Source organism: Rhinolophus hipposideros (assembly GCF_964194185.1).
Source record: "Rhinolophus hipposideros genome assembly, chromosome: 18".
NCBI classification, from domain to species: Eukaryota; Metazoa; Chordata; class Mammalia; order Chiroptera; family Rhinolophidae; genus Rhinolophus; species Rhinolophus hipposideros.
This window is the reverse complement of record NC_138064.1, coordinates 41,849,973-42,426,688: the sequence shown is the minus strand read 5'-3', so window position 1 is coordinate 42,426,688 and position 576,716 is coordinate 41,849,973. Positions and strand designations below refer to the sequence as shown.

General features: G+C 34.3%; 1 protein-coding gene and 1 pseudogene across 6 annotated transcripts; one reads left to right on the top strand and one right to left on the bottom strand.

Annotated features, from left to right (window-relative positions):
• Positions 1-102,789: 102,789 nt before the first annotated feature.
• Positions 102,790-571,803, bottom strand: CACNA2D1 (calcium voltage-gated channel auxiliary subunit alpha2delta 1). Of its 5 annotated transcripts, XM_081079528.1 has the most exons (40): positions 571,367-571,803; positions 468,035-468,116; positions 451,389-451,505; positions 313,540-313,599; positions 284,339-284,380; positions 263,530-263,659; positions 231,569-231,700; positions 216,526-216,595; positions 214,302-214,352; positions 211,134-211,233; positions 189,944-190,102; positions 184,846-184,950; positions 171,220-171,298; positions 170,278-170,327; positions 168,979-169,068; positions 165,398-165,475; positions 163,391-163,465; positions 163,045-163,119; positions 159,936-159,992; positions 155,617-155,688; positions 154,236-154,307; positions 151,883-151,944; positions 146,511-146,587; positions 144,659-144,679; positions 143,936-143,996; positions 136,405-136,502; positions 133,370-133,457; positions 132,252-132,314; positions 131,484-131,587; positions 130,514-130,600; positions 129,023-129,090; positions 128,563-128,601; positions 126,973-127,044; positions 125,902-126,054; positions 125,764-125,816; positions 124,056-124,111; positions 123,469-123,598; positions 121,229-121,338; positions 120,012-120,094; positions 102,790-105,701 (listed from the first exon to the last, which is right to left on the bottom strand). In XM_081079528.1, the coding sequence occupies exons 1-40, from the start codon at positions 571,459-571,461 to the stop codon at positions 105,585-105,587; spliced, it is 3,333 nt and encodes a 1,110-aa protein (XP_080935654.1). In that variant the 5' UTR covers positions 571,462-571,803; the 3' UTR covers positions 102,790-105,584. The 5 variants fall into 5 exon arrangements, with proteins under 5 accessions (XP_080935654.1, XP_080935655.1, XP_080935657.1 ...); XM_081079529.1 differs by lacking the exon at positions 144,659-144,679; XM_081079531.1 differs by lacking the exon at positions 159,936-159,992.
• Positions 337,610-338,872, top strand: LOC308510238 (peptidyl-prolyl cis-trans isomerase D-like; annotated as a pseudogene). The gene is made up of 2 exons: positions 337,610-337,737; positions 338,009-338,872. The product of its transcript is annotated as a peptidyl-prolyl cis-trans isomerase D-like (transcript).
• Positions 571,804-576,716: the final 4,913 nt, after the last annotated feature.

The window sequence follows — 576,716 nt, the reverse complement described above, 5'->3', positions numbered from 1 at the left end:
GTTTGGAAGAAAGCAAATCTGCTTGTCATATCTGCATTAAATAAAGGGTAGTGATGAAGAATACTTATCCAAAAAAGTCTAATTCTTTACACTCCTGGGATAGTACTGTTATTAACCAACTTAAAGGTGTAAATTGTCAAAGGATGATGTCTTCCAGTGTTCTACAGAGGTATCCAAATGTTACTTCCCAACCCACTTCAAAAGTCCATTCATTCCTTCAATAAATGTTTATCCACCAGGTACAACATGCCCTGAATAAGGAGTCCCTCTGGTGTTTCTATTATCAGAACAGCTCTTATTTCTAGAAAGTTCATATTAAAAGCTGTCCTCATTAGTCCTAATTCTGCTTTTCAAATAAATCTGACACTTTTGTCACATGATAGTCTTGGATATATTTGAAGTATGTCTCATGACTTGTCTGAATAAACATTCCTGTGCTTTTCCTTTATGTGGGGGGAAGTCATGACTTGCATTTTTCTAGCTGCTACCCTGAAGAATAGTTCCAGATAGGTGGCCCATACTTATGGAATATTTTTCTTGGCTCACACATAGTTCTAAAAAATCAATTACCAAAATTAAAAATCAAAAGATACCACATAATAAATATATCTCATATTTTGGAAAATATGTGAAGGTCCCAAGATCAAAGGCTCCTGGAGTAGTTGCCCCTTATCCAGGGCATTTTTCTACCCAGTTCACCAAACCCTTCACCAGTTTTTACTGCCCAAGGCAGGCTAAGTGACAGCCATTTAACATTTTGCTCTTTCTCTGTTTTCTCCCTCCTTCATGCCCTCTCTCCCATCCTCCTTCCCTTCTTTTTCTGCCTTCCTTCTTTCCATTCTGGGTTGGCTTCATTCCTTCATATTGCATGCCTGGCACCTTAGACTATTACATTTGTTCATAAACTATATGTCACTATCCTTCATAAAACTTTATATCCAGAACTAAGCACAATATAGCATTTTTTAGACCACTGTTTCTGACGATGATGCAATATTCTTACATAAAGATAACATTGCATTACATTTCTAGGTGTCTAAAATAAGCTTATAGTGGATTCACAGTCAAATAAAATTCTCAAGGCTGAAGAACAGTGCTCTACCCAGCTGGAATTCCTTGAAAACCATCCACAGATTCAACACTTCCCTACATCCTAGAGGGATACTTAGAGTTCTAACTAACTGTACAACTAAACATAAGTCACCCTTGCAATGAGCCATAGTTATGTTCTAATAACTCAGCTTTTACCTGCGCTGTTCCTGCTTGGAAACTTACCATGCCAGTACATGTGCCTGGTAGCTAAACACTAGCGAAGTAACTGATACTGTAACTGGTTTTAGATGAATGGCATGTTGTTTGTATCTCAAAATGAATCCTGCTGCTCTTTTTTCCTGTTATGCCAGGATCGTCATTTGTCATTGTTTCTGTCTACCTGTGGGGTTGATATACCAGCCACTGCATAGGGCTCTGCTCCCCTCTGTGTCAACCCTATGTCTAATACACAGGATCAGATCCAGGTCTTAGGCACTGCTAGTGATCTGCAGGATGCTTCTAGATTAAGTAAATAATACCCACTTTTACCTTATTAGAAAACTGTAAATAATAGTTAAGTGATTATTTGTACTGTAGTAGTTTGATTTTCTGGTCTTAAAAATAATATTTACTAGTGATACAATTAATAATGTAAGTATATGTCTATTTTTGCATGAGCATAGAGTTAGAGTCCCAAAATATTCCCAAAATGCCTTTACACTGCCCATGGTTTCCAGTTTTCCCTCCTTTTAGTTACCATCAACCTACATGTCGCTGGCTTTAGCAATAAGCTATAAGTTATAGTTGAATTTTTGAACCTAGATATAGAACTTTATATGTCCCTACTACATTTACCTGGTTAGACAGCCTTTCACTTCATTTCAAAATGTTTTTCAGCCTTAAATCACTCAACATACTACATAAGCATTCTACTTTTCAACTTCCGAAAAATTGATAATGATTTTCTTTTCTTATCTACCAATTAACTGAAGCAACTTTGAATGGGCCAAGTATATAGGCTGTGCTTTTTTTTGTAGAGAATTATCTGAGTTAATATATTTCTTGATTTATTGTGTGATTGGGTCTTCAGTTTTAGCCTTTTCCCCTCTTCTAACTGTAACACTGATTTTTTTTTCAATAGTTGGAGAATAGCCAATAAAATAAATATGGATTCTGGCATTTAAAATTCTGAGTTAATATTTCTTCTTCACCAATACAGTACAAATAGTCCAGGTAGAAATGATATACCAAATAAGAGGTACAACTAAATATTTGTGTGTAGAACCAGCAGAACTTGGCTACTTCAAAGTGAGGTAAAAACAAATGAAAACAGAATCTCCTAAGTCTGGGATGTGTGATGGAGTACTTGAGTATCATACCTCATAGAAGATGGGACTTAGGAAGGAGTAAGACAAACTATATTTTCGATGTGTGATATGTGGTGTTCTATGGGATATCCGGGTATTTAAAACACAGATTATGTTAATCTGGAACTCTAGAAGAGCTGTGGAGGAGAAAAAGATCCAGGTCCTAGGCACTGCTAGTGGTCTGCAGGATGCAGGATGGAATTCAGTAATAAATAGGCTTGATATGAAGCCATAAGAAACGATGAATTTGTTCAAGAAGAACATGAAGAGGAGAAAAGGGACATTCAGAAAAATGAATATTGAGGGGCATCACAGGACTTGCTTAAATTACAACATTAACTACCATACTGGATAAATGCTATTCAAAAGAAACTAGAGAGCTTGCCAACAACTCCATGCCACTCTACAAAAGGTGCCAGGGTCAAATAATTTCATAAGAAAAATTCTCAAACATTGAACTTTTCCAAAGCATACACCAACGGATTTTATCTGGGGGTGATTTTTTGTTTGCCATGGGACATTTGTCAATGTCTGCAGATATTTTTGATTGTCACAACTGGGCAAGATGGTGGAGGAGTGTTCTACTGGCCTCCAGTAGGTGTAGGCCAGAAATGCTGCTAAATATACTACGTGCACAGGACAGCCCTCACAGAAAAAATCATTGGCCCAAAATGTGTAGACAAACAAGATTGAGAAACCCTGACATAAAGGAAAGAAATTTTAAAGAAAAAAGGTCATTTCTAGTTTACTTTTGAAGACAAATGAAATTGCAATCTAAAAACTACCAAAGATAGAGTAAAATTGAAAATAAAGCTTACTTATAATTGTTTATGCAATTACACCAATAATATATGAGCAAGTCCAATGTTCTTGTTAAAAGAATGTACCATGACAGAGAAGGCTTTATTTCAAGACGCATAAATGATTCAACAAAAGCAAACCTGATAATGATATCTAATTTCAACAGTAATGGAGAAAAACTGCATCTCAACATATCCCAAACAGTATTTCATAAAATTCAATATTCAACACTAATTTAAAAATAATAATTCTAGTCTAGTAATTCAAAGAATTTTTCTTAACATGGTAAAACATATATATATATATATATATATATATATATATTTAACAGTGAACTACTAAAGGCCTTTCTACTAGAATTAGGAAAAAAAAGTGTGACAATCACCACTGTATTGGGTTATACTTTATCACGTAATACGACAAGAAAAGATCTAATAATATGGATTTTAGAATGGAAGAGACAAAATGATCATTATCTAATTTGAATGCTTAGAGAATTCAAGAAAATGATAGGACATATTCAAATCATTGAAAGCATATAGAAAAAATTATTAAAGTAAGATGAAAACATCATTAATTTACTTAACACCAGGAATAATTAACTAATCATCAAAAGTTAATTGCCATTCTTTTTCTTTCTTAATTTCTTTTTTCTTCTTGGCTACCCACAACCTCTTCCCTTTTATATAGCAACCTCCCATTTTTATGGGAGAACTGAAGTTGTCTGTTACTTGCTGCTATCTAGATCCCCAGAACTACTCTGGCCATCTGTTCTTTCTGAACCCGTTATTGTCCTTTGTTTATAGAAATACCCTATAAAGGTTCAATTGATTTAAAATTGTTTCTTAAAGCAATTTTATTGCTTTCAACCAAAGAACTGAAAAACTGGTATGTGGAGGACCAAAAGAAAGACAAGCTCAATCACAGAAGCACAAGAACAGATGAGCAATTCAGTACAGGTGGTTACTGGAAGGGGAAACCCAATCAGCAAAGACCTAAGAACTCTCCCAAATTAATGATTAAAATTCTATGCAACCACAATTACAATGTTGGTGGGGGGTGACCTTTAACTAACTAATACTATACTTTATTTCAAAAACTAATGAAAGAAGATAGGGCAATTTTTATAATATAATGCAGTGAATCTTCCCAACAGATAATAAAAACAGAACAAATCAGCCCTATTTATTGTAGAAAGGAGCAAGAATAAACAAATAGATGAACAGACATAAAAGAAATTCTGGCAATCACTTCACATATGATAAAATTCTAATTGAAAACCAATAAAAAAAATTCAAATTCCAATATGATTAGCATGGTTAGATGTGAAGTATAAAACCATAAAAATTTTAAGAAAACTTTAGAAGACTATTTTATCACCTTGGTGTTGAGAGGATTTAGGTTGGAAGAAAGAAACGCAAATCAAATATCATAAAGGAAAGGTCAGATATGTATCTGTTTACATAAAAATATAAAAAGAAAAGTCACTACACAACAAAAGTAATTATAAACAATAATTAAAAGTATATTTGATGAATGAAAACAAATTTACCTAATTAATAATCCAAGAATTGTAATTACAAACAATCAATCAAATTGAGAATGATTTAAAAGACATAATTAGAATGGGACTCCAAACACTGATAGAGATCAGTACATTTCTGAAGGGCAATTTGGTAAAAAGATTATAAATTCTAAGTGCACAGTAATTTCTACTCAGCAAATTTACTTCTAGTAATTTATTAAAAGAAAATAAATGGACAAGTGCAAAAACATGTATATGCTTGGTTCTTTGAAGATAAAAGTACTAATTTGGAAATAATCTGAATGATCATTGGTGATAGATTATTCATGAAAAAAAGTACAGCACAAAATGCAGGCAAATACACAGTTATTAAAAGTACGAATTATAACTATAGGTAATGAATAGATGTTCAGAAGATGTGAAGTAAAATAGAGCGGGTTGCTGTATTCAGTATATATAGACTCTATTTTATGAAGTATAATTCCAAATTATTAAATCAAAGTCTGGAAGAATATACATCCAATAATTAGAGTGATTACTTGGGGATAAAAGGAAAGAAATTAGATTTTTTTTTTTTACATCATTGATTTTTGTACTGCTTGATTTTTTTTTTTTACACTGATCAAATACCATTTATGTAATTGTAACACAATATTAGTTCAATTTTGAAAGAAAAGTTGGGTTAGAAAAAATAAATCACACATTTGGCCAGTAAGCTCACTTATTATAGCTGATTCAAAGGAAACAGTTCAAAATATGAAAAATCTTCTATGGAAGAATTTTGTAGAAATAAGAAAAAAATACAAAAGAAAAATCTACAGGACTGTTTTATTGAATTATGACCTACAACTGTAAAGTATTAAAACCAGCAAATGTGTCCAACATAAGAGAATACGTGTCATTTTATGCAATATTGTGAAGCCATTAAGATGTAATCATGAAGCTTTGTAGTAACTTGGCACAACATATTTGACAAAATTAATAAGTGAAAAAACAGGATATAAATTATATGTATATAAACATTACAATATATACATATAGATGATAGATTTAAACAGATATTACTAACATTGGTAGAATTATTGTTATTGTGTATGTATATTTAGTTTTTAAACTCTTAGTAATGTCATTTAATTTTATTTCATGAAAATACCTTCAAAAAATGAGGTATGCTTTGCTTCTTTCCATTAAACTTCCTTGGTCACTGAACTCCTGGGAGGCAATCTATTAGTTTTACCATTGATTCTTCACTGCCATTTCATATCACTCATCACAGCTTGTGATTATTTGTTTATGTTGTATATTTATTGTATATTTACAATCCTTACAAATTTAATCATTCATTCATAAGTTCTATTTTTTTTCCAATTTTATTCACTAAATTCTAAAAATGAGGGCAAACACCATACTTGTTTATTTACCTGTTTTCTAGTTATTACAATATTTCCACATTTACACAAGGGTGTTAATCCCTCAGAAAAAAATATTGCCCAAACAGGAGAAATATATTTATAAAAAACAGATCGGGGCCCCGTAAGGGGTGCGGGGAGAAGCAGTATACAATTAACACATATACAGTCCTTTGTTAGGTACTAGGCACTGTTGTAAGCACGTTACATACATTAAGTCCTTTAACCCTGAAAACGATCCTATGAAGTAGGTACTATTGATAAACTATTTTACAGATGAAAAAAAAAGCTGAATTTAAAAAAAAAAAAAGACAAAGGAAAAAAAAAGGACTGTGTAAATCCTGGAGATGAACCCAAGCAATCTGGGACATTCTGGCTCTAGAGTTTGCCATTCCTTTTTTTTTTTTTTTTATAACAACTTTATTGAGCTATAATTTACTATAAATTCACCTATTTAATGTAAACAATTCATTGAGGTTTTTAGTGTATACACAGTTTATTTTAGAATGTTTTCATCACCCCCAAAAGAAAGCTGTACCCATTAGCATCTCTCCTCATTTTCCCCCAGCGTTGCCCTGCTCCTGGTTCTAGGCATCCACTAATCTACTTTCTGTCTCTATGGATAGTTCATATTAATGGTATCACACAATACAAGCCACAACTACTTTTCCACCATTCTTCTAGATAGGTGATTACAGTATAAGAATGACGAGAATATCTCTTTGACTTAGGAATTTGTAAGCAGTTTGCCATTCTTCACCACTGATGTTATCTAATATGGCTCAGTGGTATTGTTATTAAACAAATATATCAGTTGATATTATGTAATGTATACATTGAATAATTTGTTTAAAGAAAACTTGCACATGCATATATATTGCACATAGTATTCCAATTTTACTATTTATAATTTTCTTGAGGATTGTATGTACTTACAGGAGTTGGTTTTGGGAAACCCATTATGATCTATCTAAACTATAGTTTCAGCCTAATTACTAAAGACCTCTCTGAAAAACTATCAGATAATATCTCTTTTCTCTAATTCCTAAGCATCATTTATAATTAAGAAATTGTGTATAATTTATCTTACACAGAATCTGGACTATTTGGGAAGCTTATCTGTTTTTATTGGTTTTTGAAACAGACCAAGTAAACAAGACCGCAATTGTAATATATGTTTGGTAGAATTTTCCTCAGATCATCTCAATGGACTACTGGCAATGGAACAGTAATTTCCATTATATAGAGAGGGACAGCCACTAACACTCCTTAAAGCCAGTCAACTGAAATATTTTGATCAAAAAATGTTGTAAAGTCGTTTGTAATGCAGCATTAAAAGATTTTCAGGGTAACAAAATGATTATTTTTAGCAGGAAAATTCTTCCACATGGTACAAATATTCTTCACTTGAACTTTCTACACACTTAATAAATTGTCAGCTTTACACATTAAGCTTTATACCTGCTGCCAATGCAGTACAAAGTCATTTTACTTTTAAGCTATTTAAACTATAAGAATGATTAAATTATACATCTTAGAGATAATGCTTTACAGACATAATCATAAATTCATAAGTACTTTTTTTCCTATTTCAAAATGGTTTGAGGCTATTTGATACCCATAGCTGTGATGGTCTTATCTATTTTGATGTTGCTTCATTATTCTGACAATAAGGAACATGATTATCTTTTCAACAGACATAATGATGGTACTATGAGATATTCGTTATCTATAAAAACAGCACACTCATTCTTTTGTATCTCTTTTGGATCAATCAAAAGGACAATAGTGTTCTAGTATATTGTGAAATATAGCTTTTCTTTTTGAAGTATCCTGTGTCTTCTATAAAGAGTAGATTTTACTTATAGAAAGACTGAGGATAAAACAAGATAATATACATAAAAGCACGATGGAAAGTATAAGTTAAGCAAGGTATTCTTCTCCATTAAACTTATATCTTAATTCTTATGTCTTTTTTTTATTGCATTACATCTCCTTTCCCCTTTCCTTCAACCTAAATATCAAGCTTCCCTCCCTTCACTTCACGTAGGGTAGATTTCCCTCTAGTCATTAATCAACACAGCCATTCAGTTTTACTTGGTTAGGAAATTTACCTTGCATTCTAAAATTGTAATCACCTTATGCTTAAACAGTGGGAAAAAGATGAGCTGTCAACTCACCATGTCATCATTAAAATAATAATAACAATCCAACATACCTAGTTAAAGCATTTATGATTTGAGATTTTCTTTCTTGGTCTTTAAATTCCTATCTCCACCCCCTCAAATAGATCGCAGTTATATTCACAGTAGGAAATATCAGGTAATATAAAACATGTGAACTTTGGAATCAGACAGAATGAACTCCCCGTCTGTATTTTGCTATTTTGTATTTGTGGGTTTACCATTGAACTATGTAGTCTCTCTAAACATCAATTTCCATATCTGTCAAGTGAGCATAGTAATAAAACCTCTTATATTCTTATGAAACTTAATATACAACGTATGTCATTTAGTTAACTATATGTGATACTTAGTGTATTTTCTTCTTTGTGTAACAGTTAGGGTCAATTCCTCTTTGGGCAGCTTTTTTTTTTTTTTTTTCAAGTTCTAAATCGTCGTTTAATGATACCTGTGTGTTAGGAATTATAAACTCTTCGCCTCTTTGACTTAACAAGAGTGACCAAATTATATGTAAACCAAATGTTCTAAAAAGTTCAAAATGACATGGTATTTGTTTGAGAATTAAATGTATCTTACAGACTAATTTGGATTCTTGATGTTCAGTGTCTTCTTTCATTCTGCTTGCAACCCGGATGATAACCGAAACAAGATATAAGAAATGTTTATAGTTTAGTTTATCCTCTTGTGTTCTTCATTAACTTACTGTGGGTGTTGTTCTTTTAAAAGGCCAAGGTTCATAGCTCTGTTTTTTAATTGCAATTCACTCTTTCCTACTTCTTCCAGGAGCATCAGTTTTATCATTTCTTGTAAGATTTACAGCGCTTCCTTCCATCGTCAGCTTGCTAATAGGCAGTTGTTGAACTCCCCGGAGTCCAAACTAGGAAATATGAGCAGTATGTAATTGCTACAGCTGGAATCACATTCCACTTCAGAAGCTTCTTAACAGCATTCTCAGATGTGTGAATATCCATTAGTGACCCAAGGGGATTACTCGCTGGCACCAAGTCTACCTTTATGAGGGGTCTGGAAGATGAGTCTTTCCCCTCTCAGAAGCAGAAGATGGGGAGAGGCAAGTGGCTCAGAGGTTGATGAATTCAAAAAGAAAATGTGTGTGAAAAACCTTTTAAAAGAGAAATTCAAAAGGAAAACTATAAAATTTGGCCTTTGGGGTGTGTAAGTTTATTATTTATATTCAGGGTATGTAAGGTTATTATTTATATTGAGTAAATAGCTAACATATTTATCAAAACATCCAAGGGCAATAAGGCTAAGTAACATGACTTGATCTTCCTGTGTCTGTTTATGTGGATGGTAATTGACAGTAAGCAACACTGAACTTTCACTTCCTGTTCACTGTATCTAGGACAGACAATACTGCGAAGATGACTCAGTTGCTCCAGCAGCAACTGCCCTTTGAGGAAAAAGCTTCCTGATTTCACCATGTCCCTTTTTAAATATTTCTACTCTTCCTGCCCACCCCCAACAGCTCTTCAGCTTCTCTTTTTGCAACCACATCTCTAACCACTGTCCCTTAGATGTTATGGCAATGAGAAAGACTTCCCTTCACAGTTTTCAGATTAAGTTTTGTGTGGATATGTCTATTTTTAAGATGTTCACAGGTTTTCTTGCATAAACGATGTCTGAATTATTACATTTATGCAATCACATGTTCAAGTAATATGCACAGTGTGGGGACAGACCCCGAGAGCAGTTTCTAGGCTCTCGGCCTCACACAGAAAAGTACTGGCTCAGATAGTAAATGGCCAACTGTGATTGGATGGCCATCAGCTGTGGCTAGTTGGCCGTCAGCTGTAACCAGTGAGCCATTGGCCACTAATATAACTGCCATGGCTTCGCTAGCAGAAAATGGGGGCTAGCAAGAGCGGATTGCAGAGAGGTGGATGCCGCCAGTGAGAATATAGTGGTATGACTCCCCTACCTATGGCTCCGTGGGTGTTCCTTTTTGGCCTCACCATGTCCTGTGTTTTTATGTGGGGAACGGGAGCAGAGAACCCGCATGCCACCCCACATGATACACAGTAACACAATAAAGGATAAGCAAAGAGAAAATTCTAGGGTTAAATTTAGGATTTAAACACATGATATCAACAAAGTGAGGAAATAGTTCATTCAAATCAGAATCTGGAAAGTATCCACATTGGATAGCCTTTCACAACTTCTAGGAGAAACTTTTGCTTCTAGTGATAAATATACTATTTAATACTGTTGTAACAGATAAAAGATTTAATAACATGATTTAAAATAATATTTTGAGTAAATATATGAATGAGTGACTATAAGGATTATTTAATTAGAATTAGAAATTTTCTATGCCAAGAGTAATGGCCTGTATGGTTCGTGAACAGATGGGTTTTCAGATTTCATCCATTAGAGCATGTTACACAGCGTTGGCTGCATATTAGAATCACCTGGGGAGCTTTATAAAAATGTTGCCTGAGCCCCACCTCCAGAAATGCTGATTTAATTGGTCTGTGGTAGGCCTCGGCATGGGTATTTTTTAAAAGCTCCCCAGATGATTCTAATATGCAGTCAGGGTTAAGAATCACTACCTTACAGCCTTGTAGGTTAGTTCTTACAATGACTTGCAGATTATAGGAATTAACATCTCTTGCTGAACTATTAGAAGGAGGGAACTATGAAAGAGAGAGAGAGAAGTTCTAGTTACTCCACATTATAACATATTTATTCAACAACTGATAAATATATATTGAGTCCTTACTGGGTGTCACATAACCTGTTAAGTATTGACACTATTTAATAGTAAATATAAACAGACTATTGTGGAGCTTATAGTCTATTTAGAGGAAACAGACATTAATCTAATAAAACAAAAATGTTTATGAAATTATAACTGACAAAAGTCATCAAATTAAAAGCACATAGCACTATACAAAAAAGGTTTTTCTATATACCTTGGGAGGCCCGGCTTTCCGAATGAAGTGAATTTGAACTGAGATCTTATACAAGCAAAGATGAGGGAGTAGAGTGATATAAGGCAAAGAGAACTGCATATGCAAAGGCCCTGAGCCTACAGGGACTATTTATTGAAAGGAAGCTGGTAAGCTTGTCATATAGAGATCAAGGGGAGGATTGGTTTGCTATGTGCCAGAAGAAATAGGCAAGAGTCAGTCCATGCTTGTTGGACATGTAGTGTTGGTTTGTGGGAAACTAAGGTTTGATTATTACCCTACTAGCAGAGAAAGTCAATGAAAGATTTCAGGACGAAATAAAGAATGATCAGACTTGGATTTATAATGACCATCTAATGAGGAGAATGTATTGAGAGGAGATAAAAGTGGATAAGCGAGACTAACTAGAAAACTACAGGCAACCTCATTTTATTGAGCTTCACAGATACTGTATTTTTTTATAAGTTGAAAATTTGTGGCGACCCTGCATTGAACATCTATTGATGCCACTGTTCCAACAGCATTTTGTCACTTCAAGTCTCTGTGTCACATTTTGGTAACTCACAATATTTCAAACTTTTTCATTATTATTATATTCGTCATGGTGATCTGGGATCAGTGATCTTTGATGTTACTGCTGTAATTGTTTTGGGGCACCGCAAACCACACTCATATAAGATGGCAAACTTAATTGAAACTTAATTGTGTGTGTTTTTACTACCTCACAGGCTAGGCATTCCCCATCTCTCTCCTCTCCTCAGGCCTCCCTATTCCCAGAGACACAACAATATTGAAATTAGGCCTATTGATAACCTACAATGGCCTATAAGTGTTCAAGTAAAAAAAAGAGTCACACTCCTCTCGTTTTAAAGTAAAAGTTAGAAATAATTAAGTTTAGTGATGAAGGCAGGTCAACAGCTGAGAAACTCTGAAAGCTAGGCTTCTTGCACCAAATAGTTAGACAAGTTGTGAATGCAAAGGAAAAGTTCTTGAAGGAAATTTAATGTGCTATTCCAGTGAGCATATGAATCATAAGAAAGCAAAACAGCCTTATTGGTGATATGGAAAAAGTTTCAGTGTTCTGTATAGAAGATGAAACCAGACACAACATTCGCTTAAGCCAAACTAATTTAGAACAAGGCCCTAACACTCTTCAATTCTGTGAAGCTGAGAGAGGTGAGGAGGCTGCAGAAGAAAAGTGTGAAGCCAGGAGAGGTTGGTTCATGAGATGTAAGGAAAGAAGTCATCTCCACAACATAAAAATATAAGGTGAAGCAGCAAGTGCTGATGCAGAAGCTGCCGCAGGTTATCCAGAAGGTCTAGCTAAGGTCATTAAGGAACGAGGAGTCAGTAAACAACAGGTTTTCAATGTAGATGAAACAGCCTTCTATTGGAAGAAGATGCCCTCTAGGACTGTCACAGCTACAGAGGAGAAGTTAACGCCTGGCTTTAGAGCTTCAAAGGACAGGCTGACTCTCTTGTTAGGGGCTAATGCATTTAGTGATTAAGTTGAAACCAATGCTCACTTACTATTCTGAAAAATTCCAGGGCCCTTAGGAATCATGCTAAATCTACTCTGCCTATGCATTATAAATAGGAAAAAAAAAAGAGCTTGGATGAAAACATATCTGTTCACAACATGGTTTACTGAATATTTTAAGCCCACTCTTGAGACCTACTGCTCAGAAAAAAATAAAAATAAAAAAGATTATTTTCAAAATATTACTGCTCGCTGACAATGCACCTGGTCACCCAAGAGTTCTGTTGGAGATGTACAATAAATTTAATGTTGTTTTCATGCCTGCTAACATAGCATCCATTCTTTAGCTCATGGGTCAAGAAGTTATTTCAACTTTCAAGTCTTATTATTTAAGAAATACATTTCATAAGGCTATAGCTGCTATACGTAGTAGTGATTCTTCTGATAAAACTGGGCAAAATAAATTGAAAATTTCCTAGAAAGGATTCACCATTCTAGATGTCATTAAAGACATTTATGATTCCAGGGAAGAGGTAAAAATACCGATAGTAACAGGAGTTTGGAAGAAGTTACCGTATTTCCCCAAAAATAAGACCTAGCCGGATAATCAGCTCTAATGCGTCTTTTGGAGCAAAAATTAATATAAGACCCGGTCTTATTTTACTATAATATAATACTGGGTATATAATGTAATGTAATGTAATATAATATAATATAATATAATATAATATAATATAATATAATATAATATAATATAATATAATATAATAATATATTATAATACCAGGTCTTATATTAATTTTTGCTCCAAAAACCCATTAGAGGTGATTGTCCGGTAGGTCTTATTTTTGGGGAAACAGGGTAATTCCAACTATCATGGATGACTTCGAGGGTTTCAAGACTTCAGTGGAGGAAGTAACCACAGGTGAGGTGGAAAACACAAGAGAACTAGAATTAGAAATGGAGCCTGATGCAATTGAATTGCTACAGTCTCATGAAAAAATTCTTAACAGATGAGGAGTTGCTTCTTGTGGATGAGCAAAAAAGTGTTTTGCTTTTTTTTGAGATGGAAATTACTCTTGACGAAGATGATCTGAAGATTGTTGAAATGACAACAAAGGATTTTCAATATTATATAAACTTAGTTCAAAAAGCACCAACAGGGTTGAAGAAGATTGGCTCCAATTGTGAAAGTCCTACTGTGGATAACATACTATCCAACAGCATTGCATGCTACAGAGAAATTGTTCAGGAAAGGAAGAGTCAATTGATGTGGCAAACTTCATGGTTGTCTTATATTAAGAAATTGCCACAGCCATCTCAGCAACCAATACCCTGATCAGTCAGTAGCCATCAATATCAAGGAAAGAACCACTGCTATGTAGCAAAAAAATTGTGACTTGCTGAAGGCTCAGATTATAGTTAGTACTTTTTTATCGATAATGTATTTTTAATTAAAATATGCACATTGTTTTCTTTGTTTTGTTTTTTTTTAGATATAACGCTACTGCACACTTAGACTACAGTATAGTATAAACATAACTTTTATGTGTACTCAGAAAAAAATGTGTGACTTGTTTTTCTGCAACGTTAACTTTATTATGGTGGTCTGGAACCCAGCCATTAATATCTTTGACGTATGTCTATAGTCCAAGTAAGAAAAGATAGACGTTTGGCTGAGGGAGAAATTTTGGAGTCATTTTCAAAGTGGGTTAAAGAATACTGTTGCATGATATTTCCTTTGAAGAAAGTATGACATTTAAAGGAAGAGAACCTAATAGCACCCAATATTTAAAAACATCCAGTATTCAAACCAGAAGTAAATACATAAAGCATGCTCTACATTTATTTCAAATATTTCTTCTTTTATTTTCCTGTATTTATGCATCATGATATAGAAGTTTTCATGATGTTGGAATCAGTTTAAACCAAATATGGTCAGTAATGTCTTTGTTCCCAAACAATTGACTTCTCAAAGTCCTAGATTTATAATAGTTTTTGTAATAAAGATAGACCGAGAAACACCACCTGCTGCTCAGAAAAAAGAAATGATTCAAAAAGGAAGAAGAGGTTTCAAAATTATCAGAGCAACGAAACTTTTATGCAATTAGTGTAGATATAATCAATGGTGTTGTGATAATTATTTCACAATTAAAAATGGGGGAAAAGTTATTTGGAACAGTTGTCCATTTTATGATGTAAATACTCCCACCATGGTTAATTTCTAGCTTCAGTAATGTCACTGAACCCAGGGTTTAGAAGAGATTCACAAAATTGGTTCTTGTAATCCAGTTTGAGCCAGCTCAAGATGAAAAAATAAAATCTAAGAAGACCATCCAACTTCCATAATCTCATAGTTTTAGCAAATGGAACCTCTAAAAGAGGACCCAGATCATCTCACAAGTCTAGTGTTTTTCCTACTCACGTTGCTAATAACAGTGATAAAGACCAGTGGTCCTCAAAGTATGATCCTAGGACCAGCAGCCTAAGTAGTATCCGTGAAGTTCTTAGAAATGCAAACTCACAGGCCCCTCCCCATACCTCCTGACCAGAAATGTAGGACCCAACAGTGTGTATTTAACAAGACTTCCAAATGATTCTGATACATAGTAAGATTTGAGAATCACAGATCTGGACAATAATATTTTCAGGTACTAGATGATTTCCAAAGAATTATTATCCTCTCAGCCATATTTCCCATAAATCCCCATTCTAATAACGTGTAAAACTGCTCTTTAGGAAGATTAATCTGGCAGCCTTATTAGATTCAACAAAGAGAAATTGAAAATTTGGAAATGAGCTAAGGTACTGATTTATTGGGCCAATTGCGAATGAGGAATGGAATGGTCCCAAGGTAGAATCTGTAGCAACTACCTCTTATTGGAAGTGAAGGATAACACACACAGAGAAATTTAAAATGCCTCCAAGGTTTTCAGCTTGGATAGCTGGAGTAACAAGGGTTTCATAAAAAATTAATAAAAAATCCTGTCCACAAACCTATCCTCATTTGTTTCCAACTTGTTGCTATGGTTACCCTTCCTTTGAACATACTCAAAGCTATAACTATATCTCATATAAAATATATTCTCCTGAATAGTATCCTATTTTCAATCTCCCCACTTGCAGATTGAGCCTATATCTCTTGCAAAGCTTGGCAGAGTCTTCCACATAGTGGATTACACAAATAACTGAAATAAGGAATCCGTAATAACTAAAATAAGTAATCCAGAAAGATGATTGCTTTGATCAATATTTACTTTGACACCTCAGGACAAGAGGAAGCATGAGGTAAAAATATAAACACCAGTTGGAGGCAACTTTCCCAGAGCACTCACAACCACATATGTACCTCAATCAAGCTTTAAACAGTGTAATTCAAACCAATACATTCTTTTTTTTAAATTCAAGTTTATTGGGGTGACAATGGTTAATAAAGTTACATAGGTTTCAAGTGTACAATTCTGTAATACATCATCTATATATTGCATTGTGTGTTCACCACCCAGAGTCAGTTCTTCCATCACCATATATTTGACCCCATTTATCCTCATCTACCACCCTCCTCCCCCCCTCACTCTCTGGTAACCACTAAACTATTGTCTATTACTTTTTGTGTTTTTTTGTTTGTTTGTCTTGTTCCTTTGTTGCTTTCAGTTTTATATCCCACATATCAGTGAAATCATATGGTTCTTGATTTTTTTCTATCTGTCTTATTTCACTTAGCATAATAATCTCAAGATCCATCCACATGGTTGCAAATGGCATTATTTGATCTTATGGCAGAACAGTGTTCCATTGTGTATACATACCACATCTTCTTTATCCAGTCATCTATCGAAGGACACTTTGGTTGTTTCCATGTCTTGGCCACCATAAATAAAGCTGCAGTGAACATCCAATACATTCTTATGTGAATTTCCTTTATTTAGCCAAAATACATTGCACATATGTTAAGTCCCTGATTTTAGTTCTTTCCCTGATATATTTATAGTTCCTATAGTCTTGGGGTCTTGAAACTGTTAAGCCTTTCATTTTATATTCATGTAGAAGTCAACCTCAATTATGGAACCCATTTTTAATTTGAAAATGTAGAATTGTATATCAAAATATATTTTAAACTTTAATTCTCCAATATTCTTACTCTCTGATATTTTAGCTAGATGGAAAACACTTACCTTTACATTTATGTGCCAAGGAATACATAAACTACATTACAGAAAATAAAATAGAAGCTTCTAGTAATTTTATTAAGTGCATAAGAATTTCTGAGTTGATGAGCAAAACATAAATATGTTAACTACAAAAAAAAGAAAGAAGAAAAAAAGAATGAATTAGATACTACATGCATATGTAATTTGTAAAAAGTTGGTATACTTATTTGAATATAATTTCACTCCTTAATTTCTTCTACCATAAAATATACTAAATTGTGTGGATCAGAGTAAGAAAGAGTATAGGTACTAGACTAAGGAATTGAACTGGCTACTGTGACCTCAGAAAATGTATTTCATGTTGGTCTCAATCTTAACAAAATGAGATAATAATAATACTTACTACAAAACACTGTTCAGGTGACTAAAATTTTGTTCCAAATAGAGAAATTAGCATAGAACCTGAATTAATGACAGCCCAAGCATCTTAAACCTAAATTAGAATATTCTACAGGGTAAGAATTTAATTATTTGAAAGTTAATCACATAAATGAATTATTAACTTTTCATTGTCATAATCATATTGTGGTTATATTTTTGTTTAAAGAGTACTTGCTTTTTTAAAGATTTATTGAAGTATGTACAGATAATGTATTGGTTTTGCATGAAAATCTGGAGGGAAATGGATGCAACAAAATTAGATATTGTTGAAATTAAAATATATTTATCCATGGGTTTCATTTTACTATTGCATTGACTTTTGTAGATGAAAAGTCCATAAGAAATAACTACAGGGATGTGAAATACAGTATAGGGAATACAGTTAATTTTGTAAAGACTATGTAGGGTGTCAGATGAGTACTGAAGTTGTTGGGAATATCACTTCACAGATTGTATAGATGCCTGACCACTGTGCTATATACCTGAAACTAATATAAAGTAACATTGAATGCCAACTATAAATATATATATATATATATGTGTATATATATATATATATGTATGTATATATATATTGTTTGATATATGTAATATATATAATATATATATATAATATATCAAACAATATGGTGAATGTTTAAATTAAAAAATGTATTATTAGTAAAAGACACATTACCCTTAATCCCCTTCAGAATACTTCCCCTTGCTTCGATCACACTTATCCCATTGTCCTTGCCACTTTCTGAAGCAGTTCTGGGAGTCCTCTTTAGTTGTGCTGCCATGTCTTCCCTCCATGTCTTTAATCATTTTGACTTTGGGGAAGAGAGAGAAGTCGCATGGTGCCAGATCTGGTGAATAATGTGGATGAGAACACACTGTCATGTTTTTATCTGACAAAAATTGCCATATCCCAGAAGTCATAATGGAGGATGATTTACAGCACACTTTAAAACACACCTTCTCTCAGTCATATCTCATACCTGACTGACTGCACAAAACAAGCTGAAATTTGTCACACATTGTTACTAAGGTTCAATGTACTGCTTCCTGAATTTAAGATCCCTGCCTTTCCATTGGATGGCACTCGGGAGCAGCACTCACTGTATTTTATGATCACAACGGAAAAAGTCTGTGTCACACATCACTTCTGGTACAGCAATTTCTGTCAAATAAAAATATTATGGCGTATCCTCATCCACTTTATTCTCCAGATATGGCACCATGTGACTTCTGACTCTTCCCCAAAGTAAAAATGACCATGAAAGGTAAATGTTTTGAATTGATTCAGGACATTGAGGCAGCCATGACAGTGCAACTAAAAAGACTCACAAAAGAGGACTTCCGAACTGCTTCACAAAGTGGCAAGAACGATGGGATAAGTGTGTTTGAAACAAGGGAGAGTATTTGAAGGTGGATTGATGGCAATGTGTTTTTTACTGTAATACATTTTTTTATTTAAACATTCACCATATTGTTTGATCACTACATATCTCTCTATATATAGATATAGATATATATAGTACAGCATAGGGAATATAGTCAATGGTATTGTAATAGCTATGTACGGTGTCACATGGGTAGTAGACTTGTTGGGGTTATCACTTTGAGGGGTGTAAATGTCTAATCATTATGTTGTTTTGTACACCTAAAATTAATTAAAAAACTAAAAAGAAAAAAGAGGAAAAACAAATAACCAATAAGAATGAATGAATGAACTACGCTTTCCTGTGCTTAAATTCTTTTTGCTAGTCTCTTAAAAGCTTGACTCTTGCCTGTGAGCCCATGGCTTCAGTGACTGCCAAAATGTACTAAGTCACTGAAGGCGGAGTGAAATGCGTGCCTCTGTAGCTCCTTCCTAAGGGTAAAAAGGTTCATTACCCCGTCCCCATACATACAAATATTTTATGCAAATAGAGTATATTATACATGAATGGAGTAATTTTTCAGTAAATATAAGTAAGAACAATACTTTTTTGTAATCTAGTGGATTTAGGAGACTATATTGTTGGGTGAGTATATTTATATATTGATAAGACTGCAAAAAATAAGGCAATGTCAGTATAAAGTTATATCAGCGTAATGAAAATGTGCTAAGTGGTAGCCATATGACAAATTTTCCACGACTATAAAAATGTGAATACTTTTCCAAACTTGAAAATCTACCCTTGTGGAAAAGCTAAGTAACAGATATGCTCTATGCGAATCAAAGAGAAAATGCATGGATAACTTTGAACTTCATTTAACCTAACCAAATCCCACATAATTGTTAGAAGGCAGTTTTTTAATCATCTCAAAATAAATAAATGTATCTCAAGATTAAAAAAAAACAACACACACATTTGTTCCATTTAAGCTAATTTTGGCGATTTCCCTTACTGGCTAGATTTCCATTATATTTATCAGAATAAGATTGTTCTTAGTAAACTTTACATATAATTCATTGTTAAGTCATTGTTGTGGTGAAGGTGAATGTTCAACTCCCAAAGAATTTTTGTGATAAGGAGGTATTGTACTTCAAAGTCACTTTTTAAAGTGACTTTGGTAACTGATGAGTTTTAATTAGACTTACTCTTACAAATGTCCTAAAAGAGCCTAAAATTTTTGGTTTTATCTTTTATAAATATATGACTTTCTGACAACCAGATACTGGTAATTAAATATAGATTCAGTGTAAACACAAGAAGCCATAAATCATAGTAGCTTTTAAAAACTAATGTATTTTAGAAAACCTGGAGCCTGTTAATCTTGCTTAAAACAAAGTAAACAAAACCTCCTCTATTGCACTTGAGGTTTATCACTATTATTGGTGGTGGTGTTGTTTAGTGATTAAGACAAGCAACAGAGACAAACTTGTAACTCATAAAAGCTGAAAATCTTTCTGTTTAACCTCAGAACTTGTATTATTCTGACGTATTATCTAATTCTGGTCGTCAGACTACTGAAAAGCAGTCACCTTCCATAAAAAAAGGGAAAGCAATATTATTTTTATAAGTAATATTACTGAGCATGTGCTTTAAGCTAAATATATTGATACTCATGAACAGCATTCATGGCATTTTTCTACCTTAATGATTATTTACATACAGTTTGATTTACATTCATAGACTACACTGAGAAACCACAGAAGGGTATTGTTTTTTTCCGACTTTATATTCTCAGGTTATGGCAAAGAGTTTAACATCCATAGATATTTCCCTCTAATTGTAAGTTAATGACTTATGAAAGGAAATAAAATATGTCCAGATTAAATCTGCAGGGGAAAAAAAGATACTTGGAGTTTTACAGTTTGGGGATACATTTTCGTTTTTCAAACATAGGAAAATCCCTCCTTAGCTCACATGAAATTATTATAGGATGTTACTCACCGTGAGTGATGACCTTTGACTTTTGTCATGCTGTCAAATAGTAGGCTGAAAAAACAAGTAGCCTTAGACTGTGATATGATCGCACACTCTTTTCAGCTCGATTTAGGCAGTATTAGTGTTCAGTTACATTTCATTCATCATGATGACATGAATATGAATGATGCAGTGTGGGAACATACACCTGACCCAAACTTCTGAACTCAGAGCCATTCTCCTTCACATGCGTGCTTCTTGATCTGTACTCTGAATAAAGGAACACATCTTTCGGTTTGCTAATCAAATCTGAGTATACTGTAAATCATTCAGAGGTCTTAAACTACACTCCAAGCTTCTTGTATTTTATTTTGTATTGTATTTTAATTTGTATTGTGCTTTATTTTGTATTACACTTTATTTCATTAAGCTGTACACTATTTTTTTTCAATTTGTTTACTTTGTGCACAAATCTCCTGATATGCATTGACCTCTTGAGTAGCTCTTGAAATTAGAGTGTGCTCTTATAATAGAAGGAGGAACTGACATAGAAAAGAAAATGTATCTGTATTTGTCATAATCATATGCATATTGTAAAGGAAATGAAATCCAAATGTCTTCATTGACCTAAACCATCAAATTTTGGAGGCCTAGCCCAAGAAATGTTTGTTTTCCACTTGGGAGAAGTTCATGTTAGCACATGTATACCAATCTAAAACTTATGCATTCTATTTATGAACTCTAAGAAGAAGGATTTAACAAACAGAACACATTTGCTCACCCGTATGCCTTTATGCCTCAAATCTCAGTCTCTCTCTCTCTCTCTCTCTCTCTCTCTCTCTCTCTCTCTCTCTCTCTCTCTCTCTCTCTCTCTCTCACACACACACACACACACACACACACCACTGCAGACTTTCTCAGTACTTTCACAGACGTTTTAGTGCCACAGATATTTAGGTCCACATGGGTCTTTAAGAAAACATGGTTATCACTGATGTGAAGGAAAAAGTTCTCACTGTTGTGTTTTTCCTTTTAGGATAGGTGAAGTAAATATTTTCACATTTTATGCATCTCTCAATGCAGGACAAAAATATGTAATATATTCTTGATTTTTTAAATTCAGATTAGGAATATTATTTTAAGGAAATTTTGCAAATAAATTGAACAGAAATACCATAAGTACCGCATAAGCCCATGATTACTAGATTACATGTGCAGACAAGTTTCAAGGTGTGTGTTGAGTTAACCAATTGTCATCCATGTAGTCCAAAGGATTATTGCACAGTTTTGCAAAACAATTATCTCAAGTACTTAGTTTTGTCTTCTAAATCAGTGTGTCAGAGGAATATATTTAATAAATATTAACAATATGACGTTACTAATGATATGATTACTAATCAGAAGTTTTTTTGTTTTTTACATGTTTAACCCTATAATTCTTTTCACCATCCATCCAAGGTATAAATAACTGTTTTCAGTTTTGGTGTCTAACCTGAATTATAAAGGCAATAGGTATATCAAACAGTCTTTTTCATAAATTCCATAATCCCTCTCCCATTTACAAGATGGATATTTGGTAAGCTTCTCGCCCAGAGGCTTTTTAGACCAACCCCTGGTAGAGAATGACTCTCCAGAATGATGAATTTTTTTTCTTCGGGTTCAAAAGATCATGAATAACTATGACCAAGTTGAAAATAAATCAAAAAATCATTTCCTTGCTTTAAACATTTATAATTATATTGGATAGAAAATTCCCATTTGTACTTAAATATTTTTAGCAGCAAAGTAGTATAAGGGGTCATGTATTACTAATTCTGGTGAAAATATATTATCATTATTAATTTTATGTTTTGAATTCTAGATTAGTATTTGTTATGGGTTAAATAGTGACAATCAAAAAAAAATATGTCTGCAATCTAACCCTGGAACCAGTGAATATGAACTTATTTTTTTTTTAAAAAGTCTTTGCAGATATATATTTATATAAACTAAGGATTTCAAAATGAGATAATTATGGATTCTCAGGATGGATACTAAATCCAGTGACAAATGTCCTTATAAGAAACACACAGAGGAAAGACATACAAGGAGAAGTGGCAAAGCCAAGTGAAGACAGAGTCAGAAACTGGAACTTTTCAGCCATAAGTCAAGGAATGGCAGCAGCATCCACAAGCTGGAAGAGACATGGAAAGAGCCTTTGCTGGGAACTTGGCTCTTCTAACACCTTGATTTCAGACTTCTGGCATCCAAAACTGTGAGAAAATAAATTATGTTGTCAGCCACCCACTTTGTGGTAATGTATTATGGCAGCTCTACGAAACTAATACAGTGTCTAATCATATAAAGTAAATATACACTTCAGATGTAGCTATAGACCATTAAATAGGCACAGGCAGGAGTTTTACTTCTTTCAGTCACCACCAAATACAGAAATCCAGGCACATTGTAGGTGTTCAATAAATATGTGTGATAAAAACATCTATCTTTTCTTTCAATACCATAATTCATGTAAAGTGAAAAATGTAAAAGACAGAAAGCAAAGCAAATATTTCATATCCTGTGGGTTTTATAAATTTTATTAAATATAAGGGGGAAGCAATTTTTCAATGTTTCTAATGTTAGTGTGGAATCAAGAAACCTGAAAGAAAACCTCACACCTGTCCTTTGTGGAAAATACACTGTGCAATGGTTTTCTTTTTTAATGAAAGGAAAGTTTCAATTGAAAATATTGGAATTTATTTGCTTTTGTCACCAAACCACGAATGAAACAGCACAAGAGTTTTAAACTGTTGTATGTAATATGAGATGCATACAAGAGAAAAAAGTATAAAACGTTTTATATATGTAATGAAGCGCAGTAAAAGAGCAACCATGAATCCCCCCCCCCCCATTCACTTAATTAGAACATTAGGAATAAGATTGCTTTTCCCCTTTGTTCTTCTTACCTACTTCATGACCTTTCCTCTGCCACCCATCCCACCTGCATTAATTTTCTTTTGCTGCCAAAATAAACAAACTTAATAGCTTAAAACAATACCCATTTATTATCTCCGAGTTTGAGTTCTCTGCCTCATTAAAAGAAATAGACTCATGGAGCTGTGCTTATTAAACCTGTGATTGTATTAATAAAAAAGCTTCTGTTTCCCTACATAATTGGGCCCAAAATGCTAGTTGCTCAGTCTTTTTTGCAAATTTCCTGGCCCAGCATGCCCAGTGTCTTCTGAGCCAATTGAGAAACAGATACAAGGATCAGATGGAATTCCACATTGTCTCTTTATTTCCAGTATAGCTCGATTAGAAAATTAAATTTGATTACCAGAACAAACTCAGATGTCATACTATTCCTTCTCCTGCAACTGAATTTACCCACCTAGCCAGAAGGGGCAAATGATAAACAACAGAGCCCATCAACATAAGTTTACCATGGGAAAGAGAATGCAGAGAAGAAAATACACACTATGTGAAAGGCAACTTACTGATTTATACTTGAGCACAGTCTTTTGTTAACTCTCCTAAATAGTGGGCAGGTTCTTGGAAGTGCAGGCTCCATCATCCTGCCCATCCAGACACGTGTCTACACAAGTAGCTGCCCCAACTCGGCATCCCCATTCTCCAACCGAGTTCATTGTAATGTTTGTCCTCTAGTTGGGTGCCTCATTCACCCAACAGGTCCTGTCCCTCAGGAGATCACAGGAAACTTTAGCCAGAACATTTAGACTCTAAGTTTACAGTTGGAGGCTGGAAGCCACATTGAAATGTGGAGGGAAAATGTAATGGCCACAAATGAATAAGCACTTTGAAAAATCCTTGTAATGAAGGCAGAAAATATTGAATACTTTATTAATTTGATATATTCCTTAATGTTTGATTGCTTTTGTTTTTTGGTAGCTTATTAGCCCTTTGTTTAAGTAGTCATTATTGTAGCAATTATAATGTTGTAGTCTACATACATTTATATATCAATTACTCTAATTAGGCTATATACATCTCAAAATGGGTTTCTCTTTACAGTACTGAGTGTTATTGCTGGCTCCATAGATGCTCAAAGAGTTTGAGGAATGAAGATGTGTTATCAGCTACTAAACTTTACAAGTGAACTTAAAGAAGAAATATCTTAGCTAGAGTGATTAAGAAAAGATGCTGCCAGTTGTGATGGAACTCAGTACCAAACGAATTTGGGGGATTGACCTAGAGCACCTCATTGACCAAGACAGATGACCAGCAGACCCAACTCTATGAACCGAAGGGAACTTACCAAAATAGGTGTCATTCTGACCGACATCTGTATTGAACGGAGCCCAATTCAGTAGTGGCAAAGCCAGCAACTAGAATCACCCGGACAACACATTACATTGGGTGGGGGACAGCGTTATTGATCAGAATATTGGTTACTTTTCAAATAGTATCTCAGTCAGAAGATGAAAGTCCAGAGCATAGAGACTATAAGGTTCATCCTGACAAGACAAGAATTCAGATTGTCCGTGCAGGTATGGGGTATAAATTTGAGATACTTCAAAAATGAGAACTAAAGACAATGATAAAAGCTTTAGAAGAGCAAACATCAATAGCTTGCAGCAATGTAACATTTAGCTCCTTCAAGAAATAGTGATATGAAACTATACTAAGCATCCATTGTTTTATAAACCTAAATTACTAAAAGAGAATTATGGGTTTTTTTCAACAATCTCAGTTTTCCTTCCAACTAGGCAGGTCTGAAATGAGATATATTTGGTTGTTATTGTTGTTATTGTTTGTTGTTTTTCCTAAACATATGCCATTTGTGAACTCTTAAGTTCTCGCATTCCTTTCAGTGCATGGATTTAAGGAACTTATATTTGACTATCCCTGTCATAGGGAAAATGTACACACAATGACTTGGATATTGTATTAGCGTCTCCTGGGGGTCTTCCTCACTTCGTCTAGTGCGGCACAGTGGGATCACTGATACCTACTTCTCTTCCTAGGAGTCTAGGAAGACTACATTTCCAGGTTTCCTTCCAATTAAGTTTAGACCATGTGTCTGGCTTCTCACTGTTGAAATGTCTCCTGTTCTAAGCTTGAGTGTTCATCCTCACTCTTTTCTATGTCAAAAGTGACCGTGGAGGCCATACGCTTAAGATGGCAGGGTAACAAAATGGAGGAGACTGGGCTCCTGAGGTACGACTCATCCAACCCATTATCTTTTATAATGTGAGCAAGAAATAAACCTTTATTGCATTAAGCCATTGCATTTGGGTGGTTATACAGTACAAACATTAGTATTAGCTAATATGACTAATATGTCTAGCGTGAATTAACTGTCTTCTATTTCACTATAGTAACTCCATATATACAAGTCTTATAACTTTTATCTCAGTCACTATTTTTTTTTGTTTCTCTCTCTCTCTCCCTCTTGCTTGAGATATAAACTGTAGCTAAACTAGCTAAAAACATTAAGAAATAGTAAATATTATGCATATTTTTATTATTGTAGCTAATCTTTAAAGAAAAGGAAATTTTAAGCTTCCAGAAGAAAACGTAAAGTTTCATTTCATTCCAGGAATGAAGAGGGAATGCAAAGGCAAATGGAAAACTTACTAGCTTACTCTTTAAGAGGAGAAATTAGGCCCTAGTATAGAATATGTCTTCTGGGGATCTGGAGTTTTAATAACCAACAGTCAGAGAAAACATGGCATTAGTTCTGGATTCAGTGTAGAGTTATGGAAATAAGGCTTCTAAAGCTAGAATTCACAAGGTTTGTCCACTCAAGAAAAGAATAGTGTCTTAGAAAATAGCTCTCTTTGTCCAAGTGTAACAATAGGGGAATCTTGCTTATGTCAGGGTTTTGGTATAGAAAAATGTCTTACAAGAAAAGTAAAAATTCCACGCTTTCACGTTGTAGTTTGGTGGTGGTGGGCAGGGGCGTGAGGGGGAGAATCTCACACATGAAAATTTGAAAACCACAGTTAGAAAACATCTGCCCTAAGGAAGAACGAGTCAACAAGGGATGTGTCGAAATGGCCTTGATAGCCCCCAAACTGTTCTGCAGAGCAGACACGCAAGTCACTTATTCTGCCACAAGTGTAAGAAACAACTCACTAGTATTGAAACGCATACCTCTGAAATTGCATATATAATAATAGGGCTTTATTTTTTTTAATGATATTGTATTAGTTTTCTAAATCTGTTGTAACAAATTACCACAAACTGTGTGGCTTAAAACAATAGAAAGTTATTCTCTCACGGTTTCAGAAGTCTGAAATCAAGTTCTTGGCAGGGCCTTGCTCCCTTGATGGCTCTAGGGGAGAATACTTCCTTGCCTCTTTTATCTTCTGGTTACTCGCAGCAGTCCAGAGCATTCCTTGATTTGTGGCAGCATAACTCAACCTCTGGCTCTGTCTTCACAGGGTCTTTTTCCCTGTGTCTCTGTGTGTCTCCAAAGCCTCCTCTGGACCTCATTTTAAATTAATTACATCTGCAAAGATCCTATTTCCAAATAAGTTTGCATTCTTAGCTACCTGGGATTAGGACTTCAGCATGTCTTTTTGAGAGACACAATGATTCACATTTACATATTTCTGATGAGTCAAAGAAATACACATTTTCATAATTTGCTGTCAAAGATTTGGCCACTCTTCTAGAGGAAATTTAGCAATAATTATCAAGAGCCATAAAATGTTCATATTCTTTGACACAATGATTTCACTTCAAAAAATATATCCTCTAGAAATAATACAAAATATGTATTTAAAAAAATAGGTGCAAAGATATAGAAGCTTCATTTATTTAAAAAAATAATAAATGTATGTTATTTATATAGTATTAAAGCCTTTAAATTATACATGAAATATTTTTTAGATAATAAAATGCTAATTAAACAATTTGAAGTAAGAAATGGTTTGTACCATGTTTTTGGGGTTGTGATATTCATATGTTAAAAGATATTTTTCTCGGTGCCATAGTTTTTTTATTTTTTCTTTTTATGTATTTATATATGTTTTATTTTTTCTCTAATGTGCTACACATGTGTTACTTTTATAAATCAGGAGAAAAAATAAAACAATGTTATTTAAAAATCCACCTATTCATGTGGTTATTCCAGCTGCAATGACCTCTGAATCTCCAGTTATAACAGATTTTATCTGTTCATCTGCTTTTTGTTTTTTGTTTTCCTAAATCGTAATCATGCCTTTCCTCAGGCTTTTTCAATCAACACTGTTATTGTTTTTCATGTCCTACTGAAATAATAATGTTCTATGTGTGATTATCGACCTGCTAAGGTAAATAGAAAATTCTGAAAAACAGCTGCTTAAAAAAAAAAGAAGAACCTCACAAAAATCTCTCAGCCACACATTTATCAAGTCATGTGACATCAAAAAACCTTCTGAGAAGTTAAAGTTTCACAAATATAGCAGAGAACTATGGCTGAAAGGGTAGCAAAGTAGCCATAGCAAGAAGAAAAAGAATCAAGAAAGATCATAGTAATCTACAAATTGGAAAGTAAGAAAATGAGGAGCTAAGATACACCCAGAATTTCAGATTATTTCAATAAAACAGAAAATTTCCAAACTTTTTGTGTTATCCTTGTTTCAATACAAAGTATAGCCTAACAAGCTGACACTCTCTGGAATTCAGAAATGAAATGAACAAATGCTGATAATATCTAAATGTCCAGTGTATGTTGATCTCTATGAAGACTTTACCAGGCAATCCATATGTTGATAGGCAATGTAGGAATTTATAATCTCATCAGGAACAGTAGCTTGACATTTAGAACAATGGGTAGGAAGGTGGGTCAGGATGTTAGATTAACTTTGAAGATAAGTTACCAGAATGTTAAAATAACAGAGCAATGAATTGGAAAGAGAGAAGTTAGACCTGAGACCATACATTTTAAATTGAATATTGGGTCAAAGAGAACACCAAGAAAAACTCAGAAGGTGGGGAAAGCTTGAAAGAAAGAAGAAGCTATGGTCCAATCACCCACTGCAATAATATCTCTGATGTGAATATGTGTCTTGATGGCTTCCAAGAAGGTGAGACTTGGTTGTTGATGAACTTATATCAGTAATAGTGTAATGAAACATCTTGGATTTTATTTGACTTTCAGTCATCCTCTGAAAGCCCCATGGATAATATAAGTCTTACAATGAGGATATGTAATATTTTAGTGAATTGAAGTTGTGTGTGAATGTTACAGAGATACGTGATTACATTGAGGTGCCACTACTTCTAAATCTGTTACATACTTATTCTAATATTAGATTATTTAACCACAAGCAATTATCACTAAGAAATTTATTTTAAAAATGTCATGTTATTTTTTATATCAGATTGTAAAACTTTAACAAAAATGACTGTGCCGAGTCATTGGCCAATATATAGAGAAATACACATTTTCATGTGCTTTTGTAGGGCATGCATATTGGTACACAACTTCTGGAAGGAAATTGCTATCTCTGTGAACAGGACTACCTTAATTACAGAATTTTGCTTCTGGGAATTCATCCCAAGGTAGTACAGGAATATTGTGCAGTAATATCCTCAGCAGGACATCGCCAGACGTCCACACAAATTCAGCTGTGAGACACTGATATACCAAGGTTATGAAATCTTACTGAGCTGTTTGTACAGGTGCTGCCAATGTAAGTGCACGGTGGCAGGTTCACGAACTTAATTGTTATACCTCTTATGAATAAATATGTTAATTCTAGTTTTGTTTATAAAGTTTATTTTTAAAAAGTCTAATATTCTGACATTCAGTGCTTATTAAACATGAAACATGAAACATACATAAATTAATAAAAATTTAACACTATATATCTATAAATAAAACATCTTACAGGAATAAAAAAACATGCACTTGCAGATTTATTGATCTGAAAAAGTATTGTTGCTACATTATTTACCAAAATTAAATTACAAAATAGATTTTAATTATTCAAGATTATGAAGAATACGCATGGCCCTGTTTTTCTGCGGAGTGTTTCACGCAGTACAGTCAGTTGTGTGTGAGAAATCAAATGTATGGATATGTTTTGCTTTTTGCTTTCTTACGTTGTCTAAAATTACACAATAGCCACATAATAATGGATAAGAGCAAAATAGAAAGGGGGAGGCAGTGTATTCAATTATTTAACTATCTAAACTGCTAATTTGGATTGTCCTGGGTGGCCACCAGCTTTTTAAACATCTTAAAGCCCTAGCCTTTTAATAAGCCGCACAACACCAGAGTTAAAACAATGGATACAGAATCCTTGGTGTTTTAATATATCATGGAAACATTTTTTACTTAACACTGAGTTATAAAATGATCATTTGAATTACAGCAGAGTATATGTGCAGGATCTTCCTTAAGCCCTCGGGACACTTTTTGGATATTTAAACTTTAACATTAATTTTAGTTGTGCCTGAAATAGCATTTCATTCAACGTGCATTTATGTAGTGTTATTATGTACCAGGCACTACGCCAGCCACTGGGAAGAGAGTAGTGAGCAAATCAGGGAAATTCCTGCTTCATGAAGCTTTCACTCTTCTAGAAGAGACGGGCAATAAAAATAAATAAATAAGTAAACAAACAAACAAACTGTATAGTTCATTAAAAATGATATGTACTATGGAAAAAAATAAAGCAGGGGATCCTAGACACTTCCAGGAGAAGGAGTGTTGCAGATTTTAATAGGGGAATCCCAGGGTAAGATAAGGGTGCTAGACATATCCCATTTGCTTACTCAGATCAATTCTCCACACTTTTCTGTCTTGTCCGGTGTCCCAGAAAAATCGTCTCTGTGACTGCATCATCCAGGCTCTCTTGTCCTCTGGATTCCAGTTCACTTTAGGCAACAGAAGTTACCAGTAGATCTGAAGTGAGAGAGGTCTGATTATTTCTTTCTCCCAACAGCCCACATGGGTCGTGGCTATGGTCCACTACCCCAGCCACCATTATTGTCGGACCACTTGTGTCCTGTGGAGACAGCTCTCAAGTTTCTCTTAATAATGCCCTACCCTTGTCTACCAAGCCTAGGGATTCAAAGGATTCTCATCGATGGTGCTTTCTAGGTGTTCTGCCATACTTCATTGCTCCTCTTCACTGTATTTACACGTACATAAATAGTTCCTACATTAAACTGTTGAAATACACCTTTGAGTGTGTTGTTTCCTGCCTGGACAGTTTTCAATACTTTAATTTTTACCAAAATTTGGCACCCCAATATAGACCATCTACATTGGACTTTGAACTATTGCTCGTGTATTTGAAGGATGCAAACAAAAAGTTTCTTGTGGGAATAAATAAATGGGAAACTGTTCATTTGTGGCTTGCATTGGTATTAGGATTCCTGAGATTATCACTGGTGGTGGCGTGGAATGGAATGCTGGTAGTGGATAAGGCATTTGCAAATCTCAGGGTAGCGAAGCCTTTAGTCACTAGGATGGTGATTATAAAAACGCTGGGATGAGCTAGCTGTTTCTGAATGAACTAAAAGCAAGAAAAAAGAGAGAGACGCATTGGAAGCCCTGAATTCAAAACTCAAAACATGAGTGGAAAATCAATTGGCTTTCAGGCAGTGATAAAATTATTATCTCATCTAGTCACAGAAAAATACATGGCTAAGGATCCAGCCCAAGGCTTGACTGCTAGGGTTATAGAATTTCAATTCTAATTAAATATGTAACACTTTCAGTTTCTTTTACTAAGAGAAAGACATTGGCTTAGTAGGGATAGTCTCCTAAGATATGGTGTCACGCGGGGCAGCCTGCAGGGTCTCAGGTGGGATCTCAGCTCCTGGTCCCCACACAAGAACACAGGATATGGTGAGGCCAAAAAGGAACACCCACGGAGCCATAAGTAGGGGAGTCATATCACTATAGTCTCACTGGAGGCTGGATTCACACGACGTGCGACCTGTTGTCCACTTTTCTGCCAACCGAGCGACTCCCCTCACTAGCTGCCATCTGCCATGCTAACTGCAATCCGCTCTTGCTAGCTCAGCCACCATCTTCTTGCTAGCCCCCATTTGCTGCTAGCGTAGCCACAGGAGTTATATTAGTGGCCAATGGCTCACTGGTTACAGCTGACGGCCAACTAGGCACCGCTGATGGCCATCCAATCACAGTTGATGGCCATTTACTACCTGAGTCAGCACCTTTCCACGTGAGGCCGAGAGCCTGGAAACTGCACTCCTGGCTCTGTCCCCACACTCCACCCCTACAGGGTCTCGCCTCACAAGCTACACGACAGCATCTTCCGTGAGGTGCCCTGTGCAAGGAGCCTGGAGGTGAATGCAATGTTTTGGACACAGCCAGGCTCTCTGGGCACAGCCAAGGTTTCTCAGGGCAACACCAGTCCTTCTGGGCGCAGCCAGACTTCCTGGACTCAGCCAGGGCTCTCAGGGCACTGCCACTCTCTCTGGGCACAGCCCGACTTCCCGGATTCAGCCAGGGCTCTCAGGGCACTGCCACTCTCTCTGGGCATAGCCAGACTTCCTGGACTCAGACAGGGCTCTCAGAGCAACTTGAGGAGGGTGGTTAGCATGCCCGCGTGTCACTGCTTTCAACAACCGGATCCAGAGATGGAACTCTCCTACCGATGTCTGTAAGTTGTGGTCATGTAGCATATCAACCCCTAGAATATACTCCAGAACGGGGGAGACATAAACCTTGAAGGTACGAGGGGGAAGCCTTCCTATACCCAGTGGTAAGGAAACAGCTTTCACAGTCACAGTCTTTCCCCGGTAGCCATCAATGCAGATTGCTGCAGATTGCACGGAACAATTCTGGGTTCCCATAAATGAGACTGCAATCTCTACCAGTGTCAACTAGGGCCAAAACCCTCTGCACATTAGAAGGGGACCAATGTATGGACAGTTCCACGTGGGGCCTCCCGTCCCTGCTCGTCCCCTCTGACTGGGTACCTTAGCCACACCCCTAATCAAGCTGAAAGGAGTCAGCCTCAAGCGGCTGCATGAAGTTCTGGAGGAACACGGGTCGCACTTTCCCAGAGTTCTCCTTTAGGCTTCTCCAGAATTGCTGTTCCGGACACAACTGTTTCCACAGTTCCAGCAGGAGTGCATTGGGTTGTCGGTCTATTTTCTCCCAATCGACCCCTGCTGCCACAAGATCACGCCACATCTGTGTGCGTGTTACTCTCTGAGGCCCGCGACCTGGCCCCTTTACCTTTGGTTTGGGCTTCTAGGTCTCAACTGCACAGACCTCCTGTCTTAACTTCCTTCGCCTCCGGCTTTCAACATCCCCTAGGGTGGCCATGGCAGTTGTAACTTCATGGGTCCATCGCCCCACATAGGGTGTAAGAATGGCGACCAAGGATCCAAAAGCACTTGCAGGTGCAGTATCCAAAACCAGATCTCTCATGCTAGCTATAAAAAGCTCGTCATCTGGCCCTTGCATATTAGGGTTGAAAATAGCATGTCTCATACCCATTTCACAGATGATTTGAGTAAGTTCCGTATATGACTGCCATTGACTCAGTGTCTGGCAGCTCGTCAGCCTGTCCCCATACTGTGCGTACAGCAGCAATGAGCCACTCCACTAGAGTTGCCCTGGTCGTGGGCAAACCTATGGCAGTTCTGTAACCTTTGTTGCAGGGAAGGATGCACTGTCACAAAGGCTAGCTTTTCCATCTCGCTTGGGGAGCAGAGAATGTTGTCTGCTCCCTCATCCCATAAACGTAATAACCAAGCTGAGACTGGCTCTCCAGGGCGCTGTCTGTACCGCCTCCCCAGCTCCTGCAACTCAGTGGGAATGTAAGGGGTGTAGGTTGTGAACTCAGTCACAGCTGGGTTGCCCAAAGGTTGCTCATGTTTTACCGTTTACTTCAAGATTGGCTGGGCTTGGGGGTTGGGAGCTACATTGTCTCCACTCGCTTCCTCTGCCTCTGCCTCAGAGTCTCCACTGTGGGGCCCCTCTTCTAACAGGCGGACCCGGGCTTCCAGCGCTTCCAACTGGGAGACCTGGTCCAGCACCTGGGCCATTTCATTAAGCGCATTTTCCATGTTGAGACTCAAGGCCGTGAGGAACATTCAGCCCACATGGTCAGCTGTAGCCTTCTTCTCCTCCGATAACTGCTCAGCCAGAGCCTGCAGGGCCCTCTCCACGCTGGCCAGAGAGCAATCCATGTCCTCCCACCCCTCCTTGGCGGTCCAACTCCTGAGAACAGTAGCCACCGGGCACAACACACTGTGTGGGGGCCACACGTCCTCCTGCCCAGAGTCAGAATCCATTCCTACCTGGTCGGAATCTTGCTCGCCGTGCCAGGTGTCTGAGTGGGTGGAGGCCTCCGTGTAACCCTCGGAGCCTAAGGCCGCAGCAGATCACCAAAATGAAGGCAATGCCATCCATGGTCAAGAGGAGGTGTGCCAGCTGGAGGCTTGAGTCTCCCAGACAGACAGCGCCTCCCGTTCCTGGCGTCTTTCCTCATGGGCCTCCCGAAGATGAGCTCTCACATGCACAAACCGCTCCACCATGCTTTGGTAGGTTTTGGCTGGCACCATACCCTGCTTATGAAACTGAGTCTATATGTATAAATTGCTCCAGTACATTCTGGAGAGTTTCGGCCGGGACCACATCCTACTCACAGCGCCATTTGTCACGTGGGGCAGCCTGCGGGGTCTCAGGCGGGGTCTCTGCTCCTGCTCCCCACACAAGAACACAGGATATGGTGAGGCAAAAAAGGAACACCCACGGAGCCATAGGTAGGGGAGTCATACCACTATAGTCTTACTGGAGGCTGGATTCACACGACGTGCGACCTACTGTCCACTTTTCTGCCAACTGAACAACGCCCCTCGCTAGCTGCTATCCGCCATGCTAACTACAATCCGCGCTTGCTAGCTCAGCCAACATCTTCTTGCTAGCCCCCATTTTTCTCTTAGCATAGCCACAGGAGTTATATTAATGGCTGGTTACAGCTGACAGCCAGCTAGCCACAGCTGATGGACATCCAATCACAGTTGATGGCCATTTTACTACCTGAGCCAGCACCTTTCCACGTGAGCCCGAAAGCCTGGAAATTGCACTCCTGGCTGTCCCCACATATGGTATGGAGACATTGGGAAGACACAGACAAGATCAAAAGGATACAACACTCAGGCCGACCTGGTGGCTCAGGTGGTTAGAGCTCTATGCTCCTAACTCCAAAGGCTGCCGGTTCAATTTTCACATGAGCCAGTGGACTCTCAACCACAAGGTTGCCAGTTCAACTTCTCCAGTCCCGCCCACAAGGGATGGTGGGCTCCGCCCCCTGCAACTAAGATTGAACACGGCACCTTGAGCTGAGCTGCCGCTGAGCTCCCAGATGGTCCAGTTGGTTGAAGTGCATCCTCTCAACCACAAGGTTGCCAGTTCGACTCCCGCAAGGCAAGGTGGGCTGTGCCCCCTGCAAATAGAAACGGCAACTGGACCTGGAGCTGAGCTGCACCCTCCACAACTAAGACTGAAAGGACAACAACTTGAAGCTGAACGGCACCCTCCACAACTAAGATTGAAAGGACAACAACTTAACTTGGAAAACAGACCTGGAAGTACACACTATTCCCCAATAAAGTCCTGTTCCCCTTTCCTCAATAAAATCTTAAAAAAAAAAAAAATAGGATACAACACTCAAATCCTCAACATTCCCTGGAGGAAAACCTGCCTCTTCTTGCACCCTATCGCCCCAGAGAACAAGCCTCCTCTTCTACAAACACCTTTAAATAAGTTGACTAATAACAAAGGATTACAGATTCCCTTAGTTGTCACTCACACAAATTCCCCTCAACGCAAGCCCATAGGAAGATTTATTTCTTAGTGTAGCCCAAGTATAAAAGTGAAAAATCAGCTCCAAGGGTGAGGCAGCATAAACAAAGGCTCTTCTCTATTTGCATAGTCAGAAGTTTAGGCCACATACGTGGAAATGATTTACAAGAGTATAAGAAAAAAGAAAAGAAAATATGAGATTGATTTCAGCTGAAGTTAGGGAAACTCACCTGGGATGAATTTAATATGTTAGCTCAAATACTTGGGAGTAGAGTTAACAGTGGCGTGGTTCATTAACCAAATGAAAACTGCGCTCAGTGGTGAAATACTGTCAATGAAGTGACAATTCCTGGCATGCTAAGGAAAGGAGTGTGAAGACCTAGGGACTGTTGGAGTGGATCAATTTTGTGCAAGTTGTTCAGCTTCATCCTACAATCTTCCTGGAAAGGCCAGAGGATACAGGCACACCTCATTTAATTTGCTTTGCTTTATTGTGCTTCACAGATGTTGCATTTTTTACACGTTGAAGACAAGAACCTCCACCAGAAAAAAAAAATTACAACTCATTTTATTGCAGCAGCCTGAAACCAAACCCTCAATATCTCCAAGGAATGCCTGTACACTCTTCTCCCAAACAAAATTGAAAGCTCTGGGATGACAGTCTTCTGTAGGCCAGAGATAATGATGGAAAATGATGGACTGAAGCGCAGGTCGTTGAGTTTAATTTTAGTGCCAGAAGCAGGCCTAAGCCATGAAAAACAAATTGGACATAAGTACTTGAAAAAGGATTCTGCAATGCAGCTGCAAGTTATATCATGAATCTTTCTCTAAGTCTTCTCCTGATGGATGGAGGTAGTGTAGAACTCTACAGCGGAGACGAAAAGACAGACTTTTTCGAAGATTATTAGATCTACATGGAGGCTTTTCTCTAACTGAGGTTAATCCCTAGAAATCCAAAATACCACTAATACCCAAAGATTAGAATGGAGGTTTATTGAAGTATAATAATAATAGATGGGGTCTTGGTCTGAGTCTGTCTCACAGTGGAACCAGTGACCCATCCTGTGGTATTTACCCAGCACAAGCATGAACAGTAAGAATGTGTATATTTAGTAACTGGCAAAACTCTCCACATTAATTACATGACCATGGAATAAAGGCTATTTTAGAAAAATTCCAGCGGAAGCCCTATAAATGCCATTCTCCATCCAAAATGGTACATTCAAGGCAACACTGCATCTATAGGAGAAAAACAGGGATTAGCACTATCATTAATGTCTTGACAAATGTAGGGTTTGTAATTCCTCTCACATCTATTTAACTTGTCCCATTAGCCATTACAAAACCAAATGAGTCTTGAATAATGACTGAATTTTCTTAGGAATGATCTGTAACTGGAGCTAATGCTAGCTGCTTGTCTTGATATTATTATTGCAAATCAGGCCTTGGTAACTGACATACAGCTGTTGAATAAGACATCACTTTCTTTTCAATTTCTATCAACAAAGATAAATAAAAGTAGTTGACGTGCACTTGAAAAACTGGAAGAGTTTTGTTTGCTGGATGTGACATACAGAAATAAACAAGCACATTAGATTCATTGTAATATCTGGTATGATGTCCTTGTAATGGACCAGCAAGGTGATCATGGTTTCTCTGGGTATAACAGAGAGAAGAGTTGACATAACCCTGAGGTAAGGCCATAAACATATACCGTGTTTCCTTAAAAATAAGACCTAGCCAGACAATCAGCTCTAATGTGTCTTTTGGAGCAGAAATTAATGTAAGACCCGATCTTATTTTACCTTATTTTATAAGAGTGGGTCTTTAATATAATACAATACAATACAATACAATACAATACAATATATAATATAATACCAGGTCTTAATTTTTGCTCCAAAAGACGCATTAGAGGTGATTGTCTGGCTAGGTCTTATTTTCGGGGAAACACGGTACAAGTGTATGTACTGCTGACTTTTCCAGGTGTCAGTCAACTGCTTCTACTTATCTTTGTTAACTTACCTTTAAAATGGTCAATTTTGTGGCATGTAAAATATGATCTCGGTACAGCTATTATTTAAAAAAGAGTGAATTCTTCAATCAAAAACTGAGCAGAGGACCTGAACTGACATTTCTCCAAAGAGGACATACAGATGGCCAATAGACATATGAAAAGATGCTCAACATCAATAATCATGAGGGAAATGCTAATAAAAAACACAATGTGATATCACCTCACATCTGTCAGAATGACCATCATCGAAAAATCAACAAATAACTGCTGGTGAGGATGTGGAGAAAAGGGAATCCTTGTGTACTATCGGTGGGATTGCAAATTGGTGCAGCTGCTATGGAAATCAATATGGAGGTTTCTCAAAAAGTTAAAAATAGAACTACGTTATGACTCATCAATTCCACTCCTGGGTATTTATCCAAAGAAATCCAAAACACTAATTCAAAAGATATATGCACCCTTATGTCTTGTGCAGCACTGTTTACAATAGCCAAGATGTGGAAATAACCGAAATGCCCATCAATAGACGACTGGATAAAGAAATTGTAGTACATTTATACAATGGAGTGCTAGTCTGCCATAAAAATGAATGAAATCTTGCCATTTGCAATAACATGAATGGACCTTGAGAACATTATGCCAAGTGAAATAAGTGAGACTGAAAAAGACAAATACCATATGATCTCACTTATATGTGGAACCTAAAGAACAGAATAAATGAGCAAACAAAACAGAAATAAACTAATAGATAACCAGAAAACACTGATGGCTGCTAGATGGGAAGAGGGTTGGAGGATGGCAGAGAAAGGTGAAGGGATTAGGAAGTACAAATTGGTAGTCACAAAATAGTTACAGGGATGGCAGATACAGCATGGGGAATATAATCAGTAATGTAAGGACTATGTAGGGTGTTAGATGGGTACTGGACTTATCAGGAGGATCACTTCATAGATTATATAAATGCCTAACCACTGTGCTATACAGCTGAAACTAATATAAAATAATACTGAATGTCAACTGTAATTAAATATATATGTATGTATGTATGTATGTATGTATGTATGTATACGTATATATATGGTCACTGGATGTAAAGTGCAGCATAGGGAATATAGTCAATGTATTGTAATAGCTATGTATGATGTCAGATGGGTAGTAGACTTTGTGGAGTTATCACTTTGTGAGGGGTGTATATCTAATCATTATATTGTTTTGTACACCTGAAATTAATAAAAAATAAAATTAATAAAATAAAAAAGGAGTGGATTCTGGGAGTGGGAAAGAAATCCATAGTTGTGGTTATTTTCCATTTCACCCACCAGATTTATTCCCCGATTTTCTCTGCTCCCACCCTGTGCTCTCAGAGATTTTCCTCTACAGAGTGTATCTCTCAGACTCCCTCTCACTTTGGCCTCTGTTTAACCAATGTGAGGCCCCAATAGTCAATCGAAGGATGAAAAGAGAGTGTGGGGACAGAGCCCCAGAAAGCAGTTTCCAGGCTCTCGGCCGCATGTGGAGAGGTGCTGGCTCAGATAGTGGATGGCCGTCAGCTGTGGCTAGTTGGCCATCAGCTGTAGCCATTAAGCCATTGGTCACTGATATAACTGCCGCGGCTATGGAGGGGAGCTGAGGAGAGTGAAGGAGGAGACTGAAGGAGAGTAAGGAGAGTCGAGGAGAGTTGGTCGGTTGGCAGCAAAGCGGACAGCAGGTCGCGCGTCGTGTAAACCCAGCCTCCAGTGAGACCATAGTGGTATGACTTCCCTACCTATGGCTCCGTGGGTGTTCCTTCTTGGCCTCACCATGTCCTGCGTTCTTATGTGGGGAGCGGGAGCAGAAACCCCGGAGGCCGCCCCGCCGGACACCCCGCAAGACACATGGCGTAGTCGGCAGGATACGGTGCTGGCCAAAGCTTTCCGAAGGGCAGTGGAGCAGTTTGTGCGTATGAAAGCTCAGTCTGAGGAAGACCAGGAAGAGCAGCTGCCGGAGAGCTCGATTCCCGTGGAGGGGTGGAAAGACATGGATGGTTCCCCAACCAGCAGAGGCCGAAGAAAGCGGTGACACGCGGGCATGCTCACCACCCTCCTCAAATGTTGCCACAGCCCTGGCGCGTGGTTACAGTGCGACAGTACCGCCTGCCAGGAGGGCAGGAGGAGATTGGTCGTACAATATTGGAGTTGGAGAAGGCACATATTGTGAGGCCAATGCACAGTCCTTTTAACTCCCCAGTATGGCCTGTCAAGAAGCCAGACGGGACCTGGCGAATGACTGTGGACTATAGGGAGTTAAATAAGGAGACACCACCTTTGCACGCGGCAGTGCCTTCAATACATGATTTAATGGATCGTCTGACTGTCAGCCTGGGGACATATCACTATGTAGTGGACTTGGCCAATGCTTTTTTCTCCATTGACATTGTACCCGAGTGTCAAGAGCAGTTTGCTTTTACTTGGGACGGGCGGCAGTGGACTTTTCAAGTCCTTCCGCAAGGATACTTGCACAGCCCCACTATCTGCCACGGGCTCGTGGCCCAGGATTTGTCACAGTGGGATCACCCATCCTCTGTGGCCTTGTTTCATTATGTCGATGATATTCTATTAACATCAGATTCTCTTTCTGATTTAGAGCAAGCAGCTCCCTCTCTTCTCCGCCACCTGAAGTCACGCAGCTGGGCGGTGAATGAGGAAAAGGTCCAAGGCCCTGGCTTATCCATCAAGTTTTTGGGTGTTGTGTGGTCGGGTAAGACAAAGGTTATAACCGAGGCGATTATTGATAAGATACAAGCCTTTCCCCAGCCGACCAAGGTCTCCCAACTGCAGACATACTTGGGTCTGCTAGGATATTGGCGGGCGTTTGTACCCCACATGGCACAAATGGCAAGGCCCTTGTACAACATGATTAAAAAGGGGGCCTCATGGGATTGGACAGAGGCTACAGAGCAAGCCTTCGTTGCCACGAAATGGGCAGTGCAGCAGGCACAGGCTCTGCAAGTAGTGGACCCTGGCCGCCCATTTGAACTTGATGTTCACGTAACCCAAGAGGGGTATGGATGGGGCCTCTGGCAACAGCAGGAGCGTCTCCGGTTGCCAGTAAGATTTTGGTCCCAGTTATGGAAAGGAGCGGAGGTCCGCTACTCTCTGATAGAGAAACAGCTGGCCACTGTGTACGCAGCCCTAGTGGCCACAGAAGCCATCACAGGAACGGCACGGGTAGTGGTCGAACAACCTATCCTGTCCAGGGGTGGGTGTGTACGTGGACCCAGGAACCAAAAACAGGGTTGGCACAGGCCACCACCCTCGCCAAGTGGGGTGCCTTCTTGGAGCAATGTAGCACCCTTAGCTCAAGCCCTTTGAGCATAGAGCTACAACAGGTCCTGGGGCCTGTGGAGCTTGTAGCCCAGGCTGAGCCAAGCGCTCTGCCTAGAGGGGAGGACTTGGAGCCCTCGCCCTACAAAGAAGGAGAGTCCCCAGTACCTGAGGATGCCTGGTTTACTGATGGTTCTAGCCGAGGGGCTGCAGCTGTTTGGACGGCTATTGGTGTGCAGCCCAAAACAGACACCATTTGGTTTGATACTGGGATGGGCCAGAGTAGCCAATGGGCTGAATTATGGGCTGTGTGGATGGTAATCAGCCATGAGCCTGGGCCCCTAGTTATTTGTACTGACAGCTGGGTGGTGTTCCGGGGCCTAGCGTTGTGGCTCCCTACATGGAAACACCAAAACTGGTTGGTAGGACACCGTGGGGTCAAGCCATGTGGCAGGACCTCTGGGACCTAGGGCAGAGAAAGGAGGTAACCCTAACGCATATCACAGGTCACTCCCCTTTAGTGTCCCCAGGTAATGATGAAGCAGATGCCCTAGCACGGGTCTGATGGTTAGAACGGGCTCCTGCCACTGATGTGGCCCATTGGCTGCACAGGAAATTGCAGCACGCTGGAAGCCGAACCATGTGGCAGGTGAGCAGACGCTGGGGTCTGCCTTTGAAATGGCAGAAGATAGCAGATGCCTGCTATGATTGTGCCGTCTGTGCCCAGGACAGCCCCCAAAGGCGGATGATCCCCTGGGAGACACAGCAGATAATGCGAGGGAGGGTGCCCCTCACTCACTTGCAAGTGGATTACATTGGACCCCTGCCTAAGGCCCGCAATGCGATATACACATTTACAGCAGTGGATACTGCTACAGGGTTGATGTTTGCTTGGCCGTGTCCAGCTGCGGATCAGCAGCATACAGTGGTCCCTCTTACACGGCTGTGCGCCCTCTATGGGCGCCCCCAAGTCATTGAAAGTAACAGGGGTACCCATTTTACGGGACAAGAGGTGCAGCGCTGGGCTGCCAGGATGGACATGCAATGGTTGTTTCATGCTCCATATAACCCACAAGCAGCTGGCATGATTGAACGCTATAATGGCCTTTTGAAGCAAGGCCTCCGGGTGTCAAAACACCCTCCCACGATGCGTGACTGGGCCTCGCGTCTATGGGATGTCCTGAGAGTCCTGAATGAGAGACCACGGAAGGGAGGACCGGCACCAGTAGAAGCTCTGCTACATCGAACGGCCGCTCCCATTCAATTACAAGTTACCACCAGTGAGACTCTGTTAAAGCCAGGCTAGGGCAGAAATGGAAACATTTTGCTGCCAGCACCCACATGCTTGAAAGCAGGGGAACGGCAGCAATGGACTTGGCCCTGGCAGGTCAAAAGCCCCCACTGTCGATGGTTGGGCCTGATAGCCCCATGGGGGGTCGGTTTGACTCATGATTTGCAAGTGACGCCAGGGGTGGTGGCTGAGTGGCCACCGCAAGTGACTGTAGTATACGGAGGTCCCGATACCGGGATGATTTTGCAGGGAACCTATGTGCTCTCACTATGGCCTATTATGGGGTCCCCTGTACTGTTACGTGTTGAAACTATGCAAGGAACCCCGAACAATACCATAAAGGTCTGATACTACAAACCGGGAAAGGTGCCAGTGGCAGCGACCCTCCTTTCCCAGGACAAAAAGCTAGCGTGTATCCTCCCAGATGGAAGGGATTTGCCATTATTGTTTCCTAAGACTACTGTTTCTTTTCGTCCATAGGTGTCAATAGTCTAATATGGCACAGGGACCCCCGCAGAAGACGCTTGTTGTGTAGATTATGAGGTGAGAATTTGTAGGGGTGGAGTGTGGAGACAGAGCCCCAGAAAGCAGTTTCCAGGCTCTCGGCCTCATGTGGAGAGGTGCTGGCTCAGACAGTGGATGGCCGTCAGCTGTGGCTGGCTGGCCATCAGCTGTAGCCATTAAGCCATTGGTCACTGATATAACTGCCGCGGCTACGGAGGGGAGCTGAGGAGAGTGAAGGAGGAGACTGAAGGAGAGTAAGGAGAGTCGAGGACAGTTGGTCAGTTGGCAGCAAAGCGGACAGCAGGTAGCACGTCGTGTAAACCCAGCCTCCAGTGAGACCATAATGGTATGACTTCCCTACCTATGGCTCCGTGGGTGTTCCTTTTTGGTCTCACCATGTCCTTTTTGGCCTCACCATGAACATGAACTCACGCATGTTCCTTTTTGGCCTCACCATGTGGGGAGCGGGAGCAGAGACCCCGCAGGCCGCCTCGCCGGACACCCCGCATGACAGAGAGAGAGAGAGAGAACAGCGTATTTATTCCCCTTCTCCCTCCCTGATGAATTATAGTTTGTCAGTCCCTTTGTTTGTCTATCTACAGTCACAAACTCTTACCAGATAACTTCCAATATTACACATCTCATTATTTTCAGATAACAACAGCTTTTCTTTCTTGTGCTTTCAATTTCACTCTAGGGATGGTAATGGCTTCTTATACTTTGGGATCAGAAGTATGTTCTTAGCTGTTGCTATACTTTGGGAGCTTCACCACCTCTTTGTAGTTTCCTTAAACATTCCTAATCTTTGTAAAGTAGTCCCTAATTATCTCTTAAATTTCATATTTGCATGCTAGTAACTCTTCTGCCAGAACCCCAGCCAACTTGGGACTGAGATGTGAGAAGGAAAGATTTACAAACATATTTCAAGAGGAGGCAAAGAATATGGACATGATGGGAAAGAGTGCTGTGTACTGAGGTAAGAGCAAATGCCCAGGCCTTGAAGCAAGAGTGTAACCAAGTACCTTGCTTAAGAAGCAAAAAAGAGGCAAATTTTGTTTAAGTGCAATAAGCAAGGGGACTAGTTGTAGAAAACAAAAATGGAAAGAGTACGGGTTGGATGAGATCATATAGAAATATAAAGGTGGTTGTAGGGACTTTGGATTTTACTCTAGAAAATAGGAAATCATTGGGGGGGTTTAAAGGCAAATGTTAAATTGTAAGAGAATCATTCTGGCTACTGTGCTGTGAATAGGCTGTAAAGGCAAGTGTGGTTAAAATAGTTGCAATACTCTTGCAATAATTTGGGCTAGAGATTATAATGGCTTGGATCAAAGTGATAGCTGTGGAGGTGTGAGAGCAGTTTCCAGGCTCTCAGCCTCACATAGAAAGGTGCTGGCTCAGGTAGTAGATGGTCATCAGCTGTGGCTAGTTGGGCATCAGCTGTAACCAGTGAGCCATTAGCCACTAATATAACTGCCATGGCTAGGCTAGCAGAAAATGGGGGCTAGCAAGAAGATGGTGGCTGAGTCTGCAAGCGGAGCAGTGAGGGTTGCGAACAGTGTGGCTCCTGCTTCCTGTGTCTCCAACCCAGCCGCCAGAGAGAATATAGTAGTATGACTCCCCTACCTATATCTCCGTGGGTGTTCCTTTTTGGCCTCACCATGTCGTGCGTTCTTATGTGGGGAGCGGGACCAGAGACCCTGCAGGCCGCCCCACACAACAAATGGCACATCGAGCAGGGTCTCCCGCATGACAGGAGGTGATAAGAAGTAGTCATAGTCTGGATATATTTTGAAAGTAAAACCAACAATATTTGTTTATGGATTGGATAAAGAGTGTGAAAGAGAACTAAAAGAGTCAAAAATGACTGCAATCACTTTGGCCCGAGCATTGGGAAAACTAGATTCATCATGAATTGACATGACCTGTGAACTGTTTCAGAGGAAAATGGAATACTGTTCGTATCATCCACACATCCTTAATTCTTCTGAAGAAACTCAGTATTTTGTCTGTCTGCTATATCTTGCAAAATATAAGAATATATTACATATTATTTAATTGTTATTTTATGAAGTTTCTTTAAATAGCAAATCAGTTGAAATTTTCACAACGTAAATTATTTATTTTAAAAGTACACGGGGTTTTTATACTTTATTTTCGTAACACAGTGCAAGAGGCTGTATAAATCAAAAAGAATCATTTGATAATGGCTACTCTGTCTTCAGAATCATTCATCTATTTTTCCACGTAAATAATACAATTGTATTACTCACTAAAGAAAATCTTAGAAGTGTTTCCCAGGAATAGCTAGGACTCGAAAGGCCATAAGATATACTATCAAGAGTACTTTAAAAAAATTCAACAGAAAAATAGTACATGCGGTTAGGTCACTGACGTCAAAGCAATGATCTGTCTCACAAGAACAGATGTAGGTTTTCAAAAATGTCACAAATTAAACATATTGTTTTCTTAGAAGCGTTTCAGCTTACAGTAATTAGAACCTGATATCTACTTAAGGAATCTGAAATTATTGGTACTAAAATGTGCTTAAGATAAAAATGAACAATATCAATGAATTGCTAAGATATTCTTTAAGGCTCTGTATTTTTCTTTAAAAAAAAGTTTATTGAAACTTAAATAGAGAACGTCATTAAATATTTACACAGAGTTAATTCAAGTAAGTTAAATGTTATTAAACAAACACTCATTCTCCACACATGTATTCGTCAAGGCAAACTTATGAAGAGAATATTGCCTTTAATTTCTTTTAATGCAAGCTTTGTTGTATTCATTTTCCACTGGATGTTATTCCTTTAGATAACTATTTAATGATAGGCATCTAAAAGATTAACTTTGTCTTTTAAAGCTTTACTATTTCAAATGTATGCTTGTCAAGGGCAGATGACATAGAAAGAAACTAGCATATCTGAGTGTCTGAAATAAATATAGTAAAAATAAAAATTGCCATTTGTACAATCACAATACTGTAGTATTTTATTAGGACTTTAGAATTTCAATGCCTTTTCATTGAAAATGTATTAATTCATATAATTCTTACAGTGAGCCCATCTGATTAATTATAGTATCCATCTAATTAATTTGTACATAGTACACCATCATTTAATATGAAAATTTATTAATTAAAAAATCAGTCTTTTTACCATACATTCATGTCTCTCTAGGTACAAAACCAGTTATGGATACATCCCCTAAATAACACTGTCTCACCTAAGAACTGAATATTTAATGGTAATTGTTTTTTGCTCGTTAACCAATACATATTTAAAAATGAAATGCCAAATCTACCCGATGTGCAGTCATCAACATTTCTTATAATAGTATCTGCACGTATACTCTCATGAATGATAATAGAATAAAAATAGAACAAGATCTCACTAACCCAGAAAAATATAGAAGGCAGGTGTGAATGCATAAAGTATTCAAATTACTATTTTAATATAATTGTATTAATCTAAATAAGCAGGACTTAAAAACTACATTAATGGATTTTTTGATTAGGTTATTATTAAAATACACTTATGTTTTTGGTTTTTTTTTCCATACAAGTAACACTTCTGTTTTTTAAACTTTGCTCCATTTTGTTGGCACCATTAATTTGCATTGAGAATTATTTTTAAAAGCCCATAAAATCATTTTAAGTCTGCCTACTGATGAAATTTTTAGAATCTAAATTGGTGAAATCAAAATTAATTCCACCGAGTGTTGTCCTCAATTCCTCTTAACTCCACTTCTAACCATTCAGTCCCATTCAATAATTGCTTTTAAATATCCATTCAGTGTATGCATTTATTTCTATATTTATTATCATCTGTGTTACAAAATGTACGTGTTACAAAATGTACAAGATTCCCTAAGGACTCTATATCTAGTCTTTACCCTAGTCTTTTTACATCTAATCTTGAATTGCTGTAAGTGATTCTCAATATTGCAATGACAGAGATAGCATTGAAGTCCTTGAAATACAAATCTGAGCCATTTATTTGTTTAAGCCATTCAGGGCTTTTCACTGCTCCAAAGATCATATCCAAAATTCTTAGGAAAACTGCAAGGTACAGTTTTTAAATAAATGCATTTATTCAATAATTATAAAACAAATAAAGTATAAAAATTATGAACAAACACACCAAAGTTCATCCAAAATACTTCTTTATAAATTAGATAATGCTACCTGTTTGTTTTACAGTGAGTTTAACCCTTTACTTGTGTTAACTTTAGTTGTTAATTTGTTCCTGGTAGTATCAGAAGTTTAAATGATTTCCGATAACATTGATATGCCTCGCCATTTCTATTATGAGTTCACCCTCCAACTTCAGGATGGAGTGAATGCACTTTTGCTGGAAGGCACTGAAAATAATGGTGGGTTTTTTGGCTCAGTACTTTTCCATCCTTCCATCCAATGTTAATAGTCTTTTTTCATAGTAACTTATCTGATAGGATAACCCAAATGTCAAAGTTGACTAAGTATCAGTTGTAATTCTTCGCGTGTCTCTCATTAACCTATAACTTACTTTTGCTCCTTATCTCCCTCAACCTCCTTACTGTGCCTCCAAATTCCAATAAACAAAATACACAAAACAAAACCAAAACTAACTTTCCTGCCCTTTGCCGCAGCCATACTGACTTCCTTGAATATTTACCACACACTCCCTTGTCTTATGTTTTTCTCTCCAACAGTTTTTAACTTAAAAAGTTATATATTTCAACAAGCCTTGTTAAACCCTCCTATCTTTTTTAAGGACTGGTTTAGATATTCTTTCTGTCATACCATAACTTCCCAATGTATTAATCACTTTGTTTATTTGTCAATCTTCCCCATCTAATTGGAAGTTTATTACGTGTCTTCTGTCGACATAAGAATGTCCAAACCGGTAGAGAATTCTTATAAGAGTTTATTTGAGCCAAAACTGATGACAGTTGCCAGGAAAGAAGTTCGCAAGTGTTCAGGAGAATAACAGTTTTGCAATTTCTTTTATGCATTTGAGATTAAGCAGGAAAAGTAAGGAAAATTACATGAAGTTGGGGGAAAGCAAGGGGGGGGATAGGATTATAGAATAGTTAACTAGATTATGTATTCTCTTGATGATGGTGTGTTAGCCTAGAATCACAAAAACAAAGGACTGGCTTAAGGCAAAGATAAACCTTTTCCTAAAAAAGTTATATCCCTGGGACATGACCACCCACTATGACCTACCCAGTTAGGAATTTTGATCAGATCACCCTGTGAGGTTGTTGTCTCTAGAACCCCTTTTTCATCCACAATTTTTTTTTTTTAATTGGAGAATGTTGGGGAACAGTGTTTTTCCAGGGCCCATCAGCTCCAAGTCAAGTTGTTGTCCAATCTAGTTGTGGAAGTGCAGGTCAGCTCCAACTCCAGTTGCCGTTTTCAATCTTAGTTGCAAGGGGCTCAGCTCACCATCCCATGTGGGAATTGAACCGGCAACCTTGTTGAGAACTCACGCTCTAACCAACTGAGCCATCCAGCTGCCCCACATCTACACTTCTTATCATTTAATTCCCAACACAGCAGTTCCCTGTTCTAAAAATTAAATGGATTTGATGCTATGAAATTTGAATTTCTTGAGAGCATTTATTTTATTTGAAGTTATCAAATAAAAGTTGCTAGCACATGGAGGAAAGGCAAAAATTGAGATATTAATAATTACAATTGTTGAAGTTCTTCCACTTCACTTTGAAGAAATACTCTCCGAACAAAACAGCAAACCATAGACAACAGCAGCCATAACGATGATTTAAGATAAAAGTGAGATTGTTTCACTTCTTACATAGTCTATAAAGTCTTATAGTGATGCAACCCCATCTCCTGCCACTCTCAGACTTCCACAGGACTCCATAGATGTCTTGCAGTTCTCTATAGATACCTGTAGTTGTCAGTAGATACTTTATGGTTTTCTGTAGATGACTTAGTTTTCTGAGTGCTGATTTTTTTTCTTAGAATCCTAATACACGTAATTTTCTCTGCCCTGAGTTACTTGAAAGATTTTGCTCAAACAGCAACGTTCAAAGAGAACTACTAGCTGCCCTGGGCACCCTATTTTAAATATCAGCTCCTTGTAAATCTTCACACTCTTGCCTTAATCTAATATCTGTTGAGTTATTTTGTTTGTTTGTTTTTTAAGAAAAAATATTTATATTTTATAAAATAAAAACCATTTCTTGATTCTTTTCAAATATGAAATGTTAATTTGATACTGTGATTATAGGGGACATTATGAAAAGGGAATCTCATTTCCAGCTGATATGGGTAGGTGAGCAAGAGCAAGGCTTGGTTTTTGGTTTAATATCTGTGTTTTCTTAATAACTATTTTCAATGCCTGATATTGATTTGGTATTTATTGACTACTTTAATTAGAATATAAGATCAATGATGACAGGGATTTGTCTTATAAACAGCTTTATTTCCAACACCTGCACCAAGGCCTCAAACTTAATATACATTAATTAAGTATTTCTGAAAGGAAGAAAAGATGAATTAAAGATTTTAAACTATAATTTTTTAAAAGTTTATTCAATGCTTTAAACCAATTGAATAGCTGAATTTGTCATATACTCAATAAGTTAGGTATGCAGTCATCAGTCTTTTAGTTAATCTCAAATAACAGATGGATTAAATAGTGGATTTTATGATTATATATAAATCCTGTCAGAATTACATTTAAAAATATTGTGAATACAGTAAAGATTTATATATACTAAAATTACAATGATAATTAAATTGCAGATTATAGACACAGGATGTTTATTAAATATTTAGACTTTTTTGTTGATATTATAGCAAAGTTGTCTTTGGGACATTAATTCCATATAGATTTGTGGAGGATGGACCATTGTAAGGCATTGAGGTCATAGCAGGGACACCAGCTAAATCAATAAGGATATTTTATTCCCAGCCTTGATGGTTCAATTGTTGGCAAATGCCCCAATCTGGCCCTCTTGAAGGCAGAATCTTTTGAAAGGACTTTTTAAACAATACAGGTAATCCCTTTTCTTCTTAGTGGCAGGGGTGGGAGTTTTTGAATGCGGAACTGCAGATGGCTATTCCCCCTACCTTGTAGAGAGAAGCCTATCTATGGTTCAAGATAATGAAGATGACTCACACAGAGAAAATAGAAAACAGCCATAGACAAAATCCTACAAGCATTTGTTTTGTGGTCTGAACTGGTCAAACTTTGGAGGTGTCTTTTTCTGAGGTTTGGGTGTGTGGCTTTCCCTTCAGTTTTCTGTCCTACAACAGTATATGTCCAATCCATCCCTTGTTATTGTTAAGCTATTACAAATTGATTTCTGTCTTTGTAACTTAAGAGAGTTCTGACCAACATAAATATTACTCATAACACAACACCTACTTTTTAAAAAACTAATTACTTGAGGGAGCATTTGAGATCTTGCTCCCCAGCATATCATCAATTTTGCCTCAAACAAACTCTCATTAAAATCCAACAATAACAAAAATAATATACTTGAAATTGTATTATGATGTTACAGAAAATAGAAGTAAATTAGTACTTTGAATTTGCTTTGGTATATTATATAAATAAATTTAAAATAGCATATATTGTGAGATAGCATTTGGGCTGGGGCTGAGTATTGAGAGAAAGGGGGAACTTTACACATTACATATTGTAATTTTCTGTTTACAATAAATATTCATTACATTTGTGTTTAGTTTTTAATAAAATTCTAAGAGTAGAACTATTTAGAAGGAAAAACTAAAAGAAGTAGACAATGAAGAAACTACTAATTTAAGGCCATTTAGCCTAGACTGAGAATACTAAGGCTCTGTCTACACTACTAAACCATATATGTGTATTTGTTAGCTAAAATTTTGTCTTTAAACTGAGAGTGTAATGGCAATCTCATTTAGACCATTTTTGATTGCTATGAGCCTTCACCATAATAAGGTAATTTCATAGACATAAGTATGCTTCTAAATTAATGTCACTATCTTTATTCAAGTTGTTTATGTATTGATGTACTATAGGAATTTAACAATATGAAATAAGTGGTGTGTTGCCAAAAGAAAAAGAAAAACATGATTTCTATAAACAGTTGAGAGAGGAAACACAGAGCTATGGTTACACGAGGTTATTTTGTATAGAGACAAATTTGGGACTAATATCCTTTAAACTGTGTTATTATAGGCAGAGAGTAAGGCTGTAAGCCCTCTGACTCACCTGCTTTGTGGTTTCATTAAACTGACGCAAATGCAAGAATTGGTCAGCACTTTGGGTGTAAGAGTGTCACAGAAATATGATGTGACTTTCCAGCTGTTGCAATGAATTAACTTCACATAGAAAATATATGATACTTCTCCTCATATCAAACACAGATGCCACATTGATATCACCAAACCAACTTCTGATTCCACATCTCTAGGATACTTTTCATCAAGTAAAAATGACGTATTGTAGTGGAAAAGAGCAGGACTTTTGAGTCCTTCAAATCTGGGTTTAAAATCCTGATTATACCACTTAGAAGCTTTGAGATTTAGGGCAGATTACTTAATTGTTTTATGCATGCTTTCCTAATATGAGAAATGGGTGTCTGATGTGAAACATAGAGAGTTTTTGTTAGTTTTAATTGTGAAGGGTTTGGCACATTGCAGTGCCTCAATTACTTAGAGCTATTATTACTGTTACACTATTCAACTTCCAGTTCAGTCACACTGAAAGAGCAGACGTGAAGAAAAAATCCTCATAATAACTAGTGACAGAATTGTGGTGAAGTCTCTTTTAAAGTTTTTCTATGAGCAATTAATTCAACATTTATCAAGTAGACAAAAGTATCATTGTTATTATTGCTATTTTAAGAATATAGTTGGTTCAGACGATTAAAGTGCTCAGTTCATTAAAGTGCATAAGGTAGCAATATGATGAATTTATCATGACTGCAGTAAAAATTAGCATAAATCCTAAACTCTCAGAGATGATGTCTATGGTGAAATTACCAAGAACTGCACACCTAAAAATGTTCATACTTTTTGAAATGGATCTAAAGTGAACTGCCTAAATTTTGCCTGTAAGAATTTATTTGCCAGTGCTGAATTTTCCCTACAGCTGTAATTAACCTTCAAGAAGTCACAGGCTTAAGTCTTCTGTTGAGAATATAGCATTTAAGAATAAGGTGACTTCATTGATTAAACAGCAAGACAATAAAATAAATTGTTTTTTGGAGAATCAGAAATTGTAACCCAGATTGCTATAATGTGTTTTTGCTATAATGTAATCCTAATTACGTGGGTTATGTGATTTTTTTCAACAACTTCTGCATTTCCACAGACAAGAAGGCCATCAAATATAATTTCCTTGAAGGTCCGATCTGGGTGTAGTGTCAGTTTCATTGAGTGGTAGTTGATACTAGAAGACAAGAGAGCAGATGACAGGCCAGTAATAAAATAAAAGAGGCTCTATGCCTCCACTGAATCAAGACCACACTTAACTTCTGATCCTTTCAATTAAAATGTCAATAAATGTCCTCTGCTTTTTATAGGTCTTAATAAGAAAGTTAATGGTGATCTATCCTAGGAGAGCTTTCAGTTCATAAGTTTAGCATTCAATAGTTCAACAAATATTTACTTACAAACTTCAACAAATATTTACTCCAGTCTGTGCAAGGCCTTGGTATCCCTGAACAGATTTTTCAAAAAGGAACTTTCCCCATTGTTTCCTCTAGCAACCTGAGAGAATTAATTATACACGAGTTTTTGTGTTGTTTTTTTTTTTGATACTAGATATCAGAAAAAATATACATAAAGATGAATGACTACTCAGAATCCCAATATTTGATAGCTATGGTATATTAATAATTTGCTTGAAGAGCGTATTTTTAAAATGAATTATACTATGTAGTAATTTAGAAATATACAGGATTAAGGGTCTCGTCTTCTATAAAAATAACAACACAAAACAATAACAATAACAAAATCTAGATTTGTTCACAATTTAGGTATAAAAGAAATTATGAAAACAAGGTAGAAGAAAATATAATTAAAGAAGTCTGCATTATAGCAATTGACCATACAAAAACTGTATGTATCAAAAGCTTTAGATATGATAACTTTAGATCCTGCAATTTTGCTTCTAGGAATTTATTCTAAGTGAGTTATCAAAAATATATGTATATACAATTTTATATACAGAGAAGTTTGTTGCAAATAAATTTATATTAGCAAAATAATAATAGATTTATATATTTATATATTTATAATATATAAATATAATATATATTATATATTATTATATATATGCTATATTATGTTATATATATGTTATATATTATGTATATGTTATATATATTGTATATATTATATATTATATATATTATATATATTTGTATATATATTTGTATATATTTATATATAATATAAATATATATAATTATATATTATATTTTATTAGCAAAATTAATAGATTTATATTAGCAAAATAATAATAATCATCAAAATAAAGCCCAGAACTCAATTCTAACAATAGAATGACTAAATTTCATTTGTTATAGGTATAAAATTGGTAACACATTTTCAAAGAATTTGTAGGAAATGAGATAATGCTAACGATAAGTGATAATATGACACATACAATGTGCAGTATCACCTATAAAAAATAACAAATTGTTCATTATTTTGGAGTGATGAAATTAGAATGATTATTCTCTTCTGAGTATTTTTCTATATTTTCAATATTTAAAAGGTCCCATTAATTTCAGATTTAAATTCAAATAAATGTTATCAAACTAAATTATAAACATATGTCATATATAACATAAGAGTATGTCTTTATATTTAGTTTTCTTCCATATATGTGAGGAAGACTACAAGTTTATCTTTCTTTCAGTTCATATTAGCCTTTTAAATATAATCTATCAAAAAAGAGCTTTTCTTCTATGAAGAAAAAAGAGTTTTCTTCATAGTAAAACAAATCCAAACAAAGCAAACAACAAAAAGAAACCAAGGAAACGTTGCATGAATGTCCATTAAGTGAACAATATTAATAAGATTAATGGGGTTTTGTCATGACAGATTTCAGTGAGGAAACTGGATTATAGAGCATGTATATTTTTTTGATTCTCACATATGTTTATTTTTGGAAAATAAAGAGTTTGATACTTTATATTGTTAATAGTACTGTATGTACATGGGCTAGTTTTTAAACATTTAAAAAGATATTGACGCCTTAACTAGGACCATAGTCCCTATAATGGAAATAACACAGAGCAATTTGCATGCCTGCTTCCTCAAGAACATCCAGTTTCTACCTGGCTAAAATGATGTTTGCTCTTTCAGTTTGAAGCAAGTTAGCATGATAACAGTTGACAGTACAAAACTATGAGAATATAGTACAAAATTAAAATATTTCCCATTCAAAATATTGTTCCTTGCTTAGAAAGTCTGTTCTGTACAATTGTATACACACTAACCAGATTTTCCATTCATGGTATGATGACTGATTCCTGTTTATTCATTTACAAACACATTGTGATGGTAGTATATTTAAATCATATTTAATGGGAACTTCAAGGCTAATGTCATCTTTTGATAGTTTAATATATGCCATAATACATGATACAACAAAAGTGATACATATGACACAAGTTTTATCAGTTAATGGCCTACATTACAAAGAAGACAGTAGGTTATTTCCACGTGTGTGTGAATTTATTAGTTCGTGAAGACAATAACATGGATAAATGTGGGTTTTATTATTAAAATAAATGATGAATTATTGTGGGGGCTGCAATCATATCGAAAAGTGAATTAGAATCGAGGATGGCAGTAAAATGAAAGGTAAAAGTGATTCATCATCGGCAGAATATTAAGACAATATGACTGGGTGAAATTCAAACATAGCCTTAGTAGAAAAAAAGACCACAGGTTTGATTCCAGTTCATACTCTATCCATTTCTAACAGTGTGGATGTGAGAAAAATAATAGCTACCTTGCAGTGAGAAGTTACCTTTTCAGGTATCATCAATATATTTTCTCTAATCATCAAAACAGTAGTAAGAAATTATTAGTAGGTACTTATAGTTATTAGTAGGCATTAATAGGCATATAGTAGGTACTTAATAAGTATTTATTTAAATTATTTTTTCAGTTACAACAGACATTAAAGATTATTTTATATTTGTTTCATGTGTACAGTATAATGGTTAGACATTTATGTAATTTATGCCGTTATCTCCCCAGTTATTCTAGTGCCCACCTGCCACTATACATACTTATTACCATATTATTGACTATATTCCCTATGCTGAACTTTACATTTCCGTGACTTTTTTGTCACTATCAATTTTGTACATCTTAATCCCTTCACTTTTTTCATCCTGCTCCCCAACTTACCCACCTCCCTTCTGGCAACCATCAGTGTGTTCTCTGTATCTATGAGTCCATTTCTGTTTTGTTTGTTCATTTATATTCTTTAGATTCCACATATAAATGAGATCATAAAGTATTTGTCTTTCTTAGTCTGACTTATTTCACATAGGATAATACCTTGTAGGTACATTCAGATTGTTGCAAATAGTAACATTTATTCTTTTTCTATGACCGAGTAATACTCCATTCCATCTATGTACCACCTCTTCTTTATCCAGTCATCTATTGATGAGTATTTGGGGTGCTTCCACATCTTGGCTATTGTAAATAGTGCTGCAATGAACATAGGGGTGCACATATCTTTTCTAATTAGTGTTTTGGATTTATTCAAATAAATACCTAGAAGTGGAATTTCTGGATCATAAGGTAGTTCTATTTTTAATTTTTTGAGAAACCTCCAAAATGTTTTCCATAGTGGCTGCATCAATCTGCAATCCCACCAACAGTGTGCGACATGTTTGCCAACACTTGTTGTTTGTTGATTTATTGATGATAGCCATTCTGACAGGTATGGGGTGATATCTCATTGTAGTTTTAATTTGCATTTCTCAGGTGATTAGTGATGCTACCTTTTCATATGTCCTTTGGCTATCTTGTATGTCTTGTTTGGAAAAATGTCCATTCAGGTACTCTGCCCATTTTTAATTGGGTTGTTTGCGTTTTTTAAATTTTTTTGGTGTTGAGTTGTATGAGCTTTTATTATAAATTTTGGATATTAACCCCTTATCAGATGTTTCATTGGTGAATATCTTTTCCCATTCAGTAAGTTGTCTTCTCATTTTGTTGGTAGTTTCCTTTGCTGTAGAAAAGCTTTTTAGTTTGTTGTAATCCCATTTGTTTATTTTTTCTTTTGTTTCCCTCCTCAAAGAGATAGATCAGAAAAGAAATATCATTAACAGCAATGTCTGAGAGTTTACTGCCTATGTTTTCTTCTAGGAGTTTAATGGTTTTGGATATTATATTTAAGGCTTGACTTATATTTAAAGCTTGACTCAATTTTCAGTTTATTCTTATATATGGTATAAGAAGTTTCCTTTTTTTATTTTTCATGTATCTGTCCAATTTTCCCACACCAAGGTGGAGTTAGTAGAGCTCACCAGGCCAATTCAGATTCAGATTTTCCCTTGGGCATGGGGTGGGGGATGGGGCTCAACACAGGAAAGATGGCACCTGCCTGCTCGCTGCACAGAAGACCCCACGTGGAGAAATTGGTGACTGTCCCTCCAGTCCTTGCCTTGAAGACACACCTCTCAGTCTGTCCCCTTTTGTCTCTGATGGCCCTCTCACTCTCGTCACTGTCCCTCTACCAGAGCCCAGGTTGAGTACCTATGAGAGAGTAATTCTGTATGCAGGCCCTTGAAGAGGATGTATGGGTTTCCTTGCAGGCTTCTATCCCACCTGGTTGATTGGAATCCCCACTGTTTTTCACAGCCAGATATTGTGGGGATTCCTCTTCCTGGTACCAGTTCTCCAGGCTTGAGAGTCTGGTGTGGGGCCAGGGCCCCTCGCTCCCCCATGGAGACCTCCATGGCTGAAATAAGCCTCCCAATTTTCAACAAAGACTTGGAGATTTGGGGCCAGCCCTTTTCACGTCTCCACCTCTCCTACCAGTCTTAACATGGCTTCTTTTTTAAATCCTTAGTCGTAAAACTTCTGTTCAGCTAGACTTCAGATGGTTCTCCAGGTTGATTTTTCTATAATTTAGTTGTAATTACAGTTTGCTCTCTGGAGGAGGCAAGCACAGCATTTATTTACTCTGCCGTCTTGGATCCTCCTCAATAAATATTTTTTATTATTAGTTTTAAATATTTATGCACATTAGAATATAAAGTTTGATGTGACACACAGTGGTATCAATTTCACCTGCCAAGTCAAGCATGAAAAAATTTGTTTTAAAACAGTCAGTAACATTTTAAATGTTTCCTTCAGCTCTAAAACGTTGTCTTTCTTGTGGAATTTTTTGGCCTTGAACAGTTCTAGTAACATTATTATGGCCTATCCTCATTTTACTTTCTCTGCAGGTTGAGAGGAAATGATTACTCCTCTCTTTCAAACACAGATATTTCTTTTGCCTATGATCATTTTATGTATTCTCCATCTACATAATTCTCAAAACAGCTAGTTTTGACAATCTAGTACCACAGCTTAGAAACAGAAAAACATGATCAAGTACAAATTGACCACTGAAACAATTTTCATTATTGAAAACCCGAGATTGATTGGCGTTATCAATATTACCAAAGATATCCACAAAATGCTACTCATACTTATTCACAGCATTTTGAAAGACTTCTTTAGTTTTGCAGATTTTCACATATGCATGATCCATAGAAGCTGGAATTTCCATATTTTATCTATTAACCTCTAGATAAGATATGTATCTTCAAATCTTATCTATAGCCTTATAGGGAAAGAAGTCTCAATTTGATGCCACCATTCTGTTTCTCATTGTCAAAGCTGCTGGCAGGAGAGCCAGTCATTCTGCTTGTCATTCTGCTCCTGGCTTACCTAGAGTCTTCGAAGTTTTGCTTAACTCAGACACTGATTTGCTGGTCTTATGGAAGCATTGTTTTTTCCAGCACAAAGTACAGTCACCCTGTTCTCTGATCAGATTGATATGGTCATACTTTCTCCAACCTTCCCTTAAGGGAATCTCCACAGAGTTGGCTTTTATGATCTGGCTCTTAGATTTTTTATATGCAGTATTTCCATTCATATATAGTGATATTCCTCAGGTTTTTCTTCCATGTAACTTTTGTTCTGTGGTCTTCTTCTCTTGTTACTCTTGATCATATCAAATTTTCACAGCTTCCCTTGAGTGTCTTTTTCACTATCACAGTCATGTGCTACCAAAGCCAACCTGGACTAGAAATCAGACAATATCAAACAAAGCATACTTGCTTCTGAAGTGTATATCTAGAACTATAGAGAAAGCTCTGGTTGAGTCAATACATATTTTCCCAATAAATATTTTATTATCACTTGATCAATGAGGAAATTGAGGTGCAGAAATTAATAAATGAGTCTACATGTACTCAAAAAGTAAGAGTGGCACAATGGTCCATTGCCAGATTTATTAACTGTAAAGATTCTGCTTTCCCAGTCAACAACTATCATTGGCAACGGCAGGCCATTCTCGCTTTCTTATACCTGACCCTGAATCTGGGGCAGATGCTCATTGATTATAGCATTCTTTCCAGCTGACTCTGAACTTGACCTTTCAATTTTTCTCAGAAGAAATTTGCACACAGGCACTAGTAATTCGCTACATTTGCCACACAAACAAAAAGCTATTTTCTATCACAAAGGTAGAATGCACTCTCTCCCTAAAATAATTTAGGCCTTTGTTTATTTATCTGCAGAATGGGAGCACTGGACTAGAACATCTCTACAGTCTTTGCCACACTAAAAACTTTATGTAGATCCAATCTATATATTTCCAGAGCACACATAATTTAGGAATTCTTAGATATTTTTCATAGAAATAGATTTGAACTATAGTATGTTTACGAAATAAAAATAGTGTTACCCATGAAGTTATATTCATTTTGCAACCTTTGAATAATTTTTCCTCAGGGTGGAAATTTCTCATGCTTGATCACAGCCCACAGATAATTTGGTTCTGGAAAATACACACACCATATCTTTATTCATCTAGAAGTCTTATCCTGTATCTGAATAAAGAAAAAAAATGAAGACGAGCCACACACAGTTGAAATATTCCATGTGTCTGGTCTTCACTGAGGCATATTCTCCTGAGAATAACCATTTGAAATATGTTTTACAAATTGAATTTTTAATGGGATATATGTAGTATGAGGTCAGGGGAAATTCTTTGGTTATTTCTTTGATGTTTAATGTTTTAAAAATAATGCCAATACAGATTTAGGAATCTTTCAAAATTACATAACTGTGGTTTAGTCTTGCTTTTTAACCTAGAAGTATAATCTTTTTTTCCCTTTTGAAAGACACCAGCGAAGCACTGCTCTGAGAAATCTCTCCTTTTTCCACCCCCTTGCCTTTTGGCCAAAATTATGCTCATATCTGTCCAGAGCAGAGGAAGTCCCAGCTACCACGTGCAGTCTTTGTGCTTTCAGCCTGCAGCCCAGGAAATTACTACCTGTGTGGGCAGATCCTCAGTGTGTAACTGTTAGGTCCCACAAAACTGAGGACTCAGCAAAAAGAAAGGGGGAGCAGAGAGGGAGGGAGCAGGAAGAGAGAGAGAAAGAAAAAAATCTACTCTCTCATCAAAATACCATCTTTTAAAGTTTCGTAACCAGGGTTACAAACAAAGCAGAGTAGAGAGTAAGGAATGTGTGTTTCCTTAATAATGGAAGCAAAACATAACAGAAAACCCTAATGACATTTAAGAATTTTATAAGTTTTACAACAATAAAAATAATATGTTCACCAACTGAAAACTCTGTGCAGTTTACTCATTTACTTACCACCTCAAAGCTATGTGCTACAGATTATCATCTCCACTTTACAGATGAAGAAATTGAGGCACAGAGAAGTTGAATTAATGGTCCAAAATTACAGGGCTTAAGTATTAGATTGGTGCAAAAGTAATTGCGGTTTTTGCAATTATTTTTAACCTTTTAATCTGCAATTACTTTTGCACCAACCTAATAGTTGTACTAGGATTTGACTCATGGGCCTCTGACCCACAAGTTTAGCTCCTGGACTGTGTTATCTCGTTACTAGAATATATTTATGCATAAGACTTGGGTCTTCATAGCTCCACAGAGAATAAAGTGTTGTAATGATTTTTCAGTTTTTAATAGGAAGAGTTAGGGGAAAATCTGCTGTTTGGAGGGCTCGTCACTTCTAAACAGACTTTAGCCCTTAGCAAATGTTATTTTAGGAATTCTCTATTTCATTTTCTCCTCTACAACTCCCCAAGACTAAAAAGGCACCCCTGTCGAACCCAATGGGGTGCCACATAACTAAGTCAGCCTCTTTCATTCTGCCATTCTCTTGAAACTAATCGGATGATTTACTGTAGTGACCGGCAGGGCAGTGATACAGGATCTAGAAATTCTCTTCCTTACCCTTGCAGTGCTCAACTTCCCATAGTGTTTTAGACAATTATGTTCCAGGGGAATGAGCTACAGACATACAGAGGACACTGAATCAATGTGTGTCATTATTAACGTCTCCCCAAAGAACATCCCATCCAATTTAGTAGTCTGTTACACGTAATAAAAATTATTTGAGGAATGCAAAAGCGATATTATGTGGTAGTCCAAGTGGGCATTAATATACGATCGACGTAAGGAGGCAGGATGTGTGAATATGTTTGCCCATTTTGTAAGTACAGCACCTAATATTTTAACTGTAGTTTAAATGATCATCATTTAAATGATCTGAATGATCATCAGTAAACAGTAGCCTCAGAGGTGTCTAAAAACAGATTTGTCATCGCAATCCTCTATGACTTCCTCCTCCCTTCCAGATACCGGAAGTGCTCAAGCAGAGGATGCCTCTTCCAGGGCAATGATAGAGAGAATATCTATATTAGTAGAGAACTTGAAGGAGATAGCGTAAGAGCTCATCCAGTTATTAGCATTTAGATTCTGGGATATTGTGTAGCATTGCTATATTAGGAAAAAAGAATAGTATAAATCTTAATTATGAGTTTCGAAAGTTTTAAATTATTTAGAATATAACTTAAACCAATTTTCATGTAAGTGCTGGTAAACTGAATTAGCTTTAAAAAGAAAAAAAATCTTCTGGCTAGATTTCCTGCAGCTAATCTATATGGTTATGCCATGTGGTTGGGAACAGGAAACACCTGTCTCCCTGCTTGCTCACACTCACTTAACATGATCCAGGGCAAAACAGTTTTTTCAGCCTCAGTCCAATTCACCAGAGGTCATTTCAATGTGGACTATTTCAACTTGTATTACAAACCATCAGTGTTTAACAATTTTCAAGCACTTTCTGGATATGAATCATTATATAGGCACCAGAGGTTTTTAAACTAATGTCTTAAGGTCCTCTGAAAGAGATCATTTGCAAATTTCAAATTCATTGGGATTTCAATACATAAAATACCTTATTTTTACATTTTTATTGTCATAGAGAGAATATATCTCACCTTGCAAAATGGAATGTGTATTTCTAGTTCTTTGTTTTTAAAAAGCATAATAAATAAAATCTATTTTAAGAGTTTCAAATGTCAGTGCATTTATGTTATAAATGTTAAAGCTTTTAGTTTCTTTCTTCTTTACTTTTTACACTGCTTGAAAACTGAATCCTCATATTTAATATCCCACTCAAGTTCTAGCTTTAAGTTTTGCAATGCAAAGTTTGACAGTTACCACCAATACAGATGCTTCAGATATGCTAGCAATTTCAGCTTCAGGAATGAATATCTAGACTTTTTTTTTTTTTCTAACATTGCCATTGGCTTCATAATTGGCAACCTGTCTAGATTGACCAAGAAAACAATAAGTTTGGGCAATTGCTTTACCATTCCCTCTGGTTGTAAGTATACTGATTTCTAAAAGAAGGAGATTGAAAAAAATTAGACTAGAATTGTTTTTTTCCCCAAATTGGAAGGGTTAAGAGGCAAACTCTACATAAAAATAGCAAATTACGGAATATTTTTATATAGAAAACAATCTACAATTACTGTACTAGTCATCCTGTGAAACTATGTGGTTGCTTGAGAAAGCTGTTTTCACCTTGACGTAACTATTCTTTTCTACCTATACACCAGAAAAAATTATTTGATATTCTGAATAAATGTTATGTAGCTCTGACTCTGAGTTATTATGGCACTATACAATTTACCCCTTAAATTATAATCTGCCCTATATCATGTTTTTCAACCTGTTCAGTTAAAAAGTCAATCTAACAGTATCAACATAATAACATGGTAATATCTTCAATGGAAACAAAAATAAATTTTATGCATAGATTAAAATTTGGTATCCTACCGTGTGAATGGTTTGTGATCCAGGTTTTACATGTGAGCGGAGAACAAACTGATTAAACCTAGCTTGAGCAGTCAGGCATTATGGCAGAAAACAAGACCAATGTTTGATTAGGCAGAATTGGAAATGCTAGCAGATACCCTCCACCTTTTGCAACACTGCCCAGCCCCATGCTGACCGCAACCCCCCAGGACATATAGCAGTTTTTAGATAGTCACCTGTTCCAATGATGAGGTTGGTTCACAGAAAAAAAGGGGAGTCTGATGGTCCCAGCTGTACTGTGTCAAAAACAGTGGCCAGGCATGAGTTCTCTGGGCATAAGTTGTGTCTATACATGTAGAAATAGGCAGCCATATGTCAATATTTTTTCAGGAATCTCGTAGCTCCCAATGGAGATGTCTCTGTAAACCCAGGCATTTCTCTGTCAGATATAAATTTGTTGCATAGTTTTAAGAAATACAGTATACTTTGGGAGTCATATCATTATCTAGGGAACTATAATTCAGACCAAAGATAGCTCAAGAGAACAAGAGCAAGGGTTTTTGCTCACATCAAGAATTTACCAACCTATACATGCAAATACATCAAATTGAAATTAATTCTTAAGCTACTCCATGCTTTATTATTTCAGTTTGGAAATAAAAAGAAACTGGAAGAAAATTATATAATCACTTATGAAATAAAAATCCAAATGGAGGTCAGTACCTACCTTTGCCTCTGAGCCAATGGCAGACACCCAGGTTAGCAAAATTCATAAAGACCTATTTCCTGAAATACCCACTTAAACTGTTAAGGAAGTTTGAACCTTAATTTCTTGTCAGCATGACTCAAAACATTGTAGCAAATCAGTGATAGCCTAAGTAACCAGTTCATCCTAACCAATGAGAATTAAGCTCTATGAATTTCCTCTATTCTTCATAAGACTTACTGTAACCTTCCTGATACAAATTTCTAACCACTTTTGGTTTGAAGTCTTGTTCAAGAACTTGTTTCTTGCTCAATAAAAACACCCATATCAAGTTAAGCTCTCTGAATTTCCTTTTGGCACTCTTTATACATAAAATCTTAATTTTAGGGAAGAAAGAGAAAAGGAAAGAAAGGGGGAAGTGAGGGAAGCAACATATTTCAAAGGACAATTTGGATGAGGTTACAATAACATTTTGACTCTGATTTGTCTCCAGCCGTAGCCTGAACAACTTGGGCGCCGTCCCCTGAGAAAAGATTTAGTGAGATTCTACTGCTCTTGAACATTCTTCACTTGCAAAATGATTATGAAGACACAGAAAGAGTTAGCTTATAATTATCCCTCTCAAAAGATTTTAGGTAGGTGTTCATAGGGACATATTGGTGTTGTCATTCCACTTTCTAAGTGAAAAAAAGGTACAAAAGGAAATTTGACAGCAAAGGTCCAAATAGAATTTTACTCCCCTACCACTCCAACCCTAACCTCTTCGCTTTTCCTTCTACCACATCCCACTCTAGGTACAAAGAAAATGGAAACTCCTTTGAGTAAATGTTCGTATTGATATTCAGTTGACTATGACAGTTTCTTAAGTTTTAGAAATCAATTCAAAATAATAGTCTAATTTCTTTTGTGAGAAAAAAATAAAAGCAAAACATTTTCTCAGTGGTTATTTCACTAAGCAAGTCTGGCAAGTTAAAATCTTTGTTATATGTTATTGAAGCAACTGGATAAAGTGCTTCATGTTGTGATTTGAAATCCAGAACAAAGTCTACTGTGGCAGAAGGTTTGGGGGGCTTTGTTGAAAATAGTGGATACTTTAATCTATTTCTTGTGAGTTTTAGTAAGATCTAAAGAAATGAGGGGGCATCAGATAATTGAGGCAAAAAGAAAACTTTGTTTAAGAAAAAAATAACTTCTTATGGCCAAGGTCCGAAAATGACTAGTTCCAAGAAGTCCCGCAGAACTCAGGCCAGTTCTCTGCCACATGCTAAAGTTTATGTGGGCAAAGGCACAAAATTGGGGATAAAATTGGGTTGTAATGTGTAGAGAAGAAAAATGGAAAGTCTGTCCTTTAGGCACACTGGAATTAACTCCTGTTGTGTACTATTTGCTCAGAGCAGTAACATTGTCACTTCCCTTCCCCGCTAACATAAAATGTGATTTCCTGAAGCCACTGGGGTCAACGGGCATTTTAGATCTGCCTACCTCACATTTGAGTAGGGAAGGTAAAAGATGAGACTGTAGCTTTAATGTGAGAGCAAGGTTTTTATCAAAGGAGTTAACCATTAGTGCTTGCTAAGTTAGTAACAGTTAACATCTCCAGAATGCACAAGAATGGTAAGCAGACTTACATGATTTCTTATAGAATACCCTAGAAGCCATGAGACTCAGAATCCCTGCTTTTAATTTTTTATCAATTCAGCTATCCCGGTATACTTCCCAGAAAAATGGGGTGGTGCTTTGTCCCCCCCTTAAATTATTTGAAGTCGATTTCTTTTTCCACTAAGAAATTCTGTCACAAAATTTAAAGGAAAACCTATTTCCTAAACTAATAAATTTTAGAGTTCACTCAATATGAACTCAAAAAATAGGTTTATTTGGTGGATATTTTTGCAGTGGCCTTATAGACAGTATTATGGAATCTCTTGACACATGTAGAAGTTTATGTAAGCTGCCATGCTAGATGAAGAAATGGGATATCCACAACATGTAAACTTTCCAATGCTGGAGTTTTCTGTAGAATGAAGTCAAGAGTTTTATACATCAGTTTCATTACAGGCAAGAATGTTAAGACACGTGGGAACCCTGCAACCTTCTTTTGAAGATTACTTCTGCTCAGACAACCTCAGAATTGAAATGTGGATTTCTTATTAATTTCTTGTCTGACAAAGACAACAATGTGTAAGGTATATCTTGCCAAAGATGATGTCAGCTCTGAAGACAAAAGAAACGATTTGACATGATTTCAAAGAAATGTCTCGGAGAATTCTGGGTTTCCTCGGTATGATCCACCCTTATCTGGAGAAGTGGCTATGAGAATTCACTGTTTCTGTTTGTTAATGTATACTTTTATAAGTTTGAATTTTCTGCAGCTTGCTGTTAAATAGAAAACGGTCAAAATTAATTGCTTTTTCAATAATAGCATGCATATTACCACGTGAAAGACCACTCACCAATTCAAATTATTTTATTCACATCCACCACAATAGTCTTCATACTAAAAATTACTTGGAGCAGAATTAAACTAATTTGCACAAGTTAAACTTCCATTTTGAAGTGAAATGGCCATAGTTTTGCAGCAAAATTATTAATAAAGGACACTTAATTTTTGTAATATAATTTTTTTGAATTTTCATTATGTGAAGGAAATAAACTTCTAAAGCAATATAATGGATTTTAGATAAACTTTTGAATGCAAATGTTGATATGTGGAAGAAGTTTGTAGTTTTTATCAGTTTTAAAAAGGTCAATAGCTCCAAAAGGTTGGGTCACTCTTATCTGGTTTACTATTTTTATTGTTACATTTTTCAATGATTGGCGATACATGCATCCTACCTGCATGTGTTTTAAATTTTTTTTTTTAAGTTTTTTGATGATCAGTGACAAGTTTTCTGACTTCCATAGTGTAAAAAGAATTTAACATTATTTTATGAACACTTACAATTGGAAAAGCATAGATTTCTTCTCTATTGAACATATCTTTACTTTAGACCATGTTTACTGTTAAATACTATATTTTAATTATCTATATAATCTTTGAAGTGTTAAGTTTGTAGTTAAGCCCACTTTGCCACCATATGGACTAAAGTTATTCAAAAGACACTAAATTTAATTGCTTCAATATCCAACTGCTAATCCTTTTCATTTTCCTGTTTCTAAATATTTATATGTTGAGAATGTGTGTTAAATATTTTTGAGCCATTTTTGTATCTGAGAAAAGCTTACTGTAGTTTTCGAACATGAGAAACATTCTAACTGCCGCTTTAATTCTTACAATATTTCACTTTAAAACTGCAGTGGTTATATGATTTCAAGTTCCAAATCACTTCAGTTTGTTTAATTCTTGTTTCAGTTTTTTCTTTATTTTTCCCTAAGTATAACCTACTTGTCCATTTACACTTCATTACGACACTACACTGAAAAAATTCTTGTTCTCTACTTGATTTAGTTTCCATAGTGTCTATTTTATCTACTAAAATATAAATGCTCACTCTCCTAAAATATTTTAATTTTGTTAAGTCATTTTTAAATACCTCATTAATGAATAATGACAGTTTTACATCTTTCTTACCAATATGGATATTTTTTATTACCCTTCACTGCCTTATCGCACTGGTTAAAACCTGCAGCCCATTGTTTAATAGAAGAGATAGAAAAGGCATCCTTGTTTTTCTCCTAATCTTAGGGGGAATGTATTTAGAATTTCACCAATAACTTTGATATTAGCTTTAAGTTTTTCACATATGCCTTTTATCATATTGTGCAAGTTTCCTTCTATTACTACTTTTCTGAGTGCTGCTCTTATGAATGGTTGTTTCATATTGTCAAATGACTGTTTTTTGTTTCTGGTTTTTTGTTTTTTTCCATTTTTTTAGTTTGTACCACCTTTATCCATTTTGCCCACCCCCCACCACACACCTCTGGCAACCATAAATCTGTTTTTTATCTATGAATTCATGTTTTTTAATTTTAATTTTAGTTTTTTTAGATACCACATATAAGTGATGGGATATAGTATTTGTCTTTCTCTGTCTAACTTATTTCACTTAGCATAATGCCCTCAAAGTCTATCCATGTTTCACAAATGCCAAGATTTCCTTTTTATGGCTGAATAATATTCTATTATATGTATATCACATCTTCTTTATCCATTCATGAACACTTAGCTTGTTTTAATTTCTTGGCCATTGCAAATAATACCTCAATGAACATGCGGATGAGGTGCAGTAATAGTTTTGAATCAGTGATTTTGTTTTCTGCAGATAAATACTCAGAAGATTGCTGAATCAAAAGGGTGGTTGATTTTTATTTTTTTGAGGAAGCTCCATGCTGTTTTCCATAGTGGCTGTACCAATTTTCATTACCTCCAACAATGCAAAAGGGTTTCCTTTTCTCCACATACTTGCCAAGTTATTATTTCTTTTCCTTTGGATAATAGCTACTCTAACAGGTGTGAGGTGATACCTAGCTGTGATTTTGATTTGCACTGATGATTACTTATGTTGAGCACTTTTTCATGTACCTGTTGGTCATCTGTATGTCTTCTTTGGAAAAATGTCTGTTAGATTTTCTGCCCATTTCTTAACTGAATTATTTGGGGTTCTTTGCGATGTATGTCTTGTTGTTTTTTTCTGTCTCTCACTCAATGTGTAAGAATTGCTCCATCACTGTATATTTGGGTGTCCTTGAGAGCAGTAAGTTCAGAAACCTCCTATGTCATACTCTTGAACCCGAACGCCCGTTTGTCTTTTTTCAATTGGATTATTTGTTTTTTGCTATTGCATTGAATGTATTATATATATATATATATATATATATATATATATATATATATATATATATATATATGTTTAAATGAATTTTTTTCATATGTATAGTTTGAAAATATTTTCATCCATTCCACAGGTTGTCTTTTTGCTCTGCTGATAGTTTCCTTTACTGTGCAGTTTTTGAATGGGTATAATACCAGTTGTCTATTTTTGCTTTTGTTGTGTGTGATTTTGGTGTCAAATAATTGTCTAGACTAATGTCAAGAAGTTTTTTCTCTGTTCTGCTATTTTTACAGTTTTCGTCTTATATTTAAGTCTTAATCCGTTTTGAGCTGATTTTAGTATATGGTGTGAGATCATTCTTTTGCATGTGGATATCCAATTTTCTCCGTACCATTTATTGAAGAGAATATCATGTGTTCTTGGATCCCTATGTGAAGATCAGTTGACTGTATATGTGTGGATTTATATCTGAGCTCTCTGTTCTGTTCTGTTGGTCAATAGGTCTGTTTTTCTACCAGACCACACTGTTTTGACTACTGTAGCTTTCTAATATATTTCGAAATCAGAAAATATGATGCCTCCAATTTTGTTCTTTTTTGTTTACTTTGGTTGGCTATTTGGAATCTTTTGTGATTTCATATTACTTTTAGGATTTTTTTTTTCTATTTCTATAAAGAATGCAATTGGGATTTTGATAGTAGATCACTTTGGTAGTATGGACATTTTTAACAATATTGATTCTTCCAATCTGTGAACATGAGGTGTTTTTCCATTTATTTGTGTGTTTTCTAATTTCCCTTATCAGTGTTTTATAATTTTCAGTGTACAAATCTTTTACCTCTTTATATACATTTATTCCTAAGTATTTTATTATTTATTTATTTATTTATTTATTTATTTATTTATTGGTTACAATTGTGAATGGGATTGTTTACTAAATTTCATTTTAGTGTGGTTGCTTGTGTATAGAAACATGATTGATTTGTGTATTTTGATTTTGTATCCTGCAACTTTACTGAATTAATGTACTAGTTTTAATGCTTTGTTATTGTTGAGTGTTTTAGGTTTTGTAATATATGATCTGTCAACTTCAACCAGAGTTAAAGTTACGTCTTTCTTTTTGATTGAGATGTCTTTTATTTCTTTTCTTATCTAATTTCACTAGATAGAATTTCCAGTGCTTTGTTGAATATAAGCACAAACCTGATCATCCCTGCGTTGTACTAGATCTTAGAGGGAAAGATTTGCGTTTTTCCCCATTGATTCTGATGTCAGCTTGTGGGCTTTTCATATAAAGCCTTTATTATGTTTGGGTAAGATTCTTTTATTGCTATTTTGTTGAAAGTTTTAATTATGAATGGATGTTGTACTTTGTCAAATGCTTTATCTGTGTCTGTTGAGAATATCATGTTTTGTTGTTGTTGTTGTTGAGTTTTGTTTGTTTTTCCCATTTTGTTATTGTATTGTATCACATTGATTGATTCTCATTTGTTGAGCCATCCTCATACCCCTGGGGATAAATCCTACTTGACCATGGTGCATGATCCATTCAATGTGCTATTTAATTCAGTTTGTCAGTATTTTATTAAGGATGTTTGCATCTGTTTGTCATGGACATTAGCTTGTTCTTTCAATTTCTGGTAATATCTTTGCTTGGCTTGGTATCAGGGTAATGATGTCATCATAAAATAAGTTTGGAAGTGCTGCCTCTTCTATTTTCTTGAAGATCAAGAATTGGTATTAATTCTTCTTTGAATGTTTGGTAAACTTTACCTATGAAGCTATCAGTTGCTGTGCTTTGGGGGAGGAGATTTTTGATTACTGATTTACTCTCCTTGTTTTTATTAGTCTGTTTAGGTTTTCTATTTCTTCCTGATTCACTTTTTGTGGGCTGTATGCTTCTAGGAATTTATTCATTTTTTTCTAGGTTATCCAATTTGTTGGCATATCATTGCTCATGATAGTCCCTTATGTTCCTTCTGATTTCTGAGGAATCCATTTTTGTATAACTAACAGGTTGTTTATCAATTTGTTTATCTTTTCAAAAAAAAACCCAGTTTATTCTTTTTCTATTTCTTTTGTTGTGTATTTGTTTCATTTATTCTGTAATCTTTATTATTTTCTTCCTTCTGATAATCTTGGACTTAGTTTGTTCTTATTCTAGTTACTTGAGGGGTGAATTAAGGTTGCTTTTTAGAAACCTTACTTCTTTTTTTAATATAGACATGTATCACTATAAATTTACCTCTTATTTTTGCTTTTGTTGCAGCCCATAGGTAAGTTATGTTTTCATTTTTGTTTGTCTTAAGACACTTTTTACATTCCTTTTTGATTTTCTCTTTGACCCAATGGTTGCTTAAGAATGTGTTTGGTTTCCATCTATCTATGCTGTTATTGATGTCTAGTTTCATTTCATTTTGGTTGCAAAAGATACCTGGAATTATTTTGATCTTTTTAAATTTGTTAATACTTATTTTGTGACCCAACTAGTGATCTATCCTATAGACTATTCCATGTGTATAGAAGAAATTGTGGACTCTTCTGCTGTTGGGTGAAAAATTCTATTAGATCAGTTAAATTCATTGGGTGTATAGCATTAAGCTAGTAATTTTGTAATTGATTTTCTCTCTGGATGGTCTATCTAATACTGTTAGTGAGGTATTGACGTCACCTACTATTATTGTATTGCTGCCAATTTCTGCCTTCAGATCTGTCAATATTTGCTTTATATATGTAGGTGATCTGATGTTGGTTGCATATATATTTATACTTCTTATTGAATTTACCCAATAATCATTATATAATGATCTTCTTTGTTTCCAGAAGCATTTTTAGATTTAAAGTATACCTTGTCTGATATAAGTAAAGCTACTCTTGATTTCTTTGGGTTATTATTTGCATGAAATATTTTTTTCCATATCTTTACCTTAAGCCTGTGTGTTTTTAATTCTAAAGTGAGTCTCTCATAAACGAAGTACTCCAAATCTGAAAAATGTTTTCTGCAAAGGTCTTTCATAAAGCTGAATACGTAAAAAACATAAAAAATAAAAAGGAATTATGTTCCTTAATTAAAAATTTGAATAGACATAGTAATGTTACTTATTTAAAAATATTTCTAAAGATACAGCATTTGTATATTTTCATAGAATATTATTAAAGTGAAAAAACTTACTAGCAAGCAGACACTTAGAGAAAGAAAAATGATATACTAATTGTTTATACTTATTAATAATGTAAATGAATGAACTTTATTTTATTCTGTTTTTCCCTTCTGTTTCTACTAATTGTGTGTATGTTCATTATTATTATTTTTTACTTATAATTAGTCCAAATGAAATAGTTTTTTTATTTTTCTTATTTTTTATGTTCATTATTGACTTATCATAACATAAGAGGTAATGGTCAAAACTTAGATTCCATACTTTTTTCAAGTTGTATCAGTGTAATATGACCTTTTCTTTGTTATTTATGGTTCTGATATTACCAGGTTATGATATCTTTTTATTTGTTTCTTTCAAAAGTTGTTTAAGTTCTATTCTGATTTCTTTTCATTCTTCTATTTCTTTTCTTCCTTGTCTCCTATTGTGATCATAACTGTAATTTTATAAAATTCTAAGTGTCTAAAAAAAATTTAAAAATTAAAGTGAGTCTCTTGTAGATTGCATATCACTGGATCTTGTTTTGTTTTTTATTTAATTCATTCATCCATTGTATGTCTATTGATTGATGAGTTTATTTATATTTGAGGTAGTTATTCATAAGTTAGGAGTTAATATTACTGTTTTGTTAGTTGTTTTCTATTTGTCTTGCAGTTGTGTCTTTCTAACCTTTTCTTGCTCTCTTCCTGTTATTTGATAGTTTTTTTAATAGCGATTTTCTTTGTTTTATTTCCCTCTTTTTTTGCATCTTTTATGTTTTTTCTTTGTGTTTATCTTAATGCTTGAATAAAATATCTTGTAGTAATAACCTATTTTTAAGTTGATGACCACTTAACTTCAATCACATGCAAACAACACTTTTTCTCCACACTAGACTTGCTTTGTGGTCTTGTAATCAGTTTGCTTCTTTTCGTGTTGTGTTACTGTTAAATTTTTACCTATTAACTTTTATATTAGGGTTATATTAGTATTAAAAACCTTTTCAGCATTACTTCAATCTGTATATGTCTATGCAGTTATCTATGTGATTTATGCTTTCATACACTTTTAAATTGTTGTTAAGTACCTTTTTATTTCAATTTGAATTACTCCCTTAAGAATTTCTTATAAGTCAGGTCTAGTGGTGAGAGACTTCCTCAGTTTTATTTGTCTGGAAAAGACTTTATCTCTCCTTTTTTTTCAAAGAGAAACCATCAAAATTTTATTCTTTATACTGCTGACATAATGTAACTTTGGTACATGGTATTGCTAATTCCCTTACTTAAGTTCTAGTTTTCTCAAGGCCTTTTCCCCAACTTTTCTGGAAATAAAATATCATCTTTCCAAACTTCAAATTAAAATGTTGTCCTCATAAATGTATGTACCAGGTTGGTATATTCATATATATTCTTTCCAATTTTAGGCGATGCAAAAACGTGCATTTAGAGCTATGTTAACATTATTAAGGCAAAAGACTATCTAACTTAATATCAAGACAAATTGTGACTATCCATGTATTATTTGATATAGAAAACAATTATTTTGACATATTTTATTCAAATACCAGTCTGATCACACATGATCCAATAGCATTCAAACAATAAACCAAAAGAAACAGATGGTAACGTTTGGTCTTCAAACATTATAGCCAACGATGCCCTGTTTGCTTATGATCTCACTAACCTAAAACCACATCCACACCTCAGTGGCTATCATACCATTCCGCAGAGCTTTCTTAACAGTGAGCTGTTTGAAACTACCAGTTTGAGCATTACTGATTATTTTTTCAAGCTCTGAATAGCTGTAGGGATCTCAACAGGAGTTGGAGGCATCACCTCCACCTTGGCATAATGCTAAAATGTGTCCAATCGAGATATCTAGTAAGTCACAGCAGCATTTAGCTGTGTCAGGATAATTTTACCTACTATAGTAATCTTGGCTGGAAAATTTTGTTTTCTTTCACTGCTTTGATTATTACATTCCCCTGTTTCCTAGCTGGTAAGATTTCTCTTGAGAAATCAGCAAATATAATCTTATGGTGTTTCCTAATATATGATAAATTGTTTTTCTTGATGCTTTCACAATTGTTTTTGTCCTTGACTTTTGCAATTTGATTATAATATGTCTTGGTGTAGTCTTCTTCAGTTTCTTCTTACTTGAAAACCTTTAAGCTTCATGAATCTGTGTGTCCATTTATCTCCCAAGATAGGGAAGTTTTCAGCCATTACTTATTTAAACAAGCTTTCTGTTCTTCCCCCTCTCTATTCTTCTGGGATTCCTATAATTTGCACAGTGGTTCACTTGTTGGTGTCTTAGAAATCCCATAGACTTATATTCTTTTTTTCTTTTTTCTCCTCTGACTGGATAATTTCAAATGATCTTTTCAGTTCATAGATAGTTCCTTTTGTCTGCTCAAACTCTTTAAAGTGTTCTGGAAGTTGTTGGAACTTTGCATTGTATTTTTTATTGTATTCATTGTATTCTTTAGTTCTAGAATTCACATTTGCTTCTTTTTTTATAATTTCTATCTCTTTATTGAACTTTTTATTTTGTTCATTCATCATTTTCTGATTTTTTGTTTTGTTTTTTGGCTTTCTGTGTTCTCTTGTAGCTTCCTGAATTTCCTTAAAACAATTATTTTGAATTCTTTGCATATACTTTGTAAATCTTTGTTTATTTGGAGTCCATTTCTGGGAAAATGTTGTGTTCCTTTGATGATGTTATGTTTCCTTGATTTTTGTGGGGTTTGTTTATTTATTTTGCTATTGTTGTTGTTTTCATATCCTTGCATTGATGTCTGGTCATTTGAGGGAGCAGACACCTCTTCCAGACTTTATGGACTGGAATAAGTTGGAAAAGATTTTCACCTAAGGATGGGTGTGATGGTGATAGATGGGTGGGGCACATTGGCTCTTACTCCAGAGGAGGTGAGATGGTAGTTCTGTTTTAGGGAGAGCATAGCAGTGTAGTCTCTATGGAGCTCCACCAGCTGAGGTCATCCTTGGAGAAAACTGTAGGGGTCCTTGGATGCCAAGGCTGTGTGTGTCCATGATGGTAACAATGGCTGTTGGCAATCTTGGTAGCAAAGTCTTCTGGGGTTCCCTACTCTTTTTCCTTTGGGAGAAGTCATGGCTGAGGGGATCCCTCGTGGAACTACGTCTGGTACATGGGCATAAATGTCGCAGCAGCAATGCTGAGATCTGGGGAGTATGACTACTGATGGCCGCAGTGGCAATGATGTAAGGGACCCAGGAGTGCATTGAGTGACTACAGAACCAAAGTCTAGGGCTTTCAGAATAACCATGGCACCTAGTCCAGGGCACAGGCTCATTTGCCACAATGGCATTAGTGTCTGAGGTGTAGGTATGCACAGAGTGGTCACGAAGTCAGGGTCCAAGTTATATGTGTTTTTGCGAGGAAAATGTTGGCTCTAGTGGTGGGGGGAGGTGTAGGATGCAGTCACTGATTTGATGGGGGTGTAGGGAACGGCTAGAAACATGATGACTATGAGATGGGTGTAGCAGTGTGAACTGCAGCTGGATCCAGCATCAGTGAAGGCTGCAGGGCTCTTTGGTGCCAAAAGCTGCAGGGATTGATGGTGGTTGAGGGCTGTTGGGATCCTTCTGCTCTCCTTCACTCCTGGGGGTGGGGTGGGGAGGGAAGGAACTAACACCAAGGGTGTTCCCTTTAATGCCTAGTTGTGCCAGGCTAAAGGGTGGGGTAATGCAAGAAAAATGCTTTCTATGTATTTCTCCACAGCCATCCTCAGTTTCTGTGTTCCACAGTGTTTCAGCATCTTCTTTATTTTACTCCAGAGTTCTCTCAGGGCTATTTCATTGATGTATAGTTGTTTATTTGTTGTTTTGGTTTTTTTTTGGGGGGGGAGAGAAGCACTGGGATTTCTTAGTCTGCTAATGCTGATTTCACCTATTAACTTTTCCTTCTTTAATATTTCTTCCTTCCTTTTCCAACAGCGAGAAACCTGGCTCCCACAATCTACCATTCATCTTATATGCTTATTTATAAGCTTCTTTTTTGTCTGTAGCCCTGCAGTTACCATCAGACATCATTTTTCAGGGTTAATTAATTAAATCAATTCCCCCCACTTTCCCTTCAGTGTGGTTATGTTACCTATTGGCAATACAGTTACCTTCATTTGGAACAGTCTGCATTCCACTGTGGGCATTCCCCAGCATCATGGTTGATTTATTATTATTATTTTTTATTTTTTTCCCCTAAGATTGCATACATTAAATTTAACTCTTTGTAATGTAGAGTTCTATAGATTTCGACAAATTCAAAGTCACATATCCTCCATTCCAGTATGATATAAAACAGTACCCTGTGTGTCCTTGTAGTTACCTTTCTACCCCACTTGAACAACCACCAGCAACTACTGAGTTGTTTTCCATCTTGATTGTATGGCCTTTTCCAGAAGGTTATATAAATATAATCATTTAATAGGTAGTCTTTTCTGTTTGTTTTTTTCCATTTAGCAAAATGCATTTAAGATTTATTTATATAGCACGAAACAATAGCTCATTTATTTTTATTTCTGAATAGTGTTACATTATTTGTTTCTCCATTCCCCTGTTGGAGGACAACTTGGTTGCTTCTAGTTTTAACTATTATGAATAAATCTGCTATAAAATGTTTTGTGTGTGAACAATAGTTTTCAAATAACTTGGGTGAAAACCTAGAAGTGTGATTGCTGGATCATATGGTAGGTCTACACTTTATTAAAAAAAAAAAAAAAACTGTCGAACTGACCTCCAAAGTGATTGAACAATTTTGAGTTCTCTAAGCAATAAATGTTCCACATCCTTGCCCACATTTGGTATTGTCAGCTTTCTGTATTTTAGTTACTTGATAAGTATGTAGTGGCATTTCAGTGTTGTTTTAACTTGCATTTGCTTAATTACAGATGATTTTGAGCATTCTCTCATGTATTTATTTTCTATTTATTTATCTTTGGTGAAGTTCTATTCAGATCTTTTGTCCATATTTTATTGGGTTTTGTGTTTCCTGTTGTTGAGTTTTGAGAGGTATTTTATGTTCTTTATCAGATGTGTGATTTTCAAATATTTTTTTTATACTCTGTGGTTTGCCTTTTCATTCTTTCAACAGTGTCTTTTGCCAAGCATTTTTAAAATTGATAATATGTAATTTATTGACTTTTTTTATGGATTTTGCTGTTGGTGTTATATCTACAAATTGATATACAAAGACAAGGTGATGCAGATTTTCTTCCACATATTTTTGTGCATTTTATAGTTTTATGTCTTACATTTTAGTTTACAATCCAGTTTTTTTATAACATGTTGAGTCTTAATATTACTTTATTTATTTATGTTTATATATCAATGTTCAATTTTTCCAATCTCGTTTGTTAAAAAGACTACTCTTTTTCCATTGAATTACTCTCCATTTGAGTCTGTCAATACTGTTGACTATATCTGTTTCTATTCCTGAACTTTCTACTTGATTCCTTGATATATGTGTCTATCTTTTCTTCAATACTGTATTATATTTACTACTGCAGCATTATTGTAAATCTTGAAGTTGGAAAATGTAAATTCTCCAACTTTGTTTTATTCTTTACAGAATCGTTTGGTTAATCTAAATCCTTGGCCCTTGCATATAATTTTAGAATCAGCAGTTCAGTATCTGATTAATGCTTGATGGGTTCTTGACTGGGATTGTGTAAAATCTTTTGAGCAAGTTGGAAAGAATTAACATTTTCACAATATTGAGCTTTCCAATCCATGGACAAGATATCTTTCCAAACTTATTTAGTTTTGTGTGATGTCTCTCATCAGTGATTTATAGATTTTCACATACACATCCTGGACAAATTTGTGAGATTTATACCAACATTCTTCTTTTTGGGACTTTTATAGCAAATGGTGTTTTTTCACTTTCCATTCCAATTACTAATTCCCAGCATATCAGAATACAATTAATTTTTGTAAATTGATGTTGTATCTTGCAACATTAGTTACACTCATGTATTATTTCCAGAAAAATAATTTTGTAGATTCATTGGAATTTACTTAGAAAATCCTGTCATCTGAATACAGACAGTTTTATTTCTTCCTTTTCAATTTGTATGTCTTTTATTTATTTTTTCTCAGTATATTGCACTAGTTAGGACTTTCAGTATGATATTGAATAAGAGTGATGAGAGAAGACATCCTTGCTTTTTTTCAGATATTAGAGGAAAACATTCAGTCTCTCATGATTAAGTATAATTTTAACTGTATACTTTTCATAGACACTATATTTGGTTAAAGATTTCACCTTCTATCACAGTTTGCTGAAAGTTTTTATCATGAGTGGATGTTGTTTTTTGTCAAATAATTTTTCTACATCTATTGAGATGACCATATGGTTTCTCTTATTTATTGCTAATATAGTTAAATTCATTGATTATCTAGTATTAAACTCAGCTTTGCATTCTGTAAATAGATTGATCATGATGTCTTATCATTTTATATATTGCTGGATTAGATTTGTTAATATTTTATTAGGGATTTTGTGTCTACATTGATAAGAAATACTAGTCTGTACTTATAATGTCTGTCTGTTTTACTAATGTGATGGAGTCATAAAAAAGTTAGGAAGTGTTACCTCTAATTCTTTTAATTGAAATGATAATGCAGTTCTACCAGTAAAAAGATTATGTAGTTCCACCGTTATAAATAACTGGCACTATTTATTATTAAATGTTTGGTAGAATTCACTATTGAAATCATTTGGTACTGGAGTGAGTTAAAACCTATAATTCTTAATTACAATTTCATTTATTTAATAGGTTTTAACTACAATTTAATTTCTTTCTTTGGTGGACACAAGGCTCTTCAGTTTATCTGTTTCTTCTTTGGTGAGTTTGGTAGTTTGTATCTTTCAAGGAATTACTCCATTTTATCTGTTATTGAATTTATGAGTATAGATTTTTTTGGTTGCATTTTCTTATTCTTTTAGTCAGTAACGATACCTCTATTTGGTTTCCGATATTGGTAAATTGTGTCTCTTCTTTTTTTTCTTTCTTGATTAACCTGGGTAAAGTATAGATTTCAGCTAATAAAACAATGCAATTTATGCAAAATACAAGGAAAAATAGAAACAGCATGTTAGGATTAGGAAATTTTAGTTTATATTTCTTTCTAATAAAGCAAGTGGATAATTAAAAGAGATATAGAAGACTAAAATATACATTTATGAAGGTAGATCTGGTTGATATACATCAAACTCTATACTCTAAAAACAAAGACATTATCTTCTTTTCCAGGGTCTATAAAATAGTCACAAAAATTGACCATATACTAATTCACAAAGAAAACTTTCTAAAAATATAAACTACTCTATATACAACATCCTCTGATTATACTGTACAAAAACTAAACATTAATTATTGACAAATACCATAAACAACTAGGGTAGTAAACCCTAGTAATTCTAGTCTTATTGGATAATAAGCAATTTACAGAAGATGGAAATTTTTGCCTTGTCAAACAAGGCAAAATGAGACCAAATTAAGCTAACCAAGACATATAATTCCCCTTTGAAAAATCAGTGTCTCAGTCTAAATGGCCCTAGTGCATGGACTAACCATGTAAGAATTGCTGTGTGCTGGTAGTGAATAGTATAATTCAACATTTTTATTTCTACTTTGTTTGGTTGTTTAAATAGAAATTTATTTGCACAGTTTCCTTGGTTTGTGGCATAAATATGTAATGCCTCCTTTAAACTTTTATAAAATTTTCTATCAGTATACACATATTTCTGAGAATGCTTCTGTTTTGTTGTGATTTTTATGATGCATAGAGGTGATTCTGGAAACATTAGAAGTAATTATACATTCTGTATTTCACAGTTTATTTTAAAATGTTTCTATGTTCTTACTAATATTAGAATGTGAAAATAGGCAATTTACAGAATTATTATCTTTTTAATGGGATATTCATAGATAGTGGAGATTCAAGTCCTAATTTGAGGTCAAAGTATTTCTTTAAGATTATAGTAAGTGGGGCGACTGGATGGCTTAGTTGGTTAGAGCACGAGCTCTGAACAACAGGGTTACTGGTTCGATTCCCACATGGACCTCCTCCACAACTAGAGTGAAGACAATGAGCTGCCACTGAGCTGCCCGAGGGGTGGCCAGATGGCTCAGTTGGTTAGAGGACAAGTTCTCAACAACAAGCTTGCTGGTTCAATTCCCGCATGGGATGGTGGGCTGAGCCCCTTGCAACTAAAGATTGAAAAGGTCAACAAGGAGTTGAGCTGCCTGCCCCCTCCACAACTAGATTGAAGGACAACAACTTCACTTGGAGCTGATGGTCCCTGGAGAAACACAGTGTTCCCCAATTAAAAAAAAAGAACAGGATATAGTAAGAGTATTTAATCCCATACATTTGAAAATGTGGACTTTTAAATAGTATCAAATTCTTCTATAATAATGCCTGGAATCAAAAAATCATTTCCCATACATTAAGGCTTTCTATTTGCATACATGTATTTGCATACATTTCCCATACATTAAGGCTTTCTAAAGGAAAAGTAAGTCTCTCAAGTTTGCCAGAATTTTATTTCTGAATATTATTGAATTATGATAGGTTACTTTCATGTTTGATACACTTCTAGTTAATTTTCAATTTAATTAAATACAACTTTTTTTCATTGAGTTTGTAGATTATTTTGAAAGTTTCCAAAAGTAGCAGCAAAAGAGCTGTAGTTCTAAGAAAATCTGTTTGAAGCAGGGATGATTGAATAATGTGAGATTACAACAAATAATTTAGATACTTACTGTTGTCATTATGAGACTATTAAAGATTGTATAAGAAGATTTTCTACTGCAAACTAAAACATTAAAGGATTTATGTCGATTTCATATACAAATCACTGAAAACAATTGGCACATTTAATTTCCTCAGATCTTTGGAGGCTATTTTAATCCTACAAATTTGTTCAATTCAAATGCAAATTTGTCAAGAGTGTCAAAATGCATGTTTGTTTTAAGAAACAAAATGTGATCCTTACTTTTCCTGATAACTTTATCTTTCTATAGTTATTCACTGCAAAACATGTTGGCTCACTAGCAACATAACATGTCTTTAATGCCTTTATCTCAAGTCTCGCTTTATTCATCAAGAGTGGTTTCTATCCTTAACACTTAATTGCAATCACAGTCATTAAAGTCAGTGGTTTGCTGTTTTATACCTACTTTGTTTAATCTCATCAGTACCATTAACCTAATAGGTCACTGTTTTAGCTTCCCTCCCTCCCTCCTTCCTTCTCTTTCTCCTCCTCCTTTTTGCTTGATTCCTACCTTTACTTGTGAAATCCTAATACTGGGCATGAAATAAATGTACAGTGAAAAAGTTAAAATAATAATTATTTTATCTTCAGATAAACTATGCATATACTGTGGCAAAAATATTCCAGAATATGTAAAAAATAAACTTTTCAGATGACTTAAATACCATTTCTGTAATATAGTTGAAGCAATATGCCTTTCCTAGAATATACAATAAAGTGAACTTTAGTGACAAATTCATCATATTGCTCAAAGGTTGTAAAATGAATGACTTCTGAAACACAAATGAATACATACAATGCTGTTGCTTTGTTAATTTAAACATTTTAGAGGTCATTTTTCAAACTGTTTCAGTGGCCTAGAGCCAAATTCTATGCTTCAAGTGAACAAAAAAATCTATCCTTTCTAAATGAACAGTATGGACTGCCAAGTTTACTTGGAGGATAGAAGTGTTTAACATATTTTCTCTGCTATAACTATCAATAATGATATAGATAAACTATAAAATATAAAAAGAACCTCTTTGTGAATAAGGTTTGCTTCACCCTGTGTTAAGTAAATGTAATTTGTACTCACAGAAAAAATAAAAATTTAAACCAAAATGTAGGACCATGTCACATCAGTCTTACAAGGCTTACTTGTCTCTCAACTATATGGATGAACATCAGAAAAAATAATGTCAACTAGACATACAGTTTTAGCAAAAGAAAAAAATATATGTGTTTTCATTTTCTGGCTTAAAATATAGCTGTTCTAAATGTTTTTTCCCCAAAGCTCATGAATATACCACACATCCAAAATAATACCAGTGAATTATTAAACTGTAAAATATTCAGTGTTTGAATAAATTAATAATGGATCTGAAAGTATGGAATAAATCCACGTAGTACATAGCACACAATTAATGTTTCACAAGCTAATAATTTTTAAAACTCTGAAATCAGATTATTTTTCAATAAAGCAAGTCATAATAATTTATTTTATGATGTGATAAGGAAATTAAAATCTAATAAAAAGTAATGTCATCAAGGTTTATTGAATCAGTATTTAAGGACAATGGACAGTGATTATTCTTTATAGCAGCAAATATAGAAATGCTTAGAATTTCAGTTACAGTTAAATAGAATGGATTCAAACATTACTTGGAATCTGCAGGAAGGAAATGTATTATTTGAAAAACTGATGGATGGAAGAAAGGAGACCAAAATAGGGGTAAGCTTTGGGCAGTGGGAGGGAGGACTCAAAAAAGACTCAGAAATGGAAAATGTGGATCTGATCAGAAAAACAGTGCAAGTGTTATGTTGTATTTTAAGAAAGAGTAATGTTATACCAGGGTTAGTAAGAGGAATGAAACTGATGAATGACATAAATTCCCCCTATTTCAAGTTAATTTCAAGCCTAGGTTTATATGTGGATTTCAAAAAAGGAAGTGGAGAAGTCAAGAACTAAACTACATAGCTCAGACTTCTATCTGTGAGCTGTCTGTGATTGAATCACTACTAGTCAATATCTTCATCCAGAAAAGAATTCCTGCCTGGACGAAAATCCTGCATTTATTCATAATCTTCCCTTTTCCTTGATGTGTTCTTTTCTATACAGCCAAAATATTATTGTTAAAGTTGTTTTCATTTCTTGCCTAATGAAAAAAGTAATATTGTTACATGTGTTATTTTTCTTATAAACTTTAAAGTTAACATGTTTACTTTTGAAAATAAATTCCTATTATATTTCTTTTAATTTAATATTTTTTATATATAACTGACATCTTTATTATAAAATTTCTATCCAAGCTTAAAGAATATTTTTTCATTTATTCATTTGAGTCCCTTAGTAGTATTTATTTATTTATTTTCCCACTTCCTGGTAGATTTTTCCCTGGATATTTCATCTTTTTATCCCCATTTCCTAATTTATTGTTTATATATAGGCAGACTCCTAATATTGTTTATTAATATTGCACCCACCACTTTACTTTGTAACTTAGTGTTTGTGATATTCTCTAGGGTTTACTTAGTACCATTTCATCAACAAATAATCATAATTTTAACCTCCTCCTTTCCAATTTTTAAACTCATTTATTGTTTTCTTTCTCATTGCACTATTTATATAGCACCATTCAAAAATCACTCTTAGGCTAAAGTGTCATAAATTTCTTAGATAGCTTTGCAATTTTTTTGTGAAAGAGCTATATTTTAGAATGTTTTGAAGTACTGAAGAGCAGAATGAATAAAGTATAACTATGAGGGGAAAGCTTTGTGAGAAGGTTCTGAAGGGAAGCAGGTGACTGATAAGGGTGCGGGGTATTCTAAGAAATGAGTTTTCATCCTCACTTTGCTGATGAGGTAACCAAGGCAGAGGGAGCATCTGCCTTTTGATTTTCCCCTTGTTTTATCTAACAGTATTTGGTTGGCTGTCTTTCTCCTGAACAGTTTCTGATGCTGACTGAGGTTCTTAAGCTACTCTGGCCATCACCTCCTACTACTACTCTATGGTTTTTCTTTAGTACTAACGGCTAAGTGTGGTCATCTTTCCAAGTGTGTTAGCAGTTAGATTTGGGGTCTACTGTCCACTTAGTTCCATTGGTCACTCACCTTAATTCTGGAGTAATAGCTCTCCCTGCCCTTCATGCCTTATTTCCTGTGTCAGAGCTCATCTTCCCTGATCTTCCCTGAAGGGACTGAGCCCCAGTCAAACGTCTTTGACCTGACACTTCAAGGGCAAAACATTCACTAAACCACTAGCCCAAACTTGACAACATATTAAAATTATTTGGGGAGCTATAAAATTTTTTTGTTGTGTTCGCTTTGGCAGCACATATACTAAAATTTTTTTGCATATCTGTGTTTCAACTCTAGATATCTAATTTCATTAGTCTGAGCTGGGCTCCACAACTGCATAGTAAGTTTGAAAACCACTGATATAAGTGGCTATAAAATACCAACTGCTTTTTTCTTCTCTATATTTTTGACCGACATTCTATTACTACATTGACATCGACAGATGACTATGGGATAAATTAGCCTAGGTTTATCAATTTCCTTTGGCCACTGTTCTATCTACTATCCCCCGGTAGATGCTCTGTTGTCCCCCTGACTCACGTATAAGCTTGTTCAAATCTGGAATACTGTTTTGTTTCTCTTTACCTTATCCGGGCTATAAGAAGCAAGCATAATTCACACTTTAGTCACTTACATTGGTAGTTAGTGGCAAAGCCAGGACCTGAAATCAGGTGTACTGATTTCTAGACATCTGTTCTTTGCATTATGACTGAATTCTTTTAACGTAGTTCATTACTTACTTTGTCATGTTCTAGATTCTCTCTCATTTCCTGCATTTGGGCCTAGTACACTCAACAAATATAGATTGGTGATTATTTTTTTTACACATTTTCTCCTTTTGTACACATATCTCATTTTAGACAACACTGAAAAGATCGTGATTCATTATCCCACATAGTAACTAACAGCTGGAGTCAATTAAAGCGAGTCTAACTCATTTACCACATGGTACAGGAGCTGCATGAAGTTTTTATTGACGCTAGACATTTGTAATGTAATATGTAACGTACATAGACTCTTTATCACATTTCACATGTCCTTGAACTTAGGTGCTATAAGAAGGCATGATCAGATGATGAGAAATTATGCTGTCTTAATTTTTTCAAGAAATAACTATTTTTCTTTCATCTAGGTCCCCAGACTTATGCTTTAAAACAAATTAGAAATATTAATTATTTTTCACATTCTTAGACTGAAAGGATCTTGAAATAAAATAGGAAAATGTGACTTAAAGCATGGCTTACTGCTGTTTCTTATAAGAAGTCATAGTTTTTTTTTTCCTCTTTATACCATCAAAGGACAAGAAAGAGGCTTTTTTTTTTTTAATTGCCATCAATAATTGGGATTTTCTATTTTAGGAATATCTACTAGGAAGAAAAGCTAATCAATCCAAATACAGGGACTAAAAAACAAATAAACCAAAACAAAAACACAACATTCTTAAAGATTACATTTCTGTAAATTAAGCTACCATACTAGACATGTACATCACATAATATGGTTTAACAATTCAGTCACTGAAAACTTAAAGAGGTATTATATATATATGGCCTGTAACAAGTATAGCAAATGTTGCATTTTTCAATATTATATTTTCAAATATAATTGGATTAAAGCGATAATAATAATAATAATAATAATAATAGTAAACTGTTTATGTCTTAACCATAGGAAACCACACTCAACTGGCATATGTAAATCCCAACATTTTCATAGACTTTAAAGCTGAAAACAGAGACTGAGATCACATTTTCCATGTTCCGATCACAATAAGAACTGAACTCTTGTTCTCATCCGTTCATTGATTATGGCAACTGTCTAAAGAGTGGAAAGTAAAATTTTACCCACCCTATATCATTGAGCATTGGGATAGAGATATTTGGAAACGGTGAATCTAAAATCAGTTTCTTCTCAAGAAATACTTAAAGTATAGGTTAATCTAATTTTATTTTATGATTTATTTTTGTAAATAAAACTCATCCTTTTCTCCCATCCGTATACTCCAGTAACTGTGGTAGAGTACTGTAATTTCTTTCATCTCTAAATCTAGTTAGAATCTTCACACTACAGTCATACTACTTGTTTTACACACCCTTTGATATATGTCTTGTATGCAAAAGCAGAGCTGCAACTTAGTGCAAACAGAGATCCTTGGTTGTGACCAACATGGAGATCAGGACATTTCTGAGTGTGATGCAAAATGTGGTTAAGATTATGGAACTAGTGTGCCTGCTGAGGGTTGACAGTGGAATGGGGCAAAGGGAACCATGTTGCTCAGACTCTAGAAGGATGGGCCAAGCTGTATTGGGAGACAGCTGAGTTCAGAGCACCAGACACATGCAGCAAGGAGTAAGGTGGAACCCAAATTGATAGGAGACGAAACACCAAGTCCCACTTCAGAAAAAATCCTGTATATTTCGTATGAAATAAGAGATCATAAATCATTCCGAGTAGGAACACATTCAATGGAGACAGCATCTAATATCTTAGGACAGATGAGGGGCCATCAAGGACAGACATCAGCAGTGGGAGCAGACATTGCACACCTGAGTACTTCTTGTCCCCATTCATTCCTTCTCTCAACAAGAGAAGCAAGAGGAGAGAAGCTTAAATTTTAAAACCTTAAGTCTGATCTTGAATTGGCCAGATAATTATTTCTAATACCAAATACAAATTGGGATTCAGAAGCTAAAAACAATTTTAATTAGGAAGAAATACCATGTTTCCCCAAAAATAAGACCTAGCTGGACAATCAGCTCTAATGCATCTATTGGAGCAAAAATTAATATAAGACCCGGTCTTATTTTACTATAATATAAAACCGGGTCTTTATAATATAATGTGATGTAATACAATATAATATAATACAATACAATATAAGGCTGGGTCTTATATTAAGTTTTGCTCCAAAAGACACATTAGAGCTGATTGTCCGGTTAGGTCGTGTTTTCAGGGAAACGTGGTACAGACACTATAAATGGATACTTGTAATTGTGTTCATTTTGTGACTACAACAATGTAAAGCATATTATAAACTGAGTTCATTGTCTCACTGTCTTCTCACAATCAGGATTGCTCTTGATAAATATGAAAAACATTATAGCTAACATTTATTAAGAGCTTATTAGTTCTAGGTAGTGTTCTAAGCACTTTAAAGTCTCAACAGCCATAAATGATAGAAACTATTGTTATCTCCATTTATAGCTGAAGTAATTGAAGCACAGGTTAAATAAATTGCCCAAAGCACATGGCTAGTATATTGTAGTATGTCAACTCATGTGCTTAAATACCACATCATACAGCTTCTCATGACAATCATTTTTCTCGTTGCTTTTTGAGTGACTTAAAAAAAAATACCTTCAGAAGCTTTTGATATACGTGTATTTTCCTTATCCTTATTGTTCTGAAGTTTAATGAAAATGTGTAAATGTTAGCCTTTTAAAATTTAAAGTGACGAACTTTTGGTAAGCTCTTCCATTCTAAAAATTGTGTCTCATGTCAAATCTGTTTTCTCCTCTACTTCATCTTCTCTTTATTTTGTGGGAACCCTTAAATACTAGAATGAAAGGCTTGGTTTTCCTACTTCCCCCAAGATTTTTGGGTAAGAGAATAGGTAAAATAAGAATATTTAATACACTATTTTAAAACACACACACACACACACACATACATATATTGCTAATATAACAAACAAACCAAAAAATATAGTGACTTTAACAATAATAGAGACTGGGGTCTCTGTTCCCCATCTCCTCTCTGTGGGTACAGACTGATACTGGGTGTACATCACAGTACATCAGTGTTGCTGGTCTCTGATTGATGGAGAGTTCTGGAAGGGTAACAAGGACACATGTCACTTTCTCCAATAATTCATTAGTCATAAGCAGCCACATGGTCTTCTAAAACAATCGATTAGATTGTCTGGGAATGAATATGAATTGCTTGTGTTTTCTGTATTCAGGATTAGGGAAAGGCAAATGGGTGTCTAATGAAAATATTTCCATACTTATACTCTTACTGAATGTTAGCCCTATGTTCCATTTCTACACTTTAGTATACCTGAGGTGAGAGCTTCTTTGAGCTTCTCTGTAAAAATCTGCTCCTACCTTTTTCCTTATAGCATGTTCTAAGTTGCAGCTTCTTTTCTCTCTTCAACAAGTGTTAATCTTTTTCATTGGTCAGCGGTGCTTACTCCCTTCCTCATGTTCTCTTCAATGCTATACTTTTGTTTTTCTTTGAAATTCATTATATTTATTCCAGTGGAATTTCACAAAGAATAGGGCAAACCATAGATATTATTCAACTTTTTTTTTTTAATAATGGCTGTCATTTATTAAATATTTGCACTGGGATCCATGCTAGATATTTTATTTTATTATTTATTTATTAAATTTATTGGAGTGATGGTAATTAGTAAAATTATATAGGTTTCAAGTATACATTTCTATAATACATCATCTATATATTGCATTGGATGTTGACCACCCAGAGTCAGTTCTTCCATCACCATATATTTGACCTCCTTACTCTTATCTACCATGTCCCTCCCCCTTACCCTCTGGTAACCACTAACTGTTCCCTTGTGTATGAGTTTTTGTTTGTTTCTTTGTTTGTCTTGTTCCTTTCCTGCATAAGAATAGATGAAATAAAACCTGCCATTTGTGACAACATGGAAGGATCTTGAGATTATAATGCTAAGCAAAATAAGTCAGACAGAAAAAATCAAGAGCCATATGACTTCACTCATATGTGGGATATAAAACTGAAAGCAACAAACGAACAAGATTATTTGACTTCTTTAATCTGAAGTCAGAATACTTTTAGTCTCATATTTTACTCTTACATTGAGATACACCTAAATATCTGAGAAAAAATACTTCAAGAGCTTTGAGGTTACACTTTTACACACATCAAAAGAATATTAAATTATAGTTGACATACAATATTATTCAGTTTCAGCTTCAGGTGTACAGCACAGTGGTCAGGCATCTACACCGTCCATGAAGTGGTCTCCTTAATAAGACATGTGCCCATCTGACACCCTATAAAATCTTTGCAACATTGTTGATTATATTCCCCAAGCTGTCTTTCATATCCCCATGGTAATATTGTAGGGAAAAAAAAAGTATATTATATGTCTGTTCTTACTGGGCTTATGGGACAAATATGATATTTGATATTATAGTGAGATTACAAAAGATAACTGGTTCTTGTCTTGAAGGAGCTCATGATTTATCAGGGAGAGAAGATACATAAATGTGAATATATAGTGTTAATTAAAAATAAATTAAAACAACTATGGGATTTTGAAGATGGCGAAATTATGTTTACCTGATAGATGCAAGAAAGTCTACATAAGATAAATAATATTTAAAACAAACATTTCTCTTCTTCTTTACACCCTCTCCCCATTCCCTTTCCATATTCTAGTTTTTGTGCTTTGCCAGTATGTCCATCTAAACTAAGTGTGGGGAACATTCAATCTCTTCATAGAAAATTGAGAAAATTCCTACTCAATTTTTGGCGTTAATTTCCAACATGATCTAAGACCTCTGATGTAGTTTTGTTGTAGAACTTACCTAAGAAACTAGAAATTATTCGGGCACACCCATGTAAATTAACACCTTTCTTAAAGACATCTGTTATATCCTTTAAACATCTATATGTATGAGAAATTTGAATACATAAGATTGGCAAAAAACAAAGCTTAGGGTTCAAAACATTCATTAGGCTACCTACATGTTAATTGCCAACTTTTCTTTTTATTTTCCAGGCCTACAACATCTAAACCTATAATTTCAAACGGTATTTGTATATTGTCTCAAAATTCTATATTTTTTCCCTCTGAATTTTACTGCCGAGATATAGACTTATATCCTACAATTACTCTATGCTTTGTGACCCCATAAGCACATAAAACTACCTTGCCAAATGATCTCATTATTTCTTTTCCCATCCAGTCTCTCTCCTGACTTCCTTTATTTAGGAATAGTTCTATCACATATGTATCTGGAATCATGCTTAACTTGTAGTTCAGTTTGCCTCTAAGAAAGAGAAAGGCTGACTAAAATCTGAAGACTTTAACCTATCAACTTGGTTATTGTTTTTATTACCTTCTGGTCACCCCGTTGGTAAAAGAGGTATTCCCCACCCTAAGGTTATAGAGCTAGATAAACACAAGGCAACCAACAGGTGGACCAATGACATTGACAGCAGTATATTAGTCACATGTACCCACAGCCTGTGGTAGGAGGACACCATACACAGTGAGATTCCACATCGGGGTTGCACTTGAGAACAGTGAACAATCAGGCATTGTGGGAGGCTTTGGCATATGAAGAGGGTAAAATGCCCTCTGGTTCCAGTGGGAGGAGATAATTGGCTTGCTTGACTAATTTTGTATGCTAGCAGGGAACTGAAACTCATTACTCAGGTCCAAGTAGAAACTGTCCCTGGTATGGTTGAAAAAGAGAGATCTTATCCACAGGAGCAGAGTGGGGAGGGAAACTTGCATTAGGCCATCTCAGTTTCAGATGTCAAGGTGGCACTTAATATTCAGACTTACTTTTAGTTAGGGTTTACAATACAGTTATATAATTGTTTTCTAAAAAGTAAATATGTGAGGTGATGGATGCGTTAATTAACTCCAGGGGGGAAATCCTTTCACAATGGACACATATATCAAATCATCACATTGTACACTTTATATGTCTTATAATTTTATTTGTCAACTATACCTCAATAAACTGAAAAGGAAAAAAAAATATGGAGATGTTTTCTCGAGATTTCTGTTGGTCCTTCCTAAGTGATAAGAATATTATAGGCTTTAGCTCCATCCACAGTAGTGTTCTCCAAATCTTCATATTGCCATTCTTTCAATGTTACCTTTCTGAAGGCCTTGACCATATGGGTCATTTATTAGCTACTATCCCAGGGTAGATCCTAATTTCAAGCCATGCCTTTCCAGACAAAGTGCAAACTAAGACATAGTGTCAATTGTCCTCTATACAAAGAGTATTTCTTCATTTTATTTTATAGCCAATCTTGAGTGGGACTTACTACTGTAGAACTCTTCAGTAAGCTAGTGCTAGTAAATTGCACGGAACTATTTGTAGTGGTTGTTTTAATTTGCTCTCTTTCAACTGGTTATAAGAACAGTCCATGAAACCCAAGTTGGTATAACTGTAGGGTGGCATGAATACACTGTGAGCCTGGACACTCTGATCGTGTGGCATTGCTTAGCTCCTTAGCTAGTTGCAATAGATGGGCAATTTAGGACACATGATCAATTCATGTCCCATAAACATACATTTGGTTTATGAGATTACACATCTCATTTCCTCCATACATTTGTTTCCCAAATCTATTTTGTTGTTTATTTGATTCTTTATTTATCCCCCCACAATAAGAGAGAACTTGCTTGTTGAAAGTTAAATGATCTTATATAAAAACTCTACTGGGGCTTCTCACAATCTACACAAAGAATATAAATTTGATGCAGGCATTTTGAGCCACAATGGATCTACAAGTTTGTAAGGTTGAATAACAGGTACTTGCACTGATTGTAATCTGGACCACATGGAACTTTGTCACTGCTCAAGACACCATGAAAGCTGGCAGTTGTTCAGGCTTCAGAAATATTTTGGAAAACCATGTCCAAAATTTTATCCTCCAGTAGCTAAAGGGCTATTTAAGAATGTTGAGTTTTCAATTTCAGGTAACACATTTATATATATATATATATATATGTACATTTATATATATATATATATATATATATATATATATATATATGTACATATATATATGCATATACATATACATTTTTTTAATGTTGGAGATTTTACTCTGACCTATATCAGAACTAAATACCATCCTGACGTGGAAGTTCTATGCATTTTTTTGTGAAATATTTTTGCCACCATTGTTATACATATTTCTAGGGGGCTTATACTTTACTGCATTCCAAATGCAGAGTAGGGCATGACAGGGAACTCCCACATTAATCTAGTTCTTTCATCAAGATTGAGAGAAGGAAATAACATATTTAATTAATTTTTTAAGTATGAGCTTTTGAAATGGACATGGCTCAGTTCTATTAAACCTTAACACATGCTTTCTTATGGCTATATTAAAACAAAGTATAACCTTATTTACTCACATATTTCATTACCCAACCATTGTTAAGAGTAATAGAATGACTTGACAAAATGATCTACTTATCTATGATTTTAAATTAAAAATTGAGTTTATGTCTCATGATCCTTGTTAAACACTCATTGTTATATAAAAGGTGGTATAGTAACCCAATTCATGCAATTAATACCTATTTTATCTAAGGAAATGCCTGGTATTAGATCACCCGTGTATGCCTATGTCTCATAGTTTAGAACACCACATTTTAACCACAATGTCAGAGACACTTAAGAAATCATTTTCCCATTTAGTCATCACTAAGAATGGGAAGGGATGAACAAGAAGAAATTGAGTAAAATATGTATTTTTGTACACATGTGGGAATTTTTAAAGAAATTAAACAGTAGGCACATTGGCAGGGGGAAGGCCATGTACAGGAAACAATGAATCCACAATGTTTGCCTGGAATGCACTTCTGGCAGCATCTGGACTGCTTGTTCTTGAATTAGAGCCATTTAGATAAATTAACAAAACTGTGATATTTAGAAAAATATATTATTTTATATAACATTGACTGAATTATTATATGTGCATGCTGAATACTTACTTGAAAATAACATAGTCCTGGAATTCCACCATATGAAATGATAAAATACAATTATGTGCAATAAAGATGTATATTGTTTGATAGTGAGGACAGACATCTGTGGAGAAGAGTACAGATAATTCTCCTTGTTCAGTTGTGTGCACTTTCCATTTCCCACTGTATGAGGTGACCTAATTAAACTGTAGGATCTTTTATCCTACATGACTGACACTATAGCATTTACTATCCCAAGTATTATCAACTGTTTTATAATAAATAATTCTTAACCCATTTAATTATGGCAACTCTATAATGTTGGTGCTATTATTATATTGTGACTATTATTCTCTTCATTTCCTAGAGGCTTAAAAAGGTTAAGGAAATTGCTTAGGATCACAACACTAGCAACTAAGGGGAGAGATAATGGTCACGCTAGGAAGGTGGTGGTGAAAATGGAGAAAAAGAGACAGATATCCAATATAATTTAGAAGCAAAATTGCTTCGTCTTGCTCAAATAGGAAATAGGTAAGAGAAAAGGGCATATATTATAGTCATTCCTAGGTTTTTGGTTTGAGAACTCTGTGGATGATCCTGCCATTTACTAAGTTGAGAAGGGGATGGAACCGTTTTGATAGGAGGAGGGAACTCGAGGTGGTGGAGGATACATTATAAAGTTGGGTTGTGTGGGCAAGAGACCCTTAAATAGATACTTATATATAGAAGTTTATTGCAAAGTGCTTTTAGGAACCATACCTAAGGAAGGAAAGAAGCAGGATTGTTCAGAGAGAGAGAGAGAGTTGTGGCATATAGTTACAACAGAGGTCTCAATCAATTTCGTTGGAAGCTCTGGAGCTGAGATGCCCCCTCCGAAATGGGATGAACTAAGGCAAGTGCTCCAAGTCTATGTAACTTCCCATATATCACCTTGGAGGTGGGTGTCACTTGGCATAAAGCACTTCCTTCACCCAAAGGTAATTTCAGGGAAGAATTTAGCTTTAAGCCATAGTCAGCTCACCTGGAAGATGGGAGAATGAGTACTTCAGTCTTGAACATAAGAATCTGGATGCGACACCATATCCTTTCTACACCCATTAAACATTCAGGTGCAACAATCAAATTGGTCATCTAATATATCAAATTAGACATACAAATCTAGATGAAATGGAAAAACCAAGGCTGGAGATTAAAATTTGAGAACTCATAATAAACATTCTTCATGCCCATACCACAATTCCAAAGACATTATGTACAATGGTTTGAATTATGTCTCCACAAAAAGATATCTGTGTCCTAATCCTTGGGACATGTGAGTGTTAACTTATTTGGATAAAGAGTCATCTCAGATGTAACTAAATGAAGGACCTCGAGCTGGGATTGGGCCCTACATCCAATTACTGGTCCTTAAAATAGACAGAGATGGAAATAACACAGACACAAAGAGAAGGCCTTATGAAGACAAAGGCAGAAATGAGAGTTATGCTGCCACAAACCAAGGAATGCCTGAAGCCAGCAGAAGTTAGAAGGGCAAGGAAGGATTCTCCCCTAGAGCCTTTGTAAGGAGTGTGTCTCTGCTGATACTTTAATTTTGGACTTCTGACTTCTAAAACAATAAGAGAATAAATTACTTTTGTTGTGAGTCACCCACTTTGTGGTAATTTATGACAGCCCTAAGCACCTACCACTATACGTAATCTACTCCCTATGCCTAAGACGTAAAATAACATTAGGAAACTAATGTCCTATGAGGATAATAAGAAAGATTTAGACACTGCTAAGGAAAGCGTAGAATATGTTTTGTTATTTGTGAGTTATTTAGGTTAAGCTCAGTAATATTGTGTATTTTTCTTGTATTTAACTAAAACATGAAGGTCAAAGCACTAGTGAAGACTTTTCAATAAATTAGTTTTATGTACGTGTTGATCCTACCACATGAAAGTCACAAGAAGAAGCTTTCATCGTGCATATTTAGGAATAGCCTGGAAGATAAATACTCAAAATAAATGACAAATTGAGTCAAAGGCAATTTGAACTTTTGGCACATTGGGAATGACTCTTGCCAAGGTAGACAAAATCAGACAGGGTCCAGAGGGTGGATGGAATGTGCTCGATACAGACTACACTCTTCCGCTGCAATGAACGGCCATGTAAAAGGACATTCCAGCGATATACTGAGTACTCATCGCATAAGGGACAGTGGTGTAAATACTCCAGTGTCACAGAACTGAGATACCTCTGACCTTACTAATAGCAGGACGACAGCAGTGGTAGAAGGGCTCCGTACAACTTCAAGTTCTTGACATCTCATGAGACAAGTGCAGCAGGGTCGGAAACATCTTATATTTCTTCCAGGTAATATTTCTTCCGGGTTAGACGGAAGGATTCAAACATGCTCAAATCAGCAGCACACTAGCTGATGGAGCCACATCCTAATTTAGTCATTTAGCATCACCATACACCCTGATAGAATATACCCCGGCGTAGAGTGGGCCTGAGACATCGCTGCTATATAGAGATTGTTAAGAAGTGTACTGGATGTGAGGAAGACACACAATAGTTTGGATAGCAAAATTTTAAATTTTTTTTGGATCAGCTTGAAAAAAGCATGCTTTAAATTTAGTTTATTCTTTTGGGTTTTTGATTCATAATTGTCTTGATTCTTCATTTTTGTTCTATAGCATTCTTATTTCTGTTAATTGACAAGGGATGCAATAAAAAATGTATGCAGAACCTATTCATGACAAAACATAGTTAATAATTAGTTAATTATAGGGCTATAATTTAGCTATTTTTGCTACCATTATCTTTTTAAACTATATATTATGTATATATGTGCACACATATATATGGCATTGAAAGTGTACTTATCTGTAATCTATAATATAAATTTGCGGTAATTGTTTTGTAATTTTGCTGTTTCTTCAATATAATGCCATTTGGGTGTAATAACATTTCTCTACAGAGAAAGAGGTTGAAATATTAAGGCAGTAAAAAATTATTTTTTTAAAGAAACATTTCCCAAAACAATTTTGCCTAATTATAGACCATACTGTAGTGAAATAACCACAGTTGAATTTAACATTTCTTCTCCCTCCCTTGTTGCTCACCCTAGTTTTTTTAAAAAATCAAACTTTGTCACTCCTTTCCACTCGTTTTCTGTGGAAAACAAGTTTTCCACAGTTTCTTATCTAGTTTCTTATCTAGTGGCTAGGTTGTCTAGCTTCCCATCAGTTGAGAGCCAGTTAATGTCTTTTTTGAGGCTCTGCTGACCCTAGAATTTAGGGAAATATAGGAGTTCATGAATAACTAAATGCATTAAATAAAACTTTCTCCTGAATCCCAATTTTGCATTCCAGTTTATTTTTTCCAATCCTTATACTTTATTTAAAAAATGATCCTTCTGATTTGCTAGTTTCTGTATTACTTTTGCTTGGCTCACTTTGCTAATCTCTGAACTCTGATTGTTAATTCTGATCCAACTCCTGTGACCAAACCTTCAAAGAGGATCTAATACCAATCCTGCTCAAACTCTTCCAAAAAATTGAAGAGGCAGTACTCCCTAACTCATTTTATGAGGCCAACATTACCCTGATACCAAAACTTGGTAAGGACAACACAAACAAAGGCAATTACAGACCAATATCTCTGATGAATACATATGCAAAAATCCTAAACAAAATTCTAGCAAATCTAATACAACAATGCATTAAAAAGATTATTCGTCACGACCAAGTGGGGTTCATCCCCGGGGCACAAGGATGGTTCAACATCCGCAAATCCATCAATGTGATACATCACATAAACAAAATAAAGGACAAAAATCATAAGATTCTATCAATTAATGCAGAAAAAGCCTTTGACAAGATACAACATTCATTTATGATGAAAACACTTAATAAAATAGGTATAGAAGGAAAATACCTTAACATAGTAAAGGTCATATATGACAAACCCTCAGCTAATCTCATAATTAACGATGAAAAACTGAAGCCCTTTGCTCTACATTCAGGAACATGACTGGGCTGTCCCCTATCACCTCTGCTTTTCAAATAATGTATTGGAAGTCCTTGCCAGAGCAAACAGGCAAGAGAAAGAAATAAAAGGCATCCAAATTGGGAATGAAGAAGTTAAATTATCACTCTTTGCACATGACATGATGCTATATATAGAAAACCCTAAAGACTCCACCAAAAAGCTATTAGAAACTATAAATGAATACAGTAAAGTTGCCGGCTACAAAATCAATGTACAAAAATCCATTGCATTCCAATATACTAACAATGAAATATCAGAAAAAGAAATAAAAAAAAGAATTCCTTTTGCAATTGCAACAAAAAGAATAAAATACCCAGAAATAAACTTAACCAAGGATGTCAAAGACATATATGCTGAAAACTGTAAGACATTTTTTAAAAGAAATTCAAGAAGACAGAAAGAAGTGGAAAGTCATTCTACGTTCATGGCTTGGAAGAATCAGCATAATAAAAATGGCAATATGCAGATTTAATGCAATCACCATTAAAAACCCAATGGCATTTTGTAAAGAAATAGAACAAAAAAATCATCAGATTTGTATGGAACTACAAAAGACCCCAAATATCCAAAGAAATCCTAAGAAAAAAGAACAATGGTTGTATTACAGGGCTACAATAATCAAAACAGCATGGTATTGGCAGAAAAACAGACACACAGACCAATGGAATAGAATTGAGAACCCAGAAATAAACCCCCATAAATATGGACAGATAATTTTTGACAAAGAAGCCAAAAACATACAATGGAGAAAAGACAGCCTCTTCAATAAATGGTTCTGGGAGAATTGGATAGCCATGTGCAAAAGAATGAAGCTAGATTGCTGTCACCATGTACCAAAATTAATTCAAAATGGATCAAAGACCTAAAATAAGATCTGAAACAATAAGCTGCATAGAAGAAAACATAGGTACTAAACTTATCGACCTTGGGATCAAAGAGTATTTTATGAATTTGACTCCAAAGCCAAGGGAAGTAACAGCTAAAATAAATGAATGAGAGTATATGAAACTACAAAGCTTCTGCACAGCAAAAGAAACCATCGACAAAATAAAGAGGCAACCAACCGAATGGGAGAAGAGTTTTGAAAACAATGCCTCGGATAAGAGGCTAATATCCAAAATATATAAAGAACTCGTATACAACAAAAAACAATTCAATTAAAAAATAGTCAGAGGTCCTGAAGCAACATTTCTCCAAAGAGGACATACAAATGGCCAATAAACATATGAAAAAATGCTCAACATCACTAATCATCAGAGAAACGCAAATAAAAACCACAATGAGATATCACCTCACCCCAGTCAAAATGGCTATCATCAACAAGACAAACAGTAGCAAGGGTTGGAGAGGCTGTGGAGAAAAAGGAACCCTCATACACTGTCGGTGGGAATGCAGACTGGTGCAGCCATTGTGGAAGGCAGTGTGGAGGTTCCTCAAATAATTAAGAATAGAATTACCATATGACCTAGCAATCCCTCTCCTGGGTATCTACTCCAAAAATCTGAAGACATTTATCCGTAAAGCTTTATCTGTAAAGATATATGTACTCTGATGTTCACTGCAGCTTTATTTATGGTGGCCAAGACATGGAAACAACCAGAGTCCTTCGACAGATGAATGGATAAAAAAGTTGTGGTATATATACACAATTAAATACTTTTCTTCCATAAGAAAAGATGGATTAGTACCATTTGCAACAACATAGATGGATCTTGAGATTATAATGCTTAGTGAAATAAGTCAGACAAAAAAGTCGAGAACCATATTATTTCACTGATATGTGGTATATAAAACTGAAGACAACAAAATATCAAGACAAACAAATGAAGAAACAAAAACTCATAGGCATAGAAAATAATTTAGTGGTTACCAGAGGGTAAGGGGAGAGGGGAGTGGTAGATGAGGGTAAAGGGGATCCAATATATGGTGATGGAAAGAGAACTGACTCTGGGTGGTGAGCACACAATGTGATATATATATATATATATATATATATATATATATATATATATATATATATATATATATGTATATACATATATATATATATATGATATATTACAGAATTGTACACTTGAAACCTATGTAACTTTACTAACAATTTTCACCCCACTAAACTTCAATTAAAAAAAAGTTTTGATTAGCTTTTTATTTACTTAAGGAATAGCCATTACTTAATTAAATATAATATGTACAGAAACCAGATTGTCAATTAATATCATTTTCTCATTTTATTCTGATTTGCAGTATTATTTGCCATAAGAATGAATCTGATTGACAAATTTCTCTGATAACATGTGTAGAAATCTGTGGTTCAACTTTCTGAGACAGTTGATATCATTAATATGGCTTAAATATGAATAGAATTTCCTGTAGTGCAAATTGTCCTAACAACAGTGGCTCTGCTTATCAAGCACAATCGATGAAAGCTTTTGTGATTATTAGCTATATACAGCTATATAATCTACACCCGAAAAAGAAAAATAGAATATTAAGAAGTACAGTCTTCAAATAGATTGCAATTAAGTTGGAATTTTAGGGTGTGTTTTTAAAAACATGTTCAAAAAAGGGTTCAGTTAAAATCGAACTAATAATGTATTTATAAATAGGTTTTATCAAGTATACTTCAGAACTACCTGCATCAGAATTGTCACACTTGTAGTCTAACATGCCCACTGGTAGTGTATTGCAGGCTGCACAGTAGAATGACCTGAGATTCTGAATTAGAGTGGGTTCTGCGTATCAGCATTTATAACAAAACAAACAAAACCTTAGTAAGGGTTTCAAAAGGCAGTCAATGTTGAGACTCATTATCGTGGTATACATATTCTTGGGCAGTAGAAATCAGATCCTTTCATCTTTGTATCCTCAGCAGTATACAAAAGCTCATTCACCATATTTCTAAAGTGGAATCTTTCCTATTCTTCTCTGAACTTGTCCTATCTCATCCCTGCCTTAAGCACCCTCCAACGTTCCCTAACTTGGGGGATTGTATCACTAGCCATGATATTAAACTTTAGAACCCTGGGAGTAATTCTAATTTTTTTCACCCTTTCTTTCAGTACTACAGTGGATGAATCATAAAGTTCTCTCCTTTTTCCCTTCCAAATATTTCTAAAAATATTTAGAGTCCACATTTCTCTATCTAGCTCCCTATGCCAGTCAACAAAAGTTTCTCATTTCAACAATAGTTTCTTAACTGGTCTCCCTTCCTATTGGTGTTCATCTACCAGAAACAGGCATTTCATTCAGAGCAGTTTTCCTCAATTGCAAATCTGATCATTGTCTAAATACCCCATGTGATCCAGAGAGGTCTCCAGGTTCTCGTCTCTTGTCTCTCCAACCTCATCTTCCATTTCATCTCTGGCTACTTATCACCCTCCTCTCAAGCCATATTGAACTCATAATCAGCTATTTCCAGCTCCTTGCACGTACCTCTCAGCTTTCACACACTCTGTTACAGTACTGCTACCTCCTTCCCTCAGCTCAAAATCATGGCAGCCTTCTCTGGCCAGATCAGTCTATCCAGATTAGCCTAATGTAAGCTCCCATGATACATGTATTTCCTATATCATAGCATTTACCTCACTCTATTGTAAATATTTATTAAATTTTCAATATTCCCAGTCAGTAGTTCCATAAGGGACTATTTTTTTTCTTGTATACGCTCTTTTTTTCTTGTATACGTTGAATGAAAAATGGGTAAATGGTTTAAATGGCACATGGTGCAAATATTGCAGATATTAGGATCTTATTAGGAAGATGATTGTGGTAACACTTTATAATACTAAGAAATGGCTTTGTTGAATGCATACCCAGTGCTGGGCCCTCTGCTAAGTGCTTTACATTAATTACATAATTTTGTCATCATGGCAACCTTATAATGTAGTTACAGTTATTCTATTTTACGGATGAGGAAACTGAGGCTTGGAGACATGATTTAATTTGCTCATGGTTCCAAACCTATTAAGTGGTAAAGTCAGGTCTCAAGCTAAACAATAGATTGCAGTTTCTACTTGGCTATACTGCCTTCATGATGAGGGATAGGGCTGTAGTTACCACATTTAGATATTTTATAATCAGTATAATTTTGAAATTAAAAAACGGAGGGATTGGAGCACCGGTAATGACAACTGACATAAGTTTGTTACCAACTTTACTGTTTACAATAGTTATCACTAACTATCCCATAATTTCATAAAAGAAGATCATTTTTTCTTAAACTAAACAATTAAATATCTGGAAAAGAGCAGTCCTTCCCAATATAGGGAATTGGCAACCTTACTCTAACTTAGGCACATTATACATTGTCCTTGTATCAATGAAAATGTTATAAGTAACATTTAATGACACATTAGGGTCCTGAGATACTCAAAACCTTATGAATATGATAAAGCATTTTGAAAAAAACTCTATGCAACTAAGAAAACTCAAACTTTGAAAAAAATTAGAGTATCAATTTTGATGTCATTTGAATGTATTCATAATTACAATTTAGACAGGTTTTTGTGTCCAGGTTACATTTAAAATATTAGTGGCAGAAATATAAAAACTACTTAATCTATCATTATAATAAATGTGTCGAAATGTTATGTTAAATCTAGCTCATTTGACACCGGCATATGCTGCATGGTATTATTTTCTTTTCATTATAATAGATATGAACCTACTTTACTGTGATATACCTGCTTATTTATGGCAAATTATATTGGTTTTCCAGTTATGGCAGTAATGTTAAATTTCCCCCTTAAATACATTTATTTTAAAAATTGAGTCAATTTAAATAGAAAATATTAAATTAACAGCATTGTTGATTGTATACCAATTTATAGAAAATTGTGGAGGTGCTCTGTGGATATGTCCACTTTAAGATAAAAAAGAATTTGAGAATCAAATACCCAAAAATTTGAATTTATTAGTACCTCATACCAGTCACTAAAAGTTTTCAGTGGTAGCTCAAAACTAAAGGTCAGAGTTAACAATGTGCCTAAAATTCTAAGGCCTAGTTTATTACATTGCAAAGATAAGACTACCAAAATACGTTTGTAAATGTACAAAAGAATATTTTAATTCTAGGTATATAACTCTAGGAAGTAATAGGGCTAGGGGGCAGCAGTAAATGTTTGATTTTTCTGATTGTTTTAAATAGAGGTGTTCTGTATATGTTTGCAGAAAGAAATATGTTTGCTAAAATAAGCCTGCAGAAAGGGGAGACTGGGTATGCTTGAGAAAGAACTGATGAAGCAGAGTCCCTAGGGAAGAGATAGGGCCGGCATCAAGATGACTGATAGAGGAAATGAGGGTCTCTGGGGAGTAAGAAGATTGATTGAAGAGATAAATTAGTACAGAATGAAGCTGAAGCCATATGTCAAAAAACAAATGTTATTTACCTTACACTTTTAAGCAGGGTTTTTCCTGTTAAAATGCCTTGATCACAAACTAGAAGTCAGATTTTCTAGTAACCACCAACATTGGTATCCATATACTACATTCCTCCCACGTGTCGGACTCCCTTATAGAGTCCCCAGAAAGAAAAGTAGGCTTACATTATACTAGATTCCACTCAGTATCAGGCTCATTACTGCATTGTTAGGTGAGCACGGGGGTGAGGTTGGGAGGTGGGCAGGTGGTAAGCTGGTTTCAATGTAAAAGTAACCTAATGGTTTAATAAAAGAATAAACAAAAACAAAGTCTTTATGCTAGACTTAATTGTCTCAGCTACAATTTGCTATAAAATAGCTAGGAAAAATATTTAAATATTAGTCAGATGTATAAAAAGTATGTACATTTCAGATATCCTAACTTCTTTCTTTCAAACTTTTCCCAATATCTTAAAAAAAACATAAAAATATTTTTGCCTAGGGATTTTTTTTTATTTTTTATATACAATGGAAGTCCAATCTGATGCAATAGGTTCCTAAATGCCTTGATGGCAAAAGCGTACGTGAGAAGGGTCAGAGTTATGTGAAGGAGTTGCAAGTACATTTGTTTGTGAGTTGAGGTTTGTAATTGTAGAAGAACTTTTGTAATCCCAAACTTTATTTCCACAATCTAGAATTCTCTCCACAGGAAGGCTGGCTTTCTAAAAATATATTTGTGATAAAGAATATGGTCTCTTTCAACTAGATTTTAAATAATTAAATAATCCAAACTGTGGTGACTTTAAATGATAAACTTTTATTCTGAATATACTGTTTTTGCACAAGATTTAACACAATATTTTCTGGGATTATAAATATTTTTATAACAGTATTGTACAAATTTTTACAAAATGTTTTTATCAGGCTAGTTAATTTCCACAAAAGTGTCAAGAGAACATAATAAAGGGGAGAAAAGATATCTTTTGTTCACAAAGCCACTCGGCCTTTTGCATGGATGCACACTGAGCATTTCAATAGAAGTATCCTTAAAAGCATGATCCAACAATCATACAGTATAACAACAACAAAAAAGACAGCTTGTCAGGTCACACTGAAAACTCAGTTGGCATCTATACAAGACAGTATCCCATTAGAGTCAACAAAATTTCTTTGAGTTAATTATGTGAACTATATAAATAAGATACATGAAACTATTGGTAAGGGTTGCCTTAGTCTTTGAAATTCTGGAATTATTTTCAACATTTGATGCTTTTGTTTTATTGGTTTGCTCTTTACAGAAATGTACACTGATTATTAGCAATATTAACATTCTGCTATGGGACAACAACACAAGTTCCAGATAACAATAAATTATTTGAAATCGTCGGCAAGTGAAATAATCATTCTATTTTACACTTTAAAAAAAAGTCACAACATCCATTTTGTTTCACTAGGTCAAACTCTATACCTCTAGACATTTTAATGTCAATTAACATGATTAGTGGAATAGTTTATAGTTTTAAATTAAGACATAGAATTTAAGCTTTGGTGGAGACAAAGATATAAACGTGATGGAAAATACAAGAGAGCATCAAATAAGCAAGTAACACTTGGGTTGCAAAGGTCACTTAAAAGGGATACTGCCTATTTGAACCCAGTAAGGCCAGTTTTAAAGTTAATAAAAGGAATAGTATAAGAAAACTTACAAATGGCAGCAACACTGTTATGTTTTTTTTTTCCCCCAAGTTAAGCAATAACGCCTCAAGCATTAGAAACATGAAAAAAGATCATACTAAAATGTTATAGACCAGGACCTAAAAATCTCTCCAATCAAACTTGCTAACTATGTCATGTTAAAAACCTGTTACAAATATGGACCACGATTGTTTGGCAGTAATGCTGGTTGTTCAAATGAAGAAAATATAAAGAAAGCATTAATGCAAAATTTGTTCCTGTTACTCAACACTAATGCAAGATTCAATTTCGTTTTAATGACAAACTACATTAAGCTTCATGAGTACAGCAAAAGTTAAATGAGTGAAAAGAGTTTAAAAGCTCCTTTCTTGATTTCTTATAGTTTAATCTTTAAAAATCAATATTTATAACAGGCTATAATTTAAGTTCTTGTCAAGAATTAGAACTCACAGAAAAATTCCTAAATTAAATATAACAATTTGATGAGATGAGTGTAACTATCTTATAAAAAAGTAAGTATGCTAAAGACATAGAGACTTAAGCATCAGGACAGATTTTAGTCAGAGAACACATTCTTACCCAATTTATTACCATGTATGTGGTTGTCATAATATGTAGGTTTATTTTATAGCAGAAAATAAAAGATCATAGCCAGACTCATGCATGTAAATATATTTTGATGGCAAATGAAATCAAATAGGACCCTGCCAAGAGATGCCAAGTTTAACTGTGATTAATACAACAATAATTAGTTGATGAAAACATACTATTTCAGTGACATTAGCCATGGAAATATATTTAATAGATTTTAAAGATAATTTTAAGGGAATTTGTTGTATGCTGGAAGCAGTTCAATTGTTTTAATGTGTTTCACTTATATACACAAACTAAAATAATTTTCTATTTTGATATCTCCTTCCCAACACTTTCAAGATTTAAAATAGTCTAGCAAAAGTTGACAGTAAGTTTTAAATAGTTAATTAACAAACAACATGATTTAAACATATTGTTACTAGAGTGAAAAATAACATATTTTTTTAAATCACTTTGGTGTTTTCTAAAATGTCAATACCAGTTACAATTGAGACTACAAAATCACAACAATGCATTAGAAATGGTAACTGATGTCAACTCTTAGAACAATAGTTGGCAAAGTGATTCTATCTCGCCCTCCCCCCTTTTTTAAATAAAAAAAGATATTTTAAATAAGGAAATATACACAAATGGTACCCAGGGTATATTGGTGGTGGGAAGGAATTACAAATGTATGCAAAGCTAAAGACAATGCAAATATCTCTTTTAAGCTATGCTAAAGAATTGGTTATATCTTTGATATGTGGGGCATATTAAAGCATGCTGGATAATGTTAGTAAGAATCTGACTTAAAATGATGTATAAGAAAATTTCCAGCATATACACACACCGATATTTGGCATGTTCAAAAAAAGAACAAATGCATTTTACCATAAAAAATATCTGCATACTTCCATCCTTCAGCAGAATTATTCGCTATCACTAGAGTTACACATTCATTGTTTTAACACTTTCTTCAAATACTGTTTACTCCTGAAAATAACTTTTAAAAGCATAAATAATATTCTGCTTCCATATTAATCTATAATGAAATATCTGATTTACTATAATGAGCATTTTAACCAATGAGGCTGTATAAAACAATTTTGAATATTCATAATCAAGTATTCATGTGCATACATATAGATTCAAGGTTTCCTATTTGTTCAGATTATTGTAAAACCCTCGCCAAACTGCATGGAAATGTTGGTCAATTGATGATACCATTTAAAATGGAGGGACAAAAGCAGCAGCAGCAGCAGAAATTTTTGGATTGTATGTGCTACTATTCAAACGAACAAAGAGGAAACCTAAGATGAATCTTCACTGAGAACATATATGTACTCTTCAAAAAAATAAATGTGTCAAATCTGATTTATGTACTTAAAATATCTGTACATAGGTTTTCAGGCAAAAGCACGAATCTGTATAAAATCCGTTAATTCCCATTTCACCATTTACCTAACCCAGTCATTCAGCATTTACATTGCACAGTATATTCAGAGTAGTTTAACAACATTTTTAAAGATGACTCAAGTGCATTACACTGCAAGGTTCAGATTCTTACATAACAATAATGTCACTCAGTTAACTTTTCAATGGACTATACTCTACAGTAAGAGAAAAACAAACTGAAAGTTATAATAGCAGCAGCATCATGCAAAATACCCTTGGTAACCAAAGTTCATTTATAACAAGAAGAAACATTTTTCCCTCCCCCCAACAAGCTTTTCTTAGAGCATTTTGAAATATCTGGCTAGCACTACAAGACTTTACTGTGAACAAAAGGAACATTACATCGAAGCACTTATTAAGGGCTTACATTGATGAGGAAATATGTCGTATATTCAAATTTCACCCTCAAGCACCTTTAGTTTAATGATTTCTTAGTTATTTTCAAACAACCAATTCATTACCCCATGAAAACTTAACTGATCACCATTTGTGTTATGTTTTTGGCAGAGAAGCCATTCTTCATAAGGCATTTTATTCATGGCATTTTTTAAAATAGAAAATTAGCCATTATTTCTATTTCAACAGATTACATCAATGTTCTCTCCCTCTACCCTGTTTCCCTGAAAATAAGACCTAGCCGGACAATCAGCTCTAATGCGTCTTTTGGAGAAAAAAGTTAATATAAGACCCGGTCTTATTTTACTATAATATAAGACCGGGTCTTATATAATATAATGTGAGACCGGGTCTTATTTTACTATAAGACCCGGTCTTATATAACATGATATATAAGACCCGGTCTCATATTAATTTTTGCTCCAAAAGACGCATTAGAGCTGATTGTCCGGCTAGGTCTTATTTTCAGGGAAACACGTCATATATATAGATATGTATCTATATATCTATATTTGTAGATAGATATACTTCAACAGCTACTCAAAGCAGGAAATAATTTTTAACAGAAGAATCAGTGAAGGCAAAATAAATATCTTTTTTTCCCCTAGAGATTTTCTAGGTTAAAAAAAAAAAAAAAAAAAAACAAACCACAAGAATTGCAGCAAGTCAAAATTCCAGGTCAAAATCAAGACAACTTGTATGAGTCATAAACAATTGTGTGGGGAGCCCTTTTACATGTAGCCACCAATAATGCAACAACAGACTCTCAAATTTCCCAGTAAAGCACATATAGAATTTTGCTTTGATGTTAGACATGGACGATGCAGCATTCACACAAGGTTAAGGGTCTGGCACCCTGACATGCAGCCAGTGGGTGCCATATGAGTCTGTGCCTCAGATGTACGCCAGGGTATGGGCCCAGCTAGTGTTCTGCTGATCCCAGAACTGACCCTGTATTAATGCAGTTGAGGGCTCATGTTTTGGCAGGGTCTGGAGTTTAATTATGCAGATTTGTTTTTGGAAGATCATAACTGGAAGTGTCTACTGCCAGATAAAAGCCAAAGTAGTACAAACTGTATTCCGATGATGGCACATAGGGAGGGATTTAACCCGGAAACACCTCCACAGTCAGTATAATCCTCCTGTTGGAAAAAAAACGATAAAGAAAAATACTGAAAAATAGTAAGATCTTCCAGAGCACCCCATGTTTAGCCCACCTCTGAACTCACCTTATACATTGTTTTAATTTGAATACAAATAAATTACATTGTCTTAGATTTTATTAGTCAATGATTTTGGATAAAGCAATTTCCCTAGTACCATTTAGAAGGCTATACAATTTTCGTTGTAGATTCTGATGATTATGAAAGAAAATACTTTAATAATGAGTACTATTTTGAGTAATATTCCAACTTCTAAATAAAAAAAAAACAACCTCGTTTTCATAGGATTATAAGTACAATAAAAAAAAATAAAATTTAATGTTTTATAATTCCCAAGAATTATGATTTTAGCAATTGTGTTCAATTAAGCACATTTTGGGACTGACAAAATAAATAAACTTGAGAAGTAAACTTCTATTTTCTATATTCCTTATATCCAGTTTCAAAGGTGAACACACTATCCTACATATGAAACATCTGGACTTTAATCAATAATTAAAATAAAAAGAATGTATTTGAATCATAAATGAATGGACACTCTGAAAACATATATACTAAACAAGGAGCTATGCTAGCAAAAGAGATTTATTTTGTTTAGAAAATCATGAAGCAATAATGAATATACTCATTTGGATTCTGTACTGTCTAGTAGTGGCTCATTAGGTTCCCTATTAATGAAAATTTATTATTTATCTTTTATTCCTAGGTTCTGCATTCTGTAACATTTTCTACTTCCTTTAATTCCTTTTAATATATTGAATTTCATAGAAAGACCCTCTTATCTAATTATTTTTCTAAACATCATGTAAGAATTCACTAATCCAAGGTTCATCTTCCAATAATCAAAATAATAGGCTATATAAGTAAATAAACAAACAAGTAAATAAATAGCTGTTCTATTCAGAATAATTGCACAAAGACTGAACTCCCAGAGAACAGAATATTAGATCTTTTTGCATACTAGGGTTTAATTCAGTGCCTGCCATCCAGTGAATAAGTAAAATTTCTTTCTTGAATTGTATTTTAAAGCTACAGAACTCTTTTTTTTTCTGTTTCAGAGAAGACTGAGAAAAAAGCATCTATTAAGAAAAATTTCATTTTTCAAAGATATGCCCTAAATCTTAAGGGAATCATTAAAAAAAAATCAATTCTTACTCCCCATCCTATTTGACTTTTCAGGAGTATTTGACAATGTACAATAGTCTCTCCTTGAAACATTTTCTCCTGCAACTTTATCTAACACATCTTCTGGTTTCCCTCCAAACTTGTTTGTGGTCCATCTTACACTCTTTGGCTTGACCTCCGTCTCTTTATGATCCATACATGTGGTTTCCAAAGGTTAGTTCTTGCTCTTCTTTATCCTTTCTCCCTACGTGATCTAACTTAGTTCTGTAGCTTTACATTTCACATATTTGTCATTAACTCATACTGTAATTTTTTAAATATGAAAACGAGCTTCATTTTTTGGTTTTAATTCGGCTTTTTAGTTATAATTGACAAAAAAATTGTAAGAGATTTAAAATGTACAATGTGGTGATTTGACATACACTCTGAAATAATTGCTCCCATCAAGATAACACATTCATCACCACATATTTATATATATTTTTCCTTTGGTTAGAAATATTTAATACTTACTGCTTAGTAAATTTCAGTTATAGTGTAACCAACATAATCAACCATGTTTTATTAGATCCTCAGACCTCATTCATCTGAAAATCTATAACCTTTTACCAAACTCTCCCTATTTCCCCCAGCCTCTGACAGCAACTTTCTACTCTTTGTATGAGTTAGATTTTTTTTTTATTTTTTATATATTTTTAAGATTCCATATATAAGTGATACCATACAGTATTTCTCTTTCTCTGTCTGGCCTGTTTCACTTAGCATACTGCTCTCAAGGTGCACCCATGGTGTTGAAAACGGCAAGATTTGATTTTTTTATGGCTGAATAAAATTCCATTATTTCTATAAACATTTAATTTGTCTCTCTTGACTATTATAAATAATGCTGCATTGAACATAGGGGTGCATATATCTTTTCTAGTTAGTGTTTTCATTTTCTTTGGATAAACACCCAGAAGTAGAATTTCTGGATAACATCGTAGTTCCATTTTTAATGTTTTGAGGAACCTCCATCCTCTGTTCCATAGTGGCTGCACCGATTTACATTCCCACCAACAATGTACAAGGCTTCCCTTTTCTCCACATCCTTGCCAACATTTGTTATTTCTTGTCTTTTTGACAACAGCCATGCTAACAAGAGGTGGCATTCATTGTGGTTTTTACTTGTATTTTTCTGATGATTCGTGATGTTGATCATCTTTTCATGTACCTCTTGGCCATCTGTATGTCTTCTTTGGGAAAACAGGTCTGTTCAGATCTTCTGCCCATTGTTTCATCACATTATTAGTTTTTTTATATTGAGTTGGATTCTTTATATAGTTTGGTTGGTGACCCTGTATCAGATATATGAGTTAAAAATTGTCTCCCTTATCTTGTGTAAAGTTCTGCAATAAACATAGGTGTGAGGGATGTAAAAATAAAATAAAATAAAAACTATAAAAAAAAAATTGTCTCCCTTTTGGTATTAGGTTGGTTTAAAAGTAATTGCAGTTTAAAAGGTTAAAAATAATTGCAAAAATTGCAATTACTTTTGCACTAACTTAATAAATTTAATATTTTTGGTTTCCTTTGCTGTGCAGAATCTTGTAAGTTTGATGTAGTCTCACTGCTTATTTGAGGTTCTTTTTGTGCAGAGTGCAAGATCGTGGTCCAGTGTCAATTCTTTGCATGTGGCTGTTCAACTTTCCCAGCATCATTTAATGAAGAAACTATCCTTTACCCGGTGTATATTCATTGTTCCTTTGTCATAAATTCTCTCTCTCTCTCTCTCTCTCTCTCTCTCTCTCTCTCTCTCTCTCTCTCTCTATATATATATATATATATATATATATATATATATATATATATATACATACATATACACACACACACACACACATATATATGTATATATATGTATATATATATACACATACACATATATATATGTATATATATATGGGTTTATTTCTGGGCTTTATATTCTGTTCCATCGATCTATGTATTTTTCTTTTTTAAATGGCAGTACTATGCTGTTTTGACTACTGTAGTTGTGTAATATAGTTTGAAATCAAGAAGTGTGATGCCTCCACCTTCATTCTTTCTCAAGATTACTTTAGCTATTCAGAATTTTTGTGGTCTCATACATATTGTAGGATTGTTTGTGGAAAATGCCACTGGAATTTTGATAGGGATTGCACTGAATTTGTAGATTGCTTTGGGTAGTGTGGATACTTTAAAAATGTTAATTCTTCTAACTTATGAACACTGCCATTTCAGTTATTTGTGTTTTCTTCAATTTCTTTCATTAATGTTTTATAGTTTTCAGTGCACAGGGCTTTCACTTCTACGGTTAAATTTATTCCTAGGTACTTTATTCTTTTTGATTAGATTGTAATTGGGATATTTCTTAATTTCTTTTTTTTAATAGTTCATTAGTGTATAGAAGTGCAACTGACTTTTGTATATTGACTTTGTATGTTGTAATTGTACCAAATTCGTTTATAAATTCTAATAGTTTGGGGGTCGTTAGGGCTTTGTATATATAAGATCATGTTATGTGCAAATGAAGTCTTACTTTTCCCTTTCCAATTTGAATGTCTTTTATTTCTTTTTATTGCCTAATTGCTCTGTCTAGGATTTTCAGTGCTATGTTGAATAACAGTGGTGGGAGATGGCATTCTTGTCTTGTTCCTAATTTTAGAGGAAAATCTTTCAGCGTTTTACCATTGAGTATGATGTTATTAGCTGTGGACATGTCATGGATGGCTGTTATTATGTTGAGGTATGTACTTTATTACCATCGTTGTTGAGTTTTACCAAAATCATATTATTAAATTTGGTAAATGCTTTCTGTGTATTTATTGAGGTTATCATGTCATTTTATCTCTCGTTTTGTTAATATGGTGTATTATATTGATTAATTTGAGATGTTAAGCCATCCTTACATCCTTGGAATAAATCCCATTTGACTATGGTATTCATATACCTTTTAATGTATTGTTGAATTCAGTTTGCTAACATTTTGTTGAGGATTTTTGCATCTATGTTCATCAAGAATACTGGCCTTAGTATTAGCTGAATATATTTAGGTGCGTCTATGTTGGTGCATAAATATTTACAAATGTTATATCTTCTTGTTAAATGATTTCTTTATCATTGTACAATGACCTTCTTTGTCTCTTATTACAGTTTTTGTGTTAAAGTCTATGTTGTCTAAGAATAGTTAACCAGACTTTTTAAAACTTTTTTATTTTCATGGAATGTCTTTTTTCATTCCTTCACCTTCAGTCTCCATGTGTCTTTAAAGTTGAAGTGTGTCTCTTGTACACAGCATATAATTATGTCTTGTTTTTTTTAAAATCCATTTAGCCATTCTGTGTCTTTTGATTGGAGAATTTACATTTAAAGTAATTATTGATAGGTATGGACTTACTACCATTTTGTTGTTTTCTGACTGTTTTGAAATTCTTTGTTCCTTTTTTCTTCTCTTGCTCTCTTCCTGTATGATTTGATGTTTTTCTGTAGTGGTATGCTCAGATTCCTTTCCCTTTATCTTTAGTGTATCTACTATATGTTTTTGGTTTGTGGTTATCAAAGGTTACGTAAAACATTTCATAACACTGTATTTTAAGTTGGTAACCGCTTAAGTTTGAACACATTCTAAAGCTTTTTTTACCCTCTCCCCACCACCTTTTATGTTTCTGAAGTCACAATTTACATATTTTATATTGTGTAACCATTAATTATTGTATTTTAACAACCATACTAGATATATGTGATTAACCCACTACCATTACATTAGATTATTTTGAATTTATATATTTATCTTTACCAATGAGATTTATTTTTTTCATGTTTTCCTGTTACTAATTAAATGTTTCCCCAAAAATAAGATCTAACCAGACAATCAGCTCTAATGACTCTTTCAGAGCAAAAAGTAACATAAGACCTGATAATATATGATAGTAAAATAAGACCGGGTTTTATATTAATTTTTGTTCCAACACATGCATTAGAGCTGATTGTCCGGCTAAGTCTTATTTTGGGGGAAACACTGTAGCACCATTTTGTTTTAGCTTAAAGAAGTGTCTTTAAAATTTCCTGTACGGCCACTCTAGTGGTTATAAACTCCTTCAGTTTTTGATTGTCTCAAAATTCTTTATCTTTTCTTCAATTCTGAAGGACAGTTTTTCTGCGTAGAGTAAACATGGTTGTCAGGTATTTTCTTTAGCACTTTGAATGTACCATTCTACTACCAAAGGCCTGCAAATTTGCTGCTGAAAATATGCTGATAGTCTTAGGGTTTCCTTTGTACATAAGAAGTTGTTTTTCTCTTGATGCTTTTAAGATTCTCCTCTTGTCTTTTACTGTGATAAGTTTAATTATAATGTGTCTTAGTGTGAGTCTCTCTTTTTTTAATTTAAATATAATACTGCGTAAATTTAAGGTGTACATATTAATTTGATGTATGTGTATTATAATATGATTGCTATTTTAGCAATAATTAGTACCTCTATCACATTAAACAATTATCCTTTCTTTTTAGTGGTTGTTATAATTAAGTTCTAGTCCCTTACAAAGTTTGATGATAATAATACTATATTGTTGTCTGTATTCACTGTACTGTGCATTAAACATGTAGGACTTATTTAATACCCATTTTGAGTTTGTATCCTTGAACAACACCTGTCCTATTCTCCAACCCCTCCCCCCCAATCTTTTGGTAATCTTTGTTTTTATGTTTTTTTAGTAGATGAATAAATAATTTTTATTTTTTTTTAAAGTTTTTTCTTTTTTTAAATGTACTTTTTTTTAAAACTTTTTTTATTTTAAGTGTGGTTTTCCAGGACCCATCAGCTCCACGTCAAGTAGTTGTTTCAATGTAGTTTTGGAGGGCACAGCTCACACTGGCCCATGCAGGGATCGAACTGGAAACCCTGGTAGTACAAGCCTCACGCTCTAACCAACTGAGCAAACTGGCCACCCCAAGTGTGGCTTTTTTAGATTCCACATATAAGTGATATCATACAATGCTTGTCTTTCTCTGTATGACTTATCTCACTTAGCATGCGTTCCAGGTCCATCCATCTTCTTACAAATGGCAGAACATCTTCCTTTCTCATGCAAACTTACATTGTGTTTGTTTGTGTGTGTGTGTGTGTGTGTGTACCACTTCTTGTTTATCCATTTGTCAATAATGGATATTCAAGTTGTTTCCTTATCTTGGCTTTTGTGTACAATGCTGCAATAAACATGGGAGTACAGGTATCTATTTGACATCCTGTTTTCATTTCCTTTGGGTATACACCCAGAAGTGGAATCACTGGATCACGTGGTTGATCTATTTTTAATTATTTGAGAAACCTCCATATTGTTTTCCATACTAGTTGCACCAATTTACATTCCAACCAACAGTGATAAAGTTTCTCTTTTCCCACATCCTCATCAGCACTTGTTGTCTCGTCTTCTTGATGAAGCCATTCTAACAGGTGTGAGGTGATATCACTCTGTGGTTTTGATTTGTATTTCCCTGATGATTAGTGATGTTGAGCAACATTTCATGTACCTGTTTGCCATTTGGATGTCTTTTTTGGAAAAATACCTATTTAGCTTTTATGCCCATCTATTAGATTTTTTTTTTAATTTTGATTTGTATCACTTCTTTATATATTTTGGCTATTAACCACTTATCCAATATATGGATTGAAAAACTGTTTTTCCCATTCTGTAGGTTGCTCTTTCATTGGGTCAATTATTTATTTTTCTGTGCAGAAGTCAAGCTTGACATCATCCCATTTGTTGATTTTTAATTTTACTGTTTGTGCTTTTGGTGTTATATACAAAAATTACTGCCAATACCAATGTGAAGAAGCTTCTTCCCTGTTTTCTTCCGGGAGATTTATGTCTAATATTTTCATCCACTTTCAGTTAATTTTTATGAGTGGTATAAGGTAGAAGTTCAATTTCATTGTTCTGCATGTGTTTGTCCAGTTTTCCAACACCATTTGTTGAAGAGACTCTCTTTTCCCTATTGGGTGTTTTTGCCTCCCTTATTGAATATTAGTTGATTGTATTTTATATATTGTTAGATTTTGTTTGCTAATATTTTGTTTATAATTTTTGCATCTATGTTTTTGAGAGATATTGGTATGTACTTTTCTTGTAATGCCTTTTTCTGGTTTTGATAGCAGGATAACATTAGCCTCACACAACGAGTTTGGAGGTATTCCCTACTCCTCAATTGGTGTGGCTGGTTTGGATTCCTCTAATTTATAACTCTGGGCTTTCTGGATGTAGATGTCTGTTTCTTTCTGCACACCAGGAAAATTTTCAGCAATTATCTCATCAAATAAGTTTTCTGCCTCTTTTTGTCTCTCTTCTCCTGGGATTCTATAATGCAAATTTTGGTTTGCTTGATATTGTCTTATTTTTTTCTTTTTTGCTTCTAAAATTGGATGAATCCAGTGCCCCGTTTTTGAATATACTAATACTTTCTTCCACTTCATCTAGTCTGCTATTGAACTCTATTAAATGTTTTCATTCAGTTAATATACTCCTTAGCTCTGTAACTTTTATTTGGTACTTTCTTATATTTTCAATGTCTTTGTTGAAGTTCTCATTTGGTTCATGCTTGTTTTCCTAACTTTGGTGAGCATTTTTATGACCATTATTTTGAACTCAATCACTCTTCCTTCATTCGGTCTGTTGTGGAATTTGTCTTTTTCTTTTGTTTAGAACATATGTTCTGTTTCTTCATTTCCTTTGATTCTCTGTGTAGGTTTCTGTGCATTAGATGAAACAGCCACATCTCCAAGTCTTGAAGTGGGTATTTCTTAGTGGCTCCCAGTAGCTGAGGTTGTGCCGACACTTGTCATTGTCCTGGGTGGGCAGGGGTGGGGGGAGAGTGTGTTCTCAGTGTGACCTAGATTCAGGATGATTGGAGTCTGAAACAAAAGTAAGCAGCATCTAAAATACGTAAATAGATCTCTTTCCAGGAAAGACTGGGAGATGTGCATTTCTGTCTGCTCTTTCTTCTCTGAGCCCTGGGAGGATGGCCATGGAAAGTCCTCATGGGCCCATTAACAATTGTTTCTTTGCTACAGTCTTGTGGGTCTCATGGATGTAAGTCCCTAATAACTGTAAGAGCTGGGTATTTTGGGGGCCCATCTCTCAAGTGGAAGTCTTAAAAGTTGGGGTGCTAGATGTGTCTAAACCCTTCACTCCTCAGGGAGAACCTAAGAGTTGAGTTCCCTCCTGATTTTATGTTGCTGTGATGGGGATGAAGGTTACGGCAATAGAGTATCTCAGCCTTTCTTACCCACTGATGTGGGTATTGTCTTGTTTACCCAATGTGAAGGAGTCACTCAGCTGGATTTCTTTCAGAGGGAATTTCTTTGTTGATAGGCATAGATTTGGTGTGTCTGTGGGATAAGGTAAGTTTGGGGCCTCGTATGTCACAATCTTGGACAAGAACCTCACTAACTCATATTTTTTGCCATGAATTCTCCTCTGATTTCCACATTCATTGAGCTCCACCACCTCTCCTCTTTTACGTCTCAGAAAGCTCCCACACTTGCCTCAAAACATTATTTTTCTAAATGACACGTTTAGGAGTAGTCAATCAGGTCAAAGACAACAAGTCGCCTGCTATTCCTCCCTTTTTCTCAAATCTAATGCAATAGCATGTCTTAATAACTCTAGCTTTAAAATATATCTCCAAAACTATTACTTTCACTATATCACATCCAAGTCACCATCACGTCTTGCCCACACTTCCGCAAAATCTGCTTCACTGTTTCTATTCTTGACCTTTTGACATTTTTTTTTCTCCAGAAAGCAGTCCTCTAAAAGCCAAAAAATCAAATCCTTTCACTGCATTCTTGAAATTTCTGATCACTCTCAGAACAAAATCCAAATTTCTTAACAAGGCCTACAAAGCCTTGTGTGGTCTGGAGCCTGGCTGTCTCTCCTTCATACTCTTGTATTCCTCTTCCCTCCTCCATCACTCATTCTGCTCCAATAACACTGTCTTTCCCTGTAACGAATCAAGGTGTTTACTATCTCAGGGCCTTTGTACTTGCTCTTCTCTTTGTTCAGATATTTTTCCCTCTAGGAAGGGTACCTACATAAAAAAAACAGCATGCTCAATTACATTTGAATTTCAGATAAAAAGAAAACTAATTATTTTTTAGTTTAAACATATCTCAAATATCTCACAAATAGAAGAGCAGTCTGATACATAGTAAGTGTACAGTAAGTACTTAATAAATGAATAGTTGGTACTCAATAAAGTAGCCATATATTAATTGGTTAGAAACACTACAAACATACAATACTAACTTAAAGGCTTGTCATTTCACTAGAAGGGCGCCCCAGTTCTAGTTAAGTATTAATTTGATAGAATGGAAATTTACCACACAAACAAGACCCATTAATGTATTCAGGATACATTTTGTCAAATAAATTCTTATTAATGTAAAATACATTTTTATATTCTAGAAATGTATTATGGAAAGAAAAATATTCTCTCTGGCTTGATTCCATTGTTTATATTTTTAGCCCCCCCCCCCCCCCGTTTCATTTCCTCTGTGTGATGATGAGATATGTCTGTTTCAGGCTGGTAAGTGGTAGTTTAGATAAGTTATTTGGAATCCCTGAAGTCTGTAAGTTGATTCACAATGAAAAGTCTGCCTCTTCAGTTTCCTGATCATGGTTTCTCATGTGTTTTGCACGGGCAACCACATTTACCAAGACTTGAAATTTAGAAATAAATTTTCCCAAGAGAAAAGTTTTGGTTATTTGGCTGAGAAGTTTGTATTCTTTCTCTTCTAAACTGTAATCATCATTAAATTTCTTTCAAAGGGCAAATCACTGGTGAAGACATGCAGCAAATAATGACTAACTTTTGGATTTAGATATGTTTGCACTTAAGTCGTCTATAATAGCTTCAAAGAAAATCTATATTTAAAATTATTTGGGCAGGTGGATACTATGCAGTAATGCTTTTAATAGGAATAAAATCCCTAACAAATATTCTTTTCTCCTACATAGCACTTTAACACACCTCATTGACTCTTGAGGAAGGTTGCATATTTGTTTAACTATTTCAATGTATGTGTGCATATATATATGTAGTGAATTTCTTCAATGGCACATATTATTGGCACGCTTTACTTTCTTCTTTGATAAACAAAATTTTCATTTATTTGTTTATCTTTTGTTCTTTACCACTTAGTCTTCAAAAGCTCTTATCAAAAGGTCTCATTTGAACACTTGTATTCTGACGAAGTCCTCATGGTTTGGGTCTTCATAATTATGTACCTATAATTATATCTTTTTTGGACGCCACAGAATATAAGGGTCCCAGCTTTAGATAGAGTCACTTTTTAAATGCTTAGAGATATCATCGTTTAGAAAGTGACACAATGACTCCAGCTTTCCTAATCTACCACAATTTCCTAGTTATAACCATACTAACATTGTGGCTTAAACTTTGATCTTTATTGGTCCTCAATGTGGGGAACAACTGTCAACTAACCTCAGTTTTATTTTTGGAATATTTTGTTATTTCTTTCAATTTTCTATTGTTTCAGAGAAAATTCTTCCTTTGATATCATCATAGCAATACTCAAATTGCATAGACCAGATTCAATGTTCCACACTGATAAATGTGTTTTTAAATCACCAACCTAAGTCTTGTTAATGCAAAATATATGCCATCTACTTATCTTCTTAAGACTATTCATTATATATTCCTCAAGGACACAATGATATCAAGGAATCCCAAATATTCTCTTTTTATCTTTTAAAAATTATTTCATTAAAATGTATTGATTGCATCCAGTTGGGTCTGTAGTGATATTTATTTTCTTGGTAAATTGATAGTTATGGTGAGAAATAAAAACATCATCATAGGAAAATTCAAAATTATATTTTTGGGGGGCCTTAGGTGAAAACAAATGTTACCTATAGATTTTTAAGGTAAAAGTAAAATGGGAAGTGACCTATTCAAAAGGATGTTGACATGCATTTTTTCATCTAGTTGGAAGTCTATAAATCTTATCTAAAAATTATGTGATTGAGAGAAGTAAACTTTTGAAAGCATAGTAAATTTTTATACTATTCTTCACCTATAGAATATAATGTAACAACTTTTTACCCATAAGCTTCAGTTTACTCATTTCTATTATAATCAAAATTAGGGACAGTTATAGAAAATATGATTTTGCAACACTTTTAATATACAAATGGTATGATTACCTATGTAATCTTCTTTAAGCGATAGATTCTTTAAGGGATCAATGATATTTCAAATAGCTTCCTATATATCAATTAAAAAATGTTTGTAGAGAGGGATTATTTAATTTTGGTCTTTTTAACGTATTAAAACTACCTAAGTGTCCTTCACTTGGAATTTTTACTGTGAAAACCATTATTTTATTATCCCAGAACAAATTTAATTGTTTTCTGAAACTCCCTCTGCTACTCCACTTTTTTCCTCCTCTGATAAGCTCACTCTGTTCATAGTAATGGCCACATCTCCATCTAGTGGTTTCCTAATCGATGAATACGTGGACGACAATGAAGAAAGAACACAACAAAAGTTGCTCTAGTAACAACAATCATGGTGATTCCAGAGAACCAGAAAAGAAACTGCAAAACCGTAAGTGGAACCTTGAACACAAGCTCAGGCCTTAGACACCTATTTAGTCATATTCCTTATATAATTCAGAAGTTTGTCAAAAGGCTATCAAATAATGACAATGTTGCCCTAGATAATGTAAGTAATATTAAGTAAAATGAACTTAGAAATTTGAAGCACTTATACTAAAACATTTTAGCAAGAACATCAATATTTTGGTAGGAAAAAATCTAAAACGTTGTTTAGACCATATTTGTTTATAAAAGAAAAAGTAGAATGATTGAGTTATTAAATAAAACTGAAATGATTCATTCATTTTATGTTAGCATCTTTTGAAAATACATTGAGATGACCAGCTCTACAGATTATTCTTAGTATACTTTTCTTTAGTAAGTAAGACATCATGAAGGATGTATAATTTTTTTCCACACTGACTTAATCTTTATAAAAAATCCTATGAGAAAATACGTATTTTTAAATAACTGTAGGATGCTGTTATGTTCTGTTTAAGATGAAAAACTTTTGCAACATTTGAAATGAGCTACTTGCAAAACATTTGTGCTAGGATTTTAATAATCTGGTTTCAAGACAGTTGTGAAAGTGCATGTGGGGATATGGATTATTATTTATTATTATTATTATTATTATTATTATTATTATTATTATTTTAATTTCAAGCCAAACACAAAAACAAAGAAAAGTTAGAGAAAGTGACTGACCATCCACACCACATGAAAACTTGCAGTAAAATGAAGATAGGAGCTGACATCATGGTACAGGCACGATTCGGTGTGCATATAAGTTGATCCTATTAATAACGGGCAAAGTAGCAAGTACAGGAAAAAGACAGAAAACACAGGAAAGAAGACACACAAGATGAGATTTCATGCAATTTGCTGGCAGTGAGCAGTTTATGTGAGCCTCCATGCAGAGCCGATTTACAGTGACCATTGCAAATAAGCATTACCGAGATATTGCTAGTACATGAAGCTACTGAGCGATGTACTTTCACACACAATCAATTACTATAGAATTTATAGGAACTTGAATATTGGAAACTTTCTGTATTTTCAAATCTTTTTAATGCATCAATCAAAAAGAGTCTCCTAGGGTGAAAAAAATTTGAGAATAGGGTTTTTATAAGATCTTTAAAGCGCATCTGCATGAATTTAACCTCAGGCAAATAGCTGATGAGTGAAGTTTCCCTACGAGCAACACTACCTTTAGTCCCACATACAACATCCTTTGGGGAATGATTTGACATGGGCAAAGCTCCTGAACGTGTAGTAGAAAAAGCCGCAGAAGTCCTCAGACCTGAATTTTCAGACCTGAACTTTAAGTCTAACTGGGTTAATGAAAAAGAAAATCGGCTGCAACTTTGAATCACTTTCCCCATCAAAGAAGAATGAGCAATTGTCCTCACAGGGATAAGAGATTTCCTTGCTAAAACATCTTGCTTTTTTAGCCTTATTCACCATCACTGGTTGTATTCCTTTTTTGCTCCAATTCTGAGCTGTATTATCGAATTGCATAGTATGTATTTATGGAAATGTCTTATTTTTTCTGGGACAAATGTGGCAATGTGTATTGGAGTAAATAAGTACATAATAGGTAAGTCTATTCTAAATAAATACATAACAACCTCTATTAATGCACATTAATCAACAGATGATCTGACATGTTTTTAGAATAAACCATTCCTAAGATGATAATGGTCTGTGTTTGCACGCTCACCAATGTGTGCAAACCACTCAATGTAAAGGCACACTTTGATGAATATTACATTTAAAATTAGTTTTTAAATGTGGGCATTTTGTAGTTTTCATTTGAGAATAAAGTTTCTTAGTAAAATAATTTGAAAAGCGTAAAGCTGATTACAGACACAGTAAGTCAGAGTAGTGTTTGTTAGAGGAAGACAGCTGGCCTATAGGAAAATCAGTAGTTCTGTTTAAATAACATACACTTAACATGCTTTGTGAAATTTTATCAACTTAATTGATTTGGAATAATTTCAAACAATATAAAAATAATACAGTTAAGAATACAATATAAACCTAACATATGAGAGACTCAGAAACCATGTAAAAAAAAGGTAGACATACAAAACAATAGCTGTTTAGCAGGTTTTTAAATACCCTGAATAAGGACTAAAGACAAACTGAAAAAAGTAACTTTAATACGTTCAAGAATGAATGTAAACGAAGGTAGGCAACTCTTATACCATAAGCTAGTTACTATATATGAGAAAGTTTTTAAAATCATCCGATTTGTAACCTTAGCTTATTAGTAAATTAATTGGAATTGTGTTTGAAAGTACAATTTCTGTGGGAAGGACAGAGAGAAGAAGCAACTGTTAAGCTTATGCGGACCATGAAAAATATTGAAATGAAAACTCTTGTTTACCAGCAAGTACATCATGTTAATGAGAAACACTGGTTAAGACATCATGTTTGAGTTAAAATTGCAATTTGTCTCCTTAAATTCTTGTGGCCAATGACCATCGAGCTATAGTATTTAATACAGTAAATATTTGTTCTTACCAGGACATTGTTATCAAAGCAGACATCCGGCCCTTTTCGGTATCTGGGTTGCTTAACCATATCACAAGGATCTGGACCATCGGCTAAAGAAACTTGTTAAGGAATATGAGGTTATTTGTTTTCACATCCTTAAAGAAAGACAATGGAATTTACTTATTTTCCAAAGCAAGTATGAGATACCTATGCAATTACTCTAGTCCAACACAACCAGTTCAAGTATTTATAAATTTAAGGAACTAACTGCTACAAATTTTCTCTTGTTAGATAAAGGGCTGCATGAAGAGATCATCTTTTTAAATTTTTACTGTACACAGTTCCTGGCACATAGCAAGTACTCAATAAATATTTGTAGCATATAAGTGAATGAAATGTACAAATGATGAAGAGGATTAAGTTGGGTCATACTTGTAAAAAACAGCACAAGGGAGGACCTCTGTGTAACCTATTTAGTAAGAAAAGTAAACTAATTTCTAATAAATGACAATTCTAAACATAGATGAAAACTATTTTTTTTTCCAAAATACGGCATGGGTAAATGCAAAAATTATAGGCATTCTACGGAACCTCTGCCTAAAATGCTTTAATAGTCATTGTACTCACTTCGCATGTTTACCAACAGAAGTAGTTCTGGTGTTACCGACATTGCAGTTGTAGTATAGGACAAGATTTCCTTCTTTTTTTAAGGCTGAATAATATTTCATTGTATGTATATACCATATCTGACTCCATTTTGGATGACTGACTAATGACAGCTTTCAAGCCACCACACTCCCTATTTCCTTCTGTCCCCCATCTAGGCAAGCTGATAGGGAAGTCCAAGTGTTTCCTCCTTTGGCGCCACTTGGAGATTTGAGTCATGCATACCCCAGCCAGCACAGGGACCCAGCACCACTCCTGAACCACCAGAAAAGCCCAAGCCAGTTGCTCCTCCCTGTTTTCTCAAGCCACTTTCCAATCTCCTTGGGAACCTGTGTTGCTCTCTCCACAAAGCCTCATTATGCAAGTGAGCAAATAAGACACTTTTCATATTCTTTTGGTGCACGTGTAGTATCATTAGTCTTGACATGGAAACCAAATTTTGCATGAGGTGTCCATTCTGCCTCCTCAAGGGGATCACTCTATTTTTCTTTTTATGAGCATAAGCCCTTGGCAAGGTTAAGCATGCATTACTTTAAGACGGTTTGTCCATTCCAAACCGCTCTGATGTCAAAGGATACAAGTCTGCTCTGCCTGTATGAGCAGGCGGGTGTCACAGGGACAAGTCCCTTTGCTCTCAACCATTATGAATACTAAGTTGGTGTTCATAAGTTTTTCTACATGAAAGATTCTGCAAAATAAATATTTAAAAAAATAACATTATCTTTTGCGACTGAAATAAATTTCTTTTAAAAATTCTTACATTTTAAAATGAAAGACAAAGTATGACATCACTAACAAACAGTAAGACAGAATGAGAATGATTTTAGAGATAGGTTACGGTGCTTTCTTTATTCGTCTGCACATCTTACCTCTTTCAAATGAATACTAAAATATTGCAACAGACGTTTTCAGTGTGTTTAAGTGTTAGTCTTCACTGTTTCATTGTTGAATCTCATAGAAAAGAAGTGTTTGATTTTACATGTTTAAGGAATTGAGGTCTTTATCACTGGAACTATGCCAAGGTTGCCTTATTTTACACACAAGAAAATTAGGAGCACAAAAAAGCTAAGCATCTTGCCCTAGCTAATGGCAGAATAAAGTCTAGATCAGAGCTGTTCAGCAAACTTTCTGTGAAGATGGAAATGTTTCCTGCTTTATTCAGTATGGTAAACAATAGCCATGTAAGGCTACTGAGTGCCTGAAATGTGACTAGTGTGACTGAGACACACAATTTTAATATTCATTGTAACTGAAAGAGCCACATGTGGCAGTAACTAACTACTGAATTGGACAATACAGATATAGACAAAAATCAAGGCCTGTATTCCATGCAGTTTTTTTTCCACACCTTATGCCGTTTCTGCCTTGTTTAGCAACCAAGATAAAAATGTCAACCTGTCATTAAACAATAATTTCTTTATGATTACATATTTTCAAAGAAGTGTGATATTCTTGCTTTTTTCCCCATTGAAATTGGGACACAAGAAAAAAGCAAATCAAAAGAAACCATGGTTCAACTTAATACCTTAGTTATACTGATCTTCACAATTTAATTTAGTCAACTTTCAAAGCAGACATTACTATTACTGTATATCAATTAATGAAAGGCCAAAGAATTGTGAAACTGTTTCTGATATACTCATTAAACATACTACCATATTGTTTCTCGAAGTTGATAGACTAATACATTAATCTCTAAACAAGATGGTCTGCATTTTTCTTGAATTCATGCCTGATTCTCCTCCCCTTTCAGCTCCTTTTCATACCCTCTACATTTCCTTAGGACATAGAGATTTGCTGAAGTCAGTCATAAAATCACATTGACCATCTAGTATGGATTTTTAATCCATACTAGTTTCATTTAACCCATTCCTGAAAATATTTTTTAATAGTTGCAGACTTCTTTTCTGAAATCCTAGCAACTAACCATCCTAGCCCTTTCACATGCTCAGATTACCTCATCTCCTCATATTTCCTCTTCTCTATGTTAACATTTCTTCTAGAATAACCTGTCCCAAGTTGCTAAAAACAAAGTATCCCAACTCTTTGCTTTATAAGCTGTGCCTTTCTGCCCTGTTCTCAGGTATCCTGTGACATGGATTATCACTTTCCTTTCAAAACTTCAAAAATCCACACCGTGCCTTTCTCCTCTTACAACAAAATTACATCCCATTACAACAAAATTAAATTCTCTCTCTTTCAAATAATTTTCAAGATGTTTTATGGATATTGATGACTAACATTAACCTTGATTTTAGGAAATAATATTTTCTCCTACTTCTTTCAATTTCAAATCAAATATACCTTCAGCACAAATTTCAGTGAAAAGTAGAAATAAAACACACATCACTGAATATTTTTTATAAACCTGTTTAGTAACTATGTAAAAAAATCATATTTTTGACTGAGAATTACTTAGACTTACTAATGCAATTAATCTTAATCTTATTAGAATGAGTATACTGCAATTTTTCTCTATATTATAAACATTTTAATATGGGTTCTTTTAGACAAAAAAAACACATTAAAATATAATCAGATTCCTCTGCGTTCTGACTAAAAGTGGGTATGGATTTCTTGATCATATAATATTACAATTGAAGGGATTATAAGTTATCAAAGTTAGAGTTAATTTTAAAAATTTAAAATTTTAAAAATCTACAGAGAAACTCAAAATCTCTAATGTTTTCAACTTAAAACAGTTACTCATCTCTCTCAGACTGAAACAGCAATCTCCATTATTTTCCATAAAGATTATAAATGTGAGTACAATTTTTTAGTAAAGTAGGACTAGTCCAGAAATGAAGAAACAAATTACCTGGAACAGTTTCCGCAGTCTAATACACCACTGAATGATTTACTGTCATTATCAAAGAAATACTGGGTTTGTTCAGTAATGCAACTCTGTTTTGACAGAGAGGCTGTAAAATCATCGTCTTCCATCTCAACTGTGGAGAAACAAAGACCACCATTATGAGGGGACATTATAGGCAGTTTCCCAGAGCATTCGTTTCTCACGGAGCAAAACAAATGTATAAGAATAGGCACCCTGATTGGCTTGTTTACTGCTGTGTAATATAGTGGCAGCCCCTAATAGGTGCCCAATAAATATCAATAATATAAATTAATTCAAATACATAATAGCTATTAAATAGAGTCTAATGTGACAGAGGAAAGTTCCTAAAGTTTTGACAAAATGATTTTAACTTACACGTCTCAAATGAATGATCTCTCTCTCTCTCTCTCTCTCTCTCTCTCTCTCTCTCTCTCTCTCTCTCACACACACACACACACACACAAACACACACAAACACACTCACACTTTCTCACTGAGTTTCTTGAACTCAGCACATCCAAAAATAAAATTTTAGTTGTTATTACGATAATACCTGAGCATTTACGTACCTGCTTCAAGAAGTCGTGGAAAGGTCAAACTTAGAAGAAATTGCTGTAGAATTGACCTGAATTTTAAATGTGAATAATTATGATAAAAATCTAGATAATGTCCTTGATAAATTATATAACAAAAACCTGCATATTTTTGCATATACACAAAAACATTTCTTTTTCATCTTTTTGGAAAAAAATTGTGAATTTGCTAATAAAAGGTTTAGATGCAAGCACTTCCACGTAAGTATTTTTTTTTTTAAATATACAAAAAAAAGTATACAAAACGTAAATATTTTCCTGTTAAAGAAGTCATGAAAACAGATGTGTTTAGGACCAATGAGTGACACATATGTGTGAAGGAGCGTAAGATGAAATGAGAGTCTGGAGAAGTGGTAACTCTCAGAGGTAGAATGTCAACATTCATCTTGTAGTTTTCAACTTAGGGTTTTCTCCTTATTTTAGTTTTTAAAACTCGGTGGAAGAAAAATCCCCCAAAACAAACAAAAATGACTCCATCTGTGCCACGGGTTTACAAACTATTCACTTTACAACATAGAATGCATTAGTAAATACCTAATGTAACATTCATGAAATAAAATGTACATATTATATATAGGGCACATGATACATTCCAGTTTTATAATAAATAACAATCAAGCCAAATATTAGTGTAGAATCATCTGGAACTGAGTTTAACTAAAAAAAAAAGGCAGGTGGTGGGAGGGGAGGAGGGACATACTCTGGACATAAAATAACATAAAGGCAATGAAGTATTTCAGGATCACTATGAGATGTAGAAAACCAGTGTAGATTGACATATAAATATCAGTCATGACACAAAGCACCAATAGCACAATTTATTTTTTTCAGAAAATACAGGATTTTTAATCTAAAATCTTTGTGACATTATAATCATTTAATTTTAGCTGGGAAAGCCTCAACATCAAATGGATGTTAGAGATTAACCTACATGGAAGAAAGCTTGGACAATACAGTAGGGCATTGATAATAAGAAAGATAAGTAGGAAGGAAGTAAGGGAGGGAGAGAATGGATCCCAGACACAACAGGAAGATTAGTTACTTGATTGACCAGAACCAAACAATGACAAATTTGATCTTCCAGACTTTCCAGTGTCTCAATAGGCAGTTTAGATGTCTTATTTTCATAGGTGGGAGGGTATAGGTGTGCGGGTGAAAGAGGTAGGAGGACGGAATCAATAAAAAGAAAGAATTAGATCCATTTCAGCAATATGATGCCTCTAAAACTATGCCAGCCTTTGTATGAATAGTAAAGAGGTAGAAAGTGAGTCATCATGTCACATCAAAGCATTGATTAAGGAAGACATCTAACTTAGATATTGAAGGCAATACATAGTATAGATCAATACACCTAATATTTAAGGAATTGTGTATGCTATAATGAAAAAACACACATGAAAAGACTTTCAACAGGTCCATAGGAAAAAAGAAGGCTCTGAATAGGCTGAAGTTTGCATGAGCATAACATTGTTTTCGTATAAAAAAACTGAATAATTGTAACATTTTCCAGTGATTATTTAGGAAGAACTATTTATAAATATTACCAATATGTGCTATAGGAAATGAAAAAAAGTATCTTCGATAATGATTATTTACATGTCGCAAAATCTGTATTTTCATCCAATTCTTTACTATTTCCCAATACCTTTCTCTCATTACCAACAAAAACACAATTTTGACTTACCAGGCAGCTGCAGTGGCCCACCAGCCAATGTGTAATATGTCTGCTATTGATGGCTATAAAATATAATTAAAACGTCATTTCATTAATGTACACTGAGTATATCCCTGGGAGAAGGAGGGCTGATGGGGTGTTACTGACCACATATGCCGAGCGATGCCCTGCTCCTTGTTTTGGTGCAGCTCCAGGCTCACACACTGACTGATAATCATAAGATTTGTTAAAAGCATAGACCGATATATTAACCAGGTGTCTCATCAAACTGGGATCAATCTCTCCAAAAAATCTTCCAATCTGGTATAGAAAAAATATAGTAAAATAAAGTTTCAAATTAAAGTCAGATATTAACACCTGAACCAGCACAAAGAAAAGACATAATACAAAGAAGCTCTGTACTGCAACTACTCAGGAGCTTTAAAACAAAAGTAAGTAATAACTCAGTATATGACACTCGAAAGAACTCAAATGAGCTTAGCTTTTCTCATTGCTCAGTCGCTCTGTGTGAAATTTGTGGACAGAATGGACACTGTTTACTAAGCATTAAGGTCACAATCAAATGCCTCCTCGGGAAAAGTATCATAAATGAGAGGAATGGGTGGTACTGAAAACAAGATATGAACTTGTAGGGACTGTGGTGAAAGGCAGTGAGTCCCATCTACAGGGACGACCCTGAACTCCCGCCCCAAAACACTGTCGGTTAGGAACAAGATACTTATGGTGTTGAGAGATATTTTCTTTTTCTTGTTTTTCAAAGACAAGCCAGAAATGTAGAATCAGAAATGAAATTAGCTGGCAATGAATTCTATGTGAACCAAAGCCTATGTATTGCCAATTTGCAAACTTGGGATTAGAAACTTCAGTTGTTTCCAACTAGCCACATATTAAGTTAGACATTATCAACTGATAACTGTTGAAGATATGGATATTTTTTAAATTTACAGGAGATCAAAAATAAAAAAGTTAATGTCAAGTTAAGATCCTTAGCTGTATGTTTTAACAGTAACTGAGAGTACCAGAAAGTAAACTCAACTAACAAACATAAGAAAACCTAGATTTAGGATGCATTTCTTAATGATTTTACTATATTAAGCACTTTAAATTTATGACAGAAATACAGCTCAAAGGTTTCTATAATGGTGGGAAGGAGTTTTGTGATGCTGATCAGGAAAACAAACTTTGGAAACCCTACTTCTTCCCATTTGGGGTACATACCTGGTTAGTATAATCATCATGATTTGCCATCAAAAGAAACCCACCATCATCTAGAATCACACAATCCATGACCTATCAAAATAAAAATAACTATTAACACATTTTTAGAAAGGTTAGGTGGTTGTATTATCCTTACTCTATTATATGAGATGATTATAACAACAAAAATGGGGGGGGGAATTGAATGACTGTATCTTCTCTTGAACATGCATATGTATATACATATATATACATATGCATGTTCAAGAGATTCTGATGAAATAAATTAAGGACATGCATAGATTCATGTCAAATCCACAGAGCTTGGTATTCCACTACCATCTATATAGTTAAAACAGCCAACTAAGTCTGAGGAAATCATAAGAAAAAAATCAGAATTAATCTTTTTGCCACTCCAAAGTCATCTAAATGATTCAGGAAATTGTATAGATTGACATATTTAATAATGTATAAATATTTTATTATTTTAAACAGAAACTTAAGATTTTGACAAAGATATTTTTAAAAGTAAATTTTCGTCACCGTATTTCACAGTCTTAAAAAAAAAACAACACGAAATAAAAACCTGCAGCCTGAGGATACTTACAACTATTTTATATTAAAACTATTTGGTTGCGTAATTTGAGATTTAAAAGAAAAAGCAAAACATGGAATGTCTATGACATAAGAAAAAAAATCATTCATCCTGAAATACAGAATAAATTCCCACCCAGCTTAAATTCATGAATTAATTTAATAATTTTTATTGTATAAAACCACAATTTAAAATGTTGTTTTCAGAGTTGGGGGCATATGCATATAAAGACTATGTAAAACGGATAAACTACAAAAATAATTAAAATTATTGGCTTAAAATTTTGCAGAACTAGAAATGATAAGGTGATATGAACCCTCTGCTTTCCTTGGAAATACACATACACACACACACACACACACACACACACACACACACACACACGAGGCCCAGAAGAAAACAGTGGAATTCATTATTCTTTATTTATTCTTGGAATAACTCATCTAGTATCATTCTTAACACATCTTTAACTTTTGAACAAAGAAAGTCCACTTTGCTTTTTCAATTTCTCAAACGGAAATAAAATAGAAGGCAATGTAAAATCCAGTCCATGTTAATGGAACTTTGTAATAAAGTATATAATTCTTAGGTTTAGCTAAAAATTTTTCTTACAGTGTTGAACAAATTCTGAGAAAGTGCAAAAGATAAGGGAAGACTGCATTGATAACCAACAAGGACATTTTAGTTAGAAAATTCCATCCAGGAACACAGGTAAAGATAAATATGTATAAAATAATCTAACGTAATTGAGATTAACGCAAATACAGTTCATATTTATATGGCTCTTTTTATACCTTTCCGTAATATAGAATATTTTTAAAAATAGAAGCACTTAAGGTTAGGAATTAAAAGCACATAATTCATATTCTTGTCTATGAATTAGTTCACAACTCCATTGATTAATATTTTTAGCTTTCAATTAAAATTTCCTGCATCTTTTTTATCATTAAAGTCTTACCAAGAGTAATTAAGATAAAATAAATAAATTAAAAATTTTCACTAAAGAGTTTTCTTACATCACTGTTTCTTTTGCAGTCACAAACTGGACCAGCACACTGAAAGACAAAATACAATTGTCACCTTAGGTTTTTTTTAAATTTGGATTTTAATTATATCGTATTATTACCATGTTACAACTAGAAATCTTAGAATAATTCATCTAGTATAAAAATAAGACTAAATAATGGTGTATTCCATAAAAAAAGATAATAGGTTTATCTTGAAAAATTAGACATCAATTAATAGATAGCTAAATTAGTATTTCAAATTATAGCATTGAAATATTTTTCTTTTTATTACATGTAAATTGATTAAACAAAAAAAAATCTTTGTAAAATAGGAATCCATAATTCTGTTTCAAAGTAGTTGTACTGAAAATTCATTTTTCCTCTGTCTAAGAACTTTATTTTTACTTTTTAAAAATTCTTATTTGAGATTATTAAATATAGCATAAGAAGTTTTTTTAAATTATCTTACCGGATCCCTGATTGATGTTTTGGTGAAATTCTCTATCCAGGAATTCACATCAATTTTAATTCCAACAACTGGAAAATTATATAAAGAAAAATTGACAATACATTAAAAAATGTAGCTATGATTCTTACATATCTATTTTTTCTCTCATTTGAAAATTCCTGAGTAGGTAAAGGTACAAGTTTCTTGAGATGAAAAAGAAAAAAAAAATCTATTTAATTTAAGTTGTACCTTGAAAAGTTGATTCAAATTAATTTAAAAGCCTGCAATTTCAGTTAGTTGAAATAAATATTTGCTAGGTAAGTTAGGTAATTTGTACAAAAGCATTAAATTTGGGTTGAATATAATGTTTATTACAGAGATATAGTTCTTGGAGTTTTCATTAAGAAGTAATGCTAATGGCTCTTAACCTATAAACTTCATTTATAGTCACAGCACAGTTTATTTATTTGCCACAACCTGGCCAATTAACTAATCCAGATAGTTACCAAAAACAAAGTGATAGCATTAGGAATAGCTTTGTAAATATGGCGTTGTTCAAGCAGAATGGTTTAAGAGGCTTCCCTAACCTCACCAATGCATGAATCAGTACTTAAGAAATGTTTATTGAAGAGTGGATAGATGAGAGGATGAGTGGGTGGGAAAGTGGGAGAATGAATGAGAGACTGAGAGAATAACTAAGTGAATAAAAGCAACTGAGTGAATGAGTGAGGGGTGAATGAGTTAGTAAGTGATGGAGTGAATCTATGTAGTTGAACCACGGAGGGATAAAACTGCTCCAGGAGCAGGAAGGTAATTTATCTGCCTTCTCAATCTGGCCTAATATATGCTCTTTGAAAAACTCAAACAATACTGAACCGTACAACAATAACAAAAAATTGTTACTTTATTGTATCCACTCATTCCAGCCTGCTTCCAATTCCCATTGATGCACAATTTTACAGATCATTTTGGTTTTTTGTTTGATTTGTTTTATTTTAACAAAAAGTAATTTCTCTATCTCTTTTATTGGGAGTTAAAAAATGTATCTCTACTTAAGTCTTTTTAATAGACTCGTAGTATAGATATGTCATCATTTATCTTTTCCTCCAATGACGGAAACTTTTCATGTTTACATTATTACAAATACCTACAAGCTTGGCTGTATATCCTTTTGTGTATTTGAAAGTGTCTTTTGGTTAGACCTCTAGAGTGGGATTGCTGGGTCAATCCAACATTTAGAATTTTGATATATGACGTTAAATTGATTGCATAAATTTGTGTCAACAGCGTATAAACATACATTTTTTTTGAAAATTCCTCAACTCTATATAGTATCAATTTTATCACCAATCATAGAGAAGTAATTGGATATTATTTTATTTCACCTATTTTTTATTTTGATTTAGTTGAAGCTTTTTGATGGCCTTCCTGATAAGCACTGCCCACTTTTAATATAAATATTAGATCATATTTAATTTTGGTTGTGTCTACGTAAACAATATATATGCTTACCTGCAGGTTTAAGAAGTTTCCCTTGGATATATATTTCTACAGCTTTGCTTACCATAATGCCTGATTCATAAGCACCAGGTCCGCTTTCTAAAAAAAAAAAAAAAAAAAATGAAAACAGGCCTATCTAGATAAATCAAATAATATTAATGTATTGTAATAGATACAGGTAAATAGTGTTTTGCTTAGGTATTCTAGCATAGGTATGTGGTATATAGTCTCTTCTTCCTTCTTCTTCCTCTATACACCAGGCTAATTGGAAGGTCCGTGAAACGGTTTGTATTAATTGACTTTGTGATGTGAATTATTTAGCTTGTCTGCATCTACTTCTGCAATATAATGGATGCAACTAAATCTCTGTTTCATGACATTTGCTAAAATATTGCTGGAGTGAAGTGGAAAGATTGATCTTAGATGACCCAAACCACCTTTGCCTTTTAGAAGACACATGTCCCTGGACAAAACTCTGACATTTTCTGAACTTCAATTTCCCCATTTATAAAAATGAGGATAAATAATACTTACCCCTAGAGAGGTTGAGGGATTAAATTAGAAAGTTTTGGGGAATGAACACAATAAAAATATTTTAAAATATGGGCTATTATTACTTTCTATAAATAATAAATTTAACAAACTGCTTAAACTAATTACATTTTTAAAAATTCATTAAATATTCTTGCATATATCTGCAGTTTGTGAAATGAGGGATTATCTACATGTGTTTCTATGCATTGTGCATGACTGTAGATATGCTGTGTCTATGTTACTGGAGGGCTATTTCCTGTGTATTCATTTTATCTCCTCAAATAAACAGATGCTCATGTCTTTCCAATGCCATGCATATAGTATATGCTTACTAATGACTATTCTGAGCAATTAACTTGCAATATATTGTTTCTGGGAAAGCAGGTAATAGCAACAATTTATTTAAAAAAAAGAAATTGAGAAGGCTGAATTCCAAAGTAATACTTACTGTTGAAGTAGGGAGCAGTGAAAACATAGTTATCGTTATCAAGACTCCTTTTATAGAAGCTGTCCTCGTATGTTTCTGGGTTTTCTTGCCAGTTTTCTCCAGCCCTAAGGAGGAAATAACTCATCATTTTTATTCTTTAATCTACCTGATAATTTACTTTTCCCTTTGTGGACAAAACTGAAATTTACAGATATGTTTACATCTCAGGTATGTCTGAGAAGTTAGTGGTAATTGATGAGGTAAATGATACCAGCATAGAATTATACTAAGGGTCAGAAAAGCTGACTCCTGGTTCTACTGGGTCATTTGCAACCAGGTGATTCTGTACAAGTCAGTTAATAGGTTAATTGATATTAATTAATAAGCCTGCCCAGCCCACTTTATGGATTATGCTGAAGATAAACAGAGGTAAGATCCATTGAAGAACACAGTAAACGATGAAGTGCTACACCAGTATAGCCAATAGGCTATAATGATGATGTTCATTTAACTAGCTTAGCTTGTATCCACAAAGAGAAAATCTCTTTTAAAATACCTTAGATTTTGTCATGGACATGATACACAAGTACATCATTGAAGAATCATATAACAGAATTTATTAAAGGAATGGAATATTTTAATAATGTAAGTACTTTAAACAATGACTCCAATTAAATCTACAAATAATGATCAGTTTCTCTGAAGAATGGCTTCCTCATACAGCAATGTGCGGATCCTTGGAGTTGTCTTTGTAATGTATTTATTTTTATAAATGTGATTTGAACTTACTCTTTGGGATAAACTCTAGTAATTCCTCCATCAGTCACAACGAACCGTGCTTTCACTCCCTTGCTGAAACAGAAGACAGAGAAGGAAATATTTTATTCAACTTATTCTTTGTAAAGTGTCAATTTAGGAATTGGTGATACAAAGATAAATAAAAGAAGTTCCTAAAATATAGGAAGCCAAAGTAAATATATCAGTAGATGCAAACTATGTTTGAATAGTTAAAACATCAAATAAATAACTACTTAAAGGGAAGATGCTTAAGGAAGACATCTCAAAGGAAATGCTAATACAGCTGACTTTTGAAGATGGAATGGGAGTTAAGAAGGATGACCGAAAAAGAGGGAAGACATCACATGTAGAGTGAAGAGTATGTGTACGGGACAACTAGTGAAGAGTGATTGTATTTGGTGTAATAAAAGCATAAGGAACAAGGTGAGAAACAATAGGAAATAAAGTTTTGAGTACAAGATTGTTAAGAATGGTCGGCTTATAAATGATCTTGAAATCTGTGCTGGAGTGTGTCACCTTTAGCCTGAAATTACAACTGCATTTTAAAAGTAAGACTGGCAAATATGAGTTGTATGGAGAACAGACTAGGGGCTGTAGGTAGAGGAATGGGAAGCACTAAAGGCAGAAAAATCAGTTGCAGTGATTTCTTGGAAATGAGTAATTAGAACCTTGAGTAGGAAGAGGAGAGGAAAATATTATAAATATTTAGCATTTGTTATTGATTGGAAATAGGATGGAGAAGATGCTGTAAATGAGAACCATAATCAGATCTCTCAATTTCTTGATTGTGTGTATTATAATGCTATTAGAAAGCCAACTGAACATTCGCTGGAAATCTTATTTCACCACAAATGCTGAAACACACACAAACATGCCTATTAATTTGGTTATTCATAGTGCAGTGTATTTATTACATGTAAAGCTGAGTAATGGCAGATGTTAGTCCTGACACACACCCACAACTGCAAATATAATCGTCAACAATTGCAAAATGATTTTCTCAAGAAATTGTTACTAAAATAATGAACTTTAAATTTGAGAATTCACAGAAAGATGCTAAACTGAAATGGGGACTATGTATACTTTTTATTATTAGAACAAATACTTACATGTTTTTCTGCTTACTCCAATAATTTTGGACAAGTTCATTTGTAAAGCCTGCATCCAGTAAGACTCGATTAATCAAATCCGTGTTACCTAACACAGACAATGGATAGCCTCAATTACACCCACATATTTTTTAATTAGGATAATGAGACAAATATATTATTTATTTCTAAAAGCAATTTAGAATGAATATTATTTCTATGAATTTAACAGCATATACTCTTACTTTTCTGCCTGTTTTTTATATTGTTCATCTTGCCTCAGATTTTTCAGGATATGGACAGAATTAGTAGTTGGAAAGCCAATTAGAAATGAGGTAAATTATTTTGTAAACTTTATCAAAAAGATATATGAAATTAGCAAACCAAGTAACAATGAAGAAACGGTATTCCTCTTTTTCTTTTTTTGGTAGGTTAATGTGGTGATTCCAAAACATCATAATTTCATGGACAATTTTATAAATAAATACAAAACTACATAATACATGTAGTTTTTTTGTTTGTTTGTTTTGGCCAAGGAACATAATAAGTTATCATAGACCAGCCCTATTCCAATACTGGCTTTTGAAATCTACTGGTACTGGAGAAAGAGCTTCTCAGCTCAAGTTCAAAGGCAGTGGAGAAAATAGATGATGAGAAACAAAGATCAAATTAATACACATTAATCAAAGTTTTTGTTTTCTTAAACATTTTTTGCCTTCATCCTTTTCTCTTGGCTCCTCTGCTCTAAGCCAGTGAAACTCTGAATAACCAGCAAGTACCCTCTCAAACTTCACATTTATGATACAATTTCATTTTATTCAGGTAAGAAATATATAGTCTTACTTATTATCCTATTACTACAAGAGGTGCGGGTAGGATAGGCTGGAAACAGTTGGTTTTAATTAATTTAATTTAATGTATCTTTCACCCAGGATTAAAGATTGACTTAATCCATATTTTAGATTTCATTTCAAATTTCTTTTAGGAACTATCTTTTTTATTATATTATTTTAGAAACTGCCATCACTTTAAAAAACAGTCCATTTGGAAAGTGAGTGCTATAATTTAATTGTCTCAAATCCTTTTAGGTAAAACAAACAAACAAAAAAGGAGACCATTATTCTGCTTTGTAATATAAACCAATACTGTAAGCAATTTCATAATTTTGTTCATATTTTGTTATACTGTAAGTCTAAAATGTGTCTTAAAATAGGTCTCTTGCAGCTGATTACATACAATATATAAACAGATTATTAGTATTAATCTTTACTGGTACACACACACACACACGCACACAATCTCATTTTTACATTAGTTCAAAAATAAGAGGGAATATAAGGAAGACAACTACTCTGTAATATAGACATTTAGGTAGGTTAATAAATTAACTTAATATTAGGTGAGAGTTCTAATTTTACTGATGGATTAAGTATTTTTAAAAATCAAATTAAATTTGATTGCATCCCTTTGAAAAGAAACAATTTAGATCACAGATTTCAATCACTGACATTTACTTTTAGAGTTAGTTTTACATATTATTTGGTAATGAAGTAAAATATGATTGAGAAAAGTCTGTAATACATAATCACCAGAAAATATAAATTATTTTATAGCTATTGGCTCCTTTTTAAATTAAAAATCCAATAAAATTTCAACTCTTCACATGGTTATACAATCACATCAAACATTTCCTATTGGATTATAGGGGAGGCTGATAAAAGGTGAAGTGAAATGAAGGAAGAGATTGAAGAACACACAACAGTATAGATATTAATACTATTATTCTGAAAGTATTTTGTTCAAACATATTCATACTTTTCTAGGACCTAGAGGCATCCAATTAAAGAAACACTCAATAATATTAATATTTCAGTTCTCTCTTGGGAATGCCTATTATTTACTAATAGGAAATAAAAAATAATGTGAAGTAACATTAAAAAGGCTCTGGCTCGCTCAGATAGACCTTACAGAGTAGAAAGTTTTGGAATCATGTGTATTCAGGCATGATAAATGTAGACTTAATCTACCCAAAACAGGTTTTCAGAGTAGCTAATTATTATTAGTGGTGCTAGAAAGTTATAAGATAAATTTAAACTTGAGAGATCGCGTTAAGAATGAATTTTCACTTTTTATAAATTAGGAAGTGCTTTTTTTTAACCCTTCTGATAGAAAGGGAAATTATTTTTAAAAAGAAAAAATGGGAAAAGAGGAGGAAGAGGAAAAAGGGAGGAAGGAGTAGGGAAGAACAAAAATGTCAGTTATATATACTTTTTTTTCCCCAAGTTATATTCACTAAGGTAATTTTTGCCATAGAGCTGATTTTCCTGTTATTTCCCATTTCCATTGAATTTTTCCTTGATAGTACTTTCAGAGGATATTTTTAGAAAAAAAAAAGTTAAGATGTTTAAATGCTTTAAGAGTCAAGAATCCATAAATCTCTGTGAAGTTTCTTAGCATGAATGATTTTCAAATTTCTCTGAAAGACAAATGTTTAAAAACTACTAAAATTTATTTTATTCCAAATTGATTTACATCATTAAATGGGAAATTATAGAATCATATTTTTAATATACAAAGTTAACTGTGATCAAGATAGAATATCAGAAAGAAAAGAACCCATTAAGTGATATATCTTCATTTATAGGTTTTTTATTGTTCATATTAAAATTCCTTATATAAAGTGGAGGATATATACATATGAATTAATAAAAAAAGTGTTTTGTGTTTGTTTTCCTCTATATAGTAAGAAGAATGCAATGAAAAACCTTCAAAAAATCATTCAAAATTAAGTTTCTTAAATATGAAAGGAGCAAAGATAAGTACAATCTATTTACATTTAAACACTTGCAAGTATTACTTGATTTTGAAATTTTGATTTTACTTAATGAAATAAAATTTATTTAATATATAAAGGGCCAAATTGTTACATTTTACAGTAAAAAAATTCATAAAGTATATAAATATATCATAATAACAACAAACTAATCTGAACCAAGAATTGACCACTTTGGATATAACCAGAGTGGTACAATTATTGCAAATTAATGTATACTTACATGATGGATTGTTTGGAGTTTTTCTATCAATAAACTCATTGAAATTTAAAAGAAATTCGGTGTTATTATCTGACATTTTAAGATCATTGCAGTAATCTCTGAAAAAAAACACATTTTAAGATATTTGGTATTAAAGTCACAACATTACAAAATGGACATAGTAATCATAGAAAATGAAAGTGGAAATACTGGTTTTTTGTTTTTTGTTTTTACTAGCTATATGACTTTGTAAGCCACTGAACCACTTGTTACCTCCATTTTCTCATTTCTATGAAACAATGACAATAAGTGGTATTATAGATGACATATATTATGCATTTGACTCCTGGACTATAGGTGACCATATGTTAGCTTTTGTTATTATTATATTATTATCACTATATGTTGTAGGTTTACAGTTTTCATATAGAAATTGAGAAATTTAAAAAAATGTATTTATTTACTAAATATCAAACACCCATTATATGTTAACGTTTTATGAGAAATCACTGTATTTAAAAAAAAAATAACGTAGTAGAAAAAGTGACATTAATTTAACTATCTGCAAATCTCTTTAATTCCTGACTTAATAAAAGACAAGTGTACCTCTGCATTCAATCAACTGCAATATTTTGTTTTGGCACATGGAAAATATACATTCTCATACAGATATGCAGCTGGAAGTGCAGGATTATTTAACAGTCTTCAGATAATCGTATTTATTCTTTTTTGTATAACATACCAAAAGTTGATTATTTGTAATTTCTTGATAGTTACTTATAATATGGAATCAAAACCATGTCAATGAACTTTTGTACCGTACCGTTACCTTAAAATTCAATGTACTTCCTTACACTTTAAATGAGTCTTTATCTATGATTTTGTCACATCATTAATTGGCTATCTGCAAAATATGAATTATGCAAATCTTCCAAATGATGACACATTTCATCATACAATATTGAAAATTCACATTTATTACTATCATCACTGATCTCAACAGATAAGTCAACTACTGGCAAGCTGTTATGATCACAGTAATAGATACAACTTTCCCAAAATTCTAATTTTTGTTTATAAATTCAGATTTTGACATTGGAAACAAACACTTAGTTGTTTTCTTCAAAGTAAAAGGTTCATTTGATTTTTTTTTTTAATTTTTTTTTTAATTAAATTTATTGGGGTGACAATTGTTAGTAAATTTACATAGATTTCAGGTGCACAATTCTGTATTACATCGTCTATAAATCCCATTGTGTGTTCACCACCCAGAGTCAGTTCTCCTTCCATCACCATATATTTGATCCCCTTTACCCTCATCACCCACCCCCCACCCCCTTACCCACTGGTAACCACTAAATTATTGTCTGTGTCTATGAGTTTTTGTTTCTCATTTGTTTGTCTTGTTCTTTTTGATTTTTGAGAAAATATTTTCCAAATACCCAAATCATATTTTAAAATAGAATTATTTTTCAACCTATTTCACTCAATTCAGTCAGAATAGTATTTTTCTTTAAGACATCTAAGTTACTCAGATGTGCCATAGAACTTGCGTTTTCATTTCACAGAATATTAATAAAGTTTATTAAAGTTTAAATAAAATGAATAATTTTATTTAAATAAAATTATTTAAATAAATAAATAAATAAAATGGTAAAGTTTAAATAAAATAAATAATTTTTACTGCTTTAATCAAGGATATTTTAAGTGCATCTGGCTTTTTCCTCAATGCCAGTGCCTGGCAATCAAGATTAAAATGGCATTAAAAAAAAGATTAAAATGCCTTGATTCCTGTTAAGGTATCAGATCACCATTGTTTTTATATTGTCAATCCAAATGACAATATGATGAAATAGACAAACATCATCTGACATTCTTAGGAAAACAGCTTTGACTTTGTGGATTCTCTGAAAGGACCTGTGGAACCCACAGGGTTCTCAGACCATACCTTAAGAACTGCTGTCCTAAATGTTTTGGAAATTCAGCATAAATATAAGGGATCCTCAATATAAGATTACAATTATAATAACTAGGTTAATACAACCAATAGATTGGCTAATGAAATAAGCAAAAATTAAATTAAATAGTAAACATTTTCAGATGTAAGTAAGTCCACTATCTAAATACAAAACCTTAGAAGAGAATAGAAGAAAAGAATGTTAGAACTTCAAAAACAAAACAAAACAAAAAAACACTTCTCAGTTCATGGGAAATTTTAGTTTAGAAAAGCAAGGTTTAGAAAGTTTATATGATTTATACTCATTTCTTTATTGATGAGCTACAATTAAATTCTTCCCTTAATGCTAGGCTGTTTTGATTAGCCTGGTAAAAGGCCAGCATATTGAATTATCATCTCAAGAATTAGAAGTCAATGGCAAGGCTCTGGAAGGAATAAATAAAATGTTGCAAATAATAAACCATTTTTAGAATTCCATGTTATTATTTAAAAGGCATTTCTAGAATTATCTTTGCTCATTTTAATCATATAAACAACTTTACCAGTGGTATTTAATATTTCAAAGATGAGGAAACTGAGATTCAAATATGTAAAAAAGATTTGCCTAAAGGTACCTAAAAAGAAAATGGTTAAGCCCCCGAGGAGAAGCCAAGAATTCACGTCCCCCATTGGTGTGTTTTAACCATACAATGTGCTTTGAACTTAAACTCTGGGGACTCTTGTTGCTGCACAGCTCCAGGCCAAAATCAACTTTGACCTCTTCTACCAACAAATGGATTTCAGTGTTGTGAGCAATTAATTTAGAGAATGTCATCTTTTTTTTTTTTTCTTTGTCTTTCTTTTTTTTTTTTTTTAATCCTTGCTGGCTGGGTTGTGCTTCATTTTGAAATAATCTAAAGATATTATGATCTTTAAGATATTATTGACTAATTCTGGTGACAGTAAACATTAAACATGTTTGATAATCTAATTTTTACAAAGCTGTGAAAGTGTTGAAAGTACAAGTAAGGAGAGTTGTTGAATTAGGATGGAAACAAAGGTGAAATAATTTTAAAAATGGAACTATTAGAAAAATTGAATGTTTTGTTAGTGGAATGAGTTTTCCAGTAATGAGAATCATCCAAAAGTGTCACAGAAAATCACCCACTATGTGCAGTGCGTGCCTATGCAATAGGCAATAAGAAGCAAGAGACTGATTGGAATATTTGAGAGGCGAATATGTGGTTAGACAGACAGCATTGATGTTGGTTGCTTGTTAGCCTCATGATTATTTAACACAGGGCTGGGAACTTGAGGACTCAATATAATCACCCCTTCTTAGGTTCTTGTTCCAAAGGAACCACCTGTGGTTACCAAAACTGCTAAATTGTGCCCCAAAGATATGTGGAGAGACATGTTGATACACTTTCTATGAGGTGCTGTTTCTCCAAAAGAGATTATACAGAGATCGTTATTTAATCTCTTAGGAAAATGACTACTCAGAAAAGTGAAGCAGCAAGGTGAAGACTTCATTGGGTGACTTTAAAGAAACAAATCAAACTTTAATTTGCTAAAAATACCTTCAGGGTATGACAGCTACCATCTCTTTTGGTCACTTTCTGTTTCTAACCAAATGGCCTTTGTAACTTAAAGGACTTTGACACTAAAATACTTTCAGTATGAGAAATATGGTGAATTATTTCTTTCTAGAAAATTTAAAATGAGTGTGTTCTCATTCTGTTCAAGAAACTTACACAGATCATACATCACAGATTAGCACTGAACTATAGGTTATCACATATTGTTGTTTCTTTCTCATTCTAACTCATCTTATTTGAAGTGCCTTTCTCATTTCTGATTATCCGAGAAAGATAGAAAAATTCATCCATGTTTTAGACTTTTCATCCCTATGACTGTGAGCCTTTTGAAGGCATCTATATTCTCAATGTTTTCATTTTGCAATAGTTTTAAAATCGAGGAAAATGCTAAAACTGATTATTAACCAGTATAAAACAGCTTAATGTATTTAGGAGTTGACAAAAATGGTTCTATCTTTAAATTATTTTAAAATAACTGCTTTTTAATACCCTTTATTAAATAATAATGCTTCTTCCTCCTCCTCTTACTACAACCATAAACAGTAGCTTTTATTTAGAGTCCATATCTTACTAAGAACGATGGTAAGTATTTTGCAAGCATTATGTCATTTAAAATTTACACAAGCTCTGTGAGATAGAGTTGATATAATATTTTGCAAGTAAAGATACTAAGTGCAGAGAAGTTGAGTAACACAACCATAACAATGAAGATGTGGGAAACAGACTCAGATAGTCTTGCTCTAGTTTCCCACACCATTTCTCATTCATAATACTGACAAAAACATATGACTGCTGTTCTATACCACGCACACTTCTGTGGTATATTTATTATAGGGTATTTCTGAGCAATAAATATAGTCATGCATATAAAGGGCTTAACACATGTTAATTGAGGGGGACACTCATTGGTTTGTTCTATAAGTTACAACACTGCTTCCCTTCTGTGGTATTTGCTCCATCCCTAAACACACAGGCAAATTCCAGTCTTCCAGTCAGCCAGGCATATTGATACTGAATATGGCTTAGGCCATAGAAATGATCCACCTGCTAAATGAAACAAAGTCCATTGCTTACGAATTGGGAATTGGAATTGAGAGATATATTTATCCTCTGTGAGTACCTGGGCTTTTACCATATTTTCCATCTTGTCTAATGGTGAAGCATAGAAAGCCAATCTGCATGGTCTGCTATTTAATAATTGGGTGAGATGAGTGAAGAAACTGCCTGGAGAAAAAGTCATATCTGAGATAGAGGAAGAGTATTATCACTGCATTGTACTTTCAATGTCTTTTAACAGTGTTACTGTCTAAGCAGTGAATATATAAATTCGAGTATGTTAATAATACTCCTTAATATTCTACTTTCAACCTAAAACTGGTTAAAGCAGTTTTAAGTTGCTCAAAGTTGCTTGTATCGAATAAAGTGCTAATAAGACTGCTAATAAGACTGTTAGTGATTTTAAAAATATTCTCCATATATTTATAGCTTCTACAATAGCTACATATTTATTCATCACCTACTGTGTGCCAGGCAATGGGTTTTATGTTGAGTATTGAATGGAAGTCATACAGACGCAGGCATGGCTCTGTTGGAGAAAGTAAATAAAATAAAATGTAGCTGATACTCTGTTAAGGGGAAATGCAGGATTCTATGTGACAGCCAGCGAGGATGTCTTATCCATTGAAGATGGGAAATAAATTCCCAGATGAAGTAGTTTGAAGTTGGGTTTTGGGAAGGGGTGGGATATTTCTGAGTATACTCTAAAATAGAAAATTAGTGAGTAAAAAGAGGCAAAGGGAGACAAAACAGTGCATTTAGGAACTGAGAGAAGTTTACTGTGGCTGGAGTTTAGAGCAAAGGTTGACTAACTTTTTCTTAAAGCGCCGGATAGTAAATGACTCCAGCTCTGGGGGGCTATAAAGTCTATGCCGCAACTACTCCACTCTGCCTTTATAGTGAAAGACAATACATCAACAAATGAGTACGGCTGCCTTCCAATAAAACTTTATGTAGAAAGCAGGAAGCCAGTCCGTAGGCTGTAGTTGGATGGTCCCTGATTTAGAGTGCTGGCACACTCTAAATCCCAGCTCTTTTACAACTGGGACCTAGTGAAAGAGCATTTGAAAGCTATGCTGTAAAGTACAGGTTATCACGAGGACAGTACTGAGCCATTGGTTAATATTTAGTAGATGAGAAACACATTTTAGAAGCTCTCTGATTATAGAAAGAAGATGGGATTGAGAAGTAAGGGGGAAATATTGGAGGTAGGGGGATCAATTACAAGGCAGCTATAGTAGTTTAGGTGAGAGAAAACAGTAGCCTGCTCTAGGACAAAGGGAGCAGAGTTTGAGAGTATTACTGATACTCAGAAGATAAATTCTATTTGGCAGGAATTAGTGATTGATTACAAGTTAGATATAAAGGAAAGGGAGACAACTCACAGGTTTCAAGACTGGGCATCTGAGAGGATGGTATTTTCTTCATTGAGGCGACACAGGAAGAATTCTCCAAAGAGAATAAATGTTTAGGAGATACTGAAACCTAACTATTCCTGTTAGGTTTCCATAAATATGAATCTCATATTGAAATATATAGGGTAAGCCTAAAGTCTGGAAATAGATATGTTGTTTGACCCTGTATTGTAGTGTGATGTCAATAAACCACAAATCATGTCTATTTTGTTTCTATATGATATGGCCAACTGGTAGGTTTGGACAGCATCGCCTCAAACTATAGACATGGACTACATGGCGGGTATGTCTATAGACAGAGAATAAGAAGAGAAGGGAGCCTAACCTAGCACCCTCCTGTAAGATCTACAAAAGAAAAGAAACTTTTGAAAGAGACTGTGAATATGCAGCAGGGAAGAAGAAAATCAGAATAGTGTGTCATCAGGCAAGGGGAGGCAAGAGTGGCCAACGGGGCTGTGACCAGGAGTATCAAACACTGATGAAAATTCAAGCAGGAGAAGCTGCTTGAGGGCAGAGTCACCCATGAAGCCAAGCATATGCTCTGTTAACAGGTTTCTCAAAAGGTAATATGTAGTCCCTATTTTCAAGAAGAAAATCAAAAAATCAGATATCCTTATGAAGAAATAAAAGAGTAATGCAGATCAATTTTTATGAGCCTTCTTTGGGTTGTAAGAGTAATTTCTTTAAGAAGTTTAGAATGTGAGATATTAATAATACAAGCTTCGGAATTTATTTTCTTCAATAATTTAGCCTAGATTAGTAGGAATTATTAATTTGAATAATGTATGTGTCTGCTAGAGAGGGAATTAAAAATTAAGGAAATAAAAATAAAGAACATTCTTAGATTATGGAATAGAGTTTCAAATAATTATATGAAAATAGAAGTAGGGATAAAGATGTACATCAAAGACAGAGAAGGGGAATTACATGAGACAAAAAAATAAAATTGGGCAGGAAGTAAAAATGCCAATCTTAAAGTGTACGTGAGAAAAATGTTACTATATTAAAATATGTTTTCCCAGAAAGTTGTGTTAGAGTATCAAAAAGAATCAATTATGAAATTAAGATATACTATGAGTTGTTATATACATTCTTATGTGTATGTATATACATATATATCTGTACATATCTATGCATATCTACCAGTGAGTATATGTGTGTGTATATATATGTGTGTGTGTGTGTGTGTATAGTATACATAAAAGCATACATATATAGAGTATGTTTGTATATGTACACATATCACTAATGCAAATATACAATTCTTCATTGTTGTTGAATGAACGACTAGTTCCAACAAAAGCAAAGTCTAGATCTGTTTTATTCACCATTATATCCCCGTATCAGTACATAGCTTAGCACATAGTAGCTGCTCAGTAAGTATTTGAATGAGTAAATGAATTAAAGAACAGGATTCTCTTTCAGTTTTATAGTTATTGTTCCATTTGGTTCCATTAATTTTGCATAGAATTAACCAAGAAAAGTCCTGACCCCAATTCAGAACTGTTATCATCCATACAAGCTATTAAGAATAAAATACAACCAACCGTGGTGCTAAGAATGTATAGCCAGATTCTTCAAAATTATCCGGCTTCAGTGTCTCTGAATCTGCAAAGATAATGTTATAGAGTTAGATAAGCAATCCAGAATATACAACTATAAAAAGGCATTAGAAAGATAACCTAATGAAAAAAAAAATAAAAATAGACTACTTACATCCTAAATTGAAACCCATCAATGAATATAAATTGACTCCATACTTCCAAAAATAAAATCAATTTTAATTTCATAATATGGGTTACACCATTATATCAGAAAAAATGCTGTATTTATATTTTTACCATTTATTAATTGTACCATAACCAAGGTATCCTTTAAAAAGTGATTTATATCAATATTACATTAAAGGTATTTTATTTAAAATGTCAACATAAAAAATTACCAATATTATGGTTAAGAAAATGATTTCAATAAACCATTAACACCTTCAGAGAATTGACAACATTCTTCACATTAGTATGAATTAGTAAGTGGAACGATAAAAACACACAAGTATTTAATTCTAAGAATAAACTTGAATGTGAAACAGGTTGCATATGAAAACACAAGCATAATCTTTCCCCCTTTTTGGCTGCTAAGGTTTGAGTGATCATGGAGGAAAATCTAGCACATGTGAAACACAGAGGATAATATCCAATAGGAATGGAAAGATCAGTGGAAATGTCAAGTGTACTACACAGAAAAAAATTGAGCAACAAGAAAATACTTGCCCTTCATTTTGCCCTTTTTTGCTGTGAAAATCCATCAGAAAGAGAAAGCAGGGAAACAAAACAAAAAAAGAGGGTAAAGCAAAGGGGGTCACAAACAATATTTTATTCAATGACTTTCTTGAATAAAAATATTGTGCATAGATCAAAGGTTTATTTATGTACAGCTGTAGTCTGAAAAGAAAGACACATATTTTTGAAGACTGGAAAGTATGTTCCATCAATTACTACTAGAGCACCCTCTCTGTACTGTGGTTATTTCAAGGGTCTATTTTGCAAAATGATTAATGCAGGTGCAATATCAATGATATGAGCCTATAAACAGAAGCATTTACCAATCATCAAAAACCCACTAGTCACCATCCTCATTTGTCAAGTGAAGAACTAGCTCATGCAAAGTTGCTGATTGCTAAAAGACCATCATATCTATCAAGTGAAAATGATATAAATGTATAAATTACCACAATGTACTATGAGAACAAGGACTTCGGAGAGCAAAAAAGAACCGACAGAGAAATGAAAGAATCTAGTTTACTTAAAGTCAGATATAAAATGTACCGTATTTTGCCGTGTATAATGCTTACTGTAGCCCAAATTCATGAGGGGAAAATATAATGTGCATTAGACATGGGTAGTGCTAATTCTCCTATCTATATAAATGTTTTTAGTTCTTTTATTTATGCTTATGAGTTAAAAGTGTAACTCTAGAAATCAATAACAATCTCCGTATGCAAAATAATCCACTGGAATACAATAACCGGTTTTGTTGAACTTACAATGAACTTGCAACGAGAAACAGCCTTGGCCTTCAGTGATGCGTAAATACCGTAAATTTGTTACTGGTACATAAAATTTCCTGTAGCTTGTGTTTTGTAATTATATTTGTTACATAAATGTTTTATACCATAATATGTTAAAAAATAAATGCTGAAATTCCTTTATAATACAAAAAACAAGTACCTAAATGTTAACAAATGAATATTTGAATTAAAAAATTACAATAAAAGATTTTTTCCCCTGAAAATTTGGGCCAAAAATGTGGGTGCACATTATACACGGGAGCACATTATATATGGCAAAATATGGTATATAAAATATTATATATGTATATATATATATATATTACTCTATTGTACCAGAAAAAATTTAGGTTGCTAATAATAATTGAGTGATGTGCAAAGGATATGATGGTCATTTTACTTTATTAAATCTAGTTACCCAAAACAAAATAAAGATTAATAATGACCTGAAATATGTACTAGTGTTAATAATTACTCCACATTCCAAATGATGCTTAAAGAAAAAAACTAATTCACTGGAGTTACTGAAGACGTTAATTTAGATTATGAGAAGAAAGTTAATCACCAAACCAAAGCCAAAGGCCAGTGCGATTTAATGTATTCAAACAAAGTAGAAGATGTGAAGCACAATATTATTCTTGCCAAAAGCAACAACAACAACAACAAAAAAAAAATAGAAGAAAAGAAAGAAAAGATAAAGCTTTACTAGCACAGTGCCATGAGTAGAGACTACGTGAAACATTTTGTGCCAGCGAGCAGACCCTTCAACCAACAGAAACAGAGGACACAGCACTGCAATGATTCTATCAGCACAAAGCAAGGCAGGAAGGGTGGTGGGAACTGCCAGTGAGACTGGAGTACCTGCTCATATTCTATCCATGTAGAATATTTCTTGTTCCTTGCATGTTTGGAATAGGTTAGAATCATTGCTGTAGATTTGGTAATAACACCTACTAAACTGTATAAGCCTTGGGTATTCCAAAATCTAGAAGTCTTTAAACATCTGATATTCAAGGATAACAAATAGACCCTAAAGTTGCTTTCACAGTACTTACATCTGGCCTGAGTTATTGTCTCTTCTATTTTGGCTTTTATATAGTAAAAACTGTAGGTTGGTAATACCAAGGCCAAACTGCAATAGAAACAAGAGAAGCATAAACACAAACAAACAAAAATGAAACATAACTTAAAACAAATAAAGACACATCAAGTTCATGAAAAAATCCAAAGATCTTCCTCATGGAAAAGACATATTATTTTGACAGTAAAATGCATTCAGCTAATAGAGTACTTAATTCAGTCTTGCCATCCTAAGTCATCCAGTTCTCTGTAGGATATCAGAAGAGACATATGTAAAATAAGCTTCTAAATGTGCCCATAAATTAGCTGAGAAAGAAATGTTGTGGGTACTATTTTCCAGAAAAGTTTATTAAAACACTCTGAGTGTTGAAAAATAATAATATTAGGTTGGCACAAAAGTAATTGCAGTTTAAAAGGTTAAAAAAAATTGCAAAAACTGCAATTATTTTTGCACCAACCTAACACTAGGGTATGTTGAAACAAACTAAATAAACTTAATCATATGTAATGTTAAAGTGCTTTGTAGCAAATGTACACTATTAAAATATTAAATGTAAGAAATACTATTTCTATTACAGAATGTATACACTCATCTGAAACATATTATTGTGAAGGGTTAAATACTTGTTATTTTAAAACCTGTCTTTAGACAAGTCCACATTGTCCACTAATGAGAAAATTCAAATTCTTTTATAGCACTAAGAAAGTTTTCCTGCTCATCCCATTGGTTCTTACCCCATAGGCATGGCATTTTATTTCAAGTTCATTTACTGTGGATATTCCATATCATTTGGTAAATTGCTACTAAATAGGATTTATGTCTTGAGCTCACTACTTTACAAGAGTCATGGGACTACTCTAGACTTACGGTAAGATGTACACACTGGAGGGAAGGTCCAGTGCAAATAGAAGCCAAGTTCTGAACATTTGACACAGGACTATTATCAGTCTTGTCTTAATGACTGAACAAAAACAAAAAAACGACAGGCAGGTTAACCTTACTGTTTGGAATTTGCCAATTAATAAAACACGTAATGTATTGGAACTGTTAAAAGATGTCAGAAAAAAAAATGTCAATACTTGAATACCATGCAGTTTCCAATAATACAACTGCGTATGTATACTTCTTTTACTCTCACAATGGCTAATGTACACATGTAGGATATAACTAAGTATTCCATATCCACATTTACTGTTGTAAATGACCTTTGCAATGTTTGAATATAAATGTAGAAGGAAACTTAGGAACAGCCGCAAAAAATGAGGGTGTCTCAAAGATTCCCAGTGCAACTATTTTCAATTTGACCAACTGAGTCATTCAGCATTCACTTTTAATATTTAATCTAACATTTTACAATGTATAGGAAACGATGTGCATATCTAGGCTTCTAGTTTTTCTAGGCATTTGCAGGAGATCTTCTTTTAAATAACTGAAGCCTTATGTTTCATAGGCTTTTGGAATAGATGTAACCCAGACTGCAATTTCATTATACATTTTTAATGGACAATACAACACAGGACAAAAATATAAAATTTCAAGTTTTCCTTCTTATGAATATATACTAAAAATTCATTCTACAAAGAAGAAAAAGCAAGGGTTTATTTGCTACAATTTAATTATGCAGTCAAGATAGCAAAAATGAGGGGATGCTTATTATCGCCAGTTACCCCAAATCTTTCTCCTACACTAAGTAATTCATAGACTTTCCTTTTGGATAAAGGTCAGAGAAATAAAACGTTATGTAGATTTAATAAAAATCTCTACATTCATTTTTATAGGTAACTTCCTTTCTGTGGAGGCAGAGATTAAAATAAAAATAAGCAGTGCAATTAGTCTGAAAGCAAGATGACCTTTCATGATTCACTTGCCATTTATAAAATGTAGAGCAGAATTACTGAGCATTTGAAGACAGTCTTCTAGAAATTCCTCTCAAGGGAAATTAGGACATTTTTACTACACCATCAGCATTTATTACTAAGAGAAACTTCTAATTAAAACTGATAACATTGTATCATGCGGCTGCTACAGTGTCACTCTGTAAGCTTGGGTTACATCTCATGTACCATAAAAAATAGTGTGGAAACTCATGGGGAGCACAATAGAAGTTTTAAAGTTGACATATCTAATATACATCTTATTGGCTCCTGCTTGTCTCAGGTTGTTACGAATTACTACACTTTATTTTATAGAAAATATAGTTACACTTAATTTGATTATTTCCATCTCAGGGCAACAGTTATTTCTTCAATGTACAGCAACCATACTTCACTAACATTCTGAGTCAATGATGTTGTCCTATGTAGTGTTTGTTGTCTTTCTCCATGTACACCTGATAGACCACAGCTGCTTTATTTTCTTCTAGGGATTAAAGTCAAATAAAGCCAGTGGCCACCAGATGGATGCTGGAACTCATGCATTATTTTTGTGATTCACATAAGCACTGTTAACTAGATAAACGGAATATATCACACTTTTCAACTTAATCGTTTATCACAATAAAACTAAACTCTTCATTAAAAATGCGAGAATTCTATTAATATAATTCATTACTATATTTCAAAATGTGGTGTCTACATTATATCAAGGCTTAAGGATATAGATATCATTAAGTGAAATTTGGTACCTCATTCATTAAATCAAAACATGCCATTTTTCTTCAATTTAGATGTAATATTTTGTTTTTAGATTGCTATTTGTGAATTTATTTATACAGAGATTCAGGAAGTACCTATCATGGAAAGAGATTTAATTCAGTTCAAAGTTGTAGATTTGGGAAGGGAATGTCTGAGGAAAACACACAGAAGTGGGGAATTGGGGCCTGTTCAGAGAACAGTGATTTGTATCAGGGGAAAGCAGTGGGAGAAATGACAGGGCAGACGGGGGGGCTAGCAATGTGTGATGTGAATATCAGACTTGGAAGTTCAAATTTAACTTGGATGAAAATGAGAAGAGACCAAAGTTTCGTGAACAAGGAGTAACATCCAGAGATGGAGAAAAGAACATCAATCTGGCCACACTGTGTATTATGACTGGGTATGTGAGGGAAAGGGGTAGACACAGGGAACATGAGCCCTTTACAAACACATTTAAGTAAACCCCCAATGTGTAATTATGACTGTAGTAGGACCGACCAGCATTGCTGACTCATTATCGGGGTCAAAAGGAAACAGTTTTCTAACTTTGAATTCGTCCATCTGAGCAACAAAGGCAGAGACCACATTCCCACACACTGCGTCCAGCACTTTATCATGAAATCATTTAAAGAGACAGGGTTCCCAGATTTCCTCTCTCCCATCACATCTTTTGACAAGTTTATCCAAAATAGAAAAGCTGGGAATAATCATGGAAGAGAAAAAAAATGACTATGTATATACATAAAGATGATACATTTGTAAGTACATGCCTAATAGAAATGAGAGATGGAAATCAGTAGACAGATAGAAGTAGAATAATTAAAACAGTCATTCCGGTATTTCTCAATAGGTTCAAAAGAATATCAAAACTGAAAAACTGGAGGACTGGCATTAGTGTATCATGACATTAATATCTATGTTCCCCTCTTCTATATCTATTCTGCATGCCATCCTAGGAACCAAAGCCAAGTTTTCTTCGATGACATTGTTATAGCGCGATGGAAATCCCCAGCAGTCTGGGCTCCCCTGAAAGGTTATGTGTATGATGTGGGCAGTATGTTGGGAATAATTTAAATTTAACCAGGATTGGGATTTGACAAAACTGACATTTGCCAAACCTAAATGAGGTGAAGGGAGTGGACGGGATGTGTAAAAGAGTGAGCATAACACAACCCAAGGAATTTATGCTGAATAAAGAGGTGAGAGTGGATTGGGCTGGAGAAGACATGTAGAAAGCAAGGGCAGTGAAAGGTAGAAAGGCCTGATGGGTTTCAGGTCGCAACTGAGACAAAAATTTGTTACAGTCGGGCTATTGGAAGGAGGGAGTAGAAAGCTAAAATGCAGTCATCTGGGAGTCGGACAAAGAAAAAAAAAATTAAAATTATGAAGGAGTTGGAGTCTTAATAATGTAATTTGCAAAACATCACCTTGGACTAGGTCCCTAAGGTACGGGGATGGAGAGATCATTAGAGGAGAGGAGATTTAAAAAAAAGAAAAGAAAAGTCCAGGTATTAGAAAAATCATCTATGTCAATGCTATTTAAAGTGTGGTCATGGACTTGGCCCATTTGCAAACTATTATCAGCTAGAGACCAGTTAAGTACAGAAATTGAGTAAGCATTTAGAAAAGTTTACAGCAATTTGACAGAATAATTTTATGTCTGTGGAATCTAATAATAAAAGTTTCTAGCCTGAGTTTTTATCTCTTTTAAAGTTTATTTTAGTAAATATTTTTTGTTTTATTAGGTTGGTGCAAAAGTAATTGCGGTTTAAAATGTTAAAAATAATTGCAAAAACTGCAATTACTTTTGCACCAGCCTAATAGTTTACATAAGTATGGTTATATCATAATTTGAGAAACACTGATCTATATGAATGTAGGAGAAAGTGACAGTGAGCCAGGAACTGAAATCTTATATGAACGAGAAGGAGATGACTTAAAAGAAAGGAATGGTGGGTGGTATGGTCTGGTAACAGGAGATTCAAAGATGGGGGTTTTAGGGAGGAAAGATTGAGAATGAGAAACAAGAAGGACATACTCATATCAGCCTCGGTATTATGAGGTTGTAGGTGGCAGGACCACAGGGGAAGCTATGACCTCAGAGAAGAGTTAGAGCAAAGAAAGTAAAGGAAATGTTCAGCAAGTGTTGAGGAATGGAGAATTTCCAAGAAATTATTGAGTGTTGCTTTGTCCAGGTTTTGAAGGCCTGGTCACTTGGAGGGACTGGGATATTGCAGAATTGCTATTTATGGGTATAAATTATATCAACTGAGCATTTTATATCAGATTATACTATGATATAATAAATTTTATTTTAAAATTAATTTACAATCTAGAATGTAAGTAATGTAAAGTAGTTTAAATTAGGAGGTCAGTGGAGGTGATGACTACAAATTCAGGGCATTTTGTCCACATTTATTGCTACTGACATAAATATACAAAATATCAAATGCATTTATATCACTTATGTTTTCATTTCTAAATTTTATACTACTAGCTTTTCTCCATCTTTTCCATTTTGAAAACAAGAGTTTATGATTTTAAACATTTTAATGTTGGAAAGGGTAACATCTCTATTTTAATTACATTGAAAATAGCTTATGAAAATGCAAAGACTTAATATTCAGCCATTGGAAAAATGGCTACTAAAAATAGGTGAAAGACACGGAAGTGACTACTTTTATACAATATACATATAAATAGAGTCAATTACCTGTAATCTGTGCCATTGACAGGTGTCCATGTATATGTCCTGTTTCCTTTGTCAATGTATCTCTAGAAAAGAAAAAGGCTGACATGGTTATTACCGCCTTTAATTCTAAGTAAATTTACATAAGAGCAAAACATTAGGATCTCTGTGGTCATTCAGCATCTTTCATCCCAAATGTCTGATCTATTCTATTCCTCATGTGTTTATTCCGTTATGGGTCTATGTATGTGTGAAGCAAAATTTTAGGACAAAAACAAATACCCACATGCATGATAAATTTCATTTATCATTTTAAAAGATAAAATCTTAGTAATTTATGCCAGAAACTTGAAAACTTTGAAAACAGTATTTCCTGAAAAAGAAACTTTAATAATGAAATAGGACTATGAAATGTAAGATAAAGCGCAGATATTCCCATACTAGAGTATGTTTAAGAGAAATTGGTAATATCAGGAAATTAATGCAGTGTCTAGATTCAAATGTATGATTAGTATGTTACTGTTATTATGAAGCTATTATTAAGTTTTATCTATCATAAGAGATTAATTACTCAGTATCAATGAAGGTTAGAAAAACAACTAAATCTACCAGGAGAAGGAAGAACAGAGCTAAATAATTTCATGGATACAGAATTTTTCATATGCAGCTGCTAAACAATGGGAAAGAAATTATCATTCTTTCTTCCATTAGATATAGTGATGACACATTTATATCTGTGAATTTTTTATCTCCAGCTTCATTATTCTGATCAGAATAGTAACATTCACTAAAGTATTATTTGCTGTTAGGCAACATAGTAAGCACTTCGTCCATCTAATCAACCCCTTGGAGTATATATTATTATATTGCACAAATTGGACTTTAATTGGCAGGATAACGGAAAATGTATGATGCCAACTTCATTTTATAGCAACCACACAATGTTGCCTCTATACATCAGACCCCTCTACAACTATTTACCCCTATGGCCTTATTTAAACGTGTGTGGAGAATGAGAGAAGGGAGGACAGGAAGTACGCAGGTGGTTTCTGGATTAGTAAAATTCTTGAAAGAAATAATGTTTACATATTTGTCATACTTCATTAAAACAAACAAACAAAAACAAGCCTGCCAGACTAGTGTTGTTCAGCAAGTTATAAAAACAGTATCAAAAATAGTATCAGATCAGGAAAACATACAAGTAATATATTTTTTCAATATTAGTAATAGGAAAACCCTATAGGTAGATATTGATCCAAAAATGTTATAAGTAAATTGAAGGAAGAAAATATCAAAGTGATTTAACAGAAACAAAATTGATTTGCAAATTGAGAAAGGAACGTGTAAGTCTGAGCTCTGGTTGGTAAAACGACATGGAGAAAGTGTCAGAACAGCTGAATGGTGTACATCTTTCTTCTAAGGAGTGAGCGGTAGATAGCACAGCTAAAGTCTAAGGAAACAGAACTGAAGTTTCAACAGACACGGAAATTAATATATACCTCCCTTTGTGTTCTCGTAATAGGGACTCCCAATGATATTAAAATGAGGGAAACCAGATGCTAATGGAAGATCACACTAATATCTTAGCTCCATTTTAGAAAAAAGTTCTGCTGAGGAATTCTGGAGAAATGCTACATTTAAAAAGGATGATACAAAAGCTAAAATTAATTTTTTAGGCTCAAATCCTTCTGGGTTCTATGTATGTTTTCAACTACTCAAAGAGATGAACGTATATTTACTCATGTTTGACTAATAATGGATAGACACACCCCTTATATACAAAGAGTTCTTCCATGTCAATGGAATAACAAAAAGCAACATGAACCTATTACGACATACTTGTACCAGTGCATTATGGGGATAGTTGTATTATCCCTTGATTTAATTTCAGATTTAAATGCAGGGCAATTATAATATAAAACGCATAAAGAGTAAAAGATAAATCAAGTTAGAAATAATGAAACAAATTAAAAAACCCCAAGTAATTAATATATGGGGCATTATGATTAGAACAGCTGCATTAAATTGTGCTCTAGTCCTTATAATAAAAAAATGGAGGCATAAACTATAATTTCCAAGAACATACTGTTAATGTTATAAGAATACATCAAGAAATCGAAAGCAATGTTGTTTTATAAAAAAATAAAGAATTATTGAAAATAAGGAATAAAATAAAAATAAAAATAAAGGAATATTGAAAAAATAAAAATAAAGGAATATTGAAAATATTCCTCTAGAAAGAGTGCCTGACATTTCTTTATTTACTGAAGACTTTCTTATAAATATTGCTTTAATAGCAAACAAAGACAAACTACCTGTATCAATTATTATTAACATACATATTTTTATTTAAGAATACGCCTGACTTAATTCTTACCTCATCTTGAGATTTAACCAGAGTTCTGAATGTTTTTTCCCCATCTTCTCCATCTATCATTTTATTTCGAATCTAAGAGAAAATGAAACAATTACTTTATTGCAGGTACTCAATTGACCTACCAAAGTATGATTATTAAAGTATTATACCTTATTTCAGGATATATTGAATAAAAACAGCACGTTAATTTTATTAGTAGTTGCAGTTGTTCTCTGGGAATAAATTTTAAAAGTTACTGCATTATAACTTTATTTAAAATAATAAAAAATATCTTTAATATTTTCAACCAGTCATTAATTTTTGTAATGTAAAAGAGTGGTTAATTACTTTATTAGATTGAGTGAGGGGAAATGGAGAATTAAAAGAGGATAAATAACGTTACAGTCACTCAGTGGCATGAGTCCAAAGACCAAGCTCTTCACCATTACATGATCCTCCTCTATCATGTCCAAACACTTTACAACAAATATTCTTTAATCATCTAAAACTTGCCTTAGTCTAGGATAATTATAATAAATAATTAAAGTGTGTTGTTCCATAATGAGCATAAATGTGTAAAATGTGTAAGCAAGTACAAATTAAGACAAGTTATAAAAGAAATTGGTGGCCTTTGCATAGAAAGAGGAGTTGATCCAAAGGAAAGAATTTAAAACTATCTCTGTTCTGGAGTACAAGAGCAATTTACTAAACTGAGTAATGGAGATAAGCTACTCAATCCTTTGTACCTCAAATATATAATCAGTACAACAGATATAATAATAATAATAATAATAATAATAATAATAATAATACTTCAAAGGCTCTTGAGAATCCATACTGATGCATATAATGTACTTAATAAACAATATTATTATTGTTATTATTATTATTATTATTATTATCATTATTATTATTGATTATCCTTATTCTTATGGAAGGCCCCCTCAGAGGAAATGACATGCAATTTTGATTTTGAAATAAAATAGAAATTTTCTGAGTAAAGTGTATTAAGATAAACATGGTGGTTTCTCTCTGTACGTTGCTCATTGTGTGGTCGGATGGTTAGATTCCCTTCAACTTTTCTTTCAATTCTATAGCAACTTCTTCCATATGTGTTTTTTTAATTGAAATTTACGAGTTACATTTGTACTGAAATTCTTATTTCTACTTGTTGAATGCGAAAGAAAAAAACTAAGATCACACCCAACTTAAAATTTTTATTCCTTTGCCTATGATCTTTTGGATGAGTGAGCCTAGGACCTAGACATTTTCAAAGACAAAACCATTCATCTTTGTGTATATAGTACCTGAGAGAGAACCTAACACAAAGAAGCCACTCAACAGAAACTGGTGGAACAGGTGAGTTCCAGCATCTGACCTGAGGCCTACTGATTATACTCACCTCCACTTTAATATCATTCTCTAATTCTGCATCAAGGAAATCCAAAGTTACTGGCTCCTGAGATTTAGGGTTCTACACAGAAAATAATAATTAGGCATATATGATACTGTAAAACAATGCTATATGTAGAACAATTCAATGGATGTTTAGATATAAAATTAATCCTGTAAAAGTTACTTACCTAAGGTATGTTAAATAGCTGACATAATAATTGCATAAAGGTATATATGTGTATATATATATATATGTATATATATATATATATATATATATATACATATACACATACACCTTTATTAGTAAATAGGCCAGGAATTTGAGCTTTAAGTGCAGCAGACATATTTAAATTAATCACCACCAACTCAAGACAGTCTCATTTTGAGTGCTGTATTAGATACTACATTTAGAATAACAAGAAGTTCTGGGAGAAAATGACTTTTGAAGGTCCACCCAGAACTTTTTTCTTTAATTAGGATGGAAAGGAGCAAGTTATAGCCAGGCGAATAACATCTTTAGCAATAAAATAAAGACAATATATATAAATAATATATATTATTATTTTTATTCTTAATAAAATATATAAAATATTCTATAGTAAAATAAGAAATTACACGAGGAAATATATTTTAGAAACTATGTTTGAATTTGCTAAGCAAAAGAAACTTCTAAATATAGTCTTCCTTAAAATGTATAAAGGTCCAAGTATGCTTCATATATTTGAATCTAAGAAATTTTACACTATTATTTCAATAAGTCAATTAAGTAAATTTTATATGGTAAAATTTGTGGTCAAGTCATAAGGATTTTAACAAAGATTAGCTATTGTAATTTAAGTCTAACTAGAATACTACCCCTGGGTTAGCAAAATACTATTTCCTGCTTTAACATCTCCCACTGTTTCTTCTTGCTGGTGTCCAACAATAAAATTCCCAATAGAACAAGGCAATGACTATATCAAATGAAACTGTTAGCCTGGCATATTTACCTCACATAACGTTTAACAAATTTGTCAATTATAAAATGAAGACTTACTGAACTATTTGTAAAACAAAAATATACTGTTTCTCTTATAATACTTGCTAAGTAATACAACATGCCAGAATTTCAAAGTTCACTAGAACAATGAAATTGTAAGAGTTGTCTATTGTTTTACAACTGCAAAATTTAAGAAACTGGATATTTAATGTTTACTAAAATAAATACCACTAAACTAGGATAATTAATAGATAGAAATATTAAATACAAAGTATGTGGTATTAGTGCAAGGCCAGTGGGATTTTAATAATTTCACCCTCATTGGCTCTTCCAAAATATATTCAGATCATTACCATTTTACACTGTTTTAGGAGCACTGACTACCCAAGACAATAACAATAATTAAAATATATTGAAATTAACCATATTTTATTTATCTCAAATGATAAATGACATTGTATATATGGCATGTTTTGATTTTATAATTATGATAAAATGCCTTCCTTCAAAAAGCAACTCCACTTAAATAATGAAAATTTATGATTCCCATGGGTTTTGAGAAAGAGGATTTTTAAAGGCAAATTTACAAAAATAATCTTAATTGTGGCACTTATATTGAAATAATATTCACTGCTTATGAACCCAATATCTAGAATCAGAAGGTTCTAGAATATTGAAAATAAATATTAGATTGTTCAATAAGAAAAATACTGACCAATATTTGGACAGCATCTTATTACCTTAGAAGCAAATATTCATTTAAAATGTAGCACATTTCATAAGAAAAAAAACAGAAAATAATTCTAATCCTTTTTTAAAAAAAGAAAACAGAGAAAGTCTCTAACAAAAAGATACTCTAAAGTTGACAATATTATTCAGAATTGTTTATTTAAAGTCCCATGAAATAAATACCATCATACCAGCATTAAAATTTTAACAAACTCATTGCAAAACAAAATCAAAATAATCAAAACATAAATAATATTATCTTACATGCAATGGATAATGCATAGCATGACCAGACCCAAACAGCATGCATGGAGGAGGCATTATCGGGAAGAATTGGCAATATGAAGATCATGTCCCAATCCAACATATAAAGACACAGAGAAGAAAATGAAATCATAAAAGAAAAATGTCAATGCATAAATTGTATCTCTTAAATGGCAATCTGGCTGACCATTTTTTAAAAGACCCATCATAGGCACAGAGATTAAAAAATTCAAAAGCAGAATCTTCTAATAAGAAAGCATCGAGAGAGGCTTGAAAACTGAAATTCATTTTCTCCACTCCCAATACTTTTGTTTGATATTTTAAATATCTAACATTTCTCATTTGTAAAATTTGAATACCACCTGACATAATGACCACATCATTTGTGGAACTAAAATAAAAGGCAACGTTGTTAACAAATTTTAAATTGAAATCATTAGTAGTTAAGTATTATTAAAAATACTACATACGTAGTTCAAAAAATATTCCCCAAATTCAGAAGTCTTGTGTGGTTGCTAGTTTGCCATTTGGGGTTTCCTTGAAGGAAAACAAAAATAAAACAAACCACTTTTAAGGTTGTTTATTTTTAAATTATATCATAATATTTACATGCAATGTTTGAAAGTACTGCAAAAATAATTTCCTAAAATGTACATGACGGCTAAGAAAGAAACATGCAAGATGAGTAACACAAAACAATTTATTGTATCAAGAAAAGACAATAGTATAATTTTAACCTCTATAGGAACCATAAAAGATATAAAGACTGATGCAACAACATGAAATTCAAACTGTCATGGAATTCTAGAGCTAGAAGGGAACTGAAGCTTGCACTAATCCAGTGGCTCCACACTTTAGAACAACCTGGGAAGCTTTAAAAACAAATCAGAAGCCTTGATTCCCATCTCTGGCTAAATTAAATCAGGATTTGCCTAGAATTTATTTATATATATATATATATATATATATATATATATATATATATATATATATAAATTTAATTTCTTACACAAATACACTGTGTGGGATAGAAAACAATTATTAGTTAAATCCTTCTGCTTTTCAGATGAAAAAACTGAAGTACTATGGGGCTTAGAAAATTTAGAGAATTATTCAAGGATACAGTGTTGGGTATAAGTAGAATGAAACTAAAACTCAGTTCTGTAATTCATAGCTTCATCTCTTCTTAATATCATACTACCTCTTCATTACAGTTGCTCCTCTACTTATGATGGGGTTACATACCGATAAACCCATCATAAACTGAAAATATTGTAAGTCAAAATGTATTTAATACACCTAACCTACCGAACATCATAACTTAGCCGAGCCTGTCTTAAATGTTCTCAGAACACTTTGCCTACAGTCGGGGAAAATCATCTAACACACTGGATACACTGTAGAGTCTTGGTTTTTTACCCTCAGGATTGCATGGCTGACTGGGAGCTGCAGCTCACTGCTGCCCGGCATCACCAGAAAGAATCCTAATGCATATTGCTAGTCCAGAGAAAAACCAAAATTCAAAGTATAGTTTCTATTAAATCCATATTGCTTTAATGCCTTTGTAAAGTTGAAAAAACCTTAACTTGAACCATCATAAATCAGGGACTGTCTGTATTATGTCTGCAACATTTTTTTAAAAAGAAATAATAGGCTTACATATAAAATCTTAAGTTATATTGAACTTCCTTTAATTTTCTGAAATTCTTTTACTAAACTAAACTATTGGCAGTATCCTTTTTACGTTATTTTTAGTGTGCTTACAGAAATATACATACAATAATGTTTAAATTTTGTTGCCAATAGAGAAAGGATTTTGCAATGAGTTTGCCAAGCAATGAAAAATTCAGAATATTTATTCGCAATTTTGGACATTTTTAATTAGCTGAAGGGAAATTTCTTTAACTTCTAATCTAAAATATACTTACGGAAGTTCAAAGACATTTTGGCTTAAGTTTTGTGGCTTACAGAAACTATCACATCAGAATTGTATTTTTATTTCCACTTAGAAGTTAATTTTACAAGCAAATTGTTAGGATTACATAGATTTGGCACGAATTTTGCAATATTTAATAAATTTATTTTTAGAAGCCATCTGATTATGATTACTCTGATTGTTAATATTATTATATAATTTGCTAGTCATCTGTAGTTAGCCAATGCATACCCTCTGCCAGCATTAATGACATTTTTGCTCCAGCTTATTGAGAAATGATGCTCATTTCCATCTCATGCTCTGGAAGCTTGATGTCAGGAAAGGCAGCATTAATCATATGCTTTTAGGAAGAGAAGCTTAATTTCAATTCTGATTTAGCAAATTTGAAGGCACGGCTAACTTCAGTCACAGTTACCTGAACATTGGGTCTCCTTTTTCTTAAATTAATTGTTGGTATACCTACACCAATAGGCTAAAGCAACAGAAAGATGGTAATTCATCATACAACATCTCAGTATAGGTAAAGGTTCTAGCCAATAATCAATTTTGGTCAGATATTTCCTTCATCAGAAATACGTATCATAGAGTTCGTGATGAGTCAATAAATGAAAGTTTAAAAATACTTTTTGTGTATAAAAAATGTTATATGCTACTAAGAATATTCATGATTTTGTTTAGCAAAATGACTATTAATATTCTTTTTTCCTAGAAAAAAAGTGACGAGTGGGAAATGAGAAAGATGGTGTGTTTCAGACAATTGTTATGATGATTGAAAAAATAAAAATGATAAAAAAGGAATTTTTAGAATTTACATGATTCAAATGTGTCAAAAATATTATAGAATTTTGAAAAGTCTTAAACTTAAACCCTTAAAATTTGTGCCTTTGTTTTCTGAAGTGATCGCAAGAGTTTTATTTGTGGAACTAATGAAAAATTCAATCATAACACCAGATTTTTCTTAAATATTGACTTCTAAAACATCAATTATACACAAGTTTCTTTATGATAAATATTTCTTAAGATTGATCAAAATGAGATATCTAAGTATACCTAACCTGGTTATTTCAATGACAAAATGAAAAAAATATATTAAAATGCATTTTGGAATAAAATAAAAATACATAATTCAGCATTTGTTATATGTGATCACGGCGGTGATAGCACATTTTAAGTAATGATTCCTTAGAAATTATATATGCAAAGGTTCATAGCTACTTTACTGATATTCTGAGCTTTTTAAAGGATGCTTGTTTTGCCTTCTACAGACAACAAGTTGTACTGAAAAAAACTGTATTAAGATTATAGTTTCAAGGAAATAAAAAAACACAAGGTATTCAGCAGAGAATACTTGCCTAACATTAGACTTGGACCTTGTTAAATAATAATGAGTACTGTAGAACATGGCATTACTTTCCTCTTTTCAACTGGTGAATTTCAGATGAAAAAAAAATTAAGATTAATTTTGTTAGTGTACTAGCTATTACCATATTGGTCCTTTGTATTTGTCAATTTCTAAGACAACTGCCTTATATTAACTATATCGTCATTTTATGAGGTTCTTGTATCTATCTGTATAGTACACAGCATCACCCGCCAAATAGAAATCATAATGAACCTGTTAATGATAAAAATTCACAATCAAATTTAATTCAGAAGCATGAATTTCAGAAAAAAATATATTAATTGTTCAAACATTTATTTAATGGTTCTTAGAATAATGTTTTTCTAAACATCTTGTTGCATACTTGCTTTGATAATTTGCTATATAAAAATATGAAAAGCAACATAATCCTGAACAAAATCACTTGGGCTATAATTAGTATTTATATAGAATTTATGTTTCCGTTGTAATTTCATAAATTTTAGTAAATTATTTCAAATATGATCCAAATAAAATTCTTTCTATGTAAATATTGGTTATTAGTAGAAAAAGTTAGAAAAGGGAAAAACCTTTATCAAATTATCACTTCTAAGTGATGGATTTACATATATATGTGAATATATATATACATCATATGTGCATTATTCTCATTATTATTTTATTTTGTCTATGATATATTTTAATTCCTTTTAGGGAAGGTGTTAACACATGTAACCATAAAAACATAGCTCCTTCACGTCCTGCAGAATATTACCTTGTTACTACTTTTAAATCACGTTAGTTATGGGGATATAATTTAAAATACCCTGGATATATAAAGACCAAATAATAATATCAGAAATTATTAGAAATCTTAAAATGATACAAAAATATAAAATTTTCCAACCATGGCAAAATCATAGAATGTTTAGTTAATCATAACTCCATTATGAGGAACATGACATGCTTATAAAAAGCTGTGGGAGACTAATAACAATGTGAAAAAAGCCTATACTGCACTTACCTAAAGTAACAACTTTACAAAATAATGCAGTGTGATCGGCAGCTACATTTGATTGCAAATATTTAGATCATGAAGGAAATAAGTATATGGAAATAAGTTCCAAACAGAGAAGAATTGAAAGAGACTTGAACTATAACCATTTCATATGTTTTTACATTCAATATCAACGGTTCTTAAACACTATTGATTTGAACAATATTTAAATGACTCAACTTTGTGCGTGAGTGTGTGTGTATGCATGTAATTGTGTGTGTCCTAAAATATCACTAAATGATATTAAATATTCATGACTAGGGAAAAAAAAAGTAGTATGCATGACTGCATATAGTATTTCCTTCTAGCATGGTTTAAACTATTCTCAGTATTACCTTTAAAGTTAACTAACAACTTAAAGATGCTTAGAAATTACACTCATACAGATTTTTACCAACTTTTACTTCTAAATAAAGAAATTTCACCCTACTTATGAAGCTTTAATTAAAAGTGAAATAGGTTGGATGAGATATTTAAGAAAACACTTTTTATCTTGGAATAAAAAGACAAATATTAGGATCAAATTGTTTATGAAATTTTATTACTTTCTTATAACTCACTGATTAATAAACACTTCTGAAGCCCATCCCATGGAATTCTATATACAGAATTTCATACATATTTTTATAAGCCTGCCCAAAGTGGAAAAAAGAAAAAAACACTCTGGGAGATGAAAAGGAGAGATAAATACCAAAAGAAAAAGGTGTTGGAAAACATGGCCTGTGCATGGAGAAACGTTACTTACATTTATCAGGTTCACACCCAGATGGGGCAATCTCCTTTACTATCTTACTACCTTAAACAAAGTCCAAGTGGGATGTGTGGAACTCAAGCACAGATAGTGATAATGGCTGTCTTTAAGCTAGGAATATTGATTAGCTAAATACTGGATATGAATATTGGATAGTTAAATTGGTAATAGAAAATGAAAATTGCTTTCACACTTTTATGTATTATAAACTATGTTCTTGTCAGCTATTAACGTTACAGATCTAATATTCCTTTACAGTTAGTGTTATATAGTGAATTTCAAAATGAAAAACCTATTAAAACATTAATCATTAAATTTACAGAACACTGGTCACTATAAACAAATTATATACATACCTTTGGCTGAAGATTTGGATGTAATAAAACATAACCATTAGGATCAATAGCAAAATAATAGCCATTGGGACACAACTAAAAAAGAAAAACAGCAAAAAACAAAAAGAACACTTTAGAGTTCCCTGAGTCATAACCAGAAATCCTCATTCTTTTTTTAAAAACAATCTTAAATACATATTTTAAAGCATGAAGAAGAACAACACAATATTTTTATACTTTATTTTAAGAAACCTTTTAACACTTAGTACCTCTGCCAAGATAACTGCACATAAATTTTGAGAATTACTTAATGTTTTACAGAGCTTCAAAAATAGAAAAGATACCAAAAGAGTAAATTTCATCTTACTGTAAAACGTGGTGTTAGTCTTTTAATGTCTTCTAAAGACACATCAACTCCCATCACACCAAGAATCAGCTGGTTCTATAATAAGATAGAAAATAGGTAGTGTGTTTTATACCAAAATTTACATATGTCTACACAATTAATATATTACCCATCCCTTTGCTTGACAATGGTTGTATTCCACAGTAGTAGCTTAAACATCTGCATAAGGGTGAGGCATTTTTCATATCAATTTAAAATGACTCTCAGCTTTGATGGTTTCCATACAACTTTGGCATTTTTACTATTTAGCTTAAAAAAATAAATATTGATGATTGAAATTAAAATATAAGAAAAGCGTGAAAATTTTTATTTGATACTTCTTGTACTCATTACCCCTAATATTTATTTATTTATTTATTTATTATTATTTTTTAAATTTATTAGTTTCAGGTGTACAAGACAAGGTAATACTCAGACATTCATCATTTAACCCCTAGTATTTATTTTAACTGCTACTTGCAGTCAGCAGCTGTAGCCCTGTGTGTGTGTGTCTTTGTATGTGAATATAGACTGACTTTGTGGTGTGCTGTGATTAAGAAATAACAAAAATGTCCAGCTTGAAGATGTTGGGCAATATGGAATGAGAAAAACTACAGATTTTTGCTGTTGATAGTATCCATATATGTGTAATAGCTTGAAAAGTCTGAGACCTTATTGGTAATAAAATACCAAAAATTCTCAAAATACTGTTTTTGCTTGCCGCTAACTTCCAAATATCAATCAATTGGCATCACGGTGTTAGTTGCAAGTCAAGGAGGCTGTGTGGAAAATTGCTATCATAATCTTCTGTGGGGCATAAAGATGGAAATGGTGTTAAAATTAGAATCAGGAATTTAGAATCAGGAAATCAGAAAATCTAGTCTATAGTCGTTATAAGAACTCTTAAAATTTTGCATAAGTGCACATAGAATGAGAAAGTTAGGTAAACAACCATGCTACTTTCCTGTAAATCAATCCTAGTTTGAGCAAAATCCCAAATTAAAGCAATCCCTTAGACAGTCCATATGAAGGCATAGAGAATTACTCCTTTATGAGTAATGGACCCCCAAAGAGGAATCACCAAAGTTTTCTATGGCCATATTATTATAAAATAAAGAGTTCAGCTGAAAGTTATAACTAAATAATGCTTCAGTACAATAGGCTTCATTATGCCATAAACTGAAAATAAATATCCCTCAAATCAGAAATGTCAACCAAACTAATTACATTAATATTTAGAATTAATATTTAGATACAATTAATATTTAGAATTAGAACAATCTTAACTTCTGCATCCCTCAATTCCTTTTGATTCAAGCTAAGAAATAGTAATGCTACCCTACTTTTAAATCAGAAGTATTTTTAAAATAAACAGAATTTCACAACTTTAAATGCCTAGCATTTTATTGTACTGACAATATACCTGTGCTATAGAAATTGAGATTTTAATAAAACTCATTATTTTCCCTGAATCTTAAAAAAGAAAAAAATAAAGAACTATCCATTTAAATGAAATCCTTCTGTTACATGATGATTAAAAAACAACAACAATTGTTTGAATGGGAGTTGGAGAAGAAACAACTCGATACATATATACTTATGTACACCTGCTACAAACATCTTCATGGTATTGCTCTTTCGATTTTTTTTCTTTCTCAACTCCATGAATAGCGTAGATGCATTTTTAAAATGTGCACCCAATAGTGTTGCCCATTTATCACTTAATCACTCCCAGAGTCTGCACTTGTGTTCTCATCAGGTCATAGTTAAATAGAGTTAAGTTGAATCTTGTCTCTGGAGAAACAGAGATTTGACCTGAATTTCCTTTTTCCCAGGTGGTTATCACATAAGCAGCTGTTGCCTTTTACTGTCGGCCTCACAAGACAGTTACAAAAAACCGTATGTATTTCCTTATAGAAATAGCCACAATCAGCTTCAAGGTCATACTTTATCATTTATTATAATTAATTTTGTCAATTAACTTTTAACCTTTAAGTTTGTCTTATTTTCAACTTGGCCAGTTATGTTGAAGACCGGAAGAGTTCCAGTAATGACAAGTCCCAGTTCCTAAAAATAGATTCAGAAAAAAAAGGCAAATTAAAATTACAGTTTAAACTTTGTCACATTGCATTAGTCTTTGACATATGACACTGAATGTCATAGTTACATTCTAAAGAGCCACAAAAACACTAATAATTTATTTTGAAAGATAATTTTTCAAAAAAACAAATGAAAATTATAAATAGAAGGAATAGGTTATTGATACTGTATTTCTGGGATATTCCGGGTAAACACTATACTGTTCAAAGGAAGTGATATTGCTTCCAAACACCTTCCAAAAGAAATCCTAATTTTTGACAAAGTAAAATGTATACAAGAAAACTGCAAATGTCAAATATGAAACTCTAGTGATGAAGCATTTAGTATAAGGAAAATAATGACATACTATTACTCAGAATGTAGATAATATCATACACTAAATTAATCCATAGAGATTGGTTAAAATAAACTGATTTTCAAGTCAGAGGTTGCTTTTTCTTCATCACTGCCATCTGCAGCAACTATATATTTTTCCCCACTCTTTCATGTCAAAACTCCATTTTCAAAAAAATCACTTTGTAAATAATTTTAAAATTGTTGAAAATTTTGAATTTGCTAAACTGAGAAAATACTGGTGAATGATGTTACTGAGAAATATTAGTGTATCTTATAAAAAAATGACCCCCAAATCCAAATCTCATGACCGCTGTTCTCATTCCAGAGAGAGTGTGGCTTCATGGAGAAAATATCTTAAGCTATGGTGTAAAATTGTGCATGTGGGAATCATGAAAACAATGGGAACTGAATTAGTGAGGAAGAACAATCATAGGGAGTGTTTCAGCAGAACAAGACACCAAATTGTATGGGACAAATAAAATTAATGAAATAACTTCATGTAGTTGGGGGCATGATGATATACAGATTATCTCTCTATTTAGTCCTAAGCAAGAACAAAAAACATTCTTAATTAAATATGCAAATTAATATTCACAATGAAAGCATTCTCCCTCAATAAAGTCAAGATTATAGATCATTCATAAAAGTAGTATTCAAAAAATAATTCAGTGAAAATTCCTTTTTGCAAACTTCCTATTTGAATTGTAACATATATACATAGTTTTATACATGCCAGCATGTATAAGGAAAGGTATATAAGGATGCGATATTTTTCTTTGGATCACTTTTGCATTTGCTTAGAATACTATAATTTGCTTCTAAATATGGTCACGTGTCCTAAAAGGAGCCACTACACTATCATACTAAACAAATTCATGGATAAACTCAGTGGTGCTTAACTTGCATTTTCCCCATCATTTACTAAGCAGACAAAAAAAAATGTCCTCTATTCCTTGACACTGTACATCTCTAGAGAACAAAAAAGAGAAATAAAACAAGATTTCTGCTCTCCTGGAATTTATTTGGTGTCTATTTGCTAGAGCGCAACTCTTTTTTCATCTCTTTTTATACAAAGACTCTTACATTAGCTCCCAAATAAAATGCACCCTCCACAATACTGTCCCAGTGTTATTTCTGACCTTATTTCCCATTATCTTCAAAAGTGAGTGAGGTACTAGTATCCCTTCACTATATCCAGCACTTCCACAACTTTCATACTGCACCCCCAGTGTGGTTCACTACTCATCACCAATTACAGAAACATTACCTGAAGTCATAAGTCAGCTAAAAGATCATCTTTTTAACCTCACCTTACTCCATTCCTAATGGCTCCTTTCTTCTGAATTTCCAGAGCTCTTTTCATTTGCTCATTATATTTATTCTATTTTACCTTGAAAATTTTTCTTAATGTAATTGTTAATTTGACTATCATATGTGTTGAATCTGCTTTGTGCAGAGATTATAAACAAATAATGAGAAATACTAGGTGGGTCATTTTTGATTCTCAAGTCAGTAAAAAGAATATTTTATGTGTTAATTGAATAGCCAATTCATGTGCCTCATTTTTTTCATTTTTTTACATTTACTTTCAACTTATAGAACAGCTTGTTTAGAACCAAAATTTCTTCCTAATGTCATCTGTGCTATCAGTAAGAACCTCACCAACAATGCAGACATGCTGGTTAATGAACTTCTGGTCATAGGAAACACAACAGGACATTATTATTGACTCCTCCTATCATATTCTGTCTTGTGATGGATTTGAAAAAGCGAAACATTTTAACCATAGCTTTAGATGACCATGTGACCTTAAATAAATATGTGACGTCAAGGAGGAGCACTGGTCAGTGATTTTAGCTAAGTCTTGAGGTAAGCAAGCTTCACTTTATCTGTCTTAGCGAGCAATGCTGCTGCTAATAGTGCCTATTTTTCTCCTAATTTCCTGTATATGTTTATTTTACAAGAACCAAATGATAAGTAATTTTAAGTGGATTGCATTTTGCCCTTTGGGTTCATCATTGCATTTAGAAAAGTAGTAACAGCATATAATTGAACTCCAAGTAGGAGGAAGGGTTATTGAATCAGCATATACTTTTTGAGGCTTAGTATTTTGATTCTCTCCAATATATAACATTAGTAAAGTCATGAATAAAGTCTTATTAAGCTTAAACATATGAATAAGTATTAAGTATGATAATTATTATCTATAACTTTCATATCGGGAAACTAAAAATTACATTAAAACAAAATTTCTCAACTCCAGCCCTATTAACATTTTGAGCTGTATGATTCTTTGCTGTGTGTATGTATATGGGGGGGGGGGTGTCTCTTGAGAATTGTATGATGTTTAGCAACAACCCTGGCCTCTATCTATTAGATGCCAGTAACAACCCCTCTCCAACCCAGTGATTGTGCTATAAAAATATCTATAAATAGTTCCAAATGACCCGTAAGGGGCAAAATCACCCACAATTAAAAACCACCACTTTAAAATATGATGGAATACCTGTACTAAAATTTCAATTGTGCAACGGACTACTTAACATGTTTTTGTTATTTCATACTGGATTTGATCACCTCAATGGCCTATTTTCATAAATATCTAGGGCTGACCTAAAGGAAGTGATTATACATGAAGAGGTGATTAGACTTGTGATGGATTCAGTCCGATTTTGGCCTATCTAACTGCATGTACTTCTGAGTGTCGTTGGGTCTGGTTTGAGCTGTGGAGAATATAATGCTTCTGCTAGTTGAAGTCTACTTTAAAAATACTTCAAAATTCTTATTCAAAATTTGTAGTTCTAGGCACTAATTCCATGGCTTTCGGCATTTTTGAAAAATAGATACTCAGAAAGTTATTGAAATGCCCATAAATTCAAGATTCTAGAATGGAAATTCTATATTCTCAGTGGATTGACTAGAAAAGAAACTAACACTGTATTTGTGCTTCTCTACTACACACAAGTATCAGTTTGTACATAAATTATCTAAATTCTAGCAAAAAAAAGTTGTGATAGAAAGAACTTTAGAAAGGACTTAATGAAGAGCAGAAGATAAATGTCACCTACAAAGAAGTAGAAGTCAACTGCATGCTTTTGTTATGACAGTTTTTGATTGAATAGCCAGCCTCTTACCAGTGCATCCAGGTATACATTTGTCCATTGGACTTGCTTAGCTTTGTCTCCTGCTAAAACCATTGGTCTTCCCAGTACATCCAAATATTCCTATTTATTAAAATAAAAAGTTTAATGGCTAAAAACTAGGAATGCTATATTTAAAAAAGAAATCATCTTCACAGGAAAAATTATCTAGAATTAAAAATGAATATGGAATCAACATTATTGAGTAAGGATGTAATCATTTAATTCCTACTTTGGGTACTCAATAAATGGCATGTCTACATACTTTGAATTAACATTGTTTGACTTATACTGTTTATACAATATATCTGCCTCAGTTTTTTTTCTAGTAACAATATCAAAACACTTTCTTTCTGAGGTACAGCCAATGATAAGTGAAATACGTTCCTTGTGAATTGTTTCATGTTAATCTAAACTATTTAAGGCTCGTGATTTATTGGATGGAATTGCACAAATCTGAAATAATAAAACAGCCACATATTTGCTTTCATATCACAGATTGGCTGAAATTCAAAACTACATTTAAACTTATCAAAAACTAAATGAAATATTGTGCCAAATCTAGACATCAGACTCCAATGCAGCTGCGGTTTCTTTTCAACATTCAATGTATTCAGTATTCATTTCCACAAATGCTGTGTTTTTTATGCTAAATTTTGACTTTGTCTATTTTATAGCTCCTCAGTTATGTATAAATTTGAGTAATTATTTTAAATAATAATAGTAATTTATGAATGTTTAATAAAAATATATAGTTTAATGTTCAAAGTTGTTTAACAGGCATGTTTTCAAATGAATGGTGGTAGAAAAATCATCTCCTTGTTGTAAGTTTATTTTTAAACAGGTAAATGTATCTACAGTGTTGATTAGGGAGGTATCGACTCGTAAATTCTAAGTAGGACCCTATATAATTTGTCCAGAATAATTATTGTTTGATTTTCTATGTGGTACCTATGACTTGAAGAAACTCATTTAAATTATTTACAATAGAGCCAAGTTCAAATTACATGAGATGAGATTATTAGTAAATTTAAGTTTATTTATTTTGTATGATGTTAAATACATTTGAAAATATTTATATATTTTTCACCTGAATTTTGAATGTTTGAAAACACTTGGAACCTTAATGAAATAAAAACCAATACCATTGCCACAATACTCATTATTTTGTTACAAATGTAATATGGAATTTTTCATTTTCACCTATTTTCTGTATTTTGAGCATATGTAAAGCAGGAAAGAAATACCTTCTACTTTAGAAAAATAATTTAAACAAGTTTTAAATAACCATACCTGAGTATTGATTCTTATTGCTCCAATGGAAGGAATCTCATAATAATAACCTGAAACATATATATATATATATATACATATTCATGTATGTAAATATTATACTATAATAAAAGGCCATACAATTATTTATGGCTTTATAAGAGAAAAGAACATTTTTCACTTTAATTGAGCAAACACTAAAATATCAATACCACTGATAAATTTGAAAAATGTTTGATTAATATATATTCATAACAAATGCACAAACTTTATCATCTTATACAAAATAAATGTCATTTTTCTACAAAGCAGTAGGGACTCTGGCATCATTTACATTTTTTTTTCACTGAAGAAATTATTGATGAAGCATGATCATGGGTATCTAATAATTATGTTTATACAAAATATTTGCCTAAGAATCTTTCAGAATAAATTTAGATTCTTTTTCTTGCTATGTGATCACTGTTTATTTTTCAAATAACATCTTGTATTTTTCCTAAGTACAAAGGAAATATGGGCTTACTACACAAAATATGAATTATCTAGGAATGTACAAGAATACATTTAAAAAAACAACGATTCATTTAACCAGAAGAAAAAAAAAATGTACATATGTCACACTTTCTTATGTATAAGTTTTACATAATTCAGATATTCTTTCATTCTTAGTTTTTCATGTAAGGTTATATTTGATAAGCATCATCAAGTATCAGTCAATAAAACATATTCCTTTATTATGGTACAATATGACAAGAGTCTGAATTTTTATGTAACAAAACTAATGTCAAAGTTTATTGCATTGCATTGTGTTTTTTCTATAGAAAACATGTTCAGCACCTTATTCTTGCCTCAATTCCTATAAAAATTAGCTACAACTTAAGATTTCTTTAAGAATATGTAAAACTACAACTACCAAATTATTTTTCTTCTAATAAAATGTGGTCAAGAAAAGAGATCTGTCACCTTTATTTTCACAGGCCATCCACTGAATAGGTCCTCTGTCGTAATTATGTTGACCAACTGAAAACGTGAATACACGTACCTGGTGAATGGAAAAATTGGTATATGTTAGGTTGTATAAAATTTAATTGAGTTGTTCAACAAAATAGCTAAAGTGAAAAATAACTAAAAGCACGTTTTCCAGTTGATTAATGTGACAAGAAAAATCGAAGTCGGTAAAGCTTTCAGGAAGGCCCCAGAGGGAAACAACATCACCTACTCTAAACATAGACTTCAGTTACTATATTTAAATTAGTACTTGGGTGACCTGCACTGTATCTCTACCCTGTTATCAGCATCATGACTAAGGTTTCATTAATAGAAACGGCATATTTCAGGTCCAACTTAACTTCACCTGGTTAAAACATATTATCCACATACTTAGTCACTGCAAAAGAAGATAAACTCCTTATTTTATAGGCATGTGGCTATAAAAATGTATACAGAAAGGAAGTCAATATATTTTTAGTTGCTTAAAGCAAATAAATTTAGTGATGGTTTTGCTTTCACACTATGGGAATACTCAGGATGTACATGTATGATTATGTTAGTATTTATAAAAGATGACTGGTATATATAAGTACATGAATATTTTAAGCTCCTAGGATTTTCAAAGAGAATCAAATATTGACTGTTTCTAACATGCTAATAAATATGAAAATATTTATAAATTCAATTGAGATAGTTTTTAAATTGTAGTGATTTAAATATTTATTGGAAACTATTGAATTTAAATAATACTATAAAATTATAGAGGATAAATTCAATGATGTTAACAAGTACTTAATAAAATGGCTAGTTAACATATATTGATTTCTACCAATTAAATAATCTAAGTAAACCAATACTATAAGTTCAGTATTTTTGCTTTTTCAAAAAATAAACATGGAGAAAACCACTTGTCCGTGATTTCATGTTCTGGTTTGAACTATGTTAAGAGCTTTTCCCTAATTCATGTTGATTGACTGTTTGAATTGACATTTTCTAATTGTTTCATCTGTTTCATCTTTTCCACATGATTACAGAGCACAAATCTCAAGAGAGATTTCACATCTGTTCTCTGTTCTTTTCACTCGTCTTGGCCACACAGAAATCACATCATAACAATCCCTGCCCCAAAATGTACATTGGGGATGTTGCTGTTACACTTATAAAGTTTTATTATGTGAGTCACCCTTAAGTCTTCTAGCTTTGCCTGAGCTAGTTAAGTAAAGAGCCATTTGGTGGACACAGCTGAGTTTTAATCACATCAGGTTGTAAGGACAAACGACTGATTCTAAGTTAACAGTAGAAGTAGTGTCATCCATCTCTCTCTCTCAAAATGCAAGTTTCATTTTCTTAAATTTTTCAATTGGGCCATTTTTTTAGGTTCTCTACATATTTCAATGGAGTATTACTGCTTATATAGTTGAACTTATTCCTAAATAGAAATATTTTTATAAACGGACTGGCCACCCTACTGATAATTCAATTTAACTGCCATACCCTAAACATTTGTCACGTGAATCAAGACAGCGGAAAAAATCCAGATGCTCCAGAAAGCACTAGAGGATCTCCTCCATAATTAACATTTGAAAGAATGTCTCCAGTTTTCAACTTAACAGCATTGCTTTGTCTAGTTGTTCCTGTTACCACAACAGTGTTCTAGTAAAATATTTTCCATAAAATACTTTTCAGTAAAAAGAAATAAATGAGTAAGACTAATAACTGTGTCTCTGGAAGGCAAGCATTTCTAATAACATAGAGGCTACACTTAGATACACACCATGTCATTATTCAACTGATGTTATTCATCAAATAGTCCAAATAAACACTTGCCAAAAACATACTAGTAACAAAAAAAAGGTTGTTGCTTTGCTTTACTACAAAAGTTTTACCTAACCTGAATGGTTTGCCTACATTCAGCACTCAGAAATCAAAATTAAGGAATTAAGGATCAGGGCTGGGTGTGGAAGAGTACATTCTGTCACAATTAATTATAATTTTACAAAATTTAAAAATACTCTCATTTTTATTTCCTGTGTTCATTTTTCACATAAGCCCTTGGCTATTTGAACATAAGTTACATTGACTGATTGAGCCAGTACCATATGAAAATGTGTAATTTACACTCTTTTATCTGTTTTTATTTGTCTTACTGTCAACATTTTTAAAGTCATCTTTTTTGAAAATTTCCAAACTCCCAATGGTTACTAAAATCTTAAGAATTATAAATGAAACCTTCTCTTTATAAGTTCTGCAACTTCCTTACCATTACAATATTTACAAAATCTTTCTAACATATATTAGATGCTTATTTTTCTCTTGGTTAGACACACACACACACACACACACACACACACACACACACTCCACACACATATACACACACTGAACAGATGCATGCATACATTTATGATTTTAGATTATCTTAGAATTTTTTGAAAAGTTTTTATAAATATATAATTGGTTGAGAAAAAGTTTAATAAAAAAATTACTCAAACATTTAAATTCTTTATATGACAATGAAAAAAAATCAATGTAAAAATTATTTCAATCCCAGGTGTTATACCCATGTTTAATTTGACTTTGCTTTACAAAATTTAGGTAATTACATAATAAAAAAATAACTTAATTGATTTCATAAACATGTGCAATGCACATTTTATAGTGTATGTAGACAAATAATTAGTGAAATTTAAAAGATGATTTTTTGCACAGTAACTTTCCACTTCGACCTCGAGATAGTATTCCTCCTATTCCATACAATATTACTGCCACCCTGTGGAATAGTTAATGAACTAACTCTAAAATTCCAGATGTCAAAATCCAGAGATGATTTTTATCCCCCCCATTCTTGATGTCTTCCACTTCTTAATTTTATAGTTCTTGCTTACCTATAATTTTGGGTAAAGAAAAAAATAAAGCAATTTCTTGCAATATGCACCATTTGAAAATCAAGGTAAATTATATTCTCAAAGATGTATATTTTTAGAGTTCTTTTCTTATTAGTGTATTTAAATGGTCTTACATAAAAATATAAAATGACATATAAAATAACTCAAAATACTTAATGCATACTCACACAAGCTATATATGTTACATTCAAAGTCTCAATTAAACAAATTACTTACTTTAAACCAACTTTACATCAAGACAATGTCAACTTTTTTGGAGAAAAAATTCCTTTATTTATGCCTCATAGTACATTTATAATCACAGCACTAGATTGATGTAACAAATGCCTACTGGAAACTTTCTGTTCTAAGTGAAATGATCCTAGAAGATTTGCTAAATGTTCCTCAACTAATCTGTGTGACTTTCAGATAGGCTCATGTTTCAAAATGCTCACTTCTGTGAGGTCCATGTATGAGACTTATACAATCATCGATGGCTTTGAAAAATAGTTTTCATAATGCCGGAGGTCTTTAACAGAAATAACATGGGAAGGTAGTGTTGAATAAACATTGGATTAGGTTAAAACAGTTCCAAGATTGCACTATTTTATCTACTGCACTGATTATAGTGTCTTACACATAAATGGAAATAAACATTTGTTAAATGAAAAAAAAAAAGCCAACAGCCAAACGAGTGGTCTCAACTCTTAACAAGAGGAATCTAACACATGTCCTATTATCTGACATGTCAATCAGTTCATTATAATATAGCAGAGCAAAAACTGGGCCTGTAGTGGTCTTGCATTTTTGTAATTTGGACAGTTTCATTTTACCATGGTAAATTCTTAATCTTTTTTTTTAATGTTATTCAGACTTGCTCAATGGAGTTAAATGTGTGCAGGCAAAATTATACTTAATACACATTCCATTTATGTACTGCATCATTCCTAGAGATTGAAAAACATTCTCATAATTCTTGACTCATGTTTAGTTATGTAAGCTGATTTACAGAAACAATAGTAATTTGAGAGCATATTTAATAAAATTAAACTTAAAACATTTAAAAATCAGTCCTTATTAGCCTCAAACTTTGTAATTTGGCCTTCAGCTGCTTTAAAAACAAATTTTTCTATGAAGAGAATATTATAATTTCAATAATATAAAATTATACATGAAGGCTGACTTACATGATCAGAGAAAACTTTTAATTAATAACAAATTCGGTTATTTAAAAGAATTACTGATTATTTTCCTATAATACATCAATGATTTATAACTTTGTACTACAGTCTGGACTTCTGCTAATCTGTTTTTTATTTTGTTTTGTTTGTTGAGGACTAAAATACTTGTCGTCAATTAAGATTTTTCCAAAGCCACAGGGTCAACCTATTTTAGAAAGCCATAGGAATTTCTCATTTCCCAGCAGAACACAGTTACTGGAAACTGTCACCTCAACAATTATCAGTTACCCAGAGTTCAAGTTTAATTTACAATAGGCAAATCTCCAAGGAATAATGGAAATGAGACTATGAAGAAAGAAAGCCAATAAAACTAAAATAAAAACTTCAGCTATCGAAACATGGTAGAAAAAATGATGTCAGAAATGGGTTTTATTAATTTACTATGTGTACTAAAACTTTTGGCATTAAGCCTATAAAAATATTAGATCAGACTGAATATTTCAGGAGAAAATTCTATAGTGGTTTCCATAACTCACAAATATATCAGAATCCCGAGCATTTGAATAAATCATATCGCTAGTGTTATAGCATTATGAAATACATAAAAGTGTCCAAATTCACCTTTCACAGCCAATTTATTTTATAAAGCCCAAAGATCTGAAAGTTACTTGCAACCTGCAAAGTTTTGATGGCTTAGTTTAATCCATTTAGTCAGTGAAGGCTGTGAGAAGCATGTCCCCTAGTGGTCAAACCCTGTTGTCTGAATAGAAGGAAGGTTCCCGGCTGGGCAAATGGTGACTGGAATAGCCAGAGGGCTGTGCAGGAGGAGAGAGAGACAGATGACCAGCCAGCCGCATTCCACATAAGGTTATGAGATTTGGACTACAGATCATCTAAGCTCTTGACTCTGCCAATTACTAGCTGTAAGACTTTCAACAAGTTACTTAATCTCTCAAATTTTGGTTTCCTTATTTCCAAAATGCGGATGAGGATGATGGCAATAAATATAATTTTATTATATGATTAATTCAGTTGAAAATGAAATGATACATGTGAAGCTTTTTTATTCTATGGAAAATTATAAGCTCTATAAATATTAGCTATGATAACAAAGATGATGATTATGACAACGACCATGATGACGACAAACTACCAGAATTCACAAGATAACATTTTCCATTAGTGGAACATTAGCCTTTCATGCCTCTAAAAGAACTAAAAATAACTCAAAATAATACCTTCCTAGAGGAACAAAGTTGGCTTACTCTATTACATTTAGCAATAAGCTCTAAAGAAGATTGTAATATTGTCGAAATGTCGTTGTGTCCATATGAGATATGCCTCTATGGGATTTCCAAAGGTATGACAGAAGCAAGCATTTAATTGATGTCTGTTAGATTTGTATAAGTAAATAACAGAAAACAACTTAAACAAGGAAAACAAAATGCAACAGACATCAAGGTTGTACATACATGATCTTAAAAAACCAAGATGATTCTCACATCTTACATATGAATGCAAAACATAGATACATGTCTTGGAATTATGTTGGTATTTTTAATTTATTAACAACAATTATAATGAATCCCCCTCAAATTATCAGATTATAAGAAAGTAATTTCAAATTCCCCTTCCTTCTGCCTACATTTATAGTATTTGATAAAGGAGGAATAAGCTATGCACACACTGCATTTCAAGCAATTTGTAGCTTTGCAAAGATTATTGTTAGCTGAGACATCAGAAAACAAAAGATAGAGTGATTTATTTCATATATTATTCTTGAGTAATGCCAAATGCTTTACTGATACTAATAATGAGAATACTCATGAAAAACTATGTGTTGGACTGATTAGTGTAAATGGAAATGTGCCATCGATACAATAATTTTTTACATAAACCTAAGCCCTCCTTACTTATAAAATGGTGTGTAAGAGTGGAATATCAATTTTTAAGAGTGGAATATAAATTTTATTATTCTAATTATATAAGAAAAAATACTGTTTTAAATTATTTCCTATTAAAAGAAGAATAAAACTACTGAGGTTTTCCTGACATTTATGAATTTCTTATAGTTCAGCTTAGGCACATAGATACTGCATATTCACTGATATGTTCAACATATCAGTATACCGGGGGTGCCAAAAAAATCTATACGAGTGGATACTGGGCAACGTTGCTCAAGCAGTAGTTTACCATAATCAGAAGTGTCTGGACGCTGATGGTAACCACTTTGAGCATCTGTTGTAATTGCAGAAGTCAAACGTGACTTGTATTCATCTTTTGTTATCAGTATATACTGAATATTACAATTTTAATACAGTTTTCCTTGCTTAAAATGTGTATACATTTTTTGGCACCCTCTACATAGATAGAACCCTGGGTGCTGAACACACAATGTGATATATAGATGATGCATTTAAAAACTGTACACTTGAAATCTATGTAACTTTATTAACCATTTTCACCCCAACAAACTTTAATTAAAAAAAAAAAAAAGAACTGTGCTAGCCTCTAAGGGTTCAATGGTCGGTTTATAAACTAACACAACTCCTACCTTCATGGGGCTTATAATAAAGGGGAGTTTGAAATAAAGAGTAAACAAACACATAAGTAAAATTTTTTAAAAAATGGTAATCTGGAAGAAATAAAACAAAGAGGAAAAAGGATGCTGACATAGAGAATAATAAAAGGAGTTTCTGGGGAAGGGATCATTCTAGAAGGATTGAGTAAGGAAGACACCTCTCCAGAGATATATTATAAGCAGAGTTCTTAATCTGAGAAGGCAGCCACAGAAAAAGGAGAACAGAGTGCTTTTTCTGGTATCATGTTTTAACATAAACAATGGGCAATACCAATTGTAGGTGGTACAATTTTACCTAGAAATTAGTTTAAGTGCAGTTTTTGTACTCTAAGGTTTATGTCATATTATATACCTCGTGCTTAATCAATACTTAACCTCATTTTATTTGCTTTTAGATATTAAAATTTATAAAACACATAGAAGTCATATTATTCAAACCTGAAGAAAATGTATTTGATAAGATTTTCCTTAGTTTAGGGAACTGTCAACATTAATTTTATTCATAGATAAACAAATGTAAAAAAACCTGTCAGAGAGGAAGACACACAAACACACACACACACACACACACACACACACACACACACACACACACAACCTGCCTTTTCAATTGATAATTTTTCTATCGACAGGGCCAATGTATATTATAATTATTGTTTTCAGCTATACAGTAACTCCAGCATAAATAATATATTTGATTTTTATGAAGGTATAGTTCCTATTCAGAGACGAAAATCTTTTAGAAACTGTTGAAAGTTCCAAAATATTTGAAATAAAACTTTTTAGAAGTAGTGCATTTGTTAAATAGTATTAAACAATTTTACAAGTATAAATGCCTTTCATGATCATATGTTTGAACATTCTGTTTAAAGACTTCATTCTTTCCTGATGAAGAAGCCAGAGAGAGACAGTAGAGAAAGCAACAAATTATTTTCCATAAATAATATTCTCTACCAGCTGTTGAAAAATTAATGGACATTTTTCACTCTTACTATATAAAACACATACACAGATTCAACCATGTTTGATTTGCTTTAGATTTTTTGCAGGCTATAGATTATAGGTCTCTAAAAATAGAAAAGACTTTGCCAATCACTTAAAGAATTTAAATAATATATCTATTGTCAAGATGACTATAACTTTAGCTATGGATTCTTTATTTTGAAAATTATTCCACATCTATCACACGCTTTTTCCCATTCGTTCTCAATTTACCACTTATTTTGTAATGTTCATTTTATTGATTTTGAATGCCTTTCATTTATCGATTAATTCTGAGAAGAATCAGAGAACTATTTTCTAGCTGGCTAGACATTCTTAAGTGTGTATTGCTAACCAATCCCTTTGCTATTCTACAGAAAATCAACTACCTTTAATTCTGGTAGGCCTGGGAATTATCTTTCAACTCTGTGTCTGGTTTTACTTTTCTTTATTCATTTGTTTGAACTCTATAGAGTTCATTTTACTTTTGGCACCATGTTTAAGGACGTCTCATACACATGGGTGAGCTCTAAGGAATGGCATTGCTACAGGTAAAGATTAGAAACTGAATGCATTTTAATTTGAAACAGCTGTGTGAGGAGATTAACATGGATTCGGTTTTAAAGCTGTACCTGTCTATAATCAGGTCGATTCATTCCCAAGAGTAATACATTTATTTCACAAAAGAACCGAAACATTTTGTTCTAATTCTCAAACCTTTTGGCCTCATTAAATTGTGCTGTATATCTGCAGTCTCATTAATCAGCTCTCTGGATGTACCTCATCACACCTATCTGGGTGCTCTGAATGATTTCTAATGTCATCTGGATGAAAAATGGGTGTAAATGAAGCATTCAGCAGCCACATGAATGCCAAGCAAGAGGTTTAGGAGAAAACTAGGATTCAAAGAGTAGTTTTCAGATTTCTTTTTTTTAAACTTATCAAATATTCCGATGACTTTGTAATTTTGATATTTCTAAGCTACAAGTGAACTTCTTTAAAAAGCATATTTTAAAATAAAATTATAATCAAATATAGAATTGTAAAGAGTATTGAAAGTTTATATCTATCTAAATCTACCAAATTTCATTTTTACATATTGGTCATTTGAAAGATAATATGGCTAGGAAAATACTGAGGTGATAAATTTATTAATGTAACAAATATCAATTTTGCAGGTATGGAATTGGTCATACATATCCTTAGATAACACAGATAGATAATTATCTTCTATATCAGTGTCTGTGGGCTGTCAGTGCTTCAGACAGTGTGGGTGCATGGGTGGAAGTTGGGAAGTTTGAATGAGGAGGGGAAGTTAGAAAGGATTCCTCGATTCATCCACAACCCTTTAAAGCTGTATCTGAAGATGCTGAAAAAAATCTTTCATATATATATATATATATATAAATAATTTTAGTATGTACATATATACACACTATATGAACACATATATCCTTGACACACACAATTAACTATGTAAATGTCTGGATAAAATACAAATACACCCAGAGGTATAACTGAATTAAAAGTGGTTGTCTACCATTATCTAGTTTCACTGTCAGTGGATACAGAACGTGCAAATATCAAGAAATGAATGTTTGTTTGTTTTACAATGTTTTCCCATGTTAGAATGAGTGTAGCTATTGAACTTGAAAGGAGAGGGTATTTTAAATGTGAGACAACAATGTTTCTAGAAATATAATTCTTAGCTGTCCACACACACACACACACACACACACACACACACACTTATTTCAGAAATCTATGATCTGTATCTCTCTCAATCCCTCTTCTTTTAAAGATCTCCATCTATTATCCTTTCTTTGTTTTGTATCAATAAGCTTTCCCTGTCAGTGTGGGCCTTCAGTAACCTATAATATATGATAATTAATTAGCTCTTCCACTTTAAAAAATATGTATACACACATACATGCGTGTGCAAACAACTTGACTCCAAGTTGACTATTTTTTTTACAATGTTTCTTAGCAAAGTTTCAAAGATTTTAGAAAAAATAGTTTATATTTCGATTTCTACTTCCCCATCGCTCATTTACTTCTCAAACACCTGTTGGCCTTTACTCATATCACTTTATATGAGAAAGCTCATGCCAGAATCACAAAGGATCTCCTGTTCCTGGGGATACAATGGACAGAGGGGATGTCCATTTTAAATAGATATAAATATAGGGGGCTCTATCTTTGTATGTAGGAATGTGTATTTATTTGTGTATTGCAGAACTTTGCTGTAGCCACTGATTAGAATTATAGAAATACAGTATATAATTACAAAAACATTTCAATTTTTGTTAGATAAAAATAACATGTATTTCGAAATCATAGAAACTAAGCACTAACAGCTTAATTTTAAAAGTTACTTTGTCATTAACCAAGGGTGTGTGTCCTCAAAGCACAGCAGTCAATAAATTAATGAAAAAGAGAAGGATTGTTGAATATGAACAGATTCATTAGTTTTACAAAAGTAAATGTGATAGGAATCATTTAATATGGTTTAACATGTCACAAATGTCTTTGTTTAAAAAGTTGAGCTCCTATAAAAGGTGAAGGGGATGAGAACCAGTATTTTAAGATAATAATATTTAGATTGGACACTTTAGGAGAAATACACAGCAAAATGGCTTTAAACTAGTATATTCTTCATTTATTCAATAAATGGAACAATTTGTGAAAATAGAGGGTAGAATGTAATTGCTTTCCTTAAGAATAAAACTTTTGTATTAAAACAAAAAAAGGACTAAAGCAAAACTTACGATATGTCTCCAAGACATGTTATTGTGTTAATCCTGGATGCAAACAGTTTTGGAAAAGGAGAAAAAAATTTACAACTTTCGATGAAAATTATGTATTCTCTTTTTATATGTTTATTTATTAAAAAAATATGTACTCCTTAAAATTAAGATAAACTTAGGCACAAATTCTGATCTAGGATGTAAAATCCACTGTCATACTGGTATTCATTTAAGAAACTCTTCTTTTATGAAAAAATGAAACAAAACAAAACAAAAAAACTATCCAGAAGTGAATAAAATTCCTGGTAGTTGGTTTGAATGATAAAATAGCGGAAAAGATAGTTTATCTAAACTTATATCCATTATAAAACAATACAAGTAACAGGGTTTGTACTTGCTGCTATCATAAAATAATAAAATATACTTAAAATTATGACTAAATATGAGATACTAAAAAAGTGAGATTAATTAGTAGAATTTTTCGATACAGTGGACTTTTAGGTAAAATTTACTATGTTTTATTTGAGTTCTTCAAAACATGATAATACTACATTATTTAAAATAAGTAAGCTGAATATTTCTTGCCCATGTTGTTTTATAATTATTAATTTGTCCTACAATAGAAATCATACTTCCAAATGTGTTAGTCTCCATTTGTTTATTGTCAAGTATTAATAACTATTTTGGAATCTGCTCTTTGGGGGATACCTGGAGTTCAATGTTATACAACATGCAGAGAAGGCACAAAGGAGAGATCCTGCAGGTAGAGTACAGTATGTGGGACACGTAGGACTGCACACAGTGCGCTGCGGCATCAGGGCACAAGTATCTAAACAAGCTTGAAAGGGGACGGGAGGTGGTGATATTGCCCTCCTCCAGGTGCTGATATTGCCCAGAATTTGGAACAATGAGTAGAAGTTATTAAATGAGATAAGTAATGTACATTATATCTTAGGTTAATGTAATCTGCATCTTCCCGTTACTTTCAATTTTGATCATTTTTTTGAAAGAAATATTCATAAAATCAAGTAATCATTTAAAAGTATTCACAGTCAACAGTTCAGTCCATTTATCAACTTTTTCAAAAAGAAGAGCTTTTCTATCCTTCTCTATAGCTTCTTCTGGTTACATTAAAATAACCAGGTGTTTAGAAAAAAAACCCAGCATTAAACTTATGTCATATGACATACCCATACTTACAGCATATGCAGTATTCAGATAGTTGAGTATTAAAAAGTTTTTGTGATTAATTTTAAGTTTGTGTGTATACATGCTTTCAATTCTTTGATCATATTAAGATCACATATGGGCTAAAAAGCACCTAAGAATGCTTCAGTGTTCCAAAAATTTTTCATCAATACTGTACCCCATTATTCACAATATTTTGTCACCAAAACTATCTAAAGATATTAATTCATATATGAAGTGTGATCAAACAATACAGTGAATGCTACTGCCAACTTGTAACATCAAGGTGATATTAATTTTGTTTTTTGACCTTGATGGAATTGAGCAACCTGAGTTTGTACCCAGGAACACTATGGTGAAGTGTGAATATTATAAGTGCTTATCAGAGCATTTTAGAAATGATGTGCGTAGAAAACATCCTGAGAAATGGGCAAACACTTTCAGTCTCCATCATGACAATGCCCCGTGTCACACATTACTTCTGATACAGCAATTTCTGTCTAATAAAACCATTACAGTGTGTCCTCATCCACCTTATTCACAGTGTGACTTCTGGCTCTTCCCCAAAATCAAAATGACCATGAAAGGTAAACATTTTGAATCGATTCAAGACATAGAGGCAGTCACAACAGTACAACTAAAGACACTCATAAAAGAGGACTTCCAGACTGCTTTAGAAAGTGGTAAGAACGATGGGATAAGTGTGTTTGAAGTGAGGGGAAGTATTTCGAGGGGGATTAATGGCAATGTGTCTTTTACTGTAATAAATTTTTTTAAAATTTAAACATTCACCATAGTTTTTTTATCATGTTGTATTTCTCTTTTATATTCTTCAAATGCATATAAAACAATCCATTTCAGCTAATAATGAGCTCCACCTCTCTAAATGGTGACATTTCCAATTAAAAGCAAACCAAATTGACATTTTATTCTGTAGAGTTTCCTTGTGAATAAACACATAAATTTTGCTGGAATTTTTGAAACACAAGAAATAGCTTATGACTTATCATTACTTTTTGTTGTGGACCCTCAGCATTTTAGTAAATCAAGTTGAGAACTGTTTTCTTAACTTTTGTGGCAAGTCAGTCAGAAAATTGAAATGGGCTGATAAGAGGACTGCTAGAAAAAATACCGTGTTTCCACAAAAATGAGACCTAACTGGAAAATAAGTCCTAGCATGATTTTTCAGGATGATATCCCCTGAACATAAGTCCTCATGCATCTTTTGAAGCAAAAATTAATGTAAGATCCGGTCTTATTTTCGGAGAAACACGGTAGTTACAGTTGATATTCTCCACAGTAACTGCAGGTTCATCCATATAGGTGATTTTAGGTCCCTCTACAATACTTTCCTCTTCAAAGAATCATTGAAACAAATATATTCCAACCTTAAGATACTCATCTGTACATTCTTTGCTTATTGAACTAGTATACCTATAAAAGATTTGTCTAAAATCTTTTCTTAAAGGAAATGGTTTTCAAATGAGAATGTAGGTTTTGCTATTGTAAATTGCTTCATTTGTAAATGTACAAAAGAGTCTTTGTGGAGACAATCTTTCTGTCTATAGAAAATTTTAGAATCATTATACTAATCTTTAATAATTAAATTATATCATACATTTATCCTAGAAAAGCTTAAATTGTACCTAGTTTTCCATTCTTTTCTGGTTTCTCTCTTTCTATAACATTTTCTTACATAGAATTTCTGTAGAATGATCAAATAGGATTCTACAGGTCAAAATTATTTTATCGTCAAAATTATTTTATCGTCAAACTTATTTTATCAAATTAGTCACTTCTGTACTTCTGTACACTAAGTCACTTCTGTACACTAAGGTACTTCTGTATCTCATAAAAATATATTTAACGATTCTCTAATTCAGACTGTGGTTTATAATCCATGATGAGTACAACTTGATAATGAGCACATTCGTGTTTTTAACCAAGACTTGCCCCCCTTACCGTGCTTCCCCCATATCTCTTCTTAAAAACCACCTAACGATAATAAAATTAAAATACTATGAAATTGCACTCACTTTTTTGTCTTTGTTGTATTTGGTAAATATCTCCTGAGCTCTCTCTTCTCCTCCATCCGTGAACAACATGATAATCTTATTGCAGTTGGCTCTGGAAACATTATACTGTAAAAAAAATGTATATCATACATAATAAAAGATAGGGAATATACAGCACATGAAAGAGCATGACCAGGTTGCAAATAATGAGTAAATATCTGCTCAATAAATATATCCTAACCACTAGTTCTGGTTCAGCCCAGGCCCACCCCTAACAGGGCCTCCCCTTCACATCCCCGCCCCACCGCTGACTTCCATATGTTTCACCTCCTTCCCATCTTTGATCAAATGGTACCTAATCAGTGAAATGTACCTGAACACTACGTTTTCAATTGCAACCTCCCTCCCAGGCTGCATTTTTCTTCATAACATTTTATACTCTTTTATATATACCGTACATATTTTATTTGTTTGCTAATTGTTGGCTTCCCATAATTGAATGTAAGTCCCATGAGGGTGTGAGTTTTTTCCTTTTTTGTTCAGTGTTGTTTCCTTGCCTGGAAAAGTGCCTATTATACATAGTAACCAGTCAGTGGTTGATTAATAAATGTATTTTAATTAATAGTTATTAAGTCAATTTCATGACCCTATACTTTTTATCAGAAAAAAGTGATGTTAATTAAAAATGTGCGTACCCTTTCACATATCTTTTCAATCCATTTACAAACATTTTCCCTCTCTTCCCTCTTTATTCATCATACTTTATTCACTTTACTTTTCCAGAGTTGTAAACTGCCACTCAATCCCTAATACCCAATGCTCTTTCATATCTTTGTAAATGTCCATACCCATTCCCAGAATATCCTCCTATCCTCTCTCAAACCACCATACATATTCTTATCCTGGAAGACGAATTCCAATAGTAAAAATCTTCTCTTAAACGTTCTTTAAGATCCCAAAAGAGTAAAACATAGGAGAACAGTGGATTAGCACTAAAGGGCCACTAAAAATGAACAATTAATTTAGAAGGCTGGACTTCTTTGAGATCTGAAATTATGTCTCATCGTTTCTACCATTGTGAAGTGCTTGAGAAAGTGTTGAAATTAAAAGATTACACTAATTTATGAATGCTCAGCTTCTTTCAAAATGTCAATACGCTAGACCCATGCTGTTCAATGGAAGTACAATGTAAACCTAATTTGTAATTTTAACTTGCCAATAGCCACCTTAAAGTAAGAAGCAATGTCTGAAATTCATTCTAATATTTTATTTAATGCAGTCATCCAAAATTTTATCAATTCAATATGAAATTAATACAAAATTTATTGAGATAATATAGATTATTTTCTTTAATAATAAGTCTTCAAATTTCAGTGTGTATTTTATATTTACAACACATTTTGATTCAGACCAGGCACATTTCAGGTACCCAATAGCACTGGACAGCACAGCCCTGGCCTTTAAATTACTAATATGTTTTTTTAAATCATTAATTCTCCTGTAGGTTTAAGAGTATGATGGTCCATGCTCTACCCCATTTCCTGTTGTAAAAGTTAATAATGACAAAGTTTTTCTCTATTGATAATAAGATCCTATTACATATACTGTCACCCATTGGCTAGGTCAGTAGAACACGTAGTAAAAGCTTTTATCCAAGTATTGTGAAAACACAAGTATTGACTAATATAATTTGTCCCATTCAAACATCGTCCTTTGAAGATAACAATCCGAAAATTTGACTATACAAAAAGGTACACATTTTATCATCAAAATACTTTTTTCACATTTAAATATTTTTAACCTATTTATATTTATACCTATTTTGGTTTAGGACAAGATACTTTTGTGAAAGGTATTGAAATCCCTTAACTAAAATTAATTTTTCTGATAATTTGTCTTTTCTATCTGCATATTTAAAAATGAGCAAAATAATATGCATATAAAGAACTATTCATTAAAAGTGGTAAGGTAGATAAAGTTTTACAACTAGACTTGGTTTCACTTTTGGAATTGGTGGAGGTATTATCAAATATCAATAGAAATATCAATACAAATTAGCACACTGGGTGCTGCTGATCATTTGTATATTTGTATAAATAAAATAATAATAACTTTTCCAAGGAGAGAGAGATATTAGGAGGACACATACAAAAAGGGAAATACAGAAATGTTTTGTTTTCAACATGATTTTTCCTAGGGTTAGCCTTCTCAGGGCTTGTGATAGAGCTAGATATATCATAGCAACTTTTCAGTGGATTTGCAATTATCTACAGAATCACATAGAAACAACAATTATACCTTATTGGCTTGTAACAAATTAAGTTAAGAACTTGACTATTTCAATAAAATTGAAATGAGTAGAATTGGTAATTTACTTTAATTATTTCATAACCTGCTTTGTTGTACCCCTGCGTGGCCAGTACACAGCACAGTATCTAGCATATTTGCACTCAATAAAAGTTTTTTGGGAAAAAAATGCACCTTGATATACCTAGAAATATTTTATGAAATCCTACCTAAAAGATTAATTCAAATCTTAAGGTTTACTATGGGATAAATGATATGTCTAATTCCATTTGATACTTGCTTTGGTAATCTTAAAGGTAAACTTGGCAAGGACATACAAATAAAACGCAATGGCATTGCATGGTAATAAGACGAGAAGTGTTTGAAAGAGATAACAAAATACGCTTTGACTTTGAATAAGGCAGGCCGTAACATTTGGGAAAGTTATTTTAAAATGAAGAAGTGCAATATACAAGGGATGTGTGGAAAGCAGAACATTTGAGATATATTCCAGGAATAACCGAAACATTAAAAATCATTCACAATAGTGGTAAAGGCAGTACTAGAGGCCAAAAGAAGTAAAATTATATTTTATCAGATACTAGTAACGAATCTGGGCGTTAACGTGGCCTCTCTATTGAGACTCCCTCTATAATAGTTCATTAGGCCTGAGACCCCAAGTCATTTCACAATTGAAACCTGAATAGGAGGGAATGAAGTGAGGTACATTAATAATACTAAGAAAAATAATTAAAATGACAGGATCTAGAAAAGTTGATTATTGACTCCAGAGAAAAATAACTTTTATTTTAAAAAACTGTATCCCTTTAATACAGAAAGACTATATCTCAATCTAATGGTCCATTACATTTTACTTTCAAAGTTTTTATTTTTTATTATGAACATGCATCACTTAACAAGCATTCATTTTTCCAAAGAAAGTTTTCCTTGAACACTGCAGTAATGCACTTCTTTGCTTTCCTGTCCCCTCACTTGCTTTTCTAATAGCATCTAATAAACATCAGCAGCTCAAACTCACCATAACCACAACTGAGCTCTTTGTACCCTCACATTCCCTCTATCTAGATTCCTGTGCCATCATCCACTTAATATTCCAGTTCAGAAAACTTAGGGTCACCCAAATCCCCTCCCCCTCTCAGCAATGTCTTTCCCTATCCAGGGACCATGTCATGCCTTAACATCTCTTCTTTCCTAACACCAGGATTTCTACAATAGCTTCCTAACTTAGAACACTAGTTAGACCATGTCATTTTCAGACCATAACATTTTTGTTTGCTACTAAAGACTTCAGTACCTAAGACCTCACGGCCTTTCCATTTCCATCGCTGTTCCTGTATTGCTATGCCTCAGCCATGCCAAACTTCTTGCAATGCTTGCTGGGGGCCACACTGTCTGGCATGCTTCTGTGCCTTCGTCAATACAGTTCTTCTTAACTGAAATGATTTCTCTTCTCTCATCTACCTACCTAGATTCTACTCATTCCTCAAAATCCTGTTTTCAAGGAAATGCTGCGCTTTCCTGACCTCTGTTGGGTAAGTTGAGTCCCTCCTCCATGCTGCTCCAGCAAACACACTCCAAATGCCCCATAATGACCCGACTACATTGTACTAGGAGTAATCACATAGCGTGTTATGCTGGGCCTTCTTGAGAGCACATGGCCGTGTTTACTTCTATGATTCCAGCTCTAGCAGGGTGACAGGAAATTGTGAGGCGCTCAGTAAAATATTGGCTGAATGAACAAATGAATGAATCAACCACTCAGACATCTCAAAAAGTGTTTAGAAGATTCAGTTAGGGAACAACAAAGTCAGATTTGCAGAAAAGACCACATGTGAGGGTTTTTTTCAGTGATTTAGCAAATATGACAGGAATTATGAGCTTACTCTCCACCAGCCATGTGCTAGTCATTAATTACGGTAATAATGATCACGACTCCAACATCAACCCAATTTCCATACACACGAGGTTTGCTGTGTCAGATTCTGGAAACAAACCTGTCCACAACTCTCTGATGTATATGCTATGGTGATGGCCTTTGCATAAATGAGGAGACCAAGGTACAGAGAGGCTAGTTAGGTCTATACTCTCAACCACAGTGATCATATTATCTCTCCTCTCGAGAGATACAAAAGTGAATGATGTCTCCTGCCTTCAAATAGTTCAAAATAAAATAAATGAAACGGCCATTTGAAAATACAGTCCACATTGAGATGCCTGCTGTAACAAGGGGCAAGCAATGGGCATGCCAGAGTCAAACAGTTTAACTGTAGACATAAATAGGAGATCTCATTCAAGGGAGTCTTCCCTGAGGAATGAATGCCTGATCTGGGACTTACTTCCTGTTCACCTTAATATCCACCATTTAGATATTTCCGTATGTTTAGGAATAATTTAAAGACCCAAATTAGATGTTTAAAACTAAAATATTTCCAGCAACCATTTGATGATTAAAAGCACAAGTTTCTAGATAAATACTGCAGTAATTGAGATAAAAGAAATGATATTCTAAATATGCCCACCAAGTTTTAAGTGTTTATGCAAAATTAAATCATTACTTATAAATGGGTTTTTTAAACATCATTTGAAGAAATGATGGAAGGAAAAGAAAATCTACATTTTGTAAGCCTTTAGAATTTTGGATTTAGAAATAAAAGTAGTTTGAAGAGTTCTACTGCCTGGACACATCTGCTTTTCAAATAAACGAAAAACAGAACTGTTATCTAACTCTAGACAGTAGTAAGTATCAGCAGATGGAAACTCAGCTACTACAATTCAATAATAAAAGAGAAAAGGGGATAGTATTGATACTTACATTAAGCAGCTGTTCAAAAGCAAAACTAAAGCCCTTCTTGTAATCTGTGATTCCTTTTGCTGTAATATTATTTACTGCATCTTTCAGTACTTTCTTATTTCTTACATTTGCTTGCACAAGGTGCCGAAAACAGCTTACGTCCTGGGCATTGCTGTTAAACTGCAAAAGATAACAAAAATAAATTTATAAATGAACACTAAAATCAACTTTGTAATTTTTGTTGAATTTGTTGTTTATACTTCTCAATGCAGTTGCATTGTTTACTCTTCAAAAAAAAAAAAAAAAAAAAAGAAGGTTAATGGATTGGTAACAAAAGTTCACTGAGGATCAAATAGTAATTTTCACCTAAGCCCCTGACTCATATTGTAACCCTGAGCCTGTCACTTACTCCTGAAGCTTGGTTTTCCTGATTATAAATTTGGGATTTGAGGTATGTGAGGGCCCTGCCAGCTCTCAATTTTTATGAGCATGTAGACAACCAAAGCCCAACACATACTGAAATATATTCCGAATCCAGAAATGATATGATGACGCCTGTGCAGGATACAGGGAAAAACTGAGACTTCGCTCGTCTTTAATAAGGAAAAGCTAGATGAAAAAATAGTAGACTGAACAAAACGCACAGAGATTTAATAATTTTGAAATTTGAGAGTAGAGTCTTCCTATGGGGAAGAAAAGCAATCTGAAAGTATCAGGAACAACGGGTGGCCTTTTAGAACTGTCACTCCAGATATTACGTACAGAACTGCAGTGGAGGTAGGGGGGCAAGACATCATTGCAGTCCTTGCTGTGAGTGGCGAGGCCTAAGCGACAGAGAGGCTCCGGAGGAGACAACATAAGCTCCAACGGTACCTGCCCCAAGTTGAAAATTTAAGAATGATCGCCAAAGTAATTTCAACAACCCTATAAAAAGTATTCACATAGTTCACTGGATATTTCCAAAAAGATAAGAACAATAAGAATACAACAATAAGATCTAGGATAGTAAGATGAGTGGGATCATCCTATCATTTAGTAACTCTCCTATTTGTAGAATTCCCTCAGACTCTTGGGGCCTAGACTGTCCCATCAACAAAATGAGGATGATGATGATGATGATAATAATAATAATAAACTTGTCAGAAGGTAGGGGGTTAGCCAGAAAAAAAGTTGAAGACATTCTCAGATCAAAAACATATAATTAAATCATTTTAACAGGTAATCACAAGGCAAAATATAAATTTTATAAGTAATTATATATTCTTATAACTATAAGGCATCATTTTTTTCCCTCTGAAGATCACTGAAGTCTAATTATAAAGTGCACTGTACTTTTCACCAATCAACTAAGCAAATATTTACTAGCAGCTTTCTATATATCTAGAATTATAGCTGGTGCTAGTTTTGTGCCTTCAGACATTAAGTAAACTGTACACCTACATACATGTACATTTGTATGTATGTAAACACTTACATGGTGTTTACAATGTGCTGCATTTACTACATGTTCCATAAATATGAATCATTTCTTTTCGTAGATGCCCTACAAGATTACTCTTATTATCCATGAAGAAACTTAAGCAAAGAGAGGTTAAATCATTTGTCCATAGTCACACAGCAAATAAGTGATGGAGAATAGGCACTGTGGCAGAAGAGTCTGGGATTTTAACTATTCTCACATGGCCGCTCAAAATATTACAATAAATTATGATTACTTCTGCTAAGCAAGATAATGGTATGCTCTAGAAGACAATATCAGGGGAATGGGTTATAATTTGGACTGTGAGCAGTTAGAGGAGATCCCATGAAAAAAAAGGCATTTCCTGTGATTCCAGAGAAATGTTTCATATGAAGACTATGGAGGAAGAACATTACAGGCAAATAGAACAACATATAAAAAAGCCCTGATGGGATCAAATATATGGTGATGGAAGGAGAACTGACTCTGGGTGGTGAACACACAATGGGATTTATAGACGATGTAATACAGAATTGTACACCTGAAATCTATGTAAATTTACTAACAATTGTCACCCCAATAAAATTAATTAAAAAAAAAAAAAAAGGCCCTGATGTCCATGGAGGGCAGAGGAGCCTTTTAAAGAAACATAAAGAAGGAGAGTTTAGCTCAGTCAGAGATGAGGACAGATGATGTATAAGGAACATGACAAACAAACAAAGAAACAAAAACTCATAGAGACGGACACTAGTTTAGTGGTTACCAGAGGGTAAGGGGGTGGGGGGTGGCAGATGCCGATAAACGAGATCAAATATATGGTGATGGAAGGAGAACTGACTCTGGGTGGTGAACACACAATGTGATATATAGATGATGTATTACAAGATTGTACACTTGAAACCTATGTAACTTTATTAACCATTGTCACCCAAGAAACTTCAATAAAAAAATAATAAAAGTTCAGGGAGGTAGGCAGGGGTTAGGTAATGCAGGGTCTAATGGAAATGTGAAGAATTGGGATTTTATTTTCTGTCAATTGGAAAGTCACAGAAAAATTTTAAGCCAAATGAAAGATAATATAACCTAGAATTTTAAGAGATTATCCTAGCTACTGTTTGGGAAATGGATTTAAGGTGAGCAAATTTAAAGGAGGAGGATAGTTAGAAGGCTACTGCAGTAACCTAGCTAAACATAGACATATATAGTAGCTTTGTTATTTGTGGAGATGGTCAGAAAAGGCAGGATTCCAATCTATTTTGGAGGAAGAATCAACAGGACTTGGTGGTGGATGGGGTACGTGGTGGAATAAGAGAGTGCTATCTTGAATGACTGCCACGTTGTGACGGAGGCCTCTGGATGGCCAGAGGCCTGGGGGAGTGACAGGCTCAGTGATACTTAAGGGATAGGGAAGAGCAGCACAGAGTTCAAGTGAGGGTGAGTTGTCAACGTAAGTCAGAAATGCAAATGGAGATGTCAGAATATCATAACATTTAAAGCAGGAGGCTCAAAAGAAGTCTTGGTTAAAGATTAACCAAAAAAATAAAATACTTCAGCATAGAGATTTGGTTTAAGACCATGTGAATTAAAAGTGAAGTAGAGGAGGAGTCCTTGAGCAAACTAAGAGTTAAGTGGCTTCCCATGGAGGCAAGAAAGAAATAAGGTGATTGGACTGTCTTGGATGATGAGAGAAAATAAAAAAAATAAAAAGTCTCAAGAAGAAGACATTGCAGTTCAGAGACAGAGAAGATAAGAACGTATTGAATGCAGCCATGCTACAAAGCAGTCTCTGTGGGGGCAGAAGCCAGTGGAATGCACTGAAGAACAAGGGGGAGTGAGAGCACGTGCTCAAGAGGCTCTTCAAAGCACATAGGGAAGCAGAGAAGAAAAAGAGGGTGGTACCTATAAGGGTGAACCTGGGTCAGGGAAAGGCTTCTTTAAAAGGAATGGTCACTGCAGCAGGAGAGGACTAATATTAAACAGTGAAAGAAGAAAATGATGCTGGAAATAGAAAAGGGTTGAAAAAATAAAGTTCTTGTGAAGGTGGGGAAGAAAGGGTAGCACATAAAAGAATGACCCTTTAAGAAAACACGTATTGACTTCAGTGTTGCAGGAAAGAAGAGGGAGAGCTGAGCACAGATGCTAGGGGTATGGAGATTCGGTGTTGAAAAGGTCATAGTTACTAGTGGGCTTTTGTCCCCAGTGAACAACGAGGTGAGGTCATCAGGAGAAAGTAAGGGAGTAGATGGAAGGTATGGAGAGAGTGGATATTAACAGGAAGTAAAATGTCCTGCACACATAAAAAATTTGAGTTCTTTCTTATTTTGATATTGAATACTACTTTCGGGTACATCATATATATGAGAACAAAGGTCCCACATGTTTGTTTACTCTTTTCTATAAATTTGAATGTTGAAAACTTAGTGTCTTCAGGTCCAAATCTAATTCCCACTGACTCTTTCATCACTATTCCATTCTTTGGTAATGTGACATAATCTTAATCTACACATTCCACTTTGAAAATAAAGGAATGTGAGAACTCTTACATTAGAAAGTAGAAAAAAAAAGTAGTTTGCCAATATATTAATAGTAAAATGTCTAACTTTAGAGCATTATTAGGTAGGGTTATAGGAAATGTTAATTGATTTAGTTAAATCATGAATCATGATAAATTTACAAGTTATGCAGAAAATGAGCACTGAATAATGTATTGCACCGTGTCTTCAGATTGGCATTGACCTGTTTTTAACACAGAAAAGTGAAGCATCTCATTAAGTGACTTTAACACAAACTGATTAAATGTAAATTCAATTCATTAAATACAAATTCAGTGGTGTATAATAGAAATATTACAATTATATTCATATTAAACTCATAAATAATGCAGAGAAAAGCATAACTTACAAAGCATGAATCCCTATAGCAAGGCTTATTCTCCTAAGGAGAGAGATGGAAAATTTTAAAAGTTCTAAATTAGGTAAGTATACATTTCACAGACACCTTATACTCATCTGCTTTTAGAACCTGTTCATGAAAAAAGAGCAGCTTTATTTCCATGAACTGAAATTGCAGCACTTGGTAACACGTGCCTAGATTGTCATTTATAAACCACATATTTAATATGTAAGCCACACATATATTAAAAACCTTAGGGCAAAAGTTTAATAACATAGCATTATAAAACTTTGAAACAGTATATGGTGAGTGAAAATAGATTTAAGGAGCCTTGCTTTTTTGTCATCTAATATATTTTTCACTGACCCTACAAAGTCAGAAATCCAAACTAACATCAAACAAATTTCTTTCCTGACCCCCAACCCCCCCACAAATTCAACCAAGTAAGTCTCTTATTGGAACTGCTGAGAAAAACCATCTGAGACAGGAAGGTGTAACGTGAGTATCTGGGTAGAAATCATGAGGAACTTTGCATCTCTACTCCAGCATTTGGACATTCTTTCATTTCCCCTTCCACATATCCTGTTCCTTCGACTCACAACACTTTTTGTTTCTTCTGCACTTGGTTATTCCACTTATCTCAACATTTTTTCCTAATAAAAGGCTTACATGACCTTCCCTGATTAGGTCAAATCACCCCACTATAAGTTCTCCTAGGTTTAGAGATACCTCTTTTTGATAGTTCACATCACAGTTATAATTTCATACTTCTTTGAATGATATGTCAATTGACTCTTAATAGAAGCACATATGGTAAAAGAAAATAGCCACCCACTAATGCATCCTCAGTACTTGGTGTATAATAGTATTTATGCTATAAAAACTAACTGAATAAATGCATGGAGTTTAAGAAAATTAGAAGATGGTGCAAACTGTTGATCAATAATCAAGCTATAGACTTAATAGTGTAGTAATTACATTTTAGCTCTACAATATGTTGTTAAACTCATACATTCATAAATATACCCTGTCCAAATAGATGCCATTAAAATAGTCAAACGAAGATTTATGTAGAACATCCAGCATAGACTCTGGCACATAAGAGATGTTAAATCAACTGCGACTCTATCATCTTAAAAATTATTTTAGTAAAAACAGTAGTATACTCAATATTGAAGTCAGAATGTATTCCTAGATTCATGAGAAAGGCTCAAACAAACAATTCAGATAAATAAAATATCAGCTTTAGTGAGCTTTAAATAACATCCGCTAACGGGATGATACAAGTATCTCTCAAACATCAGTTTAATGTTTAAAACAGTTTCTAAGATAACCATGAAGAGTAAATTTCAATGCTTCCAAAAAGCATTGCTATTAAATATCATAGTCAAGTACACACATCAAATTAAAAGATACTTTAGGGCCTAAACAAATTGTAAATTTCTTAAATAAAGTAACTTAAACTCTTGGTTTTATACAGGCAATATCTATTTTTGTTCTGATGTCCTTTGCTGAATAAGACATTATTCCAAAAAATACTCGTGAGAGAGGGGGCTCTGTTGCTTATCGGATTAACCAGTGATACAAACGAAATTTGAAGTAAAAGAAAACATCATCAAGTTCCTGGAAAGCAACTTGTCTAGGAATGGCACATGTAATACACCTTCATGGAGCACTAGGTCTCCCTTTGAAAAGGTTGATGGGCTCGAGTAGTTTTACCCTAAAATGTTAAGAATTAAAAAAACAAAAACAAAACCCTGAAGGTACTATTGTTCCACTTGGAACTGCAGAGATAGAGAGTGGCCATTTAATATTTGTCTGACCACTCAGCATGCCTTTATTTCTATCCCTTCACCTCATCCACGGATTCTGAACTGATAAAGGCTGATGTATGTTAGGGTACTTTGCATACTGCTTATATTCATCAAACATCCTTTAACGGGCAAAATGTACATAATGTATAATTCCTTGGTTTTTGAAAAACTGTTCTGTATCTAAATTATTTCTTAGAACACTTCTTAATGATCTGTTTCCTCTCTTTTTTGCATGTAAAGGAAATACAGTGGAAAACTGTGGGCTCAAGCTGTATAGGTGATCAGCAAAAATGATAACTCAAATTTAGACCGGCCTGCTTTGGAACATGGACACTTTTTCAAATTACAAAATATGAGTATTTTTTTACATAATTAAACAATAACAAATAATTTATATAACAAATTTATATTATATAAAATTATTAATTTAAATGAAATATCTAAATTAAATAAACAACAATTTTGTATGTCAAACAGCACAAATTATGGTATCAGAAGCTATGCACATTTTGGACACCAGATGGCGATGCAAGAAAAATAAAGTGAACAGAATCTGTGATCTTCAAAAACTTGATTAATTTTTATTCCTATTAAAATCTTTTTATTTATATTGATTTTCTTATTTTTCTTAAAAAATTTTGGAACTATAGAATATTGTAAAAAACAAAATGGTCATGCTAAACCCCAGAGAAAATAGCTGATAACGTTTATCCAGGCACATATACATATTCCCTCTTACTTCATTCTCAAAAACACTTAACATTTTTATTGCTAAATTGTAAGTAAAAATAATTTTTCAGTATTCTAATTACTTGAATTTCCTTGATGGTTAATGTAGTAAAACTTTTCTTATGTATTAAGTTTCACATGAACGTGGGAATTATATGTCCTATTCATTTTGACGCTTAGCTTCTAATTTTTGAAACGATTGTTCAGATTTCTTAAAATAATTGTATGCTTAGAAAACTATCTATCAATCAGGTAAATATTCATTGATAGTCTCTACTAATATTTGATGGTTTTGTTTGCTTATTTTACATTTTAGTATTTAGTCACCGTGGAATTTATTTCCTCAACTGTATAAGGTAAAATTAGATTAAACTGTTTTTTTCAAAGAGCTAGTCAGTTTTTCCTTTTACTGAATGATTACTGTTTTGTGATCCATTCTTTATAGTAAATTAAGATTTGGTATAAATTTCTAGAAAATTTTTTTTTATTCCTTTACTCTTTTCCTTATTTCACTAACTCCTTACTTTTTAATATTAATTATAAAAAATATTAGCCAACATATATTAAGTAAGCACTTTACCTGTGTTAATTCATTTAACCTTCACCATGCTTATGGTTTTAATTTTAATATGGTTTCCATTAACAGTTGAGGAAATGAGGCTTAGAGTGTTAAGCGAAGTGCCCAGAGTCACACAGAAACTAAAGAGTCAGACCCCTACTTCTAACTCAAATACCTTACACACTCTTGTCTATGGTGGTCTAGTCATTTTCAATGTATACAAGAAGAGAAGAGTAAGCTGCCATACCTTGCTATGCTACATTTTTCTCAACAGTCTTCCTATTGAACTTTGGATCTATTTGTGTGCGTGTCAAATTAAAACTGCCCTTATCAATAAATTTGAGATAAAAAACATCTTCACATAAATCAGCTTGTCAATCCAGGAAGAATTATTCATTAATTTCACAATTATAACTGTATCTCCACTTCAACTCTTTTACATATATTACATATATTATTTTCTCTTTTTTAAAATGCAAGTCCTGAATATATTATTAAAAGTATGATTAGGTAATTCATGATCTTTGCTAATGTTGTGAATATGATTCTAATTCTATTATTAATCTCTGTCCAGGGAAAACCAGAAGGTGTGGTCACCCTCCCACAGAGATGCCAGGGCTGTCTCTGTTAATGGCACTTTGGGATTTGAACAATTCTGGCCTCAGTTGATGTTGCTCTCCCCAATATTGGCTGCTGGTTTGTGATTTCTTTGGTGTACTGTATAAATTCTTTGAATAAATATTTGTCCACTTTTTAATTCAATTCAGGAAAACCAAGTCTAGCCCAGGCCCTTCCGCTAATAAGCATCAATGGCCACAACTGAATCCATGATCTCCTCTGAGCTTTAGATTCCTCCTTTCTGAAATAAAAGGCTTTACTATATTCATCGGAAAGCCCCTCAAATTCTAAAATCACATCACATAGATTTGATAGTTTTAACTATCAGAAAAACATATGAGTTCAAATAATAAATCCTGCATATGTCAAAAGAAAATGGCACCAATAAAAGAGTGAAAATATTGACAGTATCACGACAAAATTTGTTTGCCTTATAACTATAAACCATTGCCCATCAAAAGTTTTTTCATTTTTAATGTTTTAATGTTTTCATTTTTAAATAAATATTTCAGTTTGAATCATGACATACCAAAAATTCAGTCTGCTGACCTTTGTGGAAACTTGGAACAAATTTCTGCATAAGTCCCAAGTATCATTTTAATATATTCTATTTGTATTTTGATACAGAAAACTTTTAAACCTTTCTAATTATATACCTTTAGAATAATTTTAAACAACTGAGAGTGTGCTTCTTTTGCTTCAAAAGTAATTTGTATTTTGCTTCCTCCCTCATCTCTATTTGATATTCATATTTTCTCAACCGTATTTTAATCAACTATTGTAATCCTGATCTAATAGCTTTAGAATTAGTCCAACTAGGATTAGGGGTAGCATTTTCTCCATCATTCTTGAGATATAGTAATCATATCAGTATTATTTCTATTACAATTATTTTTTATAGTCCAGTGGAAGTTCGAATGCCAGCTCCCAAAGATGAAACTTTAATGAAATGATCAAATGATCACATATCATTTAGATCTGAGAGTTTTAACTCTGGTGGCTTTCTCTTTGCCAACACCATGATACAGAGCTGACTAATGCGTTCAATATTTTCATAGTATGTACAGCTGATTACTTGGAACATCTTCACTAGTTGGAAAAAAAAATGTTGTGGTGATTGCTGGGTTTGTCTAAAGAACACAAAGAGAATGACATACACATCTAATTCATTTGCAGAGTAGAGATACTGCAACACTGATGATAATAGGAATGAATATAACTCTGGTCATTTAAAAACACAAAGATGCTTCATAACTGATTTAAATTTGTTGTACAATTCTGACATCTGTGTAGCACTTTCTTCCCCCTGCACTATTAGGATTGACAAAGAAATAGAGTCAATTAAAAAAGAACTACTATGTATCTTGAAATGTTCTATATACAGTAATATTTGAGCAAAGCAAACAGTGTCTCTACATTCAAAGACACATCCATTCTTGGCAAGAGGTACAGAAAATAAACAAAAACTAACATTTTATATATAAAACATCTGGTAGAAAGAAGTGCTATAAAGAAAACGGAAGTGAGGTAAAGTGAAAGACAATAATTTAAGTGATAGAAAAACTAAAACTGGAATGCTATTGGAGATATGGTCATCAAGGAAGGTCTCTATGATAAGAAAACATTTGAGCACAGACCTGAGCAAAGTAAGGGGATAAGCATGCAGCTGTCTAGACTTCGAAGGATCAAGACTCCATAAACAAAAGCAATTACTAACTACTCTGTGCATATGTGTAAGACATGCATTTAACAATAAGTACAGATCTCTTTTTAGCAAGGTTATTAACATCACCAATGAGTTCTTTTAAACATGAAATATCACCTAGGATCAACAGAAAATTACCAACTGGAGATGAAGGGATTATATTCATTCTAATTCAGTTCCATTGAGATCAAATATATATTATTATAGTATATATATATATATATATATATATATATATATATATATACACACACACATATACACTTCAGGAAATATATATTTGAAATATATATATTCAAAAAATTTAGAGGCTGATAGGGTATAAATAAATTTTAGAAAAATAAATAAATAAGATACCTAACAATAGAACATAAGGTTAAGCATGAGAGATTTCATGAGGAGTGAAACAAATTTTGGAATATCTTTTAAAGGGTATAATAAGCACAAATCATTTAACAAAATACTAAGGAGGTGAATTAATTGTGGGAATGGGTAAATGCCAACATTTGTATCTGAAATTTATGAGATCGTAACATGTAAATTGTCATTTTAGGACAGAGTCCTTTACAATGGAACATACAACAAATAGATTTTCATGTCTTAGTACATGTTTGCAAGCTCTAGTATAGACACTGAAATTTTCAAAATGCTTTTTCAGTCCCTTAGGAATTTTCTGAAATGGGATTTTGCTATTGATCCTACTAAGAAGTACCTCAGTATGATATCACTTTATATTTTAATTTCTTTTGAATTTAAGCCTGCTAAATAATTAGTAGCAAATATGATAGCTTAATTTAATTGAACTACTATGAGGAACTCCGAGTGCTGAGGATGTAATTCAGGTCAACCATAGTAACTCTCTTCCCTATACTCAAAATTAAATTAATAACTGTACTTCAAAAAAATTACCCAATAAGTACTGATATATGTCTGTGCTCATTGGTATTGAGTCTTTTCTTAGCCCTCAAGCCCCAGCAAATAATTTAATAACTTTTATATTTTTAAAAACAGTAGCTCAGTTCAAAATAAATGTATTCACTCTGCCTCACCATAATTATCACTTTGCTATTTCTAAAATTGCAAGTGCAACAAAATTTTAAGTACCCAAAACCATCTTTAATGCATCATGTAATAATGGAAAAAGCATCTATTATCCTTGTCAACACCTTCTTCTAAACATTCCTTATATTTGCAAAGCAACTGAACTATCCTCTGGCAATTGTTCTCTCTCTCTCTCTCTCTCTCTCTCTGTTTTAAACTAAATAACCTTCATTACTTGCCCTGATAGTATAATCCCTAAATTTGTCTTGTATTGCAGTTTTTTCTTTCCAGACTATAATTTCTGTTGTGTGTCTATTAAATTAAGGTAATTTTTAAAAAGCACCCTTTTTACCTTAAAAAAACAAACAAACAAGTATACAAGAGGAGAACTTTGTTTTTTTAATGAACTTAATTATACTCCCTTTTTAAAAAATAGCCTTCCCCTCCAAAAAGCAAATGCTACAAAATAAAAATACTCACAAACATCCATAGTACTAGTAATTCTAAGAATTACGAAGATCTTAAAATCTAAGTCAATTATAAATATTATTACTTATAACAAGCCCCAGACAGAGGCCTGTTGGACTTTGCTAAATTACCTCTCAGTGCACCCTGGTTTCCTGATTTCTTCATTGCTGCGGAATCCCTTGGTAGACTGGCTAAATGAAGCTTCTGGCTCCTTAGGTCTCGGGCTTGAGATATTCTGAATTTTTAACCAGCTGTCAGGTACTGCTCGTGCTGTTTGACCTTTACAGTTATAAAGGGTATAAACTATAATATTCTGGTCTGTTGACATAAATGAGATATGAATCAACGTAAACTTTTCCTGAATATAAATGGATGACTATTTTATAAGACAGGAAATGAAATTACTTTCCTAGAATTAATTAGTCACAAACTGTATTGGCATGCCGAATATCTTTTATTTTACTTGAGCTATGGCAAAAAGAGGGCCTGTTTTGTAAGGATCTAAAAATAACTTTTAAATTTAAATTGTGCAACAACTTACAAATGTGCTCGTTATCACATGCAGAAAAGTTCCTAAACTAAGAAAACCATTAGGCATATTTTAAAAGGAAAACTGAAATTTACAGCTCATAGAAAAAGGAACAATCCAAATTATGTCTTTCTTGCATATACAGTGCAATTCCATATTTAAACAAACCCCCATTCTGACATTAGTTGGTGTTAAACTGTCAAGTTAAGAACTGGGAAGTGTCTGCGCTTTCATCCTACTTGCAAGGTACCAAATTAGCCCCCTCCTGTTTCAGGGATACTGGGAGAAAAATGTAAGTCCTCTGGTAAGACACAAAAGGCAGTTTATGACTCATAGCAACAGCAGTAGCCAGAGTGACATTTCTGTTTGCATCCCAACCCCAGTTCCCACAGCGGGACAAGAGGAGGGTCAGTAGGTCATCTTCATGGGCAGTAGGTGAGCTTTAGGCAAGAAATGCCAAGAGGATGAAACCCCTGATCTTATAAAGGGGCCACTGGCCACAGGTCCAGTACTCCCCACCAGAGAGAGACATATCTTAGTTATTCTGCAATGTAAATCTCTTCTGGGGAAGGAGACATCTCCGTCTTCCCTATCCTAGAATGTACATAAATCTGAGCAAATTGGCTGTTAATGTTTAGACTGAAGAAATGTGACAGATTCATGAAGAACTGTCTCCCAACAGTACTTAGAAAAGTGTTGGAAGACAATAATAATAATAACAACAACAATCACCCTAATAATGATTGCAATATATAAACACTTTACATGTATAATTTCATTTAGTGCTCAACATTTTGACAAGTTAAATATGATTGTGTCCATTTCCAAGAGGAAGAAACAGATTTACAAACCTTACTTAACTCGTGAGAAGTCATATAACTAGGAGTTTCAAAGTTTGTGCACTATCCCTATGCAATTCTCGGAGTAAATCTAGGAAGCAGGATTACTTAAGGGTGGGAAGTAGCTCACTTAACCAGAGGTGAGCCTTACTACTGTTGTCACCATTCTATCATGATCACCCCTTCCCCAGGCTCCTACATGGCAATGGTTCCTCGTTCCTTATTTTGCACTAGGATTTAGAGACAATCACTCCTACAACTATTGTCTACTGACTGCAGTCTAAGGCAAAGGGGACAGCTTACTTGGGGAAAAACAAAAAACAAACGAAAAAAGCTTCTCTCTTACAACTAATAACAAAGATATTATAAGAAATTATATTTTGATTATTTGTATCTGATGAGTAATCAATAACAGCATTTTATAATGACCACGGATTAGAAAAGCTTTCCAAAAGAAAATTGACTCAAAGATCCTTAATGTAATCATAACATACGCAGCTACTTCCTAAGTAAGGAGATAAGTGATTTTATTGAAACACATGACTACCTTTTCTCAGTTATTAACTTTTCACATATTGTCCATAATCAGCACATTTTCCTTTCATCATCCACTGATTTGCAACTTTACTCCCCAAAACGTCAAACTTCCTCACTTTCATAAACAAAGTACACTCATTGTGTCAACATTTGAAATTCTGTATGTAAATCAGAACATGCTGTGATTGAATTGCTGCTCTTATTATCTACTACTTACTCCCATCAAAGCATATAACTGGATTAGTGGGAAAACAGCTCCATTATGCTTGCATTTAAGCTCTCCCTAACAGCAGGCTTCCTTTCCGCAACAGAAAATGAGCTCTAGAGATAACACAAACACTAAGAAATGATGCAGCTTTCATTCTGACATCCTATATATGATTTAAGAGTAAAAATGAGTTTTTTTAAACAAAAGAAAGAAACTTAGAATTATAAATCTAAAACTTGAGAGGATGCTTGATTTTTCTGTCCGGTGGTTCTGGGCAACTTTGGAAAGGTGTTCATACAGATTTGTGTCATAACTCATTGGATGACTGACACGATATCAGGTATGAGGATGAAGAGAAATGCATGGGGGCTTTGTGGAAAAATTACTGTCAAACTTAATTATAGAATCACTACCAGGTTTCCTAAGTGCCTTATTACTATGCCTCCTTGAAGTTACAAAAGCTCAAAGTTATGTTGTTTCTTTCCTAGACTTTCAGTTTAAGAGAGAAAATACAAAAAAAAATACATACACGCAAGTGTGCATACACACATACACATGTGCACACACCCCAAGACTTTATATATTTTGAAATTCCTTACAATTCCAATATCATTATATTTTTAAGTTTGTATTTAATGAGAATAAGTATGTTAAAGATAAAAATACAATTTTACTCTTCTCTTACCCAAATATTGCATAAGAATTAATCTTCTTTAAATGTATCAATTTCAGACCTTTTATACTCCTAAATAAAGCATGGTGGCTAATAAAACTGAAGAATTCCTTTTAAATTACAAAGCTAATGTAGTTGATATTAAGTATATTGCAAGTGTAAAGAGGTATATGTGAAGTTTGATAAAGAGCAAAATATGTGATAAAGACAGTAAATATATAAAAAGAAAACATACTGCTTAAGCAAAATGTATAATCCAGATAGAGTGTTAAAGTGTTTATTTGCAATTATAAGAGTTATCCAATTCATATGTGCTTTTTCAAGCAAAAATACAGCAAATTTCCTAAAAGTCTTCTCCCAAATATAAATAACTTTCTTCTTTAATAATACATTTAGCATTTCTCTTTGGTTTTATAACTTAATCATATTTTATCTCAGAGTTTCTAAGAATTCTAATATTTTGAAATCTTATTTAAATGTATCAGATTTCACAATGAAGTCAGTAAACTTATTTTATATTTTTATTCAGATTTTAGCCACAGGACTTTGTGGTTAAATCTAGTCTCAGAAACAAAGATGGCTGTTTCAAATTCTGTCTTCTCCCTTAGAGAAGTTACTAGAAGTCTCTCATTTTTTTATCTGTAAAATTAAGTATAGTGGAATGATCTGTCTCACACGATTGTTGTGAAGACTAGATGACTTACCATAAAAAAATACATAGAACAGTTCCTGTCACACGAGCAATTTTTTTAAAAAAACAATTCTAATAATTCCCTATGACGTGATTAAATTAAAAATTAATACACAAATAAGGTAAACAATGAACACATATCTATTTTGGATCATATTCACATTGATTTTCTGAAGGGAAAGCCTATTGTCTGGAATAGTATGAGTACTTAAAATAATTTAGTGACTTTTCAATCATGAAAATATACTAATGATTATTCTGAAATAATAAAATTAAATAATATGTAGTTAATAAAAAATGTCAAATATAGTTGACAAAAATATTTATCACCTATAGTAAATAAAAAATGTAAAAAACAAAACAAAACAAACAAACAAAAAGCTAAAGTAAATGAAAGTAACTATCCTAAAGAAATCAATATACTAGGAGCTGAGACCAGCAATAAATTCCTCCAGTAGAGTAAGAAATCACTGACTTTGTCTTTCAAATATTTGTCTTACAATTTACATGAGTTATGCATCTTTCAATATCACTCTTCTTCTCTACTTTTCAATATGTAACTGAGATACTTTCATAATTTTTAACTTGAGGTTTTGAGATACATTTAACTTGAGGTTTTGAGATGCACTCCCAGTTCTTTCTACAGGCAACATATTTTATTTGCCCATTTGCTTTTAGCTCACATATTCAAGCTACACCAAGTGAGGACACCCAAGTAAATATTTACAAAGAGCTATATCAACGTACCAATAAAGTTTGTATTAACCTGGTTCCCAGAAACCACAAGGAAATATCCTGCAATCGTTTTTCTTAAGAAGTTAGTTAACAATTTCCTTTAAAAAATACACATTTAAAGACAATGGTCTTTAAAACTTGTCAGTCATTAAGAATCCCAATGTCAATCCCATAAATTCTTTATTTTAATTAAGATAAAATCATTAGTTGCTGGCTAAAATTCATTCAAAGCCATTTCTACTGCTTAATGAGAAATTATTTTAAACCATATTTATTAATAGCAATGTTCAGATTCTAAATGAGGCAGGTACTGTTGGTGCTCCATCCATATTTCCATGCATGCCAGCCCAAATTTAACTGCATGGAATTTCTGGGAACTCTCTGCCTGTGCAGATGATAGCCTGTAAACATCAGGGGATATCCTGTAAACATTGGGAGCAATCATTAACTTTAAATACTCCAGCACATTCTCTCCTTGGAAAGGATTACTCTAATTCATGTAATCTACACTTGTTCTCAAAATTGCTCAGAGAATTAAGCTCCACTCACTCAGGGTGGTAACTTGGTTAACAATCCATCATTTATTAGTTGTCTTCTCATTTTTCATTTTACTTCTCATGTATCTCTAAGTCTAGAAGTACTTTCTAAATAAACCATTTGTACTTGAATCCTTTACTCAGGGACTATTTCAGGAAAAACTCAATCTACATTGATACTAACAGGGGTCTTAGGAAGCAGAACCTCAGTATGGGATTCTAGAATTAAATCATATACCAGCCATGTGGTAACAAAGACTTCACTGGTATCTGGCTGTTTGTCAGTAATAACTGAAGTAAAACAAAAACAAACAAACAAAAAAGACCTGTTCTGAGGCTGCAGCATCACAATTGTCAAGATTTCCACCTACGGTGATCGGAACACAATATAGACAGGAGAGGAGACACTGAGAATTTCAGGACTATAGTAATCACAAGGGCTAGACTTTGGTTGGTTGTTGTTGAATTCATTAAAGGAAATGACATCCTAAGGTTAACAAAGTATGAACTGAGGGCAAAGTGTGAAAACTAGAAGACTTCTATGGCAGCTAGTAAAGAGATTTTCATCTCCTGTTGTGAGAAAATCAGTCTGTTATAGAAATAGGCACAGAATTTGCTTTCGAGAGTCACATACTCATAATTATAAAGGAGGCTACATTCACAGCCTTGGCAAGTTTCTGCACTGATAGGCAAAGAATAGGGTTCTAAGAGAAGAATGCAGACAGCTTAGTGGATGCGACTGAGAACACTGAACTTCCAGATTCCCCTGTACTCTCTGGATAGGCAGAGGTAACCTTTTCCTCTTAGAGGGTAGTGGGTCTCCATTCCTAGAGCACATAAAGAATGACACTTGCTCTCCTTAAGATATGATTCCATCTTGCCTCATGGCTGTCAGCAACAAATAGCTCAGGCCTCAACATGACCCAACTGGAAAAGTAACCTCTGCTCCAAGAATACAAAAAGAGAATGGATATTCAACAAGAGAGATGCAAGATCTACCTAATATGGACCAGCAGATACTGGGAGAACATGCTGGGGGACGGATGTTGAAAGATCTTGAGGGAAAATATACTTGGTCATCAACCTGGTGTAGAGGAATAAGTAACCTGAGAAAAGAAAACACATGGACTATTGCACAATGACAAATGGTTGTTTGGTTCACCAATGCTTTTGAAGGAACAAGATTGGAAGACGTTCCCCAAACAGTTCTGGAAAAGAAGCATGAGTTCAGACCCAGAAGAGCAGGAATAAAATGTGTAATTCTCTTTGTCTCACATCAGTGACCACTAGAGCGCATTCATCACAGAGGAGGAATTGAACAACTGGGTGGTTAACATGACTTGTCCAGTGGAGGTCATTCGGCCTTTGTATGTGGCAACTGCAATGCTAGCAAAATGGGATCATAATTTAGCAGCCTGGTAGCAGACAGAAAGAGGACCTATGGACCTCTTTCCATATGGACCTAAAAGCACAGGGTATTTCTCACCAAGTGTGATAGAGCCACTGCCCATGTGAAAGGCCAACCCATTGGAAACTGGCCAATGCTGACTCTTCAATATAGTATCACCATTCAAAAAGGCAACCAGTAACTTGATGTCCAATAGATTACATTCAAGTTGACCCCTCGGGAGGCGAAGTTGGATAAATTTTCTTTTTCTTGTTATCGATACATATTCCAATTATGAGTTCCCTTTTCCTGTGCACAGTGCTTCATTCCTTTGAGTTCATCATAGTGCCTGATTTATCCTCATGGAGTATCTTCATGGAATCCTGAATAACATCCCCTCAAACCATGCAAAATATTTTATGGTAAAGGAGGTCCAATAATGAACAAATGATCACAGGATTCACTGGGTCTACCACATACTACATCACTAGACATTGCCAGCCTGATAAATCATTAAGACTATCTTTTGTATGTGCAACTAAGGTTCCAGCTTGGCAATTACAGTCTTTGAGTTGGCATATTGTGCTTCAAGAGGCAATATGCACTTTGAACCATTGTACTATGTCCATTGATGTGCTGGTACCAACTTGTGTCTGCTCATAAAAAAACAATTGTCACATTTACAGGAATTTTTAAAGTTAGTTGACCTCATATAGGTAGCTTGAAATTGGCCTTGGTAGGAGGACTTATATTATGAAAATTAGTAAATGCTTAAATGTTACAAATCAGGTTTTCCCTCCCCACACTGGCTCTGCCCTAAAAAGGAAGAATGCATGAATGTGGGAACCAAGGGAAGCAAGTAGGAATAACTCTCAACATAACTCAAAGTGATCCACTGGGAAATGTGTATTTCCTGTCCCTGCAACTTTACTTTGCCAAAATAAATGTTCTGCTTTCCAAGAACGTATGTGTGGGTGTGGGGTGAGGTGGTGCTCTTACCAGGGTCACAGAAAGAATTTCACTAAACCTAAATTTATAACTACTATCTGGATATCTGGGGCTTTTCATGCCAGCAGACCAATATGCAAAGGGAAAAAAAGAAATCTACTGGCAGGGTTCCAGATAACAAGGGGATTATCATGAGGTTGCTGCTATGTAATGTAGGAAGGGAGAACTATGCATAGAACTCACGGCATTCAATCAAGCACATCCATGCTTGATGATTACTGTGAATGTACAACTGCAGGAACCACTATTTGAATGGACATAGAAATCATGGATGTATAGGACTCTGGAATAAAAGTTTGGGTCATCTCACGAAGCAAGCCATCAGCAAAAGTTGGCTGACGGTGTAGGAAAATGAGCAAGGGCGTGAGAGAAAAGATGAATATAAATTTTGGACTTGATTCTAACTCTAGCATCTCACATTCCTCATGTACTATGTTTTTATTTTGTTTGTTTATTTTGTAATTGTAACCAGTTGCCATCTTTAAAGATCAGTAACAAGATACAGTGGACGCTGGCCAGGTTTCTAACTACTATCACCTGCAACATTTTGATTCCATTCTTCCTCTGTGGGCAGAGTCTGTTTTGCTCACAGGTGGGGACGGCTGGTACTTCAAACCTCAGCTTCTTTGGCCTGTAAATAGCTCTGAAGTTTATATTCTATATAGTTTCTAGGATTTCAGTAGGATTAAGTTCCTTTAAATTGAATCAAGATCCTTTAATTGGCGTCCTTCCTTTCTTTCCCAGCCTCACTTTCCCACTCCTTTAACTGAAAGTGTTTCCTGGGATCATGTCCCAAATAAATTACTTACACATGAATCCATGACTAAGGATCAGGAGGAAGACAGATTAAGAAATTAACCATATTAATATCTGCTGGTTTTATATAAATTCCATTAGATATGCCAAATCTGTATGGAATATAATATTTTTCACAATTTTCTCTTTTGTTATGCCAAAAATCATATTTTGCTAGCAACCATTCTAAAGCCTTTGTAACAATATGTTTATGTACAAATGAAACTAAATTATTGTCTTTTCTGATCATTTTGTTTGAGAGATAAAGCATTACATTTTACTGAACAAGTGGTGAGATAACACACAGGATCATATGAGACTGGAATGAATCAGAGATCTTATGTATGTCAAGTTTTACAAAATAATACCAAAGAATATGGACAAGCTAAGGATCGCTAAAGGTTCAGATGAAGCATAAAAAGATCTGGACATGGAGGGCGGCTCCTCAGGTGTTATGGGCTGAATTGTGTCCCCCTGAAATTCACAGATTGAAATCCCAACCCCAGAACCTGAGAATGTAACAGTATTTGAAGGTAAGGTCTACAAATAGGTGATTAAGTTAAACTAAGGTGGTTAGGTGAGGGACATAATCCAGTAAGACTGGTATCCTGATAAGAAAAGGAAGAGTCACCAGGGGGGTACATGCACAGAGGGATGACCATGGGTAGAGGCAGCAAGAGGGAGGCCATCTGCAAGCCAAGGAAAGAAGCCTCAGGAGGAACTGACCCTGCCAGCACCTTGATCTTGACCTTCCAGTCTCCAGAACTGTAAGAAAATTAATTTCTATAGCAGCCTTTGATGTTCTGTTATGGGAGCCCTAGAAAACTAATAGAACAAATCCTTCCTTACTGTGTTAGAGACACCCCTCTAGTCAAGATGGAAAGAGGTCTCTAGAATAGGTATGCAGAGTTCCTTGTAAAGTGGAAGTATTTAAATACTGAAATATCTCCAGCTTATTACCCAGGGAGTTATATGACCTACAAACATTTTTCAGGGAGTCTTACTTCATCAGTCCTGGGTTCTATTTGTTATAGTTACATTTAGCCAGAGATATCTCACTAAAAGCATTTTAGAAATAAATCCTCTTCTTCTTAGTAAATATCATTAATCTAGTTATCTGGAAGTCTGGTTGACAAAGGCTTATGCCTGGTTCCCCTGCCTACTTCCCCCCCCCACCCCCCGGGGGTACCCTCCTAGTGAAGGGAGAAAATTGATGGCAGGCCACCTGCTTTAATTTCTTCTTCCTAAGTGGTTTCAGAGATGGGTGCATTCTCACATGGTCAATACAAAATGACTTCACTAAAAATTCCTTTTCCCTCACCAACATCTCTATGAACATATCCACTGCAAATGTGAAATAAGATCCATGAGATTTTTGCCTAAATTCTATGAATTAAAATCAGACATGGCAAGATTCATTTTGTCCTATTTGTTTTAGAATTCAGTGTTTCCTAGCTACTGGGAGGAAGGGCTAAGGTGGTTCTGAGGAAATAAAACTTTAAAAGAAGCACATTTGAATATCTACTGGTTCTCCTGTTAATTAAAAATAAAAACAATTTTAAAAAAATAATGTACTATGGATATGTGTCATGTATGAAAATGAACATTATAATGAACAGACAATTGCTATATAATCACACTGCCAAGTCGCTACTAATTGGGAGTAACAATGATATCAACGAGTATAGGGGTTCATGACACCTGTTTAAACTTTTCTGAATGAAGGAGAACATGTGTAATGTTTTTCCTTCATATTTATTACCTCAGTCTCTTCACTCATGGGTAAAGCCTTAGGCATTCAAAGAAGACCTTGTCGTGGAAATATAGGAGAATTAGTAAAAAGATAGAAAGAGCTCGGTGAAATAGTCTTGAATAGATCAGAACTATGTCAGCCTATCTATGATAAAACACTATGGAGTATTTAAAGTCATAAGGAGATAGAAATTACTGATTAAATTTACCAAAAATGCAGTCATTTTTGTACTTACTGAAGCTACATTCACGAAATCGTCATCTGAGAGGGTTTCCAACATTTCAGAGACTGAAGTTCGAATCAGTTTCAGTGTCAAGCCACTTACACTTCCACTCCTATTTAAAAAAAAAGGGGGGTGTGTCTATGCATATTAATGGTCATACATTTAATCAAAATCAGACACTCTATGGAAAGGCAACTTATGCATTGGCTCTAGATCATTTATATAATGTTCAAATTATTGTCTTTAAAAAAATCAGTACTAGAAAAAGTCATATATATATATATATATACATATATGTATGTATATATATATATATATATATATATATATATATATATATATATATATATATTTTTTTTTTTTTTTGGTTGAGAGCCCACTGGCCCATGTGGGAATCGAACCGGCAGCCTTCGGAGTTAGGAGCACGGAGCTCTAACCGCCTGCGCCACCCGGCCGGCCCTATATATATATTTTAAACTTTTATTTAAGTGTGTTTTTCCAGGACCCATCCACTCCAAGTCTAGTAGTTGTTTTAATCTAGTTGTGGACGGCACAGCTCACAGTGGCCTATGTGGGGATCGAACCGGCAACCTTGTTGTTAAGAGGACTGCATTCTAACCAACTGAGCTAACTGGCCGCCCCGGGAAAAAGTCATATTTTTGAGTTGCAATATATTAAAGAAATCTCGTCTTTCTTTCCTACCAGCACCAGAATATTTCTACCAATAATTATAAAAATGACACATCAAGTGACAATTTTAATAAAATATGGATACTCATGTCATGTCCATTGATTCACGAAACATACTGAATACCAGCTTGGTTAGCCACGTTATAAGTGAGGGCTTATAACCTCTTTAGGTTAACAGATAGTCATTGCCTTAGAAAAACCCATTGTTTGACTTGATCAAATCAGTAATTATGAAGCAGCATACAATTATGATAATAAACAGATTGTTTCATGAACAAAATTCCTTATTTTGTATCCTGAAGTAGACTCTGGGGTTTAGTCTTCCTTTTTTTTTTTTGTCTCTACATATTCTATGATCCTCAGTGACCTAATTGATTTGTGGGGCTCATGTCTACACAACTCGATATCTATACTTCCTGACTTTTTCCCAGTTTTACACTTCACTGCTTGTTAAACTACAAACTCAGTGTCCAAAATGACAAATTACTTCCAAACATATCTTTTATTTCCCATTTATGTTCTTGGTAGCAACCAGGCTAGATCCCAGCCATCCAATTTCCTCCTCCCTCTTAACCCTTCTACCCCTTCAGACAATCTCCCTATTCATTCTACTTTACAGCGTTCCCAAGATGGTGGCGTCCTCTCCATCCTCTCTCCATTCCGGCTCAGGTCTTTGTTACCTAAAGATCTAGAGCTATGGTAACAGCCACCACATCCTGCTCTTAGTCACCTCTTCTTCCCATGCAAACAGGTGAAAATCTGGAAACATACCTTGATCCAATACCGTTAGCAGTGAAGTTACCTACTAAATAGCCAATGATCTCAAGAGCCCTACATTCAAAAGTTTTCAGATTCTTCTCTCTTTCCTTCCTTCACTTCCTCAATATTGTTTCCCCAGATGTTCTCGCCTATGCCACTTTGCTTCTGTCGATTCTTCCACCAGAAATTCCACTCTGTTTTCTCTCTCCTCCCAGGCCTGCTCTGTTAAATGTTTGCTATAATAATTCAATTCTAAGTTTATTTTCTTAATGAAGTCTTTCCTGACACTTGAAATCAAAGTGCTAGCTTTCTTCTATGTGCTGTGTCATATCTTATGTCTATCACCCTTTACAATTATTTTAGTTATTTGTGAATATGGTTTAGTTTCACTGATACATTTGAATTATCTCTGAGATCAGGAATCACATCTTAATGATCTTTGAATCTATATCATTACATTGTATATGTGATGATGAGACCCTCAACACATTTATGTTGAAATAATTTTTAAAAACATTAACTTTATATAAAATATAATTTCAATTTTGGTATATGCACGTGAGGTTCCAAAGATTTTAATATGAGAAACGATTTCTGGAAATTATCCTATAGGATTACATTACTGTTTAGATTTACACTTAAGAAGAATATCAAGGATTACTGTATGATATAAACTCCACAATAATTTAATTAAAAACAGACGTAGCTTAGTGCATTTTAACAAACAAAATGAGAATTAACGTTTAAGTTATATTGGTCAAATTCATTTATCCTCCCTTTCTCAGGCTATGTTATAAGGTTTTGAACTTGTTTACTTCAGGTCAAAATGAGAAAATGTTCAAATGTTGATATTAACCTGTGATATGGATTTAATTGTCTACGAAACATTGGATTCTATTTCTTTGAGTGTGGCATAGAATATATGATATACTTTTTTTCTCTCAGGAAAACTAATCTAAGCATTTTATACTTGATGTTTTTAATTCCTTGGTATTACTCTTAAAAACTAAATGCTCTATGCTCTACAATTACATCTTCTACTTTATTAAAAGATCACACACACATACACACCTGTTAATATGAAGCAATGTAAAGCATAAAATGACTAATATAAAAACTGGAATTCTTTCTTGTAAAAGTCCCAGTATTGACATTTAAGACACTTAATATTTATCTACTTTGTGGTCAAACTCTTAAATGTTATTTCAATCATGAATGACTAAGTGCTAAATAAATGATTCAATTTTCTCTCTCTCTCTCTCTCTCTCTCTCTCTCTCTCTCTCTCTCCCTCCCTCCCTCCCTCCCTCCCTCCCTCCCTCCCTCCCTCCCTCCCTCCCTCCCTCCTTTCTTTCTTTCTTTCTTTCTTTCTTTCTTTCTTTCTTTTTTTTGTTGCAGGAACTGCTTAGTTTTAGCAACCATGTACTTTAATACTGTTTTAAATATAGAGACAAAAATTAAAGGAAATAAATAATTTTTCAAAAAATTCAGACTTTAGAACCATGCCATAATTTTTAATTCCAATACAGATTCTGCTCATTTCACTAAGATACTTTTTGTTTGTTTTGTTACTGTTTTAATATGGCCTCTTTACATACAGAAGTTATCATAATTATTCTTCATTTTTTTTCCCAACCTATCAATCATTTCTCAGTCCCCATACATTACTGTTATCTATGAATCCACCCTGTATTTTTCATATATAAATAAATACATAATATTTAACTACTCACACATCAACCAGAATAAGCATGTCTTTAGGAGATGCAGCTCCTTGGATGTACCTGAAACAAATACCAAATAAATATATTCCTCTTTATAAATATCAAACATTGAAATTTCTTAACCTGATAGTTACTGATCTCTGAGAGAAGGTGTTTTCCAAGCAAACTTACTTTCATTCTATCTCAGTCAACAATGCTTTCATTCATATTATGCGATATCAATGGTAAAAAGCTGTATTTAAGACAATGGTCAAGTGTCAGAGGCATAATATTTAAATTATGTTTTTCAGCTGTTTATAACAAACGATAAAGAGATGTGCTTTAATACTAAGAGCAAAAGAAATTAACTTCTGGAAGGACATTTTCCTGAAAGAAAGAAAAATATCCTAAACTTCAATTTGTTGACCACAGGTTTTAAAACTCATTCTAAGGAATAGTAATAACAAATAATAATGAAATTACGTCATATGTCTGAATGCAAAAAACAAACACAAAAACATGTAATTGGTCTAGGAACATGAAAAAGCAACATCAATAAAAGATAAATATAAAGAGACAATAAAATAATTTTAAAAAACAATATATGATATTATTACCAAGAGTTTTAAGTGGTTCTTTTCAAACATTATAATTTCCAAGAATCCGCTGGAGAGTCAGTTTAAATGCTGATTCCCAAATTCAACCCAGCCCTACAGATTTAGCATCTTTGCATTTTAAAGAGACTCTAGGAGAGTTTTATTCATATAATTCAGGAACTGTAGAGAGAAAACTTAATTGGAGGTGAATGATATCAAAGCTCATGTTGTCTGAACACAGAGTAATGAGGTACAGGGCCTACTCATCCAACAGGAAGGACTGTCCCTGAACTCAAATTTCTACTTATTTCTGAGGTCTCTTTGCCCGTGATTCTAAATCTAAATTTCAGAAGCCTGTCAGATAACTTGTCCATTAGTTTTCAGACAACATCCAGCACAGTTAATACCTATCTACTCAGGACTATGTTTTCATGACACAGTCTATAACTTGCACCCAACTTTGTTTCTCTGTAGTAAAGGGGAAGGGTTGATGGAATATTCCAATGGAAGGTAAATCTAGTTTTTATGTCTAGCACCTTAAGAAATGATCCTGGCATGCTTCTCACAGGGAAGATGGGAGGACAGGGTATGGCCTGTCTCTTCTGTTTGGCACCTCGCTTCTAAGTTCATCCCAAAACAACGGGTCCCTGAACCCAAACCATATGATGCCATATCTTTCCTTCACAGCTACCTCACTTAGAGAAATATTAACAAGAATAATACATGGATTAATAGTACCTTGCATTATTATACATGGTTGGTGTTCATGTAAATGGCTACTGGGACATTTAACTGGGTATTTTAAAATCCTTAAATACATTTATTTGAACAAACTATTATGCGTCTTAGAACTTGTCTGAACTCTAGCAAAACGTTAGAAATAATCTAAATGTACAATAATAGTTACTACATAGTCATTCTTTTAACATGATGTTAAGTGTGTCTCTTATGAATAGGTATTCGAAGGTACTGAGATGAAAAAAGTAGGTTACAAAGCAATATACTGCACATAATGTGAACTCATAATGTGAACTCAAAAAAAGATATTTATATATTGAAACTACTTTTTAAAAACTCAAATAAAATACATGAGATTAACAGTGAAATTATGAGTTATTGGTATTTTTTTTGAGTTTATGTTATGAAATTGAGTTGCTTTAGAAGTGAGGAACAAACAATACTTCTTTTAGGAAAAATAAACCTAAGCTATATGACTATAACTAGGGCCAGCTTACACCTTGGAGCCAATTCTCATTAGTTCAGTGCCAGAGGCAAACTACCCCCTATTCTGACTAGAAGTTGTATTAGAGCTCTAGTCAAAGCAAACTGGGGGAAGGGAGGGGGGTGATGGGAGGTGTCTTTCAATAGAAATCCCCACCAGATAAAAATGTTTTGGAGATGAAATCGAATATAAAACTTAAAGCAGTCCATTTGAAATGAATTTGCTAAATAATTTCAACAATATTATTGTTCCCACTTGAACTCATCATCTTCATTGACCTTTAACTGTATATATTTATTAAAATGTTTTTAAAATACCGGAGCTCTTTAAATAGTTAGAAAAATTCATCCTAATAATGGAACGATTCCCTCCAGCTTTTTAACAAAACGTAACCTTTCATCTCTTTCATCTTTCCATGACTACCTAAAATTCTTACCATGGTCTTCTGCGTACATCATAAAGGTCAATCTTGTTTGGAGTTCTGCTGTTATCAACCCATGGAGAAGCTTTAGAAAAAAGACAGAGAGAGAAATTAAATAAAAAAATTAGAGAAATTACATCAAAATATTATATATAATCTATAAAAATATTTAAAACAAATCAAAAACACATTCCACTTGACACATTCCACTTACCCACAACAATGTTAAAATGAGAGTTACTATTTTCATGCCCTAACCCTTTTCTTTTTGTAAATGGAAGACAATATAGTAGTACAAAAGAAAGTCAACGTAAGTCAATTTCCTTTTTTTATGTTATTTCAGAAATAACTTGTAGACACAGGGATTTTGTATGACTTATATATTTTACCAGGTGTCCAGAGCTTATACATTTTCGTTCTTCTTTACTAACAACAACAAAAAAATTACCTTAAAAGAAAATGGATTTGCCACTCATGGAAGTTATGCTTTCAATTATTAAATTCATATATTTTCATTCAATGAAATACTATTTTGGTCAATAAAAAGGTTGTTGTTTTTCTTGGAGATATAGCATACTTTTTAACCTTATTAGTCACATATTTGATAATGGCCAGTCCTTTTGAAATGATAATTAAAAGGTTAAAGTATAATTAAAATAACTCCACACACACAAAAAAACCTGTTTCTGTTAAATATATTTGAATGATCTGAAGTAATTCAAGAATCTTTTGTTAGTTTCAGAGCCTTCACCATTTTTCAGCAATCAGAAAAATAGTCTTTGTCTAATGACATTAATCATTAATCATTAATCATTAAATGCAAGTAATTTATGCTTATTCTAATTGAATCTATACTTACTTTAATTAAAATACTTTACTAAGCTTCACACACACATACACCTACCTTAGATTCAATGGAGAACAATAAATGCTGATGAATTGGATGATAATTTTAATCCAAACAAGTCCTCTTCTTGAACATGTTTAGACATATGACTCTTGGGAAAATCCCTAATAATAATTAATATGACTTGTACTCTCCAATCTATTTCACCCTTTTCTTTATTGAGAAACTATGGAAATTATGGAGAACTTCACTGAGAATCAGGTTTATTAACCAACTAAGATAATTTGGCCAATTAGAACATGTCAAAAATTATGTACTACTGAGGCTCTTCTTGACTGTAAAATTTCTTTCTTGTTAGTGACTATATTACAAAATGATTTATTCATTTTAAATGGCTAATTGTGTTTACGTGAAACAGTTAAATTTAACTATAACACTCCCCCAACAACTAGTTGCTGACAGTTGCAACAACCAGTCAATGCAACAAAAATGGTAAATTTACTTTAATCTTCGAATTTGCATTTGCAGAAACTTGCAGCCAGTGAAATAAATATTTTCTTTTTCTTTTTGTGCTAGCACTGGAATTAAGCAACAAGCATGCTGGCTGACATAGCAGGAGACTTGTAACTACTTACTGAATAATATCTGACTTCCCAAGTTAGGGTCTTAGTAATAACTAAAATTTTAAGTAAATTATATCCTACTCTCAGTACAATGTTGTGCTGGTTATATATTTATTGACACTCAGTAACAAATCCACCCTTTTATCTTGCTGTGAAATGAAAATTGATCTGGGCCCTTTAACAATGTTTCTTTAACCAACAAGCACAATTTTAAGCTTTGTCAACAAATCATGAAAGAAAGGCACTGACTGAGAAAAGGGTTTTTGCTTCCTGTTTCTGGTTGGTTTGCTCAATAACTCTTCCTGTTTTCCATGTTCAAAATATCGTGTTTTGTCTCTCCTGATTGGACTCAAACTGATACAAATGTGTGCGTGAGATGAGAGAAGTGAGATTAGTCAATACATTAGTGGCTACCATGATTTGAAAGTGGTCAGATAATGAATTTGATAAATTATTTAATAAAATGAGAATGTGAAAGTCACATTTAAATTAGATGTTTGAATTTCTGGCAGATCGAATTCATCTAGGATTTTTGTTCGCACTATAATTGCTAACTGGAATTGACTGTGATAAGTATTACTATGCCACATAAAATTTGTATCTTTCTTTAAAGATTGAAAAAAGAGTTATAATTTACAGTTTAAGCCAGACCATTAAATTTTAATTTAATTTGTAATCTTAAATAGTTTATATTTTAAAAATATTAATAATCTCTTAGAAGTCTTCTGAAATATCTACTATTAGGAAATATCCCTTGATTGTACTTAAGATATTTACATTATTATAAAATTAAACAATGTAGTTTCTTTTTTGGTATAACTAATTAATTTATTGTAAACATCCCATGGTGGCATTTAAATGGCACACTATTTATATAGGCTCAGAATTGTGAAAGGTCAAATAGTAGAAAGGAAAATAACCATACACTGGAATTCCCTGAAATGATCAGTTTCATAATGATGCATAATGAAAACTATATGTTTTGAGAAGAAATTGGGGCTTCTAAAATCCCTGAAAAAAGTGAAATGTTGCTTAGTTTAGATGTTCCTTTTGTTTTCCAATAAGATTTTGAGATGAAAGGAGTAAAATGACAGCCCACAATGTGGGCATCTCATTTCCGAATGCCAACATTAAGGATGATAATAATCATTTATGAGAATGTTTCCCCAATCAAAACCGTATTGTGCGTCTATCTTTGACTGAATCTACTGAGTTACAATTCTACTTCTTGTTCTGTTCCAAGCAGGAATTCAGAGACCTATAACTGGTGGGGCTTTTGCCTTTTTCAGCACTTGGTTTCTAAGGTCACCCAGGGCACTAATATGCAGCGGCTAGAGGGCAGGAGGCAGCGTGGAGAAGGCACACCCAGTCATAATAATTGCAGGCTTGAAGTGACACATATTACTTTCACTCATACCCTACTGGTGCAATGTAGATGCAAAGAAGGCCTGCGAAAGTTCCCGGCTAGGCAGCCATCATAAAAGCAAAACCTCACAATGGGCTGGGAGGACAGAACTCTGGTGGGCAATGAGCAGCCTCTGCTGCAGGTACAGATGAACAACTAGAAAATGAGTCATGTCCATGCCTTTGGAACATCAATTTTTCTGTTTCCAGCAGTGTCTTCAAGTAAGCCACCTTTACAATGAGAGAAGAATGGGCTAAATTCAGAACCTGGTAAAAATATAAAAATATTGGACTTAAGAATGATTTCTAGATTAAATCTCAGGACTAGGATTGTTTGCACAAGAAACACACTGGAGAAAAATACTGAGAAGCCGACAGTGGTTGATGATGTTTTCAATATCAAAGAAACAACAGGCCTAGTCTGCAGAAATCTTGTAATTGTTGGAAACGCTAAAGCATTTTGGGGCCATACATCTGTACCCAACACAGAACATTATGAAAGCTATTTAGCCCAAGTACACACTCCAGATGTGCCAGAAAGGGTTATAGGCAAGAGAGGTGCCACCATAGAACACTACCCAGAGCAGTAAGATGGACTAACCAAGATACGTGCTTTATGCAAAGACGAGGTCTTTGTATTTCTTGCCTGATGGATTGTGATAAATACCACGGACCAGCGATTGCTGTGTAATTCCCAGTCTCCTTTATTAATTGGTAGTTTTCATTGGGATCATTCAGAAGACACCACCTTGCATAGCAGTTATTTGGGCAATACTGGGAATAGTACAGAGAAAGTAACCAGTATAGTCGGCTGTGTTGTAAGCTATACTAGGAGAAGTCATATCCACATGCACAGAATTGCATGTGACTCAGTGCTCAATTGCATGTGAGCTGGGTGCACTAACTTATTGGGACTTTGAGTTATCACCTATGAGAAAGAGGTGAATGTGTTCTCTTTCACATTCACATTCATGAGAAAGAGGAAGAAGTGTGTGCAGAGATAACTGTACTGCCAGTGGCAGGTTTGATACGGCTTCAAATACACGTTTTCTGCTTCCTTCAAGTACTAGTACCCCTCAAGTTCTAATTGACTGCCTGATAGAGACAGTCAGTCTCTATGCTTGTCAGTCTCTCTTGTCATGGTGAGGTCATATGATGAAATTCTAGCCATTTGAGCAGAAGTGATATATGTACAACTTTTGGGCCATGCTGTTTGCCGTCTACTAATTTTTTCCCTTTTGTTCTTAGCTGTGAATGTGGTACTGTTGATCCAGTTTTGATCATACAGATGAAAACAACAACCTAAGACATGGCAAATAGAACCTAATCGCTGGACACCTCATCGGCCAGAGTTTCCCTAACCAACTGATTTATCTCTTACCCCAAATAAATATATAATCTCTGTTATGTCCATCATTGTTTCAGTCATTGAATCAATATCCTGATATTAGGTCAGAACTTTTCCCAGTTACACAAACCTGGGTCAGATTTTAAAGCTTGGAGAATGTATGGGAGGCAAACTTTTCACAGAGTGTTTGAAATCTGTTTCACTATCTTTCCCTGCATCCCTATATCTTCTTAGAATATTATTTTGGCCAAGGGAAACTACTTATGGCTATATAATATTTATATACCGTATTTCCCCGAAAATAAGACCTAGCCAGACAATCAGCTCTACTGTGTCTTTTGGAGCAAAAATTAATATAAGACCTGGTCTTATTTTCAGGGAAATATGGTATAAGACCCGGTTTTATTTTCGGGGAAACACAGTAAGATTAAATTATTAATGCACATACTTCAAACTAGAGTTGGCACATAATAATCATTCCATATGTGGATATTTTAAAACAGCATCACTGAGTCATTAAAACTATTTATTATAGATTACAAATTTTATAAAATAATAGATTATTATACAATATGCTTAAATTTTAATCATTTAAAAGCATATTCCTATGACTAGTGCTGAGGACATCATACCATTTCCCCATCTTAGTCCATCCCCATAATGTAGGCAGGTGTTACACAGTCAATAAAAACGCCTGGGAATCTAAAAACTGACTTCACATGGTTACTTCAGAAATCCCATGGAGAATACCAGCATAGGTAAGGGGTGGTGGATAGGAAAGATGTACAGCCGGACACCTAGATAGTTATAACTATGTTTCCTGGCACTTTCCATTTGATCCCCCTGCCTTGTTTCATTTTATTCAGAAACTGAGTTCTCTGAAGTTCTACTCTGATACTTGTTGTCAGCTCAGTACCTAGGATCTTTACTTATTTTATCCAGCTTAATTTAACAAACACCTATCATTCATTACATGCAAGGCACTGCATTACATAATGTGAAACATACATATATACAAGAGCCATCTCCACCTGCAGGTGCCATAGTGCATTGTTTTTTAAGAGGAAAATATATAACATACATTCTGAAAGAATATACGATTTGATAGCCATTGTTATAAATTAAAAACAAACTTCTCTGAGAGGATAAAGAAAGACCGCTTTTGTGAAAGCCTTCATGTTGAAAGTGGTGCACGTATTCTATTTTGGTTGATGGATAGGAATCGTATGACCAGAGATGGGGATCTTGGAACAAAGCATATAAGATATGAAAAGAAAAGGAACATTGTAGAAAATAAAATGAAATGAGAATTAAACAAATAAAGGGGCGGGGGATATAGATGTACAGTGTGAAGATTGAACTGTGTAGTAAAAGATAAAAGTGGAGGCGTAAGTTGGGGTAGAGTCCTTGCATGATCTGAATGCCAGAGTAAGGGAGCCAGATGTCAGTAAGAGAACGATGTCAGATTGGATAATTTTACTAGAGAAGCGACCATCTAAGTTGTGCTCCAGATCACTTTGTAAAAAATTTCTTAGATTCTTTCTGCAATGTATTTTAATGTGTGTGTGTGTGTGTGTTATTTTTATTTTTTATTTTTTATTTTTCTGTCTCATCCTCTTGTGGGCTCCTCAGGCGCAAAATGATCTTACTGGAATTAGAATTCTTAGGATGTCTCAGTTACTTCAGAAACAGCAGTTTTGCCTTGTTCTTCCCTCCTTGCAGGTCAGACTTGCTTAATTAATCAAATGATATTTGAATTTTCATTTTGTTTCTGAACAGTGAGACACAATGTTCAGATGATATCATTGTATTGGCTTGAGAGTACCTTTGATATCTCAACTACAATATGTCCAGAATGCTTTTTTACTTTATAGATAAACAAATGGCAGAAATGCAGATACACAATATTCTGGCCAGAATAAATCACCGTAGTGATTATAATAAAATAACTTATTACAAAGTGATTTGCTGCTAATTCTGCAGATGCTAGATAATCCACATAATATATCTGCAGTAAACGTAAAGGGTTATTTGTCTGTCAGCAGGAGTAGCAGATAACAAGGACAAGATGTGTGGTTAAGTGGAATATCAATAAAGTAAACAGTACACAAAGACTTAACCATTTAGATGGCTAATATGCAGTTATTATCTGTAGCTCAGAAATAAGACGCAACACAGCAAGTTCTATGAAATAAAAGATGAGAATGATTCACTGGTAAATAATTTCAGATATATGTTACATAGAGAAAATGTAAACTCAGAGACAACAAGTTTCCTATTTTTGTAAGCAAATACATCCAATTACACGATAATAATGATATATTTATAAAAACAAAAAAATATATGATTCTACAGGAACAAGTTTCTAGGTTTTGTAAGCCTATAAATCTTTTTACATATGGTGATAATAACATATTTCTTTAAATTTTTATACTTGAGAGAAGTGCTTAAAAAGCTTTTGAATTTTTTACAAAAATGTTTTTAATTTTTCTTGAAATTCTTGTATCTTAAAATATACAGCATATAAAATGAATTACATTAGCAAAGATGGTTCTAGCATCTAAAAATGGACAGCACAAGGTATAGAAATGTATCAATATATGCAGGAGAAAGGAACAGGGAAGATATCTTTTAGAAGTTAAAAAGAACTAAAGTTTTTTAACAATACTTATTCACATATTTATATATAGTGTTATCCCCTGTCAAATTATAAACCACTCCCATTTTCATATTAGCATCCTATTTAAATACTCTCATCTGTCAGCAATAAATCATTTAATCAATTTAAGCATGACCAGATATGTATTAATTGCAAAGTGAAAAACTATTACAACCCTTACATGTGAAAAAAGGACAGATTCAAAAGGGGCAACAAAAATAAGGCTACAGAATCACCTCTATAAATCAGGATTATTTGAGAACTTGAAAATAATATAGTATTTTGTGTTTATATAAGATGTGCCCCCCAAACAACATAACCCCCAAACAACATACATATAGCAATGCAATATCATTCAGAATCTAAATCCTATTTTTAGCTGTCGATAGAGCTATTCTGTACTCTCTTGTCTACTCCTCAGATTTTACTGTTGTGAATCAAACTCATCATATTACTCCAAAAATATAAATACTTCTGATATTTTTTCAGTAAACATTCTCATATGTACTCAAGCTAAAAATTATAGTCATCATAACTTATACCTATGTTTGTCACTAAATTCATCTGTTTTTATATTTTATTTCTTATTTTATCTTTTTTTATTGAAATACAATTTGGATATAACATTGTATAAGTTTAAGGAATGCAACATGTTGGTTTGATACATTTATGTGAGGGTTAAGTGAAATAAATCAGACAGGAAACAATACTGTATGATATCACTTATACCGGGGGTGCCAAAAAGATGTACACAAGTGGACACTTTGGTTAACGTTGCTCAAGCAGTAATTTGCTGTAATCAGAAGTGTCTGGATCCTGATGGTAACCACTTTGAGCACCCCTTGTAATTACAGAAGTCAAACGTGACTTGTATTCATCTTTTGTTATAGGTATATACTGAGTACTACAATTTTAGTACAGTTTTCCTTTCTTAAAATGTGTATACATTTTTTGGCACCCTCTGTATATGCAATCTAAAAGAGCCTAACTGATAGAAACAGAGAGTGGAATGGTGGTTGCCAAGGGATGGTGGGGGTGGGAGAAATAGGGAGTTGTCAAAGGGTACAAATTTCCAGTTTGAAGATAAGTTCCGGGGATCTAATGTACAATACAGTTCTTATAGTTAATAATATGGTATTATATACTTGGTAGTTACTAACAGAGTAGATCTTAAATGTTTTCACCACAAAAAAAGAAATGGTCATTATGTGAGGTGATACAGGTGTTAGCTAATACTACAGTTGTAATCATTTCGCCACATGTAAGTATATCGATTCATTTTTTTGTAAGGTTTCTAATATCCTCATGTTTTTTTATATTCAAGGAACCTTTTTTTTTTTTTTAATTCCTGTTTGGTCCCTTGTTCAGGTCTTTTAAATTCCAAATCTGACCATTATAACAGCATGTTTTTGGCCAAGGCTCTCAAGTGTTTCTCCTTAAAAACTGGCCATAGGATTTTGTTGCCTAGAATGTTTGTCATATATTCCTGACAAACTATTCTGACATTCAAGGCCACATAATCTGCCATTAATAAGCCTTTTGATTCAATATAACTCTTCTTCTGTAACAAACTATTACATTAGCTGGTGTACTAGGCTCCAAAAATATTTGTTCATTTCCTTTTTTTTAATTTGCTCCTTTTTCCCCTCTAAAACGGTGGGGCCTTTTCTTCATCATTGACCTCATTTTCAATTCATAGTTCATAAACCTTATCCATAACTCTAGCTTATAATTACCTTATCTTTTTCAAAACTCCTATAAGCAAATCAATTGCTACAATCTGTCTAACTTTTTTGGTTTTTATCATTTAATGATTTGTACTGTAATCTAAATCTCAAAATACATCAAATTTGACTCCCTAATTAGATTGAAATGTCCTGCAGAGCAGAAATAACTTATTTTAATACACAGACTTGCACTGAGTAACCAAGGCAGAAATGTTCTGTGTCCCCAAGATCTCGTCTCTCTTTACTTAATACAGCTCCTGCTTTTTAATTGTGTTCATGGCCATCTCTCAAAGGTGACTTTGACCATGAGTTCACTAAATTCTGGGCAATGTTACATAAGAAGAAAGGTTTCACGTGACTTACAAGAAGTGTCCTTAAAATGCAACAGAATACAGTTCTTTGTCACTTAAGAAAGAGCACAAGTAGCAGTGGTAGTCCCTGAAGCACACAACACACACAGAAGATGGCAGAAAATTAAAACAGGAGTGTAGACCCCTTATTTGGGAAGCTTTCTTATCAGCCACTGCCTATGAAACTAATACTATTCTTTGACTTGAGTGAGAAACAAACTTCCATAATGCTGAAATCAACAATTGTTTCAGATTTTCTGTCATTGGTAGCTAACACCAATTCTAATTGACATACTGAACTTTAATAATTATTAACATAAAAAATAGAGTAATCACTTCCATTTAAAGTTTGTTTATACAGGGATCAACAAATCTAATTAAACACATTTGTGGATGAACCTATGGATATCCAGTCACAAGTATTAAAGCAAAAAAAAAAAAGAAAAAAGAAAATCAGGCATTTTTGAAAGATAATTGATCACTGAAAGCGTACTTCTCCAAACATCAAAAATGTTGAGGCTCTTTTGTTATCCCATTTTCTTCAAATTGGCTAGAAATGTCTCAAATATTCCCTTCATTAAATAACCAAAAGAGGATTCTTTGGACTACCTTGTCATCTGCTATTAGATATTTAAAATATATTTGGGCTATTTTTCAAACTGTTAAACAACTCAAGAACAATTGGTTATCTATATAGAAAAATGCCACTCCATATACTTTGTACTCAGGTTCTTTTGTATTTTTTTCTAGCAAAATCCTAGCAGATATAACAAGGAAATGTCCCCAGAGGTACATTTAAGAGTAACTCAACATACATTAGTTCCCTTTAATGTATCTCTACGTTTTTGAAATGAACAAATGAGGGCAGAGAAAGAACAAATGATTAATAAGACATTAAGAAAATGTCATATGAAGATGAAGCCGATATTTTTCCTTTTTTTTGTAAATGCAACTAATTATCTAAAAGGAATAAGTGTTGCCTACAATGGCATTTCAATGAGCCACTGATTCCTAATTTACAATTGCTATTACTGAAATAATTGGTACAATTTTGGGAGACATTAATAGGTAAAATGAGTAGTTTATACCCGCCATCTTTATGATGGGTGAAAATTCACAAAGTTGATTGCTTTTTGAAAGCAGTTTTAATATTTTTAAAGTTAATTTATATAAGTCAGTTAAGAGCTTTTAAAGGAAAGCACTTGTAAATTAAAGTGATTTCACAGTCGGCACATAAACAATGAAGATGTCACTGGACATGGGTGTCAGCTTCAGCTACACGGTAAAGCTAACTATATGACCGGGGAAAGTCACTCAGGTTATCCTACAAAATAAGGCAGATAGTAAAGTTAGTGTCTGCCCTTGGAAATCTTCTTCAATCCTCTCAAGTAACTGGTGAAGAAATATGTTCAGAGATGTAACGTGAAAGCCAAAATACACAACTATGCCGACAGCAGTTTTACTATGAATCAAGAACTCCTCTTCCCTCAGTACAATGTTCAGTTTACTGTCACACAGCCTACTGACCTACTAAGTTGGAGGAAAGACAAAGATGGGAGGGGTTGGAGGAGGAGAAGGAAGAGGAAAATAAGAGGGGAGAAGAAAAAAGAAATACAGCAATCATGTTTATAGCTTCTTCCCATACATATCAACTAAATACGAAAACACAATTTATTGATGTTCAGTCCAAGGAGAGATGGTAGAGTTCAAATCCTCACTAATTACCAAACAAACAAACAAACTGCTATTCAGAATCAGCCAGCAGAAGTGCCTTTATATTAGGGCAGGTGTAGACATCTCCTTACTTGGAGCCAGTAGTAACTCCATGTAGTTTAAATAATCTAATAAATAGGAATCATAAGGGTGGCCAACCATCACCAACTTTTCCTACCTGTAAGCAATTTTCTAAGAAGCATATTTACTTCTTTTCTTCTCTTAACAAATCTACAATTTAAGCATTATTATCCTCCTTGTTTCACAGCTAGAGTCTGTTGAGTGTCTTCCAAACGTTACCACCATATCAAGTGATGGAAGTGGGATTTACACCCTGGCCTTTGGGTATATACTTGCTTAACCCACTCACATATACCATGTAGCTCTGCTCCGAGGAACATCGGAACACTGAACAAGAAAAATATTTAGATTCTATTGTGAGTCAGAGTGTTCTAGTTTCTGCAAAACACTTTATTTTCAATAATTGTGGCAATTTTTTTTAAAAGGTAGTGTCAATAATTAAAATAAAATTATAAAATTCTACATTTGAGTTAATGTATGAAACAAGATTTTTTTTTTGACACAATAATTCTGTGACGCAATGGGTTAGTTGATTTTTCCCATATTAACAAATGTAGAAACTCAGAGCCTGAGAGCCAGGGTTGACAGATTTAGCATAAATAAATAAATAAATACATACATACATACATATATACATACATACATACAGGGCACCCAGTTAAATTTGAATTTTGATTAAAAAATACTTTTTTAGTGTAACTATTTTCCAAATGTTGCATACTTATACTAAAAAATCATTTGTTGTCCATCTGATATTCAAATTTAACTGGGCATCTTTTACTTTACCTGGTAATCCAACAGAGAAGTGACTTCTATTTAGGTCATAGACTAACACCTACATCTTCTGACAAATTGTACAGCATGGTGTTACTGCTAGATATTATTGCTTAGTCATCTGCGTAGAACGCCTTCCACATTTCCACTTCATGTTCCTTGTCAACTAATTAAAATCTCAATTATGTTCTTCAATTTCTCACTTGAAAACAAAGATGGACTGAGGCAAAATTATTCTAGTTGATACTCACTCTTCTCAAAATGCCTACTGTTTTGCATTTTCAAAGTATTTTTCACTATATTATCTAATTGATCACAAAAACCCTTAGAAGATAAACTGAGAGTTACGGTTTATATTTTTCAGATTTGACAACTAACACTCAGAAAATTTAGGAGACCCGACCCAGTTTCTCACAGCTAATAGGAAGATACCAGCCTGAGGTCCAAGTCTTATCATGTGAAAATCCAGTTAAGTAAAAGTGACATATATTCTATTTTCACTCTGATTTTAAATAATTAATAATATTTAAAGAGTACTTTTGACCTTTGCCTTTAACAGACAGGAATCAGCAGTGAGCTACTCTCCATTATTTTGGCCCATATCAAAATGGAAAAGCTAAAATCAGAGAGAAGGATATGGTTTACTGAGAAATTTTAAAAATCACTTCATTTTTAGAAAGCCTTTAAACTTGAAAAAAGTGTCAAATGTGTTGAAAACATGTCAGCATAAACAGACAGTTCCACTTTTAAATCACATATCGTCTTAATGTCTTTGCTAAAGACACTTGGTTTTATTACATCATTATCATAAAGAGCAACTCATTCATCCTAAAAAAGAAGGAACCTGCCATTTGTGATAAGATGGGTGAACCTGGATTACATTATGCTAGGTGAAATAAGCCAGAAACAGAAGGACAGATACTACACGATACCACTTATGAGAGCAATCTAAAGTAATCTAACTCATAAAAGCCGAGTGCGATGGTGGTTGCCAGGGACTGGGGGAATTGGGAAATGAGGACGTTTTAGACACAGAGTACAAAGTTTCAGTTATGCAAGATGATTAAGTCCTAGAGAACTTCTGTATAGCCTTGCACCTACAGTTGACAATACTATATTGTATGCTTTAAAATTTGCTAAAAGGGTAAATTTTATGAGAAGTGTTTTATCACAAAAAATGTAATAATAAATAAGAGGGTGGGAGGAAACTTTTGGAGATGACGGGTAAGTTTATGGCATCGATTATGGTGATGGTATCACAGGTGTATACTTATCCCCTAACTTATACATTATGAACAGCTTTTTGTATATTAAGCAATAATGAAAAAATAAATTAAATAAACAGAACTCAGTGACAGATTCACTAAAATTGAAATTGCATCAAGTGAATTCCATACCAGTCAAAGCCATTTAAATAACCTCCTCTAACAGGTAAATTAATTCAGCGTGTAAGACATTCAGTGAATTGATTTGTCTGCCAAACCACTGCTCAGAAGCCAGAAATTGCAAGAAGAACAGAGTTGCCTTCACAACTAACGTTCCGGGGAACCACATAGAATCAGTTAAACATTTATAAGATCTTTTCCAAAATACAGTGGACAGATGTCAACACATTTGAAAATATAAATATAGGGTTTAAAAAATTTAACCCATCATCCTCAATTAGCACTTAAAATAAAAACATAGATGTTTTATCAGTAAATTTAAAAGTTAACTGCCATTTGTAAAGAGTCATTGTTGAAATGCTCATAGCACAACCTGTCTTTCCTTCCACTTCCTGACTCCAAGGTTCTCTCTTTTCTTATGCAACCTTCCCTTTGCTCCTCTTCCTATTTCTCTCTTACAATCTCTGTTTGCCTTTCTTTCTTTCTCAGCATCGTCAATTTCCCTCTGGTACTGGGCTCCTGGTTTCTCATCACTATCATAATTTTATCTTTTCCTCTTTCCATTCAACTGTTCGCATATGGATATTTATAATGAGGTAATGAATTTTAAAAGACTTAAAAGCTACATAATGCTGTAAGTTATTGATAAAGGTGTTCTTACATTTGTGTATTAAATAGGCTATCCAGTGTCTAATTCTTATATTTCAAAATTATACTTATAAATGTTTTATAAGACCAGATATAACTTTAAGGTTTATTACATCAAGTTTATTATGTGCATGACCAGTGTTGCTTTTTTTCCTTATATAATATACTAAAATTTTCAACCTCATGAGATATATTTAACATGTTTGTAACATAACTTAAGAGTATTTTAGAAAGGTAACATTAAACTGAAGTCTTTCTGTAAGTAGAACATTTTACTATCAAAGCTATGTGATATTTTACCTATACCAGATATTAACATTAATATTTTATTAACTCACCATTTTTTTCAACATGGAAATACAAAGTAGGCCTTTCCTAACACACTGGATTTCCGCAAAAAATCAATTGATCTTACCATTTGACATTTGCAACCATGCATAAGTTATGCCTTTACCTATTGGAATGCTATTCAGTCTGATGATGCTGACATACTTTTATTCATTGCTATTGCCATACAAAGGTATATATTATCTAATTTATATTTCACCCCATTTTTGCTGTTGTGATTGTTTTTTTTTTTGTATTTTGACTAATTCTATTTGTTAACCATATGTAGAAAAACTCGAGTCTCAGGAAGAATTCTCTTCTATACTGTTTAAAGTCAAATTACTAAGCATGTATCCCATAACTCAGGCCATGTCTTTCAGAAAAAAATAATTTATTTGTGCTTGTCAGCTTGTTTTAAAAAGTGGAGAAGTTAAAAATACCATCAGATATTTCACTAAAAGTCTTTTCAACAGATTCTTAGGATTTACTAGTGATTAACTTTTCATTTTTATTACCGATTTATTGTTTATCTTCCCTCATAAGAATAAAGGACATTTCCAAAGCGTTTATTCATTTTAATTTATAAAATATATTCATCTTCAATGTATATATATCATCACTGAGAGTCCCTCAAAATTAATCCAACCAACCTTACATATAAGAAAGTTCTATTTTCATTGAAATTTCATTTCCTGTCATACCCATTTTAACAAAACCACATTCATTGATTAAAGAAATAGCATCCACTACTTATACAGAAGCACTGACTTGAAATCTGGAGAGAAACATTTCAATTAGTTTCTAAAAATTTTATTCAATTCTCTGATGTGACTCACAACTTGGTTGATGCTGAACAGTTGGATCTTTCTCTCAGGATTGTTTTAGGATTCAGGATGTCCTCCTGCTACAGGTACACAGATATACCTGCTCATAGTCTCAGAGCAACCTGGCCTGATTCCAGATACCAACACTCCAGCTACTTCTCATGTTTTGGTTTAAAGTGATTTTGGTAGATATACAGCCATGTGAGGAGAAATACTCCTTCCTTTTAAAAAAACAGCATGATAACTATCTTTTTTCTTACAGTGTAGGAAAAGGTAACAATGCTCTCGAGAAACATTAAGACTGCTACTTAAATTTATCTGGAGCCTATTGAATCTCCCAGCACTTACCTGGATAATATCGGGCCAGGCCTGTGGCACTGCCAAACACCTGCCACAACAATGAAGGGTCTTCATCTCGATTTTTTTTGAAAACCTCATCTAAGGCACTTGTCCAGTTGAGTTCATTTAACACAATTGTTGCTAAAGAAAGTAAAAGAAAAAAAAAAAAAAGAAAATCAATACAAATTTATAATTAATAATTGGATCAGTCTTCATTTATTTGCAAAATAATGTTATGCATTTTCATTGCTTTACCTATAAAAATACTCTCATCCAGTGGTTATCAAAAGTTTAGACAGGGAATTACTTCTTCAAACACATTTTTACATGACAGTGGCCTTTTTGATATTTTGTGCTGGGTAATTCTTTGTTGTGGGAGCTATCCTGTGTTTTATAGAATGTTTGGCAGTGTCTCTGGCCTCTACCCACTAGAACTGTCCCCAGATATTGTCAGATAACCCCTGGAGGGCAAAATTGCTTTCTGTGACTCTGATACACAAAACAGACAACAGCTCTTCTGGTTGAGAAGGGGTAGGAGGCATTCCTCCCCTTGAAGTGGTTTTGAAGAAATCTACAGGACACCTCAGGGCACAGTTTGATGACCACCTATCGTTACTATTAAATGATTCTGTGTGATATGCTAACGCAATCTGGTCTGTTACCTGAGTTGAGAAAAACAAAACAAAACACATGTCTGTCATTACAGTTCAGTAAGTGTGTTTACACAACAAAAAAATGTATACACATTTACAAAGAAAAAATCATTCAGAGGCTTGACAATATCAGTGTCAGAAACAAGAAGTAGCTGTGACTTTATCACTACCTTTGTGAACAATAATTTTCTCTGTTTCTAGTTAGTTCAATTAATAATTATTAATTGAAAACTATTGTTCATAAAGGTAGTGATAATAAGGGTCAGGTCATTAATTTTGATACCTACTTATAACTGGTGACTGACGCTAGACAGGTATCACAAACATGACATTCATTAGAAGGAAAGAGAAGCACTATAACGTGGGATATAATGTGGGTTAAAATATTATATAAGTGATAATTATGGTCCTTTATGATTATAGCATCCTGTGTCTAACATATTCAATATCTAACTGGTTTAAAACATTATTTTCCCTTTTCACAAAAACATGACAGATAATCTTTTGTCTTTTTTTTGCCTTTATCTGTAAATTATGTACCATGTCCCCAACAGATTAGCACATTGTGCTACTCTGCGTTTGAGAATCTATCACCAAACCTAAAACATGGAAATTATTAGGTTTTTGTGATAAAGACTGGACATTCTGTTCAACTTTTAGTCTTTTCAGTAACCACAGCAAATAAAGGAAGCAGGTAAAATCATGCACAAGTTTTTGAAAGGTAAAAAAAAAAAAAAAAAAAAAAAAAAGAGCTTCTATCAAAAAAGCTGTACAGTATATGTGTTTATATATTAAAGTTTATCATTTACCAAAAAAATGAAAACAGGGTATTGTAAAATTGTTCTGGGACCAACATCCTAATGCATTTCTCATTATTGCAAACTAACAAGGTTTTCATCTTTATAGATGTGATTACTTCCAAAAAGATCAGTGTGTGTGTGAATATTCATGAGCTGGGTCAGACTCATAGTGCATCTGAGGGAATAGTGAATTCATATGCAAAAGCATGATTCAATCAATACTAAGTGACCAGTTATATGAAGATTTATATTCACATAGATAACCTGAATTTATACTCACTATTCATGAATATTTATAGTGATATACAAAACATTACAGAAAGAGTGACATCGTACTTTTCTTTAAACATTCATGAATTTAACAGTAATATTCCACTGAACAAATAATGTTTATTTATGATCCAGATAGACTTCATTAATGCCCAATCTGTTCTATCTCTTCAATTTCCTTGACTCTTTAATTCACATTAAGCAACAACTGATATCTAATTATTTTTAATAAAGGTTTATTTATTTTCAAGGCTGCTAATTTTTTTCTTAAGTTTTATTTGATAACAGAGACTAAATGTTAGGCTTTGATACATGGTGAATTATACTTTTATATACTTGAGGAAAAAGTGAAGCTCTGGAATATTCTTATCATCATGGTGCTCCGCTTTAAAATTTGCAGTTTATACATTTGAAAATTCTTTTTCAGATAAGATGTTATTAAAGTAGATTTCCAAATTTTTTTCCCCCTAAAATTTGTTCATCTTCAAATGAGCAAAGTACATAAAATATCTGCAGAACGGGTACATGAATTGATTTTAAATTTTACCCAGAATGAAAAAAAATGGTATTGTAGACCTAGCGCTTGAGTAAGGTTTGTCAACTTGATAGTGTGGAACAATGAGTGAGGATACACATACTTCCATTTGTCATTGTATATTAATAAAGACTTTTGAATGCAATAATTGCTCTATTAGTTGCAATCTTTATTTGAAAGTCCAGAGCGATAAATCAAAATTCAAAGTTGGCCACAGGAGTGCAAAACTAGTAAAACCTCTTCAGAGGAGAGCATGGTTATAGCTATCTACAATAACATACGTAGTCTTTAACAATTCTATTTCGTACGGATCTCCAGCCCTTAATCAGATAATTTTAGAGCAAGAGTCATTCAATTCAATAAATCTGTTTGATTTTGTTAAAACACCAATATTACAAAGTAAACAAAATTACTGAACTAGGAACATTTTCTTCTCAAACTATATTGAAAACAACTAAAAATGTAAAAAAACAATATATACATATATGTAAAGCATCAAAGCAAACCAACAAATATAAATACTATTTTAGATCCTTCTTGATTATTTGGCTATATTTTTCTGATTCCCATAATGAATTATATTTGACTGATAACATATATTATTTTAGTATCCTGAAATGAGCAGATTTCTATCTTCCTCACCTTGTAAAATTAAATACTAGCTTAATTCAGGATTCCTTCAGAGCCCAACATTTCTCCATTTCTATGCTATTAGCATAACTCAGGATAAACAACACTGTATTAAGTGGGTAATCTGCAGATGATGGAATAATAAAACTAATGCAGAATATTGGCTATGCTAAAATAAATTTATGTCATTTCCTGCATCTACTTTTTTCTCCTGCTACTTTCACTATATTTATGCACACATACTTCTTCCTTTTTCTCTCTCTCCCTCTCTCTGTCTCTCTTTGAAATTTGCAAGTAGAGTTTATTTAGGAAGATGTTTTCAATTAACTATTCTGGCTACAACTAGGTAAAAGGCCAAGTGCGTTTAAAAAGTTAAAATTATTATTAGATATTTTGTTTTATATTACAAAGAGTTTATGTAGTCATGAGGTGCCTTTCTCTGGCCTCAGCTAGTATTTTCAGTCTCCTATTTTCCTAACACCATAGTACTTAAAGTAAGAGGTATAAAACATGATCCTTCTATGATAAAAAAAAAAAAAGATCAAATTGCTTGGAAAATTATTCTCAGCAAATATTACTCTGGATTATAAAACTATCTTATCAATTCACATAAAGACTTAACACTCAAAAAATAATTGTGGCACTCTCATGAAAGTTCAACATATTATAAGTAGGTTTCCATTTGTCACTGTATATTTATAAACACTTTTAAAATGAAATTACGTTTCAGTAAGTCACAATCTTTATTTGAAAGTCCAGAACAAGAAATCAAAATGTAAAGGATTTTATATTTAATTGATGAAATACTGATATAATTTTGGAGCTAAATAGGGTTTCATACAAGAATTCCAGAATAAAAATTATTTTTAAAACAACTAGAGATATTTCTTGGCCACAAACAAAATTTTACCTTTTATTTGGACAGATAAACTTAAGAACATGGATAACATTTCTGACTGGTTTTCTACAAATTGTTGAGTAGTATTTAAAGTTATATTGTATTTTATATTCTCAATTTTATATTGTATATGTACTGTATTTTTAATATATTGTGTACTATATTCACTCATGCCCTCCTTCTTCCCCTTCCCTCTGAAATAGTAATGTTTTATATTCACATAAACTTCTAATTTCTTGTTTGAATGGAGATTAGAAATACATGAGTGATATTTTTTTCATTGTAGAAGAGCAACTGGTCATTGGTAATCTAGCCTTGAACCTACTGCCAATAACTAGTAAACTTAAGCTAAGTGTCTTATGGCTACTTTAAGAGCAAAATTCGTCCTCATTTTCTTTTCTTTCTTTTTCTTTCTTTCTCTCGTCCTCCCTTTCTTTCTTTCTTTTTGTTTTATTTTCTTTCTCTCTTTTCTTTTTTTTTTAAATTTTTGTAAGAATATTTGTGCCAAAGTGACAACATATGTTAGGGAGCAAATCAAATTAGTCCTCATTTTCTATTAACTTTTAAGAAATAAAAGTGTTTGCTAGAAAATTAGATTTTTCAAAAATAAGTCTTTCATGGATGTCCAAGGCTAAGTCTATTAAAAGCAGTGAATGCTGGGAAAAGCAAACCTTGACTTTGGGGCCTCTATTCTGAATGGCATAACAGGATTTCACTGATAATTGATTCAGAAAGCCAAGTATGATCTCTATTCTCATAGTTTTCAAAAACATGGCCTTGGTGTTCAGCGATTCTCGCTTTTAGAGTACTCTATTGTTCAGTCTGGCTTCTCAATGGAAGAAAGAAAAATCTAATTTGTAACAGAACAAAAGAAGCACCTCACTTTGCTGCTAATTCTGTTAAAATACATGACTTACATCTATAGCTTGCTTCTGACAAGAACTACAGAATCATTTACAAGTTCTGAATAAAATTTTCTTCTGTAAACTTCCACCCATAAAGTGTTAAGTTGTTGCTCCCTTGTAAGTTTGGACACATTTTGTTGACTTATTCAGGGTTCAGGGCCTCGCCATGTATTAAAGGCACTAAATGACTATTTGAAAAACCTTCAAGTTATTCATAACATCAACTATGGCATTCAAATGAAGCAGATACATGTAGAAAAAGAAGATAGACATATTTGTTAAAATTTACTTAAAATATAAAATACCTTTGGTAAGTCTGTATCAAAGATATATTTTGTAAAAACACAAAATAGCTTTGAGAATTCTTTAATAAGACCTGTAGATAGTAAAGTTGTGTAAGGAAATAGATACTCCCTTAAATAGATACTCCCTTAAGTAAATACACAGAAAATAAAAGTTATTTTTTGACAATGCTAAATATGATACAATTAAATAATTAAAGGAAGAGAGGCAGACAAAATGTTTACTATACTATTTCCATTTAACCAATAACACCATTTTGTTATCACAGCCTTGCATTGATATAAAATTAGCCTATGTTATTTACACCATTGCCACTGATAGTAACAAAGTCCATAATATTTATTAAGCCCTTACTGTATGCCAGCAGGTATGTTAACCATTTTCTATGCATTGTCTTATTTAAGTTTTAGAATGACACTTCGGGTGACATTCTAATACATTAATATCTCCTTTTTTAGTTGACAAAATAAATAAAACCTAGAAAGGGCATACAATTTGCCAAAAATCAAAGTCAAGGTTATAGAGACAGCACTCAAATAAGTGTATGTCAGATTCAAAAATTCTTGGTGTTCACGAGCTATTTTTTTCTAAGCTTTCATTTTATGTGTAGCTCTAATTATTTATAATTTTAAATCTGAAAAAAAATCACTTATGCCTTTGTAGCACAGTGTTTGTCAATTGAAAGCAATATTCCTCCCCAGGGTACATTCAGCATTGTCTGGAGACATTTTTGATTGTCATGACTGGTGGGAGGATATGGCATCTGGAGAGCAGAGGCCAAGGATTCTCTAAAACATCATACAATGCACAGAACATCTCCCACAAGAAAAAATTAACAAAATGTCAATAGTGCCCGGGAGTAGAAACCTTACTCAAGGACAACAATAAACACAAACAAAAACACAAAACAATGAATCCACTTTGCAAAAAAGCAATATTCCCAATGAATAGTGTCAATAAAAAGCCACAAGAAAACTTCAAAGTGAAAGTTGGTATATTTTTAAAATAGTATTATTTTATGATATTAAAGTATATAAATGCTTCAGGCTACATTTTGATACCCTTTGCATTGAGCAAATTTTTTATCTCATCGCAAGAACGCTAACACACTATTCTCGTTACCTGAAAAAAGTAAGGATTTCAAAATTAGTTTTTAGTGCCATTAAATATCCTTCCCCACGTTCTATGTTTGGACAGTCATGGAATATTAGAGTGTTGCTTTGATGTTGTTATTTCTAATGATTCGACACTTACTGTGTGATTCTAAAGAAAACATTTTATCTTTCTAGCAAATCTTCATTTTATCCCATAGTATATAAGGTAGTCATTAAAAGAGTTGCATTTAACAGATGAGCTGAGCCAGATGTCACTAATTTTATTCATCAACCCTAATCTCTAAAAAGAAAAATGTTAATAAGAAGAAACCCACTGATCCAATTAAGCACACGGACAAAAAGAATCCACTTTAAGGACCAGAAAGTGTGCATAAATATTAAAATGAACGAATCTTTTCAGTGGATTTGGCTAAGGGAATCTCATCTAATCCCAGAGCAAATGAAAGATTAATAAAATACAGGGAGATGGGACGACCAAATCTAATCTCTCTAATCACGTCTCAGGCACCAGACTCCACCTCCCACTGAGGATGGGAGAACAGAAGGCCCCAAGGCACACGTAGACCCTGATGAGGAGATAAGCCTCTATTTCTACAGTTAATTTGGTTCAAATATGAAAAGGCCCTTGTCCTTGTCAATTCTCTAACCCCATATTACCGAGCTTTCTGGTCTTGTTCCTCACTTCTTTAGTTCCCATAGATGGAGCACCTGGCTACTACCCAGAACACAGCTGTTCTGCTTTAATGAATTCTGCAAATTGTGGAGCCCATAGAAGGAACTCGGAAGAAATCCACTTTATTATTAAAGAAAATAAGAATAATGAAAGGGGAATAGAAGACACTAGGATCTAATGTCATGTTTATAATGGAAGGATTTTTCTTGGAGGGGTGAAGGGTAGGAATTTTGCATAGAAACAACATTTAGAAAATAAGGTAAAAACTTTATCTTTCAAGTATTCCAAGTTTTTTCTGTTCCTAATAGTATCAAAACCAAACACCACCATCACCACCAATTAGAGACTTTGGTAGCAAAGAGTTTCTATCACTGGCCCAACAGGTTACTTAAAACTAATCATTCTACTTCTTGTGCTTCTGTTGTTCTTTCACAAAAGAAATGACCATAAATGAACATACATACACTAAGGATCCTAGATAGCCGTCCGGGTTAATATGAATACCAAATAAGCTTATGAACAAAAGTGAATCAGTGAACATGATTTTATTATAGTCCTTGCCTTAGCTGGATAAAAACACTGTAACATGCACATCTCCTTTAGATATCTCACGTAGACAACAGCTTCTATTTAACATTTTTGCATATTATTTTACTTTTCTTGGTTATTTTCTTTTACTTGAACAATTAACATACTTCTTTTTTTTAAAGATTTTATTGGGGAAGGGGATCAGGACTTTTTTTTTGGGGGGGGGAGGAAACAGTGTGTACTTCCAGGCCTTTTTTCCAAGTCAAGTTGTTCTCCTTTCAATCTCAGTTGTGGAGGGTGCCGTTCAGTTTCAAGTTGTTGTCCTTTCAGTCTTAGTTGTGGAGGGTGCAGCTCAGCTCCAGGTCCAACTGCCGTTTCTAGTTGCAGGGGGCACAGGCCGCCATCTCTTGAGCGAGTCAAACCAGCAACTTTGTGGTTGAGAAAATGCACTCCAACCAACTGAGCCATCGGGGGGCTCAGCAGCAGCTCAGCTCAACATGCTATGTTCAATCTTAGATGCAGGGGGCGGAGCCCACCATCCCTTGCAGGATTCGAGGAGTTGAACTGGCAGCCTTGCCGTTGAGAGCCCATTGGCCCATGTGGGAATCGAACAGGCAGCCTTCGGAGTTCGAAGCATGGAGCTCTAACCGCTTGAGCCACTGGGCCGGCTCAACATACTTCTTTTATATACAGCAATTAGAATGTGATTCTCTCCATTTATTTTGTAATAAAGCCACAATCCTTCTGTTCACCTCCTGATTTGTTTAAAAGCTCTCATATAATGAAATGCTCTGCACTGAAACTATATAGTCAAAATATTATAATTTGAAATTTGGGAACATTGCATAATTTGTAAATGTTAATAGGAACTTTAGAGTAATTACCTGAAGAAGACAGTACAATTTCTTATATTAATACACAGTTATTTTAATTACAAATTGGACTATTTGTAATTAAAATTGCAAACATTTGTTGCATATGTATTTCTATATATTAGAATACTATTCCATTATACACAGATCCAGCTAAATAGCTGAAAATGTTCTAAACAACTTTCATTTAAGTTTTAAAAAGGGAAATGAAACATGAGTTTAAAAGTAAAAATCAGAAGCTATGAGAGCATAGCAATGAAGTTGGAAGCCATATAAGAATTAATGTGGAATTAAGGCCAAATTTAAAGGATTGCAAATTGATGGAGCTTTTTTATTTTTAAAATGCATACAAAAATGATCTTGCCAGTGATGCCCTCTGAATAATTGGCACTTAAAAACTGAGTACATGAGTGTACGCAGTATGAGCAAAGGCTATTCTCATGGACTGCCCTCCCACTTACAGGCCAAGTGTCTGTGTCAGACCAGCCATTTGACAGTGAGAAAGTGCTTTCCCCTCTCTAAACCTTATTTTTCTCACCGGCAGAATGGGAATAATAATAACGGACTCACAGAGCTGTGTTGAAGATTACATGTACTTCGAACACCATTTGTCACTTAGTAATGGCACAATAAATATTAGCTTCCCTTATCATTATTATTATTATCTTATTTACCTCTCAAGCCTTAGCATTGAAAAGATTTAAAAAATATATTAATGGAGCAATTTGATCGAGCTGCTGAAATGCTAGGATGAGGGATTAAAGCCTCATATTTTTGCCTCTCAAGAAACCTTTGCTCTTACCTCAGCCCTCAGTTAATGTCCAACAACACTATTTAATCTCTGTGCTATAAATCTCTGAAGAAAACTGTGCTAACTTTTCCCAAACCATTTACATTGTTATAAGAGAATACAAAGTAAAAAAACAAAACAAAACATATATCTCTAACAGAAACACTTAATGTACTGTATAATTTTGGTGAGGGGATAATTTTTACAATGAGAGATTCCCAGTGCTCCTGAAATCAAACCACACTGGTAAATGCTGGCATGAGTATAGTATAGACACTCTAAATTTCTGGTAGAAGAAATTAAATTACATAAGATCTAATATACATACCAGACATCCACCCCCTCCACCCCTCACCCACACACAATTATGCACAAACAGTTCTCTTAAAGCTAGAGAAAACTCCGGGTGAGAATTAGAGACAAAATTAGATATGGGAATTCTCGTGCCTTTCCTCTGAGACTTCCATATAAAGCTGGACTGCTAAATTCAAAAAGAAGGATCAAAAAATATTGGAGCTAACTAATGAGATACGGTTGAAGAAGGATAACAAGGCTCCTGGGGACTAGGGGAATACTGTCAATGAGGCAGACACTGCTTGGTACTTAAGGGTTTCTGTCAACCAGTCTTAGAATAAAGAGTTGTCTAGTGATTTTAAGATACAACCACCAAGTGCATTGAAACACGGTACAGAGTTGGCTGTAATCAAGGACAGCAATCGCTTGGCTTAAATACCATGCACTGCTTCAGAGTGAAACAAAACAAAATACATCGAAGAAATTGAATCAGAGATTACTTACAGAAACATGTTACCTAAAGGTATGGACGAAATTTAATACTGTTTCTAAGACAACACGAGGTTAATATCCTTATATCTCTAGTTGCACACGAATAGAGAATTGCCCAAATGCATGTAAACATACATACATTCAGAGCACTCATCACATATTTTTGTCATTCATACAGATAGACATCTACATACAAAAAAAACCCAAATACATCAAATGTCAGTTTTCATGATACTTATAACATAGTGAACATGATTTCTTCAGATTTTAAAGTACATATTACAGTTGACACATTAAATTTATATTTATCAGTCTTAACTACTGCATTATTCAGCAATACCCTAATCATACAGAATTAAATATTTTCCTATTCAAATAAATGATTTTTAAAATTTTCTTTCATAGCTTAATATCACCCCTCAAAAATTTGAATTTATCAAAATAAAATTGGTTGAAAAAGCTCAAGTTACCCTGACATAGTTTTAAAATATTATAAATGATTCAACATGTGATCAAAACAAATACTCCACAAATAGACTTTTAAAAATGGCTTAAAGAATTTTGATCTGATGAAGTATACCAGAAGATGGTAAACGACCAAGTCATTATGTTGGTTCCAGCTGCTGTGTCTCTTTCATCTTCTCTCACTCCATAGCACACCCAGGTCTTTCATTATAACCTTTTTTATTTACTTACAAGTATTCATTATTTTAGTTGGTATACAATCTTATATTGGCTATAACCTTCAAATAATCTCCCTGCCTCCAATCTCAGCTCAGTTCCCACTGAGCTCTTCTTCCCACTGCTAACACAGTATTTTACTTGGCAAATGTCCTCCCTAATTAAAAGTCTGCAGTTAGTCTCCATAACACCTGGTCTTTTATGATTGGCTTCCCTCCAATCTTCTGACCTCCTCTTCTACTGCTTTTCTGTGCACTGTAAACACAAGCTATAATCAAATACTTCTGCCTTTCCCAGAGGATACAAAGTTCACTCATGCCTCCCACGTCATTGCATACACTGTCTTCTCAGTGTGGACTTTTTTCTACCATGCCTACTTGTTAAATTTCTTTTTTTTTTTTTTTTAATCACAGTTCAGTATCACCTTCTCTGTAGGATTTTCTTTGATTTTCCTACCCCAACTACCCCTCATCTAGCAGAGTATAAACTCCTTCTCCACCCCCCTATAGCTTTCTCTATATACCTCTATTAAAATACTTCCCATATTTCATTATCCTTGTTTATTTGCCTGTCTTCTATTATGCTGTCTTGCTTTAGGGTAGACATCACACGTTATTTATTTTTTCTCCAGTACCTAAAATATAGTGGAAGAGTCAATGGAATGTAACGTCTGTGTTTAATGAACAGATGTGCACTACTGTGAAAACTATGCAATTGCATAGGGGTTTTCAGGTACGGGATGGAGAAAACAGTACCTGTAATATCTACGGTTGTTATGAAAATGCAATGCTATATTTAATGCACAATGGGAATTCAGTGAACAGTAGTGCTGAGGTATTAGAAATATTTGTTAATTAAAAAGTAAATTAATATATAGATTGTGATTCTCATGTGTTGGGTCACCTTTTTAAGTTAGAGGTAATTTTCAGTTAAAAAAAAATCAGTTCTTTGATTAACCTTCACTGTCCTCTACCATATCAAAGCAGGTACAAATGCTCCAATAATTCCTTTTCCTCCCTTCAATGCAAAGAGATAGGTGAATGGTGGACATCATAAGAATTGGAGGAGTAGAATCATTCTAGTCTTTTTTTTTTTTAGCTACACTCAAAATATCTATGATAGATCAATTCCTTTTAATGCAGATGTTTTGAAGCTCCTGATATACACCCTATGGCCCAGTTTTTAGGAAGTCCTTTAAATCAGTCAATATTTCTAAGAACCTTCCTAGGAAGTATCTTTGTGTGCTTCATTTTCTAATCATCTGATTTCTATCATACAGAGTGTTCACTCTGAAGAAACAATATTTTAAGGTGGGACCTGAGAGAGAAAGAATGCACCATGGGAAGACTGATATAAAGCATTTTATTAAAATAATAGACACTAACGATACTGACAACTAGGAAATGCATAGATAACAATAGAATGGTTTTATGATCTAGTGTGATATTTCAAAAATAGAACCTCAAACAGTTTTCATGCAACCAAAAAATATCTAAACAGATATACACGACACAAAGAAAAACCGTGGCAGATTGAAAATAATTTGGTCGTTTTACTGTAATAGATGGAATACTTGAGAGGTGAAAGTCTAATTCCAGCATTGTACTCAATCATTCAAAAACACTTATTAATATCCTTAACTAGCTCTTGGAACTAAAATCAGAGAAACTGTGATCGTTCTTCTCAAGTTGCTCTAAATCTAATGAAGACAGGGGTAAATCAAACCATCTTACATCAAATTTTTCTTTTGTACCATAAACTCTATGAACAGTACCTGCCTATCAGAAGCTAAGTAACTGTTTCAAGGGTCAGGGGGTGGTAACAAAAGGCTTCCTGGAGGAGGTGACACACAGTTTTAAAATAAAATGGAGAGGTAATAGGAAGGCTTTGTGGCTGGTTCAGTGAATATCCTGTGCACGGCACAGAGACTAAAATAACAAACCAAAACGTAAAGGCATGCATTCCAGGAGTTACAGGAGCTGATAATTATTCAGAATGGTGAATGAAAGACAAAAAGGGAATGTAGGACAATGGCAGCCAACATAAGATTAAAGATATACTATAATAACGACCTAGGGGCACTAAATACAAAATTAAATTATTCTGAGAATTACAGAGAGCCATATAAGCAGAAGTAAGAAATAATCACATTTGTACTTGAAACTTCACTCAGAAGCCAGTGTGAAACAAGATTGAATGTGGATTGGAAGGAAGCCAGATGTGAATGGTGAAAACAAGACAGAAAGCTATTACAGTCAGGCTGGTGAAGGATTATAATGGTCTGAACTAAAACAGTAGTGGTGGACACAGGGAATGGAAGGAGATTAAAGAGATGTCGAGGAGAAATAATCTACAGACCACTGTGCCCAGTGTTGGGGAGGGGAAAAGAGAAGCCTTGGTTTTCTGGCCTGGTCCCAGATAGTACTATTAACGAAGATAGGGGGAGGAGAGGTATGTTTGAGGACAACAATGAGGAATTCTATTTTGAGTATAATCTGAGGTACCTATGAGAGATATGTATTAAAAGGGGTTATTCAGGAGGCAATTAGTGAAATAAATCTGCAGGTTAGCCAGAAGTCTGCATGAAGAAATCAGTTTTGGGCATCATTGTTTCAGTGATAGTTGGAACTAATCCAGTTTGAATGAAGTCATCAAGTATTGACACCAAGAAGATTTAGAATTCCTTAAATACGAAAGTTTTACTAATCAGAAAGAGATGGCCAAAAGGAAATAATGCGGACCTAACTCTCATAAACAACAACACATTTTCCATAAAAAGTAATCAGTGTGTAGTATACTTTAATATCTATTGCTCTCATTTAACAAAAACTACAAAATGTGCCCCTTACAATTTTCACATCTGCAGTAAAATGAGTGCACTGAATACAAATTCCGTGTACCACGTATGACTCACAGTCCATTAAGAGAGAATATGAAAAGATAGTAAAACCAATGAAAATCCATTATCTTCTAATGCATTCTATTTCAAATTTTGCCTTTTAAAAAATAGTTATTGACTGGAATCAAGTACCCAGGGATACAATGCCTGCCTCTCTTGTATGTAGAGCACTTTAATGCTTGCGGTGCACTAGAGAATAAGCAATTTCCCTTCTGCCTCCCTTAGAATGATGAGGTCATCTATTGTGCCTGTATACTTACAGAGAGCCTCAAGAGACTGAGGCTCCATGATTACATGGTCTTGTAAGCCCATAAAGTTCTACCACAGGACTCATATGTGTATTATTAAGACATTCTAAATTGTCGAACACACTCTCCTCACCACGATTGTGCAGCTCTCTTCTGCAATTCACTTGCACCTTTGACTTTTGAAAATGATTTAAACCGGCATCAGAAGCTCTAAAGGCATGAATGCAGACCACCCTCATTCATCAGAAGAAAAGAGTGACAAGATTTAATTACTTAGACACATAGAAGATTTTTCTAAAAAGGAAACTTCAATCAACCTTTCAGTGAAATTTAATATCAGAAGGTAATATACAGATCAAGACTTTAAATCTTCTATTTCATAAAACAGTAAATTAGGCAAATGTAAGAACTAATAAAGTCAATTTAATTTTAAACACATAGTTACCATTCTGATATAAACGTGGTTTATTGAAATACATTTCAACGTTCTTCCCCAAATGTATTTTCCTTGATATTAATCTTATTTGTGTTTTTAGAAGATGCTTTTAGTTTCTTGTCACTTTGTATTCCAAATCAAACTGATGTAGCCAGCGTCTTTTATGTTATTAGTCAGTTTCCCTGGCCTTCCAAATAAACATGAAGCAAAATCTATTCATTCCTTTGGTTCAACTGAAAATCTTTATACATATTCTACTAAAATATCGATTGTCCATTTTTTTGACTTTGCATCTGCTATTCCTAAATGTGATATCTCCAACATTTTTGTTTAAAACCAAAAGCTTATACATTTTATTGCTAACATTTCTGGGGGTAACTTTTCCAACTACATATCCTTAAACAAGGTAGCAATACCATCTTAGAGAAGAGGGTAGTGGTGTGGTGTGGTGTGGTGTGGTGTGTGTGTGTGTGTGTGTGTGTGTGTGTGTGTGTGTCACTAGGGGAACCAGATCATATTATTCCATACTCTATTTAAATTGATGTATACTTATGGTATGCACAATCAATAACACTTAATTCATTTTACAAGCATTTAGTTATATTAACCCTTCAAGACACTGTCAAAACCTCACATAATTATTTTCTTGTGAGGACAAAAAAACAATTTTTTATGCCTTTAGAAAATAAAAATATTATGAGAGTGAGATTGAGTTTACTCTTTCTTTATAAGAGTCTCAAAAAAGATTCTCTTGAATGTAAATTTATTTCCTCACTTCCAAAAGTATATCCAGTGATTTTTTTCTACCACTGAGAAACCATCTTATTAATCACTTTATAAAATATTATTTTTTAAACCAAATTCAAACATCTAATGTCATTGTCTAGAATCTGTATCTTTTATTAAAGTTCAAAATCTTTCAGAGGTATTATTTGTTTTTGGAGCATAAAGATGTTGGCATTAAAATTAAAATGTCCCTGAAACTTATGGACAATATTTGTTATATCCATTCCTAAACAATTATCTTCTTTCTTTTATTTCAGAATAAGGTGAGATTTCTGCTATCAACATCGAAATATAGACTATGGAAATATACTTTTCCTCTAAGTTAAGATTTTATTATCGGAAATTCCAATCAACTCACAGCTTGATGGAAAGAGTTCTACACTCAAATGATATACAGATGAGAAATGCCTACATATGTGCATTTATGCAAAGTAAAATGAAGATTAAGTAGGAGATATGAAATGATATTCTAAACTTTTCATTTTCCATAATATTTCAAACAAAAGTGTTTTGTATATCAACTATTTTTATTTTGTGTCAAAACTGATGTCTTTAACTGTTTTACTTTTTTTCTAGTAACTACTTTAGTGTCATATTCTAAGTAGAGCTTATAATTGTAATTTTTGAAATGTACATGTATAAATCATCGTTAAAACCACGGGCTTGTAGGTAAACTTTGAAATAAAACAAAATTTAAATATTTGGCAATCTTTTACATAGATTTAGAACTCATTATTTAAACCAAAGACAAATGTAGATGCAGACACTATACATGTAATATTCCTTTAATATTAATAATAATAAACTTCTGGGAGATTGTTACATATGTAACATTATATAAATAGATTAAATTTGTAGTAACTATACATTAACATAAAATGCAACCTAAAGAACAAAGCAACTATGCATGTGTATCACTGTATGTTACCAAAGGAATTTGAAGTTTGAAATTAAGAATATTGTGGTTACAACAGAGTTCTCAACTTCCACTGTACCAAAACCACGCATACTTTTACTATTGTAGAAGGTCTGAATTCAGCATGGCTAAATCTTAGGTAGGCAGACAGGAGATGATGGGTCACTCACAACATCTAATTATTTATCCGGAAATTCAACAAAGGAACACCAGTAAAATGTCAAATGTGAGATGGAACTTATAAGACAGATAAAAATCTAAAAGTTTCAGAGTAAAACTTTTAAATAATATAATTTAGTGTTAAATTCAAATCAGCAAGGCATATGATATCCCTATTTGATCCATTCATAAATCTTAACATTTTCAACGTCCATTAAAATTGTATCCTTCGTTATAAAAATTAATGAAAACTAAGGCTGAATTTAGCAATGTTATAGTTAACAGTAATGATATGATAATATCATACATGGTCTCCTATAATGAAAAAATGTCATATTTTATTGATTATATATACATATTTAAGAATAATATATAAGAACACACAAACACACACACACACACACACACACACACACACATAATTTATAGCCTACTAACCCAGGTTAACCTCAAATCTCTTAACTTGAATATGGCTTCTAGCCTAGTGATTACAGAATACATGTTAGTTCAATTACATTTTGTTTTAATTATGAGCAGTACGTCAGTGGGAAGGGTGGTTAATATCAAATATTGTGGGTAATGGATTCATTTTTGATTTTTAAAAAACTAATAAATTAGAAATGATATAATTTCAACATATAATATTTATGTATTTTTCTAGTACTTTTACTGTTGACTTGGAAATGAGCAAAAATATAAATTCAAAACTGTCAGAGTCTGAAATCAACCTATCATCCACCTTCTAAGAGAATAAACTGTGGGTTTTTGCTTTCCCTAAGCAGTCACATATTTTAAATCTGGATTAAGGAAAAAGAGAAAAGGAATGAAAGATTAAAAGTAAGAGAATGGAAATGACATTTATTTTTAGTAGCTCTAGTTCAGTGAAATCTGTTTGATAAGGGATTTAAGACTTGATAAAAATTGTCTTAAGATTTATTTGGGAAATAAATCTTCTAGATTAAAATTTTGATTTTTAAACATTTTGGGGGAAAACTCCTGAGAAGCAGAAAAAGCCAGATTAGCCAGTCATTGTATACATAGACTGGTGACACAAATATAAGTAGGTGATTAGTGATATTTCAGGAAGATTAGTTAGAACTATTAGAATATATTTGTTGTATAAGAGTATGTGTATACATTTATATGTATAATATATGTATGCACATTAATACGCATATGATTTCAGTCAGTTAAACGTCAAAGTAGTTTGTTTGCTTGTTGTATATTTTTCTCACTCATCCTACAAACCCATTGCTTATGGTTGGTGACTACTAAGAAACAACAGGTCTTCACAGATCCGAAAGGGTAGTGATGGGACATTTCCTCAGTGATGTTCCAGGCTGAGTGAATGTAAGATAATAAAAGACCTCCGTGTTCTGTGGGAGCTTACTATGAACTTCCTCACAGCTTCCAATTGCTATAATTTGCAAGAAACAAACAAAAACAAAACAAGTTTTACAGAAGACTGAAATCAATTAGTAAGGTGTTTGATACTATCTTTACATTGCTGCATACCTGAAACAGTATTTCTAAAGAATATCAAGTATTATTAAGTTAAAATTGTATATGACTTGATATGCTCCAATGACAATAAGTATTGATTAAATTCCATCTCAATATTAAGATAGCTCATAGCTCCATATTTTGAAAATCTGATCTGTGTGTCCTGAGACAAAATAGTTTTAAAAATTTTAATCCATTTAAAATCTTTCTCTTTTTAATACAATTTTAGAAATACCTTGCAAATGCCTCTTTATCTCTAGGGAGAAATCTGTATAAGATTTTATCCATGAAGCAAATACCAGATGATTAAAAAATTCTCATCTCAAATTCCATACCTTCATTTTCTCTCCAATTGTCAAACCCTTTTTAATTTGCTGTGAACAGCACTGTCAGTCTGTTTTGGAAAGCTATTCCAATTTAAGATTTCATTATCTCTCTTCTTCAGCCTTTGAATGGCCTGTCACTTGTTATACCCATCATAAAAAGCTAGCCCAGTACACTTCTTATTTCCAACTATCAATTTATAGAGGTACTGAATTGTACACACATCTTTTTTTTCATTTCTTCCCTCTATGTTCCCTTTTTAATTTATTTTTAGAAATAAATAGTGCATTTTAATTTGCATTCCCCACTACACAATATGAAATGTAGCAATAACTGGACCTTTAACAAATCCCTGCATTTCTTGTTCAGTTATAGACTAAAACAATTCAAAGGATATTTTATTTATAACACAGCTCCTAATAAAGTAGAGAAAATGAATAGAAATTAAGGAAATATAATTAACATATTGTATAATATTTGATCTCCCCCTTAAGAAAAATCACTGAGAGATAGATGTCAGGTCCGATAATTTATGGAAAGATATGTGATATTCCTTAGTGAGTTATACGCATATAAAACACAGTGCTGGGATATGGATATTACCCTTATTAGATTAGACACATGGGTGTAATACCCTGATTAATCATGTATGATGATATAGATTTTTAAAAACTTTTCTAAATATTCTGGACTCACTGAATATCCTTCATGAAGCACCTAAGAACAACAGGCTTTCCGTTAGCTATTTGTTTATATATTTCACCCAATATGCAACATTATGAGATAAACTGTGTAATTAAATATAATACAAAAGACATTCAGTAAAACGTTAAGAAGCATGCAACATTCTATGCCCAAATTTTGGCTGACTTGGTAGCATCTGCTAAGGCTGGCATGAAGCATAAAGGATGCCACTATTCTATAGTATCCTAAGGGATTCTGGGGCATCAAATACAAAATGCCACCAAGGGCCATGGAAGTAACTAGCAGTTAAGCTTTCATATAGTATAGAGATGTGTATCTGCTGGGTCAAAAGAACTACAGAAGAGAAGAGCCCAGCAAAAAATCTCTAAATAATGCATAAGATCTCTCCCCCAAGAGAAAGAGTCAGTTTAAATTATCTACAAGACCCATCGTCTACCCAGTCGCCCTAAGTCACCCATCCCAGTTCCCATCCTCTTCCTTCCCTTCCCCTCCATGCTTCTACTTGGTGGCGGTAAAACTCACATAGCATTGTAAATGTCCCACCCCCTTCCCCTTCTCACTGTAGGCTTCCATGAGCTCTAATCCAGGGTAGGGGAGAAGAGTTAACACTAACTCAAATCTGGGATTTTGATGATCACATGAGAACAGACATTTTAATTTCTAAATTGAAAGTTCTTTTTTTGGTGACTGTTTTTATGATCTCACTTATATGTGGAATCTAAAGAAAAGAATATGTGAATGAACTAATCAGAAACAGTTTTGGGGACACAAAGAAAAAACCGAGAGTTGTTAGATGGGTGTGGGGGGGAAAGGTGAAGGGATTTGGAAGCAGCTGTTAACCACAAGATGGCCTCAGGGTTTTTTGAAAATTAATTTGGGGAAGGTATTCAATAATGTTGTAAAGATTTTGTTGGGTATCCGACGGACATGCGTCCTATTTGGGAGACCACCTCAGGGATACTGTGGATACCTGATCATGGCATTGTACACCAGAAGCTAAACATTAATGAATGCCAACTATAATTTTATATATATAATGTGATGGCTCAGTGTGAGGTCAAAGGGATAGTGGATGGGGGGAGGGAGGTTCACAGTGTGAGGGATATAAATGATGAACGTCTAAGTATTACCTTGTCTTGTACACCTGAAACTAATAAATAAATAAAAATAAAAAGTGACCAAGACCATGTTATTATTTTAGAGTCACCAAGTAAGTCATTGTTACCCACATTTATTCACTAAAAAAGTTTGAGTCTAACAAAATAAAGTTAGATTTTCATTATATGTCACTATATGTAAATATACACATGCCTTTGTATAACAAAGTGATTCATATAGAAAAGAGAGTTATACATTTTTATCAAAATTATTGTGCCCACTTTCTAATATACATGTTTTGGGGTAAAGTGATTATACAAACTAAAAGAAATAAATACTTGTGGGGTACTAAAGTTACAAAGTCAAATAAATATGAAAATTATCAAGTAAAAATGACTTGAATTTTGTCTATTTCTAGCAGAATGTTTTATGAGCTTTTAAAGGTTAATGCGTACTATCAGTCTCCAAAGAGGATTTATAAAATAAATTTCCCATATTTATTTGACCAGTAAACCATTATCCCACTTAAGAATCTTGATATAATTTTATCTCCTATGGAACAATTTAGAAAATGTGGCATGTTCTAATGAGTAGTTGTCAATAACATGGTAGAGGATATGGAAGACAGATGCAGCCACCATAATAGATGTTTACGTAAACAAGCTAAATGGGCCTTTCAGTAGTAGGTACCTCAAGAGCTAATTTACAAGTTTATTTTCAATGAGAGCAAGGGGTTTTTATACTTCCCCTTTTTTATGGGAATATTTTTATAGGTTAAAACATCCTTCAAGTTTCAATTAAGGAAATGAGATGCTTCACAAATTCACCCAGGGAGAGAGTATTCCAAAATGTGATCAACTTGTCACATGCACAGGACAATATTATCTGCACGGACTGGAAAAAAAAAGACAACTTGTCAGCGTGACTCCAGCAACATGCTGGACACAGGAAACTGTGATTGAATGAGTGAACAATCAGTCAGGTTATTACAATCAATATTCTTCTTTACTCTCAAAAATGACAAAACAAAAAAAACAGATTTCAGTAACTATAAATTTCAATCTCTGAATTTGTACAGCCTATAAACCCACTAAATAACTTAGGGAACTCTCCATGAAAATGACCAATATAATTATCATTGCTATTTATGCCTAGAATTGCAAATTAATTGTCTTTCCAATAAAGTCTATGTCTCTATTGAGTTTGGTGAGCATTAATTTCTAGAGCCCATGGAGAAATACAAAAATCTAGATTCTGAATTAAAACGCAAAAAGGGAACTTACAAGTCCAAATTTAACAGCCACGTATTTCTGAGCCATATGTTTCTGTATAAAATCTGAAATAAAAAGCTGACTTAGCTATTTAATAGCTTCTATTATATTTATTTTATAAATATTTTTTATTTTTTAAAAACCAGAGTTTAAGCCTATATTATTTTTTGTCTGGAAATACATTTGTGTTTTAGTCAGCTCAGGCTGCCACAACAAAATACCATAGACTGGATGGCTTAAACAACAGAAATGTATTTTCTCACAGTTTTGGAGGCTGGAAAACCCAAGATAAAGTTGCCTACCTATTCAGTTCCTGGTGAAAGCTTTCTAATTGGCTTGTAGACACCTGACTTCTTGTGTTAGTCTTCACATTTCCTTTTCTTTCCTTTACATAGCCTTTCCTCGGTGGCCACCAATCCCACCAGATAAGGGCCCCCTCTTATGACCTCATTTAACCTTAATCACCTTCTAACAGCCCCTATCTCCAAATACAGTCATATTGGGGGTTAGGGTTTCAACATGAATTTTTGAGGAGAAATTTTCAGTCCATAGCAATTTACAAAATTTATAAAACTATTACTACTAATTAGTCTGTTTCTCTACAATCCTAAGCGAATTAAAGAAACAGTGTCTCTAAGATCAAAGGAATACCATATCTGTGGCATTTGGGTTTACCTATGGTCAACATTTTCCTATCAAATAATGAATACTATACTGTTCTCTATGAAATGAATGTATTACAGAAATATCACTAGAGAAAGGCAATAAAAGTAAGTGCAAAGTTTACCTCAGAAGAATTGCTTCTCTTCGTGCCATTCTTATTAAATATGAGCAAATTACCCTTCCCTAAAATCTATATTTTTACCTCAGGCTTGTCTTCAATGTGTTTTTATAATGTTCTTACTACTTTATTGCCCTACTTCTAATAAGGAATAATGTTAATTATTTAAACTATTTTTTTTTACACTGGATGATCACTTGGTTACAGACTCAGTTGTGCTTTTTAAGAGTTTCCTTATCAGTTTATTGGCTCCATGATTCAGAATCAAGACTTTATAACTGAAAGAGCATTTTAAAAGAAGAAACAAAAGCTACTTTGTCAATATAATGATGACATTTTACTAACAGTTCTTTAAGACATGCACTTTTTTAGTCCTTAAACATATAACTCTTTTAACATGGGATGATGCATCCTCCAGAATTAGAGAAACTTTTTCTTTTTTTTGGGGGGGTGGTGGTGGTAAACTATCTGGTTAAAAAAAAACACAACAGAACACAACAAAATAATAAACATAAAACTTAAGAATGTACTACTCTTAAAAATTTTTGTATTATTCTTATCTTGACACAAATTCACATTTGTGATATATACCAACACAGGAAACAACTGCTCTGAGAAAAAGAACCAACAGGTTAGAAAGGGTTGGAATTTCTCAGCTCTACTTACTTATCAGAGCAGTTTTTGTTGTTGATAGTGGTATTTTGATAAGATTTTAATTAAAAATGAGTATAAGACTTTATTGAATACTTAATCTGCATCAATTGATATAGAATATAACAATATTATCAGACATCTAAAATACTCAATTATTGTCATTTATTTTGTTATCGTTCATTACTCTTCCATTGCTGCTTCACTTGGCAAATGTTCTCTTTTGAATTTTTCATCATTATTCCCAAATGAGATTGGCCTATGGTTATCTTTCTATCTTTTTTCTTCTTTTTTAAGCGACAACTTTGTGTGTTTTTTTGTATAAGAAGTTATATGAGTTGATAAACTTTTCACATTTTTGTGTTCTAGTAAAATTTTTAAAATTTGAAAGTATTTATTCTCTTGAAAATTTTATATATATATCACTCAGCAGGAAGTATTTTCTTTGGCCAGAAATCTGAATGTTTCCAGTTTATTTTATGACCACTTTTGAGTCAATTTTCATTACATGTGATAATAAACCATATAGATTATAATACTTCCTTATAAATTTGTAAGTCATGTTCTTTTATGATTTTAACTCCCATTTTACTTGGATTTATACTTCTTACTTTTAATATTTTTCTATCATTTTATAACATTGTTGGTAAATGCCTGTGTAATTTTTAAAAGCTTATGATTTTATGGCTAAGGTATACTTTAACACATTACTTTGAATTTTTAAAGTTGGTGTGTTTAACAAAGTTCAATTTAATATAATAATGAAATTCAGGCTACAAAGGTAAAGATAAAAACTTTACAATATATTTTGTGAGAGATCTAACATGTGGGAAAATCAGGGTAATTTCTAAAGAAGTTTGCTATCATCCTCTCTGACAAACTACTGCTAATTTTCATAGTGCCCTATATTTTATTTTAGACAGCTATAGAACCCAGTGAAGAAAAATAAACATATGACATTAAAGATAGAAAAAAAATTGCAGTAAACTAATACAACTTATTGTCAATATACATTGACAAAACATTATTTAAAAGGTAATTATTTCGTGTTCATAAAGTTGGAGTTAGAAGGGCACTAATTCTTTGCTAATATAAATCTAAATTGGTACTAACCTGCAATATAAATAAAATTTATCAATAGCTTTGACCTTCTAACACCAGGTCTTTTATCATAATGAAATAATGAAAAAATGCAGAGATTTAGTTATTCACAATGGTTAAATGATAACAATATAAATGTAAATTAGTTACGAAACACAATATTAAAATGATATTTTCAAAAAATACTAAATGTATGATAAAGCTTCCTGGTAAGGTAAAAGGTCAGGTATAAACTTTATATTCATTAACTCACTTTTGTAATAGGTCAGTATTAGTATATTCATTTAGTTTACTACACATTTACTACTAATATATTCAGTGAACACACACACATATTAGTGTAATTTTACATTTTTTCCTGTATACTATTTTGTGTTTCATAAAATTATCATGTATTTTCTCTACAGTGAGAAAAATAATAATTTTGATATGTTATATTTAAGTTAAATTAATTTCAAAAATCATAATATGTTTATCAGGAAAATATATACTTTTTTCAACCAAGATTCTGGTAAGTGGAACAACTCAACAAACATTTTTATTTCAAAGAACTACACTGTGGAGTTAAACCAAGATCACATGTCTTACACAGAAACCAACAGACAAAACACTACCATGGACATATACAAACATCAATAGTTTGTATAATTCAAAACTTGCTGGTACTGTGATGTGAATCCCAAACCAGAAGTCTATCACAAGGAAATATGGCAGGCAAGCCCCAAAGAGGAGCTCAGCAATTTGCATCAATGTATAAGGATTTATGTAACCAGGAAAAACTAAGAAATTCTCTGCATATTTTCCTCTAGGATTTCTAACATCCATTCCCAACTGTACCACTGACTGTTTGGGAAAGGAACTCACTTGTATGGAATTTATTTAACTAGAAAAGAAAACTTAGAAGTTATGGAGAAAGGCACAGAGAAGAGGGTCTTTTGATAATCTGCCAAACTGTACTTTCATTTAACTCACTACTCTTTAAAGATCCCAATATTTTTATCTTAGCTCATTAGTTTTTCAATTAAAAAGTACTTTTATAAAGTTTATTTGAGGATTAAATTTGTATGTCACACTGCTTAGAGATAATTAGGTTAATTGACCATAACATCATCATGAAAAGTTAATAACAAATATAAAATTAGAAGGAAGAGTTTAGGCTTCAAAAATATACTAAGTTTACACAGTATTGATAGGAATAATTCTTTGGGCTACAATCTTGGTCCAAGGCACTATCATCTCTTAAGATTGTTGTCTTAAACAACAATCTGAGTTGTTTAAGTCACGCAGTCTATGATAATTTTTTTAAGCAGTCCAAACTAAGACAATCTCAAAGTAAAAATCAAAGTCTTTGCAAGTATCCACAAGGCTGTACATGATCAGACCTCTGCTGCGACACTTGCTCCCTTGTTCATTCTGCTTTGGCCACAGTGGTCTTCCTGCACTTTCTGTACCCACCATGTTCCAACCTCAGGATCTTTTGAACTTTCTTTCTGTTGCCTCTGCCTACATCTTTCTTACCCCAAGGACACTATAAGTCTCATGCTCATCAATACTGACTTCTGCTACAATGCTGACTTATCCACAAAGCCTTCTCTACATGCCTATTTTAAAATATCAACTCCCCAACTCCTCACCCAGGAACTACCTATAACCCTTTGCTATTTTATTTTTGACTAGAGTATTTATTATACTATAATATATCCTATTGTTTTGTTTATTTCATGACCTACTCCCAATCCACTAGAATGTAAGCTCCATGAGTGCAGGAGTATTTGTCTATTTGTTCAGTGCTATATTGTCTTTATTTGGTATTTAATAAGTATTTGCCGAATATAGGAATAATGTGTAAGAGGCAAAATAAAGATAGCATTTTATATTGTTTCATTCATCTTATATAGTTAACATAAAATACATCTGACACTAAGCAACTTAAATTAGTAAAATTTCACCTGATTATTGGCTGTTTCTGAGGTCATTGAATGATAATACCATGTCTAATAAAACTAATTTGATATTGGTTATCTTATTATGAAATTTCTTAGTTTTATTCCAATAAAACATAATTAATAACATTTTACATCAAGTCTATAATGCTACTTTATTATAAAAGTGGTATTTTTCTTAACACATATAAATATAATCCATATTATTTTGGTATTATGATAACAGAGTAAAACTTTGTTGTTTTTATATGTAGTTTTTATTTTACTGTTTTTATATGTAATTTTTTATATAAAATTACCCATAAATAATTCAAAATATTTATCAAGTAACAAACGCGCCAAGTACAGATTTAAAGTATTATATACTCTCAAGATAACTGAAATTAAAATATATCAAGAATCATTGTAGTCACTATGGTTTAAAAGGAGAGAGTGTATATTTCAAAAACGAATACATTATGTGAGAAAACTGTATAGTTTATTCCTAATATATTTTCTTATTAACTTTTTGAAAATCTCCTTTGGTCACAAGTCAAACAAGTTACATCCTATGTAATCTACCTTACTCGTATGAATCATTATATCAAATAATCATAGTTTCCCATGGCCTGAATTTCCTTCAAATTACCCATTTTCCAAAAAATTCACAATTCCGCATTTTAACGTAAGTCCTTTAAAGTTTCTCTATGCGTGTTTCCTTTAGTTCAAAGTTAATTAGTGTAATTTAGAGAATAAGATTATACAATGGAAGTGAATATTATATCAACATCATGTACAAGTTTCCACTCCTACAAAACATATTTGGTAAAGTAGTACTAAAAACTAACATGACTCCATTGAAATCTTGACACTAACACCATAATTTATTTTTTAAAAAATGGTAAGACTTATGAGTACACACTGAATCCAGCCTTTTTCCCAACAACACCAAACATCTTAAGGAAGGATTATTTTCAATTGTCTTTACAATTATCAGAACAGTGGAGTCAGACAGCCTGATTTATATTGACCATGCCAATCAATTAAAATATTAACTTTCTTAATCTGTAAAAGGGATAGTACCAACCTTGTTACTCACTGGAATAACAAAATGAAACGAGTTGTTTAAAACAGTAAATGTAAACTATTAGTACTCCTTAATTTAATTGGTGGACATATCTTGGAACAGAGTAGCTGCTAAAATTTACAAGAGATTATAAAAAGGCTATCTACACAATTGTTGTAAAAGGCAGGACAGCATTTTCCTCTGTAAATTTTATACTGACATCATTTCAGGTACAGTATCTATATTTTGAAAAACAAAAGAAATGAACATTAAGATAAATTACAATGCAGTATTATAAAAAAGCAATTTATTGCTTTTTTATAAAAAATTTATAAAAATTTATAAAAAGCAATTTATAAAAAGCAATTATTTTCAATTTATAAAAAGCAATTATTTATAAAAAGCAATTATTTATAAAAAGCTTTTTATATTTGCTTTTTATATTTATAAAAAGCAATTATTATCAGTAAATAATATGGGACTTTCAAGGATAATAATAAACATCTGAAAATCCTCCTGTCTTCTTTTATTAAAATGAATATATCTTTGTGATAAAAACATGTTTCATTTCTCAAATGGAAATAATAATTATCTTGCAATTAAAAGCAGGAGCTAAAGTAATCTAGGACGTGAAAGTGCTATACAAGTTGGGGTTCCTTATTATTTTCTCTTATCAATATATAGCCTTTTGAAACTATAATAATTCTACAAATAAATATCAACATAAATTTCTATTAATAACTGACTATAAATTAGTCTGTGAACACATTCCCTATACTTGAATCTAAAGTGACTACATAGTAAAATTCTGTGACTAAAATCAAATCAAGTCAGAATATTCAGTCCTTATTTTACTAAGTGCTATGCTTGTTTTCCATACTCTTAAACAGATACATGAAATCTGAAAATTAAGTATGATTGTGCGCCCTCAAAAAGAAAAGTATCAACCAGTGAAACTCTCAAAAGCGAAAACTTTCGCATAGACTTCTAATTAAATATACTATTCTAAAACTTTAAATACACCACTGAGCAAAAATAATCACATTTCAATTCAAGAAACTTTAAAGTAATCACCTTTGGGAAATTAGAACATGAGATTTCTTATGAGACTGTAGCTACACAACTGTCTTAAAGTGAAAGAAGCTGTTTGCTTCAGTTAAGCCTTCAATTAAACTACACTTTCACATTTATTAAATTCAGAAACGAAGAATAATCCTGTAAATCTGATATGTTCTTACGAACCGCATGAAGAATACCAGTAATTATTACATTTGCAGGATCTTGTTAACATTTCTGATTTTACTCGTGTTTCATTTACTCACAGAAACCAAAACTCCGGATATGAATTTTAAAGGAGTACAGGCCAGGCAAGGTCAGCGTATTACTGATGAGATTTCAGCAAAGGAGGAGAAGACGATATTAAGATAAATGGGACTAAATAAATAATCCAAGGACAGAGTTTCTTTTCCTTTTTTTAAAATAGTATGCCACATACCAAAGTATATCTTATGACTTCTGAAAACCTCTATTTAAATATTTTATATCTTATTGATTTTCAAAGTAATCAAAGCAATTATTTTTTTATTCTCTGAGACTATTAAAGTCAACCTCTGTGGATATTTATAAATAGTTTATTCTAAGTTGGAAAGAAAATGATTTATACAAAATCAAAACTCTTTTAGGATATTGAAAAGATATGTGGATACTATGTGATAATATTCTTTAAAAACTGTATGCTTAGATTTAGCTATGTGTCATACTTCATGTCTGTTCCAGCATAAAACAGATGAAGACATTAATTATGAATGTGATTTCAACTGAAAATAAAAATAAAGAGAGCAAAAGAATAAGAAAATGAAGATTCTCATGCTAAGTAAGTATATTACTTTTGTGGACAGTCCTGGCTCCCAAATAATTTAACCAAGTTAAAATTAACTCAATAGTATAATATTAGGATTTTTTTTTCCATCATAATGATTAAATGTATAAAGTTCAGAATTAGAATTTATTTGAAATATAATCCCATTTCTTACAACTGTAGCTTTTCATTAAAAACTCTATTTCAGTTTCCCCTTTTTCAAAATTATTTATTTTAACAAAGGTGACTTAAACAAGATCTTGTATTAAGAAAGCTTAGCATTGAGTCAAACAACTAGTAAAATCAAAACGTGTTTATTATTATATTAATCGTATCAATGGAATTATAAAGTCTACTGACCTTTGGTATTTATAACATGTATACTCAAGGTAATTTACTAACCTAGTAAGTTAGGTTCTAATTATTTTAGGCTCTAATTATCTATGGAAAAAAAAAAGAAATGTACTTTTCACTTGTTGCTTGTTACATATCTTCCCATTGAAAAATTAAGCAAACTCATTTTGTTTTTATATTCTCTGGGTGACATACTGCTGAAGGGAAATCTTGCTCCTCTCTCTTTTCAGCCTTTTAATAGTTTAACAAAAAAATATTTCTCTACTATAACTCGAGGGACAGGGGAGGAAGAAAGGTGAAGAGCTGTATGAAAAATCCCATTTGGATTATTTCATTAGTTAGTGTCTGCAATTATATTCCTACTATAGGACTATGTTCCAAACTGTTAACCACCATTAGCTTCAGGAAGTTCTATTGTTGGAGACTTTTATTTTCCATGTTAAATATGTATACAGTATTAAAATTTTTGCGACCTAGCATATAGCTTTTAGGAGAAAAAAACCTATTTTTAAAATGTATGATGTAGTTCTGATAGCCTTCATCGAATTTAATAGAAAATTTGAGACATTCTGGATAATCATTACTGAACTTCACTGCCTGAACTTCAAGGAAATTTTCCTACAGAATGGCAAAAAGACTGTAGAATATAAGTATAGAATATAAGTGTAAGTATAGACTGTAGAATATTATATTCCTGTAGAAATATAAGTGGAAGTGAGCACGAAGAGTCTCATTAAACACTTCATATATCTGGAGGGAGCTGGGATGAGAGCAGGCCAGTGGAGTAGTGGCAGCTATGTCTATATAACACGAAAGGGCTGAAACGGTGTTCCAGGTGCTTTACGAGATAGTCTGGAAAGCAAGCTCAAGCAATCCTCTTTCCCAAGTTATAGTAGGCAAAGGTGCCCAGGTCCTACAGAGAATGAGGCTGTGGCCCACTGGCTTTTACTACTACATCAAACACGGGGAGGAAATCAGTGCAGAGGCAAAGCTCTCAGAAATAACCACCTCACTTCTCCCATGTGCTTAGATACACAGAAAGCAGATACACTCACAATGCGCTTGACCTTGTTCTTTTTCCTTTCTTTGGGCATGAGAATTAAATAATAACCCATGAACTTGCTCAGAGAATCTATGTTGACTGCCAATACTAGACAAACAGAAGGCTTCCTATTAAAGGATGTAAGGTAGCAAGTGGACAAGGTTCTGGTCACACCACGTTTGACACAGTCATAGTAGTTTTGTTTTATTTTTACATACAAGTCTTCCAAGGAAATACATATTTTAAACAATGTGTTCATAGATTAAAACTATTTGATAAAAATATCACTGACTTCAAATATCTTGTTCACATTCATGAACTACTGAGTTTCAGGACTGTGGAGAAAATCCCCCAATAAGAGGGAACAAAGAAGAAACACAATCATAAAACCTTTCCAACAAATGGAAAACATTCAAATTGGCCTCAAATTTGTAAAACATAGTAATACAGGTCAGAAAACAGAAGCCATGGTACCCACGGAGAATTGACACACAAAAAAAGGTTTTGACTCAGAACTTCTATATCCAGCCAGTTTGTTTCTTCAACATAAATTCAGTGGAAAGATAATTTCTGAGAGTAATAAGATCATTACCTTGTTGACAAACCCAACAAACAATAGGTGATAAAAAATTTGGAAAAAAAAATAAGATGGATAAAAATAACGTTTTTTAAAAATGAGAAACATAATCATATAGCTCAGTATTATCTGAATATTTGCTACAATAGTTATAATATTTATTTGCAAATATCAAAAATAATTCTTGAAAAAAAAACAGAATGGTCAGAGGAAAAAACCAAAAAACAAAACCTGAATCTTAATTCCAGTTAATTCCTAAAATGACTTGAAATTAATAGGATTATAAAGAAGTCAATTTATATTTAATTCTCATGGAACATCCGAAACTACCTCTACATATTAGTTTGTTTCTATTATACATAGAGAAATATCATGTTTAACATCTTAAAATAATTGATAGGAGAAAAATGACATGCAGTTTTAAAAAGATCAAAAAGAAATAAAAAGAATGAATAAAATATTTTGATAAATGAAATTTGTTATGAAAAGAATCATATATGTACTCAAAAAATCTCTTTTAAACAAATAATCTCACAGTGAATCCAAAAAATAAAAGTTAATTTACAGTATTAATTCCTGTGCTTAATCTTATATATCTAAATAAACTTTAAGTATAATTAATAGTAACAGCAAGCATTTACATAGCACTCACTATGAACCTAGCACTATTATGCACACTTAAATACTTTAACTCACTTTATCCGAAATGACCTTTCCGGTTAGTAATCCTATCCCCATTTTACAGGTGAGAAAATACGAGCTAGCCCAGGAAGTCAAAAGATTTGCACAAGGAAACAATACTGCTAAAATTTAGATTTGAATACAGGCCATCTGGCTCCAAAACCCAAGCAGCTCTGGATACACTCTACAGCCTTTCTACTTAAGGGGAATTATAAGAAACATACTTTTAAAACTCTCAAATGATTCTTTCTCCTCACCATTTGCTTATATGAGAAGGCAGAGGGGGGTGTGGGGTGTGTGTGGAGGTTAGGGAATGGATAACATCGAAGACCAGAACTATGAATTAACAAAGACCCTGCTTTCTGGGTCACCGCTGGTTCTCATAAACGATTAGACTGTCCTTAGGGGAATTCCTAGTTAGAATTTCCAGGCTCTGTCTTTATTAATATAGAGGCTGTCTCTGAGAAACATCACTGACACAAGCTTCCTCCCTTATATCTTCCTGCATAACTTATTCCCCTCCATTCTTCAAGTGAAGCTTCTCAATCAAGTCTTCCATTCAGTGATGGTCTATTGTTTAATTCTTTCCCCAACACTTATTTTTATGTTGAGCCCACAATATATGGGGATGGACGTATCTTTGACCCATATGCTAGGGTAAGGCAGAGAGAGACACAGAGACGGAGAGAGACTGTAAAACACAACAGAAGATGTGGTAAGAACTGGAGAGTCTCAAATGTTCATCTCGCTTCCTTTACCAGTTCGTGAGTTTGTGTAAAAATATTTATCTGCATTTATTTGCATGTGTGCACTTGTGCCATATAGTTTGAGTTAAAGAATATATCTATTACATTTTAAGTTATTTATGTCAACTGAGAAGGCGGAACTATTTACTCAACAATAAAGTAGAAGAACATCTCTATGGGTATAGACTCTCGTACAAATATTTATGTACTGAAGCTATACAAACATAAAAGGCTCATGAAAATGAGATTTCTTCTATTTACACAAATCAGTTTACCACACTCTTAAATGGCATGTAAATAAGAGTATCACAGTTGCTTCTTTTTTTGTTTGTTTGTTTTCAAATATGAGATACATAAGACAGATGAGAGCATGGTATTATAATAGTCGTTCACATTCTTTTACTTACACCCCTCATAGATGTCGGTGGGAATATGGACTGCTGCATGCTGATAAGATATTTGTCGTCCAAAATTAGCATCATCGATAAAAACGGGTTTTATCCTCTGACTGCCTGGCTCACTGTCATTTTTTTCAGGCTATATAGGAAAAGGCAGACAACAAAGAGAATATTAAAACTTATGCTAACACATATATTCGCACATTCATGTCTTCATTTGCCAAATGCATAGTTTTCAAAAAGGAGAACTAAAAGAATATTTTAAAATATAGTACTCCGATGACATCAGGTGCACACATTTTCATTCAAGTGTTAGCATTCATATTACATCTTCATGATATTATTCACACAATAACCTAAATTCTTGCCTAATTTTCTCAATGTTAGAATCATGCCTCAGGATTATTCTGAGAGAAACAAAGTGTTCCCAAGACCAGTATTTATTAAAATGTACATTTAAAAACATGACATATGCCTTTAAAGACAACCTAATTAAAACTATCCCCTTGAAATAAATTTCACTATTTATGTTAGCAAATTTATATTTTGCAGTTGAGGATAATTCTGTGTTTGACAATTAATGATACATATGACCACAATAAGATAGCAATGAAGGATTATTTTATGTCATGTTCCCTTGACTTTTGTATGTATTCCAAGTTTATCAATTTTTCTCTTAAAAAAGAAAGAAAATATCTGTTGTAACTCTAAGTATAATTAAATTCTAACTTCAACCAGTTTGTCTCCCATGGTAGGAGCTTAGAACAAATCAATAATGATTCAAGAAAATCCCACAGGAGTTTAAGGTTGAAGATTCATTTTCTATCTCTTTGAACTATGCTTTTGATACTGAATTACCTGTTGCCTTACCCTGGCAAGAAATTAAGAATCTCATTCATTTATTCAAAATGCATCTCCAAAACAACTGTTTTTGGCTAATCATATTAAACCTTTTTTTATCTCCTTAAAAAACAACTGAACAAAAAAATCACAACGTTTGACTATTTTGGCAGCACAATGAAGTTAATACAAATGATAAACAACAGAAAACACTTCGGTGGACAACAAGAAAATTTCATAAGATGGCTAGAAGAATGTCCAACAACCTAAAAGTTAGCAGGTCAATAAAGAAGTGATAGTGTTCCAATTGCCAGATCGCTCTGAAAATTGATATGACCAGAGAACAGCCATATCCTGAGATATTTTAACACGTGTGTGTGCAGGTATTATTTTTTCCCTAGGAGAATTGCAACATTTGGAAAGATTATTTAGACACAACCATGAGCAATAGGGCTTTTTTTTTCTTCTTCCACACAATGGCTCCTAAAGCCATTTCCGACCCATCATTAGGTAATAAAATGAATTTAACAGGTCATGACCAAATTATTATTTTAAATGAAACATTAATAAAAGAGAATATGAAAATACAATTTTATATAAAGAAAAGAACTATATTGTGAAACCTCTGGTTTAGTTAGATATGACTGTGTGTGTGTATATGTGTGCACATGTGGGTATATGTGATTTGAATCATAAAATTTGCCAGGTATAAAAATATTTGAAAATAGATCACTATTTCTATTCATGTGAAAGTGCCAAAGATATTATTGTTCCTCAATTAACAAACATAACAAAACAGTAATGTTGAAAGTCTAAAATTTAGCAAAATACCTACATGTAGGAATCACAACTCATACTCACAGACGTTAGGTGTGTGCAGTGTGAAGGACAAGAAAAGAGAGAAGAATTACAAGGGAAAGAGAAACCACAGAGCAAAAGAACACTTAACCTAACATATCTGCTTTGACTGCAACTGTTAATAAAGAATGAAAATGATAACTGGGATTCAGTCTTGGATTCAACTGTGAATTTTAACACATTTTAAAATTCATATGCTATTCTACGATGTCTATCCCTCAGTACTATTGACTTGAGTAAGAGAAAGGCACTTTAAAATGAACTACTTTCATTAATAACATAAATATAAAAAAGGGTTCCATCTAACGGATTTTGCCATTATTCTCAGTTAGTGAAAAATCTCAATATTTATTTTAAAGCAGTTGTTTCTCAAAGCATGTTCCCTGGAGAAGCAGCATCTGTACACACTAACACTTTTTAGAATGCAGGCTCTCAGGCCCCACCCCAGACCTCGTCAATCAGAAACAGCTTGGGAAGAGCTAAGGAATCTGTAGTCTAACAAACCGTCCCGCTGATTCTGATACACTCTAAAATTGGAAGTTCAGTGCTTTAAAATACAGGTAGTTTAAATTAGGCATACTTTTTTTAAATTTAGAACTACCCATGAAAAAATTAGGATTGAGTAGTAATAAGCATTGTGGGGACAAAGCCAGGAGTGCAGTTTCCAGGCTCTGGCCTCACATAGAAAGGTGTTAAGTATGTGTGAATAGAAGCATGCACATGGTAATATGACAAGTGATATCTGTCAAAGGACGCTTCAAAAGACAAGTCACTCAAGATATTCTAGGGGTAAGCTCCATCCTGAAATAAATTGGAAAAATGCTGCACATTATATTTGTCTAATATAACAAATCGCATTGGCATATAAAAGGCTCTGAAATAAATTTCACTAAAGAAAACTGTATTTAACCCAGTGTTCGCAAACTGATACGACCCTGAAGCTTTTTTTTTAAATGTACTAATAATACCGATTACAAAAAACACATATTACTTATGAAATGCCAAGAAAAGGGATAATGGCGAGTATATACCTCAGACTTGATTCTACTCTGTTGCAGTAATAACATCTCAGACTCGGGCTAGTCCCTGTTCATGGGTTTCTGTCTTTTGACTTATAAATAAATGATGTTGGGCTACAGGTATGGACATTACCTGTGGGACACACCAGAATCACCCGGGGAGCTTCTTCCACCACCAATATAGCAGTGTATCACAATGGGGAGGATGTCTTTTGAATGAATCTCTCAGCTGCTTTTAATATTCTTCCCTATTAAATTGAGAACTCTCAAACTAAAAAAATCTATAAGGTCATTTTCAGTTATAAAAAAAAATATAGTTCCATTTATAACTTTAGAAGATAACGTTAGTTTTAGTAAGAATATCTTTTCCAGAAATCCCATTTACATTTATTACTAGCAAATTTTAGATAATATATGAAAAGTAGAAGGATTAGATGATAGACAATAGACAGTAAACTCCATGTACGAGTTAGGGTGAGGATTACGTAAATATGTGCAAATATTTCATTTATTCACTGAAGAATATTTATTGGTAGAGTGGAGGAGAGAAGGATTTACTGACATTATTGTTTATAGAAATGCCACTTAAAATCTAAATCTGGAAACAAATTAAATATCCAGCAAAAGTAAAATGGTTACAATAATTATGATAGATATAATAATTATGATAGATATAATATAAAACAATAATCACATTGGGAATATACATACATGCTGTATTTTTAGAAGTGATTTCAGTTGAAAAAAGTAAATTTTAAGCTATAAGAGAAAAAGGCCTAATTTGAGAGGAAACAGAGATCCAGGGATACATGCAGGGATGAGTACATAACAAATGCTCTCAGCACTACCATTAGTTTTGTAGTTATGAAATATAACTGTATTCATCTTTGTGTTCTCTTGATTGTTTTGCAATAACATAATGAACAAGTATTATATTTGTAATCAGAAAGATATTATTGTTTGTTTTAAGTCCTTTCTAGAATGCTATTAAGAATTATATGAGTCCTCTCACACCTAAAAATTATAAATATATTTATTTTATGGAGATTCTTGCAATTTTAAATTGCCATATAACGTCCTTCTGAAAATAAAAATGTACTTCTTAACTTGCAGAATCATGCATAAGGACCGGTTTTAAAGTGCAGTTGCTAAATATAACAAGAAACACTAAAACTGCAGCTCCCCATGCTCCTCCCTTTTATAGTCTCCATAAATTGTAATAATTTCATGAAAATATTAAAATTTTTAAATGTAACTCATTTCTTCAAACTTATGAAACTATTATTTCTGATGCCATCAAAGTTCATAGTTTTACCTATCTTGATACATTACGTTATTATACAGTATAATTAAAATACAGCAAATATTAGAAACAAAGAAATTAACTGAGAAAAGGAATTTGGAGAAAAGCTACTTCACATATATTGTTTAGTGTGTTAATTAAAAATTTCAAATAAATTCTAGAATTAAGATTTCCTTGTTTATCCGACCACATACCAGAAAAAAAATCAGTTAGCGTATCTTTTTAACATTTTTTCCCCCAAAAAACTCTCTTCTAAATTTTCCAAACTACCCTATATAAACGTGTACAAATAAACCAAACAGGGTGATTCTAAATGTATTTAAATACATTTGGTAAAACACACTTGTGAAACATGAGAAGTATGTTTCTCAGACTATTCATTTCACTGTAATTTCAGTTATTAAATAATAGATTAGATCACTCAGAGACAAAGATACAGGCCAATGTTGGATGGGTAGGTCATTCAATTTTACAAGCAGTACATATTAGCAAATTTAATTTGGAAAGTCACAATGATAAGTCTGTGAAAGACACAAAAGGTCCTTGCTTATTTAATATGTTTACCTCAAAGTAAACACTATTAGAATTGATACTTATAACAACACATTTGTTTTCAATTTTTATATTTTTCATGTTATTAACTTAAAACTATTTCCACTGAAAATAAAATGTTCAGAAATTAAATGTTTATATATTTTACCTAAATTGCAACAAAAACTAGCTTAACACTTTGCACAATTCAGATTAAACTGTGTGTCCCACACAATTTTGTGTCTCACAAAACTGTGAGATTAGTTGACACTGAACAAGAAATGGTTTGCTGAGACTCTCTATAGAAGTATCACAACTGGCATTTCTATCTCACTAGTGAAGTTACATGAATGTCAAGCTCTTGTGTAATGAATTAAATTCTTTAATTAGAGGCTATAGCTATGTATACAATTCTCCAGTCCGTATGAGTGTATGTTTTTAAATTTCCACCTCTAAATACATCCTTTTCTTTTTTACAACTATTTCACACATATTATTTACAACAGGGCTTTGCAATCTATTTTATGGAATAAAAAGTATTGCTGCTTCTGTAACCACTAGTCCACCATTGGGGATCTAAGTATTCTGTGATGCCCCATTCCTTAAGGCTGGTTACCAGTTCTGACCCTTACAGAAGAAAGCCTTCTTTTTACTAAATCACTTGCATCAATTAGAAATGGAAATTCATCAAATCAGCTGCAGCTGACCAGACCCAATTAACAAATAATGAATAGAGAGAAAAAGCTGCTGAGCCTTCATCTAGCCACAGTTGTTCTGGTCAGGTTGAAAGGCCAGGCTGAATATTAAATAATGAATCCAGTTACAATGGCAATAAGAATACCATTAGGCCTCCTGAGTTAATTGGTTTAAGCCGCTATTTTTCTCCTTGAGGATGATATGACTCAAAGAAGTATTTAAGCACACAAAGAGAATTAGAAAGGAAATATGAGGTGGATGACACTGAATAAATTATACACTGAAGACTTATATACTTGCACTCTTGCTTTACTGAATCATAACAATAAGAAAATAAAATATTTAAATTATTAATTTAATAAATATCCATAGTATCCTAGCAAAAACCATGAGTTTAGCTAATATGTCTGATAAAGAAATAAAATATTTTTTCATGTATTCAGAAGATTTCTGCAGTTCTGCAGGTAAGAAAAATGATATAACTCTTTAGATTTACCTTATGGAAAACTGTAGCATTAATTCTTCAGAGGAAATTTATTGAACATATTAAGAATGTTTTCAAGTTAATATGAATAGTAAATTTATAACAGTGTTTAAAAGAAATTTGAAGAAATTATTCTAGTTCTTAAAGATTAGATTCCCTGTTCTAATCTTTTTTTGCCCTGATAGTATCCTCCATGTATTCCTCCATGGAGGATAGAATCTTCCATGTATTCTTCTCCTACTAATTATGATATATAAAAGCGAAGGGAGAAACAGTCCTAAATAAACCCACTTTGGGGGTAAAAGGGAACGGTAAGCAGCTGAAACTGTGCAAAAACATAAAGATAACAAGTTAGAAAATACTGTAGAGAATATTTAAGCAAATTGTATAAATTTTTATATACATTTCCTAAATATGACAGTGTGTGTGTCAGAGACAGGCATAAATATGAAACACATAAAACTGAACTAAAATCAAAAAGTGATACTGGCTACTGCAATACTTGTTTATTAAATTTTAAAAGCAAAAATAGACATTCCTCAAATAAAATGTACTGAGGTTGTAGTGATGATGACAGTGGTAACATTCACAAAAGCTGGAATACACAATCTGAGAACATTCTAAAAATAAAATTAACTTTTTAGTTTCCATGAGGGTTGAATCACATATCCCAGGACCTAGCACTCAATAAGAATGGGGTATTAGAATCACAGCACACTGAGTAGTATGAGGACAAGAAGAGTTGGAGGCTGATTTAAATTCCACATAGTGTGAAATTTTCAAATCACCAGCATTAGAAAGGGATATAATAATATGAAAATGTGCACATATCCATTTTTACCTAAATATGTAACGTAAATTTTGGGAAGAGGCTTATAGGGGATTTGCCTCTACTAAGGGACTGTGAAATGGTGTCTTGAATATGAAAAGCACTCTATGATTTCAGACAGTCTAAAAGTGCAGTATAGCACAACCCATGGAAACCATATAGTGTTATACACACACACACACACACATATATAATATATTATATATAGAGAAACCATATAGTATATATATACATATATATATATATATATATATATATATATATATATATATATATATATATATCGTATTATAAAAGAAAAACATTTAAATGTGGTCATTCTATTTCTAAAAAAAAAAACAAAAAGGACATTTTTATATTATAAATATTCTGTTAGACAAATCTACTTTTCAAAACACTATCAGGGCAAAAAAGGCTAAAAAAAAAACCGCAAAACAACACACACACACACACACACACACACACACACACACAACTCTGCAAGGTAGAAAAATCAATTATTTCCAAGGTAGACATCCAAGGCAGAGACTGGCTAATGCCATACAACTAAGGTATAATCAGAAGGAGCAGGCTCCAGGACTCCATGATGCTACCATATTTACAAGGAAATGAAAATCTATTTCCTGTAAACCTACCTGATTTATTTCCCGCCTGCCTACAGTGCGGACAGAGCCCCAGAGTAATTTCCAGGTTCTCGACCTCACATGGAAAGGTGCTGGCTCGGGTAGTAGATGGTCATCAACTGTGACTATTTGGCCATCAGCTGTAACCGGTTAGCCATTAGCCACTGACATAACTGCCGTGGCTAAGCTAGCAGGGGGCGGGGTGTGGATTGCGGATTGCAGTTAGCAAGTGAGGTTATTTGGCAGAGAAGTGGACGGCAGGTTGCAGATCCTGTGGCTCCTGCTTCCTGTGTCTCCAACCCAGCCTCCAGCGAGACTATAGTGGTATGACTCCCCTGTCTGTCGCTCCGTGGGTGTTCCTTTTTGGCCTCACTAAATTCTGCGTTCTTATGCGGGAGCGGGACTAGAGACCTCACATGCCACCTCGCATGACACTACTCATCCAGATTTCCTGTTTTGCTTCTCCTTGCTCTTCATGTTCCTGACACAGTGGCCTGTTTTCTCCTTACATCATGTTCTTCCTGGTTTAGACTTCCTTAGGCTTACTGTTCTCTTTGCCTGGCATGCTGTCACATGGGGTGGCATGTGGGGTGTGGGGACAGAGTCCCAGCAGTTTCCAGGCTCTCGGCCTCTTGTGGAAAGGTGCTGTCTTGGGTAGTAAATGGCCGTCAGCTGTGGCTAATTGACCATCAGCTGTAATCAGTTAGCCAATTAGCCACTGATCTAACTGCCAGGGCTGCGGTGGTTGGACAGTTGGTCAGTTGGCAGGCAGAGAAGCGGTGAGCAGGTTGTACGTCATGTGGCTCCAGCCTCTAGTGAGACTATAAAGCCTCCAGTGAGACTATAGTGGTATGACTCCCCTACTTATGGCTCTGTGGGTGTTCCTTTTTGGCCTAGACATATCCTGTGTTCTTATGTGGGAAGTGGGACCAGAGACCCCGCAGGTCACCTCACATGACAAATGGCACAGTGAGCAGTGTCTCCCACATGACATGGGGTCTCTAGTCCCTCTCCCCACATAAGAACACAGGACATGGTGAGGCCAAAAAGGAACACCCACAGAGCAATAGACAGGGGAGTCATACCACTATAGTCTTGTAGGCGGTTGGGTTGGAGACCCAGGAGGCAGGAGCCACAATATCCGCAACCTGCCATACTCTTCTTTGCCAACCAACCTCACGTGCTATCTGCAATCTGCTCTTGCTAGCTCAGCCACCATCTTCTTGCTAGCCCCCATTTGCTGATAGCGTACCCACGACAGTTATATTAGTGGCCAATGGCTCACTGGTTACAGCTGATGGCCAACTAGCCACAGCTGATGGCCATCCAATCACAGTTGATGGCCATTTACTACCTGAACCAGCACCTTTCCACGTGAGGCCGAGAGCCTGGAAACTGCTCTCTGGGGCTCTGTCCCCACACATGCTTTTTCCTGGTGTCCCTTCATAGCACCAGTGCATTCTTCAGATTCTCAGTTAAAAAATACTCTCTTGGACATTCCCCCATCTAAATTATCCCCCATAGAATCTTGAAAATATCAACCTATATACTACCATCAGAGCACTAGTCTAACTCTAGTTAACTTTTTATTTGTCCATGTTTGCTGTCTCACTACCGTAACATATAACATTTATGAGAGCAAGAGACTTCTTGATGTCATTCACTTGTTTCCCTAGCACCTAAAATCTCACTTAAAACTGTATTTGCTTGGCCATATTTATAAAATTTGTTGAATAAATAAATGAAGTTGAATCTATGTTCCCTAATCCCCAAACATGCTTTTGTCCAGGATAAAAACTAGAAGCAATTTGGAAAATGGACAGACAGTGCCTCCATCAGGAATTGAGGTTCTCCATCTCATTTTAAATCTATGAATCCTTGCTACGCCTCCTCAGATTTTTTTTTAAAAAAACAGGAAACAAAATCTGTAAGTTTCTTTCTAGGTCTAAAAATTCTAATTCTGAAATCTATGAACATTAACTTAAAGCAAAGGTTTATTATTATTGTTATTTTCTTATGCCCAGTAATTACAAGAGCATCTAAATGGTGGAATGCTAGTATAAACAAGCATTTACAAAAGAGTCTCTTGGTATCCAAACCCCTTGGATCCCGAGAATTTGTATTTATATTCTAATTTAGGGCAATACACTCAGAGCGTAGAGCTACAGACATCAAACAGACAATTTGTAGATGAAAATAAAATATTAGTCAACCTTTTTCTTCTCAATTTCATGTGTTTATTCTTTCAATTACATTACATGCTGGAAGTGATCATCGAGACCACCTTTTTGATAAAACCTTAAATAAAAATGAACACACCAAATGTCAGTAGTCTCCAAAAGAATCCACTGGAGGGTTGAAAGAAAACAGAAGTTCTCGCCAGTGAAATAAGAAAATGAACTAATATTTTCTATATTGATCGACGGTATTCCCCCTCCTCCCTCCTTACTAAGTGTCTGTGAGCTGGTCTGAGCACCTCTTACACTCCAGGTACCACACGAGGAAGTGGAAACCCCACACACTGACAAGTTGGGAGCTGCCTTCTCACTTCTACAGTCACTTTAAATGTACAATTCTACATTTTATGTGTAATTTACATATTATCTTCTCTCGTTTAATCTATTTCATATGGGCAGGTAGCTTTAATTTTTTTCTGTAAATGAATAATGATCAAAGATGGAATTCCAGCAATGTGAGATGCACCGAACAAGAAAATGACAGAGATAATGTTTCTATTCCCAGCATCAGCTCTTTTTCAACCTCCTTACAAGATAAATAGTGACTTAATTAGGGAAGCTGGTAAAAAAAAAAAAAATTATATATATATATATATATATATATATATATATATATATATATATACCAATAAGATTATTATAAATACAATTTATATTTACTATTGATAATAATGTCCTTTATTCATATGACCTGTTGACATATTTCCAATGGTAATATAAAGTCATCATAATTAACAAAGGTATTTAATAACTAACATCCAGAGAAACCATTTTTTCTTGTGGTGATTTTTAATGTCCTATGCTACTTAAATCAACATTATGTACAATTTCACTAAGCAAAGATTTAGAAGTCTCTTTTGAGGTTTCTCAACATATTAGTTCAGTAGTACATAGAATTTTTGGTAAATATTCTTATATCAAGTGCATCTTTTTAATTCACATGCATGTGCAAGCAAAAAAATAAATGTTGAAGATACCATTCCAAACAATCCAGTCCCACCTTTGTTTACCCTGTGTATACATAAGGTGAGTTTGTAATGACCATGTAATGCTATCAAGTTTTCCAAACTTAGAAAATAGGCAATAAGTTTTAAATAAATACACGATGAACTACTGCTGAAAAGAATTAGATGAGGAATCTAAAAGAGAAATATGCACTACTCCAAACAACTGATAATCGGTATTTAAACTATCATTGCAAGAGGAGCACGTGCCCAAGTGCCCAATGCATTATAAAAAAGTCTAAATAGACTCAAAACATTTAAAAGAAGCCCCAAAAACATAAAGCGGGACTCCTAGAAGAAACTGAATCTAATCTAATCAACTTTTTTTTTTATTAGTTTTATAGTTTTATTTTTTTCCAATGTCTCCTAATGTGACTGTTTCAAACAGGGGTCCATGCATTCATTTTAACGTACCTACTGGGTAGTGATCAGATTAGTGGAGATTTATGACTCAAAGCTTAACAATCTTTTAAATCATAGATATTTTATTTTACCTACTGCAAATCACTGCCAACAATGAAACTGGTTGGATAAAAACAAGCCAAATACATCAAAATTAAATGTGGACAGAATAATGGATAGGAATAATCAATTACAATTTTAAATCAAAGTTGTCTCCAAAATTGTTAACCAGAAGCCTTGACTTATGACGTCTCCATCACAGAGCCCTCTCCCATCCCCCACAGAGCCCATAGCACAGCACAGCGACCCACGGCCCCCGCTGCGGTCACGCTGACTGCACTGCACTCAGTTCCCTGCGCTGTCAAATACCAAGTGTGCGACACTGGACACGTGACTTAAGCTCACTACGTTTTACTTGTCTTCTCTGAAAAATCATAAAAATAACCATACATGCTACAAAAGATTAGTGTGAGCTTTGAACAATACATTGCATATAAAGAATTCACCATCTATTTTCCAATCAAGATGGCAGAGTAGGTAACTGCTGTGCTTGCCTCCTCACAGGATCACAGCAAAATTACATCTAAACCACAGAACCACCATCATGGAGAATCACCTGAAGTAGAGCAGAACTAAGGACACGCAGAAGGAGCCGCCTTAAGACTGGCAGGAGGGGCAGAGACATGGACCATGCAGGCCCAACACCTAACCTACCATATGGTGTTTAAAAATCAGGAGGGATATTTTGGCTGCAGGGGCTCCCTGAGGAGCAAGGGGTCCCAACTCCACACTCGGTTCTAGTGCCAGGAAGAGAAGTCCCCACAATTTCTGGCTGTAAAAACCAGTAGGGATTGTGGCTGAGTGAGACAGAGGGGGGCTGGAATCCCAGGTGTTTTAAAACAAAACAATTATTAAATACTAATAAATAAAAATAAAAATAATACTGCCTAATAAAGAATAATTATATATACATAACTATTATTATAACATAATCCAAATATATATATATAGCATCCAAAATAGTTATATCATTTATTTTAGATGCACACGCTAAACAGGCAACTCATATTAAAGCGGTTATTACATAGAAGCAATTCATATTCCATCTCCAAGCCATCATCCCTTTGAGGATGCAACATCAGTCATTAGCAGAGCCTGAAATAAAGGCTGGCTACATACTATATGACAAGGAAGGGAGGGACGGAGGGAGGGAGAGAGGGAGGAAGGAAGGAAGGAAAAATGAATCCTACACTTTGATTCTTTCTTTAATAATTAAAATAGATTTCATCACTGTTTGATGCATATCTCTTCTAGAATCAGGTTTATTTATTTATGTAAAATAATGTAAAATCATGTTAGAAGACATTTAATTAGGATGTTATGTTGGCATTAACTTTAACAAGACTCTGATAAGAAAATAAATACCAACATAAACATTCAAGGGACTTCAACAGATTAGACAAAAGTCCCAGACAAGTCGAATTTTTAACATGATCAATAAAATAAAATGTAGCAAATAAATCAACTCAATTTATCGACATGGGAATTTTGGGTTGAACTTACTCCATTTGGCTTTTAATCAGAAACATAGATCATGGAATTAGATTAATAAGGGTTTGTAATGATCTGGGTTCTTTTTGCTTGCTTCAGACATTAAGAAAATAGTGCAGCTTGCTTCACAACTCAAGCCTTCTGGGGAATCTGCTTCACTAATCTGAAGAGAATTTAAGGACTTATTGGGACAGATGTTTCTGAAAAAACTAAGACAAGAACCTAAATAAATTTCAAACTAAGGAAAACTTAAAAGTAGAATTTCATAAATAATTGTGGCATTAGTAGCTTTTTATCATTTTACTTTGACATTTAATTTTTCTTGCAAATATGGATATATAAAACAGATGATATCAAGACACATTTCAGCATTGTGCTCACATTGTTTTCTAAATGTGTTTTGAAGATTCTAGTCTGATGTTTATTTTGTTGTGCACTGTCTTGAGTTTTTTCAGACAAGTGCTAGAATTATATTCACAACAATAAAATGAAAAATAGCTCACACTATTACCCTTTCATGATAGTTAACAGATGTACATGTACAAATGTGCTCCATTTAGAGCTAAAACTCACTTCAAATCAATCTTAGATTTATTAAAATAATACTAATAATTATTATTTTAAAAAAATGTATGCAACATTTCTGGATTACCGACTATAAGACAGGAAATGTTCTAAACACTTTATATGTGTTAACTAATTTAATTTCCCCAGTAACTATATGAGGGGGGTACTACTCTGACCTTTATTTTACAGGCCCAAAATGGGAAACACATGCTGTGACTTTGCCAACATCATCCAGCTAGTAAATGACAGAGCTGGGATTCAAATTCAGGCAGAGGCACTCCAGAGTACAATCTTTTAACTATCACACTGTGGGACCTCTTCTATATAACAATGTATTACAGTGGTTATATAACAGTGATTCTACATGTATGCCTTGTCACTATTTAGGAAAATAATAGAGTTGCATATCGAAGTATTTAGGAGTGAAATGTCATATCCTAATTTACCTAAAATATTAAAGCAAATAACAGATGAAGCAATTATGGAAATTCATTATACTCTTCTCTCTACTATATATTGAAAATATGTTTCCTTATAAAAAGTAAAAAGATGTTTAAAAATTACATTATAACATTACACACATTTTAATGTTGTGGCCTCTTTGGAAATAAAATTCAACAACTATTATTTATTTTAATTATATGTAGAATCAGACAGAATTTAATTTGATGGAGTGATATAATAATAAGAGGAAGGAGCAGATGAGAGATGAGTAAACAATGCCCTCTGTCACTCCCCTCTTCTGCAGCCTGCACCTTTACACGAAGAAAAGGAAACAAATGTGTATATTAAAAATTAATTCAAATATACTCCATAGTGGAGTATAATGGCCAGCTTTGCCATTTCTCTCTTGATTCTGTTTCCACCCAATCTTGAAACAAAACCAGTATTTTCATTTCCACCAGTCTTGCATGGGGTTTCCTGTACATTTTGTAAATAGATCACGACTTTAAAAAGTAAACAGGTCTCCACAAATGCTATGCTATATGTAAGTAGTACGGGTACTGAAACACAAAAACCTACCCAATTTAACAAGCATTATCGCAACAATGATTTTAAACCATTAAAGAGAGAAAGTGAATATGATCCCTACCTCAAGTTGCTAAACATTTAATAAACAATATTATTCCTGTTCACAAATATTATAACGTAAGGTATTATACTATTACAGACAGAAATGTGTAATAAGTTGTTTAGAACACCCAGAGGAAGGAAATGCTATTTGCTACTTAGGAAACCAAACTTCCTGAGGAGATGGTGTTTGGATTGTTTTTTGAATACTTAGTAGTTGGATGGAAAAATTGTAGGCTATCACCATCAGGTAATTAGAAGAGAGATTATGTCAACGTTAACACAGTGGACACAGGGTAATCATCTTATATGCCTAGTAAGGCCACGTGCCTTCCACCATTCTCTGAGAACTGGGGCTCACAAATAAAAGCCCAGTTACACTTACATTTTTTTAAGTTTCAAGGGGAAAACTTGTTTAAAAGACACCGGTCATAATTTTTTCATATTACACAATCCTAAGGGACATTAATTCTACCCCTTATTTCAGCCACTGCGTTAGCTAAATCTGTCTCTCACAAAGTATTTATTTTTATACCTGCCAGGTGAATATAAATAGCATTGATCTAAACAGAGTAGCAGAGATAGAAAATGCCCCTAAGGAATTGTTTTATAACAAAGTCCTTGAAAAATATACAGCCTGATAGCTCTCGACAAACTAATTCAGATGCAGCTAATAGGAAGGTTACATTCCAGAGGAAACATTGATCATTTTTAAATACTTTTTGACCTTTAACTCAGGTCATATGTCATCGTTAAAATGAACAAAATCAATAGATTACACGTAAACATATCATTTTTCATATCCAAATCTTAACTTGGTGATATACCAGCATAATATGGATGGAAGAATAATAGAAATCAGGAGATTCCAGATTTAATCCTCAATCCAACATGTGCTAAATTTATGTACTTTTTTGTATAATTTTGTATAATAAGCTATTCTGTCTTCATCTCCAGCTGCTTGTATTCTACACTCCCCACCTCTGCCCTCATCTTTCCTTACATATTGGTGTTTTGAAGATTTTATCCTATACTATCTCAAGGAATTATTTTTACTTTATATTGTGTAAATGTATGAAGTAGGCCAAGTGTAAGACAATAGGGAGTGGTGGAACTGTGGCAAGCTGGAGAATGTATCACATCCAATGTGATACACTGAATCAAATTCATTTGTTTTTAACATTGTATCAGCATACTGAAATTTATCTGTAGTTGAATCTGGCCTTGCTATACATGTAGCTTCACACTTGCAGGGGAAATTTCAGCCACTTGTTTTCAAAGTCCACTCCTAAGCTAAACATAAAACTATTTTAGGCCAAACTGAATAGTCAGCTGCCTACTACAAATCTCTTCTTGGATATTCTTGAGCAAGGTTTTGGTATAAATGTTCTTGACTTTTAAAAATATTTGCCTGAAAGAAACTCTGTAGGTCTTCTCAATCTACAATTACTTATAGATTTCTTTGAAGACATGTTTTCTTTAACTTCGATTATTATCTGTAATTCATATGCTTTGACTTGATCTTTGGTAACACATGACTTATGGTTTACATTTCTGTATTTTGGCCTCCCTATGTGTTACTTTTTCTCCTTTTTTTTTTTTTTTTTTTTACCATTTTGAAATTCTGGGAATATTTCCTACTCCCTCTTTGTCTCATCGATGAATAATTTGCATTGTCAAGGTCTTTCTTTCTTCCAATGGCAATTTAGTTTTAGTGGTTTTGGTTTTGATGATTTTATTTCAGTCAATTTGTCACTGATCTCTGGCTTTTTCTTTACAGACACTAAGCATACATTTAAGGTTGTTTTTCTCTTTCCTGAAGTACATGAAGTGACACTATTTCAGAGGAAAAAGTTCCTCTCTGTCTTTGATACCACAGTATTTCTATTGTACTGAATGGATTCCTTCACTGACTAGTTTCTATTTTATTAGGTGTTTGTTTTGTTTTGTTTTGTTTTTAAAGATTTTATTGGGGAAGGGGAACAGGACTTTATTGGGGAACAGTGTGTACTTCCAGGCCTTTTTTCCAAGTCAAGTTGCTGTCCTTTCAATCTTAGTTGTGGAGGGTGCCGTTCAGCTTCAAGTTGCTATCCTTTCAGTCTTAGTTGTGGAGGGCATAGCTCAGCTCCAGGTCCAGTTGCCATTTTCTAGTTGCAGGGGGCACAGCCCACCATCCCATGTGGGAGTCGAGGAATCGAACTGGCAACCTTGTGGTTGAGAGGATGCGCTCCAACCAACTGGGAGCTCAGCGGCAGCTCAACTCAAGGTGCCGTGTTCAAGGAATTGAACTGGCAACCTTGTGGTTGAGAGCCCACTGGCCCATGTGGGAATCGAACCAGCAGCCTTCGGAGTTAGGAGCATGGAGCTCTAACCGCCTGAGCCACGGGGCCGGCCCCTAGGTTGTTTTTTTTAAACTTCTTATTTCTTTTAAGTGTGTTTTTCCAGGACCCATCAGCTCCAAGTCAGGTAGTTGTTTCAATGTAGTTGTGGAGGGCGCAGCTCACAGTGGCCCATGTGGGGATCGAAAAAGCAACCTTGTTAAAAGCACTGTGCTTTAACCAGCTGAACTAACTGGCTGAACTATTTTATTAGTTTTAAATGAAAAAAAAGACCTATCTAGTCTTTCTTTAGAATTAGGATTATTTAGTCTCAGGGTTGGGAAATAGTCAGATGGTAAAGATTCCTTTCCAAGCATTCTTTTTATTATTATTATTTATTTTTTTTGCTATTGTCAAATTTGTAAATAAGGGGCAGAGAATGGTAAAGATATGGTTTCTGGTCAACCATAGGCATTTGACAGGGGCAGTATTTTCTTTAGGGCGTGTATGTCAATGCCAGTCTTCCAGATTACAGAGACTCTCATGGGTCTGGCTTGAGATTGGGGGCTGGGGCACAAAAGGACCTTTTTAAAAATGAGCCAAAGTATGGAGAACAGAAATGGATGGTGTATAATTATGACTTTGATATTTTATACTATTTCATATTTGTGTAAAATGAAACTTCTACTTTAACTTAAAATTCATTGAATTACTGGGGGAAAAAAAAATCTTTTTGAGTGATTACAGTGTGCTAGTTTCCATAAAAGCTATGTCAGGTGCTGTGAGTACAAAAGAACTGCCCTCCAGGAACTCTAGAAGGGACCCAAGGAAATAATTTGTAGAGATTGGTTGTGCCTCCAAGAAGAATACACTGCCATTTCATTACAAAAGTCATGTTGGCTTAGAAAGCAAAAAAACAAAAAAACAGTAAAGTTTCTTCAGGGTTTTAAGTATAAAACCAAGGTAATAATAACTGATTTGAAAATCTTGACAATGGAATAAGAACTATGAATATAATGTTTAGGAATGTTTATAGATTAATAATGTATATTACTAAATCTATATAAAAATTTAGACACATAAGAGAACATTCCAATAGCTCTTAAATACATATCTAAAGATAATGTATAAATGTGTATGATAGTAATGGAGATAGAAAGAAAATACTGATGTAAGGGGGTTGCAAAATAGAGAAAATGACCACTAGTCCAGTAGGAACAGTCATAGATAAACAAATTATCTGCTAATGCAGAACTGAGGAAAGAGTTAAAAATGGTAACCATAGACTCGGCATTTACAGTATTTTTGTCTTCTTCAAGAGGCATAATATTTAAAATAGAAACTTTCTTGAGATCTCAGATATTTATATCACCATTCAAACATATGAGGACAAATTTATTAACAGTGTTGATTCAATATTTAGTTCTTTGTTCATTAGCTATCAGATGAGATGATAAAGGCACATTACATAATCTCCATTCATCAGTTTTTAATCATGGAATTGACATTGTGGAATTTGAGAAAATATACAACTAAACTGTGATACAGAAAAGTCACAACAAAGAACAGTGATGGTAAGCCAATTCACATCAGAAAAACAACATGCATTGTGATTTGTGAACATTTGATATATAAAACATGAAACACTACATGTATAAAGTTGAGAGTATAGCAGCCAATTAAATACAACTATATTGCAAAGCTCTGGGTAAGGGTGAGTATATTTCATCACCTATAGAAGTCCAACTTCATCAGATAAGTAGCAATCTCCAAAAAATGTGTAACCACTGAAAACCCTAAAGTAGAATATCAAAGTGCCACATTTAGTCATGTTTTAACTTTCTTTCACTGTAAAACAGTAAATATTTCTATTGCAGAAAACAATATGATTGTAATGATCAAAACACATGCTGTAAGGAAAGACTAAAAAAATACTCCATACAGCACATAATTTTATAATCATTTTAAAAGATAACATTTTTCTGTTACAAGTTGAAGAATTTGATTATATTCAAATGATAGAAATCACTCAGATATGTGGGTACAGTTGGGGCATTAACTTTCATATGTCAAGAAGAGCAATATGAAGGTATTTGCAGAAACGATCTCCCAATTCGTATTCCCACTATTCTCTCTTTAGTAAAGAACCTTGTATTTTCATTTGAGTACATGCCTATCGGGGTGAAGAGGAAGACAAAATTAGATTCCACATCCTATTGCAACCAGGCAAGACGAGTCACTATGCTGTGGACCATGGGTGCAGACAGAAGTACTTTCCAGAACATGCCCTTACAGGCAAATGGCAAGCCCTCCATTGCCATTTGAAACTTCCTTCCTGTTATCTAGCATGCAACAATCATTGTGGATATTGGAGCACCCATCTTGCACCACAACATGCAACAACTATATTGAGGAGAGCAGAAAACCTGAGAGAACCACACTGGGGCCTGGATGATTGACAGCTACCATCTTAGACCTTGTCCCCAGAATGACACACAAGAGGAATAAACTTGTGTCCTGTTTTTACCACTTTTACTTTAGGTCTCTCTGAAACAGTCAAACCAATATACAAATCATAAAACATGGCTCATTTTTATTCAATGTCTAAAGGCTCACAAGAGCAATAGTATTACTGTATCTTTGACTTTCTCCAATACAAAATTTTAACGAAGTATAAAACAAATTATCTTACAGGTTTTCGTTTTGTTTTGTTTTTTAAAAATTCTCAAAAATTTTACATGAAATAGTCTGATTCTAGAAAACTTGACTACTTAGCAGGATTCCAAGAATATGCAGAACTGGAATGAAACTCATGGATCACCTAGTCAACCATAGCGTGTCTTAGATAAGAGAAAAACAGTTTGAATTTAAATAAGTTTTAATGCCCTATCCGCAACTACAATTTTAGGACTTAAGGTGGGGCATGAATCGAAGTCTCTAATTCCTAGTCAAATGCCCTTTCCAGTACACAATACTCTTTCTCAATTATTCTGATACTGTTATTATTTACATATAAAAATGGAAATAATTTAACTAAATGATGACCATCATTTTTAAGTTTTAAATTTAAAAGTTACTATTTTGCTCTTTATAGGATTTTTATTTAATTTGCTAGAACTCAACTCAGGGCCTAACAGAGAGAATGCATGCTCTTTACAGGCATAATTATCACCCACAGTAACACTAGACTTTTTTGGATGGGAGAAGGCAAAAAACAGGGCAAATTCAAGTTCACTTATATTAATTCATTTCTGTACTACAGAGTTTTTTATTTGAGTATATGAATAAATGTCTGTGTAGGCAAATCATGTAACCATAATATTGAATATAACTCAAGTGTTACAAGTACATAACCCGTGTGTACTTTTCCACTTAAAATGGACATACTTGTACAAGCTAACTTTGCACTATAATGATTGAGAGTGAGGTGGTACTTACTAAAAACTCATATTTACATTAGGGTATATAATTGTAAAAATCTTAAAGAATACTGGCTATTTCTATGAAAAATAAACACGGCACCTTGAGCTGAGCTGCTGCTGATCTTCCAGATGACTCAGTTGGTAGGAGAGCAGGCTCTCAACCACAAGGTTGCCGGTTCGACTCCCGCAAGGGATGGTGGGCTGTGCCCCCTGCAACTAGCAATGGCAAAGGGACCTGGAGCTGAGTTGCACCCTCCACAACTAAGACTGAAAGGACAACAACTTGAAGCTGAACGGCACCCTCCACAACTAAGATTGAAAGGACAGCAACTTGACTTGGAAAAAAGGCATGGAAGTACACACTGCTCCCCAATAAAGTCCTGCTCCCCTTCCCCAATGAAATCTAGAAAAAAAAAGAAAAGCCATTTGAATATGTAGATGAGAGGCAGTCATTTTAAAGGGCATAGTAAGCACCTACTATGCTTCAGAGATTGAACAGGCAGGGCCGGTTATTGTATGGCTTCTAGGGCATGATTCATATCGTAGCAGAAATGAGTGCTTCCCCCTGGTGTGTGCTTTAGGCCAGATCAGACACGCCTAGTGACCCTGGTGGTAGAAGCCAGGATACAGAGATGGATGGGATCCCATCTCTGTCTTCAACGACACTGACAGAGTGCTGAAGTCAGTGCATGGGCTGAGGTCTGGACATGATAGAGAGGGAGTTCAGATCCAGGGAAACACAGGGCATTTCTACTTAGGAAGATGCCAGTAATAAGTGGTGAACACACAATGTGATATACAGATGATGTATGACAGAACTGTACACCTTAAATCTATGTAACTTTGCTAACAACTGTCACCCCAATAAACTTTAATTAAAACCAAGATGTTAAAAATTACAGAAACACTAAAATTCATCATCGTCTTGTGGTGTCTAGCTAGTATTCTTCTTATGCTATGAAACATTTTCTGGAATACTAACCCTACTAGGTCAGCTTGTTCTGTGAAAGCAATCATCCTAAGATAATGAACTTGGAATTTATGTCGAACATTTAATACTCACATCCAGATCATCTTTAGCATTGTAGTAGACAACTTCATTGCTCTATAAAAAGAGAAAAGAAGAATGCTTTATCGATTTAAGGAAAAACATAAAAACATACTAAATGAAACATGAATACATTTTATTCATATTTTAAATAATAAACCCCTCATAACATTTCATTTCTTACACACTATATTCCACAAAGATCCACAAAGATTAGCCAACATTTTGCAAGAACATATTAAAACACTATATGAGTAATATTTGAAAAGCACAACTTGCATTGAGAAAAAAGATCTCAGTATAAATCTGAGAACAATTTGTCAAGAAAAAAATTTAAAAATTCATAAAGCTAATAAATTATACACACACACACCTCTAAACCATGAAATGATAAACAAGATATTCAAGAAAAATATAAGATAAATGGCTTGTTAATATTTTCTGAAATGACGACTTTAAAAAATATATATTGTTGTTGAAAACTATTCTTAAAGAAAGCTATATCTGTATAAATATTGGCGTAAATTTCTTCATGAGATTTAGATAAGGAATCAAGAATAACTAAACGTAAATAGCAAAAAAAGTCAGATAATCCAACACAGGAATATTCTCATGTTTTATTAAAGTGGTGAATGAGTGTTGGCTCTTCAAGAATAAATGTACAAGGACATTTTTGCTAGCCATCAATGTTGCCGAAATATGTCATAAATACACATTATGGACATAAATTGTGCTACAGAGGGAAAATGGAATGGAAAGATTGAATAAAATGATTTTCAAGGAATTTGAAATTCATTTTCTTTGTGTCTTTGAGGATAGATCTATGCAATGTAAAAATATTCCACTTATACTGATTGCTTTTTCCTTTCTTCTCCTGAAGTGATTGAAAATATAGTTCAACTTCCGTACGTCTTCAATAGTAACATGAACACTACATAAAAAAATGTGTTTTCTGTGTCTCTTAATTATTTACAAATATGGATATTCTAAAATTGTATTAAAAGAAAACACAATACACCAAAAAAGTAAGTAAATAAAGGAAATTACTTAGGAAAAATAGACTTGATTAATGCTTCTTAAAGTATACCCCCCCCCAAAAAAAAAAAAAGAATCACTATTCTTCAAGATGTAATAATCATGGGCCAAACATAGGTCATGACTTCAGAATAAACCATAAAGTTAAAATTGTCTATTTTCGGCAGGATTTCCCAGAGCCTCAGTGTATGAATGTGTATTATAAATCTCCACAAGGAATATATTTCTTGTTTTGTTTCCCAGATTTATGTGCCACAGAACCTGCCTCCCTTTTTGATTTGAGAAACGTACTGTGAGACTGAAGATCTACAAAACATAGGTTTCTCTGAAGACCAAGTAACCAAACTAGAAACTGTATAGATAAATATAAGAACATACGATTCATAACACTGAATGAAACCCATGAGTTTGAATTTATTTCATATAGAGTCAATAAAAGTTTTTAAATTACAATTTCATGATTTTTAAAAGAACGAAGTAGTTAGAGAATTGTAACACACTTATAAGTTTTAATTCCTGAAACATTTCTTATAGTATTAGTTTTGCAACAAAGTTAAAATACAAAATCAAAACTCGTCATATCCACAAAGCAAGATAGTCTTTTGAATCCACCTGAGACCCAAATCTAATTACTAGTTTATTGACCCCTCATGAAACCCTGTAATTTATACTTAGCGACAATTTTCAATTTAGAATGTGGATTCCACCAACAGTTAAAACATTGGATACGTTTATCTTCATTTTAGACTTTATTTCTGCTAACTGCTTGCTTATTCGTATTTATAGAATTGAAATGTGTTGAAAACAAGATGAAACTACATTAAATTTCTAGTGGTTCAGCATCATCATTTTTAACAATCATTAAATACCATTAAATACAGGTATTTAATGTGCCAAGGGAGACACAAAGTAAGGTAAACATATCTACCCCTATACTTTAGGTAAAATAATAAATACAGATCAATTATATAAAACCACTCAAGTATCTAGGATGACACTTGGTGCATAGTGATCAAGCTAATGGGCTTAACTGATTAACTGATGGGCTTTAACTGATTAGTCAACTTTTTTCCTATGTGTCACATATGGTCACATACAACAAATGAAGATTATTTATTAAAGCTAAGATTAAGAGCAACACATACAATTCTAGAAGAGGGTAAAGTATGATAAAGAAATGCTAGTTACAACTCAAGCTAAGTACTTTGATTCTATTAAGATAAACTGTGCTGAAAATTTAAATTAAAATGGAAATTCTGTTTAAGAATTTCAAAATGTTTTCCCTTTGTTATTGTACTATATTTTATACAAAACCCTATTATTTATCTCTTATTTTAGAATCTATATTGCTTCTAAAACTGTATTGAAAATGTATCTGCAGGGTTTATTTAAATTTTGTACATAGGCATATGACTTTCTGGACTTTGAAACACATATAATTACAAAAACTAGCATTTTTCTTTTAAGTAAACTGAAAAAAAAAACATTAGTCATAAAATAATGCTGCATGTCAAACATCCATACTCCTTTTAACTGGGTATTTTATATTTCTACTTTTAAAAAGCTCTTTTTATTTATATACAATGTTCATTTCTTACACGATCAAAATATAAATGCAAAGGAAAACCAAAGTGTGACTTTTTGTAGAAAACCAACAAAACTATGAAGCATTTAATCAAATACTTGTGCTTAGACAGGACGTCATATTTTAATAAGAAAATAGACCTTTAATAAGAAAATAGACCAGTAATGTACAACTGATTACATTCATCGCCCTCCAGCAAAATTTCTTCCCCAATAAATGTGATGTTGCTTTTGGCTTAGGAACATCTTTTAATCTCATTTTTATAATTACTCTTTCTTTTCTCAAATCTCAAAATTTGCATTGGTAGCATGTACATTTGATTATTCCCTAATTTTACCTAACAGAAAAGCTCAATTGATCAATTTTAGTAAGAATAAATCTACGTAAGTCATCAGGATTTGAGGAAACTATACATTAGCTCTGCTATATAAGAATACACATTAAGACGTATGTAGCTTTGTTAAACTACATCAATCTAAAATCAAATGACTTAATTCACTGAATCACCAAAATATATCCAAAACCAATCTTAGTGGGATTGGGATAAAACAAGTTTCCAGAATAAAGAACAATTCACACTGAATCAGCTCAACTTCTGTGTTCTGATGTTTCTATAGGGATGAATTTTGGTTAAAATAAATTCTGTGCTAAAAGAAAATTAGGAGATAGATTGTATAAAGACAGTTAAATGGCCTGAAGTGGGTAGAAGTGAAGAAGTGAAGGTTCCAGCTAAATTCCTTCTCCCTTTTCCCTGTGGAGATTTTGGGGTCTTATGACCAACAGAGGGAGACAGACCCCACTCATTCTACAACAGTTTGGGCGACTTCAGTCTGTGCTAAGTGTTGGAGAAACAAAGATGAAGACTATCTACACCCTGACCATAGGAAGCAAGTTCTCACCTCCCAATTCACATGTGGCAAGAACTTGAACAGATCCAATCAGCTAAACATGAAGAATTTCTCTTATTATCCTTGAACGGCATGCGCACATGAATGACAGCTGTTCCAGGTTGCAAAATAGGTGAAAAGTGAGCAATTTTGATAATTGTGAAATTCTCCCTTTTTTGATTAGTTTAAGCACGGTGTTTGCAAATGTGTATGTGTGTTTCTTAATCATTTACCTATTCTATTACTCAAAATTCCCCCAGTTTCTCCTCCAGAAAGTATATAGTCATACCAGTATCTTTTAATACTTTGAAACTATGGTGTAAACTAATTAACACAGGTACATATTATAGAATGGAGTTATCTTATTTATCATTCTTCTGGCTAAATGTTTTTATGCAAATTATCAAACAACATTATCTTGGAAAGTCTTTTGCACTCAAATACAGAGGTTTTCAGTGGATTTCAGTACATTATGTGCCATACGCTAGGAGAAAGCCAGTAACAGCCTCAAACTAGATTCACAGATTAGTTAAACCTTTAGAGAGCTATCTGTCATAATTTAAGCACCACCAGATGACAAGAACAAATTGTTTCATTTCTGATTTTAACCAAGTAGTTTAGTTATTTATTATCTCCTTCAAACAAATTTACTCAAATAGTGCATGCTAACATAATACTGCTGCTTACTGAAATTCAAAACATCCCCTAGCAAGTTCAGAGATAAATTACTTTAGTTTCTCAGCGCATACTGGGAGTCAAAAATTAAATCAGGGTAAAATAGACTATTCCATCTTAAAAATGTATACTGTGAGTGACAGTCCCTTGAATGCCACTTTCCTATAAAAGTTGGCCTCTGATAAATAGTTGATGTTAAAAATTTGAAGCACAAGTTCAGAACTTCCTCATGGAAATACGATGTTGCCAGGGAAAAGATTTAAATATGGGAACTGAAAATTAGGATTTTATAGCCAACATCTGAAATATATGATACATTCAAAATTCAAATAGAGATTAACTTCCCCGTCCAACTTATTAATTCTCTATTCTTGGCTGTACCCTTGGCTCTCCATGATGATCTACAGCCTGACAAATTTCAGGCAACTGTATTGTCTGCTGAAGATTTGTTTTGAATTTCATTCTTATTGTCATTTTTATCGATATTTAGTATCAAATATGAAGTCAATAGGATGAACATTAAGGACGCTGTTCATTATAAATGAGTTGTGTGGATGATTCCTGCCAAGAAAGGTCCCTGTTGTCTGGCTCAAGTCATGTGTAACTCAAATTGTGAGATGAATATACCTTTGTAGTAATTTAACCTGTAACCATACACATCAGTGATAATGACTGTGCCCAAGTCAGCCATGGTACCTGGGATGAGACAACCAGCACTATGTGAGAAAAAGTACTTTGGAACATGTGTGTGTGGTTGTGTGTGTGTGTGTGTGTGTGTGTGTTTGTGGTTTTGTGTGTGTGTGTGTGTGTGTGTGTGTGCTTGTGTGTGGGTGCATGTGCATGCAGGGGGAGAGGGGGAGGAGAACGTGAATGTGAGCACATGTTTCCAAAGTAAACTAAAAGTAGCTGAAGTAGTAAATTAATGACAGTGGTCCTTGGAAAACTGTATTTGTATGTCATTATATTTGTGTGAGATTGGAATGTATGAGCCAATTATTTATGAAGATAAAAAGATAAAGATGGGCACAAGTCCCTCAGGAGATCAATGTTACCAGACTGTTGGACTAAGGACATGTGATAACCCACATTCATATTATGTGACAGATAATAAATGAGAAAACTGATAGGAAGTGTTTAGCACAGTGCCTGGCATATACTGTTGTTTCCCTGAAAAATAAAACCTAACCGGAAAATAAGCCGTAGCGTGATTTTTCAGGATGCCATCCCCTGAACATAAGCCCTAATGTGTCTTTTGGAGAAAAAAATCAATATAAGACCTGGTATTATTTTCGGGGAAACATAGTAGTACATATGTTATCAACTATTATTTCATATATTGAAAAAGAAAAATCAGGAATGTCCATAGAATTTATTAATTAGCTTTATCTAGTACTTACATATGAATTGAAGTAAATTATTACAACTTTATTTTTTTAGATCAATTAGTATGCTGTGAGTCTACTTGATTCATTTAAAATCATTTCTTCAAAGAGTCTAGGTAGCAGAGTGGAAAAGAAATGGAATTACTAGTTGCTGTCATTAATTTTAATCAGACAAATTAGATGAGGTAATTTATAAGAAAGTCTAATAAAAATGGTAATGAAAAGATGGTTCTATATGCTTCCTGTCCATTAATAGTGCTGCTGTGCTCCAAACTTCTCTGAGATTCTAAGCACAACTTTCCTGTCCCACCTCTTCTTAACCATCAGTCCTCTTTCACTCCTGCCTAGAAAATCCCCAACCTTGTATTAAACCAAATTTGGTATCAATCCCAACACCCAAACTGTGGAATCTTAATAGAGAAAATTACACAAGTAACCCTCATACAGAGTAAATAGTAGATCTCACATTTTAAAAACTATAGTAAATGTGGATTTGCTTTGTTGGGTAAATTTTCTTCTGTTCAGAAATCTACTGTCATTGGAAAACTCTTCAACTCATGTGATTCTATTTGGCTGGCAAATCATACAATCCCATTTCTCTGACCACAGAAATTAACAGGTGCCTAAATCTATTCAATACTAGTATCTCATTTCCCTATTCCTTTTCCAGAAATATTCAATTTTCCTGGAGTAGTTATGGTAGTGAGAGCTGAGCGGCTTAAATCCTGAATCCTGACGTGCCCGAGGCTACCTGCATTTGCTGATTTCTTAGTTATAGGACCAATAATGTATTATTTTTTCTTAAGCTATTTAGAATGTGGTTTCTAACTTTTACAACTGATAGTACTAATCTAAATACCACAGTCTCTACAATGTTTCTCTCATTTCCTGTTATTAACAGTCAATAGTACTTGAACTTTATTTCTGTTGGTAGTATTATGAGAACGTACATATTCTAGAATTCTTTCTCCTGTCTTCTCGATATTTCATACATCCTTCAAGTTCCCATTCCTTCATCATCCCTTCCCTCCACCCTGTGTCCATCTTTTCTTTAATCACATTCAGGTGGTTTGGAAAAAAAGATTTGTGGAATAAAAATCTATATGTGTTCTGGCATGAAACTTCTTTTTTTTTGGTTCAAATTTTAAAATTCTAGCAGACTAAAAATAAACCAAATCAAAGAAGCCACAAGATCAAAATTATCTTAGTTCATATGTAAAAAAAAACATTTTAATATTTTTCTAATACTTCTTTAATGAACTAAAGGTCAAAAATCCCTTAGTGCCAACTTAATATTTTGTGAATAGTATAGTATTGGCAAGTAAGTATGTTTTAAAAAATGATTTCTATTAATTTCTTTATATCAATTCCTCACTAGACTTCAGAAATTAGTTGCATAATAAAAAATGCAATAACTGTATAAATTTTGATTATATGCTTGAATATCAGTTTCTATTAAATAAAATGAAAGTGAAATACTATTGCTAAAATATTCAATTATCTATGGATTATAATGGGAAAATGCATATCTATTTCTTCTCTGAACTCCCAGAATTCATTCATAAGAATGCATATATATTGAGCTTTATACACAATGCCAAGCTCTGTGCTAGAAATTTAAATACATGTGCTTTTTTGAGAACTTGATTGTTAAAAATAAACAGTGGATAAGGTATTATCGATCTCAATTTTGCATATTTGAAAGCTAAGACTTTAATAGTTAAGCTGAGTCTAACACAGGTCGTATCTCTATTCAAGTACTTGTCTGTCCCATGTAGATACTGCTGTTATGAATGCAGGAATGATCTACTTCTTGGAGACTGTAAATTCCTTATATATTCTACACAGTTCACCTAAGAATAAAGGGGATGTCTAATAATCATTGAGACATATTTATTCATTTTATCTGTTTTAAAATTTAACTTAATACTGAATTATTTAGCACACTGGGAGAACAAAACCGGAACATAATTCTGGCCTTTTTTAAGCTTACTTCTGTTACTGTTAGCAGACACCATTTTACATTCATTCATCAGGTAACTGCCAATTATATACTTGTAATAGTACCAGTTGTTGTTTTTTTTGTTTTGTTTTTTTCTTCAAGTTGCCATTATGGTAAATTGAAATATTACTTAAAAACTGGCACTCCCAGCACATTAACCAATCAATAGTCAAAGCCATGTAAGAGAAGTGGTCGCAGGAAATGATGACAGACCCAGGTGTCTTTACTATGTTTAATTACCTAACTGCAAAAATTCTCAAGTACTCCAGACCTACGCTATATACTATAGGGCTGTACAGACTATTGGAAATACTATCACACTAGGTTGGTGCAAAAGTAATTAAGGTTTTTGCGATTATTTTTAACCTTTTAAACAGGAATTACTTTTGCACTGATGAAATAAAAATGTGCAATATGCACTAAAGGAAATGTTCATTACTTCTACATAAAATAAATAAATTTGAAAAGAGAGAAAAAATTAAGTTATTTTCATTTAAGTAGAGACAACATTCTATAATGAGTATATTCAAGAATAGCACAGAGTCTATGTTGTATGAACTGCTATTGAATGGACAGAGAAATGAACAAATAAATATCATAGGCCTACAAGGAACTAGTGCAAATTCTGGAATAAAAATAACAAAACACACACCATGCATCAGAGTAGACAAAAAAGTATATAGCTTTTAAAAAGCTTCAAATAACTTAAACTATAGACCACTTTCACACTTAGGAGAAATCAAGGAGGAATTCCAAGTGAAGTGTGATTTCAGAGATTCTTGGTTCTTGGAACTTCAAAAAAGATCAATTCCTATTAATCATTAACAACTATACTAATTTATTTCTTGATCTGATAAACTTTAATAAATTCTGCCTATGAGATTTTTTTGAGTGCTCCAAATAATATTGATGAATATATTATTTAAACTGTAAGGGGGAAGCAAAAGTAGAATATGAGAAGATAAATATGTTATTATCTTTAGCCATCAAATCTCCCAGGAAATGGAGTCTAGAAATGAACATCTATAATGTCCTTGGGAACGTGCTGTAATCTCCTTTTAATGTGTAACCCCAATGAAATTTTGCGTATAATCATTTAAAACATTAAAATTTAAACCCCCGAAATATTTCACTTTCTTTGCTTCTTCCTGTTGACTTAGACAACCCACAGACTTTTTTGACTTGTGGTCAAAGTTAACAGCTTATTATTAGCATCATTAACACTTACTGCTAATACAATGTCTTAGCATTTGAAGCTTGTTAATTCGTCCAAGGTAATGTTAGCATTGCCTTTCCAAATTAATCATTATCAACTTCAAAAAATTATCAGATTAAAACAAAATATAAAAAGGTACACTATGTTCAATGAATGACTACGTGTAAACTAATCTGGCCAAAATCAGCTTCAAAGAACATTAAGTTGGTCATCACTACACAATTTAATTCACAGTGGATTTAAGGGGCTAAGTAGGATGGAAAAGAAGAAAAAGACATTTATTATGTATCCATTAAGGGATAGGCATTTACATATACTATGTCATTTAAAAATTACAGAATTCCTTGGATATGCAACAGCTATTAATTTTTTTGAAAATATTAAATTGATAAAAATTTTATTAAGCTTGTATCACAGCATTGCATTACTTATTGGATTTCCTACACCTTTCTCCCCTCCATCACAACTCCTTACCACTGAGATAATGGGTTTCAGCACTCTACATAAAAATGGATACCAGCTAATACAAATACGTCATCGTTTAGTCGGTATATTGTATTTGGTTTAAGTCCCTATCAGGCAATAGTCTTAAACGTCAGGCTTTTAAAGTAGAAAGATATTTATAAATTTCAAAAATGGATACATTTATATATATAAACAAAGCTATAAGTCTAAACAATGAGCCCAATACAGGTAGAAAGAACTCAGGATGCAGAATAAGGAACATTCCTTCTCATTAGGAAAAGGACTGGTGAGAATTTCCTGAGTTGGGTTGGAAGAGCAAAAGAAAAGCTAAAGGGCAAAGCTAAGAATGAAATATACGTGTAAGATCTGGCTCCCCTTAAAGACAGAAAAAACAGTGGAAGAGAAAAAAAGATGCGTTTGGAAGAAATACTAGAGAAGAGTAGAATGTGCCACACTTCCTATGGGACTCTGGAATAAGGCCTTTCCACACTTCATGTGTATCCAGGAAGCTTTTCTAGGTGTGCAGATCTTTCCCAGCTTTCCCACATCAAGTTAAAGTAAGCGCCTTATAGCACCTTCTGACATTTTCTTCCTCTCTACATCAGGGAGAAACAGTAGCTACCTCACTGATTTGCTGTACGGAATGATGAATGAAAGCCCGATCCAGAGGTCCACTACACCCCTCTCGGCAGCCCTTACCACACCACACTACGTTTACACGTCTGAGTCCTGTGTGGGGAGATAAGTTCTCAATCATCTTTGTGCTCAATGCCTGGCCCACTGAGGAGCCAGGCATTGAAGGAGGCCCATCAAAAGTTGGGTGTCAATTATTACTAAACAAGACTGCCTCCCGCACAAAGTTGTTGAAGACACGATTAAGTATCTTTCGCCTCTACAGACAAGGTCTTTAAGAACAAGTTGTTAGCCCTGCCTTAGCTTTGGTTCCCCAGAAGCAGTCACCTTGATTAGGATTTGAGCACAGATAATGTATTTGCAAGATGATCCCAGGAAATACCCATAGGATAGTGAAGAAGTGAAATATGGAGGTGAAGTGAAATATGGATTCGAAATAAGGTGTGTTAAACAGTATGGTGTGCTGGGAAACTGGAATGTCACTTCAAACTATACACCTAAAAAGTGAGAAGAGAAGTATTTACCCATGCCAGTCGTCACTGGTTGACAGGGCTCACTTCTGCATATTCCTGCCACCAGATGTGCAGGGAGCCCTCAAGTACAGATGTGCAGGTACTTGGTGTAGGAAGCCATAGAACATGAGTATGTGCTGAGATGTGAGCAGGGAACCAACATCTACTACAGGTACATAGTGAGTGTTGTAGAAATATTTACTGAGCACATGGCCAAATCAACAAAAGACTTGAAGCACCGACAAGTTAGCATTGAGATTTTCTTAGGCTTTGCTTCCTCGCCCGTAAAACGATAAGCGAATTGACAGATACGGTCTCTAGAAATCTTTGCACCTATATAGTTTTATGTTTCCACCGAGTAATTGCTTTGCTTTAGATCACACAAGAAGACCTAGTAGCTGTGTTCTTTTTTTTTTTTTTTAGTGAGTCTTTGATTATTTTTCTTCTCTTCTCATGTGAATACCCAATAGAACTTAAAGAGACATCTCTCAATTCTGAAAAGCAAAGGGAAAGCTTTCTCTCTCTTTTTTTATTTGAAATCTCTGACATATTTCTATGGAAACATGTAAAAATGTAAGAACTTCTACATCATTAATTTTCTTTATGCTTTGAAAGGTCAAGTCAAAGTATATTCATTTATCCCTGAAAAATAATAACTGTGTTTCTGAGGACAGATTTGTTGAGACAGAAACATCCTCACACTAGATTACATCAGCCCCTTTATTCTTACCAAATACAATCCGGCAATCTCTCCAGTATGGCATAAATTAACCATTCTAGATCAACTTCTGCTGCCTCTCATTAATATAATGAACTGCCTTTCATTTGTATTTAACTAAAGTAGAAATCACAGTGTTTTTGTTTTTTTTTTCCAGGGGGGCAGAATACAGTTAAAATTTGTTCTATAAAAACTTATCTCTATAAAAATAATTTTGCTAACAATACAAAGAAATGAAGGCTACTTCAGAAGAAAATAAATAGAATAATTTCTGACATTTTAGAAGTATGCCATTCTATGTGGATAATATAGTTTTGGAAATAAACAGTAATTCCTAGTAGCCTGCACTTCATTAGCCTAGTTTTAGGAATTATATTTAATTAAGTTATATTTCAAAGAGCTTTTTAATTTTAAAAAGTTCACGGATTCAGATGTAACTGGTCTCTAATTAAAACATGCATAATTGTTAAAGTGTTAATGTATGAAAGCCACAATCCAAAGGACTTTCAATATAGTCCTAGTTAATTTGCATCTTGTATTTTAGCTCTTGTCCAAAGTTCTTAAAAGGAGGGACAAGGAAAGGGAACTCTTGGACCATGCTTCATTACTCAGGCATACTTTCATAAAGCATTTGTTTTAATTTTCATAATGTGTATATTTTTTAAGAAAAATATAATCTTTTTCTTGAAAGAATTAAATAAAACCTTTATGTTTTTCAAAATAGTACAAAGTTGTACCAAGCAGATACAAAACACAATGAATGACTAATTAAAATATCTGAATTCTATTTGTTGGTCCAATTCTTGGCTTGTGTCAGCAAACAAATAAATTGATCTATCCAAAGTTGTTTTGTCTTTTCATGTATCAGCTGGGCAGAGAACTCCAACTTCAAATTTTAAAGACATATGTATATATCTTTAATATTATTATCTGGCATACAAATTATTTTAAGACTGTATTTTATACAATTATAACCAAGGTTATTATTTAATATATAATTATTTAAGTACCCTGAATATTTGTTTCAGCACTATAATTATACAAATAGCATAAAAGAAAGTTGAAACATCAAATAAAATTTTCCTAAAATTAAAAAAACAAAAAACAAAACATAGGTATTCATCTTGGACAAGTATAAATAATAAAATTTAGATAGATTTTAAACAAGAAATTGAGATGAAAGGAAGACTAGCTGATCAGCTAAAGGACTTGCCTAAATTATTTTAATCATAAGGGGCTGGTGTCACTTCAGTGGAGAGGCAAAATATTACAGAAGCCCAGCCAATTATAGAGTTGTCTACATTTTAACCTATGCTTCCAAATGTGTTCCTGAACAAAGGAACACATCAACATATTCCCTTTTTTGATCATATTGACTTATTTCCTAGTGCATGAGAAACTCAGTATGAAAAATATTTTATATTGACAGAATCAAGAAATTTCAAAGTCAATATCCAGGTGAGAAGCATGAAGAGAATGTATTAGCAGCTAATTAACCTTTACAGACACAATTTCCTCTCTAGAAAATTAAAAGGCTGTGTTCTTTCCTCCATTCCGTTATGTATTTTGGTCACTTTCATGGATTATTTGTTAGTAAAAATATAGCAGCTTTAGAAACACCCAAGAGAGCAAGTAAAATGAAGGCAAATCAAGTAAAATGACCATCTAAATATTAGTAAACTAAAAAAATGACCATCTAAATTTAGTAAACTATATTTACTGAAAGTATATATTTCAAATTATATATTGACAGAGTACAAGATAAACCTAAAAATGATTAATCAAAGCTGAAAAATATTATTATACATAATGTCCTGTCCAATCACCATCGAGCAAATGATAAAAAAAGAGTTATGTGACTGGCCTAGTATTGTTTAGAAATTTCTTAGAGATTGCTCAAAAAAATAAGAAAAGAAAGAAATCAGATCTTAATAGATATAGGAAGGTGACAAAATAATTTTCATGTAAGAGCTTTAGAAAATATTAATTATCATATAGTATTGCCAGATAAAATAGAGGATGCCCAATTAATTTTGAATTTCAGATAATGAAAAATTTTAGTAGAAGTATGTTCCAAACTTATATAAAAGATACAATTTGTTATCTGAAATTCAAATGTAACTGGGCATCCTTTATTTTTATGTGTTAAATCTGGCAACACTAATTGCTAAGATACTATAATATCATTTAAATCTATTTTATATAATTTCAAGCAAGTTTAAAATTATTGTTGCAGGAAATATGCTTTTTGAGGATGGAGGATGCTGTATCATTAAACACTAGCTTTGAAATTAAACCTGAAACAATGATCTTGAAGAAGTGAATCAAAATTACAAATCGGTCCAGTCTTAAAGAAAACCACCAGAAAGGCCAAGGAGTATTTGTTTTGCCAAGTTGGAATGAATCTTCAGTCAAATGCATTGTATGCTTCAATGGCATTGCCAATTCTATATATAATAATCATCTGACATTGTTCACTCAATGCTCATTTTTAAAATACACATCATCAAAATGGTTGCATTGACAGCTTAGCAGCAGTTTATTATTTTGGATGGTTTGAGAAAACTCTTAAGAGAGAAGCATGGCTGCCATATTGACTATCCCACAGATCACTTTCATTGATTTTCATGACCTGACCATCCAGGTAGTTACACACTTACATTCAAAATGTTTATTATCTGAACCTTCCAAACTCACACACTTGGCCACATGGGACAACATTCTCAGATAGAGGCAATCCCTGATGTCAAAGGTACACAAAAAGTTAAGTGTTTTAAGTGATATCCAAACCACGCTCTTCCTCATGCCACCAGTTATTTGTTGAAGATTAGATGATGTGGAGACTAACTTCCTCAGAAATTTATGAAAGGGATTCAGGTCTACCCACAATAAAACTTCTGAGCTGTGATAATTTTTAAACTATAAGCAAACTAGTCATGTATAAACAAAACAAACTAAGCTGAAGAAATGTGTGATAAATTACACATAATTTATAAAATAAATATGAATCTGTTTTTTAGATTTTATTTCCTGTGAGGTTAGTCATTAAAGATGTAAATTCAAATTTCTATAAATATAACACAATTGCTCAATTGCAAATCATTTTGCTATTTTTTCCAAATTAATTAAATTGATTCATTTAATTAAGTGACCCCAGTTAAATGACTCTCAGATCTATAGTTGTATCTAAAACTGACAACTTATGTAAAAGAGTATAATAGATCATTGGATTTCTACATGTATAAATTTATTTGTGACAAACATCAGTTTTACACATTTCAACGCCTTAACATTTTAACCACAGCTTTCATTGATGTTTTTATGACCACCTATTGATATTTAATTGACCAATCATTATGTATAATTGAATTGTGTATAAAGATATCACAAAGATGTATTTGAAAAGCTCTGATGGAGATCGTTCAACATTCCTCTCTCCATGCACCAACCCCCAATAAGCATCATTGTTCTAAGATATATGATTCCATTCTTAGAGGAAACTACAAAATGCCTATCGAACAGGTCACTTGAAAGAAATGTATCAGAAATAAAATAAAAACAATAAAAATTTTTTTTCAGGAGGAAAAATAACTGTTATAAAACCTGTAATTCTCTAATTAAGCATTATATTTACCCATGAGCTTCTTGACAGACTGAGTGACAAGGAAATCATGATCAGTAGCATTATTCTCCTTGTCTAATGAAAAGAATAAATGAGAAGCTTCTTCCTGTAACCAAAGCCTAAATGCATTGTCTTCAAATGTCTTTTCTCAGTGAACACAAAAAGATTCTTCAAATAGTCTCTCTCTGTCTCTCTCTCTTTCTCTCTCTTTGTGTGTGTGTGTGTATGTGTGTGTGCACGTGTTCCTGCGTATAGGAGTTGTGATCAAGCAATACGGTGAATGTTTAAATTAAAAAAAAATTACAGAAAAAGACACATTGCCATTAACACCCCCTCAAAATACTCCCCCAAGCTAAAAACACACTTATGCCATTGTTCTTGCCACTTTCTGAAGCAGTTCTGGAAGTCTTCTTTAGTGAGTGTCTTTAGTTGTGCTCTCCTGGCTGACTCGATGTCCTGAATCATTTTGACTTTGGGGAAGAGCTAGAAGTCCCACAGTGCCAGATCCAGTGAATAAGGTGGATGAGGACACACAGTGATGTTTTTATTTGACAGAAATTGCCCGGTTACCAGAAGAGCTATGTAACACGGAGCATTGTCATGATGGAGGATATTTACTACATACTTTAAAACCTTCTCTCAACCATAGCTCACACCCGACTGACTTCACCAAACAAATTGAAATTTGTCACACACTGTTAACTAAGGTTCGACATGCTGCTTCCCATATTGAAGATCCCTGCCTCTCCATTGGATGGCACTGGACAGCACCATTCACCGTATTTTGTGGTCACAATGGAAAGGCTCCATGTCACACATCATTTCTGGTACAGAAATTTCTGTCAAATAAAAACGTTATGGTGTGTCCACATCCATCTTATTCACTGGATCTGGCACCATGCGACTTCTGGCTCTTCCCCAAAGTCAAAATGATTCAGGACATCATGGCAGCCATGACAGAATAGCTAAAGATGCTCACAAAAGAGGACTTTCAGAACTGCTTCAGAAAGTGGCAAAAATGATGGGCAAAGCGTGTTTGAAGTGAGGGGGAGTAATTTGAGGGAGAATTAATGGCAATGTGGCTTTTACATAAAACATATATGCATGCTCACATAAGTACTGGTAAAAAAAAGGGCACTGAACTTAAGGAGGTATAAAATATGATTCAAAAAAATGAATGCTGGTAGATCTTTGTAGAGCCATCTTTTATTAAACAAAACATAAACAAATAATAATAATGTGTCCATTTATTAGATAATGTGCTATGGAAACATATACTATCTCATGCAATGCTCACTTTAAATATTAAGGAGACGTACATTATTACAATTTACTGGTAATGAATCAGAGGTTCAAGAAGTTATGCTAATTCCTCAAAGTTACATAGTGAGCAGCAAAATGGAATTTGAATCTAAGTCTAACACCAAAGCTCACATAATTTCCTCTAGAGCAAAAGAACATCTTTTTTTCATTTACTAACATAATGCTAGTATGCTATATATGTTTAAATTGTGAATGTTCAATAAATATAATGATAAACAAAGGAAACATCCTTAGTATAGGAATAGTATGGAAATACTAAATCCTAAATTAAATCTTAATTTCTGACTAACAATGATCCCTCCTGTGAGGTTCTGAAATGGTATTTTTTTATCATTAGCAAAAGGAAATCAAAGTTAGCAGTTTTTCCAAATTGGTCTCTGTGCTTTTTCAAATCCCCGACTGAGTATTGCCAGCAAGCCCAAGTATAATACAGATAATATAAAGAGAAAAATGACAATCCAAGAGTGAAAACGTACAGAAGACAAGGTTTCATCAGCATGAAGAAAGGGTATAACAAATGCTGTCTTCATTAATGTATATTTCACTAGAGGGCAGCCAAGACAGACAACTAAAAGTTGAGAAGTACAGTCAAATACATTATTAGCAAAATATTATTATTTCTGGATGGAAATATATTCAGCATGGTTTATTTGCTTAGATATTGTCAATGTTAATAGCATTAGGTATTTTATTTGCCCCTCAACCAATTCTTAGAACATTCAATTTACTAAAAAAAAGGAGGGGGAGTAGAATTGCAAGTGAATTTGTGTATCATTAAAAACATGGTGTGAATTTATAAGATTTAAAATATTAATTGTATCCCAAAATGTAATCACAAAATGCCTGTCATGATTTAAAAAAATAATAATTTCACACAAAATATGTTGGCACGCTATGCACTCAAGTGTCCACACTTTTGCTTTAATTCAATAAACATTTCTTTTAAATTTAGGGACAATCAGTGCAAATAATGCCAATTTAATTACTTGTTTTGTTGACTTCTATTTACTTTTGGTATCAGGTATCCCAGCAGGAAACCCTTTGTAACCAAACTGCACAGCACAAAGAAAGCTGCAGGGGAGCTTAACTGCAGTTAAAGTTAAACCCCTGCCATACATCAGTTTTTTCCAGGGCAGAAGCTGGGAAATCAATCCGTAAGCAACTTAGAAAGCAGTTCTCTGGTTTTTCTGTATAATCAACTTCCTCTTTATAATCCCAAGTAACATATTCCTACCCTACTTTTCTTTAAAAAAAGAAAATTATGTTATCTTCTATATACCTCTTAAAATGTTATGTAAATAATTGTGAAAAAGAACTGATTTTAGTATGATAATAAACTCATTTTTTTCTCCCAAAAAAGGAGAGATTGATCTGCACAATCTCAAGTAATAGCTAACAGCCATGCTATGAACCGTTATTAATCATTTACAATGTTTTCTTACTTTTTTCTGTCCTTTTTTAAAAAAGGATGCAGAGGAGACTCAAGATGGAAAGCTGAGTAGACATCTCCTTTTCATGAAAATGTGCTTTGATTGTCTCTCAAAGGCTTCTATTTGTAAACCTATTATAATCTATGGGTTAAAGTTGCTTATATTTTATAGTTTCCACATTACCAAATTGCCTAGCATTAACATGATTAAATAGCCTTCCTATCAAACTACACAATACATACTTGATGCCCTTTGAAAACAAAGTATTTTGATAAATTTAATTTGCTCAGCAGTAACCTTGAATTTTACATCTCCTGAGAACTTCAAAGCTGTTGAAAGATATGGCTCCTTGACACACTCGGGCCAATCTATGAATTATAGTACAATTGCCAATCTTCATTCTAAATTCACACAGCTTTCAATATGGCCAAGCAGTGCTTTTGTAGATAGACCTTGGCTTTTCTTGTCATTCTGTGTTTTTCTGTGAATCACATAGCATGACTCAAGACAATTTATAATCATCAGTGAAATACCCTTGACATTCGAGAATACTGAGAAAGGAAGCAACAGCAAGTAGACCATACAAAGCTCCATGCAAGAGATTCCCATGTTCTAAAGTTCTCAGCATTCTCTCGGTGCTTATTCTGTTGTGCATTCAGATAAGAAAATAAAGTTTGATGAAAATGGCATACCATGTGATTATTCATTTGTGTAACAAAATGATTCATGTTTTCCAGGATTCCCCCTTGCAACCACAAACTGATAACTATGAATCAGAATTTAGAATTAAAAGACTGTAAGATACAAGAAACTTTTGAGATTACAATCGAGGTTATCAAATTAATAAAATAACTTAGTGAATCAAAATTTCATAGAAAACGCTATAAAAACTAAAGAGACTTCTCGTAAGCCTCAGGATTAACATCCATTATATTAAAATAACAGAAACATTGATATTCTCTGACAGGAATTTCCCTTGTTTCCCTGTTTCATTTCCCTTGTAGCCAAAGAAATAGGCTGAAGTCATAGTGAATGTATGATTTGTTCACTTTCACTTAGCACAAGGATGATGAAAAAATAATTTAGCATGGACTCATCTAATACATATTTTAGATTTATTACAAATTGGATTTTGTAGTCTTTTCTGCTCTTTAAGTAAAGAGCAATTAATGCTCTTTACTTAAAAAAAATCCTCAGAACATTAAAAATAATGCTTCAGATTTTAAAATAAAAATGTGGAAATGTAAAATTTACTAGATTTTACCAATCGTGAGCTATAAGGTAATATGATTCCAACATTCATACAAACACTAGAGGTGAAGAAATGTTTCAGGTCATTTTAAGAGCTTAAAATACGTGTTATGAAAATAGATGATAGATAGATGACAGACAGATAGATGGATGGATGGATGGATGGATGGATGGATGGATGGATGGATGGATGGATGATAAATGCGTTTTCTTTGCTCAAAAAGCAAGAATAGAATTAATAAAAATGCATGTTTTGACTCTGTATTGCTCTGTTATTTAACATTTCAGTTATTTGTCTTGTAAATCTTCAAAAATATAAATGTTTCAAAAGGGAAATAGCACATTTTCAAGCATAATCGATCTCAATGAAATGTATTAATTATGTATACGTGAAAGGTGTTTGACAATGGCAGGCTCCTGTACACCTTGCAGATTCCACCTGAAAGCAACCAAAAGGAATATAAACCAAGTGTCTCAAGAAACTAAATTTGATTGCTAATAAAATTTCAGTTATATTTGTTTAGCCTGAGAATGTCATCAATTTCTCAGTAACATGGATTTATTCATATTTCCTTTATTGAAGCTAAATTCTACTTGTCAAAGACCTATGTAAAGGCTTTTATGCATAATTTTACTTAAGTATCAATATAAATCTGTGCTATTGGTACTGATATTATTCCCATTTTATTGATGAAGAAACTGTGGTTTAGAGATTAAATAATAATTGGCTAAAAGTTAACACAATGGAAAATAAGCAACACTCTGGCACACTTTTGCAATTGCTATTTTAAACCTGACCTTATCTAAAACTTCACATTTTGTATCAATTTTGGCTAAAAGTAACATTTTGCTATGTTTTTAATCTAGTTATTATTTTTATATCAGATTTTATTGTTGTTGCTGTTACATAGGCACATTTTGCATGGGTAGTTCAGGAAAAGCAGCACGTCACTTTCTAAATTGTGGTTTGTGTTACCTGTGCTCCTCTGCTCTGATATTTGGCTGACTTATTGACTTAAGAGCTTTACAGCTTCTTTATTTTAGTTGGTTCTTCAATTATTTGTATCAGAAGGATATACAAAGCTATGTTTTCCACTACCTTATAAAACTGTCTACTGATTAAAAAAAAAACAAAAAACTCATCATTCTCTTTAATTGACAGTCTAAAATCTTATTTAACTTTGTATATGTTGGGCCACTACAATATTGTAAAATAAATTTGTGGATACCACAGGACAAAAGAGGGGACTCTGATTCATAAGTTGATTAAAAATTTCGAGCCTACAGGATGTGGATGGCTTATACAAAGATGGTGGTAATGGACATAAAGAGAAATGAATGGTGGCACGATATATTTAAAGTTGGAACTTACATATTTACAGCTGTATTATATGAGTGGTTACAGCCAAGGGAGAAATTAACGATTACTCCTCAATGTCAGCTAGATCAACTGGGGGGAAGTTGATATAATTTGAGATGGGAAAATTACAGATGATCAAGATCGTGGGGGAGTAAAATAATGGAAACAATAGTTCATCATGGCATTTTAGTCACATGCCAGGTGAGACAGCTAAATGGAAATAGCAAGTGGGTAGTTGGATAAATGAGCTTCGAGCTTCAAAGAGAGATTTGGGTGGTACTGTATTTAAATTCAATGAAATGGATGAGGTATCCTGGGAGAAAGTATGGGCATTGGAGGGCTAAGACCATGCCCTAAATTTAGACAACGTTAGCACTAAAAAGGAGATTGAGAGAGAATGGATTGTGAGAAAACGAAAAAACCAGAAAAACAGGATTTTCAGAAAACTAATAGAAGAAAATGTTTGAAGAAAGGGGAAACAGATAGTAGTGCACTAAAGTGATGTTAAAAAAAAAAAAGTAAAAAGATAAACGGAAAATGCCCATTATATTTCATGATGTGGAGGCAAATGTGAAAGACAAGGAGCAGTTTCACCAGAGATGAAATGTAAAGTAAGACTGAGGTAGGCTGCCCAGTGAGCGAAGGTGAAGATGGAGAGATGGTGTAGGTCACACTTTTGAGTTTTGCAGAAGACAACCAAGAAATATGGCAAAGCTGAAGGGGCAATCGATATTTTTTTTAATAGAATATACTGGAGCCAGTTTGATGAGAAAGTAAAAGTGAAAAAAGGTTGACTAAGAGAGAGAGGATGACATGAGGAATAAATTCATTTGATAGGCTGGTTTGGAAGGTTAGAAGACAAAAAAAAAAGCATGAGCTTTAAAGTAAGCAATTGTGCATAGATGGGGCGAGTCGGTCATTCCCCTAAATCCCCACAGCATTTTTCTTACATATAATCAAATCCAGTACTAAAGGCCAATTACATACTTTTTAAAATTCGCTGATGAATATTCTCTAGGTTTTCTTGTCATTTTTTTAACTTCTTTAAATCAGAGACATCTCAAAAAGTTTAAATCAGAGACATCTCAAAAAATTTCTTCTTTAGCAGTCTTTTTTATTTTTGTTTGACTATGCTTTTGGTTCCATTATTGAGAGGTTACACCTCTCAACATTATCCAGACTCTGTTTTAGCAGTTCTCCGGGACATATTAACACAGCATCCCTGCATAAAGACTGGTCTAGTAAGTCCTCAGTCCCCATCCGTCCGTGCTCAGCTCTGTGGACAGTTCCCAATGCCAAAATGTCTTCTCCTAGAGACTGGACCCCATAACCTACATTAATCACCTGCTTCTTATACTTTGCTCCTTTATTTTAAAGCTCCAAGTTTCTCCATAGTGTCAGTCCTTTAAAAAGAAAGTTCTCTAGGCCACGCTTGTCTTCAAATCCTAGAACAGTCTCTGTTTCCCATAGCAATATTAGCAAAGCCATTAACATATCTGTAACCCTATTAAATTAAAATTAATCCATCATCTGATGTTATTCTCAAGATAAAAATTTCTTGGAATAGAGTTATTGCCCAGGGTTCAGTGCTCAAGGATCCACAGTAAACAGAAATATGCACTAGTCTCTGAACTCCCCTAAAGAGCCTTTCAGACACAACTGGTTTTTATTCTAGAAAGGTGTCCAGTGCTCTATGAGTACTGAGTAAACCAGAACTTCATGAAAATATGAAGACAAACATTAATAACAATAAAAGACTTAACTTTGTTACTCTCATGTTGAGTACTTGACACTTTAAAGTGCAGTCATTCTATGTGAATGCAGTCTTCATACATAAATGGGACAAGTCATTTCAAGAAAGGTTCATCTAGTGTCTATTATGGGCATTGCATATTTTCCTCCTTAAGGTATAACTACCTGCATTTAATCATAAAAGCAATACGCCAACTTCTTGGAAGAAATAAATCTAGAATACGATAGAGCCGCCTCTATTAAAATTATCATGTTTGAAGACTTTCCAAAGTGCTAGGCATAGTCACATAAACTATCTCATTTGATTTCCAATAGCTTTTTAGAGATTTGAATGTATGCAGCGATAGGGTCCTCCAAGCTTAACCTGAACTATGACAATATAGGTCAGTAATTGGAAATTATCAGGAAGCTATACAAGATTCACGGGGACACAGGAGATGCGGAGAAAGTGAAACAAGACTCCTCCCAAACTCTCAAAGAATGGTGTTTCCACCCTCATTAAGACAAGTATTTAATAAATAATGAATGGGCTGTTTTCTTCAGGAACTTGTTGTCACAGGAAATATGAGAACTATTTTCAAAGCCCTAAGTGGTTAAAAATCTGTCGGGCTGGTATTTTTGTTATTGGGCTGTATGGGTTTTTAAATATATTTTAGAGAGTTACTTCTTATCAGATATGTGGCTAGCAATTATTTTCTCCCATTCTGGTTGCCTTTCACTCTGTTGATTGTTCGCTTTGCTGTGCACAAGCTTTTTAGTTTTACGTAGTCTCACTTGTCTACTTTTGTTTTTGTTGCCTGTGTGTGTGGTGTCATAGCCATGAAATCATTGCCAAGAATGATGTTATAAAGCTCCTCTGTTTTAGGTTAGTGGTTTTCCAGTTTCAGGTCTGATGTTTAAGTCTTTGACCCATTAGACAACAAGTATTGGCGAAGATATGAAATAGCAGGACCCTTTCACACTGTTGGGAGGAATATAAAATTGTGCAAGACTAGACAAAACAATATAGAGGTTCCTTAAAATAAATAAATAAATAAATAAATAAATAAATAAATAAATAAATAATAACTTCCACATGATTCAGCAATCCCATTTCTGGGTATATATCCAGAGAGATTAAAATCAGGATCTTGAAGAGATATTAGCACTCTCATGTCTATTGTAGCCTCATTCATGATAATTAAGATGTGAAACAACCTAAATGTCCATCACCACATGAATGTATAAAGGAAATGTGGAGTATGTGTACATTAGAATAGAGGTCTACCTAAAAAAAAGTAGAAAATTCTACAGTTAATAACTCCCCGGCAGTTATTACCGCACTTCGGGGGAGTTGAAACAGTAAATAAAGAAAAGGCAGTGTCAACATAAGAATGTCCAAACCTGTAGAGAATTTTTATGAGTTTATTTGAGCCAAACTGATGATATATGCCAGAGCAAGATCTCAATTGCTCCGGAAAATGACAGTGTTGCAGCTTCATTTTTGCATTTGAAATTAAGGAGGGAACTGAACTGAATGAAGAGTATATTGAGGTGGGAGAAAGCAAGCTGGGGACTGGAATGCAGGACAGTTAACAAGATTACGCTCTCTCTTGAATGTAGTTACCTTATTTAAAAGGTGTGTTAACCTAGATGCACAGAAACAATGGACAAAGTTTTGCTTAAAGCAAAGATAAACCTCTAACTAAAAAAGTATATGTCTGGGGCATAACTACCCACTGTGACCTGCCTTAGGAATTTATGATCAGATCACCCTGTGAGGACCCCTTTGTTCATCCACAGAAGATGAAGCCAGTTCATGTAGGGCATGGTATACCATTTATGCTAAATGTAGAGTCACCGAAGATTTTAAATAAGGAAATGAAATGCAAAGAAGTTATGGAGCAAATCTTTGTAGACCATGCATATATGTAAATTACAGTGATTTGTAATGCTTATACATTTTCTTCATCTTTTCATTTCCTTCATGGTTGAGAAAATAATATAGTAAACCCCCACCTTAATGCAAATAAGTGGCGTCCAAAATGTTCAATGAAATGCAACTCAAGTTATAGAAAGGTTAATAAAACCCCTAAGTTCAAAAACTCTCTGTGACTTGTAATGTGGCACCAGCTGGTGGCAGTAATCAACTTTAACTTAAACATCAGTGAGGATGATTCTGGGTGCTCTGCGTGGCTAGTATTTCTAGAACACTGGCAGCCATTCCAGGAATCACCCAATAATTTAGCGCTGTTCTCATTAGCTGGGTCCCAGGATACTAAGGCAGCAGATTGGTCTCGAAAAACATAGAGATCCACCAACCACCTCCCCATTTTCTAATTCATAGATACCTGTCCTTTCCAATTTCTTCCTCCCTTCCGGAAAGGGGGACAAAAAAGAAAGAGATTTCCCCAGTCCCATTCAGATCTAAATGTGAAAATCATCATGGTGTCTTACTTTAGGGGGTCCTTCTGTACTACCATGTGATCTTGGTTTTAAATAGAAATAACAGAAAGTGAGGTTTGGAAGATCATTAGAAAATATTAAAAATTATTAAAAATGACACCAATGTTATTGGGTACATAGTTAATGGATAAACATTTTGCTTCTTCTGTCTTTCACTACAAGAAACAAAAGACAGGGGTTATCCTCCATGATAACTAACAATTTAAGACAATGGTTATTATTTTCTACTCTGGTATCAAAATGCTCTTGCCAGGAGCATTTGCAAGTATGTATAAACAAAAAGAGAAAGACACTATAAATGTGCCTGAGTCTTTTCTATTAAATCGACTTCCCACAATTTTGGGGTAAATCAATTTTGCATTGTGGCTCCTTTCCATCTATCTTGATGATAGGAAAGACTGACAAGACTCTTAAAAGAAAGCAGCAGTAAAAATCGATTGTTTTCCTACATAGAAGTGTTGCAAAAAATATTAAAATATGGAAGGTCTTGATTCCAAAGGATAATTCAACAAAAGGTAGAAATTAAGAAAGACTATATCTAGTCACAGCTTAAAATCACTTTGATGATCTATTAAATTCATTCATTAAAAGAGAATGCTACTCCCTGAATTTATTTTAATCCCCCCACTTTTTAATCCCTAAAAAGTCACCTCTTTCATACCCAGGACCTATACCAAATTATAATTTAGAATAGCACTTATCTTTATACATTGTAACTAGAATAAATGCAGTATGTTTTCATGGTCCATATATTTACAATTGTTTGTGCTGCAATCAACAGAAGTAATGCAATTCCATGAAATGAATGGGATAGATGAAATAATTAAATACATAATGCCAGTGCCTATTAATTTAACTCATATAAATACAAAATTTTACTACCTTTTTTTTTCTTTTTTTAAATCTAGTTTTATTAAATATTGCTTCTTTGGAAGTAAATAAGTAAATATTATCACTTTTAAAACAACATTTCATAATGTGATTTGAGCAAAGTGATTTATATATGTATATAAAATGAACTATATATATGAATATATATATGAATATATATATATATGAACTTGATTAAATTATCCTGATTGACACTCGACAACATTCAACTTCACTAGAAAAAATGCTCACCTTCTAATTTAGTTTCCCTGTGAAGCCAAAGCTAAAAAAGGTTTTATTTACTGGCCAAATTTCTAGACGTTTGTACTCAGCCTGCTCAGTAACAAGCTGAGGCTAATAACTCATACATAAAGATCCTCCTTATTAAAATACAAATTAGACACCCTTCATGCTTATACATGTGTAACTACAATTAATACTGCAGGCTTAGTTGGAAACAAAATTGCTTTAGTTAACTAACCATTGCAACGCAATCAAATGAGATTTCAAATGCAACTGGAAAGGATCAGTAAGGTAAAAATACTAGCAATTATTTCATGCAGAACAATTAGTTTTCCATGCTCTTTTTCTCTTCTGCAGCCTGCCCTTAATAAAATAATTTGTCCATCATAAATGACAAGAAATGTCACCTTTAACATCGGTAAGTTGCATGGAGACATGAAAGACAGCTGGTAGACATAGCTTATTTACAAATATTGGTTTGAACCTGTAAATGCATGACTGCATAAATCGTAATCCATTTAGAGTGTATGCCCTTTGTGCCCTCAGTGGTACATTCAACTGGGAATTGAGCGGAGCCGAGGGGGTGTGAATGACATGATCCCTTTCTTGTTGCCAGCATTTTAGTACTTCGCCTTTTGTTCCTGTTCATGAGATTTTTCTACATTACACAGTAAGGAATGTTAATCAACATTTTGCCTAAGCAATGTTTAAAAACTTGCTTACTTATACTTGAGGGAAGAAACAGAATATTATATTTCTTTTGAAATGTTAATGCACCTTTTAGGAAATGATTTCTGCCTTCTAAATCATCTTAGTGTTAAATTATTAAAGGGTGGCATTAAAAAAATATTGCACTGATACAAACAGTTAAATACCTTAAAATATAAAAGGCTTATATAGTTTAAAAGAAGGACCTTTTTGAATATGGTGGCATTTAACTTCAAATGAAACACTTTTAAATGTTTGGCAAAATATTGATAAAATTTGCAATTGTTTTGTGTGCTCTCACAAAATAAGAGTAGATTTAATGTTCCAGTTTATCAAAAAGAAAAGGAAAAGGGGGGTAAAGTGTGTCATATTTTTGCACTATTTACTTATTTGTGTCTGAAAGTTAGGCAATCTTCATTCAGGTTCTAGTCTTCAAATATAAAACCACCACTATCTGAATGTTCTATCACCTATGGTATTTCAAAGGGAAGGGCTACTGTAAAAACTTCATGTATGACTAACAAGGGAAGCTATGGAAAATATCAATTCTCAGTGTGCTAACTGTGACAGATACGTGTTCCCTGAATATCGTTCACAGTTCTTCAAGGACTCAGGTAATGAGTTGACAGGGCTCTAAAGTGGTCTAATTCTTTTTCCTTTTACCAGTCTATTTTAATGTCAATCAAGATGTTCATAGGTTCTCAATAAATTGTGAGGTAATCTAGGGGGAAATTAAGAACCAAATTTGTTCAAGAATTCTCCCACACCATGACTACTATTTGCTAAGAACTCTTAACATTTACTGGGTAAAAAAACGTATTTTCTATTTTACTATATAAGACTTAGCAATGGCTTTTGTGTCGTTGTGGGACTAATCTAAATTTTTTTCTTGCATAAATTTTCCTAGCAGTGCTTCTGTTTGGACATAGGCACTGAGAAAGTAGAGAATAGGGGTTACACTTCAAGGTAATTTCCCCTCCCCCACACATTTAGACATTTGACAAATAAGAATACAGCTTAAAATTATTGGTGCATAATTATTTAACTGGCTTCTTTTTTTCTTTCTTAGCAACACATAAACGATAGAATGCCTTACAATTGATGATAGTTTTGATTCAATAAAATATAGTTACAGCTAACACACATTCAGAGTTTTTGTGTCATCCACAATGGTCACCCATTACATCTGTAAGAAGAAATAAACCATTGCCAAAATGTTAATTTAGTGTTATGAGTTTGATATCAATGAGTTTACAATATGTCTTAAAAAACAAACTTTATATCTATAAAGCAGTAACATAATAATTAAATAAAAACACCACCGATGATATAAAAGGCACGACTTCGTCACTACTTGCCAAGTTATTTTTTCCACATTATTGCTCCTTAGAAAACTAAAAAAAACATACAGTAAGTGAGCATGTGAAATATTACCAAATTCCTTTAATACAAAGAAAAACTTTTCTTTTTGAAAGCAATGGGATTTATATACAACAGAAGCTGATTTGGTTGAACTTGATGATTTTTGGAGTCTTAATATAACACGTGATTTAGATAAAAACAGCATCAATTGTATTATACCAAAACTAGATAGAATACGCGGTGTAGCTTCACATGTATTATGCCTTTACACTACTTTTACTATGCCTCGTAAGTTGGTGAGGGAGAGTAATTTCTATTTAATATTAGTTAATGGAAAGGATACTCATTTGGATAAATTAGTTTGGCTGCTTTTTATCTATTCAAGAAACAAAAGAAGTTTCAAGTTTCCTTTTATCTAACAGCAACAAACTACATTGTAAAATCTTCATTGGATGACCTTAAAATGTGTCCCCAGTACTAAAAAAGGTTGTGTTTTTAACCTAATCACTGATTTCTTTTCTTCATATATTATGGATGACAAATCTTTTTAGCACACTTATGACAAACAATTGTGGACACAGCCAGTACCTACATGATACCAACATGATCAATTTAGTGAAAGAATCAAACTGACAATCAAGTAGAATCTCAACTTAGTAGACTAAGAGTTTTTGTGGATTTTTTTTTTTATATATATTTGTGGTAAAGATAGTAAAAAGAGGTTAACAGCAGTGTCAACCGTGGAAGACTAACCATTACCACATAAGTCCAGAAATTTAATTTAGTGTATTTTCCTTTCATATACAATATAATCATGCAAAAACAAAATAAAAGTGCTAATTATGGAAACTCAGTTTAGTAGTCTATTGAAGCACAAATTTCTTAACCTTCACATTTGAGACTTCTGTTTTGCAAAACATTCAAAGAAATTTGAATAGTGCAATCAAGCTATCACTCATCCTCTATTCCTATTTCAACATCCCCAGAATGAACTGTCTAGAAATTTTCTATGATCAGAAACTAAAGAGATTTTCAATATAAATAAAATTACTCAAATACATAACAAATATTTTAACTGACTATTAAAGATGGATTTTTTTTTACTGTGTCCCTTGGCTGTAAGAAAATAGATGATAGATAGATCTCATCATAAAAATAATGTCTGCTGTTTGTATTAGTACAATGATTCTTGGAGCACAAAACAAGTTCATCAAAGATATACATGGAAAAGTTGACATTGGTTGGCATTTCTAAAAGTCAGCCCAAGTAGATGAAAGATTACTTCTAGCTAAAGTGGAATGAATTAAGTTTTACAAGATTTAAAATACTGATTCTCACTTTAATCACATTGCTCACAATCAAGGTGATTATAATATGCATATCACTTACCGCAAACTCAAAGTTTTTAAATACAACTTGTTTTCAATAATATCTACAAAGTTTATTCAGATACTGTAATTTAATGTTATTTGTACCAGGATTAACTTTATAAATAGTTTTGAGTATGAAGAACATTTTAAGGAACTTTTTTTAAAAATATGGAATGTACACAAAAACATTTTGAATAATTTGTCCCTGATTACCTAAAAGACTTTTTTTTTTAAGGGAAAAAAAGGGATAGCCGCTTTTTGGTCTTATAATATCATTAGATTCCATCACTAAAATATTTTAATGTAATCATAATTATCCAAACACAAAACATGAATCTATTAAATCAAGTGGTAAAAAAATGGTCCTTACTGCAAAATCCTCCCTCCACTGGTGGGCTGCTTGAACTTTCTCCGCTTCCAAAGCCAGGCGCTGAAAAGGAAACAATAAATCTTAGAATTCCAATGACCACAAGAATACATTATTATTATATAGAATCCTTGGGTTTTCAAATCAACTACGAGGACATAAAAAACGGAAGAGACTCCTTATTTATGATTCATAAATTCTAAATCATTTAGTGATCTAATCTACTAAAGTTGATATACAGTATATGTATTTACTCTTAGTAACATAAATGACACGCTATTCTTGAATATCATTAAGTTCACTACCTCTGCTATAATTGGCAGTAGTGTCCTCATCAAATGCTTTCTAGCAAACACGAACACTTCAGTTTTTAGGAAAAGCTTTCATCAGTAAAGTGTGCTCAACTCGGTAGATTGCTTTTAGTAAAAACCTCTATAGCACATGTTTCTATATAAGTGGAAAGGAAATGACATTGAAAGGCCAATAAACATGTGTGAAGCACTGTAGTAGGCACCTTGTTAATAGCATAGTTTTGTTTTTTATTGCCAAAATCCATGGAAATGCAGTAATTTCCTCCTTGCTGAAGTACAGTCTTAATAGTTCTTTCAGAGATAATCTGTGAATAGGAGAAAGCTGTCACGTCTGAAAATGGCTTTATTTTACCTTCACTCTTGAATATGAAAGTAGTTAGAAAAGTCTAGGCTGACTTATTTTCCTTTAGCACTTTTAAAATGGTATTCCCTTAGTTTCTGCTGGAGATAAACTGTCTGTGGTCAGTCTGCTAATCATTTTTTATAAATAAATTCTTTTTTTCCTCTTTAATAGTTTTTAGATTTTTCTCTCTGTATTTCCCAGTGTCACTATTATGTTCTCTGTGTAATAAGCTTGTACAAGACACAAGAACATTTAGTGATTAAGAACACAGATATGAAAGCAGACAGCCTGGGTTTCAACCCTGCTGCATCCACATGTGCAAACATGAGAAACTTAAGTTTCTTCTCCAGTTTTCTCATGTGAATAATGTGAGAATCGGCCTTATGGATAGTTCAAAAGATTAAATGATGTATTACACATAAAGTGCTTAGAACAGTGCTTGGCAGACAGTAAGCAATATATGTAACAACTACCTAAATCTGAAGAGTAATTATGATTCTCTTTGCATTCTTGTGTCACTTGAGAAACTAGCTCAGTGTTTACTTCTGTGGCCCGCTCCCCAACCCTGCTAGAACACAGTGGCAGAAAAAGGGCAAGTGTAACATCAAATATAATAAACGTGAATGTATTAAACTCATGTATTAAGAGATAAATGATCAGGTTAAGTTTTTAAAAAGTATAAATCTCATAGTGGTTAAATGGTTCATGTGTTTAATCTTTCAGTGTATCCTTCAGTGTATGACCTTCCTATGTAAGTCCAGACAACGCTGGATAACGGAAACACTTCTGTAGGACAGTTTTTATGTTAGTATATTGGCTTCTATCCCTTGCTATTTAATATTATAATCTGTTCATTTTTAGAAACCATTATGTAGGTATTATCCATGACTACAAAATATTGCTTAATGGGGGATTTTAATTTAAGAATCCCTAAGCTGAATTAAAAAGAAAATTGTCAAGCATGCTTAAATGACAAAGATTTCGGCTGTCAGTTATGAGCCAGAAACAGAGTATAATAGGAGCGAGTAAATGTTAGAAATTGCAGCAGAGAGAATAACCAAAAAAAAAGAAAAAAGAAAAAAAAAGTTATTTAGTCCTACAAAAACAAGAAACTAAACAGAGCAAAAACAAAAGAAAAGCGCATACATTTCAGTGATATTACATCATTTCCTCCTTCTGGAAACTCAAATTCAACGTGAAAATGTAAGAAACACTGGCTAAAATGGCATACAAATGGAAGCAATTTCTTTATAAGAAAACTTGAGTATGGGAAGATAAAGAAAGACAGAATGAGAAAATAAACAGGAAGACATATTCTCGACAAAACTAGACGTGTAAGTCTTCCCTCATTTTTATCAGATGATATAAGAACAGCTAAACAGTTCATATGTATGTGGCAAATAATGAACTTAAGCATTTTGTGAATTTAGGCAAAATACTGGATAAAATATAAATAAGTTAATTTTTTTTTTTTAGATTAAGAAATATTAGAACTCTAAAATGTCTATTTGTCGTGGAGAGGGATAGAAGGAGGAAGCCAGCCAGACAAACAAAACACACTGCGGGATATTCAGCCACAGGGAAGTACAGTGTTCAAGGTACCAGCTCTAATTCTGCCGTGCCATTCCCTGCTCTAGAGCCCTTGAGAAAGCACAACCTAGCCCATGGGACATGGATATAATCCATGATTAATACACCGTAATAACAGTAATCATCAGTTTATTTCTAGAAACAAATCTGAGGGATGAACAATGGCAACGAACAAAGACAACTGTAATGGGAAGAGAGTCCAAATCGGAGACAAATATAAATAAATAAATATAAAAAATAAATTATTTTTATTTACTTTTTATGTATATATATATATGTATATATATATATATACATATACGCTTCATAAAATTAGTGTTTAAATATATATATATTTTTAAAATATATATATATATTCACAGAAAAAATATATATATATTTTTAAATAATTTTATGAAGCGCATATATATGTGTGTATGCACACACACATATTTTAAACACCAGTTTTATGAAGCAAATGCCACTTGTTACAAGATTCAGAAATTGTTTTAGAAACAGAAAGACAGAGCTATACATAAGGAAAAAAATGCATTTTAAAAGGTTGATTTGAAGATCAAAAGTTGCAAAATTTTATATCCCCGGCTTGAAAATCTAGAAATACATAGTTATGAAATGCACTACTGTGTTATCTTCTTTGTTCATGAATAAATTAGTGATTTTTTTTTTTATCTAGCAAATTTAATGACAAAGTATAATACTGAACTTTAGATACTTAAATAGCCTATCTTGGGGACTAAAGCAAATAGCTGCTGAGGGTTCTCTTTCTTGTGGCAAAGACCAGCTAGTAATGACTACAGCAAACTGACATGTCTTCTGTACATTTCAAATCCCTAATTAATTTCTATTCTGGTCAAGTGACAGGATTTTGTTTGTTTGTTTGTTTGTTTTTTAAGTCAATGATTTATCATTAAATTACACAGACAAATATGTTAAGATTGATAAAATTCCTACCTAATAAAATGTAAATATTTGGTCGGTAGAGCGTTTCTATTTCCATAGTTGGCTATATAAGTATATCCTGTAACAATAACTTATTTCAGAAAAAAAGAAAATGTATTTTTCTCATTTAATCTATAGTAATAGTATCATTCATTAGAAGCAGACCAAGCACCAAATAGAAACAAAGAACTCAGCTCAGCATAAATACCTATGAAAGAAACCTAAAATTTAATTCTGCTCATATTAAGATAACATTACTAGTCATTCACAGAATATATAGAGACAAAGTAGTATCAAAACCAAAATGCTGGTAGAAAACTATTTGAGGTTAATGAGAAATTTCCCAGCACGTTCTTAGAAATTGACAAAGACTAAAGAACAAAATAAACACAAAAAATTTATGACAGTTTGTGAATTGACCTCACATAGGTCTTGCCCTCAAATCCTGAGAGAGTATTGCTAATCAGAGAAAAAGCTTTTGATATGCAGGAAGAAAAAAATAGAGAATGGGAGAGGTTTTATCAGATCAGAGAAAGATCAGCTCCCTTAAAGGCCTATTCATTCTCAACCTTCACTTTTTGTCACATTTTATCTCTTCCACTAGCATTGAATTCTGTCAGGTGATATGAAAGACTAATCAAAGCAGTATAATTATATAGTATATAAGAAAATAATTCTATCACTCTCCTTAACAATACCTAAATATATTTTCTCTTGGAAATAGACAATTTTCAAAACCTGTAAATAATTTGCTTCCTAAACTGTAAGTTAATTGCTGATGGAAGATAAAATAAGTTTTCTGAAATATTTACTTGTAAAGAATTTTCCTTTGATAACTTTGAAAGGAAACCTCCCGGGATCATATGACAGTTCTGTTAGGCTCCAATAATGCGGATTACTCACGTTAATCAAGAATTGACCTAGAAACATCATTTAAAGAAACATCTCTAATTCAAAACAATTTCTTTGGCTAGTGTATGTCAAAATTTTTCTTTTTAATAAGGAGGTAACGGAGCTCCACAATAGAGTGATTCAAGTAAAATACGCATGTTATGTGATTAATGTTCAAATCATCAACACCCACTAAGGATTAGCAAATCATTATATTATACCTATGTTGACAATTTTTTTTTTTTATCACTGCAATGAATTTTGCCAATGTTAATCCAATGTTCTTAACATAGCAAAAAAAAAATCAGGACAATCAATTGAATGGTCTCACAAACCTATGGAAAACAGGAAATTAGGTGAATGAATTGACTTCTATGTTTTGAAAAAAAGTGTACAGGTACAACCAATTATTTTGGAGCTATAGTATAATGAGCATGCACTTCACAATAGACAGATCTGGTTTCCAATTCTGGTGCTGCTAATATTCACTAACTATTAAATTTTAGGCAACGGTCTTACCAGTTTTCAGCATCTAAGAATAATATCTACCTTATATGTTTTCTATTTGGTGTATGCTAAATATCTCACACGTTATAAACTCAATAAAGTTTTGCTTACATTTGAATCAAACAACATAACTTCATAGAACAGACTAATTTAGAACAATAATAACTGATACCCACTTCAAGAGATAGGAGTGAAATAAATGAAAACATCTTAAAGGTCCCTAAACTTTCACTGTATTTTATGTTACAGAAAAGCCCTCGTCTGTAGAACCATATGTTGGTCCCAAAAGCACATGCAATTCAGGGAATATAACAGTTTAATATAGTTGTCAGTAAAATGAGGTCAATTTTATTTTATTTTTACCATAAATGGAATAAGAATGGAGAGATCATTATAAAAGATGAAAAATACTGAAAAGCATAGGAACAAATAGTTTAGAACCCATCAGTCAGAATTCATCTTTATCTTTTTTCATATTTTCTCACTAATTGTTTGTATAAAATATCACTAATGACCTAGAAGTCCACTTTCTTTACTGCCTTCCACCAATTCCCCTACCCATAGCAGTCACTATAATGAATTAGTCTGTATTCTTTGACAATGTTTGGCATATATATATTTTCATTATGCAAATGTCATCTGATGTTGATATTGTAGATTCTTCTTCCTAATAGGTTGCATGCAGGTTGAATACCAAAGAGAAACTCCACCAGTTTTATGGATGGGAAAGATTTGTCTAAGAGAAACCCATCACCCTTGCAAGCAATGGTTTAGATTAAACAAGAGAATCAATGTCAATGATTTCTGAGAAACAGTTTGCTCAGAGTTTTGGAAAGTAGACATAATGCCTGGAAGAGGGAAACAATGATGAAGCCATCTCTAAAACCCTTTTTTAGCACCAAAATTTTATGCATTAATTGCATCTTTATCAGAACATAGCAGCAGACCCTTATTTATAAACACACTCCTACCTACTCCTTCTCTCCATCAAGAAATCATCATTCTTTCTGCCCCAGCAGTACTGGTGCAGTTTGAAAGATGCTAAATCAACACTTAAGCAATACAACTTATCCAACGGCATGTCAATCCGCTCTCACTATGGTGCTACGGGTTAGGAAGCCCACTCTTACAAAGATGACTAAATGCTATTTTTATGTTTTACTGATGCTTGCCTAAAATACACTTTTGCAGACTTTCTGCTTTTGTTTAATGATATGAAACACGATAATTATGATCATCAAATTTCCTTTTTTCAAATTCACTTTTGTTTTTCTAGCAGGGCAATCCCAAATTGATTCCAAGACACACACACATGCAAAATTTCAATTTTTTTTACATTTTACATTTTATTTTAATGTAAAAAAATATACTCCAGTGATTTGAGAAATTCTACCAAATCCTGGTAAAATAGCTTAGCACCAGTCCATCTATTTGAGTTTATTGAGAAGAAAAAATGAAGTTTGCCTTCTTGATTATTATTTCTTAAGAGAAGCAGAAAATTCTACATACTACATAAGATTTCAAATATACATTGATTAAAATTATTTGTAAATAGACTGACCAAGTAGAAATAAAGTATATAGTCTTGTTATTTATGTCTATTTTAAAATACCACAAATGTTTAACACTTCTATAAATACTGAAGTTATGACATAAGAAGAGAATTATCAAAATTAATAGTAAAAATATGGATTTATGATTGCATTAAGCCAAATCACATATAAAACTTACATTCTATAAGGTGCAATGTAAGGTTACAGATTAATTTTTTGATAGCCTATCATCGTCTCACAATTGATTTCATTCCAGATTACGTGAAATGAAAATTTCATAATACAAACACTATTTTTCCTTCTACTACAAGCTTTAATGGATTATAATATATGCAAATATATAAATAAAAGTTGCTGAAATCAAGCCAGTCATCTTTTATTCTTCTATTTGTAGCCCAGTGAAAAATAAATCTTTTGGAACATGGCTTCTGGATCGTGTTGTATAGATTTCATTCCTAGATCTGCCATATTCAGGAAATGCTTTTGAAATTAATCACAAAGCTTCAACTCTAATCTGCAGAGATGTAATTAGCTCCAAATAAATTGGCAGACTCTTGGAACACAGAAGCCAGGGTAAGAGATGTCATCTGGTAAGAACAGTAAAACTCCTTTTAGCAGTAGTGAAAGTAAATAATACACAACTAGTAATTATCACTACCTTTTTTTTATGGCTCTACAGCACAAAAAACAATAAAAGATTATTCAACTGAATATAATTTCCACATCAGCCACCTCGAAAGAATCACTAGATGAGCTTGTTCAACATAACTGGACCTCATACAAACCCACTCAATCCACCTCCATCCAAAGGTTCTGATTCTGTACTTGAGGCCATTCCCAGAAATCTACACATTTAATACAGTACATCTTTTCCTTGGACTAAACTTAGAAAGCACTCTTTTAGAGGGCCATCATTTTTCTATGTTAGACATGTGGATTTAATTACATTTTGAGAAGCACTGTTCTAAACAGAAGCACAATTTGATGGAAGTAAACAGCAATGATCTCTGCCCTTTATTAGAGCCATATACTCACACTATCATGATACCCATCATGCTGTACTCAATTCTTGCAAGCTCTCTCTCTCTCTCTCTCTCCCTCTCTCCCTCTCTCTCTCTTGCTCTCGCTCTTGCTCTCTTTCTCAATAAACCACTAAATGTGAGTTGTTTAGGTATAAGAAGTAGTATTTTCGTGTCTGTATACCTCACATACCTCATACAGTGTGGCAGAGAGAAGTCAATTAATGTGTGTAGAAATGTAGAAATGATCATTTGCAAGTATTTTCGAGCTTTTATCTCAGTTGTAGCAAGATTTATAACTAGGTTCACTAAAATCATCATTCATCACCATGTCACTTTGAGAGGCCACAAAATGTGTCATCCTACATGAGAAGCATATTGCTAGATTAAAAAATTGCCTCTTAATTTTTAAAAATTGATGGATTAATTCATCACTACCTGATCCTTAAAATTTATTAGAATTTGGCCGGGGATGTTGCAGCTAATCCATGTAATCCCTCTCTGGTATTCTAGAATTAATTTATAATAAGTTGCCTAATATTCTAAATGTTGAATACTAACATAGATTCAGAAACCCAGAAAAGGATCATTGTGGAGAAGGAAGATAATTTAGGTAGTAGAAAGGAAAAGAAAAAAAGAGAAAAAAATAAAAAGGATAGTCCCTAAAACTTGTCTAGCCCTTAGTACAACTAATAACTCTGATAACTGGCTCTAGGGTCCTATATCGTTAAGCTACAATAAGCTACAACATCAAACAACTTACATTAGGGGATTATATACAACTTACATTAAGGCATGCAAACTGCATCCTCTCTGCTGAGAACTGAATTCTGTTGAATATGTCAGGCTAATTCCAAAGACCTTTAATCACTTTGCCAACCAACAAACTGTCTACAAATAAATCAAATACCAAACCTAAGCCATCCTAATTTGGTCATTCTATATCCCTTTGTACCCTCATAATTACATATCTAGCGATTATTTTTCACTACTGTAAACAGCGAAAACAGCATAATACAATTCAAACAACTCTACCACTCACTAGATGTGTGACCTGTAGCAAGTTAAATTTAACACCTTTCACCTCAATTTTCTCAAATATAAAACAAAGATTATTATGGTGCATACGGCATGTTGTATCACAAGAGTTAAATAGGAGTACTCAACAAATGGAAGCTATCACATATTAAAAACTGAAGCACAGAGAAGTGACTCCTAAATTATAAAGTTAATAAATTGAAAATCTTGAAATTGTTATCACCCAGAAATATTACATACACCTCTTCAGGGGAAAGAAAAAAAATAGCTATCCTAAATTCTTTCTGAAATCAAGTTACTGAACAGCTGAGACTAAAACATCAAAATACTTTTGATTGTTCCTTCAGAAATAGTCCTACTTCCAACCCCCGTGTTGGGAGACAATTGTCCATGGGTCTCTCATGTTTCCGCACATCATTTGAACAGAATGGGCAGAACCACTGCTCTGGACTATCTCTTCAAGAATAACAGCTTTGGCAGACAGACAGCACTTCTCCCTCCACAGAAGAGGACAGATTAGTTTTGTTGCTCAGGAAAATAAGAATAATCTGTAGGGTAAAAGTTAGGCAGGTTTGCTGGCAGGCCCCTTTGAGAAGATTGGGGTTTCCTAAACTCAGGATTCCTTGGCTGGGACACAAACTCACAGCACGCACAGCGTGGCTCCCACTGGATCTGAGGGCCTGGGGTTTCTGACGTGAACACAAGCGCAAGATGCCTGTTGTTAGGACCAAGTCAACTGTGTCTGACTCAGGGAATCACCTCAATCTTTAAAATTGTGGTGGGCTAGCTTATTAAGGTGCAAGAAGGGTCAAAAATCAGACCTTTGGCATTTCTTGGTACAACATACCTTGTTGAGTCTGCTTCCATAAAAATGTTCACTGAGCCATCTTCATATCTTCACCATAATTTAACTGATTCATATATTTTGTCTTCAGTTCTTTACTGAGCATGCATTTCACACCCTGCTTAAATTAAGTCTGTGTCTCTAGAACAGTCCTTCTCAAAGTGCCCAAGACGCAGGAGCAGCATCACCTGGGAACAGGTGAGACATGCAAATTCTCAAAACCCAAACTACACCTACAGAATCAGAAACTCTTGGGGTGAACCCTATCAATCTGTTTTTACAAGACCACCCAATGATTTTAATGTGCACTAAAGATGAAAAGCACTGCTCTAAAATAAAAACCCATAGCACTGCTCAAGCAGAAGTTTTATATTGTGTAAAAAGCAAGCTCTTGAGAAATAAAGCTGTGAGAAATAAAATAACAACAATTTGTTCTAGTCTTCTTTGTTTTTTTTGAATATGTGAGGCAAAAGTCCCTGATTGGATGGATATCAATTCAGAAGTTTAATCATGATTGAGAGTCTTACTTTTACTAATTATTATAGTTTATGAGCTTTGTTCCTGAGACAATTGACTTTAATTTGGAAACGAAAATAATAACAAGGGAAAACATTTGCCTTTTTGACAAAATATGCAAAATGACTGCAAAATATGCAAAATGATATGTTACAGAAACAATATTAAATGTATATAGAAACTGTAGAAATGTTATTAAATCCTCAATAAAATGTCCTACAATAATTAGAATTAATAAAAATGCAATGTATAATTATCTAAAATTACCTTCTTATTTTTCTTTTTTGAAATATATTATTGAAATGCACTGCTTTATATTTACAGTTTCATAATTCTCCCCTTTCCTCCTTCCATTCTCTCTTTCTTGGATACAGGAAACTAAATGGACTCAACCTGGCTTACTTCTTAATAGCCCAGTACTCATAATTTGCAGGAATGTTTGTAGGCTTCATGGTTTCATTTTAAGCATGTTGATTACCAAATAAAGCATAAAGCACAAAAGTTTATGCAAAGTAGAAGGGGAAAAGCACTATACTTATAAGAAAATATTCAAATCTTTGTACCACTCAGGTAACATAAAAGAATTGATGAAGTACACAACCATTTAAAAAGAAAGAAAAAAGTGTGGAAAGGCCACTTTTCACTGTCAGATAGTTTGTGTGAGGCTCTACCTTCCTGTAAACCTAAAAATGTATCAAAATTCATGTGGATTTTGTTAGAATATGAAAATATAAAAGACACAATTTAATTGAATATGATGCAAACTGACATCATAAAAAGATGTAGTGTAACAGATTGAGAAGTACCTTTATAATTATTTTTTGGAACTTTCTACTTTTTTGTTTTTAAGTCAAATCAGAAGGCAAATCTAAAAGCTTCAACTCTCTTTAAAGACCTTTACTAGATGCAAAAATATAAATAAATATATGACAAAAGAACATATTTTTGTAATTTGTCTTTAGTTTCATATATGTGTACGTATAAATTGGCATATGTATCAAAAATGGAAAATGAATTTAAAAACAGATTAACAAGAAAAGATTTAAAAGTCTACAAAATTTATTTTTATATCTTATATTAGAAACTAACATAAAAGGTTTATACCGTCAGTAAAAGATCTTTTCATATATAATTTCTTTCAGCATTTTATAATCTTTACAATGTTTATCACTATATTTCCTGCATCATAATTCAAGAGTTTTAAAACAGCCTGAATTATTAATTTTCCAAATGAACTCACAGATAGACATCCATTACCTTCTACTGCCCCCGAACTGCTCTTTAAATAGATATTTGACGCATTTGACGTGGGCAGCTACTCCACATAAATTTAAAATACTACTAAATGCAAAAACTTCCCAATATTATGTGGTGACTAAAAATATTACACTAACTGTTCACTCAGCTATTCTGAATATAGTTCTTAAGATTTTATTTTTAGTTAAAATTGTGTGCAGGGCTTATTCAAGAAGAATTCAGGAAACCATAAAACATGTATTGACTTTGAAAATATGAGAGAAGTTATTTATCTGTGCTTGTTTCTTCATCTGTAAAACAGAGATAGTAGTGTCAGTTTTACAGAATTATTAAATTAGATTAAATGAGGTTTTTGTGAAACAAACATAGCAGTAGTATCTTTGTCAAAATTAGCTATTACTAATTAAGAAGATTAAAATGGAAGAGTTTTGTCTTACTGAGGGTATAATCAAACAGGTATATATCGTTCTGGTCTAAATATACTGCAGTGCACCCAAGATCCTGTCAGATTACATCGCTTCACTCACCTTCAATCCTTTTAATTTTACAATAATGATTTGTCATCTCCAGTACTCCTCCTCCTCTCCCCTCCCTTTGATTCTTAGTACATCAAAGGGGATTTGTTTCTTTTACCTCAGGCTACTCTTTCGCTGCTCGTAAACTATTTATCATTCCTGTCATGTTATCTTAATTTCTTTTTACTTTTAAATAATTTACCATTGAGTTTAACTAACTCTCACAGGCTGCCAAGTTAGACAGTAGGCTGGCTTAAAAAGATGCGATCATAGACAGTAGCCAAATTTTCCATTTTATTAATGTTGCTATGGAAACAATCCTCCCCTCCCCCATTTTTGTTGATCCATGGGGTGAATGTATCACATATTCTGTGGTACATAAGAGTGCCTACTGTGTGCTCCTCCCCCACTCGTATAATTTTTCTTCCTAGGATTTAGAAAATCACTATGATATGTAAATCAGTCAATCAGATCAGTAAAATATGCAATTTATTATTGTTTTTTTAATATCAGAAACGACTAATCTGAAATATATATAATATCATTCTTGTTTCCCTCTTTTCTAGAGAACGTGTTTTAAATTGCTATAAAATATAAAGCAGTTCTTTAGTTTTTACGTTAACTTGAGTAATACAAGTATTATTTCTCCTTGTTCTTATGTGAATTTTAACAATTTCAGTAAAAAACGTACAGAATGAAATTATCAAAGTTCTCTTAATAATTCTCATATTATTATCCTATAATTTTCTGCTCATATTTCTTGGATATAAATTTCTAAGAAGTGACAAAATTTTAAACCCTTAGTTCTCAAATGGAAATTTCAAGAAGGTTTATTTTTTTTTAATTTTAAGAAAAATTAAAATTGTATATTCATTATATGATGTGCATGATATTCATTAAGAATCTCAATTAAAATATGCATAGCTCTTTACAATTTATGAAATGTATTTAAAGATGGTATCTCAGTTGACCATCAAAATAAGATATAAATATCAATAAAGAATGACATCTTTCCAGTACTTACTCTTTGCCGAGCACCTCACAGAAAATTATCCCATCTATTACTATCTTTCTTACATACTCCGTAGATACTAGTATCATTAGTTCCATTTATGCAGGAGTAAATAGACTTCAGAGAGTTTAAGTTGCCGTACATTACCTGCTTTCTGAAGCCTGTTTACTCCTCTGTCAATGGAGCTAATGGTAGTGTCTACTAATTGTGTAGGAAAGATAGATGGGATAATTTCTATAAGGTGCTTGGCTAGGAGAAAGAAGTGAAAGAGATGGAATTTGAATAAGGTTACCCATTCTAGGTCCCTTGCACCATCCCACCTGATGAAAGAAGTTATATAACCCTGCTCTCAATGTCACATGAATGGAAAAATAACTATGAACATGAAGTAATTCCTTCTCATTCACTGTACAACAGAGTAGCTCAGCTATGTATCAAACAACCAATGAAGTATTTTTTAAAAGTTTCCTTCAACATTTATTAAACTTTTTGTTCACTTTCTAAATTAGTAACATTTTTACAAGTGATTATTTTTCTCTCCTCACTGCATTCCACTGTTTTGCTGCAGCATTCATAGGCCAGGACAATAGCTTTATGAGCTAAACATGAAAGGTAAGCGTTACCCACCCTAATAACTCAATAGTGTTATTGTCAATAAGAATGAATATCGACACTAAAACAAAAGAGCAGATCAAAACAAACAAACAAAAAATGTGTAGGCAGGTAGGGTTTCCTCCTCAGAAACTCTATTAACCCTTACTTCTTCCAGAAGGATCTATGATATCTATAATCAAAAAGGCGACTGAAGGGGAAGGATGATTCTTACTTTTGCCACATAGACTGTATTTTCTCTGGCACACTTTGGGAGGGCACAGGAGATGTTCCTGTAGGGATTCATTTACCCAAGGTATCTAGGAGCTTTTAAGAAAATAATTTATCCAAAAGAAAGGGGAAATAGAAACAAACTCATTTGCTCTAAAGAAATGGGCCATATTTGAAAAATGTGGACAAGATTATTTCTGAGTGAAGCCTATTGAATATACCTCTAAGTGTTTTTATCCCAGACCCCAAAGACTTTTGAAAGAAAATACTAAAAATTATTTCATCAAAATCACTGTAAGGCATTAAAACCACAAGGCAGTGCAACTTTGATGTGTGTTATAGAGCGGAGCGAAATGGAGGGTGCAGGGGATTTCCTGTCATTGGAATTACTGGGGCATGAACCAAACCAACTCAGTAGGCTCAAAAATGCCCCAGACCTGACAGAGATAAAAGGTTATGATCATATGCAGAGAGAGTCTCCAAGAAGTATGTTTAGACAAAAATGTTTTTTAAAGCTTATTATATCCTATTTTTATCTCCAGATTGGGTAACAAGTTAGGGCAAAGGAAATAGAATGTATGATTTCTGGAAAAGTGATCCAGAAAAGTGACAGGTCCTCGAATAATATTGTTTTGTTATAACGTTGATGAGATACCATAAGAACTTAACTCTCATTTACATCCGTTACTCTGTGGTCTTACTTAACACATAGGCAGAATATTAATGGGATTATTTAATGGGTAAGCAGAGTAACAGAGACTCATGAGTGGGACTCCAGAAAGACGGAACAGGCTGCATTTGTACTTAAATTTTTCCCTGCTTGGTCAATAGTGCTTGAAAGTTTCTCCATCCAAGATTCACTCATTTAGCCTAAACATGCATTACCTGTTCCAAAGTGCTCTTAAATTGAAATATCTATGGCAATAATCACTATGAGTTTCTTAGCATAGAATGACGACAAATTAGTGTATTATATTGTATATAGATGAGAGACAAACAAGATACCAGAAAATGGGAAATTTCCCAGCAGTTTAAAAGCAAAGGAGAACAAAAGGATGATATTAGAATAAGAGTTACCACCTGATTATAGCATGTCTGGGTCAAGTTTCAGAGCAGTGGATCCTGGAGAGTAATGGAAGAGTACAGAAGAATTTGATCTCACAGAAAAGGATACAGAAGAGAGAAGAGCTCACACAAGAAAGTTTCTGTAGGAAAAACTCAACTTTCATACACGGAGTTGTTATTGAGTTTCCACTATGCTAGCTTCTGGAAAGACATAGATAAGAGTAGTAGCTGCATTAGGGCTACACAAAGGGAGAAACATGATTTTGCTTTAGGAAGAGTTGAAGTTATTTTTTAAATTATGGATGAACTAAAAGTTTACATTAATAAATGGAAGGATAGGAGCCACGGACTTTATTACAGAAGTTATATTTCAAAGGTAAGTGATTTAGAATGAATTCATAACTTGAAGAATTAACTAAGCCTACCCTGCCTTGAAAAAAAATTACCTGTTGTAGAGTTCGCAATGTAACAGTGTGATGTCCAATTATGAGAAATTGCCATTTTTGGACTCTTTAGTGAATGTTTTTTAAGAGGCAGAGGTGCAAAATTTTATAACACAAAGCAATAATCTCAGAAGCCAAAATGATATTATTATTCACATCCAAGAAAGAATCATCTACATAGCAAGATTCTACTGCCCTTGTTCTATGCATGAAGAATTCAGTTTATCAATGAGTTTTTGTTTTGCTTTTTTTATTGTGAACACTGGCCAATGTTTAATTGCTTCATATCCATAATTGTATTAACTTTGAATAAGTTGTTTTAAATTAAAAAAAATGTTTGTTCTATCGCATAAAGGAGATTAATTACTAAAAGACAATAGCAATCCTTCGCTATCATTCAAACAGGCAGAAAAGCATGGCCAGCTAATGAGGATTCAGCTTCATTAACTTTCCTCAAATCTCATTTGTAATATAAAAGACCACCATATTCAATTTCCAGAAAGATAAATTCAATCAACCCAATAGGGTGTGAATTTGTTTATACCACCTTTACTCATTCATTATCTAACTGCAATCTCATGCTCTCTTCAAATTGCAATGGCATCTTCTTAAATATTTTCTGATAGAACTTTGGATTATTTTCAATTGAATAATCAAATTTTCTTAATATCCTTAAACCCATCACCATTTCCTCTTGGCATTATTTCAAAAAATCAAAATACAATCATATGTTGTTAAAAATTGGAAGGGATCTTAGAAGTCATTGGGTCCATCTCTCATTTTATGGAACGATAAACTGGATGATATAAAGGACCTGTCTGGCCATTAAAAAGTCAATAAGGAGAACTAAAATATATTTTTGCTAGAAAGAAAGGTATGCTATTGAATGATACTACAAAATTACAAAATACATTCCATTATATTTAAAGGCAAAAAATTCACATTTAATAAGTATACTGCTAATGAGGGCAATAATAAATACTCTAATCATAAAGAAGATGAAGGTTTTATGCACAACTCCAATAAATCTACAACATACAAAGATTTGCTTTTCTTCCCTCATTCTGATCTCCATATGATGTGCCTAATATATAATTATTTATTAAGGATTTGTAATGAGAAATCTAAGAGCTAAAGGGTCATAAAGTCATTAAATTAATTTACTTTAACTATTAGTATAAAATATGTGCTTACACATATTGACTGTATATTTTATAGATATATTTTTGCATCTATTCTAGTGTGTATACTTACTTAAATATCTTTATATTTCCAGTTTGGGATATAATTTTTCAAAAGATGTTACTTTAAAAGACTTTTATAACATTAGTTTTCTGATAAAAGCTTTGAGAGTTTCCCAAAGCAATCTGGATTTATGGAGCTGCTTTTCAGCAGAAAGGTGTTTAATTAGGTTGTCTCACACGTCTCTACATCTGAAAACCTAATCACCACCTTCAAACTCAAAGAACACAGACAAGTTGCTTTCAGTATTATCCTGTACAGAACCTTTGTTTTTTCCTTCCACTCATTTCCACCTTCTATCTAGGAAAACTTGACTTTAACAGTATTTTGGATTTTTTTAAATCAAAGTAATTAAGAAAAAAAAAGTCAAACAAATTCACAACATGAATAAACCCAACTAATTTCCTTCTTCTTCTCTTATAAAGGGGCATGTGTGTGGTTGTGTGTGTGTGTGTGTGTGTGTGTGTGTGTGTGTGTCTGTATGTGTAGTAAACTTCAAGCACAATAGGAATTTGAAAGCAGCAAATAAAAAGACAGGAACAAAGAAAGTAAAGAAAATAGAAAAATAAATTATAATATTAATGGATATATTTCAAAGAAACAGGCTGCAATATATAGTCTTAGATATAATTTTCTCTCAATTAGTACTCACATTCATTTTAGAAACCCAAAGAAAGATTATCAAGATTATCACGACGTACAGAAAGCTAAAATCTCACACCCACCAAAAAAGAAAAAGAAAGAAAATTAACCACACACTACAAAGAACTGATTAAAGTCAGATTTTCAGAATTTCATGCATTTTTAAAAATGTATGACTAGTCTGTAGCCCCCTCTACTTTGCCATGATATGTGTATAATATGTGTGTGTATATAATACATATGTGTATGTATGTATGTGTATATATATATACATATATATATATATATCCTGCCCTCAAGAATTTTACAATTTAATGTAGAAAAACACAGAAGAAAATTTGCTTTAAAAAAAAAATAGCATGACTAACGTATACTAATTCACTTAATATTCAATGGGATCCTAAGGGTACATAAATAAATAAATGGAACATGACATTTAATCACTTAGCATTGAATGCCAATCATGGTGTTGGGTAATTTCACAATAACCTTATCAATAGGTATTATCACTGAATTAAAGGTGCACACACCCTTTCCAAAAAGGGCCCAAGGTCTCTAGCTAATTAAACAGAAAATACATGCATACATATATGACACATATATGTGTATACATATATAACACATATGTGTGTATATACATATATATATATATATATATATATATATATTTTATTATGGGTAATGAAATGGATCTCTTAAGTGGAAGAAAATTTAAGAAATGAAGATGTAGGTGGTCTGTGCCACGCAGAAAAGAGAGACTGAAAAAGAGTTGATTTCAATTTTTGAGTCTAAATGGAATATGAAGACTGCATAGGGAAGAAGCAAAGCAAGGAGAGCTAAAAACTTTTACAGAAAGTTATTCCTACAAATAATGAATTCTTTCTAAGGAGACTAAATCCTGTCAAATAGAAGTTCATTTTATTTAGCTAAGTGTCTAGTTGGGTTTATACATTCAAATTTGGGAATCAAGCTTATTATTTTGAGGAGCATATGGAATCTGGGAAACTAAGTAGAGATTTCAATGTTTGGGGATGGAAAACTAGTGCTTAGAGAACATGAAAGTATTGACTTGTTAGTCATCTTCTTATATGTGAAAATATTAAATGTGATCATAGAAAGAGAATATAAAAGAGAATGGGCAAAGAATTTGAGGTCCAGTCCTTGAGAACCATCTGTTTGTTAGACAAAAGGATCAACTGAACCAGTGAAGAAAACAAAGTAAGAATTCAAGATGCTTCAAGGTGGTTCCAAAATGTACATGTCAGGAGTTGAAATAGTCGGGGTATATGTATTAAATCAACTCCCTGTGCCTGCAGGTCAACTGACTGGTAAGTTTTCCTGTGTTCTATTTAATAACTCTCCATTGTTTCTATATTTTCTATGTAGGTCTTCAAATGATAATAACTCGAGCAGCTATTTCCTTTTTAAAAAATGTATTGTACCATCTAACAAAAACTACACACACACACACACACACACACACACACACACACACTCAAAAATTCTGTCACTATACCTTTCAGAATGCCTCCCAAAAGTGTTACTCTCTTGTACAATGGTATCTGTTCTGACCTACATAGAAAACGTTAGTTGATTAATGATATTTTAGTTACAATTTCCTTGAAATTAAAAAGATTATTTTATCAAGTCACCCTCAAATCATCTGTTAAACTGAAATTAGATTCCTTTTGTTCTAATTCCTAATTCCCTTTGCCTGATGCTTTTCCTGCCAAATTATATTGGTGAGCTGTGTGCAGACCTCAAAGGGTGCACAAAGATTTAACCTGAAACTTTATAGTTAGATTTGGATAGAGAATTGCACTTTACCAGGGCTCTAACCCTTCATAATCCAAAATACTAAACAAGACCAAACAGGTAAAATAAATGCTTAAATATTATTAGTGTTAGAGCTGGAAATATTTCTGAAGTAACTTCAAACAATACACATTTACACATTATCTATTTTTTTGATGACTAAGGGCCTCATGACAATATCCAATTAATCTCTTCTAACATGTGTGTCCAAAATAGTCCTGGGCAAACTGACAAATATCTGGGATATTTTAGCAGTCTTTGGAATTAATAATTGCTTTCATTGTAGTTTGCCAAATCTTTTGAGATGTGTGGGATTGTGGGAGGTATTTTTAAGTCTTAAAAAAATGTAGCATGAACAAAATAAAATCTCATTTATGTAGTGAAACTTTTAATCTAATACATTAAAAATGAATCTAAGCAAAACATGTATTACACTAGAGCACACCATAATTGATGGAAATGCAAACTACATTACAGTGAGTATAAGTAAGTTAATGTGCTAACTTTCTTAGTTTAGAGTTTTCTAAATCATTTTGGCAATGACTTGGAAACCTTGTGGAATGCTTGAATTTTTATCCTCCCCTCAAATCTAACCAAAATCCAATATTTGAAGCATGTGTGTTATTAAAAACAAATGTATTTAGCATGCTAGTTAGGTCATTTGATATGTATTAACTTTATCTTTGATTAGCTGCTTTATAATCCGAAAATTCATTTTGTGGTCCTGAATGAAATCCAAGATAATATTTATAAATATTTCAAAATATCCCCTTTATCTATTGTGTGTATTTTATCAATTTTATTTTATGAATTTTAAAAAATAGAATAATATATAACTGCTTTCAGATATGTACCCTTATGTTCATTGCAGCATTATTTATTTACGGTGGCCAAGACATGGAAACAACCCAAGTGTCCTTTGATAGATGACTGGATAAAGAGGATGTGTTACATACATACAATAGAATATTATTCAGCCATAAGAGAAGATAAAATACTGCCATTTGTGACAACATGGATGGATCTTGAGATTATCATGTTAAATGAAATAAACTAGAAAGAAAAAGTCCAGAACCATATGTGTTAGCTCATATGTGGAATATAAAACTGAAACAAATGAACAAAACAAACAAACAAAAACTCTTAGACACAGACGAGTTTAGTGGTTACCAGAGGGAAAGGGGGGAGGAGAAGGCAGAAAAGGGTAAAGGGGGTCAAATATATGGTGATAGAAGAAGAATTGACTGGAAGGTGAACACACAATGTGATATATAGATGATGTATTATAGAATCATACACTTGAAACCTATATAATTCTATTAACCAGTATCACCCCATACATTTAATAAAAAAAGAAATTTGGCATCAATTATGAGTACTTTGCTCTCGTAGCAAATCCCCTTAAATGAGGAAGTTTATATTGAATTACATTTCTGAAACTAACCAACCTCATTAGAGTAAGATTTCAAAGTAGCTGCTAAAAGTCCTATACATCTCCACACGAGTTGGCACCAGTCTCTGGCAGGCTCTCCACTGTTCCCCCATGAGCTGCTCAGTAGAGCTGGATATCCGTTACCATCAGCAACCTTCAGCTGGGACAGCCTGCCTGCAGTGGTTCTGGTAGCCTTGTCACAGCACAAGAGCTCCTGTGATTATCTCAACTCTGCCCTTCACGATGACAAATGTCATCATGCTTTGTGCCAAAATAACAAATCACAAGTAAATAAGTTTCTTCAAGTTCATACAGAGTTAAGAAACATAGTTCTCAATTTCCCAACTTGGAACAGCAAAAATGAACTTTTTCCCCCCTTAATGATTTGCATGTAGGTGTGCATATGGAAATACCATGCAATGATTGAGGTATTTACACGGTAGATCTCAAGCTCATTTTTTCCTTAAATCTTTTTTTTTTTAATGAATTGTAGCTAGTAAGCTAAAGTCAAAGCAGAAACATTAGAAATCTTAATTAGAAAAAAGGGCAAGAAAAACCACTTTGTATTTTTATTTGATAAATGTTATGATACCTTTTAATGAAAACATAATTGAGAAAACATTCTCAGATTTTGAGAAAGGGCATCAATTACAATATTTGGCAAAGGTCAGATCAGGGAGAAGAGAAGCAGAAAGAGAGGAAAATCTTCTGTAGGTAATAAAGAAGAATCCTCAAATGTTATTCTAGAATGAGATAAGAGACTGAAAATACTTGATAGATGGAGAGTGAACAGGCCAAGAGAGCAAAAGAATGAGAGTAAGAGGGAACACGTGTTCTTCCAAGCATTCACGTGAACGTAATCATAATAGCAAAGGCAACAGTTTGAATTTCACTCTCCTATTTACACAAAGTATTTTATCTGAATTTTCTAAAATTTTTAATCAGTGAACTATACTCAAAGAATTTTTTTTCAGATATACAGTACATCTCGATTCAATGGTATCATTGATTAACTTTCATTTACAAAATCATTTCACATACAGACTATCAAAGACACTGCCCCTGGTTTCAGGGAAGCAGCTATGAAAGAGAGTCCCTGCACTGAAGAATTACATAGTCTCCTAAGACAGATAGATAAGACCATCAATATCCAGGTTGATGACCAATTGGGTAGAAGTGAGTAGTGTGCCATGAGAACACATAATGGAATGCCTAATGTAAAATGGGGTAGGCTTTAACATTAGGGGAGGACCCAGAGAGAAGGCGATTTCTGTGCCTCAAGATCAAACAGGAGGAGTTAATCAAGTAAGGAAAGTAATGATGTGTGTTCAAAGTATTTTGATTAAGGTATAGAATTTGGAATTGGAGGGCTGGTGACGAAAAAAGAGGTTAGATAATTTAGGGAACAGATATTTAAAGATCTTGCTTGTTATCAGAACGGGATTTTTTTACCTTAGGTGTAGTTAACGGCCTTTCTTTCTTACAATGTCAAATCTCCTTTCCATGACATAGGATGTTATCTCTTCCAGATACTATAATCATCTAATCACTCTCAAGTATTAATAAAACCTCTCTGGCCTAATGAAATTTCTATCAATTGAACATTTCAGTCCTACTGAAGTTTGTCCTGACTCAGGCAACGAAGCTTACAGAATAATTTGCACTATTTTTCACCGGGCTCTGTAACTAACCTCCTTCACTTGCTGCAACCCTTAATAGTTGGCTCATGGGAAAGACAGATAATGACAGAAAAGGTCTTCCTCATCTGCAGAGATACAATTTGATAACGGTGGATATGAAGAAATCCCAGTGCTAAGTCTGTTTCCTGGGAAGCCTTAGCCATTCTAGAGAAATTCCCTCACTAGAGATCTCTAAAAGTGACTATATAGAAAGGTGATTCCTTATCCAGCTAGCCTGTGATTCTGGTAATCCATAGCCAAGCTCTTTTGGTTAGGGACACCTTGATAGTCATCAGGTATCCTCTTCGCTTTTTATTAATACGTACCTAGCCTCAAAGTAAGACATTAGCTAAAGCTGAAACTAGACTTGGAACCATTTTGCAAATCCTACATACATAGTCTAACATTGTAACTCTCTTTAGGGGAGGGATACTTGGCACTCATGAACCTCAGTTTTGGGGCCTAGCCAAAATTCCCAGACAAGAAGTGTCTCATATTAACAGCCAGTTGAAGATGCTATAAAGTTTGGATTTTATCATCAAGACAATGTCACTGAAGAATTCTATGGCAGATGCTTGGAAAAATAAACAGGAGTGACATACCCAGGTAGGGGGAACCCTGTTGGATAATTATTGCATTAATATAATGGGAAGAAAATGATGAGACCTCAGATCTAACCAGGGTCATTAGAAATGGTGATTTGGAAAAGATTCAAGAAATAGCAAGGAGGTAGATTTGAGATGATATAGACCTAGAGATATTGTTGTTTATTGTTCTTTTCTCATGGTTCACTAGTTGGTTTGTTTGTAGATTTATTTGCTTTAAAGAAATAACAATAGAAAATAGGAATACTTGATGAAAAAGAGCAAAGTCATTAAAGAGTGGGGAATGACATCCAAATAACAAGAGATTACTCGACTTGAACAAAATACAGTATGATTCACCTGAGTCAGAAATAAAGGTGATGAATTTAGATAGTTATAGATGAGAATAAGTTGCTCAAAGAAATTAAGGAAATTCCCACCTGACACCCTCTATTATATGTCTGAATGAAGAGAGGTCAGTTGCTTTAAAATGAAAGAGGATATGGTAGAATAGAAAGAAAGTAGCACAGGTTTAAAATAATACTTCCTTTTTTTTTTCTTTTTTGGAGAGTTCAGTGACGGTGTGATCTAGGGATAAATAGATCGTATCATCCTCAATTTTTTTTTTAAAGAAAAAATATCCTTTTCTTATATAAATTGAAAAAAATCAAAGTACTGGATAAGACCAAACCAATAAATAATTGTGGTTAGTCTTAAGCACTTATCACATAAATGACTTGATTGTTGTAACAGAAAATAGGTTACTTCATTAGAGATTAAAATTTATGTAGAGATGAACCTTTATTAAAATTATTCAATTAAAAAACATGGTTATTGTGGCAGGATACAATAATTGTTAATGTTCAAAGAAAAAATCTAAAATTTAAGGTTAATTTATGAGGTGAATAGAAATAGGTTATCTTTAATTTCACTCTACCCATGGCTCTCTGAATAATATATATGATGGTTAGCTTCTTCAGAATACATTTCTAAAATAAACAAATTTTTACACTTCAAGAATATTAGAAGTGTTGAAAATCATGTATGTGCTACAACTTTGTGAACCATAAATCACAACACAAATGTAAGGCAATCTACTGCAAAGACTAGAATTGACAGGCATATGATTTTCTAATATATGAGGCAAAATAATGAACTACAAACGGTCTTTTTATTGTGTGGTAAAAAATTTACTTTTATGTTAAACCTGGTCATTCTCCACAAATTCTGTTGTTACATGGATGTGCCATAGAAATGACACAGACGAGTTAGAAATCATTTACAGAACAATTAAACATCTAACTACAGTTACCTTTAACACAATATGCAATAAAGTAAGATTTCCAAGAAGACAATTAAGCTACTTCTTTGATCCTTCTTATATCTCTTTAAAAATTATCTATCTATCATCTATCTACCTACTACCCAGTGATTCTAACTATTTTTTAACTTACCTTGTTATCTGAATGTCAGTGATGTCTAGTAAAAATATTACATACATATGATAATATATCATATATATATATATATATGTTTTATGTATAGCTATGGAATAAAATAAATGATACACAGCATTTTTTTTTACCCACATTGAAAAATACTTTTATTAAATGTCAGGGTCTGTAGTGAATTTGGGGAATAGAGAGAAGAATCCAAGTCACTGTCTTCAATGAGCTCACTGTCCTGTGGGCATCCCATTCATTGCTATACCCTATACACAAAACAGCAACAACAACAACAGTAAATGGATGTTATATTCTGTAAATCAAGCACTATGCTAAGCACTTCACAGGCATGGTCATACTGATGAGCATAACCACTTTACTAGCAGGTACCATTAAGATGCACATTTTACAAATGAAAAAAACCAAGGCACAGAGTGCCTAATTACCTAGAAAAGCAAACAAGAATTCTGTGTGAACCTGGGCAAGTCCTGTCCCCTCTCTGGACCTCAGTATTCCCACCTGCAAAATGAAATGAATGCATGGAGATGTGTAAATAACAAGGCTCTAAGATGAAGGTTGCCAAGCATTGCTGCACATTAGACACACTGAGGAGCTTACAAATACCTCGATACCACAGTCAGATCTCAGACCAGTTAAATCGAGTGTCTGGGGATGGTAGCCAGGTATTGGTGTGCATGTAGGACTTTTAACAGGCCTGGGTTACCGTCTAGTTTGGTATGAGAAAGGGGAAACAAGCTGGTCCCTTCCATTTACATTCAAACCAGTCAGATATATGGGAGTGAAAATGAGAGAGAGAGAGAGAGACAGAGAGACAGAGATAGAGACAGAGAGAGACAGAGAGAGAGAGGGGAATCGAACTGGCAACCTTTCCGCTCAGAGCTCGTGCTCTAACCAACTAAGCCATCTGGCCGCCCCATCATCAAATTATTAAGAAATTTATAATTCAGGGTGGAGACTTCTCAAATTTCTGTTGAAACATTTGAAGATGACAATTTCTAATATGAAAAACATGACAAAGAGGGTTTATTGAGCATGGCAAATGCAAGATGCAATATGAATGGTTCTCAGTTCTTCATCATAATAGTTCCAACTCCTCATCTGGATGGGAAACATGTGGTATTTGGCCAAGTAATTAAAGGAATGGGTGTGGCAAGAATTCTGGAAAGTGTAGAAGTGAAAGGTGAAAAACCAGCCAAATTGTGCATTATTGGAGAATGTAGAGAATTGAAAGACGGGGATGATTGGAGAATATTCCCAAAGGACGGCTCTGGTGACAGTCACCCAGATTTCCCCGAGGATGCAGATATAGATTTAAAAGACGAAGATAAAATATTATTAATAATAGAGTTCTTAAAAAAAACTTTGGAAATACTTTCTTTAAAATCCTAGAACTGGGAGATGGCCATTAAAAACTATACAAAAGTTTTAAGATGTGTGGAAGGCTCAAAGGCTTTTATCGAGAAGGCAGATACATCGAACAACAATCTGTAGCTTTAAGCTGCCTGCTAAATGTTGGTGCTTGTAAACTGAAGATGTCAGATTGGCAGGGAGCAATCGACAGTTGTTTGGAGGCTCTTGAAATAGACCCATGAAATACCAAAGCACTGTACAGTTGAGCTCAAGGATGGCAAGGATTAAAAGAATATGATCAAGCATTGGCTGAAATGCAGAAAGCTCAGGAGACAGCAACAGAAGACAAAGCTATCTAGGCAGAACTGCTGAAAGTCAAACGAAAGATAAAGGCACAGAAAGATAAAGAGAAGGCACCATATGCAAAATGTTTGCTTAATAAGAAATTCAGTTATGCTTAAATATTATACATTGCTTGTATAAAAGCAATAAGAAAATCAAAGGGTTTTTTTCTGTTATATACAACCCCTAATGTATACCTTTTGATACTTCAGTTCCTCATTGCTTACATTTTAGGAATACTGATATGAGTTCACACTTAATAAGTGTCATAAAATACCACACACACACCCCCGAAAGAAAGAAATAAAGGAAGGAAGGAAGGAAGGAAGGAAGGAAGGAAGGAAGGAAGGAAGGAAGGAAGGAAGGAAGGAAGGAAGGAAGGTAGAAACGAAGGAACGAAGGAAGGAACGAAGGAAGGAACGAAGAAAGGAAGGAAGAAAAGGGATTAATGTAGAGAAAACCTAACACACCGTAATCCTCTTCCTTAACACTATGTTGCTTCAGTGAAGTTGGAGTTTTCAACCCCCCTTTCATTCAAAACTAAGTCTACACAATTACAAAAATTTGTGTAGGTTCAAATTATATACATATACCCAATCCATTATGAAGATTTGGCTTTGTGAGGATTTGCACTTAATACCCTGATTTGGGATTCCTACAATTTCTTCTCATTTTCTTCACATTTGCAAGAAAAAGTTTGGATCTCCTTGCCCGTCATGTGAGAACCAACATGCAGACACAGATGGAAGCGTCCCAGACATTCCTGACAGTTCATAGCTGTCATGGTCACAGGCATTGTGTCCTCTGTGATGTCAACTTGTTCAAAAAGTGAGGTCTTATTTATGTATTTTATTATTTTCACTGACTTATTTTGCTTTTCCTGGCCTGTATTTGCTTCTTAGTTATTTGCATTAAAGAGCCAATTATGTAAGTATTGATTACATATGTGTATTTTGTCTCTGTGTTACAAAAGTTCATAAGAACAGCAGGAAACAGACATAATTTAGAAAAATTAATGAAAACAAAATGTCTTGTTAGGTTATGTTATGATAACTAATGTTAACTATTAAAGTCATTAGATTTATTTTATCAAAAAAACTGTGATTTTAGGGGCTCGGGTACATATAAAAATGTTTTAAGATAATTCAACTAAAAGCTTTTATTCAGATATGAATTATACTGGCTTTATGAGAGAAGGCTTTATGTGACATACCCATATACAGGGGCAAAGATTCCAATTGCTTCTCAACACCTCATCTTTAACCCTATTTACATTATGAGAGAGAAATTAGAAAGGATTAACATTTTTTCATCCAGGAAACACTTTCATATTGAGTTTTCCTCTTTGACAGTATCTTGTGAAGTTATTCATATTTGTATCTTATGACCCAGCAACTCCACTCCTAAATACATAGCCCACCCCGCCACAAACACAAAAGAACAATGTATGTCCACAAAAATATTTATAGAAAAAGTTTCATCACAGCTTCATTCATAACAGCAAGAAAATAATTAGAAACAGCACAAAAGTACATCAGTAGGAGAACAGATAAATAAATTGTGGTATAATTGTAAGAAATTACCACTTAATACAAATCAACACATAAATGAATATATAAGGTATGTTCTGTAAAAGACAGATATATAAAAAGAATGCATACTGTATGACTTCATTTTATAAAGCACAAGAATAACCAAAAATAATCTATAAGACAGAAGTCAGAAAAGTATTTGCCTGAGGTTGTGGGCAAACTACTAATATAGTTATCCTAAACTAGGGAAAAATATCTAAAACACATATGCATGTGTGTTCACACACACACATATACATATATGTTAAAAACACAATGCAGCAAAATATGGTATGGAAATTATTGTCTCTTTAACCTTTTCTTATGAACCCAAATAGAATAGATATATAATGTATTGTTTAGCAAAAAAGAAAGATGTAAATATTTATATCCATCTACCATACATAAATATATAAAATTCATATAAATATAAAATATTAATATATTCACACGTCATAATATTAAAAGGGTATACTTTTGAGTGTTGAAATAATTAGATCTCTTTATTTTTATCCCACAATCTTCAATACTGTCATTTCTTTTAATAGTAAGCATATATTTTCATTAAAAAGGAGTATTTCTATCTTGAAAAAGAATAAACACAACAGTTGAGGTTAGCCTTATATCTATCTTCTCCCTGATGAACAAAGAATATGACTTCTGATGCATTAATCGCATGACTTTCAATTTGAACCAAAGTACTCTACAGAATATTATTAAAAATGCATTGATGAATTTTCTTTTACACTGTTATTATGACTCTTCAATAACATACGTTTTCTGCCATAAAGTGTTGCCTGTTTGTGAGTATACCCTATTTAGAGGCTATTCTATATTTTGAACATAATGCATCCTGAAAAAGAGGGTGAACGCTGAATATGAAAAAGGACACTGTAGGAGGAATATGTGTAAAACCACAGAGTGATTCGGGAATATGAAGCGGTTTAGCTTATCTAACTGAAGCTGATTATACAACAAAAAAGACAATGAGAAATGTCGCTTTTGAAAACCTGCTACTGGAAAATGACAGCGCACATGCCTGCACTCAGGCATGTAAGTCACGTATGAAGAGAGATGTACACTTTATAAAGGTTTCTTAGTAAAATATAGTATAAAAAGAATCACAAAGTATATATGTTTATTAATGATTCAATCATTTCTAATACAAGGTGGTTCCATTCACATCTAGTGTCCCTTGTTCATTCACTCAGCAAACACATATGAAGGACCATTAGAAACCGGGCATTGAGAGAGGTTCCTGTGACACAGCAATGATTCCGCAGGGCTTACCTATACTGCGGAAAAGAGCTATCACCATGTACACCTGTGTGCTGAGAACTAAGCGGAGGAGGTACGGGTGTTGCAAAAGGCTAGAAGATGTGAGAAAGAGAAGTGTCCATTAGTAATACTGAAACCTCAGAGAGAATTTCAGTCAATCTGTGTTGTATATATTTTGCTTTTTGGGTCTTATAGTTTTAATCACATTTGTTTTCATATCTAGAGAATTTGTATCACTCACAAAAATACTTTACACAATACATTATGTATCTGAATAATCTGACCAATATCATAAACTCACAAAGATTACACAACAAATACTACCAGGTTACCAAACATGATATAAATTGATTGGACAGTGTTAGTGCTTGCCCACCTCTCTTTACCTGGAACTTTACATGGCCAGGTGCACCCATACTCCAGCTACTGTGAGCCTTTAGCTGTAAACTGTCTACAGCAGCCCCTTATCTGGAGAATCACTCTCAACTGACCAGACTCATCCTAAAGGTTTTGCCCCCTTCCCTGCCCTGACACCTCCTCCATGCACCCTGCGGCCAATGAGTGATTAACATGGAAATACAAAAGGCCAATCCCATCCCTCATCTGGGGCCAGTTTTGCGCCGTGGTTCAGGCTAAAGTGTTTAACATGGGATCAGGCTAAAGTGAGTCTTTGAGCTGCAACCATGTCCTTGCTTAGTTATTTCCTCTAAACTGTCTTGCTGTCCTCATTCTCTTAACGAATTTTCCTGAGAGCATACCCTGAACAAACAATAATTCCCCTCTCAGGCTATGCTTCTTGGAGGCCTGACCTAAAATTGATAATACCAATATGTACATACATACATACATACATACATGTATGTCTGTATCTATTTGGCTCTCTGTATCCATGGGTTCCACATCTACATATTCAACCAACCATGGATGGAAAATATTTGAAAAACATATTACGTTGTTTCTGGCATGTCCTATGTAGCTAGGCCTACGATGGTTGGTGCCTCTGTATTGAATATATACGGACTTTTTTTCTTATCATTATTCCCCAAACAATACAGTATAACACATTTTTACATAGTATTTCCATTGTATTAGGTAGTATAAGTAATCTAGAGATGATTTAAAGTATATGGGAGGATACACATACATTAATGAGAATACGATGCAATTTTATATAAGAGACTTGATCATCCCTGCATTTTGGTATCAGAAGGGGGTCCCAGAACCAATCCCCTACAGATATTGAGGAATGACTATCATTTATATGGATGTACATTTACAATGTGAATGTATATAAATAACCATGTATAATAAGTGCTTATTTCTAAGGCTTCATGTAACTGTTTGCTCATCATGACTGCCTCCCTTAGAGTGAGAAAGAGTACCTACTGAATCTTGACTCCCTTCCAACTAAATATTATTTCCAACTCAGTATTGTCTTTTTCCTATATGTGGGAAAATACTGTTGCAATGAAAATGTTGATAATTTTCTGTAACAAATAGCCAACAGTTAATCAAATCCAAACTGTACAGACTAATAAGTCTTTCAACAGTATTAAGTTCTCTAACCTCATGCTATTGTACATTGTATATATTTTTCACTCTTATGTTCTTTAATTGTCATTGATCTCTGTTATTTTAAACCCCCAAATAAGTAATGTGTCCTTTAAGGCTGATCAGTATAAGACACCTCAGTAAGATTCTGATATTAATTTCTGGACAGTTTGTTCTCTATCTATGAGGTGTTATCAAAAAATACAGTGAATATTTAAATTTAAAAAATTATTATAGGAAAAGACGCATTGCCATTAATCCCCCCCCCAAATACCCCCCTTGCTTTGAACACATTTATCCCATTCTTCTTGCCACTTTCTGAAGCAGTTCTGGAGTGGCATGAGTGTCTTTCATGAGTGTCTTTAGTTGCGCTGTTGTGGCTGCCTCGATGTCCTGAATCCATTCAAAACGTTTATCTTTCACGGTCATTTTGACTTTGGGGAAGAGCCAGAAGTCGCACATTGCCAGACCCAGGGAATAAGGTGGATGGGGACATGTCGTAATGTTTGTATTTGATAGAAATTGCAGTAACAGAAGCAATGAATTGCAGTAACACAGAGCCTTTCTATTGTGATCAAAAAATATGGTGAATGCTGCTGCCTAGTGCCATCCAACTGAAAGGCAGGGATCTTAATACGGGACGCTGCATGTGAGTCTTAGTAACAGTGTGTGATAAGTTTCAACTTGTTTGGTGCAGTCAGTTGGGTGTGAGCTATGGTTGAGAGAAGGTGTATGTGAAAGTGTGCTGTAAATCCTCCTCCATTATGACAACGCTCCGTGTGTGTCCTTGTGGTGCAAGGGTATCCTGTCCAGGGTGGGTTTCCCCCTGGTGCCCTGAGCTGCCCAGATAAGCTCTGTCCACCCATGACTATGAACTGGAATAAGAGGGTTGGGATATTATCTTACTTGTTTTCATTAATCTTTCTTAAATGTGTGTGTAGCTCACATTTATTTTGAAGTTTAATATTAGAACTGTCTTGGGTCTTTATGGATGTGTCTTTGACCAGAAATATGCCTTGGAAATAAATACAATTCTTGTTTATATCGATTAGCATATGGTAAAATCAGTTTAGTTGAATGTTATTTTCCTTAGTCACAGCTTCTAAAAACCTATCCATAATGTGGACTTACTGTATACATAATTTTAAAGAAATTTCAAGTAATTTTTCAACTCAAAAATGGTTAAAATCCAAATATTCTAAGCTAATAGAAGAATGTAGATAGCCACAATTATTTCTATTATGTCATCTTAAATAATACATTTCCCTATAAAAGTTTTTTTTTTAAAAGCAGATCTACACAAATACAAATTCAACCCAAATAATGTATAATTGCTGACCCTTTGATATATTCAAAAGTTTAACCACAGAAACCACACAGAGTTCTGATACACCCTGAAGTAGTTCCCATAAAAAAGACTCAACTAAGTACAATCAATTTGCTCCGGTAATTTTGACCTTTTATATAGGTCTTTTCTAATCTTTTGCATTTTGATAGATATACAATTTCTAAAATTCTTTGTAAACAAGACAGCTACTTAAAAGTTAAGCACATAACATGTACCTTAACATAAGCACAAATACATGCTTATACATTTGAAAATATAAGCACATAACATGTGCTTTAACATTTTTTGTTAATGTGTAAAGGACAATTTGTTTCTGAGGTAAATGGTATTTCTATTAATCATAACTTTAAAATATGTATTTAATGAAATATAACATTAAGATGAATTTTATGGGTTCAGGATTATTAACTAAATCCTGATATTTTATTTCTGGAAGCATACTTATAAGATCAATGTGACCTTATTAACTGCACATAGGACATACATCTTGTTATTTGTAGACAGATGAGTATACACACACACACATACACACAAACACACACACAGCGCCAAAAAATGTACACACATTTTAAGAAAGAAAAACTGTTAAAATTGTAATACTCAATATATACCAATAACAAAAGATGAATACAAGTCACATTTGACTTCTGCAATGACAAGAGGTGCTCAAAGTGGTTACCGTCAGCATCCAGACACTTCTGATTACCGCGAACTACTGCTTGAGAAACATTGACCAAACTGTCCATATATACATATATATATATATTTATATATATGCCCATATATATATACACACACACACATATGTTTGTATATGTATGTATGTATATATTATATATATGTATATATGTGTATATATATATACACATACATATATATTTTTGTATATGTATGTATATATATATTAAGGTACTGGGGGTGCCAAATATACATATCTATACATATATATGTGTATTTGGCACCCCCAATAATTTAATTCAAAGATTATGTTTTTCCATACAAAAACACTGTCAAAATGCAACAATTTTCTTATTCTTGCTCATGAATGAGGAAGGTAAAAGAGGCAGGTCTATGATCACTGTGAAATCAAACATTTATTTTACATTAATTGTGGTAACTTTTAACAAGTAACAAGTAACAACCAGGTGTATTCTATTTTATTTCCTAATTTGTCAATAGTAACAACATCACCACTATTAATGTTCAATAAACCAAATTAGATATCTAGGAGTTAAAGTAATTAGCACCTTTCAAATTAAATATTAAATGTATGCAAAAAATGCATATTTAATTGCAAAAAGAACGGTTTCTGCTGTTTCTTCAGGCAAAGCCTGAGGCTTATTACCTTTCCCTTCAGTTTCAGGAAAGCAGGAGCTAACCTGTGCGTTTGTGATATGGTATAATAGCAAGAAATCAAATTTAAAAGAGGGTAAAATTACTGTTTCAATAGTGACATCACTAACTTGGAAGAATGACAGCTAACTGGAGTATATTAAAATATACAGAAAGATATAGATATGCTTTTATGTGTATGTGTTAGAGCTGAAAACCAAAACAGGAATAAGGAATTATAATCATTCATTTATTATTTTATTAGCTCTATTAAAAATTCTATAGAAAACAAACATTTTTAACCACATGATCTCAGATTTATTTATAAAAGCAAACAAAAACAAGGAGTAAATGTACTGAGTGGAATGTATAAACATACTTATAAAATTATAAGAATCTCCTTACTTGGTATGCCTGGTGATTGTAAATATTTCTCAACACAGGCATTACTGGATTTTTAGGCAGAAAAAGCCCTTGTGTGGAACTATCCATGGTCCTACCCATTAAATGCCAGCATCTGTTACTGTGACAGGCAAAACACCCTCACACATTTGCAGACTCTCTTGTTGGGAGAGGTGGGCGGGAAACAGCGACAGGAGGGATCTCACATTAGTCCCTCATTGAGAACATGATCAAAGGTCCCGAAATGGAGCTGGGGTTATTTAGTAAACCTGATCCTACCCTAGTAGTTCTGTGATCTTAAGTAAATTACCGCTCTTCCTGTGCCTCAGTTTATTCTTCTGTGATGTGGGTTTAATAATAGTTGTTCTCAAGCCTCACAAAATCATTGTTTGGAGCAAATGAGACAGGGACAATGGAAAAGCTACATAAAATGCCAAGTGCCACCTAAAATTATAATGTTTTGTATCATTTAACAATTATCCTATGCTGTACTCTTCACGGTTAATTAGAGAAGATTTGAATTTTTTTAAAAAAAAGTATGTATTACCGTCTAATTTGAATGCAAGTGTACTAATTTGGAGGCTCTGATTTTTTGAGTTATCCAAGCCAGAGGCAATTCTAATCCTTGACCTTGTGTTACAGGCTTAATGATGCTCCAGTCACCTGCTGGTAGCTCAGGTGGCTAAGGAAAATAAGCTGGTACTTAGTGAGAATTTAATAACCCCTTTAGGGTTTGTTCTGAAAAATCCAGTCTTTTTAAACTGACAACAACAATATGCCCATTTTAATTTACTTCTATGGATTTAAGCAATTATAAATCCTTCCAGTTCATGCTTTGTTTTGTTTTCCCGAGTGTTTTTATAAATATATACAAAAATGTGCATGATATTTTACCAGAGAGGGAAACAAGTGTATACAAACCAGGGTATACGTAAGTACAAAACCCTCCCTTTTCTTAATTACTGAAGAAAATTCTTGGCCTCGAATGAAGCTTATAAAGCTGTCTAACTTTTAATGACAACAATATTCTGACTTGCTGTGAACTTGTGCTTCATACCTTAAGGGCAAGAAAAGGTGGCTGTCACTTTATAGAAAGAATGGTGCTCTATAACAGAGTGACAGAATTCACAGTCTAAGTGTGATAATGCAAGAATTACCAGAAACTGACTCAATTTCAGATTTGTTTCCTAAAATTGTTTCTTACTGTTTAAATGTTTAGTAAATAAAGTGCATTATATATGTGTATATATAATATATATGAAGGATAGTACTTAGATTCTATTTTTAACATGAGCTAGCATTTCATAGCATGAATGATTTGATATCATTAATAATTTATGACAAAGCAAACTTACATTATAAATAATACACGCTAATTGTTCAATCTACCAAATTTATGTTTTGCTACTTATATATGGATTATATGCAAATAGCTTGGATTCAAACACAAAATTCTAGTCAGACTAACACAACCACAGGTAACTTCTCATGTATTTTTCAGTAAAAAATACATTTTTGAATAAAAATTAAATAAAATGAGTTACCTGTTCCTATCATTCATTCACGTTCTAAATCTACTAGTTATAACTCTCAAATTAGTTTCAACTGTTATTTAAAAAAAAAACTATTACAAATGACTTGAAATCATTTTCAAGCATTTGATCAGTATTTTCACTACTCATCATTATCCAATTTTATCAGACCATATTTAGCCAAGAAAAGCCCAATTTATAAACAAAAATTATTTCCAACAATTACGATATAATTTCCCATATTTTTGGTCAATCAAGCAACTGCAGATTCAAGCACACACAGGCATACACACACACATGCGCACAAACACACATACAGCTTTACAGAAAATCCTGCAGATCACATTTCAAATGAATACATCTGAGGAAAAATAAACTAGGAAATAGAAACCATTCATGGATTCTCAGCGTACTCACTAGTAAACTCTCCCTGCCACTACTTTTCATTCGCGAAAGCTGTCATAAATCTATGTCCACTGATCCACTTGCATTTGGCATAGCGGTTGGTAGATTATTTATCAAAGGGATTTCTGTCAGACTGGGATTAAGATGTCCTAAAAATTCCCAAGTGCACAATTCATCACAACACAATTTAGAGAGCCACAATAGACCTTGGTAGCAAAGTGGAAGTGAGTGATAGGTGAACCAAAACCCCCTGTTTGATCTAAAGAAAGCAGACAACATATACCAATGGTGTCAATCAAATTGCCTCCTGAGCAGCCTCATGAATATGAAATAGAGAACAAACAGATTGGTTTTTCGTTGCTTGTTCCCAACAGTTATAAGAAGATATTCCAACGCAAATGAGTTCATTACTGTATATACGCCAGAAAAGTTCTATCTCTAATTCTTTCCTATAACAAAGAAACAAAAACAGGCATTATGTCTGAAATGGCGGAGGTTGTGCAATGTTTTCCTGCTGCCAAACTGCTCCCTATGTAGCCAGTGCCACATTTTTGCACTATGTGAACAAAATAAATCATCCTCTTTGTCTCTGAAAATTAACGAAATCAAGTATATTTTTGGTAGTTTCAGACCACCATGCAACACAATCTAAAAATATCCTCAACATGAGCGTGAATATTAAAATCATGTTAATCTTGAATTTAACAAAAATGAAAAAGAGCTGCCAACTACAAAGCAAATAGGCTTATGTACCTAAATTCTTTGAGATCAGCAGTCATTAATCTAACCAACATTTCTCAACTCAAATATTTTTTAAAAATCAACGTTTTTCATAGATGCTAATGTAAATATAATTATGATCGACAAGGATTGTACCTAGAGAATAGCATACACTATATAAGTATTTGTTGGATAAATGATTCAAAGAGCAAAATAATAATGGGTTCATCATTTCGTTTATTAAGCTTAGTTAAAAACAGCTCTCTTTAAAATTGTGTGCATTTGCGATAATTTGAAGCTTTAATTCTAATTTTATTCAAAGTATTCCTCATCTACTATATTTATTGTCTTGGAGAGATACATTTTTGCCCATGTTAACATCTATAAAATCCAAATGGGTATTACAATGGATGATGAGTTCTATAGCTTGTAGATTTTTTAATGCAATATTATACTGTGTCCTACAATAGATGGCATCCTAGAACATTAGCGAAATTAGTATTTCTCTGTCATTACTCTGATCCTCAATTGTGTTAATTGTTTCTAACATCCATTGTAGTACTATCTGCTGATTTCCCTGAACTGTTTTTTGCCCTTATGCTTTGTCTCCTCAATAAAACTGTGAGCTTCTCAGAGCAGAAACTGATTCTTATATTTCTTTGTAACTGTTTAATGCCTTACAGAGTGCTAGGCACATACAATTCTTCTATATATAATTTGGAGGAAAGGCCTTTGGGAGGTAATTAGGCAATGAGGGTGGAGCCCTCCTGAATGAAATGATTGCTTATAACAGGGATATTCAGAGTTCTCAGACATTTTCCACTATGTGAGAAAGAAATCATCATTATGCAAACTGGAAGAAAGATCTCAGCAGAACACTATCATGCTGGTACCCTGCTCTCCTTTCAGGCTCAGAACTGTGAAAAATAAATTTCTGTTGTTTATTAGATACCTCACTTATGATATTTTGTTATGATGGCCAAAACTAAATACAGCATCATAGTCAACCAGATTCACGTTACTTTTGCCTTTTAATTTATCAATATCTGGTACAACCCTCTCCTTTTATTCCATCTCAGAGAAAAATTTTCCTTAATTTTTAAGACTAAGCTCTCTTTACCTGTGCTCAGCATCCTCCCTTCAGTGTTTTCTCTCTGTCTACCTGTTTATAGGCCTTTTCCCCTTAGCATATGAATATACCCGAGGCTCCCCTAACTTAGAAAAAAAAAAGAAATTTGGTGTGCTTTCCACCTGATTATGGCAATAGCAATGACTACCCCACAGGAACAAGAGAGTTCAATGAGCTAATGTTTGGCTAAGCACTGAATAAATGGAGACAAACAGCACTGGTATTTAGAGACTAATAAATAGCTAACGTGAGGCGTTTGGTCAAAGAATGCACAGGGATTCTTCCACAGAATTATAATGACAGAAATGGAATACAGTCAAAATGATAACAATGCTCCACATAGGTTTCCTCTTCTACATAAATGCAGAGTTACTTTATCACAATATTAAATAAGAAAGCCTAAATATCAGATTATAATGGAATTCATTTTGTAAATTATAGACCTCCTGCAAACAATTTCCAAACTCTGAAAGGAAAACTGACACATCAGTATCTTTGTATGTCTTGTCTGATGTGTTTATCAAAGTGTTCTCCAAATTATAATATCTAAATACCATAATCAGCTAGCTTTATCATGATTATTTTTACCATAGGTAAAAAATCTGATCATAAATTTCCATTATTCTTTGGTATGCAGAAAATGATTTTTGCACTATGAACTTAATTTTCGTTTTGGCTCTTTGAGCTATGTTTTATATGATTTCACAGTATTTTTTCTTATAAATTGGGGTTGAACTGGGAACCATCTGAAGTGTGATGCAACCAAGCCAATGAATTTCTTATCTTCAAAGAGTTGATGAGCTTCTCGGTGACACAATCAGTGGTGTGGAGGCAAGCAATTTACAGTCAGTCAAATGAAAGGAACAATGAGACATGATAAATGTTGAGGGTGTGTTTAAATATGAGAGAAAAATCTCCTAAAACCAAGGTCAATAATAGTAAAGATGTGGAAAAAAAACAGTTTGAGACACTAAAGAATGACAGTATTTTACATTAATGGAAAACACTGATTGATGATTGATTGACTGTTAATTTTCAAAGAAGTTGAGTGATTACTACCATGTTTCCCTGAAAATAATACCTAGCCAGACAATCAACTCTAATATGTCTTTTGGAGCGAAAATTAGTGTAAAACCCGGTATTATATATTATATTATATTATAATATATTATATTTATTATATTATATTATATTATATTATATTTATTATATTATATTAGACTCAATCTTATATTAAAATAAGTATAGTAAAATAAATAAAATAAAGTCTTATAGTAAAAATAAGACCAGGTGTTATATTAATTTTTGCTCCAAAAAACTCATTAGAGCTGATTGTCCAGTGAGGTCTTATTTTCGGGGAAACACAGTACTTGTGTAAATATTTAAGTGCAGATTATGGAAAAGGTCGATATTGGTGGGATTGAGAAGTTTTGTTGGTTAATAGAATATCAGGTTAATTTAAGACAATGACTGTTGGCTAAACTAGATATTTACTAATTTACTTCAAATAGATAAATTTCAATTCCTTTTTAGAGAGATGTTCAAAGTAATTTAGGCAACGTTGGAAGAAGTCCTGCAAAACAACATAGTTAAGGTATGAATGAGCCTCCCTAATATGGTTTCAGTGAGATTCTTGTTATGGGGACTTTTCAGTCATGCTTTTATCTTTAACAGACAAAGCTAAACATTAGCACAAATTTCCTTTTTCGGGATTCCTATAAAAAATAACTTCAATCTTAGTCAAATTGTCTTTCATTTTCTGAACAAAAGTACTAAGTGGAGAGAACTGAACATGAGGAGAATAACTCTTTGACCCTCTGTCTGGATGAACAGCACATCAGTTTGATCAATTGAGATGGAGATTCTCATTATTCTTCCTCAAAACAGTCATTTGAGCAACTTCACAACTCTGTGCTAACAACTCTGATTTTTTTTTCTAATATCAGGCCTATTTTGATAAGGCTTTCCTAAGTAACACTACTTATGTACCATTTATTTTATCTATTGTATAAATTGCCTAAGAGGACTCCCTCATATTAGAATATTATAGATATAGTGGAAGAAGTCACCATAAAAGGAATAGAATAAATAATCCCAGAAAAATAATAATAACATTGCATTTTCAGGTCTCCTGAACCATCTCTAAGATGGAACTTCCCTTGTGTCGGGGTGGGAGCTGAGAATGTCTCTCCAGGCCAGAGAACTGTAACTTTTAACCTCGATCAGTGACTTTAGTCGTAAAGAGTCTTGTCTTATGAGCTGTGAATTGGAGATAGTTTAGATTATTGGATGGTCTAGACAGAGGTTACTGGACATAAAGCTGAGTCTCTTGGTAGAAGGGAGAAAACCAGCCTCTGTGGGTTGGAACATGGATTTTTGTAAGTGATAGCTCAGCATAAGTATCTAGGGATTTCAAAATGTTCATTTCCTCTGAGCTAGTAATATCCCTCTGTTCCTAGGAAATATTTCATTTAGGGAGAGGGGAAACACAAAGGTGTTCAACAGAATTACTTCATGATTATATTGCTTCCTTTACTCTTATTAGGAGTTGAATAACATGAAAATTGTGAAATAACAGAAGTGCTCCGTACATGTTTGCTTAATGAATGAAATAAATGCTTACGCATTAGACTTAGTAGAACAGTAATAGTATGAATAGTAGAAAATATTCACTGAGATTTTCTGTGTGCCAAGCACTGTGTTAACAGCTTTAACAGGATTATTTAATGTAATCTTCACAGAAGTTGTATTACACACCATTTTATAAGATAGTTTTATTTGTTCATTCGTTTTTATTTTCCATCTGCACAACACCTCTTCTTTGCTAACAGCACCTCAATTTTTGAAGCATAGCTACTTTTTTTCCCTTTCTGAATCCATTTGCTTTGGAGTGGAGGTTTTCACTCTGTAGGCCTATAACCAGCCTAGTCAACACTCCATCACCCTGACCAGCTTGATGGGTTCAGAAATAGAAAAGAGTCCCCAACCAGGGTTGCCATATCTAGTAAATAAAGATGTAGAATACCCCGTTCAATTTAAATTTAAAATACACAGTGAATCATTTCTTAGTGTATGTATATTCCATGCAATGTTTAAGCCACAATTTTTTTAAAGATGATTCATTGTTTATTTGAAATTCAAATACATTTGAATTTTATCTGGAAATCCTACCAGAAGAGATGGTAAGACTCAGTCCAGGGCTTATACTGAGCCACTGGACAAGAGGTACTTAATACTTTCCCTGCAACTGCTAAATTTATAGAATGTAAGCCTAAAGTTGCTGGGTGCTCGCTATCTTTTTCATCATGATGAAAGCTGCCCTGGGGATGAAGCCTTCACAAAGTACTGCCAAGTGAAGTTTCTGATGACATCATTTGAGCTCCTGGGTCCACTAGGCCTCTGGACTTTGGATTGGTACAATTGAAAGTTATTATGCCAATACATTGTTTTTTTCATAGAAGCATGAATTTGGTTTATGTCACATGGCACTGAAACATGCTAATCTAAAGTGTCATTATCCCCATAAATGAAGAAACGGGCATTATTTTGATAAAGTCTCAGAGAAAGTATGTGTAGACTTAGGATTTAAAACAAGGAAGACTGGTGTAACATCCTAGTTCTTAAACAAAATTCTAGACTGTCTTTCTAAAAGACACACATACACACACGATAAACTGTAAATAGTTCTTTAAAAAGTACTTACACAATGTCCCAATAAACTTTAATTAAAAAAAAAATACTTACACATACAAACTCAAAGGGAGATACCCTCTTGAGGAACCAGTCCCTTTTGGCTGTCAGATTAGAGGATCGCATGGGTAAATGCATAGGGCTCATATATCTAGGGGATATTTACACCTCCAAATAATACAGAAAAAAAACTCGGCTCTCCCTTCCCACCTGGCTGTGCTTTTATAAAACTATACTCTCTCAGGGATGGCCCTTTAGCTCAGTTGGTTAGAGAATGGTGCTGATAACACCAAGGTTGCCTGTTCGATGCCCGCATGAGCCACTATGAGCTGTGACCTCTCTTAAAAAAAAATAAATAAATAAATAAAAGTATACTCTCTCCCTCCAAACCACATCGTTTATTTGAAATATAAGCTCAATAAAACTAAAATCCCAAACAAAACCTGTTTATAGTTAAAATGATAGGACACAAATCTAAAATACAAATGTGTTCATGTCACTCCACTGCTTACCAGCAAAGTATACTTTCCCTTTGTTGACATGCAAGAATTTTAGTTATCTGCCCTTTGTCTTTTTTATTTCCTCATCTTTCATCATCCTCTACTTGCACCTGCTGACTTATTATGCAAAAATTCTGGAAGTTCTGTACATGATCCATGCTTTTCTTTTTTTTTTTTAACCTCTAATAGCCTATACTGTTCTCTGTACCTAGAATACCCTGTTCACCTTTTCCCCTACTACCCACATGTGAAAAGTAAACTAATATAGCTCCTCGAGAAAGCCTTCCTTGATCTGTTACCACCCTACACTGGGGAGATAATGCTCCTCTATTTATGGCAGAACTCAATGGGTAGGATGCCTCTTTCATGCAATATTCAACTTCCAATTAACGAGTCATTTGATGCAGGTTACCTCCAGGGAGGGGGCACGACTTGGTCAAGGTGGCTTTCTTTGACTAAGCACCAAGGACTGTCAAACCTCTCAGCAGCTGAGAGAATAAGGTCCTCCGTTCATCAGAGGGGTTCTAAGTTGGGCTCTAAGTGGGGCACCACAGCCCAAACCAGAGATATAAGAGTTTGGAATGAGACTATGTCATCAGAGATAAGATAAAATATTCTATAATTTACAACAATGAACTTAGTTGATACATCCATTTAAAATAAAAAGCAGTGTAATCGATTGCCGCAAATCTCTTGTACATACAATGGTTTCTGTTCACAATTTATCAAAATTACTCCTCATAGCAAGTTAAGTATAAAGAAAATCAATTGACTCTTTAAGGTCCTAATAATACTCTGGTGACCTTGAAAGCATTTATAAACTTCCAAAGCGTTTAACTATTATGAAGTAATTTAAACAACAACATATATCATTCTAGCTTTCTCCCCAGTCTCTTCCTTTCGGGGAAACATCAGAAAGAAATATCACTTAAGTCAGCATTCCAAAAACAATTCATTTAAAAGAAGCTATTATAGAAAGCAGTTAGCCATATATTAGAACCATATTAGCAAGCAGGAGGTCTTATAATTTTGCTCCGAATACATCAAGAATCTGAGCCTGCACAACAGATCGATGGTTACCAGAGAGAAAAGGGTGCAGGGAGGATGAAACAAACAAACTGGATCGATAGTATGATGATGAATGGAGAGTAGACTTTTGATAGTAAATGCCAAGTAGTATACGCAGATGTCTAATTATAATGATGCACCCCTGAAACTTACAAAATGTTATAAACCAATGTTACCTCAATAAAAACTATAATTAAAAAAAATCTGAGCCTCAGAACTTATGTTTCACATTCCATGAAAAGAATTACTAGTTTCTCTGAACGATTTAGTAATCAATTTTATGTAACACATAACACATAATGCCTGATGTAATTCGTTTATAATCTCTCTTAGACTATTTTTAAAATTTCTCCTGTTAAACCTGATTTAATGTCTGATATAGTAGACATTTAAAATAATTTTACTTGATTAAAACTCCTTTAAAATTCAATGCCATTGTTTTTTAAGTACATTGTATTTCTTCTTCACCATGAGTTCTTTTATGCAAAAATTTATTTGACAACAATCATTTTCTTAAAGCACAAAAATTCAAAATTTGCTTCATTCAAATAATGTTTTTCCAATTAGTTCTAGTAAAAATTTTGCATCTTTTTCTTATAATCAGATACATTTATTCTGATATGTCATGAAAAATTCTGTGCAAGATATACATTTCCTATAGTCCATTTAATCAGACATAAAAAATAGACATATAATCAATTTTGATCGTGGCTTCGACTAAAATGGGTCAAAAAATCATTTGCCTTAAGTTGAGATTTTTTTTCTGTGTAATACATTATTTTTAACTTTATCGCATTCCTTGTCCATTTTGTCTGTTAGGTTGGTGCAAAAGTAATTGCAGTTTAAAAAGTTAAAAAAAGAAAATTGCAAAAACCTCAATTACTTTTGCACCAACCTAAGAATTACAAAACTATGTCTCTTCATTCTTTAGTGTGTGTTGACCTCAAACATGAAGAGGTGTTACGTTGGGACCTTCAAATAAGTAGACCTCTTTATCCTATTGACTTAGATAGCTTCAAATGTACTTGTCACACTACATATAGAGACCTAGGAATAAGTAAGAACATTTTCTAAAGTATCTAAAATAAATGCTATGGTTGAAATAATTGCTCGTAAACAGTATACAGTCTAGGACCAATTTGAGATGTTCCCATGTGTAGAAAAATACAATAGAAAGGTCATAAGGAAACCAGACGTCAGAGCCCATCAAAACAGAGATGAGCAAGTGACATTCATATCTTGAACATAGGTGTGTCTTTGTACTCACTGCTATATTGCATTTGTTCTAGCATATCTGAAAAGTAATAGGTAGCTTCTCTTTCTTCCTTTCATTCTACTGACATTCACGTCTCTTTTTGTTTCCCAATAGTCCTTATAGTGTTTAAATTTCTCACCACACCAAGCATATTTTTCTAGGTAGAGTAATAATAGTAGAATATGAAGCACTTTATCAAAATCAATTTGGTTTGCTTCATATTTATGAGATACTTGATTGTAAATATTCTGAACATTCATTCCTTTTCTAAAAATTTAACTGCTGATTTATTATTCCTTCTATGAAACATTCTGGAACTTGAAGCCTCACAAAAATAAGACTAAGAATAGTTTCATTTTGTCAATTATTTCAGCTATACAAAGACAGACTTCTAGCAACTAGAGCACAATGAACCCAAAAATAAAGGACAAAAGATGATGTTCCAAATAGCAAACACCCTCCATAATAAGCAATTTAAAAACTAGTAAATATATCTGATGAATTAAAAAATAGCTCAAAACCTCTTGATCTTCAAATTGACGATAAGCCTAAAGAATATTATTGAGCGTCTAGATAGGTGAAATACCTGAAGAAGGGAGGAAGTGAGGAGGGAGGGAGGGAAAAACCTGAGGAACGCACCAATACTGTATTTTATACAAAGATGGTATTGAAAACATTTTAAATTACATTATATTACATTGTTTTTATGTCACGCTAGTAGGTAATTATCTTATAGCCCCCTGCTTTATAAAGTGAAATTTCCTTTCTCTTCATAATGTCTTTTACCATCTCCATTAACAACATAAGCTCAGTGTTTTATTCGTATCACCCATCTGACTGGCCTAGTTTGTGAATGATTTTTAATTTGTTCCTCTTGACCACCTTTTTTTTTTGCTTACTAAATCACTGGTTTACTGTAAAAGACTGTAACTCATGAACAACCAGATGGAAGAGATGCGTTAGGCAAAGTACTTAGGAAGGGGCGAGAAGCTCCCATGCCCTCTCCAGGCTCGCGACTCTCCCCAAATGTTCACCAATCAGGAAGCTCTCTCAACCACCTTTTTGTTTAAACCCTTTATACAATATACTTTGAATTAACTTCAAGTCACACACATAGAGTGACAATATCCTGACGCTATAAGATCTAAAATCGTAAGCGAATCAAAACAGGTAGAAATAAAGATTCGTACTTCATGTTACACTGATGTCTGTTACATCTTGTTTGTGGTTTTTGTTCTGTTTTGTTTGTTTAAATATCATGAAAAAGACTCTGTCTTTGACATAAAAAAATTTCATAGCCAGGTTCAAATAAAGTAGACACCATTCCAAAGTCAATTAAAAGATTATTTAAAAATAATTAAACAGGGGCAGGAAATTTCATTTCAGGTATCCATAGAATTTCAATAGTTTTACTGAAGCTATTACATTATTGCCACAAGCCAGATCTTCCAATGTAATGGTGAGGTTTCACACACCACACAAAAAAATAACATTTTTATCATGACAAGGAGCGCATGTCCATCTCATTAGTTTCAAATGAAAGTACAAATAAATTTGAAAGTATTAAAATTGAGAATATTTTCAGAGGCAAAAAATATCACTCATCTTTCATTTTGAAAAATTTTCCAGTTCTTTCTTTGTCATTGTTGTGGTCACCATCATCATCAATACAGGTATCATCAATTGAATGTTATTTTAATGGAGGAGACACTATGCAATGGCTTCACCAAAACTAGACTATATAATTCTCAGAATAACTCTTTCAGATAGGTATTATTCTATTCCCCACTTAAGAGATAAGAAAACTGATACTTAAGGAGGCTCACTGGCTTACTGAAGTTCAGAAAACTAGTAAACACTTCAGTGGTACAGTAACAGCGAAATGTGTGTCAGACAGGTAATAGACTTGGGGGGGTTATCACTTGGTGAGGGGTGTAAATGCCTAATCATTACATTGTTTTGTACACCTGAAACTAATATAAAAAATAAAAGTGAAAAAAAGAAAAGAAAACTAGTAAATACTGACCCTAGAATAGAGATGGTTTTCCTCTAAATGTAAATTATTAAGCCTGTAATATTCTGATTCTCTAGTAAACAGCAAAGTAATTTGCAGTCTGTATTCTAAATTGTTTTCTACTTGATAATATTCTTTGTTAAAAATAATGATCCCCTACTATAAAACAGGAGTGTAGGATTTTATAGATTTTCTTTGTTATAGATTTATTAATCATCAGAAACGAGAAATAGACCAGAGAAGTGGTCTCACTTCTAATATTCATGCAAAATTTCATTTTCTCTTAAAAGCAGAAAAATATCCACAACCCAAGTCCATCACAGTCTCATAGTATACTGTTTTTCGATGGAATGTGATATATTCTCTTCAAGAAATTTCAAGCAGTCCAATTTATTTATATTATGCCATGAGCCAATTAAAATCTTAAACAGTTGCATATTTTGGATTGCTTTTTATTAGCATGTCTATATTGTAAAAATAAAGAAATTAGCCTCTAGTTATGATAAAGGAGCCTAAATGGGCCTTTATGGGCTCCTCCATTTCAAGGCTGCTTCTTTTCCCTTCTGTAATACTAATATTAATCATACATTTTAAACATTTATCAAAAATATGTTTTTAAAATGTATTCACCTGTAAAATTACAACGATACAGTCTAAGGAACTTAAAATTATCTGAGATAGTTACCTAATCAATATTTATCAAAAATATGCGAAAAGTTTGGAATGGCAAAGTCTTCTAAGATAGAGACCTATTAGTCTATAATCAGATGGATAAAAGTAATATAGGCCAAATGTTTACGATTTAGTAAAAATTAATTTGACAGTTTTCATATTGACAATCATTATAATATGGCATTATTCATAAAAATCATTTTATAAAGCTTTAAAAAAACTTGGAAAATGGCATACTTGATTCTATATGTAATTATTTTTTCATTTTAAATGAAGGCAGCATGATCCTTTCCACCTCTACAATTTTGTTTCCAATAGTAACAGAAAATCATAAGCTTTCATCTATTCAATGATTGCTGTTTATGTGTGACTTTTAATTCAAAAATATCAAATAACTATCTACTATCTATTGTATTTACTTTTAAACAAAGAACTATATCCAAACATCTAGGTGACATTAAGTTATGTTTTAATAATTTAGAAATATTTTCAAAGGAAAGTTATTTTCTTTGAATAAAAAAAAATATATTTTCAGTTTTCTCCTGTAAATTTTTGTAAACAAGAAAAATGTTAGAAAAGTTAAAGTAATTTTACACCTATTCATGCTTAAATAAAAATTATAAATTTGATTCTTAAATTCCAACTAAAAATTTGTTATAAAAATTAGTTATAAAAAATTAGTTATAAAAATTTCTGAGCAACGTTCTCATTTATGCTTCATGATTTAATTTTATCATATTCTGATGAGAACATTTAAATATCAACATTAAAGGTATCTACCAAAGAGTTGAATATGCATGCAAAATAATTTAGACATAGAAAAAAGTCGACAACATTGCCAATGTGTAGAATCGTCATGAAATGATGATAATTTTCCCTTTTCATGATCTAAAGATTGCTGTTGGTTTGTTAATGAGTTTGATCTTTAAAAATAGAAAGCATGGCTTTTGAGAATGACAGAAATCACAGACATTATTAGCAAAAATCTTATATAAGCGTACCAGTCAGTTTGGGCTGCTGTTACAAATGTCCACAGAATGGGTACCTTAAACTCAATCGTTTAACGCCTGGAAGCCTGGAAGTCTAAGATCAGGCTGCTAGCTCAGTTGGGTTCTTGGTGAAGGCCCTCTGCCTGCTTATCTCCTCTCATGGCCTTTTCTTGATACTAGGGGACCTACTTTATTTATTTTTTGTAGGAGCATTAATACATTCACGAAGGCCCCTCCCTCATGACCTAATCTAACTCTATTTACCACCACCACCCCAAAGGTGCCACTTGCAAATACCATCACATTAGAGGTTAGGGTTTTAACATATGAATTTTGGGGGAAACAAACATTCAGTCCATAGCAATAAAATTAGGAGTAGCAACAGTTTGTTTCTGTCCCACAATAGAGGACACAGAGCATACTTTTAGTCTTGTCAATATTTGTTAACACTTAGGAAAAAGTCTAGGCACCTGTTATTTGAAAAGGCAATCCTTTTGAGAACTTGATATAACAGGTCTGATAGAAATTAACAGAATGACAGTAATTACTTTTGAAAACCCATGAGATGCAGATTTTTGTATTCAAATATCAGTGTAAGTCTACTTAAAAAAATTAGCTGCCTAGGTTTATATGCATCTTTATTGTGTTTTGCTGAAGTCAATGCACATCTTGGTCATGGAATGCAATTTTGTTACTCTAACATTTCTCAAATGTTTTGGTCTCATGACCCATTCATACTCCTAAAAATTATATTGAGGACCCCAAAAAAGTTTCTTTGTGTGTGAGCTATATCTATGAATATTTAGCCTGTTAGGAATTAAATTCATACATTTTTTAACTATTATCCATTCATTTAATAAAAATAATAATCCCGTTACATGATTTAATGACATGTTTTAATAAAAAAGTAACTAGCTTTAAAAAAGAAAACAGTGAGAAGAATGGCAGAGATATGTACCTTGAAAACAAAATATTTGAATAGCCTTTATAGATAACCATGAATAATTGTTTGTGATACTATGCTAAAATGCAACAAGTGGACATTTCTTAATTTTCTTAAAGGTTAGTGAAATGTGGAATCTGAAACCCTATAATTAACTTTTCATTCTCTGTTACATTAAAACTTATTGGTCTGTCTAGCACATAGAGTATGTATATTTTTTACCCATGCATGATTTGTACCTTGTAGACCCTCCGACAAGTTCTGGAAACTTTTAGTTATCTCTGGGCCACACTTTGAGAACCACTGTTTTTGAGTGTTTTAATATAGAAAACTCTAAAAACTGTTGAATTACATACACATCAAATAAATACTATGCTTCAGGATTGAATATTACATATAAGACACTCCTAACATTTTTTCTGCAATAAATTCTCAAGATTCTTATCAGAACCATGACAAGGCCTTAGATTTCCAACCTCAGGATGAAGCAACTAATTGTTGTTAAATCAGTTCACTGTTACAAAAAAATTAATTAGCTACAAATTCTGGTAGCATATCAAAATAGCTGTAGGAGAAGTTACAGTTTATTTTCTATAATGGTGCTTCTAATGTAAATAGTCATAATTTTGATAATCAGAAAAATTCTTGTAGTCTAAAAAGCTATGCAGTTCACAATTTCCAGTATTGCTAACGCTGTTGGTCCATGGACCACACTCTGAGTCACAAAAACTGTACATGTAACTATGGGCAAATAAATATGCTCAGAATATTAATAAATGCATGAAAGTTTCAACAAAAAATAAATAAAATAAAATAAAAAGCTATGCAGTTTTGGTTGGTGAAAGTCCTGTCAAGTATAATAAAAAATGAAAATATGAGTTTCCTCTATAAAGTCAAAGGTTTTTACCTAACATATGAAGAATCCCAGGCCCTACTCAAAAGTAGGACCCATTTCTTTAGGTGCTAGCACAGTATAATTTTTAAATGAGCAGAATGAGGATTGTGATGAGTGGTAGAGGGAGTAAAGAACCCACTGCTCACAGAATCCAAAGAAGCAGCAAAAAACTATGGTTCAAATTGAAGCCAGTAGAAAGTGGAAGGGCCACACAGAGTTATTACAGCATGGCAGGGATTCAGATAACACTCATCCAGGAATGGAACTTCTTAGAAGAAACTTCTAGGAGAATAATGATCAGCAGCTTATCTGATGCATGGTCAGCTGAGATCTGGATGGCCAGAGGAGCTGTCCAAGACTACAGACAGGTTATACATATACCTGTACTGCAGTTATATGTACCTGTGACTACAATTATATATCCTGAAGAATGGAGACTTTTACCCCATGGATCAAGTGGCTTTTCAATAGTGTCCCATTGTAACAGAAGAGACGATCTATCACAAATGCTTTCACCTCTCTGAAGACTTCCTGTCATCCTTGAGACACATAACTGCTTACTGCTTTCTAACTTATAATAGAACATCTTTTTTTCCTTTAATACAGGCCAGTATCATTTATTATAGCTAAGCTCCTGAGAGCAGGTATCATGTCTTATTCATTTTTTTTTTATTCCAAGTATCTAACACAGTACTTGCCCATACTAGATACTAAATAATTGTAATATTATGTACTGAATAAATGAATAGCCGATTAAAAGTTAAAAGCTTTTTCAGGATTTTTTGGTTATTGCTAGTGCTGTATACTTTGCTTCTAGTGCTTTATCTTAAAATGCTAAATTGCTGTTCAACTTACTCTAAAATGAGTAGTTTTGTACTTGGATCTCAAAATATTAAAATCTCCAAAACCTGCTGTATAACTTCTTCCATTCTCCTCAGCTGCCAGCCTTATAGCCTTTTCCTCCCAAGATAGCCACTGGGGTTGAAAATATCTATAGCATATATGAAAAAAAAAAGTTTACTTAGCCAGGAAAAATAATTAATGTGAGGCACTTTTAATTTATTTTCCCTTTTACTTTTGGCTGTACAAAGAGCATCTTGCTATACTTGCCCTTGAGTTGCATGACCTTGGGCAAACATACTTCTGAATGGTAATGATATTTCCCTTTTAGGGTTGTTGAGTGAATTAGACAATACTTATATAATGCATCTGGCTCATGGTAGGTATTTAATATATTATCAGGCCTTTTTTGCACTTTCACTGCTATCAGGCTATTCCAAAACACCATCATGTCTAACTTAAACCACTGTGACCATTCTTAATTGACCTTCCTGATTCCAGTGATGCCCCCTGATTTCCACACAGTAGCTATAGTGATGCTTCTTACAATGTTAAATGAGACATGATACTTTCCTGCTCAAAACCGTCCACTGGCTTCTCTTCCTTCCACCTGTTAGAGCAGACAGGACATGCCCCACCCCAAACCCCCAATCTTATATCTCAATATGACATTCCTACCAATACCTCTCTGGCCTCCTTATGGTTCCTTGGACATGTCAACCACACTCTCCTTGGAACCTGTCTCTATCTGAATATCCACTGCCTGGAGTGCTGGTCCCTTCATTTCCCTCACTTTTTCAGTTTTCTACTCAAATATTCCTTTGTCATCAGCCCACCTTAGCCAACTCTCAGCCCCACCTATCACTCTGTTTTAACTGCTATTTGCCCAGGAGCTAGAGCAAGAACTTGGTGCAGAGTGAACCCTCAAAAAAATTTGCTGAATATATGACTATGCTATTGACAATAATTTCTAAAAATCTTAAATCGTATGCAGCAGAATTATAAAATCGTGGCAAAATATTTTTCATTACCTGAAATAAAAAAATTAAGAACAGGGAATATCAACTGAGTGCTTACTTACTAATTTGGTCCTCACACAAAACTTACAATGTAGGTATAATCATTGTCCCCATTAGGCAATTGAAAAGCTGAGGTTTCATAAATTATACAACTAACCCAAAGTAACACAGTAAATGATAAGAGCTTGGTTTTGAACTCAGGCATTCCAATTCCAGAGTCTAGCTGAATCAACACGCTAATTTCAAAAAAGAACTGCAGGACAAAACTAGTCTGGTCTCTTCACAGCATTCATTTTCTGGTAGGGTTCATAAAATCATTTTGATCTACTGTTACTATGTGTCAAGTGATTTGTTACAATTCAAAGAGCATTTTTTCCTGTCATGTTAGGAAGGGTACGAAATAAGACAAGACCTATTTCTCAGTCAGCCCACACTCGATATTTCACATAGGTCCGAGGAGATGTAGCGCCTCTCTTAACAGAAACTGTTGAACTGTTTCTGTTCATCAATCAGGTCGTGGCTGTTTACTCTTCCCCAGGCCACATTTTTCTCCTCCTGGCGTCTGGGTCTTCCCCTCAGCAAAGCAAAATGTGCAATGACAGATGAAATTTCTGCTCTTATTTGGATGTGAAATTCAAACCTAAGTTGGAATGTTCCACTGTTGGAAAACAAACGTAGCTCACTAAAGACACCCCAAATTTATACTTGATAAAACTGTCTAATGTAAAACTATAGCAAGCATTTGATAAGCCAAAAAGTAAGTACTTATATAAAGTGTTCTTCCTCTCTAATCTTTTTCTGTTTTCTCACTTATGCGTACACATAAATTTTTGTCTAAGTGACCTTGTCAATTTGCTGAAAAGGGGTCAAATGTGGAAAATAAATTGGCAGAATTGACGCAAGGAACAAGAAGAATTATGAACAGAAGTGTTTAGGTAATGTACAACACATGCCATAGACAATGCTGACTATGGGATTAAATCACTATGGATACAGCTAGTAAACAAGGGAAGACATTGCTAAAGTAAAAATTAAGAATTAAGCTTTTTTCACTGAAAAAGATAGCTGAGTGGCTAACCTACTCTGTACTTCAATAAACACATTATAATATTAATATTCTCACTTAGATTTTCTTTCCAACTCAACTTCATTAAAGAACAGTGCTGATTCTGAGATTCATGAATCACCTACTGGAATTAGATTCAGGGGTTTCATTAATGTCTAGAAACTGTCCACAGAATTTTGTGGACATCTATATATACATCAGCCTTTCTGGGAAAAGTTTCAAACATTGTACATAATGTTTCAAGGAAATCAATGACCTTGAAGACATGATTAGAAAAAGACTATACAACATAATTGTGACAGAATAGTTGATATTTAATTTCTGTTTATTTAATATGTACACACACATCTATCTATCTATCTATCTATCTATCTATCTATCTACCTACCTACCTACCTACCTACCTACCTTCCTACCTATCATCTATCTATCAAAGAAAGGCTTTATATGATAACCAAGTCTTTTCTTTGGGAAAACAGTCATCCTATTATAAAGAAATTGCTGGTTTTATTAAGGTGTTGAGTGGAGGAAAGTGGTCCCTTTGATTATTATTTTCTTGTAGCATAAGGGTATTTCTAAAATGGTATCAACAACCCATTTAATTGAGCACCAATACATATTACTAATGGCTTTCCATGCAAACATAATCTTGAGATAAGACTAGGGTCTATAGAGAAACAAAATGTTATAAAGATTACAGTTTATCCACCAGTCAAAATAAAACTACTTCCAAAATGTAAAATGCCTGTTAGAAAAAACAACATGATTCTACTTGAATGTTGTTTTAATACCAAATACGAAAAAAAATTTAAATCGTGTCCTAGAGAGCTGTTTAACTGGCTTCCTAAGTAGTCAGTACTTCTTAGACATCTTTTGCAAAGGACAGGTGAATAACAGTTGCATTTATGGCCAAGAAAATTTCTTACACCAAAGACTCATTGGTTCTCATTGATTCACAGAGTTACTAACAGCTCAAAATGCTATCACCATCACCACCGCCAGTCTGCTGCGCTACAGCCCCCATTTATTGCGGGCTGACTCACACTCAGGAACGCATTTCACACATATTTTCTCATCTGTCCTCACAACATCCCTTCAACAAAGAGACTGAACTGCACTTTAGAGGAGGTAAGCAATTATTGCATAGACCTCCTTTCTAGAATGTAGGTTTTTCCTCTTACCCATTCTTTTCAGAGAAAAGGAAGAACTGATTCACCTTGCAACTGTGCAGGCTCTGAGATCCTTTGTCATCTCGCTAGCATATTGGCTCTTCAGAGAGAGTGATTAAAAGGCAATTGAGCTACAGGACAATGGAATAGGCTTTCTAAGCACAGAAGAGGAAGGATCTCATTCAACCATCCATTATATTAGAAATCAGAACAGATCCATAGACCAAAAAAAGCGATTAATATCCAAAAAGAAGAAAAAAAATGGGATTCAGAGTCTTAATCCTGTATTAGACCTAGAAAGTATTTTAGCTGTTATTTTTTGCACTCCTCAATTAAACTACAACTTATACGTCTTTATATATTTTATTATATACTGGATATTTTCCACATTTCTTCTAAATGAAGAACCAGTTGAGCCAGACACAGTGACCAGTTTAACTTTAATATAAAAAACAAACAAACAAACAAAAAAAACTGTTTTAGGAGGCCCTCCCCTTGCATTACATAAAATACAGAAAACGTTACAACTTTATTTATACAAGGACAGTGAACAATTTTACACTACCTTGTTACTATTGGCTTCTCAAAATTCATGTTAATAATTTAAAATATCTACTTTAAAATTTTGGATGCAGATTAATAAAATTGAAAGATGTTGCTATAGAGGTCAACATAGCCTCTGGAATATAAAGAGTTGGAAAATATAATAAAAAATGTATCCATTCCCCCACTTTGTGAGAACAAATTTATTCTAAATGAACTCAGGACCTTCAGCCTGAAAGAATATGACACAGGCTGGGTGAAGTTGAATTAGTCAGCTGAAACTATTGTCATCGTCTTAAACGGCTCATGTAAAACAGGAAAAGGGCTTTAAGAGTCAAGATACTTAAATGCAACTGATCTTCCAAAAGGAAAAAAATAAATAAATAAATTGTAAAAATGACAAAGTCGAAAGTTAGGTATTGATTCTGGAAAAGGCTCCAAGATAGGTTATGAGCCCTGAGAAGATAAAATAGAATCAAGTAACAGACTGGTGATTGGTTTAGAAAGCTATTAAGATCTCTTCCAAGCTGAAATTACAGACCTCTCAATAATAGTGACTGGCTTGGGTTCTTTGAATAAATATGGTCTCAGAATAAAGAAGGGAAATTTATTAGATTAATATAGCTTAACAAAAATATACAGGACAGCAGTATAGCCTAACGGTTAAGAGAGATTCCTCTGAATTTTTTTTTAATTAAAATTTATTGGGGTGACAATGGTTAGTAAAATTACATGGGTTTCAAGTGTACAATTCTGTATATATCACGTTGTGTGTCCACCACCCAGACTCAAGTTCTGCTTCCATCACCATGTATTTGACCCCGTTTACCCTCATCTACCACCCCCTCTCCCTGCCCCATTTACCCTCTGGTAACCACTAAACTGTTGTTTGTGTCTGTGAGTTTTTTGTTTCTTTATTTGTTTGTCTTGTTATTTTTTTTTTGCTTTCAGTTTTATATCCCACATATCAGTAAAATCATGTCGTGCCATTTGCAACAAAATGAATGGATCTTGAGATTACACTAAGTGAAATAAGTCACACACAAAAAGTAGAGAACCATATGACTTCCTATGGATTTGATTAGACCTGCTTCTGTTCTGCTACTTACCAGGTACATAAGCCTTTATCTGAAACCTTGACGGAAGATCGTTTGGAATTTAGTATTTTATTTTTAATTTTAGAAAGGAACTATGATGAATATTCTGTAAATCATATTAACGTTGCCAGGACCCAGTTATCAAACACAGTGAAATGTCTGAATATTTCTACCAAGTGGTATAAATAAAGGCTGTAGATAGCCTCACTTCAATTGAAGTCAGATTTTGTGTCTGTAAATAGGACTCATATACCTATTGTTGTGTGACTCTATTTAATCGCTCTAGGTAAGTTATTTAACTACAAGCTTCAGTTTCCTCATCGTTAAAAGGAAGATAACAACTGACTCATAGGATGTTCATAATTTAATAAAATTGTGTATGTAAAATACTTGATATAACACCAACTACCATGAAGTCAAACACACACACACACACACACACACACACACACACACACACACAGTGCCCAAAAAAATGTATACACAGTTTAAGAGAGGAAAACTGCATTAAAATTGTAATACTCAGTATAAACCGATAACAAAAGATGAATACAAGTCACATTTGACTTCTGCAATTACAAGTGGTGCTCAAAGTGGTTACTATCAGTGTCCAGACACTTCTGATTACAGCAAACTACTGCTTGAGCATAGATAACATCTCTTAAAATGTGTATACAGTTTTTTGGCACCCCTGGTATATATAAACTTTCATTTTACAACCTTTGCACTAAGCCAATGGATGTCAACACTAGCCACACATTGAAATCACAAGTGAATCTTTAAAAAAACAAATAGTAGTGCATGGGTCCCAGGTCCTATCACATACACTGACATCTCTAGCTCTGCTGGTTGGACCAGTACCAGGGCAGATATAATATTCACTCAGATTGAGTACTACTCCAAATGTATAGTTACAGAGTCTCCTGGTATTTTGTTGTTTTTTGTTTTTTTAAATAACATTTAGTGACTATTTCTGAACTCTCCATCAAGTGAGGTAATGTCAAATTAATGAATAAGACATACCTACCACTTCTGATAGTCTTTCCATTGAAATCTCTGTTAGATTAATTAGTTCAGTAGGAATGGGATTAGAATAGGTTAGCAGGTAATTTCTCATAGTCCAATGACTTTTGGGAGAACTGATGAATCACATGTCTAGTTCCCAAAATTCAAAAAACCAAGCCTTAAATCCAAAGTGCACCATAGCTGAGATGCTGACAGCACATACCTTCCTACTCCATCTGATGACTTCCCAAGGTTTCTGGTATGCTGAGACTGAATATTCAAGCAGACAATGAATGCTCAGACTATATATGACAACACAATTCTCACCCACAATTTCTGTAACAATCAACATGGGAAGCCAAACCACAACTTGGCAGCAACTTGCTCAGAATTGTCAGAACTCGGTCAAAGACTGCCAGCTCCTCTATTTTTTTGTCAGATCTTTAAACTCAGGATTTCACCAGAAAAGCCAATTGTGCTCCCCAAACCAAGCACATAAGACTCCTCGCTTCCAGCCAGGCCACCTCCATCTTCTCATGACAACAGCATCCATCCCAGCACACCCTGTTCTTCACTGTAATGCTTCCCCACTCCCCCTCTTAACCTTTGATTCTCTGCCACATGCAACTGATATTGGCTGCTATAAAAAACTCAATATTATTTTAGCCTTTGGTTTTTTATTTTTCTAATTGTGTCATCTTCATTTATTTCCACAGTTTAGTGGATGAAGAACATGAATGTTAAAATCATAGCTCCATATCCTGTTACACGTTTCCATGTATTCACTGATTTTACTGTTAATTTTTAAACTTTGTGTTCAAGAATAAGACACACAGAGAAAAGTACACATATCACAAATGTAAAACACAGTGAATTTTCACAAACTAAATACACTTTTGTAATCATCCCCCAGGTAAAAACCTCCATGAAACTGGTAGCCCCAAAACACCCTCTTCTGTGCTCTCAGACAGGCACTAGCATGTCCTCCAAAAGGATGACCTCTTTGCTAACTGAGAGTAGTTTGACATGTTTTATATGTTACTAATCAGTGATCACAGAGTCTACGATTAGAGTACAATGAGTACATTTGGTGTCTAGCTTCCTTCACTTAATGCAATGTTTCAGTTTTGTTCTTATTATCCCGTTTTCACCACCATGTGATAGTCCAATGTAATAAATGTATGACAGTTCATGTTTCCATTTTACTGTTGGGTTATTTCAAGTTTGGGACTATGAAAAACAGTGCTGCTATGAATATTCTAGTACATATCTTTTCACAATTTTCATATTTCTGCAAGGAATGTATTGAAGATTGCAGGATCATAGTGTATGTATGTTTCATTGTGATAGACACAAAAAATACTCTTCAATCTGAAAATAAAAAATCATGAAAATCACGTGTTAGTCCTCAATTAAAACTAAAGGAAGGCATTTAGTGTACAAATAGGTACAATCCCATCTTGTATTTTCTATCACGCTAATATTATTTTAAAAGAGTATATATGTATATCAAATGTTTTCTAAAAAAATAAAAGGAAAACTGCAGATATTCATATTATCGTGTTTCCCCAAAAATAAGACCTAGACAGACAATCAGCTCTAATGCATCTTTTGGAGCAAAAATTAATATAAGACCCAGTCTATATTATATTATATTATATTATATTATATTATATTATATTATATTAACCTAGTATTATATTATGTTATGTTATGTTATGTTATGCTATGCTATATTATATTATATTATATTATATTATATTATATTATATTATAGACTCGGTCTTATTTTACTATAAGACTGAATCTTATACTAATTTTTGCTCCAAAAGATGTATTAGAGCTGATTGTCTGGATAGGTCTTATTTTCAGGAAAACACAGGATGCCAGTTTTACTTCAACAAATATACAGACTAGCTTATGTGAAATGTAATTTAACATCTACTGGAAATATATGTATATATCTGAGAACACCAGTATAATAAAAGCATCCTTGGTTTTCTTTTTATGTAGTATAAAAAAGGAAGAAGTGCTCGCGTTTTAGAGAGCCTTAAAATTAAGCAGGACAAACTTCTCCCTTATAGAAGCTGTGTGAGGCAGGGACCAGGTCAAATTCATATTCCTACATCCGTATCTCTGATACATGGAAGGCTCTGGCTAATGTCTGTGGAATAAATGAATCTTCAAAAAGCCACGTCAGCAAATGTTCCCCTTGAAACGTTCTTTTAATAAGGTGGTAGGACACTTGATAAAATTAATTAAATTTGCCTTCTCAGCCCTTCTTTTGTTGTTCGTGCTTCTGGCCCGATTGCACAGCACTGAGAACCTGCAGACAGGCCATGCCCTTCCATGGGAGGTTGGAAAGAACTTGACCCAAAAAAGAAAGGAAAATAAATGTTTAAATTTTAGTTGCCTTGGTTTCACAGACCACTCACCTATGCATTCACATAAGTGCCCTCCGACCTTCGGGCTGGATGAAGAAAGATTCTGCTCTGATACAAATACAGCTAGAATTGGGCACAAGGAGGAGCAATGGGAATCAGAGGTAAGCCACCAAACTTGGGAGCTTCCAGGGGCCACAGCACATTCATATCCGTTGCTACATTGACTGAGCTTGTTTAATAATTTACATTTAACTTTTAAATTTTCTAAGAGATGTTCAGGTCAAACTTCAATGATATGTTTCGAAGGGAACCAAACACAGACACAACTCCAGGACAAAGCACCTCAATTTTGTAAGATTTTTATACATTGCCACCAAAAAATCACTTTGTATGGTAAATAGAAATCAGTATGTCAGGATAAATGCCCTTGGTCTAATTAAAAAGCAACTGCTCTTATGTTTATTATATATTCTCCCTCTCCCAAGTGGAAAGACTTAAATTATAACATTAAAGAGACTTTAGCACCCAAAATCCCACTATTTTAGCTCAAGATGTTTATATGTTTCCTAATTCTTGTAACATCTTTTTTCAATTATATAATTATAATAAATAATGGTAATCCTGTTGTGTATTGACTTTTTAAATTTCACTTTACCTCATGAAACACTTTCTAATATTTATTTTTAAATTATATAATACTCTACCCATTGACTACATTAGAATTCTAAGTATTCTGTTTTTATGTAATATTTAGACTATAATTTTCCACCTTTGTGGTGTTGTAGCCTTTTTCCTACTTTTTAAACTATTTTTTGAGTGTGCTTGTATGTACCCAGCAACAGGAGTATGAGGTCAGAGAGAATGCATTTATTTATTGTTTTCAAAATAATTTTGCCAGTTTTACAAATTTAAATAGTCACAGTATTAAAATTTAAAACTGAGTAGCAACCCAAATTAGGATACCATCCCCATTTGGCCCATACTCACATCACATGTTGCCTTCCACAACATAAAAGATTTTTTTTATCTGGCTAATGTTTTCTTAAAATGATGTGTATTTCTAAGTAACAAATGTTCACTTCTTTGTGTTGCCAGCAAGTCAGGAAATCCATTCCCTTTCCAACAGCAGATTGAGGTGAAATCCCCATGGAGGAAAAAGAAGAAAACAAAAAAACAAAACAAAAAAAACTAAAAGAAAAAAACTAATTTTTATTGAAAACACATCATGTGCCATACCTTATGTCATAGACTTTCTCATGTGTCATCTACTTTAAAAATGCAAAGCATATAGTGACTGCCCCCATTTTTACAAAATTCAGGATAAAGCAGAATCCACACTGTTTCTACCACAGTAGTCCTAAGAAAAAAATTAATAAACTAATAATATAGATGCTTCAGGACTGTTTTCAAACAGTAATATTATAAAATTGGAAATCAGCTGGCTAATTTCTTATGATGTGAAATCAATTAATTGATCATTTTAGAAGACAACCTTTTCTTTCCTCACTTCGAGTTAATTATAGAAAGGAAGCACTTCATAAAATTTATTTTAGGTGAAAGAATTAATTCTAAAGCATCCTAGAGTGAACTCTACATAAAAGTATGTTGCAGGGAACATTTTATCCTTGACTTATGAATATTTTCAAAATATGAACTTTATAATTTTCTGCAAGTGTTCACAAGATTTTTTTAAATAAACTTATTGTTAAAAATAGCATACATACAAAAAATGTAGAAATCATAATGATTTTAACAAGGTGTAAGCACTCATATGATGCACTCACGTCAAAAAAAACAAATTACCAGTATCCCAGAAACGTCCCTTGTGTTCTAACTTTTAATACCAGAGATTAGTTTTGCCTTCACAGATATTTATTTAATCAGGCAAAGCTCTGATAAATTCTTTGTGACCTTTACTGAAATATTAATTTATTGCTGCTAGATTTTCCATTTCTTCACTGAAGATGATTTATTCCATGAGATCAAGTAAGGTGGACCCGATGAAAATAGTAATAGCAAACTGATTGGGACAGCCTCTGAATGTCTTATCATTGGCACATACTATTGTATGACAAGACCGTTTTTGCTTTCCACTCTTACAAACACATCAAATTCAAAAGGATTATGTTTCACTAAAACAACTCAGAGATAGTAGTTGTATTTGCATAACATGATTTATACCTGCTTAGCTCACAACCATCTGTTTTCATATTTTAAGTAGAAAGATTTATACATAAAACAATCTTACATAACTTTTCACATGCTATTTTAGAGAGCAGTTATGCCAAAAAGTGGATTATTTTTTTTTCTGTATATAAAGTTGTTTCCAAAACGTAGGATACAAACTCTCCACATCAATATTTGTTTTCAGTATAAATAACTAAGTCTTATCATGCCTATAATTAAAAAACTATTACATTTATTATAAATTAATTTAAATATGCTAAAGATACATTTCTTGACATCAACTTCTTTAATTTTACATAAATTAAATATCTATTTAATATGTTAATTAAATATCTATTCAGTCAACTGATGTCTTTATTATCTATCAGACTGTTTTATGATTTTTGAAGCCAAGCCTTGGAGTTTTTCAAAATACCCTTTTAAAAAAAAATTAACTATTCTTCAATCTTGAGATTTTTACATTATTTGACCACTAGGGGGCCATAACTATCTTTTTTGAACTTTTTAAACAACCCAGCTAGCGGAGAAAACTAAAAATGGAATCAATTAGTTCATGAAAATCAAGTAATAGTCAATATAAGTAAACTTTTATTAACACAAAATGATTTTTGAAAATTAAATAAAAATGAATCATTTGGTTTGTCCCATACATGATATAGGTTTGAAGAGAGAAACTTTTTCCTACTTCTCTGTCCAAAACAGGTATATCCCTGTACCTTCTGGATTCATAATAGACCTTTATGTTAAAAGAATTAATATTAAATATGATGGCTTAGGAGAACTACTAATAAAGCTATTATTACCAAGTGCTGTAACTTATCATCACTTGGCAAATAATAATCTCTACCCAATATCAAACCCAGAGACCTGAGGTGAAACTTGAGAATGAGTAAAACTACCAAAACATGCTCGCCAGGCTACACAAACAAACTAAAAGGTGAAAGTAACGTCTAACAATGGTATGCTTTCATTCTGTTCCTTTTAATTAAAATTTCTCATAAACAGATGGATGGTACACAATCTAAAGGAACTAAACATTCTGCTCACATGTTCTCTGCAGTGCAATCAGCAAAATCAACTCTTCTTTTTGTGGATAAAAATGTAATAATGCTTGTCTCCTGAAAGAAGCCTTCCAAACCAGTGCTAATATAAAGTGGAACTAAACCTATTACCCCTTAATTCTTTAGTTAGCGCCTTAGAAAACGTTGTTCAACATAGCCACCAAAGGCAAATGGACATTCATTTGACTACAGCCCCGGAACCACTATCAATTCACTATGTCCAATGATCCTTTTAATTGCCAGTAACTCATTCCACTCTCCCACATCACTTTAAATTTTGTTATACCAGAGAAGTGGAGTGTTAATAATAATAGCAATAATAATAATAGCAATAATAATAGCTGGAATAATCAAAGATTAACCGCCTTAAGAATACTGATAAAAGATCTATTTATGGCTCTTCTCATTTTGTCTTTTATATTCATTCTCATAATTTCATAATGTCTGGACTTTTCTCATTTTTCTAGATTTGTCTAACATGCCAAGGAACACTGCTTAACTATTCTGGTGGTTGGATTTTTAGGTTTGGAGTGATAGTATCTTGTTAAGACAATGAGCCACAGGTAAGGGAACGAGAATGGCCTGGATGTATCCTAAAAGGTCACTGCATATGAAGCTCAATTATGTCTCTGTACTAAAGAATTTATATTTCTAGAATTCACTGCCCTCATCTACCTAATGGAAACACACTCACCACCTGCCTCACTAATGACTGACTATGGGCCAGCACCTGTGTAAGAGCTTTACATGACTCAACCCTAATAGCTCTTCCAATCACCCTAAAGGCTAAGTAGTGAAGAGAAATGAGCAGGTGAACAACCCCAGCAACATTCTCAGTTGTAGAGCACCATGCTAACACAACACACTGTTTATTAAGGGAAACCAATATATCTGAGGAGAGAAAACTCCCCTCTAGAAACTCCTAAAAAGTTAGTAGGTAAATCTCAAATTATGGGAAGGGAAAACCAACTTCCTAGGCAAGATTGTTATTTTCTACACAGATTTTTAAGAGGCTTGGATCCATTCTGTAGCATAGGCTCATTCCCCTCGAATGGAAAATAGTGTGATTCTAAAAGCCAACAAGCACTGAAACGGGGTAATCAATAGTGTACTTGGCATCTGTATTCTAAACAGGTAGGTGCTCTCAGCATGCATAGCTAATGCACCGTCGTTCCTACACGTTTTTCAAAAGACCTTCAACAAATTGTACTTGACATTCACAAAAGAGCACATTCTCCGTGATAATGCTGTTTCTTTCTTTAGTTTTAAATTAAATGTGGCATTCATAATTTAATCTCTACACTAACCAAATGTATATGAGAAAAATTGACTTGGAGTAAGGATATTCTTCATTGATATAAGTTAGAAAGAGGAATTCAAACAAAGCTATTAGAAGCTTTTGTCCCTTTTTAGTAGTGTTTGTTACACTGGGCTTTTCCCAAAAGTATCCGACTTGATGATATAACAGAAGAGGAAGAAAAAGCTTAGTATTTTTAAGTTTCATTTGACTGGTATGTTCTTAATATTTCCTCACTTATGGAAGAGTTTCATGCCATAAAGCTAATTTACCATTTACTGCAGGTGATTTTTATTCTAAATTTTAAAATTTATGCTGAAGGGTGAAATAAAATAATGAAAAATGTAATTATCAACAACTTATTAAAGAAAATCTGTTTCCTCAGCAATGGTGAATCCACTTACATTCCGAACAGGGTATTTTAATACAATTAAAAATAAAAATGTTCTTTATTTTAATGGGTACACCTAAATCATATACTAGCACCTGGAAAAAAATTTTTGTAAATATATATATATATATATGGCACTACTTCTAAACATATTTTAAAGTTTTTTGCTTTTTTAAAAAAAAATAATAGCTGGGTATTTAACTTATCCAGGGCTTATATAAATTATGTAAAAACCCAGAACCAGAAAAAAATGTGTTCTACATCATAAAAATAAGCTTTTCAAGTCTCCTCTCATTCTTAATAAAATTCAAAATACTAAAAATTATACTTGCCCCCCTAACTTTTTTTTTTTTTTAATTTGGGTTAAGGTCAAGAACTAAACAGAAAATCTAATAACTAACATTTCTAAAGCTAGCTCAGTAAATTTTTACTGAACACAATATATCATATTTGTACATGTTACTAGAAAAAAAATCAGACAAAAACACACAAATATGGAGATATATACTTCTGTCTTGTTTTTCAGGGTTTGTTTGTTTGTTGTTTGTTTTTCCCCTATCTCTTGCTATTTTTTTCTACTGGGATTATTAGGTATGAATAGGTTATCTCAAACCTTACTCATTAAGTAATTTTTATTTTACATCCAAATCATTAAAATTATGAATTAAAATTATGAATTATGAATATATTAAAATTGTGTATTAAAATTATGAATCTCATGTTAATACTTTGATCTCAGAATGTAATTATTTTCTGAAAGCAAAGCGATTGGTACAATCAGTGGCTTACCTAGAAACTAAAGACGTCAACTAAAAGATGAGAAAATAGGGAGCATATTTTAGGATGATGTTAAGCATTACTTATTATTACCATTACTCAGAGGTGTTTATAGTTATACAGTAATAAGTTTTCACACACTATCTCGTGTATAATCTGACTTGATCCTCTCAGCCATCCAACCATCCTACATTTTAAATAGAATAGACACTATATTTTTTTGTGGATGAGGAAACTGAAAAGGCACAGGTCTAGTAAATCACAACAAATTCATATTGCAAGAGAATAGGGTTGTCAGTCTCCTAGTCCAGTATACAACCACTGTCCAATATGTGACAGAACCTATATTATAGTTTCTTGTGTTCACTACTAGCAAGGGGACTTCGGCTAACCTTCTGAATAAGTGCTTATTTTTCATACCTCAATTCACATAAGTCCAGCCTGAAAGGAGAGCAGCAAAATCACCTCACCGCAGTAATGATTCCCAAACGCATATTGGAGCTAATAATCAGCTATATCAGGGGCAGTCTTAAGCTGATCAGGTCTTCAGAGAAAGCCTCAGTGACCCGTCATTGGACTTGAAAATGCCTACGAGTCCCAAGGCTTCAAAACTAATGAGCTACAGGACAGAACCTTGCTAAAACCATCAGGAAACCAACTAGCAGCCAGGTATGAACACATTAGTGCCTCCTCTAGGATGATTTCCAAAATCTTTGCAAGCTTTGTTTCTTATCATTTAAATGTCATGGAGTCTGCTCCCATAATAGAGCCCTGAATATTTGTAGATTGAGAAAATGACTAACAAAACCTGCTATAAAAATCAATTAATTCTTTGAAATGTTTTTCCTTTTTATTTACCAAAATATAACATATTCATTTGAAACGTAGGTTTGTGTCATCTGTTCTGTCTGTGGCTACTCTATAGTGCACATGAGGTATCTCCAAGGGTCCAAGACTCACAGACCCATTGCACTTTCATACATATTTCATTTTTTCTGTAGCCTGTTTTTTTTTTTTTTTTAGAATCTGTTGATTACTAAGACTATGACATGCAATTTTTTGACATTCATTAGATACAAACCAGTGGAGCTCTATATTAAGTTTAATTAAATTGAAAAAGAATGAAGGCAAATTGAGGAAGGGTCTTCAATTAATCCAACATAGCTAAAGATCACCTCTACACCTCAGGGAGGATGAGGAATCATCTTTACACTTGTCTACCAGAAAATACCTATGGGAAAGACCCATGTCATGATCTCTTTCTATTTTTCAGACCCCATCACAGGGCCAAGGAAATTACAGGTCTTTGAAGAATTTTGTTGAAAAATAACAGTCAGTTGTCAATAAAGAGCAAGTGGCCATGGGCCCTTAACAGTAGAAGTTCTTGTTGATGAGAGTTTTTCTGGCCTCTTGCCTTAGCTCTGTCCAGTTTGCATTCCCAGAGTCAATATTTTTGAAGACCAATGTGATCCATTTAAATTCCCTCTGGAGTTACCTGTAATTTTGAAGAAACATACCAAATTCTTACACATGGCATTTTGTGTTGCTACCAAAAAGACAGAAGAAAAAGTATTTTCTCTTCTGTGTTGTTTCTTTAGTTGCACCAAATTATTTTTCTTTTCTGTTTCCAAACATGGTTTTCATTCAGCTTTCTTAGGTCAGGTAGTAGCCCAACTTGCTCCTAGCCCAACGCAGGTAAACATTCCTTCTTCTGTGCTTCCCAGAACCATGAAGTAATTCTAACAGCATGGTCACTACATCTCTGTCTGCCGGAAGGGCCTATGAGTTCTTTGAGAGGAGGAATACCGGCATAGATCATCAGTGCTATCACTATGCCTGTTACACAACAGACATTCATTAAAACTTTGTTGAACTGAAAACTGTCATTATGCAATACCACACATGTAGTTGGCTTGCACGGATCTGTCTTTGTGGATAGACTACATGTTGCTTGAAGACGAGCATGGCAATTGAATTATTTTGTCTTCTTATTCTCAAAACTCATTACAATATCCAACGCATGATAGATGTGCAACTAATCTTTGTGAATGGGGAAAAAAATCACTGAGTAGATGAATGATATATTAGGATATGGACTGTTTTTTAAGGATATGGACATTTTTAACATAAGTAAAATATTACTAAGTAATATAGTCTTAAGGCGCTACTTATAAAATGTTACGAGCCAATATATTCAAGTGATAAAAATAGCAACACAGTAGAAGCTCTAGTAATGACAATGCTTATTTTTCAAACAATATTTTAGTTAACTCCCTCACTCCCTTTCCTCTATTTTATTTAATAGCAACAGAATATTAATATGAAGTACTATTAATATTAATATGTCAGAAAATAAGGAATAGAAGAGTATGTTACTAGTAGAAAGCTAGATCTTATTGCCCCTAAATGCCAATAACTTAGCCAAATAAAGCTGTATGTGGGCCTATTGTGATAAATTTAGAGTGCACTCAAAAAAAAAAAAAAATCAAGCCTATATGAAGGTACCATGAGGGAATTAAAATTTTAGCTCTACTCAATCATCTCAATCATGATTCAACGGACGAATAACTTTTTAAATATTCAGTAGACTTCATTCCCCAAAAATAACACACACACACAAAAAATACTGCTATAGTAATGTCTCCTTGTTTTTTCCAAGTTTCTTCTCATTAGTAATGATAGAAGCTAAAAATAATTGTGCTATCTGGTATATTTTTTTCTAGTAAATCCATTGTTCTCCTTAAGGCACATTTATGTAGCTGCAAGCTTTGCACAAGACAAAAAAAAAGGGTAATATTCCCACATCCAGTCTAAAGGTATCAAAACCTGTATTGTTGAAGGCAGTGCCAGAGTTCTCCATAGAATAGAAGTATGTCTAAATTATTTGCCTCTTTTTATTATTATAATATTAGGAGCCAATTGTATTTTGCTGCCTAATAAACTACTTTGTAGAAGACAGGAAGGCCCACTGGAAGTATTTAACCTATGAACAGGGTCTACTTGCTACTATGTGCCTATGATGTGTGTGTGTGCACACACACACACACACACCACCACCACCACCACCAGCACCACCACCACCACTACCACTACGAATCAATTTTCAATTTCTAATTCACAAGATCTTTGCTACCCTGCTTGAACTCTTTCCCTGGCCCATGGTAATAAGATAAAGATATTAGGTATAAAGAAGCAATAACTAATGTAGGTATCGCTTCTTTAGCCCCAAACTGGCATATTAAAAATAAAAATAGTACTGAAAAATAGACACAAACTACAATTTCAGACTCTCTATGGAGTGTATAGAATAAGAAAAGGATCCTCAACTTTATAGCCTTACAGATTTTGGGTTAAATCCTATCCCTGTCACTCATCTACCAGTTGTATCACTCTGGCTAATTAATTAATGTCCACGAGATTCTGTTTCCTCTGCTGTGAAATCAGAATAACATCACTGACCTCATAAGATTATTGTGGTTATAAAATCAGCTAATATTTCTAAAACAGCAGGTTCTCAATATATGTCATATATCTTCACCTTCTCCATCTCCTAATTTACCACTGATAAATTTCAAAAGGATTCAAATTATATCCCTGATCTAATAATCACATTTTATATTTTAGATCCAAATCTATATTTGAGTCTAGAAAACTATTAGCCTCCTTTCATGAGAATATGGAGCATACAATGAATTTTTAAATCCTCAAAGATTAGAAAAGCATGTAGTATATTACTGACCTGGCAGTGCTCTGCATCAAAGCATTCCCTCAAACCATTATCTTATTACTTCCTGTTGCATTATATACCGATGATTTATGAATTAATTTATTCTATTAAATTAATTTGATCTCAGGCTCTCGATATAAAAATTCTACCTCTTGTATAGTAAAATTGATATAACTCAAATGTATACTGAAAATTATTTTTCAGATTTTCTAGGTAGTTATTAACCTGATTATGAAGTTACCTTTAAAAGCTTTATTAATGGTTAAGATTAATAGATTATTACATATTAAAAAATAAAACGATGTCTTTGTTTTTCAACATTTGACCTAAATACTTTTCTTTCTTCTATATTTTGCTCTGTACATCATGAGGTAGCTGCAGAGTGAACTGTGTTAATCTGGACTAAATTTTGCTTAATTCGGGGACTTCTGGAGCTCCAGGGAACTGCTTTTCATATCTGCTTAAGGTCAGACAGTTGAAGAAAAGCCAATACCTCTCAATTAAATTTCAGACATCCTGGGAATATTCTCTTCAACTCTGTGGGATCAATTTGGGGATTCATGAAAAAGGGGTTCCAAGGAGATCTACTTATAACATCACCTTCTCACCTTTCAGATATTAATTTCCTAATCATCCTAGAATGCTTGAGGGGAGAGAGTGAGGGAGAGGGAGAGAAAGAAGGAGAGGGAGAGAAGGAGAGGGAGAGGGAGAGGGAGAGGGAGAGGGAGAGGGAGAGGGAGAGGGAGAGGGAGGGAGAGAAGGAAAAAATGTGTGCACTTGTATATATGTGTCTAAAATAATTGTCCAAAAATATCCCTCAATTACTTCACCTTCATAAAGAGAATAAAATATGTCATCAAAAGGTGCTATGAAGTGTGAATGAGAAAAAATGGTGAAATGTCTACTATAGTACATGACCTAGATTAGGGATTAATTAACATTATATGAATCCAAATATCCTTAAAGAAATAGTAAATGCATTTTGTTGTCAAGAGTAAGAAATGATAGTATAGATAACATCCATATTTAATCTATCTAATCTAGATATGTACCACTATGGTATTAGTATACTAATATAGATTAGATCTATATCGATATACTATCTAGATCTATGTCTACATACTACACTATTAGTATATAGTATACGAGTATAATACACTAGACTAAAATAATTAGTAATATAAAATATTTTAATCAATTTTATAACCTATCTGAGACATCTTTCACAGACAATAATCTAAGATGAAAAACTAAAGAAATGTAAAACATAGCTAACAGTGGTCACGGCTATCACGTGCAAGGCTCACAATGTTAGAATAAACATATTTTCATCTCATATTTTCAAATTCACTACAACTATTTCCCTTTTGTATTAGACAGGAAATTTCATTTGTGGATTTAAACTAACGTATACTAATTTCTCCTAGTAAGGCTTTTGATGTTGCATCTTTTTAAACAAAATCCATTTTTCCATACTCATACACTCTTTTACAGTGGTAATTACTGAAAGACCATGTTTGTCAAGTGCAAAAGATCCTATTCAGCAATTCGAATAATACAGAAGGATTTTCATTATAGAAAATAGAAAATTATTCTTCTCCAAATGGACCCACTGTATTGATTTTTCTTTTCTTGATTTGTTTGTTTTGTATTATACACATATACAAATTCAGAATTAATTTTCTGAGTAGGGCTCACACAGAAAAGAAACAAATGCTTTGTAAAAGCAAGGAAAATGTATTTTGTTCACATTTTATTAAAATTAAGAGTGTGCCCTACAATCATATTTAGCATAACAGTCAGGAAATAGTTCATTGTATTATGAAAATCAATCTTGTTTCAAAAGCACAAATCAAATTGCCAGGGAAACATTTAAAGTATTTAAAAGATGCATATTTAACTCTGGGTGGTTTTGATACCAAAACATTCTGGTATATGTTAAATAGATATTTATGCTCTCAATATCTGTCTGTACCTGCTTAAATTCTGTATCAAAACATTTTAAACTCTGCTGTTCTGGTCTTTTGTTTTATAATGAAACCTTTACATATGAAACTAAACTATTTACCTCTTTTTTGTGTGTCAAGTTCTGGTATCTCTCTCCCCTACTTCCACCATCCCATCTTCCACAAGCACCATTGAAGTTTCATTTATAATACACCTTTCGAAAGAAGACAATAATCCTGCCTGATTTTAGTTGTAGATCATTTAAAATTCAATTCTATAGTAGATTCCATGCCTTGAAAACACTTTTTTTAAAGTTTGACATATAATTGGTTCACATCTTTTCCTGAAGTAGGGAAACAAAATCCCCAATTTGAACAGATTATTTATCCAAGTATTTACTTCTTATTGTCAGTAGTTATTATTGTCAAATTATTATTAAAATAGCCAACAGTAACTGAATGCATGCTACTTGCTAGGAAATGTGATGCATTACATACATTATCTCTTTAATCCCCACAAGAAACCAATGAGCAAGGTGTCATGATTCCCCTTTCAGAGGTAGAAACTACCAGGAGGCCATGTAGCTCACCCACTCACACACTACACTACATGAGTGCAGCCAGAAGAAAAATACAGATGGACTCCATATCCCAAACTCTTAACCTCTATTCTATACAGCCTCCAATAGTGAAACTGCAGAGTTATTTACATTTAACTCCAGCTTTTGAATTTTTAAAAGTATGGTTTGTGGTTCTTACATTTAAATGACAAAATTTCCATGTTCAAAGGTGACCAGAAATCCCATACTGGCTTCATGAAGGGAATAGAGACCAAACACTTTTAAGAATTTTCAGGGCTCAGCTCACTGTTTCTTCAACAGACTAATTTAGGGATATAACACCTTTTGTATTTCACATTGATTTGTATCTTTAAACAAGAGTGAAAGCAGTTTTTCATTAATTAATTAATGTGCACATTAATGAAATAATTTATGGGTTTTATTATTATTTTCAAAGGCTTTGAACTTCTCAAGGGAAAACATTTCATAGAAGCACTTAAGTACGTTCTTGTTATCAAAATGGCCATTTTTATCTCAATGGATAAATACCTCATATGTATATTCATTTATTAGGATTTTAACCAGCTTTAAGTTCAAATCCTTCATGACACTAAAAGATGATGTATCCAAGGCTACACACAAATTCTTTTATTTATCAGACAGGTTTCCATAATCCCATAAGACAAAAGGAAGAAAGTGAGCTTGAGGAAAAACGAAATCTTAAATAACTATTAATCATAAGTGCATTTTAAATGGTTTTAATAGACACTTTCTTATGTGATAATTGGATATTTAGGTTTAGTTTTAGCTTTCATGGTAGACCAACAGCCCTAACCTATGTTAACCTGAATCAAGTTATAATTTCTAAGAAATGTGCCTAAAGCCCATGCGAAAGTAAAACGGAGGAATGGCCAAATGTGTTCCTACTAGTTGAAATAAAAGGAAAATGAATTTAAAAAGAAATAAAAATCAAGAAATAAAATACAGAATGACTATGATTAGAGAAATAGCCACAGAAAAACAAGTTCACATGAAGAAAAATTGTTCTTAATAAGAATAAAGTTCATTACTTAGGAATTTTTTTAAATTAAAATTTATTGGTTAGTAAAATTACATAGGTTTCAAGTGTACAATTCTGTAATACATCAAGAATATATTGCATTGTGTGCTCACCACACAGAGTCAGTTCTCCTTCCATCACCATATATTTGATCCTGTTTACACTCATCTACCACCCCCTCCTCCCTTCTTACCCTCTGGTAACCACAAACTATTGTCTGTGTTTATGAGTCTTTGTTTCTCTAGTTGTTCATTTTTTGCTCTTTCAAATTTCCTCCACAGATAGTACACTTATTTTTTAAAGTATCATCACATCTTTTACTTTGTTTGAGCTTCACAAGTGCATTGTGAGCAGCTTTCATAAGTTTGCCTGTCTCATACATGGGTAATTTACTTTTACACAATGTCACATGTGCAGATGGGTAGCAGAAGCAAGATTAGTCAATAATCACCTTATTAAAGTTTCTGATGTACATTTAGCTTTAAAGTGTGTGTGTGTGTGTGTGTGTGTGCGAGTGTGTGTGTGTGTGTGTGTGTGTGTGCTGAAACTGAGGTTTGATTATTGTCATTATACACCTATTCCTTTACATAAGAACTCCTCTGGGTCTTTTCTTCAAAGTTTATCTATGGATCAATAAAATTTAATAGAGAATTTGAGAGCAAAAATATACAGCTAAATTTAAGTGCCAGAGAAACTAAATAAATAAATAAAATGAACGTGCAATGCTAAGCAATAAAAAATTTTAACGTACAAACGTGACTTGTACCAGGGTGTAGAATATATATTTCTTAAATTAGATGAACTGCTAATTAAGGTGGTGATGCAGTATTTCAGCAGTAGCTTAAAAGTTGTGAAGGGTGTGACTGCCTGGGTCATAAATGCAGATGACAAGTGTCCCGCAAATTTCATCTTCAGTAAGGTGCATACATTGACAGCTTGATAAAGTACACCCTAGAGGTCTGTGCTAAAGAATAACTGAAAGATCAAGAAACAAGCCTTTTACAAATCTATTTCCAAAATATTTTGCTAACAGTCCCAACTTTCCAACTTTAACATACATAAACACGATTACTAGTATTATTTTAAGTATATAATTTTAACTATATTCTACTTCTACAGATGACTGCAATGGGCTTTCCATTAAAATCATATGAATTATACATGGGAAAAATCTTTGATCACTACTGCCTCTCACACTTGGGAAAAGTGTACTAAAATTGAAAATGTAGCAACGGCTGAGAGCTGATTTTCTAACAAAGCATAAAGCATCCTCCAGCAGGTCTACTCAAAAGAAGGGAGCAGTACTGATACCAAACAAGAAATGTAACAAGTCACCTGGACAGCAATTCCATGGCAAACCTTATCCAGCTATGGAACAATAATATTTGTAACATCAATGATTACTGTCTTACTCAAATCACCACCATCACAAGTCAGACAAAATTCTCTGAGTCCCCTTGGGCTTACAACATGCTCAGTCCTGCACTGATGCATAATTTGTTTTGGTCTTGAATAAACCCCTGGATAATTCTTTATTCATGAAAAATTCTCCACTACATGTTCAAAATTCTCCTTTAATGGCTTTCAAGTGGAACAGAACTCTTTGGCTTAGTATTCCCCAAGATGAAAGATAATTCTAGTACTGGAATAACTGAACATTATATATAGTAAAATCAGTGAGAGTATTTGTTTTATAAATAAAAATGAAATCCAAAATTTTGCTAAAAGACAAGCATTTTTAAATATTAATTCAAAATGTTGAAAATTTTTTACACACACACACACACACACACACACATACACACACACACACACAGGAGAGAGTTTAGAAATCCTTTAGTTTTGTGAAATTCACTTTAAAGACAAGGTTGTCAAGTGTTTGTTTTCACTTATTAGAAACTGGCAACATTAGCAAATTAGATACATGTTCATGGTTTTGTCCTGATAGCTTCACCTTCTGGCATAGCATAAGCTATAGAATTATATTTAAACGTCCATTCCATGACAGTTTGTAAGCATTTTACTTAATGCTATATACGTGTTCTATATCCGTGTGTATAAATTTGTGGCCTCACCAACATTAAGAATCAGGTGTTACATTGTCTATGTATATTGGATCCTGTGCATTCAGAGTAAACTTATTTCAGGCTGTCACAGCAATATTCCTTCAGAACCCTACACCTCTGCATCCAAGAGCCTTGATCAGTCACTCTTTTTAAAGTACATACACACACAAAATAATTCCATTATTTTCTAAGAGCCTCATGCTCACTGTTGAATAAACTTGAAAACACTGATAAGCAAAATAAGCACTCTACAGCCCATTCAGTTAATTTATATAATATATTTGTATACACATTACAAATATATTTTCATATTTATGCCTATGTAGAGATAGTAACATATACATTTAATTTATAAATATTTTATCATATTAAAATATACTTGCATAACTTGTTCTTGCTCACATGATAGTAGAAAGCGAATGCATTTTCAGATCAATAAACAATTATGTGGTACTATAAACATGCATTATTTATAATTAACCAATCTGCTATTATTCGATAACAGAACACTGAAAAACATCGTAGAACTTTTCCAGCAGTGCATGAGAAGCATTTTATTTAAAAAAAAAAAACTACTTTATAAGTGTAGTTGAGACACAGTCTCCAAGCCTTGTCTGATCTGTAAGTGTGTGTGTGTGTGTGTGTGTGTGTGTGTGTGTGTGTGTGTGTGTGTGAGCCCGGTGGAGAGAATATTTGTGGGGGGAGAAGGGCTGAGAAGGGACTTTCTTCTTTGATCAGCCAATAAAATAGTTTAGATATCTCTATCAGTTCCTCCAATTATCAGTTGTTCTGTAAAAGTGTTTTAAACTTATTTGGGGGACTATTCAGACAGTTTTGATATTCATGAAAAGGACAAACCATCTTTGGCTGGTGATACAGACACACAGGCCTGGGGGTGAGTGAGATGAAATTTTGGTGCCTTTTTGGCTTACTTCTGTCAGTTTTGTATGTCAAATACTCTTCACTCTCACGCTCTACTCACTGTCCCCCCACAAATACACATGTGCACTGAGAGTACGTGAGGAACTTCGTCCAGTTCCCTTGGACCACCATCAGAGCTCCCAGCTTTGAGAAGGGAGGCCACGGTGCTCTGGACAGAGAATAAGGAGTTTTGGGGACTGACAACCATAGTAGCTTGCTTTCTCCTCTTGTGTGTCTCTTGCGAATTTTAAAACGGGGATTTGCAATGGAGAAATAACATTTCAGTAGCTAACTAATTTGGAATTAAACCATATCAACCTTTTTTCAAGCCCACTTGCATATGTAACTCTGAGAGGGAAAGTGGAGGGGCCAAATTCTTCTCACAGAGACCACTGAGCTAGGCCCTGGAACACAGCCAATCACGTACGGTTGGATTTGTCAGTACTCCGTCAGGGAAACACAGACTTTGCTTGATTTTGTGGCATCGTGTTGAGAAAACCGTGTTTAACAATATATATTAAGTCCATGATCAGTTTTATCTATTATAGTTTGCAAAATTTCCTTGGAATAAATTAAATTGGAGATGTTTTAATATTTTAGAGCAATTATTCAGTAATCTTGAATTTGAAAAGATATATATATTGTACAAAGAACAAGTCTGAACTCTACAAACTACAGAGAGATAGAGAGAAAGGGAGAGGAAAACAGGGAGGGAGGGAGGGAAGGAAGGAGGGAATCCATAAGCTCTTAAACAATAAATTTCTATATCTGATAAGAAGCCCAATTATTCCTATTTTCAAGAATTGAAACTAGGAAGTAACACAAATGTACGAAAAGGCCCAGGTACAAGCAATAGGCACTAAGCAGCTTATACTGCAACCCAGCTAACACCTTTAAAGCACCGAGAATACCAAGCAAATGTGTCTGTGGATATTACACAGGCTCTATTTCTGGTTTTAAGATGCCACAGGTCATGACTATGTGTAATAATAATAAAAATAACCACAATATAATGACAATGATAAGGTACTTCATACATAAAGTTAATGAATCCCACTCAGCAGTCAGGCATTCACTTTGTTTTTTCTAAATTGTTCAGATTTCCATGGATCCATACAAGTCTCCCATGACAGTCATCTTCCCTAATGGCCCTCTGTCATGCAGGGTCTCTCGTCCCACTCCCCGCACCAGAACACAGGATATGGTGAGGCAAAAAAGGAACATCAACGAGCCATGGATAAGGGGTTCACACTACTATAGTCTCGCTGGCAGCTGGGTTGGAGACTCAGGAGGCAGGATCCACACCATCCATAATCCACCGTCCACTTCTCTGCCAACCAACTAATGAACATAGCCATGCAGTTATATCAGTGGCCAATGGCTAACGGGTAACATCTGATAGCCAACTAGTCACAGCTGATGGCCATCTACTGTCTGAGCCAGCACCTCTCCACGTGAGGTCGAGAGCCTGGAAACTGCTCTCTGGGCCTCTGTCCCCACACCCTCCTTTTGGAAGACTGATAACTGGGGACATGTGCACTTCTGGTGACTTGAGAATAAAGCTCTCTGTCCCACACAGATGCCAAGACCCAGGTATGACCCCATTTGAATTGTGCTGTTTATTTTCCCAAGCACTTTGCTCTCACAGTGATTTAAAACAGGATTTTGATAATTAGGAAAATATTAAAGGTAAGATTAGAATCCATGTTTTCTTATCCACAGGCTAACACTTTAAATAACCAAGTGATTTGTTTACCAATTGAATGTGACATTGTGAATTGAAGTTAGGAATCTTTTCCTTGCACCTGACATCATTTAAAGCATGATTATTTTCATGAGTTTCATATATTGGGAAGAATATGAGAATGTACTCTTTAACCAGAATGTAGCTACAGCTCAATTATTAAAAACAAAAACAAAACAGCACTGATGTAACATATCAAAATTCTGCAATAGTACTCTCAGGGAGAAAGGGTGGGGTTTTTTGGACACATTAATGGACACATACCTATCCCAAAGAAGCTCTAGTGAGAGAGTGAGCAAAAAATTCTACACTTAAAGTTCAATAATTCTACACTTAAATTCTACACTTAAATTCTACACTTGAAGTTCAATATAGAGGCTTTCTGGGACCCCAAGGTATCATGGGAGTACAGAGGACAAACACCATACTCAGTAGACACAACAGGGGTACAAAAAAATTCTAAAAAGATATTTCAAAGAGACAATATCTTAGTGCATTCTGGATGCCATAACAAAAATACCATAAAGTGTGTGGATAAAAAAACCAAACAATTGTTTCTTACAGTTCTGGAGGCTGGGATGTTTAAGATCATGGCACCTGGCAAACTGGGTGTCTGGTGAATATAACTTGACATGGCAGAAGAGGTAGGAGAATTCTCTGGGTCTGATTTATAAGGGCACTAATCTCATTCATGAAGGCTCTACCCTCAGGACCTAATCGCCTCCCGAAAGTTCCACTTCCTAATAGCATTATATTAGGCATTAGGTTTCAACATGTGCATATTGGAGGTACAGAAACATTTAGACCACAGCAGACAGATACCCTAGTGTTAACTCTTAAAGAATAAAAGGTAGTCAGGCACTCCAGTAACATACAGTGGTACCTCGGTTTTTGAATGTAATCCATTCCGGAAGACTGTCCGAGTTCTGAAATGTTTGAAAACAGCCGATAGCTAGACCTCAGGATCTTGCACTCAGCGGGAGCTGTGTGACATGTTCGACTTCGAGGCGTATTCAAAAACCGAAGCATTTACTTCTGAGTTCATGGTCTTCGTAAACCGAAATGTTCGTCAACGGAGACATTTAAAAACCAAGGTACTACTGTAACTGAATAAAGGATTCTAGATAAAGGGAATTGTAGAAAAAAAAAGAATCTGGGTCAAATAAGAGTGTGGGATCATGTAAGTATTCTTCACAGGATCACATGGATAGGGTAAAGAATGCAAGAGGGAACAGACTAGAAATCAGGCTGACAAGGTATGCACAAGCCAGGTCATGAACGTCTAATTTTGTTAAAGAAGACAAGACACGCCCTTGGCTCTGACCTCCTCCACAGGCCGGCATTAACTTTAGCACATCATCTTTGGCTTGGCCAACCTCATGGTTACAAACGGGCCGGAAAGAGAGCTGAAATCATCCATGTTTTTATCCTGGGGGAGAAAAAGGGTCATATTCTCACAATTATTCTCACAACTATCAAACAGTATTCTTGAGCCTAACTATTAGAACACCAACACAGATCTCGTGCTGATTGGCTAAGGCAGATTTTACCTTCAGTCCTGAACTCAGTTGATTCAGAACAATCAGAACTCACCCCTGAAGCTGGGACTAGGATCAATCCTACTTAAATTTTATGACTGGGGCAATAAGAGAGCTTTGAAAAGGGGGAAAGTAGGGAAAGGATGTTGAGTAAGCACATGCAAAACAGTCTCTACACCTCCCTGCAACCCCTTGGCATTTTAATGAATCTTGAAAATATTATGTGGAGAGAGAAAAACGGAAAATAGAGCTGACCCCATATGAATAAATTTCCATAGTGGGAAATTATTTTTTTAATACCAGATAAATAAAAACTTCTAATTTCCTATTATTATGTCCTGAAAATTATTCCCCTTTTTACTTCATTATGTAACTTAGGACATCCAATTCTTAACATTTCATTGCGACGTTCCTCTATAGTCGAATGATATTTCCATACCGCGGACTGCAGCGTTCGACTTTGCCCCATGAGCTCAGTGTTCCCAAAAGGAAGTTTAGAAAAGCAGATGTACTTTTTTTCATATTTTTGTATTTTTCAAGAATGAGTAATAGACAATTTTTATACCTTAATCATTTGTTTAAATAAAATGTAGCATCTTAACTGTATTTCCTTAAAAATATAAATACTGTAATTATTTTCTATGGACTTTTGATACATTTTGGAGAACAAACTTGAAGTCAATTACCGCAGTGAAAAGGTTAAGGATTCACAGCTAGTAGCATTAATTACCTTCTCTCTGATGGTGATCACTGTTATAGGAGTCTAAGCTTCAGTTGTTATTGCTTAAGCAATGACTTTACATGTAACATCTCAATTTGAATAAACATTAATTTCTACCTCACTGTCATATAGTAAGGCATTTTAATTTAATACAATTTTATCTTTGGCAATCTGCTTTCAATATTCAGCAATCTTCTAAGAAATTAAATATTGGATTTTTTGTTTTTTCTCTTCTCTTTCAGAAGATTTATGATTTACTGATAGTTACAAATATTAGGTTGGTGCAAAAGTAATTGCAGTTTAAAGGTTAAAAATAATTGCAAACGCCGCAATTACTTTTGCACCAACCTAATACTATTCATTTCAAATTTTGTTTTCTATCACTATCATTTCTTCCAAAGGCTTACCTTACACAATTAATGTATGTATTTTCTAATATATTTTGTTAAAGATCACATTAAGTTTGGCCTTAGAGTCATACTGATTAAGTACAGCATGTAATCATTGCCTATACAGGAAAGACACATACTGATATTTTACACATACATCAAAGAGAGATAAAAAGTAGTGGTATAGAATTATGAAAACTGCTTTTAAAGTATATTTGAATTTTCAAAATGAGATTATTGTCCTATTGAGAAAACTTCATTTATATAAAACCTGACTTATAAATTAAAGCTTAAGGATGAAAACCCTTCGTTAAATCATTCATTAGAACATAGTATGATATTACTGTTTTAATTTTAATAAATGCATCGGGTTGACACTGGTTAGTAAAATTATATTGGTTTCAAGTGTACAATTCTATAAAATATTATCTATATATTGCATTGTATGTTTACCACCCAAAGTCAAATCTCTTTCCCTCACCATATACTTGACCCTGTTTAGCCTTTTCTATCTCTTTCCCTTTTCCCTTTCTCTCTGGTAACCACTATACTATTGTCTGACTCTTCAAGTTTTGTTTGTTCATTTGTCATGTTCTTTTGTTGTTTACAGTTTTACACCCCACCTGTAAGTGAAACCATTATGGTTCTTGACTTTTTCTGTCTGACTTATTTCACTTAGCACAATATATTCAAGATGGATCCATGCTGTCACAAATGACAGTATTTCATCTTTTCTTCATTGTGTGTGTGTGTGTGTATATATATATATATTTATATATATATATATACACATATATATACATACACACATATCATATTTTGCATATATATTACATTGTGTAATACATATGTGTTTGTATATATACATTTGCATATATGTTACATTGTAAAATATACATGTGTACATATATATACATTGTGTATATGATATATATATTTTCTTCATATTTTCATATTTTCTTCATCCAATTATATATGGAAGGATACTTTGGTTGTTTCCCTGGCTTAGCCACATTGAATTCAATGCTGCAATAAACATAGGGTACATCTATCTTTTTTTTAAATTAAAATTAGAGGGGTGACATTGATATATAAAATTATATAGATTTGAAATGTACAATTCTATAATACATCATCTGTATATTCCATTGTGTGTTCACCATGCAAAGTGAAATCTCCTTCTATCACCATATATTTGGCCTCCTTTGCCTTCTTCTACCCCGGCCACCCCCATCCTCTAATACCCACTAAACAGCTGTCTGTGTCTATGAGTTTCGTTTGTTTCTTTATCTCGTTTGTTTGTTACTTATATATTCCACATATGAATGAAATCATACGATTCTCTACTTCTTCTGTCTGACTTATTGTGCTTAGCATGATAATCTCAGGATCTATCCATGTTGTCTCAAATGGCAGCATTTTATCTTTTCTTATGGCTGAGTAGTATTCCTTTGTATATAGTCACACCACATCTTCTTTATCCAATCATCTATGGAAGGATCCTTTGGTTGTTTCCATGTCTTGGCCACTGTGAATAATGTTGCAATGAACAAAGGGGTACATATATCTTCACAAATAATTGTTTTCAAATTTTCCGGGTAGATACCTAGAATAGGTAGATTTTCCGGGTAGATACCTAGATTGCTGGGTCATACGGTAATTCTAGTCTTAATTTTCTGAGGAACCTCCATACTGTTTTCCATAGTGGCTGTACCAGTTTACATTTTACACTAGCGGTATATGAGGGTTCCTCTTTTTCCACAACCTCTCCAACACGTGTTAATATTATTTTGACGAAAGAAAAGCATAAACTAAAGTAATCTGAAACTCTAAGTCACTTAAAATTTGAAGCAAAAAATTTTAAAATAAGATACATTTCATAAAACCATGTTTGACTTAGTACTTGTCCTGGTTACACCACAATATATGCTGAGAATTCATTAAGGATATCAGTGTTAATGGTGGAAGCAATAAATCTAACCTGAATTATTACCATTTGGAAGTGTTTTGTTTTGCTCCCAATACTACTAGATTATACTACATTATCTTTATTATTAGTGTTTGTGTGAAAATTTTAATATTTTACATTACAAAAATAAAAAAATAAATAAAGCTTCTGTGAGTTCAGTCCATAAAATAGTTCATTTTTCTTTTCTTTTAAGACATTCAGTATGGTATCCTACATAAGGCATTTCAATGGGGCACATCAGCTCTAGTTAGCTCTGGTCCTCCAAGGGACTGACATGGAACACGAGACAAGAATTCTGGTCCCAAGCCCACAGCTGTCTATATCTTACCATGAATCTATACATTATCCTTGTTTTGACACTGAGAACACACTTAGTGCCACACACCTGTTTTCAGGAAAAATGTATATGTATTTTAGGATAATTTCCATTTATAACTGGCAAACTCAATCCACTGAATTAAATTGTACTCCTTGTTTTGATTCAAAGCCAATGCAGTAAAGCCTAAAATACGAATACAGGCACTGAGTTGCAAAACGAGATCACAATAAAGAAATGAAGGAATTACCAAAAGTAAGAACTCTAAACTCCAGGACTATGTAAAACCTAAAACAGGTACTCAAAACCAAATAACTGTCAATTTGTCCTTCTTTATATGGTATTATAATATCCTCTCTTTTATGAAATTAAATTGTTGAGATATAGTCATTAGTCATTTAGACTAGTTCTCACATTGAAGAAATATATATACTGGTTCATAAAATCTGAATATCTGGGAAGCTCTGGTACATTTGGCTATCTAGTAAAGAGAAGAAACACATTAGCTAAATGGATCACAGAATTTAACAATATTTATTTTGTTTGAAGCTTTCTTATACAGATGGGAGAGATTAGACAATGCATACATTTATAAGCTTTAAGCAAAAGCCAACAAAATGAAAGGGACTTAAAATAAAATAGAAATAGGGATTGGTGATGGAGGAGGACCCCAATGTTGGACAAAATGAGACACAAATGTTTTTGAAAACAGGTAAAGCCATTAGCTTCTATAAAAATAAGGAACAATTTTCTGGGACTGAAGAGAAGTGGTACAAATAGATACAGATAAAATTTGAAGAACTAGAGTTGAAAAAGGAGGAATCCCGCCCTCCACACTTATGACTAAAGTAAATTATATATTCTTCATTCTAAAAAGTATATAACTACAATGGCTTTTTCCATTTCCTTCAGAGAATATAGTACTGCAATCCTTCTGTTTTCACTTACTCTTTTTTCCTATGGAAAAGGAGAAAAAAATAATGCTTCTGTGAGTTTCCGCCAAGGAAATAATTCCTTGGTCAGTCTGAAAAATGTAAGACTGTCCACTTCAGTGCACAATAATGGTATACACTGTTATCCTTAAGGAATTTCTACTATTGACCATTCCTGGAAGTCCCACCAGTTGAACCCTCCAGCCTTCCACAAACTTGACTTAGTCACCACTTGTGCTCTGACAAACCAGAATTTCTAGTTAAAAACCTGCAGTGTCACTTTCAACAGTTTAGGATGGCAAGATGAAATATATCACCAAGAAAGTTCCTGTGAAAGTATTTAAATATGAGTCGCACCCGTCTTCCAAACATGTGTTCTCTTTTCGATCAATAACCACTCATCTGACCTAACAGAGGAACACACAAGCCAATACTTTTGAAAGTGTTTTTTTTTTTTTTGCTTATTAGAAGAAAATTATAATTTCTTAAGAAAATAAAATCCTTTATCTGATTCCTGAATAAACACTGGGATAGAAATGGATAGATAGGCTGATGCTGGGTGGGTGAGTAGATAGATAGACGGATAGATAGACATGTGTGGGGTATGATAGACCCTTTGGGATTGAGTGTTATCTTCTAATCAAAAAGGAATCATCATGTATGGCTTCAACTCAAATAGTTTAGGCAGCGATAAGGTTAAAATACGAAATTTAGTTTTTAAATTTTATTTTAAATTATAGATACCTCTGTGTGTGTCTATACGTGTATAAACACACACACATACACGTGTGTATGTATATATGTATGTACACATACATATATACACTCACACATACACATTTACGTCACACTTAGTGTTTGGATTATTTCTGAGTAATCTAAAGCTTTCATGTGAAGCTCTTGGTGTTATTTCTATTGAACACATTTGAGTTACCAAGGCCATGAGCCAGAATTTTAATATGAATTATTCCGTCACTGAGCCTAACTGAAGGACCCTTTTGCTACTTACTACCATTGTCTCCCAATCTTGTGAGGTGGGTATCAATATCCTTTCTTAAAAAATGGAACACCCAGTGACTAAAGTGGCAGAACATTGTTTACAAATTTGAGGTCCCAAAGGGTCTCTGAATATATATATATATGAATATATGTGTATATATATATATATATATATATATATATATATATATATATACACACACACACACACATATACAGATGATGAGGAAGCTGGTCAACCTGCATATATATGTAATATGTATTATAATTAATGTAATATATATATACTATATTATATATAGTATATTAATTATATTGTATATAATATATATTACATATAATATATATAATATATTATATAATTAATATAAATAATATAATATATAATTAATATTATATTAATTATAATATATAGTGTATTTGACATATATTATATATTACATATAGCATATATGATATTTATTATATATATATATAAATATATGAACAGCTAATGAATATCATTTGAGTAAATATAGCACTTTAGGAACTTTTCTCAACACAACATCCTTTCCCATAAAGATCTAGTGCCATAAAGATATATTCCTATAAAGATATCATGGTAGCTGAACAGCTCTGAGAACCATTCAGCTGATAACTTTGGTTCTGACATAGCACAATTTCTAGAGGTATGGTCTTGATTGGTGGTTAAGGGTGAAATGATTATCAGAACTGTTTAATCATGCACTTATTAAGTACATACTACTTTCAGTCCTAAATACTAAAGGGGTTATAAAGTAGTTAAGACATAATCATAATCAGCAAGGAACTCTGATATCACAACGCTAAAGAACTGAAAACTTCGACATGACTTGGGTCACACGTTCCACCTTCATGAGGGCCCTTTTCTGCATATACTGCAGTGGTTAAGAGTAGATTCTGGAGCCCTATTGCTTGGGTTTACTATGACTCAACCACTTATTAGCTGTGTAGCCCTGAGCTAGTTTCTTAAACTCTCCTGCTCCTTTTTTTTTTTTTATTTTTGATCTATAAAATTGAAGTAATTATAGTAGGTGGGTTATAAGGTTGATAAGGATTAAATGAGTTAATATGTGTAAAGTGCTACTGCTAATGTATGGCCATCGTTAATGATATAATCACTATCAACACCATAATTGACAATGCCACCAGGATTATATGGAATATAAGTACTTTTTCATATAAGTGTAAACAACAGATATTTACTATAAGGAACTAAAGATTTCCTAGAGGAGTGAATCTATACTCATGAAATAATAAGCAAATAATTCAAGCAACCCAATTACCCAAGGTTAACCCTAAACAAAAATTTGAAATAGGCACAATATGACTTTTAAGACATTATTCTCTCAAGTTAATTATTATCAAATGACTATGTGATAGCACTTCACTAAGAGTTCTACATATATTGGAATTCTATCCTTGAAACAATTGTGAGAGTAGAAATATTTGCATTAGTTTACAGTTGAAGAACTAGGCTTCAGAAAGGTTAAGTAACTTATTCAAGGTTGTTCAGTATGATAGAAGTAAATTTCATTCTAGGTTGTTCAATCATAAAGTCTGTACTGAAAACCTACACCAGTATGTTTCAAATTATTTCAAAGTATGTCCGAGGAACATTAGTTCCAAATGATATTTTATTAAAAAGTACATATTTATACACGTTTATATATGTATGTATGTATAAGTAATATTCAAATGATATTAAACATATATAAACATGTATAATATTTAAATATTGTATTTGTACATACACATCATTTGAATATACATGAAACATTTTAAATAGTCTTCCTAAATGTAGGACTATGTCTTTTATATTTCCAAAGGTTTAGTGGGTCTATGAAGAGTGATATATTATAAACTGTGTCCAAAATTTATTGGACCTTGGCCCACTTCTAATAGAGTTTCTCTTAGAACCCAGGGACTATGGCCCACATTTTGGCAATCCTGCATGTGTCAAAAACTTTCCTTAACAGTGTGTGTCGCTCTAATAATTTTGTTCTCTCCGGACTTTGCAGATTACTCTTTCCATTTTTTTCTCACAAGGTCAAGTGTGACTGAGGTCAACCTAACGTATATCCCTTTGCCATGGTATTTCGATTTCAATAACCCTTTCTTACACTAATGAAGTCTCCTTTCAGTATTAATCAATGAGGGGATAAGAATTGGTGAGAAGGAACACTGTTTTTCTAAGCACTCCTGATATCACATCATAAAATTAGTCACTTGCTCCACCTGTATGTAAGGCTAGTATTCTAATTAATCATTTCTTATTAAATATAAAATATCGTATCACAGAGATTATAAGCACCATATGAGGAGGAGAGAATGTCAGAAACAGATACAAAATTTTCATTCTAAGTGGAAAAATCGGGGTAAATAAATTTTTTTGGTTTGGGAAAGGCCTGGTGTGTTATCAGTACTTTTCTTTCAATGACACTGGCATTTTGAAGTGTTAATCTTTCCTCATGAATGGCTTATTTGGAGGCAATGCCAATTTCCAGTGCTTATGAGGAAGCTGGCCAACGTGCCCTTTCTTCTGAATATGACAAAGCACATCATGGTTCCATGTTGACAAAAACAAGAAGCAGTAAGTTTATTGCTGTTGTTGTTGCTATTGTTATTATTTTATTATGTAACACCCACTGATTTACATGTGAAAAATCTGCTAGAGGAGATTCAGTCTCACATAAAATAGACAACATAAGAAGAGGTAAAGATGTGTTACTCTTTTACATATATGCACCAACATGCTGGGAAAAACCTCATGCCTTGGTCATTTGGTTGCAGACAAACAGAGAGATTTTGCAAAAACCTAAATGATTAAACATGGATGGTGTTATTTTTAAAACACTTCTACCAACACAAAAAAACACTATGGTGTTTTTCCTAAAGAAAAGAAAAAAAAAAAAAAACCATAAGATTAACCTTATCCACAGAGCTAACTCTGAAATTAGAAATGAATATGACTTAAAAAATTAGATAAAAGTGATTATTTCAACGGAGTATTAAATCTATTCTGCTTAGAGATATCTTAAAAGAGACATATTGAAAGAAAAATAAGGGTATGGGTGTGTTTAATTTTTCTCTGCTCTTAGGACTATTATCTGATATTTTTGGCCATTTTTAATGGAGAGGAAGAAAAAGGCCAGGAAAGCGAAGGTATGTTTGATTTCCCTCTGAATGGTATGAATAAAATCTACACGGGTATATTAAGCAAAATAGAGAGAGGCTTACCTCAGTCTCTGTACAAAATGAAACATATCACAATATGCCTTTTTCCCCCTAAGACTAGGATAAGGCTATAAAGAAACTGATCATATAGTTTTTTTCCCCGTGTTAATCTGAGAATATTCTAGTTTAATATTATTATGCAGGATCTCACTGTTTTCAAAAATTGCATTAGGCCCATAAACTCATTCTAATTGGCAGATTAAAAAAAATGATGTTTATGTTTACAGATCCTAATGCTTTTGAGCAAACAGACACCTATTTCCATTTCTTTTGCTTCTTAACATATCATTCTGGTGACAGATGTTTCTGAACTGTTTCAATGTCCCTGTCCAAATATAAAATGTGCACTTAATGATACCCATGAGTATATTCATAGTTCTAGCCATATCTTTATAGATCCACAAAAAATTGTTCCCCTTGATAATTATATTTTTACTCAATATTAATAAATTATTGGCACAGAAACATCTTTTGTATATATGAACACACAAAAGATGTTTTTGTACATAATAGTGATTACAGATACACACTTATGTCTGCTTCAATGTAAATGGTGACAATGGTTTACATATTTTTCTTTTAAAAGCTTTAAATTCATAAGCTTATTTTCACGACATAGATTTGAGGTATCATCTATTGTAAGTGAGTAAAAGAAATGCAGCTCAGTGTCAGCTCTGCTGTCTTTGACTAATCTGCAAGCCACCCACTTTAATGGCTCTTCATAAATAATTCAAATTTTAATTATGCTGCCAGCCTCTGACCTGAAGAGAAATGAAGAAAGAAAAGGAAAAGAATGGACAAGGAAAACATATCAGTTGAATCAAATTTTGCCTCCAGTAAATGACTTGGTGCCTGAAAGCTCCACTTTCTTACTCAAAATGCACCTGCTTCCTCATCTATGATTTTTTAAAAATAAAATTAGTGTCATCGAAGATACACCGTTGGTGATGGAGCCATTTAATCTAAAAAATGGCATTCTTGCCATTATTTTAAAGAGCTTTTTTCTCTGTCTATCATATATGTATACTTATAGATCAAAATATATGCCTATATCATAGCAGACTTCCCCATTTCCAATATTCTCTCCTGAAGTCAGTGGGGTTCATCCATTAATCAGTCATATTCATAACTGCAATAACACATCTGATCTCTGTTATATAAAAAAAAAGACACATAAGTCTTCTTCCAAATCAAGGTCTTGTAAGTTATTGTTGGAGGGACCATTGCCAAATTAATGGCTGGTGAATATACTTAGGAAAATCTAAGTGCATCTGTCACCCAGAAAGCTGGCCAAGGTAGATCCGACAGGCGATACGTGGCTGAATGATCTCCTCCCACCTAAAAACATCTTCTAATTGCATCAGGTCTCTCAATACACAGTTGAGCATCTGCTCATTAGAATCAAAGCACTATTTCTCAAATGGAAATGCTAAATTTGACTGTATAATTTTTTTCTAAATATTGCTTTACAATTTTCCTAAAGCAATGAAAGCCCAATCATATTTGATCTAAGATCTCTGGGGCCAAATCTAACCCATGCATATTAATGATCCACTCTTTCATTTTCTGGTGTCTGTATAGTTTTTGTCCCTCATTTAACAAAGAACACATTTGGATTTCATTCAAGAAATCCCCAAATCCCATTTGCAATAGGTCCTTTGGCTTATTTTGGGGACTCAGACACATATCCAGGAGTTTATTTAATCTGCTCTGGGTTCCTGCTCTTCTCTGAATATCTACCTTTTAGGGCAAGTACGTATGAAAGATTTGGAAAATCTATTGAACTCTACATAAAAACATTAGGAAGCTCTCTCAAGGATAAATTATCTTAAAATGGTATCTTATTTTCAACCACCTATTATTATGTGCAGTCTGTTTTCTTATACATTAAAATTTCGAATTTTTTCAATCATTGTTCTCTTTATTTTCCTTATACCTTATCCAGAATTTGACTCTGAGAAGAAACAACACAGAATTTTTTAGCGATATGTTTGGTTAGCTCTTTTTAATGCTTTTAACTCTTTTCAAAGATAAAACATTTAGATGGAAATATATTCTACCTTATCAAACCATCTATTTGATCTATAACATTATTTATATTTGTGTGTGTGCGTCTAATGCACCATTTTTGATAAAATTACGAGAATATAAAGACAGTCTTACAAGACCCACTCAGTTACCTTAAGAAAAGCCACAAAAACATTTCTATTCAATAAACCAACTTGGAAAATGAAAGAAATTGCCTGGTCGTTAGATAATAATGAAGTACATCTTTGACTATTTGAAATCCAGGTTTTGATTTAAGATTTATAAATGCAGAGTACTATCGGTTACCAGTAGACAGACTCCTTCGTAGTTCACTGTTGTCACAATATACTTGTGCTTCCACCAATTTAAATAAGTATTTGCTTCTACACATACTCGTAAGTTAGTTTAGAGTACATTTTTTGAAAATGGTTATGAGTTTACCATGATTTGCAAGTAAAATAAATCATAATCACTACTGAAACCAACTCAAGTAGCATCTTACGAAACTCCAAATATTACAGGTGGAAAATGCTGGAAAGCTTTCTATCAATATCCTCTGGTAAAAAGGTCTTTACTTAATTCTTAACAAAAATATATTTGACCTTTTTCCATGCCCAGATAAACTGTGAAAAGTATTACCTGAAATCAGACTGAATCCAGGAAGTACTTGGTGTATTCTATATGTACATTTTAATCACTACACTACTTCTGAAATACATTTTCATCTACCAAATTCATCAACCAGAACCTCCCAATGAATGTATACAGCATATAGCCTCCCTAAAATAAGCTGATTTATTTAGATTCAAATAGATTCAAGACAAATATCAAAAGTTGAAACAGATCCTTTACAAAAAAAAAAAAAAACATTTATTTTTCAGTGCAAAAAGGCTATACCAATGCTGATTTACATTTGTCTAGAAAAAGGATAAGTGCTTTCATGTAAATATTTATCGGAGTGTATAGTGTGTGTGTGTGTGTGTGTGTGTGTGTGTGTGTGTGTGCATGCATGTGAGAAAGAGAGAGACAAATACTTTTTCTTATAGTTTGCTCACTTTTCTTTGGATTTTAACCTTTTGCTTAGCGATCTGTAAAAGTCTGTTTGTTTTTTTTGTATAGATGGTAAAACTGTGTAATTTTACAAGTATTTGTCTGTTTCTCCCATTTTTTTTGTATATATGGTAAAACATGTATATATGGTAAAACATGTATATATGGTAAAACATGGTATTTACAGGTATGTAAATTACAGGTATTTACAGGTATTTGTCTGTTACAGTATTTTACAGGTATTTGTCTGTTACAGTATTTGTAACTGTGTAATTTTACAGGTATTTGTCTGTTTCTCCCATTTTTTGGTATATATGGTAAAACTGTGTAATTTTACAGGTATTTGTCTGTTTCTCCCATTAGCCTGTAAGTTCCTTGACTACTAGGAATTAAATAGTGTCCTTTGCATAACCATCACCTGGCACTTCTTTCTCCTCATGCACAGTATCAATACATGATCGTACCACTGAATTCAAGAAACTAAAGCTTTTAAAGCTAACCTTTTTAAAACCTATCAACTCTACAACCGGCATATTTGGACAACAAAAATCAGCAATTTAATAAGTAAGAATTATTTTACTTCTTTTGGTGAATTAAGTCACTTAAATATTTACACAGGCAGAAGAAACAAATCTATGTCTGTCTTAACATTTTGTTTTTAATATTTGAACAAAATGTAGTGAAATATAAATGGGGTATGAAAAGATGAAAATTGATTGAAGGAACTACAGTGTAATAATTACACCAAAGTTAAAATCTGTCTTTTAAAAGAGAAATTATACGCTAAATGGCAAAGATTTAATGTTTCAGATATTATCTCTATAATACTGAGTATTTAAACTGAAAGTGTTCATAAAATGTCATAGATATGAAATTAACTTCTAAAAACATTCTTTTACAAAAACATGAAACAGCCTTAGACATACTGTGTGGGGTTTATTTAATTACAAAAATTTATTGGCATAACCCAATTATTCACTCTCCCTCCAATCACACCTAGTTCATTCTTATTTTTCTTCTACTTTTACTATTCAGACAAAACCAGAAACACCCAAAAAGAAGAGTTGATTGCTGGAGTCATGTGGACCATGGTGGGGAAAAAGTGGAGAAACTAGTTTGACCACGTGGGGGCCAGTCTTCTTGAATAATGATTAAAGGAATGAAAAGCTAAAATGACCTTTAGAGAAAATGAGACTGGAAGAGAACTTGAGACACACCTGAGACAAAAAATACGAGGATAAAATACAGGATGAAGAATAGAACACAAAGACAAGGAACTTTTCCAAGACAGTAAGTCTGAAGAGCGTGCTAAAAGTAGCTTAAGACTATCCAGAGCTCCTGATCTATAAGAGAGGGTGGCAAGAGGATAGAGAAAAGACAGTGATTCCGTTGGCCAGAATCAGAGCACAAAATGAAATGGCATGGAAATTTGATAGAAAGTTTTAGCAGTATGCAACAGAAAGGGGATGCCCTTCTTGTATACTCTTCCTCAGTGAATATCTGGTTAACTTGATTATCAAAACCAGAAACGTAAACGTCTTTTCTCTCAATGTTCATACTTAGTAACAGCATAATCTATATATTCTCCTCCTTTATCTCTGTCTTCTCCTCCATTTGGACAAAAACAGTTTTTCTTCAAGCTGTCTTCACTTTTCAGGATTTCTGCAGTAGCCTTCTTGCTAGTCTTCCTGAATCTGACTTTGAAATCCTCTAAACCATATGCCACTAAAGCTTCCAATGTGAATTTACACTAATATCAATTCTTACTTTCCTTCTTTAAAACCTTTAATAGCTTTCCTGTCACTGAAACAACAGTAAGCAGAGCTTTATGCCTTTAATTCTCACAACCCTACAAAATGGACACCATGTCTCCCATTTTAGAGGCAAGTCATAACATTCAAATCCAGATGTGTCCACTCTCAAGTGTGGTGACTTGCCAGGGCACATGCTGTACAAGTCCCTTTATTATGTGGCCTCTACTTACTTCTCTAGTCTCATATGACACCATTTGTTTTATGCACCCTGTTTGCATATACAACACCTGAAATTCCCTCAGGCTCTCTCTTCACCTCAGGAGGTTGAGAACTCTTCTATGATTCCATGGTACTTATACATCTATTAAAATTGTTTGTCTAAATGACAATATTCCCCCACTGGACTGTAAATTCCATAAGGATATATCATCTTTCAACTCTATATCCTTAGTACCCAGCTCAATGTCTGGAACATGAGAGGTACCTAGTAAAATTTTTCTGAGCAAATGATTGAGGGATAACAGATACCAGGAAGACAGCGGCAGAAAAGAATTGACCTCTTCATTTATATTCTCCCCTCCTCTCAAGTCATAGCATTAAACTGAGACTTCTAAGATATAAACAGTAGACAAAAGAGACTCTGTTGCCCGATGTTGTCATATAGTTTAACATCATTGTTCTGCCTCTCTGGTTCTGACATCTTGAATTATAGACCCATCATTTGGCTTCAGCTAATTCTATTCTCAGCGATTTCTGATTTCGCCTGTTATTTTTTGCTCTTTTAGACTTTATTCACGTATCTTCATACTTATTTGAGTCAATAGCTATCCTCCCCTGCCGACATATGAAGGGAACTACTATTCTGACTTCTGTCACCACAGATTAGTTTTGCATATTCTTGAATTTCATATATATTGAATGTAGTATGTAGTCCTATGTAGTCTAGTAGGTATCCTATGTAGTCTTTTCTCTCTGGCTTCTTTGGCTCTTCACTATATCTGTGAGATTTATAACTGTTGTATGTAGCAGCATTTTGTTCTTTTTATTGCTGTGTAATATTCCAATGTATGAATATACCACAGTTTATTTATGCAATCCTCTGTTGAAGGACATTTGAATTGTTTTCAGCTAATAACTATGTTGACTAATTCTACGTGACTCATTTCTCTTAGGTATGTTCTAAGAATTGCTGGATCATAGGATTAGATACTGCCAAAAAAAAGTGGTTGCTGTAAAGATGGGTATCCCCACGTCCAGTGTTCCAGTTCCTCTATATACTGGCTAGCATTAGCACTGTGAGTCTTTTTCAAAATTTTATCTATCCTGGTGAATTGGAACACAGACTTTTTTAATGTCTTCATTAGCAAATTCCTTTTAACTACTTCTTTAGGTCTCACTCATTGTTTAGCATATTTCATTATGGCTGCTACCTAACTACTCTAATATGCATGACTGCAAACTCAACTATATTTTATCCATCATCACTTTTCTTCAACTATATTCCTTATTTAACTACAAACTTCTTCCCTTGCTGCATTTGATGACATGTTAATGGCATAAATCCCTTGAGACTCTGGCTCTACTCCACATTTCCACCCTATAAACATAATGTTTTAACCAGTATATTGATCTTGCTTTTTCATGTCAACTATCACCTAAATGAAACTATATATCCACTTCCATCCTTTCTCACAGAAGTGTCAATCCTCTATCTCCACTTGTTGTTGGCTAGCCCCAGCAAGAAAGTCTATCATCATCTCAAAATTGTCATGTAAAAAGTAAAGCTGGTACTTTCTCTAGAACCTAGCTCCCCTCTAGAGCTTTCTCTTCCTATTCAAAATACAATTACTCATCCACAATCTAAAAATCTTGACTCCTTTATTTTTACTCTTTTTTCCCTACATACAGTAAATGGATTATCTTGATTCTTTCTCAAATTTTATTTTCATTCTTTATCCCATAACATATACTTATTCCATTAAAATGGACATTTGTAGTTATAATTTTATGTATCTTCTACCACCCATACATAATTTATTCCAACTGGTCAAATTTCACACATGCTGACTAATTTTCAACTTGCTGATTTGGTCCTCAGAATATCATTACTACTACCACCACTAACAAAGCAATAACTAAAATGTCATAGCTTTGAATAAATACATTAATTTCTTTAAGTGTCACAACTACTCTGTGGATAAGGCTCTTTTATCCCTATTTGGAAGTTGAGAGAAACTGAGCTTTAGATAGACAGTTATTGATTAGAGCCAATGAGACACAAGGCTTTAAGAGTAAGGTAAATGGCTACCTCCAGGAAAGCAGCTACTTACAAAGTAAAACTCTGATAATATTTTTCTTCCTTCCTGAATCCATCTTATTTGAAATAAATGATGTTTATAATCCTAGACAATAGATGATGGACTAAGAATCGAAACAGTACACATTAAAAAGTTTTAAATTTACAGAAGTCAGATGTATTGAAGCAGAAATCCAAAATGATTAATTTATGAGACAGAATTTATGACATAATTTTTCCCTCTGTCTAACCTCTAAAAGACAAGTATTCTGTAAAATATGAATATAACCTAACTTGTAGCATTTCAATTTTTTTTTAAAAAGAACAATTTGACACCAAGGGAATTGGAATATATCACAAACATGTAAAACGATCCTTATTAACTTTTGTACTATAAATATTGAGGTGGTGGCATTGGTTGTCTGACAGTATTAATAGTTGTAGTCATATGGTCAATGCCCTATTAATATGCCAGTGACATATTTGTAAAAAAAAAAAAAAACTATTATGTGGCTTTAAAATCTGTCTAAAAATTCTTTAATACTCTTTTCTTCAAGTGATATGCCTGAATTAGTGACTCATTCTAACAAATAGCATAATATAGAAGTGACAGTGTGCAATTTCAGACACTAGGTCACAAAAAGTACAGTAAATTCCTTCTCTCTTCCTCTCCTGGATTGTTCACTGTGGGGCAAGTTTGCTACCATAGTCAAGCAACATGGAGAGAAGATCTCCTGCAAATAGCCATGTGAAAAAAACACCTTGAAAGCAGATCTTCCAGTGCCAGTCAAGCTTTCAGATGACCATATCCATGTTAAGTGACCTAAAGAATTACCTAGCTGAAGATTTCCGGTCAAGATGGCAGAGTAGGTAAACACAGAGCTTGCATGCTCTCAAGACCACATCAAAACTACAACTAAATTATAGAACGATCATTGAGAATCACCTGAAGTCTAGCTGAACAGAAGTCCTACAACTACGGACATACAAAAGAAACCACCTCAAGACTAGTAGGAGGGGCAGAGACACAGAATGGGCTGGTTCCACACCCACACATGTTATATTAAAAATCAGGAGGGATATCATGGCTGTGGACGTCCCCCATCCTCTGAAGGAGCGAGGGGTCCCAGCCCCACATCATGCTCCCCAGTCCAGGGTTCCAGAGTCAGGGTGAGAAGTCCCCATAACTTCTGGCTGTGAAAAACAGCAGAGTTTGTGGCTGAGTGGCACAGAGGGTGGCTGCAGGCATTGGCGCCCCTCTTAAAGGGCCTGCACACAGACTTACTCGCTGATGAACTCCCTCCCTCCGAGCTCTAGTGCTGAAGCAGCAGCTTGAAAGACGCCAGGGACATATGGAAAAGAATTGAGATGTCTGTCTTCAGAGAGAGAACTGGAGGGGCAGCTTAATCCCAGATGGAAGACCTGGTGAAAGCCATTATCTCTTTGTTGAGCCTGCTCCCTTCCCGCATGCACACACAAGCCATCACCATATCTGAATCTCCATCAACCTGGCGAACAACTTTCATTTCCCCACTCTGGTGATTCTGAGACCCTATTCCACCCAATTTGGGGGCACACCCAAGCCACTTCCAGTGGCTTTTCCATACAAACAGCCTGCCTTGGCTAGTGCTGCAGACTTTCCTAACATTTCTTTAAGGTTCACAAAACCCAAGCAAGCAGCATCTGGCTTTGGGTGATTCATACCTGAGAAGGAACTAAGCCTGGCACTAGTGACAGCCAGCCTTGTTTCGTAGCTTGGACTCTTGAGGTACCTCCCAGCCCAGTGTGGGCAGTGACCTTCCGCAGATTACTTTGTAGCTCCTTCCAAGTGGTGCCGGGCAGAGCACAGACTGAGGCTGAACTTAACCTGTAGTGGGTCCCCCAGCAGGAAGCCCCAAAGCTGGCACACCTGGTGGCCTGCTTTCAACCAAGCTAGAGCATCCCCCAGCCACCTCTCAGGTCAACACACCCAAAGGGCAGATGGGACAGGCACCAGAGTCCTGCAAAAGTGAATCCTGCTCCGTAGAGTAAGACCTTGCACGACAACTCCTTCACTAGACACAGCCAGTCCTCATAACCAATTAGCCAAAGGGTCAATCCCTCCTATAGACGTGCAAACAACCAAGGCTCAACTACAAAAGGAGAGCACACACAACCCTCACAAGAGACACACCTAGTGGACTGGCTCTGGTGACCAGGGGGACTGCACCACAATGCCCCACAGGACACCTACTAAATAATGCCATACTGATAGTATGGGAAGACATAGCAGCCCTACATAATACATAGAAACAAATACAGGAAAGCAGCCAAAATGGGGAAACAAAGGATCATGTCACAAATAAAAGAACAGAACAAAGCTCCAGAAAAAGAACTAAACAAAATAGAGACAAGCAATCTACCATACACAGAGTTCCAAACACTGGTAATAAGGATCCTCAGTGAATTCAGGGAGAACTTCAAAAAAGAGACAGGAAACATAAAAATGGAGATAAGAAACATAAAAAAGAACCAGTAAGAAATGAAGAATACATTATAGGGAATCAACAGTAAATTAGATGAAGCAGAGAATCAAATCAGTGATTTAGAAGATAAGGTAGCAGAGAACTCTCAATGAAAACAGTGAAAGGAAAAAAACAAATTAAAAAAAATGAGGATAATTTAAGGGGACTCTGATACATCAAATGTCCGAACATGAGCATCATTAGGGTACCAGAAGGAGAAGAGAGAAAGCAAGAAATTGAAAACCTATTTGAAAAAATAATGATGGAAAATTTCTCTAACCTGGCCAAGGAAATGGATATTCAAATCCAGGAAATGCAGAGAGTCCCAAAAAAGATGAACCCAAAGAGGCCCACACCAAGGCACATCACAATTAAAATGCCAAAGATTAAAGACAAAGTGAATCCTAAAAGCAGCAAGAGAAAAGCAGTTAGTTACCTACAAGGGAGATCCCATAAAACTGTCGGCGGAGTACTCAATAGAAACCTTGCAGGCCAGAGGGATTGGCAGGAAATATTCCAAGTGATGACAAACAAAGACCTACAACCCAGATTACTCTACCTAGAAAAGCTACCATTTAGAATTGAAGGACAGATAGCTTCCCAGACAAGAAAAATCTAAAGGAGTTCATCACCACCAAACCACTGTTACAAGGAATGTTAGAATAACTTCTTTAAGAAAAACAATATATAAATAATAAAATGGCAATAATTATGTATCTATCAACAATTTGTTTAAATGTAAATGGATTAAATGCTCCAATAAGACAGAGCATGTCTGAATGGATAAAAACAGAAGACCCACACATATGCTGCCTACAAGAGATTCACTTTAAATCTAAAGATACACACAGACTAAAAGTAAAGGAATGGAAAAAGATATTTGATGAAAATGGAAACAAAAAAAAACAAAAAAAAAAGCTGGGGTAGCAAATATTTATACCAGACAAAATGTATTTTAAAACAAAGGCTATAACAAGAGACAAAGAAGGACCTAGAAATCCCACTTCTGAGCATTGATCGGAAGGAACCCAAAACACTACTTAAAGAGAATGTACACATCCATATTTTCATTGCAGCATTGTCTACAATAGCCAAGATATGAAGGCAACCTGGGTGACCCTGAATGAATGAATAGATAAAGCAGAAGTGGTACATATAAATAATGGAATATTACTCAGTCTTACAAAAGAATGAAATCTTGCCATCTGCAACAAAATGTATGGACCTAGAGGTATTGTCCTGAGTGTAGTAAGTCAGACAGAAAAAGACAAATGCCATATGATTTCACTTATAAGTGGAATATAAAGAACAAAATAAAGGGATAAAAACAAAACAAAAGAAAAAAGAAAAACAAAATTACCTAGTTAATTCCTGACCCATGGACACTCTGAGACAACAAATATTTGTTGTTTAAAACCACTATGTTTGGGGGTAATTTATTATAGAGGAACAGATAACTCATATGACTATAAAATAAGCAAACTTCATGTCCTAAATAAAACCACAAAATAGAGAAAAGTGAGATACCATTTGTTATCTATCAACTGAGGTGTTTAAGAAATGATAACATCCAAGGTTACAGAGGAAGTAAAGATGAGGACACTGTCATATACTGCTTACCATTTCAGATGGAGAATATGGCAAGCTGTATCCATATTTTTTAAACAATAATAACATATATTTTGATATGGTTCCAACTTAGGAATTCGATGCTAAGCAAATAAGAGTTATGTGTGTGTGTGTGTCTGTGTAGATATGTGACTGAAACTTGTCATGCTAAAAAATTCGAACTCTTCTAAATTAGCCACAGATATTGGTATGTACATATGATGTCATTAAAATTATATTTTATACATTATTATTATTTATTTTTATGTATTATTGTATATTTATATACTACATAATTTTGTTTTTATTACTATATTTGATGACATAGACAAACATCCTCAATACATTAAGTGCAAATAACTAATTTGAAATACTTAAAAAGTATAAGTCTAATTTAATAAAAGTCACATGTATGTGCATGCATGTTTGCACACATCTGTGCCTGTATGTATGTGCATGTGGATGTACAATGATAGAAAGAGGAACAGAAATAAAAGTACCACAATGTTCATAATATTTATAACTGAGTGTAGAATTAAGACTATATTTTATTTTGCTCTTCTATTTATCAATTTCTTAAAGGGTCAAATATATAGTGATGGAAGTAGTACTGTCTCTGGGTGGTGAACACACAATGCAATATACATATGATATAGAATAGAAATGTACACTTGAAACCTATATAGTTTTACTAACAACTGTCAAGAGACAGTTTAATAAAGATAATTTAATAAATTAAATAATATTTAATAAAGATAAAAAACTACTGAGAAAGCAATTTTTCTAATGAAGAAAATACCAGTCATTCACACATTATGAATGTTCTTCTAGAAAGTTATATGTTATCTGACCCCTGGAAGCCCCTCTGAACTCTTCTAAAATACTCTCACACTTGCTCATTAAGCTCCAGTCATACTTGCCCTTCTGATCCTGGAAAGCAAAAAGGGCCCTGGGCCTTAGGGCCTCTGACTGAGCACTCCCTCTTCCTGGAGTGGCACCTTCACATCTGCACGCGGCTGCTTCCTCCACTGCATTTTCCTCTCAGCTTAGAGGAAATTTATTGACCTTCAAACTCAAAACCACCTGCCTAGGCAATAAATTAAGAATTATGTTCTTCTGTTTACCAATTTTCAAAGCACTTTTTAAAAAACTATACAAATTTTTTTATTTTCTTGTTTGTTTATTGTATACCGTGTGTCCCGAAAATAAGACCTAACCAGACAATCAGCTCTAATGCGTCTTTTGGAGCAAAAATTAACACAAAACCGGGGATTAGATTAGATTAGATTAGATTAGATTAGATTAGATTAGATTAGACCTGGTCTTATAGTAAAATTAGACCGGGTCTTATATTAATTTTTGCTCCAAAAGATGCATTAGAGCTGATTGTCCGGCTAGGTCTTATTTTGGGGGAAACACAGCATAATGTAAAGGAATGGAAAAAACAAATGCAATTCTATGTAAGGATACACACACTTGTAACCTAAAGCATGTAGCAGTAAAAGTATACTGAATGAAAATCACTTGCTCATGAACCAGTCTCACGTGAACCAATCTCACGCATTAAGTTTCATATGAAATATATACACAGCTGCACAATACACAGCTCTTTCCATCAGGAAGCCAGTTAAATCACAGTGTAAATTTATTATTTCAGTTAAGCATCAAAATGGTCCTCCAGCAAGGTCCTTGGCTTTTTCATGTAGTTCCCTGGAAAGACCTGGAAAAAATACCACATTAGAACTGTTTCCTCAAGTAATCAAAATTGCAAAACCACTCCCCCTTACTTCTTTAAATTTGAATGCCTCTTAGAGGAGGTACCCAGCAGTGTTTACCCATTTTTTAACACTTTCTTTTTTTACTTCTCTGATCTTCTTGAATTGACAGCACAACTGTTCCCCCAAGATGAAAGCAGCACCACCTATTAGTTTACTCTTCGATTCTACCAGTCCTGAAGGCAGCTCTATCATTATCTCTGGAAGGGGTTTTTCTGCAGAGAGCCCATAATTTGTGTATGCTTTTCGTACACTCTCCAGCATCATCAACACCATCTAGCTGGCTTCACACTGTCATTTCCATTAAAAACCTGTAATTACTTTCCACAAGCAGCACTTCACCATGCCAAGCTGGTTAAAGGCCATGTACACCGGAAGAAGGCAAAGAGCAGGGTGCATCTTGGAAACTGCCGTGCAGTAGCACACACACAGAAAGCACTAAATCATTGTTTTTAGAAGACACTATATTTGCCCTTTGATAGACCATATAATTATTTTCTGTTGAAACGTATACATTTTTGAAGAGCAAATTGAGCCTTCCATAATCGGGTTTTTAAACTGTCATTTATTTAAAAATATTCCAACATATAGGATAACACATTCCAGGGTCTTACTCACATCGTCTCATTTACATTTACACCAATTAAGGGAATTGTTTAACCATTCCCATTTCTTGACAGGCAAACCAATCAAACAAGCACTTTTACTTTACCATATTCTTCAACTGAGCTGAGTCTATTTTACTTTGGGTGATTAATCCGGTAAGCCTGAAATGTCAAATTATTTAGATGGAGGACTGTTTAGAGAGCATTTCAAGAGGTACTTTATTACAGTTAGCTCAACCTTATAGTGGACAAATGTCTGAGTTTGTACTTACTCTTTTCTAGTCATTCAAACATCTTTCTATGTTTGGAGAACTTTTCAAGGCATAAATTACGTTGGGAGGCAGTGCCTGCATCCAAGTATAGAAATTGAAAGCTGGTTTCACCTGCCTTCTTGATCCCCGGGACTTGGCTAACCTTTATGACTCAGCCAATCAGGTGGATTTTGAATGAGAAGCTAATGACACAGAGAAACAAGGACAGTGACAGACCAACCCGACTGCAGCAGCAACAACGAGTTTTAGGGGCAGCTCCAACTGTGCAGTGCTGGTGGCAGCAGAGTAAACCACCATGCTTACGCTTAGCAGTGTGGCATGTGTGTTCTCCCCAGCCTGGCTCAGTATACAATTTTCTTAATTCTGTGACTTATCCAAATACTCTCTCGATAAATAAGTTTGATGTTTAAATCAACTTGTCAGTCCCTGTTATTTGGAACTGCAAAAATATTACTAGGACAACTTCTGAGTAATGGGTACTTCGATAGGTTATACACTGACCCCTTGCTGTGTGCCATCTTAATATTTCCAACGAGTACACAAGCCTGTTACCCTACTCTCAATGTCCTTCGTTTCCTCACAAGTGTCTATAGAGGACTAGTCTATCTCTGGAAGAAGCTAATTATCTTTATCAGCAACCAAAATTCAGATATTGCAGTTTTCTTCTACTTTTAAACCAGAAACCAATTTAAGATCACAGAATTCTAGAATTTTAGAGCGGGAGGAGAATTTTTATGACAGCTATCCTCCCCTTTTACATGGAAATAACTTGATTGTCTCAGCTCAAACTACTAGTAAATGGAAGAGATAAGACAAGCATTTAAGCTACAGATTTGGAATCTGGTTCAGTGCAATTTCCACACCATCAAGTATATCAACTGGGTTTTTTTCATTGGCAAACAACTGAAAACTCAACTGGAATTGACCTAATCAGTAAGGGATTTACTGGACAGTGGGACAGGGAAGTCCAGGTGTAAGGGATGATTCAGCATTCATGGACTGAGCAACTCGGCATCATCATCAAGGAATCAAGGGTCCAAGGCTCCTCTCTTGTTCTTAGGAGAGCCAGGTTCCAGATCAGTTGGAAAGAGAGAGGTTTCTCTTCCTGGATAAGGAAGTATGAAGTATGAAGAAGGGACTTGAGCTTTGCACTGATGGGATTATCTATAAACCAGTCCTTCTGGACGATGGAAGGCCATGTGTTACTAAGTAACTGAGTTCTGGGTCGTAACAAGAACCACTATGTCAACAGACACAGTACCCTGTGAACAACTGGTCAGTGTCATCCAAACCAGTGTAAACTCCACAAGGACAGGGCAGGACTGCATGTTCTCAGGAGACAGTTACTATGTCTCTTACACAAGAAAATGTAGGGGACATAACTTCTTCACACAAATGTCTCCTAGTAACGTCCATCCCTTAGAAAGCAAACATTTTTAATTATATTGAATTTTATATAGGTTATTACATAACATTTTTCCTAAAAGCTTTACATCCTTTAAAATATGTACTGTATATAAAACTCAAAAAGCTATGACATGCATTTCATTTTATTTACACAAACATCCCTACAAAGAAAGGAGACATAATTAAAAGACTTGTATATAATGAGTATTTTATAAAGATGTATGCTATTTTTACATAAATGTTATATCAATAGGGCAGATGCAATATGAATACAAATATCAAATGCACAAATATATCATGATGAACTCTGAATGGAGAAAATAATTTATAAACTGAAAATGTTTATTTAAAACCCCACAATTCCATTTTAAAATGGCATTCCCTTCTATGAATATAAAGCCATACCCTCTGAAATAACTTATGGAGATTTTCTTTTTATGACAGTAATCTCTAAAATCTTTTATAATATGGTAAATATCAAGAAAACCAAGCAAGTAAACTCTACATACCAAAGCTAAATCCAATCTGTTGTCACAATTATGTTTATATCCGTTGAATGATATGGGAAAGTTTGGGGACATCTGAACCAAAAAGAACAGCAAACTCCTACAAGCTCCTGATAGAAAATCTGGCTAAGAATTGAGCCTGATGCATCCTGACACATGGGTCACCCCGGTGAGACAGGTAAGAGTTGAAGGCAGAGAGGTTAGTGGGACTTTGGAGGAAAACCCTTAGCAGGGGGGCATGTCTGATTCTCTCAGCATAATTAGGCCAAGTGATTACCCCAATTTCTTACATCCATAGCTAATTGCTATTCTGCCAACAAATTTTTAAAAATTCATCATTCCATTTTATTAAAGAAAATGCAATAGAAATAAAATTGTACAATGGGAGAAAACTCACAGTGGGTTATCTATAAGGATATCCAAATCACTAAAATGGATTCCAAAGTGAAAACATATCTCTTAGGTTATTTCTGAAGTTTTTTTCCATGTGAGGGTGGCGGGCAGAGGGGGGAACTTGGGTAACAACACGTACCTTCCCACAATACATTATGATTTAAACATCGAAATTCACCCAATATAAGAATCAAATTGAGTAACACTGTTAATGCTATGGCAATGGTGACTGTATGTTCAGAATTTTTTATGTATGTTTAACTTTGTAACAGAACCTTTATTTAAACATCTGAATCAAGAGACAGATTTTCGTCTCCCACACTTCTCACAAAATATTACATAAAATTGGCTCCTACAGTTGTAGTTTGACCTTATTAGACCTTCCCTGAAGGTAGTACCAGTCTACCTTCTGCTATAGAAAAACTGAAGTTAAAAAAAAATTCATTTCAGAAAATAAACAGATAGTGTAAGAATATTTTTCAGTCTGTACTCCAAAATTCAACCTTTCCTTCCTCAAGTTGTTGAATATTTTATGATCCATTTTGAAAGCAACCTGCCTCAAAGATTCCTTCTCATACCTAGTAGTTGAGGAACATTCAGTGTTGACTATATACAAGACGAAAGCAAAGTGAATAAAAAAGAAAGGCCAGGAAGGATCCAGCATCTAAAGAGTTTCTGATTTTAGAGAAGTTTAAAATTTACAGGGAGAGAATAGATATTATAATACACCATAAAATGTCATATGTGCTGGTAGAATCGCTTGTTCAAACAATTGGATCTGGGGATCAAGACATTACTACTTTCAGGAGAACACTATCTGTGATTACGGGAAGCAAGATTATAAGGAACTAGTTGTTAAAACTGTATGTTTTTGAGGGGATAAGATAATGGAAAGATTCTGATAAAACTATATTAATAATCACCTTAAAGAATATCCAGTTTTAAAGTAGGTTATACATGAACTTTCAGATATTAAATTGCACAATAAAGGACAAAATAACATTAATGCATGTTGCTAGTACAATAATGTACAAACAGATTAATGGAATAGAACTGAAAGTCTAGAAACAGAGGTGTCACTTCAAATTAGCAGATTTATGACAAATTCTTTAAAAAATGGGGACAATTCAATCTTAGTTGTGGTGAGGGGTGAGCCCACATCCCTTGCAGGAGTCCCGGAGTCGAACAGGCAACCCTGTGGCTGAGAGCCCACGTTCCAACCAACTGAGCCATCTGGCACTGGCCCATGTGGGAATCGAACTGGGACATGATCCTGGAATTGTTAGTTAACTATTTGAAAAGAAAAAGAAAAAATAAGAGGCCCACTTCACTGCATGTGCCAAAATCCATTCACATGGAGTAAGAGGTTAAATGTGAGAAAGAAAAAAAAATTGTTACAAAAACAATGAAAGAGTAAATAAATTAAAAGAAAAGGAAGTAGTTCAAATTAGAGAAGTTCTTTCTGAGCAAAGCAGCAAAGATAGAAATTATAGAGACTTTTAAATCTAACTACACAAATTAAACAAATGAAAGGCAAAGGCCAGCTGGAATAAATATGAATATCATAAATAAATATGAATACCATGGCTCCCCAAGCTTGGGCCCATTCAGGCTAATGCAGGCACTGTATCCTCTTGCTTATCAAGGCCAACACTCAGCACACCCCTTGAAACCTCACCCCACATCTGCTAGCAATGAATAAGACAAGCCCTGGCCATTAAGACCTTAAGACACCATTGCCCCTCACAGCTCTTTGATCCAGAGACCCTCCACGGTACTGCTGCGTGACACCACCTAGACACATAAGCCCCTCTTTTATGTACTTCTCTTCCCTGACTTCCCTCGCTCTCCTCCCCTTCTGGATGGTGGCCTCTGTGCCATAAACTTCTGGATGGCCACATGCTGTGACAGACTTGTGTCCAAGTGCTTCCTAATAATGCTTGTGATATGTTACTGCCTCTCTTGGTCATATCTTTTTTCCATGATAAACCCCAAATCGTTCCAACTCCCAAAACAGCACAGCCCTGGATAATCTTGTGGTACAACCCATGTTTCCCTGAAAATAAGCCCTAATTGGAAAATAAGCCCTAGCATGATTTTTCAGGATGACATCCCCTAAACATAAACCCTATTGCATCCTTTGGAGCAAATATTAACCTGGTCTTATTTTCAGAGAAACACGGTAGTCACTGCACCAGATTGTAGTGGCAGAGTATGCCACAGCTAACTCCGTTTTGTTTTTTTAAAGATAAGACACCAGTTTAATGTACTCATCACTGAAATATATCTCAGAGTAGGTGATTATATCCCTTTAGTATGGCAAGAGATGGTGGCATCACAAATCCATTAGACAGATGCTCTTCAAGGTTACATTTCCATGTTTCTCAGGTTCCATGGAAGATTAAAAAAAAAAAAAAAAAAGGTGTCCCAGGAATTATTTTACATGAATTGCCACCATTAGCAAAGCAGGAGCAACTCTTTGCCTTGAAATCACTGAATTATATTGAAATCCAGAGGCTTGGGCAGGGAGATGATGGAGAATAAATTCTCCCACTGTCGGTTTTGACATCATATCTTATTCTTTTCCAACTGTGCTCAGGTTATCCAACTTGACTTTTAAAGGAGTTCCATTTTCAAAGGATGAAAATTTAAGGTCCCAGGGGTAATACATGGTGAATATTTCTGCTATCAGGAAACCATTTCAAAAATCCCTGATCTGTAGCAATGAGAAAATTAAATAAAACCTGTAGTTTACTTATACAGCTGGTATTATTTTATAGTTAACACTCTGTACTGACAGCAAGTGACTTGTCCAGTGTCCCTGGAGAGTCCTGACTATTTTAGTGATTACTGTAGTTACCAAAGCATTCTATATTAGCTTAAGTCGAAAATGTAATGATTGGCTCAATGAATGAATGAATGCTTCACCACATTGTTTTCAGGCTCGCTCCCTAAGAGGTCACATGTGTTTGTGAGTGTGGTGAGTGGGCACCATAAGCAACAGAAGGATGGAGGGGGAGAAGGGGTGGCAGGAAGGAGGCACGCGTGGGTGGGGTTGCTCAGGCCCCGCGCCCGCCCAGGCGCCTGGACCGGCCTCTCCCGCACCTGGTGATGTTCCTGGGGAACTAGCTGAGATCCAGGCCCTGGAGCCAGCGCAGGGTGGAGCAAGACAGGCGGAGGCGGGAGCTGTTCGGCGGATGTGGATAGACCAGACTCTTCTTAAGCTTCCCTTGGACCGGAGCTGATGGCTGTGACTAAATGACGGTGACTTGGGTAGCGCGGCAGCCGGCACTGTCAAAATCCCTTCCACTGGGGGAAGCAGGGAGCCGCGTCCCTCGTTTCTATGGCAGCATCAATGGGGGCGTGCCTCGTGGGGGCGGGGCCTCAGAGGGGGCGTCCTGGTCCTAAGCTGTCCCCTAGTTTGGGACCCAACGCTCAGGGTTTGGGGAAGCGATCCCTGGCCCCACTGGGGGCTTTCAGTGTTTAGAAGGGACTTTCAGTGTTTAACTTTTCAGTTCTTTAATGAACTAAATAACTGTTACAAGAAATCTTAGCTACAAGATAAGGGGTGATAAGAACGTCTGAGAGACAGGTCTATAGAATATATTATGACAGCTTTGGCTTCAATACATTGGACGGATCCATTGTGATAAACGGACCACGTAACATTTTGTTAAAATGGAACCCTTTGGAGAGTAAAATTGGGCGGCATATATAAATGCATGGGGTGACAAAATTAGGTCTGCCCCAGGCAAAACGGAACAAAAGGGTACCCTAATAATTTTGGCAATAACCTATTAGTTAAGGACTCCAGTCCACAGGGCTCTCTATGAAGATTTTGGGCTGAAGAATCTCTCCCGTTGTGTGATACAATACAGTTAAACAGGTTAAATGGGCACAGTTGATAAAGTTTAGTCAGAAGTATATAGTTGAATGAATGAATAATTAGTTCTATTATTTATACATCAACGATGAAAAAGCCAGAGTCCACTAAATTACTCCTTAGAGATGAGAGCATTTCACCGACTATCCATAGAAGTATTTGTTGTTCTCCTTCCCCCTCCTCGTTTATTCCCTCTTCCCTCTCTGCTCTTCATGCCCCTTATACCACACCATCCCTTCATAGATTTTCTCCTGTGTCTCCTTAGCTCCCTTGTCTACCTACTTTTGTGTCTGTCAATACTGTGCCTGTCTACTTTTGTGTCTGTCAATAGCATCCCTGGATATTAGTTGCCATCAAGTATCCCTAGTCATCCAAAGAGCAACATGAAGCTCTTTGGGAGTAAAAGGTCCTGACGATTGAGAAACACCCATTTGTGGCGCAGGTTGAATGGCATCTCCCAGAAGGCTCTGCTCTTCCTCATCTCAGCCCCTGTCTTTCTCTGCTTTTAACTCTGCCACGACTCATATTCTTCTCTTCTGCTCACACTTCAGAAGAAGAAATGGATGTTCTTCTCACAGGAAAAGTTAAATCTCAGGTAATTACTTACACATACATACACACGTACACACATACACAATCAAAAGAATATAAAACAGAAATAAACACAAGGTGCAATCTAGTTAAAAAGAAAAAGTTATACACTATCCTATGGCTTTTTACAATAGAAGATGGCAACATCCCAATTGTATTTTCTCAGAGTCTCTATAATTTTCTAGTTTAGCTCTTTACCCTAAGTTTCCCTACTTTCATATTCTGAGTCACTGACTCTGATTTTTGATATAGAACAGCCTTGTCAGGGGAAGGCAGATTAGATCACATTTTGATACCTCAACTAGCCTTAGAAAGCTTTAGTTTGTTCTGATAAGAAAAGAAACAAACAAACAAACAAAAAAGAAAGAAAAAACAAAAAGAATATTTTATTTTTCAAAACTTTCCCCAATGGGTGACTTCCTTACCCAAGTTACTTTGTCTCACTGCCACACATTTAAGTGTGTGTGGTTTTTGTTTTTATTTTTGTTTTTCATTTATAAAGATGAAATGGGCTCCATGAGCTGCTCAGAATGTATCTGGCTTACCTACAGATTTCAAAAGCACAGCAGGTCCAGGGCATGCAAAAATGCAGGCAGATGCTCTTTGCCTTCTCCACCACTTAACAAGTAGATACATATTAAAAGAGTAATTTCTTATTTCTTTAATTATCCACTGATCTAACTTATGGTTCACTTACAAGTTATCACCATTGTCCTTGGAACACTCTTTTTTCAGTGTCATCAGTAGTAGCATTTATTACATATTTTCATTGCTATAGGGAACTTACTTTAATCAGATTAGAAATTCACCTGTTTTTCAGGTTATGTTAATGGATACACAGGCATGTTTTTGTTAATAATAAAACTTGTCTTTGTTCAGTACTTTAAATAAATTTTTTTTCAATTACCATTGACATGCAATATTATATTAATTTCAGGTGGGCAACATAGCAATTAGACATTTACATAACTTACAAGGTGATCTCCGCAATAAATCGAGTACCCATCTGACACCATATATAGTCTTTACAATATTATTGACGATATTCTTTATGCTATACTTTACCTCCCCATGACTATTTTGTAACTACTAATTTGTACTTCTCAATCCCTTCCCTTTTATCACCCATTTCCCAACCCCCCTCTGGCAACCATCAAAATGTTCTCTGTATCTATGAGTTTCTGTTTTGTTTGTTCATTTATCTTGTTCTTTAGATTCCACATATAAGTAAAATCATATAGCATTTGTCTTTCTCTGTCTGACTTACTCCTCTCAGCATAATACCTTCTAGATCCATCCATGTTGCCACAGATGGCAGGACCCCACTCGTTTCCATTGCTGAGCAACATTCCACTGTATACATGCACCTCCTCCTCTTCAACCATTAATCTACGAACAAGCACCCAGACTGCCTCCACATCCCAGCTACTGTAAATAATGCTGCCATGAAACTATGAACATGCATGTCCTTTCCAAGTAGTATTTTGGGTTTCTTCAGAAAATACCCAGAAGTGGGATTACTGGGTACTTCTTTGTCTCTTATAATATATATCCTTTGTTTTAAAGTCTATTTTGTCTGGTATAAGCATTTCTACCCCCACTTTTCTTGACTGTTTCCATTTTCATGAAATATCTTTTTCCATCCTTTTACTTTCAGTCTATGTGTCTCTATACGAACTTAGTCTCTTGTAAGGGTCTTGTTTTCTTCTATCTGAACTGAGTCATCTGTAAGGGTCTTGTTTTCTTATCCATTCAACCACCCTATGTCTATAGATTGGAGCACTTAACCCATAAATTGTTGATAGATACATACGAATAGTCATTGACATTTTATTATTCATTATATATAATGAATAATAAAATAATAAACATATTTTATTAAATAATAATATATTTTAATATATATTTTAATAATATATTTTAATCTTTCTTCTTCTTCTTAAAGAAGCCCCTTTAACATTTCTTGTAACACTGGTTTGTTGGTAAACATTTTAGCATTTTCTTATCTCGGAAGCTCTTTATTTGTCCTTGGATTCTAAATGATAGTTTTGCTGAGTGGAGTAATTTTGGTTGTAGGTCCTTGCTTGATCATTTCCAGCCAATTCCTTCTGGCATGTAAAGTTATTGTAGACAAATTAGCTAACAGTCTTATGGGAGCTCCCTTGTAAGTAACTACTTGCTTTTCTCCTGCTTCTTTTAAGATTCTCTCTTTGTCTTTAGCCTTTGGCATTTTAACTATTATGTGTCTTGATGTGGGGCTCTTTGGGTTCATCTTGTTTGGGACTCTGCATTTCCTGGGCTTGTGTGTCTATTTCCTTCACCAGATTAGGGAAGTTTTCTGTCATTAGGTCTCCTAATAGGTTTTCAATTCCTTGCTCTCTCTCTTCTCCCCCCGGCATCCCTATGATGTGATTGCTGGTTGGAACACTTGATGTTGTCACAGAGGCCCCTTAAACTATCATTTTTTTTTTCTGGATTCTTTTTATTTTCTTTTTTGCTGTTCCGATTGGGTGTTTTCTGCTATCTTACCTTCTATGTATAGATGATTACCTCTAATATACTCTTTACTTCAGTTATTGTATACTTCACTTCTGAGTGGTTCTTCTTTGTTTCTTATCTCCATTTTTATGTTTCCCATCTCTTTGTTGGAGTTCTCCCTAAGATCTCTGAGTATCTTTATTACCAGTGCTTTGAACCCTGCATCTGGTAGATTGCTTGTCTCCGTTTTATTTTTTTTTTCTGGAGTTTTGTTCTGTACTTTCATTTGGGAAATGTTTCTTTGTTTCCCCATTTTGGCTGCCTCCCTGTATTTGTTTTTATGTATTAGGTATGGCTGCTATGTCTCCCAATCTTAGTAGAATTACGTTATGAAGTAGGTGTCCATAATCTCTCTGGTCACCTGAGCTGGGTACTCCAAGTGTATTCCTTGCATGGGTTCTGTTTGACCTCCTGTTGCAGTTGAGCCTTGGTTACTGTTTGCACGTCAAATAGGAGTGACTGAACCTTGGGCTAATTGGTTGTGAGAACTGGCAATGATTACAGTGCAGGAGCAGTTATGCAGGGGATGACCCTACAGAGCAGGATTCACTTTACTGGAGTTCTGCTGACTGCCCAGGCTTCCCCTTGGAGGCAGCTGGGTAGTCCTCCTGGGAGGGACCCGACTGCAGGCCAAGTTCAGCCACAGCCTGTGCCCTGCTTAGGGCCACCTGGAATGAGCCAAAAGCAATCTGCAGGTGGCCACTACCCACACTGGGCTTGGAAGTTTCTGATAGAGGCTAACTTGCAAACTGAGGAGAGCCACTGCTAGTACCATGCTTAGAGCTGCTTAACAAGAGGTATGGTGCACACCAAGACCAGATGCTGCTTGTTTGGAGTTTGTGAACCTTTGAGAGATTTTAGGAAAGTCCAAGCATAAGACAAGATAGGTCATTTGTATTGAAAAGCCATTGGAAGTAGCTTGGGTTTGCCCACAAGTTGGGTGGGATTGGGTCTCAGGAAATCACAGCCAAAAGCTGTGGGGACTTCTCCTCCTAGCACTGGAACCTTGGGCTGAGGAGCCTGGAATAGGGCTGGGAACCCTCACTCCTCAGGAAGCAGAGATAATGCTCCTGATTTTTGATCCTCCACACTTGGGTATGGGCATCAGCCTGTTCTGCATCTCCACCCCTCCTACCACTCTCGACTTTGCTTCTTCTGTATCTCTTTAGTGGTAGGACTTTTGTCCAGCTAGAACTCAAGTGATTCTCAATGATGGCTGCTCTATAATTCAGTTGCAATTTTGATGTGGTCATGAGAGGATGCAAGCACAGTGTTTCCCCACTCTGCCATTCTGACTGGAAATCAAACATTCCTTTTTAATAACATATGTCTTGAACCTGGGGCAGTGGCAATTAGCACCAACTTACATTCTTTTCTTTTTTATGGATTTTCAGAAAGTAGCTTCAAGACCAATTAGCCAGTTACTGACGTACAAATTAATTAACACCTGGGAAATCTAGTCTTGACTTTTTGATTCTCTCTTTGCATACTAGAGAGTCCCTTCTTTATTTCTAAACACCAATTTCTTAATACTTAAATTATATTTAAGCAGATAGGTTTCGCACTAAGGTCAGTAGCCTCAAGAATGGATGCTATCCTCGGTTGGGATGTTCTAGAGAAATAACCATATTGAATCATATCTCCTCCCAATCATATCCCACTGCATAGTTGTGTTTGTTTTCAGTTTTCTTTCTCATACACAACATCTATCCTATATGCTTCCCTGCACTATCTTTTCAGGGGTGGGGAGGGAAGAAGAAGGAAAAAAACTGAGCTGAGAAAGGAAATGAATATCAAATTCAGAACTCCCAGGAGTACTGACCCAAATTCTCAAATGATAGCATTGAAATGTACTTTTTATTCTCATCTCTGGAATATCATATTATTCCTTAAAGATTCAAATATCATGTATTTTGGTAAGCTATCTTTGACAAGCCTTTTAAAAATGAAGCTGATGATCAAAATAATGAGAAAATGAATGATGACCTATCTAATGGCATCAATATAAAGGGTTAAAGCTCTAAGAGTCACAAGGACTAAGAATAGAACTTGTTTATATTCTTACTTTTACCTTGGATACAGCCTTTCACAGTGTTATGCTTTTCTCAGCTCATATGTGGAGCAGAGAGCTAGGTGTTTGCTAATGCTATTTTTCTACTATACAAAATGTTATAAATGCTTGAGGTACAGTTGTCACAAGTATTTTTATAAAGGTCTTCAAGTACCACAAAATTAACATTCCTGCAGGTGTCTTCTTGACATTCACTCCAGGATTAGAACTTGGTTTTTGTTATTAAATATTTCTTTAAAAAATGTTATTTTTTTTCCTTGCTCCCTTTGGTCCCATCTCTGTCTTCCAAAAGTTATAATATGAATGATTTAAAGGAAATTGAGAGGGGGAAAGATTGCTTTGGGGTTAAGAAGCCTGGAGGGAAAATGGAAGGTGCACTCATATCAAAAGCTCGCTTCTTTGGCTGCCTTACCTAATAAATACACACACACACACACACACACACACACACACACACACTCTCACACCTGAATACTTAGCTTCTTTATTAAGAGTCACTGAATTGATATATTTTGTTGAGTAGTCTAGGCAGATTAAAAATTATTCCTACTTAAATATTTGTACCTCACAGATGCACACTTGTCTCTTACAGACACTAGTTTAATTATTCCATATCTGTAAGGAATCTGATGCTAATTGAGCAGGTTTTCTTCCAGTATTAATTTTAATTATTTAGAGCAGCATGAAGCTCTTCGTAATTTCCCACCTGACAACTCGGACCCAAAAGAACAGCTGCCTATGGTTTTATGCTCCTATGAACACACTGGATATCAAAGTCAATAAACTTAGGCATGAATTCTGCATGTGTTCCGTTGAGGTTATGAAAATGAACCCTTTTGGAGGAGTTCAGAGGGATCTGCAACTGAGAATGATGTCCAAGGCACTGTGTGAAAAGTCTGATGACAGTCATAGATCTCAAAGGAGCTGCAGGAAGAGAGGCTCCCTGCTGAATTGAACACAGCCCAGAGTTAAATAATAAATCACAGCCATGTAGCCTGCCTGCAACAGCCACTACCTATCAGAAAAGCACCATGACCACATAGTGCAAATATTTAGTTCCACACAGTTGTATATCTTGATGAGATCCAACTGAAGTCGTTATATATTTGTCCTAGCTAAAGGAGAAGATGTATGCTATTTGTTTATGATGAATTGAGAGTTGAAATGATATTATTTGAATTTATCCAATGCAAGTAAGCACAATGAAACCTAGTTACATATTCCTACATTTAAATATACCTCCCAGCATGACTGTAAGAATGAAGTGCCCAACATATACATAATTTAGCACAAACATCTTTTCACACCTCAGATATTTTTCTTCTTTTGCTAAAGAACAAAAGGCTTCCTGTATGAACACACAGTATTATAGTTGCTCTCAGACATGCCAATTCAGGATACAATGAACCAGATAAAATATTCATTTTGAAGTTGCAGTTGTTTGTGCATAAAAGTGTACAGAGGCTCAGAATAAAAAGGTAAGTAAAAATGGAAAGAGAAATGGACACAGAGAAAAGGAGCTCACTATTCCAAAGAATGTACACAGTTTTATAATTAATTTCTAACTGTGTAGTATGATAAATGAAAGTGTTTTGATTAAAAAAATAAATATTATTATCAGAGAGTAAAGACAGAGAGAGGAAAAAGAATGGTCATTTAACCTGTCATAGCTGGAATACAGTTCATTGATCCTGAATCTCTCTCGACAAATACTTGGCCAGCTATTGGCTCTGGAATCCCAGCCATCGCTGTGAAAATGCTAATGATTACAGGCTTTCTACAAATGTGATCTAAAAGGGAAGGGATTGTTTTTCCTAATATTTATAACCCTAGTAGCTAGTAGAGTATCTGGCATTAATCAATGATCAGTAAATATTGTTGAGTGAATAACCTTATCACTGGCACCAGGAATACATTTCTCAAGGTAATTATTTTCCATTGAAAAGATTTTGCTTTATCTTCCCTTTAACTCTTTTTTTTTTTCACTGAAAGAACATGTATCACTATTATGACTTCTCTAGTTTAAACTGAAAGCACTATGTAAAAAATTGAGGCAGAAAGTTTCAGAGTTGGAATATCATTTCAGAAGTGGTCACAATACTCTAGGTGAATTATTGAACTTCTGGGCAAAAGTAGTGTCTCTGAAAGGGAGACTAAAGACAGGCCAGCATAACAGAAAGAATAAAAAGGATTCCTCAAGTATTTACATCTGAGGCACAAATTTAAGAGCTGACTTTTTTATGTATATTTTCTGTCTACATATATTGTTAAAATTGTTTTACCATGTTTTTACAAGATGTTTTTACAATATTCACTTTATGAAAATGAAAATATTAACATAAGAACAAAGAAAAAATTAAATCAGTCCAAAACATACCAAATGAAAATAACAAGCATACAAAGACTTATGGTTATCAATATTTTTACATGCTAAATTAAATCAATAATAGAGGTTAGACTTGCCATCTAATTATTAGTTGTACAAAATCTTTCAGGAAAGGAAGTGAAACATGAGATATCATTTTGGCGGAAGAAAAATGTGTATTTCAAATACTCCAGTTTACCTATTTCTGCAAATATTCCAAAAAGGGAAAAAAATTCTTAAACTTACAATGCAAAATGTTCCTTATTACAATAAAATAAGTACCCGAGGAGAAAACATTCAATCATTCAACCTCAATAACAAAAGCACCTGGGCCACCTACTCCTAAGCATATCTAGAAAAGAAAGAAATATATATATATCTCCACTGTGCTCTGACTCAGATACTGTACGTGGAGGGAGTTTCAAAATTTAGCAGGACAGTTTACAGTATATGAACATAAATGAGTCACTATTGCTGTAACACAGGACAATTTTGTGATAGCATAAAAGACTAAAGGGTAGAGAAAAAAATTGAACAGGCAAAGCCGTTTCTATAAGTGACCCTTTTCTAATAGAGTTAACATCTCAGACTATTTGTGACATCTACATCAGTCGGCTCAACATGTCAAGCTAAAATTTTGCAGCTTCAAACCTTGAGAGCCATTGCTGTTACAGTAGATGAAGCTTTGAGCTACTACAATTAATTAGCAGAAAGACCCATAATTAGAAACTTTCTTGGAGTAGCAGGGAGGATTTTGATGAATTTAAAGAAATTTAGACCTCAGAGACCTAATTGCACATGGTATTTTTACAAGTATGTTTCTTTTTAAGCTGTCAAATGCCTACTCACTTCAATATGTACTGATTTACAAAGCAGATACAGCATTCCCTGACTCCACCCCACCCCATAAAGGTAGAGTTCATTCTCGCCTATATAACTGTGTGGTATATGTTCTTTATGGTTCCACTTATTATATAGTATCCTAATTAATTTTATATGAATATGAGTATGTATTCTTGCATCTTCAACATTTGTGTACCTAGCTAATAGTTTATATTCAATAAATAAGTTTATGACACTTTATATGAAAAGAATCTGTGTATGTAGTTGGAGGCTGCCTACATATCTACAAAGATCCTTTTATAGTTCAGGGTCTAGGATTCTATGGGTTTTCACTTTGAAGAATCACATTAAATATATTACCCCATTCAATAGTACAACAATCTTGATAATTGATATGTGACATGAATGTCACCTGACAGGTAATATTGAATAAAGATACTAATCCTTTTGATTTTTTTTTTTGGAAGGGAGAAGTTGGAAGACAATCTACCACTTGTTTTCCATTGGTAACCTTATCTAACTAGATGTGTATTTCTTCTAATCTTATTGTAAAATTTGTAGCATAATAGAGAATGTACCACATTTGATAGCCTAGCAAACCTCAAGAACTGTCAACCTTCATTTTCAAAACAAATTAAAATAAAGAGAAGTTTCATTGTAATTGTAGAATAAGAAGGGTCCCTTGAAAAAAAAAAAAAACAAATTTCTAGGATGTAGTAGCTACATGTATTCCTTGGATTACCTTTAGTCTTTTCAATCCAGCTGTGGTATCCACCAATATCTGAGTTCTACAGCATGATTCATCTCATTCCATATAAGACAGTCTCTCAGGAATGTATTGTATTTAAGGTGCTGGAGCCCAGTAATAAAGAATTTTACTATATAACAGAGGAGTAATAAGCAATCTTAAAAATGATTATGTATTCATTCACTTTCATAAACAACCTTATTACCAAATGAGACCCAACCGTAATTTTCCTCAGTTATACTTGTAGTATAGATATATCAGAAGCAGAATTTATTGCCAACGGGTAGTTTTAATTAGAATTAAGTAGGGTAAAAATTGGGGTTTTAATTAAAAAAAAAACTTTCCTCATTAAATACGTCAAAAGAAAATTATTATGAAATACATGACTAATTAAAAAATGTTATTCAAAACCTCAATTCAATACACATAAATATTTGTAGCTATTGTCAACCATAAACATCAATTAGAACTACTAAATAATATTTAATATGAATTTTTAAACTGCTCGAGTAGAAGTAATTTCTCTAAAGACATAAATATTTTCCGTAAACTAGGACTCTAAGGACAACAAAGACATTTTCATAGACTGCCCATTTTTTTCCCTAAATTTACAATATATATTAGAGAAAAGGACTATAACTATAACTCTGAAATTCCATTGACTTCCTTTCTCACTTATTTGCTTATATATTTCAGGATTTGTCACAATACAGATTTTCCATTCTTTCCTGTAATACTATTAACATCTGAAAGGCAGTAGCTTCTGTCTTTCAGTAAAATTGGAGATTAGAACTTATGAATTAGTTTCCTTTATTTCAAATTTCATATTTCTAGTTCAATCACAATGCGGAATTTATTTAAAATGAAGATTCCGCCAAATATATTTTACAGTGGTGTACAAGTTAAAGTAGCCACAATTAAATTAATGAGTAAAAACAATGATAAATGCCGAATCACTGTCTGAACTGGTGAATTAGGAAAAAAAATTTCTCTATATATCATATACACAGGTTGACATATTGCTAACATTAAAGAGATGATACACATAAAATTACAGTTGATCTCACACCAAACTCTTCTTTTTGTTTTTGTTTTTAAGGGATAGGTTAAAGTGGGAGCTTTAATTTTCTCATTACTGGTTTGTTTTGTTTTGGTTTTCACAACCATTGTGTTCTCATAAACAAGAGCAGAGATCATTTAATGGAAAAAGTGAGACTACATCTATATAATTTCAAAGTGTCCTCACTATTATTTCATTCAAACTTTCTTTGAATGTTTATTATTATTTGAGTAGCGATCAAATAAACATGATTCAAATAAATTTCTACAGCCCTAAATGAATAGGATTATAGACAACCAAAAAACATTAGAAAGACCATTAAGGAAACAAAATTACATTTTAATCATTAAGTAACTTCTTCATTCAATAAATATTTATTGACAATTCACTATACATCAGGCACTATTTGAGGCACTGAAGATATAAAGATGAATAAACTGAAATCAGCCCTTATGAACAGTACTGCCAAGGGAGAAAATGAAAACAACAAACAAACAAAAGCTTTAATAAACTACGAATTTGTGATCAGTGCTCCGAAGTCTCTAATTTAGAAATCTAATATAGTAATATAAAAGTCTCCAATTCAAAACAACAAATGTGGGTGGGGTGTCTGATTTAAACAATATAGTTGAACATGTCTATTTTGATCAACTGACTTTCACACGGATATCTAAGAAATGAACATAAAAAGCTAAGCTGGGGAAGGGAACAGAATATGCAAATACTCTTAAGTGGGAATAAAGATACAGAAGGTCCATGAACTGAAGCATTGTGAGAGGTCAAGAATAATGAAATGAGATAAGAGAGGAGAAGACAAATCAGATTTATAAGGACTCACACATCTTGATAGGAATACAGATTTTACTGTAAATGAATATTTTATATATCAGTGAATGAAATTTGGAAAGCTCTTCCATTTCACATACAGATCATGTTGTCTACGTTAAACAAAACTGAAAACTGAGTAATTCAAAAAACTAGAGTTATATAAAGAATACATATATAAAGTCTCAGTGTTTTACTACATTTTGCTATTATAGCTATGCAGGAAAGACCATTTTTTCAGCAGTAATTAATTTTAGCTCTTTAAGTAGTAACACTATCAACCATATTTTTCAACACAGGGCCATTATTAAATGATAGTCAACCAAAGAAAGGCTTAAGTAAGAACATTCAGAATACTGGTAATGCATATCTGTCTTCTCCACTGAATAAAAATAAAATGTGAAATTGAACTAAAATATTATAAATATTATATATAAATATTAAGATATATTATAATATATAATATATTATATATTAATATGTAATATATTATATAATACATATATAATATATATGTAATATATATTATATATAATATATATTATATATTATAAATAAATATATAAATATTAGAACATAAATCATTTTTTTAGTATAACAAATAATTTTTAAAGTATATTTCCTAAAATTAAAATATTCCTTATTCATATAATCTCATCTTCTAAAATGGGGCCTAAATATTTCAACATAGTGATAGGAAACTAGTATCTGTATTACTGTTATTAGTGACTATAAAGAAAAAGTTGATGGAAACTTTCAAATTTAAATTTTACAAAAGAGGAATGAGTTCATAAACAGCATCCAAATATAATCACTGCAATTCAATTTATATATTACAATTTCATTATACTTGCATTAAAAATTGAGATAGTAGAAAAGTGAACGACTGAAGGAAAGTTTGTTATCCTAATGAAGTGACCTATGTGATTACTTTAATGACTATTTTTCCTTCATAAAATTGATTCATTTAAATATGGAAATATTTTATATGTAGTAAAAAATATTACTTGTTACTCTAGTCATACATAATGAATAAACAGAGATGATAAGAATAGCCTGCTAGTATTCCATTTTACTTCCTCTAACTTATTAGATGGTAAAATATCTGATACCCAATTTTCAAATATTTCAAATCCTAACTCTGTAACTTATTACATAGCAAAAAATCTGATACCTGATTTTCAAATATTTCAAATCCTAATTCTTTCTTAACAAGTTTTTTTTACATCAATGAGGAGTGTTTGTATTAAATTGTATATCATGTTTGATAAATTATGTGCTTTTATATTTTACAAAGAATATATATTTATGTTTTCTTTCTTGGAAAAAAAATGTTCCGAACACATACAAATCCTTATCAAAAAACAAAATCTTTACATAACTGTTCCCATTATCATAACTCTAGATTTTCAGGTTTTTGTTGATTTATGCCATATCATAAAGATATTTTATTTAATGATAATAATGATTTCTATAGTTGACACAGATAGTTTCAAATTGTAATCCCCAGTGTAGGGAAAGCATGGGAAAATGGATACACCCAAATGGTGGCACAAACTTTTAGATCTCAACATAAGGATATGTAATAAAAAGACTTGAAATGTGCATACCCTCAGTTCTATGATATCTAATTTTTACAATTCATTCAAGGGAGTAATCCAGTTTTGGGGAAATAACTACCGGATATGCATGCCAGCATTATTTATAAATAGACAAATATGAGTCAAACCTAATTGTCAACCAAAGTGGGATTGTTTAGTAAATTGTGTTATGTCCAAAAGATAGTTTAGCAAGCATAAAAACCATGTTACAAAAGCATTATAAAAAGGGAAAGTGTAAAAGGTGTGGTGATGTGCTGGGAAATGATACAACATAATTATTAAGACCAAAAGCATCAGTTGCTATCAATTTCAAATGATCCTGACTCTATCACTAACTAATCTTGTGATTTTAGTAAATATATTTATCTGAGTTTCAGGTAACTCCTCTCTAAAATTATAAATTTTGCAAGAGCCTGTTGCATGAATGTATATGTACACAAAATATGTTGGCATGACTTTTTGAAGTAAATATTTATATAGAAATAATGGAATGATATATACCAAAAATATAAAATGTGGTTATCCCTGAATAATAGCATTTAAAGTATTTTTCATTCTCCTATTTCTTAGAGTGAACAGGCATATTTTATAAATCAAAAACAATTAATTTAAAATAAGTGATATGTAAATCCTTATTATATATTCTGTCAGTGATTCTACCAAGTATTTAAACATCATTTTAAGACAAAGTAGTATAAAGTCTACTATACTTTTTGACTATTTTTATTTATATACAATGTTTCTATGAAAAAACTCATACCTTTCTAAAAGAATGAAATGAATAAATAATGCTTAAGCCATTACATTTTCAATTTTGATGTTTGCTCTCTTTTACATCTGAATCTAAAAGGATCAAAGGTGGCCAAGCCAGACAGGTAAATACCATACCGTGGTTTGCTTGATTTTATTTTATTTTATTTTTTAATTTGTTATATTTGCCATCTGAGCTTAGTTTAAAATTGAAGAAACAAAGCTATATCTGTCCTCATTAATTTTTTACAGACACTAAAGGAACTGTGCTTGCGTTCAAAATGTTAAAAGCATTTATTCTTTCAGTCAGCTATGTGCTAGTCATTAAACAATGTGAAAAAGCCAGAGAATACTGTTTTTGTCCAATTCTTTCAAACACCAGGATAATGAGACTTCTGGCAAAAACAGTATTCTTAGCTGTTCCTGTAGTCAGCATACCAAATAAGTGGAGTGAATATCAACAATATATAGGAAGAATTGCTAGAAAATATAACATTAGTGGGGTGTGCTATTGGCAATCTTACTGTTTCTGAGATAAATGCTTTGCCTGAACGTTTGCATGGTACCTTTTCCTTTAAAAAAATTCAGAACCTTAGTTAATTTACTTGGTTCATATTTGGGTAAGAAATAAATTTTTATTTGTGATTTTTAAACCGTAGGCATTCTCTCCTGACTCTAAAAATGTTCATTCACTCTAGCAACAGCAATGACATTTTAATATGTCACAGAAACGCATGAGATAACCCTTATCCATCTTTATACCCATGATAATGAGATGACTCAAAGCAAATATGACTGATGTAACAATGCCTTTAGCAGCCTCTGTTTCACCATCCCACTTCAAATTTCACTGTGGAAAAAAAGAAAGACAAATGGCTTTGTCTCCTGCTCTACATTTTTAAGCATATGATCTTCTTAAATTATATAGTAAGTTGGATAATCAATGACGAAGAAAATATAGTTAATGGAAGTCAACAAATAAATTTGAATAGAAATTTGTACCTCCCCATAGGAAATTTTGTCACAGATGTTGAAAGCAACAAAAACTGTCAGATTTGAATTTTCTCTATATTTACCTAAAGGTAACTAAAAGCAACACTTTCCTACTGATTAATGACATGGGAAGTATTTTGTATAATTTACAATTAGATAATATTTCCTAAAATATATATTTATAATTGAAAAGCAAGAAGAAAGATTAATGTTTTGCTTAAAAGAATCCAAATGTTGCTGTGGATGCCTGGTCATGGCATTGTACACCAGAGGCTGGACATTAACGAATGCCAACTATAATTTTATCTGTATAATGTGATGGCTTGGTGTGAGGTCGGGGTGGTGGTGGATGGGGGGAGGGGGGTTCACGGTGTGAGGGATGTAAAAATAAAATAAAATAAAACTAAAAAAAAAAAAAAAAAGAATCCAAATGTTTCCTTTCTTAGTATTTTCACATGGTAGGAATTAAGAATAAGAAATGTGTACCATTTTGCCATTTAATGAATACTTTCACTTGGTGGGGGAGATTCTGGAATCATAATCACCCCTCTACTCTGCTACCATCTCTTTGCTTCTCCTGAATCAATCAATCAATCAATCAATCAATCAATTTGCATCTGTTGAATCAATCACCTACCAGAATCTCTGGGCAACTGAATCTATTGAGATTTGCATTCACCTGCTAGGGCTGTCATAACAAAGTACCACAGATTGGGTGGCTTAAAGAACAGAAATGTATTTGCTCACAATTCTGGATGCTAGAAGTTCAAGTTCATACTTTCAGGAGGGTTGGTTTCTTCTGAGGCCTCTGTCCTTGGCTTGTAGATAGCCATCTTCTCCCTGTATCTTCTTTCTGTGCTCGTCTGTGCCTTCTTATAAGGACACCAGTCATATTGGATGTGGGCCCACCCTAATGACATTGTTTTAACTTAATTACCTTTTTAAAGACCCTATCTCCAAGTACAACCACATTCTGCAAAAGTGGGGCTTAGGTCTCCAACATATGAATTCAAGGAGAGACACAACTCAGCCCATAATAAGATCCAAGAAGAAAAATCTACACAAGACTTTTTCCCCCAACGGAGTAAAACATTCATTTGAACTTGTATGGAAAGCACAGATGAGGAATGAAAGGTGGAAGATCAAGGAAGACTTAGCATCTAGTATCTATGTTGCCCACGCCCCCACCCCAAGTTGGATGCAGCCCCCCTTTTGAGGATCTTTGACCTCAAAAAGCGAAGAACAATGATTTCAGCAACTTGTTCTTGTGTGAGTGACTATGATATAACTGCATTTTTAGAGATCTAGAAACTTTTCCATATGTTTGAAATAATTTTTAAAATCTAACTAATATGAAAAAATGTAAGAAGAAAATAAATAAATGCAGAGGAGAAATAAAATCAAATCATGAATTTCCATAAATATTAAGCGGATAAATTGAAGGAGAGAGTAATCATTGTGGATATATGTATTAGTGATCTGAAAGTTCAAACACAAGAAGTTCGATTAAAATGGAAGGAATGGGAATAATAAAGGAAAAGTTAAGAGATGTGAAAAGACATAGGCAACCAATCTACCAGGCAAACAGTACACTATTCTAAAAGAATATAGAGACTATAATTAAACATATACTAGAAACAAGGGCTCCTAAATGGCAAAAAAGACCTGAGTCTGAAAATCAGAATGGCTCACAGTTGTAAGATGGATGAATGGGAAATGACTCTCACACAGACATATGCTGGTAAAAATTCTTGAATTCCAAGAATTAGTAAAGCTCATACAAGCTTTGAGACATAATGAACAAACTGACCTCAAAGAAAAACAAAAACAAAGATAAAAACAATCATACTTACACTAGACATCTCATCTGAAGCCTATAGGACAGAAGACAGTGAGATGATATTCACAAAATGCTGAGAGACAAGACTACAGCCCAAGAGATAAAAATACACTGCATGGGAACACGGATGTAAATACTTAAAAAGTACTCTTGAAAACAAAGGGATACACAGTCAAGGAAATATTAATAAGAAATAATCTCTCTCTTAAAGTTATATCGATAGGACGGAGGAGGCTAAGGGAGTAAGAAGAAATAGCATCCATGTAGAGAAATACTACATCTTATATGCATCACTGAGAAAATGACAGAAGGAAAAGGTGGCATGAATGCATTCAAAAAGCACAACACAACTTCCAAATTACCAAGGTGGAAAATAGGAAGAAAAACAATTTGATCAGAATAGGGGAAAAAAATAAAATAAAACTAAAGAAAAGAATAAGAGGCAGCAACTTTGTAAAACAATAATCAGTAATGTAGAAAAAACAAAATTGAGACTAAATATGAATGAACTGAATTCTCCCAGTAAAAGACAGAAATTATCACATTAGATCAAAAGTTAAAAACTAGTTATATACTGTCTAAAAGAAACATCTTTTTAAAAAGATAGAAAATGTTGCCAATAAAGGGAAAAATAAAGCTATTCCTCCCCACGCATCCAAAAAAAATCAATTGAGACAATAATGCAAGTCAAAGTGGATTTTTAAAAATTCCCGCTTAATTCAAAATAAAATGTTATTCTCTATTGATGACAAGAAAGTGAGAAAATTAAAGTTATAAGAAATTAAATCCTGAATAAGATATAGCACAATTATTATTGTATTCCACCACATAGCTAATTGAATATATACACATATATATCAATTAATGTCCACAAATATTAGAATTAATCAAAACGTAACTTATTCTCTCATTTTGTTCTTACTTTAGTTATTCACTGATTACACTTTGCTAGGCCTAAGTAGTAATTTTAATTAATTCCTAGGTCAATGTCACCAAGTGGGAGGTAATTTTTCTTTGTGGTATGAGGATTCCAGGTACAGAAAAACTGAACAAAAAGACCCTCAAAAATAAAATATATATCTTACTTGAAAAATAATGATATTGCTTATGTTTTAAAATCTATATTTATTATTTTTAAATAGAATCACTAAGAATTACAAAAGGAAATAGATAATAAGGTAGTTTCCATATTTTATAACAACTTAATTTAACTATTTAAAATAACTTTAAGCATATTTAAACACTGTTCTCATAATTTATAGAGCAGAACTATTCTTCACCTTGCATCTCTCCCTGACTAATGCTTGTTGGTATTTGGGTATATGCCCTTGATAACTCAATGATTTTGTTTCATTACTAATTGTTTTTATAAACATTTATAATAACTATCCTCTGATTAAATCTGAAAAAACATATATATATATATATATATATATATATATATAAAATCTTGTCTTGCTAATTCTAACTTCAAGTCTCCTTTCTCTCACTATCCACAAATTCTCATAAAGAGAACAATCCAGTTCCTTAAAAGGAAAATGCCCATAATGTTTTTCCCTCTCTGATGAGAACCAGATATAATGGGACACCAGAAAATAAAACTATTCCTATTTCACCAGAAAAGAAACAACTAAATCAGGATTTAAAATATAAATCGAAATATCTGATTCAGTAGTACTTGAACAGGTAACACTACAAACGAATCAGAAAAGGCCATACCCATGTCACAGAGGATGCAATGGGCAGATGTGTCTTTCATTGGCTAATGTTGGTTGAATATTATCCAATTTTTAAACATTAATTGTACCATACATATCATTCTGCATTTATACAAGCTACCAAGAATCTTTTGGAGCTCACTGCTTCTTAAACTGCATACATTATTTTCCTTTTTAAACACTGTCACTAAATGAAGAAGTGGGAAATTACTATTGTCACACAAACACAACAAAAACATACACTGCCAGCTCCCTCTGTAATGAACGCCTACTTATGCGGCAATAAAACACTGGCAGATCATAGGGATAATTCCCATGTGTATGTGGCTGAGAGGAAAAGTATGGCCTGCCTAGACAGGAACTGCCTTTACTGTCTTTAAAATGTCCTCTTTCCCGTTTTTACTCAGTGTGCCTTCTATGCAGCTGAGAAATGCTGTTTCAAATCAGTGAACAAACATGTCTGAAATTCTTTAGGGAGAGGAGCTGAGGATCTTTGAGGTAACTAAAATGCAGTAACTTTTCTCCGGGCGGGGTGAGATGCCACTCACTGCTTCTTAATATGCTGATGTAGCTTCCAACAGCGACGGGGAAACGGGTGTGAATGAATGTCAGCTAAGGAGGAGATGCTACCATTTAGTGAAGAGAAATGTGATGGTGGAAGTGCAGCAACATTAAGCAGCACTGATTTTCCGGGCCAGATGATTGGCAGGCATTTAGTGACACTGAAATTAAAGAGCTATCTCCCTCAAATTCCCAAAAGATAACATTTTCAAAATTATAAATCTCTAGTGAACAATTATTGGGGGCAAAGGAATGATAGTGAACATATGTGTATGTAAATTTTAGGAAGAATGAAAATTCTAAGAGAATTTGGAAAGTTCTTTGTCGTCTACACTAGATAAACCCATCTGGCCTCCATGTTTTCCCTGCCCAATCCAATGATGTCTCTCTCTCTAATGGAGCAAGAGGTCTTGACTTTAACTATATAACATGCCCTGCATTTCTCACTATCTGTAATTAAAAGTTGGCTAAACATACCTTAAATTTAGAACTGTAAATGATTCATTTCACTCTACATCTTTGCCTATAACCAATGCATTAGGTGAGGGTAAAATTTACTTCTTGAAATACCAACTAAATGAGATATTATTGAAAACAGTCATTGGTTTCATTGGTTATAATAAGATAGTGAACATCTGCATTTTCAATTTACTTCTTGAAATAAATTTTCAATTTACTTCTTGAAATATCAACTAAATGAGATATTATTGAAAACAGTCATTGGTTTCATTGGTTATAATAAGAGAGTGAACATCTGCATGGTATTTAAGCTCAAGTTCAGTAATAAGAACCATTCTAATTAATTTTAATCTTTATACCACAACTGTATATGTTGTACTATCCAGAACAAAGTTTCCCTAAAACACTCCCCAAATACATTCACTTATGAGTGTAAAAGCCCCAGCACAGTGTATGGCTTGTAGATACTCTGAAATAATCAGCTTTTATATGTATATATATATATATATACCCAAGTAATCATGTTGAGCGTATAAAAACTTTTAGATTTTGTGATCTCTGTCTCCATCACCGGACAACCACACATTTTTTTTGTAAATACTTTATGTACTACCAGTAACAGCAAAACTGAAGAATAGAAAGGCTAGGACCTGTCTCCCTTGTTTCCTCCACTGCTTCCTTCTCTTTCAGTCTTTCTCTCCTTTTACATTGTAATTAAAATTAAAATAAGCTATCATCACCACTTCTTTTGTACAGTACATCTTATATGAAACATGGTAATATGTACTCTTATTTTGAAACAAAAATACCAGTATACAACTACATGACCTTGGATAATAAACTTAAAACTTCCAAATCTGTATTTCCTCACCTTATCACATTGAAGAAAAAAGAGGCGGGAGAGATGAAGACATTATTAAATGAAATAATACATATAAAATACTCAGCAGAGTGATGGACACATAGTAAGTGCAAGGCAGAGTGAGGCAAAATGCTGCTATAAAGCTTGAGAATTAAATGGATCTGGATTCACATTCTGGGCAAAACATCTCCATGAAATAGAGATACTATCAATACCAAGTTTGGAAGTACACTGTAAGAATTAAATAAGTAAACGCAAATAAAGTCCTTAGTGCACTCCTTGGATACTTAGCACTTATCATAAGCACTGCATAAATTAGTTATTGCTCTTACCCTTCTATGTAAGGTATTCCATAAGATATATTATTTTTAAAACATTTGAATATTTAAATTAAAAAATGTAATCGCTCTCTACTGAGAAATTGTGAAGACTAATTTCATTTTAATGGTTATAATTAGTGAGTCAAAATATAGTTATGGTACTAACAAATGTATCAGAAATTACATACTCTTACTCTATTTTGAACTTGTCAGTATAAAAATGTCCATTTGAGAGGGGAAAGTTGATGTGTGCAACTTTGCACACATTTTTGCACACATCTAATGAAACCGAACACTTCTGCAAGAGTCCAGCTTTTTTCTGTGAACTGCAAGCAAAAATGGCTACTGAACATGACCTTTTTAAAGAAATATTCAGAGCACATAAATATCATACTGGATGATTCAGTTATTTATTTTTTTAAGAGGTCGCATTATGTTGTGCTGGAGAAAATAATGACATAGGTAGTAATGTACAGGGCAATAAACTGTCTGTATACACTCTTGTAAAAAAATGAGTCCGTACTATTATTTATTATTGAACTTTGAAGGTGGCTGACCTAGAAATTCTGAGAAGAGACAGTATAAACAATCAGAGGTGATTGGTTTGTCAGGCCACAGTAGACCGACATTTATAGGACTAGCTGTAATTGGGGAGTAATGAGTCCTGGGAATAAATGGATAAATTAGCCAGAGAAGCAGTAGACAGTCTTTTACAACTAATGCCTCAGCTGTCAAGACACAACTTGGTTTCTGCTCTTAATGGGGCTTTGACAGTGTCAGCTGCCCTACAATACCAGGTCTGCAGACAGCAAGATGACTCATCCACAGCGTGGCATGTTGGCATGCTGCCTGCGACTGGGATAATACACATAAGACAGAGCATATGAGCTGGTACGTGTAACGGCAATGCTTAGGCTGATTTTTTTTTTTTAATAAATCTGGAAGACAGATGTTTGCCCCAGCCAGCCTGTTAATTTTGAACTGATTATGTTGCCAAAAACAAAGGCACTAATCTGTAGAGAACAGTATGAGTTTTTGACATTATTATAATAATTAAAAATATATCCGTCATTTAAAATTAGGTCTTGCTTATAGAACCATATTTAACTTATTATACTGAACCAAATGCAACCTGGCCACTCCTACCCAAATTTACCAGAAGCCCTGATATCTAAAAACAAATATAGATGAGAGAGAGGAGTTAATGGAAAGATTAAAGATTATTATTTTCTTAAAAGAAAAATATAGATAATGTCCATCTACTTTTGACTCAACCACTCCATTTATGTGACTGACTTCTACAAAAATAATTAAAAGTTTTCCTCATGTAAAGATGTGTATGATTGTTTTTGTAGCTACATAAGATGACAGATGTCAATTAAACTTATTGTGGTAATCACTGAACGATACATTATGTTGTACACCTTAAACTTATACAGTGCTGTACGTCAATTGTGTCTCAATAAAACTCTGATCATCAGACACAGCATACCTACCTCATAAGGTTGTTTTGTAGATTACATTTGATAAAGTGTGCAAAGCAATTAACACAATGTCTGGTAATAATCATTGCTCAGCAACTGAGAATCATCATTATTTGCCAAGAACACTAAGTTATGATGAGTTTGATGATGGTTCCTATTACCTACAGCACCCCTACATACACACACATACACACAAAAAAAAAAACTGAGATATTCTCATAAGAAGAATGCCAATCAAATTTTAATACACATAGGTAACAGAAAGTAAAATGGGCTTAAATCAGACAAGGACATGGATGTTGCAAATAATTTCTTGAAAACCAACCTAAACAACAATAATGGGGCATTATATTTGTGGAAGCTTCATTACTGAAAATATTTCAGGAAAGGACAGTTAACTCCCTAACTTTGGTGGTTTGGACAGTCACCTGCATGACAGAAAAAGACCAGAAAAGTTAACTTCCAATTTTTTTTTCATGATTTATGATTCTATAATATTTTAATTAAATTCACAGGGTGTTCTATCATTCTAATGGTAAATTGCGTCAGAGGATTTTATAGAAAACACACACAGCATATCTTTGCAAATATAGTTCTTCATTTTACAAGCGCTAAAAAATTATAAAGAATAGATTCAAAAGAACTCCTGAGTATCCAAAAAAGCTGGAATGGCATTGGGTATCTCAAATGGGGGGTCTGCCTGCATTTACTCAGTGTAAAAAAACAAATTCACAGAAAGGTTTAGATTTTGTGTAATCTGAGGTAGGATAATAAGGTGTTAATGAGAAAAAGGAAACATAAAACATCAGCAGATTAAAAAAATAAAGTTAAGAACATAGGAATCAGAACACTACTTGAAGTTCAACTTTATAAATCGCTTCAACGGTGCTTACCATTAGCAAACACTACTTAATCAGATTATCTCCAATTTCATGGCATGCTATGGAGTTCTATCTAAAGACTCTATTATGTGAATCAAAAGGGTGGCCTTGAATCATACTGTTTCTCTATATGTATTTTTATACAAACACCATGTATGAGCACATTCAGATCAGAGCATTTCTATTGTTCTGTTAGGCCAAGTCTGTAATTTTGTAAATCAGAAGTGAAATGAAATACGGATTTTTTTCCCCTCACTTTGGGATTATCTTTTAACAATTTTCATAGGTTTCATAGACTCTCAAGTCAGCAGGTAACATTCAGTGACTATGATCATAGAGCACTGAATGAGTAATTAGAATCCCAAGTCTAGTTCCATATCTGTGTGACTAATCATCGTGTGCAACGGCTGACCAGCCTCATGGGTGTGCAACCTGTGCGATCATATAGTGCCCTTCATTGATGGACTCTACAATTGGTTTAATGCTCTGTTACTGGTTTAATGCTCCGTTGCTGCCATCTTGAATCCTTAATCCCTTTTTAAGAAGGGTCTCTCATTCTCATTTTGCATGGGCCCGCCAAATTATGTGTTAGTTCCTGCTTATGTGAGCTTTGCAAGACTTCTCATTTTACTCAATGCAACCAACAAACCCAACACTTCCCTTGTACCTAATTTTTGCAAGTGCCATGTTATGAGAGCATACATTATCTTTGTCAAATTGCCAACACAGTAATGTTCTTCTCGATAATTTAAATATTACTTTCTGATACTACAGAATTAAATCAATTGAAGACTATGAGAATCACACTTCCAAAAAGAGATTTCTTTTATTAGAAAAAGACTATCATTGTTGCCCAAAACCTTTCCTTGTCTGAACACCTTCAGTTAAAAAAGTAGGTGCAATATACCATTAATTGTGCTCTCCATTTTCAAGGTATATTTGGCAACTACATTTTTTTCAAAAGTATATTTGTTCATGCAGTCACTTAGTTTCTTTGTTCATGGATGGGTTGGGGAAGGGAGGGAGAAAGTACTCTCTAGCGCTAAATGATTGATAATAGAAGGTGTTTAAAAACACTTCACTGAAAACCTTTAATGTTAATCAGAGGAGAATTTATAAAAATTAAAACACTGAGTGTGGTAGAGAGTTACAGCATTGTTACAGGTATATGGATCTATTGTTTTCTTCTCTGTACAAGAGGTCCTGAACAGCACTTAGTATTTCATATTTCACCATCCCTTCTGTTTAGCCCCCAAATTCCTATCATTATAACTATTTTAGATTTAAAAATCCATAAACATGCTACCAAAGGGTATAATATGAGAGAGGAAATGTGGTGATATGTGTAGACATTTCCATTTAACAGGTTAATAAATGGCATCAACAAATATAGGCATCTCCCATTTAAGCCAGTGATCTACTTCGGAAAAATCAGATGCTCTGAGTGAAAATTCTGATAGCCTATTATTATGTTAAATGGAAAAAATACATAATGTACTTGTATTAATCCACACCTCCAATTAACTTTTTCAACCCTAAGTAAAACAGTAAAATACACACTTATCAAACATGAAAGTGCATTGAAAAATGTAAGAAATGCTCATATTAGAGCCTAAAGTGCTATAAACATCACTTCCTAATGAAACAATGAACAGGACTGTTAACATACAGGTGTTTGTAGACCCTACTTGGCTTCTCACTGCCACCAGAAAACGTGAGCATGTCCTTGGCTGATACGTGGCCTGTTCATCAAAGCATCTACACATGAATCTGATGTTCTACTAATTGTATTTGGAATGTAAATCAAGGCTCCTCCCAGATATCACGTAGTTAAAAAAATACTGACTTTGGAGGTTAAAAATGCAAATAGCATCAGCAAAACTACAAAACCAGAAACGAAAATATCTCATTGAGAGATCTGTCTATTCTGTGAAAAGTTGGATTTCAAAAACTAAGAGGCATTCTACTGTGAAATCATTAACTGGAAAGACATTCTGTAGGTTATGTATGTCTGTGCTTCATCTAGTGCTAAACTACAGAAAACAAAGTAGAGGAAGATGCGACCTTCCGGGACTTACATCCAATTTGTATTATGGGACCCCAATAAAAGCATAATTAGGGTGGCGTATTTAGCTGTAATAGTTATACGTCACCTATACAGAGAAATCTGAGTGGGTTAGACAAATGACAATATACATATTTTGGCTAAGATTATTGAGATGTCATAGATGTCAGAAACCTGGTACACAGATCTAAAAGCTAGATAATCTAAAAACAAGAATTCGAGACCAAATCTCTCCCTCTGTATAAGACTTCCTCAAGTCTTATATCTAAAAACAGTCTTAGCTAATTAATTAAAATATCTAATCTGGGTTACAATGAAAAGTCTAATTTAATTTAAAATTCACTTGTAACCCCATTACAAGCTTGGTACTGTTCCAGGCTGAGAAACTTCAGGAGCTTAAGTTTAAGGAGTGTGATAAACTTCTAGTTCCTCTCTCTGAGTTTTCTTCCTCCTAAAACCCACCTTGACCACACTTACCAACTCACAGGTGATGACTTCAGCAATGGCAGTATGAGAAAGCTGGTAACGGAAAGCCCTACTTGGCTATAAGTGTGTGCTGGTACTCTCTGGGTTTGGTAGACGCTCAACACTGACACATTCCTCTCTTGGGGTGCTGTCCTGCATTGCTTGGAGATATTCAAAACACCCAACTGCAATACCACACATCTGGCTGCCATTTACACCCCATGCCTCAGTTCCCATCTGACAGCGTGTATCTACCCTCTTTCTGCTGAACTGGCTTTGCCCCTGGCAGAATGCCCCATTGGATCAAGTCCCAGACGAGCTCCATCCCCTAAAACCCACCTCTGCTTTGATTTGTGTATAAGCTTGTACCCAAGGAGCCACCTTTCATTGCTCAGCCACCAGACAGGCATCTCTAGCCTCAGCACTTTATTTTTATTATTTTTAGCATCCAGAAGCATGTATCAAAGCAAAATAAACAAAAGTAACTTCAACTTGGCAAAACAAATAGTGGATTACCTAGTCACCACTTGGACTCAAGGGGAAATATAAAGAGGATGCCAAAAAAATGTATACACATTTTAAGAAAGGAAAAAAAAAATCATGCTGATCGCAACCACGTTGAGCACCTCTTGTAACTACAGAAGTCAAACATGACTTGTATTCATCTTTTGTTATCGGTATATATTGAGTATTACAATTTTAATACAGTTTTCTCCTTTCTTAAAATGTGTATACCTGCTTTTGGCACCCTCTGCATAAGCAATCTGAGTAACCTCTCAAAAACATTTATAGAAAGACTGAAGAGAAGAATAAGCACACTTTTCTTCTGAAGAAACAGAAATGGCACAATTTTCCATATATTTTCCAAAATAATTTTTCTTCTGTTCTCTTCAACCTGGATAAATTTGTATCTCCTTGAAAGATTTTGGACTAATGGTCAAAACACACACACACACACACACACACACACACACACAATTTTCAGAGAGCTCTTTCAAATTCATATGTAGCTCAGCATCTCACTCACTCTTAGAATATGAGGATATTTTCTCAACGTTAGAAAGGCCCTACATTTTTTTTTTCATCAGTCGTTTCATTTACCCGTAGCATACTCAATTTACTTTTTCTTACTTTTCTCCCCAAATTTTCAGTATGGTCCTCAAGACTCCCATAGCCCCTCCTTCACTTTTTGCATATAAGATCAACTTCTACTTTATCAAGAGAAAAGTAGTCATCTAGTGTGACTTTCAAATTTTCTGTTCCTGTAAATTCAATTACCTTTATTCACATTTAATATCCCTTTTGTCTCAAGTGAAAGATACCACCATCTTTTCAAAGATAAATTGCATGACTCTGATATCTACTTTTTCTGCAATTATCCTTCAACATTCATTTTTTTTTCTTATTTTCATATTTCATAGATTCCTTCCGTTCTGTCTATAACCATGCTTATATGTCCTCCATTCTCAAAAATAAACAAAAAAGTCTTTAGATATATTCAAAACACCCAACTGCAATACCATACGTCTGACTGCCATTTACACCCCATGCCTCAGTTCCCATCTGACAGTGTCTATCTACCTTCTTTCTGCTGAACTGGCTTTGCCCCTGGCAGAATGCCTTATTAGATCAAGTCCCAGAAGAGCTCCATCCCATAAGACCCCCTCTGCTTTGATTTGTGTATAAGCTTGTACCCAAGGAGCCACTTTTCATTACTAAAGAGTACTCCATAGTTCTCTTTCACTATCCAACCAAACTTCATGAAAATGCAAACAAATTTCTTGCCAATTTCTTACTTTCTAATCACTCTTTCACACTGTAGTCTTTATTCCATTCCAATATATTCTAATGAATCTGTTCTTACGAAAGTAAACCAGTGCTTCCTAAAATCCAAACACAATCAATTTTAAATTCTTTGAGTCTCTGAAGAATTTCACATTTCTTCCTCCATCGCTTTAATCACTTATTTGGGCTATATTTTCTGATATTTCTTCCTTTATTTCTGTTTTAAAATCTCTAGAGATAAATGCCAGGGATTTGAATTTTTAGCAAACTCTATGCACTGAGGACAAACAAGAATGATAGAGAACTACTGGTCTAAGAGCTAAAGACATATGAAACAACTCGGTTAAATAGCAATGGTCTACTCCTTCCAGGAAAAAAAAAAGCAATCCTATTTAATACTTATTTGAAAATACCTGTTATTTTCTTTCGTTAGCTAATCATAACTGAATATCAAGGTTGAATTAAGAGTTGAGTCACATTACAGTATTTAAAGCTTCATAATAGATTGGAGCAGTTTTAATTAAAGTGACCAAGACAGCCAGAGGGAAACAGAACACAACATAATTGAAAAAGTACCACTAGAAAAATGTGTTTATTATAATCTTGATCCTATTTTCTTTGAGCAAAATGTCTAGAGATCTTCATTAATTCAGCAGATCCCCTGAGCTGTGCTGGATGGTGAACAATTTCATTCACCTCCATCTTTCAGGAGGCACCAGTGGAGGTTGGATTGTTTTGTTGAAAAGCTTTCTCCCATGAACAGTTAGTTCATTAACGCTTGTAGATTTTTCAGCCAGTTCAGGCTGAAATAAATGTTAATGACAATGTTAGATGATTGTTTCCTTTTTGCTTCTAAACATTGTTTAATTTGAGATTGTTTAATAATAATCAAACAACGTTAGTAGGATAACTATCATATTGAGCCAGTTTCTGAGACATAGTAATAGCAAGAAAAATAGTCAGAAAATAGTCATTTAGATGCAATGTCTTGGAAATAAAATGGCTGAAATTACCATTGTGGACTTAGACGGGCAAAAGCTGGATTTGTACATTGATGTCCTAAAATTAAATTCCACCACAACCTCATGTTATCTGTACAAGTCTTAGACAAGAACCTTGGTCCTTTCTGATTTTCCTCATTTATAAAACAAAAACTGGTAGATGTTTAATGTGCCTACTACATAGGATTTCTGTAAGAGCCTAATGCAAATCAATCATCAGAATCATAACATGATTTTATATAGACCAAAAAAAAAAAAAAATGATGATTTAAGTGCAAAAGTCTGTTTTGCTATAAAAGAGATGGTTTTAGCGCAAAAGCAACTAAAGTATATTTTTAATATTGATTTCTCTTTCAGCTCTAAGACCAGTTGATGGAAACACCAGATCAAAACACCGTAGCACAATATAAGCATGAATAAAAAGTCAAAATAAATGCTAAAATTGAAAAAAGAAAACAGTGGTTGAAATAGTTTCAAGTCAAACATATAAATAAATGCAAAATAAACATAAAGCAATAAAATAAGTTATTTAATTTTTAATCAACAGGTTATAAAAGATAGAAATGAAAATTTAATGTTCAAATACATAAAATTTGTGTATGTGTATTTTATGTATTTTATCTAAATACATAAAATTTAGTATGTGCATGCATAATAAAATTTATCACAGACTGCAATCATTCCACTAAAAAAAACCTCCCATTCATTTTCTTTAAAAAAATACCCAAATTATCCAATTTAAACCCTTAAGTAATTTCTTTAGTAGCTATATGAGAAAACAGCCAGTTTAATTTACTTCTTTTTCATAGATTTTTATATCTATAATACATTTTCAAAGGTATTTTATGTTGATAACATTAATACTGAAAAATAAAGGTTCAATTTTTTTTAAAAAATCAAATAAAAATAACTTTTTCAGTAACGCATATTTTACTTCATTAAATTATTTTTGAAGATGGCTAACTGATACAGGATTCATTGAAAACTCTATTACTGGAGCATCCAATTCTTAATCTGAATGAACAGTAATTCACAGCATACTACCTAGCACTACTTTCTTCCTCATTATGATTATACACTTCTTCAGGCCAAGGGATATATTTGTGTAATAGATAAGAATGCAGATCTTGAAGTCAGAAAACCTGGATTTGAATCCTCTCGCATTCTTGCTACTCAAAGTATGTATAGTCTTTGTACCAGGAGCATGAGCATCACCTGGGAGCTTATTACAAATGTAGGACCTCGGGGCAATTCTAGTGAACACAAATTTGCATTTTAACAAGAGCCATGGGTGAACTATATATGCACATTAAAGTTTGAGAAGCACTGGCATTGTGTATTAAATACATTTCCTTAAGCATGTCAAAGGAATCCTCAACTACCCAGTTTCCTCATTGACAAATGAGACTAATAGTGATATCTAGCACTTAGTATTATTGTGAGAAATAGTTGAATAATACTATTTAGTAAACAATGAGGTCTAACCAGTATTAAATTTTATCATCTACCTCAAATGTATATATTCATGATTTTTCCAATATATTTACTTATGGAATAACATTGGGATCCCACCCAGGTAAATTAAAGCTCCTTTAACCCAGAAGTCTACCTGAGTATAAGCCTACAACAAAAGAGGTAAATTAATAATGCCATTGTGCATTAATTTACAGTACAATGTAGTACCTGTTTTTCAATTAGCCCCAAAATATTCTCTTAAATAATCTGTCTTCTTTTTGTGTGGAATCAAAAATGTGAAATAAAGAATTTAGTTTGAAAACAAACATAAATGTTTCTCCCTGACATAAAATCAAATGAATTCTACATTTAATTAGTCATTGTGTTTTCTGTATTCTGTCATTGTGCACTTAACCACCACAGGACTCAAATAATGCACCAGGGGTCTGTCTAGAGCTTCAACTGCAAATGATAGGAAAAAAAAGAAAAGGTCTCAATTCTCCCATTGAATCCAATTAAGGCAAAATTTATCCTATTTTATTCTATGACCTTTGGTAAGGGACTCTGATATCCAAATTACCTGCTTCCTATATCTGGAGAAAAAAATGTAAGATAAAAATCAGGACAAGTGGAATCATTTTCAGCTGTCAATGACTATTACTTACTTATTTTTATTAGATTAACTTTTATTGAAAACACACTTTACATCTATAAATAATACCTAAAAATGATATTTACATACCTAAAGTAGAAGATAATGCTTTGAACCTTCCAGTCATGAAAGCTTATCTTCCCATAAATTTCTCATTTATATGTCTCTTAAGTGTTTCAACTTCTGGCAATGTGGCATACCAAACATTCCAAAGGATGCTTGTTACACTACATTACAACATAGATCCAGGATATTTTAAGAAACATAAAGATTTATGACCTGAAATCTATGTAATTTCACTAACAATTGTCACCCCAATAAATTAAAAAAAAAAAAAAAAGATTTATGAGTGACCCAAAAAGCAAGGGAAATTTCTGAGTACCATAATATATGTGTTTGTGTGTTTGTGTGTGTGTATTATAGTAAGCTAAAAATCTGAATTGTGAGTGATAAGTAACAGGAAATTCAGGGTTGTCCTAGGACAAATACCTGTAACAATGCTAAGATTTGTAGAATATGAGGAGGGAAATTTAAGCTCTAGCATTCTATCAAACAAAAGATTATAAAAGCTTTTATGAAGAAAGCTTTATGAAGGGCACAAAAAAATGGTTAAATGGTAAGAATATCATGATTATAAATAGAAAGGCAAAATATCATAATATTAGTTCTTTCCAATTTGGTCTGAATCCATTCACTACCAATCAAAATCCCAGCAAAGATTTCCTTGGATAATAACATGCTGAGTCTAAAATTTAGATAAAAATATGAAAGTTCAAGAATACTCAAGATCTTTCTGAAGAAAAACATTGTGAGGAACTGGGCCTACCAGACGTCTAGCTTGATCACTGGAGCTCACGGGGGCAGGCAAGTTATTAATAAATGATCCTGGCAAAAATGGTTAGAAAAAAATTTAATTTGGATTGCACCTAAAATTATAGACAGAGATCGGTTAGATTAAATAAATCTGAAAGACAAAGAACCTTTTAAAATAAAATATAAAAAGCACATTTATTACATAAGGGGTGGGAAGGAATTTTTAAAGAAAACACACACCCAAAAATACTAATAATATTTTAAGTTGACTTTGTATTAAAATTAAGAACTTATTTTATCAAAATACACCATAAAATATGAAAATACAAATCGTAAACTGGAAAGATATTTGCATCATGTATAATGTATAGAATTATCATCAAGAATACACAACCTAAAAATCAATTCAAAAAATAAAAATATGTAAAAGACATGAACAGATATTTCACTGAACAGAACACAAGAATGGTGAATGAATATAAAACAAGATGCTTACCTCATCAGTAATAGGCAGCGGTACCATTTCACACCCATCTGATTGCCTATAATCAAGAACTCTGACATTGCCACTTATTGGCCAGAAATGGACCAATGGGGACTCATATTGCTAGTGGAGGTCTAAATTGATACAACTACTTTGGAAAACAATTGTCACACTTTTGTAAAGCCGACCTACAGTATAGTAATTCTAATGTCATGTATTGACCCTACAGATATTCTTGCACATGTATACCACGAAACCTGTGCAAGAAAATTTAGCAGCACTGTTCTTAGTAGCACCCATCTGGAAACAATCCAAGTAATAATTTACCAACAGAGAATAAATGAATAAATTGATATATAGCCTCATAAAATAATATTTAACTATGAATAAAAATGAATTAAAGCTAAGTACAAACATTCAGCTAGATCATACAAACATAATGTTGATGGAGGAAAGCAAGTCATTGAGAACTATATAAGTATAATATGATTTGAATAAAGCTGGAAAACAAGCAAACTAACAAGAATCTTGTTTAGCAAAACATATATGTGAGGTACAATTATTTTATGTATCAAAGAAGTAAGTAATCAGATATCTCGCTATCGGCCATCTCTGGTAGGGAGGCATCCTAGGATGATGGGACAGAAAAGTACCAGGCAGCTTTAAGGGTACCGGCAATACTTGTGGATTTTATGTTATATGATAGATCAACAGTATTATTATGCATCTTGACTGACTATATATATATATATATATATATATATATATATATACACATATATATATAAAAGATGCACATACCAATGAAAAATTCTATTTCTGTGTATTAGTAAAATCACCTAATATAAACAATAAAGTTATAATTAAAAATAAGCTGATTATTGGGTTCACAATTCAATCATGGTATCTCATCTTTTATGAACATGTTAGGTGAACACAGTTTCTATGACAAAAGGAGCATATGAAAGGAAACTTCCAAATAAAGCATGAAAAATAAATAATAAACAAGTAATGGAAAATAATAAAATGAGCAGATCCAATTTAAACTCACCACCAGAGCTTTAGATCTGTTGCTTAGAAGTTTCTCAATATCCCTGGCTGCAATTTCCACCAGCTGGCGTGCATTATTTGGTTCTACAGTATACAAATCTTGGTATTTCTCATAAATCTGTGTGAAAGGAACAGAAAATTAATAAGCACAAGAACTGCTTATTTGATTCATAAGTTCACATTAAAAGGTATTTAAAGCCATAAACAATTGATTAGAAAACCCCACTTTTCCCTTTGTTCATCTTGGTCTTTTCAGAGTTTAAGTACATCCAAAAATATGTATATATATAAATAGAAGACCACTAGCTCGCCAAAATAGTTATGTCATGTTAACAGGCTGTAAAACATCTTGTAACACGATGGCTTGTATGTGCAATTTTGTGACTTGAAGTTGTACCTCCAACCTCCAAGCCCGTTATTAACTGCCATCAGCGTTTTAAAGAAAAAAGAAGGTCATTCTAGAAAACAGGAGGGGAACTGAAACATGGGTGGTCGAACTGGAGGATGTGTACAGTGAACAAAGGGAGGATGGAGGGGAAAGCAACAATATATGGAGGCAGACTTCTCACTGTTTTCCCTCACTGCAATGTGTATGCTGCAAAACCTTATGCAATGAGGGAGTCAGGGAGGGAGGAAAGGACAGAGGGTTAGCAAGACTATGAATCAATATGAAACCCCTGCTATGGTTCATCCAGGTGACACAAGGAGCTTCATTTCACAGAGGAGTGAAGGTCGACATTAAAGTTTGGTTAAAACCATAATAGTGTAAATATTTTTATTATCAAATTGAATGTTTTGTTTTTAAGTCACTGAATCAAACTGTTCAGTGAAAGTAAGCAAGGCAGCAAAAGAAAAAACTCGACTGCATTTCTGGCTCACATCAGTGCCTATGGAAGGATTTCCCTAGAGTGGCATAAGATGTACCTGATTGGCAGGGCCTGTACACTCCTGGCAGGAGAGAAAGCATTGAAGAAAGGAGGTGGTGGGCGGTGGGGGACTTGAGGGGTGGGGACCAGCAACCATGTTTGTGGCTGGAGGGCTGAGGAGAGTAGGAAATCCCTTATGCCTCCAACAGATGGATGGCACATGCATGGCTAAACCATCTTTGAAAGCCAGGGACTGGCAGGTTTTTCCCAGGCACATAGAGAAACCAGTTCAACCCTGCTTTTTCTGGCACAATTCCAGCATTCTGTTACGACAACAGGTTCTACAGCCTGGTCCCGGCTAAACACGGATGCTACTGGTGAACACTGGTTTCACATAGACACAGATGGATATAACATTGGTTTATAACAGAGCACACATTAGTTTTACATAAAGTTATAATTTTTATTTAAGTGATTAAAATGAATAGTGTTAAAAGATTCAAATCAAACTTTTACTCCTGAAATTGTGTGACTTATTCAAACTATGAGGTTTTTCCCATACTTGTCTGAATTTTGACCTTGTGGGTTCTCATTCCAACTATTTAAGGCACAGTAATTTAGTCATACAAAATCCCCAGATTTAGTTTTATCCAGGATTCCTGCATATTACTGGATTGCTTGTGCTTTCTGCTGAGGGGCAGATTATTGAGCTCCATTTTAAAGATCCAGGTTATCCATGACAAACTCCATCCAACCCAAGGCTCTCTCTTTTATTTCAGCCTAAGATGACATCCAGGAAACATGCTCTCCTGAATAGGTTAATTGATCAGGGTACAAACAGATAAATCTCAACATCACTTTAATTGATCCAGGATATTTAGTCCTTTGCAGAAAAACCAATATAGTTAATTGGTGTGAAAGGCAGTTGTGCTTTGAGCCATTAATATGTTGTTTGCTTCTTTATGAAGTCTAACCTCCTTCCTGTGGTATAGGGACAACAATATAATTGCGATTCGGTGGAGATTAGTTCAGGATGCAGTTTGTACTTCGAATTATGTACTACAGATAATGTCATTTATTATGTCACAACCTACATATGCCAGACACATTACCAGTGCTTTAAAGAATGAGAGGATTATACATCAGAAGAAACAATTTAGCTCAAGTATATACATATCCTCTCAAATATACTGGGGGTGCCAAAAAAATGCACACACACAACTTCTATTCATCTTTTGTTATCGGGATGAGTAGTTCACTTTTAATACAGTTTTTTTCCTTTCTTAAAATGTGTACACATTTGGTTTGCACCCTCTGTATATAAAATATTCCCTCAAATTCTGTCTCTAGGGTAATTTTTTAAATGTTTAGGGGGAAAAAAGATCTAGCTTGCAAATAAACTTTAAATAAAGTAAGTGACGGAAGTTTAATTCTCGATCCCCAATGTAAATATACTGCTGTCCTTTTTACATATAAAACCGCATTTGAAATGTGTGGGGTTTTTTTTGTAATAAACATGAATAAAAACCATGTACTGCCCCACCAAAAGAAGTAACTCTTGCTTCTGGTTTTAAAGAATACCATATTTTTTGTTGTTACATGAAGTATCGTGAAGTCTCTCAAAAAGTCTTCTGGTAAATGTTTACTAAACAATTTTCAGAGTAGACAGCTTCACATAGATTTTTAAGATTATATGATATATTTTCATAATGTATATATATATATTTATAATATTTATGCCACTAAAATAAACCACATTTCTACAATATGTAGCATGTTAACATGTGCCTATTTTTTTGTTTTAAATTTATTTATTGGGGTGACAATTGTTAATGAAATTACATAATTTCAGGTGTACAATTCTGTATTACATCATCTATAAATCCCATTGTGTGTTCACCACCCAGAGTCAGTTCTCCTTCCATCACTATATATTTGATCCCCTTTACCCTCATCTCCCTCCCCCCACCCCCCTTACCCTCTGGTAACCACTAAACTATTGCCTGTGTCTATGAGTTTTTGTTTCTCATTTGTCTGTCTTGTTCTTTTGTTGTTTTTGGTTTATATACCACATATCAGTGAAATAATAGGGTTCTCTGCTTTTTCTGTCTAACTTATTTCACTTAGTATTATACTCTCAAGATCCATCCATGTTGTCACAAATGTTCCTATATCATCTTTCCTTAACGCCAAATAGTACTCCATTGTGTATATGTACCACAACTTCTTTATCCATTCATCTATCGAAGGACATTTTAGTTGTTTCCATGTCTTGGCCACCGTAAACAAAGCTGCAATGAACACTGGAGCACACGTGTCTTTATGTAAAAATGATTTCAAATTCTTTGGGTAGATACCCAGGAGAGAGATTGCTGGGTCATATGGTAATTCTATTTGTAATTTTTTGAGGAACCTCCACACTGCCTTCCATATCGAACATGTGCCTATTTTAAATAGAGCCTTTAGTATCTTTGCTTTTTCCTAGCATTTTTTTTTCCTTAAAAAATTACCTGCTTTGGCCTTTTATCCAAAGTCTTTTCTGAAAGAAAAATATCATGGTGGAAATAATATGAGTTTTTGGCACCAGACAGAGCTGTATTCAAATCACATGTCAGCTCCTCACATGCTGCGTAACACTGGCTTCCATTTCTTCTGCTAAAAAGAATGCAGCACATAAAGAGAATCCAAGACAGGATGTTTTTCCTCGTAACTGATATACGAATACGCTTTAATTTTTCAGTAGTTCAAGTCCTCTCCCTGCCATCTTTGACACAAGTTCTAACAAAAGAATACTTGTCACCTGTACATTTTTTTTTACAATTTTAATTAATTGGCTTTAATGTACTTTCACTATTACACTGACAGATGAAGTTTTGTGGTGATGACAACAGAGAATAATATAGTTTCCCTACCTCTTTCACTGAAAACCTCTAAGTTTCTTTACTCTAATTAGGTCCATAGTTTCAAGATAGTCTACAGAATAATACATTTAAAAATAGCTTCAAACATAATATCCAGAAGGTGCCACCACTCATTGATATAACTGCTTAATAAACATACCTAAAGAAATGTTTCAGAAACCATAATACTTAGTATGACGCCATGGAATAATACAGATACTCCAGAGATGCTATGCTCCCTGAAAGTTAGATAGGCTTCCAAGTTTTCTATGAACTGGAAGATTATATTAACAATCACTTTCAAGCAGCTACTCTGTACCATACCACTCCGAGGTGTTTCACATACATTATCTCCTTTACTCACTTTAATTAAGAAACCCGAAAAAAAATTACATTCAATTAACTATTGAATTAATGAGAACAAGAGGTTCAGGCTTTAGAATATCAGTGCAGGGGGAGTTTGAGTCTCATTTCACATCATAGAGAAACAAACCTTTCTCAGAGCACAAGGTGAAATGGTAACGTGGCATGTTTAGGCAAAGTGAGTCTTCCAAGCCACTCTGCCAGAAATCTTCCTTGGCTTCAGCAGGATGTGAGAAAATAGAAAAGCCCCTGAGATGAGCAAAAAAGGTAGCTGAGAATTAGGGATCTGTATGTTTGCTAGGGGACTGCCTCAGTGCAGGACCAAGGGGACCCCAACAATGCAAAGACTGAGGGATAGACAGTGGAAAACAGACGTGCAGCTCAAGGGTGATGGTGAAAACCACCCATAGCTTATGGTCCCTATGCAGGCTGAGGAGACTGTCCAAATTCTTAGTAGCAATTACATTCAGTATCTACGCCAAGTGAACAGGGGAGAGCAAATGCACTAGGTTTTTGTCACGTAAGTTTTCTCTTGCACGCAAATGCCAAAGAGCAAAGTCAAGAATGTTAGAGAATACCGAAAGGGAGTCTGAACTTAAAATTTATTAAATTTACAATTGACTACAAAAGTCTGACCTGAAAGAAACTAACCTTGAAATGGCAAGACTAACATTTTTCCTCTCCTGGGAGAAAGGATGGCACCACATGAGTAAATTAAGTTCCCTCAAGAGAAACAGAGTCAAATTTCTGCATATTAAAGCTTACATATGTAAATTGGATAACTCATTTCCTCAGTACTTATAAATTTACTTCCCTCCCACGGAACTTATGCTGGATAAGCAATCAAGATCTCTGCTATGCTCACAGCCATCTTTCTGAGGGACATCTCCTCTTTGAAGTTCCCTGATGAAATGAGCCCAAGGAATTTCCTTACAAATTGGTAGCAATATTCTAATGCATGACCTTGCCCTTGTCCCCTGACTAACTGCATCAGGACCTATCAGGCAGGCACAGGAGCAGCTAACTTCTGAATCAATGGCTTGTAAGAGGCCAAGTACAGAAGATCTGTATAAATAGTACAAGGAATAAATCAGATTGTCTCATCACAGGATGCTAGTTGGATGGATCGAGAGCAGAAGTAGAAGCAGAAGTAAAAAGACTAGTGGGAGAAAAAGAGCATTCAGACACTGATAGAACTGATGGCTATGATAGGCCGAACAATGGTCTCCCAAAGATCTCCTCCCCCTATTCCCATAATCTGTGACTATGTTGTTACATGGAAAAGGGGAGTTAAGTCTACAGGTGGAATTAGGTTTTACTAATCAGCTGAACTTCAAGAGAATACCCTGGATTATCTTGGTGAGTCCAATATAATCACAAGGGTCCTGAAAAGTGGAAGAGGAAGATGTGACTATGCAAGAGAAAACCAGAAAGATGACAGCGTGAGTCGAAAGTTGCAAGAGAACAGAGATTTTTGCCTGGGTTGTCCACGGGGACATCCCAGTACATGGAGCAGGCACTCGATAAATATTGGTGGCATGAATTAGGTAATGGACACTGAGACTGGTTACTGCATCAGACTTTGCTGGGAATGGGACTGCTGACATACAATAAATTCTTCCTTGTATTTGAAAATCAGTATTTATCTTGAACCTAAAAATGTCACAGGCTATGTAAGATGATATGCAGTTATATAATGGAATATAAATACAACACCTAAATAATAATTAAATATCAAAACAAGGTAATTATCAATGTGAACATTATTAGCATTCCAATAAACAAGTACAGAAAATTGTGCTATCAGAGTTCAGAGGAAGGTAAAATCACATGGGCTATGATAGTCAAGAAGATGGGATTATGGCCACATTTGGGAGTAAATCTACATAAACAAGGGAGGGAAATAATTAGAATGTGTGTAATACAAGAAATTATTGTAAATAAAGACTAAAAGGGTAATAGGTATATTATTATGGATAGCTATAAAGTTCAGAGTATTGGTTTGCACCTAATTATGTAGTCAACTCCAAGCTATTATAGACTGATAATACCTCGTCAGAACTTCTAGTGCCTATTACAGCAATTAGTATATAGAAAGAATTCAAAATACAACATATTCAAAATATAAACTATGTTATACAACAAAATATAACACAGTTTATTATAAGCATCATTCAAATATATACATACTCACATGCAATTATATACATATATACACATATAAAATTTGTCATGTTCTCAAATTTATACTGCATACTTTTCTGATAACTACATCAAACTGGCATTCTAACATTTAACTCAATAATTTGATAATACTTTCCCTAGTCCTTCTTTCTGTTTGATATGATATACCTTCCTAGTTGGGATAGTATCACATTTCAAATAGGACATTATCTTTAGGAAGAATATTTAGGAGTAATGAAGTCAGAATTGATGAATCTTCCACAGCATATACTGCTACTTGCCTTAGTTCCTGTTAACAAGAATTTGATGGTGACATTTTTGAACAATATACTCAGGATGTAAGAAGTAAGAGAACAAATGAAAACCATAAACATGTAAACATACCTGTTCACTTTCTCCATACTACACATAGGAACAGGTGATTATATTTAACCAGAAATGCAAGTGAAATACTAGACATCATTCTTGGAATAGAGAAACTAAACTAACAGATTAAAGATTAAAGTAAACATGAAAAGGAACCATAGCGACAATTCTTCAGTTTTAAGGCTGGAGATATTTCACACATAAGGTAAATTGTAAGTTTTTCTTTAAGAATAGTTAGAATTAAAACAAGAAAAATGTTAATATAGGTATAAGAAGCTACCTACTTTTTAAAATTCCAGAGATAACATAATAATGTTGCCTCTTTCCCTTTGTATGTCTGGAAATATGTACGAATTGTATATGTATTTTGACCAGAAAATTCATGTGCAATTAAAAGTGAGAGAGATCATACTAGGTTCCATTAAAACTAAATTAAAAAATAATTAACCAAAGGCTGAGTGAGCTGCTTGTCTGTCCCTAACCCCAAATGACCTCAATTTATTTCACTACCAACAAAAGAATTTTAAAAAGCAGCACAGCTTAATTTGCCCTTAACTATTTTAGTAGCAAATGGCTTTTCTAAAGAAAAACTGCTACCTATCAAGGCTGACATACAATTTTACCAGTTTATATTCATTGAAAGAATTTCATACATACTCATATATTCTTGCCTCAAATTCTTCAGTCCTCCTAGAGTTTTTCAACCTCAGCAATGATGACATTTTTACCAGGTCATTCTTTGTTGTGGGGCGATGTCCTATGCATTGTAGGGTGTTTAGCAGAATTTTTCACTTCTATACACTAAATGCCAGTAGCATTGACACCTCCCCCCCACCCCCAGTTGGGACAATCATAAATGTCTCCAAGCATTGACAAATGTCTCCTGGGGGACAAAACTGCCCCTGGCTGAGAACCACTGCTCACTATATAAAGACATTAAGGACATTTTCAGGGGGAGAAAAAAAGCTATGCATTGCAAACTGAGAGTGTACAGTAGAAAATAAGGGTCTTGTATGCCATTCATCTTCATTTTTCCAGAAGCAGCTAACATTTGGCTACATCACTTCCATGAGTTTTCAGCTCCCCTGTCCCTTGTGCAACTCATGACATCCACTCTGTCACTCTCTCTGTAATTAATATTACCAAGCCATTAGATCGCTACTTAGAGAAACAATAATAATGTATCCCTCAAATACCAACATAACTTAAGAAACCGTCAATTATTGATTGATAATGGAACAGATTGGTAAGATAAAAAAAAGAAATTTAATAGTCTTCCACTATTAATGTTTGTGAACCAATAGTATTTCACATAAAAACACGTTAATAAAACACTGAAAGCCACCATAAGATTAGAAATCCCTTAAAGTTTATTTTACCCTATATTTTTGAAAATGAATGTAATTCACCACTGTTTAAAAAAATAAAAGAAAAACAGCTTCTTTAAAATCTCTAGTGGTAGGTAAATGGAGTCCACAGTCTCTATCGGTAGTACATTCTGCAGTCAAAATTGATTTTTCACTACTTAGCGGGGAAATGTGCTTTATTTCCCTAAAATAATGATCATCTCAAGTTACCTACAGAATTATGGTAACTGACTTAGTGACAACATTTCATCATCGAAGGTGTGGTAAGGCATTTCTGAACAAAAGCAAAATGTGAAGTAAATAAGCTGAATTTGAAAAGTAATCACATCACTTGTATAAAGTAGTTATATTACTTTTAAAAATAATTCTATTACTTTTATAAAATAATATAAAGTTACATTTTAAAGAGTAATAAGTATTTAACTTTTTCACAGCATCTATTACTGTTTCCACATTTCATTTCATATGCCCTTTTACCCCCACACATTTCTGTGAGGAAGGGAGAATGTTTCTATTTCATTTGACAAGCTTATAAAGGGAAATCTACTATCAAGCTACTTAGTATTCCCGAAAGGAGAAAAAAATCCCCACATTTGTTGTTGTCTCTGCATCTTGCTGATTCCCCAGTCAGAATCACCAGTGATTAATTATGTTCTGCTTTAAAGTATCTTCTGCTGCAAATAAATTAATATATTAAATTCTCTACCACCTGGAAAATGAATATTCTATTTGCATAAGACAACGTGACCACAGTGTCAAACAAAAAGCATCCGTCTGCGAACCCCATGGGTTACTAATGAAATTCTTCACTCAAAACCCTTATATAAATACTAACTTAAGAGAACTGAATGCACAATATTTAGACACGTTTCATATTTACATCTTTGAGAGCACACTGAAACGTGAAGGTACTGATTTTAACAATACTTTTAACTTATGAAATCACAATGGTGAGTTAAAGCCAGGAAGTTCTATGATGATGCCATTGTACAACGATTTTACCTTCAAAAGGGAACTTCCAGGTCAAAAAGAAAAATGAATTCACACACTTCTAAAAATATTTACATACTCTAGCCTAACATATTAGAAATCCAGACAAAATTTCCATTCAAGAAGAAAGTCTTATACCATGTTTCCTCAAAAATAAGACCTCACAGGACAATCAATTCTAATGCGTCTTTTGGAGCAAAAATTAATACAAGACCCAATATTACATTTATATTATATTACATTACATTATATGATATGATATGATATGATATGATATGATATGATATGATATGATATGATATATTATACCTAGTCTTATAGTAAAATAAGACTGGGTCTTACACTGATTTTTGCTCCAAAAGATGCATTAGAGCTGATTGTCCGGCTAGGTCTTATTTTCGGGGAAAGCCAGTAACAAGAAGGTGGCATTTCAACTCTCCCTGATAACTAGAGAGATACACGAATCTCAGTTATCAAAAAGTTTGGATTCCCCTAACATCATTCATTATCAGAAGACACAACAAAATGTTGGAATTGAAAGAGAAGGGAACTTTGGAGCAATATTGCATAATATGGGTGAATATTTCAAAATGAATATATTGTTAACAGTACAGGAATACCCACAGTACCTTACATAGATACAAGATGCGCCTGGGAGACTCACAAAGCATCCAGAAAAGCTGTAGGAAAAACCAGATATTACACCTTGGAGGGGAAAGTAGCAGGGTAGAAAAGGTAGCCCAGAAGCCTGGGATCAGTGTGATGTCCAAAGGCTGCAAAATTCTATGCCCCCAGTCATGGAAAACAGAAGATACAGAGCAAGCCAGGACTAACTGTCCCTGGGCCCCTCGGCTAAGCCTAGGGTGAGGCCAATGATTCACCTACAGGAACAAATTTCAGGAGCCACTCTCTCCCTGAGGGTTATGCAGATTTGTGACCCTCACAGCTGCCTCCTTACACTGTGTGCCATTGCCACGTCACATCGCTCACCTCAGTCCAGTTTCTGCAGAGCCCCTGCCCATACTTCTCCCCTGACATAAGAGAGAGAGAGAGAGACAGAGAGAGAGAGACAGAGAGACAGAGAGAGAGAGAGAGAGAGATACCTATACTGTATTTGAAATAAAGAGAAACTCTACCTCTTTCAAAATATAGCCTTCACATCTGTTTCCTAATACCAAATATGTTACTCTCAGAGATCAAAAAGTTACTGAAGATTTAAATAACCAAGTGTAAATGATAATTATCCCTTCTTTTGTAATAAAGAGGAGGCTACGAGAAAGCCTTGGATTCCTAAAAAGAAAGGGGGAGGAGTGAAGAAAATAGTTCACATAGGAGGCAAAAAATCTTCACGATGACAATAATTTGCTTACATTGTTGTGGTTTGTTGTCCCCAGGACAGGGTCAATCAAATGTGGCAACTGAGGACTTCTGACATATTCAGTTTTGTTTTCTTTTAATATAATAACTCTTTGTAGACTCTGAAATCTGTTTTGTAGGAAGACAAACAGTAGTTCCTATTCATCAATTTATTTTCAGAAAACTTTTTCAGGAAGTACCATTATCTGATAATTTGGACATCGGTCAAAAATTAGTTATATCTTTATCAAGAAATACTTTACCAACAAATTACATGAAAAAAAATGATTGCTGGCCAATGTTCATGAACTTAAAAATATTGTTTTCAGGAATATTAAGAACACTGTAATTTTTAAAAAGTATCTATTAATATATGATGATTAACCTCTCCATTTGCCAGCATGGCAGCTAAAGGAATGTATGTGTGTGTGCGTGTGTGTGTGTGTGTCTTTAAAATAAATTGTCTTTTAAAATATTCTACAATTCAGATTGTTTCAAATGCATATATGTTTCAAAATCAGGGGATCTTTTTCTATTTTGTCTTGATCTATAATATTTAAAATATATAAACACAGCTACTATTTTATGTTAATATATCTTTAATACATTTTTAGATCTAGCTCTTACAAGGACAGTGTTCAAATAATGCATATCAGTAGAAAACTGTTAGTTGTCCTCCTCTCTCTGTTCTCCTCCTTCCACTCTGATGGAGTTGGCATATGGCTACTCAGCTAAAGACCATTTTTCTAACTCACTTCTGGTTTAATATGGCCATGTGAATAAGCTTCAACCACTGAAATGCAAGCAAAATGTCTTAACCTTAAAGTAACTGGAATGTGAGCAAAATATCTTACCCTTAACGTAACTGGGTATCTGTTTCTCTAGTCTCTTTCCCTGTCCATGATGGCTGGGAAATAATAGCAAATTGGAAGAATCACTATTGGCTAGGAATGGAAGTCACATGCTGAGGACAGAGGAGTCAACAAGTTGACCCTACACTGCTCACATGTAGACTGTGACACGAGAGAAAAAGACATGGTTGTTATCTCTTTGTAACACTGGCTCAGCCTGTACCCCAAATAATACAACAAAAGAATGAAAATTGCTGAATTCTGATTACAGATTGATAAATATTTTATATGGATTATGCATGAATCTCAACAACTCAATGAGAAGAAATATCTTAGTCAGACCATAAAGTTATCAATTGGAAGAAAATAAGTATTTTCTTCAGGTGGAACACCATAAAGACAGAATCAAGAAAATTCCTGTACATTTTTAGCGATTCTTTCAATAGATACACACACAAAACCATTTCTGTACACACTAACTAACAATAATGGAAGGTTTTAAACTCTACATGTAAATTTACATTTTATAATTTTCTTCTATGCTTTCCTTTATAAAAGAAATTCAAATAGAAATATTCAGGAGTGGATAACTGGTAGCAAAGCATCAGCTTCTTCTAATTTATGTATTTTATAAAAAGAGCAGTAGCATAACCAGATATGTTAACCTGGTACCTAATCAGGGATCTGCTTAACTTCTCAAAATACTAGTAGGAATATAAAAGGGTAGAATATTAACAAATATTCTAAAGTATAACAAGATTATTCTTTTTAATTTTGGAATGACATCAAATTCAGTAGTTGTGTAGCATAGAATGAAAACTTAACCTTGTAATTGATTCACGCATATTAAATATGATGTTCACTTCACAAGGTTGTCCTGAGAAGCAATAAGATAATGCATGTAAAGGGCTTACTACAGTGCTGGAATTAATGAAAAACAAATGAAGTCCTTCAGTTGTATTTAAAAGGTTCAATATATTAAATTCACTGAGAAAAATTTGAACACATTGTCTCTTTCCACTAATTTTAGTTTTTTTCTTCCCTCACTTATTTCATCTACTTTGTGGTTGAGCACATGCAATTAATAGGCATGGTATCTTCCAATAAATGATTAGATAATGCAATAATTCATTAAGACATATTTTAAAATGCAAATGCATGAGGATAATAGTATTGCTTAAGCCTATTCACGCTTGATCTTTAACAGAAGTTAGGTTAAGTTTATTCCTAGGTATTTTATTCTTTTTGTTGCAATTGCAAAAGGATTTTTTTGTTTTTGTTTTTTATTTCTTTTTCTGAGATTTTATTGATAGTATATAGGAATGCAATGGATTTTTCTATGTTGATTTTGTAGCCAGCACCTTTACTGTATTCATTCATTGTTTCCAACAGCCTTTTGGTGGAGTCTTTAGGGTTTTCTATATATAGCATCATGTCATCTGCAAAATGTTACTGTTTAACTTCTTCACTCTCTAATTGGATGCCTTTTATTTCTTTCTCTTGCCCGATTGCTCTGGCTAGGACTTCCAACACTATGTTGAAAAGCAGTGATGACACAGAGCAACAATAATCAAAACAGCATGGTATTGGCAGAAAAACAGACACACAGACCAATGGAAGAGAACTGAAAACCCAAAAATAAACCCACATAAAATATGGACAGATAATTTTCAACAAAGGAGCCAAAAACATACAAATGGAGAAAAGACACCCTCTTCAAAAAATGGAGCTGAAAGAATTGGAAAGCCACATGCAAAAGAATGAAACTAGACTTCTATCTGTCACCATGTACCAAAATTATCTCAAAATAGATCAGAGACCTAAAATAAGATCTGAAACAATAAACTGCATAGAAGAAAACATAGGTAATTAACTTATAGACCCTGGGTTCAAAGAGGATTTTATGAATTTGATCTCAAAGGCAAGGGAAGTAAAAGCTAAAATAAATAAATGGGACTACATCAAACTAAAAAGCTTCTGCACAGCAAAATAAACCATCAACAAAATAAAGAGGCAACCAACTGAAGGAGAGGAGATATTTGCAAACAATGCCTCTGATAAGAGGCTAATCTCCAAAATATATAAGGAACACATGAAACTCAACAACAAAAAAAACACAATCTAATTAAAAAATGGGCAGAGGACCTGAACAGACATTTCTCCAACAAGGACCTACAAATGGCCAATAGACATATGAAAAGATGCTCAACATCACTAATCATCAGAGAAATGAAAATAAAAACCACAATGAGATATCACCTCACACCAGTCAGAATGGCCATCATCAACAAGACAAATAATAACAAGTGTTGGAGAGGCTGTGGAGAAAAAGGAACCCTCATACACTATTGGTGGGAATGCAGACTGGTGCAGCCGCTATGGAAGGTAGAGTGGAGGTTCCTCAAAAAATTATGAATAGAATTACCATATGACCTAGCAATTCCTCTCCTGGGTATCTACCCAAAAAAATCTGAAAATATCTATCCGTAAAGATATATGTGCTCCAATGTTCATTGCAGCTTTATTTACAGTGGCCAAGGCATGGAAACAACCAAAGTATCCATAGATAGATGATTGGATAAAGAAGATGTGGTATATATACACAATGGAACACTATTCTGGTACAAGAAAAGATGGAACAGTGCCATTTGCGACAACATGGATCTTGAGCTTATTAAGCTATGCAAAATAAGTCAGACAGGAAAAGTCAAGAACTATGTGATTTCAATGATATGTGGGATACAAAACTGAAAGCAACAAACGAACAAGACAAAAAACAAAGAAACAAAAATGTATAGACATAGAAAATAGTTTAGTGCTGACCAGAAGGTAAGGAGGGCGCGGGGTGGTAGATGAGGGTAAACAGGATCAAATACATGGTTATGCAAAGAGAACTGACTCTGGGTGAATACACAATGGGATATATACATGATGTATTACAGAATTGTATACTTGAAACCTATGCAACTTTAGTAACCATCGTCACCCCAATAAACTTTAATTAAAAAAAAAAAAGGAAGAAGAAGAAGTTAGGCAGGTAACCTGGAAAAAATCTCTAATTTATAAAGTTAAAGTATTGAATTCATCAAATAATATTTATCAACCTTCCTTCAGCTAATACTTTATGATGCCATAAAGCAATTTTCATTCAACTGCAAAGAGGTCTTATTTTAGCTATGTCGCCTCATTACAGCTGCTTCTGAACCTTCATGTAAAATGCTAGTTCTATCTTGTGAAGCGGGTAAAAACAATCACATTAAATAATTTTGGAAGAATCATCATTCCCACAATATTGAATTTCAATCAAGGAACCTGCTAAATTCTTCCATGTATTCAACTTTTGGTCCTTGCCATGTATCTAACACCCCCAATCTCAGCTCAAAGTTCACTCTCAACTCTGACATCCTTCAGTCAGTCTCTGCTGTTCGTTCCCATGGCCAAAAAGAATGGGATCACTTGGCCCCCACCATGAATCTTGTCTCTAGGCAAAAGGAGAGTGGCGTACGGATCATTTATCTCTGTAAAGTGACACTCTTCATGTTCCCTAACACTTAAATTATTTTTCCAATAATGAATTATGTTCTCTCTCCCTTCTTTGTTACATAATATATAATCATTTTAATATGCAGTGCCTTTTTCTGTCACTGTAATTAAGTATTTCTCTCATAAACCAAAAAAAAAAAAAAAAACATGATGGGGATTTTCTTTCATCCTGTCCATTCCATTTTGTTATCCTAATTCAGACAACGCCATTTACTCATTTAACAATGTTTACACTCTTCTTAGTAATCTATACATCATACAGCATAGTCGAAATTAGGTGAGACTTTTTGTACTTAATGGTTCACTGCAAAAAGCAGATTCAGCGACAAGGGGTTCACATATTTACACCAAAAGTAGAAACTGGGTCGGCCAAAAAAGTGGTTTTTGAGGCTGAGGAAACAATAAAGGAGTGACAGAGAGCTCCCAGGAGCAGTTTATTTTTAATCTCAAATTGTCAATAAAGAGAGTAATATAACTTCTAACCAGAAGTTGTCCATTCTCATTTCTTTTTTTCTCATTCCACAAATTCCATCACTTTCATAGAAGCTCACATTATCTTACACACTTTCATATTCTTATTAATTTTCCCACAATAAATCATAGTAGATCGCAAGTATCAGCTTAAGGGATCTTTCAGGAATCTTTGTACCCCATAATAATGGATATTTTTGATTAGCAGAGTGTCAGTTCTCTGAGAAGAGGAACTGTGTCTCTGACAAACCTTTGTAGGCTGCACAGTGCCTGGGACATATTCTGTGTTGACTAGAATAAATTTGATCATTATTATTCACAAGGAACACCTTCATTTCCAAATGTATTCCTCATCCCCCTGTATTTGAGTTTACTTAACATACTCTTAGATTGAAACTTATAAGTTTTTATAAAGGGTTTCTGGAATAATTTTTTTAAGTATTTGCTTAATCAGATTTCCTTATGAATTTATATTAATGTATAAAGTAACCATGAATTCTAGTTTCTCTCAGAGAGAAATCTTCACATATAAATATTCACATACCACACATTAAGTCACTTTTACACCATTTCATCTTGTTGACCCATCACATTTATGGAAAATAAAAGGCCTCATCACATCACTAAGAATGCAAAATGAAAGTACTTACAAATTGATATATTACTTACATTGAAATGGAAGAAGTGAGATTCTAAAGAAATGACATTTAATTTTTAATTAATATTACAGCAACTATAATGCAGATGTTCTTACTCAAGTAAAATAATCTATTTAAGATGCTATATAAACATTTATATATTGCTATCATTTTCAAAAACCATTTAAAATGGATTTTCATAGTCATTTCATAAATCATAAGAAAAACCATATTTTACAGTGACTCCCTTTCTTGCATCAAAATCTTTATTATATATGTGAATGACTCACTCTAGTCTCCAGACATGGCTATAATCACTTTTCAACTCTTTTTAAAACGAAAATCTACTCTCAAAGGATGGAGAAGTGTTCCCACTGAGCATATTCAAAAGAATCCATCACAGTACTTGAACTCACCACTATGTGAGAGATTATAAAACATAGTCTGAAGAACGGAAATGTGACATTCCAATTTAAATTTTAGGGGTGTCTATGTATCACATGGACTCATCTAAGTGAGGGCTTTGTGTAAACTATAAAGTGTGATGAGACATCTTTATTAATTGTTAAGGATGGTGTTTCTTTTTCATAATAACTAGCAATACAAGGGTCTCTTTCAGAATTTCACTACCAGATCCACATGAGAAATCATATCCCATTTATAATACAAACATGACTTCTTAAAAGAAAGAACAACAACATTGAAATGAAAGGGAAAAAAAGATTAACATATTTATTTTGGGTTCTACTCACATCAACAAGCTGATTGACGCCACTTGCTGTTTTCGCCAGTGTCACAAGGTCTTCTTGCATCTTATCCACCCATGACTTGATACTGCAGAAATTAAAAAGATAATATTCCATCACATCTCTGGCAAACTAAGGCCACAGCTATTTTGTATCCATGCTGCAGATAATTCATTAAACTGCCTTTAAATCTTTCTTCTCCTTCTTACCTCTCATTAAGTCCACCCTCCCATTCCGCTCAAATTACAAAGCCAATGAAACACTAGTATAAAACCTCTTAGAATGTTGAAATACCACCAAACAAAAGGAGAAAAATGACATGGATGGCTTGTCCAATGTAAGTGTAAACATTTGCTTATTTTTTACGAAAATTCCATTTAAAATTAGTTAGTAAATTTAGAATATTCTAAACTAAACTTTATTCTTTCCCTTACAAGTCTTTTGAATATAACACTAAGGGTGTGATAAGTGTAGAATATTTTTTTTTAATTCAAGAAAATATGAGAAATATTTTTAAATGTCTCTTAATTTCATTACCCAGCGTTAACCTGGGTAATGTATTTCCATCTAGTCTTTTAAAATTATTTCACATGGTTGAAAGCATATTATGTAAAACGTATATATTTTTTTCCTGAGGTCATATGATAAATACTCCCATGCCATTACATGTATCTTACAAACATTTTAATGGCCACTCCATATTCCATTTCCTCTGCATTCCACAATATATTTGACTATCCTTTTAAAAAAATATTTAGGATATCATCACCTTTTAACCATTACAATTTACACTTCAACAAATATCGTAGTGCATAAAGCTTAAGGTATTCCATTTCCATAGCTAAACTCAGATTTGGAATTACTGCATCAAAGCTTACGTTTTAAAGGAATGATATTAAGGATTACAATTATGATTGAAGGATTTAAGTTCAAATCTTTTTAGCTATGTACTTTACACTAATGCAATGGATATCTTAAAAACAAGCTGTGGATGTTGGGGCATTTAAAAAAACCTAAATCAATGGCCTATCTTATCTTTTCCAGGCATTAGAGACATTACTAACTACTACACAATTTTCCCCAGTTAAATCAATATATTTAACTTACCATCCTTTCATGTACTTAATTTATTCATCCTGTTATAAAAAGTGTGTAGTCTTTTCTGTCCATGCAAATATAAGAAAGCACTGGTAAAAAGGATAGATGATTTATTTGAATTCTCTCCACACAAATGTGAGACGTAAAACTGTCTGTTGCTTATTTATTCAACTTCTTTAAATTTATTAATACTAAATATTTTCCCTCCTTTAATAGATCAAGTCCAAGAGTGGTGCAGAATAGCGCTTTTTATTTACAAAAGGGGGGATCCAAGATGGCAGAGTACTTAAACACTATGCTTACCTCCTCCCATGAGCACTTAAAAAATTATCAGAAAATTATACAACAATCAACTTGGAGAAACATCTCAGTCTAGCTGGACAGAAGTCCTATAACTAAGGGACTAGATAGAAGTTAGACAGAAGTCTAACTAAGGGATAGAAAGAAGAAGCCACGTCCTACCACGTCAAGACTGGTAGGAAGGGCGGTGATACAGGACGGGCTGGCCCCAAACCTCCGTGTGGTGGCTGAGAACCAGGAGGGATATCACGGCCACGGATGACCCACTCAGAGAAATGAGGCACCTCTGCCCCACACCAGGCTCCCCAACCAAGAGTACTGGTGAAGGGAAGAGGAGTCCCCACAACATCAGGCTGTGAAGAACAGTGGGTATCCCGACTATCAGGTGTGAGAGACGGCTGTGAGAAACCCAGAGCACAGGCTTACTCATTGGAAGGCACTAACCATGGGTTCCTACAGAGGGGCAGTGACTCAGGAGGCACCACAGACGTACACAGAGAGACTAACTTGTGTGGATCCTGGGTAAGGAATAGACAGGCAGTCGCTATTTTCCCTGTGTAGAACTTTTCTCCTATGCAGCTGGCAGGTGGGCGCCATCTTTCCTGTGTTGAGCCCTCCCCAACATGGCCAAATCTGAGTCTACATTGGCCTGGAAAGTTCCGCTCACTCCACTGTGGTGACTCCCTGGGACCCTGCCTCACCGAACTCACCCAACCCCAGAGGCACTTTCTGCAATTCACAGCCAACCCCACCCCGCAAACTCCAGGAGGCTCTTTCTGCAGCAAACAGCGGGCCTCAACTTGTGTGCCAACAGAGGAATTTTTGAAGCCAACAGCCAGCCCCGTTCATGCTGCACACTTTCTAGGACACTCAGGGGTCCGTGGGCCCCAGGCAGTCAATAGCTGGCCTCCGTGTGCTGAGACTTTTACTGAGTAACTCCAAGTGCATCACTAGCACCAAACCAGAATGTACATTAACTGAGTGAACATCACTCATCCCACCCTGGTAACTCCCTGAGACCCTGCCTCACCCAACCCACATATGCATAACGCTCTACCAACTCCTGAACCTTAAGGGAGGCAGAAGGCAGCAGCAGGCCTCGGGGTGCCCTACAATTTTGCCAAGGTACCTTAGGCCTAGTACTGGAAACCAAGCTCGGTTCACAACAAGGCAACTCCAGGTCTTGCACAGGCAGCAACTAACTGTGGATTGTTTTGTAGCTCTAACCAGATAGTTCCCAGCCGGATACAAACAGTGTCTCACCTTGACCTGCACCAAAGCCCCTTCTGAAAGGGCCCTCAACAACATAACTAGTGGTCGACTTCAGATTACAATAGAGCACCACCCAACTAGCCACACAAGCGACATATACAAAGGACAGTCTCGGCAGGCACCAGAGCCTGCTGGGGGTGAATCCTGCTCCATGGAGTAAGCTCCCCACACAACAGCCCATAAGCTGTGAATGTGGCCAAACCCCAAAGCCAGTCAGCCTGAGGGTCAGTCCAACCCAGTAACATGCCAATAGCAATCAAGGCTCAACTATAACAGGACAGCACAAACAACCCACACAAAGGACACTCCTGGAGCACCAGACACAGGTTAGAGAGTCTGTGCCACTGGACCTAACAGTGCACCAACTGCATAAGACCACCAGGCCAAGACTGGGAGAGGTAGCAGATCTAACTAATACATAGAAACAAGCACAGAGAGAGAGCCAAAATGAGGAAACAAAAAAATACGTACCAAATGAAAGAACAAGAGAAAACTCCAGAGTAGGAACTAAACCAAACGGACATAAGCAACATACCAGATACAGAGTTCAAAGCAATGTTCATAAGAATGCTCAAAGAACTTAGGACTTCAAGAAAGAGACAGCAAGCATGAAAAAGAACAAATAAATCATTAAAAAGAACCAGTAAAAATTGAAGAATACAATAACTGAAATGAAGAATGCACTAGAAGGAACTGCCAGTAGACTAGATGAAGCAGAGAATCGAATCAGTGATTTGGAAGACAAGATAGCAGAAAAATCCAATAGGAACAGCAAAAAGAAAAAATATTTTTTAAAAAAATGAGGATAATTCAAGGGGTCTGTGGGACAACATCAAGCATACCAAATTCACATCATAGGTGTACGAAAAGGCTAAGACAGAGAGCAAGGTATTGAGAATGGATACGAAGAAATAATGACTGGAAACTTTCCTAACCTGGTGAAGGAAATAGACGTAGAAGTTACAGGAAGTAAAGAAAGACTCAAACAAGATGAACCCAATGAGATCTACACCATGATATATTATAATTAAAGTGTCAAAGTTTAAAGACAAAGAGAAAATCCTAAAGGAAGCAAGAAAATAAAAGAACTAGTTCTTTAAAAGAGAGCTTGCAAGATTGTAAGCTGATTTCTCAACAGAAAATTTACAGGCAAAAAGGGATCGGCACAAAATATTCAAAATGATGAAAAGCTAGCACCTACAACTAAGATTACTCTAACCAGCAACCCTATCATTTAAAATTGAAGGAGAGATAAAGTACTTCCCGCAAGAAAAAGCTAAAGGAGTTCATCACCACCAAACAAGTATAACAAGAAATGCAAAAGGGACTTCTTTAAGAAGAAGGGAGGACAAAGAGAACACAAACATAAATAATAAAATGTCAATGACTATGTATCTACCAATAATCACTTTAAATGTAAATCGATTACATGCTCCAATCAAAAGACATAGGGTAGCTGAACGGATAAGAAAACAAGACCCATACATGCACTATCTATAAGAGTCCTACTTCAGATTGAAAGACACGTAAAGACTGAAAGTAAAGAAATGGAAAAAGATATTTCATTTAAATGGAAATGAAGAAAAGGCTGGGGTAGCAATCCTTGTATCAGAAAAAAAATATTTTAAAACAAAGACTGTAATAAGAGACAAAGAGGAACATTACAAAAATGTAAAGGAATCAGTACAAGAGGATATAACCCTTGTAAACATTTATGCACCTAATATAGGAGAACCTAAATGTATATAAAGTGAGAGATCAACAGTAATACAATCATGGGAGTGGATTTTAACACCCCATTGGCACCAATGGACAGATCTTCCAAGCAGAAAATCAGAAAGAGAAACCTTCATTGGCACACTAGACCGGATGGATTCAATTAATATTTTTAGAATATTTCACCATAAAACAGCAGCATATGCATTATTTTCAAGTGCACCACATGAAAAGATAGACCATATGTTAGGCCACGAAACAAGTCTCAATAAATTTTAGAAGAATGAAATCAAGTGTCTTCTCTGACCATGATGGTCTGAAACTAGAAATCAATTATAAGAAAAAAATTTAAAAATACACAAAAACATAGAGGCTAAATAGCATGCTACTAAATAACAAATATGTCAACAATAAGATATGAAGGAAGAAATCATAAGATACCTTAAAACAAACGAAAATGAAAACACGACAACCCAAAATTTATGGAACAGAGTGAGAGAGGTCCTAAAGGAGAATTCATAGAAATGCAGGCTTACCTTGAGCAACAAGAAAAATATCAAATAAACAATCTAATCTTACACTTAAAGGAACTAGGAAAAGAACAGCAAATAAAGCCAAAGGTGAGTAAAAGAAAGGAAATGACAAAGATCAGAACAGAAATAAACAAGCATCTAAAAAGATAAAAAGAAATAAAAAAAAAGAAAAAGAAATGAAACCAATAGTTGGTTCTTTGAAAAGATAAACAAAATTGATAAACCTTTAACTGGATTCATCAAGAAAAAAATGAGAGAGAAGCCACATAAATAAAATGAGAAATGAAAGACGAGAAGCAACAACTGATACCACAGAAATGCAAAGGATTATACGAATATAATATAAACAATCACATGCCAACAAATTGGACAATCTGGAAAAATGGATAAATTCCTAGAAATATATAATCTTTCAAGACTGAATTAAGAAGAAACAGAAAATCTCAACTAGCTGATTACTATTAATGAAATCTAATCAGTAATCAAAAAATTCTCAACAAACAAAAGTCCTGGAAAAGATGAATTTTACCAAAAACAGTAGTACCTCGGTTTTCAAACGTCTCCATTGATGAATATTTTGGTTTATGAACACCATAAACCAGGAAGTAACTGCTTCAGTTTTCGAACATGTCTTGGCAGTTGCACATGTCACACAGCTTCCGCTGACTGCAAGATCCTGAGGCCTAGCTGTCAACTGTTTTTGAACATTGCAGAACTGGAACGGTCTTCCGGAATGGATTATGTTCGAAAACCGAGGTACGACTGTATTCAAAGAAGAATTAACATCTATCCTTCCCAAACTATTTCAAAATATTCAAGGGGACTGAAACCCCCAAGCATATTTTTATTTTTAATTCTGTGGTAGTTCTATTTTTTGTTTTTAATTGGGTAACAGTGTGTTTCTCCAGGGCCCATCAGCTCCAATTCATTGTCTTTCAATCTGGTTGTGGAGAGCACAGCTCAGCTCCAAGTCCAGCTGCTGTTTTCAATCTTAGTTGCAGAGGGCGCAGCTCACCATCCCATGGGGGAATTGAACCGGCAACCTTGTTGTTAAGAGCTTGTGCTCTAATCAATTGAGCCATCTGGCTGCCCCTCCGGCAGCTCAGTAGCAGCTCTGAGCAGCTCAGGGCGCAGCTCACTGGTCCATGTGGGAATCCAACAGGCAACCCTGTTGTTCAGAGCTCACGCTCTAACCAACTGAGACGCCCAGCCACCCCCTAGTACATTTTTTGACGCCACCATTACCCTGATTCCAAACCCACAAAAAAAAATTACAAAAAAGAACATTATAGACTGATATCCCTGATGAACATAGATGCCAAAATCCTCAATGAAATATTAGCAAATTGAATTCAGCAATACGTTAAAAAGATCATTCAGTATGATCTAGTGGGATTTATTCCTGGTATGCAAGGTTGATTCAACATCTGCAAATTAATTAATGTGATAAACACATAAACGAAATGAAAGACAAAAATCATATGACCGGGGCGCCGGATGGCTCACTTGGTTAGAGCGTGAGTTCTTAACAAGGTTGCCAGTACAATTTCCACATGGGCCAGTGAACTGCACCCTCCACAACTAGATTGAAAACAATGGCTTGAGCTTGAAGCTGAGCCACCAGTGGATGGCCAGTTGGTTCAGTGGTTGGAATGCGGTGCTCATAACACCGAGGTCACTGGTTCGAGTCCCACAAGGGCCAGTCAGCTCTGCCCTCCACAACTAGATTGAAAACAAAGACTTGACTTGGAGCTGAGCTGCACCCCCAACTAGACTGAAAAAACAACTCGACACCCTGTAAAAACACATTGTTCCCTAATATATTCCCCAATTTAAAAAAATAATAATAATATGACCACATCAATAGATGCAGAAAATGTCTTTGAAAAAATCCATGATTTTGATTATGATAAAAACTTTCAGCAAAGGGGGAATACAGGGAATACACCTCAATATAATAAAGGACATATATGAGTTAACATCATATGCTATAGGGAAAAGCTTAAGGCTTTCATCAGAACAAGACAAGAATGTCTTGCTCACCACTTTTATTCAACATACTATTGGAAGGCCCAGCCACAGCAATCAGAAAAAAAAAAGAAATAAAAGGCATCCAAGTTGGAAAGGAAGAACTCATCATTTGCAAATGACATGATACTAGATATAAAGAACCCTAAAGATTCCACAAAAAACTATTAAAACTGATAAATGAATCCAGTAAAGTAGCAAGATACAAAATTAATATTCAGATGTCAGTTGTATTTATATACACCAATAATGAACTGTCAAAGAAATTAAGAAAATAATCCCACTTAAATTGCATCAAAAAGTAAAATAAAATAATATAATATAGAATAGAATAAAATAAAGCAAAATAAAATAAAATACCTAAGAATAAATTTAACCAAAGAGGTATCACACACTACTTGATATCACACAATACTACAAGGCCATAGTAATCGAAATAGTATGGTACTGGCATAAAAACACACACATAGGTCAATGAAAGAATAGATAGCCCAGCAATAAGTCCATGTCTATATAGTTATTTAATTTATGACAACAGAGGCAGGGATACACAGTGTCATAGACTGTCTATTCAATAAATGGTGTTGGAAAAAGTGGACAGATACATGCAAAAAATGAAACTGGACCACCATCTTACACCATATAAAAGAATAAACTCAAAGTTGATGAAAGACTTAAATGTAAGACCCCAAACCATAAAACTCCTAGAAGAAACATAAGCAGCAAATTCTCTGAAGTTGCTTTCAGTATTGTTTCTGATCTATCGCCTCAGTCAAGTGGAAAAAAAGAAAAAATAAACAAACGGGACTACATCAAACCAAAAAGTTTTCACACTGTAAAGGAAATCATCAACAAAACAAAAAGATATCCTAGTGAATGGGAGAAGATATTTGCCAATGATACATCTGATAAGAGGTTAATATCCAAAATTTATTAAAAACTCACACAACTCAACATTTTTAAAAAATCCAATTAACAAATGAACAGAGGACCTGAGTAGACATTTCTCCAAAGAGGATATATAGATCGCCAAAGGACATATGAAAAGATACTCAACATCACTAATCATCAGAGAAATGTAAATCAAAACCCCAATGAGATATCACCTTCACACTTATCAGAATGCCCATCATCAATAAATCAATAAATAAGTGTTGACAAGGATGTGGAAAAAAGGGAACCCTCGTGCAATGTCAGTGGGATTGCAAATTGGTGCAGCCATTAGGGAAAATGGTTGGCAAGTTCCTCAAAAAATTAAAAATATAACTACCTTTGGACACAGCAATTCTGAATCTGGTTATTTATCCAAAGAAATCCAAAACAGTAATTCAAAAGATATATGCACCTCTATTTTCACTGCAGAGATATATACAATAGCCAAATGTGGAAGCAACCCAAGTGCCCATTAGTAGAAGACTAGATAAAGATCTGGTACACAATTTTCCAATCAAGATGTGGAACAGGTAAACACTGTGCTTACCTTCTCTCAGGACCACATCAAAATTACAACTAAAGTACAAAACAACCATCACTGAGAATTGCCTGAAGTCTTGCTGAACCAAAGCCCTAAAACTAAGGACTTGCAGAAGGAGCCACCTCGAGACTGGTAGGAGGGGCACAGATGCAGAATGGGCTGCTCCCAGACCACTGTGTAACTATTAAAAATTGGAAGGGAAATCTTGGCTGCAGAGGTCCCTTCGAGAGAAGCAAGGGGTCCCAGCACCACACGAGGCTCCCCAGCTCAGGGTTCCAATGCTGGGAAGACAAGACTCCATAATTTCTGATTGTGAAAAGCAGTGAAGATTGTGGTTGAGTGGGACAAAGGGTGTCTGCAGTCCAGGGAGCTCCTCTTGGAAGGTCTGCACATGGACTTACTCGCTGATGGGCTCGCTCCCTCTGAGCTCCAGCACTGAGACAGCAGCTAGAATGTCAAGAGACACACCGGGAGGAACTGAGTTGTCTGGCTGCAGGGTGAGGGCTAGAGGAGTAGCTTGCTCCTGGATGGAGGAGCTGGCAGAAGGCATTGTTTCTTTGTTGAGCTCTCCCACCTCCCAGCATTTAGACACCATATCAGAGTTTCCATCAAGCTGGCCCTGGTAATTCTGAAACCCTGCCCCATCCAAAATTTGGGCATATCCAAGCCACTTCCAGTGGCTTTTCCATGCAAACTGCCTGGCTTGGCTCATGCTACAGACTTTCCTAAAGTCTCTCAAAGGTTCACGAAACCCAAAAAAGAAGCATCTAGCTTCAGTGTGTGCCATGCCTTGGACTATGCAGCCATAAGCCTGGCATTAGCAAAAGCCGGCCTTGGTTTGTGGTTTGGCCCGGCGGCCATCTGTGGATTGCTTTGTGGCTCATGCCAGGCAGCCCCGGGCAACACACAGGCTGAGGCTGAACCTGGCCTGCAGTGGGTTCCCTCCCAGGTGGCCCTGGGGCTGGCACACCCAGTGGCCAGCCTCAGACCAAGCTGGAACATCACCTGGCCACCTCCAAGGACGACACACTCAAAGGGCTCACTGGGCAGGCACCAGAGCCCCGCTAAAGCGAATCCTGCTCTGTAGGGTCAGCCCCTCCACAACAGCTCCTCCACTGTAGTCATGGCCAGTCCTCACAATCAATCAGCCCGACGGTCGATCCCTTTCACTGACTTTCAAACAGCAACCAAGGCTCAATAGGACACACACAACCCCCACAAATTCAATAAATATTCTTCCTTATTTTCGTTTATGTTAAAGTATGCTTGGCTTTTATGTATTTCATTTACTAACTAGTTTGTTTCATATGTAAATCAAACCTTTGTGTTTTCCTCTAAGGCATTGAGGCTATTTTATGATTATCAGTTTTCCTTCTTGCTCTTTTGTTTATCAGCTCATGGTATCTTACATGTTCTCATATACCTTTATATAATACAAATATGATAAAAAAGATGAATCAATATGAAGAAAAAATAAATAAAAGGGAGGAGGTATAAAGTAGAGCAAAATTTATAGAATCAATAAAATGAATGATGCACACATTATTCTAATATTAGACCTCATGCTGCTTATGAACTGGACATATATTTGAAAAATATTATAAATACTGACTAATATTCTTATTACTGCTATTAGATAAATATAATTGTCCCCATGTTTGCATTAAAAACAATAAATTACAGTAGCGAACGGGTAAGTACAAAGACCACTGACACCATTTTTCTAACTGAGATCAGACCATCTCATTTCTCCAAGCAGGTACTGAACAAGTCCTACAACCCAAGGAAAATGAATCATCTCTTCTCAAATATAATCCCCAACATTTACAAATAGTAAGAAGTATTATACATTCCTTTAGCTGGGAAACTGAGAGACAAAGAATATATATGTGTATATGCAAAAACATGAACTTATTTATGCCTGAATTCTGATTTATGCTAACCTGATCTAAAAATATGCATCCTAACTTGACACCCGAGTATAACGTCACTGCCTATGTTCATTGAGGTGAACCTGAATTGGCTGAAAAGCAAGTCAGGACCCATCCAGTGTTCTCTGCCCCACTGACAAGCTATCAAGAACACTTTCTAGGAGCAAGGATTATTTTTCACAGACTTGAGGTGTTACCTGGTTTTCCTAAAATCCATAAGCACTCTGCCTTTCAAACCTGGAATTAGAATATTACAATGGCTAGGAAATAAGGAAAGAGCCCATTCATCATGGAAGTGAAACATTACACAATTTACGCAAAGTACAGAATTTACACAGATGTGTAAATTCTTTACCAGGCTTGCTCTTTCTAGGTAAATTGCGAAGTACAATTTACTAAGCACTATTTCATTAAATGTCTCCAGAATGTATTGTAAACTTTTGGAGAAAGTTACAGAGGCTATGGCCTTTTCATGTAATAAGAAACTAACATATCATTCCACAAGGAAGAGTTTTTTGTTTGCTCTCTGTTAACCCATTCAACAAGAATTAGTATTTGCTGGAGAAGATACCAAAATCTGGAAATGCAGAAATAAAAGATATGTGTTAAAATCTAGTTGGGCTTAAAACTGGGTCTGGCAGAGAATAAGAATATGATGGTACAGAGGAGGAAAAATATATTTTTCTTCTACCCTTCTAAGCTCTAGACTGAGACCCTGCAACAAAAGACAGATTAACAAGCAAAAAGCATGAAAATTAATTTAATGTAAGTTTTACATGACATGGTAGCCTTCATAAGGAAATAGACCCAAACAAATGTTTAAACCAAAAATCCTATTATAATTTTTCTTGGAAAATGTGAACATATTATACTGCCAAATTTCTCATTTTTGAGTGTAGAGCCTAATTTATAAAAGAATATGCTGGAAAATTAAACAAGTACACATATCCCTCTTTAAATATCTTGAAACGATATATAAATTTTGAAGAAAAAAATCAATGTAAAATAAAACGGATTGTTCTCAGAAAGTTTCATAGTTTGTTTGACAATCTTTCTCTTAGGAATAGACATATATTACAATATCTGACCAGCTAAAAAAAGTTGAACCCAATGTATCTTGCTACACTCATATAGATACAATAGAACCTGACTAATAAGTATACTATTTCTATGAGGATTTTCAAACTCCTGAGGTCAGGAGCACACTTACTCTGCTTGTTAGAAATGTACCTCCCTTGTCAAACACAACACTGCTGGTTTTGAAGACGGAGGAAGGGGGTCTCAAGCCAAAGAATGTGGGCAGCCTCTAAAGATGGAAAGGCTGAAGAAACGAATTCTATACTAGAGCCTCTGGAAAGGACCTCTGCCCAGCTGACACCTTGAACTTAGTCCAGTGAGACCCCTGTTGAATCTCTGACTTACAGAAATGTAAAATAATAAATTTGGGTGGTTTTAAGCCATTGCGTTTGTGGTAATTTGTTATAGCAGTCATAGAAAACTAAGTTAGGTATCAAACCAGGTTCAGACCCCAGACCACCTGATTTGCTGTCTAGGTCTTTTCTCAGATGACAAGTGACATTATATCACCGAATCATGTACTCCTGAAAGGCAGAAATCGCTTTGCTTTTCCTCCCTGGGATGTGACCCAAGAAGGGTTGAATGGGAGCCAGTCAGAAAGTACTTTCGGGCTAATGTTTCAGCACGAGATACTCCAGAAAGAAACAAAATGGCAGCATGAAACACACTGTACTGTTTAGTTCTTCAAACACACCCAAACCACTTTTATTCAAGAGTAGCTAGAGTTTATCTTGGAGTACCCAGCTGTGGGGATTGCCTGTCTTGGGGTGTGCCCAATCTAGGCTTGTTTTGATTCCCATATTCCAGATAATCTGTGGGTGAATAAACAATTGATAGGGACCTGTCTGAATCAGTCTAAAGCATCCAATTAATCTAGAACAGGGGTTGGCCATGAATAAATATGAAATAAATTCAAGATATTAATAAAAAAAGTTTTAGCTTTCTTTTGAATTCTGATTCTGACATCCACTAGGTTTTTATTATTTTTTTAAAATTTTAGTTAATGACAGAAATAAGAGGGGTATCTTAAATAACATCCGTGATAAAAATCTAAGATTGGATAAAGGCAAGGACATATCCTTCAGAAAACCTACTCCAGGGACTTCAAAGGTGTGTCTTCTAGTGTGCCAAATCGGATCTGTGGGAAATAGCTCTGGAACACTGCTGAAACGGATTCTGTGACCATGTCCTTACTCAAGTAAGAAGAGTGCTTTGATGGAGACTGTGAGACAGCTGGGGCAAAGAGAATCTATTTCCTAGAGATTTCTCTCCAGATATCAATCCATTCCTTAATCATTTCTTGGGTGTAATTTTTCAGCCAGTTAGAAATCCAACTAAATGAACTGTATCCCACTCACAATTCTTTTTTGGGTTCTAGATGAAAGAACAAACCACGATCAATGTTGTGACAGTTTAAAAATGTGAAGTACAGGGAGTGTTAATCTCATTTGTACGTTAGTTCTATAAACTCACACCTGGGGAATAAAAATAAATTAATAAACAAATGTACCTCCCTGATTTCAAGTGTCAAGTGATAACAGAGGCTTCAGCGTTATTAAGATAGGACTTGGGAAGCCTAACTGTCCTTTCTTCCTATATTTGATGTGGTGAGTCCTCTGGAAAAGAGGTGAATGTGTTTGAATCTACTGCTATTAGTAAGAACAGAGTTTTAAAACAGACATCTTCTTCCACACCCTCCCTGAATTATCCAACTAGCAATTATCATAGAGACCAGAGCAAAAACAGAATAGGAGATACACAGAAGAGAAAAAGGAAAAGAAGAGATTTGAAGGAGAAAGAGTGGGAGGGTGAGAAGTCTTTGCAGCCCTTGTCCTAAAGCAATTCTCTGCCTAGGCCACTATTTTAAGAAATAATGTTATTTTCATTCCAAGGAAATAGACATCATGTTGCCCTGTGGATCTTGGAAAAAATAAAATATCACAAGATCTAACAAACTGACCATTTCGATTGTGTTGATATATAAACAGCTTGTTCATAAATTTGAAGTAATAAGATCATGTATTTCAAAAGTGTTCTACTTGCTATAAATATCGCACCAATGCCAAACTGCTCCTATTTTTGTTATATAATAAACCACCCACAGTGTTCCTGTAGTTGGGTAAAAATAACATGAGTAAGGCAAAGATTCAGATAACCTAGACACACAATTTTTGCTAAATATGCATTTCTTATTACCTGGATAACTATATCATGAAATACATCTGTGTGTGTATGTGCGTGTGTGTGTGTGTCTGTGTAAAAGGAGTGCTTGGTATCTACATTAAATCTAGGATTGTTTGTGAGATGGGTATCATGCCAAGAATGTTAGTTACCAAAATTATTAGCAATTTAAGTCATAAATAAACTGCTGCTCTGTTTTTAGAAAGCTATTTTGACTTGTGAAATGCTTTAGTATTCCATTTTTTCTTAGAATCAATCCTGTAGGAAAAGTAAAAGGGGATGTGATTTTGCTAATCAGAGTGGAAAGGTAAAGTAGTTGAGAGTATAAAAACTGGCTTTATCACTAAAATCTGATTCAAAAGATGTTGTTCCTCTTCCTTCCTTTCCTGTTGGACTTTGGCTGCCCGTGTGTGTGTGTGTGTGTGTGTGTGTGTGTGTGTGTGTGTGTGTGTGTGTGTGTGAGAGAGAGAGAGAGAGAGAGAGAGAGAGAGAGAGAGATTAATCCACTTTACAAATATATATATATATATATATATATATTCATAATACTCAAAACCAAAGATTCTTTATGAGATCTACTTTTCCACCATCTTGGATTAACTTTTGTTTTATCCAAGCATTTTTTCATTGTTTATTTTTTAATTTTTTATTTTTTTATTTCTTTTTTTGCCTCAGCTGCAGCAATTTTCTCCCAGCTTCCGAGACAATACATGAGTAATACATTTTAGGGTTGCTATTAATGTAGTTTCATGGATTAGCTGGAGGGGTGAGGGTTCTCACACAGGGAGCTGATCCCTGGAGGCCTGGAGAGCTTTGTTTCTGATCCTTCCACATCAGAATTAGTTACGACCTCCAGCACACTCCCTCTGCAGCCCGGTGCCAACTGAGGTGTCCCGCATGGCCTCCCAATCTGCTGCTAGTGTTTCTATGAACCAAATGATCTGAATTTCTAGTGGCTCATTACAAAACCTCCATTCATTTTATTGAAGAATTTCCCTTTCATTGTTTATATTTTCTTCAGTCATGGCAGACTTCTGAAAAGTTATTTTAGCCTAATTCAAGCATGTAAATATTATTTAATACCACGATAAAAATTTCCTCATTTCCTTTCTTCTCTGAAGTATTAACTGAGATTTCACAAGATTTCCAATATTGCAAAATACTCAAATGCTTATATTTGAATTCTGACCTAAATGACCAATGTACATTCCCACATGGATCAGTATCTAGAATCAAGCCAGTTTAACTGTTTCACAAACATGTCAGTTTTGTCACATTACTTAATCATGCTTTCCACTAGCCTGAAATTACTTCTCTAAAGTTTTTTCAGTTCCTGAAAATCACCTTTCAAGTCTGTGCTTCAGGTACTTCTTGTTCTGCATAATCCATGTCCTCAAACCCTCAGAAATTCTTTCCCATATCTAAGTTTCTAAGAGTATACATACATATACAAATTATACATACACATACATATACAGAGGGTGCCCCCAAAATAGTGCCAAAAAAATGTATACATATTTTAAGAAAGGAAAAACTATTAAAATGGTAATACTCAATATATACAGGTAACAAAAAATGAATACAAGTCACGTTTGACCTCTGCAATTACAAGAGGTGCTCACAGTGGTTACCATCAGCGTCTAGACACTTCTGATTATGGCAAATTGCTTGAGCAACATTGACCAAAGTGTCCTCTTTTATACATTGTTTTGGCACCTACAGTATATGTTGTCTGTCCTACAAAAGGTCACAGCTATGGATATACTGTGTTATGTTAGTATTATTTTTCTCCAGCAATACTTAATTCTGTTGAGTGGATGGACCACAGCTTACAGTTCTGCATTCTTAGAATATCTAGCATCATCCTCTGAACACACAGTGGATAATAGGGAACACCTATATGTGCCAAGAGCTATTCTAAACACGTTATGTGAACAAACTCTTTAATCCTCAACTCTCCTTTCATCATAACTTACAAACGTCTCAAGTTTTTTGCTTTATAAAATTTCTAGCCCTGGGTTCTAAGTTTGTTTCACTGATGTAAAGAGAGAAAATGACAATTAGAAGTCTTATTTTAACATGACAAGAGAAAAGTTAGTTATAGTTAAAAAATAAGAATTTAAATCATTGAGAAACCCCAGGTAGTTATTCCCTTAAATAATCTTTTTTTAGAAATATGCACATTATTCAATGCTACAATTTTGCCTCAAATTAATTTTTTTTAAATCATGACTATCAAATAAACAAGAGCTATTTATTTTATTTTAAAAACCACAAATTGTACTGCTGTCGTTAACATCACATTACGTTCTCAGTTTTCGGTACACAGCAACTGACTCTCACATCATTCAGGACATGCACACATTTGACATAAAGTAGCAGGTTAGCTGTAGAGTCAGCCCTTACATATCAACTATTCCAAAAGCAACATCTAATCCTTCAAATACGAATGGAAAATATGACTGTTTCAGCTGGCCTTCCTTGTTTTCCTAATGCAGGCTCAGATACACAAACAAATGCACACGTATTAAAGGCTGGGCCCAAATCCACTTGTGCGATGCTCCCTTTAAAGATCGCCCATAGTATAATTTGTCTGACAGCTGTTCCAGAACAGAGTTTATTGAACAATCAAAATGCCGTCAATGCAAATTTATTAACTTGCAAATCAGAAAAGCAATAATTCTCATTCTGAAAACCATCAGAAAGGAACACCGTAAGGATAGCCTCTCAGAAACCTTTTTGTTCCTTTAGTGTTACGAAGCACAGGATTCTACAAAAATGGAATGAAACCTTCAAAATGGAGATGGTAAATATCTTACAGCTCAGAAAATATATTACAATTTAATTGCTTTCAACCTTTTTGCCCTCGGACGCATGGCTCTTTCTGACCCTGTGTGCCGGAGCACCCTCACTGCGCTGGTTGCTCCCTCCCTGTGATGCTCTCAGCGGACTGAGCATTCCAGACAGAAGACTGCCTCTCTGTAGGCATTACAGCCAGCTCCCTTTCCTGACCTGCTCAACAGAAACACAAAGCTAAACTATTTTTTTAATCAAATTGGTTTTTTTTCCTATTAACAGTGAAATTAACAATGAGAACAGTGTTTAAAAATAAATGTATGTCTATCAAATGGGGAAAAAATACAATTTTTGATCTACCCAATAATTCCTTGGGAAGAATGTGAACCCTTGGCAAAGGTTTATATAAATGTCAACGTAATATAGAAAAAGAAATCATTTTTAATTGCTTGATCACAATGTCATTTTTACTTGAATTATTTTTTCGAATAATGTAATATTTGCTAATGTTTATTATAAAGTTATGACCTTTTATGATTCTATGTAGAAAAATAGGTCAAAGTCAAGGCAATTAAACAGAAAAAAATATCAGGGAGAAAAAGTTAGCACTCTCTGTAGCTAAATCCAATTGAAATTTCTGTATCGTACTCTCAGTAAATTAAAACAACACTGTAAAGCATGATTCATGTATGTATAGTTATCTAGAAGGCCTTTTTAAATCCAGACTAAAAGCATTATTTTTCTGGTTAAAATAAATCTTTACTATCAGATGATTCACTATTACTAACAATAAAAAAAAAATTTTTAAAAATCACAGTCTTAGGTATATTTTCCTGATGAGGAAGTAAATGACAAGATGGTTACTGGAATTTAAATCATTTAAATAAAACACAAAATAAATACTTTAAAACATAATGGTCAATCTTCTAACAGAAAGTCTCCTTTGTGTTGATGTTTATATCTTCCACATTTGAAATAATTTTTCCGTAATTAGATGGAAAGACTTAGAAACTCTCACTCGGTGGTTTTAGAAGCAGGTAGCACGCATTTCACAAGCCCTAGTGAAAAAAGGACATTACGTTGGCCTGAGTGCCCTGCTGTAAGATGGAATGCCCATGTGACTCAATGACTTTCTGAAACACAAAGGAGTCATGAAGCAGCCAGTAACATGAATTAAACATCTATAATCCGAATGAATTATTGCAGGCTTCTAATTTTTTTTTCATTAATAGTCATTCTGTCACCATTCCTAGTGCTCCATTTAGAGCACATCCCAATGTAGATTTCAACAAGCACTTTTAAAACAGACCTCCCTGTATTGTAACGTGAAATTCTAGAAATTTCTGAAACCAGATCTGTGAATCATATGTGACTCAGCAGCATCCCACAGGCCTTCCAGCCCATATATTCTCTCTTAAAATATTCCTTCTGTAAAAAAGAGGCAGAATGGACTCCCTTATCGCTATTCAGAAAATACAAAAGGATCTCAGCACAGGCAATCCACTAGAATCCACACTACCTGTTTTAGGTCACCTGTAGCAATAAAAGAAGAAGGAAAAAAACACACCATTGTACATCTCTTGCTGTCTGCAGAACTGTCTTTTCAACTATCTGTAATATATTTCTCCCAAATCACCAGATCACCCTCTTAAGTCTCTTTATTGCATCAGGGAGACAGTAGCTTTATAAGCATTTGCCATCACCTTTGTACATTTTGTAACTGAATCTTTAACTGAGGCTATTTCTCCAATTAACACATGTAATAAACATGATTTTCAGTTCTAGAAAATGCAGAAGAAAGCAACTTGGTTTCCCAATCCAGTTTCCTATTTAATGGAGGCTTTCCTTACATAGCGCCCATAAAAAATTATCATGCCAATTCTCAATATTTCCTGTGACAGGCATTCATTATCTTACTAACAACATTTTCGTGTGGAGGGGTTCAACTGTTAGAAAACTCTGTGTGCAAAAGAAATGATGGTATATTTGGATTATAAGTTATTAGGCAACCATCTAAAATCAGATCTACGTTTTATAAACATACATTGTTTGATATTTAAATGATTATCACTTTGGAATATACAAGTCAAGTCACAAATATTTCAGAAATAAATTGAGTGTCTTCAGACATTCAATTCCTAACGTCTAGTCAAAGAAATATTATGTATTTTACAATGGAAGCATCTGACTTAGATGTAGCCATCCGATTACCATATTTTTGCGTGTATGTATCCTCAGATTTAATAAGAATAAAAGGAGTGAATCAAAAGATATGTATGTAAAGGTCAAAGTGAGAATTTATAGCTTCTCCCTGCTATTAAAAGAAAAGCAACAATCAGTAACTAAGGGCAATTTAGGTGATAATGATTAATAAACCATCCCATGTAAGTTTAACAGAAATATTTCCTGACCAAGTGGTGACCTGGCAGCCAATTATCTCCAAAGTTCTGGGACCTGGGTTTGGGGCTTAGGCGTGGACGGGTCTGGCCTCCCACCATGTTCTTCAGACTGTGGATCTAAGGAGGATCCAATAGCCAGTGTCTGAAAGCAAAGTTGGAAGTTGGAACCAAGAACCAAGGAAGTAGCCCACAGGAATAATGGTTCAAACAGGTTAGACAGAAGGAGTCCAGGGCTCTGGCAAGACAGCAATCAATTGGAGACTAGGATATAGCAAACACCAAAGATGGAACAAGCAAATCAGAACCGTGGATCAAAATGTAGAATTCCAAGATTTTTGTAAACTGGTTAAGGACCTATTTCTAGAATCCCTGTCTTCTTGTCCCTGTGTGGATACAAAGAAAGCTACTAAAAAACCCCACGGGTTAAGAGAGATGATCACAAAGATTTATTTAAAGACCTCTACCCTCTATATCATTTCTTACTCTGAGATCCCAAAGTGTGTGATGACAAATGTCACTGCAATGGAAAGTTAATTTGGTATTCCTCTTTATTTAAGACAAGTGAAGTTTAAGAAGAGAATAATACACTGTCCTTCATGTTAATGCTAGGGCTCAAATAAGAACTTTATTCCTGAATCTCTCAATCAGACTCTTCCTGCTAGATTTTCTGACAGTCCCTGGAAATCGCTTTGGATAAATTCAAGAACCGTGTATACACGTCCCATCTCAAGAAAACACCTCTGTTAGGACTGTGGTAAAGATGTTCTAACTTCTACCCAAGCTGGTCTTGCTCTCCATGTTTACTCTTCTGATTTGACAGAATGGGGAAGTTTGCAGAATGACTAGGCAGACAACAGAATGAATGGAAGAGACACCATCGTGCCCATCACAGTATTTTTCCTCTTCATGAGAGAAATCCAGAGGAATGTACAGAGCTGGGAGGCCCAGGGGAAATAACATGTTCTTGATCAACCAACTCTCTTTGAATTTATAACATAGCCACCTGATAATAGATAAGATTAACTGAATGAAAATGAAAATGAAAGGAAGTTAAATAAATCCAATGAACCCAAAGAAAAAGAAAGAAATCAGGAGCAGGAATAAGGAGGTGCGACCCAGAGATGTTGGGAGGGGTGGAGAGGAGAACAGAAAAATAAAGGAGTCTAGAAATAAATGCACATTAAAAAAAAAAAAAAACGGGGATTTTCTCTTAAAAAGATGAAAATTTACTTCTGCACATTTGAAAAAAGTTAGCTCATCACTCAAAACTTTAAGCAATCCACTGTTTACTATTGTTCAAATAATCATCACAACTTTTAAGGTACGCCATTACCAGTTTTATAAGACTAAAATGATACAGCCTTTAATCCAATGATGATGAAACATAGGGTCTATTTTACACAAAAGAGTGAAGGCAAATCTCTTACAAGACCAATTTTAAGAACTTTTTTGTTTCTATTCGACTTTTTGTTAGGATAAGTAACATTCAGTGATTTTTATAGATCAAGCATATACCTTTGCAATGAAGACAATGAATCTGAACACCATTGGTTTCTGCTGGGTAGATCAATAAATGAATGGTGATTCGTTTAGAGCAATCATATAGCTGGCTCCCTATAAAGCAAGAGAGTTCCTATGTATGCATCTGTATGTTAGCTACTCTTATATTTAAACAGGACCGTGAAAGACACAAATTTAATTATTTCATTTCACTAAAATCTGAAGTGCTATCACTTCAGTTCAGCATGTGCTATCTCGAAACCTTAGGTAGCCATCTTATACGTTCTCTTAAGGAGTTCCAGGTGGTTAATAAGGAGAGGTTTAAAGATGGGCTAAAGATATATGGCTTGATTTGCATGACTCTACAAGTTATTTTCTGTTAAATATGGTGGATGACACAAGAATTGAGTGGCGGAGCTACTATGAGGAGGAGTTCCTGGGTTGTTTTCCATAATCCTAACTGGAGTTTCTTTACTCTCTAATATCTCAGCTAATGGACTGGAGAAACTTTAGCACTCAGACCCTCAAAAGGGAAAATGAACCCAAACAGCAAATAACTCCCAAGTCAACCCTCCTCTTTGACCTCTCATTGAAATACCACAAATATGAGTCCATGTATTCACTAACATTTTGGATAAGAGAAGAGATTTAAATCTTGAACTTGCCACTCTATACAGAATTTGACAACATCAATGAGTAGCATGTTCTTGTCTGCTGTTTTCTGCCTACCATGTTTTCCCTCCATGTCTTCTCATTTCTTCTCATTCTTTTAAGTCCTAAGACAAATGTCACCTCCTCACAGACTCATTCCTGATCACAGTAGCTAAACTCATCACTTTATCCTGCCTCCTGTCCTTCACATCAGACTGTTATTGTTTCTTCAGGACATTCACAACCTTGCAATTATTATATTTGTCTACTTACTTGTTTTCAGTCTCTTTCCTCTAGTAGAATGTAAACAACACAAGAGAAGGCCTTCCTTATCTGAAATCAAAAGCACTTAACTTTGCACTGGGATAAATAGTTGCCCAATAAAATATTAATTGAATAAATAAATGAATGACTCTTTGGGGGAAAGCAAAAAGAATGGTCAAACCAGGATATCTGCATTTATGCACAAGGCATGATAAAACAAGTTTTCTATTGAAAAAGCACGGTCTTAAACCCAAAAACTCCTCTTCTTTTTTTTTTTTTCATAAGTAATGAAATGGTAAAGAATGAGTAAAAATCATCTTTGCTGACACAGAGACCATAAAGTTTCTACTAAAGTCATGTGCAAAAAAACTTAACATTTCAAATGCTTGAAATCTTATACAAAATGCCAATAAAAATTTTTTCAGGTCATTTTGGAATGAGGAAAAAAAAAGGATCATTGTTTCCCTACAGCAAAAATTAGAAAATCCAATAGGAATGAAGCCATTGCACCAGTGATTGCAATATATTCAAAGACTAACAATTCTGGGCATGTTCCCCCTCCACCAGCTTTGATCCCGCACTGCACACAACTGCCAGTGTACACAGCTCTCTGCACATTGACGGCCAGTGTTTTCTCTGACTATGGTATGTCCTCCTCATCATTTGCAGAAATGTCAACCCAAAGGACAGTAGAAGTGTTTCCTTATGAAGGTGAAGTATTGGCATATTAGGGCAAATGTTTGGATTCTTCAGAGAAAAGCAACTACACAAGTTGTATGGAAATTACTATTTAACATTGTATGGCTGTGACAATTGCTAAAATTACTTTGAAAATCTCATTGAGTTCTACGAAGCAGGATTTCTCATTCCAAGTCAAATGCAGAATCTGAAATTAAAGTGGAAATAGAATATCTCTAGTTCTGCATTTTCAGACTTTAAACAAATCTACATACCATTTTATTTTCAATTATTAGAGACTTAATTTCAAGGAGTTATTTTACACATTTTATATATACTTTAGCCTCAATTTCTTAGATAGTCGCTAAGGACTGGCATTTTCTCTATTATGGAACAATAACAAGATTAAAGCCCTAAAAATCTGTTATTCATAATAGCTAGAGCCTATCATCTTACTCTCTGTTCAGAAATTTCCAGGTACATCCCAGTAAGTTGCATTATAATGTTCTATGAGAAGCTTCCACAAACTGACACCTCCTAGATTTCCAATCTTATTATCTGTCAACATTTTATTTCTTTTGCTGTACATAACAATGATCCCTATATCGTTCTCACTCCAGCATAATATGAACTCATCTTAAGATCATTAAGTATAAAACTTCAGAAATCTGAGATAATTTGAGTATAGAATGGTATTAACAACATCACATACTCTTCTGTTTTTCCTAATGGACAAACTCTTTCTTCACTTTGTACTTTCTCTGCTGGAAATATCTCTTCCTTGAAATCTTCTTCCTAGAAAATATCCAGTTATCTTTAAGGCCAAATTCAAGTATTTACTTCTCAGTAAATTGTACTTTTCAAATATTGTACAATTTACTTATATAAAAAACATATTGTATTTCAAAGCAATTATTTGTCCAGTTCTCCATTAACCATTTAGCTTCATGGCAACAATGAGAGGACTAGTGTTTGACATATATTAATAGTAGGAATTCACTAAATGTTTAATGAACTAATGTTAATTCTATAACATAAATAACTCTTTTCATCCCTTCCTCCTTTCTCATTGTCACTGCTTTTAGGGACTTTTCCATCTAGTGTTTGGACTATTGCAGTACCTAGGTAACTGGTCAATCTGACTCTAGTTTGCCTCCAACACTTCCACAACTCTTTTTTCAGAGGAAATATTAATGAAATATTAATTTCAGAGGATCTTTGGAAATAACATTAAATTTTATTTTTGATTATAAAATTAATATATGTGCATTAATTAAATTTTGAGAAAGAGTAAAAATTATCCTACTACCAAAACAAGGCAGAAAAAAAGATAGACTATAAACTGATCTCACATATGAACATAAGCAAAATACCTATATAAAATATTGATCAATCAAATCAAAGAGAAAATTAAAAAAAAAAAAAAGGCACCATCACCAAAGATCATACATTCCGGAAAGAAATAGATGTTTCAACATTAGGCTATCCAAACACCTCCACATAATAACTGTATAAGCGAACAATCTAAATAACCTCTCTAATCTAAATAACAGACACACTGTTTCTTCATCCCATACAGTCGTGATATTAAAATTAAGACAAATGCACAGAGCATGAACTGATACATATGATATGTAAAACAAAAAATTGATTCTATAAGCATTCACACAAGGAGTTACGTAAACAGGGCACATTATGGGAAAGATACATACTGAACTGTTAACAGTGGAGCAGGTAGTACTAGAAGCAGGAAGAAGTGGCCTCTACAGTTTATTTTGTACATATTTATTATCGGCTTGAATCTTCTGCAACAGAATGCATTATAATACAATAATAATAGAACTGTTAAAAGCTAATTCACTCCCTCAGAGGCAGAAATGGTCTACCCAGTAACAGGATTTGCAACATGTGCCTTCTAGCTCACAGTAGAGCAGAACGACTGGTCAAGTTCTTGGGCTCTGGGCCAGATTGTGTTTTAATCCTGGATTGGCTGTTTACTAAATGATGTGGGACGGTTACTTTATCATTTTAAAAATCAGGCTTGTAATGGTACGTGACACACAAGGTTCTTGTAAAGATTTGAAAAGATCTTACCTATAAAGCATTTAGCACCTCACGGAACATAATAAATCTCCACCAAGTTTCCGTGGTTCTTCTAAAAAGTTTATAATATTAAGAACTGAAGCTAAAGGTTGAGAAATAAATGTATCGTTAATCTGTAGTTTTGATTTTTTTTCAAGAAGGAAGTTATCTATATTAGAATAACTGTGCCCCTTAATATAGAACTCCACTAAGAGATCACTTGTTCTACATAATATTTCAAAACTAACCTTCACTATGAAATGCTTAATGTGCAATTTCCTTACAAGACTATGAGCCTGCAAAGTTGTACAATTGTTTGTCATTTTTGTGTTTTTCCTAAAATCCACCCCCAGTATTTATTCTATACTAAATAAACATTCTATAATTAGAAAAAAAATGAAATTAATTGATCTTCAATTTCATATGTTAAACAAATAATAAAGTAAGCTTAAAAACTCGTTATTTGATTTGTATATAATTTTAATACACATATTTGTACAATACAAAAAGTGTACTCAGTGACAGAATTTACATGTAACTTCTATTCCAAGGTAATATTCTCAAAAATAAAAATATAGCAAACAAATATTAACACAAAAATAAACTATAAACTTTAATATATTGTGTAATCTCATTGTAACATTTCCAAAATTACTGGGTAATTTGAGCATAATCGTTCCTCAAAAAATTTGTACAATCCTCTGGAAATCTGTGTGAGATCCTCACCGCATTTAAGATGTGTATGAATTAGCTCTCTAAGAAATAACAACATTGATGAGTACAAAGAAAACAGAAATTCAATAAGACAAAATCTCATTCTCTATAAAATTATGGCAACATATGTTGGGAAGCAGGTTTTTATTTTCTAATCTTACCTAAAACACAAAAAGAGTAATTTTATTCAAATTTAGAATATGGTTTACAGAGAAGAATTTTAAGAAGAATCTTAAATATTGTTAAAGTTGGGGGTGGGAGCAAGTCTTAAAAAGAATCTATGACAATGAATGATTAAATATTACTGTCTAGAATTAAGAGAATGACTTACAGTTTCCTATATATATTCTTATATTTTACTATTCTAAGGTATAGCTAGAAAAAATAAAGATTACTAATATGAACAAAAAAATACCAAACTGAGAATTTAATGGACTTTAGAATTGCCAGATTGTTACTCGACTGCCTTAACCCACACAACTTTTCTTTTGGAAAGAGACTTCTAATTTAAGCTACTACCATCAACAGCTCTTTATTCATTTTTGAATATCGTATTAATATCCTTCTCCTTTGTTAAGGAAAGCTACACCATCCACAACGCTTATAGACTAGGTGATTAAACAAGATCAGTCTCAAGCAAGTTCGACCATTATGATTCATTTTTAAGAACTTAATTTTCTGTGCTGTCAATTCCCACTTTTTAATTGTTACAAGATCTCATACATAATGCATAGTTTTATTAAATACTTTGCATTTCCTGTGACATAGCATGAGTTGTCAAGTAAAACATAGTAATCTTTGGCCTCAACCCACCAACTGGCATCAATAAAAAATTAAAATCACGCCTACAAGCTGGCTAAAAAGGCTTTTTAACTGTAACACGCATAACTCCCTAGCTGATGTAAAGAATTCTTAGCTCCTTAGACACTCTCCATTGTATTACAAATCTCCTCCTATTCTGTTTTCAAGGGCTGGATTTATAAACACTCACTGTTATTTACTGTTAAGTCTACCCATTAGTCTATCTATATTCTACAAATAGGTTCAATAATAATCACACCATTTAAAAAAGAAAATATGTAATTGGTGTTTCACTTGCTAATATCTAGATATATCAAGGGAAGGAAAAAAAAAGCAAGTTATAGTTTTAAACAATACAGCCTTAATTTTATTCAGGGCTACCATTTCTAAAGAAAACCTTCCCAGAGAAAAGAAAGCTATTTAACAAAAAAATTTTACCCATGGGAAGCCCTCCTTCTGTTGCCAGGTAAAGGTTGACAAGGGTCGCTCCACACGAAACTGGACATGAGTGACGTTGAAGGCAAACCAGTTCCAGCACAGCTCACTTCCCAGGGAACATTACACTTCTCAATACAGTGTAAATGTTTTAAGGTCAGAAGAACACAATGCCTGTCAAGTGTTCCATGTATGTTAAAAAGACAGGTAATTTAGGAAGAATCTGACATTTAAAAGGAAATCATGCTTTCACTGTCTCCCCCTCCTCCAACTTGACACCTAATTAAGCACCAATACAAAACAATATAATTGAACAGATGTACTAGTCATTAACAGGAATTACCCATTCTCCTATCAAATCAGAATGTACAGAAAAGGCTCTATTGTAATAGGTTGATTTAATTGCCTGAGAATTCCCCAGAGAAATGTGCAAATGGATCAAGATATCTCACATGCGCACACATACACACATGCACACACCATACAAACAGGCACTCCTTCTAAACCTTGATCCATGCTTTTGTCATTGTTACATCCATCTTGGCAAATGAGAATTTATGGTGGCTGCAAGCAGTACCAGAAGATCAAATAAATAGATGGAAAAATAAATAAAGCGAAAGGAAAGGTAACAAAATTCAGAGTTAGCAACACCTTAACAAATTACCTATGTACCAATGTTTCTCATAATATAGTTGTATATTTTTTTTAGTAAAAACAGAGCACAATGACACCCCCCCCCAAAAAAAAAAAGCAAAACAAACCAAAATACCTCCATCTAGACAGAATAAGGTAGAATTGTATCTTCTGGTATTTAGCATGAAACATTTGTTTCGTCACAAGGAACTGATTCACAATTACTGCAGTCGCATGCTGATTAAATCAGCCTACAGCCATCGTTAGGGGGAGCTCAGAAATCCTGAAATGTGCCAAGTAATTCTCCTCACATCATTATGCAAGGCAGAAAATCCAGAAAGTTAACACAATTACGTTTCCATGTGCCTTTAATTAACAGCCTTCTTAAATATGTATATAGTATCTGCTGACTGAGGTGACTCAGTTACCCTTACAAAAACCTCTCTCAACAAAGCATTTGGAAAGTAGAAAACAAAGCATTTCCACAAAGGGTTAAGGATGTAGCTGAACTGAGAATTGAGAAAACAGATTCCAGTTTTCTAATCCTCAACAACCTAAATGCATTAAATTGATGAAATAGAAAGAGATTCATTCCCAAGAATATTATATTGGATCTGAATTTCTGGGGATAACTCAAATGAAAAATTGGCATTCCCTACTGGGGCCAGAGATATATAAAGAAAAAAATGAGGAGCAAAAAAGATATGGGAACACAACTTTCAAACCTAGTGCTCCTATAACACATACACACTCACACACACACACACACACACACACACACACAATATTCAGGTTTGCCACAATTCTATCTGCCATCCCCCATCACCCAGAAGAGGTCTGCAGTATACAGAAAAGCCTATGCCTAGTATTCTATCACCATAAGTCATATTTCAGGCCACAAGAGAATACAAAGGCACTAGTGGCTGCCTGCATTTCAGATTCTAGAGATAACATTTCCAGGGGTGGTTCCTGGGTGTTTTCAGTGACATAGAGATTTCCTAGCCACACCATAAAATCTCTCCTATTGGAACTGCAAGTGTCCGGATCAAATTTCTGGCCACGTAGATCACAGGACTAGGGAGGGGTGAAAGGGTGTGTGTGTGTGTGCCCTGCTCAAGACTCTCCTGCTCAAAATGTGTCCAGTTGGTCCAGCTCCATGGCACCTCCCCCGCACCTTTCTCTTTTTATGGAGCATGTATTACCTGCATTACTTACTTATTCAACTACTTAATCAAGCACTGCTTTCAACACTTCTTGACAATTGTTCGTATTTGTTATTTTTTTATTAAAGAGTTAACAAGCTTCCCCTGTGTATTTTGTCTTCCACAAAGATGCAGATTTTTGTGGGCAGGATACACACATGGTGTATTTATCACAGTTCTTTGTAAATATACTCAATGCCCCCAAAATACTATTGATTTCATAGTAGGCTGCCCTAATTGACTACAGCCCCCAAACATCATGTCTGTTAGGCCTCTAGGGTGAAAATCAGTTACTGGTGATTGCCTCAGGCTCTCTTGGCTCCAGGAGCAAGCTTAATGACTGAAAACACATTGGCTGCCTGTCACTGGAACACCACCACGTGACACTGTGTCTGTCAGCTAGAGCTGGGGGTACAAAAAATAAGTGTCACCAAGAGCATTTGGCAGCTACCTCTTATGAAATATAAGAAACCTGTGTTTCTTTTCTCAAAAAGAAAGAGAGAGAGCGGAAGGCAGGGAGGGAAGGAGGAAGATTGGCAAGTCTTGTCCAGTTCACCAATTTGGGGGGAGACTGGTAAAAAATGTAGTTGGATCCAAAGGTTACCAAATTTAGTTTTAAAGGTTTATGACTAGCAGGTTTTAACGGACATTTTTTCACGTTACTGTATGTCTTAAACAGCTCAATAAATACCCGTCATTACACATTAGGAAACAAGCTTTAATGCACATAGCACCACCCTTACAGTTCACTCCATTGTTCTCATTATATAAACCAGCTGGGAACTTGACAATGACAGCATAACACCCATAATTTTCAGGAAAGTCCTTGCTTTACTTCCCTATAAGAAGGCTAATGTCTCTTCAAGGGAAGCAACCAAGAGGTAAAACGTAACCTTTGAATGTGAACTGTATATTCTTTGGATAGTAAATAAACAATAGATATTCCAAAACAGCAGGCATCTTATTAATTCAGCAGTGTCTGTAATTATTCTCATCTGAAATGAACAGTTCCTCACTTCTTTTCCGAATATATACCTCTGTATCTAATTAGAAGAATTCATGTGGGTTAGACTCTTGAATCTATATCTGCATAGATTTCCATATAGTACCTAACCCCATTAAACTTTTCCTTGCCATTAGCCTTCTCAGACATGGACAATTACAATATTTGACTTTCGATAGCATTTCAGCTCACTGTCGATGAAAGTGAGGTATACTCAACAATGTCAGGTTTATGCTTTTAAGAAGATCTCTTAGGCGATGGAAGAAAAAAATAAAACCACCCCTAGAATAAAATGCTGAACAATGAAATGGAGGGTTATTAATTCTCTGCATTTGAAGATTGTTTTTCACACTTTAGCATTCTGAGGTAGTTATATACACAAGACACTGTATTATACATACTGTTTGCCTACTTCAAAACTGTTCTCCAATGCAAGTTTTATTGATTGAAGCTTCTTGTACATCATGTTAAAGTCACAAAAAAATTACCTAATTTCCACTGGCACTAATCCATTACTCAAATTTTGTCAAGGAAATTCTGGATGCATTGTACAAAACTACGAGGTTTCATTTCTAATAAAAATTGATTCTTTTTTATTGGGGTCATATAGTCATCTTTAAAAATCTAACATCTCTTCTTTTGCCAAAAATCTAACATTCCAGTTATTGATTAAAGCTTCAGAGTTGCTTTGGAAGGTATTAGATGCTCTTTTCCATTTAGATCAGGATTGTTATATTAGATCAAGGCAATTGTGGCCAACTGTCAGATTAAGCTCGTCAAATTGCCTTGTCTTAACCCCTAATTTATCTACAGTTAGTATAGCCAGTATGACTTTTGATAAGTTTGGGGAAACAGTCAAGAATGCAGGCAGAAAAGTCGAGTAAAGATTGTAAAAGGGAATATTTTTGCTTTCTCTTCATAACTGGAAACATTTGTCTCCTTCCTCCTGAATGGAGGCTCACTTCCTCTCTTGATCCGCCCCCCCCACCAAAGGAAGGATTGCATATCTTATTAGTTCACATGTGAAATATTGATTGGCCTGTGAATACTAAAATCCAGGGGTCACTGTGGCTTACAGAGCAAGGATGCTTTAAGAGAAAAGGTCTCTCTCTTGCACTTTTGCCACATAATTATCAGACTTCAGATTATAATATTCATGTTCTCATTCTCTTTCTGGTTCTAAGAATTTGGATAAAGAAGAAAGCACAAGTCCCCTTTGTGGACCTAGCTTTCTCTGTCTTGCTTTAGTCCTCATTCTTTCCATAAATACTTAAGCACTCTGAGCCCAAATTTTAGATTCACAAGATATTATTTACAGTGAAGCCATTACTTTCAAACAATGCATTAGGCTATCAATGACTTGTGGAGAATTTATGATAGTACTTTATTCACCAAATCAAAACCACATACACACACACACACACACACACACACACACACACACACACACACACAGGAAAAAACAGTCTTTTTGAAAACTCCAAAAACAACAACAGTGTTTGGCAGGAATTCATGCATTTCTAGATCCTTCGATTAAATACCATCGAATGAAACCAAAACAATTTCCTCTAACCACTAAAAAGATAAAATCTGAAGTCCACTTGATGGGAAACCCAGTAGGACTGGCCTTCCTGTTTTCCACCATTAAATACCACAACTGTAACTATTACGTCACGCAACTCTGGAGCCAGTAAGATTGAAGAAAATCATTAAGATAAATGGTTGACATTAAAAACAAACAAACCAACCAACCAAAAACCCAAGGGCTTCTAACTCAGATCCTTTTGCAAACATATGTAATCTAAACATAATAAACTTCAACTTGATCTTCTTGTGAGTTTATGGTTCAGGGTAAGAAGAATTAGGAATCCCTGTCATGTACATAGAGCCTCTGAGATCCTAAGCAGGACACTTACTCTCCTTGAATCTTTATTTTCTCACCTGTAAGTTTGAGTTATTTACCAGTACCTTCCTCTTAGGGAGGCTGTGAGAATTAAATGACAGATTAAAAGAGTTTAAAAGTATTTAGTATGTGAGTGTTCAATAAACACCAATTATTATAACTGTATTAAACATTATAAGTGATGGCAAGCTCAGTTCCATTTTAGTTTAATATGTTTAATTGACAGAAGGAACTTCTTTAAGGTGAACTATACTCTGTCTCCCTAACTTTCACTAGCCCTCAACTTCTAAAATTAGGGCTAGTTTTCATTAGCCCTAAATTCCTAATGCTTTCATTACATGTCTACTTCTGTCATGAGTTCTCTGGGCTTGCTAAAAATACCAAATTATTAATTATTACTCTTCCTAGAATATGATTCTTTGATACTTTAGGATCCTATTTACCCAAAGACAACAAAAACACTAATTTCGAAAAGATATATGCAATGAACACCTATGTTCAGTGAAATATTATTTACAACAGCCAAGATATGGAAGCAACCAAGGGGCCCAATGATAGATAAATGAATAAAGAAGATGTGACATATGTACATATTTATTTATTTATTTATCTATCTATCTATCTATCTATCTCATACAGTAGGTATTACTCAGCAATAAAAAAGAATGAAATCATGTCATCACGACAACAGGGATGGACCTAGAGGGTATTATGCCAAGTGAAGTAAGTCAGACAGGAAAAAACATACCACATGATTTCAAATATATGTGGAATTTAAAGAAATCAAAACAAAGGAACAAACAAAACAGAACAAAAACAGACTCACAGAAACAAAGAACAAACTGATGGTTGCCAGAGGGGAGGGGAATGGAGGGATCAGTGAAAAAGGTGAAGGGGAATATAGTCAATAACAGTGCGGTAACTTTGTACCCTGACAGACAGTTACTTTACAGTTACAGCTTTAGTGTTGTACTCCCATTGCAAGTTATATAAATGTTGAACCACTGTACTGTATACCTGACACTAATATATACATGCCAACAGTACATTAAATAAATAAGGGGGGAAAAGAAAGAAAACAATTTAACTTGTCAATGAACTAACTAAATACAATTTTAACTCTGAGACCTCAAGCCAACAGTCAGGTTGTCATCTGATCAGGGTACAGCTCTAGGTCTCAGCAGAGATGGCATATTTTGCTTATAATCAGTTTGTTACTGCTACCGCTGCTAGTGTGTGTGTGTGTGTTAAACTTAGGAGTGTATCTAGGCCAATTCTCAATTCTGTGCTTATATTTGTCCCGGTTAATGTCCACTATTTTTTTAAAACAGGGGTGAGGGAGGGGCCTGGGAAAAAAATGGTACTTTTGTTTTAATGACTTGTACCAGTTACTTTTTATTCACAGTTTTTCAAATGCGTTTCCCTAACCATTTGCATTATAATAAATTAGATGCTTTTAAAAATTACACAGTTGCTAGTCCAGTCCCATGTCACTTGAATAATAAATTTCAGAGCATGGGTCAAAATAATGCATGGAAATATAACTCATAAGACATTTTTTCTTATGAAGTTATTAAACATTAATTTCTCCCTAAAAAAAAGGAAGAAAAAAATTTCGAAGTCAATATTGATAAATAACAGAAGCACCTACATTTTTAACCATTTAAAATTTGTAAAGCACTTTAACAAATACTCATTCATGATTACACTTATAATGATTGTAGGCACTTACAACAATAACCAAGCTTATGTAACTTATTTATGTTTCCTCAGACACATTCAAATATTATTTACTACTCAGAAAATTTCCTAAAGTTGAAAACTTAATCTACTGAATCATTCATGAGCTGTTTAGAAATATAAAAGTAATATGTGGGATGTAAAGTTATAAAATGAGAAGTAAAAGTTTCCTCTTTGTTCTATCCTATGGAAGTATAACCAAATTTTCTATTTTGGGAAAAATTTACATTTCGTGTTTTGGCATGTTCATACTTGAAATAATCTATTTTTACCTCCATTTTTTTGATTCATCAGCTGTAATGTGTACCTGCTCCACCCCTTCTATGAAATATGGAAATTAATTCAAATGTACTATTTTTCTCTCTTCTCCAAACCATCTTTCTCTCTCCCTTCTCCCAACATTTCTTAGCTATATTTTTTTTAACTTTTCCATTATTTCCATCCTAACAACTAAATAATAGCTTAAGAATCTACTGGACTATCCATAGTCTTTCGGCAATATTTCTTACTCCCTAAATATGAAAAGTGAAAAAAGTTAGTACTTTGCCACATTCCTTCACCACTTCTCCTCGCACAGCCCAGTTTTCCTTCACTGTAGTGTTACTTTGAAACTGTCAATGCGTATTACATTTACATGCTGTTCTCTAACTATAATTGTCTCCCATTATACATTATCCAAGAGGCAGAAAGTGTCTACCTGTCATAAAAGCATAGTTCATTTCAAATCTCAAATTTTCTCACCTCCAAAGAAAATGATGAAATTTAAACAGTAAGATGAGTTTTATGATTAGAACAGTATAAAAAAGTCAGGTAAGTCTATAACAAGTCCAGCCTGTGCTGTCAGAAAATTCATAATATCAACTTTGTCACTATTTATTTTATATCAAGGTCCCATGATTATTGGTTGTTTAGAGAAAAAGTTTAGAGAATTGATCATGCAATTTTTCATGTATTGAAGGGATCAATTAACTATTATATAAAGAAAAGCCCAGTGCAACACTAGACTCTCTTAGAACATATTTTTGTATAAAGATAGGTGTCAGGGGGAGGGAAGGGTATCCATTTAATAAGCAGTTGGACAAGTCAAATTGAATTTTCACAAAACTTTCTGACCTACCAATTGCTCTTTTACTGTTAATAAACATAACAATGTCCTTAAGCAACAAAGACTATCTAGACACCAGGGTCTTACAGGGATTCTATTCTCAAATTATTTGTGACTGCCTTTATCATTAGCCTGATGAAGAGACACAATATTTATAGAAGAGAGTTTAAAAGTCATTCTTCCACAATCTAGATTTTATTTGTAGATCAAAGATATGTTCTTGGACCACATTATCTTACAACCCTGTAAAATTACTTTTCCTAAGTTTGACTGTGCTCTAATGCCCTCAGAATTACCTAATGGAAAGAAGTTTACAAAATCCAGTCTTGGGACTGGCCCAGTGGCTCAGAAGGTTGGAGCTCCGTGCTCCTAACTCCGAAGGCTGCCATTTGGGTTCCCACATGGGCCAGTGGGCTCTCAACCACAAGGTTGCCAGTTCAATTCCTGGAGTCCCACAAGGGATAGTGGGCTCCACCCCCTGCAACTAAGATTGAACACGGCACCTTGAGCTGAGCTGCCGCTGAGCTCCCAGATGGCTCAATTGGTTGAAGCGCGGCCTCTCAACCACAAGGCTGCTGGTTCAACTCCCGCAAGGGATGGTGGGCTGCGCCCCTTGCAACTAGCAACAGCAACTGGACCTGGAACTGAGCTGCACCCTCCACAACTAAGACTGAAAGGACAACCACTTGAAGCTGAACGGCACCCTCCACAACTAAGATTGAAAGGACAACTTGACTTGGAAAAAAAAATCCTGGAAGTACACACTGTTCTCCAATAAAGTCCTGTTCCCCTTCCCCATAAAATCTTAAAAAAAAAAAAAAAAAAAAAATCCAGTCTTGCATTTATTGATCGTGCAACAACTCATATATTGAAAATCCATGGGAAGGATTTCTTTCAGATCTAAGTACCAAGAAAAATAATTAACTCCCCCGTGAAATTACTACACTAGTTCCATATAAATCATATAACAGATGTATTTCCCTTCTTACTTTGGCCTCTAGGAAACTCAAGAATGAAATTTGAAGGCCAATTTTTAAAAACTTTAATATCCTATGGTTTATGTATTTTCATTCAAAATTCCATAGCCTCTCAATTACACTTATCCATTCCCTGTTTTTAAAGTTGTGTTATTTTTATATTCTACTGAATTGTTTGATATTCTTTTAAGTGCATTAAAAATACAAAAATATTAATAGAAATGCAGTTTTTCCTAAGGGATTTATCTTGCGTATATCACATATGAGACTATTTTTTAAAATATACATCAACTCAAGAAACAAAGCTTCCTAACTTGAAGAATGTGTCCTCAGCAAAGATACTCTGAACCTCAAAGTAATAGAAATAAAGCTCAAATTCAAGCTGAGCTATATATTTTCACAGATATAACGAATAACAGCACATAGCAATTCTTTTAAATTCAAGAAAATTTCCTGATTTTTCTGATAGTCAAAGTTTGTCCTTTCCATCTGAAATTCATTAGAATTAAAGTGAAAAGGCTTCTTATCCTGGAGCCCTTTTCTGTCAAGTGGGTGATTTAAACCCTAGAGTGTTCTATTGTTTTCTTTGTCTGAAGTCCTTCCAGATTAGTTGGTGACTTGCAGGAACATGTTTCCCAGCAGTGATCTTGGACTATCCCATTCACTTCTGACCTGCACCTGCTCTTTTCAAGTGTTGCACCAAGAGTGGCTGAGGCCTAAACAGAGGCGTGCTGGCCCATTCAGAGAGACTATTCAGAGAACTATTAGGGGAGGGGCAGTGGGCGGGACGGCAGCCCTTCAGAGAAGAAAGGAAAGTGACCCCTTAAATCAGAAAATGACCTTCTATTTGTCATTGGTTGTCTATGTAAGTGTAAGGGAACCACCTCCTCCATAATATGCTTTGTGATACCGTAAATGTTACATGGCCTAAAATGGTGCTTCTGAAAAGATTAGATGAATTATTGGTATTTAAGACTAATCAAGTGACATGTTTAGATATACAGAAAGAGTATAAAATCTATTATATGACTGGTATTCATAAATAATTACTGTGTGCATTCTAAAAACAAAGGGTAAATATATTTGGAGACATTTCTGCATAAAAATATGTAACGGTAGCAAGGGATTTGCAGATGACTTTAAGTCTCTTGTTGTATAAGGTTTGGGATTCAATCATTCAATTGTTTTGTATTGGAATGGTTTTGTGATTTCTTCTAAACCGTCCATTCCATAATACGTAGTAGTAGAAGGACTGATGCGCATTTTATCTACTAACCTAAAAGTCAGTGGAAGATATAAAAATTAACCGTGAGAGATATTTACACATTGGCCCCTTAGAATACAGCCTTAATCAGAAAATAAATCATAACTCATGTTGACTATTTTTCTTCTCTAGACGAGAACTTGTGCTTCAGCTACTTTTACTGAAATTTTTGGCCTGTGCAAAAGAGAAAAGTTGGTCCTAAGACTACACTTTTCCATCCCAAGGATGCTTGTCAGAAAGATTGCCAGCTGTACCACTGCTACTCTGAACTAAAAACTATTTACCATTCAATTATTCATATTCAGCCATTGTTTGGAAGTGAAAGTACTAAGGATAAATAGAGCAGCAAACATGAAGACTGCAAAGGAAGGAAGAGGATTTTTAATAGTTATGAGGGAAAGGGGAATCACAGAAGAGTAAAGATATATGAAACAAAGAATATAGAAAATGTACTCAGAAATCCTAATAAAAATCAACAGCATCCTTGGTCTTCATATGTAAAAAATAAATTAGTAGCAAATACGTATAAAAAGTTCAAAGAAACACTGAATAAGTTGCGGCTTTCAGAGTAAAAACAAGCAGAACAGTATTTATTTATATCACTTTTTGTTTATCATCTGAACTCTACTCTCCCTGCACCCATCTCCACAGAAACTTTCATCACTTTGCCTAAAGTCCCCAATTTTGAATTTAGTTTATTTGATATTATTGCTTATTTATTAATGTGTACATGCAGGATCCCTATATTATTCAAAATTATTTTCACACAAATTAAAATTTCCAACATTGCCATCAGTAAATATTTATAAATTACCTCTTTTACACTAAGGCATGGAGAAACCCACAATTTTACATATTTTTTTAAAAAACTAAACAAGCCAAAAGCAGCTTCTGGAAAAATGTACAAGTCTATATAAAGTGCATATCCACCACATACTGCCAAGTGAGTGCTGAAAATACGAAATGCTAAAATAGAAAAACTAGCTCCTGTTCAGTTATAGGAGATACACTTAAATCTCTCATTTATCAAGCGTCGCTTGATTAGAACACTAGATAATTAATGTAGTCATTCAAGAAGATCCAGGGTTGTTTTGTTTTGTTTTGTTTTTTAATTTCAATACTATAGACTGAGTTTTGTACCCCCCTCCCCCCAAAAAATTAACATGTTGAAGCTCTAATCCCTAATGTGACTATATTTGGAGATGGGACCTTTGGGAGATAATTAGGGTTAGATGAGCTCATGGGGGTGAGGAGAGTTTTCGTGATAGTATTAGTGGCTTTATAAGAAGTGGAAAAGAGAGATGTCTTCTCTCCGCCATGTGAGGACACAGGAAAAATATGGCTACCAGGAAGCGCAATCACCAGGAATCAAACTGGCTGTCATCGTGACTTTGGACTTCCCAGCCTCTACCACTCTGAGAAATAAGTGTCTGCTATTTAAACCATCAGTCTGGGGTATTTTGTTATAGTAGCCCAAGCAGACTAATACAGTTAGTTGTAAAATATTTTGAAATGTAAAAAATAGATGACTGATAGTAAAATGAGAAAAAAAGAAAACAGGAAAAAATACGTTTGCCCTAGAATGAATTTGTTTTAAGATATGAAATGAACATTGCATTAAATGCTATGCTAAACATTGCATAAAATGCTAAAGATAAAAGAAATGCAAAGCTTATTTGTTTGCCTTGTACATAAGTGGCAAAGATAACTATCTGGTTGAAAAAGAAATATTTTTTCATTTAATTTGAAATCAGTAGAAATTTGGGCAGAAATTAACAGAAAGTATACTTCACTGCTGAAAATAGCAAAGATGATGTTGTTTTTAACTGAACGTTGATGCAAGACACAAGAGAAAATGGAGCATGATGTAAGAATCAATTAATGCATGCAGATGGAGCATAAATCACATTAATGTATTGAAATGCTCCTGCGCCCTTTAAACTCTACTGAAATACTGAGCACAATGCAAATTTTCTCCTCTGTCTATATTAATAGCTCCCTCCTCCCTGATCCAATATCTACCAAACTTCACTATTTCACAAGAGCACGAATCTAAGAACTGTGCATCTTCCATGTGAATTGCAAGCTCCCTGAGAAGCAGGTTCCCATTTTGCTCAGTTTGTACTTTGCTCATCCTTCCCTTTCTTCCCCTGCTCTTAGCTTCCCAAAGAAGCTGGGGACTCTTCACTCCCACTGCTGGAATAAGAAAGCTAGTTCAGAATCTCAAATTAAAATGGGCTTTAACTTGCCATGAGAGGAATTATTAGATCTTTAAAGAAAGGGATTTCTTCAGACATGTTTCTTCTGCCCCCACAACTCCGTCGTCCACCCCTAGTGCCTACAAATAAATGCACGTTGCCCATTGATGATAAGTAAATGAGCACAAAAGGCTGGTGTTCCAATATAGTTGAAATAGTGCTATCGTAATTGTCTATCTTGTCTGGTACATGTAGGTTAAATGAGCTTTACAAACTAGCTTATAAGTCTGTTTTTCTTTTTGTTATAAGAAAATATATTGTTTGTTTTACAAAAATTAATTTACAAATATACTTGGATTCTTGGAATCTTTTGTAAAGTCCCCTAGAGACCACGAGCTACCATGAAGTAAGCAGCAGCTTTTGCCTGTTTAAATGGCAATAACCATTACAGTAAGCACAGTCAGGAAGGAGAAAAAACACAAAACCACTATAGTATCGAATGCCCTCCATTTTAATCAACCAGATTCCAAATTCTTATTCCGTACTGCATTCTCCTGTAGAAACTTTTATATCGGATGCAGTTACACATCATTAGAAATTGCAGAATACGCAATACATTAGTGATACACTTACACACAAAATTGAGGGGAGAAATTAGCTCTTGCTTCAAATTACATTTTAAAACAATACTCATAACCTTCTGAAGCCAAGGGAGTGTCCATTAAAAACCAGAAGTTACAGAAATACGTAATGCAAGTCTGAAGAGTAAAATAAAATATAGTCCCACACTCATTTAAAGATTCCATATGCAAAAGTACCAAATCCACTGTTGACTGTTTCATTGTAAAAATATACTATGACAATTTAGTTTTTAAAAGTCAATTAAAAATTATTATATCAATCTGACACAATTGGATTAGCATCATCTACACACACACACACACACACAATACATATATAGTATAAAGTGGTAGCAAATTAAAGATATCATATATAATGTGGTTGAAGAATAGTTGTGACAGTTTACTTATTAATTATTGCACTTAATATATTTCTTTGAAAAAAAATATATCATTTCCAACGGCCACATGTCCTTTATAAAACATTAAAGGCCCTTACTATGATGGCCAGTGAAGTAATCCATATTGTTAACTCTTTCTCAGGCTCATTATTTTTTTATAAACAACCATAATAAATAATTCTGATGAAGACAGAAATATTTGTGAGACAGCTCTTAGAAATAAGTGTAGCATTCTTACCCTTCAAAATTTAAAGTATTCCTTGCTGCTATCCCAATCCTCCCACTCTTAAAAGAGCATTTTCTTGACTATAATTCTCTATGTGAAATTTAAGATCAATGCTGGATCAGTGAAGATCAGATCTAAATAAAAAACACACATTTTTAGCAATAGTGTTAATTTTGCACAGTCAAATTTCATAAGTTTTCTTCAGTCAAATTTCGTAAGTTTTCTTCAAATTCACAAAAGTTTTATTATTTTTGGAAGTACCAAGGGTGGCAAATTTTACTTATGAACTTATAAAAAGATATACTCATATAGCAATCCAACAATGGAAGTTATCATGAAAATATCAGTTTTCACAATCCTAAATGAACCCTTAATTCTCTGAGGCAGTCAGATGATCAGGAGGAATAACTTGAATCAAAAACTGGTTTTTCACCAATATTTTAGACATTTCCCAGGTCAAAATACTTGAAAACACAATAGCAGTTTTGTTATTTTTCTTAGTTAGACGTAAATGAGAAGTAGCAAAGGCATTTAAAGCATATTGGAATAAATAAATTGTTTAGGTTCACAGTAAAGCTTCCTCGGTTCAAATTTAAATTCAAACTAATCTCTCCATCTCTAGATCTGCCTTTCCACTAACAGGGTGGTCTTCTTTTTACAGGAAAACTGAGAGGAGATACTGATTTTCCACGTATCAATTCACTTTTACTCTAGCAAATATTCTAGAAGTTTCATTATACTTCACAATCAAAGAAGGAGGCCATGATTTTGTTTTGTGGTGGCGTACTTGACTAGTAGCTAAATGGAGATATGACTGACTAGCGAGAAAAGAAATCCATCAGAAAATAAATTCCAGACATTTTAGTGACCAGCTTTCTGCTCTGAGAGCAAAATTCACAACACTGTGAAAATAAATTCAGGCTGGCTGTTCATTTCTCAGAGTATTTTCCATTTCACAGATGAACCACAAAGGCCAGAGTATCTCTGCTATTAGCAGCTGTAGAGCACAAGAAAGAATAAGCAGCCTGCGGCAGTCTACAAGGCAGAGAGCACTCGAGCAGTTCTCAGGGCATCCAAAATCACCAAACTTTAGGCTCACTTGCTTCTTCAGAGTGGCATTTTCTTCTCAGAATAAAAAAAAAGAAAAGAAAACAAAAGAAAAAGACGTGCTTAAAATTAGTGTGAGGCCCTACATCGTGTTCACCTTCTGCAGTCAAGATAAGAATACATAAATTTACTCCAAAGGCCATATGTTCAGGATCTCATCCCAAGATTTGATATTCTAAATTTTGTTTTCCAGAAAGAAGGGGGGGGGGGATGTATAATTTTTTAAAAAAATGTAAGTGAAACAATAAGGATGGGAGATTATTTTTTTTAAATCCCTAGACTAATTTATTTTACACTCAGGTATCATTTTGGCTGTCATTTGTACCCCTAAACATTTGAATACACATTAGAGATGAATAAAGTTTGAATGTTCATATTGGGGGTATCTGACAAACTACTGAATTCAAATTTTTATTTCCATATTACATATGCTCTACTTTTTTAAAGATTTTCTGGGTTCTTCATCTCCATTCTTAAATATGTATTCTATTGATTGGTGCACATTTAGGTGCACAATAATGTAAGGTCTTATTTCTACTTGAATGATCTAGTCTCTGTGCGAGCAGCCTTGTAAGCATGAAGCTGTCCTGCTTAGCTGATACACGAGCTTAATGCCTCATTCCTACTTGATGAGTGACCATAAACACTCTCAGCCTCAGTTTTCCCATCTTTAAAATGGAGGTAGCAATATCTAATTTATTGGGTTAGTTGGAAGAATTATATGGACTAGGGCATGCAAAAATAAGTAGGCAGATAAGTTAAATATATCTCACATACTATTCAGTGTTGTTAAGTTTAAAAATATATACATACAACAGGATATTAGGAGAGAAGACAGAGTTGGCAGGACTTTCTATGGGATCTTCAAGGGTTAGAATAGAACAAGCAAAATGAAAATGAAACAGGATTCCAGAAACCTACAAAGGTTTTCAGTAATGCCATCGTGGGTGTGGCTCATTTGAATGACAATCAGCAGAGCACTTTAATTTACTATAAGTCTGTGAAAGAATTTGTAGGAATAAGACTGGAGAGAGCAATTCCTTCCTTTGGGTTTTCACCCGCCCCTAACAGAAAGTGGGGTCACTAACCTTTATCTGTGTGATAACCTTCTTATGTTCTTGGAGTAAAAGAAAAGCCTGTTGAGAAAGTTGAGCTTTCTCCCTGCTCTCAGGTAACTCTGCAAACCTGGAGTTGAAACAAAATTGGAGCCTGAAAGACTCTTGAAGGATTCCTTAAAGCAAGTCTTAGGACTACATCACAACAAGAAATAACCAATTAGCAAAAAAATGACTACCAAACACGCAAAATGCTGCTAGTTCTAAAAAAAAATAGATTTATTGAGCAATTATTGTAAATGTGTACAGTTGCAGAGATCTCAGGAAGCACCCCCAAAGTCCCTCCCATACAAATGGAGGTATTTATAATCGGTTTACAATCGGTTATGGAATAGCACTCCCACACACACCCACACAAATATGTACAAAACTATATATCCAATGTAGAAAATATTGGTTACTGAATGGATTAACAGTTATAAAAGTAAAATAAATGTTTTAATGTTTATCATAGAAATTATATTATTTTGAAAGAAGTGTTCTTTTTCATGATATAGTAATTCCATTTACTAAGAATGGTTTAATTTATGATGGATGTTCACTTCTTTTTTCCCCCATGAAGAAACATAAAATGATCTTTTGATTCTTTCCTCCTTCCAAGGTACATAGTGTAGAAAAGCAGAAAAGAAGCCAAAAAGCTGTGCTTCTAAGCAAGACAACTGGTCCATTAACAAATGTCTCCATCAAATCTTACCATCTGCTATTTGCACGGTACTTGTCAATATTGAGTATCACTCACAGTTCACAGAACCATATAACGTCTCAGAAAGCATCGAGAACCAAGGTGAAAAGAAAAAGCTAACTCAAAGAAGGTTTTAGAAGCTACAACACATTCACCACTCAAGTATATAATTAGATGGAAATAAGTTATGTGCACTGCATGCTTTGTGTTGCAGGAGGAAATCCTCATAATTTCTAACAGTAGATTGAATAAGACTGGCAAATTATACAGTGGAGTCTCCACTTTTCCTTCTGACTCACCTGATTTTTCGCCCATTGACCTAATTCTGAAGCCTGACATTATCCAGATTAATCTGCTTAAATTCAAAAATACACTGAAATTTTAATTATCCACGTAATAAAGGGGTACTGATATTAAGGCAAGCTAAGACAGGGTACAGCACAAAAATACCTGACCTTTAAATACCTAAAATGTTTTTGCACAATAGATTTTTTTCTTAAATTTGTATTGTTTCTTTGCACAGATTAAAACCAAACAGAAAGCAGGAATCGTTTGCAGAAGTAAAGTTGGTATTCCCATAGGATGGAATTTAAAGGGAGCTGGAAAAATTAACTTCTTTCCCATGTGTAATTAGTCATCCCTTGTTTTACACAAACTTTTTTTTTACCTTTCCTAAAGTGTTCTTTTATTTCAAAATACCTCTGTGAGGGATGACATGTTAAATCATTATCAACTTACAATAATGAATTTATTATGACTGAGAGAATAGATAAAACAATATATGAACACTAAGTGCCTCAGAAAGAAAATTATTGGACCCTATCCCATGTCAATGAAAACATCCTAATTATAAATGCTTCCCCTTGGATTTAACTGGTCACGTGTCTCTGTAAGTCATTAGGAAACAGCAAAGACAAGAAATAAATTTATTAGCCCTCACCTTGAAAGATAATGTGCCCTCTTCCCTAGTAGTAATCTAAAAGTCATATCAATTTGATTGTATTGTCAACCATTTCCATGAATTTTCTAAATATGAAGTTATAAGTAATCAGTCTTCTAGCTCAGTCCAGAAAAATTCAAATATAATAAAAAAAATTCTACAAAAAAGAAAAGAGTAACGACACTTGAATTACCTTGAAACAACAGATGCATGTAAAAGTTTTACCTATATACAGACATGTACTATTTTAATGAAGCAATGAAGATAATCTGGCCATAAGGAAATGCTGAATTCTTACATGAAGAACAATGCTAAGTAGGGTCTTGAATGTAAAGAAAGTATAATCCATGCTGAAGGCTATACAAATGTGTTCAAGATATGCAATAGCTCAACTAATAATAGTGTACCTATATTAACAAAAATACAAACAAATAGAAAGAAGAGCTAATAAGATATACATTTAAATTAGAAAATGGGATTAAAATAAAATTTGATCCCTTGGATATTTTATTTCAATGTAATAAGAAAGTAATATATAAATTCTTAAATTATTTTAATGCAATAAAGACTAACACTTGAAAAAAATTTTTCCAAAATGTAAAATCCATTTATAAAAATATCTGCTAGTGACTGAGCTCTCTTGGGCATAGCTACCAAGTACTGCATTGTATTTATACTACAGCTTTCATTTGTGTCTTGATAATATAAAAAAGACAAAGAAAAATAATTAAATATTTATTCTGTTATCTTACAATGTAAAAATCATCAAATAAACTTGCAAAATAACTAGACATTTCAGTTACTCATATATATTTATATATAATATATATTTATATAAAATATAAATAAAATTTATATATTTTATACATACATGTAAAATGTACATAATTTATATGTAATTTTTATTTCTACATGATGATATATAAATACGTAGGCAGATGATAAATGATAGATAGATGACAGATAGACGGATAAGAGAGAGGAATAGATGGAGGAAAGAAGAGAGAGACAGAGAGAGAGATTGAATAATTATCAATAATCAAGATCACTTGTCAGTTAATTTGCTTCAGATATTTGAGAGTAATGTACCTTATATGCAGAACACAGAATAAGGAACTGTTCCCAAAGGAGCAACGTATATCAGGTTTATTTGGGGGAGTTTTCAGGGGCTTGTTTGGTTTTGTTTATTGGTTGTTGTTTTTGTTTGTGTGTGGTTTCCTCGAATTATTTCTATCTAACAAAGACTCTAAACAAACAAACAAACAAACATTTCAGGATACTATTAATATCGAGCAAATTATAAAATCTTCTAACCCTTATAATATTGTACTAGATCTGAGGCCTTCCAAATTAGTTTAACATTTGGGGTAGAAAACTTAGACACTAGCGATTACATTTACTGAGTTAGAGTTACTGCACATAAAAGCATGAAGAGGAAGAGAAACAACAGGGAAGAGAAAAACCAAGCCACAACACCAATAGTTGAAATTATTGCCCTCCAATTCAGGATAAACCCAATTATCAGAAAAAAGAAAAAAAAAAAGAATCAAAGGCCAATGATGTTCTGTCAAAGGAGACCAAAAACAGGATGAGGAAAACAGGAGAAGAAACAAAGACATTCAAGGCCACTTCAAACCTTTATTAGTGAGTACAAAAAGCTATGGCTCACTTCTCAGTGCATTTGACTAACTAGAACCAATGGTCAGATACTAACATACCTTACCAGAATGGAGACCACTTCTCCAAAACACCAGCTCTCCTACATGGAGCAATATACAGTTCCTTGTATTTTAAACATGTTTCAACCTCAGCCACAATAGTAGAAACTGATAACAATAATGATAACAATAATAAGTGATAGCAACTCGACAATTTCCTACATGCCAGGGATTATGGTACAAAAAGGCCTACTTTCAAAGTACCCTACAGGTAGATAACATAGTCATTCCCGCTGCAGATGTATTAAAAAAAAATTAAAAATAAAACTACTATATAACCCAGCAATTCTCCTTTAGGATATCTATGCAAAGAAATCTAAAACACCAATTGAAAAAGACATATGCACCCCTATATTCATGGCAGCATTGTTTACAATAGCCAAAATATGAAAGCACCTAAGTGTCCATCAATAGAAAAATGGATAAACAAGATGTAATATATAATATCACTCAGCCATAAAGAAAAAAAAATGATTTCCAAAGGTCAAGATGGCGGAGTAGATAAATGCTGTGCTTGCCTCCTCTCACAACTACATCAAAATTACAGATAAACTACAGAACAATAATCATTGAGAATTGCTTAAAGTCTAGCTCAACAGAACTCCTACAACTAAGGACATACAAAAGAAGCCACCTGGAGACTAATAGGAGGGGTGGAAACATGGAACAGACTGGTCACACACCCACATGTGACATTTAAAATCAGGAGAGATTATCTCAGTTTCAGAGGTCTTCCCTGAATAGTAAGGAGTCTCAACCACACATCAGGCTCCCCAACCCAAGGATCCAGTGTCAAGAAGAGAAGTCTGCATAACATCTGGCTGTGAAAAGCAATGGAGACTGTGGCTTTTCCTCTTAAAAGGCCCCCACACGGACTTACTTGCTGACAGACTCAGTTGCTCTGAGTCCCAGCGCTGGAGCAGCAATTTAAAAGGCTCCAGAAACACATGGGGAGGAACTGAATTGTCTGGCTTAAGGAAGAGGGCTGGAAGGGCAGCTTTCTCCCAGACAAAAGTGCTAATGGAATCCATTATTTCTTTCTTGAGTCCTCCCAGCTCCTGGCATTCAGACGCAGGTGCGTGCCATATCTAAGTTTCCATCAACCTGGCTAATATTGTTCACCCTGCCCTGGTGATTCCATGAGACCTAACCCCACCCAACTTGTGGGCCCACACAAGGCAATGCCAGAGGCTTTTCCATGCAAATAGCCTATCTTTGCTTATGCTGCAGAATTTCCTAAAGTCTCTCAAAGGTTCACAAAACCCAAACAAGAAGCATCTGGCCTCAGTGTGCCCCGTACCTCAGGCTGAGCGGCCTGTAACCCAGCAGCTGGTCTCAGTTTGCAGCTTGGTCTCTCCCAGGCACCTAGAAACCCAGTGCTGGTGGCTGAATTCTGCAGACTGCTTTGTGTCTCATGCCAGGTGGCTCCCGGCAGAGCACAGACGTGACTGAAGTTGATCTGAGACAGGAGCCTTCCCAGGAGGCTCCATGGCCAGCACAGCTAGAGCTGGCTTTGGATCAAAATGGAGCACCATCTGGATACCTCCATGGGTAACAAACCCAAAGAGCGGTCTAGACAAGCACCAGAGCCCTGCTAAAGCAATTCCTGCTTCATAGGGTCAGCCCCTGCACAACAGTTCCTCCACTGTAGTCATGGCCAGTTCTCACAACCCATCAGCTTGAGGGTCAATCCCTTCCAGTGACATGCAAACAGCAAACAAGGCTCAACTACAACAGGAGGTCACACACGACCCACACAAGGCAACTCAGGTGACTAGGGATACTGAGGGGCTGGACCTCACAGGACACCTACTACATAAGGCCACTCTACTAAGACCAGGAGATATAGCAGCATGATCTAATACATTAAAGCAAACTCAGGTAGACAGCCAAAATGGGAAGACAAAGAAATATGTCTCAAATGAAAGAACAGAACAAAGCTCCAGAAAAAAAGAACTAAACAAAATGAAGACAAGCAACCTACCAGGTGCAGAGTTCAAAGCACTGGTTATAAGGATGCTCAATAATCTCAAGGAGCACTTCAACAAAGAGACAGAAAATATAAAACGGAGATCGAAAACATAAAAAAGAAACAGTCAGAAATACAGAATACAATAACAGAATTGAAGGATACATTACAGGGACTCAACTGTAGATAAATGAAGCACAGGACTAATCAGACATTTGGAAGATAAGGTAACATAAAACACCCAATCAGAACAGCAAAAAGAAAACAGAATCCAAAAAAGTGAGCATAGTTTAAGGAGCCTCTGTGACAACATTAAGCATACCAACATTTGCATCATAGGAGCACCAGAAGAAGAAAAGAGAGAGCAAGAAAACAAAAACCTCTTCGAAAAAATAATGACAGAAAACTTCCCTAACCTGGTGAAGGAAATAGACATACAAGCACAGGAAGTGCAGAAAATCCCAAACAAGAGGAACCACACCAAGATACATTATAATTAGAATGCCAAAGGTTAAAGACAACGAGAATCTTTAAAGCAGAAAGAGAAAAGCAATTAGTTACCTACAAGGGAGCTCCCATAAGACTGTCCGCTGATTTTTCAACAGAAACTTTGCAGGACAGAAGGGACTGGCACAAAATTTTCAAAATGATGAAAAGTAAGGACCTATAACCAATATTATTCTACCCAGCAAATCTATTATTTAGAATTGAAGGAGAGATAAAGAGTTTCCCAGACAAGAAAAAGCTGAAGGAGGTGTGAACACCAAACCACAATTACAAGAAATGTTAAAAAGACAAGAAGAACAAGAACAAGAGGAGGGGGAAGAGGTGAAGGAAGATGAGGACGAAGCAATAACTACATATTTATCAGCATTTACTTTACACCAAGTTTAAAGGGATTAAATGTTCCCATCAAAAAACAGGGTAACTAACTCTCTAAGAAAACAAAACCCTTACATGTGCCGCCTATAAGACACTTACTTCAGATGAAAAGACATAAAGACTGAAAGTGATACTGAAAAAAATGGCGGCGTGAGGTGAGCCTCTGTAACGCTCCCCTGGAATTTACAACGAATCGGACAACAATAACTCCACAAAGGACTCCTTGCACAGCAGACAGGCAAGACGAAGAGGCCGACTACTGAATTCACCTCCAGGTGGGTGAATCGCGCGAGCGGGGGAGGAGGGAGAGGAGAAGTGCGGAGACGGAGCCGCGCGGGCGCAGGACACAGACCTAGCTCAGTGCTCGGAGCCCGCTGTGCCCGGATCTTCCGCAGCTGCGGGAGAGGGAAGGACTCGGACTGCTAGGGCTCCGCTTATGGCCCACAGGGCTGAGGGGGCAGCATACAAAACCGCTGAACCCAACGCTCGCTCACTGCAGACCTCGGAGCAAAGACTGAGGGAAGAGGGCTGAAATCGGTGGTTTAAGCCCTCACTGCCGAGCAAAGAAAGGAAGCCCTAGGCACGGAAACTAGCCGCCCCCTCCCTACCCTCCCAGAGCTCGCCCCGCCCCCACCTGCCCCGTGCTAGAAGCGATAAAGTAGCAGTGTCGGATCAAAGGACAGAATATTTGCTGCTCTGAGAACTGTGGACCGCAGACACAGATTCGCAGCTCAACTAGTTCCGGCAAAGGGGAGGGAGCTGTGGAAGCAGGACTGGCTGTGGTGGTGGTCGCCGCCATTGCTCTGGGCCACCTCTCACAACTCACCCCGCCCCTGGCCCCACCTATCTGGGCGGATCCCTGCAGGAGTAAACAGAACTGCTGAAACAAACGAGCTCTGAATCTGGTGCAGAAAGAGCTTTGGAACTCCAAAAGCTCTTCGCATACCTATCAACCTGTTGCAGAAGACACTCCTGTAGATGTCTAGGAAGAGAAATAGTAAATCAGTGATTGCCATGAATAACCAAGGCAACAAGATAGCTCAGAAAGAAAGTGAAAAGTCTCCAGAAAAGGAACTTAGAGATATGGACCTTTGTGATTTAAATGACAGAGAATTCAAGATCGCAATTCTGAAAAAACTGAACGAGATGCAAGAAAACACAGAAAGGCAGTTTAATGAACTCAGAAACACAATCAAAGAACACCATGAGCATTTTACAAAAGAGATTGAAATCTTGAAAAAGAACCAAATAGAATTTCTGGAGATTAAGAACTCAATAGAAGAAATTAACAATAAAATATCCAGCTTAGGTAGTAGAGTTGACCAGATGGAGGAAAGAATCAGTGACATCGAAGATAGGAACCTGGAATTTACACAGAGGGAAGAAGAAAGAGACTTGAGACTTAAAAGAAATGAAAGAACTCTACAAGAACTTTCTGACTCCATCAGAAAGAGCAATATAAGAATAATGGGCATACCAGAAGGAGAAGAAAGAGGGAAGGGAACAGAGAATATATTCAAACAAATCGTCGATGAGAACTTCCCAAACTTGTGGACAGAACTGGATCCTCGAATCCAAGAAGCAAATAGAACACCTAATTACCTCAATCCCAACAGGCCTTCACCAAGGCACATTGTATTGAAGCTGTCTAAAATCAATGATAAAGAAAGAATCCTCAAGGCAGCCAGGGAAAAGAAGACGGTAACTTACAAAGGAAAGCCCATTAGATTATCATCAGATTTTTCAGCAGAAACTCTACAAGCTAGGAGGGAATGGAACCAAATATTCAAACTATTGAAAGAGAGAAATCATGAGCCAAGAATAATATATCCAGCAAAGATCTCCTTTAGATATGAAGGAGGAATAAAGACCTTTCCAGACATCCAGAAGCTGAGGGAATTTTCTAATACACGACCTGCACTACAAGAAATACTAAAGGAGGCTATTAGACCACCATCAACAGGGACAACTTGTGGCAACCAAAACATAAAAAGGGGGAGCGTAAAGGCCTGAACTGGAATATGTAAAAGTAAGCGGACTGAAGAAACTGGAATACTCTAAATATCAAACTTTTTTTACATAAACTCAAGGGTAACCACTCAAAAAACATCCAAATCTGAAATATATACTGTAATAAAAGAAGAAACAGAGGGAAACATCATAGAATACTACCACACAGAAATAACAGACAACAACAAAAAGGCAAAGAAACAATGGAGACACAGCCTTACCAGAAAACTAAAGACAGAATGACAGGAAATCCTCACATATCAATAATCACCCTAAATGTAAATGGACTGAACTCACCAATAAAGAGACACAGAGTAGCAGATTGGATCAAAAAACTAAACCCAACCATATGCTGCCTACAAGAGACACATCTCAGCTACAAGGACAAGCATAGACTCAAAGTGAAAGGGTGGAAATTGACACTTCAAGCAAATGGTACCCAGAAAAAATCAGGTGTAGCCATAATGATTTCCGATGAAACAGACTTCAGGGTGAAAAAGATAACAAGAGACAAAGATGGACATTTCATAATGGTAAAGGGGACTATACAACAAGAAGACATAACAGTCATCAATATTTATGCCCCCAATCAGGGAGCACCGAAATATACCAAGCAACTACTAACAGAACTAAAGGGAGAAATTGACCAAAACACAATTATACTAGGGGACTTAAATACATCATTGACAGCTATGGATAGATCATCCAAACAGAAGATAAATAACGAAATCGCAGCCCTAAATGACACATTAGATGAATTGGACATAATTGACATATATAGAGCACTTCATCCTAAAACATCAGACTATACATTCTTTTCTAGTGTACATGGAACATTCTCAAGGATAGACCATATATTGGGACACAAAATCAGCCTCAGCAAATTTAAGAAGATTGAAATCATACCAAGCATATTCTCTGATCACAAAGCTTTGAAATTGGATATCAACTGCAAAAAGAAAGCAGGAAAAAACACAAATACATGGAGATTAAACAACATACTTTTAAAGAACGACTGGGTCAAAGAAGAAATTAGAGGAGAGCTCAAAAGATACATAGAAACAAATGACAATGAAAATACATCATACCAAAATTTTTGGGATGCCGCGAAAGCAGTTTTAAGAGGGAAATTTATATCATTACAGGCCTATCTCAAGAAACAAGAAAAATCCCAAATAAATAACCTCATGTTACACCTTAAAAAACTAGAAAAAGAAGAACAAGCGAAACCCAAGGTCAGCAGAAGAAAGGAAATAACAAAAATCAGAGCAGAACTAAATGAAATAGAGAACAAAAAGACAATAGAAAAAATTAATATGACAAAAAGCTGGTTCTTTGAAAAGATTAACAAAATCGACAAACCCTTGGCTAGACTCACTAAGATAAAAAGAGAGAAGACACTAATTAACAAAATCAGAAATGAAAAAGGGGAAGTTATCACGGACACCACAGAAATACAAAGGATTATCCAAGAATACTATGAAGGACTATATGCCACCAAATTTAATAACTTAGAAGAAATGGACAAGTTCTTAGAAACATATAGCCTTCCAAGGCTGAACCAAGAAGAAGTGGAAAATCTAAACAGGCCGATCACCAGTAACGAAATTGAATCAGTCATCAAAAACCTTCCCAAAAGCAAAACTCCTGGACCAGATGGCTTCACCAGTGAATTCTACCAAACCTTCAAAGAGGATCTAATACCAATCCTGCTCAAACTCTTCCAAAAAATTGAAGAAGAGTCAGTACTCCCTAACTCATTTTATGAGGCCAACATTACCCTGATACCAAAACCTGGTAAGGACAACACAAAAAAAGAAAACTACAGACCTATATCTCTGATGAATACAGATGCTAAAATCCTAAACAAAATTCTAGCAAATCGAATACAACAATGCATTAAAAAGATTATTCATCACGACCAAGTGGGGTTCATCCCCGGGGCACAAGGATGGTTCAACATTCGCAAATCCATCAATGTGATACATCACATAAACAAAATAAAGGACAAAAACCATATGATTCTATCAATTGATGCAGAAAAAGCATTTGATAAGATACAACATCCATTTATGATTAAAACACTTACTAAAATTGGTATAGAAGGAAAATACCTCAACATAATAAAGGCCATATACGACAAGCCCTCAGCTAACCTCATAATTAATGGTGAAAAGCTGAAGCCCTTTGCTCTACGTTCAGGAACACGACAAGGTTGTCCCCTATCACCTCTGCTTTTCAACATAGTGTTGGAAGTCCTCGCCAGAGCTATCAGGCAAGAGAAAGAAATAAAAGGCATCCAAATTGGGAATGAAGAAGTTAAATTGTCACTCTTTGCAGATGACATGATGCTATACATAGAAAACCCTAAAGACTCCACCAAAAAGCTATTAGAAACAATCAATGAATATAGTAAAGTTGCTGGCTACAAAATCAACGTACAAAAGTCCATTGCTTTCCTATATACCAACAATGAAATCTCAGAAAAAGAGATAGAAAAAACAATTCCTTTTGCAATTGCAGCAAAAAGAATAAAATACCTAGGAATAAACTTAACCAAGGATGTGAAGGATTTATATGCTGAAAACTATAAGACATTTTTGAAAGAAATTGAAGAAGACACAAAGAAATGGAAAGACATTCCGTGCTCATGGATTGGAAGAATCAACATCGTTAAAATGGCCATATTACCCAAAGCCATATACAGATTTAATGCAATCCCCATTAAAATCCCAATGGCATTTTTTAAAGAAATAGAACAAAAAATCATCAGATTTGTTTGGAACCACAAAAGACCCCGAATAGCCAAAGCAATATTAAAAAAAAAGAACAATACTGGAGGTATCACACTCCCTGATTTTTCCTTGTACTACAGGGCTACAATAATCAAAACAGCTTGGTATTGGCGGAAAAACAGACTCATAGACCAATGGAATAGAATTGAGAACCCAGAAATAAAACCACATAAATATGGACAGATAATTTTTGACAAAGAAGCTAAAAACATACAATGGAGAAAAGACAGCCTCTTCAATAAATGGTGCTGGCAGAATTGGATAGCCACGTGCAAAAGAATGAAACTGGACTGCTATCTGTCACCATGTACCAAAATTAATTCAAAATGGATCAAAGACTTAAGCATAAGACCTGACACAATAAACTGCATTGAAGAAAACATAGGTACTAAACTTATGGACCTTGGGTTCAAAGAGCATTTTATGAATTTGACTCCAAAGGCAATGGAAGTAAAAACTAAAATAAACAAATGGGATTATATGAAACTGAAAAGCTTCTGCACAGCAAAAGAAACTATTGACAAAATAATGAGGCAACCAACTGAATGGGAGAAGATTTTCGCAAACAGTTCCTCTGATAAGGGGCTAATATCCAAAATATACAAGGAACTCATGAAACTCAACAACAAAAAAACAAACAACCCAATTGAAAAATGGACAGAGGACCTGAAGAGACATTTCTCCAAAGAGGATATACAAATGGCAAATAGACATATGAAAAAATGCTCAACATCGCTAATCATCAGAGAAATGCAAATGAAAACCACAATGAGATATCACCTCACCCCAGTCAGAATGGCTTTCATCAACAAAACAAATAGTAACAAGTGTTGGAGAGGCTGTGGAGAAAAAGGAACTCTCATACACTGTTGGTGGGAATGCAGACTGGTGCAGCCGCTATGGAAGGCAGTATGGAGGTTCCTCAAGAAATTACGAATAGAATTACCATATGACCCAGCAATCGCTCTCCTGGGTATCTACCCCAAAAATATAAAAGCATTTCTCTACAGAGACACGTGTACTCCAATGTTTATTGCAGCTTTGTTTACGGTGGCCAAGACATGGAAACAACCAAAATGTCCTTCGATAGATGAATGGATAAAGAAGTTGTGGTACATATACACAATGGAATACTATTCGGCGTTAAGGAAAGATGATATAGGAGCATTTGTGACAACATGGATGGATCTCGAGAGAATAATGCTAAGTGAAATAAGTCAGACAGAAAAAGCAGAGAACCCTATGATTTCACTGATATGTGGTATATAAACCAAAAAGAACAAGACAAACAAATGATAAACAAAAACTCATAGACACAGACAATAATTTAGTGGTTACCAGAGGGTAAGGGGGTGGGGGGTGGGTGATGAGGGTAAAGGGGATCAAATATATGGTGATGGAAGGAGAACTGACTCTGGGTGGTGAACACACAATGGGATTTATAGACGATGTAATACAGAAGTGTACACCTGAAATCTATGTAAATTTACTAACAATTGTCACCCCAATAAAATTAATTAAAAAAAAAAAAAAAAAAAAAAAAGACTGAAAGTGAAGGGATGGAAAAAGGACATTTCATGAAAATGGAAATAAACAGACAAAAAAAAAAAAAGCTGGGTAACAATAATTACAGCAGACAAAATAGACTTTAAAACAAAGGCTATTACAACCAACAAAGAAGGACCCAGTAATCCCACTTCTGGGTATTTATCGAAAGAAACCCAAAACATTACTTTGAAGGTACAGATAATGCATATGTTCACTGCAGCATTATTTACAATATCCAAAATATGAAGGCAACCTGGGTGCCCCTGAACGGATGAATGAATAAAGAAGAGGTGGTACATATATGCAATAGAATATTCCTCAGCCATAACAAAAGGATGAAATTTTGTGAATTGCAACAACACAGATAGATCTAGATGGTATTGTTCTGAGTGGAGTGAGGCAAAAAAACACAAATGCCTATGATTTCACTTATACTATGTGGAATCTAAAGAACAAAATAAACAAATAAAACAGAAACAAATTCATAGATACAGAGAACAATTTAATGGTTGCCAGCTGGGAGGGGGGCTGAGGGGATGGGGGAAAAAGGAAGGGATTAAGAAGTACAAATTATTAGTTACAAAATGGCCATGGGAATTTAAAATATAGCAAAAGGAATATAGTCAATAGTATTGTAATAAGTATGTATGATGCCATATGGGTACTAGATTTATTAAGGTGATCACTTTGTAGGTTATATAAATGTCAAATCACTATGTTATATAACTGAAGCTTATATAATATTGCATGTCAACTGTAATCAAAAATTTTTGTTTTTTTTTTAAATTATAGAAAATTAAAAACAACCAAGGGTGACATCAGAAACATGGCAATGTGAGATGACCCCAATGATCGCTCCCCTTGAATTTACAACAAGTTGAACAGCTATAATTCAACCAAGAATTCCCTATGCAACACACAAACACATATGAGAGATCCATGCATCAAAACATCTAAAGGTGGATGAATCAAGGAGAACAGGAGAGGAGGGAAGGGAGAAGTGCAGAGACAGAGGATTGAGATGGCAGGTGCACTCTCTGTGGCCTGGAACAATCCTGCCTGAGTAATCTGCATATAATATTGCTGAAACCAGCAAAAGGAGCAGAGACCTCAGGGCAAAGACCAAATATAGAAGTGCGACAAATATGGTCTAACAGCCCTCACTGCCAGGCAGAAAGTAAAGCCAAGGAGACAGGCTGTCTTCCCTCTCTCACCCGGAACTTGCCTCAAACACAACCTCCCAGAGTTAGCTGTGGGCCCCAGAAGAAACTATAGCAGTGTCGAATTAAAGAGCAGAATATCTACAGCCCTGAGAACTGGACAATTTCTGAGTGGCAGATGCATGTTGCGCTAATCCCAGGACAAGAGAAGAGATACAGGAGCGAGGAAGCTGTGGTCTTGCAGCCGTCATTACTCAGAAGAGAACAAAGCCACCAACACACTAGCTGCCTCTCCCAGCCCAACCCACCCCCACCTTTCCCAGCTGATCCCAGCAGGGGCACCCAGGGCTGCTGATGCCCAGTTCTGCATCTGGCTACAGGGGCAGCACTGGGATTTCAGGAGCTCAGAACCCACCACCCACCACATCCTACCATGGGGGTGCTACCCTGAGACGGAGGCAACATGGTCATAGAAGAGACACTCACGTCCCCAGGAAATTTTCTGCAAGAAGCCAGAACAGGGCACAAGAAAATAAAACACTCCAGCTCTACCTACTGGAAAACAAAAGAAAGAACTCTTCATTTCAATTTGCTGCAGAATTCATTCCAATAGATGCCCAGGAAGAGAAACAATTCATCTATTACCATAAATAGCCAAGATAACAAAGGAGCTCAGAAAGAAAATGAAAAATCTCCAGAAAATCAACTTAAAGAAATAGAAATATGTAACTTAAATGACAGAGAATTCAAGACTGCAGTTCTGAAAATAACTCAACAAGAGGCAAGAAAACTCAGATAGGCAGTTTAACTAACTCAAAAATGAAATCAACAAACAAAATGAATACTTTACCAGAAATTGAAATTTTAAAAATGAACCAAATAAAAATTCTGGAGTTGAACAAAACAATAAAAGAAATGAAGAATGAAACAGTGAGCTTAGGAAACACAGCTGACCAGGTGGAGGAAAGAATCAGTGATATCAAAGATAAAAATCTGGAAATGACACAGATGAAAGAAGAGAGATACTTGAGAGTTAAAAAAACAAAAAAAGGAAGAATTCTATAAGAACTATCTGACATCAACAGAAAAAGTAATAGAAGAATAATGAGTATACCAGAAGGAGAAGAGAGGGACAAGGGCACAGAGAACCTATTCAAACAAATAGTCATCAAGAACTTCCCAAACCTGTGGAAAGAACTGGATGCTTGACTCCAAGAAACAAACAGAACACCTAATTACTTCAATCCTAACAGGCCTTCTCCAGGACACATTACATTGAAGCTATAAAAAACTAATGACAAAGAAAAACTTCTCAAGGCAGCGAGGGAAAAGAAGATGGTTACCTATAAAGGAAAGCCCATTAGATTATCATCAGATTTTTTCAGTAGAAACTCTACAAACCAGGAGGGAGTAGAATGAAATATTCAAACTAGTGAAAGACAGAATAATATATCCAACTAAGTTATCCTTTAGATATGAAGAAAGAATAAGGACCTTTCCAAATATACAGAAGCTGAGGGAATTTTCCAATACAAGGCCTGCTTACAGGAAATAGTAAAGGAGGCTATTCGACCTGAAACAAAAAACTCAAAAGGATATAAAACCATGAGCAAGATTACCAACAGACTTGTAGAAGAAAGAAATGGTGGCCCCTATAAAGAATAGTGCACTATACATTTAAACACAATATAAAGGGTAAAGGAGATAAAAACATAAAAGGACATAAAGAAGACGTTTTGCTAATGCAACTAAGAAATGAACTCACAGCACAAACAGGGATAATCTGTGACAACAAAACATAAAGGGGGAAAGAGTAAAAATCTAAATTTGCAAAGGGGAATGGAAATAAGATGCTTGCTGAAGAGAAAGGACTACTGTATATATAAAATCTGCTTTCACATAAACGTAATGGTGACCACGGGGGGGGGGGGGAAACAGAACAAAGATATATAGCATTAAAAAAAAAAAAAAGAGGTAACAGAGGAAAAAAATCATACCACACCACCAAATTAAAAGAACAGACAAAAACACAATGGCAAAGAAGCAATGAAGACACTGAATGCCAGGAAACAAAAGATAAAATGGCTATAGGACCTCATATATCAATAATCACTCTAAATGTAAATGGACTGAACTTACCAATAAAAAGGCACAGAGTGGCAGGTGGCATCAAAAAGCAAAACAAAACCATACGCTTCCTTAAAAGAGACATCTCAGCTGCAAGGACAAATATAGATACAAAGTGAAAGGGTGGAAAACAATACTCCAAGCAAATGGCATCCAGAGGAAAGCAGGTGTAATCATACTTACGTCACATAAAACAGACTTCAGGATAAAAAAGGTAACAAGAGACAAACATGAACATTTCACAATGATAAAGGGAACAATACATCAAGAAGACAGACACTTATCAATACATATGTTCCCAATCAGGGAGCACCAAAATATAAAAAGCAACTACTAACAGATATAAAGGGAGAAACTAACCAAAACACAATTACAGTAGGGGACCTAAGTACACCATTGACAGCTATGGATAGATCATCCAAATAGAAAATCAATCGGGAGATACTGGCCTTAAATGACACATTAGTCCAAATGGACATATAGGACATTTACAGAGCTTTTCATCCTAGAACAGCAGACTATACATTCTTATCTAGTGCATGTGGAACATTCTTAAGGATAGACCACATGTTGGGACACAAAACTAGCCCCGGCAAATTTAAGAATATTGAAATCATGCCAAGCATATTCTCCAACCACAATGTTTTCAAATTGGAGATCAACTGTAAAAAGAAAGTGCGAAAACCCACTAATTCATGGAGATGAAACAGCATGCTACTAAAGAACAAATAGGTCAAAGAGGAAATAAAAGGAGAGATCAAAAGATACACAGAGACAAATGAGAAAGAAAATACATCGTACCAAAATTATTGGGATACGGGGAAACAAGAAACAAGAAAAATACCAAAAAAACAACCTAACTGAACTATACAAAAAAGGACAAGTAAAATGCAAAGTCAGCAGAAGAAAGGAAATAATAAAAATTAGGACAGAATTAAATGAAATAGAGAACAAAAAGACAGTACGAAAAATTAATGCAACAAAAAGCTGGTTCTTTGAAAAGATTAATAAAATTGACAAATCCTTGTCTATACTCATTAAGAAAAACAGAGAAAAGACACAAATAAACAAAATCAGAAATGATAGGAGTAACGATGGATATCATAGAAATACAAAGGATCATGCAAGAACACTATGAAGGACTATATGGCACCAAACTCAATAACCTAGAAGAAGTGGAAAAGTTCTTAGAAATATATAACTTTCCTAGAATGAATCATGAAAAACTGAAAAATCTCAATAAACCAATCAACAGTAAGGAAATTGAAATAATCATCCAAAACCTCTCAAAAATCCAAAGTCCAGGACCAGGTGCCTTCCCTATTGAATTGTACCAAACATTCAAAGATGATTTAATACCTGACTTCCTCAAACTCTTCCAAAACATTGAAAAAGAGGCAATACTTCCTAACTCATTTTATGAGGTCAAAATTACATTACTCTGATATCAAAACCTAGTAAGAATAACACACAAAAAAGAAAACTGTATTATGATAAATACAGATACAAAAATCCTAAAACAAATATTAGCAAATGGAATACAACAATACATTGAAAAGACTATACATCATGATCAAGTGGAATTCATTCAAAGGGTGCAAGGAAGGATCAACATATTCAAATTGATCGATGTGATACACCACATAAACAAAAGACAAAAATCATATAATCATATCAATAGAGGCAGAAAAAGCATTTGACAAGATACAACATCCATTTATGAAAAACTTAAAATGGATATAGAACAAAAGTATATCAATATAACAAAGGTCATATATGACAAACCCTAGGCTACCATCATACTTAACGATGAAAAAAATGAAAGCTTTCTCTCTACAATTAGGAACAAGATAAGGATGCCCTCATCATCACTGTTATTCATCTTAGTCCAGGAAGTCCTAGCCAGAGCAATCAGACAAGAGAAAGAAATAAGTTAAATTGTCACTTTTTGTAGATGGCATGATTCAGTATATAGAAAACCCTAAAGACTCCACCAAAAATCTATTAGAAACAATAAACAAATACAGTAAAGTTATAGGATACAAAATCAATGTAGAAAAATCCATTGCGTTCCTATGTACTAACAATGAAATGTCAGGAAAAAAATGAAAACAACAATCCCTTTTGCAATTTCAACAAAAAGAATAAAACACGTAGAAATAAACCTAATAAAGGATGTAAATGACCTACACAGGAAACGATAAGACATTATTAAAAGAAATTGAAGAAGACACACCAAGAAATGCAAAGATATTCCATGTTCATGAATTGGAAGAATCAACATAGTTAAAATGGCCATATTACCTAAAGCAATATACAGATTTAATGCAATCCTCATTAAAATTCCAATGGTATTTTCAAGGAAATGAAACAAAAAATCATCAGATTTGTATGGAATCACAAAAGAACCCAAACAGCCAAAGCAATCCTGAGAAAAAAGAACAAGGCTGGAGGTATAAATTGACTTCAATTTATACTACAAAGTGATAATAGGATAGTATTGGCAGAGAAACGGACACACAGATCAATGGAATAGAACTGAGAACCCCGAAATACACCCACATATACATGGACAGATAATGATTTTTTTCTCAGTTTTTTTTTAATTTATTAGTTTCAGGTGTACAAGACAAGGTAATACTTAGACGTTCATCATTTATATCCCTCACAATGTGAAACCCCCTTCCCCCATAGGGACAGATAATTTTTGACAAAGGACCCAAAAACATACAATGGAGAAAAGACAGCCTTTCAATAAACGGTGCTAGGAGAATTGGAAAGCCACATGCAAAAGAATGAAACTACACTGCTATCTGTTACCATGTACCAAAATTATCTCAAAATAGATCAAAGACCTGAAACAATAAATTACATAGAAGAAAGTATAGGTACTAAACTGATGGACCTTGGGTTCTGAGAAGATTTTATGAATTTGACTTCAAAGGCAACAAAGGTAAAAGCAAAAACAAATGAATGGGACTATATCAAACTAAAAAGCATCTGCAAAGCTGAAGAAACCATGAAGCAAACAAAGAGGCAACCAACTAAATGGGAAAAGATATTTGCAAACAATGCCTCCGATAAGGGGCTAATATCCAATACATATATATATATATATAGAACTGGTATAACTCAAAAACAACAAAAAAAATCAGTTAAAAAGTTGGCAGAGGACCTGAACAGACAATTCTCCCAAGAAAACATACAAACAGCCAACAGATATATGAAAAGATACTCAACTTCACTAGCTATTAGGGAAATGCAAATAAAAACTGCAATGAGATATCACCTCACACCTGTTAGAACGGCTATTATCAACAAGACAAGTACTAATAACAAACGTTGGAGAGGTTATGAAGAAAAAGGAACCCACATACAGCGCTGGTGGGAATGTAAATTGATACAGCCACTATGGAGGTTCCTCAAAAAATTAACAATAGAATTACCATATGACTCAACAATCCCTCTTCTGGGCATCTACCAAAAAAATCTGAAACCATTTATCCATTAAGATATATGCAGCATTATTCACAGTGGCCAAGACATGGAAACAACCAAGGAGTCCTTCGATAGATGATTGGATAAAGAAGACGTGGTACATATACATAATGGAATATTACTCTGCCGTAAGATGAAATAGTGTCATTTGCAACAACATGGAAGGATCTTGAGAGTATCATACTAAGCGAAATAAGTCAGGCAGAAAAATTCGAGAACCATATGACTTCACTCACATGTGGCATACAAAGCTAAAAGCGACAAATGAACAAGACAAACAAACAAAAATGCATAAACACAGATAACATTTTAGTGGTTACCAGGGGGGTAAGGAGGGCAGGGGACATGTAGAAGAGAGTAAAGAGGATCATATATGTGGTGATGGAAAGAGAACTTACTCTGGGTGGTGAACACACAGTGCAATATATACCTAGATGATGTATGATAGAAATGTACACTTGAAACCTATATAATTTTACTAACTAATGTCACCCCACTAAATTTAACACACACACACACACACACACACCGAGGGTTCCAAAAAAATACATACATACTTTAAGAAAGGAAAAAAACTTATTAAAATTACACTGATAGTAACGACTTTGAGCACCTCTTGTAATTGCAGAAGTCAAATGTGACTTGTATTCATCTTTTGTTATGAGTATATACTGAGTATTACAATTTTAATACAGTTTTTCCTTCCTTAATATGTGTATACATGTTTTATATATATATTAATATATATATTTTTTTAATATACTTCACTAGTATATATATATATATATATATATATATATATATATTTAAGGCCTATTACATTATTACACGAAGGACACTATTCTATACATTAGGAATAGAATATGGAACAAAAAAAGACAAAAGAAACACAACTCTGACAGACTTTAGATCTAGTGGATTAATACAAGCTACAGAGAACTTAAAAGAGAATTCCTGGCATTGCACACCGAGTTAGTGACAAGGACAACGTGAAGCCATATGATTCCAGGGCCCATCCCCTTAGGTCCTGCGCCTTGCTGCTATAGATGTGCAAGCATACTCGCCGGGGCTTATGCATGGCGTTATGCTTTACAGGATTTTAGATTTTTCCACTTAATATTGTATTAGTAGTAATTCAATGTAATAGTTATATTTAAAACAAAACAAATCCTCTAAGCACAAAACTCATGTAAGTATGCAAGGGAAATGCATTCATTCTAAAAGTGCTTGAGGAACTAAAGTGAATATTATGTTGTTCATCGATATAAACAGTTCATTTCAGTTAATACTTAATTGGAGTACAATTCATAGTGTAAAAGAAATTGAAATAGTATGTATGTCTATCTGCACTTGTAATACAACACTTCAAATTTTGGTCAGTGTTTAGTGATAAGTGCATATTTTCTAAGCTTATACAAATAAATTCTGTAGTAGAAACAACATGGTAATTAGAGTCAAACAGACAACTCATTTAACTACTCTGAGTCTCCATCAATGAATGTAAAAAAAAAAAAATGGGCAAAAGACATTCCTGACATTTGTTTGATAGGCTTAAGTGAGATAATTTAAAAACGCTATGTAAACTAAAGAATGAAGTGTTATCATTTCCTCTTTACAGAATTACAGATTTGGACTTTCTAATGTATTTTACTACTTTGGTAATTATTAGTTAAAATTTTCCTATGTGCAATTCAAAATAAAAATACACTGCCCTGAACTCCCTAACTCAACCTCAAGTTTTAGTAACCATTTTTTTGAATTGATGTTAACTTCTCAATGGCCACATTGGTCCTTTATTCTCCAAGCTTTTTCTCTCCAACTTTGAAATTTTGTGTAATTTTAAGCAATGCAGGGTTCCAGGTATAACCATATAGGTCCCACAATTTAAGTCTTTAAAGATGAAGATGAGTATTTGTATAGCTTTAAGGCGGGTAACATTTCTTTAATAATAATATTAGCATTTCTCATGGTTGATTCACCACTTAGTGGCTACATGATGTTTTCTGCCCTGGGGATTCTTTGCACCCGCTAGGTCTTTACTTTCAAATAACTACTCAATTTGTAATATTGCCTTTCATTTACATTCATTATCAGCATCCTTTTAGGTAATCTCACTATTATTCTATCGCATGATTTTCCTAGAAGAGATCCTGCTATTTTTCTGTACCCAAATGAAGGAAATTGAACCAAGGTAAAATTAAGGTTAAACCAAGATCTAACTACTAATCAAAATATTAAAAGGTGTGGTCCACAGATTGGCAATAAAACAGACATGAAAAAATCAAATACTTGTGGGGAATAAGTTTGATACCCCCCGTTGTTACAAACTAAGATTCCTTTCATTTAATGTTCTTTAGCTGAAAACAGTGTCTAAAAAAATTCCATACCAGAGATTAAAATCCACATACATATTTCTAACCAGCTTCTGATGTTGTGAACTTAAATGTTTTTGTTTTTTTTTAAAGTTTTGCATTGAGTTCTTCCTATTTTTTTATCTATTTCTAGATTTTTCCCAAAAGCTGCATGTCCCTCCTCCCCTACCTCCTTCCACACAGCTTAGTAAGTAACCAAAGTCATTTGGTCTTAGAACCAGAAATCAGAAATTCATTCACTATCCTCCCTCTTTCCCTTCGTCCCTCCCTTTTGTCTATCTTTCTTTCCATCTCTCCTTCCCTCCCTGTCTTCCTTCCTTGCCTCTTTCCTTCTGTCCTTTCTTCCGTCTTCTGTTCTTCCTTTTGTTCTTTCACTCTTTCTTTTAATTATAAGCTGAGAATTATTTTCAGATTGGAACAAAGAACCTTCTACATTTAAGTCACCAATTCAAATGTGATCAATACAGTCAGCAGTATCTGGCTGGACTGTGATTATCATGAAATGAAATAAAGTTTTCAGGCTCACGAAAGTCACCATCAGCACTAAGCGCCTCTCTTATTGCCACACAATTCTATGTATCTCTGCTGTAATTTTACAAAAATGTGTTTTAAACAGCTATGCAGAAATTGAACTATTCTCACAAGATAATAAAAGAATTTAGGGGAAAAATGCTCTTAACAAGAGAACAACTTTAGATTTACATCTCCCTTTTATGAATGGGCAGACAGGAAAATTGGTGAAACATCTCATTAAGAGTTTTAATTCACTATTTGTAAATAAGTAAAAACTAAGGGGCTCTATCTCCCCTCTCACCTTTTTCTTTACATTTTATACCCTCCATCATAGAAGGGAAAAAAGAAGCCCAAAATGAGGTACCTAGGAGATACCAGTACAATTCATCTCTACCTTCTCAAAATTAAGTGCACCTAAACCATAATAGAAAGCCTTCTACATTAAAGTCACCAATTTACATTCTTCCAATCTTCCAAATTTACAGAATCACTCATTCATTTATTCAGCTAACTTTTCTTGGCACCTAACATATGCCAGTTACTGTGTTAGGCATTAGAAATAAAAGATAAATTAGACATTCAGTCATTTGCTCCCTCAATTTGTTGACCTCTCTTAGGAACTGCAGATATAGCAGAGAATGAAAAGACAAAAATCTCTGTCCTAGTGGAACATACACTGTAGCGGAGAAGATAGAAAATGTAAGAAACAATTATATTTCTTACATTATTATTATTATTATTACATTATATAAATATTAGACATTCCTAATTGCTAGAGAAAAATAAAATTAAGAAGAGGGATATGAAGTGTCAGGATAGAGCTGTACTTTTAGACAGGTGAACAGGGTTTAGCTTCTGTTTTCAAAGAACTAAGTAAAGGGGGGAAAAGGCTTTTTTAAATTCATTATTTTAAGAAGGTTTGAAAGTGTATATGATAAACATGATAAATGCTACAAAGTTATCAACAAAATGCAGGTTATAGAACAGGGAGCAATGAAAGAATCCCAGAGGAAAGGAATCAGCTGGATTATGACAGACGTTCACCAGGGGCCTGGGAAGACAGGCAAACGGGACAGCATGTGCAAAGGTACAGTGGAGGTATTTAGGCAATAACTACTGCTTTCCGGCATATAATAGCAACTACCACTTATTCCAGAGTTTACCATGTTCCACACACACTTTATCAGTATTAATCCTCACAACAGATTTATTGTTTTATTAATATTACCATTTTAAAAATAATGAAGCTACGTCAGAATGAAGATCTTTCTATCTTACAAAGTAGACTAAGGCCCAAGAGTCTGAACTTTATCCTGTAAGCAATGCAATTTATTCATTTTTTTTTAATATATAAAGGACATACCTAGAGGTTTGTTTTTTAGCTTCTTAAGATATTAAAATGCAATGTGGAAGACAGATTGTTGTGGGGGGACAATGTTAACAGATTATTATATTTAATAACAAAATGCCCTAATTCAGTTAAAAGGTGGAAAAGGCTTGATGTAAGCCACTATCAATGGGGACAAAAATAGGGTCAGGAAAAGATACGGTAGCCAAATGATTCTGGGTGGGGCGGGAACAAAGGAGTATAAAAAAGGGAGGTATTGAGGTGATTCTAAATTCTCTAAAGAACACTTAGAGGGTGACACCATTAGCCAAGAGAAAAGAGAAGTTAGGGATAAGAAAGGATGGGGATGGAAAGTGCTCTAATTTTGAAGTTAACTGTATCTTAAGTCAAGATAACCAGACTCTGATTGCAGGAACATCCCAGAGTTAACATATTTAAAAATCATCAAAAAATGTGTCTTTCTATGAGTGTGTTTTTGGTAGCAAGAGACAGATAACTCAAATAGCTTATGGACTTACTGGAATTATTTCTGACTTACTATTTAAAAATCTCTAAAGGTAATGAACTTCAAGTGTGGTTTAATTAGGACTCAAGTTCTTTCTCTGCCGTTGTTTTCACATTGCCTTCTTTGTATTAACTCATCGTGGATTTACTCAGGGTAGAAAATGCATATATCCCACAAACTCTGGAAGAGAAATATTCCCTTCCTTACGTATTGAAAAGTAGTCCTAGACATCACTCTAAATCAACATGGGTGTCATCCCCACCACCGTCAAGAAAGACGAGCCTGCATCTAATCAGCATGGAACCAGAGCCCACCTAAACTCTATGAATGCTACACTGTGGTGAAAAACTAAAATTAATGTTGGGAAAGCAATTCCACTGTCCTTCTTGAGTCCCGTCCAATACTGACAGAGGTTTATTATTCCACTATCTTGAAAAATAAGGTTTTTTTTTTAAAAAAAATCATATCAAAAAAGTGTTTTTCTAAGATTTACAGACTTTTTAAGATTGTTCAAGCTTCCAGTATCACCCAAATCCAACCACACTCCCTTGCCAAATGTAGTGACAATGGAAATAGTCAAGCTATATAAGAAAACATATTAAAAATTTAAGTACTAAATAGTTTTCATAGTGTAAACAGATAAAGCTTAGTGCTGTTAACTGAGAATTCACTTTCTTCTCCCCCATTTCTCTGCCCCCCACTTCGAATCCCTACATTGAGTTAGCAGCCAAAGGAGGAAACCAAAGTACACAGACCCAAGTCAAATTCTAGGATGAGAGTTCTAAATAAGTTCTTGAAACTTTGTCCAAAAGAGAGACATGAAGTGGCTGATAGAGGCCAGTGACCTGAAGAAACCTCATGGTTGCAATGCTAAGGACAGAGTAACATGTGCGGGAAAGTGCATATCTAAGGATCTGCAGTAGGGACAAAGGTCAAGAGAGATTAGCTTCATTTCAGAAGATGCTAGATGAACCCTTTCTTCCCAAAGCCTAGAAACTATTCAGGCCCTCCTCAGAGCCTGTCACCCCTGGTTCAAATGAATTAATCAAGAATTCTTAAATTGACTGAGGTTGGTTGTAAGTAACTATCTTAAGTTTTCTACTATCCTTCTTAAAAGATAAAGTTCAATTATAGAGAAATAAATTCAGTTATATGCCTTGCATACTTATTTTTGTATATATTACAGAATGTTTATTTAAAGCCAAACTCTTTCAGTTCACATTTGGCACCGTTAGATAACTTTTAATACTAACCCATGACTTCACACCCTCAGTCAGTACTACTAATTTTACACAGCAGATGAGAACTGTGTCCTATATCTCCTGAAGTTTCCCTCTGTAGTCAGCAGAAAAGATATTTGCTGGACCAGTGAAGTCCAGAGAGAGCAGTGATTTGCCAAATATGGCCAATCAGAGCACTGAGAATTTAGGATTAGGTTTCAGCATTTGTTGCTGTCACTCAAGTATAACTCTATATTTACATGGGGCAGTGAGTGGAGATTTAAATAGAAGAATCCAAAGCATCTAAGATACTGACTTAGCTGATTTTGAGAATTACTCTCACAGAGCGACAATGTTTCGAAACCAGTTAAATAAAATTCTATTGGTATTATAAAAAATTTTGTTGCGGTAAATTGGGAGGGTTAGCAAAAATACTGATATTTCTTTACCATTTTTAAATTACCTGATTAGTCATTTCATGTCACTGCTCTTGGGAGTTCTGAAAATAAAATATGGTTAATGTTGAATGACAACAAGTCCTCTCAATTTACAAGTGAAGATGTACGTCTGATTAAGACCACCATACCATGAAAAAAATAGATCATTAATAATTTCTTTTTAAATGTATCATCAAGTATCTATATTAAAATTTAGCAGAATGATCTAAAAGACATAGAATTAAGGTTTAAATTTAATATACAAATTAAGATTTACAAATAAGTTAAATTTATATGAACAATCATACTTCTAAAGCTGGGAAAATTATTTCTAAGAAAAGGCACTGTCATACTCTGGCCCCCAACAACAAAAACAACAACAACAATAACAAAAACAACTGCATGAAACTACAGGAGATGGTTAATAGAAAAATGAAGGACAAAGTTTAGGAATTCATACTGTGGCTGAGTGGCAGGTAGCAAAGCTGTCTGTGAAATTCAGAAGGGGATTCCAAGGAAGATGGCTCAGTATGTACTTACGTATTATATAGTGCAAATTATTAGGTCTGTACAATTGGAGCTACTTTTCAAGGGTGGGGATTAGAGTTTGAATTGTGTTTGTTGGAAGACTTTCTCCAACCTACCATCAAGAGTGTCATATCACCATTTTCCACCTTTGGGTTTACATATAAAAGGAAAAAGACGTTGATAAGCATGTGGGGAGGTAGGGACTATATGGGGAATCTCTGTACTATCTTTCAATTTTGCTGTTAACCTAAAACTGCTCTTAAAAATAAAGTCTTCTTACTTATTTATTTATTTATTTATTTATTTATTTATTTATTTATTTATTTTTCATTTGAATTTTAGGGAAGCCCTGGCTCAGGTATCATCGCTTTGGTGTTCAATGTACCTTTTTTTTTTGTTTGTATCAATCTTGTTAGTGTTTTGTTTTTTTGTTTTGTTTTTTTGTCTGTGTCTTACTACTGTATGACTACTGTATTACTACTTTATTATTTTTAGACTTCCCACTTTCTTTTCAACTTTATCCAGGGAATTAGTTTACAAACTAGATATTCAGGGGTAGCCGAATGGCTCAGTTGATTAGAGCACAAACTGTGAAGAATAGGGTTGCCGGTTTGATTCTCACATGGGCCAGTGAGCTGCGCCCTCCACAACTAGATTGAAGGACAACTACTTGGAGCTGATGGGCTCTGGAGAAACACACTGTTCCCCAATATCCAATATTCCCCAATAAAAATAAAAATAAAAAAGTTAAAAAAAGAACTATTCAATAATTACAATGAATAAAGTTATGTTTAAGTAATTTCAAATGATATGTCCACATATGTAAAAACTATCAAACATTCTATTTACTAACGCCCAAAAAATATATAAAGATGCCAATAAGGCAGATCTACTAATGGGAAAAGTCTTCTGACCATCTGAAGAATGTGACTGGCACAGAGAGAATTCCAGCACAGCTTAACTTAACAGCAGCCCGACAGTCATGTTCAACTCTTTGTTCAAGTATTTTCTGAGGCATCTGCTTACTATCCTAAGCAGTGTTAGCACAAGACAACATATATACTAGGTGTGTGAGCTCACTTTGCTAGAGCTATGAAAATATGTTTGAAATTTAAACAGGCAATGGGAAATAGATTGACATCCATATTCGAGTGCCTTTACTTAGGTTAGAGTTTTTTCATATCACAAGGTGAGTAATATAAGTGAGCACAAGATGTCTCATATTATCTCTATACCTCTATAAAATGTACATTTCCTGTATCTCCCAAATACTGGAAGATTGCTGATGTTTTAATTCATTTATGTAATGATTTTTTTCCTTAATTATCTGCACATTGGCCACAAAAATGACTAAGAGCAAAGGCTGATAAAAATTCTGAATGAGGACTGCTTTTTAATAAAATAAATAAAAAAAGAGGGGCCGGCCCAGTGGCTCAGGCGGTTGGAGCTCCATGCTCCTAACTCCGAAGGCTGCCGGTTCGATTTCCACATGGGCCAGTGGGCTCTCAACCACAAGATTGCTGGTTCAACTCCCGGAGTCCCACAAGGGATGGTGGGCTCCACCCCCTGCAATAAGATTGAACAGGGCACCTTGAGCTGAGCTGCCTCCCAGATGGCTCAGTTGGTTGGAGCAGGGGCTCTCAACCACAAGGTTGCCAGTTCAATTCCTCAAGTCCCGCAAAGGATGGTGGACAGCGCCCCCTGCAACTAGAAAATGGCAACTGGACCTGGAGCTGAGCTGCACCCTCCACAACTAAGATTGAAAGGACAACTTGACTTGGAAAAAAGGCCTGGAAGTACACTCTGTTCCCCAATAAAGTCCTGTTACCCTTCCCCAACAACAACAACAACAAAAATTGAATCTCACATACCCAAATTATTAATAATAATTTATTAATAATAATAATAATTTATTAATAATAATGACATTGACATATGATTGAAAACAGAAATAATTATGAATAAGACAGTTTATATGTCTAGTCTATATAGATAACATTTGGTGACCACAGGATTTGCGGATTCCTTGGAAACAACTTCACAGCCCTCTTCTACTCAATCAGAGCTCCAGGACTCAGATATTGAGTCATAGCATAGTACTAAGAAAGCCCAAGAAGAGAGTTTAGTACCTCATGAGGTCAGTTTTAGCCTGTACTCCAGCTGTAATATTGACACTTAATGGCAAATAGTTTTTCTTCCAAGAGTGTCATCCATCAAAAAAGACAGTTCAAAATGTTGGTCAAATTTAGTGGATCAATAGATTTTTGCCGAAAATAATAGTATATAATTTAAACATAATTTGTTTTTATTTTGCTTTACTAATCCCTCTATCATAAACTCTCAAAAAGGTAAATTCCTTTTACAGCTATAAAAAAACATGGCAACAATGGTAGCTATTATGGTCCTACGTATCAAACTTTTACAAAGAGAATGTTATGTATTGTAAAAAACTTATTTCTATATGTAAAGCAAAAATTAATAATATTTGGAACAGTAGGATGGACATATTAATTCATGAGGACAGAAACATTAAGAAGTTGGTGTGAAACAAAACCATAAAGGTTCAAAGAACACATACAAAAGTAACAGAGAAACATTTTAAATGTTTCCTTCTCCATGTTGGCTGCTAGCTTCATGTGAGTAGATGAGAAATTTTTTTTTAAAATGTCACCCAAACCAATACTTCTGACTGTTCCTATTTTCTCATATTTATTATGTAACTAAATTCTGTCCACTCTACCTTTTCATTGTTTCTTCTTTTCATCCTTCCCTTCCATTTCTTCATCCCCTTGAGTTGAAACCATCTGGATGAACCACTGAAAATGCCTGGAAAACCCCTATGTGGCCTGGAATCCATCACTGTCACAATAGGATTTACAAAAACATCAAGAAGGACCCAATTATACAATAGGCTGATTCAACAATAAAATATGTAGATAGGTGTTCTGTCTTATTTCTCTCTATCTCCAAAGTCTGTTGCAGAACATATTACACAAAGAGACTTCTAGATTAAAAGCACTCTTTAATACAATTCTACTCACAGGGACTAGATACTGTACAACACAATATGTATTCACTAAATAGTTTTTGAATGACTAAGTATTTTTATTGAACTGATATAACTTATACATCCCTTCCTGATTAGCCTTCTAAAATAACTAATATATATTCCCCCTTCAAAAATCTTCACTGGCTCCCCACTTCCATCAAAATGAAATCCATTCTTAGGACTGATAGTCAAGGTTCTGTACAAGCCAGCCTCCTCCCCTACCTTCCTTTTGTCACTTCCCATTATTCTTTTACATAAGGTAACACAGGAAAGTATAAAGAGCACTGCTTTTGATGTCAGAATGGCTATTTTGATGTCAGAATGGTGTTTGAAACTTGACTTGATGACTTACTAATATATGATATTAAAAACTCACTGAATCTCACTTTTTACTAAATAAAAGTATTTAATACCTGACAAAAGTTATAAATATAATAATAAAAATGGACTTACTAGATAGGGCACATAGACGATGAATTGCATGAACTCTGTTACTACTGCAATAACTGCTTTTTCAATCAGGTTGTATACCCTTTACCTTTGTTTAACATGTTCCTAACCTGAAGGAGAGAAAATCCAGCCCACTATACTTGGACCTAAATTCTGTTCATTCTGCAAGGCCAGCTCCAAAGCTACTCTGTTTTAGGTAACATTCATTTTCAAGTACCAAGCAGCTGTAAATACAAGGGGTAATCCGCTAATTAAGGGTGGTCCCAAGATGATGTGATTCAATGAGGAAAATTACCTACAGGGGAAGACCACATAACATAGGTCTGAGTTAGTGATCTGATCTCAGCACTTTTAAGCTACCAACACAACCTCAGAGACTGAAGCTTTAAAAGCTTTAAAAGAAAAGCTGTGATGGGGAGGATTGCAAACCTTCTTATGAACCCTCCATGACCACTGGAGCCCAGAGTTGTTCCTCTTCCTGAATTCCCTGTAGCAGTACTGTCAATGCTGTAAAGCACACATAGCTTGGGAACGTTAATTACTTCTTAAGTTATATCTATTACTCCCTAGATCCTAAATTCCATGAGAACAAATAAAATGCCAGATCCCTCAGTCTCTCCATCAGTGTCCTCTACATAGTAGGTATTCAACAAATATTTGATTGACTCTTATGCTGGTCACCTGATTATCAGGTAACAAAAGCCTTGTGACTATTTTTGTTAATGCTATGTTTTAAAATATGTTATATTCTGCAGGTCATGCACGCCAAATATAATTGGACTTACATAATTCTGAATGCACCTTACACAGCTCTCCTGTTGAGTTCTCTAAATCAGTGGTTCTCAAACCTGGCTACACAATGAAATCATCCAGAGAGCTTTTGTTTCATTTTTTTGAATACCTATGCCAAGCAAATTATCATAGTCTCTAGGGTAGAACCTAAGCAATTGTAATTTTTGAAAACTTCCCAGGTGATTCAAATGTGTATCTGTGCTGTAAAACCTCTGCATCTTCCCTAATCCCAATAAACAGCATGAATGGCTGATAGTTCCTGAGAAAGTCATTGTCTAAGATCTCTTCTGCTCACTATTGTTTCCTGGATTTTAAATATTTAAGTGTGTGAAACGGTGACTCTTTACAATACCTTTTAAAATTGCTACACTTACTTTTACCTTGAGTAAATAGCATGCTGTGGGTAAATCTCTAATAGTTCCTCTAATTTCTTCAGTAACATACACACACATGCACAATTTTAATAAGAAAAATGAACTCTGTTTTTAATCACAAAAAATATGGTATGTTTGTGCAGTGTGGGACATTTATGATAGCTTAGGTTGTATAAGAGAGCCACAGAAATATTCCTTTTTATCCTTTCCTTATGAATCAATCCATCATAGCAGTTTATCTAATCCATTCTTTATTAAATATTTTTTATCACTTTTGCACCACTATCTATCCAACACCCTTTCATTCTGATAGGCTTAGACTTAAAAAAAAAAAAGAAAGAAGAAAAGAAAAAAACACCTAATGCATGTTAACAGGCAGTAGAAAAATTACCTCTCTTAACGACCTCAATGAGCTGAACATGCAAGCTATATCTGGGGTGGCTGATGCCAGGTGACTGGTTTGTGACACTCAGGAAGTCCCTCACACCTGTCAAGGGAGGCAAAGACTGTAAGAGAGAGGGTAAGTCTGACGGAGCAGGCGTTTAAGGGCAAACAATGCTCCCAACTGCTGTTAGCAGAGCTCTAAAAATAAAGCCACAAAAGCATTGGGAAGGCAGAATGAATTCTTAACACTTGTTCTCTTCTATTTTAGTCTGTTACGAAGCAGGTGATCTCAGTACCAAGCGATGAGTCTTTTAACATTCTATATTCCTCACTTGCAGAAATGATCCTCAGTTATGTTGATCATGACTGAGTCCATTCCAGCTGTTTCACATTCATAATCATAAAGAGAATCTTTTTTAATCTTTCCAGACTGCTCTCTCATAGGATTATATTCTAAAATAACCTTCTTTGATATTCATTTGCCTATTTTACTTTGAAGATTTCTTTCACATGTGTTATTATGGGGAAACAATGTTTATTCCATTAATATTTAATGCATTCTTTTGGGGACTCATACCTAAGAAGCAAGAGTAAAAAGTCATTGATTTATCTAGAGAAACAATAGTTTAAATGTCCTCCATTTAAAAATCACTGGTCTAGAGGGAAAAAAAAACAAACTATAGTCTGCTGAATAACATATTTAATGGCCCAAATAAGGTCATCTTTATTTTAAATACTATTTTAAATGTTTGGTGCCTGAGCAGTTCTGCATGAGAAAGCAATTTAAGGTTGTGGCTGAACGCAAGTCTGGAATAGACAGATCAGAGTTGGATCTGTGAAGCACTGTTACCATCTACGTAGTACAGGTTATTCAACTGCTCCAGACCTCAGCTTCTTCTTTTACAAAAGAGGAAAGTAGCATCTGTCTCTGTTTCATAGGGTTGAGGTCATAATTAAATACGATATTATAAGTAAAATACTAGCATACTACCTGGCACACAGCACTCAATAAATGTTACCAATTATGGTTATTGCTAACAACAAAGTATGATTCATAAGGAGCTGATGATCAAAACATCAAGAAAGCAATATTATTTAAAATGTTGTTGACATTTTTAAAAGACACATAATATTCACATCCAAGAATCCAAAATCTCAAAGCCTTTTTTCTATACAGGCCTCTGCCCATTTTTCTAGCATAGAAGCTCAGGGATAGAAAATACCTTGGGAATTTTTTTTCCCCCTGAGTATTCAACCTTGCTAGAGGAACTTTTGTATTTTGGTACATTTCTCAGAAGAGATGTCTAAATTTGAAATTTGAAAAGTTGAAATTATTTCGTAGAAATTGAGAGTGCCCCAAGATGTTAAACTCCTAACCTCAAGCCAAAATTAAAACTAAAACAGGCACACACACACACACACACACACACACACACACACACACACACCCTTATCTATATACTTCCCTTCCTCTTCTCACCAGAATTAGGAGACACAGATGGGCGTTTTATACAAAATACAAAACACAATATCCGAAATATGCTAGCAACACAGTGTAAGATGGAGTATATCCAGCATCACCAGAGTATCATACCACGTAGCACCAGCCTGGGAGAAGATCAAAATTCAAAATGTGAAGTACAGTTTGTGTATGGCTTTCACACCATCGAATAGTTGAAGAATTGTTAAGACGAACCATCCTCAATTGAGGACTAAATTTCAAACAATGTAATTGAGTTGCCACCCACCTAGATGTACTAAATACACTTTAAGAATTGGAGTAATCTTAAAAAAGTAAACTTGGGTTAAAAAAAAAAACAAAAAACTGGCCTCCTCTCACAGGCACAGCCTTCTAGCTTATGATCAGTCTTCACACAGACTGAATGTTCAGGCCTTCAGTTATTATGAATTTTTGTTTGAAGCTCTCTGTGCCTGAAACCCTTTAAATATTTCCCTCTGATTTGGTTCTCTAAAAACATAGAAATTAGTTAATTTCCTGGTAAGTACTAGTTTCAGTTTTGAAATATATACTAAGTTGCCTCTCACCTTACTCTTTAGACTAGAAATCCTCAATTCTTGGTAAAAATCTGAAAGGATATGCAAAAAACATGTATTAAAAAGAATACTTAAAATTCATAAAGTCTATTTAGGGTAAAAATTACACAACCCCCTCGAGGTTATCTAAACATTTTGTTAAATTCAGAATTAACTGAAACATTTCCCAAATTGTTTCAGAGATGTAAAATGAGAGAGAAAAGCTCTAAAATGCTTATAAACAACTTTTAAAAGTATTAGGTTGGTGCAAAACTAATTGCGGTTTAAAAGGTTAAATATAATTGCAAAAACCACAATTGCTTTTGCACCAACCTAGTCACAGTATGCTAAAAGTGAGGTATTTCATTTGCTAAATTACTTTAACTATAAACACTGTGTCTTACATATTAAAAAATTATTTGAATTAGTCCACATACTTATTTGTATCTGTTATGCAAACTCAACACATTTTCAAAGACTACATTAGCATTTCTTGGATAACTTTTCTGAGCAGTTCTAAATTGGAGATTTCTTAGTCAATCACTTTTCATGTTCTACATTTTAATGGAGGAATCATTTTTATATCTGTGCAAAAGGAACTTTGTATGGACTTATTAATTTTCCCTCTATAATATTTAACATTGACCCAAAGGAAAATGGGTCATCAGCAAGTTTATTTCTAATCGTGTCCTGATTTCTCAGCCAAAGAAGCAAAGTGTCTGCATTATCAGGCCCGGGCTGAGAACGGCGCCTTCTGAGGACTTCCCATCCCTGCCTGGCGGCTTGTGTCTCATCCTTCCGACCACCATCTCCCTAAGGAGCCCCAGAACAAGGGCTGACGTTGGTTTGGCTTTCAAGCCCCATTATTCCTTAGGAAAATAAATGGAACGTATTCTATTATGCATGCTTTCTGGAAAAACTTCTTGTGTTCTCTTAAAAATCTTAATTACAATCATAACACTTGTAAACCGACAATAATTTAGAAAAAGAATAATAACAATAAAATAAAACTTGAAGATAGTACATGTAAATGCTTAGCAAGTGTAAAATATTGTTAAAAGCATCTTATAAATTATCTAAAGTATGATCGTGTTCTATTGACTTTGCTTCTTTAGGGACTAACTCACTAGGCCATGGCTGACAATATTTATTAAATTATTTTGTTAATGAGTGTGTATATATGTACATATATACATATATGCATATATATTATAGATACATGTACAGATGAGAATATCCATTAAACGATTGTATTAATCAGGATATATTATCATGAATATTTATAACTTACACTAATCCATCTGCCAAAATTTTAACCAATGAAATACTAGAATAATAAACTAAGATGTAATTGTAACGCAGTCATAACTTGATCATCACAGCCTACAAATGCTGGTGTGCAAACCAGATCGTGTCTGAACTGCATTTCAAATTCAAGATGAGCTCAGAAAAAGCAAGGTTCTGAAACAGAACTTGACGATCAACCTTAATGGTAAGTTAAATGTTATACAAATCCAACACACCGGCTTAGTGAAAGAAATGAATAATCTAATATCACATGTCAATACTGGGTTCCAGAGTTTTCAAAGTATTCACATATACATTGCCTCATGTGAATGTCACAACAACACAGAGAGCCTGGTAAGACAGAGCGTCTGAATGTGTTTCACTGATGAGACTGAGAGATCACGGTCTGGACCCATGGACCCATGGCTAGCCTGAAAGCCAAAGGCACAACTATCCCTATGCACATCTTAGAGAGATTGTTAAGTGAAGCATCAAACAAAGAAGAAAAAATAAATAGTGAGAAGACCTATGTGGGGACAGAGCCAGGAGTGCAGTTTCCAGGCTCTCAACCTCACGTGGTAAGGTGCTGGCTCAGGTAGTAAATGGCCATCAACTGTGATCGGATGGCCATCAGCTGTGGCTAGTTGGCCATCAGCTGTAACCAGTGAGCCATTGGCCACTAATATAACTGCTGTGGCTATGCTAGCAAATAAATGGGGGCTTGCAAGAAGATAGTGGCTGAGCCTGCAAGCAGTGCAGTGAGGGTCACGAACAGTGTGGCTCCTGCTTCCTGTTTCTCCAATCCAGCAGTCAGTGAGAATATAGTAGCATGACTCCCCTACCTATGGCTCCGTGGGTGTTCCTTTTTGGCCTCACCATGTCCTGTGTTCTTATGTGGGGAGCGAGAGCAGAGACCCCGCCTGACACCCCGCATGACACCTTCTATCCGTAATTTAATGGACTGCTTGACTGTTTGCTTGGAACTTACCACCATGTAGTGGAATTGGCGGATGTTTGCTTTTGTGTCTTGACCGGCCACCATCGAGAATATGTAAGCACCTTGACTGTGAGCCGCTGTTGTTCCAGCACGGTATCCTGAGAGGCCCAGAGAGAGTAGCAGTGCCCCGAGAGCCCTGGCTGAGTCCAGGAAGTCTGGCTGTGCCCAGAGAAAGTGGCAGTGCCCTGAGAGCCCTGGCTGTGTCCAGGAGGTCTGGCTGTGCCCAGAGAGATAGGCAGTGCCCTAAGAGGCCCTGGCTGTACCCAGGGAGACTGGTGGTACCCTAAAAGCCCAGTAAGTCTGGCTGTGCCCAGAAGTACTGGTGGTGCCCTGAGCTCCCTGGCTGTGTCCAGAGAGCCTGGCTGTGTCCAGGATATTGCATTCACCTCCAGGCTCCTCGCGCAGGGCCCTTCACGGAAGACGCTTGTCGCGTAGATTGTGAGGCGAGAGCCTGTAGGGGTGGAGTGTGGGGACAGAGTCAGGAGTGCAGTTTCCAGCCTCTCGGCCTCATGTGGAAAGGTACTCACTCAGGTAGTAAATGGCCATCAACTGTCATTGGATGGCCATCAGGTGTGGCTAGTTGGCCTCTAATATAACTGCTGTGGCTACGCTAGCAAATAAATGGAGGCTAGCAAGAAGATGGTGGCTGGGCCTACAAGCAGTGCAGTGAGGATTACAAACAGTGTGGCTCCTGCTTCCTGTGTCTCCAACCCAGCTGCCAGCGAGAATAAAGTAGTATGACTCCCTTATCTATGGCTCCATCGGTGTTCCTTTTTGGCCTCACCAAGTCCTGCGTTCTTATGTGGGGAGCGGGAACTGAGACCCCGCAGGCCGTACCACACAACAACCTACTAAACATAACCCCAGACAATGAAATACTGAGTATTAATTTGTGGGAAGCAAGAATAGCAATGAGCATTAAAAGCACATATCAAGCATGCTAATCCAAAGAGGACAGGGTGAAAAGAGTGTCAAGTCCGGAAAGAGCATACACACAGTATTGATTCAGCCTGTAAATGATTTTGAACCATTCTAGGGAGGTGTATGTGTCCAGAATGTTTATGATAAAAATGTTTTCTTCAAGAAGGTAAACATTGTACTAGGACTAACGGCTCAAACTGAGCCTGACCTCTGATTCTACAAGACTACACACTCTGGGAGTGTACACCTCTGTGAATGTGTGTGTTCAGTTCATGGGCTATAGCCACCCATTTATATTGATAATCACATCATTAGCATTCTAAAAATGTACACGTTAACAAACTCATACTATCTGAACTTAAAAGGCCCCAAAGTAAAGGTACTATTACCATACTATCTTATTTTAGAAGAAGAAAAAAAAAATTTCCAAAGTAGCCTCCTCTTTTTTTTCAATAAACGCATATTTAAAAGCCTAAGGGTTCTCTTTATTTCTTGGGAAGTATGTCTGGCAAGAATCATGCTATTCACCCACCACACATTTTCCAAACCTGGAGCAGATCCATTGGTGTTGTGCCAGATAGGAGTACAGGACAAAACATCACATATAAGTCTTTCTTTGTAAAAGAATCCTAGAAAAACTCCCTAGACATAAAGTCTAGGAGTTACATAATTACCTGGAATTTTTGCCTGTAAGACCAAAAAGACAAGCTACATTGCATATATTTGAGACTATAAATACAGACAGCATTCGTAACTAACTGTTCTAAAGGAATTATTGTTAATGATGTCTCACTTAAAATGAAACGATTGTAATAACTGTGGTATATGATGACAACGTGCTTCACCAGGCCTTACATGACTGAATATGATGTAATGACCATTCCAACAGAGCAGCTCGGACAAGGTATGGAATCTGTGCATGTGTGCTGGGGCTGCCATAACCAAGTACCACAAACTGGGTGCTTAGAACAACAGAAACGTATTCTCACATACTTCTGGGGGCTAGAAGACCAGATCAAGGTGTCGGCAGGGCCGTGCTGCCTTTGGAGGTGCAAGGGAAGGCTCTGTTCCAGGCCTCTCACCTAGCTTCTGACAGTTCCTTGGCTTGTGGCAGCAGAATTCCAATCTCCACGTGGCACTCTTCCTGTGTGTGTGTCAGGACCCAAATTTTCCCTTTTTAATGTATATGTACCATACTGGATTATAGCCCACCTTACTGCAGTATGACCTAATCTTAACTAATTACATCTGCAAAGACCCAATTTTCAAGTCAGGTCACCCTCTGAGCACCTCTGAGCACTCTGAGGTGCTGAGGGTTAGAACTTCAAAATAAAAATTTGGGGGAAACACAAGTCAACCCATAGCTGTGTCCTGTGCAGGGACTCAAAGGCATCTCACAGGTAATGCATAAATTATGACTTTTCTTCATATTAATGGCTTGCATAACTTGATAATTCACAGATGTTTAAAAATTTTAACCTGCATAAATAGATGGTGGTTATTGGTGGTTATATGGTGGTTATTTACTATATATATACATATATATATATATATATATATATATATATATATATATATATATATATAAAATATCTCATTTCTTAATGCACTTAAAGGAAAAAATACAGACAGGATATCAAGCAGCTAGAAACAAGCATTTCTCCATCTTTTTTTTTTAATGTATCTGCAATATAGATATATATGCATATATATACATATTGTGGGGACAGAGCCAGGAGTGCAGTTTCCAGGCTCTCGGCCTCAAGTGCAAAGGTGCTGGCTCAGGTAGTAAATGGCGGTCAACTGTGATTGGATGGCCATCAGATGTGACTAGTTGGCCGTCAGCTGTAACCAGTGAGCCATTGGCCACCAATATAACTGCTGTGGCTACGCTAGCAGAAAATGGGGGCTAGCAAGAAGATGGTGGCTGAGCTAGCAAGAGCGGATTGCAGAGAGGCGGATGCCGCCAGCGAGAATATAGTGATATGACTCCCCCATCTATGGCTCTGTGGGTGTTCCTTTTTGGCCTCACCATGTCCTGCATTCTTATGTGGGAAGCAGGACCAGAGACCCTGCAGGCCGCCCTGCATGACACATATATAGAGAGAGAAGTTTATTAATATTCAAATATTTCCACTATAGGGTACATAATTAACAAACTATAATCTAACTGTCCTAACGATGACACTATAAATTAGATTACACAGTAAGGCAAACTGATGATATTGCCTGGGCAAAGGGGAACTATATAATTTGGTATCTGAACCTGGACACTTTTGAGAGTGAAGGGGCATTATTAACAATTAGGCTGGGCAACAATTAGGCAAAAACCAAAAGGGTCCTGGTCAAACCCAAGATGAGGGTTAACGAAAGGAAGAGCTGGGCTGAAATAAAATGCTGGTAGGTACAGGATACCTTTTACCATATTTGTCTGCAGTCGAAAAAGGGAAAGGCAGTGATTATTCTGCTCATGTATGAACACTGAATACCTAAAAGAAGGGAGGAAATGTGTGGAAATGCAGTAGATTTTGCAAAGTGAAAGTGCAATACATTTATGTTTTGTTAATAAAATAATATGTATTAGAGAGGAATCATAGAGAGGACAACATGAAAAGGAGATACTAATTACACAAAAGTGGGTCTTTCTAGCCTCTCCTAAGTCACAGTAGGATAGATTGGAAGTACTTCGCGACTCATATTTAAGCCCATCCACACAAAAAAAATACATATATATTGTATTCTTTCTTTGCACACGGAAAAAACAGCAGCAGAGAAATTACTTTTTGATTAAATAAAGGAAAAAGATTATCTTGAACCAGAGATTCCGGGTTTCCATTTTCCCTCCTGTAATAGCATTCCCTCCCAACCCACGTAGACAGTGTGCAACAGGATTAGTTTGTACACTACACCACTCTGTGTCATCAGTCTTGTAAGTACATGGTCCTAAAAGAGAACAAACCAGCATGTAGCTGTTCTCCATTTACAGAAAAAGGAGATGAGCAGAAATACCTGGTATTCTTTTCATGCTCATCAAGATATTTTTGGTGTGTGATCAGTCCTGGCCAGCCCTATAAAATTTCAAAGCCCCGTGTGAGACAGGACACTATACAATACGCCTACAAATAAAGCTTAGTAGCACAATGAGTTTGTTCCAATAGTGCTCATATTGTTTTGGGGTCTCTGTTAATTGTTCCCCTCTGGAAAAACAGAGAACTTTCAGCCAAGAAAATATTCAGTATTCACTACACGGCCCTCCCAGGTGAAACAAATACTCCTAGCAAGAGTGTGTGTCCATATTAATTACAGTTTGCCCAAAGGCCACCCTGGCAACTGTCCAGCATTTCTGGTATCTACAAATCATTTTATGCAGCGTGTACAAGGACAGGACACATTGTCTCATTTCCCCTCCAGACCCAGCAGGAAAGAGCAGACACCAGTCCACTTCTGTTAAAGATATGTTTCATTGAAAAATGTTCCTTCAGGAAACTCATGGATTTCCAGAAACAGGAGAAGTGTACCTCTGTACATCTGACTATATGTTAAGTAATTATACTTCCTGCTTCACCAAGCACTACATTTAACAGCTAAACTTAGAAAATATTTTCAACTGGCCAGTTTACCCTTTTAGTAGCAACTTATCATAAGGGATTAATGAATAAAACTCACTGATGTGACAAAACGTTGGCAAAATGCAACATCACATACGTATTTTGGGAGTGAGCCAGAAATAGACACAACTGGCAACAGGACATATCATGGACCAATTTATTGTGCAGTTTACATTTAGATCAGTGGTTCTCCGCAACGGGTGATTTTGTACCCCAAGAGACACTTGACAATGTCTGAAGACATTTTTTTTTTTTTAATTGTAATGACTTCCAGGAGAGTTGCTTCTGGCCTCTAATGGGTAGAGACCAAGGATATTACTAAGCACCCTACAGGACAGGCCCCATTACAAAAAACTGCCTGGTCCAAAATGCTGATAATTTTGAGTTGGAGAAACTCAGCCTAGTTTGTGTGAAAGAATTAGTGGTTTTGTATAAAATCCATGTGGTGGTAGTATCTTTCCTAGGTGCATTTTAATAGGCTTTAATAGCTCTTTTCACTCAAGTTTCTCTGATTTAATTTTTCTAACTTGCCAAAATTATAATTATGAATTGTTACCAAATACTATAAAATTATAATGAAATACGAACAAATACTATAAAATTAAAATAAAATAATCTAGCATTTATCATTCTGTGTCTGAATTTAGGACAGACCAAGGATTGGTATGAAATATAAATGAATCCAACTGAATCGCACATAATATTAATTGAAAATTCCAAAAGCCTCTTAATTTCCAGTTTTTATCCCAATACAGACTCATGATTTTGCTTTCTTTAGAAGATAAAACACTGCTTTTAACCTGCCACATCATGAAGGCCAAAGACAGAGCCACTCTCACTGTCAAACAAAAGCATGAGAAAAGCATTCAGAAACGTACCTAACTGCATATACAGAGGAAATCCAGTTCTGCCTCTTAAAAGATGTTAGAATATCTTCTCTGTGATACATTTTAAGGAATAACTGCTGTAAGTGCTTTTATGTCCGTGTGTTCTTAAACAGGAACAGCAATTTTACAAAGTACTTGCCTTTGATAAATTTGTATTATGTTTTATATGGAGCAAATTTCCAATCTTCAATTCAGAATGACATAAAATAGAAAAATCAGAGCAAAACTATACCGGGGTTGCCAAAAAAATGTACGCATTTTAAGAGACGTTATCTATGTATTACTTTTCGAAGTAGAATTGAATTACAGTAGCAATGTGTAGTACGACATTTGCTCAAAGGATGGCATTAATCAAATGAATGCTACTAGGCGTCATGCATTTTATTACAATACAGGTTTTTTTTTTCCTTTCTTAAGGTGTATACATTTTTTGGCACCCTCTGTATACATATCAGGCCACATTTTCCTCTAACTTTGGTTGTATCACTTAGTAGTTCTTTAAGTATATAACTCAATATTTCCTTTACACTTCTTGGAAGGCATGTCCTTCAAAACATCTTTGTCCTTCTCCTAACAGTCAGCACCTCTTAATCTATCACACTGGTATTCTACTAACTGCACGTTTATAAAATAGCACTCTTGCTTTATTGTTATAAAATACCACATATAACCACAGTAATTCTTTACTGACCATGTTCACCTTCTTTTCACCCCTTTATTATGTGCCACTGATATCAATCTAAAATGATGACATTTTTGGAGTAGTATCTGATTGTTTTAATGGATACTATCTGAAGTTAGACAGGAAACCCCAGGAAATCATGCTTTCAAAACTTTCTGCGTGATTAAGCCAAGATATTGGTGAGCAAACTTTCAGGAGCAGAGAGACCAGATGTTATTCTTCTGACACAGGAATGGCAGTTGCAATCACCAGTCAGAAAATAACTACAAAAAAAATTCTCCCTTTAAAAAGATAGTCTGCCTGTATATGGTCTACCCATTCAGGATTTGTCTGTGCTAATTCACTTCCTCACACCTCTAGAAAGATTCCATGTATCCAGTGGTTTAGGAAAGAAGAGTTCCTTTGAATTTTTTTAAAGGGGGCAGGGGATGGTGCACAAAAGCAGAGATTGTATCAACCAAGAAAGAGCTTGTGGGCACTTGAACCACCAGGCAAGGAGTAAATACAGTGGTAGAAGGGTAGGGAAAGAGAGGCAGAGGAACACAAAGCCACATTTCAACACAACTGGTGACTGCCGCATACCCTACTAGATACGGCCAATGCCCACGTCATTTCCAGGTGCTCACCAGGAGGCTGGGCTGGCTCACAACTAACTGCATCACACAGGTATGGCAGTGCCTTCAATCCACAAAGTAATTTAAAATGAGAATGGTCAGGGATGAGAAAGAATAACACAAAGACTTTCATTTCGGGACCATCCAAGGTCAATAGAATAATCTCATAGATAATTTGGAGACAACACACTGGCCTCATAAAAATTCCATGATGCAGCAGAGGTTTTGGACATCTCATTCATATATATTCTTTAAACATACTTTTTTTTCTTCCTGTTGCTCCATGTAGCTCTGAGGAAAAGGCCTGGCCAACCCCTAACCAAAGCTACTCACAAAGAAGGCAATATTTTATTCTTACATGTGAGGTTTACAAGACAATGACATCTGGTTTTAAAATCTCAACCCTATTTTTTGGCCAAATTGCAAATATATTAAATTATAATATTAATGCATGAGGGTCATCTTAGCAAGATGTTTTAAATATGTGCCTATAAATATAATAATTAATATTTTGTTGCAATAATTAACTATAATAGTTACCAAGGTGTTAGACAACTTTCACTGGTAAAATTGCAGTAGATTTCTTAGCATCACGGCCATTGTAATGTTCTAAATTGTACATTCTCTTTCTCGAAGGGGATTTTTAAATTACACAGAAACAACTACAATTTTCACTATATCAGACCCACAAAGTTGTGTTATAAAGGAATTTATCAGTAACGTATTTTTTTGTGAGATTATCTTGAAAATCACTTAGAAGGGCAGTTTAGCAAGAGTTTGTCTATCACTGTCAGTATTGGTATTGTTCTGACATGCTAACTATTAGCTGGGAGATGCAGCATCTTTATAAAAAGATCTCGTTTAATTCGATTAGTTTTAAGTGGCCCACTAAAGAACAGAGTAAGAACCCTTCAAGAGACTCTTAAAACACATAATTCTGATTTTTTAGGAAACTGGTCTATCTCAATAGTCTGGAAAAACTCTATAAAAGTCCTTGAGACAATTGTTCAGGAATAAGTACATAGTGACAGATGTAACTCAAAAGAGACTGCATGGAAAGACATAAAATAAAGAGCATATAATGCTGTTGTACCAGTCTAGTGATAAAACTTAGCATGTCTCAGTTTCATTAGATAAAATCCTACATTCAACTTAAGAACATCTCTGTCACAGGCTGTCAGAAAAATCTCGAGTCAAACCAGTAGAAAACAACAGATAAAGACTTCGCAAAAAGAGATAAAGTAAATAAGTTTTTTCCATACAGTTCAATTTTAATGAGCACAGATTCCTAAAGAGAAACTTTTGGAGTCTACAAAATGTAAAGGTTTTGCAATTCTCACTACTAAGTGAACACTTGAACCATTCTTTCAAAACTTTTAATTGTCTTTTGCAAGAATCGTATTGTTTGATTCCGGATATGTTTCAATACAGTGAGAATGTTTATACTTTTATACTTTGGCAGACCCTATAAGATCTGAGATATCAATGGAGATTTTTATACAGCCTCAGTCTCATAGTCCAAGTACACTTTACACAAATAATTTTAAAAAAAACCTGCCTCAGTTATGACAGTCCTTCCCTTTACTGCAGTACCAAGATATTTGTTCTACTAACAACAAGTGTTTAGACTCATTGCAAACAGTAAATGTTTTAAAGAGAACACAAAATTCTAGTCAGAAACTACAGCGTGTAACAATCTGAAATATGCAGCTCCTTTCGATCCAAAACATAAGATTACTTTGAAGAAAACAGTCATAGGCAATCCAATAGCCAGAACCAAACATAAGCATTAAAAGAGGGGATATCATTTTTAAAGATTATTTAATGCAAAAATCTATTTTAGTTTTTTTAATGCCATTTGCAAACTGAAAACAGTAATTTGGTTACCTTTACACAAATCAGTTAAACTAGAGTTACTCAGATTGTGCTCTGCAGATTGGGCTCAAGGAAAGTATAGAAATGTAGAGTGCTGGACTTGGGGTAAAGACAGTGGGGTAGGTAAACGCTGTGCTCACCTTCTCTCACAACCATATAAATTACAACTAAACTACGAAACAACCATCATTGATAATTGCTGGAAGTCTAGCTGAATGGAAGCCCTACAACTAGGGACATACAGAAGAAGCCACTTCAAGTCTGGTAGGAGGGGTGGAGACACAGAATCGCCGGTCGCATATCCACATGTGACCATTACAAATCAGGAGGGGGTATCTTGGCTGTGGAGGTCCCCACCTGAAGAGTGAGAGGTCCCAGCCACTCCCCAGCCGAGGATTGTAGTACTAGGGAGAGAAGTCCCCATAATTACTGGTTGCCAGAAGGGAGAGGGGTTGGGGGGTTGGGTGAAAAAAGGAAAGGGATTATGAAGCACAAATTGGTTGTTACACAGTAGTCATGGGGATGTAGGGTGTAGCATAAGGAATATAATCAATAATATTGTAATAACTACGTATGGTGTCAGATGGGTACTAGATCAATGGGGGTAAGAGACAGGAGGTGAGGGTGAAAAAGGTGAAGGGATTAAGAAGTGCAAATTGGAAGTTACAAAATAGTCAATGGGATATAAAGTAAAGCATAGGGAATATACTCAATAATATGGTAATAATTATGTATACTCTCTGATGGATACTAGACTAGTTAGAGGGATTACTGCTTAAATTATATAAATGTCTAACCACTATGCTGTACATCTGATATAATGCACAGCATAGGAAACATAGTCAATAATATTGTGATAGTGTGGTATGCTGGACTTATGATGGTGATCCCTTTTTTAGGTACATAAATGTTGAATAACTACGGTGTATACCTGGAAGTAATATAATATTGTATGTTAGCTATATTTTAATAAAAATCTTTAAATGAATGAATAAATAAATAGAAAAAAAAGAAGAGTGCTTAGTCACTTGTGTAACAGTCTGAAAAAGTAATGTTAGGACTACTGACTCTATTTTAAAACAAGTTTAATTTTTTTTTAAATTCAATTTTTCCATTGATTTTCATTGTAGTCTACAAAAATAGACATTTGCAATGGATATGAAATTAACAAAAAATAAACTATATTCCGTTAGCATAGACACTGTGAAAAGCATTGAATTAAACAGTTAATCTGGCCAGAATCCCCTGGTATTAGCAAATTAATTTGTGCTAGATGCATAACAAGACAAATCCTGAACAAATCAGATAATCAGTGGTATATCCAAAGTGAAATGACTAGGTACGCACAGGGCAAACCAAGGCAGAATCGGGAAGCAGGATAGGAAGGGCCCTTTTTAAGGTAAACTGAGTATCCAGTATTAGGTATTTTAAAGAAGCACTTTACAATAATAAGTTCTTTAAAAAGCAGAAGCCATGGCTATTCTCCTAAATCTATTCACTGACGAGGATAACTCCTATGTGGATGTTTTCAGTTTCATATGAACATTTCTGCATTAATATTTTATAATTGGGGCATAAGTTAGAAAGATCATAATTCCATATGGATATATATATATATATATATATAAATAGGTGCTGATTAGGATTTTAGAAAATCACCTAGTTTATACAGGCAGGGAAATGTACATAATTTAAGGAGAGACCTAAGATTTCACGAAATATAAACTTTAATTTGCAAGTAACTTAATGCTTTACATTTCAGAATTGTCTTACAATTTTTCTAAACACTATTGGCAATAATTGTGTAAATTGACTTAAACCACAGCACAGAGAATTATTTTCTTTGTAGCGAGTGAAAAGTTCAGCTAATACCATTAATGAGTTGTTAATGAGACAATTTACTGGATGGATCAGAACCAATGCAACAAATCACAATTTTCCTGGAGGCAAAAGGATGGTACATCATCTGACTGATACATCATTTTCAAAGTTTGTGAGTATCTAAAGTGGAAAAGAAATGAGTATCCCCATTTTCTAATATTTGGTGTTTTTATGATGGTTGTCTAATAATAAAACCTGTGGGAGGAAGAATTCTAAGCTAACTCCATGTACCATCCGATCTCCTGGAGTTAGGGGGTGGGGCCTGATTACAGAGGGATGTCAGTGCAATGATTAGGTTATGTTATATGGCCAAGGCGTAGGGATCTGTACATTTAAGACCTCAAATCATTTGATTCTGACTTAATCAAAAGAAAGGTTATCATGGGTCATCTACTTAATTAGTTGAAAATCCTTAAAAGAGAGATTGAATCAAGATTTTCCTTCTGGTCTTTCAGGAGGAAGTAAACTACCATGTTGTGAGAGGTCCTTTGAGAGGGCCATGTGGAAAGGAAGTGTGAGTGGCCCCTAAGAGCTGAGAACAAAGAGAAGGAGGAGGGAGTTATCCCTACAATCACAAGGAAGTGTCAGCAACCCATAACCTTGAAAGAAGAGCAGAAGGTAGTCCCAGAAAGCCTATATGCCTCCGAGCAAAGAATCCAGCTTAGCGATGGCTAGACTCCTCACCATGGAAACTGTGAGAAAATGAATGTACATTGTTTTAAAACACTAAGTTTGTGGCAAATACATTACACTGCCTAGAAAATACCACACTGAAATAAGTAAATGAATCTAGATTCCTGAATTCTAAATAAGTGACGCATTCTATCAATCTTCATATAAAATGCCATTATGAAGATTCTGTCTGGTTTGTTTTCATTCACTGTACTTTAAATTAGTGGTCAGTCTTTGATCTCTTTCGTATAATCTGATTGACATACTTTTTTGCACAAATGTTGACAACAGTTTTCCTTACTCCTCTCATTTAATCACATTACACTAGAAGGAAAGCTAATCAACTGGGCACAAGGAAAGGCCACACCTTCTGTGATTCTGCACACAGTTCTAAACTGTAAGCTGCATGATGAGCTCTAACATTAATTCTTCTTGAACAATTAGAATTTGTATTTTAAACAGTTTAATTGAGTTATACTCTTTTCTAAAAAAAAAAAAGAAAGAAAGAAAACTTCATAATATTCATTTATTCCTCAAGGTAAGATGATGTTTGCTGCTCATCTTAAAAGAAAAAAAAAGCACCACTCTATGTTACACATAGTATCTCAATTATTGCTGATATAATTTTAAAGTTACCATTTTCAGAGAGTTTGTAACAATTACTAGAAATACACTGTCAAAAAAGGACATCTAGGGCTTCTTTCACAGAACTGAAACCATCAGGTGACAACGGGCCTCTAACGTTATTTTTCTGTACACAAGAATGCAAGGACACTGACTTCATTATATAGGAATATATGTTTTCCTAATATGCCCTTAGATAAGATAAAGAAAAGCCTGGTAACATACTATGCTTTAGTGTAATTTGGGGGTAGCACAGAGTGTTAAAAAGGGAAAAAAATCATCAGACTTCACCATTTTTCAAAAATATAATGAGAGGGGAAACTAAAATGCGGGGCCGGTGTGAGACCTTTTAAAAAATATACCCACAGGCACTAGAGTCACTCAAGTACAGCATCCCCCTTATCCACGATAGATATGTTCCAAGACCTCCAGTGGATACCTGAAACTACGGTTATCACCAAACTCGCCATATACTATGTTTACTTTATACATATATACCTATGATAAAGTTTAATTTATAAATTAGGCACAGTAAAAGATTAATTATAACCAATAAAAATAGAACAATTATAACAATATACTGTAATAAAATTTGGGTGAATCTGGTCCCTCTCAAAATCTTATTGTTACTGTACATAGAATGGACACACTGGACAAAGGAATGATTCAAATCCGGGCGGGACAGAGCGGGACAGTGTGAGACTTCATCACGATACTCAGAACGGAGCCCAATTGAAAAGTTATGAATTGTTTATTTCTGGAATTTTCCATTTTATATATCCGGACCACAACTGACCACAGGTAACTGAAACCATGGAAAGTGAAACTCCCCTTATTAAGGGGAGACAACTACACATGATCTAATTTATGTTCAACAGACACATGAATGGCAAGTATGTAACAATTAAAACTAAGTTGTTAGGAAATATTTGGGTAGTGCCCAATTAGATGTTAGAAGGTGCTGAAGCCAGGAATTCTTCCTCACAAGGTGTTACCGAGGCCAGATCCACATCTACCAGTACTACCGTGTTTCCCCAAAAATAAGACCTAGCCGGACCATCAGCTCTAATGCGTCTTTTGGAGCAAAAATTAATATAAGACCAGGTCTTATATGACGCATTAGAGCTGATGGCCCAGCTAGGTCTTATTTTCGGGGAAACACGGTAGTCAGTGGCAGAGGCAAATGGGAACCAAAGTCACCTGACTACACTAAATTATCCTGCTTGTAATCAAATTATATTTATTTAGTGTGTTCTATGTGCCATGAATTAACATTCTTAATTCTCACAAGAACCTTAAAAAGTCTTGCCAATGGGAAGGTGAAGTTGCTCAAGTTGACCAGCTAATAAGTTATAGAGCTGAGCTTTGAATCCACACTTTAACCAATCAGACAAGTTCAAATTATCATGAGATAATTAAGCTCTAATGTTCAAATGCATCCCTTTTTAAGAACTGAATTCTCTTCTGTGCATCTAGCATAGCACTAGTCATGAACCATTTTTGAGAGAACTCAAAAAATGGTCATTCGAATCATTATTTGTGTTCTGTGTTCAGATTAGGAAATCTTCTTAGAAAGGCTGCAGCCACATCATAGATGATCATTTTTTAGAATTCTAAGCTCTTCCCACCATAGCAGACTGCCTTCCTTGGGTTTTGGATCATCTGAAACAAACTAGTGTGGTTCTGGCATTGCTTAAATGCCTATCAACAGGCTTACTAGCAAATTTTAGGGGCAAGTGGAGCAAGGTGGAATCACGGTGGGATTTGGAAAATGTGAGAAAGTGGAATCACAAAACTCAGTGGGCAAAAAAAATGAAACCTATAATCAGCAAGCATACAACCCATCCCAATCATACAGAGGTTTCAAACACTCCTAATGAAATTTGCAATCCTTCATAATGACAGCTCTTTTGGATATTATAAAGCATTTTCAGGTTTTATAATGTCTTCTAAATATGTGCCCTACACACATTTAACACACCTGAATCTATGTGCATACTTCACTAGTGTTTTACTATAATTTTCATTTCCTATGAATTATGTTAATACATTAATTATGTGATATATTTCTATACTATATATTACATATGTAATAACATAAACATTATATATGTGTGTGTGTGTGTGTACGTTTCATGTGCTACCCCTCAATTAGGGTGGCAGAGTAGAGGAAACAGGAAAAAAAAAAAAAAGGAGAAAAACAGATCCTGAGCAGTCTGTTGACCCCAGGTTTTAGGACCCTGTGCATAAGAACAGAATCCCAGGGGCCAATCTATTTCACTCGTGGAAAAATCCAGAAGGGGCAGAATCAAATCCAAGGCCTGCAACCTTCAAACCGCCCCTCTGTCACAGTCATTTACACCCAGGGACTCAGCTGGCTTTTAGACACTACACAGACAGGTTGTGTCACATCTGATAACTTAAGGAGACAAATGGACCTCGTCTAATTATCATGCATGGTTTGCTCTGTGATGACCTACCATTCCCGTACGTTTATTTATCACCACTGAGTATTAATATAAATTTTAAACAATTACTCACCAGCAGACCTTGACATGATGTATATCAATCCCCTGGGAACTGAGCGACACATGCACAATAAAATTCTACCTCAAGAAAATTAATTCTGATTTCTACACTTACAGCGACAGGAAAATCAGATGTTTTGAGAGACAACCATGCTTAAATGTTTAATTTAGAGCTAACTGCCTCGGTGTCCATTCTCCTGAGGCTTCACATGGTTTGTCTCGCCTAACATTTTCACAAATGCATTGGTTTGTCTCTCCTAACATTTTCACAAATGCAAATTTAAGTCAATTCTAATAGCGTGTCAAAGAAGGGTTGGTATTTTTAAAGTGGCAAACATCATTAAGGATTTTACACATTCCTATCTGTGGCAAATGTCAAAATGACTGCCATAAAAAGGCAGGGTTCTGGCACTTGAACACTTGCTGCTTCAATGGTTATCATCAAGTTGTATTCATCAGTCATGGTATTCATGGACAGTTTCATTAAAATATCTCTTTCTCCACATTGATTAAAAATCTGCAGCAGACATTTTAGGTGGTTTATTTCCACCAAGAAGACGATAGAGTACATAAAAGGCTGACCTCCGTTTGTATTGGAAAGTGCAGGGGTGGGATTAAATGAGTGTAACTAATCATCAGTTGGATGAGTCAAATGAAAACTGGCCTTTTTCAGTACACTCTTGGCAGATTTTTACTGACTTCTGTGTCAGTTGCTAAAAATGCAACTGGTCTCCATTTTACTCCTCGGTGCTCACCCAATTTACAGGGTTGTCTGGAATCATTTCTATGAACATCACGGGCAGATTGCTTTATTAACTTTCAAATATTCTGACTTGAAGCTGAAAACTCACATCTTTGACAATGAGAGGTTATCAGTGGCAACATTATGACTTTTAAAAACAGATTCAACCTCCCATGGCACAGATTTCATACAACAGGTGCTGGCTGAAATGTCAAGATAAAACATATCAAATCCTTTGTGGTTCTGCTTTCTTCCTGGTCTCGTTGAGGATAGAGATTGTGTCCTTAACGTAGACACAAAACAATTCACTCCCTCTGCTTCACTGCGTCTCCTTTCATTCCCTCTTCATGATTAAAGGCCACACAAGCTTTAGGAAGAAGCATTTTTAAAGCCTGAGAAGCATTCCTTTTCCCATTCATTTCAGATTCTTCACATAGCCCAAATGATATGTTAGCACAATAATCTAACTCACTAAACCTTAGTCATAAATTTAGGATCTCTTGAAGACAGAAAAATCACACATGGTGCAAATAATAAAGCTTGGCCATTACACAGTCCTTCAAAGCATCCTCTCATTTGACCCTCCACAGTGCGATTCTGGATGAACTTAATATGATCCTTATTCTGCAGAGGGGAAATTGAGACTTAGAGTTAGTTCTACTCTACTTTACATTGACTTCCTTTCCTCCCTCAACCATTGCTGGAATATGCAGCCAGCTACAACTGGAACAGGTGAGAACATGGATGGTAACATGTCAAAGCTCCAGCCAGAAAAGGCAAAGTACAGCAGGTAAGTATAGGATTCCAGTAGCCAGCTGCCTGAAATGAAATGAAATTTTGCTCCTAAGGAAATTCTGCAAAGTTCTTTGTACTCTCACCTTTAACTTTCCTCATCTATACAACAGGAATAATAATACTTATCTTAGGGCACTGACTTGAAGGTTGGATGGATTAAAAAACATGCATAGTCTTAATTCACAGCACCTGGTATACAGAAATGTCAGAAAGCAATAGTTTAATATGTAAAGAGTGTTGTTAGTATTAGTGTCCAGACATTCTCTAGGTACAGACATCAAAATTAGCTTGAGGAAACTGTGAATACCCACAGGAGCAAACATAAAGAGCAAAGTCACAAAAGGGAAAAATACATAGCCCACCCTAACTCTTCTCATCTCTTGTTATAAACCACAGGGGTGATTTTTCCACATTGCACTGGTACCAATGAGATCAAGACTGATCCTTAGATCTGCTGGCATTTGTGATCCTAACCATTCATTGTGTCATTGGAAACTCAGGGAACTGCTGTGATGGCAGCTGCCAGTAATTTCCATACCTTCAGGAGACCTGAGATGCCTTTTCAAGGGTTGACCAGGAACATGCTTTGCGGGAGAAGCCCGTCAGTGGCTTCTTATCTTATCAAATTTAGTATTTTGTTTTCTTGACAAGGATCTGTTTCAATTCAAATTTCTGCCCTCTGCCAAAGACTGGATATATGGTGGGGAGACAGAGTGTGGGAGGAAACCATCCCGATCTGCCAAAAAATTAATAAATAATGATAAATGGAGACAAGCAAGAACAATGTGTTTGTTTTATTGTTTCCTTTTCACTGATGTTTCTTCTGCCATAAGCACATACATTTATTAAGTCTAAAAACATTGCAAAACTACATGGATCTTCAAGATGATAATGTCCCCTAAAAAAAAAGTTAAAGAAAAACAAAGAACAAAAAGGACCAAATGTTGCTGTGTCCAAAGGGAACAGAGTAGTGAAATGGAGTCTTATTACTATCAAATCAAGAACAACGCTACAGTGTGTGCACCTCAAAACTTGAACATTACTAATGTGTACGTATTACATTTCTGAATCAGGTCATTCCTTCTTGAGAATGAAATATGTAATTTCAAAAACATTCCTCCAAAAACATTTCCAGTAAATTAAAAGTGTACCTATCCTATATGCCAACCATCTGCTTTAATTCTCAAGGCTGTTTCAGCTTTCAAGTTACTTTGCAAGACACTGTTTTTCATTTTGATCCCTTCCTCACCTACCTCTGTCAGAACATTCACCCATCAATCATGGCCTCTCTCATCTCTTCTATCTCTCTGTCATTTGGTCTCCCACTGATATCCTCAAATTTCCCCTCTAGTAATATTTCTTTGTCTCTACAACCTTCCCCACCACCAGGAGCCTTTTTCTAAGAATCACGTCTTCCTCTATCCAAGCTACTAGCATTTGGCCAGTTGCTATGCAATGCCTCCTACTGAGATTGGACCAGGGTGTGAAGAAGTAACCCAAACTCAGGCAACCAGAGTCCTTTCTCCAAATCTCATCTCCTGATCACAACTGAATGGGCTATCGATGGCCACCTGGACCACATTCAGACTGTCAACATATCTTCTTTAGGAGGCAATGGTTTGGACTAGGATTCTCATCTCAAGCTGGTTCAGAGACTCCATGGAGAAAATGTAAACTCTCATCGCCATTCAACACCAGGAGCAATTGGAAAGCCACTTTGCAGGGACAGAGAAGAATGAGGAGTCAAACAAAGAAAAGGCGAGAGCAGGAGATGATCCTGAAGGCAGTCCCACCCCTTTCTGCAGCTGTGGGCATATCCTGGACCTTGACTCCCATGATTGATCCTCCAGCTCCATCACCACTGAAAAACATTTCCCTTTTAGGTTCAAGATAGTCCTATGACTTTCCACTACTAATGATCCCAAACAACCTAATATAACTCTTTTTAAACAAAGCAAGAGTGCCAAATTTCTTAAACTGTCCTCTGAACTTCCTATCCATCTCTCTCCCTTGCCTTACATGGTCAAATCCCTTGAAAGAACAACTTACGCTTGCTACCTTTCTATTCTCACCAGCTACCTACTTCTAAGTCACTGAAACTATGCTTCAGTCTGCAACACTCTGCTAAAACTGCTCTGACATCCTCACTGACCTGGTGACTTCCTTAAAGGGCACCTCTTGTCTGACATCTTTGCAAAATGCAACTGCAGACCAAGGGTTCTTCTTTTCAAACTCACATGCGTATCGTAACAGATGCTAAATAAACTGCATGCTAAATAAATGAATGAACCTTTTTTCATGGCTTCAAAAATACTGCTCTCTGACTTTGTCTCCAAATTGCCTTCAGACAGGTATTTCTGATGGCCTAACAGTTACCCATAGAGATACTGCTAACTCAAAATGTCCAATAGTGAGCTTATTACCTTCACCCCCACCAACTTGATATTCCTCCTGTATTCTCTAGTCTACAAAATTCAGTGTAATATGATTTACCTGCCTATGATCTTAGATGCATCTCGAACTCTTCTCTCTCCGATATCGCAAACCCCAGAACGAGCAGGGCCTGAAATTTTACTTCTACATTATGTTTCACACACGCTCTTCTTTCCCACTGCCACTGTTCTTTTCTAGACCTCCGTCATCTCTTACTCCAGGAATGCTGCAATGGTCTACTAGTTGCTCTCATTATCTCTGCTTCAAATATTGGTCTTCTCTAATCCATCTTCTGCATACTATATTTCAGAACCTATTACTTGTACTTTTATTTTCATATCTTAGGATGAAGGCCACATTTGGGTACGCAGAGCTGGGCTAGCACAAATGTCCATGTGCTGTGAATACCATCCATCCCTCCTTCAGGTCACATAGGAGGATAGCCCTGATGCCAAAATTTCATAACCCAGACTCAAACCAATGGCCCAGTCCCACCCACACCTCTTCCCACCCGGGAGCCTTAACATGGAACAGACCATGTTGCCTCAACATTTTATGTACTTTTCTTTGGTCATTCCTTGAAGGAGCCTACAGCTTCACAGTCAGCTTGGAGTTGTGAATATCTTCCTTGGGGACTCTCTTCCTCAATTTGTACACTCAGAATGTAATTCAGTGCACTACATAACTTTCACTGAATCATAATAATAATAATTGCATTAATCATTGAATTAAATTACATTTGAAACAGGAGACATTAAAAGACACAGCATAAATTAAAACTATTTTTAAAAAATAACATGCACTCTATGTATTGAGAAGTTTCAACAGTCTTAAGTATACTTCCTAGAAGTCTACCTACCTGCAAGTTATTTCATTTCTTGTAATCTAGTGGAAAAATATATTGACAGAATTTCTTGATTATTGGCACTTAAGCTTTGAATAAAGTGTTATACTAATACTTCTTACCCAATGAAACATTACTGCAGGGTTTTATTTAAAAAAAATGGTTAATTGCTTCTATTTTTGGAGATCTAGACAATTTTATTGTCAGTGGTTTCTAAGGTGACTTTCCATATATGAATATTTAAGTATCAAAAAATGAATATTATGTTCAGTAAACAGCATTTCCAGGATAAGCAAGATCCCCTGGGAAGTGGGAAAAATAAAATTTTTTAAATAACCAACCTCTGCCTTTATCATCTTTAATGTTAGTTTCGCATCTCGTAAGTCTGAGGGCTCCTTTGTCTGCCCCACTTATTTCTCATAGCATTTTTTACCACAGCACTTCTTGATCACTTTTTTAAACCAGATTTTCCCAATTTGCCTAAGCCCATTTATGTTACCGAGCCAGTTCTTTATTCCTCAAAATAAGACATCATCAATGTCTGTCCATCCCTTTACATAGCCTGACAACAGGCACCTTTGACAGAGAACGATTTTAGTCCTTTCTTTCCTCTAATTATCCCCACCAGACGTGAGCAAATGTCAAAAGAAAAAAATGCCCAGACTGTTTGACAATTTTGATGGAAATTTTGCTTATGTATTACAGATTAGTCTGTGCATCAAATACCCACAATAAGTTCCCTTTAGAGAGAAACGTCCAGTGGTAAAAGGAAGTCCCCTGAAACAGGGAGAGAAGCATTAAGTGAAAACGACCGGAAACTGAAGTTTGGTCACAGGTAACTTAGAAGAAAACAAACCAAATATTCCCTATTTGATTAAATGTTACATGCAAATAATAATAAATTACGGTTAATAGTAAAATGTGTGTATGAGAAAGAACTTAGCAATCAATTACTTGAATAAAAGAATACAGAAATTATTTTTCATAATGATCCAGGAGACTATCACACTAAACTTTTAATTACTCAGGAAAAAGAACTTCAAATTGACAATAAGATTGTCCTCAAATCTGAAGCATTTAAAATGGGCAGCACCATTATCTTCCATTACCATAATTTCTACCTTAAGTAGTTCTCCCATTTTTGATATAGAATAGAATTTAAAATGTATCCTTATTTTTTTTTATTCCAGCTGAAGCATATGGTTAAAAAAAAAAAAAAAAAGAAGAAAGAAAAAAAATCAGAAGCAAATGTTAAAATAACAGTTAGCCAGAAATAGACCACATTCATATTCAAAGAGAACTTTAAATATTACTTCATATATCACAGCGTGATTCTGAATTATTGAAATTAACTGTAAAAGTGCACCAGTTTGTTGAGGCCACAATGTCAATCTTTTCCTTGTTTATAATCTTATTTGAATCTGTATAAATGGCAAATTTTAAAAGAGCGATGATCATTTGACTCATTTTTTAAAAAATGCTAATAGTAAGTAAGCAATACACAGGAATAGTAAGTTATTCCTGTGTATTGAATTACTACAAAATGTGTAAAGCTTATAAGGAAAGAAACCTGAAAGTTTATGTTTTACAAATAAAATTTTAAAAACGTGCACATTTAGCCTTCATTCCAAAAACAAATCACAACATCAAATATGTTTAATTCTTACAAATTTCAAAGTATTCCATTATCTAAATGACAGAAATAAAATTGTTTTGCATGCAAAAACCTTTTAAGAGGTACCTAATATCCCATGTGGAATAGTTTCTTTCTCGTATTGTTTTGCTTAAAAGATAGCAAAGCTATCTGTAAAATCATATTTCATTTGTTACTCATCAACTATGTTAATAACTTGTCGCTATAAGACCTGAGCATATTCAGGCTGCTTTCATACACAATATCTCCTTTGATTTTCTTTACAAATTATTATAAATGCTAGTGTCATAAAAATATTTTGAATGACATTTAATCCCTAAAAACAGTTCTGGATTGGTAGAGATCTTAAAACATGCTCATTTATTAAAAACTTACCTTACTGAGGTTTTTTCTACCCTAGCAAACCACTTGAAGGAGTTTAAAAAAATACATATGTGTGCACACACATACATATAGTATATATTTATATTTGCACACATAAAATATTGTTAAACAGAATATTATGACAACATGAATTAGACAAATTATCTAATTGTGCATTGTTAATATTTTGGACCCTCAAGGCAAAGGTGGTAAATACAGTATTTTTCACAAAGTGCCACCATTTTTACTTTAATTGATGTTGAAGTCAATACCCTTTTTCTTTCAACTCTGTAAACAATATGACACAACCATTTTCATGTTTTTGTGTACATGAAAGGAAAACATGAATCGTGTGTAAGCTATGTGGTTGACCATCTCAGCGCAGTTCCAAGTTTACTGGAAAGCAACCAGAGAAAGGCTTGGGAACAGATGTGGTACTCCACAGACAGTCCATGAAAAGGACTGGCTGACACAGTGTGACACAGTGCCTGACGCACACTATAAGCCTTAAGTGAACGTGGAGTGGATGAAATAGAACAGAGTTCTCTCCCCATGGTATGGTTTTTGAAATACTACAACAGACAGCTGTCATATTACAAAGGATGGAAGGTTGTCACTTTATTAACAATAAAAATGTTGTTAGGAATACTGAAATTCTGATTTTTTTCCAAACTTCTATCTAAGTATGTTTATATTAGAACTGATTATGTCCATACATGTAAGGCACTGAAGGAAATCAATAAATTGGATGATTTGCCTAAAATATATTTCACTTAACTATTTAAATCTCCAGTTTAAGGTTATAAATAGTTTGAAGACAAATACAAGAAAACAAGATGTGAATTCAGAAGAACAGATTACGTTCTTGGAAATTTGCAACTATATTGATATATAGGGAAAAGAAAATAAATCTCTGTGCATGTGTTTTATATTAATGATACTCCAGAGAACACATGAAACAATATAGTGTATGTGCAATATTTTTAAATTATTTTTAAAATTCCTAAATGCATTATTTCTTATGAACATAAACTCTTAATATAAATACTAAATTTGAATAATTTGCACATGTTGTTTACGTATTTGCAAAACCTTACCATGTGCAAACCCTAGAAGGGAGAGTATTTTATTACGTTACTTTCATCAATAATAGAGAAATAACAGAAAGGTGTCTATGCAGCGAGCTTTCTTTGAAGAAAGAGAGTGGTTCATTTTTAATCTATTTTCAAAATGAACAACCTTCTGGTTTTATATATATTTATTAAATTAAAATTAATGAAAGCCATAAAAAATAATAAAGGTACATTTTATTTCCTTTTTATAAACCATAATAAGCTTATATTCTTGTATCTTTCTAAAATGTTTTTTGGGGGGTTTATATCCATTTCAGTCTGCCTAATATTCATTCAAATGCCAATCCAAATAACTATGCATATACTTATGTATAAATATCAATAAACTTAACATCATGTTACTGCTTATATAGAAAAATATATCTACTGTTGCATATTTTAAACACATACCTGTGGAATAATAAATGATGTCATGTGCTTAAGCTGGTGTGAAGAAATTAAAGACCTGATATAGGGATTTATCAATGTTCACAGTTTTGAGATTTTATTTTACATTTAGTATTTTACCTCATGTTTTAACATGATACATTTTCTTGTATACACAGTATGTGAGTAAAAATCGCTAAGCCCCAATGAGAATATGTCACTTCTAATACATGGAAAAGATATCCATTCCAATGTCATGACATAAAAAAATTTCTTTTCCACAGCCTTTAAATATAAATTTGCCTAATAACAAAAAAATATATATATTTGTCTTAACTATTTAAACCCCAAAGCCCTATTTTTAATGAGGTGTTTTATTTATTTCATGTAGATATCTGCAGTTCTAATATATTTATTCCAATATACAGTTTATATTAAAATCCCCATATAACAATGGGCTCTCAGCCAATTATTCTTGACTATTTGGCATTTTGATAGGACTGAGATAAAAGTTTAACATGAATAGTAGTTACATGTACAATGATTTTTTTAAAAACTGTATTTATAAACAGATTCTAAAATTAAGAGGGACAGGTTTAAATTAACATTACAATACTGGTTACCTTACATATTATCCTGAGTTTTAAAATAGAAATGTTTTCACATCCTTGTGAAGAAATTATTTCTAGAACAAGCGAGAGTTTCCCTTTTTAAAAACCATATTTTAAACAACCAATATAACATGCGTGTACTATAACATTAAAATGATGTATTTTCCATTTATATATAAACCAATATACATTAGGTGGTTGCTACCAAATGGCATATTTATGTTTCAGACCTTACTGAGAAAATCATTTCCAAAAGAAAATCCTAACCTAGCAACATAATTGTATCAACATTGCTTTGTCAGAAAAAAAAAGTTGTTTTAGTATTAACTCTTAGAACAGTTTAGCTACTACTTTAATCCAGAAGAATATGCTATATGAGAATGCATGATAAATCAGAGAGCAGAAAATTAAAGATATTTAAAATGATATATGTTTGTTTTATTACAAGGAACTTTAAGCCCTTAATATCACTGTAAACACTCTACTTAAAAAGAAAAAGAAACTGTGAATTACTAACTCTAATTCAGGTCCCACTCCAGTCAGTCAATAATTAGTTTTACAGTGTGTTCATAGCATCTTGTTCTGATAATCAAAACTCCTTATATTACCTTTTGACTGTAAAATAAAATTGCCAGAAAAACAAAAGTATTTACTAATGATTTCCAGAAAAATCATTTATACATATATAGAAGCATGGTAATTTGCCTTTAGTGAATGCTATAATCTTTATACTCAGTTTTTATAAACTTGAAATTTTCCCCAAGAATTTGAGATTGAATCTGATGATCTCACACACCATATGAATTATTCTCTTGCAAGAAAAGCAAATGGCATCACATTTTCGTGGAAAAAATTCTGTATTTCTATAAATTTTATTCAGAATTCTAACATGTAGTACAGACATCAATTATCATTTGTCCTCTCCTCAGAAGATGGTGCGACTAACTTTTCAAATAAATAGGTGAAGATACAGAAGTCTTACAAAAATATTGCTAATATTATCTACAGGAGACTGACTTAGCTCTACAAAATCTCTTATTAAGCTCTCATTTCATGAAATAATGTTTCATGTAATTTGAAAACATCTTAAATTTCCATTGTTAAAAATGAATTTCAAATCCTTTCAAAAAAAAAGAAATTGTGGTTTCCTAATCCCTATTTTTGCCCACTATTTATTTTCTTTCTTGTCTCTAATGAATTTCTGACCATGAAAATTGAGTTATTTTAATTGTAGGAAATCATTTATTGCAGCTGTCCTTACAATAAAGATTTTTACATTAACATTGTACCATGGTAGGTTCAGGAATAAAAGGTTGTATTTTGTTGTAGTTTAAAGTAATAGTTTTCCCCAATAGTGTGATGATGTATTCCCTCCAAATTGTAGAAATATTGATAAATTGTCAGTTAAAAATAACTGCTTTAAAAATGTGTAAACTGAACACATTGACTCCTTTTTAAAGAGCCACTTTTTTATTTGACAAAAAATGCAAGGGAGTCACTTGAGTTCTCACTGCATAGGCCAAGCTAGAAAAAGAGTAAAAACTTAAATAAATAAAAGTGTAATTTCTTAATAAGAGTACGTAATTTTGAAGCATCTTTAGGGTAATTCTTACTCTTTTTATGATTCAAAATATCCGCTTGGAACATCCTGCCAATTAAAGGAAGATCTACCGATAGCATTTACCCTTTCGCTTCATAACAAAAAAAGGATCTGCAGTCATTTTTATGGAAGATTACCTAAAAAGGAACATGACTGTAAATCAATGACAAAAAATATTAGAGACTTTCCTTCTCTGGTTTAGAATGTGCATCATTCAGATGCTTGCACTGACAACTAATGTAATAAATACTTTAAGCTGAATCTTAAATAATAGCTGCAGGGTTGTAACTGGTAAAGATTCACTCTTAGTATCCACCAAAAACTCCAGTATACAGCACTCAGTCAACAAAGGACAGCAAATAATTTCCATCATAAATTCCGGGAAGGCTACCTTGGGCTTTGTTTTTGTTATGTAAAATGCATTAAAGTGACTCATCCACTTAAGATTACCTACTCTCAGAAGCTTTAAAGCAGCTTCAAGAACCAAAATAAATGCTTTCCCAGAATGCCTGATAGGCTGGCTATTCAGCGCATTTAAAGATATGTATGTATTTTTATGTGCCACTGCCTGATTCTTTTTTTCCATCCTAAGAGAAGAATTAGTATTTTTCATTCCCTTCCTGCCGTGTGACTGCAGAGACAGCTACCTTTAAACACTATTTTCGGAATAGCAGCGAGTTTCTTTAAGTTCTTTTAGAAATGTTTAAAAAAGAGAAAATTGCAGGAGACTCTAGAAACGCCGAGTCCCTCCCTCAAAGACGAGGTTCTATTCATTCTAAGAACAGGGACCGCGCGTGTCTTCCGGCACTTAGCTGCTTCAAATAAAGGATTGCGGGGGGTGGATATCGGGGGATGGATATCGGGGGATGGATATCGGGGTCCCAGTACCTGCGAGCCCTCTGGGCGGACGGTACTCTGAGCAGCCGGGAGCACGCACTCTTCAGAGCCGAAAGGCTGTCGAGTGCGCCCGGTAATTTAAGATCTAAACGAGTTTGGACACCACAGCAATTAAAGAGCATCCCAGAGGCAAAGTGCGGGAGAGTCCCGACCGTCCTGACAAGCCTGAAATTACCTATTTGTAAAATACCCAACCACAACACAACTTTTTATTAAACTGTGTTTGATGAGAGCGACTATCTGGCTGGAAACTTTTTCCCCCAGTGCCTGTAAACTCTTTAAGTCTAAAGAATCCTTTAAGAGATGGGCTGAGGAGCCGCGCGTCGTCGGCGGACGTTTCCCGGGACGGCTCGGCCACCGCTCCAGCCCCTGCGACACGCGGGACGGGAACGCATTCCCGCGGCGAGACGCGCGCACCTCCCGCTCGGCCTCCCCGGATCCAAGCCCGGCGCGCTCCCCACCCCCACGGGCAGAAAAGCCTCGCGAGGCGGGGACGGACCCCACGCCCAGCTCCCGCAGCACTCCTCGGCCCGCACCTCCCAGCCCTGCCCGGCCGGCGACTTACGTGACTGCCGAAGGGAACGGCTCCTCCGACGAGGGGCCGATCAGCAAAGATTGGAAAAGTGTCAGCGCCAAGGCCAGCAGGCAGCCAGCAGCCATATTCGCGATCGAAGATCACGGCCGCCTCCCTCCCCAGCCGGGGGAAGGAACGGCGCTGGAAGCCGCGGAAGCAGGAGAAGGGTCCCTCGCCGGCCGGACCGCAGACGTCTGGCGGGCTGGCGCGCCCGGGCTCCTGGGCGCGAGCGGCGCGGGGGGCGAGCGGGGCCCGCGGCGCGGGGCAGGGGCGGCGGCGGGCGGACCCTCTAGCGCGCGCCGGCGGATCCGCGCCGCGCCTGCCTCGCCTCCGCCGCCATCAAGGGCGACTTTGGAAACAGACCTGGGCGAGCCCGCCGGCGCTCGAGCGCTTTCGCTCTCTCTCTGTTTCTCCCTCTCGATCGCTTCCCTGATTTATTCCCCTGATCGCCGAGGAGACGGAGGCGGAGGCGGGGGCGGAGGAGGGGTGACGGCGCTTGGGAGGGGGTTGGGGGTGGGTGTAGAAATGGGGGAACGGCAGGCGGAGAGACTTGTGGCTGGGAGAGGCTCCGTCTGGCTTCTCCCGGCAAGTCAGAGGGAGGTGGCTGGGGGTGGGCAGCGGGAGGGCCGGGCGTCAGAGCGGTCGGGCGGAGACGGGCCCGGAGCAGCCCTCCATACAAGGCAGAAAGGAACTCCTAAAGTCGGCGTCGGCGGCCTCCCGCCGCCCCGCGTGCGGAGGGGGAGCGGACCCAGCCCCGCGGGGCTCCCGGGGGACAGCCAGCCTCCCGGCGGGCATCCACGGGCTGCAGAGGCTCCAGCCGACTATTTGGCGTGCGTCTTCGGGGCTTATGTTTGCACATGCAGGCAGCGTTCCCCCAGCCCTTCTCTTGGGCTCAGTGTCCACTGCCGAGCTCGGAATCGTGGCGAAGTGATTTGACCACAAATGTAGGAGGGGTTTGTATTTGCATTTTAAAGCACCGCTTTCGACTCTCTACCAGGTGGCACTGTGTATTTGCCCGACAGTGCCAGAGGCCAGGCCCTCTGGTGTGGCTGAATGCAAATTGTGCCAGCGTCCCCACGTCCAGCTAGGAATCACCTGGCGAGGACGTCAGAGGAGGAAGGACCTGGTGCTGTAAAATTTTCGCTGTCCTGACTTTCGGTAGGACAGAGGGGTTCAGGGACGATTCTCCACCCAGGGAAGGCAGTGCTGCGAAAAGGGCTTTGTCACAAAAAACCCTAGTGAAACTATCTCCAGAAGATTCCAAACGCCCTGCTCTGGCCAGTGGGCTGCCCTGCCTTGACAAGGTTGCTGCAGGGTGAGTTCACTTTGCCAGTGTGAAGGCACGAAAAGGATAGCAATTTATGAAATGCACCTGAAATGCGGAGGAAAAATTAAGGGAGAGGAGTGAAATAAGGAGTAGCAATGCCGAACCATCTCCAATGGTACGGCGAGCTCAGGCCTTCTCGTAGAAAGAACACAGGAGTCTTGGATCAGGCCTCTCAGACCGCAGAGGCCTCGTTCAAGAGGGAACTGTTGTGCCAGGGGTGGAAAGGTTTCCTTAAATATCTTCAATTCTTAAGCTCCCTATAGTAGTGCATTAGAGCACTTCTGACAAGAAGTGCAGAGAACATGATCCCTGATGGGAAAAAAAATGGCCATCCTGCATATGCGTCAAGGCCAGAATTATGAGGTGGCTGTAAAATTTTTAATTAGTCTTTCTTTAGTTTCAGGAGGAGCTTATGAAAGGAGAAAGACCTTTATGAATGTGGAATTGATTTTCCAGCTCTCTGAAGGCAACCTCCCAAAACAGAGAAGAACTGATAATGCTACTACTTACTAGCAACATTTAAAAAGTGTGTACAATTTTATGATTCTTGACCCAGTGTACTTTTCTTCCCAGTCACCTCTCCTTTTTGGTGTCTTCTTTGTTTTTTGTTTTGTTTTGTTGTTGTTTTTGTTATATGCTCTACATCTCTTTCTTGCTCTTTGTTTCTTTCTTCCTATTCTGAGTGACCTCACAAAAGGCACCCCACTGGGACTTAACTTCGTTTGTTTTATGCTAACCATAGAGAATGTGGCAGCAGGAGCTAGCAAATGAGAGATGAAGTGGGATGTAATGCAAGTGAGAACTAAAGCTCAGTCAGAAGGATATTTTATATAACTGAAGATAGCTTTTCATGCCAAAATTAGATAACCAAATAGTCAAGTACATCATTTTTTCCCAATTTTTAATGATGCAAAAGCAGATTTTCTTCCCCATCATGGGGATTACAAATAGCAGAATTAGATGCTCATTATTGTCTACATGATATGTTATCATAATAGCCTCACTACATAAAAATATTTTTATAATATATTTTGTCCATTATTTCAATGATGACCTCAGACCTCCTACTAAGGTATACCATTTCCATTTTTATGTCTTTAAGAGAACATGCTCTAAAGAAGGTAAGTCAGCCATTATTTGTTGGCCTTTGAGCCAAATCTCAATTTCTTTAGATCACTCTGATGAAGCACTCTGTTCTCTAATATCTGAAGCTGTTGAAGAAAGATATTGCGTCTACAATTCTTTCTGAAAAGGTTGGTTATCAACTCTAAGCCTAAATCATTGCTTAGTGCTCTGTTGCGAGGTTGCTACTTATTGCTTTTTATCAACCTAAACCTTTTTAATGAGGATATTCATAATGTGGCTTTTATTTCATATGTATGATAACTAACACAGGACCATTTTCACAGCATAGTATTATGTATCTATTGGATTAGCCATAGCCATGTACAATGCATTGTTTCTGCTCAGTTCTGTTATTTTGGAAAATTCCACAAAAATCAGACCTTATCCCATTTTAATAAAATTTTGCTAATTCCTCAAAATTTGCCATTCAAGATAAACTGTTGATAGATCATAAGAGCTGATGATAAAAGTTGTCTTATAGGTTGTAAGTGAGCAAGAAGTCAGAAATCAATAACCTACCATTCATTTAAAAGAAAATTTTCTGGTAACAAAATAGATTAGTGAAGAGTTGAGATGTTTGTGTTTAATCGTATCTAGAAGAAAGTTTAAAGGAGATTTAGTTCATGCAAAGCAGTAACTTTTATGACAAATTTATGTTTGTAATTTTTGGCTAATTCTCAATTGTTATTACATGTAAATATAATTTGTTCATATAAATTTATGTTAATTAAATATGAACAAAGAACAATATTAACCTAGGAGCCATGAAATGTTTACTCTTACTCTCTTTTTGTTTAAGGTTACACTATGCGTAGTGGTAGCCTCAAAGTCTATTTATGTTGTATTTTCCGAGGTATGTATGAGTAGGTTTTTCTGATTTTTTTTTTAGTAAATCAAATCTAATTTCTTCAACATTTTGGCTTAAAGAATAGGAAAAAGTAACCTTATAGAGATTTTTTTCCCCTCTCTTTTTCATGTACAAAAGCACCACACATACAAACACTGGAATTTAAAATATTGCTCTTGGACAAAAAAATTAAAAGGGCAATAATTAATTTTCTAGTTCTTTTTTTGGTGCATCTTAAAAAATGTAAGGAGAAAACCATGACAGCAGGCTTTATATGTTTATATGCAAATAGAAGTATATGACCTATCTCTGACATAAAGATAATACTGTAAGAACCATAATTGAAAATACTTGTGATTTGAGGCGATATCATGCTTCTGTGCACACATAGATATGTGCCAGAGAAAGCCAAAGTTAAAAACGGACAGAAGTTTCAATTATTTATGTCCTTGGGGAATCTTTTCAGAAGATGGGAATAAGAAAGACAGGAATTCAAAAGTATCAATTCCCAGGAGAATGGTTAAGAGCATATGTAATGATTTTTAAGTCAGTGTTCGCATTCAGTATTTTTAAACTAAAACAGCACACAGAGGCTTCCATAGAAAGCAACAAGGTAAAAGACACTATCTTAGATGAAGAAATAAGGTCAAATATTTCCTACAAACAAGACAAATATTTAGAAGACTATTTTCTTTGACCCGAATAATACAGATATTGATAGATAACCATTAAACTTTTGAAGAAAAAAATATATACCGTTTCTAAATGGACACAAAGTAACATTAAACAAGTACTTACTGGAAGCTTATTGTTTGCCCATCAGAATCTTATACTGGTGAGCTGCTAATTTAAGTATGCAGAAATATTTGCTGTTATATTAAATACCATCATATCTTCAACCAAGCAATAGCTTTTATGCTAGTCTATTTTTTAATCTCTGCTAATCATGAAGTTTTTCATCCATTCCTCTTCCTTGTTTTATCTTTGCTCTTCTTCCCTCCTTCCCTCTTTAAACACAAGCGCATCTCAGACAAAATCAGCACCTACAGCATGACTGACTTCCCATTAAAAAAAAAAATCCTGTTAGACTCTAAAATCTAGATTTCAGGATAAGATCCTTCTTCACTCCATAAATAGAGCTGGTGTTTTCTCGTTGTTTGAACTGCAAGTAATAGAATATATGGAATCCATTTACTTAGGCCTACACAGACAAAGGGAAGTAGAGATTCAATTATTTATCCAAACATTCAAGAGCAGCTAAAACTCAATGGGAAGTGGTGGTTAATAGGAGGTAAACTGTAACATCTAAAAGACCAAAACTAATAACTATTGGCACTCTTCACAGTTTTTTTAATTGCATAAATGCAGCCTTCCATTAAAGAAAAAGATTATTGATGTTATTCTTCTGATAGTAGATATTTTAAACATACTTAAACACAATAGAACGCTATTATAAACTAGCATATTTCTATAAGAATTTGGATATGTTATGGGTCAAATACACTTTCTGTACAGATAATATACAATTAATCTGTTAGATGAATGCATAGAAGCACAAAGCTTGTCTATAGGTCAAATTTATATACATTGATTTTTTCTTAGTCAAAATTCCTTTCATTTTTACTCTGAGGTGAACTTCTCATTAAGAATATAATTCTCAATTACCATATGACCCAGCAATCGCTTTCCTGGGTATCTACCCAAAAACTCTGAAAGCATTTCTCTATAGAGACACGTGTACTCCAATGTTCATTGCAGCTTTGTTTACAGTGGCCAAGACATGGAAACAACCAAAATGTCCTTCGATAGATGAATGGATAAAGAAGTTTTGGTATATATACACAATGGAATACTATTCGGCGTTAAGGAAAGATAATATAGGAGCATTTGTGACAACATGGATGGATCTTGAGAATATAATGCTAAGTGAAATAAGTCAGACAGAAAAAGCAGAGAACCCTATGATTTCACTGATATGTGGTATATAAACCAAAAACAACAAAAGAACAAGACAAATGAGAAACAAAAACTCATAGACACAG

Excerpts from the sequence above, each read along its gene's own strand:
- CACNA2D1 (XM_081079528.1), bottom strand. The coding sequence starts at position 571,461 with ATGGCTGCTGGCTGCCTGCTGGCCTTGGCGCTGACACTTTTCCAATCT. Across the intron at positions 216,596-231,568 it reads CCTGGCCCGATATTATCCAG|CTTCTCCATGGGTTGATAAC; the intron begins GTAAGTGCTGGG and ends TTTTTTCTAAAG. Across the intron at positions 131,588-132,251 it reads ACTAGAGTTTATCCCAAAGA|GGCTGGAGAAAACTGGCAAG; the intron begins GTAAGTTCAAAT and ends TTTCCTCCTTAG.